This window comes from Miniopterus schreibersii (assembly GCF_964146895.1).
Source record: "Miniopterus schreibersii genome assembly, chromosome: 2".
Taxonomy (NCBI): domain Eukaryota; kingdom Metazoa; phylum Chordata; class Mammalia; order Chiroptera; family Miniopteridae; genus Miniopterus; species Miniopterus schreibersii.
In genome coordinates, this window is record NC_138102.1 from 88,078,488 (window position 1) to 88,655,203 (window position 576,716).

General features: G+C 36.8%; 3 protein-coding genes and 1 pseudogene across 8 annotated transcripts; 1 reads left to right on the top strand and 3 right to left on the bottom strand.

Moving 5' to 3' along the window:
* Positions 1–81,252: 81,252 nt before the first annotated feature.
* On the bottom strand, positions 81,253–106,634 carry NHLRC3 (NHL repeat containing 3). 5 transcript variants are annotated; one of them, XM_081130525.1, is made up of 7 exons: positions 106,305–106,634; positions 105,330–105,482; positions 104,871–105,018; positions 88,209–88,355; positions 85,461–85,552; positions 82,963–83,075; positions 81,253–81,849 (listed from the first exon to the last, which is right to left on the bottom strand). In XM_081130525.1, exons 1-7 carry the CDS (start codon positions 106,386–106,388, stop codon positions 81,597–81,599), a joined length of 990 nt encoding a protein of 329 aa, XP_080986651.1. In that variant the 5' UTR covers positions 106,389–106,634; the 3' UTR covers positions 81,253–81,596. The 5 variants fall into 5 exon arrangements, with proteins under 5 accessions (XP_080986651.1, XP_080986650.1, XP_080986652.1 ...); XM_081130524.1 differs by having other exon boundaries at positions 88,209–88,409; positions 106,305–106,622; XM_081130526.1 differs by having other exon boundaries at positions 88,209–88,340; positions 106,305–106,621.
* A 140-nt stretch (positions 106,635–106,774) lies between these two features.
* Positions 106,775–155,304, top strand: PROSER1 (proline and serine rich 1). Its single transcript, XM_081130520.1, has 13 exons — positions 106,775–107,782; positions 110,848–110,913; positions 113,724–113,792; positions 116,000–116,094; positions 117,317–117,410; positions 123,354–123,464; positions 125,126–125,209; positions 126,465–126,543; positions 127,150–127,245; positions 130,703–130,747; positions 149,496–151,281; positions 151,763–151,913; positions 152,495–155,304. Exons 1-13 carry the CDS (start codon positions 107,738–107,740, stop codon positions 152,615–152,617), a joined length of 2,844 nt encoding a protein of 947 aa, XP_080986646.1. The 5' UTR covers positions 106,775–107,737; the 3' UTR covers positions 152,618–155,304.
* A 37,415-nt stretch (positions 155,305–192,719) lies between these two features.
* Positions 192,720–480,337, bottom strand: FREM2 (FRAS1 related extracellular matrix 2). The gene is made up of 24 exons (XM_081128339.1): positions 474,921–480,337; positions 466,267–466,356; positions 370,844–370,990; positions 366,348–366,578; positions 336,087–336,212; positions 334,789–335,040; positions 250,556–250,705; positions 248,638–248,847; positions 239,900–240,097; positions 238,975–239,139; positions 238,227–238,409; positions 232,517–232,647; positions 230,361–230,519; positions 228,586–228,889; positions 226,552–226,683; positions 224,827–225,158; positions 213,474–213,666; positions 212,072–212,176; positions 210,583–210,710; positions 210,359–210,493; positions 209,509–209,635; positions 208,465–208,652; positions 195,461–195,607; positions 192,720–194,225 (listed from the first exon to the last, which is right to left on the bottom strand). Exons 1-24 carry the CDS (start codon positions 480,079–480,081, stop codon positions 193,722–193,724), a joined length of 9,498 nt encoding a protein of 3,165 aa, XP_080984465.1. The 5' UTR covers positions 480,082–480,337; the 3' UTR covers positions 192,720–193,721.
* Positions 453,775–455,551, bottom strand: LOC308553544 (serine/threonine-protein phosphatase 2A 56 kDa regulatory subunit delta isoform pseudogene; annotated as a pseudogene). Its single transcript has 2 exons — positions 455,467–455,551; positions 453,775–455,351 (listed from the first exon to the last, which is right to left on the bottom strand). The product of its transcript is annotated as a serine/threonine-protein phosphatase 2A 56 kDa regulatory subunit delta isoform pseudogene (transcript).
* Positions 480,338–576,716: the final 96,379 nt, after the last annotated feature.

Consider the following 576,716-nt stretch of genomic DNA (forward strand, 5'->3'; position numbering starts at 1 on the left):
GCCAAACTGGCTAGGGCAAACTTCATGTTTTAAACACTAATTTGAAGTGTCATATGTACTACAGGGAATGAGGTACACTTCTACACATAATACAAGTATAGATTAATAATCTAAAATAAGAAAACTAAGACAAAAACCTAATTTTTATTCTAATTCTACTAAAGAATCTTAATCAGCTAAAAATAAATGCTATCCTAGCTAAGCCATCTTTTTGTCTTATAATTGCCAAATGGCAATGTGCCAAGCCTAGCTAACTATATAAAATACACCTCTGAGTGTGTTTTAATATCTTATATTCATTAATTTTATCCCTTGGAATTATCTTTTTAGTATGTCAGGAGTAGAGCCTCTCTGTCACCCCAGCAATTTTATAGGTCAGGTAATGGGTGCTGGGTGGTAAAGTGACATGGCTAAGTTCACAATACTAATAATCACGGACAATTTCCAAATTTTAGGCCAAGTGCTCTGGTTTCCTTCTCTTTTTTCTTTATTTTTTTCCTAGCTTAACTGAGGTATAATTGACAAATAAAATGGAACTATATTTAAAGTGTACAATGTAACCATTTCATACACATATATTTTGTGAAATAATTGCCACAATCAAGTTAATTAACCTGCATCCATCTTATTTTTATTTAAGTCATGGACAGAAGAATTAAACATCTTCAATGTTGAAGTGAGTAGTTTCTCTAAAAAACAATAAAAAGAAAACATCCTGAAGTGAAATGAAACTTGGGAACATATAAATTAAAAATTTCAGATGGTCTTATTATACAGAGGAGGAATTTATTGAATATGGCTGAGGGTTTTGGAAATTACTAACACAAAACTACTCTTTCAGTGCTGGTTAATGAAAAGAAATATATGCAAAACAACTATAGACACAGCATAAAGATAAATAAGATTATTTCTACATATGAATCCAATCTTAATGGTGAAAAATAAAACCTGTGATCAGACTTAAGACAATTTTGTCCAGACTTCTTTGTCCCAGGCTACATAGGAATGCCCGTGTAATTAAATGTGTGATCTACATGTCACAGTCGATACTTATAATTGTTACTATACCTGCTGATGAATGAACATCTGTCAAAAAGAAGGTTTAAAATTTCATTACCATTTTAATTATACTTCATCTTCAAAGAAGTTTTTCATGGCCTTGAATTTATTTAGCAGCTTTCTTCTTCTGAAACATTACCATCACAGTACTTTGTCAACTAGCCTTATTCTATATTATTAACCAGGGGCAAATATTATATTCATTCCACAAACCAGAAATTTGGGCTATCTATAATTCATATTAAGATACAAAAATCTGAGTCAGCAAGATGACAACACTCTAACAGAAGCATAGTGTCCTTGCTCCCAGCCATTGATTGGACTTATAGCTAAAATAATGCACAGCCAGTTTGGAAAAACAAGAGAAATATAAATGATGGGCATATTATGAGTAAGGAGCACTGAAGAATCATTGTAGAGTCTGGTAACAGGGAGAGGGGTGTAAAAAGGGGAGTCTCCCCTGAAACCAGTGCTCTGCTGCTAGGCTCAATGATTAGTGGCTGCAAATCTCCCCCCTTTGGGGAGTGTGGATTGGCTTCCAAAAGCAGGGATCTCAAACCCTGAGTGGTGGAGAAAAGAAGGAGAGATCATGCATGTCAGGCAGACGGAGCCAGGAGAACAGTCTGCCTGCAAAGAGGGAGCCATGCCTTCCCAGTGAAACAATGCAACTTATGGCAGCAGCCTGGGTGTCGAGCTGACTGCAAGAGAGACTTTCCTGCAGTGTGTGGATTCTGAATAGAAAGGGCCTATGGGCTATGCCTAGCAGTGACTGAAAGGGATCCTCTGCTTTGCTGTAAGGCATTGTGCAGAGCCCCAGAAAACAACTGAACTGTGTGGCATGGGAAAGGGGAAGAGAGCCCTTCTGCTGCCAGAGAGACACTGGAGCTGCTGGTAGGGTTGATCAGAGATTTTTGACCTCCTATGAAGAGAGCCAGGATAGCATGCATGGAGCTGCCCTAGCTTTACTGAGATCAACTGTGCAGGAGATTCACATGAGGCTGACTTTGTAAACCCTCCTGCTTGGATCCCAGGTGAAAGGAAACCAGATTCTTGCAAAGCTACACTTTCTGCCTGTTTACTACATCATGTTTTTGAATACTGGACTTACTGGATAGCACCTCATGGCACCTACCTTCCTGGCTTACTTTGGGGAGACAGACCAGTGAAAGCTGGGATTTGTGCCTTCATCGTGGAGAGTTTGAACTGAGTACCCTGTGAGATGAACCAACCAGAACTGGGAAATGAGGGGCAGAGCACTCCTAACTCTCGCAAGCACCACCCCCAACAGGAAAGAGGCTGTTTCAGCTCACTGAAGCTCCAGTCACATACACCTCCACTTGGCACAGTTCCATGGGGAAAGGAGAACAGTTCATAAGAGGACATTACATGAGTAATGTAATGTAACTCTCAGAGACTGTTGTTTGGGAACTGGAGGAAATGCTTAAAACCCCTTCTGGAGGCTGGGCAAACATGCACACCGAATTCTCTTTTGATCAGCCCCACTGAGCCTGGGCCTCTGAAACTGCCTGTACATAAAAGACAACTGACTGAATTCAATCAACCTGCAGCAGGTCATTTTATGGGGAATTAGAATTAGAGGATATGGTAGAAACCGAGGAGTTGGCTTTAAAGCAGAGATTAACTGCCCCACTGTGAGTGACTGATGGTGAAATCTCTAATTAAGGCGCTACAGTAGATGGCTTGCACCCTAAAGACTCTCTTCAGAAGACTCTGAAGTAAGACCAGGCAACCACAAGGGGAGGAAAAATAGCAGACAGGTGGAGGTGGTCTACAGAGTCTCAGACCAACCAGCTACATATGTAAACCAAGAGCAAAACCTAGACAACTCCTGACATTGTATGACACAAAAGTACCACCCAAAATAGAATCAGCATACAAAATAGCGAGACACAAACAACATAAGCTGCCCATATGAATCTCACTTGGGAGGCTTTTTTTTTTTTTTTTTTTTTTAGAGAGAGAAAAAAATGTTTTAAATGAAAAAAAATTTTTCATTTAAAAGAAAATTTTTAATTATTTAAATTTTTATCTTAAAAATTTTTTTTGTCTTGCTTTGCTTGTTCTTTTTGTTTTTGTTTTTTGGTGCTATTATGAAGATTTTATTGATATTCTCTGCTTTATTGATGGAATATTATTATTATAATCCTTAAGTTTATTGCATTTTTCTCTTGTTTCTTTCATATCTCTTATTGGCCTTCTTCCCTACCCTTGCTTTACCTTGCTTCTCCTTCCATTGGCATAACCTCCCCCTTTCATTTTCTATCTTTCTGACATTTTTTCTCTAACCATTTTCTTATTCTGACCCTTTACCTTTATTTATTTATTTTTTGCTCTCCCTTCTTTTCTTTCACAATCTGTTCCTGCTCCATTTATCTCCCAGTAGCTTCATTATTGTTTACTTTTAATTTATTTATTTATTTATTGTTTTACTATTAACAAGCATATCTTTTTCTCTTTCTTATTTGCCTTAGTATTAATGCTTACACTTTACTTCTTTAATTCTACTTTCTCTTGGGTTGTTTTTATTGTGATTCTCAGGATATTTTGTAAGTTTCTGTTTGTTTCCTGTCAGTTTGGTTGTGTTTTGTTTTGCACTGTTAACACCTGTACAACAGTTCATCATGACATGGTGGTGGCTGAGCCTCACAGTTAACAAGCCTGAGAAAAGAGTCCTCCCATGAATGGGTCAACAATAATCTAGACCCAATCACAACAAGAGAACTCAAAGAACCCACAAAATGGATACACCTAGAGCATACACCTATGAAGTATCAGGAAAACACACCTCTGGGTCCCACTGGACAGTCACTAAAAAGCTCAACTCACAAGACTGGAAGAAAGCAAATATATCTAACATACAGATACAAACACAAAGAGACACTAAAATGGGAAAAGAGAACCCCCAAACTAAAATGAAGAAAAAATTACCAGAAAAAGACCATGATGAGATGGAGTTAAGCAAGCTTTCAGAAACAGAGTTCAGAGGAATGGTTATAAAGATGATCAAGGAAATTAGTGAGAACCACAAGACAATGGGAACATTCAGGAACTTAGTGGCAAATACAAAGAACTTAGTGAAAGCTAAATACAGATATTATGAAAAAGAACCAGGTAGAAATAAACAATACTGTATCTGACATCAAGAATACAGTGGAAGGAATTAAAAGCAAGCTTAGTAAAACAGTGGATCAAATAAATGAATTAGAAGATATGGTAGAAAACTCCACTCAATTAGAGGGGCAAAAAGAAAGAATACTTAAAAAGCATGAGGACAGTTTACGGGAACTTTGGGACAATAGAAACAAAAATATATCCACATCATAGGTGAGCAGAGAGGGAGGAAAGTGAGCAAGTGATAGACAACCTGTTGGAGGAAATAGTGACAGAAAACTTCCCTAAGCTGGTGAAGTAAAAAAGGTACATAAGTTTAGGAAGCACAGAGGGTTCCAAACAAGAGGAATCCAAAAAGAACCACTCCTGGACACATCAAAATTAAAATGGCAAATGTTAAGGACAAAGAAAGCAGTTTAAGAACCACAGGAGTGAAACAGTCAGTGACCTACAATGGATCCCCCATAAGGCTGTCAGTAGATTTCTTAACAGAAAGACTTAATACCAGAAGGGATTGGCATGAAGTTCTCAAAGAAATGAAAAGCAAGAAACTGCAACCAAGCCTGCTATACCCAGCAAGGCTATCATTCAAAATAGATGGTTAAATAAAGAGCTTCTGAGAAAAAAGAAGACTGAAGTTCAGTACCATCAAACAACCACTGCAAAAAAAAAAAAAAAATGCTAAGGGGACTGATTTAAGAGGAAGAAGAAATCTTTAGAGAAAGGAATATAGAAACAAAAAGAAAAAATCATTAAATAAATATATATCAATAATAACCTTAAACGTAAATGGAATAAATTCTCCAGTCAAAGACACAGGGTATAGCTGAATGGAAGAAAACATGACCCATATAGACGCTGACTACAAGAAACACACCTCAAAGCAAAAGATCCACACAGGCTGAAAGTGAAGGGATAGGAAAAAATATTCAGAGCAATGAAAAAGAAAAAAAAAAAAAAAAAGCAAGGGTAGCAATACTTGTTCCTGACAAAATAAACTTCAAAATAAAGACCATAACAAGAGTGAAAGAAGGTCAATATATAATACTAAAGGGAACATTCCAACAGGAGGATATAACCCTTATAAACATAAATGCACCCAATATAGGAGTCCCTAAATATATAAAAAGATTCTTGGTGGACTATAAGGGGAAGATTGAGAGCAATACAATCATAGTGGGGGACTTTAACACTCCAAAGTCATCATCAAGGGCTAGATCATCCAGAAAAAAATTAACAAGGAAATAGACCTTAAATGACACACTAGATCTAATGGATTAAATTGACATTTAAAGAACATTTCATCCCAAAGAAGCAGAATATACCTCTCAAGTGCACATGGGATGTTCTCAAAAAATAGACATGTTATGGCACAAAATAAGTAACTCTCTAGGAGTTCAAGAAGATTGAAATCATATCAAGAATCTTATCAGACCACAGTGGTATGAAACTAGAAATCAACCACTATAAAAAAAAACTTCAAAAATATGCAAACACATGGAGGTAAAATAGTATGTCATTAAACAATGAAAGGGTTACAAACAATATCAAGGATGAAAGCAAAAACTTTTTGGAAACAAATGAAAATGAACAAATACCAGGCCAAAATCTTTGGAACACATCAAGGGCAGTCCTGAGAGGAAAATACATAGCATTACAGGCACACCTAAAGGAACAAGAAAAAACTTTAAAGAGCTATCTAACACTAAAACTAAAAGAAATGGAAAAAGAATAACAATAAAAGTCCAGAAGAAGTAGAAGGAAAGAAATAATAAAGATCAGAGCAGAAATAAGTGACATAGAAACTAAAGATATAAAAGTTCAACAAAACCAAGAGCTGGTTCTTTGAAAAGATAAAGATTGATGAACCATTAGATGACTCACCTAGAACAAAGAGAGAGAACCCAAATAAATAAAATCAGAAATGAAATGGCAATATAACAACTGACAACAGAGAAATACAAAGAGTTGTAAGAAAATATTAAAAGCAATTATGCTAACAAACTGGACAACCTGGATGAAATGGATAGATTCCTACAAGTATACAATCTTCCAAAACTCAATAAGGATGAATCAGAAAACCTGAAGAGGTCAATAACAAATGATGAAACTGAAGCAGTAAACAAAAACCTCTCAGCAAACAAGAGTCCAGGACCAGATTATTTACTTTCAAGTTTCACCAAACATTCAATGACAAAATAATAAATATTCTCAAACTATTCCAGAAAATTCAAGAGGAGGGAAGATCCCCAAACTCTTTTTTTTTAAAGTATAGCTTTATCCTAATTTCAAAACAAGATAAAGACACTACAAAGAAAGAAAATTACAGACAAATATCTTTGAAGACCCTAGATGCTAAAATTCTCAACAAAATATTAGCAAATCAGATCCAGCAATATATTACAAAGATCATATACCATGGCCAAGTGGGATTTATTCCAGGGATGCAATGCTTATATAATATTTGCAAAACAATAAATGTGATACATCGCTTAAAAAAAATGAAGTACAAAAATAATATAATCATATCAATAGATGTAGAAAAAACATTCCACAAAATCCAACAGCTATTTTTGGTAAAATCTCTCAGCAAAGTGGAAATAGAGGGATCATACCTCAACATAACAGCCATATACAACAAACCTACAGCCAACATCATACTCAATGGGCAAAAACTAAAACCGTTTCCCTTAAAAACAAGAACAAGACAACATTGTCCACTTTCACGACTGTTATTTAACATAGTATTGAAAGTCCTTGTGACAGGGATCAGACAAGAAAAAAAAAGAAAGGTATCTAAATTGGAATGGAGGAAGTAAAACTGTCATTCTTTGCAGATGACATGATATTGTACATAGAAAACCCTAAAGAGTCTACTAAAGTACTACTAGATTTAATAAATGAATTCAGCAAGATAGCAGGATACAAAATAAATATCCAAAAATCAAAGGCATTTTTATACACCAATAATGAACTCTCAGAAAGAGAAACTGAAAAAACAATATCATTTACCAATGTAACTAAAAAAATAAGATACTTTGGAATAAACTTAACCAAAGATGTAAAAGAGCTCTACTCAGAAAACTATAGGACAGTGAAAAAAGAAATAGAAGAAGATATAAACAAATGGAAGAATATACCATGTTCATGGATTGAAAGAATTAACATCATTAAAATCCCCATATTACCAAAAGCAATCTATAAATTTAATGCAATTCCTATTAAAATAACATCAGAGTATTTCACAGAACTAAAACAAATATTCCAAAATTTATATACAACCGAAGTGACCTCTAATACCAGCAGCAATCTTGAAAAAGAAGAACAGATTTGGAGGAATCACCTTATCAGATATCAAAATATCCTACAAAGCCATTGTAATCAAAACACGCTGGTATTCATACAACCATAGACATATAGATCAGTGGAACAGAACAGAAACCCCAGAAATTGACCCATGCCATTCTGTTCACTTATTTTTTGTCATAGGAGGCAAGAGCATACAATGGAGTAAAGACAGTATCTTCAAAAATGGTGTTCATAAAATTGGACATGTACACACACAAAAAAATAAAACTAGGTCACCAGCATACTCCATACAAAAGAATAAATTCAAAATGGATTGAAAACTTAAATGTAAGTTGAGAAACCATAAAAATACTAGAAGAAAACATAGACAGTAAAGTCACTGACATCTCACAGTGGAATTTTCACTGATACATCTCCTAGGGCAAGAGAAACAAAGGAAAAAATAAACATATGCGACTTCATTAAACTATAAAGCTTTTCCACAGCAAAAGAAATCATCTTCAGAATACAAAAAAAACAAAAAAACCAAAAAACCCACAGTATGGAAGAATATATTTGCCAAGGATAATCTGATAAGGGGTTAATTTCCAAAATATATAAAGAATGCATGCAACTCAATAGGAGGAAAACAAATAATCCAATTAAAAAATGGGCAAAGACCTGAATTTACAGTTCTCCAAATAGGATATACAGATGGCCAAGAAACATGAAAAAATGCTTAATGTTGCTAATCATCAGAGAGATGCAAATTAAAACACCAATAAGGTATCACCTAACACTTGTCAGAATGGCTACCATCAACAAATCTACAAATGACAAGGAATGGCGAGGATGTGGAGAAAGAAGAAACCTGGCACACTGCTGGTGGGAATATAGACTGGTGTAGCCTCTATGGAAAACAGTAAAAAATTAAAAATTGACCTGCTTTTTGACCCAATGATCCCACTTCTAGGAATATATCCTAAGAATTTTAAACACCAATCAGAAAGAATATATGCACCCCTATATTCATAACAACACAATTTACAATAGCTAAGATCTGGAAATAGCCCAAATACCCATAGGTAAATGAGTGGATTAAAAAGCTGTGGGAAATTTACACCATGGAATACTATGCAGTTGTAAAGAAGAAGGATCTTTTATCTTTTGGTACACCATGGGTGGACCAGGAGAAGATTATGCTAAATAAAATAAGCCAAGTAGACCCAAACATCACCTGATCTCACTTTTATGTGGAATCTAATGAACAAAATAAACTGGTGAACAAAATAGATCCAGAGGCATAGAAGCTGGAACAGACTGACAAATCTCAGAGGGGAGGGTAGGAGGTTGGGTGGGGAGAGAGTAACTAAAAATTTTATATGCATATACGCATAACCCATGGACATAGACAATAGTTTGGTGAAGGCCTCAGGTGTGGGGTGGCTGTGGGGCCAAAGGGGTTAATGTAGGAAAAAATGGAAGATCTCTAATACTTTCAACAATAAATATAAATGAAAAAAAATCTCTGTAATGCAAATGAGCAAAAATATAAATACAAAACTCTTTTCTCCACTTCAGCTTCCCATAAAAATTCATGTTGGGCATAGACTAATGCACACAGATTGCTAGAATTGATCATTACAAATCTTAGCAATCCTTTTAGCTGATTCCCTTTTACCTAGGCTTCTACTGAGGTGATTAAGTTTCTGGGAATTCAATTAGTAGACTCTAAAAGTTTGGAATTTGTTCTAGACTATATTGTTTATATTATTTGAATACTGGTTCTTAACCTTTTTCTGTCCCTAAACATTTGAGGTTATAGAGCAATTAATAGCTTACTGCAACAAGGACTCTCCCTAGAGGAGGCCATGCTCACCTAGGGCAGAGGTGACTGTAATTGTGAATTTAGGATCATTCTAAGATAAGCAAAGGAGAAGACTGAAATATATTTTAAATTCTACACAGCCAGAACTGTGTTTCTAAACAGAAATCAAGAATTATGATAGATTTCACATTATTTTATATCTTAGAAAACTATATTTTGGAGATATGTACAGACACTAGTTAAAAAGTGGCTCTTAATGGACTTTTGGAATGAAGACAACTATGATTCCTTATTAACTTTGCATAGTAGTTTGTAGGAATTCAATTGATATTCACTGAGTGAGGACATAATAAAATACTAAAAAATGGTGATGAAATGTTTATCTCAAAAGACAATCAACCTCACTTCTAGTCTCATATCACCATGATCTTGTCTTTTGTAGCAAGTTTTACTGAGTTTCTTGGGCAGTGTGGTAAGCCTACTGAAGACCCCAACACAGAAAAAATATAGAAAGCTGTAAGTCAGCTGGAGGGCGGAGGGGATTAGTAGGCAGTATGTTCTATGCAACTGCTGCTCAGAATTAAGACAGCTGAGTAGGCCCTGATGGGAGAAGGGGAAACATTAGAGCCAGCTGATTTTACTGGAGAACTGTACTGTCTTAAATCTCCCTTGCCCTCTAAAGATAAGCTATAATATAAACAACATGTATTCCTTCAATTTAGATCCAATTTACAGCAATTTCTGCTGTTGAAATTCTAAATAACTGTGGTATATGTAAAACAGGTTTACATCAAATGCCCTAAAATAGAAAACATGTCAGTATTTATTTTTTAAAAGATAAGAGTATAACTAAAGCTCTACCTTGGAATGTTTTAAAGAAACTTGCATGGCAGATATAAAGCTTAGATCATCAAACTGATGGTCAGATTGACATAAGGTTAAATAGAAACTACGTAGTTCAGGAGTTTTAAGGCAAATAAAATAATTTTGTGTCAGTTTTCTCTCTCATCAATATTTCTATCTCTCCCCCTCCCTTCCTCAATCTCTGAAATCAATAAAAACAGAGAATTCTAAGATATCAGCATATTGAGTGGAAGCTACACTGAAACTCTCCCAGGACCAAACTGGATTTAAAAATAAAATATAGAAAAACCATCCTGAAAAATCAACTGCAACTGAAGACTAGTTGGAGATCACCTTCATAACCAAGGAGGAAAAGTGGAGACCCCATAAAGACTGGTAGGAAGTGTGGAAGCGAGAGAGGTCTGGCTGGGCTCCCACAAGTAGCAGCTGAAATTCTAGAGGGATATCTCAGCTATGGGGGGCTCTGACTGAGAACTCTGGGATCTAAATTCCAAACTGCTCTTCCCAGCTCAGAGCACCAGAACTGAGAAAGGTTCCCACAAAACATCTGGCTGTGAAAAGCAGTGGGGTTTCTTTCTGCCAGGGAAAGATGGCTGGAAATGCAGACAACCTCTTAAAGGTCCAACAAAGTTTCTTGTTCAGCCACTCACCTTGGACTCTGGTGGAGGGAGGGCAGAGTGGACTAGAGTTGTGTGAGGAGACTCCACAAGTGCTGACAGGGGAGTAGAGCTCAGAGGGAACTGCTCTGGATCTCTGTGCTGAGTCATTCCCCCATACTACAGAGGACATCTTTCTCAGGCAGATATTTACCTTCCAAGCAGCTTTTGCCTCGGGGGAAAGCAATTGCCCCACCCTGCTGGAAAACCTCTCCCCTAACCCTGTGGAGATTCTACAGCCTGAAACACATTAAGAGACTGAATAACAGCCTCTTGGTGCTTTGAGCCTTTGCCTGATTTGCTTCTGGATACAGGGCTTGGAAAAGCAGACCTTGGTGCACATCTTGGTCCTGTCTAAACATACCCAGCCCCAGCAGAGGGGAGAACAAACTGTGGAGTGTGGAAACCTTCAAACAGGGTACTCAAGGCCAATCACAAGCAGCATCTGATACTGGCCTGCACCAGAGACCTTTCAAAAAGACTGAGAGTCCTAGCACATCTACCTAATTCATAGAAGCAAATAAAAATAGGCAGCCAAAATGGGGAGACAAAAAAACAAGCCCCAAGTGAAAGAACAAAAGAATTCTCCAAAAGAAGAACTAAATGAATTGGAGATAAACAATCTATCAGATATAGAGTTCAGAATACTGATCATACAATGTGTGAAAAGAAATGAGAAAAGACATGGAAATAATAAAGAAAATTAAGAATGGCATAGTAGAAATAATAATAATAAAAACATTGGAAGGAATAAAGAGCAGATTAGAAGAAGCTGAGGATTGGATCAGTGAATTAGAAGATAGAGTAGAAAAAAATCAATCAGAGAAACAAAAAGAAAAAACAATTAAAAACAAGACAGTTTAAGGAAGCTGTGGAACAACATACAATGTAACAATAGTCGCATTATAGGAGTTCCAGAAGATCTAGAAAATAAGAGACCTGTTTGAAGAAATAATGGCAGAAAAATTCCCTAACCTGCTCAAGGAAAAAGTCACACAAGTTCAGGAGGCACAGAGTCCCAAACAAGAAGAACCCAGAGTTCCACAACCAGACATCATAATTAAAATGCCAAAAATTCAGGACAAAGAGAGTCTTAAGGGCAGCAAGAGAAAAGCAATCTATTACCTACAAAGGAGCTCCCATAAGGCTGTCAACCAATTTCTCGTCAGAAACACTACAGGCCAGAAGGGAACAGCATGAAGCATTTAAGGTAACACAAACCAAGGATCTAAAACCAAGACTACTCTATCCAGAAATGCTATATCATTCAAAATAGATGATTAACTAAAGAGCTTCCCAGACAAGAAAAAGGCTAAAGGAATTTATCACCACCAAACCAGCATTTCAAGAAATGTTAGAGACTGCTGTAATAAGAAGTTGAAATAGAGAGAATGAGAAACATAGGCATAAAGAAATAAAATAGCAATACATAAGTACCTATCATTAATAACCTTTAATATAAATGGATTAAATGCTCCATTCAAAGAACATAGGGTAGCTGAGTGGATTAGAAAACAAAATACCCATATATAGGTTGTCTACAAGAGACTTACCTCAGAACCAAAGGCTTACACACACTGAAGAAAAAAACCACAACTTCTGGAGGATTTTAGAGATATAGACAACAATACAGTCACAGTAGAGGACTTTAACACCCCCTTGACTTTACTGGATAGATCTTCCAGGCTTAAAAATCAACAAGGAAACTGTAGTTCTAAATGACACACAGGATCAGATGGATTTAATTGACATTTACAGAATATTTCACTGCAAAGCTGTATAATATGCAGTTTTCTCAAGTGCACATGGGACATTCTCAAAGATAGACCACATGTTAGGACACAGAATAAGTCTCTACAAGTTCAAGAAAATTGAAATCATATCAAGCATCTTCTCAAACCTTTACACCATGGAATACTATGCAGTTGTAAAAATGAATGATCCCTTACCCTTTGAGACAGCCTACTGGGACCTGGAGAGTATTATGCTAAGCGATATAAGTCAGGTAGAGAAAGACAAGTATCACTTGATCTTTCTCATATGTTGAGTCTACTGAACAAAATAAACCAATAAACAAAAGAGATCCAGAGGCATAGAAGCATGGAACAGAATAATGAATCTAAGAAGGAAAACAGGGGTGGGTGGGTGAGGAGAGATTAGCCTAAGAACTTATATGCATATATACATAACCCATGGACACAGACAATAGTGTGGTGAAGGTCTGGGGAATGGGCGCAAAGTGCAGGGGTGAATGGGGAAAACGGGACATTAGCATTACTTTCAACAATAAAATTAAATTTTAAAAAATCAGTAAACACAAAATTGAATACTTAAAAAAAATAATAATAATTTGGTATCACCAATTAACATTTAAATAAGAAATATCTCTACTACAACTCCAAAATTCTCAGAGGTAAAAATGGCTTGTTGGACCCTAAGAGAAAATTTAATTTTGGAAAGTTTCAAGATTGTTGTTTTTCATTTCCAGCTTTAACTAACTCAAAGTATATAATTGAGAACCTTTTCAACTTATTTAGAGAGCTGATAACACAGAACTCTGAGAAGCTCTTTGACAGAATGTTCTCAATCACTTCAGAATTACTTGATTACATACTTTTACCACCAAAGATCAATTTTCTTTACTAAATACAGGGTCCTTAGGGCCTGAACTTTTCTTTTCCATTCCCCAGGCCATCCTGAATAACACAGTATCTATAGTTACTGAAAGTGAAAAGCCAGTTTAAACTAATTTGAATGACTTTTGAATATAATTAAATACATACACAGAAAGGAATTAGATATATCATTTTTACATGCAATGTTAAAATAATCTCTTGTCTGAATTCCTAGTTTATCTTTCCTTCTACACATAAAATAAGTTCTTACTTAAAGCTCCTCTTCAGTCAGCCCCTTGGTATAGGTCAAAGCTATTCTTTAAGTTTTTGAATCCTGACTCAGAAGTTTTCCTGAATTCTACTTAAAAAATTCTCCCAACCATTTGCTTCCTTTCACTGGCACTAAGGCCAAAAAGAGAAGCACCCTTACTTGTGCTATATTTCTCCATATTCTTTTAACTGTCTCTAAAGCATGGAAGTGCTTCACTGTTTTACTTTCATCCTTGAGTCATTAAGACCACATTTTCTAGACTGCATGGAACATATTTTGAACTGGTTATAAATATTAGCACAGACAAGAAATGCCTAAAACTCATTTTTATTTTATTTTCCTGATCCCACACAACCCCCAATTGGAGTTTTGTTATCTTGGCAATATTACTTTACCACCACCATCCAATATGCAACTAGTTTAAATCCCAAGCATTTGGATAATTCAGTAGGAAAACAATTTTTTAAAACACTTAATCTTTTTCTTATCCCAGTAAAATACTTACTTAAGAGGATAAAATAATATATAAAAGTGTTCTTCGTGTTTTTAAGAGGACTGTGCAAAGCTTCTGCTAACTAGAATTTTGACACTCATGAAAGAAGGAAATAATTTGAATATTAAGCCTAGTGCTTAATCCTCAACTGTCTCCTTTAACACAAAAACAAAAAATTACCTAGTGGTCTGAGTTAGTTCTAATGATATTCAAGAACTTGAACAAGATTATTAAGCATTTTTCTAAGGATATCAATTATAGTTAGTGACTTATCAAAGACACAAAGAATGCCCAGCTATCAAGGCTCAGCAGTTGAGCATTGACTTATGATCCAGACAATTGCAGCTGGATTCCCAATCAGGACACATGCCTGGGTTGTGGGCTCAATTCCCAGTGAGGGGCATGCAGGAGGCAGCCGATCAATGACTTTCTCATTACTGGTGTTTCTGTCTCTCTCTCCTTCTCTCTTCCGCTCTCTGAAATCAATAAAGACATATTTTTTAAAAAAGATACAAAATAACATAAAAATGATGAAAAAAAGTGGGGGGAGGCACTGATTAATTGAAATTATTTAAAAAAAAACTGAAAGAACAATTCATCTTCATTATTATTATTATTATTATTATTATTATTATTATTATTTCCTTCTCCCCTTAAACATTTTAGAAAACAAGAAGGTGTTTATGTTTTTATAAATTATACTTCACATCACCAATTTATAAGTAAAATACCAATCTGTTACCAAAGCAAATCTTATCATTAAAATACAGAGAATCAGTATAAGGGCTATTCCCCATCTAAGATGCCTTCATGGTTTTTGCAAATGTGAGGAGCTGCCATGTTTTCTTTTCCTCCTTACTTCCTGGTGTATCTGTTACCTCACAGATATATTCCCAGAGAACAAAGAGTATGTTAAGACTCCTTTAAACACTACAGGCACTCATGTACCATACTTACCTTGCCTGAAAACCCATTAAAGTTAAAACAACAATGATGAAACAAAAATACCAGAAGAGTTTAGGAGATGATAGAAATATTTTTTTTGAAAGTTGGAAAGAATTTGGACGAGTAGTAACTCGGAAAGTAGACAGTGACAGTGGAAAAAGCCTAGAAGCAAGCTAATGGATGCTGAGCTCCCCAAAGTTTCAGGCATCAGAGGCCTCAAATGATGTCAACAAGTAGGGATGTAAACAGGATTCCCTGAAAATCATATGGATTTTCCTTTGCTCCAGTTAGTTCATGTTTTCTAGGCAGGAGGTGGAAGGACCTCACTTTAGTGAAAATGATTTGCCCAAAAGATAATGACAGTTGAAAGTTTCCCACAAAATATGGCCCCACCATTTAATCTGCAGTGAAATCTACTAGTCTTTGTCCACTCACACAACTTCTGAGGAGCTTTTCCAGTACCATAGTAAAGACAATTGAGGATAGACTTTAACTATAAAAACATAAAGAAAATTGGAGGACAGAAACAATGCAGGGAAAGAAAAAAAAAAGGTCAAAGTTTTAAATGATGCATTAAGTAGTGAGAGATATTGTAGTCATGAAACAATAGATTTTCAAATGAACATTGGAAAATAAAAGAGTTATAAGCAATTAAAATTTTGAGGGCAGAAATAGAGATTCAAAAAAAGGGTTGAATGGTAAAATTGAAATCTCAAAAGAAGAAAAATAGAAAAGAGGATAAAAGATAAAATTATAGAATCAGTAAGTAGGTTCTGTTTTATAAGAGAAGAGATAAAAGAGAGGAGGTTGTCAAACAAATGATTAAAGGACATTTCTCAAAACTATAGCACATGGAGTTCCAGATTAAGATGGCCTATTAAATACTCAACAAAACAGAAGAAAAATAGCCAAGTTAAGTTCCTGAATCATGATATTTCAAAACAATGTGGAGAAAAAACATCCGAAGGTGGGGGCCAGCTTGGGGACAAGTGGAGACAACATACCATAGTACCATATCAAGATTCAGATTACTTACAGAACTAAACTTCTCCACAAAATCATTGATTTCCAAACTAATTTTTGTTTCTCCAGCTATTAAACAAGTGTGAGAATAGAATAAAGATACTATTTCACATGTGACTTCTCAAAGTTCCCCTCTCATAATTTAGGGGATTGAATAGAAGATGTACTCTACTGCAATAAGGGTGTTAACCAAGGAAAAGGAGATAGAGGATAGGAGCTGTACAGGAGGCCATAGAACTAGAAAACTAACAGCCAACAAGATGTCTCCAAGACAAAAATAAAACTGATGCAGAATCTGATTTTTCAGGACATATTGAGGAAAATTTGTACTCTTGACAAATAATATAATATAATAATTATATAATATATAATATAATAAATATAATTTAATATAATATATGATAATATAATATAATTATGATATAATAATATAATAGAATAAATATAATGAAATCTAAATATAATATAATATTATAATATAATATAATACAAAAAAAGAGTTATCTTTTTTAAATGTTTTTATTGATTTTAGGGAGAGATCGAAACATCAATAATGAGAAATAATCACTGAGCAGCTGCCTCCTGCACACCCCCTCCTGAAAATCTAACCTACAACCCGGGCATGTACCCTGACTGGGAATTGAATGGTGATCTCCTGTTTTATGGGTGAATGCTCAACCACTGAGCCATGCTGGCAGAGCAAGATAGTCATCTTTTTAAATAATAATCTTTTTACACCTTACGTGAGGATATGCTTATTGATTTTAGAGAGAGAAGGAGAGAGAGAGAGAAAGAGAGAGAGAGAAACATCTATATGAGAGAGAAACACTGATCAGTTGCCTCCCATACATGCCACACCAAGGTGGAAACCCACATCCTAGGTATGTGCCCAGACTGGGAATTGAAACCTTCAGTCTTTTTGGTGCATGGGATGACACTCCAACTAACTGACCAATCTGGCCAGGGCAATAGTTATTATCTTTAGAAAAATAAAAGTGTTACAAGAAAAGTAATATTCATATTGCAGCCAAATTATCTTTACACAACTGTAGCAATCAATAATGATCTAACCCCAAATTATTTTAAAACTGTATTAGGAGAGTAAGTGTGGAGGATGTATAGAAGTTAGAGAAGTAAATACATATCCATTGATTTTCTATTTTGAAAAGTAATATTTAAAGCTGAAATATGGACACATAGTTATGCAGACCCATTATTTTGAATATAAAACAAATACCACAAAAAACAGTAGAGTTGAAAGTGGCTCTAGTTAGGGAGTAGGAATTGGGGATGGAGAGAGATAAGGCAAGGGACAATTTATTTTTTTGTTATAAGCCTTAGGTAACTGACTAAATTATAAACATGTATAACATTAATTAAAAATACAAAGTATTCATCAGAAGAACGTACATTCTAAGACTTCAATTTTAAAGTTACTCATAGTTCCAAAATTGAATCAGGAAGAATCAGAAAACCTGAATAGACCAATAACAATTAAGAAAATTGAAGCAGTAATAAAAAAACTCCCAGCAAAATAATGTCCTGAACACAACAGCTTCACAGGGGAGTTTTATCAAACATTCAAAGAAGAACTAACATCTATCCTCTTCAAACAATTCCAAAAAATTCAAGAAAAGGAAGACTCCCAAAATATTTTTATGAGGTCAGCATTATCCTAATCCCCAAACCAGATCAAGATACTACAAAGAAAGAAAATGAACCTAGATTCCAAAATCCTTAAGAAAATATTAGCAAATCAGATCCAGCAGTATATTAAAAAGATTATTCATCATGACCAAGTAAGATATATCCCTGAGATGCAAGGTGAGTACAATATTAACAAATTAATAAATGTGATACATCACATAAACAAAATAAAAGATAAAAATCATATGATCATATCAATAGATGCAGAAAAAGCATTCAACAAAATCCAACACTCATTTTTTGATAAAAACTCTCAACAAAATGGAAATAGAGGGATTATACCTCAACATAATAAAAGCCATATATGACAAGTCTACAGCCAACATCATACTTAATGGGTAAACACTAAAAGTGTTTCTCTTAAAACTAGGAACAAGACAGGGATGTCTGCTTTCACCACTCTTATTCAACATAGTACTGGAAGTCTTAGCCACAGTGATCAGACATGCAGCAAAAATAAAAGACATCCAACTTGATAAGGCAGGAGTGAAACTGTCATTTTTCAAAGATGACATGATACTGTACATAGAAAACCCTAAAGACTTCACCAAAAATTGAATAGATTTAATATATGAATTTGGCAAAATAACAGGATACAAAAATTAACATCCATAAATTGATGGCATTTTTATACACCAATAATGAACTCTCAGAAAGAGACATTAAAAATCAATTCCATTTACCATTGCAACAGCAACAAAAAATAAGATACCTTGGAATAGAATAAACTTAACCAAGGAAGTAAAAGTCCTGTACTTGTGAAACTACAGGACATTGAATAAAGAAACAGAAGAAGATACAAACAAATGAAAGAATATATCATGTTCATGTTCATGGGTTGGTAGAATTAACATCATTAAAATGTTCATACCACCAAAAGCAATCTATAGATTCAATGCAATCCCTATTAAAATATCAAGGCCATATTTCACAGATCTAGAACAAATACTCCAAAAATTTATATGGAACAAAAATTACCTGAATAGCTGCAGCAATCTTGAGAAAGAAGGACAATACCTGATATCAAATTATGCTACAAAGACATTGTAATAAAAAAAGCCTGGTACTGGAACAGGAACAAGCATATAGATTAATGGAACAAAACAGAGAACCCAGAATTCAACCCAAGCCATTATGCTCAATTAGTACTTGACAAAGGTGGCAAGAATATACAATGGAGTAAAGACAGTGTCTTCAATAAATTGTGTTGGGAAAATTAGACAGGTAAATGCAAAAAAAAATGAAGCTGGATCACCAACTTACACCATACACAGGAATAAACCCAAAATGGATAAAAGACCTAAGTGTAAGTCATGAAACCATAAAAATCCTAGAAGAAATGATAGCTAGCAAAATATCAGACATCTCTCATAGCAATATGCTTGATGATATGTCTACTAGGGCAAGGAAAGCAAAGGAAAAACAAATCAGACTACATCAAAATAAAAAGCTTCTGCACAGCAAAAGAAGCCATCAACAAAGCACAAGGGGATCCCATTGTATGGGAGAACATATTTGCCAATGATACATCTGAAAGAAAGAGAACAGAGAAAATGAAAAGAACAAATAAGCAGGGAAAAGAAAGAACAGAGAGAAAAGGAACATAAAAGAGCATAAAAGAAAAATAATAAAACAGAATAAAGGGGGGGAGCAAAAACCAACAAAAAGGAAAGAACAAAAAGAAAATAGAAAACGGAGAGAACAAAGAGTAAAAAGAGGGAATAGAGACAAGTTAAAACAAAGAGAGTTCAGAGAGAACAGCAAAAACAGAGAGAGCAAATAAAATTTGAGAACAGAGAAAATAAAGAGGGAACAGAGTCAAGAGAGATAACAGAGAGAACAAAATTAGAACAGAGAAAACAGAGAAGAGAGACAAGAACAAAGAACAGCAAAAACAGAGAGAAAATAGTAGACAGACAGAACAGAGAAAACATGGAGAACAAAGTTAGAACAGAAAATAGAAAAAAAGGAGAGAGAAACAGTGAAAACAGAAAGAACAAAAAGTAAAAAGAAAATGGAGAAAACAAAGAGAAAATATAAACAACACAAAAACAGAGGGGGAAAAAACAGAGAAAACAGAAAATGCAAAGAACAAAGAGAGAACAGAAAGAACAGAGAAAATGGAGAGAACAAAGAGAAGAAAGAGAGAACGCAGAAAACAAAGAAATAAAAATGAAAATGAAGAAATCAGAAAAGAGAAAACAAGATGAAAGGGAGAACATAGAAAATGGAAGAAACAAGGAGTGAACAGAGAAAATAGAGCCTATCTCTGAGAGTTTTGTTTCTTTTTCACATGACTTTTAAAGCTTCCAAGTACAAATCTGCAGTGAAGTCTGGCAGGTTTGAGATCCAGAGAACAACAATAAACTATCAGGAAGAGGAACTAAGAAAATGACGCCATTTACTATTACAACAACATAAAAAATGTGGTGCCTAGGAATAAATTTAACCAACAAGGTAAAATAACTGTACAGCAGTACCTCGGTTTTTGACTGTCTCCATTGATGAACATTTCTGTTTACAAAAGCCGTAAACCCAAAAGTAAATGCTTCGGTTTTCAAACATGCCTTGGAAGTCGAACATGCCACACAGCTTCCACTGAGTGCAAGATTGTGAGGCCTAGTTGTCGGCTGTTGAACCCTGAGCACCCGTGCAATGAAGAGGTGATATTTGGGCTTATTTGGTGACTCTGTGCAACCAACCTGTGCTCATCTCTCTCAGGAGCACTCTTGCAACCAATTTGTTTTTGTGATTGTGTGCAATCAGTTTGTGTTCATGTCATCTCAGGAGCCCTCTGTCAATTACTCTTTGCTGTGAGAAATGAATAAAAGCTGCAAAGCCAAGAGAATAATGAACAGAACAACAATAGAGGTGAAGAAGGAAATTATTTCCAAACATGAAAGTGGTGTTCGTGTATGTGATCTGGCAATGAAGTTTGGTATGGCCAAATCTACAATTTGTACCATCTTAAAAAATAAAGAAGCCATTAAAGGAGCCAATGTTGCAAGAGGTGTTAAAACACAAGACAAAGAACACAGACAACTGAAGAAGTGGAAAAATTGCTTTTCATATGGATAAATGAAAAACAGTTGGCCAGTGACAGCATTTCTGAGAGCATGATTTGTGAAAAAGCTTTTCATTTGCATGCTGACCTCATTAAAAATACCCCTGGAACAAGTGCTGAGAGTGATATTTTAAAGGGAAATAGGGAGTAGTTTGAAAAGTTTAAGAGGAGAAGTGGCATACACAGTATGGTGAGACATGGTGAAACCGTCAGTGCCAACAAAGAAGATGCCAACAAATTTGTTTTGAAATTTAAAGATTATGTAGAGGTAGAGGGTTTCCTTCCCCAACAAGTTTTCAACTGTGATGAGACAGGCCTCTTTTGGTAGAAAATGCCAAAGAGGACCTACATAACAAAGGAGGAGAAATCATTGCCAGGACACAAGCCCATGAAAGACAGGCTAACCTTTTTATTTTGTGGGAATGCAAGTGGGGATTTTAAGTTGAAGCCTTTGCTAGTCTGCCATTCTGAGAACCTAAGGGTATTTAAAAAAACAATGTCATTAAAAGCAAATTGCATGTGATGTGGAGGGCAAACAGCAAAACTTGGGTAACCAGGCAATTTTTATTGAGTGGGTTCATGAAGTGCCTGCTTGTTATGGATAATGCTCCAGCTCACCCTTCAGGTTTGGAGGACAAGTTGATGAAAGATTTCTGTTTTATCAATATAAAGTGTTTTCCCCCCAATAGAACTCCACACATCCAGCCCATGGACTAGCAGGTCATATCTAATTTTAAAAAGCTTTACACCAAAGCACTATTCCAAAGGTACTTTGAGGTGACCTCAGACACAAAACTAACCCTCAAAGAGTTCTGGAAGAATCACTTCAGTACCCTACATTGCTTATATCTCATAGACAAAGCATGGAGGGGTGTTTCTCACAGAACAATGAAGTCAGCATGGAAGAAATTGTGGCCAGAAGGTGGCCCTGAACTTGTACTTGTGGATGTTGAAGAGAAAGCTCCTATTGTTGAGAATATTGTGTCTCTGGGAAAGTCCATGGTATTAGAAGTGAGTAGTGATGATGTGGAGGAGTTAGTGGAGGACCACAAGACTGAACGCACCACAGAAGAACTTAAAAACATTCTGATAGAGCAGCAACAGGTGGCAACTGAGGAATCGGCTTTGGAGGAGGAGGGAAGAGAAAGTGCATCTATTGCACTGAACAAAGAAATGTGTGCAAAATGGATTCAAGTGCAAATTTTTATTGAAAAATATCACCCTGATAAAGCTACCACTAACATTTTCAATGATAATGCTATGTCTCATTTTAGACAAATTTAAAAAATCTGCAAAAGCAAATATGAATTGAAAAAATTTTAGTGAGGAAAAGATTCAGTGAGTCTGAACCAGCTTTCAGTGGTGTAAAAAAATCAAGGGAAAAAATGGCAGGAGAGGAGTCACCTACAGTGATTATGGAAGAGGGCTACAGAAAACCTGAACAACAGTCACCTATTGTGATCCTGGAAGAGGACCACAGAACACCTGAACAGTCACCTATTGTGATTATTGAAGGGTCTCCCCTCCATCCAAACCATGACTATTTTCATTGCAAGTAAGAAAAAAATTACATTTTCATTTTTATCATCTACAGTACTATTTTTACATTGTGTTTATTTATTATTGCTTTTACAGTATATTGTGCTTATTGCTTTTATTGTGTATCATTTTATGGATCTGTGGTATCATTAGATAGTAAAATTCATGTTAAATTGCTGTTCTAGGGGTTGATTTTAAAGGTCTGGGATGGATTAATCCATTCTGCATTACTTTCTATGGGAAACCATGCCTCGGTTTTCAAACATTTCAGAACTCGAACAGTCTTCCAGAAGGAATTACATTCAAAATCTGAGATACCACTGTGCTCAGAAAACTATAGGACATTGAAGAAAAAAACTGAGGAAGACACAAACAAGTGGAACCATATACACTGTACATGGATTGGAGGAATTTAAGTCATTAAAATGTGCATACTACCCAATGCAATCTATAGGTTCAACACAATTCTTATTAAAATAACAATTGAAAATTCACAGATATAGAATGAATATTTAAAAAATTATATAAAACCAAAAAGGACCCTGAATAACCTCAGCAATCTTGAGGAAGAAAAATAAAATTGAAGGTATCACAATACTGATATCAAATAATACAACAAGTCTATTGTAATCAAAACAAGCTAACTGGCATAAGAACAAGCATATAGATCAATGGAACATAAAAGAGAGCTCAGAAATCAACCCATACCATTAAGGTCAATTAATATCTGACAATGGAGGCAAGAGCATACAATGGAGAAAAGACAGTCTCTTCAGTAAATGGTGCTGGGAAAACTAGACAGGTAAATGCAGAAAACAAAGTAAAAGAAATTAGACCACAAAGTTACACCATAAACAAGAACAAATTCAAAATGGATAAGAGGTTTAAATGGAAGTTGTGAAACCATAAAAAATCCTAAAAGAAAACATAAGCAGTAGAGTCAAAGACATCTTGTGTAGTAATATTTTTGGCAATATACCTCCTATTGTAAGGGAAACAAGCAAACAATTTTAAAAATGGGCCTACATTAAACTAAATAGCTTCTGCACAGCAAAACAAACCATCGACAAAATGAAAATACAACCCACTGCATGGGGGAACATATTTGTCAATGATATGGCTGATAAGGGGTCAATCTCCAAAATATATAAAGAACTTATACAGCTCAACACCAGGAACACAACAACCCAATTTAAATATGGGCAAATGACCTGAATAGACAATTCACCAAAGAGAACACATGGATGGCCAATAGACATATGAAAAAATTCTCAATGTCACTAATCATCAGAAAGATGCAAATTAAACCATAATGAGATATCACCTCACACCTTCCAGAAGGGCTACCATCAAAAATCAACAAACAGCCCAGCCGGACGTGGCTCAGCAGTTGAGCATCTACCTACGATCCATGCAATCAGGGTTTGATCCCCAGTCAGGGCACATGCCCTGGTTGCGGGCTTGATCAATGACTCTCTCATCATTGATGTTTCTATCTCTCTCTCTCCTTCTCCTTTCCTCTCTCTGAAATCAATAAAGATATATATTTAAAAAAAAAAAATCAACAAACAAATCCTGGCAAGGGTGTGGAGAAAAGGGAAACCTTGTGCATTGTTAGTAAGAAAGCAGACTGGTGCAGCTACTGTGAGAAAAAATATGAATTTTCCTCAAAAAATTAAAAATAGAACTGCCTATTGACCCAGCAATATCACTTTTGGGAATATATTCTAAGAATCCTAAAACATCCATCAGAAAGAATATATGCACCCCTGTATTTGTAGTAGCATTATTTATAATAGCTGAGATCTAGAAATAGCCTAAGTGCCCATCAGTAGATGAGTAGATAAAAAGCTGTGGTACATTTACACAGCGCAGCACTATGTGGCTGTAGAAAAGAACTCTTATCTTTTCCAAGAGCATGGATGGACCTGGAGATTATTATGCTAAGTGTAATAACTCAGTCCAAGAAATGGACTGAGAAATGCCATATGATCTTACCATATGATGTAGAATCTAATGAAGAAAATAAACTGATGAACAAAGTAGAACTGAGGAATGGATACGTGGAACAAATTGATGAATGTTAGAGAAGAGAGCTGTGAGGGGATAAAGAGGGTGAAGAGATTAGCCAAAGAACATATACAGAGTGCCCTCTAAAAATGTATACACACTTTCAATACTTATTAATTCCAATGGGTTAAATCTGAAAAGAAATAAACATCAATTGAGCTATCAAAAATGTATGTGTATACATTTTTTTAGGACACCATATATACATAGCCCATGGACACAGACAACAGTTTGGCTGAAGAGATGGTGGCAGTGGCTGGGTTGAGGTAAGGAGGGTAGAGGAATTGGGGAGGCATTTTTAATATTGTCAACAATAAAAATAAAATAAAAAGAACATACCTTTACCGTTATCAGGGGCTGAGGTGGATACATTCCATGCTACTCTGGGTAATGTGTGCACCAAAAAATATATACCTGAAATCTTGGCACTTGGAAGGAAGTGCCATGCTTACTTTAGTAAACTTGTGAACCAAATTGGGGGTGCCTGCCCACCTAGCTAGGGAGAGTAGCTGGGCACTACAAAAGATATTCCCTGATCTGAGGCAGTGACCTAAATTCCATTGCTTGGAATAAAACACTCTGATCAACTTTAAAAACAGATAGCTTTGTAAGGGTTCTCTAGAGGCAGATAAGAATGTGATGCATTCACTACTGTGGAATATCCATGACCTGGAGGAATGGTTAACTCACTTCCATATTAGTGAAAAACATCTTGGCACTACAGAAAAATATTGTAATGTGGAATTTACAGCACCCTCACTGTGAGGAGGAATTTACAGTTCTAAATTGCTGTTGAGAAACTGTTAGAAAATGAGCTGGATAGGTTAACTTCCTGTGCTATTGTGAATACCCTGCACTTCTCAAAGCCCATCCCTGATCCTGACATAGAGTCCCCCATGCATCTTTGGTAACCCTGCATTAAGATTTTGCAGTCTTAGCCTCATCTCTGGAGAGAGGGAAACTGCATCTTTTCAGAGAATCCAGAGATCCTGAAAGATTTCCTGCTGCCCCAATTTGGGAGTGATCCCCTACTTTGCATTCTGCTATGCAAAGTGTTAAGGTCTAAGAAGGCCTCAGCATATTGTTTGCTGATTCCAAAGAAATAACCTGGAGAAACATTTGTTTATTAAGTTGTATTTGTGCATTGGAATAAGTCTCCACACCCCAAACTTTCCTAGAACAGAGTTATAAAGAATCAAGAAAACAAAACATACTGGGCATGCTGAGTGACATGCAAGCTGTGTCAGATAAAAATGCTGTTTACAATATGGGAATCACATTCCAGAACAGTTTTGTGTGTGTGTGTTGTTTTTTGTGTTTTCCTCCCCCTTCCTTGACCAAGGAGCTTGCCAGGCTCCCAAGGTCCCACAGTACTCTTACAGATTGCCTTCCTTCTATTTCACAGGGTGGGAGGGGGAGTTGGAGTTTGGGAAGGGACCCATATTTTCACATACTACACACTCCACACCAATATGGGTACCTTCCTTCTCTACTCTTGTACAACGTGCCTATTACATATTCCACATATATCCTGTGGAAAGAGGAGGATGGATGAGACATTGTATCCATACTCTACAGCAACAATGTAACATACAGCAAAGAAATAACAGATTTATACCTATCAGTATCAAGAGTATATAAAGCTGGCCACCAGCCACAACACAACTTCCCAAACCATGCTGAGATAAGATCATTCTGTTATGTTGATGGGATTGGTTTGGAAGGGAGCCAAGGAGTAGGAGAGAGGGACCTCTTCAAACACACCCGACAGTCTGAAACACTGGACCAGAGACACTTCTGTTCATACTGCAAAGCTGTTAGACTGCGCTGAATCAAGGGAGGATAAGATAAATGTCTAGTGGGCACTAACAGAGGCAAATCAGCACCTGTGGGTAGTATCCAGGCCATTGCTCTATCCTTTGTAAGAATATTGGCTTGTTCAGGTGGTCTTCATGGCCTTCTATACTGTACATTTTGACCAATGATGTCCCCATGGCCTAGAATTCTAGCTTAGAGAGGAGTATGAATCTTCCAGATAGAAATAACTAAGGTACCTACTCATAAGTATGCTTATTTACTTGAATAGTAGTTGGCCACTTACCAGTTATGATAGGTTGAATACGCAAGTCCTGGACAATACCATCCCCATAATGGGCTAAGAGAGCACACCAGTGACTACTAGTTTGAGATTCCCAGGGAGAGGTTAATACATTAGTTTCAGTTTGTATGTCTTGTGGGGCTGGCAACAACAAGTTACTCTCTGTTCCCCAAGAATTTCTTATCTTGGTATTCATTGTTTGAACCTGAACTCTCAGTGGAGATATCCACGTCTGTTCTTACATCCAGAATGCTGCAAGTCAACCTGGTCGAGGTTTTCATTCTATGATTAGTAGTACATCAGAGAGTTTTGTGGTCCATCCTTGTAATGACCTTCCTTCAGTTTTCAGGGCATTTTTCAACAGTCCATTATAACATTCTATCAGTCCAGCTCCTGTTGGATTAAAACAAAGGCGCAGATGCTATTCAATGCTGTGGCTCTCAGCCCAGTCTTACACTTAATGTCCTGTAAAATGTGGCCCTTGGTAACTTTCAATAGCATATGGAGTATCATATATAGCCAGTATTTTCTGTAAGCCCCATGTTGGCCTGTTGATATGTTCTCTTACTAAGAAATGCTTGCAACTAGACTTTTTTGTGTCTTTGCATGTTAGCACATACAAAGCACACTCTGACCGTGCTAGAGGTCCTATGTAGCCTACTTGCCACTTGGTCAGGAGAACTTGTCCTTTTTTATCTGTCCTTTTGTTGTTTGCAAGAAACATGGATGCTGCTCCACATATATAGAATACTGTTTACAAGCTGTAACAATGTCAGTCATTTTTACTGGTAGGCCCCACTCTTTAGCTTTTGCCCATAGGGTTTTCTGCCCTGCATGTTCCATTTTCATGTGTAGCCATGTATCTAGGTCTTCTGCTGGACCCACTCTAGCCACCAAACCTTAGCAAGCATATCTGCTTCATCATTCCCTGGACATTGTAATGGTCTATTCCTTGAGACATGATATAGGACCATCTCCTTAGTCTGTACAACTATCCATATACCAGGCTACATGGTTTGTCTCAACAGGGGTCTGTTGTTGATAGTCCAGTCCTGAGCATGCCATTGCTCTAACCATAAGGTCAGGCCTTTGAACACTACCCAACTATCTGTATACGAGAATATTGAACTTGGTTCATGTACAATTACCAGCAATATGGCTGTTAATATTGCCTGACCCCCATCATAATGGCTTCCCTGAAGGATTTGTAGACAATGGCTTGCCATTTTTGGTGTTGTCATTTGCAAAAGCCATCAGTATACAATGTTTCAGGTACTGCTAAAACTGCAACTGCTTTCATAGGTAAAGGGAAATAAGCTCTTCTTCAAGTGTCTTTTTAGCATGTTCTTCTGACACAAAGGTGATTAGCCCAAACAGCACCTGTAATTCCTGGCTAAGTGGTGATATTGAATGGATGTGTCTATGCTGCAGGTAAACACTCCACTTCTGTATAGTTTGTGTCTGTGCCATGCCAAACTTCATAGTGTGAGACACGTTGTGCAGCAGTCCCATGATTGTATAGGTAGGCTGAACTTTTATAGGCTTTGTTGCTTTCAGGGTTTGTTAGGGGGTATAGAGCTGTTTCTCTATTAGACTGAATATTTCTTCAGCCCCTTTCTATACCTGGAACCAAAACCTTATTTTTGGTGCAGAACCTTCTCTGTCATTACCAAAGACCCCAGGACACCCCTTGCTGAGTTACATATACATCCAACAGTCCAGGCAGGGCTGGATCTTAACTATCAAGTTCCTGCACCTGTTTAACTGCTCTTTTTGCTTCCATAAACCCTGTTGATGCTTCTTCTGCCAGTTCCACTGTTGTCCTTTCTGTATAAGAGCATACAAACATTTCAGTCTCTGGGCCACATGAGGGAAAAAGGCTCCCCAATTGCCTAGTAACCCAACACATTTTTGCAATATTTTCCTTATAGTGAGTAAGGGATAAGCTTATATTTGATCTATAACAGCATTAGGTATAACTTTTGCCTTACCAGACCAGATAACACCCAAGAACTTGACAAATAGCCTAGGCTCTTGCATTTTGTTGGGTTTATTGCCCATACTTGTGCTTCTTGGTGCAGTACCACAAGTGGAACAACTCCTCTAGAATTTGGTGAGAAAGAGAGGTTAAAATACTGTCCCTTTCTATCTTTACCTCTTCTTGTACTCTGATTAGAGCTGCCTTAGCAGCTAGCTCTGCCTCTGTAGTGTATCACAGTTCCTGTAGAAGTGACCAGGCAAGCACTGCTACAACTGCTCTAAGTTCCTTTTGTTCTGCAAGCAACAGATTCAGTGCTACTAATTTCAGGACTGAAAGTAGTCCTGCTGTAATTTGGGGGCATCCCTGTACTCACACATTGGTCCCCAACTATAAATCAGGGTTGCCACATCATATCATGTGGAGCTCCTTTCCTTACCATGGATTTGCACCACTATATTTGTACCTAATCCCATCCTGTCTTTGCCAGCCTGGACTCTAGGAGAATTTCTCTGGAATCCTGTAGACTATGCCATTTGCTATTCAAAATGCCAATGTTGCTTACATATTGCTTGCAGATTCCAAAGAAATAATATGGAGGACTTGCTGAAAAAAACAAGAGTTACTGAGGATTTACCTGTGCAACAAGAATACACTACCAGTGAAGTGTCTGCAACAAAAGCTTGACTAAAACAGAGTGATATAGAGTGCAGGAAAAAAGGCAAACAGGATAACAAATTATGCATGCTGGTGGATGTGCTTGCTTGCAAGCTGTGTGAGAACTAAACACCAGCCATTTACAATCCAGGCTCACATCAGGGAATAGTTTCTTTTTGGCTGTTCCTTGACCAAGGAGCTGGCCAGGTACACAAGGTCTCAGAAAACACTTACAGATGGCCTTCATTATATTCCAATGGTGGGTGTGGGAGTTAGGTCTTGGGGAGGGTCCCATGTTCTCACATACAACACAATGTGTGATCCCAAACACCCTTGCTAATAAAAAGTTTCTTTTGCACATTAGGAGACACATTTATCTGAAGAATGAACCTTTGCTTCGGCTCCCTGCCATTAAGGACTAAACCACAGCTACAAATTAGAAACCTCAGGCATTCCAGGGGTAGCAACTTCCCCACAGGTTTGCAGAGACAACAACCAACCCAGTGCAAATTTGACAAGTGTGGCCATAAAGTCATTGGCTGCAGTAAATCCCCCCCTTACTACTTTAAAAATGCCATGCCTAGCCAGGCTGGTGTGGCTCAGCGGTTGAGCATAGACCTATGATCCAGGAGGAGGTTTGATTTCCAGTCAGGACACATGCCCGGGTTGCAGGTTCTATCCCCAGGAGGGGGCATTCAAAAGGTAGCTAATCAATGACTCTCTCATCATTGATGTTTTTGTCTCTCTCCCTTTCCCTTCCTCTCTCTGAAATCAAGAAAGATATTTTTTAAAATAAATTAAAAAAATAAAAACCCATGCTTAAGTGGGATATCAGACCACATTAACAGGATCTGTGGTGGGTGAATGTCTTCCTTCTGCTCTGGGTAATCTGTGTACAGGAGAAGCACCCAGCTTACTTTGGTAAATTTGCAACCCAGTGTAAAAACCCACCAGCCAAGATAGTGAGAATAGCTTGGTAATACAAAATAAATTTTTTGATCTGAGGCAGTTATTCCAGTTCCCCTTCTTGGAAAAGAGACCTCTACTCAAATTGGAAAATAACTAGCTTTGTAAGGGTGCCCCAGAAACATTGCAGAAGGTGTTGAATTCACTACTGTGGAATATTTATGCTTTGATAAAGTGGTTAACTCATTCTAATATTAATGAAAGAGACCCTGCTGCAGCAGAAAAAAAATGCAGCCCTGAAGAATGATTTAGCCTCTCCACATGCAGAGAGATATACAGGGCTTTCAAATAATCTTATGCCTTGGTTGAGGGACTGTTAGAGCCTACCTTGGGAGATTACCCCAATGTGCTATTATAGAAAACCTGCACTTCCACAAAATATCATTTGCCCTTGACAGGGAGTACCCCAAGCAAACTTGATTACCTTTTATTCAGATTTTGAGGTCAAAGTTCTTGAATTGAAGAGGCAGAAATTCCAGGATTCCAAAGAATTAAGAGTTCCTAAAGACGTACTGCCCCTGCATATTGTGAGGAGTCTTTTCCACTACATTTTAAACAAGGAATACCAACCCTAACAGAGGCTCTGCCAACACCATTATAAAACAGAAATACAAAGGATTGTTAGAAAGTACTATGAACAACTATATGCCACCAAGCTGGACAACCTGGATAAAATGGATAAATTCCTAGAAAAATACAACCTTCCAAAACTCAATCAGAAAGAGTCAGAAAGTCTAAATAGGCTGATAACTGCTGATAAAGTTGAAGCAGTAATCAAAGGGCTCCCAGCACACAAAAGCCCTGGCTCGGATGGCTTCACAGGGGAGCTTTACCAAAGATTCAAAGAAGAATTAAGACCTATCCTCTTCGAACTATTTCAAAAAATTCAAGAGGAAGGAACACTTTCAAACTCTTTTTATGAGGCCAGCATTAGCCTAATTTCAAAACCAGATAAAGACACTACAAAGAAAGAGAATTACAGGCCAATATCCCTGATGAACATAGATGATAAAATCAATAAAATATTAGCAAATCAGATCCAGCAATATATTATAAAGATCATACACCATGACCAAGTAGGATTTATTCCAGGGATGCAAAGCTGGTACAATATTTGCAAATCAATAAACATGATACATCACATAAACAAATTGAAAGACAAAAATCACATGGTTATATCAATACAGGCAGAAAAAGCATTCAATAAAACTCAACACCCATTTTTGATAAAACCTCTCAGCAAAGTGGGAATAGAGGGATCTTACCTCAACATAATAAAGGCCATATATGACAAACCTACAGCCAACATCATACTCAATGGGCAAAAACTAACACCATTTCCCCTAAGAACAGGAACAATACAAGGGTGTCCACTTTCACCACTCTTATTCAACATGGTATTGGAAGTCTTAGCCACAACGATCAGACAAAAAGAAAACATAAAAGGCATCCGAATTGGAAAGGAGGAAATAAGATGTCATTTGCAGATGACATGACACTGTACATAGAGAATCCTGAAGACTCCAGGAAAAAACTACTAGATTTAATAAATGAATTCAGCAAGGTAGCAGGAGACAAAATAACACCCAGAAATTGATGACATTTTTATACACTAATAATGAACTCTCAGAAAAAAAAAAAAAAAACTAAAAATCAATCCCATTTGCCATTGCAACTAAATAAGTAAGATACCTAGGAATAAACTTAACCAAAGATGTAAAAGACCTTTACTCGGAAAACTACAGGACACTGAAAAAAGAAACAGAGGAAGATATAAACAAATGGGAAAATATACCATGTTCATGGATTGGAAAAGTTAACATCATTAAAATGTCCATACTACCCAAAGCAATTTATAGATTCAGTGCAATCCCTATTAAAATACCAACAGCATATTTCACAGATTTAGAACAAACACTTTGAAAATTTATATGGAACCAAAAATGACCTTTAATAGCCACGGCAATCTTGAGAAAGAAGGACAAAGTTGGAGGGATCACAATACCAGATTATCAAGTTATACTACAAAGCACTGTAAGCAAAACAGCCTGGTACTGACACAAGAATAGATATATAGATCAGTGGAACTGAACAGAGAACCTAGAAATTGACCCATGCCACTATGGTCAATTAATATTTGACAAAGGAGGCAAGAACATACAATGGAGTAAAGACAGTCTTTTCAATAAATGGTGTTGGGAGAATTGGATAGGTACATGCAAAAAAATGAAACTAGACCACCGACTTACACCATACACAAAAGTAAATTCAAAATGGATAAAAGACTTAAATATAAGGCATGAAACCATAAAAATTCTAGAGGAAAACATAGGCAGCAAAATCTCAGACAACTGTAGCAATATGTTTATTGATACATCTCTTAGGGCAAGAGAAATTAAGGAGAAAATAAAAAAGTGGGACTGCATCAAAATAAAAAGGTTCTGCACAACGAAAGAAACCATCAACAAAATGAAAAGGGAGCCCACTGTAAGGGAGAACATATCTGCCAATGACACATCTGATAAAGGGTTAATATCCAAAATATATAAGGAACTCATACAACTTAACAAAAGTAAGACAAACAATCCAATTAAAAAATGGGCAAAGAACCTAAATAGACACTTCTCCAAAGAGGACATACAAATGGCTAAGAGACATATAAAAAAAATGCTCAATGTCATTAATCATCAGAGAGGTGCAAATTAAAACCACAATGAAGTATCACTTCACACCTGTCAGAATGGCTACCATCAACAAATCAATGAAGTACAAGTGCTGGCGAAGGTGTGGAGAAAAGCGTACCCTAGTACACTGCTGGTGGGAATGCAAACTAGTGCAGCCACTATGGAAAGCAGTATGGAGTTTCCTCAAAAGATTAAAAATTGACCTGCCATTTGACCCAGTGATCCCACTTCTAGGAATATATCCTAAGGAACCTGAAACACCAATCACAAAGAACTTATGCACCCCTATGTTCATAACAGTGCAATTTACAGTAGCTAAGATCTGGAAACAGTCCAAGTCTCATCAGTAGATGAGTGGATAAAAAAGCTGTGGGACATTTACACCATGGAATACTATGCAGCTGTAAAAAAGAAGGATCTTTTATCCTTTGGAGGGAACTAGAAAGTATTTTGCTAAGTGAAATAAGCCAGTCAGATAAAGACAAGTACCACATGATCTCACTTATATATGGAATATAATAAACAAAATAAACTGATGAGCAAAGAGGATCCAGAGACATAGAAGCATGGAACTGCCTGAGAAATCTCAAATGGGAGGTGGGGAGGGCGGAATAGGTGGGGAGAGATTAATCAAAGAACTTACATGTTTATAACCCTAACCCATGGACACAGACATTGGTATGGGGAAAGCCTGGGGGTGGGATGAATGAGCAGTGGAGGGGATCAATGGGAATATAAAGGGGACATCTGTAAGATTCTCAACAATAAAGATAAACAAAAAAATAAATAAATAAAACAGAAAAGCTGGGGTCAGGTGAAAGCCACTTGGAAACACTATAAGTCCAAAGGGGAGTGACAGCAAAATGCAACTCCTAGGTCCTGCTGAGCTTAAAAGCCTTGTCTGGGTTCTTGGGGTATTTGGATAGGTGATGGAAGCTAGAAAGCTTTGGCCTGGTCAGTAGATGAATGGGAGAGCCCTTGGAAATACCGGATGCTGAAAGATTTTTCCTTTCATTTTTTATGCTCAGAGCCAATCAGGCTCTCTCAAAACACATCCTGATCCACATCCCTCCAATGTGGACTTGCCAAGAATGGAGATTGTTAAGGATCATGCAATCAGTGAAAAGTAATATATTAGCTCAGGGCTGCCCATCTCCAGCCCAGAGAACCCCATGCAGTATTGAACAAAAAAGCAAAAGTATGAGATAATTGGATCCCTGAGATGTTGGCTTCTTGTGCTTGGTCCCAGGGTTGACTGCTAGAGCTAGTTCTTTACCTTTGGGGCTGAGCCTAGCCACAGCACAACCACCTGTTGTGTAGAAGTTGTCACTACAGAACAGTCACAGAGAATTTCTTCCAGAGTCCCTTTCCTAGCCTGTGTGAATTTCCACTGTCTGTTCTGTATGTGTATGGTGTTGGACTGTCACTCACTCTTTATCTATTTCTCATTGTCTCTCTCTATCTTGATATCTCTCAATATCTCTCTCTCTGTTTCTCTCAATCATTTTTTTTTCTGTATGAGTCAGCTCCTTGTTGCAAAACTTGAATTTAAGGCACTGGTACCTTCATCGTTTTATTTATTTTTAAATTATTATTATTTTTAAACCTTCATTGTTTTAGAACTTACCACTAATCGGAGCCTGATCTCCGAAGTTAATAAGGTTGGGGCCTTGTTAACACTTGCTTGGAAAATCATTTGTGAAGGCAGCCTGTCTCAAGTTTTGTCTCTCTTTCCTTTTGGCCTCCAAACACTTAAGGCCTGTGTCTCTTCTGCAGACAAACCAGAGACAAAAAAATTGTCAAAACAAATGCCAGAAAAGCGGGGAACCACTTGCTCAGGCTGGTGGATCCTTGGAACTCCATCACAGAGACCAACAACAGAATTTCACCCAAAAGTAGAAAGACGCAAAATTACACCTACCTAGAAAATACACCCACTTATTTGCACAAACTCCATGAAATGAGTGTGTTTGTGCATCTTGTCTCTTGTGTGTTTATCCATGCACCACATGTGATCCTAAATACCCAGGCTAATAAAAATATTCTCCTTGCACTTTTGGAAACACTGTAATCTGGAAGAGAATCCCTGGCTTCAGCCCACTTGTGCTAAAGAGAAAGCCACAGCCATTAATAAGAAAACCCAGGCATTCCTGGGATACACCTGCCCCACAGCTTTGTGGAGGAAACAGCCCCATCGTGTTAATTTGGTAACTCCATGACACAAAGAACATGGTCATGAAGCTTGTGAGTAGCGGAAGCTTTTCATATTACTTAAAAAACCCCGCACCTAGGTGGAATATCCAGCCTCATTAACAAGGGCTGAGGTGGATATCTTCCATGTTACTCTGGGTAATCTGTGCATATGTGAAGCACCCTGCTTGCTTTGGTAAATTTGCAACCTACAGTGGGTATCCCCAGCAGACAAGCTGGAGAAAGTAGCTGGAAACTACCAAAAAAATTCCTTGATCTGAGGTAGTGATCCCAGTTCACCTTCTTAGAATAGAGCCTCTGCTCAAATTTGAAAACACCAAGCTTTGTAGTGGTCCTGCAGAGGCACTGCAAAAGGTGATACACTCACTACTGTGTAATACACGAGCCATATAGGACTGGTTAACTTACTCTTGCATTACTGAAAAAGAACCTGGCAAGATAAATTGCAACCCTGAATGAGAGCTGAGCCCTCTTTTCCCCGAGTTTGGAATGACTTAAAGGTCTTTTTAGGAAATCCTGTGCCTGGATGAGAGACTGCTAGACCATGCCCTGGGGAAGTTAGCTCCTTGTGTTATTGTGGAAAACATGCACTTGCCAGGCCCATCCTCTGCCCTTGACCAGGAGTCTCCCATGCTACTTTCGAAAGCATGCACTTAGTTTTTTGGTTTGAAACCCTGCACTGAAAAGAGGGGAAAACTAGCTTTCCAGAGAATCCAAAGATCCTGAAAGACTTCATGCCACCACAAATTGGGAAGGGTCCTCTCCCCCGAAAAGCTGGGGTTAAGTGAAAGCCACTGGGCAGTACTATGTGTCCAGGGAAAAGTGCCAGCACACTGCACCCACTATATCCTGTTGAGCTTAAAGGTCAGGTCAGGCCTCTTGGGAAACTTGGACCAGTTTGAGAATGGTCAGTAGTTTAATGAAAAAGCCCTTGGAAATACTGGGTACTTAAAGATTGTCTCATTTGTTTTTTTCAGCTCAGAGACAGCTAGGCATTCTCAAAACACACCTTGCCCCACCTCTTTCCATTGTGGACTAGCCCAGACTTCGAATTGACAACAATCACGTAATCAATGAAAGAAATAACACATGAGTTCAGGGTTGCCCTAGCCCACCATCTCCAGTCCAGAGAACCCCAACTAATATTTCACAAAATAGAAAAAGTTTGAGGATAACTGGACTACCAAGAATTGGCGCCATGTGATAGGGCCCAATGTAGTCTGCAAGTCTCAGATTTGTGAGCTCTGGCATGAGCCTAGCCAGAAAACCACCACCCTGTGCTGAGAAAGTTGGCACAGCAGCATAGCCTCAGAGTGTTTCTTCCACAGTCCCTGTCCCAGCCTGTGTGATTTCCCTTGTACATCTTCCATGTGCAGGCTCTTAAACTGTCAATCACTCACCTTTTACCCTTTGTCTCTGTGTATCTCAATGTCTCTCAATCTTTCTGTTTCTCTCAATCATTTGCTTATGTATGAGTGAGCTCCTTGATGCAGAAATTGAATTTAAGGTACAGCTCCTTGAGTTCTCGTAGTAGAATTCTTTAGGTTAGACCTTGCTACCTGGTGGTGCCTGTTCTTTAAAGCTAAGCAGGATGGGGCCCGTGTAGTACTTGGATGGAAAACCTTTTCTGAATGCACCTGTCTCCAGGTTTGCCTCTCTTTCCATTTGCCTCCAAATAATTCCTGCCTCCTGCCTCTTCACTGTGGACAAGAACAGAGATAAAAATTGTCAAAACAAACCGAAAAAGAAAATTAAAAAATAGAAAAAAAATTGATTGGGCTGCTGGATACTTGGAACTCCATAATAAAAAAACACCTACAGAATTTCACCCCAGTGCAGAAAGAGGTATTATTATGCATATATAGAAAACGCTCCCAGTCCTTGTCACACAATCCAGAGAGCAAGTATGTCTTTGTATCTTGTTTTTGGTGGGGTTGCCCATGCACTATGTGCAATCCAAAACATTCAGGCTGATAAAAAGTTTCCCTTGCAATTTAAGTAACACTCTTATATGAAGGAATAACACTTGCTTTAGCCCCTGTGTGTTGGAGTGAAAGCCACAGCCAGGCATTCCAGGGGTTGCACTTGCCCCATAAGTTTTTGGAGTCAATAACCACACCCTGTGTTAACTGCACAACTCTGTGCCTGAAAGAGTGCTGCAATGAACCCCTGTGCTGCTGTACAAGTCCCCAACAGTACTTAAAAACACACCTGAGATATTCTGCCCCTTAACAAGTATTGAAATTAATATCTTTCATGCTACTCTGGGTAAGTTGTGCATAGGTGAAACACACTGCTTACTATGGTAAATTTGTGATCAATTGTGGGCGTCCATACCAGTTAAGCTGGGGAAAGTAATAGGCACTATGAAAGAATTTTATGGATCTGAGATGGTGATTTCAGTTCTTCTGCTTGGAATTAAGCACACTGATCCACTTTGAAAATAGTCAGCTCTGTAGGGGGTCCCCAGAGTCACTACTCTAGGTGATGGATTTACTACTGTTGAATACCCATGCCCTGGAGGAGTATTTATCTCACTCAGGCATTACTGACAAAGACCCTGGTGCTAAGAAAAAATTGCAATCCTGAATGGGGCCCAGGTCCCTCACATTTTGGAGGAATTTACAGGGTTGCTTTGAGTATCCTGTGCCTAGGTGAAAGACTGCAATACCTTTCCCTATGTTGGTTAAATCCTGTGGTATAAAAAACCTGCACTTCCTAATACCTATCCCCTGCCCTTGACAAGGAGTCCTCCATTCAACTTAGAGTACCCTACACCCAGATTTTAGGCCCTAGCCCATGGATTTAGAGAAATAATTTTCTTCTTTCAAGGGAATCCAGGGATTGAGTAAGTTCCTGATCTGACAAATTGGGAGTGGAATCTTTTCTCTGCACTATCAACAGGAAATTCCAAGTTTTACAGGAGCACTGCATTTACTATTCTGAAACTGAAGAGCAGAGGTCAGCCGAAACCACTGGGCAATTGTCTGTGTCCAGGGGGGAGTGCTCCATACTGTCAGCCCCTAGTCCTGCTGAGCTTAAAGGCCAGATCAGGCTTCTTGGGGCCCCTGGGTATGTGATAGAAGCTAGAAAGTTTGGGCTTGGTCAGTAATTGGATGAGAGAGCCATTGAAAATACAAGGCACTGTGTTTGATTCCCTCGCTTTCTTTTCCTCATGGTCAGCTTGCCTCTATCTAAACACCTTCTTCTTCTTCCTGCAATGTAGACTTGCCCAGATTGGAAATTGCAAAGGATCTTAAAATCAGTAAAAAGTAGTAACGCATGAGCTCAGGGTTGCCCTAGACCACAATCAACATTCTAATGAACCCCAAGCAGTATTGCACAAAAAGGGCAAAATTTAAACAGAACTGGACTCCTGAGGTATTACTTGCCTATTCTGGGGCCCAGGGTTGATTGAAATGCCCATGTACCTGCCTTCTGGACTGAACTTATCCTGTGCTTTGAAAGCTGCCCCTGCAGCACAATTTCAGAATGTTTCTTCCAGAGTCTTTATCCTAGTTTTTTCCCTGTGTGTCTTGCATGTGTAGGCTATTGGAAAGTGTAGAAAATGGAATCACAGCAATGGCCATAGCACTGACACACACACACACACACACACACACACACACACACACACATATTGAACTTAGAGAGAAGGGCAGAGGAAAAGACAGAGAGAAACATCAATTAGGGAGAGAAACATTGATCAGCTGCCTCCTGCAGGCTGCCTACTGTGGTTAAAGCATAAATCTCGGTTATGCGCCCTGACTGGAAATCAAACCTGCGACCTTTTGGTTCATGGGATGACACTCAACCAACTAAGCAACACAGGCTAGAGCAAGACCTAACAATTTTATTTAATGAAAATGGTAGTTGAAAACAAAAGGAACACTGACAAAAAAAGGTCCACACTGATTCATGTCTTTCAATTATGTAGCTGAGATAAAACTAATATTACTTTGTAGACTTCTGATGCTGATTTGCAAGTGACTCATTTATGTAAGGTTGGTAAAACATGTAACTTTATGTTCCTCAATGTTTTAATGGACTCCCAGATGCCTCTTCCTTTATTTGTGTTCACTGGGAAGTTCGAGCCCACAGGCCCATTCATGCCGGACTGCATTAGAGTTGCGTTCACAGTGTCACCATCAGCTTGGCCGTTGGGGCTCACACATGTGTCTTCAGAGTAGTTACAGCCATAGGCACCCCAGATAGTACCATAAGAACCTGCGCCTTTTGACTCTCCATTGCTAAGATGAGGAAGGGAAGTGCCCTTCATAACTGATAGAGCCTGTATCTGAGGATGATTCATTGTGCTCACACTCCAGGCCCCCATATTACTAGGCAGTTTGTTATTCTGTACTGAACCGGAGTTTGATAAATTAGAGGTCATAAAGTTAGTAGTGTTATTTGGTCCAGTCATTTCAGTGGTGATATCCTGAGGTTAACCCCTGAATGAAATCTTCTGTGTACCACTCACTTGGGATTCACAAGTTTCCTGAAGGCTTCCCCAGGTACCATGGGTAGCCCCACCCACTTTAGAGTTAATACTCTGATTGTTAGGCATCTGGCCTATGGTAGGGCACTGAATATTGATGCCAGGACTACTGCTGCCTACAGGCCCTTTTAGGGCAAGTCTGCTGTTCTCTAATACTGGCCAGGCACGGTGGCTGCTAGCTGAAGTCAAAGTGCTTGGATTTACCCCTCCATTTGATGAAGGGCTTACAGTGCCCCAAACATTCATTCTATTGCTGCTACTTTCCGACTGGCTTTCAGGAGCATCCACAGAGACCTGACATGTGCTTATTAGGGCTCCATGGGAGAAGCCCCAGGGCCCGGTACTACTTCCATGGCCCACACAATTGCTGCTGCGGCCAACCACAAACTTGTACTGGAAACCAAGTCCAGTGCTGTTTGGAAGCCAATCTTTTTCACCACCTGTGCTCCCTGAAACCATGATAGTGATGCTTCTTTCTGGTTCAGAATTGGAGGTGGAATCAGCATCCATACATTCTGAAGCCAACTCTGGATCACTGCCAGGGACCAAGGGCCATGCTGCTTTCTCAGGGGGGGTGCTTACAACTGCATCCTTACAGTTTGTGCTAGAGTTGCTGGAAGAACACACAGGTCCCCGCTGCGAATTTTCATAATGAGATGCAGAAGTGCTGTGGTTTGTGTCTGACTGGTTTTTGCTGCTCTGCATCTCTCCGTTATTTTGTGGCTGTTGGTTTGATAAAACACTGCTTTCTGACTGGCTGCTTAACACTTTAACAGCAGATCCCAAGCCTGCTGCTATGACGGGAAAATGTTGACCCCTCTTTAAAAGCTGTTCATGCTCCTGGTGGCGAAATTGTGGTGGTACTTCAGGAGGGTATGGAGGGAAGGCCTGCGGCGGCTGCAGCGGCTGCTGACTGTTGGCTGCGGCTCGCGTGGCATTATTATTAGTGCTGGTTGCTGTGGAAGTGCCGTTATTAGAGTTCCCAGGCTGAGGCTGGCTTACACTGGGCTTTATCTGTTCTGGCACTTCTTTTGAGCAGCTTCCTTCTTTTTCTTGTCGTCTTTTCTCTTTTTCTTCTCTTCCATCAACTGTTCTTCTTGCACTAAGTCCCTGCTAAGATTCCTCTCTATGTCTTTGGTAGCTTTAGCTTCCAATTCTCTGGAACAGAAAGAAAAAGAAAAAGAGGGATGCGCGTGGAACGGGGCTGCTGTGGCAAAGGCTGGCCCGCGGCTGGTGGGAGAGGGGAGGGCCTGCCTGGGCGGCGGGCCTGCAGCCCGACTCCGTGGGCAGGGGCCTGCGTGCCCGGCCCCGCCAGCCCCAAGTGCTCGGGCCCCGCAGCAGCGCCCGCGCTCCTCCCACCATAGGGAGGCCCCACGCCGTTCCTGTGGTAAAAGTTTGAAGATTGAGCTAATTCTAGGCGCCTTCAGTTCTGTCTTCCACCTCTTGGATTTCCTTTTTCGTTTCTCTATCCTTCACCTCCTGTCAGGAAATCAGGAATTTTTCTTTGTTGTCCTTTCCTTATTTTATTTTTCTCTTCTGAAAACAGATATTCATCTCAAGATGAAGGCTAAGTTATGGGCAACCTCAATTTTTCTCCTTCTGCTCAAATAAAGGATAAATAAGAATTAATTATCCAGCTCAAGGGTTTGGAAAAGACAGTTGACTATGGTCTCCTTCAGGGAGACATTTGAGAAAGAGAGGAGCTCAAATTTAAGTGGCCTGGGTCCACCCCAATGTTACCACTGGCCATTTAGTTAAAGTCAGGATACTGTACCAGCTGAGCCTCTTATTGGTCATAAAAATTGGCATTCTAGGTAAGTTAACCTATATTCCTAAACCTTTGTGGACCCACCATGGCAGTTAATCCAACCACATAGGAGGAGGTAATGACACAGGCAGAGAGAACAGAGAAAATGGAGAGAACAAAGAGAACAAAAACAGAGACAGGAAAGACTACAAATAAAACAGAGATAACAGGAAAACTGAGAAAACAAAAAGAACAGAGATACAGCAGAAAAAGAGAGAGGAAAGAGAAGACAAACTGAACAGAAAGAAAGAACAAAGTAGAACAGAAGGAAAAGAGGAAAATGAGATAGGAAAAAGAGCAGAGAATAGAGAAAGAACAAAAAGACAATAGAGAGAACACAGAAAATTAAGAGAACAAAGAAAAATACAGAGAAAAGGGAAAAAGGGAAACAAAAAAGAACTGAAACAACAGGAAAAATAAAGAGATGAGAGAGAACAGACAAAAAGAGAGAACAAAAAGAAAGAAAAGAGAATTGTGAGAACAGAGAAAGAACTACAGAAGAAAACATAGAAACCAAAGTGAAAGCTAAAATAAATAAAAGAAAATGAACAAAGAAAGAACAGAAAGAATAGGGAAAACAGAACAAAACAAGAGATCAGAGAAAAGAGTAGAAACAGAAAAAAAAAAACAACAAAAAGATAAAGGAAAGAATTAAACAGAGAAAAAAGAGCAAAGACAACAGAGAAAAAAGAAAGCTAAAAGAGCAAACAGAACAGAAAAAACAAAGAAAAAACACAAAGAACAAAACACAGAAGGCATAAAGAGAGCAAAAGGAATGGACATAGAAGAGAAACAAGAGAACAGAGAAAAAGAATGAAGAGAGAACAGATTAAATAGAGAGAATCAGGAGTGAACAGAGAAAACAGAGACACAAAATAAGTACAGAGAAAACAGAGATTAAAAAAATAAATGTGACTACATCAAACTAAAAAGCTTCTGCACAGCAATAAAAACCATCCTCAAAATACAAAGGAACCCCACGGTATGGGAGAACATGTTTGCCAAGGATAGATCTGATAAAGTGCTAATTTCCAAAATATATAAAAAACGCATACAAATGAACAAGAGGAAGACAAACAACCCAATTAAAAAATGGGCAAAGGATCTGAATAGACACTTCTCCAATGAGGACATACAGATGGCCAATAGACATATGAAAAAATACTCAGTGTCACTAATCATCAGAGAGATGCAAATTAAAACCAAAATGAGGTATCACTTCACACCTGTCAGAATGGCTACCATCAACAAATCAACAAATGACGTGCTGGCTAAAGTGTGGAGAAAGAGGAACCCTAGTACACTGCTGGTGGGAATGCAGACTGGTGCAGCCACTTTGGAAAAGAGTATGGAGGCTCCTCAAAAAATTAAAAATGGAGCTGCCTTTTGACCCAGTGATTCCACTTCTAGGAGTATATCCTAAGAATCCTGAAACACTAATCAGAAAGAATATATGCACCCCTATGTTCATAGCAGCACAATTTACAATAGCTAAGATCTGGAAACAGCCCTAGTGCCTATTAGTAGATGAGTGGGTTAAAAAGCTCTAGTACATTTACACTATGGACTACTATGCAGCTGTAAAGAAGGCTCTCTTACCCTTTGGGACAGCATGAATGGACCTGGAGAATATTATGCTAAGTGAAACAAGTGAGACAGAGAAAGACAAACATCACATGAATCTTACTTATATGTGGAATCTAAAGAACTTAATGAACTGATGAACAAAATAGATCCAGTGACACAGAAGCATGGAACAGACTGAAGGTAGGTGGTGGTGAGTGGTTGGCGGGGAGAGATTAACCGAAGAATTTATATGCATATATGCAGAACCCATGGAAACAGACAATAGTGTGGTGAAGGCCTGGGGCGGGGGGTGGAGGCGGGGTTGAAGAGGTCAATGGGGGAAAAGAGGGACATCTGTAACACTTTCAACAATAAATATAAATTTTTTTTAAAAGAGAAAGAACTGAAAAAACATATAACAAGTTGACAAGAAAAAGAACAAAAAACAGAGGAGGAAAGAGAATGAAAAGAAAACAAAGAAAACCAAATATCAGAGATAACAGAGAAAACTGAAATAACAAAAACTGAACAGAAAGATCAGCAAAAATGAAGAAAGCTAAGATAAAATGGAAGGCACATAGATCAGAGAACAAAATAAGAACAGAAAGAAGAGAAAGCAGACAAAACAAAAGGAGAACAAAGAAAATAGAAAACCTATGAGAAGACAGAAAAAACTGAGAGCACAAATTAAAAATGAAGGAAAGAAAAAGAAAAAGATAACAGAGAAAACAAAGAGAACAAAGTAAAAAGAGAAAACAAGGAAGAGAATGGATAGGACAGATAAAAGGAGACCAGGGGAATTTTTAGATGGTTGCAGACTAGGTGGACCTTTCTTGCACTCCCTCCCAGGGCCAGGCTGGAAATAAAACTAAATTGGGTTGGGGAGAAAAAGGGACATCTGTAATATTTTAAACAAAAATAAAATAAAATTAAAAAGATTGAAAAAAACAAAAAACTAAATTGGGAAACATTCACCTGGAACTATCAACTGAGGACTAGCTGAAGAAGAGACTTTTAACAAAGAATGGCTGAAAACTCCTGGAAGGATGGTGTTGAGAGAGGGGCTGACCCAGTATGGGGGGGAGGCAAGCTGAGAGTAAAGAGGGATATCTTGGCTGGAAGAGGGATTTCCCTGAAGGGATGGAGGCCTGAAGTCCAGACTGGACTCCCCAGCACGGAGCCCCAGAGCCCAGAACAGAAGCCCACATAACATCCAGTCGAGAAAGAGAGCAGGGCGTTTGGCTGCCAGGGAGAGACAGAGCTGATAGAAGATAAAGCCATTTTTAATAAAATAAAAATCCCCAGGCACAAGATATATGTTTGCAGCCACTCACCCTAGGCTTTGTTGGTGGGAGGGTGGCATAGACTGGAGTTGCTTGAGGAAAGGCTGGGGTGGGAAACATTGGGAGTAGTAGTGGAAAGCAGTAGTTGGGTGACCAGTGATTGCTATTCCCACCCCTCAATACTACAGCAGCCTTTTTACCTGAGAAGCACAGGTCCATCCCAGCAGCTAAAGCCTGAAAAAAGGTAAATACCACATCCTTGGGGATACAGCTCACACCAGAGGTCAAGCCTATGAGTATGAACAGTATCATGTGGTTTCAGTGACTTTTTTGGGGGTGGGGTCATTTCCTTCACTGTCCCAGGTACCTGACTGGTACTTCCTCCTGAGGGGAGATCTGATGGAAATTCCAAGATACCACAAGAACCCACTGGACTAATTCAAGAGACTTGCCTTGCCCAGGCCAGGGAAATTTTCTGGGACATTCTCAGAAGAGTGGATCTAGGATGGAGGATCATACCCAAAAACTCCCCTAAAAATTGAATGGCCGCTCCTTCTCATAAGTGACCCATAGGTCTCATAATCCTAATCCCACCTAAATCCCTTTCAGAAATATCCTTTTTAAAGACTGAGTCTGACAGCAGGTGGAGACAGGTGGAAGTGGAGACCAAGCAGCCTTGGAACTTTTGATGACCCATCCCTGGGCCTCCTGCTGTTAACAAGCCAGGTCTGCAGTGTAACTTGGCCCTTCCCAAATGCAGCTAAGTCCTGTGGAGGGAGCCACAACCTTTGGATATCTTGAAGATATGAACAGGTTGCTGAGATCCAAATGTGGACAGTGGTTAGCACCAAAGTAACCTCCCGGGAGGCCCAGAAAGAGCAGACAAAACAGCCTCAGTCAATATAAAAGAAGCAGCCAAAGGGAGCCCCAAAGAGGCACTAAACTCTGCCAAGACTAATGCCACTTCACCTTTTTTGCATTATTTTCTTTTTTTTTATTGCTTTGTTATTGTTGTCTCTTTTTTCTTTCATATCTCTTATTTTTCTCCTTTTTTTATTCTTTCTCTTCTTTTTTCCTATTAATAATTTTTTCCTTCCTCTTTTCTTTTATGCCATTTCCACTTCCTGTACTTTATTCTTATTTTTCTTATTTTTTTCTTTCTTTCTTTTCTTTCATATTCCTTTTTCTGCCCCTTCTTTTTTTTCTCGTATTTTTTTCTTTTCATTCTTTTAAGTATTCTTGTTTTCATTTCTCTTTCCTAATTCTTTTCTTTTGTGTTTTTGTTGTTGTTGTTTGTTGTTGTATAGGTCTTTCATATGTTTTTGTTGTCTTTTTTGCTTTGTTTTATTCTCATTTGTTTTCTTCCATAAGGACCTGCACAACAGTTACACAATGTGGTTGAGGTTGAGCCTCAGTTAGCCAGCATGAGGGGAAATCCCACCCACAAATGGGAAAACAAAAATCAAGACCAAATTACAACAGGAGAGCACAAGTACCCCACACAAGGAACATTACTAGAGATTAGGGGTGAAAAACACTGCACTACTGAGGGCACAGAACACTTAAAACATAAAGGTACCCCATGAAGACTGGGAGGTTTAGCAGTTCTACCTAATACATAGAAATAAATGCAAAGGAATAGCAAAAATGGGGAGACAAAGAAACAACACTCAAATGAAAGAAAATGATGACACTCTAGAAAAAGAACTAAATGAAATGGAGGCAAACCATTTATTAGATATAATGTTCAAGGTAATGGTTATAAGTATCCTCAATGAACTTAGTGAAAATTACAGGAATCTTTCATACAACAATATGAAAAGGAAAATAGAAACCATGAATAAAAAGAAGTCAGAAATGAAGAATTCAATATCTGACATCAAGAATATACAGGAAGGAATCAAAATTAGATTGAATAAAGCAAAGGATTGAATCAGTGTTTTTGAGGACAAGGTGGGAAAAAAACACCCAATAAGACCTCAAAAAGGAAAAAAAAATTAAAAAGCAGGAGGTTAGTTTAAAGGAACTTTGAGACAACATGAAAGATAACATCCACCTCATAGGGGTAGAAGTAGGAGAAAAAAGTGAACAAGGAATAGAGAATTTGTGTAAAATAACAATGACAGAAAAATCCCTTACCTAGTGAAGGAAAAATTCGGACAAGTTCAGGAAGAACAGAGTTCCAAACAAGATGAACTCAAGGAAGCCCAATCCAAGACACATCATAATTAAAATGGCTTATATTAAAGAAAAAGAAAGACTCTTAAAGGCAACGATAGAGAGATAGAAAGTTACCAACAAGGAAGCTCCCATTTGACTGTCAACTGATTTCCAACAGAAACACTTCAGGTAAGAAGGGATTAACTTGAAGTATTCAAAGTAATATAAAGCAAGGACCTGAACCCAAGACTGCTCTATTCAACTAGGTTAGCATTAAAAATTGAAGGTGAAATAAAGTGTTTCCCAGACCAAAAAAAAAAAAAAGGCTAGGAAAGTGCATTACCACCAAACCACCATTGCAAGAAATGTTAAAGGGACTGCTTTAAGAAGAAGGAGAAATCAAGAGAACATAAATATAAAAAATAAATAAGTACAAATCAATAATAATCTTAAATGTAAATGAACTAAATACTCCAATCAAAATACATAGGGTAGCTGAATGGATAAGAAAATTTGGCCCATATATGTTCTGTCTGCAAGAGACCCATCTCAGAACAAAAGGTTCACACAGAATTATAATGAAGGGATAAAAAAATATTTCATGAAAATAGAAAACAAAAGAAGAAGCTGGCATAGCAATACTCATATCTGACATAACAGGCTTACAAACAAAAGCCATGACAAGAGACAATGAAAGTCACTAGATGACACTAAAGGGATCCATTAAACAAGAAAATAAAACCCTTAAAAACTATATGCACCCAACATCTGAGCACCAAAATATATATATATATTTTAAAACTATTGGAAGATTTTGAAGGAGAGACCAATAGCAATATAGTCATAGTAGGGGACTTTAACACCACACTGACATCACTGGATAGATCTTAGAGACAAAAAAATCAGCTAGGAAACACTACCCATAAATGACAGACGTGACCCAATGTATTTAATTAATACTTACATAACATTTTATTCCAAAGTGGCAAACTATACATCTCAAATGCACATGGGACATTTTCAGAGACAGACCACGTATTAGGACACAAGGTAAGTCTTAACAAATGCAAAAATACTGAAATCATATCAAACATCTTCTCAGACCATAATGGCATGAAATTAGAAATCAACTACAATTTAAAAAAACTCAAAAATATTGAGTTTTTTTGGATGCTAAACAGCATATTATTAAACAAGGAATGGATTACCAATGAGAACAAGGAGGAAACAAAATATTCTTGGAAACAAATGAAAATGAACACAAATCAACCCCAAATTTATGGGACACAGTAAAAGCAATCTTGAGAGGTAGTTTGTACCATTACAGACCTACCTTAAGAAACAAGGAAAATCTCAAAAACAATCTAACCCTACAACTAAAATAATTAGAAAAAGAAAAACAAGAATAGCCCAGAGGAAGTAGAAGGAAGGAAATAATAAAAATCAGGGCAGAAATAAATGACAGAGAAACTAAAAATTGAATACAAAAGATCAATGAAATCAAAAGCTGGTTCTTTTAAAAGATAAACAAGATTGATGAAACTTTAGCCAGTCTTATCAAGAAAAGAAGAGAGAGGACCCAAATAAATAAAAGCAGAAATGAAAGGCGTGAGGTAATGACTGACATCATGGAAATATAAAAGAATGTAAGAAAATTCTCTGAACTATATGTCAAGAAACGACATCCTGGGTGAAATGGATAGATTCCTAAAAACATATAACCTTCCAAAACTCAATCAGGAAGAATCAGAAACCTGAATAGGCTAACCACTAATTTAACTGAAGCAATAATAAAGAACTCCCAGCAAACAAAAGTCCTGGTCTGGAAGGCATCCCAGGCAAGTTTTACCAAGCATTAAAAGAAAACTAACACCTATCCTCCTCAAACTATATAAAAAAATTCAAGACAAAGGAACACTTCCAAGCCCATTTAATGAGGTCAGTATTATTCTATTTCCACAACCCTAAAATCAGATCCAACAATACATTAAAAATATCATACACAATGACCAAATTGGGATTTATTCTGGGAATGCAGGTTGGTTCGATATGTATAAATCAATAAACAAGATACATCACATAAACACCATGAAGGATAAAAATCACATTATCATATCAATAGATGCAGAAAACTCATTTGACAAAATCTACCACACATTTATGATAAAAACTTTCATTAAAGTTGGAATAGAGGAATCATACCTCAATATAATAAAGTCCACACATGACAAACCTACAGACAACATCATATTTAATGGGAAAAAATTAAGCATTTCCCTTAAGGTCAGGAACAAGACAGAGATGTTTGCTTTCACCACTCTTATTCAATATAGTACTAGAAGTCCTAGGCACAGTGATCAGACAATAAGATGAAATAAAAGGCATCCAAAATGCAAAGGAAAACATAAAACACTCATTATTCATAGGTTACATAATATTGTACATAGAAAAGCCTAAAGAATCCACCAAGAAACTGCTAGATTTAATAAACAAATTCCACAAAGTAGTAAGATACAAAATTAACATCCAGAAATCTATGACATTTTTATACACCAATAATGAGCTCTCAGAAAGACAAACTAAAAATACCGTCACCTTTACCATTGCAACAACAACAAAAAATAAGCTCCCTAGGAAGAAATTTAACCAAAGAGGTAAAAGAGCTGTCTTGGAAAACTAAAGAACAATGAAGAAATAAGTTAAGAAAGATAGAAAGAACTGGAAGCATATACCATTTTAATGGATTTGAAGAATTATCATTAAATGTTCATACTACTCAAAGCAATCTACAGATTAAAATACAATCCCTATTAAAATCCCAATGGCACATTTGACAGATCTAGAACAACTATTCCAAAAATTTATATGACAAAAAGAATGACCCCAAATAGTCTCAGCAATCTTAAGAAAGAAGAACAAAGCTGGGGGGATGACAATACCAGATATCAAACTATACTACAAAACCATTGTAACCAAAAGAGCACAGCACTGGCACAAGAATAGGCATATGCACTAATGGAAAAGAATAGTGACGCCAGAAATCAACCCATGCCAAAACTGTCAATTAATATATGACAAAGGAAGCAAGAACATACATTGGAATAAAAATAGTATCTTCAATAAATGGTGTTGGGAAAATTGTACAGGTACATAAAAATACTGAAACTAGACTACCAACAGAATGGATAGACTATCACAAAAGAATAGATAAAATACTTAAATGTAAGTCACAAAACCATAAAAATCCTAAGGAAATATAGGCAGTAAACTCTCACACATTTCACAAAGCAGTATTTTCACTGATACATTTCCTAGGGCAAAGGAAACCAAAAAAAAGAAAAACTAAATGGAACTACAGCAAACTAAAAAGCTTCTGTACAGTAAAGGAAACAACAAAATGAAAAGGAACCCACTGCATGGGAGGGCATATTCACAGATGATATATCTGATAAGGGGTTAGTTTCCAAAATATATAAAGAACTTATACAACTTAACACCAGGAAGATAAACCCAATTAAAAAATGGGCAAAGGACATGAATAGACACTTCTCCAAAGAGGACAGATGGCCAATAGATATATGAAAAAATGCTCAACATCAATAATAATCAGAGTAAGGCAAATTAAAGATACAATGAGGTATCCCTTCAAACCTTCCAGAATGGCTACCATCAATAAATCAACAAACAACAAGTGCTGTTGAGGATGTGAAGAAAAGAGAAATCTAGTATACTATTGGTGAGTATGCAGACTGGTGCAGACACTGTGGAAAACAGTATGGAGTTTCCTCCAAAAATTAAAAATGCAACTGCCATTTGACCCAGCAATCTAACTTCTGAGGATATAGCCTTGGAATCCCTAAACAACTAGCAGAAAAAATATATGCACACCTATATTCATAGCAGCATTATTTACAATAGCTATGATCTGAAAACAGCTACGTGTCCATCAGTAGATGAGTGAATAAAAAAATCTGTGGTACATTTACACAATTGAATACTATGTGGCTATGAAAAAGGAGATCTTACCCTTTGCCACAGCATAGATAAACCAGAAGAATATTATTCTAAGTGAAATAAGCTATTTAAAGAAAGACAATATCACATGACCTCACTTATATGTGGAATCTAATGAACAAAGCAATCTGATGAACAACATAGGTCCAGAAGCATGGATGCATGGAATAGAATGACATTTCTAAGTGGGGATGGTTTTGGAAGGGACACAAAGAGATTAACCAAAAAAATATGCATATAGGCATAACCCATGGACACAGACAATAGTGTTGGTAAGTCCTGGGCTTGGGTGGAGGCTAGGTGGTGGGGAGCAAAGTTGGGGAACAGGGGTGATATCTGTACTTCTGTCAATCATAAAGTAAATTAGAAAAAAAGGAGAGACTGAAGAGTGAAGAGATACAACATAGAATATAAGGATAACAAAGTGAAAAAGAGAAAATGGAAAGAATAAAAATGGAGAAAACAAAACACAGAGAGCAAAGAAAATAAAAAGAGAACAGAGACAATGGAGAAAACCAAAATAAAGCAAAAACAGAAAAAATGGAGAGAACAAAAAGGGAACAGAAAAAAACCAGAAATCAGGAAGAACAAAGAAAGAACAGAAAAAAACAGTAAAAATGGAAACTACAAAGAGAATGGAGAACTGGGAGAACAAAGAGAAAACAGAGAAATTGTAAAAAATGGAAAGAATAAGAGAGAACAAAAAACAGAGAGAACAAAGGAAGAAGAATGAGAACAGTAAAAAGGAGAGAACTAGAGATTAAAAAGAGTACAAAAATGGAAAGGAGAATAAGAGAAGGGAAAGAAGGGATAAAATGAAAAAAACTGAAGAGAGGCCTGGCCGCATGGCTCAGTGGTTGAATATTGGCCTATGATCCAGGAGACCGCGGTTAGATCTCCAGCAGGGGGAGTGCAGGAGGCAGCCTATCAATGACTCTCATCACTGATGTTTCTATCTCTCGTTCCCTCTCCCTTCCACTCTTTGAAATCAATAAAAACATATTTTTCAAAAATGAAGAAAACATAAAGATCAGAGACAAAGGAAAGAACAAAGTGTGAGCATAATGAATACAGAGAACTGCGAGTGAAGAGAGAGAACACTAACCCTAAGGATAGTCTAGGCTCAGGCTCCAACACTTAATTTATACATAACCCTAATCAAAGTTCTAGGCTTATTACTAACTTTAGCCCTCAACCTATCCTGTGAACCAGCTTTAAATTTTAACCCAACTGCAACGCTAACCCTAACCCTTACTGTAACTCTAACCTTAATCCTAACCCTAACCATAAGCATAGCTTTAGCTCAGGCCTTAACACTAACTTTATGCCTAACCTTAATGATAGTTCTAGCATTAATCCTAAACTTAGCCTTCACCCTAACCATTGCCCCAATTCCAAACATTAACTCAATCCTACCCCTAATGGTAACCATAACCCTAACCCTAACCCTAACACAAAGTATAGCTTCAGTTCAGGTTCAAACACATATTTTACCCCTAAACCTAATACTAGCCCTGGGCTTAATCCTAGCTTTAACTCTCGCCCCAGTCCTTGTGCCAGCACTAGTCATAGCCCTAGGCTTAATCCTAGGCTTAACCCATGCGCTAGCCCTTACCCGAACTGTAAATTTTGCCTCAACCCTAGCCATAAGCATAACTCTAACCATAGCCTTTACCCTGTCCTAAGCCTAAGCATAGATTTAGCTCAGCCTCTAACATTTACTTTATACCTAATCCTAACCATAGCCCTAGGGTTAATCCTAGCCTTAGCCCTCACCTAGCACTTGCCCCAGCTCTAAATATTACCACAATCTTAACCATAACCCTAAATGCAAACCTAACACTAACTCTAATCCTAAAATGAGCCTTAACTCAGGCTTTAACACTAATTTTAGACCTAAACCTAATCATAGCCATAGGCTCAATCCTCGCCTTCACCTTCTCTGTAGCCCTTGTCCCAGCTCTAAATTGTACCATACCCTAACCCTAACCATAACCCTTACCCTAACACTAGCACTAACCCTAAGCCTAAGCATAGTTGTAGCTTAGGCTTTAACACTAATTTTATACTGAATCACATCATAGCTCTAGGTTTAATTCTGAACCTAGACTTCACCCTAGCCCTTATCCCAGCTCTGAATTGTTCTCCAACCCTAAAGCTAACCCTAACTGTGAAATTAGTCCTAAACATAATCCTGAACATAGCTGTAGCTCAGACTTTAACACTAACTTTATACCTAACCTCAATCATAGCCCTAACCCTATCCTAAAACAAATTGTAATGCTAACCCTAATAACACTGATCCTAAACCTAAGAGTGGTCTTAGCTCAGGCTTTAAAACTAATTTTACACCTAGACCTAAACTAAACCCAAGCCTTAATCCTAGCCTTAGCCTTTGCCCTAGCCATGCCCCAGTTCTAAATATCACCTAATACTTAATGCTAACCATAATCTTAACCAAAAGTGTAACCCTAACCCTAATTCCAAGTATAGCCTTAGTTCAGGCTCTAACACTTTATTATACCTAGTAATCATAACCCCAGGCTTAATCCTAGATTTAGCCCTCACCCTAGTCCTTGCTCTCTCTAAATTGTACACCAAACCTAATCTTAACCCTAACCCTAACCCTAACCCTAGCCCTAACTTTAACCCTAACCCTAACCCTAACCCTAAGCATAGCCTTAGCTCAGGCTCTAACACTTTTTTTACACTGAAACCTAGTCATAGTGCTAGGCTTATTCCTAGCCTTAGCCCTTGCCCTAGCCATTACCTAGCTCTAAATTCTACTCTATCTCTAATCCTAACCCAAAAACTAACTATAATCAAAACTCCAAACTTAACCTTTTTTTCTTCTCCTTGTTCTCTCTGTCCTCTTTGCTCTCATTTTTCTTTGTTTTCTCTGTTCTCTATTTGTTCTCTCTATTTTATTTTTCTCTTTGTTTTCTTACACCTTTCTGTTCCCTCTTTTTGTCTTTTTTTCTTTTAATTTTCTCTGTTCTCTTTCTTTCCTATTTGTTCTTTGTTTTCTCTGTTCAACCATTTTTCTTTGTTCTCTCTGTTTCTTCTTTGTTCCATTTTTTGTTCATTTCTCTATTCTTACTCTTTCTTCACTTTGTTTCATTTTTTCTTTTTCTCCTTTGCTATCTAAGTTCTCTTTTTTCTTCTGTTAACATTTTTCTCCTTTTTCTCTCTTTTTTGTATTTTCTTTTTTCTCTTTTTTCTGCCTCCCCCCTTTTTTTCCATTTCCTCTGTTCTTATTTTTTTGTCCTCTTTGTTTTCTTTTTTCCTCTTTGTTCTATTTGATCTCTATTATTTTTTCTTTCTGTTTTCCTTGTTCACCCTTTGTAATCTGCATTTTCTCTTCTCTTGGTTTTCTTAGTTTTCTCCATGTCCTTTTTGCTCCTGTGTTCTTTCTATGTTTACTTTGTGCTCTCTGTTTATTCTGTGCTTTGTTCATTACATTTTCTCTCTTCTCTTTTCTCTGTTTTTTCACTTTCTTGTTTTTTCAATTTCCTGTTTTCTTTGGTTTCCATTTTCTATCTTTATTCTCTTACTTTTTGCTTTTGTCTCTTTGTACTCTCTGTTCTCCTTTTCTTTGCTGCATTCTTTATTTATTCTTAACATTTTCTCTTTTTTCTTTTTACTTCCACTGGCTCTGTAGTTTTTCTTTTCTCTCATTTTTACTTTGTTCTCTCCATTTTCTACGTTCTCTTATTTTCTCTGTTCTCTCTTTTTTCTGCTTATCCTTGGCATTTTCTCCATTCTTTCTTTTCTGTTTTTGTTCTCTCAGTTCTCTTTGATCTCTGTGTTCTACATATATGTATTTTTTACTTATTTCTTTTCATTTTTGCATGATTTCACTTCTTTTTTCTCTTCATTTACTTCCATCTCTCTCCTTTCTTGTCTTTGTTCTCTTTGTTTACTGTATTCTTTTTCTTCTATATTTTTAATTCTCATTGATTCTGTTCTCTTGATTTTTTTCTTTCTTTCTTTTTTGCTCTATTTGTTTCTCTTTTCTCTTTTTTTGTTCTCTCCACATTACTCTGCTCTTTATATTTTTTGTTTCTTCCATTTTCCCCATTTCCTTTTAGTTGTCTTCATTTTCTCTATTCTCACTGTTCCTTTGTTCTCTTTTTTCTGTGTCTGACTTTTTGCTCTCTTTTTTTCTCTTTTCTTTTGTTCTCTTTATTTTCAATGTTCTTTCTGTTTTTCTATTTGTTCTCTGTCCTTTATGTTCTCTACATTTCTTCTGTTTAGTCCTCTATTCACTTTGTTCTACCTGTTTTTATTGTTTTGTTTTCTGTTATCTGTTTTCACTTTATTCTCTGCATTTTTTATGTTCTGTCTGTTCCCATTTGTTCTCTTATTTTTCTTTGTTCTCACTGTTATCTATTTCTTCTGTTGATCCCTCTTTCTCTTTTTCTTGCCATTTAACGTTATTCCTTTTTTCTCTTCATTCCATTTTCTCTGCACTTTTTCCCTTTGCTTCTTCCATTTAATGTTATTCCCTTTTTCTCTTTATTCTGTTTTCTCTGGATTTGTTTTCCCTTTGTTTTCTATTTTTTCTGTTTACCATATTTCCTTTTTTCTGTTTTCTCTGTTATCTCTTTTGTCTGTGTTCTGTTTTTTCTCTCATTTTACAAATGTTCTCTCCACTTTACAATTTCTGTTCTTCTTTTCCTGTTCTTTCTTATTTCTGTTTGTTCTCTTTGTTCTCTCTGTTCTATGTTTTTGCTTTGTTGTCAAATTATTCTGTCTTTTGTTTTGTTTTTCTCCATTTTCTCTATTCTTTTAGTTTTCCCTTTGTTCATTTTTGGTTTCTGTTTTCTTCCTTCTTTCTTGATTTTCCCTGTTCTGTTTGTTCTTTAGTTTTTTATCTGTTTTCTCTATTCTTTTTGTTCATATCATTTTCTATTTTTAGTTTTCATTTTTAGTTTACTTTGTTCTTTCTTTTCATTTTGTTCTCTGTTCTTTCTTTTTTTCTTTGATCTCAACTTTCTCTTTGTTCTCTTTATTTTCATTTTTTCTTTTTAAAATATACATTTTATTGATTTTAGAGAGAGGGGAGAGGACAGAAAGAAACATTGATGAGAGAGAGAAACATTAATGAGTTGCCTCCCATACACACCCCCACTAGGGATTGAACCAACAACTTGAGTATGTGTGCCCTGAATGGGAATCAAACAGGCAACCTTTAAGTGCATGGGACAATGCCCAACCAGGGATTCTTCAGTTTCTTTTTGTTCTTTGTTCCGTTCATTTACTCTGTTCACATTTTTTCTCTTTGATCTTTTTATTTCCTTACACTTTTTCTCTTTGTTCTTTCTGTTTCTTTGTTCTTTCTTTTTCCAACTTGTTTTCCCTTTATTTTTGTTCTCGCCTTTCCTTTTCTCTCTCTTCTCTTTTTGTTCTGATCATATTCCATATCCTCTCCATTTTCTGTGTACTGTACATTTTTTAATATTTTTGCCTTTTCTCTTTGTTCTTATAATTTTCTAAGTTCTCCCTTCTCTTTTTACTGTTTTTCTTTTTTGTGTGTGCTTTTCATTTAACTTTCTCCTCTCCATTTTTAAAAAAGACTTTAGTGATTTTGAATGGGAGAGGAAGAGGGATAGAAACAACAATGTGAGAGAGAAACATAAATCAGCTACTTCTTGCATGCCCTGTCCAAAGTATGGATCCCCAATCCAGGGTGTGTGCTCTAACTCAAAATCAAACCTGCAACTTTTCAGTGCATGGTACTATTCACACAAAAACTGAGCCAAACTGGCTCAGCCTGTATTCTCCATTTATTATGTTCTTTTTGTTACCATCTTTTTCTCTTTTTATATTATTCTTTTCTCTGTTCTTTTTTCTTTGTTCTCTGCCTTTACTCTGTTTTTTAAATTTTTTTTCTCTATTTTCACTGTTTTTTGTCTTTGTTCTATTTTCTGTACTTTTTTCACTTAGTTTTAATTGTTTTCTTTGTTCTCTCTTTTTCTTTGTTCCTATAGATTTCTTTGTTCTCTCAGCTTTGTTTTTGTTCTGTTCTCTTTTATCTCTGTTCTCTTTGTTCTTAGTTTTCCGTACTTTCTGTTATTACTTTGATCACTTTCTCTGTTCTTTTTCTCCTTTTATTTTTCTCTCTGTTATTTTATGTGTACTCTCTTCATTCTTTCCATGTTTTGATCTATTTTCTATATAATCACTCCATTTTCTCTTTTCTCTACTTTCTGTTTTCTCTATTTGTTCACATTTTTTATTATCTCTGTTCTGTCTTTGTTCTCTGTTTTTTCTTTCCTCTGCTTTTTCCATTTTTCTTGTTTTTACTAGATTTTGTTTCTTTTCTCCATTTGTTTTCTCTTCCCTTTGTTCTCTGTTTTGTTTTTTTTTGGTATACTCTATGACCTTTATCTTCTTCATTTTATTTGTTCTCTTTTTGTTTTCTCTTTTCTCTCTGTTCTCTCCATTTTATTCTATCTTTGTTGTTTCTATTTTCTACATTCACTGTTTTCTCTCTGTTTTGTTTTGGTACTTTATGTTTTCTTAGTTCTTTCTGTCCTTTCCATTTTGTCTGTTTATTTTCCTTCTTTTGATCTCTGTGTTGTTTTTCTGTTCTTTTTCTTCTCTGTTTTCTCTTTGTTCTACGTATTGTTTTTACTTTTTCTACTTGTCCTGTTTATTATTTTTCTAGTTTTTTTGTACTCTCTTTTCTTCTTGTTCTCTGTTTCCTTTGTTCTCTTTCCTCTTTGTTCTCTTTCTTCCTTTTGTTATCCCCATTTCTTAGGTTCTCTTTTTCTGTTCTTACTGCATGTTCTCGGTTCTCATTTTTTGTTTTTCTTTCCCTTCCTTTATTATTTCTTTTTTGTTTTTGGAATCTCGATTTTTAAAAATCTTTTTGTTTTCTTCATTTTATTGTTTCTCTGTGTATTTTGCTGTTGTTCTCTCAATTTTCTTCATTCTCTGTTCACTTATTGTCTCCATTTTCTTTGTTTTCAGTGTTCTATTTTCTCCATTCTCTCTGTTCTCTTTTGTTTTGCTACATTTTTCTTTTATCCATGTTCCCTCTATTCTTTCTTTATCACTCTTTTCATTTTGTCCTCTCCATTCTTTCTTGTTTTCCTTTGTTCTCTTTCCTGTTTCTTTTTAATCTTTGTTTTCTCTTCATTTTGTGTCTGTTTTCATTTTTCTATTTGTTTTCTCTGTTCCATCTTTTTATATTTTCTTGTTCTCTTTTTTCTCTTTGTTTTATCCATTCACTTTGATCTTTTTCTCTCCTTGTTCTCTATTGTTTTATTTTGTTTTGTTTTGTTAAGTTGCCTCTATTCTCTGTTCTCTTTGTGTTTTCTCCATTTTCTGTTCTCTCAGTATTCACCGACTTATTCTCTATTTGTTCTGTTAGTATTATCCTGTTCCTTTTTTTCTTTTTAGTCTGTTTTCTTCCTTTATTTTTTGTTCTATTTCATTTGCTCTCTATTTTTGGTGTTCTCTTCATTTCCTAAATTCTATTTGGTTTTCACTGTTCTCACTTTGATATCATCTTGTGTTTTTTTTTTTTCTGTTCTCCTTTTCCTGCTCTCTGTTCATTTTGTTCTCTCAACATTCTCTGCATTTTCTTTGCTTTCTCTGTTCTACTTCTCTCCCTCTTCTATTTTTTCATTTTTGGGTATTCTGTTCACACTTTGTTTCCATTATGGAGCTCAATTCTATTCTATTTTTTATCTCCGTACTCTCTGTTTCTTTTGTTCTGTTTTCTGTTCACTCTGCTGTATTTTTGCTCTTACCATTTACTTTGTTTTCAATTTCCTCTTTTTGCTCCCTCTGTTTTTTGTTCCCCTTTGTTCACTTTGTACTCTGTGTTTTTTATATTTGCTTTTTTATTACCTCTTTTTATTCATTGTTTCTTCTTTTTGTCTTCCTGGTTTACTCAGGTTTTGTTTTGTTTTTGCCTTAGTATTTTTTCTATTTTCTCCTTTTTCATTTTGTTATGTTTTCTCTGTTCTCTCTCTTCTGTTTTTGTTCATTGCATTTTCTATGTTTGCTGTTTTATCTCCATATTTTTGGTTCCCTCTTTTTCTCTTCTCTGTTGTTCTCTGTTTGCTTTTTGTTCTCTCCTTTTTTCCTTCCTATTTCCTATTTGTTCTTTTTGGATTTTTATTCTCTTTGTATTTGTTGTTACTTTTTTTTTCCTCTCCTGTCATTTGGTTCTGTTTTCTCATTTTTCTTTTTTCTCTCTCAATTTTCTCTGATCCCCATTTCACTTTGTTCTCTTTGTTAACTTTGTGGATGTTTATTCTTTTTCCTCATTTTCTCCTTTTTCTTTTTGTTCTTGCCTTTTTCTGTTATTTCTTTTTATCTTTTCTCTCATTCTTCTGTTATTTCTCTTTGTTCTCAAGGTTTTGTGTTCTTGTTTGTATGTCTTCTGTGTTCTTTTAGTTCTCTCTTTTTTCTTTTTGCATTATGTTTGTTTTTACTTTGTTCTACCTTCTGTTTCTCTGTTCTAATTATTGTTTTCTTTTTTTTCTGTTTTGTTGTCTTTATACCCTGTTCTTCCTGTTCTCTCTTCATTCTATCCTTTTACTCAGTTCACTCTGTTGTCTCTTAGTTCTGTCATTTTTTGTTCTTTGTTCTTTTTCTTACTTCTCTCTATGATTTTGTTTGTTCTCTTTGTACTTTTAGTTTTTTCTATCTGTTCCTTCTTTTATTCTCCTCTTTTCTTTGATTTCCCTGTCCCTCTTTTTTCTCTTGTTTTCTGTATTTTTCTGAATTTTTTTCTTTTAAAATTTGTTCTATTTTCTTTTTTCTATTTGTCTTTTTCTTTCTCTGATATTGGTCCTCCTTTTTTCTGTTCTAATTTTGCTTTTTGTTTTCTCTCTATTTTTTTGTTCTTCCCATTTTCTCTGTTCTTTTTACTTTTGGACTCTCAGTTTACTGTTTGTCTTTTTACTACTTTCTGTTTTCTCTTAGTTCTCTCCATTCACTTTGTTCTCATTGCTGTCTTTGTATTTTTAATTTTTAGTTTCCTCTATTTTGTCTTTGTTCTGTTTCTCTGTTCTTTTTCTTTTTGTTCCCTTTGGGGTTATTTTGGTCAGTCTGTTCTCTCTCTCTCTCTTTTATTTTGTTCTCACTACTTCCTCCATATTTCTGGGTTTTTTTTGTTTTGTTTTGGTTCTGTTTGTTTTTCTCTGTTCTATTACATATTATTCTCTCTTGATGGTTCTCTTTTCCTCTTCATATTTTCTTTTTCTCCTTTTTTGTTCTATTTTCTCTATTATTTTTTGTTCAGTTCATTTTCTCTGTTCTTTTCCTCATTGTTCATTTTTTCTCTCTTTTCTCTTGTTCTCTATTTCTTTTTTCTTTCTAATTTATCTTTGTTCTCATTTTATTCCTTTTATTCTCATTTTCTCTGTTCTCGGTGTACTCGTTCTTTTATTCTTTTCTTTTTTCCTTTTGTTTTCTTCAATATTTTTTCTAACTTTCATGTTCTCACATTTTCTCTTTATTTTCTACTTTTCACAGTTCCCTTTGTTCTTTTTATGTTTTCTCTTTTCTCTCTGTTCTCACGTTGTTCTCCTCATCTTCTTTTGTTCTGCTATTTGTTCTCTCTGTTTTATCTGTTCATTCTGTTTTCATTTATTTTCTTTTTTGTCTCTACTTTTTGTTCTTTGTTTTCTCTGTGTTCCTTCTGTATTCTTTACTCTCGTTGACTTTTCTGTTTAATCTATTCATGATTCTTTCTCTACACTTATTCTGTTCTCTCTATTTGTTTTTTGTTTCATTCTCTCCATTTTCTCTGTTCTTTTTTCCTATTTAGCCCTCTTCTTTTTTCTCTTCTTTTTCTTTTTGGTCAATTTTCTTTATCTTTTTTTTTGTTCTTTCATTTTTTTTTTGTTTCCTCCTTTACTTCTCTATTTTATGTTTGGAATTTTTCTTTGTTTTCTGTTCACTTTTTTCTTTGTTCTCAAATTATTTTCCCCCTCCATTTTCTCTGTTCTCTTTTTTCTCTTTGTTTTTCCCCCTCATTTTTCTTTGTTCTCAATTTTTTTCTTTTTTCTTTGCTTCCCTATCTGTCCTTTCTGTTTTCTCTGTTTTCATTTATTCTTATTTTCTGTTTTCTCATTTTATCTTTGTTTTCTCGTATTTCTCTGTTCTTTCTATCTTCCATTTTATTATTTATTTATCCTTTGTTTTTTATTCCCTTTTTTTATTGTTTTCTCTGTTACATTTTATTTCTATTTATTCTCTTTGTTCTCCGTTTTGTTGTAGTTCTTTCCATTATTTCCCTTCTGTCTTTTACTCATACTATTTCTGTTCTATTTTCTCTTTGTTTTATCCATATGTTTCTTTGTATATTCTCCTGTTCTCTCTGTTCTATTTTCTTTCTTGTATTCTGTTCTCACTTATTACACCTCCATTTTCTTTTTATCTCAATTTCATTTGCTTTCCCCTTTTCTAATTCTTTTCTTTGTTCTTTCTTTTTTCACTTACTGTTTTTATTTTTTTCCATTTTTCTGTTTTCTTTGCTCTCTTTATGTTTTTGTTCTTTCCATTTTCTTTACTATTATTATTCTTTTCTGTTTTCTTCTTTTTCTATTTATTCTCTCCGATGTTTGTTTTTTTTCTCTTTTGGTCTGTATTCTTTTTTGTCTTCCTTTATTTTCTTTTTTTCTATTCAAATTCGCTGTTTTTTCTCTATTGTCATTTTTCCTTTCTTCTATTATCTTCTTTATTCATCTTTGTTTTTTCCCCTCATTCTCTCTTCTTTTTGTTCTCATTTTTCTATTCTTTGTTATTTTCTTTTTTCTGCTACCTTTTTACTTTTTGCCCTGTTAGTTCAATTCTTTTTTTTGCCTATTGCTTTTTTTTTTTTTTTTAGTTTTGTATATTCTCATTATTTACTTTTTTTTATTTTCATTTTTCTCTCCTTTTCTATGTTGTCTCTGGTCTCTTTTGATTCTTTGTTCCTTTTCTGTGTTGTATCTTTGATCTTTATATTTTCTGTTCTCTTTTATACTCTCAGTATTCTTTCCTTTTTATCTTCACATTTTGTTCTTTCATTATCCACTTTTTCTGTATTTTCTTTTTTTATTGTTTTCTCTGTTCTTTTTTTATCCATTTTCATTTTATTTTATTATCCTTGTTCTCTTAGTTTTCTTTTCTTTTCTCCCCATTTCTTTATATTTTTTGTTTTCTGCGTTTACTCTGTTTTTTGTATTTTTTTGTTCTTATTTTGGTTCTCATATTTTCCTCATTGTTCTTTGTTTTTATGTTCTTTTTCTTGTTGTTCTTTCACCTTTCTTTTTCTCTACATTTTCAATTTGTACCATCGATTTTAACTGTTCTCTGTTTTTTCTTCCATTTTTTATTTCTTTCAATCTCTTTTAAATCTTGCTTTCTCCTTTTATGTTTTAATTGTTTCCTTCTCTTTCATTCCTCTGCTCCCTTTTCCCTTTGTTCTTTCCATTTTCTCTGTTCTTTCTTTTTACTTTAGTTTTCATTGATCAGTTTTCTTTTCTTCTCTTTGCTATTGTTCTCTCTGTTTTCTCCTATGTCTTTGATCTCATTCTATTCTCTAATTTTCTTGGTTTTCTGTTTTATTTCCCTGTTCTTTGTTCTTGTTGGTTTCCGTTATTGCTATCATTCCATTATTTTCCCCATTTTCTCTGTTCTATCTTCTTTCTTTTCTTCATTTTGCTATTGCGTCTATTCTCTTTTTGTTGTGTTTTGCTGTTATTTTTTTTATATGTTCTGTTTTCTTTTTCTTGTTCTCTTTTTTCTCTCTATTTGTTTCTTCTCTGTTTTCCTTTTTTCTCCCCAATTTCACTATTTTCTCTGTTCACTCTTTGGTCTCTCTGTTGATCTCTTCTCTTTTTTTGGTTCTCCATTTTCTCTTTTGTCTTTGACTTTCTATTCTTTTTAATTTCTTTGTTAATTTCATTTTTCCTATTTTTCTCTTTATTCTCATTTTTTCTTTTTTTGTTGTTCTCTTCATTTTTTATTCTCCTCTTTTTCTTTGTGTTTTTTTTTTTCCTATTATCTTTGTTCTTTTCTTGTTTCCTGTTTGCTATGTTCCTGCTTTGTATTCTTTGCTCTCTGAGGATTTTTTTCTCCATTCTTTTTACTCTCAATCTGTCCTCTGTTTTTCCCCCAATTTCTCTGTTATTTCTTTGTTCTCTTTTTCTCTATTTTTTTTTTTTGTTTTATGTTTTGTTTTCTATGTTCCATTTTCCTATTTTCCCTTCATTTTTTTTCTGTTCTTTGTACTCTTTTTTCTGTTGTATTTTATTTCCTTTTTCTGTTTTCCCTCTCTGCTCCATTCTCTTTTTGTTATCTCCTTTTTCTATGTTCTCTGTTTTATTTTTCTGTTTTCTGGTTTTTGTTTGCTATATTTTGTTTTCTCTATTATTTCTTTAATTTGTTCCTTTTGTTTTCTTTGTTCTCAACATGTTCTTTCTTTCTGTTTTTTCTTTTCTCTGTTTTCATTTTTAGTTCATGATTTCTATATTTTATCTGTTTAATCTTTGGTCTCTCCCTTTAGTCTATTCTCTTCCCCCCCTCCCCCTTGGTACTGTTTCTCTTTGTTCTCTTTATTTTTTTTCTATTTTCCTATTCTTTGTTCTCTTCATTTACTTTGTTCTCTCTGTTTTAGTTCTCTCTATTCTCTGTTCTTTTGTTTCTTCCTTTTTCTCTGTTCTCTATTTGTACTTTGTTATTTGTATTTGCTCTTTTTATGTTCTTATTTTATAGAATAATATCTTATTTAGACTATGTTTCACTCCTTGAAGAAATACATAGGTAAACCCAGTATGTGGAATGCTGGAATCTTCTATGATATAGTATAACATAATGACTTTTACTGGAAAACCATGTAGGTTTATTCAATACATAGTGAGAATTGTATTTAATAAGTATAGTCTGTTGTAAAAACAATTTGCCACAATCCCACTTGGTATGTTTAATTCTAAAAGTGTTCTAACACTTAATTGCATTTTTTAAAAAATACATGGCTCATCGAAAAACTAAAATTAAGCTGTTCTAAACAGAATTTGCTAGTAGCATTTACAACTCTATTGGTTATAAGTTATGTCATAGACCATTACATGCATTATCTATTGGAAATGCATTTGACTCTGAAGAAATACACAAGTCAACTTAGTGAAATGCTTGTATTTTTGGTGAAATTGTATAATATCATGCCAATTACAAGAGTGGCATGTTGTTATACTCATTGCAGTTAGTTTGTGTTTCATTTAGTAATTATAGTCTGTGCTAAAAAGTTTGCCAAAATCATCTTGGTACAAAAAAATTCTGAGTATTATAACACTTAACCACAGATTATACAAAATGCACAGCTCATTGAAACAGTAAATCCGGACTGTTCTAGACAGAATTTCCTAATAGCAGCAACAAATGTGTTGAATATAGGTTGTGTCATAGACCAATATATGCATTACTTATTGAATATATGTTTCACTCTTTGCAGGAATTGGTTAACCTAGCTTGTGGAATGTTAGAATATTCTATGAAATATCATAATATAATGCCATTTACTGAGGGAGCATCTAGGAACATTCACATTTTTAGTATAAATGTGCTATAAAGAGTTCACCAAATCCTGCTTGGTATGCATTAATTCTAAAAGTAATCAAATATTTCACTACAGGTTTTACAAACCCACAGTTCACTGAAACACTAAAACTAGACTGTTCTAGAGAGTTTTCTAGTAGCATTTAAAAATGTGTTGATTATACATTATGTCATGGACTAAAACATGCATAAATATGTTTTACTTTTAGAAGGAATGCACACAGCAAAACTAGTGTGTGGAATGATGGGATCTTCTGTGAAATTATAATATAACATCATTAGCTAAGGGACAATTTTGAAACATTCATTACATAGTATTAGTTTCTATTAGTAATTATAGTCTGTGCTAAAGAGAGTTTGCTGATTGAAACACTAAAACTAGACTGTTCTAGAAAGAATTTGCAAGTAGCATTTACAAATGTATTGATTATACATTATGTCATAGACTAACATGAATTACCTATTGGAAATATGTTTCACTCTGCAGGAATACACAGGTCAACCTAGTGTGTGGAATGTTGGAATCTTTTATGAAATATTATAATATAATGCCATTAACTAGGAAAACATGTTGGAACATTCATTTCATAGTTAGTAGAACTTACATTTAGTAATTCTAGTCTGTGCTAAAGACTTTGCCAAAATCTTTCTTGGTATGAATTAATCCTAAGTGTGTTCAAATATTTCACTTCAGGTTTTATAAATGCACAGTTCATTGAAACACTAAATCTGGACATTTCTAGCAAGTTTACTAGTTGTATTTACAAATATATTAATTATAGGTTAAGTCATAGAATAAAATATGCATTACTTACTGAAAATGTTTCATTCTTTGTATGAATACACGTCAACCAAGTGGGTGATGTTTGTCTTCATTTAAATATAATGTAATGCAATTTATAGGGGGAGTACATGTTGGAACAGTCATTACATAGTAGGAGTTTCATTTAGTAATTATAAATTCTGCTAAAAACAGTTTGTCAAAATTCCCCTTGGTACAAATTAATTTTAAAGTGTTCAAACATTTCACTACAGGTTTTCCACAATCCACAGATCATTGCAACACTAGAAGTAGACTCTTCTAGACAGATTTGCTAGTAGCACTTAAAATATATCAAATATATGTTATATCACTAGCTAATACATTCATTACCTACTAAGAATATGTTTCACTCTTTTAAAGAATACACAGGTCAACTAAATGTTTGGAATGCTGGCATCGTCTACTAAATATCATAATATAATTCCATTTAGTGGGGGAGCATGTTGAAACATTCATTACATAGTATGAGATTCATTTAGTAATTATTGTCTGTGCTACAATTTGCCAAATTCTGCTCTATATGAACTAATTCTAACTAATCAAACACTTCACTACAAGTTTTACACAATGTTCATCTCATTGAAAAACTAAAATTAGGCTGCTCTAGACACAGTTCACCAGTAGCACTTACAAATGTATTCATTATACATTATGTCATGGATTAATACATGCATTAACTATTGTAAATATGTTTCACTTTTGAAGGAATACACAGGAATCCTAGATTGTGGAATGATGGTATCTTCAGTGAAATATTATAATGCCATTTACTAAGGGACCATTTTGAAACATTCATTACATAGTTAATAATAATTTTATTTACAAAATTTATTCTATGTCTAAAGGAGTTTGCCAAAATCTCACTTGGTACAAATTAATTCTAAGAGTGGTCAAACACTTCACTACATGTTTTATACAATGCATACTTCATTTAAACACTAAAACTTGACTGTTCTAGACAGAGTTTGCTAGTAGTGTTTACAAATATATTAATTATATGTTATGTCAAAAACTAATATTTGCATTACCTATGTGGAATGTTTTACTCTTTCAGGTATACACAGGTGAATCTAGTGTGGGGAATGCTGATTCCTTCTGTGAAATATAATATAATGGCATTTACTAAGAGAGCATATTGGAACATTGAGTACATTGTTATTAAGGGTTTCATTTAGTAATCATAGTCTGTGTTTTAAAAAAAATTGTTTGCCCAAATCATCTTGGTACAAAATAATTCTAGGGGTGTTCTAACAATTCACCACAGACTATACACAATGCACAGCTCATTAAAACACTAAATCTGGAAAGTTTTAGAGAATTTTCTAGTAGAAATAACAAATGTATTGATTTTAGGTTATATCATAGACTAATACATGGATTATCTATTAAAATTTATTTCACTCTTTAAAGATATACACAAGTGAACCTAGTGTGTAGACAGCTGAATCTTCTATGATATATAATTTCATTTACTCTGGGAGCATGTTGGAACATTCATTACATACTTAGTAGGACTTTTATTTAGTAGTTATAGTCTGTGCTGTAACTGTTTATTAAAATCCTGCTTTGTACAAATAAATTCTAAGAGTGTTCAAACACTTCACTACAGGGTTTTACCTGATGCACAGCTCATTGAAACACTAAAACTAGACTACTTGACAGAGTTTGCTAGTAACATTTACAAATGTGTTGAATATACATTATGTCATGGACTAATAATACATGCATTAACTAATAGAAATGTTTCTCTTTTTGAAGAAATGCACAGTAAACCTAGTGTGTGAAATGATGGTATCTTCTGTGAAATATTATAATATAAATGCCATTAACTAAAGGAGCATTTTGACACATTCATTACATAATAAAGTTTTTATTTAGTAATTTTCTCCATGCTAAAGAGACTTTGCCTATATCCCACACAGTACAAAATAATTTTAAGAGTGGTCAAACACTTCACTACAGGTTTTACACAATCCACACCTCATTGAAACACTAAAACTAGGCTGATCTAGACAGAGTTTGCTAGTAGTGTTAACAAATATATTTATTTTACATTATGTCAGAGAACAATACATACATTACCTTTGGGGAATATGTTTCACTCTTTGAATGAATACACAGGTCAACCTAGCATGTGGAATGTTGGAAACTTCTGTGAAATATTATATAAAGTCATTTACTGGGGGAGCATGATGGAACATTCATTACATAGTAGGAGTTTAATTTAGTAATTATAATCTGTGCTAAAAACACTGTGCCAAATTCCCCTTGGTACCAATTGATTCTGAGAGTGTTCAAATACTTCATTACAGGTTTACAAAATGCACAGCTCATTGAAACATAAAAACTAGTTTGTTCTTGACAAAGTTTGCTAGTAGCGTTTACAAATATGATTATACATTATGTCATACACTAATACATGCATTATGTATTTGAAATATGTTTCACTCTTTCAGAAATACACAGGTGAATTTAGTGTGTGGAAGGTTAGTATCTTCTGTGAAATATTATAATATAATGCCATTTACTAAGGTAGCATATTGAAACATTCATTACATAGTAAGAATTCTCTTTAAAAGTTTTAGTCTATGCTAAAAAGAGTTTCCCAAAATTGTGCTTGGTATGAATAAATTTTAAGAGTGATCAAATACTTAACTACAGGTGTTATACAGTGCATTGAAACACTATACCCAAACTGTTCTAGACCGAGTTTGGTAGTAGCGTTTACAAATGTATTGATTACACATTATGACATAGACTAATACATGCATTACCTATAGAGAATATGTTTATATTCTTTTTGAACAAATACACAGGTGAACTTAATGTGTGGAACACAGGTATCTTCTGTGAAATATTATAATGCCATTTACTTAAAAACATGTTGAAACATTTATTACATAGTTAGTAGGAGTTTCATTTAGTAATTATAGTCTGTGCTAAAAACAGTTTGCCCAAATCCCCCTTGGTACAAATGAATTCTTAGTGTTCTAAACCTTTACTACAGTTTTTATAAAATGTGCAGTTCTTTGAAACACTAAAGTATACTGTTCTAGAGAGAATTTGCTAATAGCATTTAGAAATGTATTGGTTATACATTGTCATAAACTAATATAGGCATTACCTACTGAGAATACAGTTGAAAGAATACAGTTGTACCTAATGTGTGGATTGCTGTTATTATTTTGGATATATTATAATATAATGCCTTTTACTAGAAGCACATGTTGAAACATCCATTACATTATTAGTATGGGTTTCATTTAGTATTTATAGTCTGTGCTTAAAACTGTTTGCCAAAATTCAGGTTGGTATGAATTAAGTCAAAGAATGATCAAACACTTTACTACTGTGTTACACAATGTACAGATTATTGAATCACTAAAACGATACTGTTGTAGACAGAGTTTGATAGTTGCTTTCACAAATGTATTGATTATACCTTATGTCAAAAACTAATATATGAATTACCTCATGGGAACATTTTTAACTCTTTGAAGTAATACACAGGTACACCTAGTGCTTGGAATACTGGTTTCTTCAGTGAAATGTTATAATATAATGCCCAATGGAAGACACCTGCATTCCACTCACTAGGTTGACCTGTGTGCATTTTTTCAAAAAGTGAAACATATTCTCAATAGGTAATGCATGTATTAGTCTATGACATAACATATAATCAATAATTTGTAAATGCTACCAGCAAACTGCCTGTAAAACACTTCAGTTTTAATGTTTTAATGTGCTTTGCATTGTGTAAAACTTGTAGTGAAATATTTGAACCATCTTAGAATAGATTTGTACCAAGCAAGATTTTGGAAACTTTTCTTAGCACAGACTAGGTTCACCTATTTCTTCAAAGAGTGAAACATACTCCCGTTAGGTAATGCATATATTAGTTTTTGATATATGGTATAATCAATACATTTGTAAACTCTACTCCCAAACTCTGTCCAAAACAGTTTAGTTTTAGTGTTTCAATGAGTTGCACATTGTTTACAACTTGTAGTGAAGCATTTGATCACTCAGACTTAATTTGTACCAAGTGGGAATTTGGTAAACTGTTTTTAGCACAGACTGTATTTAATAAATGAAATTTTTACAAACTATGTAATGAATGTTTCAACATGATGCAGTAAACTGCATTATATTATAATATTTCCCAAAAGATACCAGCATTCCACACACTAGGTTCACCTGTGTATTCCTTCAAAGAGTGAAACATATTTTCAATATTTAATCTATGTATTAGAATATGACATAATTATAGTCAAAACATTTGTAAATGCAACTAGCAAACTCTGTGTAGCACAGTCCAGTTTTAGTATTTCAATGAGCTGGGTATTTTGTAAAGACTGCAGTGAAGTGTTAGAACACTCTTAGAATTTGTACAAAATTATATTTTGGCAAACTCTTTTTAGTACACACTATAATTACTAAATGAAGCTCTTACTTGTATAATGAATGTTCCAAAATGCTTCCCAAGTAAATAATTATAATTTTCAAACAAGATACCAGCATTCCACACACTAGGTTGTCTTAGGTATTCCTTCAAAGAATGAAACATGTTACCAATTGGTAATGCATGTAATAGTTAAAGATATAATGTATAATCAATACATTTGTAAACTCTACTAGCAAAGGCATTCTAAAACAGCCTAGCTTTTGAGTTTGAATGAGCTGCATATTTTGTAAAACTGTAGTGAAGTGTTGCAACACTCTCAATATTAAGTGGTACCAAGCAAGATTTTGGCAAAATGTTTTTAGCACAGACTATAATTTACTAAATTAAATCCCTATAATGTAATAAATGTTCCAACATGACTCCTAGTAAATGGCATTATAATATTCTACAGGAGGTACCAGCATTCCACACGCTAGATTCACCTATATATTTGTTAAAGAGTAAAAAATATTCCCAATAGGTAATGCATGTTTTAGTCTATGACATAATAAATAATCAATACATTTGAAAACATTACTAGGAAACTTTGCCTACAAGAGGCTAGTTGCAGTGTTTCAATGTGCTGCACATTGTGTAAACCATGTAGTGAAATCTAGAACATTGGTAAAATTAATTTGTACCAAATACGATTTTGGCAAACTGTTTTTAGCAGACTATAATTTCTAAATGAATCCTATACTATATAATGAATGTTCCAACATGCTTTCCCAATAAATGGCATTATACTATAATATTTCACTGAAGATACCAGCATTCCACACACCACATTCACTTTTGTATTTCTTCAAGAGTAGTCATTCCCAATATTTAATGCATTTATTGTTCTATGACATAATGTATAATCAATACATTTTTTAAACACTACTAGAAAACTCTGCATTCATGCTGTCGCAAAGAGCAAGGAGAGTTCTTTCTTTTTCACAGCCACATAGTTTTCCATTGTGTAAATGTACCACAGCTATATTATTCACTTAATTTCTGATGGGCACTTGGGCTGTTTCCAACCAGATCTTGGATATTATAAATAATGCTGCTATGAACATAGGGGTGCATACACTCTTTCTGATTGGTGTTTGGGGATTCTTAGGATATATTCCCAGAAGTGGGATCACTGGGTCAAACAGCAATTCTATTTTTAATATTTTGAGGAAACTCTATACTCTTTTCCACAGCGGCTGCACCAGTTTGTATTCCCAACAGTGTACTATGGTTCCTTTTTCTCCACATTCTATCCAGTAGTTGTTGTTTATTTTATTGATGGTAGCTATACCTTATAATAGCTTTTATTTGGATCTCTCTGATGATTAGTGATGTTGAGCATTTTTTCATGTGTCTATTGGCCATCTGTATATCCTATTAGGATACATTTTGATAAAAGCAATAAACATGAAATTCTGGCAAAGCTGACAGTTTCAGGTAAATGGCAAGTTTAGAAGGACATTTCATAATAAAATGCTTTTAGTGTACTTGGAGCTGTTATATATTTCAAAGGGCACATATGTATCCATTGCACATCTGATCCTCACAGCATTCCTGCAGGAGGAAAGATGATGTTCCTGTTTCACTGAATAGAAAATTAAGGCTACTCATTTAAGATCCTAAAGCTTGTCTAGTACCAAAAAAAACCACAACAAACCCCAAAACACACTTATCAATGGCCTTGGAACACAGGATAGGATTTCCTGTTGGTAGATTTAACTTCCTAACTGCATGAAGGTATGATTCAAGCACCAAAAAAATGTGACTTCCTTGAGGTCTGGAAAGCAGGCTCTAGTTATAATAAGTGATGAGAAAAGTCAACTCAAGATTTCTCACGTGCTACACAATTTACAGTAAAACACTATGATAAAGAGGAAGGCTGAAAGAAGGGAAAGAGAAGAATGATCTAAATGATCATAACATGGCAAGGTTCCACCAGAACCTAGAATAAACTTTAGCAAACTGTAAAAAACGGTCTTAATTTGGGAAGGGAATATTCAGACCACAGTGTTAAAACAAAAGACATAGAAACAGGGAGGCAGGAAATTATTCATTTTAGTAGCTCATTGTTTGGCACACATATCCATATAAATCATCCTAAAATGTATTTGAGGTAGACAGATGTTAGGAATAAACTGAGCTCATGTTAAAGACAAAAAAAGGAGGCACCGAGGAGAGGTCCTATCATTAAAACTGCCTTTAAAAAACATTCCAGCCTGGCCGGGCATGGCTCAGTGGTTGAGCATCGACCTGGGATCCAGACGATCAGGGTTCGATACCCGGTCAGGGCACATACCCAGGTTGCGGGCTCAATCAATGACTCTCTCATCATTGATGTTTCTATCTCTGTCTCTCCCTCTCCTTTCCTCTCTCTGAAATCAATGAAGATATATTTAAACAACAACAACAACAAAACATTCCAGCCAGGCCTGTGTGGCTCAGTGGTTGAGTGTTGACCCAGGAACCAAGAGGTCACAGTTTGATTCCAGGTCAGGGCACATGCCCAGGTTGCGGGCTCGATCCCTAGTAGGGGGCATGCGGGAGGCAACTGATTTATGGTGTTTCTCTCTCTCTGATGTTTCTCTCTATCCCTCTCCCTTCCTCTCTCCCTAAACATCAATAAAAAATATTTTAAAACAAACAACAAAAAACATTCTAGTTATCTGTAAAAATCCTTTTTTGTAAAGTGCTTAGGTGTTTGCCATTTTATTCCTACATTGAAAGGCTGAGGTTAAGTGTCTTACAACTAGAGGGCCAAAGCCATGTGGGGCTTTTTTCAAAGAAATCCTACCAGAGTTCACAGAAAATTTATCACTTTTCATAACTTGCCTACTTGGACTGCATTGTTTTTCTCCTTCTGTATTTCAAGTAGGAGCTCAAATTGACTTCCCCTGCAAAGTCTCCATGATTCCATCAGTCAAATGTAATGCTCCTCCTCCCACAAGTCCCACCACAGTTGTGAATTGCTGTCATTGTGTTGTTTGTTAGCTACTCAAAAGACACACAGACAAACCCTGCCTCTTCATTTTTTCTTTTTCTTTTTTCCCCATTGCATTTCAGAGAGAGTAGAAGGAAGGGAGGGAGAGGGACAGGGAGAGAGGGAGAGAAAAGGAAAGGGAGAGAGAGAGAAATACAGATGTGAGAGAGATACACTGATTGGTTCCCTCCCAAAAGCACCCTAGTTGGGGCTGGGGATCGAGCCTGCAACCAAGGTATTTAACCCAGAACCCAGGACTCTTCAGTCTGCAGGCTGACGCTCTAACCATTGAACCAAACCAGTTAGGACTGCCTCTTCATTTTTATTTTATTTTTCATAATACAGAAAGTATTTTTATTTGCTTCAGCCAAATGCTCAGGGGTTTTAACATTCTAAGGCCACCACAATTCAATTTCTTGCTATTTCCTGGTAAGAAACCAGGGTACAAACAAGGACTGGTTTATGCCAGGTTCATTCCCTGCCTCCTCTGCATCCTATCCAGTGTGTGTAGTTCCACTTCTGAATAGGGCATGGATTTTCAGAGTTCCCACCTATGACAAGCTATGGGTTTTCAGTTCTTTCCTTCCAGCCCTAAGGATACTCAAAATTCAGCGCCTGTTTAGTAATGTTTCTCCTGCTTAAACAAATGTCCTCAGACAAAAGCAGCTTTGTCAGCTGGGCTTATATCTCTGAATTCTTGTCTTTTCCTAGATCTTAGCCCAGCAATTCCTCAGTAGTTTGTAATCTTTGATGTTTTTAAAAAAAACCTGTTGTTCCAATTTTTGGCCCAACGTCCTTTCATTGTTCCCAGTGAAGAAAAAGTCTGAATTACCTGGTTTACTGTGACCAGGAGTTCGCACAATGACTGAGTGACTATGAACTTATTACTTGAAAAATTCATTAGAAGAGGCTATGCTGCCTTCCTGGGCTTATTTTTATCACAGAGACCCATATTGGCCAAGAATACATGTCTCTTAATCATGCAGGATGAGCAGTGCCAGCCTACCCTTTTGGCCCAAATTTTTGTCTTGCAACAAGCAGAAGTAGCAATAGTCAAGGAGTCAAGAGATGTGATTTCAGTCCTCACTTTGCCACTCACTCATTTCCTGCCATGGATGAAGAAGTAACTTCCCCTTTGCTTTTATTTTTTTATTGTTCAAAATATTGCAGGTGTACCTTTTTCTCCCCATTGACCCATTCCACTCTGCCTGACCACCCTCCCCAGTCCCTCACCACACCATTGTCTGTGTCCTCCGGTTATGCATATATGTTCTTTGGTTAATCTCTAGCCCCCCAACCAGCCATGCTCCATTTCCCTATGATATTTGTCAGTCTGATCCCTGCTTCCACATCATTGAATCTATTCTGTCCATCAGTTTATTAAGTTCTTTAGATTCCATATATAAGTGAGATGATGTGATGTTTGTCTTTGTCTGCCTGGCTTATTTTGTTTAGGAAAATATTCTCAAGGTCCATCCATACTGTCCCAAAGGGTATGAGATCCTCCTTCTTTACACCTGCATATTATTACATGGTGTATATGTCCCACATCTTTTTTATCCACTCATCTACTGATGGGCACTTGGGCTGTTTCCATATCTTAGCTATTGTAAATTGCACTGCTACAAACATAGAGGTGCATATATTCTTTCTAATTAGTGTTTAAGGATTCTTAGGATATATTCCTAGAAGTGAGATCACTGGGTCAAAAGGCAGTTCCATTTTTAATTTTTTGAGAAAACTCCATATTCTTTTCCATAATGGCGGCACCAGTCTGCAGTCCCACCAGCAGTGTACTAGGGTTCCCATTTCTCCACATCCTGGCCAGCACATATCATTTGTTGATTAGTTGATGGTAGCCATTCTGACAGGTGTGAAGTGATATCTCATTGTGGTTTTAATTTACATATCTCTGATGAGTAGCGACACTGAACATTTTTTCATATGTCTCTTGGCCATCTGTATGCCCTCTTTGGAGAAATGTCTACTCAGGTCCTTTGCTGACTTTTTAATTGAATTGCTTGTCTTCCCCTTGTTGAGTTGTATGAGTTCTTTTATACACTTTGGAAATTAGCCCCTTATCAGATACATCCTTGGCAAATATGTTCTCTCATACCAAGGGATTCCTTCGTATTTTGAGGCTGATTTCTTTGGCTGTGCAGAAGCTTTTTAGTTTGATGTAGTCCCATTTGCTTATTTTTTGTTTCTCTTGCTCTAGGAGATGTATTGGTGAAAATTCCACTACCTGAGAAATCTGTGACTTTACTGCCTATGTTTTCTTCCAGATTTTTATGGTTTTGTGACTTACATTTAATTCTTTTATCCATTTTGAGTTTATATTTGTGTACGGTGAAAGATGGTGGTGGCTGAGTTTAATTTTTTTACATGTAGCTGTCCAATTTTCCCAGCACCATTTATTGAGGGACTGTCTTTACTCCATTGTATGCTCTTGCCCCCTTTGTCAAATATTACCTGACCATAATTGCGTGGCTCTCTTCCTGGGATCTCTGTTCTGTTCCACTGATCTATATTTCTGTTGCTATACCAATAGCAGGCTGTTTTGATCACAGTGGCTTTGTAGTACAGTGTGATATCTGGTAAAGTGATCCTTTCCATTCTGTTCTTCTTTCTCAAGATGGCTGCAGCTATTTGGGGTCTTTTTTGGTTCCATATACAATTTTAGAATATTTGTTCTAGCTCTGTGAAATATGCTGTTGGTATTTTAATAGGAATTGAATTGAATCTATAAAATGCTTTGGGTAGTATGGACATTTTAATGATATTAATTCCTCCAATCCATGAGCATGGTATATTCTTCCACTTGTTTAAATCTCCCTCTATTTCTTTTTTCAGTGTCCTGTACTTTTCTGAGTACAGGTCTTTACACTCTTGGTTAACTTTATTCCTAGATATCTTATTTTTTTTTAGTTGCAATGGTAAGTGGTATTGCTTTGTAGTTTCTCTGAGAGTTCATTTTTGGTGTATAAAAATGCCATCGATTTCCAGATGTTAATTTTGTATCCAGCTACCATGCCAAATTCATTTATCAAATCTAGTAGTACTTTGGTGGAGTCTTAAGGGTTTTCTATGTACAGTATCATGTCATCTGCAAATAATGACAGTTTTACTTCCTCCTTTCCAATTTGGATACCTTTTATGTTTTCTTCCTGTCTGGTGGTTGTGGCAAGGACTTCCAGTACTATGTTGAATAAGAGTGGTGAAAGTGGACATCCCTGTCTTGTTACTGTTTGTAATGGAAATGGTTTTAGTTTTTGCCCATTGAGTATGATGTTGGCTGTAGGTTTGTCATATATGGCCTTTATTATGTTGAGGTATGTTCCCTTTATTCCCAATTTGCTGAGAGATATTATCAAAAATGGTTGGTGGGTTTTGCCATTTGCTTTTTCTGCATCTATTGATATGACCACATACTTTTTGTCCTTCATTTTTTGTGTGTGATGTATCACATTTTGATTTGCAGATATTATATCAGTCTTGCATCCTTGGAATAAGTCCCACTTGGTTGTGGTGTATGACCTTTTAAATGTATTCCTGGATCCAGTTTGCTAGTGTTCTGTTGAGGATTTTAACATCCATGCTCATCAGGGATATGAACTGTAACTTTTTTTTCTTTGTAGTGTTTTTATCTGGTTTTGGGATTAGAATGATGCTGGCCTCATAAAAAGAGTTTGGGAGGTTTCCCTCCTCTTGAATTTTCTGGAATAGTTTTTGGAGAATAAGTGTTAATTCACCTTTGAATGTTTTGTAAAACTCGCCTATAAATCCATCTGGTCCTGGACTTTTGTTTGCTGGGATTTTTTTGATTACTGCTTCAACTTTATTAGTTGTTATCGGTCTACTCAGGTTTTCTGCATCTTCCTGATTCAGCTTTGGAAGATTGTATGCTTCTAGGAATTTGTCCACTTTATCCATGTTGTGCAGTTTGTTGGCATATAGCTGCTCATAGTATTTTCTTACAATCCTTTGTATTTTTCTTGGGTCAGTTGCTTTATCACCTGTTTCATTTCTTATTTTATTTATTTGGGTCCTCTCTCTTTGTTTCTTGGTGAGTCTGGCTAAAGATGCATCAATCTTACCTTTTCAAAGAACCAGCTCTTGGTTTCATTGACTTTTTGCATTTTTTTTTTTAGTCTCTATGCCATTAATTTCTGCTCTGATCTTTATTATTTCCTTCCTTCTACTTCTTTGGGGCTTTTCTTGCTGCTTTCGTTCTAGTTCTTTTAGTTGTGTTAGATGGTTTAGTAGAAGTTATACTTGTTTCCTGAGGTATGCCCATACTGCTATGAACTTTCCTCTCAGGACTGCTTTCGATGTGTCTCATAGATTTTGGGTTGTTGTCTGTTCATTTTCAATTTTTCCAGGAAGTGTTTGATTTCTTCCTTGATCTCATTGGTAACCTACTCATTGTTTAATAACATGCTTTTAAGCCTCCATGTGTTTGAATATTTTTGAACTTTTTTATAGTGGTTGATTTCTAGTTTTGTGCCATTCTGATCCCAGAAGATGCCTGATATTTCAATTTTCTTGAATTTGTAGAGACTTGCCTTGTGCGCTAACATATAGTTTATTTTTTAGAATGTTCCATGTGCACTTGAGAAGAATGTGTATTCTGCTGCTTTGGGATGAAATGTTTTGTAAATGTCAATTAAATCCATTAGGTATAGTGAGTCATTTAAGGTGTTTCCCTGTTGTTTTTGTCTTGATCATTGGTCAGGTGATTACAGTGGGGTGTTAAATTCCCCCACTGTGATTGTGTTGCTGTCAATCTCCCCCTTAAATGTCCACTAAGAAAATTTTTATATATTTAGGTGCTCATATATTGAGTTCATATATATCTATAATGGTTATTTCCTCCTGTTGCTTTGATCCCTTTAGTATTATGTAGGGACCATCTTTGTCTCTTGTTATGGTTTTTATTTTGAAGTCTGTTTTGTCAGAAGAACTATTGCTACTCCAGCTTTTTCCTCGTTTCCATTTGCATGGATTTTTTTTTTGTTTCATCCCTTCATTTTAGCCTGTGTGAATCTTTTGCTCTCAGGTGGGTCTCTTGTAGACAGCATATATTTGGTTCCTGTTTTTTTTATCCATTTGATTGGAGCACTGATTCTGTTTACATTTAAGGTTACTATAGATATAAACTTATTTAATGCCGTTTTCCCCCTTTATGCTAATGTACCTTTTTCTCAGTATTTTGTTTTCTTAAAGCATTCCTTGCAATGCTGATTTGCTGGTATTGAACTCCTTTAGCCTTCTTTTGTCTGGAAAGCTCTTTATTTCACCTTCAATTTTAAATGATAGCCTTGCTGGATAAAGCATGTTCTTGCTTTTCATTACATTGAGAACTTCATGCCACTCCATTCTGGACTGAAGTGTATTTGTTGGGAAATCTGCTATCAGCCTTATGGGGCTCCCTGTAGATCACTGCTTGTCTCTCTTTTGCAGCCCTTAATATTTTCTATTTGTCCTTGGCATTTGCCATTTTAATTATGATGTCTCTTGGAGTGGGTTTCTATGGGTCCCTCTTGTTGGGAAACCTCTGTGCTTCCTGAATTTGTGGGCTTTCTCCTTTGCCAGCATACGGAAGTTTTCTGTCATTATTTCCTCCACCAAGTTCTCTATCCCTTGCTCTTTCCTCCCACTCTGTACCCCTATGATGTGATTATTGTTTTACTACATGTTGGTACAAATCTCACTCAGACTGTCTTCGTGATTTTTAAGTTTTTTCTTTGTGCTGCTCTGAATGTTTTTTCTACCTTATCTTCTAAGTAACTTATTCTGTCCTCTGCTTCATTGAGCTTGCTTTTAATTCCTTCTAGCGTATTCTTGATATCAGATATATTCATTTCTGCCTGATTCCTATATTTACCTGTTTTCATGTTTCACTAATTTCGTGGAACTTTCCATTAAGTGTCTTGTTCTCATTAATTTCCTTGAGCATCTTTATAACCATTACTCTGAACTCTATTTCTGATAACTTCCTTAACTCCATCTCATCAAGGCCTTTTTCTGGCGATTTTTCCTTTTCTTTAGTTTGGGCCTGTTTGTCTCCTCATTTTGGTGGCTCTTAGTGTTTGTATCTAAATGTTAGATATATGCTGTCTCCCAGTCTTGTGTGGTGGGGTTTTGTAGTGTATGTCCAGTGGAGCCCAGAGGTGTGTTTTCCTTATACTTCTGAGCTATTTGTTCTGTTTCCCTTTTGTGGGTGCCCCTATTGTATGTTTTTTTTGAGCTCTTCTGTTGTGATTGGGTCTAGATTGTTGTTGACCTGTTCTTGTGAGGATCCTCCTCTCAGGTTGGCTAGCTGTGTCTTATCCCCTACCATGTTGTGTGAGCTGTTTTATGTGTGCTGGCAAGGCAAGACAATACAGAATCATAATGTCCGGAAATAAGCAGTATTTTACAAAACATTTTGACAATCACAATGAAAACATCCCACGTGAAAATAGAATTGGGAGAGTGACATGAGAACACAAATGTTAAAGCAAAAAAAATAAGACAAGAGAGAAGGATATTATTACTAATAGTAATGAATTAAAAAAATAATAAACTAAAATTAAAAGTAAAAAATAAAGAAGCTACTGGGAGATAAATGGGACAGAGATGAGATTCTGAAAGAAGGGTGAGCAAAAAATTAAGGGTAGAGTGTAGGAATAGGAAAATAGTTGAAAATAAAAATACAATAAAGAGACAAAGAGAAACTAACAACCAAACTAAAATATGTGGACAGAAGAGAGGAAAAGGAAAGAAAAAGTAAAACAAAACCAAGCAAAAAAACAAGCAAAGCAAAACAAATTTTTAAAAAATTAATTAAAAATTTTAAACATAAAAAAAAAAAAAAAAAAATTTGAATTTTTTTCTTTTCTAGGGAAAAAAAAATCAATCAGGTGAGTTTAATCTGGGCAGCTTATGTTGTCTGCAGCTCACTGTTTTGTATGCTGATTTCAGTTCTCCTAGGAAGTACTTGAGCATCAGCCAATGTCCAGAGCTGTTTAGGTTTGGCTCCAGTGTCTTTAGGTCATTGACTGATTCTCTGTGGACCACCTCCACTTGTCAGCTATTTTACATCCCCCTTGTGGTTTCCTGGTCTTACTACAGAGTCTTCTGAAGAGTCTTTAGGGTGCAGGATGGCTAGTGAAACTCAGGATGAGTCCACTTACTTAGAGGTTTCACTGTCAGGCACTCACTGTAGGGAAGTTAGTCTCTGCTCCAAAGCCAGCTCCTCAGTCTCTATCCTATCCTCCAATTCCAGTTCTCCATACAATGGCCTGCTGCAGTTTCAGATTGACTTCAGTCTGTTGCCTTTTCTGTATGGGCAGTTTCAGCAACCTGGGCTCAGTGGGTTTAATTAAAAAAAATTCCAGTGAGCACTGTGCTTGCCCAGGCCCCAGCAGGGGTTTTAAGCTTTTCCTCCAGTTCCCAAATAGTCCCTGAGAGTCTTTTTCTTGTAATATCCTCCTGTGAGCTGTTCTCATTCCCCCTCAGGCCTGTGCCCTGTGGGACATACCTGCTCTTCAGTGAGCTGAACCAGCTCCTTTCCTTTTGGGGGTGGTGCTCTTAGCATGAAGGAGAGGTAGGCGTAGTATACTCCTCCTTTCACAGATCTAGTTAGCTGATTGCACAGGGTGAGCTAATTTCAAACTCTCCATAATGCAGACATCCCAGCTTTAGCTGGTCTGTCTGCTCAATGCAAGCCAGGAAGTTGGACACTCATTCAGCAATAAAAAACTCAAAAATGCTTAAAGCAACACACAGGCAGAGAATCTGCCCTGCAAGGTCCCACCATGCCTGTGCCTAGGCACCAAGCAGGAGGGGTCACAAAGTCAGCCCCATGCAGCTCCCCTGCAGAGCTGATTCCAATAAAGCTGGGGCAGCTCCTTGCATGCTATTACAGTACCCCTCAAGGAGGGTAAAAAATCCTAGATTCGCCCCTCTGGCAGCTCAGGTGGCTGTAGACCCAATCTACCCCATAGGCAGCTCCAGTCCATCTCTGGCGGCAGGAAGAATCTTTTCCCTTTCCCTGCGCCACACTGATCAATTGCTTCCTGGGGTTCTACACAGTGCCTTACAGGAAGGCCAAGGGTCCCTGTTTGTGGCTGCTTAGTGCAACCCTCTGGACCCTTTCTATTTGGGAGCCACACACTGTGGGACAGCCTTTCCTATGGTCAGCACCCTGAGTGAAAGACACCTGTTGTGGCCAGCATTAGGAGCTTTGTTTCACTAGGAAGGCACGGTCCCCTCCTCTCAGGCACATTGTTCCCCTGGGTCCCTCTTCCCTCCATGCTGGGCTCTCCTTCCCTTCTCTTCTGCTCAGGGATTGAGATCCCAGCTTTTGGATGCCAATCCATACTCCCAAGGGGAGGTAGCTTTGCAGCCTCTAACCCTAGGGCCTCAGGCTTCAGAGGGGACTTCCCTTTTCTACGTATCCCCTCTCTTACCAGATTCTATGATGTTTCTTCTGTGTCCACTCAAAATATGTCCACTCAGGTATATTTCTCTGGTTATTCCAAGTACTGGTTACACAGTACTTTAGTGCTAAATTGAGTCTGTGGCTGGGATCAAGGGTGCTATGCTTCTTCTCACAGTGCCACCATACCCCCTCTTCATTTTAGAATCTGTAGGACCTAGCATTCTGGGAGTACTCATTAATCAGGAGCCCATTTGACTTGATTTCTCTGGCAGTTCATTTTGAATACCATGAAGTAACTGGAGGTTCGTAGTTCTTCACATAAAATTCAATAAATTATCCTAAAAACCTATTTTCATTTTGTTCCATTCCCGCACAATCCGTGGGTAGTTTACCAGGACAAATAACTAGGTTACAACCTTAGTCCCTCTTTCTGACCCTATATTTTTTAGAGTTACATTTGTTTCATTAAAGTATCCTATATATTTATAAGTAAAATTAAGTCACAAAAATGGCAACACAACACATAATTCTATTTTTTAAAAAAATATATATTTATTGATTTCAGAGAGAGGAAAGGAGAGGGAGAGAGAGATAGAAACATCAATGATGATGTTCTTGTCAAGCCCAGAACCCGGGCATGTGCCCTGACAGGGAATCAAACCCCGATCGCCTGGATCCCAGGTTGACGCTCAACTGCTGAGCCACGTCGGGCCGGGCAACATATAATTCTTAATGACTTTATAGAAACAAATTTTCTGATACTAGATTAGATACAAATAAAAATAAAAAATGAATTCTTGCTCTTGAACATTATTTTTAAGCATTTAACAATGAATTTGAGAATCTGAACCTTCATTTGAATGATCTCTAGGGAAATAAACATTATAAGTGGAATGAAGGGAAATAGCTTTTCAAAGGGACATATTTTTGTACTTGTTTTGCTCCAATTTCTGCTACATAGATTGCTCCAGTTTTTCCACTGATGTCTAAGAGATGAGGTAAAACTTGATCTGCTAGTTGGATTGAGCTTATCACAGAACAGTAGCCAATGCTTCCCACTGGGGGTGCTGCCACAAATAAGAGCCTGCTAAGATTCAGTTGGGCTACAACCAAGTACTTCCCGTCAGGAGTAAATCTAAGGAGGAAGACATTTTACATAATAAATTAATGTAAAATTATCATACATGTTTATTTTCTCAACATTTTTATCCCCCACAGTGCTAAACAACAGCAGACACCTACTTGCTGAAGATTTTTATTTTCCCCAAGTTATTTTATTAGCCCTCTGATTGATAAATTATTTGCAGCACATTTTCTAGATTCATAATATGCTGGATTGGTTTTTACCTGCCCCCAATATACTTATAATGTAACACACACACACACACACAGAGAACAACAAAAAAGAGCAAAAAGCTATCACACAGCAGTTCACATATGAATATATATACCAAATTGCTTACAAACTGATTGATTTGTTCATTGATTCTATAAATATTGAGTTCCTAGTTTGCCTACAGTATTCTAGATGCCAAGAGTACGGTTGTGAGCAAGAAAACCCAAATATCTACTATTTTGCCTTTTATTCTAGTGGGAGAATAAAACAATGAAAAAATTGAGATAAAACAGAATGACAAGTAATTACAGAGGCTATGATAAAACTTTGAGTCTAGTGATACAGTGTGATTGGGGAAGGGGGTGTACTTTATTGAGGGTTTAAGAGCAGGGACCATAGGCACGGGAGGGTCACTAAAAGCAAGAACCAGAAAGGATCACAGAGAAGGACAAAAAGAGTGTTGAAGGGTTCTTTTAAAGAGAATTTTAAATTGATCTAATTCTATTAATGTGGGAACAAGACATTTGTGATTGTAGACATAGACAAAGATTAGCTTAAATTAATAAAAAATAGCATTATCATAGTACTTACTACACAAAATGAAAGTAATAAAGAATCAATGTTAGGCTACAGGCTCAAGACTTTCATTTTCATTCTGTTTAAAAATTTACCAAATGTATCTCAAGGGAAATCTCTAGAAAAGGTCCAGCATGTACTTGAGTCACACAGTACACTGGGAATGTAACTAGCTGGAATTTAAAATATGATTACATGTTTTCTGCATACTGGTTTTCCCCCCCTTTTTCCCTGCTTAAAATTATCAAAAAATATTTTAAACTTTCAGCTAGCTTTTCAGAGAACCTAACATAAATCACATAAAACAAGGATTTTAAAATAAAAGGAAACAATTACCTGACTGAAGAAGGTCCCTCTTCTGTGAAACAATTATTCCATGCTCCTAACCACACCCCAGTGTCTTTATCAAATACTTGAATTCTTTTATTTCCTCGGTCAGCAACCCACACCTAAGAAATAAAAACATAAGTGTTTGCTAGAAAAGATCCACATTATAATGAGAAGAAAAAAAGAGGGGCGAGAGAATGAAATTTACTTTTATTAATTGCACATATGCTATTTATTTTAGTATTTAAAGGTCCCCACATAAGATCATTAAAAACCCCATTTTCAGATAGGAAATTAAAGTTCAGAAAGGTTACAATATCTTGAAGTGAGCTTACAACAAGTGGGAGAACCACTTTATGGGCCATCTCTCTTAACTCAAAGCCTATAATGTTCTGACTGCTATACTAAACATTTGAATAACTAAAAAACTAGTGTACTCCAATATAATGCAGATGATTTGGAGATATTGAAGCATCAGCATTCATTCATTCCTCTAACAAACATTCACTGTCACTGAGTCCTGTCAATTCGTCAGCTCCTGAGCCAGGTAATAAAACAAAGACAAAGAAAAGTAGCCTTGCTCCTCAGGAGCTCAGGCTAGAGGAAAGCCAGGAATTCATTCACACTGCAATATCATTAAACCTCTACCTGCTATTTACCAAGATATATCCAGAGTGCTGAACCATTTAAAGAGGAAGTGTGGGAGACTTTAATTACATGTAAAGAATGACAGTAGACTAACAATAGGTTTAGTTTAGGTTTGTTATAGGCTGCAATAAGTTGTCAAGGAAACTGTTGTTATAAAACAAGAATGTACATTTTAAATGACATTTCTAGTATTGTACTTGATGTATGAAACTCATGGCATACATACAGTGAAATCATTTTTAATGACATGCGACTAGGGTTGTAGAGCTATAAAGAATGGACTAGAAGGGTGGCCCAACCCAACTGACTTCTACCTCTCCCCTTCAGGATCTTTAGATTTCTGGGATTTGTGGATTCAGGGACTATTTTTTCAGGATAACCCTGATTATATATTTATCAAAGTGTGTAAGTTTTGGTAGCCACTGAATTCATCTCCAATCAGAAACAAAGACTCATTGCATCACTTGAGAAAGGTTGCTGATCCCTAAGTAAGGTCATTGATTTTGGTAATTTTCTTAGGTTAATAATCAAGGAGGAAACATAGTTTAGTCCCTAAGATTGGGACTAAATATGCAGAAATAACTCTCATTTTCTATCACTCAGTAATATCAGTATGCCTACCAAATGATCTTCAAGTCCTCTCAAAATAACATTTCTCACCATGGTCAATTTACCTGGGCTTTTAAGTCTTCATGCTCAGAGACTTGTTCTTGTTCTTTTCCCATTAGGACAGTACTTAGTTCCAACTCTCTAGTTCCCAATTAACATACAAAGGTCACATGTTCAGTTATCTTCCTATCTATGATGGGAATACTTGAAAATTTTTATGATCAAAACATTCTCACTTTGTCAACACAGTAAGCAAATCATAATCCAGAAAGTTGCTTGCTGAGCACAGAATAAGAAGTGGAAATGGATTAAATTTCTAATGGCATGAAGCAAAGATAGTCTGATCCATCTATTATGCACCAAGACATTTAGTCATTTAACAAATATGCATAAGATGACTACTACATGCTAGGCATTAAGATACAAAACAAAAGAAATTCATTATGTGCACTCCCACAGCCTACAATTTATTTGGGAAGACAATTAAATTGTTCTATTATAGTTACTATAATGGGGAAGTACAGGTTACTATAGGAAACCAGAAGAAACTTTTGGCGTTGGGGTTTGGTTATAGAAAAGTAACTCCAAAGAATTAACATGTATGTTTAAAGGTATACAAAAGCAAAAGAGGTGATACTTGATAGGGGTGGGAAAAAAGGAAATAAATTGCAATTTGCTACTTAAAGCAATTTGTTCCCTAGACAGAGTGCAGCTAGTAAAAACAAAAGTTTGGCTAGGTGGCTCTGTTTTCAAGCTTCCAAGATTAACCTCTTCTATCTCTCTTTTGATCAATACATTCTAGAAGTAACTTTGTTTAATTCTAGAATTAAAAATATATTTAAATACTCATGGTAGTTTTCCTAGTAGGAGAGCAACTCTTTTTTTCTAAATCAGGTAACTTTACTTACATTTTGTTCCATTATTTGTTCCTTCTACCCTTTAAGTGAATAGAAAATCTATTTTGCTCATTTCTAAATACTGGGAAACTCCTTTCATTATAGGACTCAAACATTTGTAAGAGAGTATGGTCTGTAAAGCCAGTCCCAGAGGTATTGTCCAGAAACACCCAGATGCATACATCCATATCCACATCCATATACATCAATGACATACATGCACATCCAGATGTGCAGACATGCACAGGTGCACTAAGATCCATATGTACAAGCCCAGCTATATACACCTAGACACACACACATACAAACACATCCAGACACATAGTTCCAGACACAATGACACTGTATACTTACTCGACCAGATGAATCAACTGTAACACTGTGAGGTATGTTGAACTTAGCAGGCCCTGTCCCATTTTCTCCATGCAACCAAAGCATCATGAAATCTATAAGAGGTAAACATATATGGTCAGGGTAACATATAGAATACCTTATGCATTTACATGTTATATTTTATGTAACAGGATGCAAATAAACTTTTCAATTCAATTATAACCCTATTCTTTGCTTTCTGTTTATATACCCATTTGCCTAATTCTAATGCTTTACCAAAAAACCCCCCAAAATTCCTTGTTTCAAGTAATTGATTTACTTCTTTAATGATTATCTCCATGTGAATTTTTCATCACTCAAAATCATTTAGGGTTCATGTCAACTTCTTCCTTAAACTGGTTCCCCTTGCTAACTAATCTGTTCTTTGGTATTACCATTCCTCTGAGCTTAAATATTCACGTTATGTTTCTATAGTTTGCCTCATTTACTACTCTGTAGTGAGTTAAATTGTAGCCCCCTGAAAAGATATGTCCCAAGTCCCAACCTTCGGTACCTATGAATGCGATCTTATTGGAAATAGGGTCTTGGCAGATATAGTTAAGTTAGGAATTTTGAGATGAGATGATCCTGGATTTAGAGTGGATCTTAAATCCAATGACTAGTGTCCTTATATGAGAAAAGAGAGGGAGATTTGAGACCCAGAGACACAGTGAAGAAGGCCTTGTAAAGACAGAGGCAGAGACTGAATGAGGCTGCTAAAATTCAAAAAATGTTTGGAGCCACCCAAGGCTGACAGAGGCAAGGAAGGATTCTCCTCTAGTGCCTGTAGAAGGAAAATGACCTGCCCTACGGATTTCAGACTTCTGGATTCCAAAACCACAAGGGAACATTTTTTAAGCCTCCCAATTTGTAGCGATTTGTTACAGCAACCAGAAGCTAATGCACCCTCATTCAATCTGTCTCCTAAATTTGTTTGTTTCTTTCATAGAAATTTTTGGATTCTTACTTTATTCCCACCTCACCTCCCTTTAACTATCACCAACCAAATTCAGTTACTAGGTGATAAATTAACTATATTGCTCCCACACAACAGAGCTTACTGCGAATATATCCTGATATAGTGCTGTATCTTACAAAAACTTTGCTTCTGTAACATTACTTCTCTACTAAAAAACCAGAAAGACACTTTTTCTTTTAAATTTTTACTTATTGAATTTGTTACAGGGAAAGATAAGGGAGAAAGAGAGAGAGGAGAGAGAGGCATAGAAACATCCATTTGTTGTTCCACTTATTTATCATTCATTGGTTGCTTCTCATATGTGCCCTGACTGGGGACTGAATCCACAACCTTGGCATATCGGGATGATGGTCTAACCAACTGAGCTAGCCAGCCAGGGCCGAAGACTCTTTATAGGCAAATTGTGGCTTCAAATCCTTAAATAAACTGTGGAGGAGAGACTGTTCCATGACATGACCACTGCCAAACCATGAGCTAGATGTGGCCCAGAACAAATATTGGTTCTCATAAACCCTCTCAGAGACTGATGTGCCTCTCCCCCATGCCCGAAGGCATGCTGGTTCCTGGAACAGGCAGTTGCCCTGCCCATGGAAAGTATGCAAGGTCTTTTTCTCTTAGTACCCCTATTCATTCTGCCCTGTTCTAGAGAATCCTTTAGCACCTACCATGCAGCTTGGAGGACATCCGTATCATCTTGTTGTCTCCCTGGGATGTGCCTTCTATGTAAGTTCCCTCAAGAAACTCTAGTTGTAATGTGGGATGTCAGCCTTTTTTTGGTTTCTTGGCCCTAAATTTTCCCAACATAAGCTCTCGAGTATATACCAAATCTTATTTTCTACTATTCATAAAGTGCACCTTAAGATCCTTTCCTAAAGAAGACCTATTATCACCACCTGTAGACTTTGTGTGATAAAGGCTTGTGAATACTTCTGTCTCGCTCTTCTCCAATCGAAAACAGTTTAGTGCAAGAACTATTTCCTTCTTGAACTTCTCCAGGCAACAGTAGTTTCTTCTCCTAATTTTCTTTTATAATTTTATTAATCTTATTAACAATCAATACCACAAAATAGCATTTAACTGTTTCATTTGTAATAAACCTACACCTAAAATACTACTGAGGATGCAGAGCAGGGAATTCAATAAAACACTTGCTGATCACTCTGGCCCGTGGCTCGTTGGTTAGAACTGTAGACCGAAGGGTCACAGGTTCGATTCTTGGTCAAGGGCATGTACTTGGGTTGCTGGTTCATTTTGCAGCCCTAGTCAGGGTGTGTGCTGGAGGCAACCAATCTATGTGTGTATCTCACATCAATGTTCTCTCTCTATCCCCCTTCCCCCCCCCCCACTCTATCTAAAAGCAAAGGAAAAACAACCTCAGGTGAGGATTAAAAACAAACAAATAAACAACACTTGCCGATCAATCAACCTTCACTATAGCTCTGAAATGTCAGGTTTCTGACCTCCCAATCCTTAATAGGATAGAATAACAACTTTTTCTTCAACCTACTATAACTTCTCAAACTGCCTCCAGTTCATTTCAAAGGAAACACCTAGCTTTTGGTGAAGAATAAGCAAATCTATTAGCAGAATCACTGGCCATCCCACATAGCTGTTCTGATTTTTTCCTGGTAATACACTTGAGCCCTTTACAGATTCATATTCAATAGTTATAGCATTATACCAAGTATCAAACAAATTAAATAAAACTTATTAAATAATGTTCTTATATAATACCATTAAAATTAATGTACCTTGGGACAACTTGATCAATCTGTTATTCAGTCCTCCATCTCCATCCACAATGTAAATATCTCCTGTGCTCTCTATATATAATTCTGCAGGGTTGTCAAACTGCAGGGGATTCAAACCAGTGCCTTTTTTGCCTGGGGTACCCAAGACTTGAATAAGATCACCAAAGGAATTATATTTTTTAATAGTATGACCAAAGGATCCTATAAAGACAGGCATGCACATTTCACAAATACAACCACTTTACAAATATTCGTGTTTTTCAAGTACAATTGACTCTTGAACAATGGGGATGGGGCAATGTGTGTTACAGGCACCGACCCCTTCACAGCTGAAAATCACATATAACGTTTCACACCCCAAGAACTTAACTACTAATAGCCTACTGCTAACTGGAACTTACTGATAGCATAAACAGTCAATTAACACATATTTTGTATGTTATATGTATTATATACTGTATTCTTATAATAAAGTACGCTAATGAAATGAGAATGCGCCCTGGCCAATGTGGGCTCAGTTGGTTGGAGCATCATCCCATGCACTGAAGGGTCAAGGGTTAGATTCCTGGTCAGGGCGCATATGGAAGGCAACCAATTGATGTTTCTTTCTCATTGATGTTTCCCTCTGTATTCCTCCCTCTCCCTGCCTCTCTTTCTAAAATCAATAAAAACATATCCTTTGGTGAGAATTAAAAAAAATTATTAAAGAAAAGAAAATGCTATTAAGAAAATCATATAAAAGAGAAAATATATAGTATATATTGAAAAAATCTGCTTATAAGTAAACCCGTCCAGTTCAAACCCGTGTTGTTTAATGGCCAGCTGTAAGCTGAGAGCAAAAAATCTGTTAGAATTAAACAGTAATAAAAAGTTAATAGGCTCAGATAATTAAATGTTATATTTGACAAGCAATGGAGCTTCCTCATTAGTTATAGCTAAATCTACTCAGGAAGTAAAATCTCAGGTACTCCAAAATAAACAGATTCTAAATTCAAACAAATAAAATAACTGACTCCTTATACAGAAAGCTTATATTAAATTATCAGTACACTATTTTCCATTTTAATCTTATGACCTTGAATAAGCATTACTTGTACAAGGAAATCAAGTTGGAATGGGGAAAAAACCCAATTTACATTTGAAAACTGTTATTTCACTCATTCATGTGCAGACCTCAAATTTCAGTAGGTCCACAAAAAGTTCTTTATAATACAGATTTTTTTTAACTACATTTTCTCCTAGTGGAAACAAATTCAAAATTCAACTCATTAACTTTTCTTTCCTAAGAAGGGAGTAAATCTTTCTAAATCATCAGTATCTTATCTTCTCATATTAAAATTTGAGTTACAATTATCTCACAAGCAAAAGTATAAAGTAGAATATTAATAAATAGAGAAACACCACAAAGCAGCTAACAGAAATCCACTTGCAGGCATACCAAGACCAAACTAAGTGGTAGTTGTTCAAAAGATAAACTATACTGAGCTTGCTGGAAATAAAATGAATTAGCTTACATTACAATTCTATCTTGAAAATTGTATTTATTACTATATTTGAATTGGAGGCTTGAGCTAAAGTTTGTAGCAATAATAAAAGAACAAAAGATTATTAAAGAACTCAAATTCCAAAGTTTCTAAAGAATTAGCAGAAGAGATAAAAAATGTTTTTTAGCCTGGCCACCATAGCTCAGTGGTTGAACACTGACCTATGATTCAGGAGATCAAGCTTTGATTCCCTGTCAGAGCACATGCCCAGGTTTCGGCCTTGATCCCCAGTGGGGGATGTGCAGGAGGCAGCTGATCAGTAACTCTCTCATCATTGATATTTCTCTATCTCCCTCTCACTTCCTCTCTCTGAAATCAATAAAGACATATTTAAAAAAAAAAAAAGTTTTTAAAAAATGGCTGATTTGTAGCCATGTTTTTATTAAAGGGAATTTATTCCATTGAAAAATGAGAAGGAATATAAAAACTGTCTTCAGATCTGTACATTGGAAAACAAACTATAATGAAAAGAATGAAGAGATGATGAGTGTTCTTTTTATTTTGGAAATCAGTGAAGTATTTTATAAAAAAATACAACACATGAATGGAATGAATTAAAAAGTAAAGGTCTTTAACAGGAAATCATGAAAAAAAAGGGGGGGAAGGGGAAAATAGTAAAATTTCATTGCAATGAACTCAGACATAATCTAGTGAGTTTTTTTGGTTTAAACATTTATTACCATCCACCATACATCTTGAAATCAATGGTTATTAGCTGAGGCTCAGAAATCTTTTGGGTTCTGAGAACAAATGTGATAATGGCACTTCTTATAAAAATTGAGGCCTCATTGCCCTAGCCGGTTTTGCTCAGTGGTTAGAGTGTCAGCCTGCAGACTGAAGGGTCTTGGGTTCAATTCCGGTCAAGGGCATGTACCTCCCCAGCTCCAGTTGGGGTGCATGTGGGAGGCAACCAACTGCTGTGTCTCTCACATCAATGTTTCTCTCTCTCCCTTCCACTCTCTCTGAAAAGCAATGGAAAAAATAACCTCAGGTGAGGATTAAAAAACAAATAAATAAATTGAGGCCTCATTAATTCCAAAATAGTATCTGAACTAGCCAGAACTGGGGAAACAGGATATCCCTCAAGCTATGAACATAACTGGGCCAAAGTGTATTACGATTATTCTTTTTGATCCCATTCCTTCCTGAGATAATGCCAGGTTTTCTCTGGTACTTTCTTGTCTTAAGCTACAAGAACATTCAAACAGCTATCTCTGAAAATGTATCTCCACAGCTGTAAATTCAATTGCGCTTACTTTGTTTTCAGCACACTCTACTAAAAATATTTGATGGAAGGAAGAGTTCAGTCAATGAGATTTCAGAAGCGTTAACACCAGAAGTTTCTGTAAATTGTGCAATTTGGTCGAACAAGCAATTCTGATTTCTTAGCACAATCCCATTTGAAAGAAAACTGGTAAAGGAAAATGAGAAACAAGGATTCTACTCACTAGTTTTTAGAGATGTCATTTTAATTGGCATCACAGGAGATGTTCAGAATTTTTGTTTACCCGAGAAAAGCAATTAATGCTTTAAAGAAGAAAAGGCTCAGGGAATCCAAGATGGCACAGAGTAGGTGGAAGTTACACTCAGCTCCTCCCAGGACCAAACTGGAATTACAACTAAAATACTGAATAATCAATTTGAATAACCAACTGAACACTAGCTGAAGTGAAGTGCTATAACCAAGGATTTACAGAAGAAGCCACATCGAGGCTGGTAGGAAGTGCGGAGATGTGAAAAGGATTTGCCCTGCGCCCAAGTGCAGCAGTTGAGAACCTGGAGGGATATTTCAGCTGCGAAGGTTTCATCTGAAGAGTGAGGGGTCTCAAATCCATGCTAGGTTCCCCAGCCCAGATCACCAGAGCAGGGAAGAGGAACCCATGTAACATCTGGCTGTAAAAATCAGTGGGGATTCTGTCCACCAGGCACCCTCTTAAAGGACTAGTACACAAAATCTCCTTCATAACCACTAACCCTAGGCTCTAACTCAGAGCAGACTAGAGTCATGTGAATAAAAACTGGGTTGTACGGCTTTGGAGAGAGATCCGGAGGGACAACCACATGGTCCCTGTGCTGAGTCCCTCTCCCACACCATCCACAGACACCATCTTTCTTAGGTCTAGAACTCCCCTCCATATGGCATCAGCCTGGGGTAATGCAATAACTTCACCGTCCCAACTCTGTCAGCCTGCTCAGCAGAGTTATCACTCTTCAGAGGAGTCAGCTGTCTAGGCCTTAGTGTAGAGGTCCAGGTGGACTCAGGAAGTGTCAGAGACTGAGTGTGGTTTATTCCTGTGAGCTTGAATGGAGCTACCAACCCATGAGAGATCAACTAGCCAAACCCTCCTGACTCTTGGTGTCCCTGCCCTGCCAAGCAAAGGTTTTCAAAAAGGTCCATCCAGAATCAGGGACAAACTGAGTTTTGTAGCTCTAGGGTAGGGGTCATTAGTACCTTGGCATGCCTGACTGGCTCACTGTTCCTATGCAGAGACCTCCCTTTACACGACGAAATCTTGGTCTGTTTTGGCTTGATGAACTCTGCTAGCGTCACTGTAACAACTCCCTGAGACCATGCCCCATCACAAAGGTCTTTGGACACCTGGTGGGTGGCACCTGACCTTGGTGTACCCTGGGAATTTTGCTGAGTGGCCTCAGACCCAGCATAGGCACTGAGTTTGAATCTCTTTCAATCCAGTGAATAATACCCTACCTGGTGACTCACTGAGAACCTACCCCATGTTACTCATGTATAGCCAGAGGTTCTTTCAGTGACTGAGACTAACAGGTGGCCAGCAGGTAGAGGCAGGTGGAGGTGGATCTCAGGGAGCCTTGGGCCTTTTGCTGACCTACCCCTGGGCTCAGTGCTAGTGGAAGCTAGCCTTGGTGCACACCTTGGCCCTTCCCACACACACCAAGGCCAAGCAGAGGCAGTCATAAATTATGAATTGCTTTGTACTCCAAACAGGTAGCCCAGGGCCAGTCACAGGGAGTGTCTTGACATCAACCTGCACAGAAGTCCCTCCCAAGATGCCTACACACTCAGTGGTGGGTTTCATGTTTCATAAGAGTAGGACCACTTAGCTTGATAAGTGGCACATCCAAAAGATGTTCTCTGCATGCACCAGAACTTGCTGGGGCAAATTCTACTTCATGAGGTAAAGGCTCATACACTGTGGTTGGAGTTGAGCTTCACAGTCAACCACCCTGAGGGTAGACCCCACACACAGAGGGGCCAACAGCACTCAAAAGTCAACTACAACAGGAGGGCTCTCATAACCCACACAAGGGACATTTTTGGAACACTTTGATCGGATGATAAGGAAGATGCAACTGAGCCCCACAGAAAACCTACTACATAAGGAAACCATAGCAAGACTGGGAGACATAGCATATCTACCTAATGCACAGAAACCAATACAAAGAGGCAGCCAAAATGGGGAGACAAAAATGCATGCCCCAAATGAAAAAACAGGAGAAATCCCCAGAAAAATAAAATAAAATGAAGGCAAGCAATCTGCCAGATACAGAGTTCAAAACAATGGCTATAAGGATGCTCAAGGAACTCAGAGGAAGAATGGATCAACTCAGGGAGAACGTCAACAGAGACAGTAAGCATAAAAAAGGATGTAGGAACCATAAGAAAGACCCAGTCAGAAATGAAGAATACAGTATCTGAAATGAAAAATACACTAGAAGGAATGAACAGTAGGTTAGATGAAGAAGAGGACTGAATTAGTAATATGGAAGATGAGGTAGCAGAAATAACCCAATCAGAGTAATAAAAATTTTTTTTTTTAAATTGAGGACAGTTTACGGGACCTCTGGGGCAAAATAAGGTGTTAAAACATACGCTTCATAGGAATACCAAGAGAAGAAAAGAGAGAACAAGAGACTGAGAACCTATTCAAATAAAAAATGACTGAAAACTTCCCTAAAATGGTGAAGTAAAAAGACACGCAAGTTCAGGAAGTACAGAGTTCCACACAAGATGAAGCCAAAGGTTGTACACTAATACACATCATATTAAATTGGCAAAGGTTAAAAACAAAGAGAGAATCTTAAAAGCACCAAGAGAAACACAGTTACCTACAAGGCAGCGCCCATAAGAATGTCAGCTGACTGGACAACAGAAAAATTTCAGGCCAGAAGGAACTGAAACGAACTACTCAGAGTGATGAAAAAGCAAAGATCTACAACCAAGATTACTCTATCCAGCAAGGCTATCATTTAAAATGGAAGGAGTTCCCCAGAGAAGAAAAAGCTAAAGTAGTTCATTACCACCAAACCAGTAGTACAATAAATTTTAAAGGTACTTCTTTAAGAAGAAAAAGAACAACAAAAGAGGATCATCGTTATAAAGAAAAAAATGAAAATTAGTACATACCTATCAATTTCACTTTAAATGTAAATGGTTTAAATGCTTCATTCAAAAGACAATGAAACAAAGAGGGAGATGATATTTGCAAACAATAGTTCTGACAAAAGTTTAATATCCAAAATATGTAAAGAACTCATAAAAATCAACAGCAAACAAACAACCCAATTAAAAAATGGGCAGAGGACCCGCACAGACACCTCTCACAAGAAGACATACAAACAGCCAACAGATACATGAAAATATGTTCAACTTCACTAGCAATTAGGGGAAAGCAAATCAAAAGTACAATGAGATACTAGTTTACACCTGTTAAAATGGCTATTATCAACAACACAATAACAAGTGTTAGAGGAAAAAGAACCCTCATACACTGGTGGTAGGAATGTACACTGGTACAGCCACTATGGAAAAGTCTGGTGATTCTTCAATAAATTAAGATTAGAGCTACCATATGACCCAGAATTTGGTCCTCTCCTGGTTATATAACCAAAAACCTCAAAAACATGTATTTGCAAAGATACATGCACCCCTATGTTCACTGCAGCATTATTCACAATGGCCAAGGCATGGAGACAATCAAAGTGTCCTAAGAAAAGGAATGGATATAGAAGATGTGGTACATATACACAGTGGAATACTACTCAGCCATAAGAAAAGTTGAAATACTGCCATTTGTGACAACATGGACGGACCTTGAGAATATTATGCTTACTAAAATAAGTCAGTCAGAAAAAGCTAAGAACCATGATTTCATTCACATGTGGGATATAAAGCTGAAACTTGAGAACACAAAGAGCAGTGTGGTCACTGCTAGAAGGAAGGGGATGGGGAGCAGGGGTGAAGGGGGCCTAATATATGGTGTCGGAAGATGATTTGACTTTGGGTGGTAGGTTCACACTACAGTATACTGATCTTGTAACATAGAAGTCCACATCTGAAACCTATTTGATACCAATGTCATTCCAAAAATTTAATTTTAAAAAAAGACAGGATATGAAAACAAGACGAACATATGCTGTCTATAAGAGACCCACCTCAGAACAAAGACACACACAAAGTTAGGCATGGAAAAAGATATTTCATGAAAATTAAGACAGAGCAAAGCTGGGATGCCATACTTATATATAAAAAAATAGACTTAAAAACTGAGCAATAATAAGAGACAAAGAAAAACTTTACATAATGATAAAGTGATCAATCCAACGATAGGATATAACTTTTGCAAACATTTATGTAACCAACACAGGAACATCTAAATATATAAAGCAAATTAAAGGGAGAGACTGAAAGTACGATAGTCAGTAGGGGGTTTTAACACTGCAATGACATCAATGGATAGATCTTGGAGACAGAAAATCAACAAGGACAGCAGCCTTAAATGACAAAATAAATCAAATGGACTTAATTGATATTTTCAGAGCATTTTAACCCAGAGCAGCAGCAGAATATTCATTCTATTCAAGTGTATATGGAACATTTTGTAGGAGAGAACACATGTTAGGACACAAAACAAGTCTCGATATATTTAAAAAGAATAGGAGGGAGGAAACAAGATGGCGATGTAGGCGACCGCTGTCCCCGCTGCCTCTCGCAACCACATCAAAATTACAGCTCAAATACAGAACCATCATCACTCAGAACCTCCTGAGATCTAGCTACAGAAGCCCTACAGCCAGGGAACTGAAGAAGCATCAAGGCTGGTATGAGGGGCGGAAACGGGGGCGGATCAGGGCTGAATCTTGGAGACAGGGCTGCGGGCCCACACCCAGCGCTGCAGTTTAAACCCAGCAGGGCATCTCCGCGGTGAAGGTTTCCCGGAGGAGCGAGGGGTCCCGGCCCCACAGCAGGCCCCCAGCCCAGGGCTCCAGGGCCGGGAAGAAATATCCCAACAACTTCAGGCTATAAAAAGCAGCAGGGGCTGTGGCGGAGGGTCGCAGACCAGGCGGGAGTCCGAGGCAGGTCCTCTTAAAGGGCCCCCACATGGACTCACTCAGATGCGCTCCCTCTGAGCCCCAGAGCTGGGCAGCAGCTTGAACGGAACCTGGGACACTTGGGGAGGAACGAACCTGCCTGAAATCGAGGCGAGAGGTGGTGGGGCGGCTTCTCCCGGGCAGAGGAGCTGGCAGAGGCCACTGCTCCTTTGGCGAGTCCTCCCCACACACAGCTGGCAGGCAGGCGCCATATTCGAATCACCAGCACTTGAATCACATCTTTGGCCCCCCCCCCCACCGGAGATTCCCGGAGGTCCCTCCCCTCCCCACATGCAGGCTCATCCAAGCCATTTCCAGTGAATTTTCTAGGCAAGTGGCCCCTGGAGCCTTATGCTTAGGACTTTACTAAAATCTCTCAAACAAGCAGCAGTGTGCCCCATAAGGCTTGATAAGTGGCCCCGGGCCTGGCACTAGCGGCAGCCTGCATTGGTTCATAGCTTATTCATAGCTTGGCCTGTCGTGGACACCTCCAAGCCCAGCAAAAGTAGAGTCCAACTACGGTTTGCTTGTGTAGCTTATGCTGGGCGGCCCTGGGCAAGGCTGACTGGCAGAGGCTAACTTTGCACCTCCCGGGAGGCCCCAGAGACAGCGCACCTGGTGGTCAGACTCGACCATGCTGGATTACAACCCTACCACATCCACAAGTGACACACTCAAGGGGCGCACTTGGTGAACATCAAAGCTCCACTGAAGTAAATCCTGCTCCAGAGGGGTGTGTCCTGCACAGCAGCTCTCTGGCTGTAGTTGCAGCTGGTCCTCACAGCCAGTTGGCCTGGAGTCAATTCCTCCCAGTGATGCCAACAGCAACCAAGGCTCAACTACAACAGGACGGTGCACACAGCTCACACAGGGGAGTACCTAGAAGGCCCAGCTCAGGTGACTGGGGAAGCTGAGCCACTGGACCCTATAGGACACCTACTACACAAAGCTACTCTACAAATTCCAGGAGGCATAGCAGCTCTACCTAATACATAGAAACAAACACCTGGAAGCAGCCAAAATGTGGAGGCAAAGAAACATGTTACAAAGGAAAGAACAGAAGAAATCTTTAGAAGAGGAACTAAATAAAATAGAACCAAGCAAGCCACTAGATACAGAGTTCAGAATTTTGTTTATAAGGATGTTCAAGCATATTAGAAAGAGTATTACGAAAACAACTGAGACCATCGATGACATAATAAAGTAACAATTTGAAATGAAGACTACACGAACTGAAATGAAGAATAACTTACAGGGAATCAACAGTAAAGTAGAGGACGCTGAGAATCAAATCAGCAATTTGGAACATGAGGAAACATAAAACACACAATCACAAGAGCAAAAAGAAAAAAGAATACATAAATATGAAGATAGCATAAGGAGCCTCTGGGACAACTTCAAGAGGCCCAACATTCGTATTATTCAGGTGCCAGAAGGAGACGCAAGAGACCAAGAAATTGAAAACCTATTTGAAAAAATAATGACAGAAAACTTCCCCTACCTGGGGAAAGAAATAGACTTACAAGTCCAGGAAATGCAAAGTGTCCCAAACAAGAGGAACCCAAAGAGGCCCACAGCAAGACACATCATAATTAGAATGCCAAAGGTTAAAGATAAAGAGAGAATCTTAAAAGCAGCAAGAGAAAAGCAGTTAGTTACCTAGAAGGAAGCACCCATACGGCTGTCACCTGATTTCTCAACAGGAAATTTGCAGGCCAGAAGGGAGTGGAAAGATATATTCAAAGTGATGAAAAGCAAGAACCAACAACCAAGATTGTTCTACGTAGCAAAGGTATCATTTAGAACTGAAGGTCAGATAAAGAGCTTTGCAGATAAGAAAAAGCTAAAGCAGTTCATCATCATCAGACCAGCACTACAGGAAATGTTGGAGGGTCTTCTTTAAGAAGCTAACGAACAAAATAATCTGATGAACTAAACAGATACAGAGACACTGATGCAGGCAACAGGTGATCATACTTCAGAGGGAAGAGGGAAGGGGGGTGGAGGGTAGGAAGAGATTAACCAAAGATGCATATATGCATAACCCATGGACTCAGTCAATAATGGGGTGAAGGCCTGGGGAGGGGTGGAAGGGAGGTGGAGGGGGTTAATTGGGGGGAAAAATGAGACATCTATAATACTTTCAACAGCAAAGATAAATCTAAAAAAAAAAAGACGAAAATTATATTAAGCATCTTCTCTGACCACAATGGAATAAAATTTGAAATAAATTACAGTACAAAAAAATAAAAAACACAAACATATGTTGCCTAAGTAACATGGTACTTAACAATGAATCGGTTAACAATGAGATCAATAAAGTAATAAAAAAAATACCTTGAGACAAACGAAAATGAAAACACAATAACCCCAAAACTATGGGACAGAGTAAAAGCAGTCCTAAGAGGAAAATTCACTGTATCACAGGCCTACCTTAAGAAAGAAGGAAAATTTCAAATAAACAATAAAAACTTATACTTTAAGGAACTAGAGAAAAAAATAACAAACAATGCTCAAAGTGAGTAAAAAGAAGGAGATAATAATGATCAGAATGGAAATAAACAAAATAGAATCTAAAAAAAACATTAAAAGAGCAATGAAATCAAGAGTTGGTTGTTTGAGAATATAAACAAGATTGATCATCTTTTAACAACACTCACCAAGAAAAAAGAGGAAGGGGTCAATGGGGGAAAAGAAGGAGACATCTGTAATACTTTCAACAATAAAGAGAAATTTTAAAAAAAGAAAAAAATTAAGAAAAAAGAATTGTCACGATCAAGGCTAGCTACAACAAAAAAAAAAAATAAGAAAATAAAAGAAGAAAATAAAATAAAACTTGAACAAGAAGTAACAACTGATACCACAGGAATACAAAGAATTATAAGAAAATATTACAAACAACTATATGCCAAAAATTGGAAAATCTGTAAGATATGGATAAATTCCTAGAAAAAATACAATCTTCTAACACTGAATTAAGAAGAAACAGAAAATCTAAATACACCAATTGCAACTAATAAAATTAAAGCAATAATCAAAAAACTCCCAACAAACTACCAGATTGCTTCACAGGTGAATTTTACCAAACATTCACAGAAGAACTAACACCTGTCCTCATCATACTATTCCACAAAATTCACAAGGAGAGAAAACTGCCAAACTCATTATCCTAATTCTAAAACCAGATAAATACACTACAAAGAAGGAAAATTATAAGCCAGTATCACTGATGAACATAGATAGATGCTAAAATCATCAACAAACTCAGTGAATTGTGACATGATGGGTCTTGAGAATATCCTGCTCAGTGAAATAAGACAGAAAAAGTCAAGAACCATATGATTTCACTCATACGTGGAATATAAAACTGAAAGCAACAAATGAATAAACAAGAAAAACAAACAAAAACTCATAGATACATATAACAGTATGATAGTTACCAGAAGGAAGGGGGGGTGGGAGTAGTAAAGGTTAAGGAGGGTCAAATATATGGTGATAGATGAAGATGTGACTGGGTGGTGGACACACAATGCAATATACAGATAATGCATCATAGAATTATACACTTGAAACATATATAATCTTATTAACCAATGTCATCTCAATAAATTTAGCTGAAAAAATATATTGTCAAACTAAATTCAGCAATACACTAAAAAGATCATACTCCATGATCAAGTGAGATTTATTCTGGGGATGCAAGGTTCATACATCTGTAAATCAATTAATGTGTTATACCACATAAACAAAATAAAGAATAAAAATCATATGATCATACCAATAGATGTAGATACGAATTAGACAAAACCCAGCACCCATTTATGATAAAAAAAACCAACTCTCAGCAAAGTGGGAAAAGAATATATCTCAACATAACAAAGGCCATATGTTTGTGATAAACCCACAGCTAACACTATACTCAATGAGAAAAAAAACTAAAAGCATTTCACTTAAGATCAGGAACAAGACAAGGTAAAGGCACCCAAACTGGAAAGGAAGAAGTAAAACTGTCATTATTTGCAGATGACATGATATTGTATATAGAGAACCCTAAAGTTCCCACCCAAAAACTACTAGAACTAATAAATTCATTAAAGTAGCAGGATACAACAAATGTTCAAAAGTTGGTTGCATTTTTATACACCAATAATAAAAAGAAAAGAAAGGGAAACTAAGAAAAAAAATCCCATTTTTCAATTGCAACAAAAACCATAAAACATCTAGGAATAAATTTAACCAAGGAGGTAAAAGATCTGTACACAGAAAATTATAAGACACAAAGAAGGAAACTGAAAAAGGTACAAATAAATGGAAGCATATAGAATGCTCATAGATAAGAAGAATTAACATCACTAAAATATCCATCCTACCCAAAAGCAATCTATAGATTTCAACATAATTTCTACCCACATACCAATGGTGTACTTCACAGTACTAGAACAAATAATTCAAAAATTATATGGAACCACAAAAGACTTTGAATAGCCACAGCAATCCTAAGAAGAATGATGGAGGTATCAAACTACCTGACATCAAACTATACTACAAAGGCTACAATAATCAAAACAGTATGGCACAAAAACAGACATAAATCAAAGGAACAGAATAAAGAGCCCAGAAATAAACCCACACCTATATGGTCAATAATATTTGACAAAGGACGCAAGAACGTACAATGGGGTAAAGGCAATGTATTTAATAAACAGTTTTGGGAAAAATGGACAAATACCTGCAAAAAATGAAACTAGTCCACCTTACATTATATACAAAAATAAACACAAAATGAATTCAAGGAGGAAACAAGATGGCAGCATAGGTAACAGCTGCACCTGCCGCCTCCCGCAACCACATCAAAATTACAACTAAAATACAGAACCACCATTACTCAGAGCCTTCTGAAATCTGGCTGAACAGAAGCCCTACAACCAGGGAACTGAAGGAGCAGAGAGAGCAGTAGAAGGGGCAGAGACACGGGAAGATTGGGGCTGAATCACGGAGACATGGCCTCAGGCCCATACCGGGTGCCTCGGTTGAAACCGGGGAGGGAATCTCAGCGGTGGGAGTTTCCAGAGAAGTGAGCGGTCCCAGCCCCACAGCAGGCCCCCAGCCCAGGGCTCCAGGGCCCGGAATAAATGTCCCCACAACTCCGGGCTGTGAAACCCGCGGGGACTGTCTCTGAGGGTTTCGGAGGCTGCGGGGGCCCCAGCAGCTCCTCTTAAAGGGCCCGCCCATGGACTCACTCAGACACGCTCGTCTGAGCCCAGCGCCAGGCAGCAGCTTGAAAGGAACCTGGGACACTTGGGGAGGAACTAACCTGCCTGCGATCAGGGCGAGAGCTGTGGGGGCGGCTTTCTCCTGGGTGGAGGGGCTGGCAGAGGGTACTACTCCTTTGGCAAGTTCTCTACGCTCACGGCCGGCAGTCAGGCACCGTATTTGAATCGCCAGCACCTGAATCACACGTTTGGCCTCGCCCCTCCCCACCTGCAAGCTCATCCAGGCCATTTCCAGTGGCTTTCCTATGCAAGTGGCCTCTCCAGCCTTATGCTTAGGACTTTCCTAAAATCTCTCAAACAAGCAGCAGCATGCCCCATATGGCTTGATAAGTGGCCCCGGGCCTGGCACTAGCAGCAGCCTGCATTAGCTCATAGCTTGGCCTCTCCTGGACACCTCCAAGCCCAGCACAAGTAGCAGCCATCTATAGATTGCTATGTAGCTCAGGCTGGGTGGCCCTGGGCAAGGCCCTGGCACAGGCTTACTTTGCACTTCCCAGGAGGCCTCAGAGACAGTGCACCTGGTGGTCAGACTCGACCATGCTGATTACAACCCTACCACATCCACAAGTGACACACTCAAGGGGTGCACTTGGTGAACATCAAAGCTCCACTGAAGTAAATCCTGCTCCAGAGGGGTGTGTCCTGCACAGCAGCTCGTCAGCTGTAGTTGCAGCTGGTCCTCACAGCTGATTGGCCTGGATATCAATTCATCCCAGTGACGCCAATAGCAACTGAGGCTCAACTAGAACAGGAGAGTGCACACAGCCCACACAGGGGAGCACCTAGAAGGCCCAGTTCAGGTTACTGCAGAGACTGACACACTGGACCTTACAGGACACCTAGTACACAAAGCCACTCTACAAATTCCAGGAGACATAGCAGCTCTACCTAATACATAGAAACAAACACCTGGAAGCAGCCAAAACGTGGAGGCAAAGAAACATGTCACAAAGGACAGAACAGAAGAAATCTGTAGAAAAAGAACTAAATTAAATGAATCCAAGCAAGCTACTAGATACAGAGTTCAGAATAATGGTTATAAGGATGATCAAGGATATTAGTAAGAGTATGACGAAAATAATTGAGAAAATCGATGCTACACGAAATGAAATGAAGAATAATTTACAAGTAATCAACAGTAGAGTATAAGATGCTGAGAATCAAATCAGCAATTTGGAACATGAAGAAACAAAAAACACTCAACCAGAAGAGCAAAAAGAAAAAAGAATTCAAAATTATGAAGATAGCATAAGGAGCCTCTGGGACAACTTCAAAAGGCCCAACATTCGTATTATTCGGGAGCCAGAAGGAGAAAAAAGAAAGCAAGAAACTGAAAACCTATTTGAAAAAATAATTACAGAAAACTTCCTCTACCTGGGGAAAGAAATAGACTTACAAGTCCAGGAAGCACAGAGGGTCCCAAACAAGAGGAACCCAAAGTGGCCCACAGCAAGAGACATCATAATTAAAATGCCAAAGGTTAAAGACAAAGAGAGAATCTTAAAAGCAGCAAGAGAAAAGCAATTAGTTACCTACAAGGGAGCACCGATAAGACTGTCACCTGATTTCTCAACAGAAACCTTGCAGGCCAGAAGGGAGTGGCAAGAAATAATCAATGTGATGAAAAACATGGAACTACAACCAAGATTACTCTAACCAGCAAAGCTATCATTTAGAATTGAAGGTCAGATAAAGAGCTTCTCAGACAAGGAAAAGCTAAATGAGTTCATCACCACCAGACCAGCACTACAGGAAATATTGAAGGGTCTTCTTTAATAAGAAGCTAATGAACAAAAGAATCTGATGAACTAAATAGATCCAGAGACATTGACGCATGAAGGGGGGTGGAGGGTGGGAAGAGATTAACCAAAGAAGTTATATGCATATATGCATAACACATAGACACAGACAATGACGGGATGAAGGCCTGGGGAAGGGGTGGGAGCGAGGTAGAGGGGGTCAGTTGGGGGAAAAAATGGGACACCTGTAAGACTTTAAACAATAAAGATAAATAAAAAAAAAAATGAATTCAAGACTTATGTAAGCCTCAAAACCCATAAAACGCCCAGAAAAAATGAGGTAGTAAAATTTCAGACCTTCCTCTTAGCAATATTTTTTTCTGATACATCTCCTCAGGCAAGGGAAATAAAAAAATAAATAAATAGGACTACATTAAACTACAAAATTCTTGCACAGCAAAGGCAACTATCAAGAAAAGAAAAAGACAACTTTGAATGGAAGATATTTGCCAATGATATATCCAATACAGGTTACTATCCAAAATTTATAAAGAACTCATACTAGTCAACACCAAGAACACAAACAATCCAATTAAAAAATGGGTAGAGGACCAGAACAGACACATCTCCAAAGAGGACATACAGATGGCCAATATGGTTAAGGTCACTAATCATCAGAGAAATGCAAATTAAAACCACAAGGAGATATCACTTCACACCCATTAGAATGGCTATCATCAGTAAATCAATAAGTGTTGTCGAGGATGTGGAGAAAAGACATCCCTCATGCAGTGTTGGTGGGAATACAGATTGGTTCAGCCACTATGGAAAACAGTATGGAGTTTCCTCAAAAAATTAAAGATTGAACTGCCTTATAACACAGTGATTCTACTTGTGGTTATTTATCTGAAGAGGCCCAAAACACTAAATCAAAAAAAATATGCACCACTATGTTCACTGCAGTTATTTACAGTAGCCAAGATATGAAAGCAACCCACATGCTCATCAATAGACCAGTGGATAAAAAAGCTGTGATATATATATACAATGAAATATTACTCAGCCATAAAATAGAATGAAATCCTAGAGGGTATTATGCGACAGCATGAATGGACCTAGAGGGTATTATGCTCAGTGAAATCAGTCAGTCAGAGAAAGACAAATACCATATGATTTCACTTATATGTGGACTCTAAAGAACAAAATAAAGGGAGAAACAAAACTGAAATACTTATAGACACAGAAACCAAACCGGTGATTGCAAGAAGGGAGAGGGGGAAACTGAGTGAAACAGGTGAAGGAATTAAGAAGTACAAATTGGTAGTTGCAAATAGTCTTGAGGAATACAGTGAATACAGAAGAGGGATATAGTCAATAACATTGTGATACTATGTATGGTGCCAGATGGGTACTGAAAATATCAGGGTGAACAATTTTTAATATATATGATTGTCTAATCACCAAGCTGTACACCTGAAATCAATATAAAAATAACACAAAAAGTAAACTGTAATTGAAAAATGAAAATATAAATTTAAAAAAAAAGACTATTTTTAAGTTAAAGGAAAGATCATAATAATGATAGCCTCCTTGTTAAATTCTTCATTAAGAACAATATATTTTTTAAAATAAGTGATTTAATGAATCATTAAAGAAAGTATAATTAGATTGGGAACTCTGACTTTAAAACGTACAAGAAAGAACACGGGCAAAGATATAATTTCTAGCAAGATAATTTAGTGATACCAGTATACATACCACTTCCTACATCCGTGATCCAGATTGCTTGTTCATCCAGTGAATTGGCTGCAAACATACCATGAGGTGTGTCAACTGTGGAATTCCAAGCTCGTAGAAAATAACCATCCTCTGTGAACACTAATACCTTTGGGATATTATCCCCTCTCTGAAGGTATACAAAAATAATCACTTAGATAGGATCAATTTTAAGGAAGTAATCTTTATTTTGGCAGAGAGAAGCAAAAACTAAAGGTTAATTGAGGAATTTAGCTAACATTTAAAATTTAAAAACCCAGCTTCAAAACTGAACACTATTAATATCTATCAAATTCAAAGTCATATATTCACTTCAAAGCAATTCAAGAAGCAAATTCCATAACTAGCATGATGTAAACATATATAGTAACTTAGTACAGTAAAACAGGCTGCTGCCTTTGTGTTCATGTATTTTTTTTTTTAAATCCCAATTTTACTTACTTGGGCTATGTAAACCAGTCCATTCAGGGTGTCAACTGCAGTACAAAATGTTGCTCCAGTAAAGTACTCTGAATGCTTAGGCCAATTCACATCGAGCCTATAAAGAATTTCCTCAGTTCTCCAGGAAATTTGGAAAACAAACTCCCTTAAAACCTTAAATAAAATCAGAAGATTAAGACACAGTTCACAGCCTAGGTTGAAAAAGCAAAAAATACGGCTTATTTTTAAGCATGCCTTGACACCTCTGTCAGAGAGGTCAGAAGTGATTGGGAAGAAATGGTCTTATACATTTAAAGACCAAGTCGACCAAAATACAAATTTGAAAATTACCTGAGGATGTAGTGGTAGCTGGGAAAGAAGAGAATGCACTATATGTATATGCTCCTCGATTTACACCCCGATGATCCCATAATTTTAAAATATCGTAGGTCAAAAATGCATTACTACACGCAACCTACCGATCATAACCTAGCCTACTTGCAACGTGCTCAGATCACACATTATCCTATAGTTGAGCAATTATCTTAGTTTCATTTCACGAAGGCTCTCTCTTCTTTTCACCAGGAGCAGAAGACACAGATGTGTGTTTATAAACATGATGGTATCCGAAAATACAATATGCAAAAAACGCTGACAACAACAGTGCAACGTATTGCATACGCTGTTTACCTTCCTGATCCTGTGGCTGAGAACTGCCTGGCATCAGGAGCAAGCTTGCATAGCGCTAGCCCGTGGAAGTGCAGTGTCTACTGAATGGTATCACTTTTGCACTATCCCAAAGTGGAAAAATCATGTCAGGAACCCTCCGTACAAACATTTTAAAACTAAGTGACAAGGCAACACCTCGGGGTTCCGCCACCCCCCCCCCCCTCGTTTGAGACAAGCTAGTGCACCACCTCCATTCCAGAGGGAAGCATCGCCTCTCAGAAGAGCTATCCACACCTCAAGTAGCCATTTCCCTACTATGCCACTCACCGGAGAGCCAGAAAAATGCGAATGTAAAACCAGAAGTGCAAGGAAGAAGCCAGCGCCACCCGCACAGAGCCAGATTCTCGCCATGAAGAAACCGGAAACGCGACCAGGAGCTTCTGCAGGCGCTAGGAGGCTGCCAAACAGCCTCAGATCCACAGGGTTCCTGGCAGCACACAGCGACTGCTTAAGCTCCTATCTCCAATCGCCCTTCTTTGGCTGCGTGGGGTTTGAGAGACGGAAGGGAGCGCAGAGCTGGGCGAAAGAATATTAGTACTGGGTAATGGGTTCCCAGACCGTTCCAGCGTCCCCCACCTTGTCACGTGCCCTCGGGCTGACCCAGTGACCAACTCTACCCCTCCCCTCCCGGAAAGCGGTCCTACGCCGAAGACTTCTTTCGTATAAGATAAGGGTGCCCATAGTTATGCCAGAACGACTCGACGTTTACATTTTTGAAATTAAGATTGACCAATCAGAAGCTAGCATACAAACTCAAGATACGGGGATGTGACCCTCAAAAAATGGCTTCCAGGTTGTGCGGTGGGTTTCATCGGCATCTGATTCCCAGCTGTTCAGGCACACCTCATGGCTACCTATGTTCCCACACAAGGACCCCTTCATTAGCTTTCAGGAAAGTGTGGCCTAAACTAGCGGTGCAGCGTTGAGTTTACTCGGGCGTGACGGGCTTCGCTGAAGGCCCACTTGAGCTGGTGGGAACTGTAGGGGTAACCGGGAAGGGCGCCTAGCCGTTGTTACTGCGGCGTTCCGGAGCCGCCCTACCCGAGATCTTGCCCACCCTCGCTGGGCTCACGGTGCTCTCCGGCCGCCGGCCCGCTCCCAGAAGCTGTGGCTGTTGGTAACAAAGAGCCTGCCAGGCTGCCTCTGCCGGGGCTGCAAGAACCCAAGTTTCCGGCGGAGCTGCTGGGCATGAGCGCGAGCTGGGCCATGAGTCCAGGCTCGCTGCGGTGAGGGCCGGCGGCTGCAGCGTTTGTGCGGGCGGAGAGGCCAGTACCTTTATCCTGGCCGCCCGCGGGACTCGGCTCAGGTGCCTCTTCTCTCCTTGCCGCTTCACCCAGGAAAGCGGCTTCACGGCCATCACCCTGCGGTGCCTGGCCTTCAGCTGCAGGGGACCGACGCTCAGCTTGGCTGCAGAAACCCGCGTTACTCAGAAAGGACCCGGCTCTTCCTCAGTGTCCTGAAGCTTTGTGTAAAAATCTGGGAAAGCCTGCTCTTTTTATTGCTTTTTTTTTTTTTAATGTCTTTGTAAGTCTCCATTTTTAGGAATTTTTTCAGATTTTTAAGTAGTCTACCTCTTTTCTCCTGCTCCTGACATATTTTTGCTCCTCAGCTATAAACATTTTTACCTCAGAGCTGACCAGGAACAAACGTTTTGTAGTTGAAAGTATAGCTGTTAAAACCACGTCGAGAGAGTAGTCAAGATGGACAAAAAGTCCTTTGAAATGGTGCTGGATGAAATTAGAAAGGTAATTACATTTAATTCCTTAAATAATTTTATAAGCTACGAATTCTCATGGTTTATTCTCTTTGAGGTACTGTGCAGATTGTGCAAAATATGGGTTTTAGGATTGCAAAATTGGTTGGAACTTCACGATACAAATAAAAATTAATAGCTCTTTGCTTTTGAATAAGTGATACTATTTCTAAACCGATTTCCTCATCTTTCAGTAACATAAGATATTGAAAACTAGAGCTAATATGTAGGACGTTTCTTTAATGGTAGTTGTTGTGACTGTTTTTTCAAATCTGAGAATTGGCACACTATATTGCCTGGGCCGGATAAAATGTGTGCCTTAATGAAAAGTGTGTTACTAAGTTTAAAGCCATACTCTTAGGAATGGGCTGCAGTAACTTTAATTCCAAAACTTTTTTCTCCCACTTTCCAAGTTTTTGCTTCTTTTGGAGGCCATTGTATGTAGCCTATCTCCCAGAATGAATCGGACGGCAAAAAATTTTGGAATGTAGCCTTGAGAGTGACTACCTCAAGGCCCCAAATTAGCCTTTGCCTAAGTAGAACTAGAGGGACTTACTGTAACATTCTTATGCTAATAGAGGGTCTTTGCTTAGAACTTCTGGGCAGCTATCTCCATATTTCCAAACCTTTAAGACCCTTGACTGACTTGGAAAGGTTTGTTACCTTGTGCTCTGGTGCTTATTATTTGTTTCAGCTTATGAAATTATTAATTAAATTGCCTGTGGGTATGCGGTTTTTCTTTATTCTCTATCAAGCAAAATGTTGTTTTTCGTCATTCTTTATAAAGCATATTTCTTTTTCAGATTTGCATGTGATGTGAAATTTACCATATTGAATGTTCTGTTTTGAAAAAAATTTCTACTTTTGCAAATCCTGTTTGTTCAATTAAGATTTGCAATAAAATGTCAGTTTGCTAACTCTATATTTAGAATTTGCTACAATTTGTTAGTGAGCTGATATTTAACTATTGTTTATGAGAAAATAATTTGCATTCAGGTAGACCAGTATATTTCTACTGTTGGAAGCTATAAGGTGTCACTTTGCATAGTCTCTCCCTTCTAAGTTGTGAAAAGATCACATAGTAAATATCAATGAGGGGAATAGGAAGTTTTTCAGAGATGAAAATCAGGTTCACACAAGAGAGCAAATTAAGTCATTTCTGGTTTGCAATAAAAATGTCTTTTGCTGTCTATGCCAAATAATTAGATGCATCAGTAGTATCTTAGTCTATTAAAATGGGATAAAACTATAGGTATATCTAAATATGAGAATTACTATTGGTTTTTTAAAATTACTCTCAGACTTTGTAAATGTAAGTCAGTTTAAACCAGGCAATCTCTTCCTGAGTGTCACCTTAGGTCTATAGGTAATACTGGTTGTCATTTAAAGAGACAGGCATATTGGAAGACATTAGGAAGGAGGAATAGTAGGGGAATATGCAATGTTGAATTTGCTCTTCAAAAAGGAGGTAAGAATAATAGCCATAATTATTGAGTCCTTACTATGTATGCCTGTTCTAAGCACTTTCTCCACGCACTGTGTGCACTATTTGATGTGATACTGCTAACAACCCATGAGGTGTAGGTACTATATTCTTCATTTTACAGATGGCAAACCTAGTCTCTGTGAGTTTAACTAGTTAGCTCAGTTATCCAGGTGGTAAGGGGGAAGGGTAGAAGGGTGGTGTGGTTCAGTATTGAAACTAAGGCAGTTTGACTCGAGTGCCATGTTGTGCCTGGGGATACAGCCAGGTCTCTCAGGCACTAATGAAAAAATTGAGGCATGTCTTGGCATCAACACAATCCAGGATTTTGTCCAGAAACTTGCTTTTGACTGTGTTCAATTATGATAATGATAAACTCCCTAGAGTGCATTATCCAGAATGCCATTTCCCTCCCTCCCTCTTTCATTGAAAATTAGACCCAGGATGTTTTTCTTAGTTTGGCCATAGTATTTTCTTCTAGCAGAAAGGTACGTGGAAAGTACAAATTCTGTTGTTTTACAGTAAAAGCAAGGATTAGTTGATTTTTAATGACTAGTAGTTACCAGATTATGGTAGTCTGGTGTTTCCATCTGTAAACACTAAAAATGAGAACATAGCTGATTTGTCAGCTCTAGAAAATGCTGATCAAGGCCATCAGAATTTTCTCTGACTTTCCCATTATAGATGTCAGGTGAGGAAAGGAACCATCATTTACTAAATACCTATTATATGTCAGATCTACTATTGACTATTTTTGTTTGTTGTTTTTAAAATCCTCACCAGAGGATATTTTTTCCATTGACATTTTTAGAGAGAGTGGAGAAGAAGAGAGAGAGAGAAACATTGATGTGAGAGAGACACATCGATTGGTTGCCTCCTGCAGGCACCCGGACTGAGCCTGAGATCAAGCCTGCAACTGAGGCACATGCCCTTGACTGGGAATTGAACCAGACACTCCAACCACTGAACCAAATCGGCCAGGGTTGCTATTGACTATTTTAATCATAACTCTGATGTGGGTAGTGAATGGTGTTTCATTTTATGGGTAAGAAGGCCCTCAGGGTAATTAAAATTCTTCTCCAAGGCCACACTGCCAGTTTGTGGCAGGTGCATAGATTGAATTCAGAGCCTTCCAGCTCCTTGGGTTCTCATATCCCTGTAGAAATATTGATAGCCTTAACATAATAGGTGCTGAATAAATAATTGATAGATGGGTAATATCTGATACATTTAATCTTCTTAAAAATGACAACTTCTTTAAATTTGGGATGTTTTGAAACTAATTACATATACATAAATTATATATTTAATTTCTATTAATGTCAAATCCTATCTCTTACAGTTCTTTTTTGTAGGAGTGAGTAGGGAGGCTCAGAAGGTTTGCCTACTGTCTCAGTGTATTCCTTTCAGCATGGAACCTGGAAAGGTAGAATGTCATGTCACCACAGTGACTTATAGCTGTCTCTACATGCTGGGCTGAAGATCTTTCCCTGTTTGAGTGGCTTAGGCATTTTTGCTGTATGCATATTACTGTTCTGTTTATATATATTAATGCCGTTTTTCTGTTTTTTTAGGCTGTTTTGACAGAGTACAAATTAAAAGCAATTGAATATGTGCATGGATATTTCTCTAGTGAACAGGTATTCCTCTATTTGTTTAATCAAAAGTCTTTGGTCTTTTTTTTACATGATCTGATTAATGTCTATTTATCTGCTGGTCATGGTCAGAATTGCTTTTATGTTGTTGCTATATTTATTCAGGAATTTTAGAAGCTTTCAGTTTTAGTAGAAGACTTTACAGAATTTATAGTTCCGGTATTTTATAAACATACCCTCTTTGACCGCAATATCATGTGCTAACATGATTTTAAAATACAGTGTTTAAAAAAAAGCAGTTCAAAAGTGTTTGTCATTCTGGGCACAATATCATACATAAATTTATAAACTTCTACTGGTAAGTGGACTCAAATTTGTTAGTATTTATAAGTTAATAATTGCAAAATTCACTGCATATTATAAAACTTGAATAAATGGTGAAATATTTTCTTTTAATCCTCACCCAAGGATATTTTTTCCATTGCTTTTCAGAGAGAGTGGAGGGGGTAAGAGAGAGAGAGAGAGAGAGAGAGAGAGGGAGAGAGGGAGAGAGGGAGAGAGAGACTGATGTGAGGGAGACATAACGATTGATTACCTCTGGACCGGGGCCTGGAATCGAGCCTACAACCGAGGTACGTGCCCCTGGCCGAAATAGAACCCGGGAACCTTCAGTACACAGGCTGATGCTCTAGCCACTGAACCAAACTGGCTAGAGCTGAAGTATTTTCTTATGAAGCCACTAAGTAAAAATTTTAGCAATAAGAAAAAAAAATTACAGTGTCTAATAAGTAGTTTCTATAACTGCCAGAAGACCAATGGTACTTTAGTGAAAACGTTTTACCTAGCTTTAGGGAGAGTTTGCGAATTTTAAAAAATATGTATGCGCGTGTATATACACACACACACACGTACATTGAAAGGCCAAACTTTAGAGAGACATTTAGAAAATTCTTGTTAGAAAAATAGGGCAAAAAATAGAAATGTACATCTGCAGAATAGTTCTGGGAAAGGGTAGGAACGCAGATAGGGTAGACAATGTATGCATGTATAGATTGAATTAGTAAATGCTCCAATTTTTCATGTTTCTCAAGATGTTCAAAGTGTGAAGTTTGAAGCTTAAGCCTGTAGAAGTTATGCCTCCTGAATTCCAAAAGCTACTTTATGACTTGCATGTGTTGCTGCCTATTTAATGAGTGCTTTCAGCCATTATTTTTCAAAATTACTTTGTGCTTTTTAAAAATTTAAATGTTTTGAAGATTTATAATTTCTCATAGGTAATGGCGTTCCTTTCCTTCTTTATTTTGCATATGCATATGTGAATTTTGTAGAAAACTTCTCTTAGTGGTTATTCGCTGAAGTCATTGAAAACTTTATTAAGTCACTTTCTAAGGGTGTGACCTTTAAGCCTACGTAATCTAGTAAAGATTTTTCTTCTATATCTGTCATGATATGTAAAGTTTTATGGCTGGAAAAGTGCCAGGTAGCATTTGTTATATAGTAAAAACTTTCCTATAAAGTAAGGACATATAATACACTCTTAAATTATCTAGGAAGTACACATAATACTTATTTGCTATTTTTGTATCTCTTTATAAGGAATACAAAATATTTTCTACTCATACCACTCTGGTTTCTAGCATTAACCTTGCTTTATAGAATAATTGAGACCTTAATACGTTTTCAGGAACTCACAGTGATATAATTCATTAACCCAGATTTATTACCCTCTCTTCTTGAGTCCTTTTTTTTTTTTCTCCTGGATTGTCCTGGGGGCATTTAATCAGAGTACTAGTGACCATATAGAGACTTTAATGTTGCCGTCTTGATGCCCTGGCTCACCTCTTACTAGCTATCTCACAATATATCCCTCATTTATTGGAAGTTGACTGATGATGGTGGGAGAGAGAGCCTGGCTATCTGTGCTCTCAAAATGACCTACCACCTGTCTGGCATGGCTCAGTGGTTGAGCGTGGACCTATGATCCAGGAGATCGTGGTTCAATTCCTGGTCAGGGCACATGTCCGGGTTGCGGGCTCAATCCCCAGCAGGGGGCGTGCAGGAGGCAGCCAATCAATAACTCTCATCAGTGATGTTTCTCTCTCTCTCTCCCTCCCTCTCTCTCTCTCTCTCTCTCTCTCTCTCCCTCTTTTTGAAATCAATAAAGACATACTTAAAAAAAAAAACAAACAAAAAAAAACCCTACCGTTTAGAAGCTGCTTCAGTAATTCATGGTGATTCTTACATTTTTTGGGAATAGATTTGTGGTGTAAACATGAATATTATGCCCTCCAGATTCAAGTAAAAGAGTGGAAGTTAGTGGACCTACACTAAACCATACTACTGAATACCCTTTTGTGATTGAATAAAGCTGTCAATCTTCACTAAATTTTTAAATTTTTTCATTCATAATATGTCTTTATATCCCTATGCTGACATTTTGTCTCCATCTAGTACTTTTCCAACCTTCCTTTATGTACTTACTTTTTTTCCATATCTCATACTGTTCACTTCTGAACCAGTACTATTCAGGACTCTGTGTGATGATGGAAAACTCTGTCTTCACTATCCATTATGGTAGCTACTAGCTTCGTACGGTATTGAGCACTTAAAATGTGGCTTGTGCCAGTAGGAACTGAATTTTTTATTTGATTTTATTTCAGTTTATTTGAATTTAAGTAGCTGCACGTGGCTAGTCTACTCTATTAACACAGTCTAAACTATGGTGCCATTCTTACACCTCATCATCGGGGCCCAGGCAGAACATTTTGAATAGTAATTCAAAATAATGGAATAAACCTTGCAGAAATGTTTACAAACACATTGTCATTAGAGCTAAATTATTGATTTGCTTTTAGGTGGTTGACTTACTGAGATATTTCTCCTGGGCTGAGCCTCAGCTGAAGGCAATGAAAGCATTACAACATGTAAGTAACTTATTTTTCCTTAAAATGTAGAATTTAAGTATTTTGAATTCTTCCCTAGTTTTTTATAGTTCATCTCAAGTTGTAGTTTGTTTGCATTTTTAAAAAGTGACCCTAAATTTTATTATATTTTGATTATTCAAAATAACTGTTAAAAAATTAAAACTCCTCAAAGTGTAAATTTAAATTGTGTATACTGTACTTTTAAATTGTATACCATTATTCTAAGACCAAATACCGTAAGGTCTTAATTGGCAAATTGGAGGAGAAAATATTTATAGGTAAGCAAAACATAGGATTTGAATTTCTAAGTATTTTTATGCACTTTCTTCTATTTTTGGATATTTTCATCCTTTTCTAGTCAGATGGTTTAAACTTACATTCTTTGGACCAACACTGTCCAAATGAACTTTTAGCCATCGTAGAAATGTTTTATAACTGCACTATATAGTATGATAACCACTGGCTTCATGTGGCTTTGAGCACTTAAAATATGTCTAGGCTGCCTGAGGAACTATTTTTTTGTTTTATTAAATTTTAATTTAAACAGGTGTACTAATTCACACAGAGACCATATTGACCATTTGGAGATTTATTACCCGGTGACTACAAGCGGGCTCCTGCCCTAAACAAACTCACAGCCCTGAACAGTCTTCACAGGGAGAATATAAAGCAAAAACTACATTCTGTTTGGCTAAGGGGGGGCGGGGCAGGTAGGGGACTAGCGAACCGGTATACAGTAGCAGTTGTAAGGGTAGAAAATGGGAGTGCTATACTTCATAGGCACAGGTGCCTAATGACTACTGTGTGGGCCTATAGTTCTAGAGCTTAGGTTAACAGAGGCATCTAAATTCAAACAGTATTTGGCTATGTAAGAAGAATTTTGTAGAGTATCAGGCATGTGTAACTTTAAGGGAATCTAAACTAATTTGCCTCAGAAAGTATCTGGGTCTGTTAGTGCTGCTTCTTTTTGACAATTGCTTACCAACAAAAGATTATCTCACCCGACCACCCATCATCTGGGGATGAAGATCTTTCCCCAAGGGCCAAAGAGACAATGCAATCCCTTGAAAAGGAGAGCAAAGCTAGAGCTTCTGTAAGAAATACTGTCAGAGACCTTGCCTTATTTTAGCAAGCCAGCAAACTCTTGACAAAGCTCTGAGGACTGCTTTCCTGTTTACTTACCTTAGAATTAAAATTCAGAGGTGAGAAGGGTAGCACAGGCACAACTTAATGAATTCATTTGAATTAAATTAAGCCCAACCTTTTCTGATAAAGTCAGTCTGAAAGACTGGCTTTGACAATTAGGTTACATAATACATTTTCATAAATGAGTTAAATCAGGTCTAAGGTTTTTACAAATATATAATAAACTTATAAACAAGGAAATCAGTCTTATAAATGTTTACACTTCTGGTAAATTTTTTAGACATCAATTTAAAAACATGCAAAGGGGCATATAGTTTTACCAATTCTTTTGGTGGTACATGAGTAAAAAATATTTAAAAACTACTGCTCCAAATTTAGGAATCTATTGGGTGTTGATTTTAAGTGATCTTACATTGGCTTTGCTTTTGGATTTCCTCTACTGTTAACAGAAATCTGTAAATTGGCCAAATCTACTTGCTCTTCAAAAATAAGGAACTTTGTTCAAATAAGTTATGTAATATTCCACACAATCGTAGGGTGCCACAATGCACATTAACATAAGACTTAAGAAAGTTCTACCGTAAAGAAACCTGTTTAGTCCCTCTTTTTCTAACAGGTGTGACTGTAGTACTCATTTTTAGTAACACTGAATAGCACCATGGACCTCACTTTAGGAAGTGCTGATTATGGCATACCTAGTACTCTAAGGAATGTAATTTTTTATAACTTTTTGAGCAATATATCTCCCATATTTGTAAATATCTCCTTTTTCTAACCTTTCTGAGGAAAGTAGTACATGTAAATTATTTTTTTCTATAGGTCAACACATTGAGAAATATGAATTTAAAAAGAACACACAGGAGAACTTAGATCTTCATTTGAAATAGTTACATTGAAAAGCCGAAGTTTATTCCTATACTAGTTAGAGCTTACTTTCAAGTAAGAAGTTTTCACCTCAAATATGTATATTACAAACATTAACTGAATAATTCTCCCAAAATGGCAATTTCTGGCTTGAAAATTTCTCATGTTCAAATTGAAATTATTTTTTATGTTCGTAGAAAATGGTGGCTGTTCATCCAGCAGAAGTGGTCAATATACTCAACTGTTTCACCTTCAGTAAAGACAAACTAGTTGCTCTTGAACTGTTAGCTTCGTAAGTATTTCTTTTTCTTTTGACTTCATTGGAGGAAGTTTAGAGGACTTTTTAAGTGTCTTTTAACTCAGTGTTTGTTAATGTATCAGAATTATATTAGTAAATGGAACTGTAATAAAATCTTTGAAAGCATCAAGCTTAATTCTTGTATCAAAATATCTAGCGTACTTATTACACATGGTTATAAGGTACAAAATAAGGGGTCTTATCATGTTTAATTATTTATTTTGATTTGTCTGTGTATTAATAACTTGCTTGTCTCCTTACTGTGAATAACTTGAAAGGCTTATTGATAAAGTCATAGGATTTATCGTTAGATAGATTCTGCCACATTCTGGCAATGTGTTTTTTTGTTTGTTTGTTGTTTGGCTTAATATGTACTATTCTTTCTTGACCTTAATTGTACAAATAAGGATCTCACCTACTTAATAGGGCATGTAAACTTTATACTGTAAGATATGCAAAAGCACCTAGCACAGCTTCTAATACATTATTATAATGAATGTAAGCTCAAAGAGAAAGGGAGCTTCTTCTTCTGCATAAATGAAAATGTCTATAAGATGTTTATTTATAGCACTTGCATTTTTAAGTCCCTTATGTTATTTATAAATGTCCACAAAACACAAAATTTAGCATAAGATAAAACTTCATCTTTAGATCAATCATAATTTTTGTGCATTTAACACATGAGTTTGTTTCATTGCCATAGCTCTCCTAACACTCACTGAGAAGATATATTTTTAAGAATCTCAAAATAGCCTGACTGGCGTGGCTCAGTGTTTGAGCATCAACCTATGATCTGGGAGATCAAGGTTCAATTCCCGGTCAGGGCACATGCCTGGGTTGCGGGCTCAATCCCCAGTCGGGGGCGTGCAGGAGGCAGCCAATCAATGACTCTCTCATCATTGATGTTTCTGTCTCTCTCTCCTTTTCCCTTCCTCTCTCTGAAATCAATAAAGTTATATTTATAAAAACAAAAAAGAATCTCAAAATAGTGAATTTTATTTACTTTGTTTCTTTGAGGTAACCAGATAAACCTCAGTTGTATTTACCATCTTTATATAACATGCTATTTATATTTACCAGTTGATTAGTCATGCTTTTCTCCCTGTGTCATGGAGCAAAACTTACTCAGATATATTTGTGTGGTACACAAAAGTTGTTGGCCTCCGTATGCTGTCCAGGTTCTTAAATGAAAAGCTAAATTGTATTTCTTTTGTAGAAACATTGTCGATGCACAAAATTCTCGTCCCATTGAAGATTTATTCAGGATAAATATGTCTGAGAAGAAACGTTGCAAGAGAGTACTTGAACAGGTAATTTTCTCAAGATTGCTGAATGTTGATGAAGAAAAAAGTTCTAATCTTATTCCTATATTAACTTTGATGAATAATCTGACTGCTGCCTTAACCGTGATGGGTTAAGGATGGCATTCCAGCATTCTATGGAGAACTAGAGCCAAGTGAAAGGGACACTGGAGGATGAAGAGATGGCTTGAAAGTGAGAAGCCAGTTGGCCACTCTGTTTGAGCCTCATCTGGTATTTATTTTCGGTTCCTTGGTAGCTTTGCCATGGCTCCAAGCTTTTGTCTTTAATTTTATGTATTTAGGAACTTTACTTGAACTGGCTTTGTCATTAAACTTATACTAATCAAATTCATAAGAGATGAATAATAAAGCAAAATACCAGTTTATTAATTTAAAATCTTTAAGAGTGGGAAAAGTGGTACTTGCCCAAGTCTAGAAAACTTTGTCATCTAAGGTAATAACTTCTTAGGATTTTGATGGCTGGAAACTGAATTAGTAATTAGAAACCTGCTTGAGGAAGAAAAGGGCCTTGCAGCCCAGTCATTAATCTTTACACCCTTTACTTAGCTCTACATGGTGGGTAGAGAACTTTGCCTTAGTCATAAATTACTGTAGTTGAAGCAGTATCTAAGCCCACATATTTTAAATTCATTTTTTATTTTTCAGTTACAGTTGACAAAAAATATTGTTAGTTTCAGGTGTATACCCCAGTGATTAGACATTCTATAATTTACCGTGATCATACTCATCTCATACCCATTTGACACCATGCATAGTTATTGGAATATTATCTACTGTATTCCTTATTCTGAACTTTACATCCATATGACTATTCTGTAACATCCAATTTGTACTTCTTAATCCCTTCACCTTTTTTACCCATTCCCCCAACCCCTCTCCCATCTGGCAACTGTCAAAATGTTCTCTGTATCTCTGATTCTGCTTTTGTTCTGCTTGTTTGTTTATTTTGTTTTTTAGATTCGATTGTTGATAGATATATATTTATTTAATCTTTTTTTTTTCTTCTTCTTAAAGAAGACCCTTTAATTCTTCATGTCATACTGGTTTGGTGGTACTTAACACCTTTAGCCTTTTCTTTTTCGTATGGGAAGCTCTTTATATGTCTTTTGATTCTAAATGATAGCTTTGCTTGGTTTTGGTTATATATATGGTAAACCCTTGATTTTGCAGACCTCGATTTAACAAACAGAATTTCCAGTCTGTATGTCAGATGAGAAAATTAACACCCTGTTAATTTTAAAATGCTTTTAACTAAGATTTGCATAAAATTAAATTAACAGGTTATTTTTTTGTTATTAATTCACTGTTATTCTTAACAAATTTTAGCAAATAGGCCATATGTTGGAAAAAAACACTAGTAATTTTGCCAACATAAATAAATATTACATATTTACAACTATAGTCTACATATTTAAATCCAAGAGCCTCCACTTGTAAACAGTGTTCAGTGAACAATTAGCATGTGATCACACTGCATCACTCTCGATAATTAGTTCTGTTGTCACATGGCATGACTTTCTGCAGCAGTTTTTATGCCTGCTGGCTGATGTTTTAAAATGCTACACTAAGCCAGTCCCCAGCCATGTGCATTTGTTTACTTGCAGTGACTAGTGAATGCACATCTTTACTAGACCTATTCAGTGTAAATTTAATATTACTGTAATACATATAGAAAACTTTTCTGTGACATTAAACTTTTCATACATAATTAATTTTAACTACACAAATGTGTCTGTATAAGTAAAAACAGGTCAACTAACTAATCTGTCAGTTAATTTTAATCTACGCATTTGGAAAACCTACTTTATTATATAACGGACTTTTGGTTTTAACGGACACTCCCTCACCTGAATTAGTCCATTATATTGAAGTTTTACTGTAGGTTCTTGCTTTTCATCACTTTGAATATTTCTTGCCACTCTCTTCTGACCTGCAAAGTTTCTGTTGTGAAATCAGCTGACAGTCTTATGGGAGTTCCCTTGTAGGTAACTGCTTTTCTCTTGCTGCTGTCAAGATTCTCTCTTTGTCTTGGGCCTCTTTAAGTTCATCTTGTTTGTTACTCTCTGTGCTTCCTGGACTTGTATATCTATTTCCTTCACCAGGTTAGGGAACTTTTCTGTCATTTTTTCAAGTAGGTTTTCAATTTCTTGCTCTCTGTCTTCTCCTTCTGACACCCCATGATGCAAATGTTGGTACACTTGAAGTTGTTCCAAAGGCTCCTTACATTATTACTGGAAAGGAGACCAGCCTGGAGTGCGTTTGCCTAGGGCTGGCTGATAGTGTGTGGGTTCTTAACTTTGTGCAGGAAAGATTTCACAACACAAACCCAGGTGATTTTGAGAGTACGTTTATTAAAGCTGGGGACAGTGGAAGATGGAAGAGCTTAGGATAGAAGAAGCAACAGGAGAGCCTAGGAGGGGTTGCTTTGGCTCTCTAGAAATGTTACAGGAAAGAAATAAGCTGACTCAAAGAAATGAGTCAGTTCACTGGAAAGTCAGAGAAAGGGGGCCTTGGAGACAGGTTCACTGGATGTGCCTGGGACGAGTTGCTGCTATCTATTGCTCTCCTGGTTGTAAGTCTTGTCAAGTCCCTTAGAGTTTAGGAGAAACATGCCTGTAGGGGGAGAAGAGGGTTTGAAAGAGAAAGGCATGGGTGTGCTCCTGGGAGGGAGAGCAAGTGCTGGGACTTCATTTTGAGGGTTTTTAAAGGCTGAGAGATTAGGGAGGTCTTAGGGGAGGGTCTCAATAGAATATTCATCAGCTTTTCCATGTGTGCTCTTTCAGGGTTGTGGTTGCCACTGATTGGTCAGCACCGGGGCAGGGGCTCATTAGTCATTGTAGCTGGTCCTGGTACTGCCCAACTGACTTTTCTGCTTTTCTGGGACTGCAGCTGAAATACAGCTGAGGCCTAGATGTCATCTCTAGGAAGGTGACCTTCTGTATCTGGCTATAAATTGCTTGGCCAGTTTGTTCAGCTATCTCAGTTTCCCCATTCCACTTGCCAAAGAATTATCCTAGCTTCTTACTATCCTACCTCGACTCTATCTTCATTTTTGGGGGGGTTCCTTTTTTTTCCCCACTGTTCTGATTGAGTGTTTTTTGCTTTCTTATGTTCCAAATTGCTGATTTGATTCTTGGCTTCATCTACAGTTCTGTCAATTCCCTGTAAATTATTCTTTATATCAGTTAGTGTATCTTTCATTTCTGACTTTTTTTTTTATGGTTTCTATGTCCTTTTTCATGATGAAATTCTAAGTTTCTTGAGTATCCTTATAACCATTCTTTTGAGCTCTGTATCTGGTAGTTTGTCTGCTTCCATTTCATTTAGTTCTTTTTCTGAAAATATGTCCTGTTTCATTTGGAGCCTGTTTCTTTGTCTCCACATTTTGCCTGCTTCCCTATGTTTGCTTCTATATATGAGGTAGAGCTGTTATGTCTCCTGGACTTGGTGGAGTGGCCTTGTATAGTAAGTGTCCTGTAGGGCCCTATGGTGCAGCCTCCCCAGTCACTGGTGCTGGGTGTTCCAGGTGCGCCCTTGTGTGGGCTGAGTGAACTCTTTTTTTGTGGTTGAGTCATGATTGCTGTTTATGTCACTTGATGGGCTTAATGTCCCAGGCTAACCAGCTGGGAATACCTGCTGCAACTACAGCAAGGAGCTACTGTGCAGGAGTTGACCCTACATAGTAGGACTTGCTTCAGTGGGGCTTTGTTGCCCAATGAGTCTGCCCTTGAGTATGTTGCTTGTGGAGGTGGTAGGGTGATAATCTGGCTGAAGCTGTCCACCGGGTGCACTGACTCTGGGACCTCCCAGGAGGGGCAAGGTGATCCAATGTCTGTGCCCTGCCTGGGACCACCTGGCACAAGCTACAGAGTGATCTGCAGATGGCCGCTATTTATCTTGGGCTTGGAGGTGCCTAGAAGAGTCCAGGCTATGAACCAAGCCTGGCTGCCACTAGTGCCGGGCCTGGGGGCTACTTATGAAGAGGTACGGTTTATGCATAGGCCAGATGCTGTTTGTTTGAAAGATTTTAAGGAAGTCTGAAGCATGAGATAAGAGAGGCCATTTGTATGGAAAAGCCATTGGAAATGGCTTGAATGGGCCCCCAGTTGGGTGGGGTGGAGTCTCAGGGTGTCACCAGGTCTGGGTGAACAGTGTTAGCTAGGTTGAAGGAGACTCAGATATGACATCCACCTGCTGGCTCTGGTTGGGGGGAAGGGAGGGTCTCAGAAAAAGGAACAATGGCCTCTGCCAGCATTTTTATCTGGGAGAAAGCTGATCTTTCAGTTCTCCTCTGATATCAGACAATTCAGTTCCTCCCATGTTTCTAGTTCCTTTCAAGCTGCTTCCCTCACACTGGAGCTCAAAAGGAGTGAGTCAGAGTAAGTCTGTCTGCGGGCCCTTTCAGAGGAACTGCCTGGGACTCCAGCAGTCCTCCATCTCACTCAGGCACAATCCCCACTAGTTTTAACAGGCAGAAATTACGGAAATTTCTCTTCCTGTGAGCCCACATTTATTTACTTTAATAAGTTCTTCATTGGTTTTCTTAAGTTCTTTAAGGCATCAAGCATTTTGTGCTATAGATTTTTCCTAATAAAACATTCTGATCATCTCTCTTCCTTTCTCAGAAATAATCTGAGTCTGAGTATTCTATGTAATAGTCCCTCTGGTCAGTAGTCAACTTTTCTAGAAGGTATACTTGAAGAGCCTTTAAAATGTTCATACCTTTTGACCCAAACATGCTATCTAGGAATTTATTCTAAGTAAATAAGTAGAGATGTACAAAATAACATATAAGAGCATGTACCCTGGTACTATGTATAATACCCCCTAATTGAGATGATTTTTAGGGTTGGGGTATTAATAGTGGGCTGGATTATATAGCTAATCATATGTTGAGTGAATTTATAAATCTGATATACCTCTACAATAAAATATATAATGCCATACATATTTTTAATTAGAACTATTTATACATAACTTTATATTCCTATAACAGTATAAATCTATTGGGATGTGTGTCACCTAATATAGTGTTTTTCATTTATTTATTTATTTATTTAAATTTTTAAAAAATATATCCTTATTGATTTGAGAGAGAGGAAGGGAGAGGGAGAGAGAGAGATAGAGACATGAATGATGAGAAAGTCGTCATTGATCAGCTGCCTCCTGCACGCTTCTGCTTGGGATCGAGCCCGCAACCCAGTCACATGCCCTAACGGAATCAAACCGCAATCTCCTAGATCCTAGGTCGATACTCAACTGCTGAGCCACGCCTGGCCTGGCTTAATAAGTATTTATTGAGCTCAGTATGGGTTAGGCACCATTTTAGAACCTGGGGATAAAATATTAAACAAACTAGACCAAAACCCAACTCTCAGTATATCTCAAAGTTATGTAACATTATATGACCTGTACCCAAATGACCTCCTTTTTTAACATTACAGCTCTTTAGATACCTGTGTCCCATGTTATTTGTTTGTGTTTCCTCCTCTAAGTTAAAAACTTTTTCAGATTGGAAACCATGTTTCTTTCATCTTAGTGATCTCCTTGCCTTGTCTGTAACATGAGGTTGGTGATTATAGAGTTGGACAATGTTATTTCTTGGTCCTTGGAGAAATGGGACATATTCAATAGTAAATGGACTTTTTTGCACACAGTTTACAAAACGCATTGTAAACTGAGTCTAATAGCTGTGACATTAAAAACATTATGTTACCATTTTAATAATTTCATTTAAATAAAGTGATTTTTACTTATTAGTTTTGGTCATGTTTATCACTGTAAGTGCTGATTGATATAAGAACAGATTGAATGTGATGTTGTTCCTTAATTCATGTTTTTTAGCAGGGCTTTCCAAAATCTAGGATACTTAACTTTATGAGTTTATTTTATTTACTTATTTTTATCACTCTCTTCTTTTTTATCTTATAGGCTTTCAAGGCAGGCTGCAAAGCTCCTCATGCTATGATATCTTCCTGTGGAACAATCCCAGGAAATCCATATCCCAAAGGAAAACCTAGTCGCATAAATGGAATTTTCCCAGTAAGCATACTTTTATGGCTATATTTGAAACTTCTTGTGCCTAAGTATGAAATATAGCATAGTTATGATATTTAAAGAAAATGCCAGTTGATGAGGCTTCTACAAAGGAAGGGAATTTTATTATGTCAAAAACTTAATTCATATATTGAAAATTTATATATAAACTACATTAAAGTATTTTTGTAAAATGTACAGAAGAACAAGCCAAGCAGCAAAGAGGATGATTTTGCTTTATTTTGTTTTTCCAAATATTTTAGAAGCACAGATTTACATTTAGTAAAAGAACATCTCTCAGATTTTCAGTATTCCTCATAACACTTTCACAGTTAAGTATGTTAGGGAAAACTGTATGCAGTTTTTCCTTTCTGGAGAATCCCTTTGTATAATAAAGGCTCTGAGAGGTCTTGTAAAAAAGAAACTTGTTTTTATACCATCCAGTGTTTCTAAACTTCTTTGTAAACTAACTGTTTCAAAGAATCATATTTGTTATTGCAGTGTAATAAATAACCCTAAAACTTAGTGGATTAAAACAGTAAATATTATCTCATGCAGTTGCTATGAATCAGGGATCTGGTAGTGGCTTAGCTTGGTTCTGGCTCAGGGTTTCTCATGAGGCTGCAGTTAGCTCCAACTATACTTCCAAAGTGGCTCAATTACGTGCCTGGCAAGTTAGTGTTAGTTGCTGGCAAGAGATCTTTGTTCTCCACCAGAAGAACTTTTCCATAGTGCTGGTTGAGTACCTCATGACATGACAGCTGACTTCCACCAGACCAAATCATCTAGGAAAAGATAACTGGAATCTGTGCTTTCTGTTATGACTTAGCCTTATAAGTCAACTAACATTGCTGGAATATCCTATTTGTTGCACACGTTAGCCCTATTCATTCTGGAAGGGGACTGCACAGGGCATGTTGGAGGTAAGGGTCCCTGGGGACCATCTTGAAAGTTAGCTTCCAATCATTTAAGGATACACACTGTTAGAGTGACAAAATGTAATATCCTGTCAACTTATTCTGGTCTGTTAATTATAGCAGCCTTGAATGAGGTCTCATTTGCCTTTGTATAATATAAACTATCACACTTAATGGTTATAGAGAACACCATTTTTTGTCACCTAGTTTCAGCTGTAATACAGGTACTCTTTGATTCTTTGAGTATTACACGTACTATAGTATTGGAAGTCTATTTCTGATTGCACCTATTGTGGAGGGAAAAAGTTAAAACATGCTTTATCTTGTTCTTCTATCATCCTCATATGTATTATGTGTGTACTTCTGAGCACCCCCTCTATCTGTTATGAGGTTTCTGTGGCAGAGGATTGTTGAGGACCTTGTCAGGGTCATGCATCCAGTGCAGGATTGGGTCTGGAATCCGTGTCTTTAAATGCCTACCAGGTCCTTTTATTCACTATAATACAGGCATACCTCATAGATATTGTGGGTTCAATTCCAGACCACCTCAATAAAGGGAGTACCACAATAAAGCAAGTTGTAATCTTTTTATTGGTAGAGGTCTTGCCTTCGATGTAAAAAATGCAATTATTTGAAGTATAGTAAAGGAAAAGCACAATAAAATGAGATATGTCTGTATAGTAAGTGTTTTCTTTGTTTTTGCTTTAGGGGTATTAAAAGTCTCACTTCTTTTTCTTTTTCTTTTTATAGGGAACTCCTTTGAAAAAAGATGGTGAAGACTGTACCAATGAAGGCAAAGGAATAGCTGCACGGATTCTTGGACCATCCAAACCAGTATGTTTAGAAAATAAATGATGAAAAAGGTCATAACTCTTATATGTAGTTTTCTGTCTGTTCAAAGCATAAATTCTTTTTTGCATTGTGGACTTCAAAATATACTACAAACTCTTAGCAAGTGCATGGTCTAGGACAATATAGTAAAATTAGTTAATAGTGCTAAGGGCCCTTTTGAGTTGAATGTTTTATTTTACAGTGAAATTTGCTTTTATTTTTTTCTCCAGCCACATTTAGTTGTTCACTTGGAGGTACAGAGTCTGGAGAGTTCTCTTTAAGATTGTGGTTTGGCAGAATTAGTATTAGTGTTAGTAAAACAAGACAGAAACAGGAGATTGAGAGTATTTTCAAGGGAGTGATAATAATTGATTGGAATATAAACTGAACAGATGACAACCTTGTGGCTTGAAGGATCATTGGAGTTGAAGTACTACAGGCCTTCACACAGCCACCTTGCAGTTCCTGCCTGTCTACCTGATAAGAACTCCCATGGCAGTTGTTTATAGAAAAATAGTTACAGATCATAATTTTGCATAAGACTAGTGCATCATACAGGACTGCCATTATGAGAGAGAGAAAGAATCTGACAGCAAAGGACCTTTTAAGTGGAGCCTGCAGCAAGGGTATAAGTGCATGCTTCCTCTAGCAGGCGTGCTTGCTTATATGCGTGAGTCTCTTTCTCATTAAAAGTATAGTATTTCGGCCCTAGCCAGTTTTGATCAGTGGTTAGAGCATTGGCCTGTGGACTGAAGGGTCCAGAGTTCAATTCCGGCCAGGGGCACATACCTCGGTTGCTGGCTTGGCTCCAGTCAGGGCTCGTGCAGGAGGCAACCTATTGATGTTTCTCTCTCTCTCCCTTCCACTCTCTATAAAGCAATGGAAAAAATATCCTTGGGAGAGGATTAAAAAAAACCACAGCGTTTCGCTTAGCTAAGGATACCTCTGGTTCTCTAGAGATTAATTCTTTTAATGTTCTTTGCTATAAGTTCCATCAAAGATAAAAGATTTGTGGGTTTCAAAAGGCAAAAAAGATTAAAATACTGAATTCATAATTCCAGTCTATGTTCTGCTACATTTGTCAGAATGCTGAATGCTAAAGAAAACAGTGCTTTTTTTCTTTCAAAAAGAAAAGAGGGTAAGAATGCTTTGCTGGGCCTCTTAGGACTAAATATTTTGAAACGAGTTGTGTTTTGTTTTGCCAACAGACAGCTTAGTTGGTTTTCTTCTAATTGCTGTACTTTGTCCCCTCACCTAGCCTCCTTCAACATACAATCCACATAAACCTGTTCCTTATCCAATACCTCCATGCCGGCCACATGCAACTATTACACCAAGTAAGAAGTTCCTCCATATTTTACATTTTTTCATTTTGTTCTTTACTTATTAAATTGAAAGTAAATATTGGTATATATACTTGGGAAATCTCAAAAACTTATGAAATGTGTTATCTTTTCCACAGTGAGCTACTAGTGTCTTGGTCTACAACAATGCAACAGTTTATTTAGGATATTTTCCTTTTGCTAAATGAATTACAGATTATTTTTAACCTTTATTATCTTGGGTTTTCTTTTTGATAAATCATCTTGAATCCCTTTTTGATAGTTGGCGTTCAAAGGCATCCTTAATGCACTTAACTTTAAATGGTCAAGTGTAAATTATTTCACAGAAAGGAGAAATAATTTCAGTATGGCAGATTCTGCCTGCCATGCTATTTGGTGAGCTTAAGTCTGGATTCAGCATACAGTGTTGGAAATAGGAATCTCCAGTTATCTTATTTGATCTGTTTTCACCTAATCCTAGATCCAGACCTTCACATAAAATGCAACTCTATTATATAACAGTTTTAAAAATAAATTAGATGAGTGCATTAATATAGTTTGAACTCCTGGTAACAAAGTGATAATAAGTTACATATTTTTTCTATTATATTTTTATTTTAGGTGCTTATAACAATGCAGGTCTGGTACCATTGGCCAATGTCATAGCTCCTGGAGTACCCCCTCCACCTCCATATACTCCTAATCCAGCAGGAGCAGGTAAACTATTATTATGGGGTATTCAAAGTAAATAAATTATTCATGCACAAATGGTACATTTGGAGGGGATAGCTGTTGTTATAAAAGAGGAGCACAAATTTAAGAGCCTGATGATGAATCTTAGTGTGATATACAGGTTGCACTAGAGTGCTCTTGGCCTACGTGCATGAACATGAGCAGGTTGTAGAACGAATCACTTTGACAGAAAAAGTATAATTGACTTAATGTCACCATTTGGACAAATTAATTCTACCATGGGGAAGAAAGTCTTAAAATAAGGAGGTACTTAGAGGGCTTACACTCTTCCCTAGCACTTTCTAGTTAACCTTTTTCTTTGGGTCTATTGGGAACATGGAATAAGAAGTACAAGTATTTTTTTCTATGTATTGCCAAACTGTTCTCCAAAAAGACTGCTAATTTATACCTGCTGGTAAGAGTATATGAGTGTACAGTTTCTTCACATCGTTTACCAGCCAGAATGGTTCTGTTTGCAGCTGAGTACTCTGGCTGATGAGAGTTGCAAAACACTCTTTCCAAAATACATCGTTTTATTTCTTGTCCTTGTTTGTGGTATCTTTTACCTTTAGATTTTTACACTTTTGCATAGACAAATAGATTCTATGAAAGAAAAACTGGAATCCTGTTATCTCAGTTCAGATCTTATTAACCCTAGGTAGTCCAGGTAATTTAGGTCTTGTGAGATTCCTACTCCATCTCCATCTGGAATTTATATTCATATAGGGGTGAAGTAGAGGTTCATCTTACCTTTTTCCCCAGATGATAGTCATTTGTGCCAGCATCATTTATTTATTTTCTCTACTGCTTTGAAATACCACATTTAAGTTTTCATATACACACATGGCTCTAATTTTGTTTTGTTTTTTACTCTGTTTCAATATAGTTATTTTAGGTTGTGATATGATTAGCATATTTATAGTGTGGTCTGGTATCTGATAAGGCGAGCTTTGTCTCACAATATTTTTATATTTTTTAAACTATTTTTGGAAATTTATCCTTTCCTCTGAAGTTTAAGATCATTTTATGCGATTTAAAACAGTTGAATTTATGTGTATATAGTTATATAGTAATTTTGAGATTTTTATAATATTAAGTCCTATCATTCAGTTATATATATGTCGTTATATCGTGTCAAGTAGTAGTGTATTTTCCCCCAGAGCTTATTTTCTCTCTTTCAGGATTTTGTAGTTTTCTTAATCATAGGTTCTTTGTCTTACGTTTGTCTCTAGGGATTTTAAAAGTGTTTTTTTGTTGCAATTTTAAATGAAATATTTTATTTCTACATACTTATTACTAATTACCTATTTTTTTTCCTTGAAAGTGTTTTGATTTTCCTAGGTAAAAAAAATGTCAGCTTGAGTTATACTTTACTATAAAATATTTCCTTTTTCCCTGGCCTTATGGAGTATTAATATTGTCTTAATTCCTTTTCGTTTTTATTTTACAGAAGTATTTTGCCTGTATATTTATTTTCAGATTTTTTAGGGATTTGATTATTTGGTAGGTTATGTGGTTTCTGAATGGATTCTGATTATTAAACTAGTGAGGAAGAGACTTAATAGGAATTCCCAACAACTATAAAAGTTACATATTTGTTCTTAGTCCTTCCATTTTATTTTTATTCATTATTCTTTTATCACAGTTTTCATATTAAAAATTTTATCTTTTATTGCTAGTGATCACCTTCATATTCTTCATGGCTGTCAATATACAAAAATTAAAAACAGCTGTTTTGTACTCGACCATTTGACTTTGTACTCCCTCTCCTTCTTTTTATCCATTTATGTTTTGTTGGGATACTCTACATTTTTATTTCTGTGCCTCTGAACTTATGGCTTCTTACTCTTTCTTCTGTTCTTTGATTTCCTGCCCTGATATGTTCATTCTAATTTTCTTTTAATAGAAAATTTTTCTAAGTAGTTTCTTCAAAAAGGACACACATGTAGGCTGATAGATTGAGAAACCGATTCTAGTTAATTTTATCACTACCTTAGTCTCTTACTGTAAGCTTACAAAGAAAAGTTTCCTCATCTTTAGAGTTCAGAAATGTCTTTAATCTTGGAGTTTAGATATTTCACCACAGTGTCCAGGTGTGTATCTTATCATTAATCTTTCCTGGAACTCTGTAAGACCTTTGGATATGAAAGAAGACTAAAGTCTTTAAAGCTTAAGAAATTTCGTTTTTATTTCTATAATTTTTGCTTTTTCATGTGTTCTTTTTTCTCTGGTACTCTTATTTTGCACTGTATTTGTCTTCTAAGTCACTTATCTATTCACATATGATACCTTTTGTTTTGTATTTTTGCCATTTTCAATGGGATTTTTTTTGTTTCTTATTTCTACCTTAGTAATTTAGCTTTTAGTAATATTTCTAATCTTTACCATTCTTTACATTTATTATTTTGGAGTTGTATTTTTGTATCTAAAAGTCTTCACTTTCTTTGCTTATATCTTACAGTATTATATGTGTATGTGTTCTTAGTTTGTATCACAGGTTTTTAAAGTTCTTTTTCTTTTATTGCATTTTTATTGGTAGACACCACCTTTTCTAGTTGTTCATTTTTATTACGTTCCATAAACAGGATATGTTCTCTTTTGCTTGACTGTCAGGGCTGTGGGTTCCTTTTTTGCCCTTACACATGCCACATTATTGGTTTCTTGGGCAGTTATTGTCGTGCAATGAGAGGTAGATTTTCCCCCATTGTATCTTTGACCAACGGTTTGGTTAGACAAGTCCTTTCCCACAGTGGGTGCAAAGGAGTGTGGTTTAGGTTGTCAGTCTCACTGGCATCAACTCAGTCCAAACTAGGGTAGTTCCCCTAGACAGCTCCTAGCATAGAGCCTTTTTTATAGCTGAGTGCAACAAGTGAGCAGGGCCACTTTCTTTCCCTTTGACTGGGTGATCCACATGGCTTGCAAGATTGGTTCCTCAGATGGCAGTGGATTCTGCACTCAACATCTGACTCCCATGTCTGAGTCTTTCCACTGTTGTAGGGAGTGGTGCCCAGAAGTAACTGTCTGTCAGCTTCCCCAGTGACAGTGGTTCCTTTCTGTACTCCATATGCAGGCTATACTTTCTTCTGGGTTGCACACATAGGCCACCGTCTTTCCAGAAAATGTTCTTAAGTCTTAAATATATCTATTAAATAACAATGTTTATTTAAAACCTTATAAATTAAGGAGAAATTGGGGGGAGGAGTGTGTGTAGGTGTAGGATCAATTATTCATAATCCTATCATTTTATATATAGTTACTACTGTGATTTTTGCTTATTCCCTTTTTCCCCCCTTGGCATACATTGCTTTTTGTAACATAGTATACATTCATATCCTGGGTTTTTCTTTATTTGACCCCAATCGCTGATTATTATTATTACAGTGGTAAATAATCTGACTAAAACTTGAAATCAACTTTTATTTGTTTATTTATTTTCATATAGAAAATGAAGACCTTTCCAATCAGTCAAAACCTACACAGAATCAAAGTAAGTACCAAACTTGATTCAGAGATAATTGATTTCTGTCTTGATTGTTTGGTCTGTTATTCACAGATAACAATTTGAATTGAGTGTATTTTGGAATCTTTATGCTTTGGGGAAAGTTCCTGGTTAAAGAATTTAACTGATCTGTACTTGCCAAAAGAGACTTAATTGTGGTACATTTTATAGATACAACATGAAATGCACATATTAACTGGTTTTAAAATTAACCATATACCTTTATATCATATTTGCGAAGTATTCAATGTAATCTAACTGCTATGTGGGTTATATTCACATTCACTTTACATTATGTGATATTGGAAACCTAATTTCTTTTTTAATATAAACATAGATATGATAAAAACCCTTTTGAGGAAAATGTTATGTCAGATACTGTAATTTTTTTAAATTAAAAACAGGTTTTTCATTATCCTTTTTCAATTGCAATTGACATTTAATACTATATTAATTTCAAATGTACACTAGAATGGTTAGACATATAACTTTTGAAGTGATCCTCCCAGTAAGTTTAATACCCACCTGGCACCATACATAGTTATTACAATATTGACTCTATTCCCAATGCTGTACTTTACACCCCCATGACTATTTTCTAAATGCCAATTTGTAATTCTTAATCCCTTCACTTTTTCACCAGTCCCCTCAACCCTCAATTTGTTCCTGGTATCTATGAATCTGTTTCTGTTTTGTTTGTCCATTTACTTTGTTTTTAGATTCTACATATAAGTAAAATCATATGGTATTTGTCTTTCTCTGACTGATTTATTTCACTTAACAAAAAACCCTCTAGGTCCATCCATGTTGTCACAAATGGTAATATTTTATTATTTTTTTATGGCCGAGTAGTATTCCATTGTATATATGTACCAACTTTTCTTTATCCATTCATCTGTACATGGACACTTAGGTTCCTTCCATACCTTGGCTATTGAACATATTGTTGCAGTGAATATAGGGATGCATATATCTCTTCAAATTATTGTTTTGGATTTCTTCAGATAAATATGCAGAAGTGGTATTGCTATTTTGAATTTTTTGAGGAATCTCCATACTATTATTCATACTGGCTGCACTAATTTGCAGTGCCACCAGCAGTACACTAGAGTTCCCTTTTCTACACATCTTTGCCAACACTTGTTTGTTGATTTATTGATGACAGCCATTTTGACAGGAGTGAGCTTATAACTCATTGTGGTTTTAATTTGTATTTCTCTGATATTTAGTGACATTGAGCATCTTTTTCTTTACCCCATTGTATATTCTTTCCTCTTTTGTTATAGATTAATTGACCATATATGGGTGGGCTTATTTCTGAGCTCCTTATTCTTATTCATTGATCTATATTTTAGTTTTTATATCAGTGCCAGCCTTGTAGTATGGTTTGATATAAGGTAGCATGGTACCTCCAACTTTATTCTTTCTCAAGATTGCTTTGGCTATTCTGAGTCTTTTTATTATTTTATATAAATTTTAGGATTATTCTAATTCTGTGAAAAATGTCATTGATATTTTGGTAGGGACTGCTTTGAATCTAAATTGCTTTGGGTAGTATGGATATTTTAACAATGTTGATTCTTCCTACCCATATCTTGCCATTTATTTGTACCTTCTATATCTATCTTCAATGTCTTATAGTTTTCTGAGTTTAGCTCTTTTACCTTCTTGGTTAAATGTAATCCTAGTATTTTATTCTTTTTGATGCAGTTGTAAATGAGATTGTTTTCTTAATTTCTCTTTCTGGTAGTTTGTTATTGGTATATAAAAATGCAACCAATTTCTGAATATTAATTTTGTCATCTACTTTATTGAAGTTGTTTATTAGTTTTAATAGTTTTTTGGTAGAATCTTTTAGGTTTCTTTCTCTATAGTAGTATGTCATCTGCAAATAATGATAGTTTCACTTTTTTTCCTAAGTTGGATGCCTTTTATTTCTTGTCTGATTGCTGTGTCTAGAACTTCAATTACTATGTTGAATATAAGTGGTGAAAGTCGACATCCTAGTCTTTTTCCTGATCTTAAGGAAAATGCTTTTAACTTTTTACCATTGAGAATGATGTTATCTGTGGGTTTGTGATGTATGGTCTTTGTTATGTTGAGGTATATTTCCTGTATTCCCAATTTGCTGAGATTTTTTATCATAAATAGATGCTGGTTTTTGTCTAATGCTTTTTCTTCATCTATCGATATTATCACATGATTTTTACACTTCATTTTGTTTATAATGTATATCATGTAAGTTGATTTGTGGTTAATCAACAACCTTGCATACCAGGAATAAATCCCACTTGACCATGGTATATAATATTTTTAATGTATTGCTGAATTTGAATTGCTAATATTTTGTTAAAGATTTTTATATTATGTTTAATCAGAGATATTGGCCTATAATTATTTATTTATTTATTTATTTAGTAATGTCTTTGTTTTGTTTTGGTGTCAGGTTAATGCTGGCCTCATAAAATGCTCTTGGGAGCCTTATTTCTTCTTTAGTGGTTTGGATTAGCTTGAGAAGGATGGGTGTTAATTCTTCTTTGAATATTTGGAAAAATTCACAGGTGAAGCCATCTGGTCTAGGAGTTTTGTGTGTTGGGAATTTTTTGATTGTTGTTTTAATTTCATTAGTAATTATCAGTTTGTTCTGATTTTCTGTTTCTTCTTGATGTAGTATTGGAGGATGTGTGTTTTTAGGAATTTATGCATCTTGTCCAGGTTTTCCAATTTGTTGGCATATAATTTTTCATGGTATTTTCTTATAATCCTTTTTAAAAATGTATTTATTTATTTGCATACTGTCTCTAAGGAGGGGAAACAATAGATTATTATCTTACAGTTATTGAGATAAAAGTCACTCTTAAGTTCAGTGCAGGGATTTTAGTATGTTCACAAAGTTGTACATCCATCATTGCCATCTAATTCTAGATCCTTTGTGTTTTTGTGATGTCAGTTTTCACTTCTTTTTCATTTCTTACTTTATTTATTTGTGTTCTCTGTTTTTTTCCTGATTGAGTCTGATTGAAGGTTTATCAACTTTATCTTTTAAGAAAACCAGCTCTTGGTTTCATTGATCTTTTGTGTTGTTTTTAGACTGTATTTCATTTATTTCTTCTCTGATCTTTATTCTTTTTTTCTACTCTTTTGTTGTTCTTTTTCTGGTTTCTTTAGGTGTAAGGTTAGATTTTCCCTTAATCATTTTCCTTGTTTCTAGAGGTAGGCCTATATTTCTATGAATTTCCCCTCTTAGAACTATTTTTGCTGTGTCCTATAGATGTTGGATCATTGTGTTTTTATATTTTTCTCAAGGTACCTTTTGATTTCCTCCTTGATGTAATTTTTAACCCATTCATTGTTTAGTAGCATATTAATTAGCCTCCATGTCTTTGTGTTTCCAATTTCCTTCTTGTAATTGATTTCTAGTTTCATACTATTGTGATTGGAGAGATGATTGTTATGATTTCAGTCTTCTTAAATTTATTTCGACATGTTTTGTGGCCTAACATGATCTGTCCTGGAAAATATTCCATGTGCACTTGAGAAGAGTATATATTCTGCTGCTTTGGGGTAAAATGTTCTAAAATTTCAATTAAAAACATCAAATCTAATGTGTCTTTTAAGGTTGGTGTTTCCTTACTTGTTTTCTATGTGGATGATCTATCCAGTGATGTCAATGGGGTGTTAAAGTCCCCCACCATGATTATAATACTGTTGATCTCTCCGTATATGCCTGTTAATATTTGCTTTATATATTTAGATGCTTCATGTTGGGTATGTTACTGTTTACAAGGGCTATATTTTCTTACTGGATTGATCCCTTTATCATTATGAAATGTCCATCTTTGTCTCTTGTTGTAGCCTTTGTCCTAAAGCCTTTATTGTCTGATATTAGTATTGCTGCATCCGCTGTTTTTTTGTTTCTATTTGCATACATATCTTTTTCCATCCCTTCAGTTTTAGTCTGTGTGTCTTTGTCTGAAGTGGGTCTCTCAGAGGCAGCATATGTGTGAGTCTTGTGTTCTTATCCACTAGGATACCCTATGTCCTTTGATTGGAGCATTTAATCCATTTACATTTTAAATAATTATTAATAAGAATGTAGTTATTGCCATTTTATTGTTTTTCTGATTGTTTTGAAGTTCTTTGTTTCTTATTCTCTCGCTCTCTCTCATCTCTTGTACGTTGATGACTCTCTGTAGTGTTGTGATTAGGTTCTTTTCTCTTTATTTTTCGTATAGCTCTTAGAGAATTTGGTTTGTGTTACCATGCACTGCATATAAACCAAGCTATGTTTATAGCAATCTATTTTAAGTTTATGGTTGGTTAAGTTTGGACTCATTCTAAAATCGCTCCATTTTTACTCACCCCAGCATGTTTATGTTTTGTAATTATGTTTTACTTATTTTGTGTGTGTGTCTTCCTAAATCTGTGTTGTAATTATACATGATCTTCCTACTTTTGCCTTTTAACATTTGCACTAGCTTCGTAGTTGGTTGAGTCACTGCTTTTATTATGTGTTTGCAATTGTCAGTGAGTGGTTTTGGGTTTTTTTTTTTCTTCAATGTTTTCTTATTTATAGTTTCTTTTTTTTTCTATAAAGAAGTCCGTTTAACAGTTCTTATAATACTGGTTTGGTGTTGATGAACTTCTTTAACTTTTTCTTGTCTTGGAAGCTTTTTATCTCTCCTTTTTTTCTTTTTAAAAAAAAGTTTTTTGTTTTTATTGATGTTTAGAGAGGAACGGAGAGGGATCGGTAGAAACATGGATGAGAGAGAAACATCATTGACCTGCTGCCTCCTGCTCACCGCCTGCTGGGGACTAAGCCCACAAACCGGGCATGTGCCCTGACCTGGAATCAAACAGTGACCTCCTGGTTCCTGGGTCTATGCTCAACCACTGAGCAACTCTGGCTGGGCATCTTCTTCCATTCTAAATCATAGCCTTACTGGGTAGAGTAATCTTGGTTGCAGGTCCTTGCTTTTCATCATTCTGAATATTTCATGTCAATCTTTTCTAGCCTGCGAAGCTGCTGTTGAGAAATTAGCTGACAGTCTGTGGGAGCTCCTTTCTACATAACTAATTGCTTTTCTCTTGTTGCTTTTAAGATTCTCTCTTTGTTCTTTAATCTTTGCATTTTATTTATGATGTGTCTTCATGTGGTACTCTTTGGGTTTATCTTATTTGGTACCCTCCACCCTTCCTGGACTTGTATGTCTATTTCCTTTACCAGGTTAGGGAACTTTTCAGTCATTATTTCTTCAAATAGGTTTTCAATTCCTTGCTCTCTCTTTTACTCTGGTACCCCTATAATGCAAATGTAGGTACTCTTGTCCCAGAGGTCTCTTAAACTCTCTTTATTTTATTTTATTTTACTGTTTTATTTTAATTTTTTTAATAGTAATATTTTATTAAATTGATTGGGGTGACAGTGGTTAATATGAACATATAAGTTTCAGGTGTAGGTTTCTGTGTTACAAGATCTGTATGTTGCTCTGTGTGCCCATCACCCAAAGTCATATCTTCTCCGATCACCATATATTAAGATTCCCTTCACTCTCCACACCCACTCCCTTCCCTCTGGCAACCACCACACTGCTATTTTTGTCCACAAGTTTCAGTTAGATATCCCACATATGAGTGAAATCATACGGTTCTTAGCTTTTTCTGACTGACTGACTTCACTTTGTGTAATACTCTCAAGGTCCATCCATGTTGTTACAAATAGCAGTATTTCATCCTTTCTTATGGCTGAGTAGTATTCCATCCTGTACATGTACCACATCTTCTTTATCCAGTCTTCTGTTGCAGGACACTTTGGTTGTTTCCATGTCTTGGCTACCATGAATAATGCTGCAGTGAACTTGGGGGTGCATATATCTTTTCTAATACATGTTTTCAAGTTTTTCAGATATATACCCAGGAGAGGGATTGCTGGGTCGTATGGTAGCTCCATTCTTAATTTTTTGAGGAATCACCATACTGCTTTCCATAGTGGTTGTACCAGTCTACATTCCCACCAGCAATCATTGAGGGTTCCCTTTTCTCCACAACCTCTGCAACACTTGTTATTGCTTGTCTTGTCAATAATAGCTGCGCTAACAGGTGTGAGGTGGTACCTCATTGTAGTTTAGATTTACATTTCCCGAACTGCTAGTGATGTTGAACATCTTTTCATATTGGCTGTTCGTATGTCTACTTGGGAGAGGTGCCTGTTCAGGTCCTCTGCTCACTTTTCGATTGGGTGCTTTGTGTGTTTGGTGTTGAGTTTTATGAGTTCTTTACATATTTTGGAAACTGAACCTTTGTCAGAGCTACTGTTTGCAAATATCATCTTCCATCTGGTTGGTTGCCTCTTTGTTTTGTTGTCAGTTTATTTTGCTGTGCAGAAGCTTTTTAGTTTGCTATAGCCCCATTCATTTATTTTTGCCTTTACTTCCCTTCACTTTGGGGTAAAGTTCATAAAATGTTCCCTATGACCAAGGTTCATAAGTTTGATACCTATGTTTTCTTCTATGTAACTTATTGTTTTGGGTCTCACATTTAGGTCTTTGATCCATTTTGAGTTCATTTTTGCCCACAGGGACAAACTAATCCAGTTTCATGTGGCTTTCTAGTTTTCCCAGCACCATTTATTGAAGAGACTGTCTTTACTCCAATGTGTGTTTCTAGCTCCTTTGTCAAAAATCATCTGCTCATATACATGTGGTTTTATACTGGGCTCTCTATTCTATTCTACTGATCTGTGTGTCTGTTTCTGTGCCAGTACCCTGCTGTCTGATTATCGTAGTTCTGTAGTATAATTTGATGTCAGGTAGTGTGATACGTCCAGCTTCATTCTTTTTTCTCAGGATTGCTTTGGCTATTCAGGGTCATTTTTGGTTCCACACAAATCTGATGATTTCTCCTTCTATTTCTTTAAGAAAATGACATTGGTATTTTGATGGGAATTGCATTAAATCTGTATATTGCTTTTGGTAATATGGCCATTTTAACTATGTTGATTCTTCCAATCCATGAACACAGAATATTTTTCCATTTTGTTGCGTCTTTTTCAATGTCTTTTAATAATGCTTTGTAATTTCAGTATATAGCTCTTTCACGTTCTTTGTTAAATTTATTCCTAGGTATTTTATTCTTTTGGCTGCAATTGCAAAAGGCATTGTGTTTTTTTTTTCATTTCCTTTTCTGAAGTTTTGTTGTTAGTATACAGGAAGGCAATGGATTTTTGTACATTGATTTTTTTTATCCTGAAACTTTATTTTATTTATTTATTGTTTCTAATAGTTTTTTGGTGGAGTCTTTAGGGTATTATAAATACAGAGTCATGTCATCTGCAAAAAGTGACAGTTTTATTTCTCCCCATTTGGATGCATTTTATTTATTTCTCTTGCCTTATTGCTTATTTCTCTTGACTTCCAAACTATGTTGAATAAGAATGGTGAGAGTGGACATCCCTGTCTTGTTCCTGATCTTAGAGGAAAAGCTTTCAGTTTTTCACTATTGAATATGATATTGGCTGAGGATTTATCAGATAAGACCTTCATTATGTTAAGATACTTTCCTTCTATTCCTATTTTATTGAGTGTTTTAATCATAAATGGATGTTGCATCTCATCAGTGCCTTTTCTGCATCTATTGATAAGATCGTATGATTTTCATGCTTTCTTTTGTTAATGTGGTGTATTACATTGATCAATTTACGTATGTTGAACCATCCCTGTGCCCCTGGAATGAACCCCACTTGATTGTGATGTATTATTTTTTTGATGTACTCCTGTATTTGGTTTGCTAGTATTTTGTTTAGGATTTTTGCATCAGTATTCCTCAGAGATATTGGTCTGTAGTTTTCCTTTTTGTGTGTTATCCTTGCCAGATTTTGGTATCAGGGTTATATTGGCCTCATGAAATGTGTTAGGAAATACTGCCTCGTCTTCAATTTTTTGGAAGAATTTGAATAGGATAGGTTTTAACTCTTCTTTGAACATTTGGTAGAATTTTGCTGGTGAAGCCATCTGGTCCTGGACTTTTGTTTTTTTGGTAGGTTTTTTATGGTTTAAATTTCATCGCTGCTGATCCATCTATTTAGATTTTCCATTTCTCCATGATTTACTCTAGGAAGGCTATGTATTTCTAGGAACTTATCTATTTCTTCTAAGTTACTGAATTTGGTGGAATAGTCTTTCATAATATTCTAGTATGATCCTTTGTATATCTGTGATGTCTGTGGTGACTTCTCTCTCATTTCTGATTTTGTTTATATGGGTCTTTTTTTTCCTTAGTGAGTCTATCCAGGGGTTTGTCAATTTTATTAATCTTTTCAGGGAACGAGCTCTTTGTTTTATTAATTTTTTGTATAGTCTTTTTGTTCTCTATTTAATTAAATTCTGCTCTAATTTTTATGATTTCCTTTCTTCTGCTAACTTTGGGTTGCTTTTGTTCTTTTTCTAGTTGTTTAAGATGTGATGTTAGGCTGTTTACTTGGCATTTCTCTTTGTTTCTTGAGGTAGACCTGTAATGATACAAACTTCCCTCTTATTTCTGCTTTTGTTGCATCCCAGAAGTTTTGATATGTAGTATTCTCATTCTCATTTGCCTGTATATATCTTTTGATCTCATCTTTTATTTCTTCTTTGTCCCAGTCATTTTTTAGTGGTATGTTGTTTAATCTCCATGTATTTGTGGGTTTCTTCCTTTTTGCAGTTGATTTCTGATTTCAAGGCATTGTGGTCAGAGAATATGCTTGGTATAATTTTAGTCTTCTTGAATTTGTTCATGCTAGTTTTGTTACCCAACATAGGTCTATCTTTGAGAATGTTCCATGTGCACTGGAGAAGAATGTGTAATCTGATGTTCTGGGATGAAAAGCTCTGTAAATGTCAATTATGTCCATTTAGTCTAGTGTTTCTTTTAAAGCCTATATTTCTTTATTGATTTTCTTGTTTGGTTGATCTGTCTAGAGATGTCAATGGAGTATTAAGGTCCCCAACTATGATTGTGTTTTTATCTGTTTCTCCCTTTAGTTCTGTGAGTCAGTGCTTTATATATTTCAGTGCTTCCTGGTTGGGTGCATATATAATAAGAAGTGTTATGTTTTCTTGATGTAGTATCCTCTTTATCATTATAAAGTGTCCATCTTTGTCTCTTGTTATCTTTGTTGTCTTGAAATCTGTTTTGTCACATATAGGTATGGCTACACCTGCTTTTCTGTAGATTTTATTTGCTTGGAGAATCATTTTCCACCCTTCTACTTTGAATCTACCTTTGTCTTTGCACCTTAGATGTGTCTCTTATAGGCAGCATATGGATTTTGTTTGTGATCCACTCTGCTACTCTGTGCCTCTTTATTGGTGAATTCAGATCACTTACATTTAGAGTAATTATTGATATATGAGGATTTCCTGTAGCCATTTTATCTTATGTTTTCTGGTAGCTCTATGCCTCCATTGGTTCTTTTCCTTTGTACTTGTGTCGTTTTTGTTTGGTGATGTTTCATACTTCTTTCCTCTGTGTCCTCTTTTTTTAAGCTATGTGTCCTGGTTTGGGGATTTTTGAGTGTGGTTACCATTAGGTTTATAAAAAATAAAGTTGCATATATAAAATAATTTTTCTTTTTCTTTTGAGTGCATCTGATGTTCATCCTCCTTTGCCAGTTCAGTTTTTTACCCCTTCCCCTTTTATGTTTTTGTTTTCACAAATTATCCCTGTTTATGCTGTAAGTTTTTTGGCGATCTTACTGGTTGTGTTGTGACCTTATGTTCTTTGTTTCAGGTAGAGTAACTCCCTTGAGCATTTCCTGCAGTGAAGGTTTTCTGGTGGCAAATTCTCTCATCTTCTGTATGTCTGCGAACGTCTTTATTTCTCCTTCATATTTAAAGGATATACTGGATGTACTATTTGTGGCTGTTAATTTCTTTCTTTCAGACCTTTGAATATTTGGTTCCATTCTTTTCTGGCTTGTAGAATTTCTGCTGAGAAGTCGGATGAAATTCTGATGGGTTTTTCTTTGTAGGTCACTTCTTTCTTTTCCCTGGCTGCTTTGAGAATTTTTTCTTTGTCATTAATTTTTCACAGTTTTAATTCAATGTGCCTTGGAGAGGGCCTCTTTGAAGTAACTAAGTGTTTTGTTTTCTTCTTGGATTCGAGGATCTAGTTCTTTCCATAGGTTTGGGAAGTTCTCAACTGCTATTTGTTTGAATAGACTCTCTGTTCCCTTGTCCCTCTCTTCTTCAGGAGTGCTATAATTCTAATATTGCTTTTTCTGATGGAGTCATATAGTTCTCGTAGAGCTCTTTCATTTTTCTTTATGCTCAGGTCTCTCTTGTCTTCTCTCTATGTCATTTCTAGATTCCTATCTTCAATATCACTTAATTCTTTCCTCCATCTGATTGGCTGTGTGTTTATGCTTAGTAGCTCCTTCCTAATCTCTTTAATTGCATGCTTCAGTTTCAGGATTTCTGACTGGTTCTTTTTAAAGTTTCAGTCTCTTTGGTAAAGTACTCATTTTGTTCATTGATCTGTTTTCTGAGTGCACTGAATTGCCTGTCTGTGTTTTCTCACATTTCGTTGAGTATTTTTAGAACTGCAATCTTTAAATCTCTGTCATTTATATCACATATTTCCATGTCTTCCAGCTTGCTCTTTGGGGATTTTTCATTTTCTTTTTGATCATCCTCTTTACCATGGTTGATCATCCTCTTTACCATTTGCTCTTCTTCTTCTAGGCATAAATATCCCTTCTATAGCAGCATTCTCTGAAGAGATCTTTTTACTATTTTTCAGTAGATGGTACTGAATCGCAAGATTTTTGTACCTCTGTGATCTCCAGGATTTGACCTCCATGAGCTACCATAAGACAGTACAGTTTCCCTGCTTGGAGGTGGGGTTTGTTTTACTCTCACCGTAATGGGGCCTTGACCTTCATGGGGTCTAGCCTCAAGCACCAAACCCGGGGATCAGTCACAGAGGGAAATAGCGGTTCTACTGTAGTAGCTCTTTGTTTACAGATAAAATGTTCCTCGACCTGACACCAATGGCAACCGTAGGTGAGTTTGGGGAACCCAAGGGGCAGCAGGGCTCTGTGGTTCCATTTCTTTGTCAGGAACACCCCTGCCCGGCAGTGGATATCCACGAAGCAGAACTCCCGCTCTATGTCAGGCAGCTGCTGGCTCAGCCACTGTTCACTCTGCTCGCCTGTCTGGGCTGCCCCATGCAGCTCTCTCTTCCTTCCTGCTGAAGGAAGCAAACCTGCTACTGCTGGCTTCCTCCCCTCTTGCGCTCTTTTCTTTTCTTTGTTGATTTATTGATTGTAGTTATTCTGGCAGGTGTGAAGTGATACCTCATTGTAGTTTTAATTTGCATCTCTCTGATGATTAGTGATGCTAAGCATTTTTTCATATGTCGCCTGACCATCTGTATGTCCTCTTTGGAGAAGTGTCTATTAAGGTGTTTTACCCACTTTTTAATTGGATTGTTTGTCTTTCTGTTGTTGAGTTGTATGAGCTCTTTTTATATTTTGGAAATTAACCTCTTATCAGATGTATCTTTGGCGAAAATGTTTTCCCATACAGTGGGTTCCCTTTTCATTTTGATGCTGGTTGCCTTTGCTGTAAAGAAGCTTTTAAATTTGATGTCCCATTTGTTTATTTTCCCTTTGTTTCTCTTGGCCTAGGAGATGTATCTGCGAAAATTCTGCTACACTGAGATTACTTGCCTATGTTTTCTTCTATGATTTTTATGGTTTCGCAACTTACATTTAAGTCTTTTATCCATTTTAAATTTATTCTTGTGTATGGAGTAAGTTGGTGATCTAGTTTCATATTTTTGCATGTACCTATCCAGTGGTTTTCCCTGCACCATTTATTGAAGAGACTCTCTTTATTCAATTATATGCTCTCTTCCTTTGTCAAATATTAATTGACCAAGTGCCATAGGTTAATTTCTGGGGTCTCTGTTCTGTGCCATTGTCTATATACCTGTTTTTGTGCCAGTACCAGGCTATTTTGATTATGGTGGCTTTGTAGTATAACTTGATATCCATTATTGTGATCCCTCTAACTTTATTCTTCTTTCTCAAGATTACTGTGGCTATTCAGGGACTTTCTTGCTTCCATATAAATTTTTGGAGTGTTTATTCTACATCTGTCAAATGTGCCATTGGTATTTTAATAGGAATTGTATTGAATTTATAGATTGCTTTGGGTAGTATCAACATTTTAATTATGTTAAATGCTTCTAATCCAGGAACATGGTATATGCTTCCTCTTGTTTGTATCTTCCTCTATTTCTTTTTTCAATATCCTATAAATTTCCGAGTATAGGTCTTTTACCTCCTTGATTAACTTTATTTCTGGATATCTTATTTTGTTGGGTTTTTTTGTCGTTGCAGTGGTAAATGGGATTTTTGCTTTGTTTTTTAGTCTCTCTTTCTGAGAGTTTATTATTGGCATATAAAAATGCCATTGATTTCTGGGTATTAATTTTGTATCCTGCTATTTTGCCAAATTCACTTATTAAATTTAGTAGTAGTTTGGTGGAGTCTTTAGGGTTTTCTATGTACAATATCATGTCCTCTTCCTCCTTTCCATTTTGGATGCCTTTTATTTTTAGTTCTTGTCAGATCACTATGGCTAGAATTACAATACTATTTTGAATAAGAGTGGTGAAAGCAGACATCCCTGTCTTCTTCCTGTTCTTAAGTGAAACACTTTTAGTTTTTCCCCACTAAGTATGATGTTGGCTTAGGCTTGTCATATATGGCCTTTAATACGTTGAGGTATGATTCCTCTATTCCCACGTTGCTGAGAGTTTTTGTCATAAATGGGTGCTAGGTTTTGTTTTGCTTTCTGCATCTATGGGTATCATGTGACTTTTATCCTTTATTTTGTTAATGTGATGTATTACCTTTTTTGATTTGTGAAATATTGTACTAGCCTTGCATTTTCTGAATAAATCCCACTTGGTCATGGTGTATAGGTTTTTAATGTATTGCTGGATCCCATCTGCTGGTATTTTGTTGAGGGTTTCAGTATCTATGTTCATCATGGATATTGGCCTGTAATTTTCTTTCTTTGTAGTGTCCTTTTCTTGTTTTGGAATTAGGATAAGAGCTTGGAAGTGTTCTTTCATCTTGAATTTTTTTGGAATAGTTTGAAGAGAATAAGTGTTAGTGTTTTGAATGTTTTGTAAAACTCCCCTGTGAAGTGATCTGGTCTATGACTTTTGTTTGCTGGGAATTTTTTTATTACTGCTTCAGTTTCATTAGTTGTTTTTCAGGTTTTCTGATTCTTCCTCATTGAAGTTTTGAAGATTTTCTGTTTCTAGGAATTTGACCAATTTGCACAGGTTGTGCAATTTTTTGACGTATAGTTGTCCATAGTATTTGCTTACAATCCTTTGTGTTTATGTTCAAGAAGACTGAAACCATATCAAGCATCTGCTAGGATCACAGTGGCATGAAACTAGAAATGAACTACAATAAAAACACTCTGATTTTTATTATTTCCTTCTTTCTACTTACTCTGGGCTTTTTTTGTTGTTCCCCTTTCTAGTTCTTTTAGGTGTAGGATTAGATTGTTTATTTAAGATTTTTCATGTTTTTTAGGGTCAGTCTTAGAGACTTATTTGGTTTCCTAACATATGGTCTGTTTTTGAAAGTGTCCCATGTGTACTTGAGAAGAATGTATATTCTGCAGCTTTGGGATGAAATGTCCTGTAAATATCAAGTAAATGCTGTTTCCTTGTTGTTTTTTTGTCTGGAAGATCTATCCAGTGATGTCAGTGGAGGGTTAAAGTCCCCTGCTGTCAGCAATTCAGTCACAGTAGGGGACTTTAACCCCCCACTGTCTCCCTTAAAGTCCTCCAAGAGTTTGTTTTTGTTTTGAATATATATACCCATATATATTTTGGTACTCCTATATTGGGTGCATATGTGTTTGCCAGGGTTATATCCTCTTGTTGGATTGATCCCTTTAGTATTATATAGTTAGCTTTTTTATCTCATGTTATGGCCTTTGTTTCAAAGTCTGTTTTGTCAGATATAAGTATTGCTACCCCTAATAATTTTTTGTTTCCATTTGAATGGAAAATTGTTTTCCATCCCTTCACTTTCATCCTGTGTGAGTCTTTTGTTCTGAGGTGGGTCTCTTGTAGAAAGCATATATATATGGGTCCTGTTTTCTCATTGATTCAGCTACCCTATGTCTTTTGAGTATAGCATTAATGCATATACATTTAACATTATTTTTGATAGGTAGTTGTTTATTGCCATTTTTATTCTTCATGCCTATGTTTTTCTGTCTCTATTCTTTTTACAAGAGTCCCTTTAACATTTCTTGCAATGTTGGATTAGTGGTGATAAACTCCTTTAGCCTTTTTTTGTCTGCTAAGTTTGTTATTTCACCTTCAATTTTGAATGATAGCCTTGCTGGATAGAGTAGTCTTGGTTTCAGATCCTTGCTTTTAATCACTTTGAATACTTCATGCCATTACCTTCTGTCCTGTAGTGTTTCTGTTGAGAAATCAGCTGACAGGAGCTCCCTTGTAGGTAACAGACTGTCTCTCTTGCTGCCCTTAATATTCTCTGTCTTTATTGTTTGCCATTTTAATTATGGTATGTCTTGGTGTGTATCTCTTTGGGCTCACCTTGACTGGATCTCAATGTGCTTCCTGAACTTGTGTGACTTTTTCTTTATCAGTTTAGGGTCGTTTTCTGTCATTATTTCCTCAAACAAGTTCTCTATCCCTTGCTATGATGCAGATGTTTGTTTCATTTGCCCCAAAACTCCCTTAAATTCCCCTCATGCTTTTTAATCATTTTTTTTCTTTTTGCTGCTCTTATTGAGTAATTTTTCTACCTTGTCTTCTTATTTGCTGATTCGAATCTCTGCTTCTTTTAACCTGCTGTTGATTTCTTGTAGCGTATTCTTTATTTTAGCTGTATGATTCTTCAACTCTGGCTGGTGTGGTGGTTTTTCATGGTTTCCTTGTCCCTTTTCATTCTGTTGAGCATCCTTAAAACGGTTGCTTTGTACTCTGTTTCTGATACATTGCTTGCCTCTATTTCATTTAGATCTTTTTCTGGAGATTCCTCCTGTTCTTTCATTTGGGGACTGTTTCTTTGTTTCCCCATTGTTGCTCTTTTTTCACGTTTGCTTCTGTGCATTGGATACAACTGATATACCTCCTTGTCTTGGTGAAGTGACCTTCTTTGGTGAATTGGCCTCCTTGATCTTCTGAGCTGGGTGTTCTTGTGTGGGTTCTTTGGGCCCTTGTTGTATTTGGGTCTTTAATTGCTGTGATCCCATTTGTGGGTGGGCTCAGTCCTCAAGCTTCCTGCCTGTTTGACTCAACCCCGACCTCGTTATACAGGTGCTGACAGAACAAAACAAGGCCAAACCGGGAACAACACGAAAAACAAAACAAAACAACAAGAACAAAGACTAAAAAAGAATAAAAAGAATACCAATAGACAAAAGATCAAGAGAATTGTAGGAGAAAAAAAGAAATTATGAAAGAAAAGTAAAAGAGAAGAAGCAGAATAAGTATTAAAAAGTAAAGAAAAATACAAATGAAATAATAATTTTTAAAATAATGAACAAATTAAAATATAGAATAGGTAAAGAAAAACAGGAAAAGAAGAAACAAAAAATAAAAATAAAGAGAAATAGGAAATTAGGAGTAAATTAAAACAAAAGAGAAATAAGAGAGCCCGACTGGGTGTGGCTCAGCAGTTGAGAGTTGGCCTAGGATCCAGGAGATTGCGGTTCTATTCCCGGTCAGGGCACATGCCAGGTTTCGGGCTCCATCCCCAGTCGGGGGCGTGCAGGAGGCAGCCGATCAATGACTCATCATTGATGGTTCCATCTCTTTCTCCCTCTCCCTTCCTCTCTCTGAAATCAATAAAGATATATTTTTTAAAAAAGAGAGAGAAAGAGATATGAAATAAAAGAAAAAAACACCTTTGGATCTGCTGTTTGTGGAGCTCGCTGGATTTTGCTCTGTTGTTGTTGAATCTGGCTCCTTGGTGAGTAGATTCCAGGCTTCCCTGGTGGTTCTCTGGTGCAAGCCAATAGGAGTTGCTGTCCCTGCCTGGCCCTGGGCAACCTGACTGATGTTGGGCAGGGCAAAGCCCCAAGTTATCCTGCAGGCCTATAACCCAGAGGCTGGATTGGCCTCAGGTCTCGCACCTTGAACCCTGTTCTGAGCGACTCTCCCTTCCCCTACAGAACTGGGCTCTGTGGGGTAATCCCGTCCTGGACAGGACGTTTTAAAAAGACTTGTGTTGGGGGTGAGGCCCATAGTTTGTATGCGGGGGGGGTCATCAGCACTTCCTCTCCTTCCAATGCCTCAGTTCTACCTACCACATTGACACCCTCTTGCTGCTGCCTCAAGCAGGAGGGGATTTTAAAAAATTAAAAATAAGTCAGCCCAGCTTGGCCACTCCAATCTTTCCGTTCAGCCAGACACTGCTGGGCCGGGCCTCCACCTAGGCTCTGTCCAAGTACCACACCCACCAGCCAGACCCAGCTGCACTGAGGCAAATTTCTAGTCAAGAGCACTTTCCCCTTGCCTGAGATCACTGCAGGGCGGGCAGAACCAGCAGGTGAGCACCCGGGGAAAGGGCCACCTCCCGTGTGCTCAAGGTGGGCGGGACCAATCCTCTTTTTCTGGTGCACACTGTCCAGCCCCGATCTTGCTGTCTGCCATAAATTCTTCCAGGGAATAAAGGGCCCCTCGTATTCATTGCTAAGTGTACCAGTCAGATCCCTCAGCTCTCCCAGAGTTCCACCACGTGGCCCCTCCCGCAGACACAGACTGGGGCAAACTTCCTAGGCAAGAAGATGGCGGGGCACTTGCCCCTGCTCCCTCCAGGAAGTCTCAGCCTTAGGAACCCGCTGCTGCCTGCCGCGGCCTCCACAACCATGACTCCTGCCGCAGCCTTCTCGGCTTGCGGTTCCAGTGGCACCCGGGCCAGGGAGGTGACACTCCCTCCCTGGCAAATGCAGCAGTCTCCAGACCCTAACTCCTGGCAGCATGTACTAGTCTGGTGTGGAGGGCTTCAGTGGCATTTGTGGTAAAGCTGGGCACCCAGTCGTGGCCACTCTCAGAGGCTCCTTCCTAGGAGGATTTTTGTAAATTTCACAAAATAATTCGGGCTCCAAACCTCGCTGCGTAATCTTTTAACAAGTTTCTTAATCATACAATTTGCTTAATCACACCAAGCCTCAGATCGCATATCTATAAAATGGGGCTGTTAGAACCTGCCTCAAAGGGTTGTGTGAGGACAAATGAAATGGTGGGCATAAAGTACTTAGCACAAGACCTGACAGGTAGTGTGTTATGTTTAACAACCAAAGTAGATGAGAGGAAAGTGGGGTTTGTTTTTGTTTGGTTACATTTTAATAACTGCAGGTACTATGATTAATAGTGCATGGCTTTTGATTTGTATAAAAAAATCTTGGACAGAGTTTGCTGCTATAAAGAATACTGTGGGACAGCTTGGTTTACCTTGCAATCTGTCATTAACTCTGTGGTACCTGGCATGTAGTTAAATAAGATAGTGAATTCTCAAATGTTTCCCAACCAGTGTTGACCTAAATAATTTTTTGGTACATTATTTATAAACACAGAAATAGGTATATTCATTGTGATTCTAGTTCTTATAAAACAGATTAAATACCAACAAAGCACAAATCTATTTTCCTATGTACTCTAAATTTAAAATGATAGCTAGTCTTAGTTTCTTGAAACAATTACTGCTTACAGCACAAAGTGGTATAGATTTAAGGCCTTTTGAGTTTGAAATTTATATATTTATACATTATTATTTTCAGTTCTACCATATTTCTTTTGTAAAACAACTGTAAAATTTAGTCCAACATGGCACTCTTTAGCTGCCACTTAGTATAAATGTATTATGTATATGCTGTTTTCCTCTGGTTCCTTCCCTACCCATGATTAGCATAATATGTAACTTCATTGACATCAGCTTCTTATGTCAAAATAGTCTTTATTATGCATAGATTAAAAAATTTAAGTCTTAATTGTGAAAAAAAAAAATTTAGTTGATCATTACTGCAAAAGGAACATCTCTGTTTACAACTGAAACAGACTTTGATGTGAGTATAGCAGCAGATGATAGTTGCCATTATGACATTAGCTACTTAAACCATTTGGTACCAAATAAATCATCAGAGGTGAACATTGTCACTAAATTGATTCAGTGAAGAAGTATTAAGTTCAACCCACAAAGTAGCAACAAAGAATACTGGAGAAATTGGCATAAATCCTAGAAGGCCTTGAATGCCCCTAAAAGGAAAATGATGTCCTAAAAGCTCTTATGAGGGAAATGACTTGTATTATTACTTTATAAGTGGCTTGAAAGAATTAAAGGAAAAGTTAACACACCAACATTAATCAAATTAAAATAAATTCTTTAAATTTTAAAAAATTGGGAAAATATGAAAGGAAAGTTTATTTGCTAACTTCTCAAGGCTTCCTCACTATGAATTGGAGGACTGCTCTGAGCTGAGTGTAGAAGACAACTGGATCTAACAGGGGCCTCATAGTGAAAATCAAGGTAATGGAATCTAGTAATTTATACACTGGAATCGCCCATTATACCTGTCATGATTTTCTTTGATACTTGTTAAATATTACAAAAAGTTTTATGCATTTCTTTTGATTTAAAATTTGACATTTCAGCATGATGGTAAATTTTTACCCTTTTTTCCCCCCACAGCATTTTCTGCCCTAGCAAGTCAACTCTTTTCTCCTCACGGTTCTAATCCTGCAACACCTGCAGCAACTCCTGTTCCTGCTGCATCCCCTGTCAAGGCAGCAAATCATCCATCAGCATCAGCAACTGCCACCATTTCTGGGCTGAACATGCTGAATACTATCCTTCCTGTGTTCCCAGGGCAGGTCTCCTCAGCTGCTCGTACACCTCAGCCATCAATGCCAAATCCAACAGTTATCAGAACCCCTTCATTGCCGGCTGCACCTGTCACTTCTGTCCACAGCACAATGTCTACTCCTGTTCCTTCAGTTTTTCCTGGCCTATTTCCACTGCCAGGTTCTTCTGCCACTGCTACCCCAGTCCCTCAGGCCACATCTATACCTCGGGCCACTCCTGTTTCCAATGAAACATTTGCTTCTACTTCTACCCCTTTCATTACCCTCCCCTTTTCTGCCACCTCTACTACTGGTTCTACCAACAACCCGAATTCTGCTTCATTGTCATCAGTTTTTGCAGGTATCCCTTTGCCCTTAACACCAGTATCCCAAGGTGTGTCCAACCCAAATCCTTCTGTAATTGCTGGTGGTTCTGCTCCTAGTGTTGCTTGTCCACTTGGTGTAAATAATCCTCTTCTCTCTGCTTTAAAAGGCTTTCTGACATCAAATGATACCAGTTTAATCAACTCTTCTGCTTTATCCAATGCTGTTACAGGTGGGCTGTCTTCACTCTCTTCTCTTACTAATCACAACTCAGATTCTCCTGCTTTAGCCCCTAACAAATGCTATACCCCATCAGCCATTCCCACCCCACAGGGATCTTCTGCTCCAGGATTGGCCATGTTCCCAGGCCTGCCATCTCCTGTGGCCAATTCAACTTCCTCTCCCTCTACTTTGCCTGTCCAGTCTCCTCTAGCTACTCCAACGTCAGCTTTAACTTCAGGGCCAGTTAGCTCTGGCTCCTCAGCTACCTTTTTGCATGGCCCCCATCCAAGTAACTCAGATTTGCATATTACATCTAGCCCCGCTGTAACAACTATTCCTGTTACAGTAAAAACTGAGCCCACAAGTCCTACTCCCTCAGCCTTCAGAGGTCCATCTCATTCTGTGAATCCCTCTCATGGCACTTTAGGTTTGTCAGGGACATTGGGTCATGCATATACTTCAACATCAGTGCCCATCAGTTTATCTACTTGCCTTAATCCTGCATTATCAGGTCTTTCCAGTTTGAGTACTCCCTTGAATGTTTCAAATCCCCTTTCCTCTATTTCCCTTCCACCACATGGTTCCTCCACTCCAATCACTCCAGTATTCACTGCTCTTCCCCCCTTTACTTCTTTGACTAGTAATTTTCCTTTGACAGATAATCCATCTCTTAATCCATCAGTATCTCTTCCAGGGACACTAATAGTCACCTCGTCTGCAACTGTCACATCCATATCTATTCCTCATCCTAGTTCTACAGCAGCTATTCTCTCAGGGCTTTCTGTCTCAACACCAGTCTCAGCAACACCTTTCTCCCTTAACTTGTCGACTGCTGTCCCCTCACTTTTTTCAGTTACTCAAGGACCTCTGCCATCTTCAAATCCCTCCTACCCTGGCTTTTCTGTCTCTAACACCTCCAGTGTTACCCCTGCTCTCCCTTCATTCCCGGGTCTGCAGGCATCCTCTACAGTTGCAGCAGTCACACCACTACCTGTCACTACTACGACCCCATCACCAGCTCCTGTCCTCCCAGGATTCGCTTCAGCTTTTAGTTCCAATTTCAACTCTGCTCTTGTTGCACAAGCCGGGTATGTGGATAGTTTGGAAATAGGATAAAATCATTCTTTACCTATCTTAGTCTTAGTAATTCATAGTCTTATTTTTCAGTCATTCAAATGAAAGTCAAAATAATTGTTTGGTGGTGCTAAATTATGTTTTACTGGGCTGAAACTTCAGTGCTTAAAAAATGTTTTATAGCTCTTCAGTCATGTTAAGGTAAATATATAAAATATGAATGCCTACTCAGATAATTTTAGTATTTGTATTTGGTAATTTACCTTGATTATAAAACAGCAGAAAATAATAAGTCTATGCAAAACATATACTTAATTTAATTAAGAATAATAAACTTTATAATAAAGTAACTTTATGATAGTGAGTGGCTAACTTATTGTTCCAACAGAGAAATTCTAAGATTTTCTTTTTTACGTTAAGATAGTGTTTGACAAATATAGAAGCAATAGCTTTTATGTCTTATTTGTATTTTAACCTGTTTTTCTATCATTTTAGCTTATCATCTGGACTTCAAGCTGCAGGCAGTTCTGTTTTTCCAGGCCTTTTGTCCCTTCCAGGTATCCCCGGGTTTTCCCAGAACCCTTCACAGTCATCCTTGCAAGAACTGCAGCATAATGCGGCTACACAGTCAGCATTGTTACAGCAGGTAAACAGGCAATGCCTGGCATAAATAAAAAGTAACATAACTTTTATAGTGATAATCTTACAATACCAATAGTGATATCCCAACATTGGCAAAAAATGATTTAACAGAATTTCTGGAGATATGGTAACTAATTCTTCCCAAATCTGCAAATTATCCTTGTTTTCCTTCAGAAAGGTCACAAAGGTGCTAGAATATATTATAATCTGTATGAATTGTTTTTCCTGCTTATATATTTTCAAATCTCAGTTTGAGATTTTACAAATGGAATCTTTATATGTGACAGTTAAATTTTAGCTTGTCTTCTACAATTTAAGCTAAAATAATGGACTACTAAAGCACATTTTCTGTAGAAAACTTTTTTTTTTAGAGTATTAAATATTTTAATGGCATTTCTGTGCACCTCCACCATCGGAAGAAGTTGAACATTTCTTAAAAAGTTTAGGAGACTGAGCAGACTGATCTTTCCCAACATTTTTTCTTTCTTTTCTACCTCAAATATTAGTAGTGTTGCATAGGAGAGCAAGCACAGACTTGATTGAATTTGACACTCTGCTAAACTGCATGTTCTTTTTTTCTCTCAGGTCCATTCCGCTTCAGCTCTGGAAAGCTATCCAGCTCAGCCAGATGGGTTTCCTAGTTTTCCTTCAACATCAGGAACACCATTCTCTTTGCAACCAGGCTTGTCCCAAAGTGGTTGGCAGTGAATATATAGTATTTGCCTTTGGAGCAACATCAGAATTACTTAAGGACTGCAGTGAACAAGCTGACAAACATGAACTGGGCCAGAAGTCAGAAAATAAGAATGAGGATAATCCTGGGGAAGTTGGGATAAGAGTTTTAAAACATGATTGCAGTTTTTAGTGATTTTAAGTATGAATAGTCCCCTATGTAAATATGCTGACAGTGAGTTGTATGGAGAATAATATTTAAAAAGTGTTTGGGAACTTCTCACCTTCCACCCTCTGAAATTTTGAGTCGTGTGTGTGATCTGTGTTATAAGAACACTAAAGAGTTGATTGAACTCTTTATAGCCAAATACAGCCTTAAATCTGCTTGTATAGCATCCACTCACAAAAGTAATAGTTGTGCCTCAGACTTAAGGGTTGCATGTGGCCCTGGGGGAGTTACTACCCTTGGTATGCATGAGTGATTCTTATTAGCATCATTGGAACTCAGAATCCCATATGTATTCACAGAAGGGGACTTGAGACCTACAGTTATTTTTAACTTCTGATATTAATGATCATACATATACTGCTGAATTTAACTCTGTATTTAAGTAAGTGAAAATGGTGCTTAATATAGTCTTTAGAATGACTTTCAGGTGTTTTTGACTACTTTCTTACAGAAATAAGTAAGGCTTTTGATAATTTGCCTTCAGAACTTAATCTCAGCAATATCCAAATGAGTGAGAAACATTTGAGTGACTCTTGGGTCACCTCTATTACTCATTATACTCTGGAAGCTCTTGGTGAATGTTTACAATCATGGGATATAGTATTTCTATTTGTATTTAAAGTCAAATGCTTATCTAAAATAATTATGTGGCAATAGAGAAGACTTGCTCTGTTAGTAAATATGCAGCGTGTACTCTATTTAAGGACCTGTGGTAGTATTACATGATTGAATGTCATTAATTTAAGTATAATGACTGCCACATTTGGAGAGACAGAGTAGGGAGAATGATTTCCAATCCTGTGATTAAGAGTGTAAACTATAGAATCTACTGTAGTACATTTCAGCATCTAGAAGGTTTACTTTTATAAAGATGGTGTTTGGAAGATGTTGCTAATGTATTTTCCTTCAACATAGGGAACAAACTTTTTAAGTATATTAATAAATATTCCTGTATTGTTAGTTTTTAACAATTTTTTAAAATAAACTTTATGGATATGACATATTTTATAAGTGATTTATTAAATGCTTAGATAGGCTTTTTAATTTTTTGTATGTGCTAGAGCTAATACATAGAACATTTTTGTCCAAATTTAGTTGAAATTCAATATATACTACTGATTGCTCACCTCTTTAAATATATCTTTTGTGAAAGTTATAGTACAACCAACACTTGAAACATACTATTTATATCTTTGATTATTTTCAAACACAGAATGTAACCTCATAGTTAATCTGATGCCAGTTGCTAGAAGTTGTCATTTGTTTTTTTTAAGTCTACACTCATAAAATATTTTTAGGATTATATGGTATTGCTTATATATGTTGACCGTTCACAAAGAAGTTACTGAATGACTCATCTTTATGTAGTGATGCTATCGCAAGGTTTATTTCTGTTAGCCCCCCTTAGTGCAAAGGAACTATATCCTGTTCATCTTTTAGATGCATTTCTGACATCTTACACATATTAGACACTTAAAGGCTTATATAAAAATTAGAACATATTCGGAACTTTTGCAATAATTACTGAGACTGGTTTTATGTATCTCGCAATCCTATGAAATAAGTACTAGCAACCTGATGAACCAGATAAACAAGCCAAGGTGTAAATCACACAGTGAATAAGTGGTGATTGGAACTAAGCATTTTCTACCTATATCAGGCTACTTGTATTACCAAGTGCTATGAAAATATGTAGGAGGGAAGATGAGTACCTTACTGCCTAAGGGAATTCAGAAAGATTTCTCAGTGACAAAGTCTTAAAGGATGAGTAAGAATTAACATCCTTTAAAAGGCACAAAGTATGACAGACTAGCATAGTAAAATAATCATATAACTGGATGGAATTTGAATGAAGTTTGTGGTTTGAGTGTTTGGAAATAAAGGGGGGGCCACATACTAAACCTGACAAGCTCAGGGGAGGCCTGCATGGTGGGCCTTACAAACTCAGACCAAAAGTAACCACATTGGTGGTATGAACATAAAAATTCATAACTAGATGCTGGAAGCTGGTCATGGGGGTATTCATGTTGTAGGCCTATAGCCTTGACAAAGGTCAATATTTACCTTAGAAATTGTCTATTGTCTTTGTGAGTCTAAGATAACATACCTTAAAAATGTAATTTTCTTTTCCAGACCCCTCAAAGGCACAACTGCTGGCACCAGAGTACAAGATCACATTGTTACCCTCTTATCCACATACCATCTCTATGTACTGTAAATGTTAAATATCCAGTGTACTCAATGTAAAAAGTATATGTGTGTTTTTGTTTCTTTTGCTTTTTATCCCAGCTCAAAGATTTCCCAACTTTGCTTTCTTCCAGCCCCCAGTGTACCACCAGTGAATTTCATGAAACCCTCCGTACATCGCCTTTGATTCTAATGTACAAAATAAGCTGCAAAGCTGCCATTCTCCAGAGCATTTCTCAATTTGTTGAAATTTTGCTTCCTGGCAATTGTCATCAATTTTGTTCAAATAAACTCTTATAAGACTTTTTCTTAGGCTGGATATTCTTTCATCAATCTTTACTTGTTATAGCCAACATGATTCCAAAGAAGATCACCTCCTAGGACCACCCCACGAACTTGAACCCAATGCTAGGTACCAGCAGGGGCCTCTTGAGCCCTACTGGCTCCTCACTTTGCACTGGGCGAACTTGGGTGAGTTTGTTTATTTTTACTGCTCCAATGAAAGGGAAACTAGTGAGGGCCCAGGGCCACAGGATTCAGGCAAGAGGCCACCCTCTGGCTGAGGAGGTGATAGAAGGGCCTTGTTTTACCTTCTTGGGGTGCAGTTTGTTGGTGTGGCCACACCTCTTGCAGCAGTTGAAAGCACAGGGGTGCAGGTGAACATAACAGTTGCGGCAGATCATCTTGTTGCAGTTGTACTTCTGGGTGAGCTGGCAGAAAGCTTGATGATGTCTCCCTACAGACAAAGTATGTAGTTCAGGGTAGACTCTTTCTGGATATTATAGAGAGATTGGCCATCTTCTAGTTGCTTGACGACAGAAATCAGACTAGTGCCCATCGGGTGTGCTCAGTTGTTCAGGGTCGACCTAGGAGCCAAGAGTTCAGGGTTCGATTCCTGGTCAGAGCAAATGCCTGCACTGCAGGCTCGATCCCCATTTGGGAGTGTGCAGGAGGCAGAGGATTGATGATATTTCTCTCTCATCAATGTTTCTATCTCTAACCCTCTCCCTTACTCTCTAAAAATCAATAAAAACATTTTTTAAAAAGCACGCTAGCGGTAGGCAGGATATCCTTCATGTCTTGAGTTTTAGCTTTGACATTAATGGTGTCACTGGGCTCAACCTCAAGGGTAATGGTCTTGCCCATCAGTTTCCTCACAAATATCTGAATATCTGCATCTACTGGGAGGCTGCAAGACTGGGTCATTGAAGACAAAGAGGGTGAATTACCTCAGAATCCCAGACCTCCCCCTTGTTGCAGAGGGTTTGACTTTATTTGAGCTGTTCTTAGAAAATCCGCAAGGTGGCACTATATAGTAGGAGTTGAAATGGACAGCTGGTTTTAATTTCCACTTTTCACCTGGATCTACCTACTATGAGTCTGATCAAAACCTTTTGCTGTATAAATGAGAGTCTGAAGTTATTAAACTCCAAATATTAGGGGCATTAATTTCCTCCAGTACAAATTTAAGGTATTCTCAGGTAACTAAGAATCTTTGTGGGGGAGTTTGAGGGTATCCCTCAAAATGAACAGTGGCCCCATAGAGAATTCCAACAACTGTAATTAAACAATTGACTGTTTTGGGGGCAAGCACATAAAGGCTGGTTACCCAGCACTTTGAGTCCTCACAGTTGTATTAACTGGGAAGAGAAACCAAGATATGTAAGAAGGTTGAGGTGACTCAAGAAGTGACAGCCCCTTGGAGCTCTACCCATAAACAATGTATTTTAACCCACCACACAATATCCCTAGAAATTTGTTCAGACCAAATCATCACAGAAAACTAACAACATGGGGAATTGTTCCTCTAAGGTTGATAAAATCCAAGAACCTCATCCCTTCTGTAGTTTATATGTATAATTTACATGAAACCTCTATATTTGCTCTCTGAGCTTCCTTGTTCAGATTTACCCTTCCCCTTCTTCTCCCTCGTTTATCTCCTGTGTATCTGCTCCCACCACCACCCACTACTGACCTAGGGGAAACAATAGAAAGCCAGACCAAGTTATACTAGAAAACCCAGAAGTTCTGGCAGCTCCCTTTAGGGAAAAACCAGTCTCAGGCAGAGGGAAACCAGCAATTGTATTCATTCCTTGGATTAGAACAGAAGTAAGGAATCTAAGGATTTCCAGGATAGTCTTTATGACCCTGATGGCTCAGCAATTTGATTTAACTGTTAAAACATATGATGCTGGCCATTCTGATATATCCCAATTAATACACCTACTAGTTTCTGAAAACAAAGCAACAGAATAGCTAAGTACGGTTTATTGAAAAACTGTAAAGAATAAGAATAATGCAGGAAATTAGCCCCCTGGCTTTACCAAGTCATACCTGAGATTTTTACATAGAAAATGGACTGGACCAAAACCCAGCAATGTAAAAAAGCCTGATGAACCAGTACTTGATTTCTTTGAACATTTTGAAAAAAAACTTTTAAACAATATTCAAGTCTGTCTCCAGATAGTTTTAAAGATTATCAAATTATCGCTTGTCTGGCCGGGCGTGGCTCAGCGTCGACCTAGGATCCAGGAGATCACAGTTTGATTCCCGGTCAGGGCACATGCCCTGGTCGCAGGCTAGATCCCCAGTCAGGGACATACAGGAGGCAGCCAACTCTCTCATCATTGATGTTTCTATCTCTCTCTCTCCCTTTCCCTTCCTCTCTCTGAAATCAATAAAGATACATTTTTTTAAAAATTACACCTTACGAAATTTGGCATTTTTAAAAAAGAACTAGGTGAAAAGCTTGTAAATCTGATTAAACAACATAAATTGGTCAACTCTGTGTACTGATGTACTAAGCAGCCATATTATGTAGACCTGAGAATGCTCCTTGCTCCCTATTAAGTCAATAAAAGGCTCTCTTTTGCAGTTCCAACAGAGAACTACAGAAGAAGAAAAGAGGATATGGCAACAAAAAGGGGAAGCTTTCAACCCAGACAGGTATAGCTTGAACCCAAACAGAAACCAATCTTACCTATAGGGGCTCAACTGTCTATAACTTCAACATGCACATGAACTAACACATTGAGATCATGAAAAGATGATTTTATGGAGGAAACAATATTACTGGAAACCTCTCACTGTAGCTCATAAAATGTATAGCAGATGTTCTATCTGTCCAAAATATAACCCAGAAAAACCACTCCATGTATCCCAAGAACATTTCCCACTTCCTTTATATCCATTTGAGATTTGGCGATTAGACTTTATGCATATGTCACCATCTCAGGGATACAAATATATATTCGGTATCATTTCCATGTTTCTCACTGGAGAAGTATTCCTTGCAGGAGTGCAACAGCCTTAATGATAGGTAAGTAGATATTGGGAAAATCCAAAATGGGGAATTTTCTCTGAGTTATATAGTGACCAAGGGATTCATTTCACTGGACAAATAATGCAATCCATCTGGAACATTTGGCCTCTTCTACATCAGTATTTTTCTTTGCCCGGCTGGGCGTGGCTCAGCAGTTGAGCATCCACCTGGGATCCAGGCGATCAGGGTTCGATTCCCGGTCAGGGCACATGCCCGGGTTGCGGGCTCGATCAATGACTCTCTCGTTATTGATGTTTCTACCTCTCTCTCTCCTTCGCCTTTCCTCTCTCTGAAATCAATAAAGATATATTTAAAAAATATATATATATTTTTTCTTTATTGTATCCCCTTAATTTCCCCATTAACCCCCTCCACCTCACTCTCTCCTCCTCCCCATGCCTTCCCCACACTATTGCCTGTCGATGGGCTATGCATATATGAATATAAGTTCTTTGGTTAATCTCTTCCAACCCATTCCCTCTGAAATGTAAGTCTGTTGTACACTTCAATGACCCTGTATATATTTGGTTCATCAGTATATTTTGTTCATTGGATTCCACATATAAGTGAGATCATGTGATATTTGTCTTTCTCAAACTGTCTTATTTTGCTTAGCATAATACTCTCCAGGTCCTTCCATGCTGCCTCAAAGGGTAAGAGATCCTTCATTTTTAGAGCTGCATAGTATTCCATTGTGTAAATATACCACATGCTTTTTTTTATCTGTTCATCTACAAATTGGCACTTGAGCTGTTTCCAGATCTTAGCTATTGTAAATAACACTGCTATGAAATATAGGGGTGCATATATTCTTCCTGATTGGTGTTTAAGGCTTCTTAGGATATATTCCTAGAAGGGGAATCACTGGGTCAAATAGCATTTCCATTTTAATCTTTTGAGGAAACCCAATACTGTTTTCCATTTGTTTTCTTTCTTTTTGTTTTTGTTTTTAATTTACCTTTATTGTTGAAAATATTATGGATGTCCCATTTTTCCCCTCATTAACCCCTTCCACATGGCACCCACTCCTTGCCCATGGCCTTCACCACACTGTTATCTGTGTCCATGTGTTAGGCATATATGCATATAAATTCTTTGGTTAATTTCTCCCCACCCATCCACCCACAACTCCCCTCTGAGATTTGTCATTCTGTTCCATGCTTCTATGTCACTGAATCTATTTTGTTCATCAGTTTATTATGTTCTTTAGATTCCACATATAAGTGAAATCATATGATGTTTGTCTTTCTCTCCCTAGCTTATTTCACTTAGCTTAATATTCTCCAGGTCTATCCATACTGTCCCAAAGGGTACGAGATCCTTCTTCTTTACAGCTGCATATTATTCCATGGTATAAATGTCCCACAGCTTTTTTATCCACCCATCTATTGATGGTCACTTGGGCTGTTTCCAGATCTTAGGTATTGTAAATTGTGCTGCTATGAACATAGGGGTGCATATATTCTTTCTGATTAGTGTTTCAGGATTCTTAGGATATATTTCTAGAAGTGGGATCACTGGGTCAAAAGGCAGCTCCATTTTTAATTTTTTGAGGAACCTCAATACTCTTTTCCATAGTGGCCACACTAGTCTGCATTCCCACCAGCAGTGTACAAGGGTTCCCCTTTCCCCACAACCTCGCCAGCACATGTCATTTGTTGATGTGTTGATGGCAGCTATTCTGACAGGTGTGAAGTGATTCCTCATTGTGGTTTTAATTTGCATCTCTCTGATGATTAGTGACTTTGAGCATTTTCTTATATGCCTCTTGTCCACCTATGTGTCCTCTTTGGAGAAGTGTCTATACTGGTCCTTTGCCCATTATTTAATTGGATTTGTTTGTCTTCCTCTTGTTGAATTGTATGAGTTCTTTGTACACTTTGGGAATCAGCCCCTTGTCAGATGTATCCTTAGCAAATATGTTATCCCATAACGTGAGGTTCCTTTGTATTTTGAGAATGATTTCTTTTGCTGCGTGCAGAATTTTTTTAGTTTGATGCAGTCCCATTTGTTTATTTTTTCCTGTTTCTCTTGCCCTAGGAAATATATTGGTGATAATTCCACTGCATGAGATGTCAGTGACTTTAATGCCTATGTTTGCTTCCAGGATTTTTACGGTTTTGAATTTAAGTCTTTCATCCATTTTGAATTTATTCTTGTGTGTGGAGTAAGTTGGTGAACTAGTTTCATTTTTTTTTTTTTGCATGTACCTGTGCAATTTTCCCAACACATCTTTACTTCATTGTATGCTCTTGCCTCCTTTGTCAAATATTAAGTGATCATAATGGTGTGGGTCTATTTATGGGGTCTCTGTTCTGTTCTATTGATCTATATGTCTGTTGTTGTACCGATACCAGGCTGTGTGGATTACAGTGGCTTTGTAGTATAATTTGATATCTGATAAAGTGATCCCTCCAACTCTGTTCTTTTTTCTCAAGATGGTTGCAGCTATTCAGGGTCTTGTTTGGTTCCAAATAAATTTTTGGACTATTTGTTCTAGCTCTGTGAAATATGTTGTTGGTATTTTAATGCACTGAATCTATCTGTTGCTGTGGGTAGTATGGTCATTTTAATGATATTAATTCTTCCAATCCAAGAGCATGATATATTCCACTTGTTTATATCTTCCTCTCTTTCAGCTTCCTGTAGTTTTCCAAGTACTGGTCTTTTACATTCTTAATTAAGTTTATTCCTAGGTATCTCATTTTTTTAGTTGCAATGGAAAATGAGATTTTTTCTTTTTAGTTTCTCTTTCTGAGAGTTCATTGTTGGTGTATAAGAATGCCATCAATTTTCAGATGTTGATTTTGTATCCAGCTACCTTGCCGATATCATTTATCAAACCTAGTAGTACTTGAGCAGAGTCTTTAGGGTTTTCTATGTACAATACCATTTCACCTTTGAATAATGACAGTTTTACTTTCTCCTTTCCAATTTGGATACTTTTATGTTTTCTTCTAGTCTGATGGCTGTGGCAAAGGCTTTCAGTACTATGCTGAATAATAGTGGTGAAAGTGGACAACCCTGTCTTGTTCCTGTTTTTAAGGGAAATGGTTTTAGTTTTTGACCATTGAGTATGATGTTGGCCATAGGTTTGTGATATATGGCCTTTATTATGTTGAGATATGTTCTCTCTATTCTCACTTTGCTTAGACATTTTATCAAAACTGGGTACAGGATTTTGTTGAATGCTTTTTCTGCATCTATTCATATGATCATGTGATTTTTGTCCTTCATTTTATTTATGTTATGTATCACATTTATTGATTTGTGAATATTTACTAGCCTTAGATTCCCAGAATAAACCCTAGTTGGCTGTGGTGTGTGATGTTTATGATGCATTGCTGGACCTGGTTTGCTAGCATTTTGTTGAGGATTTTAACATCTATGTTCATCAGGGATATTGGTCTATAATTTTCTTTCTTTGTAGTGCCTTTATCTGGTTTTGGGATTAGGTTGATGCTGGCCTTATAAAAAGGGCTTGGGAGTCTTTTCTTCTCTTGAATTTTCTGGAATAGTTTGTGGAAAATAGGTGCTAATTCTTCTTTGAATGGTTGGTAAAACTCACCTATAAATCCATCTGGTCCCAGACTTTTGTTTGCTTGGAGTTTTTTGATTACTGCTTAAATTTCATTATTTGTTATAGGCCTACTTAGGTTTTCTGATTCTTCCTGATTCAGTTTTGGAAGATTGTATCTTTCTAGGAATTTTTTCCATTTCACCCAGGTTGTTTAGTTTGTTGGCATATAGTTGCTCATAGTATTTTCTTATGATCCTTTGTATTTCTGCTGGGTCATTTGCTATATCACCTCTTTCATTTCTGATTTTATTTATTTGAGTCCTCTCTCTTTGTTTCTTGGTGAGTCTGGCTAAAGCTGCATCAACCTTATTTATCTTTTCAAAGAACCAGCTCTTGGTTTCATTGACCTTCTGTATTGTTATTTTAGTCTCTATGTCATTTTTTCCCACTCTGGTCTTTACTATTTCCTTCCTCCTACTTTGGGCTTTTATTATTGTTCCCTTTCTAAGTCTTTAAGCTATAGGGTTAGATAATTGATTAGAAGTTTTTCTTGTTCTTTGAGGTAGGCTGGTAGTGCTAGGAATTTCTCTCTCAGGACTGTTTTCACTGTGCCCCATAGATTTTGGGTTGTTTTGTATTCATTTTCATTTTTTTCCCAAGAAGTGTTTGATTTCTTCCTTGATCTCTTTGGTAACGCATTGATTGTTTAATATCATGTTATTTAGCTTCCATGTGTTTGAATGATTTTTAGTTTTTTTATTGTAGTTGATTTCTAATTTCATGCCATAGTGATCTGAGAAGATGCTTGATATGATTTCAGTCTTCTTGAACTTGTAGAAACATGCTTTGTGTCCTAACACTTGGTCTGTCTTTGAGAATGTTCCATTTGCATTTGACATATATTTTGTATCTTTTGGGTGGAACGTTCTGTAAATGTCAATTAATTTTATCTAATCTAGTGTGTCATTTAGGATCACTGTGTCCTTGTAGATTTTTTGCCTAGAAGATCTATCCATTGATGTCAGTGGGGTGTTAAAGTCCCCTACTATGATTGTGTTATATTCAAAGTCCTCCAGAAGTTTTTTCCTTTGTTCTGAGGTGAGTCTCTTATAGACTGCATATATATGAGTCATGTTTTGTTATGGTTTCAGGTATCCTATGTCTTTTGATAGGAGCACTTAGGCTGTTTACATTTTAGGTTATTATTGATAGGTACTTATGTATTGCCATTCTTTCTTTATATCTGTGTTCCTCTCTTTCTCCACTTTTCTTCTTCTTCTTACACCAGCTCCTTTAACATTTCTTATAGTGCTGACTTGGTAGTAATAAACTCCTTTAGCCTTTTTTTTGGTTGCGAAGCTTTTTATTTCACCTTCAATTTTGAATGATAGCCTTGCTGGATAGAGTAGTCTTGGGTTCAGTCCCTTATTTTTCATTACTTTGAATTCTTTATGCCACTCCATTCTGGCCTGAAGTGCTTCTATTGAGAAATCAGCTTTCAGTCTAATTAGGTGCTCCCTTGAATAACCATTGTTTTGAACTCTGTATCTAGTAGCTTACTTGGCTCCATTTCATTTAGTTATTTTTCTGGACATGTCTTCTGTTCTTTCATTTGTGCCATGTTTCTTTGCCTCTGCATTTTGGCTGCTTCCTGGTGTTTATTTCTATGTATTAGGTAGAGCTGCTTTGTCTCCTGGAATTGGTAGAGTGGCTTTGTGTAGTAGGTGTCCTGTAGGTTCCAGTGCATCAGTCTCTGCAGTAACCTGAACTGGGCCTTCTAAGTGCTCCCCTGTGTGGGCTGTGTGCACTGGCCTGTTCTAGTCGAGCCTCAGTTGCTCTTGGTGTCACTGGGATGACACCTGATATCCAGGCCGATCAGCTGTGAGGACCAGCTGCAACTACAGCTGACGAGCTGCTGTGCTGGAGACACCCCTATGGAGCAGGATTTATTTCAGTGGAGCTTTGGTGTTCACCAAATAAACCCCTTGAGTGTATCACTTGTGGATGTGGTAGGATTGTAATCCAGTGCAGTTGAGCTGACCACTCTGTGCACTCTCTCTGTGGCCTTCTGTGAGGTGCAAAGTCAGCCTCTGTCTGTGCCCTGCCAAGAACCACCCAGCATGAGCTACACAGAAATCTGTAGATGGTTGCTACTTGTGCTGGGCTTAAAGGTGTACAGGAGAGGCCAAGCTGTGGACCAATGCAGGCTTCCCCTAATGCCAGGCCTAGGGCCACTTATTGAGAGGTATGAGGCAGACTTATTGAGAAGTATGAGGTCAGCTGCTGCTTGTTTGAGAGATTTTAATTAAGTCCTAAGCATGAGGCTAGAGGTTCCACTTGCATAGAAAAGCCACTGGAATGGCTTGGATGAGCTTGCAAGTAGGGAGGGGTGGGGTCTCTAGGAATCACCAGGGTGGGGCAAAAAGAGTGAGCCAGGTTGATGGAGGTTCAGATGTGGCTCTTGCCTGCCTTCTCTGTGGGGAGGGGGCTCACTAAAGGAGCAATGGCCACTGCCAGCTCTTCTGTCTGTGAGAAAGCTGCCCCTCCAGCTCTCTCCCTGATTCCAGGCAAGTTAGTTCTTCCCTGAGTATACCAAGTTCCTTTCTTTTTGTCTTTCTTTCTCTCTCTCTCTCTCTCTCTTTTTTTTTTTTTTTTTTTGGTGTACAAATGACTAGAGGCAAGAAAGTATGCAAGATAGACCACTCTTTTTTTAAGTTTCTTTATCTTTATTGTTGAAAATATTATAGATGTCCCTTTTATCCCCATTGATCCCCTCCACCCCACATTCATCCCACCCGCAGGCTTTCCCCATACCAATGTCTTTCCATGGGTTATGCTTATAAAGACATAACTTCTTTGATTATTCTTTTCCCACCCACTCCCCACTTTCCCTCTGAGATCCCTCAGTCTGTTCCATGCTTCTATGTCTCTGGATCCATTTTGTTCATCAGTTTATTTTGTTTATTATATTCTACATATAAGTGAGATCATGTGGTATTTGTCTTTCTCTGACTGGCTTATTTCACTTTGCATAATACTTTCTAGTTCCCTCCATGCTGTGCTAAAGGATAACATATCATTTTTTACAGATGCATAGTATTCCATGGTGTAAATGTACCACAGCTTTTTTATCCACTCATCTACTGGTGGGCAGTTGGACTGTTTCCAGATCTTAGCTATTGTAGATTGTGCTGCCATGAGCATAGGGGTGCATAAGTTTTTTGTGATTGGTGTTTCAGGTTCCTTAGGATATATTCCTAGAAGTGGGATCACTGGGTCAAATGGCAAGTCATTTTTAATCTTTTGAGGAACCTCCATACTGTTTTCCATAGTGGCTGCACCAGTCTGCATTCCCACCAGCAGTGTACTAGGGTGCACTTTTCTCCACACCTTCGCCAGCACCTATAGTTTATTGATTTGGTTTTTGTTTTGTTTTGTTTTTAAATATATCTTTTTTGATTTTGGAGAGAGGAAAGGAGAGGGGGAGAGAGAGATAGAAACATCAATGATGAGAGAGTCATTGATCAGCTGCCTCCATTGATCGAGCCCGCAACCTGGGCCTGTGCCCTGACCAGGAATCGAACCCCTATCTCCTGGATCCTAGGTTGACACTCAACCGCTGAGCCCCACCCCGCCACACTCATTGATTTATTGATGGTAGCCATTCTGAAAGCTGTGTACTAATACCTCATTGTGGTTTTAATTTGCATCTCTCTGGTGATTAGTGACTGAGCATTTTTTCATATATCTCTTAGCCATCTGTATGTCCTCTTTGGAGAAGTGTCTATCTAGGTCCTTTGCCCATTTTTTAAATTGGATTGTTTGTCTTCCTTCTCTGTTAAGTTGTATGAGTTCCTTATATATTTTGGATAATAACCCTTTATCCAATGTGTTGTTGGCAAATGTGTGTTCTCCCATACAGTGGGCTCCCTTTTGAATTTGTTGATGGTTTCTTTTGCTGTGCAGAAGCTTTTTATTTTGATATAGTCCCATTTCTTTATTTTCTCCTTGTTTCTCTTGCCCTAGGAGATGTATCAGCAAACGTTGCTACGAGAGATGTCTGAGATTTTGCTGCCTATGTTTTCCTCTAGAATTTTTATGGTTTCATGTCTTGCATTTAAGTCTGTAATTCATTTTGAATTTAGTTTTTTATATTGTGTAAATTGGTAGACTAGTTTCATTTTTTTGCATGTACCTGTGCAGTTTTCTCAACACCATTTATTGAAATGACTGTCTTTACCCCATTGTATATTCTTACCTCCTTTGTGAAATAATAACTGACCATAGTGGCATGTGTCAATTTCTGGGTTCTCTGTTCTGTTCCATTGATCTATATGCCTGTTCTTGTGCCAGTACCAGGTTTTTTGCTTACAGTGGCTTAGTAATATAACTTGATATCTGGTATTGTGATTCCTCCAACTTTGTTCTTTTTTCTCAAGATTTGCCGTGGCTATTTGGGGTGTCTTTTGGTTCCATATAAATTTTCAAAGTGTTTGTTCTAGATCTGTGAAATATGCTGTTGGTATTTTAATAGGGATTGTATTAAATTTATAAATAGTTTTGGGTAGTACGGACATTTTAATGATGTTAATTCTTTCAGTTCATGAGCATGGTATATTTTTCCATTTGTTAGTATCTTCCTCTGTTTCTTTTTTCCTCTGTAGATTTCTGAGTAAAGTTCTTTTACATCTTTGGGTAAGTTTATTCCTAGGTATCTTATTTTTTTAGTTGCAGTGGTAAATGGGATTGTTTTTTTAGTTTCTCTTTCTGAGAGTTAATTATTGGTTTATAAAAATGCCTTCAATTTCTGGGTGTTAATTTTGTATCCTGCTACCTTACTAAATTCATTTATTAAATCTAGTAGTTTTTGGTGGAGTCTTTAGAATTTTCTATGGACAATGTCATGTCATCTGCAAATAATGACAGTTTTGTTTCCTCCTTTCCAATTTGGATGCCTTTTATGTTTTCTTCTTGTCTGATCACTGTGGCTAGGACTTCCAGTACTATTTTAAATAAGAGTGGTGAAAGTGGACACCCCAATCTTGTTCCTGTTCTTAGAGGAAATAGTTTTAGTTTTTGCCCATTGAGTATGATGTTGGCTGTGTTGATCACAGGTGGCCTTTATTATGTTGAGGTATGATCCCCACTTTGCTGAGAGTTTTTACCAAAAATTGGTGTTGGATTTTATTGAATGCTTTTTCTGCATCTATTGATATGATCATGTGATTTTTGTGAACTTGCTTTCAATTCTTGTCCTACAAAAATGCATCTTTCTATTTTATACCTTTTATTACCCATACTATACAATGTCTTTTCAATTTCTTTGAATTCTTAACATTTAAAAACTTTGTTTTTTAGTGACAACTAAAAGTAAGCAATTACCATTGTTTAGATTGGCAAATATATTTTATAACTTCTAGAAACATAGGCTCCATTACCGGCAACACTCACACTTTTAAGAGACATACTTCTAATAAAATATAAAATATTCATTAAAAGATCCAAATCTATTTTATAGCTTCTCTGTAATAAAAATCCAAAAGTAAGTGAACTTATGTTTGGATGGCTAAGGTTCTTTTCTCTTTTCTTTTCTTTTCTTTTCTTTTCTTTTCTTTTCTTTTCTTTTCTTTTCTTTTTTCTTTTCTTTTCTTTTCTTTTCTCTCTTTTCTTTTCTTTTCTTTTCTTTTCTTTTCTTTTCTTTTCTTTTCTTTTCTTTTCTTTTCTTTTCTTTTCTTTTCTTTTCTTTTCTTTTCTTTTCTTTTCTTTTCTTTTCTTTTCTTTTCTTTCTTTTTTTCTTCTTTCAATAAGGATTACCTCCCAGAAATTTGCATTTTAAAAGGTGGTCCAGATAAGATTTAGTGGGCTTTGAATTGTTTCTTGAGTAATGACTCTGGCCCTGTAAAGATTTAATTTGTGAAACAAGGATGGTGGTTTTTAATATCTCAAGAATTGTGTTGCCACCCAAATGTTGGTGAAGAACTGACAAATGTATTCACCCATTTTTGGAATTTTTTTTTTTATTGGGTATATTTCTCTTTCAGGCTCTGTATCAATTACAGAGAGATATGGTTTACAGGTAGTGCATAGATTAGGGTTATCCCTGAGAGCCATAAAGACTTGGTTATATGGAACCTCCATCCATTTCCCTGGGACTAGCAAAACAAGTCTAGCTGCAAGTCTTACAAAGGTCTGGGTTGCCTCATAAAGACTTGGCTGTATGGGACTTCAGTCGATTTGTCCTAATGATGGCAGAGAAAATCTGGCTGGAGAATTAAGGCTGTTATAATTAAGACTTCCATTCTCTGGCAGGCCTCCTGTTTCCCCAGTTTGTATTGGAGTCATCTGTATTGCAAAAGAAGACTAATCTCTTCTTCTTTATGGTTTTGGGATCAAATTTTTACCAGTTCTTGAGGATGCATTCTATGGGCTAGTCTTGAGGAATGGAGGGTTAGTTTCCCATCTGGAAGAGAATAGAGAATATAGGAGAAGCAGGCATCTCTGTTTCCCCCTGCCTATATTGGGCTCAAAGGAGGTCATCCCCTGTTTCATGCCTGGGTTCCTGGTCTCAGCTAGCCTTATCGTATTACCTGCCATCAGTTTTGTGCTAGAGACCTTCTGTTTCTAAACTCACCAATAGGATGTCTTTCCGCTCTGGCCCTGTGTTGCTTGGGTTTGGGTGCATACCCTAGCCTTGAGCAGCTTGTCAGGACATCTCTTATATTTCCAATTCCCATTCCCCAAGATGCAAAAGGAGGCCTAGCAGAGCAGTTCCTGACATCAGGGACAAGTATCTGACTCCTTGTCATTTCATTAATTTCTGAAATTCCTAAACAAGTGGCTAACTTTTTCTCTAGTTCTCATTAGAGATGACTAACAGTATGTAGAAAGATTTGCCATGTTTTGCTTGAGGGCTCTCTTTCATCCCATTTCCATTTTAGTTTTCTATAACCCTTCTTAAAGTGACTGGGCTGTCTACAAAAAATAATAATAAAAATCCTACAACAGCCTCCTCCCACAGGAGTTTCCCAGCAGACCTTATTTAGTAATTCTGTTGTTTTGTTCCCAGAAATCAGTAAGCATATTAACTGGAATATGTCAGAAAAACCAGGAACATATTCTCTCTCAGATAAATTAAGTTCCTTTGCAAACCCATCAGGGCCCTGGAGAAATTCATGGAAGTCTTTAGACAAATTTCTTAATTCTTGTTCTAATACAAGAAATGTACACAACCTGTATCCCCTTTCACTTAAGAGAGGCCCTACTAGTTTTTGTATCCTGGGTGCAATTTACCTGTGCTTCTCCTAGAAGCCTTTAATTTCCAATCAAGATAAGTTTCCCATTTATTCAGTTTAATTTTAAAGCTGTTTTTTCCCCCTAATTTTGCATGCAAAAATTTATTTAGGTACTAAAAGAGCTACATTTTGGCTATCTTTAGTTGCTATTACTTCTAGTTCATTCTTCCCATTTCTGTAAGTACTTGCAAGTAAAGGATTTCCATTAATTGTAAGAAATATTAATTGGGTTCTGGGGTCTGAGAGTTTTCAGCCTTGGCACAATTTCCTATGTCTTTTATTTTGAGACCTGCAGGATCTTATCAAATTTCTAGCAATGTTGTGTAATAGTCTGAAAGTGTGCTGTTTGTGGGTTGAACTTCAAGGGGCTTTAACCTCTCAGTCATCTAAAGCCCTCTTACATATCTCAGTTTCTCTCCCCAGCTGTCTAATTCAGAGCACTGGGTAACCAAACTTTTCATGTGTGGGTCCTGGATGAGTCAAATGTTTAATTAAATTAAGTTTGGGTTCCTCATGGGGCTCCTGAATGTCATAGGGGATGCCATATGACACCTCCACAGACATTCTTAGTTACTTAAGAACGTCTGAGAATTGAGCTGGAGGGAGGAAATGCCCCTTATCTTCAGAGCCAAGTGAGCTCAGGCTCTTATTTATTTAGTAAAAGGTTTTGTTTAGATCCTCAGAAAGCAATTCCTATTGAAAAGACAAAGATAAACCAGCCTTCCTTTTTTTTTTTTTTTCTTTCCTGGTCTTAGTTATCTTGACCCTTATCTATAGCCTAGGTTCTTCTCAACCCTTAACCTTTAGCTCCACCTTGAGGATTTAAAAAAAAAGCTTAAAGGAAGTAAGCCTGAAACAACTCCAGATTAAGTTTATTCCTAACTAGCTTAATTTTTTTGTTGCAATAATAAATGGAATTGTATTTCTAGTTTCTCTTTCTGAGAGTTTATTATTGGTGTATAAAAATGCCATCAATTTCTGGGTGTTAATTTTGTGTCCTACGACCTTGCTGAATTCATTTATTAAATCTAGTAGTTTTTTTTGTGGAGTCCTTAGGGTTTTCTATGTACAATATCGTGTCATTTGCAAATGACCCATTCCACCCTTTCCCTCCCCCTCTCCAGTCCCTCTCCACACCATTGTCCATGTCTTTGGGTTGTGCATATATGTGTATGAATTCTTTGGTTAATTTCTCCCCCTCCACCCACCCACCCTTCTCCGTCCCTCTGAGATTCATCAGTCTGATCCATGCTTCCATGTTACTGAATCTATTCTGTCCATCAGTTTATTAAGTTCTTTAGATTCCAAATATAAATGAGATTATGTGACGTTTGTGTTTCTCTGCCTGGCTTATTTTGCTTAGCATAATATTCTCCAGGTCCATCCATACTGTCCCAAAGGGTACAAGGTCCTTCTTCTTTACAGCTGCGTAGTATTGCATGGTGTATATGTCCCACAGATTTTTATCCACTCATCGATTTAGATGGGCTCTTGGGCTGTTTCCAGGTCTTAGCTATTGTAAATTGTGCTGCTATGAACATAAGGGTGCATATATTCTTTCTGATTAGTGTTTCAGGATTCTTAGGATATACTCCTAGAAGTGGGATCACTGGGTCAAAAGGCAATTCCATTTTTAATTTTTTGAGGAAGCTCCACACTCTTTTCCAAAGTGACTGCACCAGTCTGCATTCCCACCAGCAGTATACAAGTTTCCCTTTCTCCACATTCTCACCAGCACATGTCATTTGTTGATTTGTTGATAGTAGCCATCCTTACAGGTGTGAAGTGATACCTCATTGTGGTTTTAATTTGCATCACTCCGATGATTAGTGACATTGAGCATTTTCTCATATGTCTCTTGGCCATCTGTATGTCCTCTTTGGAGAAGTGTCTATTCAGGTTTTTTGCCCATTTTTTAATTGGATTGTTTGTCTTCCTTTTGCTGAGTAGTATGAGTCCTTTGTACACTTTGGAAATTAGCCCCTTATCAGATACATCCTCGGCAAATATGTTTTCCCAGACCGTAGGGGTTCCTTTGTATTTTGAGGCTGTTTTCTGTTTGATGTAGTCCCACATGTTTATTTTTTCTTTTGTTTCTCTTGCCCTAGGAGATGTATCAGTGAAAATTCCACTATGTGGGTTGTCTGTGACTTTACTGCCTATCTTTTTGTCCAGGATTTTTATGGTTTCGTGACTTACATTTAAGTATTTTATCCTTTTTGAGTTTATTTTTGTGTATGGTGAAAGTTGCTGGTCTAGTTTCTTTTTTTTTTTGGATGCATCTCTCCAATTTTCCCAGCACCACTTGTTGAAGAGACTGTCTTTACTCCATTGTATGCTCTTGTCTTCTTTGTGAAATATTAACTGACCATAATGGCATGGGTCTATTTCTGGGATCTCTGTTCTGTTCCATTGATCTATATGTGCGATGTTGTACCAATACCAGGCTGCTTTGATTACAATGGCTTTGTGGTACAGTTTGATATTGGTAAAGTGATCCCTTCCACTTTGTTCTTTTTTTTTTTCTCAAGATGGCTGCAGCTATTCGGAGTCTTTTTTGGTTCCATATAAATTTTTGAAATGTTTGTTCTAGATCTGTTGGTATTTTAATAGGAGTTGCATTGAATTTATAGATTGCTTTGGGTAATACGGACATTTTAAGAATGTTAATTCTTCCAATCCACGAGGATGGTATATATTCTTCCACTTGTTTATATCTTCCTCTATTTCTTTTTTCAGTGTCCCATAGTTTTCCGAGTACAGGTCTTTTACATCCTTGGTTAAATTTGTACCTAGGTATCTTATTTTTTTGGTTGCAATAGTAAATTGCATTGTTTTCTTAGTTTCTCTCTGTGAAAGTTCATTGTTGGTGTATAAGAATGCCATTGATTTCCGGATGTTGATTTTGTATCCAGCTACCTTGCCAAAGTCGTTTATCAAATCTAGTAGGACTTTGATGGCGTCTTTAGGGTTTTCTATGTACAATATCATGTCGTCTGCAAATAATTAGTTTTATTTCCTCCCTTCCAATTTGGGTACCCTTTATATTTTCTTCTTGTCTGATGGCTATGGCAAGGATTTCCAGTACTATGTTGAATAAGAGTGGTGAAAGTTAACATCCCTGTCTTGTTCCTGTTTGTAATGGAAATGGTGTTAGTTTTTCCCATTGAGTATGATGTTGGCTGTAGGTCTGTCATATAAGGCCTTTATTATGTTGAGGTATGATCCTTCTTTTCCGACTTTGCTGAGAGTTTTTATCAGAAATAGGTGCTGGATTTTGTTGAATGCTTTTTCTGCATCTATTGATATGATCATGTGATTTTTGTCCTTCATTTTGTTTATGTGATTTATCACATTTATTGACTTGGGGGTGTTATACCAGCCTTGCATTCCCAGAATAAATTCCACTTGGTCGTGGTGTATGATCCTTTTAATGTATTGCTCAATCTGGTTTGCTAGTATTTTAATGAAGATTTTAGCATTTATGTTCATCAGGGATATTGGCTTCTAATTTTCTTTCTTTGTAGTGTCTTTACCTGGTTTTGGTTTTAAGAGGATGCTGGCATCATAAAAAGTGTTTGGGAGTTTTCCCTCTTCTTGAATTTTCTGCAATAGTTTGAATAGAATAGGTGTTAATTCTTCTTTGAATATTTGGTAAAACTTGCCTGTAAATCCATCTGGTCCAGGATTTTTTTCCCTGGGAGCTTTTTAATTACTGTTTCAATTTCATTAGTTGTTTTTGGCTTATTCAGACTGTCTGCCTCTTCTTTTTTTGTTGTTGTTGTGTTTTTTTAAAATCTTTATTGTTGAAAGTGTTACAAGTGTCCCATTTTCCCCCCCAAATAGACCTTCTCCACATTGCTGGCACCCCTTCCCCAGGCCTTCACCCAGTTATTGACTGTGTCCATGAGTTATGCTTATATACATATAACTTCTTTGGTTAATCTCTTTCAACCCTACACCCTCCTTCCCTCTTTCTGCTGAAATATGATTATCTGTTGCATGTGTCAATGTCTCTGGATCTATTTAGTTCATCAGATTCTTTTGTTCATTAGCTTCTTATTAAAGAAGACCCTTCAACATTTCCTGGAGTGCTGGTCTGGTGGTGATGAACTCTTTTTGCTTTTCCCTGTCTGAGAAGGTCTTTATCTGACCTTCAAGTCTCAATGATAGCTTTGCTGGGTAGAACAATCTTGGCTGTAGGTCTATTTTTTTCATCACATTGAATATTTCTTGCCACTCCCTTCTGGCCTGCAAAGTTTCTGTTGAGAAATCAGGTGACAGTCTTATCGGTGCTCCCTTGTAGGAAACTAATTGCTTTTCTCTTGCTGCTTTTAAGATTCTCTCTTTGTCTTTAACCTTTGGCATTTTAATTATGATGTGTCTTGCTGTGGGCCTCTTTGGGTTCCTCTTGTTCGGGAACCTCTGTGCGTCCTGGACTTGTAAGTCTATTTCTTTCCCCAGGTAGAGGGAGTTTTCTGTAATTATTTTTTCAAATAGGTTTTCAATTTCTTCCTCTCTTTCTTCTCCTTCTGGCACCTGAATAATATGAATGTTGGGCCTCTTGAAGTTTTCCCAGAGGCTCCTTATACTATCTTCATATTTCTGGATTCTTTTTCTTTTTGCTCTTCTGGTTGGGTGATTTTTGTTTCCTCATGTTCCAAATTGCTGATTTGAGTCTCAATGTCCTCTGCTCTACTGTTGATCCTGTAAATTATTCTTTAATTTAGTTCATGTAGCCTTCATTCCAAATTTTCACTTTATTATGACATTGATTTTCTCAGTTATTTTCATAAAACTCTTACTAATATTGTTGAGCATCATTATAAACAAAATTCTGAACTCTGTATCTGTTAGCTTGCTTGGATCTATTTCATTTAGTTTCTCTTCTAGAGATTTCTTCTATTCTTTTCTTTGTAACATGTTTCTTTGCCTCCACATTTTGGCTGCTTCGACGTGCTTGTTTCTATGTATTAGGTAGAGATGCTTTGTCTCCTGAAATTTATAGAGTGGCTTTGTGTAGTAGGTGTCCTGTAGGGTCCAGTAGCTCAGCCTCCCCAGTCACCTGAGCTGGGCCTTCTAGGTGCTCCCTTGTGTGGGCTGTGGGCACTGTCCTGTTCTAGTTCAGCCTTGGTTGCTTTTTGTGTCACTGGGAGTAACTGACCCCCAGACCAATCAACTGTGAGGACCAGCTACAACTACAGCCAAAGGTCTGCTGTGCTGGAGACACCCCTATGGAGCAGGATTTACTTCAGTGGAGCTTTGGTGTTCACCAAGTGCACCCCTTGAGTGTGTCACTTGTGGATGTGGTAGGCTTGTAATGCAGCATGGTATTGTCTGACCACTGGATGCACTGTCTCTGAGGCCTCCCTGGAGGTGCAAACGTCAGCCTCTGCCAGTGCCTTGCCCAGGGTCACCCAGCATGAGCTACACAGCAAACTTTAGGTGGCTACTTCTTGTGCTGAACTTGGCATTGTCCAGGGGAGGTCAAGCTATGAGCCAATGCAGGCAGCCTCTAGTGCCAGGCCTGGGGCCACTTATCAAATCATATGGGGCATGCTGCCGCTTGTTTGAGAGATTTTAGGGAAGTCCTAAGCCTGACACTTGAGGGACCACTTGCACAGAAAAGCCACTGGAAATGTCTTGGATGAGCTTGCAGGTAGGAAGGGCGGGGGCTGCAGAAATCACTGGGGTGGGGCCAAAAGTGTGAGTCAGATGCTAGAGATTCAAATATTTCTGTCTCTTCTTGATTTAGCTTTGGAAGATTGTATGTTTCTAGGAATTTGTCCATTTCATACATGTTTTCCATTTATTGGCATATAGTTGCTAGTAGTATTTTCTTATAATCCTTTGTATTTCTGTTGCATTGTTTATTATTTTGGCTCTCTTATTTCTGGTTTTATTTATTTAGTCCTCTCTCTTTGTTTCTTGGTGAGTCTGGCTAATGGTATATCAATTTTATTTATCTTTTCAAAGAACCAGTTCTTGGTTTCATTCATTTTTTTGGTATTTTTTTTTTTTAATTCTCTATGTCATTAATTTCTCCTCTGATCTTTATCATTTCCTTCCTTCGACTTCCTTGGGGTTTTTCTTACTGCTCTCATTCTAGTGCTTTCAGTTGCTGTGTTAGATGATTCATTAGAGCTTTTTCTTGTTTCTTGAGATAGGCCTATAATGCTATGTATTTTCCTCTCAGGACTGCTTTCGCCATGTCTCATAGATTTTGGGTTGTTTTCTGTTCATTTTTGTTTTTTTCCATGAAGTGTTTGATTTCTTCCTTGATCTCTTTGGTTACCCATTCATTGTTTAATTGCATGCTATTTAGCTTACATGTGTTTGAATATTTTTGAGTTTTTTTTATGGTGGTTGATTTCTAGTTTCATGGCACTGTGATCCAAGAAGATGCTTGATATGATTTCAATCTTCTTGAATTTGTAGAGGCTTGCCTTGTGCTCTAATATGTGGTGTATTTTTGAGAATGTTCCATGTGCACTTGAGAAAATTGTGTATTCTGCTGCTTTGGGGTAAAATGTTCTGTAAATGTCAATTAAATCCATTAGGTTTGGTGAGCTATTTAAGGCCTGTGTTTCTCTGTTGATTTTGTGTCTTGATGATCTGTCCAATGCTGACAGTGGGGTGTTAAAGTCCCCCACTATGATTGTGTTGCTGTCAATATCTCCCTTTAAGTCCCCCAAGAAATTTTTTATATATTTAGGTGCTTCTATATTGAGTGCATAAATGTTTATAAGGGTTGTTTTCTCCTGCTCCCTTTAGTGTTATGTAGTGACCATCTTGGTCTCTTATTATGGTCTTTATTTTGAAGTCTATTTTGTCAGAAATAAGTATTGCTACTGCAGCTTTTTTCTTTTCCATTTGCATGGAATATGTTATTCCATCCCTTCACTTTTAGCCTGTGTGAACCTTTTGCTCTCAAATGGGTCTTTTTTAGACAGCATTTATTTGATTCCTGTTTTCTTATCCATTCAGCCACTCTATTTCTTTTGATTAGACCATTTATTTTGTTTACATTTAAGGTTTCTATTGATATATACTTATTTAATGCCATTTCCCCATTATGCTGATATACCTTTCTCTCACTATTCTTTCTTTTTCTTAAAGCAGTCCTTTTAGCATTTCTTGCAGTGCTGGTTTGGTGGTATTGAACTCCTTTAGCCTTTTTTTTTTTGTCTGGGAAACTGTTTATTTCACTTTCAATTTTAAATGATAGCCTTGCTGGATAAAGCAATCTTTGTTGCATGTTCTTGCTTTTAATTACTTTGAGAACTTCATGCCACTCCCTACTAGCCTGTAGAGTTTCTGTTGAGAGATCTGATGTCAGCCTTATGGAGGTTCCCTTGTTGGTCATTGCTTGTCTCTCACAGCCCTTAATAGTCTCTCCTTGTCCTTGACATTTGCCATTTTAATTATGATGTGTCTTGGAGTGGGTCTCTTTGGGTCCCTCTTGTTTGCAACCCTATGTGCTTCCTGAATTTGTGTGGCTTTATCTCTCACCAGCATAGGGAAGTTTTCTGTCATTATTTACTCCACCAAGTTTTCTATCCTTTGCTCCTTCCTCCCCTTCTGGCACTTCTATAATGCGAATGTTATTTCCCTTCATGTTGTCCCATAGCACCCTTAGACTGTCCTCACGGTTTTTAAGTGTTTTGTCTTTTTGCTGCTCTGTTTCAGTGACTTTTTCTCTCTTGCCTTCTAAGTCACTTATTCTAGCTTCTGTTCATTGAGCCTGCTTTTAATTTCTTCCAGTGTATTCTTGATATCAGATACAGCATTCTTTATTTCTGTCTAATTTTTGTTTATGTTACATATCTCTTTTTTCATGTTTTCACTAAGATCCTTGGTCTTACCATCTATTGCCTTGATTTTCTCATTAATTTCCTTGAGCATCTTTATAATCATTACTCTGAACTCTGTTTTTGATAAGTTGCTTAACTCCATCTCATCAAAGTCTTTTTATGGCAATTTTTCCTTTTGTTTAATTTGGGGGTTGTTTCTTTGTCTCCCCATTTTGGTGACTCTTAGTGTGTGTGTCTATATATTAAATACTTTTGTTGTCTCTGAGTCTTATCGGGAGGGAATTTGTATTGTGAGTCCAGTGGAGCCCAGAGGTGTGTTTTCTTTATACTTCTGAGCTCTTTGCTCTAGGTATGTCCTTTTTCTGAGTGTCCCTTTTGTCTGTTCTTTGGGCTCTCCTGCTGTGATTGGGTCTGTGTTGTTATTCACTAGTTCTTGGGAAGATTCTCCTCTCACATTGGCTACCTGTGTGTCTCAGCCCCAACCTCTTTGTGTAAGCTGTTGTACAGGAGCTGACAAGGCAGGACAATACATAACTAAATTTCCAGGAGACAAGGGGTATCTTACAAAATATCTTGACAATCACAGTGAAAACAACCAACATGAAAATTGAACTGGGAGAGTGAAGGAAGAACACAAACTGTAGAGAAAAAAAGGTAAAATAAAAGAAAGAAAGAAAAGTAAAGCTTAGAGAGAGAAAAGTATATTGTTAATAGTGATGAAAACTTAGAAAATAATAATAAACTAATCTAAGATGTAAAAAATAGAGAAGCTACTGGGAGATAAAATAATCGGAGAAAAGATTCTGAAAGAATGTTCAGAAAAATGTTAAAGGAGAGAATAAGAATAGGATAATAGTTGAAAATGAGAAAATAAAAATACAATAAAAAGAATAAGAGAAACTTTCAACTGAACAAAAAGATAGGAAGACAGAAGGGAAGAAACAAAACAAATAAAGAAGAGAAGAAAAAGAAAAAAAGTTATGCGAATCGATTGACCGGATATAGAGAGATATAAAGCCCAACCAGGGAGGGATTCCAATAAGAGATTCGGGGGAAACTATATATAGAGAAAAGCAGTAAACTTGTTGATTATGATGATAAAGTCCCTGCAATTAAGCAGGGAATATGAAGAAAGTCTTGAGAGTAGAAGCAAGGATAAAATTTTTAAAAAGCAAAGAAATAAAACAAAAAACAAGCTAAGAAAACAAAATTCTTTAAAAAAATTAATTAAAAAAATTTTTAATTAAAAAAAATTATAAAATTTATAAAGAAGAAAAAAAATTTTTTCCCCTTTCTCTTCTTCTTAAGGGAAGAAGAGAAAACAAAACAAAACAAAAAAGACAGTCAATCAGGTGACTATCTTCTGGGCAGCTTATGTTGCCTACAGCTCTCTGTTTTGTATACTGATTACTGTTCTTCTGAGAGGTACCTGTATATCAGCCAACGTGAGGAGCTGTCTAGGTTTGGCTCTGGTGTCCTAAATAGTTGGTTGATCTGAGGCTCTTTGTGGACCACCTTCTCTTGTCAGCTATTTTGCAACCTTGTAGTTGCCTGGTCTTACTCCAGAATTTTCTGTAGATTCTTTAGGGTGCAGGATGGCTAGTAAAGCTCAGGATATCACTCCCCTTACTTAGAGGTTTCCCTATCAGGCACTCACTGTAAGGGAGTTAGTTTCTGTTCCACAGCCAGCTCCTCAGTCCCTACCTTATTCTCCGATTCTAGTTCCTCATGCACTGGCCTGCAGCAATTTCAGATTGATTTCAGCCTGTTGCCTTTTCTGTATGGGCTATTTCAGCAGCCTGGGCTCAGTGGGTTTGATTAAAAATCAGTCCAATGAGCCCTTTACCTGCTTAGCCCCCAACCAGGGATTCAGCATTTCCTGCAGTTCTCAAACAACAGTCCCTTAGAGTCTTATTCTTGTTATGTCCTCCTATGAGCTGTTCTCCCTTCCCCCTCAGGACTGTGCCCTGCGGGGGTTAACTGGGGCTTCAATGAGCTAAACCAGCCCCTTTACCTTTGGGGGTGGTGCTCCTAGGCTGTAGGAGAGGCAGATGTGCTCCTTCCCTTCTTTCCCATATCTGGTTGGTGGGTCGCACCAGGTGTGCACCTCAAACACTCTATTATGCAGACACAAATCCCAGCTTCTGTTGGTCTGTCAGCCCAGTGCACGCCAGGAAAGTGGGAGCCAGTTCAGTGATCAAAATCTCAAAAATGCACAAAGCAACACACAAGCAAAGAGTCCACCCTGCAAGGTCCTGTTGCACCTGTGCCAAGGCACCCAGCAGGAAGGGACGCAAAATTAGCTCCACACAGCTCCCCTGCATCGCTGATCTCAGTAAAGCTGGTGGCTCCAGAGGCCCCCACTACATCCCTCAGGGCTGGTCAAAAATCCCAGACTCTCCCCACCAGAGATCAGGACAGGAAGGCTCTCCTCCCCTTCCCTGTGCCACACAAATTATATGGTTTCTGGGGCTCAAAACAATGCCTTATGGAATGCAGAGGGTCCCTGTATGTGACTGCTCAGTGCAGACCTCTGGTCCCTTACTATTAGGGTGCCACATACTTTGGGACTGCCTTTCCTGTGGTCAGCACTCTGAGCATAAGAGGATAGTTGCAGCCAGCATTAGAAGCTTTGTTTCACTAGGAAGGTGCTGTCCCCTCCTCACAGAACATCATTCCCCTGGATTCCTCTGCCCCCTGCACCAGGAACTCCTTCCCCCTACTCTGCTCTTGGTTTGAGATTCCCGCTTTTGGATGCCGGTCCACACTCCTGACAGGAGGAAACTTTTCAACCTCCAAGCCTCAGGACTCGGAGCTCAGCACAGGCTTCAGGGGGGACTCCCCCTTTCTATGCCCCCCCCTCCCTTACCAGACTCCATGATGTTTCTTCAGTTCTCCCTACTTGAAATATGTCCACTCAGGTATGTTCCTCTGGTTTTTCCAAGCTGGTTACATAGTATTTTAGGGGTAAATTGAGTCCATGGCTGGGAGTGGAGTCACTCTGCTTCTCACAATGTTGCCATCTTCCCTCTTTTGATTTCTTTCTTTTTTTTTTTTTTTTTTTTTTTTTATCTCTTTGGTAACCTATTCATTCTTAAATAAAATGCTGTTTAGCCTCCATGTATTCGAATGTATTTGAGTATTTTTATTGTAATTGATTTCTAGTTTCATGTCATTGTTATCTGAGAAGATGCTTGATGTGATTTCAATCCTCTTGAACTTGTAGAGAATAATTTTGTATCCTAACATGTGGTCTATCTTTAAGAATGTCCCATGTGCACTTGAGAAGAATGTATATTCTGCAGCTTTGGGGTAGAATGTTCTATAAATGTCAATTAAATCCATTATCTAGTTTGTTGTTGGAGGCCTCTGTTTCCTTGTTAATTTTTTGTCTAGATTTATCCAGTGATGTCAGTCAGGTGTTAAGTCCCCTATGATGACTGTATTGCTGTTGATCTCTCCTTTAAAGTCCTCCAAGAACTTATTTTTATATTTAGGTTCTTCTGTATTGTGTAAATATATGTTTACAAGGATTAGCTTCTCCTGTTGGATTGATCCCTTTAGTATTATGAAGTGGCCTTCTTTGTTTCTTTTTATGGCCTTTGTTTTGAAGTCTATTTTGTCAGATGTAAGTATTGTTACGCTTGCTTTGTTTTTTTGTTTCCATTTGCCTTTAAAATTTTTTCCATCCCTTCATTTTCAGACTCTGTGAATCTTTTGTTCTTAGGTGGATCTCTTGTAGACAGCATATATATGGGTCATGTTTTCTTGTCCATTCAGCTACTCTATTATGTCTTTTAATTGGAGCATTTAATCCATTTACATTTAAGGTTATTATTGAGAAGTACTTCTTTACTGCCACTTTTTTTTCTTTATACCTATCTTCCTCTCACTTTCAATTTCTTCTTCTTCTTAAAGCATCCCCTTTAACATTTTCTGCAATGCTGGTTTGGTGTTAATTTACTCCTTTAGCTTTTTTTTTTTTTTTGCCTGGGAAGCTCTTTATTTTACTTTCAATTTTAAACAGTAGCCTTGCTGAATAAAGTAGTGTTGGGTTCAGGTCCTTTTTTTTTCATTGCTTTGAATACTTCGTGCCAATCTCTTCTGGCCTGAAGTGTTTCTGTTGAAAAATCAGCTAGCATTCTAATTGAGACTCCCTTGTAGGTAACTTTCTTTCTTCTCTATTGCTGCCTTTAAGATTCTTAATTTTTTTTTTTTTAATGTTTGTCATTTTGATTATGATGTATCTTGGAGTGGGTATATGGGGTTCATCTTGATTAGAAGTCTAAGTGCTTCCTGAACTTATGTGACTTTTTTCTTCACCAGGTTAGGGAAGTTTTCTGTCATTATTTCTTTAAACAGGTTCTCTATTCCTTAATCACTTTTTTCTCCTTCAGTTACCTCTATAATGTGGATGTTATGTTTCATGCTGTCCCAAAGTTCCCTTCCACTATCTTCCTGTTTTTAATTTTTTTTTCTTTTTGCTGCTCTAATTGGCTGTTTTTTTCTACCTTGTCTTCCAAATCACTGATTCAATTTTCTGCCTCCTTTAATCTACTATTATTTCCAGTGTATTCTTGATGTCATATATGTCATTTTTCATTTCCAACTGATATTTATGATTTCTATTTCTTGTTTCATGCTATTGTAATTTGCACTAAGTTATTTGAAATTCTCATTAAGTTTCTTGATCATCCTTATTAACAGTACTTTGAACTCTATATCTGATACATTGCTTGCTTCCATTTTGTTTAGCTCTCTTTCCCAAGTTTCCTCCTTTTTTTACTTGGGGTTGTTTCTTTGTCTCCCCATTCTTGCTGTCCCTTTGTATTTGTTTCTATGTATTAGATCAAACGGCTATGTCTCCCAGTCCTCATGGGTTGGTCTTATGTAGTAAGTGTTTTGTGGGACCCAGTGGTGCAGTTCTTTAGATCTCCTGAGCTGGGTGCTCTAGGAATGTCCCTTGTGTGAGTTATTTGGGCTCTTCTGTTGTAATTGGGTCCTGAATGTTGTATTCCATTCATGGGAAAAATCCCCTCTCAGGCTGGCTGACTGTGAGGCTCACCCCCCACCATGCTGTGCAAGCTGATATGCAGGTGCTGACAGAACAAGACAAAGCACAATGAAACAAAACAAGAGACAAAACAAAAACATACACAGGACCCCTACAACAACAAAAAAAGCAGCCAGAAAAAAAAAGAGAATTAGGAAAGGCAAAAGAGTGCAAGAATTGTAGAAGAAAAGAAGCAAAAAACTATGAGGAGAAGAAAAGGGGGAAGAAAAAGGAATATGAAAGGGCAGAGATGAATAAAGAATATAAGAATAAAGAATAAGTGAAGGAAAACAGTATAAGAGAAAAGAGGAAGAAAATAATTATGAAAAGAAAAATAGAGAAGAAAGCAGAATGACAAAAAATAACACAAAAAATATAGGGAAAGCAGGAGAAAGAAGAAAAAATAGTGTTAGAAAAGGTAAGGGAAATATTAGATCCATCAAAGAAAAAGGAGAGGGTAAAATAATAACAAATTAATAAAGAAGAAAGGTAAGACATCAAAAAAGTGAAGTGGCATTTGTCTCAGGAGAGTTTAGTGCCACTGGGACCTCCCTTTGGATTCTGCTCTTCTGATGACTGAGGCTGTTTTGTCTGCCAATTCTGGACTTTTTTGAAGGCACTTAGGTACTAACCACTGTCAGAAACTGTCCTCCTTCCTTTGACTCTCAGCAAACTGTTTGAAGATTCAAGTGAACCACAGTTTATACTTGTCTCAACAGGACTTGGCTGCACATGGGAGGGGCCAACCTGCACTCTAAGCCTGATTTGTTAGCAGCACCAGGCCCAGTGATGGGTCAGCAAACTTCCAGTTCTCCTGGGCTCTGCCTCCACCTGCCTTTGCCTGACAGCCAACTGTCAACCTTAAAAACTTGAAAGTCTGTTTCTGAAAGGGCTTTAGGCAGTATCAGAGTATAGATCTTTGGGTCTCCTATGGGGAGAGGTGCTGTTCAGATTTCAGGGAAAGCAATGGGTGTGTTTCTCTGTCCCAGAGCTTCTCCTCTTAGAGTGTCCCAGAATATTTCCCTGACCTGGCTGGGAGTAGTTTCTCATATGCCATCCAGTAGGATCAGCTGGAAACCTGGTTTCTATCAGCTCTCCTGTGAGGGGAAGGCACCAGTCAGATTCCAGGTTTAGTTGGGAGGTCAGCCCCACCCCCACATCAGTGACTGACACTCCCTGAGGCTGTTCAAACCTAGGCTTGGCCTCTGCAAAGGTTGAGATGCACGGTGTGGCGGGAAGGGCTCCTGAGGGTAGAGTGGGCCATATCACCTAGGGCGGGTTTTTTCTTTTCTTGAGGCTTCTGGAAGTGGCTAGCCCCTCTCAGTAAAAATGGCCTTTTCAGTTGGTGTGTGTGTATGTGACAAATACAGGTCTCCCGGCCGCCACTTTCCATGTCTCCCTCCAATGCTTCCTACTGCAGCCTCTCCTTATGCACCTTCAGTCTGCAATGCTCTCCCTCCATGGAAGCCTTGGGTGAGTAGCTGCAAAGGAAAATCCTGTGCTCTGGGTTTTTAAAGAAAACAAACAGATAAAAAAACTGCGCTTTATTTTCAACCAGCTCCAGACTGGGGGGTGGGGAGACAGAAACCCTGCAGCCTTTTACTGATGGATGCTAAGTGGGCCGCTGGTCTCAGCTCTGGTGTTTCCCTCTGTGTAGCCCAGCATGGGCTCCAGGCCATGATTTTCTCAGGGAAATAATCCTCCTTGGAGCTGAGAGATCCCTTTTCACTCTTGGCCTGCTGCCCATGAAAACTGAGTCAGCCCTTCTAGTAACTGTGCCTTTCCTACCAGTCTCCAGGTGTTTTCTGTCCTTTGGTGATATAGGTCTTCTCTTCAGCTGGACCTCAGTTGGTAATTCTGGGTGAATGTTCCCAAATTTAGTTGTATTTCTAGTCCGGCCTTGGGAAGAGGTGCAAGAAAAATCTGCCTATTTGACCACCATCTTCTCCTTACCACTAGATGTCATTTTAAGAACAATTTTTTTGTTATTTAGGAAAACACAACACTAAAAAAATACACACAAATATCAGGGAAAGGAAATAAATGCACTTTAAAAGATAGAATACAAAACTTTTTGTTTAAAGTTTGCAAATTCAATATTTGGATTTTTCTGTCAGTACAATTAAATCAAAAGAGAATCCTCACATCAGTATATTTTGTTTTATCAACTTTAGTACATGAGAGAGTACCGAGTACCAGCTTTTTTTGTTTATTAAAATTTTTGGGTGGTGAGCACACAATGTAATATATAGATGATATCATATAGAATTGTACACTTGAAACCTATATAATGTTATTAAATAATTTCACTCTAATAACAGATTTAAAGTTTTCTGGGGGACATGTATGTGAGTCATTTTAAAGTGTGGATTTTGGGAGAGGAAGATGGTGGCACTGTGAGAAGCAGGAGACACTCCCGCTCCCAGCCACGGACCCGATTTACTCCTAAAATCCTATGTAGCCAGCTTGGAAAAACTAGAGGAACATACCTGAGTGGACGGAGTGTGAGCGGGGAGCAGTGAAGAAACATCATGGAGTCTGAAACTCTTCAGGCCAGAAGGGAGCAGCATGAAGTTCTCCAAGTAATGAAAAGCAAGAACTTGCAACAAAGATTGCTTTATCCAACAATGCTATCATGTAAAATTGAAGGTGAAATAACAAGCTTCCTAGACAAAAAAAAAAAAAGGCTAAAGGAGCTCAGTACCACCAAACCAGCATTGCAAAAAATGCTAAAAGAATTGCTTTAAGAAAAAAAGGAATAGTGAGAGGAAGGTACATCAGCATAAAGGGGAAAAATGGCATTAAACAAGTTGATATCAATAGTAACCTTAAATGTAAACAGAATAAATGGTCCAGTCAAAGACATAGGATAGCTGAATGGATAAGAAAACAGGACCCAAATATATGCTGTCTATAAGACACCCACCTGAGAGCAAAAGACTCACACAGGCTAAAAGTGAAGGGATGGAGTAAAATATTCCATGCAAATGGAAAGGAAAAGAAAGCTGGAGTAGCAATTCTTATTTCTGACAAAACAGACCTCAAAATAAAGACCATAACCAGAGAAAAGGATACATAACACTAAAGGGATCAATTCAACAGAAGAAAATAAACCTTATAAACGTTTATGCACCCAATATAGGACCACAAAAATATATAAAAATTTCTTGGGGGAGTTTAAGGGGGAGATTGACAACAACACAATTGTAGTGGGGACTTTAACATCCCACTGTCAGCATTGGACAGATAATCAAGACAAAAAATCAACAGGGAAACACAGACCTTAAAAGACTCACTAGACCTAATGAATTTAATTGACATTTATAGAACATTTTACCCCAAAGCAGCAGAATACACAATTTTCTCAAGTGCACATGAAACATTGTCAAAAATACACCACATGTTAGGGTACAAGGCAAGCCTCTACAAATATAAGAAGATTGAAATCATATCAAGCATCTTCTTGGATCACAAAGCCATGAAATTAGAAATCAACCACTATAAAAAAACCCCAAAATATTCAAACACATGGAGGCTAAATAGCATGTTATTAAACAATGAATGGGATACCAAGGAGATCAAGGAAGAAATCAAACACTTCATGGAAAGTAATGAAAATGAACAGACAACAACCCAAAATCTATGGGTCATGGTGAAAGCAGTGCTGAGAGGAAAATTAATAACATTACAGGCCTATCTCAAGACACACAAAAAAGACCTAATGAATCATCTAACACAATAACTAAAAGAACTAGAATGAGAACAACAAGAAAAGCCCAAAGAGAATAGAAGGAAGGAAATAATAAAAATCAGAGCAGAAATTAATGACATAGAGACTAAAAAAAAATACAAAAAATCAATGAAAACAAGAGCTGGTTCTTTGAAAAGGTAAATAAGATTGATGCACCTTTAGCCAGACTCATTAAAAAACAGAGAGAGGACCCAAATAAATAAAATAAGAAATGAAAGAGGCAATATAACAACTGACCTAACAGAAATACAAAGGATTGTAAGAAAATATTATGAGCAACCATATGCCAACAAGTTGGAAAACATGGGGGAAATGAACAAATTCCTAGAAGCATACAACCTTCCAAAGCTGAATGAAGACAAGGCAGAAAACCTGAATAGGCTGATAACAACTAATGAAATTGAAGCAGTAATCAAAAAACTCCCAGCAAACGAAAGTCTGAGACCAGATGGATATACAAGCGAGTTTTACCAACCATTCAAAGAAGAATTAACACCTATTCTATTCAAACTATTCCAGAAAATTCAAGAGGGGGGAAAACTCCCAAACTCTTTTTATGAGGCCAGCATCATCCTAACCCCAAAACCAGATAAAGATACTTCAAAGAAAGAAAATTATAGGCCAATATCCCTGATGAACATAGATGCTAAAATCCTCACTAAAATACTAGCAAATCAGATCCAGCAATACATTAAAAAGATCATACATCATAACCAAGTGGGATTTATTCCTGGGATGCAAGGCTGGTACAACATCCACAAATCAAAAAATGTGATACATCACATAAACAAAATGAAGGACAAAAATCATATGATCATATCAATAGATGCAGAAAAAGAATTCGACAAATTCCAGCATCCATTTCTGATAAAAATTCTCAGCAAAGTGGAATAGAGGGATCATACGTCAACATAATAAAGGCCATATATAACAGACCTACAGCCAACATCATACTCAATGGGCAAAAACTAAAACCATTTCCCTTAAAAACAGGAACAAGACAGGGATGTCCACTTTCACCACTCTTATTCAACATAGTACTGGAAGTCCTTGCCATAGCCATCAGACAGGAAGAAAACATAAAAGGTATCCAAATTGGAAAGGAGGAAGTAAAACTGTCATTATTTGCAGATGACATGATATTGTACATTGAAAACCCTAAAGACTCCATCAAAGTCCTACTAGATTTGATAAACGAATTCGGCAAGGTAGCTGGAAACAAAATCAACATCCGGAAATCAATGGCATTCTTATACACCAACAATGAACTTTGAGAGAGAGAAACTAAAAAAGCAGTACCATTTACCAGTGCAACTAAAAAAATAAGATACCTAGGAATAAACTTAACCAAGGATGTAAAAGACCTGTACTCAGAAAACTATGGGACACTGAAAGAAGAAATAGAGGAAGATATAAACAAGTGGAAGAATACACCATGCTCATGGGTTAGAAGAATTAATATCATTAAAATGTCTATACTACCCAAAGCAATTTATAAATTCAATGCAATTCCCATTAAAATACCAACAGCATATTTCAAGACCTAGAACAAACATTTTGAAAAATTATGTGGAACCAAAAAAGACCCCGAATAGCTGCAGCCATCTTGAGAAAAAAGAACAGAGTGGGAGGGATCACATTACCAGACTTCAAACTGTATTACAAAGCCACTGTAATCAAAACAGCCTGGTATTGGTACAAGAACAGGCATATAGATCAATGGAACAGAACAGAGACCCCAGAAATAGTCCCACGCCATTATGGTCAGTTAATATTTGACAAAGGAGCCAAGAGTATGCAATAGAGTAAAGACAGGCTCTTCAATAAGTGGTGCTAGGAAAATCGGACAGCTACATGCAAGAAAATGAAACTAGACCACCAACTTTCACCATACACAAAAATAAACTCAAAATGGATAAAAGACTTAAATGTAAGTCATGAAACCATAAAAATCCTGGAAGAAAACATAGGCAGTAAAGTCACAGACATCCCACATAGTGGAATTTTCACTGATACATCTCCTAGGGCAAGAGAAACAAAAGAAAAAATAAACATATGGGACTACATCAAACTAAAAAGCTTCTGCACAGCAAAAGAAAACAGCCTCAAAATACAAAGGAACCCCACAGTCTGGGAAAACATACTTGCTGAGGATGTATCTGATAAGGGGCTAATTTCCAAAGTGTCCAAAGAACTCATACTACTCAGCAAAGTTCCTGAATAGACACTTCTCCAAAGAGGACATACAGGTGGCCAAGAGACAGATGAGAAAATGCTCAATATCGCTAATCATCAGAGAGATGCAAATTAAAACCACAATGGGCATCACTTCACATCTGTCAGGATTGCTACCATCAGCAAATCAACAAATGACATGTGCTGTTGAGGAGGTGGAAAAAGGGGAACATTAGTACACTGCTGGTGGGAACGCAGACTGGTGCAACCACTATGGATAACAGTATGGAGCTGCCTTTTGACCCAATGATTCCACTCCCAAGAATGTATCCTAAGAATCCTGAAATATTAATCAGAAAGTATATATGTACCCCGATATTCACAGCAGAACTGTTTACAATAGCTAAGATATGGAAACACCCCAAGTGCCCATCAGTAGGCGAGTGGATAAGAAAGCTGTGAGACATTTACACCATGGAATACTACGCAGTTGTAAAGAAGAATCTTGTACCCTTTTTGACAGTATGGATGGACCTGGAGAATATCATGCTAAGTGAAATAAGCCAGGCAGACAAAGGAAAACATCACATGATCTCGCTTATACATGGAATCTAAAGAACTTAATAAACTGATGAACAGAATAGATTCAATGACATGGAAGCATAGGTCAGACTGACGAATGTTAGAGTAATGGAGGAGGGCAGGTGGGTGGAGGTGGAGAGAGTAACCAAAGAATTTATATGCGTATATGCACAACCCAAGGACAGGGACAATGATGGGGATGGGCCGGGTGGACGGGTCATTGGGGAGAAAAAGGGGCATCTGTAATATTTTAAACAAAAATAAAATTAAAAAATTAAAAAAAAAGTTTTCTGTATAACCTTTTTATTGAAAACTGTAGGAAAATACCATATACTTCTATTTTAAAAATCTTATCAATAGGAAAATACCCAAATCTCCGTGTTTTGTTCCTAACATTAACAGATATGGATATAAGGAGAAATAGATAATAAGGGTAGAAATAAGACAGAAATATTAGATAATATTTTCTGAAAATTTTTATGACATTACCATACAATACTGAAATCAATTCTGGGGAAAAATCTTAAGAAAATTTATTAACCTTTGAACTAATGTCAAAGAAACTTCCATGAAAGTATGTTTTCACAATGATCATTGTGTTGACTTTCTTGAAAATCTTCATATGAGCCATTTCAGTTAAAACTATATTTTTAGGGTAATCTTTTTATAAAAATAAGATGTTTGCTTATTTTCATATATGAACATGTCCCTGTGTGTGTGTGTGTGTGTGTGTGTATGTGTATGATAACATTAGTGTTCATAGTTTCCTGTCAGATTACACTTTTCTAAGCCATGGCAAGTTGGACAGATTGAACATTTGATTCCCATTTATTTGACATATGGTTAGTAAACACATCTGTTTTCATTTTTTTATTATTGTGATCATCAACAAAAAATGAGTTTTAAAGAATCATAACATGCTTGTTTTCAAATTAGTAAAATTACAGAAATTTCAAAATTGTAAAACATATACATCTTTAAAAATATTTTTTATCTTATTAAAAGACTAAATTAGTTTCTAAGTCAATACTAAATTAATATTTCAAAATAGCAGAAGTCAAATTTTCAACTTTTAAAATCTAAATGTTTTTATATTTTGCTTTGTTATTGTTACCTTAACATTTCTCAATCTGGGATAATTTTAACCTTTAGCTTTGATTTCTATGAAGAAAATCTCTGTGATTTTCACATAGGTTCATTTCCATTTTTAAAGTTGACCTTGGAGTTGGTAACCCTGGAAAATAATTCTAGGCAAGAGAACTTAATAAATAAGCTCTTTTGCTGTTGACAGAACTAAATCTCTTTATATTGAGCTCTGAGCTGGTCCTTCTTATTCCAAGTGCTATACAGTAGTATGGGAGGAGAATTCTAGTTGACCTTTTTTATATTGTTCAAACATTGTGGATGCCTGTAAGAGGGTGATTTCAGGAGTTTCTGATAATGTTAAAGAACTGGAAGAAGAGTTTATGTGTTATATCCCTTTCTTAGAATAAATTGGGCTTTGTTTTCCATTAAGAGGAAAAGAACACACAGAACCACCCATGTCACTGCAATGTACATTCTCTGTGTGGGTTTGCAAAGAACACTTCCATTAAACTGCCGAGTGGAAATGTTTTGTATTACATCTGTGATCAGAATAATCCATAGCATGTGGGGTTCTTTCAGGTGAAAAAGAGTAAACTATACTGCTGATGCTCTAGAGAAATTTTAAAACTGTCTGGTGTTTTCTTGGTCCAGGAGAAAACGTAATGCAAATCTTAATCCCTTTAGTCCAAAGAAAGAGCCACATTTGATTATAACCTGCCCAAGAGCAGGGACAGTAGCTTGGCATCTATGTAATCTTTCAAAGTGGATAATCCTAGGTGAGCACTCCATAGATGTTAACCAAGAAAATAAACTGGAATAAATAAAACCAGCATTAAAATGTACTTACATGTTCTAACGCTTCGTGGTTCATATGCTAGGAGAGTCACTAGTGCTTAATATTTAGTTTTGGGCTTACTATGCAATATCAACAAGACCTTGTTTTAACTAGGGTCAGAAGCTGAGTATCTAAGATGTTATCATTATTTATATATATCCTGTTCTCCATGAGAAGTTATTCTATGTGTATGTTCTGATAGTATCACAATAATTAAAAATAAGGGTCTGGAGATGTAAATACGGCATAGGGAAAATAGTCAATAATTTTTTAATAACTATGTATGGTGACAGGTGTGCACTGAAAGTGTTCGAGGGATCACTTTGTAAAGAAAATGATTGCCTAACCACTATGCTGTATACCTGAAACTCATATAAAATAATATTTAATGTAAACTGTAATTGAAAAATAAAGTTAAAAAAGAAAATAAGGGTCTGTTTTATTGAGTAGTGAAGCATTTTGTCTGATAACTTTTTTCCACTAAAAAGTTCTTACTATTAATGTATATTAAATCACATATTAAGTAAATAGATATTAAGAAAATGATACAGAAATCCAAGTACTTTATACTTAGGACAGCTATAGCTACCTTATTCCCACAGACTCTCTTTTTTCAAGGGGAGGAAAGGAAGGAAGAAGAGAAAAGGGGGAAAGAAAGGGAGGAGATGTGCAGAGAGGAAGATCTTCTCTTTGTTTGGAAAGGATACACAGGTTCTGTAGTTTATAAGCTCTCTAATTCATACACATTAGTCTCAATAGAACAACTCATTGTAGAGTGAAATTTGGTATAAAAGTAACCTGGTCCAAAAGTTTAAAACAGAATTCCTATAGTGATGCTTCACTGATTATTCAGTGATATAGGCTCCCCAGGATTGCATGATAATCAGGCTCTGAAGCATCTTAACTACTAAAATAACATTAGGTCAATCGAGAGTATTTGTCTCAATTAAGAATAAGAGTCCACATAAATTAAACACAGTGCTAAGTAGTAGAAAGTTCAGCACTCTTTGAAGCTGCTTAACCCAGACATTCCTATACGAGTTATGAGATAACCAAAGAAGTAGCTAATCATCTTTAAGAAATTATTAACATTTATTTGGTAAGTGGGCTCCTGGGCTATATAGAACTTTCTATTTATGTAAGTCCTTTGGGGAACCTTTGAGTGGTAGATGATATTTGTAAATTACCCAGTGGAAGGAGGCTATAGCCTACTCCAGCAATTTTCAACCTTTTTCATCTCATGGCACATATAACCTAATTACTAAAATTCTGCAGCATACCAAAAAATATTTTTTTTTTGCCAATCTGACAAAAGATAAGTATAATTTTTATTTATTCACATTGGCAGCTATTGTGTTTACTGTTGTCATTTTTTTACTTGATAATCTAAGGGAAAGTGGTCAGTGCCCCTGACTAAATAGGTATTGAATGTTTTAAAAATTCTGTGGCACACCAGTGTGCCTGCTGCAGTACACTGGTTGAAAATTGCTGGTCTAGCCTATTTTTTAAAAAGACTTTGAATGTGAAGTTCAGAGCTGCCCAAAAGAAGAGAGGCAAGTATTAGATACTTTTCACCTCTCTCCTAGTACCACTGTAGTGGTACTTTTTTTCTTTCAATCAAAAGATGTTTGGTGTTCACAGATACCAGACAAATATTCCTCTATGACCTAAATGAAGGCTGGCCTTCTAAAAATGTGCATTCTACCAGGATGTCCACTGTGGCCAGGTTATGGCTTCAAGTGAAAGGGGATTCCAGGCAATACTGAAAGATTAGTCTTTAGGTATGGCTCTTTTCCCCCTGACCTTATTTTTGCTTTTAATACATTTACTAGCTTTTCAAAGATTGGTGATTAAACTGCTGACATTTTTCCTTTCAAACCAAGATTTTTGCCATTTGGTGAAAGCATATTTTTCAGAAAGACAATGGGAATCCTGCCAAGCAAGCTCATTCAATCATGTTCCTTGGTTTTTAACATTGTAAACAGTGTTACAAATTATATTTTTAGATACTGAGAGGGACCACAATGCATCAGTGATTCAACTAGAGATGCCAAAGAATGATATTTTCCTTTTGGATATAAGAAGAACATGACTGATGATGCTGAACACACCAAGACCATCTCTGGAATGGCAGTTGCAGAGAGTTCCATGGTTTCAAGCAGATGCTGATTAGAGAGCTAATATAATGTACTGTGGCCAATTAAAGTTCTGGAAGTGGTTGTGTGATTATGCTACTCTGAGGTTTAACCTCATGTATCATCTGTTAAAATGTTTTTGTGTTTGTTTTTTGTTCTATAAAGTATGTATAAGGAACACTTTGGTTAAACATGTGATGTTAATAAACACTACTTTCTTCCTCCAGATAACGATGTTTCTCATTATCACTTGTGGGTATAATACTGAAAATATCTAGGCTCAATTCTTAGAGAATGTTGTTTCGTAAATGTGACTCTAACTCTATGGCACTTTTTTTGCCATCAAAATGTCACCCACCCTCTCATTTTCCACAAATATTGAGCACCAATAAGGTATATTATCATGCAAGAACTCTACTGTTTTTCATTTTCTACCAAAACAGAGCAGTTTCTCTTCAATATCTCTTTTGGAATTAATGTATTCTTCAGTTTAATTCAAAATTAAATAAGCAAATTAGACAAGGAGGGTCTGATGAGGATGAGAAACAATGCAAATCCAAATTAGTGATTTACTTTCCCTTTATTTATTCCTTCTATTCCCTCCCAAGTAGTAGAAAAGGTGATTTGTGGGTTGAGTTATCCCTGGTCATAATTCTATGCTGTCTTCACCTATTAGAAAACTTGTCATAATAAACAGTAAATTTATTATTCTCTCAGACTACCAATTAAAACCTTTTTAGTAATACAATGTTATACAACCAAGAAACAATGTGATAATTGCACCAAGATTCATACAATAGATGCCTTTGAATCTTCTCAGAGACTCTATTAGTACCTTTGAATAAGTTCATCTCCACTGTGTAAAGAAAATGCCTAAAACAAGAAGTACATTCCTTGCTGTCCATTTGTGGCTCTGTGTACGTGTGAATACATGGTTGTTGCTTTCTGGGCAAGAGGAAAGATGTCTGTGGTCTGAATTTTTCCTCTGATGGATGAAAGAGTAGACAGAATTCAAGTCAAAGTTTATTAGTACAGTTGGGTCCTCTAAGTAGCTTCATCACAGAAGTCCCCAATTCTCTGCCATTTACAGAAGCATTTGGGTTTCTATTGTTTTAAGTATGAGGCACTTGAGGAAAATGTTGAATTTCACCCATGGTCATCAAACCTCTGAGCTATCACTGTGGTAGCTCTGCGGGGCCACCCTGGACTTGCTGCTGCCTGAGCCCTTTGGGGCATCCTTCCTCCTCTTGCTCTTGCACATCATTACTACAATGGCAATGAGGCCAAGGGTGAGTAATCCCACTGCGAAGCTTCCCATGACCATGACCAGGCTGACCTCAGAGATGGGACTGCTGAGGTCCCAGGGGACGATGCTGTCAGGAGGAACTCTTCCTTTGGGGACCTGCTTCTTGTTGGTTCGGTCCAGGGAAATGTGCTGAATGTTTGTTCCACGGCTGTTTTCAGCCCCAATTTCCCATACCAGCGGGGGTGTGCTCCTGATATTCCTCTTCTTTCTGTTCTTGGTAGTTGTCTGGGGCTTCCCTGAACTCACTACAGAATGATACTGGTACTCCACACTTCTTTTGCCAATGCCTCTATTGGTGTTGTCTTTTGATCTTACCGTGTAAATTGTGTGTATGTACCATTCTCGCCCCAGAGGGACCTAAAAAACACAACACTGTTAGAAAATTGTAACTATGCCAACCTGATATATTTGCAAGAGAAATTAATGGCTGAGATAATAAATGCTAATTTATTTAGTCTGCAAAGTTAACACACTTACTATTGTTGCATGTGTAGTATGTGCAAGGCTTTTTGTAGCCCTCTAAATTATTTTGTGCAACAATTAAGGGAGTATGTGCTGGTAAATATTTGGTAATCTATGACTTGTGGTCACAGGATGTCAGAGCTGTAAAGAACTTCAGATATCAGTCTAACTTACTAAGAATACATAACAGTTAAGTAACTTGCCCAATGTCACTCAACTAGTAAGTGGCAAAGGCAGGACTAGAACTCAGACTTTTTGGACCTCAGGACTCTTTTCTAGTATGTTTTGCTGCATATTTACATATAAGACCATAGAAAAATTTTCCGTTTTTCCAGGGCCTTGAAAAGAAGGGATTTTCTGATGGTTCTTTTATGCCTTTTGGATTTAGAAGACGTCAGATGCTTCCACAGTTAACAGTAATAACAGAAACAAAAATATATACTTCTACTTCAGAGTAACAAATGTGCTTCCTGAAGATTCTCTCTTTAGGTTGAATAAAGATAACACATTTCTCTAACCCATTCTGTCTGAACAATTTTCAATAAATATTCTAAAAAGAGCACTTGTTTCTCCAAGGATTCACAATATGAACACATCTCTGAGTGCCTTATTTGTCTGCTCAGTGTGGTTATGGTCACCTGTGTCTGTTTTTACTGTCTATCTATAGGTGATATTTTTCTATCTTGGTTTATAAAGTTTTTGAGAGCAGAAATTTATGTGCTGTGCACATTGTTTGTTTGAGTCCAGCAGCTCACACAAAATTGCTCTAATAAAAATGGTCATAAAAAGTCAACAGGAAGGAAATTTTGCATAAGGAAAGCGAAGTTTCCACCCATTAAACTTCAACTTATTCTGGGCTGAATAAGGATCTTCATTACACATTTACTTAAAAAAATAATGATATATTAATAAAAATAATAATAGAGTTTATGGTATGCACACCATGTTGGTTGTGCAGTAGAGTTGGTTGTGGTTTACATGTTTTATTCAATGTTCACATGAGCCAAATGCAATATTGCTATTACTGCATTATTATATCTCATTACAAATGAGATGTCTGAGGCATTTAAATGTTAAGTAACTTGCATGTGGTTACATAGCTATTGTAAGTGAGCTTGATATTGGCCCACCTGAAAGAGTGGTGTTGAGTCCACTTTAAATCCATCTGATCCAGGCTGATTCACTAAGAGAATAGCTTCAGGGTCATCCACTGCCAGTTTAGCATTAAACAGGATATTTCCAAAACTGGTGGTTTGTGTCTCTGGCTGAGCTTTGTCCTTTAAGCAATAAGGAAAATAAAGATTGCTGTAGAAAATGCCAACTTTCGCAAGCTCAGAATGTTTTCCTCTTAGTTTTGTACAAGTACAAATAACCATAAAACGTCATAATATAGTTTCATTTGAAAAGATGCTATTGTATTAAAGCATAAGACAAAAATGCTTAACTTTGAATATGAACCTAGTTCATTGTTTGAGTCAAAGCACTTACCCAGATTAAAAAAAATTAGTTTTCAGTGACAGTTGATATTCAATATTGTATTAATTTCAGGTGTACAGCAGAATTGTTAGATATTTATGTTACAAAGTGATTGCCCCCATAAGTCTAGTATCTATTACAATATTATGTTCCCATGCTGTACTTTATATCCCTGTGACTATTTTGTAACTGCCAATTTGCACTTCTTAATCCCCTCACTTTTTCACCCAGCCCCTCAATCCCCTTCCATCTGGCAACCATCAGTTTGTACTCTGTACTATAAGTTTTTCTGTTTCTCCACATCCTTACCAACACTTGTTGTTAGTTGATTTATTGATGATAACCATTCTGACAGGTGTGAAGCAATATCTCATTGTGGTTTTAATTTGCATTTCTCTGATAATTATTGATAATTTCTCTGATAATTATTGACTTTGAGCATCTTTTCATATATCTATTGGCCATTTGTATGTCTTCTTTGCAGAACTGTCTATTCAGATCCTCTGGACATTTTTGAAAAAAAATATTTAAATATTCTTGGTATACAATGTTATATCCATTATGTTAGTTTCAGGTGTACAATATAGTGATTCAACATTTCTATACCTTACAATGTTATCACCCCACTAATTCTAGAAATGATCTGTCACTGTATAAACCTATCACAATATTATTGACTATATTCTCCTTCACATCTTCCTACACTCTCTTTTTTAGTAACAATCCCTTTGGTCTCCGTTTCTATAAATCTGTTTTTGTTTTGATTATTTTGTTCATTTGTATTTGTTTTTTTTAGATTCCACATTTAAGTAAAACCATACAGTTTTTGTCTTTCTCTGACTGATTTATTTCACTTAGCATAATACCCTCTGGGTCCATCCATGTTGTTGCAATGATAAAATTTCATTATTTATTTATTTGTTTGTTTGTTTATTAAAATTAATTTTTTGTTGAAAGTATTACAGATGTCCTCCTTTTCCCCCCATTGACCCCTTCTACCCACTACTGCCCCCTCCCCAGGCCTTCACCTCACTGTCTGTCCATGGGTTGTGCATAACTTGTCTTTCTCTGACTGGCTTATTTTGCTTAGCATAATACTCTCCACATCACTCCATGCTGTCTCAAAGAATACAAAATCCTTCTTTTGTTACAGTTGCATAGTATTCCATTGTGTAAATGTACCACATCTTTTTTAAATTTTTTATCTTGTTTTATTTTTTAAAATTTTTTTTCAAAATAGATCTTTTTTATACACTTATCTACTGATGGGCACTTGGGCTGTTTCCAGATCTTAGCTCTTGTGGATAACACTGCTCTGAACATAGGGGTGCATATATTCTTTCTGATTGGTGTTTCAGGCTTCTTAGGGAATATTCCTAGAAGTGGGATCACTGGTCAAATGGCAGTTCCATTTTTATTTTTTGAGGAAACTCCATACTTTTTTCCGTAGTGGCTGCATCAGTCTCCATATTTCATTGTATATATGCACTACAACTTTATCCATTTGCATATTGATGAACACAGAGATTCCTTTCATATCTTGGCTATTGTAAATAATGCTGAAGTAAATATAGGGGTGCATATATATTTTTAATTAGTTTTAGATTTCTTCAGACAAATACCCAGAAGTCGAATTGCTGGGTCATATGGTAGTTCTATTTTTAATTTTTGAGGCACCTCGATATTGTTTTCCATAGAGGCTGCACCAATTTGCTGTCTTATCAACAGTGCACAAAGATTCCCTTTTGTTTGCATCCTTGACAATACATGTTTTGTTGAATTTTTAATAATAGTTATTTGAACTGGTATGAGGTGGTATCCCATTGTGGTTTTGATTTGCATTTCCCTGATGATTATTGATGTTGAACATATTTTGATGTGCCTGTTGGCCGTATGCATGTCTTCTTTGGAGAAATATCTTTTCACGTCATCTGCTAATTTTTCAACCAGAGTTTTTTTTGTTGTTGTTTTTATTGAGTTTCTTATATATTTTGAATATCAACCCTTTAATGGATATGTTGTTTGTGGATATATTATACTGTTCAGTAGGTTGTCTTTTCATTTTGTTGATGGTTTCCTCTGTTATGCAAAATCTTTTTAGTTTGATGTAGTTCCATTTGTTTATTTTTCTTTTGTTTGCCCTACATGAGGAGACATATAAAAAAATACTACTAAGAGTGAAGTTAGAGTTTACTGCCTATATTTTCTTCTTGGAGTTTTTCTGGTTTGTCTTACATTTAAATCTTTAATCCATTTTGAGTTTATTTTTGTGTATGTATAAGAAAGTGGTCAACTTTCATGTTTTTCCATATATCTGTCCAATTTTACTAGCACCCTTTATCGAATAGACTATCTTTAACTCATTGTATATTCTTGCCTCCTTTGTCATGAATTGACCATATAGGCATGGATTTATATCTGGGCTCTCTATTCTGTTACAATGATCTATGTTTCTGTTTTTATGCCAGTAGCATGATGTTTTTTTACTGTATTATAGTTTGATATCAGGTAGCATGATACCTCCAACTTAGTTCTTTCTCAAATTTCTTTGACCATTTGCAGTCTTTTGTGGTTCAACACAAAATTTTAGGATTATTTGTTTTACTTCTTTGAAAAATCCCATTGGTATTCTGACAAGAATTGAATTGAATCTGTATGTTGCTTTGGGTAATATGGACAAGTTAACAATATCAATTTGCATGGTATATATTTCCATTCATATGTGTGTTCTTCAGTTTCTTTCTTCATTGTCTCATAGTTTTCCAAGTACAAGTCTTTTACCTCCTTGGTTAAATTTATTTCTGCTTTTTTTTTCCCCTGAAGCGATTGGAAATAAGATTATTATTATTTTTTAAAAATATATCTTTATTGATTTCAGAGAGAGGAAAGGAGAGGGAGAGAGAGAGGCAGAAACATCAATGATGAGCGAGTCATTGATAGGCTGCCTCCTGCACGGCCCCTACTGGGGATCGAGCCTGCAACCTGGAAATGCACCCTTACCGGGAATCGAACCTAGATCTCCTGGATCATAGCTCGATGCTACGCCAGCAGGGCAAGATTATTTTTTAATTTCTCTTTCTGATAGTTCATTTTTGGTATATAAAAATGCAACTAATTTCTGAATACAAATTTTGTATCCTGCCACTTCTTTAAATTAATTAGTTCTAACACATTTTATGTGTATGTGTGTGTGAGTGTGTGTGTGAGTGTGTGTGTGTGTGCGTGTGTGTATTCTTTAGGATTCTCTCTCTACAGTATCATGTCATCTGCAAATAATGACAGTTTTACATCTGCCTTTCCAATTTGGATGCTTTTTATTTATTTTTCTTGTCTGATTGCTATGACTAAGGCTTCTTGTACTAAGTTGTGTAAAAGTGGTGAGAGAAAACATCTGTGTCTTGTTTCTGATCTTAAAGAAAATGCTTTTAGTTTTTCACCACTGAATGTGATGTTAGCTGTGGATTTGTCATGTATGGCCTTTATTTTGTTGAGGTATGCACTCTGTATTTCCACTTTGCTGAGAATTTTTATCATAAATGGATGTTGGATTTTGTCAAATGCTTTTCTGCCTCTATTGACATGATCACATAATTTTTATTCTTCATTTTGTTTATGTGGTATATCACTTTAATTGATTTGTGGATATTGAACCAACACTGCATCCCAGAAATAAATTCCATTTGATCAAGTTGTATAATCTTTTTAATGAATTACTGAATTCAGTTTGCTAATATTTTGTTGAGAATTTTTAGGTCTATGTTCATCAGAGATAGTGGTTTACATTTTTCATAATTTCTAATGTCTTTATTTGGTTTTGGAATCAGAGTAAAGCTGGCCTCATAAAATGGGCTTGAGGTCCTTCCCTCATCTTCAATATTTTTGGAATAATTTAAGAAAAATATGTGTTAATTCTTTTTTGAATGTTTGGTAAAATGGATCTGTGAAACTCTGATCCAGTACATTTGTTTGTTGGGTTTTTTAAAATTATTATTTTGTTAGTAGTTATCAGTCTGTTCATATTTTCTGTTTCTTCCTGATTTGGTTTTTGAAGATTGTATGTTTTTAAAAATTTATCCATTTCTTCCAGATTGTCCAATTTGATGGCATATAGTTATTTGACATATTTTCTTATAATCTTTTCTATTTCTGTGGTGAAAGTAGTCATTTCTCTTTTATTTCTAATTTTACTTATTTGCTTTCTTTCTCTTTTTTTCTTTACGTGTCTGGCTAAAGTTATATCAATTTTGCTATGTTTTCAAAAAACAGCTCTTAGTTTCATTGATCTTTTGTATTATTTTTTGGATGCTATTTCATTTATTTTCACTCTGATATTTATTCCTTCATTCTACCCATTTTGTTCTTTTTCTAATTCCTTTAGGTGTAAGGTTAGATATTTTATTTGAGATTTTGTTTGCTTCTTGAGGTGGGACAATATTGCTATGAATTTCCTATTTAGAACTGCTTTGGCTCTATCAGATAGGTTTTGGTTCATTGTGTTTTCATTTTCATTTGTCTCAAGGTCTCTTTGGACTTTTTCCTTGACTTCATTGCTAACCCATTCATTGTTTAGTAGTTAATTATTTGATCACCTGTTTGTGCAATATTCTGATTTTTTCTTGTATCTGATTTCTAGTTTCACAGCATTGTGATTGAAAAAGATGCTTGATATGATTTTCATCTTCTTAAGTTTATTAAGACTTGTTTTGTGGCCTAACATGTGGTCTGTCCTGAAAAATGTTCCATGTACTCTAGAAAAGAATACATATTCTGCTTCGTTGGATAGCAAAGTTCTAAAAATATCTATTAAGGTCATCTGCTCTAATGTGTTTTTTAAGACATGTATTTCTTTGCTGATCTTCTGTCTGGGTGATCTATTCATTGATGTAAAAGGGCCATTAAAGTCCCCTACTATTACTGAATTACTGCTGATTGCTCCCTTTATGTCCATCAATATTTGCTTTATATATTTAGTGCTCCTACACTGGGTGAGTAGATGTTTACAAAAATATATCCTCTTTCTGGTTTGATCGCTTTATCATTACAAATTGCCCATCTTTGTCTCTTGTCATAGCTCTTGTTGTAAGGCCTATTTTGTGTGATGTAAGTATTTCTACCACATGATTTCTTTTTATTTTCATTAGCATGAAATATCTTTTTCCATCCCTTTACTTTCAGTCTGTGTGTGTCTTTTGATTTGTAGTATGTCTCTTGTTGGTTGCACATGTATGTATGGGTCTTTTATTTAAAAATAAAGGGACCAATGGGGGAAAAGCAGGGACACCTGTAATACTTTCAACAATAAAGATAAATTTTAAGAAAATAATGAAAAATATATTTTTTTCTTTTCCATTACAGTTGACATAAAATATATTTGTTTCAGGCATACAACATAGTGATTAGACATTTATGGTGTGGAGCAAAAGTAGGTTTACAGTTGTTCATATGGAAAAGAATACAATGAATAATAATAGCTAGAATAAACTCTGTGTTTTACAACCTACTTTTGCTCTATCCTGTATATAACTTATGAAGTGATCACCCCAATAAGTCTAGTGCCCATCTGACATGCATGACATAGATATTACAATATTATTTACTATATTGTACTTTATTCCCTATGTTGTACTTTACATCCCCATGCTTGTTTTTATAACTGGCAATGTATGCACCTTAATCCTTTCCCCCTTTTTTACCCATCCCCCAAACACCCCTCCCATCTGTAAACCATCAAAATTTTTTCTGTATCAATGAGTTTGTTTCTGTTTTGTTTGTTCATATAGTTTGTTCTTTAGATTCCATATATAAGTGAAATCATATGGTATTTGTATCTCTCTGCAAACATTTTTATTTTAAAAAAATCTATTGTTGAAAGTATTACAGATATCTCCTCCCCCCCCCCAACCTCCTCTACCCCACCCCTGCCCCTACCCCAGGCCTTCACTACACTATTGTTTGTGTCCAGGGGTTGTGCATATATGCATATAAGTTCTTTAGTTAATCTCTTCCCACCCCTTGCCTCCCCCCCTGCCCTCTGAGATTCGTCAGTCTGTTCCATGCTTCCATGTCTCTGGATCTATTTTGTTCATCAGTTTATTTTGTTCAGTTTATTTAGATAATTAGCATTATACCTTCTAGGTCCATTCATGTTGTTACAAATGGTAGGATTTCAGGGTTTTTTTTATGGCTAAGTAACATTCCCTTGTATATAAGTATCGCTTCTTCTTTTTTAATTTGTCTATCAATGGACACTTAGGTTGCTTGCATATCTTGGCTATTGTAAACAATGCTGCAATAACTATAGGCATGCATATGTCTTTTCAAATTGGTGTTTTGGGTTTCTTTGGATAAATACTAAGAAGTGAAATTGCTAGGTCCTTCTTTACCTCTTGTTACAGCCTTTGTTTTAAAGTCTATTTTGTCTAAGTACTACTACCCCAGCATATTTTTGTGCGTGTGCCCATTTGCATGAAATATTCTTTTTTCATTCCTTTACTTTCAGTCTGTGTATATCTTTGATCTGAAGTGGGTCTCTTGAAGGCAGCATGTATTTGGATGTGGTTTTCTGATCCACTCAGCCACACTGTCTATTGATGCATTTATTGATTGATTGATTCATTCATTCATTCATTCTTCTTTAGATCATTGTTCATTTGATTTCTCAGTTAATTTTCACTTATTCTACTACTTATGAAACAAAATATGTTTTGAATGGGTCAAAACCCACATGTTCGAACAGTAAGGGATATAAGAAGAAAAACTGAAAATTTGTGTCTCCTTACCAACATTTTTCTTCTCCAGATGAAACTGATATTTTAAATTATCTCCCATTCTTTCCACTTGCATTTTATACCTATGTAAGCAAAATATTCCTCTTTTTTCTTTACACAAATGGTAACATTAAACATGCTTAACTTTGCTGCTTTCACTTAACAATACATATTAGAAAATGTACTATATCAATAACTGATTTCTTCATGTTTGTGTAGCTGCGGTGTGTTTTCTATCATCTATCACTTCTTTACTATTCTCCTGATGATCAATATGAGGATAATTTTCAATATTTTTCTAACACAATATTGCAACAAAAATTCTACATATCCCATTGAAATATAAAACAAAGTCCTAGAAGAAAATTGCTGGCTCAAATTGTATTTGCATTTGCTTGTTAATGTCTTTAGAAAATGTTTTCTTATCCACTCACCCACCCTATATCTATAGATTGGTGCATTTGACCCATTTACATTTAAAGTAATTGTTGATAGATATGTAGTTATTGATATTTTATTATTCATATTTTTGATGTCTATTTTCTTCTTTTGTTCTCTTCTTTTTCTCCTGCTCTCCTTTCTCCTCCTCCTCCTCCTCCTTCTCCTTCTTTTTCTTCTTCTTCTTCTAGAAGTCCATTTAACATTCTTGGTAATACTGGAAGTCTTTTATCTTTTTTGTGTCTGAAAAGCTCTTTATCTTTCCTTGAAATCTAATTGATATCCTTGCTGGGTAGTGTAATCTTGGTTGTAGGTTCACTTTTCATCACTTTTACTATTTTGTGCCAATCCCCTGTGGCATGCAGTTTCTGTTGAAAAATCAGTTGAGTCTTATAAGATCTCCCTGTAGGTAACTAACTGCTTTTCTCTTGCTGCTTTTAAGATTTTCTCTTAGTCTTTAACCTTGGCTGTTTTAATTATGATGTGTCTTGGTGTGGGCTTCTTTAGGTTCACCTTGTTTGGGACTCTCTTTGGTTCTTGGACTTATATGTCTATATTCTTGACCATGTTTAGGAAGTTTCCCATCATTATTTCTTCAAATAGGTTTTCAATTCTTTGCTCTCTCTCCTCCTGCTGGTACCCCTATGATGTGAAAGTTGCTATGCTAGCTAGATTTTGTCCCAGAGGACTCTTAAACTATCCTTATTTGTTTGATTCTTCTTTTTTTAAAAAAATTGGTTGTTTTCCACTACCTTGTCTTCCAAATTGCTGATTCCATCCTCTGCTTCATCTAATCTGTTGATTTCCTCTCATGTAGTCTTCATTTCAGTTATTGTAGTTATTTCTGACTGTTATTTTTCTATGGTTTTTTTTTTCTTTGTGTAAGTTCTCACTGAGTTAATTTACTCTTCCCCTAAGTTCATTCAGCATGCCTCTAAGCTATGTTTTGAACTCTGCAGCTGGTATATTGCCTGTCACCATTTTGTTTGGTGTTTTTATTTTCTGGAGTTTTGTCCTGTTTATCACTGGGGACATGTTTCTTTGTGTCCTTATTTTGGCTGCCTCCCTATGTTTGTTTCTATAAATTAGGTAGTTCTGCTATGTTCTTTGGTCCTGGTAGAGTGGTTTTATGTAGTAGGTGTCCTGTGGGGCTCCGCAGTCTTCATGATTACCTGTGGCAGGTGCTCCACAGGTATCCCTTATGTGGCTTGTTTGTGCCCTCCTGTTGCATTTGAGCTTTGATTGCTGTTGGCTCATCAGTGGGTGAGACTGACCGTCAGGCTGATTGGCTGTAAGGAATGGCTGTAACCTATGTGGACAAACTGTTGTGCTGACCCATGAAACAGGGTTTGCTTTAGTGGGGCTCTGATGCCTGCCAAATCCACCCTTTGTTAGTGTCTTGTAGAGGTAGTTGGGTGGTGCTATGGTGCTCTGATGCCTGCCAAATCCACCTTTTGTTAGTGTCTTGTAGAGGTAGTTGGGTGGTGCTGTGGTGTAGTCTGAAGCTGGCCACTGGGTATGTTGGTTCTGGGGCCTGTATGACATGCTCTGGTATACAGGCCAGTGTCAGCTACTGCCTGTGCTTGGCTGGGGCCACCTAGTAGGAGTTACAAAGTGGTATGCAGATGGTTGTTACTTGTGTTCAACTTAGAGGCTCCTGAGAGAGGCTAAGCTGTGACCCAAGGCCTATGGTAATTAATGCTGGACTTGGGGCCACTTAGCAAATGGCTAGGTGCATGCCAAGGCCAGATACTGCTAGTTTGGGGGTTTGTGGACCTTTGAGAGATTTTAGGAAAGTCTGCAGCATGAGCTGAGAAAGACTGTTTGTATTGAAAAGCTGCTAGAATAGGCATAGATTGGTCGACAAGCTGGGTGGGATGGGTCTCAGAAAGTCACTGGGACAAGTGAATGATATTAGTCAGGTTGATGGAGACTCAGGCTTGGTGCCTCCTGAGCCTGAGGTTGGCTGGAGGGAGGGCTCAACAAGGGAACAATGACATCTGGTTGCCAGCTTTGTGGAGAAAGGGCTCAACAAAGGATCAATGATGCCTTCCAGCTTCCCTTCCAGCCCTCGACCTGGAAGCCAGGCAATTCAGTTCTCAATATGTCCTTGGCAATTTTTAAGCTCCTTCCCCAACACTGGAGCTCAGAATGAGTGGGTCAGTAGGCAAGTCCATACACAAACCCTTTAAGAGGTATGCCAGAGACTCCAACAGCTCTCCATCTCACTCAGATACAATCCCTGTTGGTTTTCACATCCAGAAGTTATGGGGACTTCTCTTCCTGGTATTAGAATTCTGGGCTGGGGTCCCCAGTGTGGAGCTGGACACTCTGCTCCTCAGAGGGGGTCTCCACATCAAGATAACCTCTAAATTCTTAACTGCCACACATGGGTGTGGAACCAGCCCATTTTGTGTCTCTTACCAGTCTCGATGTGATGCCTTCTGTACATCCTTAGTTGTAGTACTTCTGTTCAGTGAGTCTTCAGAAGGTTGTCAGCGATGGTTGGTCTTTAATTTAGTTGTAATTTTGATGTGGTCATTGGAAAAGAAGAGCATAGCATTTAACTATTCTGCCATCTTGACCAAAACTGTATGTATCTTGTTTTCTTATGGGTTTGGCTGCCTTATGTCTTTTTATTTCATTTTCATTTAAAGTAATTATTGATAGGTATGTTCATTGCCATTTTATTGCTTTCTGATTGATTTTGTAGTTCTCTGTTCTTTTCTGATTTTCTTGTTCACTTCTCTTGTATGTTGAAGACTACTTTTTGTAGCATTACGCTTGGATTCTTTTCTCTCTATTTCTTGTATATCACTTGTAAATTTTTGGTTTATGGTTACCATGTGATTTATATATACAAAGTTTTCTTTATAGCATTCTATTTTATGTTGATGGTTACTTAAGTTCAAACATTCTAAAGTCATTATCATTTTTACTCACACCCTCTACATTTGTTTTTGTCCTTATTTATTACTATTTTCTCCACCCCCCGCCGTATGTTTGTGCATACCTTAATTTACTGTTGTGTAATTACAGATAATCTTCCTACTTTTGCCTTTTAACCTTTGTACTAGCTTTATGGTTGGTCAATCCACTGCTTTTACTATGATTTGCCTTTGTCAGTGAGAATATTTTATCTTTGCTCTATTTTCTTATTCACATTTTTGATTTTTTTTCTTCTTAAAGAAGTTCCTTTAACATTTCTTGTAATGTTTGATGGTGAAATACTGTTTTAGCTTTTTCTTGTCTGGGAAGCTCTTTATCTCTCTTTCAATTTTTAATGATAGCCTTGCTGGGTAGAGTAATCTTGGTTATAGGACTTTGCTTTTCATCACTCTGAATATTTCGTGCCTCTTCCTTCTGGCCTGCAAGGTTTCTGTTGAAAAATCAGCTCACATTCTTATGGGAGCATTCTTGTACTTAACTAGCTACTTTTCTCTTGTTGCTTTTCAGATCTTCTCTTTGTCTTTAAACATTGCATTTGAATTATGATGTATCTTGGTGTGCCCTTTGTGGGTTATCTTGTTTGGGACTCTCTACTCTTTGTGAACTTGTATGTTTATTTCCTTGGCTAAGTTAGAGAAGATTTCCATCATTATTTCTTCAAGTAGGTTTTCAATCTCTTGCTCATTCTCTTCTCCTTTTGGTACCCCTCTGACGAAAATGTTGGTACACTTTATGTTGTCCCAGAGACCCTTTAAGCTATCCTCATTTTTAAATTTTTTTTGCTGTTCCAATTGAGTGGTTTCTGCTATTTCCCCCCCAGATTGCTAATTTGATCTTCTCCTTCATCTAGTCTGCTGTTGATTCTATCTACTGTATTCTTCATTTCAGTTATTATATTATTTGTGGCTGGTTATTTTTTATAATTTTGGTCTTGTATAAGTTTTCACTGAGTTCATTATTTTTCTCTAAATTCATTGAACATCTTTATAATTAGTATTTTGAATTTTGTATCTGGTAGATTGCTCCATTTTGTTTAGTTCTTTTTCTGGAATTTTGCTGTTCTTTCATTCAGGAAATGTTTCTTTGTCTCCTTTTAGATGCTTTCCCTATGTTTGTTTCTATGTATTAGGTATATATGCTATGTCTCCCATTCTTGGCAGAGTGAGTGTCTTAATGCAGTAGGTGTCCTGTGCCACAGTCAGCCTGGTCGCTTGAGCTGGGTGCTCCAGGCTCTCTCTTTTGTGAGTTGTATATGCTTTCCTGTTGTAACTGAGTTTTGATCGCTATTGGCACATTGGTGGGTAAGATACACCCTCAGGCTGACTGTCTGTAAGGACTGGCCATGACTACAGTGGATGAACTGTTGTTCAGGGGCTTACCCTACAGAGTGAGATTCCCATTAGCAGGGCTCTGGTGCCTGCCTAGTCCACCATTTGCATTTGTCATTTGTGGAGTTAATTGGGTTGTGCTCTGAGTGTGATTCTGGGGACTCTTGGGAGGGGCTCTGGTACAGGCCAAGATCAGCCATTTTCTGTGTCCATTCTGGGGCCACCTGGTAGGAGTTACAAAGTGATTTGTAATTTGTTGCTGCCTGTCCTGGGTGTGGGGACACCTGGGAGAGGCTATGTTGTGAACAAAGGCTAACTGCCACTAGTACTGGGCTTGGGGCTGTTTATCAAGTGGTACAGGACATGCCCAAGCTAGCTTCTGCTCTTGGGAGTTTGTGGATCTTTGAGAGATTTTAGGAACATTTACATCATGGTCCAAGGACAGCCATTTGGGTTGAATAGGTGCTGAAAGAAGTTCAAGCCTGGTGTGTGAGTTGGATAGGGTAGGGTCTCAAGGAATCACCAGGGTGGGGAAAGAGGTGTTAGCCAGGTTAATGGAGACTCAGATTTGGTGCCACCCTGAACCTGATGGCTGTGTGGAAGAAGGGATCGACAAAAGTACAGTGATGCCTGACAGCATTTCAGTCTTGAACAGATTTGCTTCTCCAGCCTTTGCCATGAAGCTACACATTTCCCGTATGTCCCTGGAACTTTTAGATCTACTGTCCCTTCACTGGAGCATAGCATGAGTGTGAGCAAGTGGATACCTTAAGAGGGTCTACAGCAACCCTCTGTCTCACCTGGAAGAAAACCCTGCTGATTTTCATAGCCATATGTTGTGGGGACTCATTCTTTCAAAACTGGTGCTCTGGGCTGGTGATCCTAGTGTGGGGCTGGCACCTCTTGCTCCTCTAGGGGAACCTGTACAGCTAAGATACCTTTTCCTATTCTTAACTGCTACCCATGGGTCTAGGATCAGCCCACTTTGCTTTTCAACCACTCCTATCAGTCTCAATGTGGCTTCTTCTTTATGTTCTTAGTTATAGTAGTTTTTTAAAGCTAGTCTTCAGGTGGTTCTCAAGGGTATTCTATAATTTAGTTTTAATTTTGATGTGGTCATGGGAAGAGGTGAGCATAGCATTTGCCTACTCCATATTGACTGAAGTCCACACTTACCACAATTTTAAATCTGTATAAGAGTGAAGTAGAATCAGCTAAGCAGCCATATTCTGCATTCTTCGGACTGTACTTTGGAACATAGCCATCAGCTCCAGTGCATAGGAACACCTTCTCAATACTGCAGTAAAAGGAACCACCTAGATTCTGGACAGGATCTACCATGACACGACCATAAATAATGTCACCTGAAACAGAGATGCAGAAATGTTATTTCTGTTATGTGATAAGGTGTGTCTATGTGACACTGCAAACTATTTGTGACAATAATGACACTAGAGAAAATTCTCTTCTTAATGTGACATCAAATGTAGAAGACTTTTTAGTGTTACCTTTAGAATCTGGTTCACTCCTAGGCCGTAGATATGACAAATCTGCAGAATGACCACAAGTGACTGTATATGTATTGACCCTCACATGTTCAGTCAGTAGTGGAATAACCTCAAGCCTTGGCCTATAACTTAACCTCCATAATATCCCATGTGGTTAAAGTCTAGTTTACATAAATAAATTAGTTGGAAAGATGCAGACTAATACATTATAGAATAGCACTAAAAAAATCAATAAAAATTTGAATTAATTTTAACTGATTGTGAAAAAGGGTTTAAGAAAATTCCCTGGTAGTCAAACATCTATTTCACGGTCATTACTCAACTCCTACCATATGTGCTAGAAATTTGGCAAGGTGCTAAGAATACACCACTGAACAAGAAAGTCACAATGCTGGTCCATTAGGCATTTACAATTTCATGTAGCTGCAGTATTTGAGTTTGTAAAACTTGAAAATACATTCAAGAAAAAATAAAATCCAGACTTATTCCAAAAATCTCAGATAAGGAAAATACAGATTAATTCTCCAGAAATAAAATCATTCAGTAACATATACCTAATTCCAGCCTGGCCACAGTGATTAAGACCCAGTATTATTCTTAAAACCATATAAGAAGTTATAATTTTTCGCCTTAAACACAATTCTAACAAAGCAAAACACAACAGATACAGTGTATAGCATACAGAGCAGGGCCTCTCATTTGTAAAGGATACCTTCTGCAAAAGCAACATCACTCTCATGCCCAAACCCCATGGATCCATCAGACAACCAGAGACTCTTCTTGGATAGCAGGTACATTTGGGTGTTCAAGCTAAACTCAGCCGCCACTGGATCACTGACCTAAAACCGAGTGGAAAAACCCTTTTAGGTGCTGTTAATTGTTTTGATTATGCACAAACACATTATTCACATATACACACACTGATATGTAAAATACTAAACACAATACTATCATTTTTAGGTCCAACCAAATGAACTTAGGGAATTGTAACATTGGTTTTGTCCTTGAGAAGGCAAAACTGGCCAGGTTAAGTCATTTTTGGAATGAGACTAAATAGCGTTGCCTGAGCTCATTTCCATTGGTTTATTGGGGTATGTAAAGGACTTATAAACATCATGGTCAGTGGCAGACAAACATTTAGTATCAATTCTTAGACAAAAAGTGCCTTCATATTTCTTTTAATATATGGAAATTAGGTACTTTAATATATGGCATAAACTACATAATATTTATTCTTGAAGATCAAGAACAAGATGAAGAAATGCAGAACTCTAGGGAAAATTCTCAAATCTCTAAGGCAGCAAACTCCAAAAGAGTTAAGAAAAATAATAATCCTTACATACTCTTAAATTATAGATTTTACATGCTGAACCAACAACTGAAAAAGAGCAATTCTTTCCTCCTTTTTTCCTCCCTTACTTCCTACCTGTCTGACTTCTTTTTTTCCCAGGATGCAGGAATTAAAGTCACTGTGTGATTTTTTTTTTTTAACTGATAAAAGTAAACCAAACTAATAAAGTGGGATTCTACAAGTCATGGGAAAATAATCCTATGAAACATACCTGTTGGAATCGGATGTCAAGGTCAAAGGTGATAGGTTCTCTGGGGTTGCAGGTGACTGGCAGGTGGTAATCCTGATGCAATGGAGTAGTGCATGGCAGTAGTTTTACAGTATAGGTTCCTGAGTAGTCACGCACCTTTGAGGAGAAGAGAGGGCATTTAAAAATCTGAGGTGCAATCAGAGGTAACAGAAAAGGAAAATTAAATAAGAGCCTTAGTCACTTACTGCAAAATCAGAGACAAAGCTCCATTGCTGGACTGGCTGGTTATAGGTTGGTTCACTTCTTATTAGGCGCAGAGAAAAAGTCAGTCCTGGATGATCAGCTGACGTGATCATTGAGCTTTTGAAGGATCCTAGAAAAGTGCCAATAACAATAATAGTATGGTAAAGGGTGTACAACAGTTTAGAGTTTGCAAAGTACTTTATAATACATTATTTGTTTTTATTTTTATAATAAGCCTACAAAGTAGCAGGGTTGATAATTCTCATTTTGCAGACAGAGAAACTGTGTGACTCTCCCAAGATCACACAGCTAGGTTGTGTACCTTCTGATTCCTAATTCAGTGCTTTGTCCACTGTATAATTCTGTCAAAAGATACTTGTGCAGAAATGCTGAAGGCTACTTTCCAGGGAGGCAAAGCAGTGTAATAAATCCCCATGTGAATGCATTTATTGTGCACCAAAGTTATTAGCTGAACTTCTCAGTCTATTAGCATCCACATAGCTGGGAAAACCCAATTTATGTATGGAATCAAATTTTAATTAGATTGCCTATAATCATGTCTAAACAAAGATTCAGTTTATTAGAAAGGTAGACATGTGGACAGGAACTATAAAGGCTAGGAAATCCTTATTTTCCAGAACTGTCAATTACAGTAAAGATAAATGTGTTTTTTTCTTTCGGTTCTGTACTTCTTGTAGCTCAGTCTCATAAAAATACAATGAACACTTTTTCTGTTCCTGAATTTTCAGCCCTATTCTCTCCTTTGTTTAGAGTTCCCACCTAGAAAAAGAAGGACATAGAAGAAAGTGAGGGAACTATTTTCACCTACCAATCTGGCATCACTTAGCACACCAGTAAAATAAACAAACCATTTTAGTAAAATAGAGAGTCAAATAAAAAAACATTTCTAATGAAATTTCCCTTTTATTAAAAAAAAAGCTTTGACATGGGACTTTAGTGACTGCTACCTTATTGATATTCAAATCACAGTCCATCAGTTAGTAAATTACATAGCCAATAGTTAAAGGTAATATGCCTGAAACTTAAGTACAATAGTGAAGTAATACTTCTGGCTCTATTATAAAAGTTTTTTACTGTACCCAGAAAACAGTTGTGAACAGAGAAATCTTTGTTGAACAAATAAATTATAATTCGATTATCTTTGTACAATGGAATTGGAGTAGAAAAGGGGATTGTTGTTGCTACACTCTTTAAGGAAAACTTCATTTAAATAAACTCAGTAGAGTTTCCTTTTAAATTTACTTTAATCATTTTGAATTTTCTCTACAAATCTACATAGATAATGATGATTTTGTAGATTATGAGATGTAGCTAAACAATTATCAAGCCTTCATATAAATGATTGCACTTATGCAATCCATTTAAAATTAAGGGCTTCAAAGCTCATAAGGAAGCATGCTGAAATATGTGAATATGGAAAAACTACCCTTTTGGTATTGGGAGTGGCTATTAATGAGTAGTGGGACTTACCAGGGTGTGACAGCACAAACAAGCCATGGAATTTAGCTTCTGTTTTGAAGTTCACAACCAAGCAGCCTTCTTCAGCAATGCGCATGCTGGTTGGATACAGAGAACCTACAATGGGATAGTGTACAAGAGTAAAAATGCTGGTGACCAGGTACTGCTAATGTACAGGATTTCTTCCAAAAATGAATTCATATTCACCTCATCTTTTTTTTTTGAATACATTTTTATTGATTTCAAAGAGAGAAAGGAAAAGAAAGAGAGAGATGGAAACATTGATGAGAGAGAAATATCGATCTGCTGCTTCTTGCATGCCCCATACTGAAGACTAAGCCCACAACTCAGGCATGTGCCCTGACTGCGAATTGAACCAGAGACCTACTGGTACATGGGCTAACACTCAACCAACTGAGCCACACTGGCTGGGCAGATTTACCTCATCTTTAAGCATTCTAGCCAAAGGGTATTATCAGAAGAATTCTGAGTGATAGGAGAGGCAGAAGACAAAATATGGATTTAAAATATATCAAATAATCTAGAATAACTGTTCAGGATGAACATATTGCCTTACACATGGCTTTCAGGTAATTTTAATTTGTTTAAGACAGAAGATTTTGAGATTAACTATTAACAGTATTTTCTCTTTGGCTCATAAGGAATAATGCAGGCATGGTGCTGAGACACACATGGAACCAGATGGAAGTATATGCCTAAAAGGAAACAGCACTAATTCTACTAATGGATTCATTAGCTTTATGCTTGTGGATTTTGAATTATGATTCTGACATAAAGATTGAAACAAAAATTTTGTAGACGCTTATGGACCCAGTCGTTAGTGGCACTTACCACCATTATTCCAAAGCATTCTGCTGAAGTATCAAAGAATAATAAAATTTTAAAAGAGAAAGAATATTAGAAATCTAGTCTATCAGAAGAAATTGAGTGACATAAAGGTTAAGAAATATGTTCAAGATCACACAGCTAACTAGCTGTAGAGTCAGAATTAGAATCCAGGAGTTTAAAACGCACTTCCCATTTTCAGAAACAAAGCTTTGCAACTTTTTCTCTTGGCTAATGCTTTATTTTCAATGGATACTTCCTCTATCCATTTTCTAGAATCCAGGAACATATAGAGATTGTGTTGTGTAACATATAAATAATTGATCATCTAGAATAGACTATGAGAGTTAAGTATCCATGAAATGTAGATATTACATTTAACAGTCACATATTACACAAAACTTGAGGCACTGAGAAGGTTTATTTAAAAAAGTTTCTTCATGATAAAAATAAAATTATCTGAAAATGTTGAATATAAAAATAAAGATAATAAAAGTTGCTTTTATTATTTTTAGCTACTGTAAAAATTCCTCTTAAGTAATTCAAATAGGTACATTTTCCAACCCACCTTTGAGTTCAGCTTCTGGTGGGCTGCGAATTCCGTCATTCCACAAGATGGCAGTGTCATACACAAAAGTTAGTCGAAGCTCTGACTTCAAGTCAAAATGCTGCCAACCTCCTACTCCAACAGGGGAATGGAAGACGTAGGAAACAAACAGAGGGACTCGAAGAGTCACATATGACTGCACTAGGTTTAAGACCTAAAACGATGAAATTATATCTATCAACGCAATTCAGTATTGTTAACTAAATGAGCTTAATTTTGTACCAGCCATTTTCTCCTTTCACCAACTCAAGATTTTGAATAATCATTGAGGAAAAGAAATAACAGCATTTACAACACTTAATTTTGAAGGAATTAAATAGTTATTACTATACTACCTTCCTTTGCAGTAAAGGATATATAGCAGAAATCCTTAAGGTAAATTGCATTATTTTGAGCATACTACACTTACACAGTCTTTTTAGTTTTACAGCAGCTTTAAGATACAGTTCATATACCATATAATTCACCAAGTTAAAGTGGACAAATCAATGGTATTTAATATATATTCAGGGAGTTGGTAACTTTCACCATAATCAATTTTAGGACATTTTTATCACCTCCAAAAGGAATTCGATACCCACTAGCAGTCAATTCCTTAACTCCCCTTTACCCCCGCAGCCTCTGGTAACCCCTACCTTACTTTCAGCCTCTATGTATTTGTTTATTCTGGACATGTTATATAAATGGAATCATACAATATGTGGGTTTTTTTTTTTTTGTGATGGCTTTTTTCACTCAGCCTATTGTTTTTAACATGCATCCATGTTGTAGCATGTTTCAATACTTTTATTACTGAATAGCATCTTACTGTATGCATGTAACACATTTCATTAATCCATTCATCAGTTGATGGGCATTTGAATTTTTTCTAGTTTTGGACTATCATGAATAATACTGTTATGAGATACTTTTAAATTATTATATAAGGAGGAAATAAAGCAGGAAAGATCTGGAAGCAAATACAGTTAGTTGAAATGAAGTATCTTGCTTGAAATTTATACTTTCCCCTTTTAGGTATTTTATAGGTGGATTAAGAGTTAGGGAAAATAAACTAATATTTGTTTATTGAGCACCTACCACATTTTAGACATTGTGTTAGGCTCACAGTAAAAGTTATTTAATATTTTCACTCTTCCCCATTATTATATTTATATGTATATGTGAATGATTAGGTGAATGGGTGGATAGTTGATAAATAAAAAAAGAGAGGAAAATTAATACTCAGAAAAATAAAACCAATTTCCCACAAAATTCTTTAAGCCTCTGAATGGCTCTGCCAATATTAAAACCCAGCATTTGGCCCATTCATTTTCTACTCCCTCATATTTTTTTGTATTCCAAACAAAGCTGACAATAATCCTAAGGTCACCTAACAATGGTTATCATATTTAATTCTCAAAATAGGTCTGTGAAATAGCAGTGCAAATGCAACTATCTTCCTTTACACAAGAGAAAATAGACTTAGGTCCCATCACACTTCTCAGAAATTCACATCATGCTTTTTGATACCACTCTAGTTCTCTTTTCACACTGAGCTAGGAACAGGAATCATATATATACATGAGTTAGGGAATCATTTAATCATGATAACTATAATTTATCACTTTATCATGGTGTAAACTCTTCAAATAACAAAAATGAAGAACTGAATCACCAAATATATATGAAGAAAATCATCAATGATGCAAATTAGTTGATTCCCAACTGTGTAGTAAGGTAGCACTCCCCCTTATCTTCTAACTAGCAGGAGAGGGGTTATGCAAGCAAAGTCCTTTGAGATAGATTTTCTACTAAGTTATTTATTTTAGTCATTGAGAAATTGATCTTGAAATGCAGTTTTAACACTCAACAGTGTAATAAAGTGATTAAGTCAACCTATATGTCACTATTAATTAAGATTAATATTTCATACTATGATTTTAATAAACTACTGTTTAAAAACTATGCATTATGCATGGATTTCCAATTAAACTTTCTAGGCACTAAGAATAATTTTTGCCGAGATTATACTCCATCCATCAAATGTTACTGAGTATGCTATTTTGAAGAGAACTATTAACATTAATCTTCTATGAATAAGTTACTTGGTGTAAGCTCCCTAATTCTTATCTGATTTCATTTGATTTTTTAAAAATACGTCTTTATTGATTTCAGAGAGAGGGAGAGAGAGATGCAAACATCAATGATGAGAGAGTCATTGATTGGCTGGCTCCTGCACACCTCCTACGGGAGAATCTAGCCCACAACCTGGGCATGTGCCCTGACCAGGAATCAAACTGTGATCTCTTGGATCATAAGTCAATGCTCAACCACTGAGCCATGCTGGCTGGGCTTCCTATCTATTTTTAAAATGACTATGGAAGAGCTACTTATTAGAAAAAACATGAAGGTTTGAGGAATAGTTGAGAAACATTAATGTTTTTGAAAAGCAAATATGCTAATTTCTCTCTTCTGTTTACAGTCTCGCAGAACTTCTTATTTGCCTTGTGATTAAGTGCAGATTTTATACCATGATCTTCAAAAAAAGTGGCCCCAATTTTTGGTACTGCTACCAAAACACAGGTTCAGCTGCCTGCCACAAAAAAAAGCCAAACTCAGGAGGCAGGAGCTGGTTTAAAAGGAAAGAGGTTTATTCAGGTGCAGCAACCTGGAAGAATGGTGGACTCATTTGATTCTTGTGGTAACCTCGAGCTTGATCATTTCTGGACACAGAATTAGCATCTTTTGTTTTCCTGTTCACCATGGCCAGGTCTCCTTTCTGTTTACTTAGACTCTCTGTCTGGAGGAGCTAAAATCTGAGTGGAATTACCTGGATCACTCAGGTCACTTACTTGTTCATTCCTTTAAAATTGAAGAATGCAGTGCAATCAATATAACTTCCAGAGGTCATCTTAATGAATATTTAATTTTCTTTCAAACTGGATCAAAGGACTTTTAAAGGTATTTATTTATACTAAAAGAAATATATGTTAAATCTGGTATAGTGCTCTTAAACTAATACACAATGAATGAGTTTACATGCTCTTACTGCTTACTGATGTTAGAAGTTTCTTCAACAAAGGTAGATAACACTTTAAATTCCATATTTAAAGAGAAAGCATAAAAATACCCTGGAAAAGGTAATACATCAATTTCTACTACTGATAATAAGAGGCTAATAATTACGGGCAGAAATTATATATATTTGGGGAGGCATCACCTGCCTAAGGGACATAAGAGTCTGCTAATCTGTGCACAGGGGTAGAGAAGGGGAAGAATAGGAAGAAAGATGGGTACCCCAAAAGGAAAATTATACTCATAACGTTGCCCAAGGTGGGAAATAGCTTTGAGGAAAATCATATTAAATTTAATTCCTCACTTATTTTGAGCATATAGTTAAAGCTATGCAGCTTATATATTATCTTATTGATGTTTTAAAATTCTTACAGAGGTAAGCAGTATATATGTGTACTAATAAAAACTAATCTAGATTTACTTTTTTCCTTTACAATTTCACTTGAGCAAAGCTATCTTTTATATGTAGGAAACTTAAACCATGAAGATAATTGGCTTGCCCAAGATTAGTCAGTACAATCAGGACTACCACTCAAGTATCTAGAATAGCAATATTCAGTAGAAATATCATATGAGCCATACATGTAATTTAAAATTTTCTAGTAGCCATATTTCAAAAAGTAAAAACAAATAAGTAAAACTGATTTTAATAATATAGTTTACTTAGCACAGTATATCAAATATATTAACATTTTAATGTATAATCAACAGAAGATAATTTTAATGAAATATATTATTCTTATTTTGTGCAAAATCTTTGAAATATGCTATGTGTTTTACATGCACAACACATCTGAATTCTGACTAGCCACATTTTGAGTACTCAATAGCCACACACAGCTAATGGCTGTCATAGTGGACAGCACAGATTATACTCTTTTTATTTTTTTAATTAAAAAAAACTTTTAAAGTTGTTGACATACAATATTATATTAGCCCAGGTGTACAAAACAGTGATTAGACATTTGTATAACTTACAAAGTGTTTACCACAATAAGTCTAATGCCCATCTGTCACCAACCTGATTATTATAATATTATTGACTATATTCCCTATGTTGTTCTTTACATCCCCATGACTATTTTGTAACTGCCAATTTGTACTTCTTAATCCCTTTACCTTTTTTACCTAGTCCTCTCCCATCTGGCAAGCATTAATTTGTACTCTGTATCTATGAGTGTGTTTCTGTTTTGTTTGTTTGTTTATTTTGCTTTATAAATTTCACATAAATGAAATCATATGGTATTTGTCTTTCTCTGTCTGACTGAATTTCACTTAGCATAATATCCTCTAGGTCCATCCGTGTTGTGGCAAATAGCAATATTTTGTTCTTTTTATGGCTGAGTAATATTCTATTATATGTACATACCACTTCTTTATCCATTCATCTATTGAAGGGCACTTAGTTTTTTTCCACTTCTTGGTTATTGTAAATAATGCTGCAATGAACACAGGGGTGCATATACCTTTTCAAATTATCGCTTGGGATTTCTTTGGATAAATGCCCAGAAGTAAAATTGCTGGGTTATGTGGCGACTCTATTTTTAAATTGTTGAGGCCTTCCATGATGCTTTCCATAGTGCCTGCACAAATTTGCAAAACCACCAACAGGGCATGAGGGTTCCCTTTTCTTCACATCCTCTCCAACATTTGTTAGTTGATTTATTGATGATTGTCATTCTGACAAGTGTGAGGTGATATCTCATTGTGGTTTTAATTTGCATCTCCTTGATGATTAGTAATGTTGAGCACTTTTTCATATGTCTATTGGCCATTTGAAAAAAATCTCTATTCAAGTCCTCTGCCCATTTTTCAACCACATTGTGGTTTTTTTTATATTAAGTTGTATAAGTTCTTTATAAATTTGGGATATTAACCCCTTATCAGATATATCATTGGCAAATATAGTCTTTCAATTGATAGGTTGTCTTTTAGTTTTGTTGATAGTTTCTTTCACAGTGCAAAAAATTTTTATTTTGTCATAGTCTCATTTGTCTATTTTTTCTTGTTTCCATTGCCTGAACAGACATATCCTAAAAAATATTTCTAAGAGTAATGTTAAAGAATTTATGGCCCTCATTGGGGAGAAAAAAGGACATCTGTAATATTTTAAACAATAATAAAATTTAAAAAAAAAAAAAAAGAATTTATGGCCCAAGTTTTAAGGTTTTGGGTCTTACATTTAAGTCTTTAATGAATTTTGAGTTTATTCTTGTATATGGTGTAAGAAGGCGGTCTAGTTTCAGTTTTTGCATGTATCTGTCCAGTTTTCCCAACACTATTCGTTGAAGAGACTATTTTTGCACCATTGTATATTCTTGCCTCCTTTGTCATAGATAAATTGACCACCTAAGCGTGGATTTATTTCTAAGCTCTTTATTCTGGTCCATTGATATATGTTTTAGTTTTATTACAGTACCATGCTGTTTTGATTTTTCTAGACTTATAGTATGGTTGGATATCGGGTAGCATAGTATCTCTAACTTAATTCTTTTTTCTCAAGATTGCTGAGGCTATTCAGGTTCTTTTGTGGTTCCATATAAATTTTAGGATTATTTGTTCTAGTTCTGTGAAAAATGCCATGGCTGTTTTGATAGGGATGGCATTGAATCTATAAATTGGCTGGGTAGTATGGGCATTCCTATCCATATGCTGCCACTTATTTATATCTTCTGTATCTTTCTTTAATGTCTGATAGTTCTCTAAGTACAGTTCTTTTATCTCCTTGGTTAAATTTATTCCTAGGTATTTTATTTTTTTGATACAATTGTAAATGGGATTATTTTCTTAATTCCTCTTTCTGATAGTTTCTTATTGGTGTATAAAAATGCAACCAGTTTCTTAATGTTAATTCTTTATCCTGATACCTTACTGAATTCCTTTTTAAGTACTAATAGTTTTTTGGTAGAATCTTTAGGTTTCTCTTTATATAGTATCATGTCATTTGCAAACAATGACATTTTTACATCTTCCTTTCCAATTTTGATGCCTTTTATTTCTGTTTTTTTGTCTGATTGCTGTGGCTTCCAGTATTATGTTGAATAAAAGTGGTGACAGTGGACATCCTTGTCTTGTTCCTGATCTTAAAGTAAAAGCTTTCAGTATGTCATATATGGCCTTTATCATGTTGAGGTTTGTTCCCTGTATTTCCACTTTGTTGAAAGTTTTTATCATAAATATATTTGGGATTTTCTCAAATGCTTTTTATGCATCTATTAATACGATCATATGATTCTTATCCTTCATTTTGTATATGTGGTGTATTATGTGAATCAATTTGCAGACATTGAACCAACTTTACAATCCAGGAATAAGTCCCTCTTGATTATGTTGCATGATCTTTTAAATGTATTGCTGAATTCAGTTTACTAATGTTTTGTTGAGGATTTTGCATGTATATGCAACAGGAATATTGCTCTATAATTTCCTTTTATTGTAGTGTCTTTGTCTGGTTTTGGTATCAAGATAATGCTGGCTTTCTTTAAAGGGGTTGGGTGCCTTCTTTTCATTTTTTTGGAGTAGTTTGAGAAGTATAGGTATTAATTCTTTTTTGAATGTTTGATAAAATTCAGCTGTGAAACCAACTGGTCGAGGGCTTTTGTTTGTTGAAAGTTTTTGATAACCAATTTGCTTTTGTTAGTAATTATTGGTCAGTTTAGATTTTCTGTTTCTTCCTGATTCAGCCTTGCAAGACTGTATGTTTTTAGAAATTTAATTATTTCTTCCAATTGTCCAGTTTTTTGGCATATCACTGTTTGTAGAATTTTCTTATAAACCATATTTCTATGGTGTCAGTTGTCACTTTTTCTCTTTCTTTTATGATTTTATTTATTTGGGTCCTCTCTCTTTTCTACTTGATGAATCTGGCTTAAGATATATCAATTTTGTTTATCTTTCCAAAAAACAAACTCTTGGTTTCATTCATTGAATAAGTAATCAAAAACTCCCAACAAACAAAAGTCTTGGGCTTGATGGTTTCACAGGTAAATTTTACCAAACTTTCAAAGAAAAATTAACATCTATTATTCTCAACTATTCCAAAAATTTCAATAGGAGGAAAGGTTCCCAAGCTTATTTTATGAGGCTAGTATTACTCTAATTCCAAAACAAGACAAAGACATTACTACAAAAAGAAAAGTGTAGGCCTATATCCTTGATGAACATTGATGCAAAAATCAACAAAATATTAGAAAACTGAATTCAGGAATACATTTAGAAGATCATACACCATGATTGAGAGGGATTTACTTGTGGGATGAAAGGTTGGTTCAATATCTGCAAATCAATTAATGGTATACACCACATAAACAAAATGAAAGATAAACATTAGATGATCATATCAATAGATGTAGAAAAAGCATTTGACAAAAATCAGCATCCATTTATGACAAAAACTCTCAGCAAAATGAAAATAGAGGGAATATTCTTCAATATAAAAAAGACCATATATGACAAACACACAATGGTGAAATCCTAATAACATTTGCCTTAAGATCAGGAACAAGACAAGAATGTCCGCGTTTACAATTTTTGTTCAGCATAGTATTGAAAATCATAGTCATGGCAATTGGAGAAGAGAAAGGCATCCAAATTGGGAAGGAAGAAGTAAACTTTGCAGATACTATATATAGAATACCCTAAAAATCCCATTAAAAACCTCCTAGAACTGATAAATGAATTTATGAATTTAGTAAACAGCCAATAAACATATGAAAAGATTCTCAATGGCACTAATCATCAGAAAAATGCAACTTGAAACAAGAAGATATTACGTCACACTTATCAGAATGGCTATCATAAATAAATCAGTAAATAATAAGTATGTTGGTGAGGATGTAGAAAAAAGTAAACATTCGTGTATTGTTGGTGGGTTTGAAAATTGGTGAAGCCACTATGGAAAACAGTATGGAGATTTTTCAAAAAATTAAAAATAGAACTAACTACTCTATGACCCAGCAATTCCACTTCTGGGTACCTATTCAAAAAAATTCAAAGCTCCAATTTAAAAAAATACATATTGCAGCATTATTTACAATAGCCAAGATATAGAAGCAGCCTAAGTACCTATCAATAGATGATTGGATGAAGGAGAAGTGGTACTTATGTACAATGGAATATTACTCAGCCATAAAAAAAGAATTAAATCTTACCATTTGTGACTGCACAGATAAACCTAGAGGGTGTTACGCTAAGTGAAATAACTTAGACAGGAAAAGACGAATACCATATGTTTTCACTTATATGTGGAATCTAAAGAACAAAATAAATGAACAAATGAAACAGACACAGCTACAGAGTATGAATTAATGGTTGTGAAAATGGGTAAAAAAGGTGACAGGAGAGGACCTGTAGAACATTAGGCTAAGTGAAATAAGCCAGTCAGAGAAAGACAAGAACCATATGACTTCACTTGTATGTGGAATTTAATGAACTGAACTACCAAGCAAAATACAGACAGACTCATAGAAAGCAGGCAGACAGCTCTGGTTGGGGGTGGAATTGGGGGGGTGGTGGTGGAGGGATTGAATAAAAAGAGAAAAAAAACAACAACAGAGAGAACTTGGACATGGACAACAGTGTGGTGATTGCAGAGGGGAGATTGCATAGAGGGAACAAATGATGCTGGGGGAAAAAATGAAGTACAAATTGGTAGTTACAAAATAGTAATAGTCATGGGATGTAAAGTATAGCATAGGGAGTTTAATATCAATAATATTGTGATAACTATATATGATATCAGGTGGGTACAAGAATTATGGGAGGATGACTTTGTAAATTATATAAATGTCTAACCACTGATCTGTACAACTGAAGTTAATAAAAAAATATTGAATATCAACTGTAATTAAAAAAATAAAAAATAATACAAAATGCTAAATAAAAAGGAAATGTAACTACAAAAATTATTTTAGCATTAAATATTATTATAGAGAAACCAATTTCTTTTTTCTTGGCAAGGAAAATTCTGAACTTTTATAAGAGTAATGATTTGACTCTTATAGCTCTATTTTGTTGAAGTTTAAGTTCATTATCTGGTGTTCTCACCAGGTACTTGGTATGGTCTCAGGCATAGAGTAAGTGTTCACTGACTATTTCTTTAATTTATGAATGTGCAATAAATCAGATGGCTAAAACAGAAATAGTCATAATATCAGTTAAAACTAGTTGCATAAAACTTAATAATATTACATTTGTTCTTAATAGATAACCATCCTGGATATTTCAGGTGATTCCTTCAGTTTGCTAACTCTTTTTTTAAATTTATTTTTATTGTTGAAAGTATTACAGTTGTCCCCTTTTTTCCCCATTGACTCCTTCTACCCCTTACCCAACCTGGCCCCAGGCCTTCACCTCACCATTGTCTATGTCCAGATTATATCTTCATCCATTGTTGGTAAAATTATGCAAATATATGTCTTAACAACAGTGGACTATAGTTTCATTTGAGCACAGGCCAATCATGACTGCTATTGGGCAGCAGTTTTGTACCCAGAACAGAGGGAAAAGTTTGTCTTTTTTGCAATCTCACCTGTGACCCTATCCATTCCTCACATTCACCCAATTCAATGACATTTAAAATATATATATATCTTTATTGATTTCAGAGAGGAAAGGAGGGGGAGAAAGATAGAAACATCAATGATGAGAGAGTCATTGATCGGCTGCTTCCTGCACGCCCCCGACTGGGGATTGAGCCCACAACCCGGGCATGTGCCTTGACTGGGAATCAAACCCCAATCGCTTGGATACTAGGTCGACGCTCAACCTCTGAGCCATGCCTGGCAGGGCTTCAATGACATTTTAATTCACTCAATTAAATGCCCAGATAAGTTCCAAAATATGGTTAAGAGCATAGGCTTACAAGTGACTTACCCAAGCAAACCATTTGAATTCTCTTTGCTTCAACTTTCTAAACAAGTGACAAAATTAGCACTTGTCTCAGAGTGCTGTTGTGAGGACAGAATTAGTGGAAATGTGTAAAGTACTTAGAAGAATGGCAAACACATAGTAAACATTAAATAAATGTTATTACCATCATTATTGTCATTGTTAGTACAATTAGATTTTCTTTTTCTTCTTCTCTAGAACACCAAACTAATGGGGAAAATTAGAAAAATATCTCAAAGGGTTAAATTTCTTTTGACTTAATTTCTATTTTCTTCTCTCTCACCTCTATTTAAAATATGGGTATGGGGTAGGTGGTGGGAACCAAGTTGGTGGGGCAGTAGGAGAACATCAATAGCTGGGGGAGAAAAAGTTTAAACCAAGAAAGAAAGTAGGGGAAACCGAAATGGTCTTCTCTGAGCTTCACTCTAGGAGAGTAAACAACATGTTTTATTAGATTTTTTTGCCATTTTATGCTGAGACTTTTATAATTTTATAACAAGGTTCTGAAATTTTAATGATTTACACTGAATCTAGTCATCTCTATGATGTTGATCATCATGGTTATGCTGTTTTTAAAATTTATTTTAAATAATGCAAAAGCAGAAAAATCTTTTCAGAAGAAATTCATACACAAACTGGTTAAGAATTGGATGTTTTGATAATTCTTAATTGCATACTCTTTTATTCTGAATTACATAACTTAAGCCTCTCAGGCAAGCAAAACTTAACTGAAACCTGAAAGTTGCCAGTTTTCATCTAATGCAGAGTAGAACCTTAGGCAACTCAACTACAGAATCATAACAATGAGTTTTCTAGCTAGCAATGATAATGAGAGGAAGAAAACATACTGAACTTAAAAATTAAATAGAGAAACTGTGATAAAAACAAAACAGCAACAGATAAGGTTAGCTGAACATTTTATGGTAAGATTTCGCCAGTGAGATAAACATAGCAGAGGGCACAATTTGCATTAAAAATGTCTTTAATACATTGGAGAAGTAGGCAGATATAATAAAATAAGGCTCAAGCAGGTAAGTTCAGGGTTTCACTAGAGCAACTATCTGGGTTGTATATATAAAAGATTGAAAACTGTGTCAGAGAATGTATACCTTGAAAACTAATTAGTATTTGGATTTTTATAATATCATAGCAGATACAGAACATTGATAAAAAATACATATATTTTGACATATTTTTCCAGAAATAGACATGGATTTTCACACCACCCATGCCAATTATTTGGGCCTTCTTATACCTAATGACTTATATCACCAAGATGAAAGACTGGAGTTGAGATTTAGTCCAAATCTATGTAACTGAACAAACCAATTGGTTTATCAGTGACCAAAATTCAGATGTTAAAAATTCATACCTGTCCATCTGTTCCAACGGTGCCTCCACAGTCAGTGAGAAGTTCTGACATGTCATAGTAGCTAACAAACTCCCACAAACAGGCCTCTAGATTCAGGCTTCGGTAGAAGCGTAAGGTACTGGAACTTCTGATAGATGAGCTGTACTGGTAAGGATACACGTCTCCAACTATTTCTGGATTTTTTGTAGCATCAGTCAAAAAACCATGATGGGTCTTTACTTCAGTATAATCCAGGAGATTTGAGCACTTGTGGTTTCCAATTCTTGTGCCATCAGGGCTGAGGGTGAGCTCAAAGTTGGAAAGTTCTTTAGTGGAGATCACAGGGAGCATACCTATGAGGAGTTGTAATCATCGTTACCATTCTTTTTTCAAAAGTTATTTTTATTGTTGAAAGTATTACAGATTTCCCTCTTTTCACCCCATTGAACCTCCTCCTCTCCACTCCTGCCACCTCCCCGGGCCTTCACTGTACTATTGTCTGTGTCCAGCGGTTATGCATATAAATTCTTTGGTTAATCTTTTCCACCCACCCCTACCCCCCTTCCCTCTGAGAACCATCAGTTTGTTGCATGCTTCGATGTCTCTGGATCTATTTTGTTTGCTAACAGCAAAGGGCTTAGAACACGTTATAATTTTTTTATCTCTTGAGAAGACAAGTCATAAAACACTTGTCTGAAATACTTGTTTGATAATCACTGTAGAGCAGTGATTATCAAAGTGATGTCCTAGGACCCCTGAGGGTCCTAGGATTTTTCAGGAGATTTATAACATTAAAGCTATTTTCATAATCATACTAAGATATTATTTGACTCTTCCACCTTATTCTCTCACTGTGGTAAGTCTTTTTTTGAGTGATGGGTCTCTGCTCAGCCCTTTGCACCCATGAGTCATACGTCCAAAATGAACCTATAGATTGAGTGGTCAAATGTGGGACCACTGTTACGTTGTAAAGAGGTACAGATTCCTGTCAACTTAATCTCCCTGCTCAACACAAATTTGGGTTTGTGAAAAACAGACAAAGCATTTTGTGGGGTGGGAGAGTCTACCATGTAGTTTCTGATAGTACCTAACATTTATTCTTCTTTAGCCACTTAAAATATAACTAACAACCAAGTAATAAAAAATTTTACCTCAGATATAAAGTGAATTGAGTAGAATACAACTTCAAAATGTCTTCCACATATGGGAAAATGTTCATAAAGTGTGGGTAAAGTTATTGACTCACAAATTTTGGCCATACTTACCTACCCAGAGAAAATGGACACAGAATATAATAATGCTAGTTGCATTTTAAATTTTATTTTAGTGCCTAGGAAATGTCTTAGTTATTGCAATAAATATTGGGAGGTATTTCTAAAACTACAGTTATGAAATAGTAAATACATGTTGAAGGCGAACATTGAGATACCAAAATGCTTTACTGTAAGTCCAAGTTCAAAAGTTTTGAAGACATATTTGTATTATTTCCTAATAGCTAGCATGTTAACCAACATTTTGTTCCACTGTGTTTTGACACATGTTACATTCATCTAATTTTAGAGAATACTTACATTGTTAGATTTTTAAAAACTGGGCAGAAAGAAAGCAGAAGCATTTGAAAGAAGCAGAAAGACTTGAAGCTCAAGTTGCAAATTGAGTACTTATTGTCTGCCTGGTTATTTAGAGTATTCAGTAAAATAAACCTGTTAATAACCTTCCATGACTTTGTTTACCCAAGCCACCTACCGTCTATGTGTGGCATCATGACCGTGAGCCTGATAAGGTTTGTGTACTCTGGGTCCTCAGGGCCCATGTAGCGTAACTTAGCTGAGAACGGCTCTGCTCCCACTATCCCTGGCACCCGAGGCTGACAAAGACCTAAAAATAAACATATTTATGCTAAAAGTAGGTAATGGACAACATCTAAAGAACATTTTAAAAATAGGCACTATGCTTTTTCTATGTACTTTAATATTCTTTCTGGACTTAAGGCATTGCTACAAGTAGAAAGCATAAGCAGAAGACCATGGTATGAGAAGTAATTACAACAGTTTAGTGACTACTACTTAACATTTTGGGTACTTTTATAAAGTTTGAGAAAAATATAGTTGTTCAGTGTAATTTATTATATGCTGAACATTTTAGATCATGAACATATTTACAAAATTATTTTAATATAAAGTATGACCAGTATGGATGATTGAAAGTCAATAGAAAAAAGCAAGTGTAGTTTAAGTGAATTTGATGTTTACTCTAGAATAATATACTTATTGCTAGTTATAAAATATACATTAGTTATAAGCTAATAAAACTAAAAATGCACTCATTTTTAAAACAAAAACTAACATCTCTTTAGAATCAGAGAGCAAAATTTATAGTTTTCTCTATATATGTAATTTCTTACAGTATGTGTATTGTAAATTATAACTCATTATTTCTCTTCTCCCTCTCTCTTTGATCCTCAAGAATTTTGACATGAAAATCTTCCTCCAATATTTGCTTTAAGATAATTTTGATGTTTTCATTTGAATATCATGGAAGAGACCAAGATTCTGAATTACAATTTCAAGACATCTAGGAATATATGATTTCATTTTTATTTGTACAAAATCAGGGAACCTGGTATTTATTAGGCCAGGAATGAGATCAGAGGCAAGCCTCAGCACCTGGGCTGTCTGTTTATTAGTAGGACTCATTCTAAGGCATTGTTTAATTATCATTTTTTTGGTACCAGCTCAATAGTTTGGTTTTAAGAGAAACTTAAAAACCATATATTTTAATCCTAATAAAAGAGAATATTTACTATACATGATATAAAAAATATTGATCCTTATAATATAATGACGGGAGGTGGTACATATAACATTTCAGCAAGTATACTTCTAAAGTGTGCAAATAGAAGTTTTAGAAATATAATCTTATAAATAGACAGTTATTTTAAAATCTAATTTAAAAATTTTTCAGCAGAGTGACGGATTGATTTATAAAGTGGATTTCCTGTCTTTTCTTTGTTATCTTTAGCCATATCTTATTGTCCATCCCAAAGTGTCAAGCTCCAGCCCTGAACACAATCTCCCTTGTAATAACAAGGTCTGGGCATTTGTACATATGTCTCTACCTTCAGTATATATGTACTTCCCATTCAGTCCCCAGCAAACTCCTACTCATGCAAAAACTAATTTGGAGTGCTTGTGCATCATATATGAGCTAACTTTTCTAGATTTGGCCCTTGTATACCATCTGCTTCATTTCCTGATCCTCTCACTTCTTCCTCACATGCTTCCCATTTCTCTGCTTTTAGTTCCCAGAATATTCTATGTTTTTTCCATGCTTCTCTGAGTTATTACTCATGCTTTTTCTTTCTGTTTTTAAGATTCAGCTTAAGAATCTCCTGTTTAATAAAACCTTTCCTGACCCATTCTGAGTAGAACTAATCACTACGACTTTTGCATTTCTGTGCCCTGTCTAGACAAAACTTTGTGTCCTCAAATTGAGTAGAAACTCCTCAAGGACAATACTCTTGCCTTATTTTTTTATTTTATTACAAACATAAAGAAGTTATATGCCATCAAAACCTCTGGTGTACGATAGGTGACTAAAAAATGTAGAATGAAAAAATATTTGTTTTTAAATAAATTTTCTAAAATGTATTATTTTTATGCACTTATAGAATATTATTGAATACATGGGGCATTTGAAAAAATCAATAACCAGATATTAGACATTTATAATATTCCATGGTATCCCAGTGATCTTCATGTGAAAATAGCAATGCATTACCTTCTTCTTTATTGATGGTTACAATGGAGCTCATCAGCTCCAGGCCTGCATTGCCATTGTTATTCACAGCCCGGGCCGCACACTGCACCCTGGAGCCAGGCTGAAAGTATATGGAGTCTAAAGTGATCATCTTGGATGATGTAAAATAGGTGTCAAAGTCCACTTCTCTCATGGGGCTGGTCACGCCGTCAGTGCCAGTGGGTGCACTAATTAGCCATCGGTAAAGAGTCAAAGTGTCATTGATGTTCTCACTTGCACAAATAGAGCCCGTTTTGTCATAGTTTGAGTATTTAGGGTTGCAAGCCTAAGGGGAACAAAGAACTGTTAGGGCCACAGTATAGAATAATGTGTAAATTATTCCTCTCAAGTTCTATCATAGTGCTTTCACGGATGCTTTTTTCCCATTTCTACATGCTATTTGTGCAACCCTCAAATTTTTATTCCTAGCCATGATAGTGTTTATGAACTCTAATCTTACATTTCCAATAGCTACTGGATGTTTCCATCTCTAACTGATACAAGTAAAAGTGTTATTCATTTCATTATCTCTTGAATTCTCAGAATTGTCCATATAATGGTGAGAGAGGGAATCTTTGTTCCTTCTCTTTTCCTTCTTTTGTGTTTCCTTCCCTTTCTCTCATCTTGCCCCCCACATCCAGTGGGTCAGTGAACTTGGTTTATTCTTCTTTTGCAATGTTTCTTAAATTGCTCCCTTCCCATTCCCAGCACCATCTCCCTAATTTGGGGCTTTTTCAGTGAAGTGACACATTGCTGCCATGGTAACACCCCAACATAACCTCTACTCTCATGCAATTCTTCTGTGCAAGAACTCCCTGCTACCCAACAAATGAAGTCCATATTCCTTAACAAAACATTTAAAGACCTCTATAACTTGGCACCAAATTATTATTTTTGCCTTGATAATTCAATAAACATTTACTGTGAACCTATTTTATGTACATCATTATACCAGGGCTGTTCTGATATAAAAATAAATAGGTCCCAGTTTTTGCTCATAAGGAGCTTATAATTGAGAGCCAAGAGTAGGCAAATAAAAGTGTAATAATATGCCTTTTTTTTTTTGCCCTGACTGGTGTGCTTCAGTTGTTGGAGCGTTGTCCCATACACCGAAAGGTCAGGGGTTCAATTCCCAGTCAGGGCACATACCCTGATTATGGGTTTGATCCCCAGTAAGGGCATGTGCAGGAGGCAACTGATCAATGTTTCACTCTCACCTCAATGTTTCTCTCTCTTTTCCTCTTGTTTCCTTTCCTCTCTCTAAAAGCAATAAAAGATGATATGCCACTTTTTTATGCTATTCTTCTAGATGTAGCTTGTGATGCAATTACTTCTTCCTGGAATTACTTTCCCTTATTTGACTCTTCTTTTAAACTCCTGAAACTCCACATGACCATCCTAAGTCTTCGCTCACACATGGAGCTTCATTATTCTGGTGATAATGTTCATATCTTGTCCGATACTAACTAATTCTCATATATTTTAATTTTTTAATTTCCTTGAGTGCAGAGTTCAACATTTATTTTTCTACCAGTGACAGACTCTGAGGTAACATCAGTTAATTAACCTTTGTTGGATAAAAGAAGAAAAATGCAAATTTTTAAAAATGAATGCTATATTTTCCTTTCCAAAGTTCAATCTTAAACCTGGTAGTATTTTCCCACTTTTATGTCTTCATGTCAAAGCCAATACTATATTGGTTAAACTACAGTTATTGTAAGTAATTATTTTACAATTTCCCTCAATTTCCTACTTACTGTGATACAGATGACAGGATAGCCAGACACAGGCCCATCACTCTCCTTAGCTCTGGAAGTGTCATCATACATCAATAAGGACACAATTTGAGGGACAGAAGGAAAAGTGACATCTGCCATGCTGTTCATCTCTTCTATATACACAATAGCTTTGGTCACCTAGTGGAAAAAGATAATTATCTATGATTATTGAAATATTTGACTGTTGGTGGTTCTATTGCACAGAACAATGCCATGATACTTGGCAAGTCCCCTACTTCATTATGAGAAAATTCTCACACGCAGAGACCCTTCAGAGTGATAGGCCCTGTGTGGTTTGTTCCAAGTGAACCTGGCACCTTGGCCATATCTTATGGTACCAGGAGAGGTATCTGAGCCCAGAGCAGCCTGGGTTGGCCAGTGGCCCATGAGGTATTTTGGGTTCTAATTTTTTTCCTCCAAATTATGATCAAAGTAGGTAAATCTGCCTTAGAGTTGTGATTTTGAAGATCCATAGAAAAGTCAATTAGTTGATAGTTGGAGAAAAGTTAAAAACACCCTGAGAGAAGGCAGTCCTAGAGGTTATGTGATAGTGTGGGCTATGCTGAAGTGGGTGCCAGTGAAAAAGCAAAGCTTTAAATGGGCAGAGGCCAAAGCAGCCTGAAGCACAGGCAGAGGGAGAAGTTGAGTCATGGCTCGAGAAGACCAGTGAACATGTGCTGCTGGTAAGGTGACCAGAACACCTTGCTGATAAATTTGCCTTAGCTCCTGAATAATCTTCCAATATCCGACTATCATTGTTTCCAAGTCTATATTTATAGCTGTATTCTTAAAAGATTTTATTACCTAAAGCAATTTCAGTGAATCTCTGTTCTTTTCACTCAGAACAGTTTAATATGATGCTCCATAAAAATAAAATGACTCATTTTTATGTGATTGAGACTTAAAAAATTTTCTGCCCATACTTCTTGAATTTTAAATATGACTTTAAAGAAACGCAAGGCACTGTAGCAGAAATATCAGCAAGTAGTAAAAATTACAAAATGATAATATTTAAGAAAGAACATCTCTCTAATAGTGAAACAAATAATAAAAGAAATAGAGTAAACTTAAGCATAGACATTATAAACATTGGTCTGTTCCCCAAATCATTTAGCTTTAAAAATTATTTTAGGCCTTGGCCAATGTGGCTCAGTTGGTTGAGTGCAAGAGGTCACTGGTTCTATTTCCAATCAGAGCACATGCCCCAGTGTGGGTTCAATCCCCAGTCGGGGCCCATGTAGGAGGCAACTGATCGATGTTTCTCTCTCATTGATGTTTCTCTCTTTCTCTCTCTCTAAAATCAACAAAACATTTAAAAAATTACTTTAGGTTTAAAAGTTAAAAAAAATGTGTAAATTATGTTCATCTTAAAGAAAATTTGGTTGCTGATACAATATAAATTAAATAAACGAAGAAAGAAGTGTTGGAACCGTAGCATTTTGGTCAGTGAGGATCTAGACATCAATTTAATAAAGCTAGGTTAAAAAAGTAAAGATTTTGAAAATTAACAAACTACTTTATGAATTAAAATGTGTGTTTTGCCCTGGCCAGTTTGGCTCAGTGGTTGGAGCATCAGCCCTCTGGCCGAAGGGTCCCAAGTTCAATTCCCAGTCAAGGGCAGTACCTCAATCCCAGTTGGGCATGTGAAGGAGGCAACCAATCACTGTGTCCCTCTCACATTGATCTTTCTCTTTTTCTCTCTCTTCCTCTCTCTTTCTCTCTCTTGCCTCCCTCCCCTCCAGTGTTTCTAAAACAAAGAAAATTAATGGAAAATGTGTATTTTAATGAGTTGTTGTACTGAATTAATAGTCTCATCTTTGTGCTGAGATGATGCTTTCGCTCTGGAGATTAATCCTAAATTCAGTTGTTACTGGCTGAAATGGGAAGGGTAAGTGGGCAGATGTAGGGCTCAGTGACTCTAGTCCTTGAGTTTCTACAAACATGATTTTTCAAAGAAAGAGATACATTTCTTGGTTATGATCTAATAGGAGCAAAATTTATTTAAGATTATGTGCATCTCTTTTATATAAGGCTTGTACAGAGTCCCATTACTTTATTGTACACTAGGTGATGCTTATATGCAATTTCCCTGATAAAATGCTGGCTATGAATTTGTAGCTGCATTTATTACTTACCCGTGTCTCTGCTATCATATTTTCATCAGGTTTTAGGTGAACAGTGAAGGCCTCTCTCATCTCTCTAACCCCATCGTAGATTACTTCAATTTCAACGATGTGCTGGGTTTCTCCCTCCTTAAACTCAATTTCTACAAGTGCAAAATCACAGATTGAAATTTTTTACAAATCCGAATATGAGTTTTTGTTAAGCTTATCTGACAGTGACTCACAATGAAAAATACATTTTACAATATGGCCCAGTATATGTATGTGTGTGTGTGAATGAAATGGAATAAAAAGTTTAAAAAATCACTTATTCTTACTATATTCATTACGCTTTAATATTTTCTATTCTATTCCATTCTATCCAGAAGAAAAATTTAATTATAGCTACTAAATTTATTTGTTGAACCTGTTTGAAAAAAATACTAAGTTATGGAAAAATACTGAGTTATCAACAGTTCTAATACTGGGACATAACCAGACAAATTTTGCAGAATTTCTAAACCAACAGGGCATAAGTAAATTAACACTATCACAGATATTATCAAATATGAACAGTATTTATGTTATGTATATATCTAAAAAAGCTGAATATATAATTAAGATTTTATCAACATATCAAATTATACCTTAGAGACTTCTTTTTGTTGTTGCTGATGTTAATCTTAGAAACTTAAAAACTTTTTTAGATCAATATTAATGGTATTTTTTCTCTCATTCCTGTCCTTCCTCACTAAAAATAATTGCTTTATTGTCTTGAAAATTAAACTCAACTCTGTGAATCCTTTTTAACCATTTTTTTATAATATGTTTATTGAGCACTTATGTATACGATGCTAAAATGATTACATAGGCAGCTCAATTAATTCTCACACTGGCTATAAGTACTATGATTAGTTTCATTTTATCAGTGAGAAAATTAAGGATCAGAGAGGTTTAGTGATATACCCAGAGTCCCACATCTATTAATTGAAACAGCAAGAATTTAAACCCAGGTTATTCTGACTCCCAAGCATACATTTCCCCCACATAGTATACTATCACCTCCATTGGAACTTATTTGGGAGTGGAGAATGAGTGGCAAAGAGTCAATGTCTTCAAGACTTTGACACAACCTGGGAAACAGTGGTTAACTTACTAGCAATAAGGAAATCTGGAGCAGAAATTTTGAGATATGATGATTTTCGTTTGTTATGTTGATTTTTGTAGCCAAATAATTTTTATTCACTGAAATTATTTCATTAAACAAACATTGAACACTTACTTGTCTTGGACAGTCCTTGGTTCTAGTATAAAGCAAGTAAATAAAACACACAAGAATCCCTGTCTTTATGAATTTAACATTCTATAGGGGAAAATATATACAAATAAATAAATAAATAAATAAATAAATAAATAAATAAATAAATAAAAACATAGAGTACGTTAGTTATGATTGATAATAGATAAAATAAACACTGAAAGGTGATGGGGAATGCTGGAGGAGAGCTGTAGGTTTTTAAATAGGAAGATCAAGGAAAACCTTAAGAAAAAGTGTCATTTGGGTAAAGATCTGAAGGAGGTAAGGGAGTAAAACAGGAAAATAACTTGGCTAAAGTATTTTAGGCACTAAAAGCTGCCAAATCAAAGGTTTGGTTTTTGTTTAATTTTATTTATTTTTATTTTTTATTTATTCTTTATTGTGGAAAATAACAATTTATTTTAAAATTCTGAAAATGTTAAAAATTAATTGATTTTATTGAACTCATGAATAAGCAGCTGACTCTACTGTGAAACAGTAGACTTTACCTGGATAAACTATTTTGTGGTTTTACTGTACCTTTTGAGAAATTGGAACAGAAAATAAAATAAAATAAAGAAGATAATGCATAATCATTCCAATTAAAGAAGATAACAGATGCTGCTTTCTGATCTAAACGCAGTTCCATCATTATAATTCAAAATTATAAGACTGTTAAAATGTGGCAGAAGAAAATGTCTCCAATGTATTTTTTTTTCCAACTTCTACTTTTTAATTGTCAATTATAAAAAAGTTTTTAAAAATTGAATTAGTAAGCAAGATTGATCTTTAAAATTAGTTTGTTTCTAGATGCAGCCATTTTACACTTTAGCCTTAGCATGTTCTGTCTTCGATTTCACATACCCTGAGAGAGTTCATGGTTCTTATTCCCAAGGATGAAAATAGCTGATCATTTCTGGCCCATCAATTTGTTTAGTTTGACACTGCATTAAAAAAATGAGTTTCTAGCCTGGCCAGTGTGGCTCAATGGATTGAACATCACCACAGGCACCAAGAGGTCACTGGTTCCATTCCAGGTGAGGGCACATGCTTGGGTTTTGGGCTTGATCCCTGGTAGGGGTTGTGCAGGGGGCAGCCAATCGATGTGATGCTTTTCTCTCATGGATGTTTCTGTCTCTCTCTCTCTCTGTCCCTTCCTCTCTTTCTAAAAATCAATAAAAACATATTTAAAAGAAATAGTTTCTAACACTTAAAAATCTATGGATTTCATAGGAAAGTATAGATTTTTGAGTTCTTTTGAACTTTTCAGCCTGCAAGAGCCAGCTGGCTATAATAGCACAAGCTTTTTTTTTTTTTTTTTTTTTTCTCCTCAGCAGGGAATAGATTTTTCTGGCTCAATAACATTTCCATCACTCCATTCCCACCCCCACCACACAAACACTTTCCTTGCTTCACCCATTCCATAGTTTGTCTTAGCCCTATAAGCATTCAAGTTTTGTAACCCTCTGAATTGTACAAACTCAATTTCTAAGAAGTTAAAAACTTAAGTGTTTATTTTAAATGTTTAAATTATTGTTTTCTTACAGTACACGTGCTAGCTGATAGTTTTCTCAATCATTTTGGTCTTTATCTGTTACTTTACACATTTTTAAGCACAAAGCATTTCAACTTTAATTCTGTATTTAAGTTTTTCTGTTTATTTGAAATGACTGACTTAAATTTATAACATAAAAGGAGAAATTGAGTATAGTATTTCAGAAAACATTACCTTTTTTGGTATGCTTTGATTCTCTTTATTTTTATTTAAATTATAAATTTAAATTTATTTTTTACCTAAGTATAGTTGGTATACAATCTTATATTGGTTGTATTAGCTTCAGGTGTACAAATTAGACATTTTTATACTTACAATGTGATTACCCCACTAATTCTAGTAATTGTCTGTCATTGTGTAAACTTATCACAGTATTATTGAGTATATTCCCCTTCCCTTTTTCACTTACCTCCCCAACCCCTCCCTTCTGGTCATCTCTCTGGTCTTTGTTTCTATGAGTCTGTTTTTATTTTGTTGTTTTCAGATTCCATATGTAAGTGAAATTATATGGTATATGCCTTTCTCTGTCTGGCTTATTTCACTTAGCATAACACCCTCTAGACCCATCCATATTGTTGCAAATTACACCCCCTAAGAAAACAAAAAACTAAAAATAGATATACCATACAACACAGCAATTTCACTTCTGGGTATTTATCTAAAGAACACCAATTCGATAAGATATATACCCCACTATGTTCACTGTAGAATAATTTGCCATAGCCAAGATATGAAAGCAACCTAGATATCCATCAATAGATGAATGAATAAAGAAGATGGGATACATATATACAATGGAATGTTACAAATCAATAAAAAGAATGAAATCTTGCCATTTGTGACAATGTGGATGGATCAGAAAATATTACTTAAATTTTTTATAAACATTATAAACAGCATTCTGACATTTATGGGATAAAAAAGACACAGGCTGGCCCCCAGCTGGGTGGTTCAGTTGGTTGGAGCATTGTCCCGTACACCAAAAAGCTTGTGGATTTGATTTCCATTCAGGGCACATACCTAGGTTGTGGGTTTGATATTTGGTCAGAGCATGTACAGGAGGCAACCCAATCGATGTTTCTCTCTCACTTCAATGTTTTGCTCTCTCCCTTCCTCTTTTTTAAATCAATAAAAACATCCATGAGTGAGGACTAAAAAAAAAAAAAAAAGCTGTTTTAATGTTATTTAACATTTTTCTGACTTTGTCAGTTTACTGGAATAGATATTATATATATATAATTTTTTTTTTTTAAAGAGAGGAGGGAGAAGGAGAGAGAGGGAAACATTGGTTAGTTGCCTCCCATACACACCCTGACCAGAGATTGAACCTGAAACCTGGTATGTGCCCTGACCAGGAGTCAAACCCATGACCTTTCAGTTTACAGGACGCTGCTCCAACCAACTGAGCCAAACCAGCCAGGGCTGCATTGTTACAATTTTGTTTCTGTTTCAGGAAAAAAGAATTGTTTTATTTCTAAGAAAAACATTTATTTCTGAAGGTCATGTTGTGCATATTTAGAAGGTCTTTCCTTCATATAAAACCTGCTTATTAAAAGGCTTATTTTAGCCCCACCTGACTGGCTCAGTTGGTTGAGCATTGTCCTATGCACCACAAGGCTGCTGGTTCGATTTCTGGTCAGGGCATTGTACGTAAATGATTGATGTTTCTCTCTCTCCCTTCCTCTGACTAAGCAAGTTCTTGGGTGAGGATTAAAAGTAAATAAAAGACTTATTTTAGATTTTATAATTTAGTAGCTAAGCAGTGTTTTTCTCTCATTTTTGGTGGTGCCTGGTTTATTTCAAATATGTTGCCATTCTTTACATAGAGAATAATTTGAGGATAACTTTGAAGCTCTATAGTAGTTTATGAAACTTTTACAATATATAAGGTGGGGCAAAAGTAGGTTAATAGTTGTGAGTATGTGAAATACAGAGTTCATTCTTGTATTATTATTTATTAATTATTGTATTATTTTCCATATGAACAACTATAAACCTACTTTTGCCCCAAATTGTATGCAAAGAAAGTACTAGCTCCTCTGTAGAAAATACTATTTTTTTCTATTCTACCATTAACTTTATTACAATTCAGTAATAATTATCAGTCCTTTTCTAAATTGTGTTTGCAAGTTAGGAGATAAAGATGAATGCCTGAAGCTCTATGATAATCAGGAACTAATGGTTATTTGTAATGAGAGATAGGAAACTAGAAACCAAGTGGATAAGGAGAACTCCAAATAATTCATAAATTTGGGACATCAATTTATACCTATTTTGTCAGCAAACAATTCTGAGAGAAAAAGAGGAAAACGTGTGAGTGTGTACTGAATAATTTTTCTTAATCATTTATAAAAGTAAATGGTAAAATGGTCCATAAATTTGAAGGAGAGAGTCGGATGAACAGCATCCATCCATAATGGGTCCTTAAGGCCCAGAGACTTCATGGTCTTTGTAGTTGGTATCTCACCAGTCTTTTTTTGCCTTCCATAACCACAAAATTTTCTATCTTGGAGTTCTAGATTGTGGGTGTTCCTTAAATTAAAATAGGCTGCTATCTCTGCTATCATTCATTTTCAATGCAATAAAATACCCCAGAATAGTTATTATTTAATATCTGATTACCATAGTGAAGGTAAAACCTGTCAAAGTGAAAGTAGACTCAAAACAGAAAGTCATCTAGCATGTCTACTCAAAATTCTCCTGTCTTAACACATATACCATTTAAGTCAAAAGGGAAAATCTTGGAAATAAATTCCATTGTTTTTGTTTATCTGAAAGAGATTAATTTACAGGAATATGTATATTTTAATTTCAATTACAAATTTCTCTTATTTTTCTCAAGGTCACTTGAGTACGATTCCTCTGGAGACAGGCCCTGGGACCTCCCTTACCTTCTGACACAGGGTGGTAGTCTTCTCCAGAGGTGGCTGAGCCATCCTTGGTGTGGACCCTGACGATGGAAACCTTTGAAGTATCTCCTTGGCGAATCACTGGAATCTTTATAACCACCGACTGTCCTGGTTCTTTAGGTTCACTTATGCTAAATTTGGTTTCTCCAAATTTAATAATAGTCTCTAAAATTGTGGAAAACAGGACAAATTAAATTGTAAAAGGGATATTTTTTCTCTATTTCTAATGTTTCTTCCCATGTGGGAGGAACTTAATTACTATTACACTCCTGACTTCTCTCTGTTTCCTCACCCAGTATGATTGGTGAGTGTGCTACGAACAACTGAGCTTGGGTAGCCCAGCCCCTTCTTTAGGAATTAGCAATCCCCAGAGAGTATATACTCTGTGCAGCCTCTATGAGCCAAATTTTTATGGGAGCAGGCCACTGAGAGTGGGAGGGGAGGGACAAAATTGTTGGCCCAGTACTATCTGCACCCAAGGGTGTGTCAGGGAAAGAGGGAAGTATGAATGTTTGGGCTTCAGTATTTAGATATAAATCATATTATTCAACGTCAACTTTCAGTTTTAATGGTTATTTCATTCTTTATTTTACTTAGTCTTTTTCCTATTTCTCATTTACTTTAAAAGCCTACTCAAAAAGAGGGGTTTGTTTTCTAAGCTACCTAAAACTTTAACGTAGATGGATTTCAGTTCCCAATTGAAAGCTGAGAACAAGAAATGACTTCTTACTATCAGCGTCATCTTGGATCCTTATCAGAGTTTCATTTTGTTCACCAACTGCAGCCCCAAAGGGAGAGGTGCTTTGTGGAGTGCCAAGAACCAGGCGGAGCTCCTCTACTTCTTCATAGAGTCCATCATCTATCAGCTCAAGGATACAAGGCTTTTCAGCCTCGCCTAGAACAATAATGACAGCAGGTCAATCACAAACTGTAGGCCAAAAAAGATACATCTGCAATTATAATATAAGCACCGCTAGGGCAAGGATATTGCCTTTTCCTTGCTTTATCAACAGTGCAAATAATAATGTCTGGCATGTAATAAGCCTTCAATAAATATTTGTTGAATGAAGGACTAAACGTTCATTCACTGCAATGACAGATGACTACTTTTAATAGGGGACATCTGTCTTTAAGTCCTGTCACCCATCCTAGAAAACAAGGAAAAAAGAGAAAATGCCAATTATGTTTATGAATTTCTAGCATTATAATCAAAGAGCAAATTTAGCAGCCTTGCAGGTTGGTCATTGTTAATTTGACCACAGTACTAGTTTCTATAAAAGTTATTAGCTCAAAATGATCAGATATTTTAAAGCTCTGGATACATATTAAAAACCTGACATCAATTCTTTTTATTTCTGTCGTTTGAACATTACGTATCTCCTAGCATTGTGAAATCTATACATATGCTCCTACCACTAAATAAGTTTTAAATAAACAATATAACAAATTATTGAAAACTAATCAATAAGTTGATACAGAAACAAAAAAGGACATTCGCACAACCTGTTACAGTCTACCTCACCTTACTGTCATTTAGTGCACATGAAATTATGTCATAAGCTTGTTGAAATCAAGAACTTATATGCTCCTGATATATATTACTCACAAAACTTGGCCACTAAAGTTGCAAATAAAAATTTCAAGCTTAAACTTACCTGGGAGGAACGCAATGATGGAGATATCAGTGTTTGGGCGTTCTTCAAAGTCCATCATCACTTGTGCAGACCCCTGCCGTGTGTAGCATCTCACTGAGGACTTGTACTGGAGATCTCCACTCCTCTGGATCATTGCAACTATCTTCCTGTCATTTTCATTGACAGTATATACTCGTTCTTTGAATTGCATCTTAGGCACTGCAGAAACAAAAATACATATGTATCAAAGTGAACAGAAATTTCCTTAAAAGTGACTTCAGAAAAAAAGGTTTAGTGGAAAAGATAGAGCAACAGTTGTGAGAGGAATTGGAACCCAGTCACTTCCCAGTGTTCTGGACTTGAGAAAATGAATAAATTTTAAACATTTTGATTTCCTTATCTTTGAAATTTGTTCTGCTAATTGGTGGAGTAGGGAGATGAATGAAATGCTAAAAAGTAAATAAAACTAGATACTTTAAGATACTTGTATCTGTATGTGTTGCTTAATCACGAGCTTCTCAGAATTTCTTGATATGAATACCACTAAATATTGTGCACAGTATTACAAGCATAGTTTACCCAGATCATGTTGGAAAAGTTGACAATGAGTATAATTTTATGCATATATGAAATATTTAGATGACAGCTACACTATGTCAATTAAATATAGGTCTCATTGACAATAGGTTAGACTACTCAAAGAAATGTCAAGATAATTATGGTAGAAGATTATTCAGAATTCCCTTGTGATGATATGTTCAAGAGCCATGCCATGTGTCTAATTGCTACTTGTCTCAGAACAATGTATTTGGCATCTCATTAGAAAAATTTCAGGGCTGTCTGAAGGCTTTTAGAAGCCTATTACTTCTTTTTGTCTGATTGCTGTGGCTAGGACTTCCAGTACTAAGTTGAATAAGGGTGAGAAAGGACATCCCTATCTTATTCCTGATCTTAAGGAAAATGATTTTAGTTTTTTCCCATTGAGTATAATTTTAGCTGTGTGTTTGTCATGTGCCCCTTATTATGTTGAGGTATGATCCTTCTATTCCCACTTTGGGTGTATCATTTGTGGAGCTAATTGGGTGGTGCTCTGGTGTGATCTGAAGCCAGCCACCAGGTATGTTGTCCCTCTTTGGAAAAGCTCTGGTGCAGGCCAAGGTAAGCCACTGTCTGTGCTTTGCTTGGGACCGCCTGGGAGGAGCTACAAAGTGATCTGTGATCAGTTTCTGCCTGTGCTGGGCTTGGGGGCACCTGGAGTGGTTAGGTGGTAAGACGAGGCTGGCTGCCACTAGTGCTGGACTTGGGTCCGCTTAGTAAGGGCTAAGCCAGATGCTGCTTCTTGGGGATTTTTGGATCTTTGAGAGATATTAAAAATGCTCAAGGCTGACCATTTGTGTGGAATAACTGCTGAAAGAAGTTAAGTTCCAGAGCATGAGTTGGGTGGGGTGAGTTCTCAGGGAATCATCAGTGTGGGGTAAACAATATTAACCAGATTAATGGAGAATAAAATTTGACACCTAGCTGCTGGTTTGTGAATAGAAGTCTCAACAAAAGAACAAGGGGCCTGTTACCTCTTCTGTCTGCACCTGCAGGCTGTGTGGGGCGTGGGCTCAACAAAGAAACAACATCCAGAACTTCAATCCTGGAGAGAACTGCCTGTCTAGCACTTGCTCCAAAACCAGGCAATTCATTTCCTCCCCATATATCCCTGGAGCTTTTCAAGCTGCTGTCCCTTCACTGGAGTTTAGGGTGATTCTGAGTGAGTGCACTTGTGCTCTGGTCCTTTAAAGGCTGCCTTAGTTTACAAAAGCCTTCTGTTTCAGCTGGACAGAATTCCAGCTGATTTTCACAGCCAGATATTGTGGAGACCATTTTCCTGGCACTGGTGCTCTGGGCTGGGGAGCCTAGTGTGGGACTGGGTCCCCTCACTCCTCAGGGGGGACCTCAGCAACCGAGATATCCTACCTAATTTTAAATGATACACATGGTTGTGGGAGTAGCCTGTCTCACATCTCTGCCCTTACTACAAGAACAACATAGCTCCTTCTTTATATTCTTAGTTATAATAGTTCTGATCAACTAGTTTTCAGGTGGTTCTGAAGGACTGCTCTATAATTTAGTTGTAATTTTTTTAAAAAATTATCTTTATTATTGAAAGTATTACAGATGTCCCCCTTCCCCCCCCCATTCATCCCCTCCACCTGGTATCAGCCCCCATACCCCCAAGCCTTCTCCATACTATTTTCTGTGTTTATGGGTTATGCATATATGAATATAAATTCTTTGATTAATCTCTCCTCACCCACTCACCCACCCCCTCCTTCCCTCTGAGCTTCATCAGACTGTTCCATGGTTCTATGTTTCTGTATCAGTTTTGTTGATCAGTTTATTTTGTTCATTAGATTCCACATATGAGTGAGATCATGTGATACTTGTCTTTCTCTGATGGGATTATTTCACTTAGCATAAACCTCTCCAGGTCCATCCATGCTGTCCCAAAGAGTAAGAGATCCTTCTTTTGATAGCTGCATAGTATTCTATGGAGTAAATGTACCACAGCTTTTTTATCCATTTATTTACTGACAAGCACTTGGGCTGTTTCCAGATCTTAGCTATTGTAAATACTGCTGCTATGAACATAGAAGTCCATATATTCTTTCTAACTGATGTTTCAGGCTTCTTAGAATATATTCCTAGAAGTGGCATAACTGGGTCAAAAGGAAGCTCCATTTTCAATTTTTTGAAGAACCTCCATACTGTTTTCCATAGTGGCTACACCAGTCTGCATTCCCACCAGCAGTGTACTAGGGTTCTCTTTTTGTCACATCCTCTCTAGCACTTGTCATTTGATGATTTATTGATAGTAGCCATTCTGACAGGTGTGAAGTGATATCTCATTTTTTGTTTTAATTTGCATCTCTCTGATGACTAGTGACGTTGAGCTTTTTTTCATATGTCTCTTTGCCATCTGTATGTCCTCTTTAGAGAAGTGTCTATTTAGGTCCTTTGCCCATTTTTAAATTGGATTGTTTTTCCTTTTGTTAAGTTGTATGAGTTCCTTATAATTTTGGAAATTAATCGCTTATCAAATGTATCATTGACAAATATGTTCTCCCTTACCGTGGGCTCCCTTTTCATTTTGTTGATAGTTTCTTTTGCTGTGCAGACACTTTTTATTTTGATGTAGTTCCATTTGTTTATTTTCTCCTTTGTTTCCTTCGCTGTAGGAGTTGTATCAGCAAATATAATGCTACAAGAGATGTCTGAGACTTTACTGCCTAAGTTTTCTTCTAGGATTTTTAAGGTTTCAAGTTTTTTATCTATTTTGAGTTTATTCTGTATGGTGTGAACTGGTCATCTAGCTTCATTTTTTGCATGTACCTGTCCAATTTTCCCAACACCATTTATTGAAGAGACTGTCTTTACTCCATTTTATATTCTTGCCTCCTTTGTCAAATATTAATTGAGCTTAAAGGCTTGGGTTGATTTCTGGGTTCTCTGTTCTATTCCACTGGTCTATATGTCTGTTCTTGTGCCAGTATCAGGCTATTTTGTTTACATTGGCTTTGTAGTATTACTTCATATGTGGTATTGTGATCCTTCCAACTTTGTTATTCTTTCTCAAGATCGCTGTGGCTATTCGCGGTCTTTTTGGGATCCATATAAATTTTTGAAGTTTTTGTTCTAGATCTGTGAAATATGCTGTTGGATTTTAATAAAGATTGCATTGAATTTATAGATTGCTTTGGGTAGTATGGACATTTTAATGATGTTATTTCTTCCAACCCATGAACACGGTATACTCTTCCACTTGTTTATATCTTTCTCTATCTCTTTTTCCAATGTTCTCTAGTTTTTGGAGTACAGGTCTTTTACCTCCTTGGTTAGGTTTACTCCTAAGTATCTTAATTTTTTTGTTAAATGGTAAATGGGATTGATTTTTTAGTTTCTATTTCTGTGAGATCACTATTGTTTTGTAAAAATGCCATAGATTTCTGGGTGCTAATTTTGTATCCTGCTACATTGCCAAATTCATTTATTAAATCTAGTAGTTTTGTGATGGAGTCTTTAGGGTTTTCTATGTACAATATCAGGTCATATGTGAATAAAAACAGTTTTACTACCTCTTTTCCAATTTGAATGCCTTTTATGGTTTCTTGTCTGATAGCTATGGCTAGGACTTCCAGTACTATGTTGAATAAGAGTGGTAAAAGTGGACATCCCTGTCTTGTTCCTGTTCTTAGGGTAAATGGTTCAGTTTTTGCCCATTGAGTATGATGTTGCCTGTAAGTTTGTCATATGTGGCCTCTATTATGTTGAAGTATGATCCCTCTATTCACACTTTGCTGAGAGTTTTTATCAAAAATGGGGGTTGGATTTTGTAGAATGTTATTTCTGCATCTATTGATATGATATGTGATTTTTGTCTTTCAATTTGTTTATGTGATGTATCACATTTATAGACTTGCAAATATTATACCAGCCTTGCATCCCTGGATAAATCCCACTTGGTGATGGTGTATGATCTATATAATATATAGTGCTGGATCTGATTTGCTAATATTCTGTTGAGGATTTTAGCATCTCTGTTCATCAGGGATATTGGCCTGTAATTCTCTTTCTTTGTAGTGTCTTTATCTGGTTTTGGAATTAGGCTAATGCTGGCCTTGTAAAAGGAGCTTGGAAGTTTTTTTCTCTCTTGGATTTCTTGGAATAGTTTGAGGAGGATAGGTGTTAGTTCTTTGAATGCTTGTTAAAACTCCACTGTGAATCCATCTGGCCAAGGACTTTTGAGTGCTGGGAATTTTTTTGATTACTGCTTCAACTTCATCAGTAGTTATTGGCCTATTCAGGTTTTCTGACTCTTCCTGATTGAGTTTTGGAAGATTGTATTTTTCTCGGAATTTATCCATTTCATCTAGATATCTAGCTTGTTGGCATATAGTTGTTCATAGTATCTTCTTACAATCCTTTGTATTTCTTTTGGGTCAGTTGTTACTTCAGCTCTTTCATTCCTGATTTTGTTTATTTGGGTCCTCTCTCTCTGTTTCTTGGTCAGTCTGGGTGAAGATTCATTCATCTTGTTTATATTTTCAAAGAACCAGGTCTTAGTTTCATTGATCTTTTGTATGTTTTTTAGGTCTCTATGTCATTTCTTTCCACTCTGATCTTTATTATTTCCTCCCTTCTCCTTACTCTGTGCTTTCCTTCTTGTTCTCTTTCTAAGTCTTTAAGTTGTAGGTTTAGATAGCTTACTAGAAGTTTTTCTTGTTTTTTTGAGGTAGGCTTGTAGTGCAATGAACTTCCCTCTCAGAACTGCTTTCATTGTGTCCCATAGATTTGGGGTTGTTATGTGTTTATTTTCACTTCTTTCCAGGAAATTTTTGATTTCTTCCTTGATCTCTTTGATAACTCATTCATTGTTTAATAACATGCTATTTAGCCTTCATGTATTTGAATGTTTTTTAGTGTTTTTATTGTAGTTGATTTCTAATTTCATGCTATTGTGATCCGAGAAGATGCTTGATATGATTTCAGTCTTCTTGAACTTGTAGAGCCTTGTTTTGTGTCCTAACATGTGGTCTATCTTTGAGAACGTCCAGTGTGCACTTGAAAAGAATGTATATTCTGTAGCTTTGGGATAAAATGTTCTGTAAATGTCCATTAGTTCCATCCGATATAGTGTGTCATTTAGGATAACTGTGTCCTTGTTGACTTTTTGTCTAAAAGATCTATCCATTGATGTCAGTGGGATGTTAAAGTCCCCTACTATAATTGTATTGCTACCAATCTCTCCCTGTAAGTCCTCTTGAAGATTTTTTTTATATTTGGGTTCTCCTCTATTGGGTGTATATATGTTTACCAGGGTTGTATCCTCTTGTTGAATTGACCCCTTTAGTATTATGTAGTGACCTCATTGTCTTTTGTTATGTCCATTATTTTGAAGTCTATTTTGTTAGATATGAGTATTGTTATCCCAGCTTTTGTTTCATTTCCACTTGCATAGAAATTTTTTTCCACCCCTTCACTCTCATCCTGTGTGAGTCCTTTGTTCTGAGGTGGGTCTCTTGTAGACAGCATATATATGGGTCATGTTTTCTTATCCATTCAGCTACTCTATGTCTTTTCATTGGGGCATTTAGTCCATTTACAATTAAGGTTATTATCGATAGGTACTTATTTACTGCTATTTCTTTATGCCTGTGTTCCTCTTTCTCTATATTTCTTCTTCTCCTTACACCAGCCCTTTTAGCATTTCTTATTGTGCTGGTTTGCTGGTAATAAACTCTTCTAGCCTTTTTTTGTTTATGAAGCTCTTTATTTCACCTTCAATTTTGAATGATAGCCTTGCTGGATAGAGTAGTCTTGGATTCAGTCCCTTATTTTTCATTACTTTGATCACTTCATGCCACTCCATTCTGGCCTGAAGTGTTTCTATTGAGAAATCAATTCACAGTCTAATGGGAGCTCCCTTGTAGGTAACTTTCTCTCTGTCTCTTGCTGCTTTTAAGATTCTTTCTTCATTTTTAATGTTTGCCATTTTGCTTATGATTTCTCTAGGTGTGGGTCTTTTGGGGTTCATCTTGATTGGGACTCTCTGTGTTCCTGACTTTTTCCTTTGGCAAGTTAAGGAAGTTTTCTGTCATTATTTCTTCAAACACGTTGTCTAATCCTTGATTGTATTTTCCTCCTTCTGGCACCATTATGATGTGGATGTTGTTACATTTCATGTTATCCCAAAGCTCCCTTAAACTGTCTTCCTGCTTGTAATTTTTCTCTCTAATTGCTGCTCTGATTGGGTATTTTTTTCTACCTTGTCTTCTACTTCACTAATTTGGTCCTTAAATTCTTCTAACCTACTGTTGATTCCTTCCAGTGTATTCTTTATTTCAGCCATGTCATTCTTCATTTCCAATTGATTCTTATTCAAGCTTATGAAGTTTTCATTAAGTTGCTTTAAATTTTCACTATGTTGTTTGAGCATCCTTTTAACCATTACTTTGAACTCTATATCTGATAAATTGCTTGCCTCCATGTCATTTAATTATTTTTCTGGTGATTTTTCTTTCATTTGGGTGTTGTTTATTTGTCTCCCCATTTTAGTGGGCTGGTTGTTTGGAGGTACCAGGTCAAAGCTGCAGGGCATGAACAGGGCCTCCTGCTTGGTAATATTGGGGCACTGGGTCAGGAAGCCAAGTCCTGATTGCAGGCCTGTGTGTGTGGGAGGCATTGGGTCATGATGACAGGGCCAGGTGTACTATGTCAAAGCTGTAGGCCAGGTAGGCAGGCAGGCTGGTCCCAGTTTGGGCTACATCAAGAAGTCAGTGAGGTAGGAAGGCAGTCTGTATGCTCCATATCAATGACGTGGTACATTTGTCCAGGAGCACTAGTTAAGGTACACTGGGTCATGGAGTCAGGCTAGCCTGGGTAGTGCTGCATCTTCACTCACAGGGCCCCATACCAATCTCTGGCCTTGGGCACTGAGTCAGGGCTGCTCTCTGCAGTCTCCTCAGGATGAGGGCCCTGAGGATCCTCCAAAATGGTGCACTCTCCACTCTCAATCAGAGAGAAGCGCCCATCTGAACAGTGGTGCGACAGCCTGTAGCTCTTCTGCTAAGAGCTCCTAAAGCCCCAGGGAGCTTCCTCACTGAAAGATTACCCCAAAATCACACACTCACCTTCTTACCCTCAGTCAGGTCCTGTTGTTGTCATTTTATGACACCTAGTTGTAATTATTATGTGGTTGTGGGAAGAGATTAGCACAGTGTTTACCTACTTTGTTATCTCAGACAAAAGTCTGTGATGATGTAATTCCTGAAACAGAATCAAGATATTATAACTAAAGAACTTATAAGCAAGTATGCATAGCCCATGGACACAAACAATAAACAGATGAGGGCCTGGGGTGGGGTGGGAGGTGGGTGGAGGGAGGTAAAGAGGGGGAAATGAGGGACATCTGTTATACTCTCAACGATAAAATAAATTTACAAAATGAACAATTTAATGGAAGAAAGATATTGATGACAATATCACATTTCTTTTTAATTTGAGAGGAAGACTAAATTTTTGTTTTTTGGTGACAATCTAATTTTATCCTAATAATTTCTATAAAAAAGTAAGACATAGCCAGCTAGGGTATTATTATGTGTTGAACTGTGTTCCCCCCAAATTCATTGTTTGAAGTCCTAACCTCTAGTACTTGAGAACCTGACTTTATATGGAAATAAAGTCTTTACAGAGGTACTCAAGTAAAAGTGAAGTCATTAGGGTGGACCCTATTCAATATAACTTGTATCCTTCTGAAAAGGGGAAATTTTTTTTTTTTTTATATCCTCACCTGAGGACATGCTTAGAGAGAGGAAGAAGGGAGAGAGAGAAAGAGACATTGATGTTAGAGAGAAACACCGATCATACAAGCCGCTCTGGCTGGACCCTAACAAGGGGAAATTTTGACACAGAGACACACACAGAAGATGATGTGAAGGCACATAGGCAGAAGATGGCCATCTACAAGTCAAGGAAAGGGGCCTGGAACAGATATTTCCCTCATAGCCCTCTGGAGAAATCAACCCTGTCCACACCTTGATCTTGGACTCCTAGCCACAAGAATTGTGACACAAGATATTTCTGAGCCTATAGTACGTTGTATGGCAGCTATAGCAAAATACAGGTATATAAACTTTAGTTCATTTTTAAATTTTATATTTATATAAACTCTAACTTATCATTTTACTTATTATAAATTAATAAACACTCACAATCTGAGACAGAGTCATTTATGGACACGGTGGTTTTGCTGGGCTTTCCAATGGCAGCATTCATAGGCATACGAAGCACCAGTTCAAGTTTCTCAATTCCCTCCAGCACTGGTTGTCCAAGATCATCCAGGATGATAACTGGAACAGTCTGCATGTTGACTCCAGGTGCAAAATCTAAATTACGACTAATTCCCACATAATCTGTTCCAGCTATGATAGTAACAAAAGAATTATTCAGTTGGAGATGGACTAAATTTAAACAAAATTATGATAAGCAAATCATGTAAGTATATTTACAATTGTTTTAAAAAATATAGACTAGCATAACATTACAGAAAAGTTTATTTAATGAAATACAAAGGATTAGTATCTACATTGGCTATTGTGATGGTAAATCAAATATCAGGTTCTGAATTTTGTTAGATCTATGTCTAATGTGTTATTTAAACTTTAGTTATTTTTCCTTCATGTGTTATAGTTTCTCAATCTTTATTTTGGAATTCTAAAATGGAGCTAATAAAAATGAGGTCTAAAATGAGTATATTAATCAAACATGATTATTATCAATTATATATGAAATAAATTTATTCATTTAAATTTTGTTAACATTAGTTAAGTGAATTAACATTTTTTGTGAATGACTGGAGAACATCTTATTTAGGTGTGTGGTTGCCTGCTGGTCAAAGCAATACATTTCAGATATAAGCTTTTGTCCCACACTCTCCACCCATATTCACCCTAGTTAAGGAGAGCAATCTATTATTCGCAAAGACATATTTGGTCTATGGTCTTTGGGTTATTATTTTTCAGACCATTGGGAATATACCTAGTGTGGACATCTTCATTTATGTCCAATGTAGTTAAAAACAAAACTTTATTTTAATCTTTAGGCATTACATCTATAAAGACTAAGCGTGGGGGTCGATAGTTAAATGTCATTGCTTTTCTATTTTCATAACTTCTGACTCTCACTTTGTATCTACCTCTGAATATGCAACTATATTTGAATGTGTATGTTTGTATTTTGTTTTTTAAAATCTTTGTGTCTGAAGCTATTGTGGTTCTTCTTGTATTTATTCCTCTGCTTCTTTACCTTTATTCTCATCTCTGTATTTCTTTTATTTGAATTTTCTCTTATAAAATAATGAATTGGGCTAAACAAATGTTTATTAAACAATGATTATATGAAAAGTACTACATTAAAAAAGTTAAAACTTAAGGGTGCCTTTTGTAATGGTATGGCCTCTGCTTGCTTTGTGTGATGAATGTGCAATATATGTATGATCTACATGTGTGCATGTGAGTAAAAGAGAGAATTTGTATTGATGGTAATTTAGGAGGAAAAAAAAGGGAGAACTTTCTAATCTTGTACTTGCCCTAAACTCTATGATCAACTTTTTGGATATGTAGATTCCAGAATAAAAATCAGGCATGTGCTAGCTAGGGTAGCTTAAATAATAAAGTGGGGAAAGCCTTTTGAACCTGAAGTATATATAAGGACATTTGTTTAAACTGAAGCAGAAGCCACACTGCAGATGCATACTTGCATGATACTTAAATGTCATTAGATTTTTGTGAAGGTGGCCAGCATGATTATTCTTGTGCATATGATGTCATAATACTCAACAATGTTAGATTTGCCAAGTGTAAAGAACAAATTCATGCAAATATAGGCATTAAACTTTGGTCTTTGATTAATGTGTTTTTAATTTGTTTCTCATTCATGCCCCTTAACTGTATTTTCTCACAGTAGTAAATAGAGGTTTGACTTACCTACCATATAGTAATAATTTAAGAAAAAAATCCATTCTATCAGACTACTTTAATAGGAGTACAGTATTTTAACTTTAAAGTATTTTGTGTCATGGTAAGTTAAAAACTGTAGAAAAATCAAGAGTTATTATAGAAAACTGCTCACCATTGGCAGATGGAGGGTTTGTTTTCTGAGATCTCAAGGTGACACTAGAAGACATGGACAGGTCAGTGCCTGTTCTCCATACCTGCACTTCCACATAGCCGGCACTCTCATCCACAGAATACTCAACATCACCAAAGTAGAAGATGGGTTCTGTTAAGTACAAAACATAAAACCATTTCTGTTATTTTTATTTTTTTACATCAAATTCTACTGACGTAATTCCAAAGAAGAGTTAACTTCATCATATTGACTTTTTAATATCATTATATGTTTCCCTTTTAGTAAGATAACATCTCTAATCTGTAGATTTATGTAGATTTCAGGTCAAAATACTTCTGTTGAAAAGCAAAAATACTTATGGTAAAGTGCCTAATGAAACAGTCTCATCTTGAGACATGAGTTACTTTGTCCCCTATATATATGGCTTCTCAATGAGCTTCTTGGAAGTTTAGCTGGTAAAATAGCACCAAAATGAAACAAAACACATAAGGATAAAGTTTTTTGAGTTTGGCCCTAATGTTCATTTTACCATCTCTTATCAAGTCTTTACTCTGGAGACTATTTACATTATGACATCTTCTATTCCATTACATTTGGCCTTAATCCAGTGTATTTGGATCTGTTATAACTACTCCAGAACTAGCACCTATTGGTGTGACTAGACTGAGTATACTATATGATTAACAGGCTAGGATATTTTAAGGAGACCAGGACATAATTGTAGGCTACCTGTAGGATTTTGGGGGTGTCTTATATCACTGAGGTTCCAGTAGAGAAATAATCTTACACCAAATGTTTTACATTTGTCTTAAACATGAATAAAATTAACTGACTTAGGTCATTTAAGTAAAACACATTCTTTGGAGATTGCATTTTTCTCCAGTTTTGGTGATGAATTTGTCTATATAATACTTTTCTGTCTAATTCCACTGGTGATCAACAGTTTACGTTATAAGACAGCTGCCAGAAATCAGAGGTAAAGACGTCAGCTAACTAATAAAAAAAACTGAGAGATAATTTGTGTGCTCACTTGAAAAAACTTACTTTAAAATATTTATAGTCTCATAGGAAGTTACAAAAATAGCATAAACTTTACCCATTGGGAGCTTAATTTATAAGTAACCATTAAGAAAGATAAATTGAGTGTATACACAATGTGATGAATAACTCTTTTACTTGAGACATTTTACCATCTGTGTCTGGTTTTACAAGACTCAAAAGGATTGAGTTTAAAAGGTCATGTAACTCACATCAATGTTCCTTAAAACATAAAGCTATTAAAGAGATGGCTATCATGTTTTAGATCATCTCATTGAATTACAAAACATAAAATCAAACAAAACCCTATAATCAAGGCCCACAATAAAAGGAAATACATTTTGTACACTGTTCAAGTTGAGTAAGAATTCTTTACTTTTCTGCCTTAAATTACCTTTATTAAAATTGGGAAATTGTGTTTTCTTTGTTTTTTCATATGAGGGGCAGGAGAAAAAGCATATAACTCCCTTAAACTCTTGAATAATACAAGACCAAACTTGGAAATTTTGATTGCATATTTGGTTCACAGGGTGATACATTTGCCTGTAGCATACTTCACCTCCTCATCCTTCATTCTTTGAACTTGGATGGTGCTAGAACATGTGAGTGTATGTGTACAGATTAAGGTGTTATCTTATGAACTTCAGTCAAAGTAGACCTTAAGCACAAGCCAATAAATTCCTTACATTTCTCACTCCTAAGTAAGGGGCAAAGGTGAAGACAGGGCTCTGAAAATTCTTGTTGTGACCAGATGGCTAAAGGAGGCACATCTGTATGTCTTTTAAAGGAAATTTATAATTATTACAGATTATAATTATCTGTACTCAACCCATGACCTCTCTGTTTCTTCACATTCGTGGCAAACTACACCATTATACAAATTAGATTTCTGAGTTATGAGAGAGAGCTGTGAAATGCAGTTAGGGGGCACCTTCTATCTAATAATGATACCTCCCATCTCCTCATCTCTCTACTCCTCACAGATACATACTAGAAGTGGAACAGAATAAAATTATGTAGTGAAAACCATCAGTTAAACACCAAGTTGGGCTACACAGCAGAGACAAAATTGAATTCTGCATGTGTGTGTTCAGACTCATTTTGCCAACTACAGATCAAGTGTTTTTATGTTATAGCTTAATAAAGGGTAATAATAGTTACCATACATAGAACATTCATTATCTGACTGACACATATGCTTTGTATGCATGTGTGTGTGTGTGTGTGTGCATGTGTCTGTCTCAACAAGAGATAGGGAAAGGAGAGAGGGGGGATGGCACATGTAACAATGCACTAAGTAATAGGAATTATGTGAATCATGCAAAAAATAACATTATATTGTCAATTAATTAGTACATTGTTACCTCCAGCAGAAAGAGGGGGAATGAAAAAAGGGTTTTAACCTTAAATACCTCTCAATTTCACTTCAGCAGATAATAGAAAGCATTAGAAAGATATTTCCTTAAAATGCATTTTTAATTATCAGTATACTTAAGTTATTTATATCATTTCTCTTCCCTTCTGTGATCCATTCATGACGACTGGGAAATTGGCCTATTAATCAATTGCAAGCATTTCAATTAAAGCATAAAATGGTTAACTATTATGAGATTAAAACACAATTCAATCATTTTTATAAGAAAAATAATTTTGTTAACCACTTAGTTTCTTATGCCATAAATAAAAAGAAATGGCTAGAGTAAAGGGAAGGTGGCGACACTGTGAGAAGAAGCAGGTCACCCCTGGTCCCAGCCAAGGACTCGATTTACTCTGAAAATAGTACATAACCAGCTTGGAAAAACCGGAGAAACATACTTGAGAGGATATAGTTCAAGTAGGGAGGACTGCAGAAACATCATAGAGTCTGAAGGGGGGGGTCATAAAAGGGGGAGTCCCTTCTGAAGCCTGTGCTGGGCTCCAAGCCCAGAGGCTTAGAGGCTGCAAAGTACCCTTCCCTTGGGAGTGCAGACCAGTATCCAAGAGTGGGGATCTCAAACCTAGAGCAGAGTAGAGGGGAAGAAATGCCCCGCACAGAAGACAAAGGGATACAAGGGAGCTGTGTGCCTGCAAGAAGGGGACAGCGCCTTCCTGGTGAAACAAAGCTTCTAATGGCAGCTGTGACTGGCTTCTTATGCTCAGGGTGCTGACCATAGGAAAGGCTGTTTCAAAGTGTGTGGTGCCTGAGTGGTGGGGAACCAAGGGTCTGCACTGAGCACACACATGCAGGGACACTTTACTTTCCTGTAAGACATTGTATTGAGCCCCAGAAAGCTTTTAATCTGTGTGGCACAGGGAAGGGGAGAAGAGCCCTCCTGCCTTGATCTCTGGTGGGGAGAATCTGGGATTTATGACCAGCCCTGAGGGGAACAATGGTGGTGCACATGGAGCCACCCCAACTTTACTGAGATCAGTGTTGCAGGGGAGCTACATGGAGCTGACCTTGGGTACCCTCCTGCTGGGTGACTTGGCGTGCGGGAAGCGGGACCTTGCAGGGTGGACTCTCTACTTGTGTGTTGCTTTGAGTGTTTTTGAGTTTTTGATTGCTGAACTGGATCCCACCTTCCTGGCTTGCATTGGGCAGACAGACCAGTGGAAGCTGGGATTTGTGTCTGCACAGTAGAGTGTTTGATGTGCGTGGCTGGTGTGACCAGCCAATTAGATCTGGGAAGGGAGGAGCAGAGTTCACCTTCCTCTCTAGCAGCTTAAGAGCACCACTCTCAACAAGAAAGGGGCTGGTTCAGCTCATTGAAGCCCCAAATATCACCAGCAGGGCACAGTCTTGAGGGGGGAAGGAGAACAGCTCACAGGAGGACATTATAAGAATAAGACTCTAAGGGACTGTTGTTCAGGAGCGGGAGGAGAAGCTGAAAACCCCTGCTGGGGGCTGGGAGGCAAAGGGCTCACTGGAATGCTTTTGAATTGAACCCACTGAGCCCAGGCTGATGAAGCTGCCCATACAGAAAAGGACACAGACTAAAATCAATCTGAAACTGCAGCAGGCCAGTGTAATGGGAACAAGAATCGGAGGACAGGGTAAAGAAAGAGAAGCTGGCTGTGGAGCAGAGACTAACACCCTCACAGTGAGTGCTTGACAGCAAAACCTCTAAGGGGCATTATATCCTGAGCTAAGCTACCCATCCTTCACCCTAAAGATTCTACAGAAGACTCTCGAGTAAGACCAGGCAACTACAAGGCTGCAAAATAGCTGACAAGAGGAGGTGGACCACAGAGAACCTCAGATCAACTAACTACCTTTGGACACCAAACCCAAACTTAGACAGTTCCTCACATTGGTTGATACACAAGTACTTCCCAGAGAACAGAAATCAGCATACAAAACAGTGAGCTGCACTCACAGACAACATAAGCTGCTCAGAAGAAATTCACCTGATAGACTCTTTTCTTTTCTCTTTTCTTTTCTCCTTTTCTTTTCTCCTTTTCTTTTCTTTTCTTTTCTTTTCTTTTCTTTTCTTTTCTTTTCTTTTCTTTTCTTTTCTTTTCTTTTCTTTTCTTCTCTTTTGTGAAAGGGGAAACATTTTTTTTTCTTTTTTTCTACTTTTTAAATTTATAGTTTTTTTATTTTTTAAATTTACAAATTTTTAGAATTTTTAGTTAATTTTTTTTAAAGAATTTTGTTTTGTTTAGCTTGATTTTTGTTTTGTTTCTTTGTTTTGTTTTATATATGTGCTTAGTTTTATTATATCCTTGCTTCTACTATCAAGATTTTCTTGATATTCCCTGCCTAATTCCTAGGACTTTATCATTACAACCAACCAGTTTACTGTTTTTCTCTATAGTTTCCCTGATATCTCTTATTGGACTCCCTCTTTGCCCTGGCTCTATCTCTCTCTCTCTCTTCTTGACCCATTGGCATAACTTTTTTTTCATTTTTTTTCATTTTACTTCTTCTTTTCTTTCTTTCTTTTGTTTTTCTCCCTTCAGTCTTCCTGTCTTTTTGTTTGATTGTTAGTTTCTGTTATTCTCTTTAACTGTATTTTTATTTTTTCATTTTCAACTGTTACCTTATTCCTATTCTCTCCCTTAATTTTTTTCAGGCACTTATTTCAGAACCCTTTCTCTACCTCTTTTAAATCTGAGTAGCTCCTCTATTTTCACATTTTAGTGTATTATTTTTATTTTCTAAATTTTCATCACTATTAAAAATAACACACTTTTCTCTCTCTAAACTTTACTTTTCTTCTCTCTTTTTTTCCACTTTTTAAATTTGTTTGTTTTTTTGTTTCTTGGTTTTTGTGGGGGGTTTTTTGCTCTAGAATTTGTGTTCACCCTTCACTCCTGCAGTTCTATTTTCACTAGGGTTGTTTTCATTGAGATTGGCAAGATATTTTGTAAGATACCTCTTGTTTCCTGGAAGTTTAGTTGTGTATTGTCCTGCCTTGCCAGCATCCATACAACAGCTTTCATGATGAGGTTGTTGCTGCAACACACAGGTAGCTAACTTTTGGAGAGTCATCCCAAGGATTCGTCAACAACAATCTATACCCAACCACAACAGGACAACCCAAAGAACCCATAAAAGGGGCACCAACAAAAGGGTCATACCTAGAGCAAAGAGCTCCGAAGTATAAGGAAAACACACCTCTGGGCTCCACTGGTTTCACAATACAAAATCCCACCCCACAAGACTGGGAGACAGACAGCAAATATATCTAATATATAGATACAAACACTAAGAGCCACAAAAATAGGGAGACAAATGAACAACCCCCAAATTAAGGAAAAGGAAAAATTGCCATAAAAAGACTTTGATGAGATGGAGTTAAGCAACTTATCAGAAACAGAGTTAAGGGTAATGATTATAAAGATGCTCAAGGACATCAATGAAAAAAACAAGGCATTAGATGATAAAACCAAGGATCTAAGTGAAAACATAAAAAAATAAATACATAACATAAACAAAAATCAGACAAAAATAAAGAATGCTGTATCTGATATCAAGAATACACTGGAAGAAATTAAAAGCAGGCTCAATGAAGTAGAGGATAGAAAAAGTGACTTAAAGACAAAATAGAAAAAATCACTCAATCAGAGCAGCAACAACAACAACAAACAAAATAAAAACATGAGGACAGTCTAATGGAGATTTGGGACAAAATGAAGGAAAACAACATTTGCATTATAGAAGTGCCAGAGAAAGAGGAAAGAGAGCAAGGGATAGAGAACTTAGAAAAGTACATAACGACAGAAAACTTCCTTATGCTGGCAAGGGAAAAAGTCACACAACTTCAGGTAACACAGAGGTTTCAAAACAATAGGAACCCAAAGAGATCCACTCCAAGAAACATCATCATTAAAATGGCAAATGTCAAGAACAAAGAGAGAATATTAAGGGCTGCAGGGGTGTGACAAGCAGTTACCTACAAAGGGAACTCCCATAAGTCTGACATCAGATCTCTCAATAGCAACTCATCACACCAGAAGGGTGTGGCATGAAGTTCTCAAAGTAATAAAAAGCAAGAATATGCAACCAAGATTCCTTTAACCAGCAAGGTTATGATTTAAAATTGAAGGTGAATCAAACACTTCATGGAAAGTAACAAAAATGAACAGGCAATAACCCAAAATCTATGGGACACGGCAAAAGCAGTCCTGAGAGGAAAATTCATAGCACTACAGGCCTATCTCAAGAAACAAGAAAAAGATCTAATGAACTATCTAATGAACTATCTAACACAACTGAAAGAACTAGAATGAGAACAGCAAGAAAAGCCCAGAGGAAGTAGAAGGAAGCAAATAATAAAAATCAGAGCAGAAATTAATGACATAGAGACTAAAAAAAAAATACAAAAAAATCAATGAAACCAACAGTTGGTTCTTTGAAAAGATAAATATGACTGATTCACCTTTAGCAAGACTCACTAAGAAAGAAAGAGAGAGGACCCAAGTAAATAAAATCAGAAATGAAAGAGGTGATATAACAACTGACCAAACAGAAATACAACGGATTGTAAGAAAATAATATGAGCAACTATATGCCAACAAATTGGACAACATGGGGGAAATGGACAAACTCCTAGGGGCATAAAACCATCCTAAGCTGAATCAAGAAGACACAGAAAACCTGAATAGGACGATAACAGCTAATGAAATTGAAGCAGTAATCAAAAAACTCCCAGCAAACAAAAGTCCTGGACCAGATGGATTTACAGGCCAGTTTTACCAAACATTCAAAGAAGAATTAACACCTATTCTATTCAAACTATTCCAGAAAATTCAAGAGGAGGGAAAACTCCCAAACTCTTTTTATGAGGCCAGCATCATCCTAATCCCAAAACCAGATGAAGACACTAAAATGAAAGAAAATTACAGGCCAATATCCCTGATGAACATAGATGCTAAAATCCTCACTAAAATACGAGCAAACCAGATCCAGCAATACATTAAAAAGATCATACACTACGACCAAGTGGGATTTATTCCAGGGATGCAAGGTTGGTACAGCATCCACAAATCTATAAACGTGATACATCACATAAAAAAAAATGAAATACAAAAATCATATGATCATATCAATAAATGCAGAAAAAGCATTCAACAAAATCCAGCACCCATTTCTCATAAAAACTCTCAGCAAAATGGGAATAGAGGGATCATGCCTCAACATAATAAAGGCCATATATGACAGACCTATAGCCAACATCATACTCAATGGGCAAAAACTAAAACCATTTCCATTAAAAACCAGAACAAGACAGGGATGTCCACTTTCACCACTCTTATTCAACACAGTACTTGAAGACCTCCCCACAACCATCAGACAAGAAGAAAACATAAAAGGCATCCAAATTGGAAAGGAAGAAGTAAAACTGCCATTATTTGCAGATGACATGATATTGTACCTAGAAAACCCTAAAGACTTTAACAAAGTACTACTAGATTTGATAAATGAATTTGGCAAGGCAGCTGGATACAAAATCAACATCTGGAAATCAATGGCATTCTTATACACCAACAATGAACATTCACAGAGAGAAACTAAAGAAACAATACCATTTAACATTGCAACTGAAAAAGTAAGATACCTAGGAATAAACTTAACCAAGGATATAAAAGACCAGTGCTCAGAAAAGTACGTGACACTGAAAAAAGAAATAGAGGAAGATTTAAACAAGTGGAAGAATATACCATGCTCATGGATTGGAAAAATTAATATCATATCCATACTACCCAAAGCAATTTTTAAATTCAATGCAATTCCTATTAAAATACCAACAGCATATTTCACAAACATTTCAAAAATTTATATGGAACCAAAAAAGACTTCGAATAGCTGCAGCCATCTTGAAAAAAAAAAACAAAAAACCAACACAACAGAGTGGAAGGGTTCACATTACCAGATTTCAAACTGTATTACAAAGCCATTTTAATCAAAATGGCCTGGTATTGGTACAACAGCAGGCGTATAGATCAATGAAACAGAGCAGAGACCCCAGAAATAGACCCATGTCATTATGGTCACTTAATATTTGACAAGGGAGGCAAGAGCATACAGTGGAGTAAAGACAGTCTCTTCAATAAGTGGTGCTGGAAAAATTGGATAGGTACATGCTAGAAAATGAAACTAGACCACCAACTTTCACCATACACAAAAATAAACTCAAAATGGATAAAAGATTTAAATGTAAGTCACGAAACAATAAAATTTCTGGAAGAAAACACAGGCAGTAAAGTCACAGACATCTGACATAATGGAATTTCACTGATACATCTCCTAGGGCAAGAGAAACAAAAGAAAAAATATAAACATATGGGACTACATGAAACTAAAAACCTTCTGCACAACAAAAAAATACATCCTCAAAATACAAAGGAACCCCACGGTCTGGGAAAACATATTTGCCAAGGATGTATCTGATAAACAGCTAATTTCCAAAGTGTACAAAAAACTGATACTACTCAGCAAGAGGAAGACAAACTATCCCATTAAAAAATGGTCAAAGGACCTGAATAGACAATTCTCCAAAGAGGACTTACAGATGGCCAACAGACACATGAGAAAATGCTCAATGTTGCTAATCATCAGAGAGAAGCAAATTAAAACCACAATGAGGTATTGCTTAACATCTGTAAGAATGGCTACCATCAACAAATCAACAAATGACATGTGCTGGTGAGGATGTGGAGAAAGGGGAACCCTAGTGCACTGCTGGTGAAAATGAAGACTGGTGCAACCACTATGGAAAACAGTATGGAGGTTCCTCAAAAAATTAAAAATGGAGTTGCCATTTGACCCAGTGATCCCACTTCCAGGAATATACCCTAAGAATCCTGAAACACTAATCAGAAAGAATATATGCACCCCTATGCTCATAGCTGCGCAATTTACAATAGCTAAGGTCTGGAAACAGCCCAAGTGCCCATCAGTAGATGGGTGGATAAAAAACCTGTGGGATGTTTACACCATGGAATAATAATGCATCTGTAAAGAAGAAGGATCTTGTAGCATTTGAGACAGTATGGAAGGATCTAGAGAATATTATGCTAAGCAAAATAAGTCCAGCAGAGAAAGACAAACATCACATGATGTCACTTATATGTGGAATCTAAAGGATATAATAAACTGATGAACAGAATAGATTCAATGACATGGAAGCATGGATCAGAATGATGAATTTCAGAGGAATGAAGTTGGGTGTGTGGGTGGAGGGGGACAGATTAACCAAAGAATTTATATGCATACATGCACAAACCAAGGACATGGACACTGGTGTGGAGAGGGACTGGGGAGGATTGAAGGAGGGGTGGAATGGGTCATTGGGGAGAAAAAGGGATGTCTGTAATATTTTAAACAAAAATAAAAAAATAAATAAAAAATAACAATAAAATTAATACATAGTCAATAAGTATTAGTTCTAGTTTTTCAATTTTATTATATATTTAAGGTCAAGAATAAGAGAATTTTTTATGTTTTGATAAAAATTTTAAATGTCAAGGCAATTGTGATTTCTTTCAATTGTTTTGCACAGTTTTGCTTGCATGGCCTTTTTTTTTTTTTTTTGCATAGACTTTTTTTTTATAGTCTCATGCTAACAAGCAAAACGAAGATTACCTAGTTGATATAATGTTGCTTATTGCTATAAATTTATGTCCACTTAAAATAATTTATGTTATTAATACTTTTCTATATTAAACTTTAAGCTTCTGTGTTATATCTGGCCTTGTGCCTGGTCCATAGAAGTTGCTTAATTTTATATATAGCTGATTTATTTTATATACAAATAAATAATTTTTTTTCTAAAAAAAAAAAGAAATGGCTAGACATTATCACCCTTATATCTTCTCAGTGTAGCTGAATGAGAATTGAAAAGAGTAATCATCATTTTTATTTAAATTTCTCAACACCTTTTCAAAAAATCTCTACAATTTAAATATTTTTTATAATTTTTACCTTTTAGAATCTTTTGTAATATATGTTAAAAATCCTTCAAGCCGTGAATTAAGTTACAGATATCTTTCAATATAAATAGTTACAGATATCTTTCAAGATAAATAGTAGGGTATTCTTGGAACCTTTTAATTAGTACTAAGCAAGTAAAAGAATGAAAAGGATAAATAAATAAATAAATAAATAAATAAATAAATAAATAAATAAATAAACACTGTCAACTGTTGAGGGATATGATACAAACAAAATCTATAAGAACTGCCTGTTCTAGCAACTTATTATAATTTATGAGTCAGATTTTAAGTTGCTTCTCTCCGATAACATTTTTGTTTGTTTATTTTTGTCTACCAGTTTGGTTTACAGTTAAGTAAACTGTAGACCTTTGTCTTTTATTTTTGAAAATACATTACAACTTAAAGTAAATTAGTAAAAGTCTATTTAATTCTATACTAAGATCTTAAATACACACTGTGCTTTGTAAATTCACAGTCTAATGGAGAAAACAGTCAGTGGCTGAATATTATTACCTAGAATGAGAGAATAATAAAAACAAGCCATGTATCCCATAGCCTACACTCACAAAATAACATAAAATGGTCATTCCTCATCACTCCACCACTCACAGATGACAATCCATAAAGCCTGTTTATTCCCTCTGCAAAAGAAAGATAAGTTATATCTAAATAGTGTGAGCAATGCAAGGGAGATTTTAAACTGGTTAGTGCACTAGTGTGAAATTCATAAGGAGAGCCAAACTCTATCTAATTTCTGTATCCTTTATGTTGTACACTTTTAAGTAAAGGACACAGATCAAGGCATTGACTCTAGAAGAGTTTTTAGCTCATTAAACAGCAATATGATTTTCAAGGTTGGGGATATTTTTGCTAAAAGCACAGATAGGATCACATATGTTTCTTACAAATGTAGTTGAAGAGAAGGCTTGGCAAGCCATACAACCAACACCTGCAACAAAGACAAAGGAGAAACAATTCGACTTTTTCTGCATAGGGAAAAATTGAACTTTTTAATTTTTTGCTGGGTCTGAGATGTCTAGATTGATGTTTACAATTACCTTGTGTTTCATGAGATGAAAAGAGGTGCCAGTAGTACTAGCTATCTGGAGCCAAATCTTATTTACTCATATGTACATGGACTGTCCAGTCAAGTAAGCTTTGTAGCTCTAACTAATATGTGTGCTTAGGACTGAATGAAACAAAAGCTTTTATGCTAACTTTTGGTTCAGTGCTGAAAATGATACAAAAGAACTTCCTTAAATTATTTCCAACTCACATCTCTCTTGTGAGTTTTGGATCTTGATAACTGCCTACTCAATCCTGTGACATGGGCACATCAAGGAAAACTTCCCCCAGAGTCTGTAGAGTAACTTTCAGTCCCAACTCCTTAGTTTCTCTGTCTTACTGTCACTTACCTAGATTCCGCCAGTATCACTTGCCATTTCAACTCCCCCAGCAACCACTTAACCAGACTCATAAAAGAGGTCATCCTCAAAGCAAGTCTCATCATGGTGATCCATTTGCTGGAAACCTTTCAATGTTCTTCATTGCTCTTAGAATCGTTCACAAACTCCTTAATGTGGTTTACAAGACACCGAAACATCGAATCTCAATTTACCTTTTAAATCTCATTTTAGCCCCCTTTCTACTCAATAATAATCCAGTGTCTTGAATGTCTTAAATGTGTCACTTCCAGTAATTGCTATACCACCACCACAGTTTTCAACACTTCTTCCCTCCTCTCCATCTGGATAACTCCTGCTCCTTTCAGGCTCCTGTTTAGAAGTCACTCCTGCCTTCCCCATCAAAGCTTTCCTTCTCTCCACAGTCACTGTACCCATTCTCTGAGCTATCTAAGAAGAGGAACTCACTGGTGTTTCTCCAACATTTAACATAATCAATGCCTGGCAGTAGGTGCTCAATTAACATTTGTAGAGTGAAAGAACATCAAATAAAATAGGATTATTTGTCTGAGTGAATAAATAAATATATCTTCATGGGTGAATTAGAAAAGAACACTCTTAGCATCAGGCAGTGGAGGATAAGAAGCCTCAGGAAGAGAAGCCAGTGAATGTCTTTGCAGTAGAATGAATCTGTAGGGTGGCCCTTTGAATCAGGAGGAAGTTCACAGGAGAAAAGGAATGGAATCACAGTAAACCAAAAGAGAAGGACTTTTGTCCTTTTCTTTTTAAATACTTTACCTCCAGGGGTTTCCATTTGGAGCCACATTAGAATTATTCAAGGAGATGTAAAAATTGTTTTGATGTTATGCTTCACCTCCAATTTATGAAATCATGATTTTCAGTGGGTATCCCTAGGTTCCAGGGGTTTTTCTTTATTTCTTTCAAATAGACTGTATTTCTTTGAGCAGTTTTTAGTTTAAAGCTAACTTGAGAGGGTACAAAGATTGCCCATAACCCCCCTGCACCCATGCATACATAGCACCAGTGTTTTTAAAAACCTCTAGAGATGTCAGCAATCTTCAAGTTGTTTTAGTTCACTTCAGTATCTTTAGTAAATAATAACCAATTGTTAATACCACACTAATTGTTTTGAATTCAATATCATTATTTAATCTTCACAATCACCCTATAAGCTATGTAGTACATTAATCTTATCCTTACAGAAAAGAGAACTAAAAAGGAAGATTAAGAGACTTTTTCAAAGTTGCACATCAGGGAAATAGTGGACTAAGATTCATACCTGTATGAAGCTTATGCCATTAACTAATCTACTTAACCTTAACTATGACAAGAGAGAAGTCATAATACAAAAGGTTTTCACAAGATTATAACAAACAATTTTTATCTAACAATCCAATACATGAAGGTTTATCATATAGAAATACTAACATAAGTGTATAAAAATATACACACAATAGTGTTTGTTAGATGGGCCATGTACAGAAACCCAGGTACAGAAACTCAGTATGGAGACTCTCCAGGGCAGGGAGTCCTGGATGCTTAGCAATGGGGGTAACTGGGAAAATAAGAACCTTGTCCCTAGGGTAATCTATCCTCGCCTAGCATATGGTTAGTCATGCAGTTTAGACCTCCAGAGCATTCCTCTCTACAGATAACATTTAGGCCTCAGTTGTATTTCAGCTCCAGGCCCAGAAAAGCAGCAAAACCAGACAAGTGGCACAGTGGCTGCCTCAGGAACAGATACATTGACTAATGACTCCATGCCCTGGCACCGACCAATCAGTGGAGACCACGACCCTGAAAGACAGCACCTGTAGAGCTGATGAATATTCTATTGGACACTCTACTGAGACCCTGCCTAAGATTTCCACCTGCAAGAAAGAGACAAATATGCTCAGGACAAAGGACCCAGCACACGCTCCCACCAGGGGAGTATGCCAGTGCCACCTCCATCCCTCTGAGGGAACCCCACAAGGCTTGTAACCAGGGGAGCAATGAGCAGTGGCATCTCTTCCAGGGCTTGCCCCCTGAGCCTGTCTCCAAGGCCTCCTTCTCTCTCTGAATTCTCAGTGAGTCAAAGCACCCCAGCCTATGTTTTCCTGTTGCTGCTTCAAAACTTATTCTTGTTTCAATGTCCCAGGTATATTTTTGCTGCCATCATGGACACAATACCCTTTGGCTCAGTGCTGTGTAGCCCTTCCCTTTGGATATCCCCATCCCCTTTTAATAAATTTAATTTTTCTTCATTCACCCTTATGAGCTGGCTATTTAGCCTCCCTGCACACCACCACCACACTAACCTTTCATTATTGTACTCCATTTGTATCAGGGCATGATTGGAAACAAGCCCAAAAACACATCAGAAGAGAACTGGTTAAATTACAGATCATTTGTTAAATGAAATGCCAGGAAATGATGTTTATCTCTTCCCCCTCCCCTCCCCTCCCCTCCCCTCCCCTCCCCTCCCCTCCCCTCCCCTCCCCTCCCCTCCCCTCCCCTCCCCTCCCCTCCCCTCCCCTCCCCTCCCCTCCCCTCCCCTCCCCTCCCCTCCCCTTTCTTTCTTTTTTTTCCTTTTTTCTCATTCCCTTTCCTTTTCTTTGTTCCTCTTTTTTTTTCTCCCCCACTCCCCTCCCCTCCTCTTCTCTTTTCCTTTCTTTTCTTATTTCCCCTTCCCTTCCCTTCCCTTCTTTTTTCTTTTTTATTTTTTTCAGTGGAGTCATTGACCTCTGATTAAAGGCAGCTTTGTGGTTTTATATCTTACATTCTCCACTTGGCTTCATCAATGTCAGTGATAGATTAAAAAATTAAAGGTATGTGGATGAAAAGGGGCCATATGTTAACCTAACTCAGGGAAAGCCAGAATGGCAGCCTTGCAAATTCAGACACCTAAAGTAATCACAGAGGATGGTCTGAAACTAAAACTTTTTTAACTAAAAGCAGTTTATGGTGGGTAGTCATGTCATCTTCCCTGACAAAGGTCAATCTTTACATTAACTAAGCCTGTCAATTGTCTTTTGCATCAAAGATAACATTCCTATCAAATGTCTGGGTAACCTTTTTTGCAGACCCCTCAAGGCACAATAAATGCACCAGAGTAGGGATGATAAATCTTCTCATTGTTATAATTATCATGTTAAGTGTTGACTGTCAACTATTCTGGACCCACCTATGTAAAAGATGTGCATGTCTATCATTTTACTTTTTATGTAATGCTAGAGATCCAGCCCCTCACCCCTTGACCCCTGCTATACTTTCGCCCACCTCTCTAATCTATCATCAGTGGTTTTCATGTAAGCCACTTAGGTCTGCTCCTTTGATTGCAATGCATAAAACAAAGTGAAAAATGGCCATTCTCCAGAGCATTATTCAATCCATTGAGATTCTGCTAACTGGCATTCATTGACAGTTTGCCTCAAATAAACTCACAAAAATTCTTCATAGGTTTGAATGTTTCTTATATTAACAGGTGTTATACTATTTCTTTTTCATAGCTTTGAAGATTTTTTTAAAATTATAAATATACTTGATAAGGAAAGGGAGAGCTATACTCAAAACAAGATAAACATCTCTGTGAATGAAAATGTAACAAAATATCCTAGTGGTAAGTGGAGCCAAAAGTAAATGATTCTGCTGGTGTGTAAAACTGGAGTCAGCCCAGCCGGGTGTGGCTCAGCGGATCCAGATGATTGGGGTTTGATTCCTGGTCAGGGCACATGCCCAGGTTGTGGGCTCCATCAATGACTCTATCATCATTGATGTTTCTATCTCTCTCTCTCCCTCTCCTTTCCTCTCTCTGAAATCAATAAAGATATATTTAAAAAAATAAATAAATAAATAAAACTGGAGTCAGCCCTAACCAGTTTGGCTCAGTGGTTAGAGCATCGACCCTCAAACTGAAGGGTCCCAGGTTTGATTCCCTCCAAAGGCATGTACCTCGGTTGCGGGCTTGATCCCTGGCTTTGGTTGGGGTGCATGAGGGAGGCAAGCAGTTGATATGTCTCTCTCATGTTAATATTTCACTCTTTCTCTCCCTTCCTCTCTCTCTGAAAAGCAATGGAAAAAATATTCTTGGATGAGGATTAAAAAAACAAAAAGACTGGGGTCAGGCAGTGAATCAACATTTGAGTAGTAGAAACCAAAGAAAAACATAATTCAAGAATGAAAGCAAAATATAGATATGGTCAGGCATTGAAAATAAAGAATTTTATTCACCTATAGATGCACACAGATAATTTGTTAAAAGCACAGAAAAAAGTAAATTCAAAGGGAAGAACTCTGGATGCATAAAACTTAGTTGAGGAATCAATAAAATATGGTATTAAACCCAAATATTGACTACAAGCATAAAAATCATAATTGATATTTTCAACTTAATGTTGAAAGTAAAACTTAAGACAACAGTAAGCAGGTTATAAATGGAGTTCAGTGGGTATCTAAATTATTTCAACAACTTTGTCTTATTAAAGAGAGTAAATTTTGTTAGATAATAAAGTATCTGTTAAAATTATGACAGTTACCATGAAAAGGACAGAAACCATCAGGAAATAAAAATAACAAAAGATAAGAAAACTTTTTTGACATATCAAGGAGCTGTGGAGGAAAAAAAAGTAAAGAAAAAATCCATATGAAGATACTTCAAGTAAAAAGCCCAAAAGTATTACTATAATTAGAATAAATGTAAATCAATTAATTTTTCTTTCTTAAAAATATTTGTTAAATTGGATTAAGAAACAAAAGACAACAAGACATAAAAAACAGGTGTAAAAATTGCAGGGAAACATGAAAAATATAAAGATATCCAAATATATATTAGGCCAAGAGAAATAAAATAAGGTGGTGTGACAATAAGGGTAACAAAAGTCAAAACACAATTTAACGTAAAATCATTAAAAAACAGGAACTTGCTTGGCTGGCATGGCTCAGCAGTTGAGCATTAACCTATGATCCAGGAGACTGAAGTTCAATTCCCAGTCAGGGTGCATGCCTGGGTTGTGGGTTCGACCCGCAGCAGGGGGCATGCAGGAGGCAGCTGATCAATGACTCTTTGTCATCATTGATGTTTCTATCTCTCTCTCCCTCTCCCTTCCTCTCTCTCTGAAATCAATAAAAATCTATATAAAACAAAAAGCAAAAATACCCCAGGAACTTTACATAATACAAAAGGACAGTCCTCCAACATTATATTATAATCTTGAACTTGCATTGAAATATATAAAGCAAAAATTGGTAAGATCACAGAAAAATATTGATTAATCTATAATTCTGGTAGGTTTATATCATAAAATGTCAGAAAATGATAGCTTAGGCAGTACAATTTAGTGAAATATAAAAAAAATTTACAACATAATCTTTGTCTAATGTATATCTGTATCCCTGAGCCCAAAACAAAAGATTATTATCTAAAATAAGTTAATACTTCCATAAATCTATAACAAAAATTCTAACAACATATTGAGAAATTAGATAAATATATAAACATTCAAGTTGCACAAGAAGAAACTTACTTTGTTATAGGTAAATAATCTTAAAATGAGATATTATTTAATACTCATAAAAATTGTCAAACCTTAAATAGTTCAACAATATGAGAAAACAGAGATGCTGGTGAAAATGCAAAATGATTTGCACTTTGGAGAGATTTGGCAATATCTGGTAAAATGAAATTGCACATCAACCACAACCCGTTTGTTCTACCTTTGGGTATATACTCTAGAGAAATTCTGCACATGTATACTCAGAAACATTTATAAATATGTGTTTTTTTAAATTTATCTTTATTGTAAGAATTACAGATGTCCCCTTTTTCTTCCCATTGGCCCGTTCTTTCCCATACCCCACCCCCGGTCCTTCATTACATTACTGTCTGGGTGCATGGGTTTTGTATTTATGCATATAAATTCTTTGGTTAATCTCTCCACCCTCCACCCCCACTCCTGCCTATCCTCTGAGATTCCAATCTGTTACTGGAGAATTTTATACTAAGTGAAATAAGCAAGGCAGAGAAATACAAATATGTTTTATGCAACATTATTTATACTTACAAAACAAGGGAAAATCCCAAATTTCCTTCAGTTGGGGATCAAATAATTAAAACTCATCAAAATCCATCAAAATAACAAGATCCCCAAACACTAAGCTGATTAAAAATAAAAACAAAACCAAGTTGAAATGGATACATATCTAAATTATATCATTGCTGCTTTAGGGGACTGTGGTAGCTGAATGGTACTAGAGGTGACTTACATTTTATGTATAATTTTGATTCCTTAAAAAAATTTGAAGTAACTATGAAAAATGGTAACATCAGCTAATTTTAGATAGAGCAGATATTTTGTTGTATTATTTTTGTATAATTCTGTAAAGAAAAAAAATTTTACATGTAGTTATAAAATGGTATGCATAAAATGATTTTTAAAATTAAAATGTGTAAATATATTATTGAAACATCGAAAAATAAGAAAGAAATCATATCAAGCTGCTAACTAGTTATTTCCAAAGAATGAAATTATAAGAAAAATTTCCTCCTTTGATATACATTTCTTACATATATTTAATTTGCCATACATTTATCCCTGCCCCCCCAATGGCATCTATTATTTTTGTCAATAGAAAAAAAAACAAACAAAGAAATCTGATGGACACTTCCTATCTTTAAAAACAGTTTCAAATAATTTTGACTGGGTCTTTCCTTACTTTTCTTTTGAGAAATACTTCCAATACATAAACATACCTTCTTTTTTTTAATGTATTATTTTACCTCTATTGTTGAAAGTGTTACAGATGTCCCTTTTTTGCCCCATTGATCCCTTCCACCATGAACACCCATCCCCTCCAGACCTTCACCACACTCTTGCTTGTGTCCATGGGTTACACATATATGTATATAAGTTCTTAGGTTAATCTCTCCCCATCCACCCACCCTTGCCTTCCCTCTGAGATTTGTCAGTCTATTCCATGCTTCTATGTCTCTGAATCTGTTTTGTCCACTGGTTTATTTTTTCATTAGATTCCACATATGAGGAAGATCATGTGATACTTGTCTTTCTCAGAGTGGCTTATTTTGATTAGCATAATACTCTCCAGGTCCCACCATGCTGCCTCAAAGGGTAAGGGGCTTTTCTTTTTAACAGCTGCATAGTATTCCATGGTGTAAATGTCTGAGAAGATGTTTGATATGATTTCAATCTTCATGAATTTGTAGAGACTTGTTCTGTGTTCTAACATGTGGTCTATCTTTAAGAATGTCCCACGTGCACTTGAGAAGAATGTATAGTCTGCAGTTTGGGGGAGAAATGTTCTGTAGATGTCAAATAAATCCATCTGACCTAGTGTGTCATTTAGAGTCAGTTTCCTTGTTGATATTTTTTGTCTGGAAGATCTATCCAGTAAAATTAGTCCCCTACTATGACTGTATTGTTGTATATCTCTCCCTTAAAGTCCTCCAGAAGGGTTTTACAGCCTGTGCGAATCTTTTGTTCTGAGGTAGGTCTCTTGTAGACAGCTTATATTTGAGTCTTCTTTTCTTATCCATTCAGCTACCCTATGCCTATTGATTTGATCATTTAATCCATTTACATTTAAGGTTATTATTGATAGGTACTTATCTATTGCCATTTTAATTCTTTATGCCTATGTTTCACTCTACCTCTATTTCTACTTCTTATTACAGCAGTCCTTTTAACATTTCTTGCATGCTGGTTTGGAGGTGGTAAACTCTGTTAGCCTTTTTATGTCTTGGAAGCTCTTTATTTCCCCATCTAGTTTGAATGATAACTTTGCTTGAGCATCTTTATGATCAGTATATCTGATAGATTGCTTATCTCCATTTCATTTAGCTCTTCTGGATAATTCTGTTGTTCTTTCATTTGGGGCTTGTTTGTGTGTCTCCCTATTTTGGCTGCCTATTCGGGTTTGTTTCTATGTATTAGGTAGATCTGGTGGGGGCCAATGTCAGATGCTGTTTGTGACTGGCCTTATATACCCTGTTTGAAGCTTTCCACAATCCACAGCTTGTAGTTCCCTCTGCTGAGCCTGGGTGCCTTCAGAAAAGACCAAGATTCCCACCAAAGTCTGCTTTTCCAAGCCCTGGGTACAGAAGCAGATCAGGCAAAGACTCAAAGCACCCAGAGGCTGATTGTTATTCACAGTCTCTTAATGAGCTTCAGGCTGTAAACTCCACAGGGTGGTACAAGACATTTTCCAACAGGGTGGAGCAATTGCTTTTCCCCAGGGAAAAGCTGCCTGGATAGTAAATGTCTTCCTGAGAAATATGTCCTCTGCAGTATGGGGGAATGACTCGACACTGGAGTCCAGACAGGTGCCCTCCGAGCTCTATCTCCAGGGCCCACAACCCATGATTCTTCTTACACTGCTCTAGTCCACTCTGCCCTCCCTCTACCAGAGCCCAAGGTGAGTTGCTGCACACAAAACTTTGGGTGTTGGCCCTTTAAGAGGATGCCTGCATTTCCAGCTGCCTCCCCCTGGAAGATAGATACCCTGCTGCTTTTCACAGAAAGATGTTATATGGGCACCTTTAGACCTCAGAATGCTCTGTGGGAAGCCCCCACAGCTGGGACCCCTTGGGAACTTCAGCTGCTGCCTGTGAGAGCACAGTCAGCCTTCTCATTCCTCAGCACTTCCTACCAGTCTCTATTTGGTCTCCACTTTATGTCCTTGGTTATCAGAGTTCTCTCCAACTAGTCTTTGGTTGATTATTCAGAATGATTTTTCAATATTTTAACTGAAGTTTTAGTTTGGTCCTGGGAGATGTCAGTGTAGCTTCGACTTAATCCACTGCCATCTTGGAATCTCCTGAAACATACATTCTTAACAATAACCTCATATGTAGTATTTCAAAAGCACTTCCAAAATTTTTGTTGAAAAAATGAATTTCATATGTATATTTAAGGGAAAAGTTTAAGATTAATATCAGATTAAAGAATAATATCAGATTAAAAGCATGTTTTAACATTTGTTTTTCTTGACAACTATAATTTTCTGAGAGAATAAGAAAAAGTCAGTATATGTCTAGAATTATGATAATTTAAGGACTTTATCTTCCCAAGATTTCATTTGAGAATTCATGGTGAGCCTTTCTTCAAAAAGATAAAGTATTAGAAATTCTACTGTCAATCAATTTCACTCCAAAACTCTGGTTTTGACTTTTTCAGGGTCAGTTCAAGTTTTAATTATTTTAAATAAAAACTACACACATTTGAACAGTCATCAGTTTTTCACCATCCAGTAGCATTAAAAAAGGTTTTGTGAATGTTCTTTATTCAACAGATATTGTTGAGGACCCTGCCTTCTAGGAGAGTTTTTTTTTTTTTAATTTATTTTTTATTGTTGACAGTATTACAGATGTCTCCCACCTCCCCTAACTTTGTCCCCCTCTGCCCAACCCCTGCCCCACCCCATTCCAGGCTTTCATCACATTATTGTCTGTGTCCATGGGCTATGCATGTATGCATATAAGTTTTTTGGTTAATCTCTTCTTGCCACCCCACCCCTTAGATCTGTCAGTCTAGAGAGTGTTTTTAAAATTCTCTTTGTTTTTGTTTCAATACTATAGGAAATCGTATGATGTAAAAAAGGGAGGGAAAGAAAAGTGGTCATTTAGTAATGCCTCCATTCCTATCCTATGTGGCAAATGACATAATAAGCTCCAAAATGCTATTTTATGTACCAGAGTGTTTGTATTTTCTCTATTGTTAGTAATAAACATTTGCCTTTTTTTGTAAAACAAAAATAAGGGATAGTGATAAATGGTTGAGGTCTCCATAAGCTTATAAAAAAGTTTGATATATTTATTTCCAAAGTCAAGTTAGAAGAAAACTTATGAAGGGTTATTTTATAATCAGGCTGAATGGGCTTTATTTCTGGATAAGACTCATATCATCAGATGCCATCTACTAAGGAATGTCATATGCAGTTCTTATTCTTGGCAGGTATTATAGGCAATGGCATAGTGCATTCCACTATGTTTATCCTTTTACAATTAAGCAGATTTTCTTCATAAGACTTTCTGGGTTACACACCTCAGTGAATCACTTTCTAGCATGTGGTCTTGGGCAATTGCCTAATACATTGGTATCTCACTTCTTCATCTGTTAAGTTGGAGATAATGGCAAGACCTCATAGAGTTTTTATAAATACTGAAGGACAGCATATATGCAAGATACATGGAGCAGTGGTTGGCATATTACAGTCTCAAAAATTGCTAATCATTATTGTTATTACATAATGTAGATACATTCTAATCTTATTCTATATATTGCTACATCTAAAACTGGATACAATGATAAATACTAGGCAAATAAATGATATCTTGTATGTGTAAAAAATATACTTACTATAGCATGTGTTGATAGAAAAAGATCTGAAAAAACCCTAAAAGCTCAATAGCCACACTGTGGAATACTATGTAGCCATTAAAAAGAATGAGCAAGGCTTACATGTACTGACATAAAACACTTTTGATAATATAGTTATATGCCCGGCCAGGCTTGGCTCAGCTGTTGAGCGTCGGCCTAGGATCCAGGTGATCGGGGTTCGATTCCCCGTCAGGGCACATGCCCAGGTTGTGGGCTCGATCAATGACTCTGTCATCATTGATGTTTCTGTCTCTCTCTCTCTCCTTCTCCTTTCCTCTCTCTGAAATCAATAAAGATATATTAAAAAAAATAATAATATAGTTATGTGAGATAAGTACGATAATATAATACTGTAATATTAACAAACACTTATTGAGTATTTTCAATGTGCCTGAATTGTTCTATGCACTTAATATAGAGTATACATTTACTCCTTTAATCCTCCTAACCACCCTTTGAGGTAGGTACTATTATCATCTGTTTTATAAATGAGGAAACTAAAGTCCAGAAACTTAAGATCAATAGCCAATAAGTGGAAAAAAGTCAGACTGCTTCTAGAATATGTGCTAGTTGCCACTTCACTATAGCAATGATTATCTCTAATCAAAATCAATTGAAAATATATGCATGTAACTGTGTGTATGGAAAGACACATATCATACTTATGTGACCTTAAAGGAGAGGTGTGGATTTGGTGAGGGAAATGACCAGATTATTGCCATTTAGTCATGTACTTCTGTTTAGTACTCATGTAATAATTTTTTGATAAAGATATTAATACTAAACAAGGGTCCATCTGTATAATATACCTCTTTTAAATCTAACCTCAAAATATTATATTTAAGAAAAATATTAGTTACAGAGCAAAAAGTTTCTCTAATCCTGTTAAAATATTCAAAACATTTTTTACTATTAACAGATTCTGGAATCATTACCAACTTGTTGCATATTTCACAGTTTTGTGGGTATGTTTCTCTAAGGAACCAAGTAGTTAATGCACTTTCAAAAAAGTTAGTATCTAAGAGTCCCAAGGTCCTGAAAAGTTTGTGTCTTTCCATCCTTCCATATAATCTACTCCCAGCTGATAGTTATTAGCAAGTTCTTCATCCGCACACCACTCACATGTTGCACTTTTTTATGCCATATTCAAATGATTCATCCACTCATTATCTCCCTAATTATACAGAGACCTACCCAAGGCAATATATTGTTTATTCATAAACCCCAGTGAGAAGCATGTAGCTTGGCATATGTCCAGAGACATAAGCTGATAACTGCTTTTAGATTTTATAATCAAAAGCAATTATTTTGGCTCTAAAGCTCATCTTGTAAGAACACACAAATTAGTATTATAGTTAATGTAATAGTAATATTATAACTACATTTACTGATTTTCTGCCTCTGCAAGTCACATGACAGTCTCTAGAATCTTTATTATATAGTGCTCACAGTAGCCTTATAAGGTACTTATTTATATCTGGTATTTACAAAAAAAAGGAAAATGAGACTTAGGTTAAATAACTGGCTCAAGTTCATATAGCTAGTATGTGGTAGAAGAATAATTCAAACATAGGTCTCTAATACTGCAAAATCTGTACTTTTAAAATTAAGTAGTATTTTCTCTAAAAATAACTAAGTATCTGGAAAAGTGAACTTTTTTTTAGAATATTTTCTTTAAAGATGTGTAATGAGAGTTTACTTGAGTGGCAAGAGAGGAACACAACATTCTGTGTAAGATGGAATTAGAATATGCAATAGATCAGTATTCCTCAGCTGTGAGGATAATTGTTTTCATTAGAAAACAAGGTACCATCATAGGAAGAGGGAGAGAAAATGAGATGCCATTTTATGCTTAAATTCTCTATAACTTTAAAATTGTTACTGCTCCAAAAATCACCCATCAGAAGGTATACAGTATGTACATTTTTATTCCTGCTGACTAACATGATTTTTACAGGATTTCAGAATCAATAGAGACTTTGATATCAGGGTGATTTATTGTGAGAATCCCAACAGATGAATGGAGAAAGATTATAAACAACATGGTGTCAAAAACAATCTGACTGAAGTCTCAGGAATAAAATCATGTAGTTGACAGTGTAAAAATAAATAATCTTGACCACAGACTGCTCATCAATTGACACTTGAAACATACCTGAAGGCAGCAAAGAAAAGGACTCCAGAATAAATAGCTGAAGCTACTCAAGCCAAGAAGCATGTGCTCCTTTACTGTAGGAATCCTCATTTCTCTTTGTGAGTGATACTCAGTAACTGTCAACTCTGCCACCTTGCTTCCTAGAATAATTGCTACATGAAAAGGAGTCCCAGGAATCTTCCATCCTTGTGATGTGGTGGTGGGGGAAACACACAAAACTTTTTACAAGCCATGAGTGCTAGCCCCCTTTCAGTCACTTCCAAAATGACTCACACCGGGGATATCAACCTCTTTGGGTCCTGAATTTCTGATCTGCAATATGGAGATAATCATGTTGGAACTCTGTGAAGTCAGATCACTAAGCTTCCAGGTCTATGCACATTATCACCCTTCTCAGAGACTGTTGTTTTTCTTGTTGATATGATACTAGTTGGCAGCTATTTCTCTTATTCAACATTCATGCTACCTGTTTATCCTTACTTTATTCATTCTTTTTAAAAAAGAAAATAGTTGTTTTCCCTCAAGGAAAAATAAGAGTTAGAAAACCATTCTCATTTCATAAATGGCTTGCAAACTAACGAGAAACTGAACATACTGATAAGAACATAGCCCTTGTCTTTGAAAAGTTTCTGGTCCAGTAGTTGAAACAGAGAGCAATCCTACCACTGTGCTATTGTTTTGGCAACAATAATAATGGTATCAAAACATTTGTGCTCTAAGTGCTTTATATATATTAACTTATTTATTCTTAACAACAACCCTATGAGGTGGGTGCTATTACCCAATTCTTATCTTATAAGATGAAGCCAGAAATAGACACCAGGCAGTATGACTTCTTAATCATATCCTGTCTCTAAAAGCTTGAAGTAATTCTAATTGTATTGTGCTATCTAATTTAACTACATTATTTATGTTACAAAATTGTATCTATCTCCTCATTCTTTCTTCTCAACTTAAAATAATCATAATCTTTCCCTAAATGCTACATCTTAGTCCACCTCCACAAGCACCAGTGTTTGATCTTAAAATTTTTTATTTTTCCTTTTCCTTAAATAATAACTTGAAAGATCATTTATTATCTTCACTTTTTTAGCTCCCATTAACTTTGAAACTTATTGGTACATGGCTTCATCCTCCAAAACCCTCTAGAAATACTGTCTCCAAGTTGATTGATACCTTTCTCTTTGCAAAATCCAATTGCATACTGGGAATCTTTATTCTTTTTTTTTTTTTTTATCTCTGCAGAATTCCACACTGTGGACCACACCTGTCTTCCTGAATTTCTTTATCCTTTTTCTTCTGTGATACCACTTTCCTGTGGTTTTCTCTCATCTTTCCTCTGTTCCTTAATTGTGGGTGTTTTCTTTTAAAGGACAAGATAAGAAGATAGCCATAAAGTGCTTAGCACATTACCTGCAAATAGTAAGTGCTCAATTAGTGTAAGTTAACCAGGTGAAGTATGAGGGGGTGGAGTGGGAGAATTTCCCAAGCAGAAGAGGCAGCATAAAGCTAGAACAGGATGGGTGTACAGCATTACATGTTTGGGGACTGTAGAGAATTTGGCATGGTGTTATGGGGGAACAAGAAAAACAGAAAGCAATGACCAAGTCATACAGGACCTCGTGTGCTAAGCTTTGGAACCTTATCCTAGAAGTAAACAAGTGAGAGGTGTACTTAGTTTCAAGAAGGAAAGAGATGTGGTAAAATATGCACTTAAGAGGTCTGGAAGATAAATAGGCTGTAGGGTGGGCAAACTGGAAACAGATTGGTTAGATAGCAATTGTAGGAATCTGGAGAAGATATGAAGCTGGTTTGGATGAGGTGGTGGCAGTTTAGATGGTGAAGGCAGTAAGGACATAATATTCAGAGATATAAAAGAGGTAGAATCAAGGGTTTGGGGTATGGAGAGAAAGTCTAGTACTGGTAAAACAATTATGCACCAAGATTAGGAATATAGGAGAAAAAGCCAAGTTAGAGCAAGGACTCACCGCTCTACTCAATTTTGTTTGTTTTTTCCTGATTTCCTTTGATTTTTTTCAGAAGCTAGGGCACTAGGCTCATGGTAAGTTGTATGGATATTTTATTTTCCTTTCACATTTAAAAAGATAAAAAGAAAGAAAATCCATATATAAGCAAATATTGGATCTTCTATAATTATAACACAAGAATTTGAAGAAGTTGCTCTCTTCACAGAAGTGTCAAGAGATGCAGTGTTTTGAACAAGGTAATGAAGCTTTCCTCAGAGAATTCATCAAATATGTTCTGCTAATAGTTTTTTTGTCCCCTCGGTATATTGGATCAGATCCAGTGCACATTATTATTTATATGTACCAATATCTTAAAGAACTTCAAAATATGTATTCTGGACCAATGTCAGTTAAATCATGTAAGGTAGATTCATTGGAAGAATAGCAATCCTCTGGAAAGTGTGTATAAAACTCTGTACATCTATTAACCTTGTTGTGTAGTATAGATAGTATTTTAACAGTCTGCTAAGCTGGAAACCATGTACCCAGGACCTATAAAACCAACACCTACACTATTTATAATTTTATCTTGTATTTATAGGATCACCTTGCAGCAGTAAGAAAGCAAAGAACTGTATAGCTTTGGCTTTTTAAAGCTTTCCCTGGCAGTCTGTGTGGTCCTAAAAATTATCCCTCTGAATAAGTGTGATTCAAGAAGGAGAAGGGAAGGAGAAGGGGAGGGGGGAGGGGGAGGGGGAGGGGGGGAGGAGAGGAAGGGGGGGAGAAAAAAATGAGCTTGTTGACATTTTGACCACAGAGCTTTAGCTTGTCACATACTTCCTGGGACTGTGAAACAGATTGTTTGTGAAACACCCTCAGGGAAATGGAAGCTGAGATATATTTCAGCCCTATGAGGTGAAAAATGAAAGCTATTTTTCTCTCACAATGCCTGTATTCTGACTATTTTGACTTCTTTTTAAGTACTAGCTAATAAAACCCTACAAACCATTTTCTTTCTTTTCACAGGGCTGCATTTAAACTCAGCTACTGCTGATCTGTACTGTGACTTAGCTCATCCCAAACAGTGAGGTTGTATTCACAATTGAGAGATTGTCACAGCCTAAGGGGACATGTGACAATGCACATCAATTGGTGAGTTGCCAACTCCCATGCCTCAGGTCTTCTCAGTTCTTTGTACAGACCTGGCCTTTTGAGTCCACAGTGTATGCCCCTTCGAAAGCTCCCATTGCCTTGGGGAGGCTTTGTGTACCTGTTTGCCTATTTTTTCATGAAAATCCTTTATAGATTGGGTCTATCTTGTTCACCACTGTGTCTTTAGTGCCTTGGGGAGTGTTTACCACTCAGTAGGACTGCTACTGAGGTGCTACAAAATTGTGAAATATATATATATACATATATATATGTATATGAAGTAAGAGCAGGACAAATCCTAGGTCTCTTTCTGGCTCAGCAAATATTTTCAATGAATAAACATATGCATCCATATTATTTCAAATGTCTGTTTCAGTATGGAAGGAAAAATATCTGTTTCTTAGGGAAAGGATAAAGAAGATGCTTTATTTCTTTAGAAGTGTGAAGGGAAAGTTTTATCTATATTTTTAAGTGCTTCAAATTGTTACAGATGGCCTGAAGAAAACAAGTTTTTAGTTTTAGCTACATTTTATAATCTAGTACAGATTATTATTGTAATTATTTCCAGCATGATGTAGGTCCTTGGTTTTATCAAATCATATTACTTATATACTTTACTGAGCAATCTTGTATCTTTCTAGGTTAGTAGCAAGTTTCTTTACATCAAGTAAAAGAAGATTTAAAGCTAATTAAAAAAAGGTATGTATATAATTCATAAACTAGGAGTAAAGAGAAAATAGAGATTCAAATGTTTGCTTCTGTAAGAACAAAGAGAAAGCATTAAATCTATCTGTATCCTGTGAAAGGTAATCTGTCTGTAAAGAGAAAGGAAGGTACACAGAGAATTTAGTGACACTATAACGACACCTAGAGGAGAACTACTTCAGGTTGGTGACAGGTTTTATAAGGAAGAAAACTAGTTAAGTTTCACATTTCTACACTGACAAATTGGTATATCAACAGTGTCAGAAAATAGTACATTTATTCCAAATTTTTGTCTTGATTTTTTTATTCCATTATCGTAAAAGGAGATGCTGCTATCTGCTTAGTAATGGATTTTATAAAGTACATGCTTTCAACAACAGATCTTAGTGCACTGTCTAGACTTACTAAATACTCATGCCTCTATAATTTCTTTGTTGTACTTCATAGACTCTGGACTCTTTTTACGTCATGGAACTTGCAGGTCAAGATTTTAGTGTTGTACTTTCATCCAGGTTGCCAGCTTTTGGTTTATCATCATTGTCTTGTGCTTTATGATTTCTTTTTTTTTCTTTCTATCACCTCCTCCTTCTTCTTCCTCCTCCTCCTTCTTCTAGTTTTACACTTCATTTTTATTGTTGACACTGTTACACATGTCCCCATTTCCTCCCTCCCCCTCTGCTGCCTCAGCCAAACCCCTGCCCCACTCCTTTCCCTCTGGCCATCACCATACTGTTTGTGTCTGTGGGTTTTACATATATTTTCTTTGACTAATCCCTTCACCGTTGTTCATCTGCCCCCGCTCCCTCCTCTGCTCTGATAGCTGTCACTCTGTTCCATGTATCCATGCCTCTACTATTTCGTTTGTCAGTCTATTTTGTTCATTAGATTCCACATATAAGTGAGAGCATATGGTATTTGTCTTTCTGTGACAGGCTTATTTCACTTAGCATAATAATCTCCAGGTCCATCCAAGCTATTGCAAAAAGTAAGATTTCCTTCTTTTTAATGGCTGCATAGTATTATATGGTACAACACTTTTTTTATCCACTCATTTACTGATGGGCACTTGGACTGTTTCCAGATCTTGGTTATTGTAAATAACACTGCAATGGATATTTGGGTGTGCTTTATGAATCCAGTAAAGACATGCTAGACCTCTGTTCCTGGCAAATAATTAGGAATTTATTAGAAATGTTATAAATAATAACATTTATAAAGAAATCTGTTTAAATTATTCAACCTCTTATGTATTTTATTTTTATTGTTGTATATCTTCAAATAATTTTAAGCTTACAAATTCTAGTCTAGTATCTGAGAAGTTGCTTCTCAGATTTATGTGATTTTTAGCACTAAAATGGAATTTGTAACCGTGATCTTGAGGTTCCAGTAAATGTTTAGTGATCTGCTTTCAGTATTTTATTGATAACAAACCAGCAATGTTTATCCTTTGACATCTACAAGATGGTATTACCTGGCCAACAGACTATAATAACATGTTCTCTTAATGATCTTTAAGGAATTATAATTGGTAAATGGTGAACCAAAATAATTCACCTGTAAGTTAGCCTAATATCTATAACTGCTAACATTTTAATTATTCTAAGTTCCTTAGGTGCTGTGTGCGTATAAGAGTTTATAACTTGTTTCATCTTGTAAAGTTCTTTGTTAGGATATCTAATACTGTCTTTGTGTATTACAGTGTAGAATCAGAAGGCAACTATATATATATTACATATACACACTGCCAGTATAATATGAGATGGGCAACATAGTGGTTAGTGTGACAGACTTTGTGGTTAGCCTGGCTAAATGCTTACCAGCTGTTTGACCTTGAACAAGTTACCTAAACACTCACAGATGATGAAACCAAGGCATAATACCTTACTCACAGTTTGCATGTCTCTCTGTGTTAAATAAAATAATTCAAGTAAAAGGCTTTCTACACTTAAGAAGGTGCTCATACTAGTTATTATTATGATGACACATATGACATTTATGGAACTCTGAAAAATAAAGACATGAGTTAATTTAATATTTGTAAACAGTATGATCCTAATACCATAAAGCCATGCTAGCAGACTGTATGCCCGCAAATGTATATTCCATGAATTTGAAAATTTATTTCTAGGTGAACTGGCCTTACTTATGTCCTGGCATAGGTGTCTTGTGCTCACTTTCTTGTGGGCCATAAGGTAATTCTTCAGTGTAAATGATACAAAACAATTATCTGTTCTCATAAAGAGCTCTGGAGCTTTCACCTTTTCTGGTAACCATGGTGAGTGTTTTTATGAGACTAACCTGAGAGCCAAATGGCTGCTTGCCAAGTGGGCATATGTACAATGGAACAAAGCTCTTAATTTTTTCCTTCTGTGAGCAGTGTGTTGTATCAGCAGTTTCAAAAAGATGAGGAGCATTCACAACAGTATAGCAACAAGGTCCTTTAGAGCTACTGACCATAACAGGTTGACTCAAATGTACTTCCATTGCTAATAAATCCACTCCAATAGCCTGGGACCTTTGATCATTTGCCCTGTTTTATTTAATACTTGCCCCTGCACTCCAGCCCCTTGTTGGACTGTTCCCTGTTAACAGATGGCCTGCTGGGCTCTGAATCCAGTCAGGTCCAGAATTAAGTAAAGAGGACTGGGATTGGGATTCTAGGGTCCTCCCAAAGGCCAAGCCTGGAAAATCTCACTTCTCTGGGCCCTCTACTCATACTCATTAACATTCACAAATGCTCTTTTTCTTTCTACCCTCTCCCTTATGAGTTTGTTAAAAATAAATTGATTCTGTCTTCTGAAACCATTATAATTTTAAAAAATGATGTGAAATGACTATCATAAAATAGTTTAAATTAACTAAAAGGACACACAAAACGAGGGAACTAAACCACACTTTTAAAAAGAGGCAACAAAACCAGTTTATTTAAAGGGCCTAAAGATATATTTGTTATTTGAAAACTCTAATGGTGTACTTAATTTTGTACATTTCAACAATATTCTTATTATATAACAAGTGATATTTAATTACTACTTGCAACTAATAGCCAAAAAATCTCTATATGAATATTTAGTAGAAATATATTCTAGTAACCTTTCTTTATTCTACTTTACATTCTTGATTTATTATAAGCATATTTGTGAAGTTCTACTACACAGTAATTTATACTTTTCACCTTCTCCTCTCTTTCTTCTAGTTCTCATGTATCCTTCTGATTTCAGGTATGTAGCATTTGATGCAACACAAATCTTTAATTCCAGCTTAGACAGTTCCATATTTATAGAGGTCTATTGCCTGGTTCCTTTGTGTACCTTCTAGGGAGCTTGAACTTAGCATGTTTAAACAGAATTCCTCATCTTTTCCAACTTCTTTTCCCTAGACTGGTTCTCTCTTCTAATCTCTTATAATGAATGGTACCTCCATTCTTTGAACCTGTCTAGCACAAAATTGTTTTGATATATGTTTTTCAAACTCTCCTCCTCTCTCCTCCCTACATGAGGTCCAAGTCAGGTTTTTCTCAGCAGTTGGTCCCTTCCTTTGCAACCTCACTTTCTTCACCTTATATTTCCACTTTCTTCTCTGGTTCCAGTTCTGTTCACTTACACTTCTATTTAATTAATAACCTCTAAACATCACTCTGGTTACTCCACTCTCTTGTTCAGATTCTTGTGCTCCCTATCAAACCAATTATGAATTCCTTTTCTCATCCACCATGTGCTTCAAACCTATTTTTTCAGACTGTACTGCCAATGATTTCTACCTTACTTTTGTTTAGCTAGTTTTTATAGTGCTTTTATACAGCTCATGTTATGTGGTCCTCAAAAAATTCTGTATGGTAAGTAATTCAGGTATGATATGCTCATGTTTCAAGTGAGAAAAACAAGCCCAAGAAGAAAAGGGGATTGGTCAAGAGTCCTTGACTAGAAAATAGCAAAAGTGTATCTATAGTCCAGGTCTCCTAACATCTAATCCAAAAAGCTTGGCACTAGTCTTTTTTAAAAAAGGCAACCTGCCAAACTTGTTTGCCCACTGCTCCCAAAAGCCTTTTCTCTCTCATGCTTTCACTCAAGCTATCTTATTCTCCATTCATCTAAATCCTTTCTATATGTTAAAAACTTTATCTGTTCCTCCTCTGAATCACAGAATGATTATACCACTCTATCATCTTGTTTCATTATTACTATTTCAAATTATTGAAATAAGTTGTTCTTATTTAACTTTTTATGTACTTATTTATTTTTTTTCTGAATAGATTTTAAGCATCCTGGCTCATGTCTCAAATTTCCTTGAAGTTCCTGATACCACTGTAATTAGCTAGTTATCAATAATAAGAAAGGAGCAAAGGGAAGGATAGATATTAGAGACATGTCATTTGAGCAGCTTCATCAGGAAGCTGCAACTTTGTACTCCCTAGGGAGAAAAGGGATCCAACAAAGGGAAGATGCTCATGTCTGGTAAAGTTGGGGGAATTAGGGAAGATGCTTGCTGTCAGTCATACCTATAAACAGAGGTCACTGACCAGAATGGGTATGGCGACTGAAAGGCTGTGACGATTTAGGAATATATAATCCCCTAAACAAAGAAGTTTTTTTTCTTGGCTCCCTTGCATTCACCCATGTGGCCCAAAGCCATGTGGATACCCACACACAGTGGACTAAGGAACTACAGTTAGGTTGATATTATACTGGACTCTGCTCCAACATGGAAAGAAAACTCTGGACACTGGCTTTGATTTTAGCTTTACTGAAATCCCAGCTACACTTCTATGGGAAATGTAGACTTTGAAAATACAGGGGTGTAATTCCACAGGAATAAAGTTTTGTACTATAGCACATCCTCCCATGCGAGTCTCAAAAAACTCCTTTTCTTGAGATATTGCAAGAACTCCAACCCTAGCAGCAACTGGGGGAGACGAGGCATGTTTTTCTCCAGTAACATTTTCTACCTATCACACTTAGTAGGTGCAAAACAAATATTTGCCATGTTGGGTGTATGGTATGAGATTAGATTTTTTAAATGGCAAGATATTTCATATGTACTGTTTTTATTTTATTTTTGTTTCTAAATGATGTAATATCTTTCCCATGTGGAAAAACTGATATAATGTTTATTATTCAGTGTACTCTTGCACTGTTTTTCAGAGTAAGACTCACTAAACATCCATTGGCTTTCACTGAATCCTTTGTATCATCAACGGCATTAAGTCTGTTAATGTCTGTAATGCTTTAATATTTTGAACAGTTAGAAGCTCGTTTTTCCATTTCTTGATTTTTGATATTGTTCTAACTCAAGCAATTCTATACTTTTTAGTGATTGAAACACTGAAACAATACTCCCCCCTCAATCATTGTTGACTTGTATTTGTATTATTCTAGATTCTATGACAATTGCTTCCCTTCAGTTAATTCATAAGGATTCATTATAGCCTAGTAATGAAGCACATTAAATCTGAGTTAAATAGACCTAAATTTAAGACACACATCCAATACTTTACATCTGTGTGATGTGTGATCTTAAGGCATTTTCTTAGCCTCTCTAAGTCTACTTTTACATCTATCAGATGAGGAAGATACTTATATCAGAGTTGTTTTGAGGTTTAACTGGATAATTCATGTAAAGTCAAATAGTAAGTGTTTAAAAGCGACAACTGTTAGTATTGTATTTGTGTTGTTGCTCAAGAGTGAAATTTGACTTTCTCCCCATTAAAGTGGGCATTCTTTCTTCTTCCCATGATGAACTAGTAAAAATTTGCACAGACAATACTTCATGGCTGGCAGTATTGTTTTCATTTATAAATTATGTACATGGTAGGCAAGACACTATCATAAGATGTCAACTTCTAAAATAAAAAATGTAGGTAAAATCACTCTCTCACTTTACTCACAGAAATTGAGGTTTAGAGACATTAATAACACTTGACCAAAAAGCTAATAAGATGAAATATTCCAATAGATATGATCACAAAGCAAATTTCTTTAAAATAAGTTTTGGGTTTTTCTTTCCTATAATTTAAAAAATAAGTAAAATATTTTCATGTTCAAAAAAAAAAAAAATCCCCAAATAGACTGGTTAAAAGCTTTGATTAAGTAAGAGGAATTATAATAATGACCTGGTTTGTTGCATGTTAGACACTGCAGATTTAAGAATGTTTTACAGCACTTGGACACTGCAATAATCTTTAATTTAATTTTTAAAAAAATATATGTTTATTGATTTCAGAGAGCGTAAAGGAAGGGGAGAGATAGAAACATCAATGATGAGTCATTGATCAGCTGCTTCCTGCACTCCCCCCACTTGATCAAGCCCACAACATGGACTTGTGCCTTACAGGGAATCGAACCTTGATCTCCTGGATCATAGGTTGATGCTCAACCACTGAGCCACGCCCAGCCAGGCATAATTTTAATTGTGCTTAATCCTTAGATGTTTTTTAACACTTTCTTTGTTGGGACAGTCATACCCTTATGCTGACTAGCTTCCTTTTCAACTTTTACCATTCTCTGCTTAGCATTCATAAAATGTACCCCCTTTTTTTAAAAAAAATTATCTTTGTTGTTGAAAGCATTACAGATTTCCCCCTTTCCCCCCTCATTAGCCCCATCCACCCTTCTTCTGCCCCTTTCCCAGGCCTTCACTGCATTATTGTCTGTGTCCATGGGTTATGCATATATGCATATAGCTTTTTTGGTTAATCTCTTCCCACCTCCACCCCCTTTCTGTCTGAATTATGTCAATCTGTTCCATGCTTCAGTGTCTCTGGGTTATTTTGTTTGTCAGTTTATTTTGTTCATTAGCTTCTTCTTAAAGAAGAACCTTCAACATTTCATGTAGTACAGGTTTGGTGGTGATGAGAATTCCTTTAGCTTTTTCTTGTCTGTGAAACTCTGTATCTGACCTTCAATTCTAAATGATAGCTTTGCTGGGTAGAGTAATCTTGGTTGTAGGTCCTTGCTTTTCATGACTTTGAATATTTTTTGACATTCCCTCTGTCCTGCAAAGTTTCGGTTGAAAAATCATCTGACAGTTGTATGGGAGCTCCCTTGTAGGTAACTAACTGCTGCTTTTCTCTTGCTGCTTTTAAGATTCTCTCTGTCTTTAACCTTTGGCATTTTAGTTATGATGAAACGCACCTTTTTAAAAAATATGAGAATCATGTTAAAGCCATCCATAGTACTAATCATATGAGGGATATTTTCCCATGTCCTATAAAAAAGTTTATCTTCTCCCATGTTTTTTATTATTAAGAGAAAAAAAATATGTAACAATGTCACTAACACAAAACTCTGTACTAACCTCCAGACCCATATTTTCATTCACCTGCTCAATGCTCACTACTTTGATGTCATGCAGGCTTTTCAAAGTAACATGTCTTAAATGAACTCATTGTTTTGTCCTTATACCCGTTTTACCCTTGTTATCCTTAATCTTGATACTCTTAACCTAATTGCCCTTGCTACAAACTAAGGCATCATTCTTTCATATCCTCTCTCCTTTCACTTCCAATCAATTACCATGTTTTGCGCATTTTTCCTCAGCACTATCTCTTCATCCCCATACAACCACCCTGTTTAGGCCACCTTCACCTCTAACCTGCATTCCTCTAACAGTCTCTTGATCAGTTTAATTTATTCTCCACATTTTAGTCACACCAGAGTGATATTTCCAAAATGCAAATCAGGTTTTGTCATTCTATTTAAAATCTGTTAGTAGCTCTCTATTTCTATTTCAGTAATAAAACACAATTTCTTTACCTGGCTACATGATCCTACAAGATTGATCTCTTGCTTATTTCTCTAAACTTTTATTATTCACTGTTTTGAACATTAGATTTTTGCAATTTCCAAGTGTTTACTTCTGTAGATGCATTACATCCATTCATCCTGTGCACTTGTGGGTTTCTCCCTCTAGAAACACATTTTCCTTCTCTCTTCTCTGGGTTACTGTAAAATTGTCCTCAAATTTCAGATAGGAGATCACGTTTTTTAAGAAGCCTTTCCTGAACTAAGTTGGGAAAGATGTTCTTTCTCTAGCAGAACACTTACCCACATTTATTTTATGCTTGCCTTTTTACTTATCTGTGCGCCCCCAAAGTCTGAAAAGTCCATGAGTTCAGATGTTGTGGTTATTTTGTTTGCTGTTGCACCTAACAATGTGCTGGTACACTGTGTTCAATTCCCATTTTTTGAAAGAACAGATGTATGAATGAATGACTGTTGGATTATAAAAAATATTTGCTGAACAAATAAATAAATATTTGTTAAACTGCAATGCAACATTATCTAGAGGTTCCATCTCTTGATTTACTGCACCAGAGATTCTTTCAAATGGTTATTTTCCCAAAGAACCCAAACACCTTATTTGTTTTATCTAGCTTATCTCTATCCTCACCACTTGCTTGACTTTCAATGCCAGAGCTAAACTTTCCCCAAAGCTAAATTTGTACTTGTATGTACAAGTTAAAAAATTTTACACTGTGAATTTATTTAAAATAGAAGATGCCATGGCATTTGTTTTTAGTTAATCATGTATTTTCTGGTGAATATTTCTGTTTGGGAGTGTGTTTAATGTGCAGTTTCCTTGTTTCTTCATTATAATGAAAGTTTGCTGAGGACAAGGATTATTATTTGCTTTTTAAAAATGTTATCCTTATAAATCTGTGGTGCTTCCCAGAACGTAAGACATTAGTGATATCTGAGTGATAAAAATAAGTAAATAAAATTTCCAAAAGAAAGTGTTTTACCTTAATGCAGGAAGATTAACTGCTTACCGAAGCCAATATTCACCTCAGAGACATTTCAACTCGTGGAAGAAGGGGAAGCACATTTTTGTTTCTGTGTTTCTCTTTGTGTTATTTGTGTGGAGAAGTATATAATGAGCATATTAAAGTGACTTTCAATAAACAAATAAAAAAGACCTCCTGTTAAATGACGAAAATTAAGGTCAGTTACAGTATTTTGAGAACTAGACAAAGGACATGAGGAAGAAAAGACATTACTTGGTTGAAGAGCACTAGTTTTCTTACTTGAAGATACTTTTTGGCATTGAAAGTCAAGAAAGTGGTAAGGATAGAGATGAACCAGATAAAACAAATAAGGTGTTTTTTGTTTTCTGTGTCTTTTGTACTTATTCTTCATTATATGTGCAGTTTTACAGGTGGCGGCGAAGGTAAGGAATTGACAGATAGTCAAGATAACAAATGAGACAAATTGAAACTAGAAAATTCCCATGTAGAAACTGAGGTGCTTGACTGAAATCTCACTCGACTCTTCACCAATCTTGTCCTAGATCCTTTTCAACATAGCCACTAAAAAAAGAATACAGGTCAAAGGAGAGATTTTCATATGTTTTATATTAAAATATATATTTGTGCATGTGTTGTTAGGGAAATACTGAGGCTGTTTTTATTCATTGGTTTCAAATTTAAGTTATTGCCTTTTCTCCTTTATTTATTCCAGTCACTAGCAATAATTAATGATAAAGGAGAAGTAAGCTTTTTCAGGTACTAACCTATCTAATTTTCCTTACCTTGTCAAATGCTTTTGTCTTTTTCATATGGGAACTTGGTTTACAATGTTATTTTCTGTGCCCATCAATACCTTGGCTATGACATGTTTTTTGTATGAAGAATGCATCATGTAAAACAATAAAATTGGAATAATTAAAATAAGACTTTAAATACTTTTTTTTTTGGCTTGACTCAAATATCTACAATACAATAAAAGAATACCAGGGTTTGTTCAGTAATTAAATCATTGTGCTAAAGAGGTCACTTTCCAGAAATTAAAGCTCGAAAGAGCAATTTATTAAACACACACACACGAAGAAGCCTGGATGACTTATCTTTGACTCAGCCATAGTACCTCTGAAATAAGAACTCTTAGTCCAAAGGGTAATCTACTAACATAAAGAATGTCCCATAAGCACCACTACAGAGGACAGGTTACATTTTCACTCAATAAAAGTTTTTCTAATGAATTACAATGGTAATATTGTGAAGTGGATATTTACAAACCTTCCCACCATAAACAGTTTAAATATAATATATATTTTATAATAAAAGGCATATCTCCAAGAGACAGAGTAAAAGAAAGAAATAAAAAATCAGAATTTTGAGCAAATGAACTAGTATTATGGCTACTCAGAGTGGATTGCATTTTATTGTCTATATGGGCATAGAAGACATAGGTGGGGATTTGGAACTGAGACCCAAAGCATTAAGCCTAGATACTAGAAGAAGAATTTGAGTAAGAATAAAAATACATCCCCTAACAGACCTTGTTGTTTCTGCCTGGATTCTGGATAGGGAAAAAGTTTCTATTGGCCTACCTAATATGCAGATGTGGCTCTAATTAACACTATATATTTGGTGTTGGAATGCTTCAAATGTAAAAAAAGTTAACATAAAAATTGGACATGGGAAATGTAAAACTCTTTTGAAGGTTTAACCTCTGAACGAAGGTTGTACAGGTTTCCCACATATGAATTTTCATTGAAAATGAGTTTATAACCCCAAATTACTATATGTAAGAAAATAATATACCATGAGCAAGAAGAAGCAGAATATTTGGAATATTTAAGAACTTCAATAATAAAATGGTTTAAAAATATTATACAATAAATGTTTAAACTACTAAATACATAAAAGGAGAAATATATATGAAGAAAAAAGGTGGGGGAGGGGAGATGGCAGGACTCTGACAAGAAGCAGAGCGCACTTGCTGCCAGACAAGCACTTGATTTACCGCTAAAATACTGAGTAACCAGCTTGGCAAAACAAGAGAAATATACTTGAGTGGACATATTTTGAGTAAGGACTACCGAAGAAACATTAGAGAGTCTGGTAAGAGAGTGGGATGTAGAAAGGGGGACTCCGCCTGAAGCAAGTGCTGGGATCCAAGGCCTGAGGGTTATAGGCTGCAAACCTGCCTCCCCTTGGGAGTGTGAGCTGGCACTCAAAAGCTAGGACCTCAAACTTGGAGTGAAGGAGAAGGGAAGGAGAGTCCATGCAGGGCGGGCAGAGGGAGACTGAGGAACACTGTGCCTGTGAGAAGGTGCCCACACCTTCCCAGTGAAACAATGAGTCTAATGGCAGCAGCTGGGACAGGAGCCTTTCACCCAGGTGCTTACCTTAGGAAACGCTGTTCCACAGTGTGCGGCTTCTCAATATAAAGGGGCCAAAGGATTGCACTGAGCAGCCACCTACTGGGATCCTATGCTTTCCTGTAAGGCACTGTGTCAAATCCCAGAAAGCATTTGACCTGTGTGGTGTGGGGAAGAGGAAGAGAGCCCTCCCACCACCAGAGAGGGACTGGAGCTGCCAGCAGGATGGATCAGACTCTAGCTGCCAGAGCTGCCAGTGGGGTAGATCGGAGATCTTTGACCCACTCTGGGGGAGCCCAGATAGTGCACAAGGAGCTGCCCCAGGTTTACTGAGATTGGCTGTGCAGTGGACCTGTGTGAGGTTGACTATGTGAATCCTTGTGCTTGGTTCCAAGGCACAGGGGCACTGCGACCTTACAGAGCAGGTTCTCTGCCTGTTTACTATTTTGTGCATTTTTGAGATTTTTATTGCTGAACAGGCTTCCATCTTCCTGGCTTGAATTGGGGAGACAGACCAGTGAAAGCTGGGATTTGTGCCTGCATTGTGGAGCATTTGAAATGAGCCCCCTGTGAGATCAGCCAATGAGATCTTGGAAAGGAGGGGTTGAGCATTGACTATCTCTCCTGCAGGCTAAGAGTATTAACCCAAACAGGAAAGGGGATGGTTCATCTCACTGAAGCCCTAGATATGTCCTACAGGTCACAGTCCTGAGGGGGCAGGGAAAACAGCTAACAGGAGGAGAAGAGAAGAGTAACTCTCAGAGACTATTGTTTGGGAACTAGAAGAAAAGCTTAAAACATCTCAGGGCTGGACAGGCAAAATGCTCAGAGGAATATTTTTTAATTGAACTCATTGAGCTCAGGCTGATGAAACTGCCCATATAGAAAAAGTAACAGACTGAAGTCTATCTGAAACTTCAGCAGGCCATTGTATGGGCAACTAAAATTGGAGGATAGGGTAGAGACTGAGGAGTTGGCTTTGGAACAGAGACTAACTTCCCCATAGTGAGTGCCTGACAGCAAAACCTCTAAGTAAGGGGAGCTACACTAGCAATCCTGCACCCTGAAGACTTCAGAAGACCTTGGAGTAAGACCAGGTAACCACAGAGGGAGGCAAAAAGCTGACAAGTGGAGGTGGTCCACAGAGAGCCTCAGATCAGCCAATTACCTAAGGACACCAGAGCCAAACCTAGACAGGTCCTGACATTGGCTGATTCACAAGTATCTCCCAGGAGAACAGAAAGCAGCATACAAAACAGTAGGCTTCAGACAACATAGGATGCCCATGCAAAACTCACCTGATTGACTTTTTTTTTTTTTAGAGAGAAAAGAAAAAAATTTTCTTTTAAAATTTTTTCTTTTAATTTTTTAAATTTTCAAATTAATTTTTTAAAAACTTGCTTTGCTTTGCTTGTTTTTTCCCTTTGTTTTGTTTTTTTTTGTTCTACTATCAAGATTTTCTTGATATTCTCTGCTTAATTGCAGGGATATTATCATTATAAACAATAAGTTTTCTGCTTTTCTTTACAGTTTCCCCCATATCTCTTATTAGCCTCCTTCTCTGCCCTTGCTTTATCTCTCTATCTCTTCTTGTTCCGTTGGCATAACTTTTTTTCTTTCTTTTCCTTTTTTCCTCTTTTATTCTCTGTCTTCCTGTCTTTTTGTTTTTGTGTTTGTTTCTGTTTGTCTCTTTATTTTATTTTTGTTTTTGACTATTTTCCTATTCCTACACTCCACCCTTAATTTTTTGCTCAACCTTCTTTTAGGATCTTTCCTCTGTCCCTTTAATATCCCAGTAGCTTCTCTATTTCTTACTTTTTATTCTACATTATTATTATTTTCTATTTTTCTTTATTATTAGCAATAATATCCTTCTCTCTTTCTTTCTCTCTCCTCTCTCTCTCTCTCTCTCTCTCTCTCTCTCTCTCTATATATATATATATATATATATATATATATTTATTTATTTATTTATTTATTTATTTTTTTGCTTCAACATCTGTGTTCTCACTTCACTCTCCCAATCAAACTTTCTCTTGGGATGTTTTCATTGTGATTGTCAGGATATTTTGTGAGATACTGCTTCTTTCCTGGGAGTGTGGTTGTGTTTTGTTTTGCCTTGCCAGCACCTGTACAAGAGCTCACACAATGTGTTTAGGGCTGAGTCACACAGTTAGCCAACTTGAGAGGAGAGTACTCCTAAGAATGGGTCAACAACAATCTAAACCCAATCACAACAGGAGAGCCCAAAGAACCCATAAAAGGGAGACCCACAAAAGAGGCACACCTACAGCAAATAGTTCAGAAGTAAAAGAAAAACACAATTTTGAGCTCCACTGGACATATACTTCAAAATCCCATCCTTCAAACTGGGAGACAACAAATATATCTAATATACAGATACAAACACTAAGAGTCACTAAAATGGGGGACAAAAAAAAAAAACACACACCCCCAAACTAAAGAAAAGGAAAAATCACCAGAAAAAGACATTGAAGAGATGAATTTAAGCAAGTTATCAGAAATAGAGTTCAGAGTAATGGTTATAAAGATGCTCAAGGTAATTAATGAGAACAAAACATTTAATGGAAAGGTCCAAGAATTTAGTGAAACATGAAAAAAGAGCTAGATATAATAAATAAGAATGAGGTAGAAATGAAGAATATTATATCTGATATCAAGAATTTGCTGGAAGGAATTAAAAGCAGGTTAAATAAAGCAGAGAATAGAATAAGTGGTTTAGAAGATAAGATAGAAAAAAACTCAATCAGAGTAACAGAAAGAAAAAACACTTAAAAAACATGGGGACAGTCTAAGGGAGCTATGGGACAAAATGAAGTGCAACAGCATTCTTATCATAGGGGTGCCAGAGGGAGAAGAAAGAGGGCAAGGTATCGAGAACTTGGTGGAGGAAATTATGACAGAAAATTTCGCTAAGCTGGTGATGGAGAAAGCCACAAAGGTTCAGGAAGCACAGAGGGTTCCAAACAAGAGGAACCCAAAGAGACCCACTCCAAAACACATAAATAAAAAGGAAACTGTTAAGGACAAAGAGAGAATAGTAAGGGCTGCAAGAGAGAGACATCAGTGAGGTACAAGGGAACCCCCTTAAGGCTGACAGCAGATTTCTCAACAAAAACACTTCAGGCCAGAAAGGAGTGGCATGAAGTTCTCAAAGTAATGAAAAGCAAGAACCTGCAACCAAGACTGTTTTATCCAGCAAGTGTATCATTTAAAATTTAAGGTAAAATAAAGAGCTTCCCAGACAAAAGAAGGCTGAAAGAGTTTAGTACCACCAAACCAGCACTGCGAGAAATGCTAAAAAGACTTATTTAAGAAGAAGGAGAAATACTGAGACACAGGTACATTGGCATAAAGGGGAAAAGATGGAATTAAATAAGTATATATCAAAAGTAACCTTAAATGTAAATGGAATTAGTGCTCCAATTCAAAGCCATAGGGTAGCTGGATGGATAAGAAATCGCAGGACCTATATATGTGCTGTCTACAAGAAACCCACCTGAGAGCAAATGATTCATGCAAGTGGAAAGGGAAAGGATATAAAAAAATATTCCAGGCAAATGGAAATGGAAAAAAAGCTGGAGTAGCAATACCTATTTCTGACAAAATAGACTTCAAAATAAACATAACAACATACAAAGAAGGTCACTACATAATACTAAAGTGACCAATCCAACAGGAGAAAATAAACCTTATAAATATACATACATCTAATATAAGAGAATCTACATATATAAAAAATTTCTTGGTGGACTTTAAGGGGGAGGTCAACTGCAACACAATTAATGTGGGGAATTTAGCACCCCTCTGTAATCAATGAACAGATCATCAAGACAAAAAATCAACATGAAAACACAGACCTTAAATGAAATACTTGATCTAATGGATTTAACTGATATTTACAGAACATTTCATCCCAAAGCAATATAACACACATTCTTTTTAAGAGCACATGGAATATTCTCAAAAATAAAACACATATTACGGTGCAAAGCAAGTCTCTACAAATTCATGAAGACTGAAATCATATCAAGCATTTTCTTGAATCACAATGGCATGAAGCTAGAAATCAACAACTACAAAAAACCTCAAAAATGTTCAAACACATGGAAGCTAAATAAAATGTTATTAAACAATGAATGGGTTAACAATAAGATCAAGGAAGAAATCAAACACTTCTTGGAAAAAAATGAAAATAAACAGACAACAACCAAGAATATGTGGGACACAGCAAAAGCAGTCCTGAGAGGAAAGTTCATAGCAGTACAAGCTTATGTCAAGGAACAAGAAAAAGCTCTAATAAAACATATAATGCAACAACTAAAAGAATTAGGAAAAGAACAAAAGTAAAACCCCAAGGAAGTAGAAAGAAGGAAATAATAAAGATCAAAGCAGAAATTAATGACATAGAGACTAAAAAAAAAATACAACAAAATCAATGAAACCAAGACCTGTTTCTTTGAAAAGATGAATAAGATTGATGCACCTTTAGCCAGACTCACCAAGAAACAAAGAGAGAGGACCCAAATAAATAAAATCAGAAATGAAAGAGGCAATAAAGCAACTGACCCAACAGAAATACAAAGTATCATAAAAAAATACTATGAGCAACTATATGCCAAAAAACTGGACAACCTTGGTGAAACAGACAAATTCCTAGAAGCATAGAATCTTCTGTAGCTGAATCAGGAAGAATCAGAAAACCGGAATAGGGTGGTAACAACTAATGAAATTGAAGCAGTAATCAAAAAAACTCCCAGCAAACAAAAGTTCTGGACCAGATGGATTTACAGAAGAGATTTGCAAACATTCAAAAAAGAATTAACACCTATTCTCTTAAACTATTCCAGAAAATTCAAGAGGAGGGAAAGCTCCCAAACTCCTTTTATGTCGCCAGCATCATCCTAATCCCAAAAACAGATAAAGATACTACAAAGAAAGAAAATTACAGGCCAATATCCCTGTTTAACATAGATGCTAAAATCCTCAGCAAAATACTAGCAAACTGGACCCAGCAATACATTAAAATGAGTATACACCACAACCAAGTGGAATTTATTCCAGGGATTCAAGGCAAATCAATAAATGTGATATATTACATAAACAAAATGAAGGACAAAAATCATATAATCATATCAATAGATGCAGAAAAATCATTCAACAAAATCCAGCACCCATATCTCATAAAAACTCTCAGCAAAGTTGGAATAGAAGGAGCATACTTCAACATCATAAAGGTCATATATGACAAACCTACAGCCAACATTATACTCAATGGGCAAAAACTGAAACCATTTCCCCTAAGAACAGTTAGAAGACAGAGGTATCCACTTTCATCACTCTTATTCAACATAGTACTGGGAGTCCTTGCCACAGCCATCAGACAAGAAGAAAACATAAAAGGTATCTAAATTGGAAAGGAGGAAGTAAAACTGTCATTATTTGCAGATAGCATTATACTGTAATAGAAAACCCTAAAGACTCTACCAATGTACTACTAGATTTGATAAATGAATTTGGCAAGGTAGCTGGGTACAAAATTAACATGCAGAAATTGACAGCATTTTTATACACCAACAATGAACTCTTAAAAAGAGAAACTAAAAAAAATCCCATTTACCTTTGCATCTGAAAAAATAAGATACTTAGGAATAAACTTATCCAAGAATGTAAAAGACATGTACTCAGAAATCTACAGGACACTGAAAAAAGAAATATATGAAGATATAAACACGTGGAAGAATATACCATGCTCATGAATTGGAAGAATTAATATCATTAAAATGTCCATACTACCCAAATCAATCTATAGATGCAATGCAATTCTTATTAAAATATCAACAACATTTTTCACAGAGCTAGAAAAAATATTCTAAAAACTTATATGGAACCAAAAAAGACCCCAAATAGCCACAGCCATCTTGAGGAAAAAGAACAGAGTGGGAGGGGTCACTTTACTGATATCAAGCTGCACTACCAAACCACTGTAATCAAAGCAGTCTGCTATTGGTACAACTAGAGACATATAGATCAATGGTACAGAATAAAGACCCCAGAAATAGACCCATGCAATTATGGTCAGTTAATATATGACAAGGGGGCATAGCATACAATGGAGTAAAGAAAATCTCTTTAATAAATGGTGCTGGGAAAATTGGACAGGTACATGCAAAACAATGAAACTAGATTACCATCTTCCTCCATACACAAGAATAAATTCAAAGTGGATAAAACACTTAAATGTCAGACCTGAAACCATAAAAATCCTGGAAGAAAACAAGCATTACATTCACAGACATCTCATGTAGTGGAATCTTCAGTGATACATCTCCTTAAGCAAGAGAAAGAAAAGAAAAAATAAACAAATGGGACTACATCAAATTAAAAAGCTTTTACAACAAAAGAAGTCAGCCTCACAATACAAAGGAACCCCACAGTATAAGAGCCATATTTGCCAAGAATGTATCTGCTAAGTTGCTTATTTCCAAAGTGTACAAAGAACTTATACAACTCAACAAGAGGAAGACAAACAATTCAATTGAAAAATGGGCAAACGACCTGAATAGACACTTCTCCAAAGAGGACATACAAATGCTAAGAGACATACGAAAAAATGCTCAATGTCACTAATCATCAGAGAGATGAAAATTAAAACCACAATGAGGTATCATTTCATACTTGTCAGAATGGCTACCATCACCTAATTAACAAATGTCACATGCTAGAGAAGATTTGGAAAAAGCAGAACCCTGGAACACTGCTGGTGAGAATGCAGACTGGTGCAGCCACTATGGAAAACAATGTGGAGGTTCTTCAAAAAATTAAAAATGGAACTGTCTTTTGACCCAGTGATCCCACTTGTAGGAATATATCCTAAGAATCCTGAAACACTAATCAAAAAGAATATATGCACCCTTATGTTCATAGCAGCGCAATTTACAACATCTAAGATTTGGAAACAGCCCAAGTGCCCATCAGTAGGTGACTGGATAAAAAATCTTGGGACATATACACCATGGAGTCTTATGCAGCTGTAAATAAGAAGGATCTTTTATCTTTTGACATAGCATGGAGGGAACTAGAAAGCATTTTGCTAAGTGAAATAAGCCAGTCAGATAAAGACAAGTACCACATGATCTCACTTATATGTGGAATCTAAGGACCTTAATAAACTGATGAACAAAACAGGTTCAGTGACATGGTAGCATGGATCTGTCTCATGAATCTTAGAGGGAAGGTGTGGGAAGGTTGATAAGTGGGTGGGAAGAGATTAACCAAAGAATTTATATGTATATATGTATAACCCAAGGACACAGAAAATAGTGTGTTGAGGGACTGGTGAGGGGGTTGTGTGTGGGGTTGAATTGGTCAATGGGGAGAAAAATGGTAGTCTGTAATATTTTGAACAAAAGAAAAAAATCAAGCTCTTTGAAAGTTTGAGTCTACTTATAAATAAATAAATATATAAATAAAGAAAGAAAGAAAAAGAAGCATGGCCATATATGAAAAACGTACAGCCAACATGATAGTCAATGAGTAAAATGGAAAAGTGAGTCACTTATGATGAGGAACATTATGAATAACCCGTGGGCACAGGCAGTAGTATGGTGAAAGTCTGGGGAGGGCAGTGGGTGTGGGATAGAAAGGGCTAGTGGGGATAAAAGGGGACATGTGCAGTATTCCAAACAATAAAAAAAAGAAAGATCAAGAACAAGACTGAAATGTCTGCTTTCACCACTCTTATTCAAGATAGTACTGGAAGTCCCAGCCACAGTGATCAGGCAAAAAGAAATAAAAGCCATCCAAATTGGAAAAGAGTAAGTAAAAATGTCATTATTCACAGATGATATGATATTGTACATAGAAAACCCTAAAGACTTCACTAAAAAACTACTCAATATAATAAATAAATTTGACAAAATATTAGGAGGCAAAATTAATATTTAGAAATTGGTGGCATTTTTATACACCAATAACAAATTTTCAGAATGAGAAAGTGAAAAAACATCCCATTTACCACTGAAGAAAAAAAAATAATAAGGTACTAGGAATAAACTTAACCAAAGAGGTAAAAGACCTATACTTGGAAAACTATAGGACATTGAAGAAGGAAATAAAGGAAAATGCAAAAGAGTGGAAGTGTATATTATATTCATTGATTGAAAATTTAAAACCATTAAAATGCCCATAGTACACAAAGCAATCAACAGGTTCAGTGCAATTCTTATTAAAATACCCATGGCATATTTCACAGATTTAGAACAATTATTCCAAAAATTTATATGGAACAAAAAATGACCCCAAATAGCCTCAGCAATGTTGAGAAGGAAGAAGAAAGTTGGAGGGATCACAATATTGGATGTTGAACTATACTACTAAGTCACTGTAATAAAAACAGTCTAGTACTGGCACAAGAGCAAGCATATAGATCAATGGGACAGAACAGAGGGACCAGAAATCAACCTATGCCTTTATGGTAAATTAATATTTGACAAAGGAGGCAAGAGCATACAATGGAGTAAAGACAGTTTCTTCAAAAAATTATATTAGGAAAATTGGACAGTACATGCAAAAAAATGCAACTAGACCACCTACTTACACCATAAACAAGTATAAACTCAAAATGAATAAAATACTTAAATGTAAGTCACAATACCATAAAAATTTTAGAAGAAAACATAAGCAGTAAAATCTCAGCTATTTCTCAGAACATTTTTGGTGATATGTCTTTGCGGGCAAGGAAAACACAGAAAAAAAATAGATGACACTACATCTAACTAAAAAGCTTCTGCACAGCAAAGGAAGTCATCAAGAAAATGAAAAAGAAAGCCACCATATGGGAGAACATAATTGCCAATGATTAATTTAGTAAAGGGTTAATCTCCAAAATATATAAAGAACTTATGCAATTCAACATCAAAAAGAGAAACAATCTAATTTAAAAATGGGCAAAGGACCCGAATAGACACTTCTCAAAAGATAATATAGAGATGGCCAAGAGAAATATGACAAATGACTGAAGGTCACTCATCAAGGTGATGCAAATTAAAACCACAATGAGATATCACCTCACACCTGCCAGAATGTCTATCATCAATATTTCCTTTAACTCTGATAAAAAGACAAGGATGCCTATTCTGCCTCTTCTGTTCAACATTATACTGAAAGTTTTATATAGGACAGAAAGACAAGGAAAAGAAATAAAATTATGTTGAGAATTGTTGAGGAAAAAACAAATTGCGATAAGTGAAATAAAATGGAATGGTTCAGCTGTAAGTGTAGGTCCTAAGCACTGTAGGTCAACACTGTCAATTTTATACAGGGGTATCATCATTGATTTCTCACATATAATAATATATTACTGAAGAACTATAATTATTCAGCCAGTGAGATCAATCCCAATCTCCTCCATGTATCAACAGCAGTAGACAAGGTAAATAGGTAAGCCACCTCAAAGTTATTTCTTATTGAAGGGAATAAATTGCAAATGTAAAGTAAATCTCAATTGTGGTGTGTGATCCTTTCAGTATATTGTTGCATTCAGTTTGCTAATATTTTGTTGAGGATTTTTGCATCTATGTCCATCATGGATATTGGCCTGTTATTTTCTTTTCATGTGGTGTCTTTGTATGGTTTTGGCATCAAGGTAATGCTGGTCACATGAAAGAAATTTAAAAGTATTTCCCCCTCTTCTATTTGTTGGAAGTCTGCGAAGAAGTAGAATTAATTCTTTAAATGTTTGGTAGAATTTATCAGTTAAACTCTCTGGTCCTTGACTTTTGTTTGTCACAAAGTTTTTAATTACTAATTCAGTATCCTTACTAGTAATTGGTCATTCATATTTCCTAATGTTTCATGATTTAATCTTGATAGGTTGTATTACTCTAAGAATTTATCCATTCTTACAGGTTGTACAATTTGTTGACATATAATTGTTCATTATAGTCTCTTATGATCCTTTGTGTTTCTATATTTTGAAAGAACCAGCTGTTACTTTCACTGATCTTTTCTATTGTCTTTTTGTTCTCTACTACATTTATTTTTGCTGTGATCTGTTATTTCCTTTCTTCTACTAACTTTGGGCTTCATTCTTCTTTTTCTAGTAGGTTGAGTGTAATGTTAGATTCTTTATTTGAAATTCTTTTTGCTTTTTGAGGTAAGCATTTATAGCTATGAACTTCCCTGCTTGGTACTGTTTTTGTTGTATCCCATAAATTTTGGTATATTGTATTTCCATTTTCTTTTGTCTCAAGGTATATTTTGATTTTCTTTTTTATTTCTTCATTAACCAATTGGCTCTTCAGTATCATGTTGTTTAATGTCCATATATTTGTGAATATCCAGTTTTCTTCTTGCAAATGATTTCTATTTTCATACTGCTGAGGTTGGAAAAGATGCTTGATATGAATTCAATCTTCTTAAATTTATGAAGAGTTACTTTTGGCCTAACATATGATCTATCCTCAAGAATGTTCCATGTGCACTTGAGAAGAAAGTGTATTATGCTGATTTTGGATGAAATGTTCTGTATACATCTAAGTTCATCTGATATAACATGTTGTATAAGGCCCGTTTTCCTTATTAATTTTCTTTCTGATTAATCTATCCATTGACATAAGGCCATCTATGACAAGCCCACAACTAATGTCATACTCAAAGTTGAAAAGCTGAAAGTTTTTCCTCTAAGATCAAGAAGAAGACAAGGATGCCCACTCTTGCTACTTTTATTCAACATTGCATTAGACATCCTAGATGAGCTATTAGGCAAGAAAAATAAATAAATTGAAAAAAAAGTAAAACTGTTACTATTTGCAGATGACATGATACTATAAATAGAAAACTCTAAAGACCCCACCAAAACTTCCAGTCAAGATGGGGGCATAGGTAATTGGGGTACGTGAGTTCTTCCACAACCACATCAAAAATACAACTAAACTATAGGACAACCATCATCAGAACATTCTGAAATCTAGCTAAATGAAAATCTTACAACTCAGGATTTAAAGAAGAAGCCATCAAGTTTGGTAGTAGGCACAGTGATGCAGAACAAGCTAGTCCCACACCCATGTGTGGTGTATTAAAATAGGGAGGGTTATCTTAGCTGTGGAGGTCCCCTGTGAAGAGCAAGGAGCCCCATTCCAAAACTGGAACAGCCTGCCCTGGGTTCCAGTATCAAGCAGATAATTCTCCAATAACTTCTGGCTGTAAAAACCAGCAGAGATTATGGCTGAGAAAGACAGATGGCTGCTTGAGTCCCAGGCAGTTCCTCTTAAAGGTCTTGCTGGCAAACTTATATGGAATCACTCTCCCTGAGCTCCAGTAGCTTAAAAAGAACCTGGGACATATGGAGAAAAACTGAATTGTCTGGCATCAGGGTGATAGCTGAAGGGGAAGCTTTCTGCCAGACAAAAGTGATGGCAAAGGCAAGTGTCTTTTTCTCTGAGACCCCTCACAGAACTGACACTTGGGTACCATACTTGAGTTTTCATCAACCTAGATATCAATGTATGCTCTGCCCTGGTGATTCCCTGAGACCCTGAGCCACCCAACTTGTGGTCCCATCCAAGCTGTTTCTATTGGCTTTCCCCTACAACTTTCCTCTTTTGCTTTATGCTTTGAACTTTCCTAAAATCTCTCAGAGCAGCAGCATCTGGCCTCTGCATACCCCCTACCTCTTGCTAAAGTGCCCCAGGCCTGGCACTAGTGGAAACTTTCCTTGGTTCACTGCTTGGCCTCTTCTGGGCACCTCCAAGCCCAACACAAGCAACAGCCATCTGCAGATCACTGTAGCTTGTGTTGGGTGATCTCAAGCAGGGCATAGGTAGTGGCTGACTTTGCACTTCCCAGAAAGCTCCAGATCCAGTACACTCAATGGACAGCTTCAGACCATGATGGATTAGAACTCTACCACCTTCATGAACAACACACTTAAGGATGTACTCAGTGAAAATGAAAGCCTCACTGAAGCAAGTGCTGCTTTGTATGCTCAACTCCTGCACAGAATAACCTCTTCTGTATTAGCAGCCAGTCCTCACAGCCAATTAGTCTGGAAGTCAGTCTTTCCCTGTGAGCCAACAGCAAACAAGGCTCAACTACGATAGAACAGTGCACACAGCCAACATATGGTTGCACTTGAAGCACACAACTTGGATAACTGGAGAAGCTGCAACATGGCCCCAAAGAATACCTATACAAGGCCACTCTACCAAGTCTAGGAGATGTAGCAGCTCTACCTATACATAGAAAGAAACATAGGGAAGCAGCCAAAATGTGGAGAGAAAGAAACAGGTCCAAAATGAAAAAAACAGGAGAAATCTCCAGAAAAAGAAGTAAATGAAATGGAGGCAAACAAACTACTAGATACAGAGTTCAAAACAATGATCATAAGGATGCCCAAGGAACTTATAATTTTAAAAGCATGGAAAAAAAGATGAAAGCATAAAAAGAAACTAGTCAGAAATGAAAGTACACTAACTGAAATGAAGAATAACTTACAATAAAGTAGATTATACTGGGGATCAATTCAGTGATTTGGAATAAAAAGAAGTAAAAAACAACCAATCAGAACAGCAAAAAGAAAAAAGTAATCCAAAAATATAAAGATAGTATAAGGAGCATGTGGGACAACTTCAAGTGTAACAACATTCATATCATGGGGGTGCTGGAAGAGAGAGAGAGCAAAAAAGTTGAAAATGCATTTGAAAAAAATCATGACAGAATACTTCCCTTACCTGGTTAAGGAAACAGACATATAAGTCCAGGAAGCACAGAGATTCCCAAACAAGGTGAACCCAAAGAGGTCCACACCAAGACTCATTATAATTAAAAAGTAAAAGGTTAAAGACAAGGAGAGAATCTTAAAAGTAGCAAGAGAAAACCAGTTAGTAACTGACAAAAAATCACCCATATGATTGTTAGCTGATTTCTCAACTGAAACTTTGCAGGCCAGAGGGATTGGCATAAAAAATTCAGAGTGATGAAAAATCAAGGACCTGCAACCAAGATTACTCTATTCAGCAAAGCTATCATTTATAATCAAAGGACAGATAAAAAGCTTCCCAGACCATAAATAGCTAAAGCAGTTCACAACCACCAAACGAGTATTACATGAAATGTTAAAGGATCTTTCTTAAGAAAAAGAAGAGGAAAAAGATTAAAAATATGAGCAATAAAATGGCATTAAATACATATCAACAATTGAATATTAAAATGAAAATAAATGAACAAGCAGAACAAAAACAAACTCATAGATATAGAGAACATTTTGAAGGTTACCAGATGGGAGGGTTTTGGGGGGATGGGTGGAAAAGGTAAAGGGATTAAGATGTACAAAATTGGTAGTTACCAAACAGTCATGGGGATGTAAAGTACAGCAAAGGGAATATAATAAATAATATTCTAAGAACTATGTATGGTGTCAGATAGGTATGGAATTTACAGGATATTCATTTGGAAAATTATATAATATCTAGTCACTGGGGTGTACCCCTGAAACTAATATAATATTGCATGTCAAGTGTAATTAAAAAATAAAAATGACAAAAAATATTCCATTTAAAAAACTATTAGAATAAACAAAATCAGTAAAGTTGAAGGATTAAAAAATCAACATACAAAATCAGTTGCTTTTTTATGCACTAATCAGAAACTATCAGAAAAAAATTAAGAATTATATCCCAGATACTTCTGGTCAAGATGGTGGAGTAGATAAATGCTATGTTCACCTTTGTCCATGACCACATCAAAATTACAATTAAATTATATAACAAAGTGAAAACTAGCTGAACAAAACTGTTATAACTGTTGACATAAAGGGATATCTCTGCTGCAGAGTTCCCTCATGAGGAGTGAAGGGTCCCAGCCCCACACCAAGCTCCAGCATGTACCACCAGTCCCCAGAAATGAAGTATTCACAATATCACAGGGATTCCATCTGAATGAGATGGAGGGCTTCTGGAGCCCCATGCATTCCTATGAAAGGGCCTGTGCATAGACTTATTCACTGATGAAAGCACTCACTCTGCATTTCAATGCTCAGCAATAGTTTGAAAAGCAGCAGGAATATATGAGAAGTAACTGAATTGTCTGGCTTTCAGGGTGAGGGCTGGAGGGGCACCTCTCTACAGAACTAAAGTTCCTGAAGATGCCATTTTGTTCCCTTTGTGAGTTGTCCCTCCGAATAGCTGAAAGGCCCAAAAAGGCCCCAGGTTTATGAGTCTATCAAACTCCAGCCACCCTAGTGATTCCCTGGAAACCCACCTTACTCAACTTGCTAACAAGAGCGGCTATTTCTCATAAACAGTTTGTCTTGGCCTATGCTGTGGACTTTCCTAAAATCTCTGAATGGCCCACATTCCCCCAAAAGCAGCAGTTGGTCTCAGAAAATTCTGTACCTCTTGGTAAGAAAACCCAATGCAGGAAGTAGTGGCAGCTGACCTTGGTTCACAGCATAGTCTTTTCCATGTGTCTCCAAGCCCAGGACAGGTAGCTACCAAATGTAGGTCAAATTGTAGTTCCTGTTAGATATCCCTGGGCTGAGCACAGAAAGCACCTGACCTGGACCTGCACTGGAGTCCCTCCCAAAGAGCCACGGAACTAACACACCAGTTCAGACAACATCAGAGAATGATATAATTAGCTCCACAACTGGTACATCCAAAGGGGGATCTCAGCAGACCCTCAGACCCTACTGAGACAAATTCAGTTTTGTGTGGTCAGCACCCACACAGTAGTTTATATACTGCAGTAGGAGTCAATCCTCACAGTCAGCCAGCCCAAGGGTCAACCCTGGTCACAAACAGGCCAACAGTAATCAGCTCTCAACAGGAAGGCTAACATAATCCACCCAAGTACAATTCCTGGAGCACTCAGTTCTGGTGACCTTGGAGACTGAGCCACTGGGTCAGATAGGACACCTACTACATAAGGTCCCTCTACCAAGACTGGAAGACATAGCCAATTTACCTAATACACAGAAACAAAAACAGAGGGGAAGCCAAACTAGGGAGACTAAAACATGTGCCCTAAATGAAAAAACAGGACAAATCTCCAAAAAGGTACCAAATAAAATGGAGGTAAACAATATACCAGACATAGAGTTCAAAAAATGGTTCAAAAGATGTTCAAAAACTTAGTGAGAACTTCAACAGCAAAAAAAGAAAAAAGAAAAAAAGAAAAAGAAATAGAAACTATAAAAAAGAACAAATAATAAATAAAGAATACAATATCTGAATACACTAGAAGGAATCAACAGTAGGTTAGATGAAGCACAGGATCAAATGAGTGATTTGGAGGACAACATAGCAGAAAACAATTAATTAGAGCAGAAAAAGAAAAATAAATAAATAGTAGTCTAAGGGACTTCTGGGTAAACAAAAATTGTAAGAACATCTACATCATAGTGGTACCAGAGGAGAAGAGAAAAAGCAATGTATTGAGAACCTATTTGAAAAAATAATGGGTGAAAACTTCCCTAACATGGTGAAGAAAATAGGCACAGAAGTACAGGAAGTGCAGAGAGTCCTAAACAAGATGAACCCCAAAAGGCCCACACCAAGACACATCATAATTAAAATGCAAAAGTTTAAAGACAAACAGAGAATCTTAAAAGCAGCAAAAAAAGAGGATTTAGTTACCTGCAGGAAGCTTCCATAAAACTGTCATCTGATTTCTCAACAGAAACTTTGCAATTCAGAATGGATTGGCACAAAATATGCAGAGTGATGAAAACCAAGGACCTACAAGCAAGACTACTCTAAGGCTATCATTTAAAATTGAAGGAGAAATAAAGAGCCTTCCAGACAAGGAAAAGCTATAGGTGTTCATGATTAACTAATCAGCATTACAAGAAATGTTAAATGGTGATCTTTAAGAAAAAGAGGAGGAAGAGGAAGAAAAAAAAAGAGAAACATAGTTATAAAGAACAAAATGGCAGCAAATACATACCTATTAAAAATCACATTAAAAGTAAAAGTCTTAAATGCTCCAATCAAAAGACATAAAGTAGCAGAAAGGATGGATAAGAAAACAAGACTTGTATATATGCTGTCTACAGGAGAACCACCTTAGAACAAGACACACAGAAAGTAAAAGTACAAAAATGGAAAAAGATATTTCACGCAAATGGAAATTTTAAAAAACTGGGGTAGCAATATATATATTAGACAAAGTGGAATTTAAGACAAAGGCTCTAATAAGAGACAAAGAAAGACACTACATAATGATAAAAAAAATCAATCCAATAAAAGGATATAAAAACTTATAAACATTTATGCAATTAATATAGTAGCACCTAAATATATAAAGCAAATCTGTATGGACATAAAGTGAGAAATTGACAGTAAAACAGTCATAGTAGAGCATTTTAAGATCATATTGACATCAATGAATAGATCTCTAGACAGAAAATCAACAACAGTGGCCTTAAATGATAAACTGGACCAGATGGAGTTAATTGATATCTGCAGAGCATTTCATCCCAAAGCAGCAAAATATATATATTTTTCAAGTGCACATGGAACATTTTCTAGGATAGACCTCATACATGTTAGCACACACAGAAAGTTACATCAATTTAAGAAGACTGAAATCATATTAAGCATCTCTTACCACAATGGTATGAAATTAGAAATCAATTACAAGAAAAAACTGAAATACACATAAACACGTGGAGGCTAAATAACAAGTTACTAAACAATGAATGTGTTAACTATTAAATAAAGGAAGAAATCAAAAGATACTTTGAGACAAATGATAATGAAAACGCAATGACTCTAAATCTATGGCATAGATCCAAAGAGTTCTAAAAGGGAAATCCATAAGAATAAAGGGGTAACTCAAGAAACAAGAAGAAATCCTAAATAAACAATCTACTTTACACCTAATGGAACTAGGAAAGAAAAAAAAAAGGAACAAAGTCTGGAGTAGAAGGGTGGAAAAAATAAAGATGAAAGTGGAAATAAGGGAAATAGAGTTTAAAGAACAATATAAAAATATCAATAAATCCAAGAGTTGCTTCTTTAAAAAGATTGTTAAACTGCCGGTGGGGGTAGGGATTCAAGATGGCAGCTGAGTAGTTGGATCTTTCTTATACTTCCTCGCAGAACGAAACTGGAAATAAAACTAAAGTGGGGAACATTCACCCTAAATTACCACCAGAAGACTAGCTGAAGAGGAAACATTTAAAGAGGAAGGGCAGAAACAACCTCAAGGCTGCACCTAAACAATGGCCCACAAGACCTCTTCCAAGTTGAGCCACACAGTCAGCCAGCCTGAAAGAAGATCTCACCCACAAATGGGACAAGAACAATCAAGAACAAAGGAGAACCCAAATAACCCACACAAGGGACATTCCTAGAGCATCCAGCTCAGGAGATTAAAGAGACCGTACCACTGGCTCTCACAGGACATTTACTACATAAGGCAACCCCATGAAGACTGGGAAGCATAGAAGTTTTATCTAATACATAGAAACAAACATAAAGAGAGCTAAAAGGGGGAGACAAAGAAACAATCCCCAAATGAAAGAAAAGGAGTAATCTTCAGAAAAAGAGATAAATGAAATGGAGGCAAGCAATTTGTCAGATGTAGAGTTCAAAGTAATGGTTATAAAGATGCTCAAGGAACTTAGTGAGACTTTCAAGAAACTTCATGGGAACTATAACAGCACGAAAAAAGAAACCATGAAAAAGAATCAGTCAGAAATGAAGACTACCATATCTGATATCAAGAATACACTGGAATTAAAGTTAGATTGAATAAAGCATTGGATTGAATCAGTAATTTGGAAGATGAGGTAGAAAAAACACCCAATTAGAGCAGCAAAAGAAAAATAGAATTAAAAAGCAGGAGTATAGTTTAAGGAAAATTTGGGAAAACATGAAATGTAAAAATATCCACATCATAGGGGTGAAAGAAGGAGAATAAAGTTAGAAAGGAATAGAGAACCAGTATAAAGAACTGAGAGAAAACTTTGTTAACCTGGTGAAGGAAAAAGTCACACAAGTTCAAAAAGCACAGAGAGTCACAATAAAGATGAACCCAAAGAGGTGCACAAGAGGACATTTCATAATTAAAATGACAACCGTTAAAGACCAATAAAGAATCTTAATGGCAAGACAGAGGCAGAAAATTACCTACAGGGGAGGTCCTATTAGATTGTCAGCTGATTTCTCAACAAAAATACTTCAAGGAAGAAGAGATTGGCATGCAGTATTCAAAGTCATGAAAAGCAAGGAGCTAAATTCAAGACTTATCATTTAAAATTGAAGGAGAAATAAAGAGCTTCCTAGTCACAAAAACAATAAAAAACAAACAAACCCTAAAGGACTACATTACCACCAAACCAGCATTGCTATAAATGTTGAAGTGACTGTTTTAAGAAGAAGAAGAAATCAAGAGAGAGAGAGGAACATAGTTATAAAGGGGGGCGGGGGGGCAATAAATACCTATTAGTAATAACCTTAAATGTAAGTGAACAAAATTCTTCAGTAAAAGTCATAGGGTAGCTGAATGGATAAGAAAACATGATCCAAATATATGCTGTCTATAAGAAACCACCTAAGAACAAAATATTCACACAGACTGAAAGTGAAGGGATGGAGAAAAGTATTCCAGCAAATCGAAATGAAAAAAAAAAAAAGCTCATATGTGACAAAATAGACTTCAAAACAAAGGCCATAACACATGACAAATAAGGAAACTACAGAGTACTAAGGTCATTGATCCAACAAGAAAATATAACCCTTGTAAATATGTATGCACCCAATATAGGAGTACCTAAACATACATATGTGTGTGTGTGTATATAGATACTCTTGGTTGATTTTAAAGGAGATTAGTGTCATAGTAGGGGATTTTAACACCACTATGATATTACTGGATAGTTCTTCCAGGCAAAAAATCAAAACAAGAAAACAGGGATTTACTTAATTTAATTTAATTTAATAATAATTTAATTTAATTAATTTATGATTTAGAGATTTTTATGCCAAGGAAAGGAACAAACACATACTGAATGCTTATTATATGCCAGGCACTGTGTCCAGTGATTTAAAAAAAATTGCATTTTAATTTGTTAACATATGCACACACTTTGTTAAAAATTTAAACATTATAGATGAAGAAAATTTCTCTTTTGATCATAACCCTCAATTTCAATTTCATCCTGGACACCCCAAAAAGTAACAACTATTTATGTTGGTATCTAAATTGACATCATTTTTTGCATGAAGATATTTTCATATGTACCAATTGAAAATATTTAATACTGTTTTATGCTGCTCTGTATTTACATAAATGGTATTATACTGAATGTTCATTTTATACCTTGCTTTTAAAAAATTTAATATTATTTCTTGGAGCTTTTTTTAAGCTATACATATGAATATATCTCAGTCTTTTTTCTTTTTTTTTTTTTAATATATCTTTATTGATTTCAGAGAGAGGAAAGGAGAGAGAAAGAGATAGAAACATCAATGATGAGTCATTGATCAGCTGCCTCCTGCATGCCCCCAACTGGGAATTGAGCCCAGCAACCCAGGCATATGCCCTGACAGGGAATCGAACCCCAATCACCTGGATCTGAGGTTGACGCTCAACCTGAGCCACGCCTGAACAGGCAATACTTCAGTCTTTTTCATTGTTCCATAGAATAGATATACCACAATGTAGGTACCTCTTCCTGCATTGATGGACATTTAGGTAGTTTCCAGTTTTTGCTAGTTTACTAAAAATACTGTTGCAATATGCATCTTCGTACATCTCTCTTCATGCTAATATGCAATGATTATTGTAGAAACTGAGAAGCTGAATTGCTGCTTATAGAATATGGATATTTTAAAATATTAATAGCGTTGTCAATTTCTCTAAAGTGCCTACCAGTGGGTGCACCTGTCAGCAAGCAGTGTGCTAGGACACCTACCTCCTCATACCCTTGATAAAGGATAATATCATCAAAACTTATTTTTTTCCTGATTGGATCTTTATACAAGAAGGGGCAAAAGTAGGTTTACAGCAGTATGAGCACACAAAACAGAGTTTATTCTTGTATTATTTATTATTGTATTATTTTTCATACAAACAACTATAAACCATTTTTGCCCTACCTGAAAACAGCAACTTTAAAAGAGACACTATATCAGATGGGTTTAATTGATATTTAGAGAACATTTCATTCCAAAGTGTCAGAATATACATCCTTCTCAAGGACACATGGAATATAGTCAAAGATAAAATATATATTAGGACCCAAAATAAGCCTTAATGAATTCAAGAAGATTGAAATAATATCAAGCATCTTCTAGGATCACAATAGCATGAAACTAGAAATCAAAGACAATAAGAAAACTCAAAAACATTCAACAACATAGAGGCTAAATAGCATGTAATTAAAAAAGGAATGGATTACTAATGAGATCAAGGATGAAATAACTTCTTGGAAACAAACAAAAATAAACACACAACAACCCAAAAATCTATGGGACACAGCAAAAGCTATCCTGAGAAGGCTTGGCTGGTGTGGCCAAGTAGTTGAATGTCAGCCCATCAAACTGGAGGTCATGGTTCATTTCCTGGTCAGGGCACATGTCTGGATTTTGGGCATGATACACAATAGGGGGCATGCAGTAGGCAGCTGATTGATGATTCTCTCTTATTATTGTTGTTACTATCTCTCTCTCTGTCTCCCTTCCTCTCTCTGAAATCAGTAAAAACATTTTTTTTTTTAAAGCATCCCTGAGAGGGAGGTTCATAGCATTACAGGCCTACCTCAAGACACAAGAAAAAACTCAAATAAACAATGTAACCACACAACTAAAATAGTTAGAAAGATAACATCAAGAAAAGCCTAGAGTAATTAGGAGGGAAAAAACAAGATTGAAGAGAAAATAAATGACACAGAGACTAGAAAAACAATACAGAAGATCAGTGAAACCAAGAGCCAGTTCATTGAAAAGATAAACAAGATTGATAAAACTTTGGCTAGACATATCCTGAAACAAAGAGAGAAGACGGAATCAGAAATGAAAGAGAAGTAACAGCTGACATAACAGAAATAGGAAAGATTTTAAGAAAATACTATGAACACCTAAATGCCAAGAAACTGGACAAAAGGCAAAATGGACAAAAAACTAGAAACATACAATCCTCTAAACTCATTCAAGAAGAATCAGAAAATCTGAATAATCCAATAACAACTAATAAAATTGAAACGGTAATCAAAAAACTCCCAGCAAACAAAAGTCCTGGACGGCTTCATATGGCAGTTTTACCAAACAGTCAAAGAAGAACTAACACCTATCCTCCTCAAAGTAGTCCATAAAATTCAAGAAGAGGGAAGACCTCCAAGATTTCTCTACAAGACCAGAATTATTCTAATTCCAAAAACAGATAAAGATACTACAAAGAAAAAGAATTACAGGTCAATATCCCTGATGAGCATAGATGCTATAACACTAAACAAATTATTAGCAAATTTGATCCAGCAATACATTAAAAAGATCATACACCATGACCAAGTGGGATTTATTTTTGGGATGAATGGCTGGTACAATATTCACAAATCAAGAAACATGATACATAACATAAAGAAAATGAAGGGGAGAAAAATAAAATGATCATATCAATAGATGCACAAAAAGCATTCAACAAAATCCAGCACCCAATTATGATAAAAGGATCATAGCTGAAAATAATTAAGGTCATATATGACAAACCTACAGCTAACAGCATAGTAAATGGGCAAAAACTAAAAGTATTTCCCTTAAGATCAGGAACAAAACAGGGATGTCCTTTCACCACTCTTATTCAACATAGTACTGGAAGTCTTAACCACTGTGATCAGAAAAGAAGAAAAATAAAGGCATCCTAATTGGAAAGGACAAAGTAAAACTCATTATTCACAGATGACATAATACTGTACATAGAAAACCCTAAAGACTCCACTAAAAAAAAACCCTGCTAGACTTAATAAATGAATTCAGCAAAGTAACAAGATATAAAATTAACATCCAGAAATCAATGGCACTTTTAGAAACCAATAATGAGCTCTCTGAAAGAGAAACTAAAAACAAAGATCCCATTTACCATTGCAACAACAAAAAAAGATACCTGGGCATAAACAACCCAGGAGGTAAAAGACCTGAACTCAGGAAACTACAGGACATTGAAAAAGGAAATAGGAGATACAAACAAGTACAAGCATATATCCAAGGTGGTGGCAAATTAGGTGGAAGCTACAATCACCTCCTCCTAGGACCAAAGTGGAATAACAACAACTAAAATATAGAAAAGTCAACTTGAATGACTAACTGAAGACTAGCTGGAGAGAAGTCTTATAACCAAGGACTTACAGAGGAGGCAACATTGAGACTCGTAAGAGGTGCTGAAGTGCACGAGTGATAGATGGGCACTCATGGGAAGCAGCTGAAGTTCCAGAAGGATATCTCAGGTAAGGGAAGTTCCCCATGAAAGTGTGGGTTTTAAACCCCATCCTGACCTCCCAAGCCCAGAGCACCTGAATTGGGAAAGTAGCCCACATAACATCTGGTTGTGAAAAACAAGCTTTCTGTTCACCAGGCAGAGATGACTAGAAATGCAGGCACCCTCTTAAAAGGCCATGCACAAAATTTTGTTTGCAGACACTCACACTGGGCTTCAGTGCAGGGAATGCACAGTGTACTAGATCTGTGTAAGGAGAGTCTGGGGCTGGTGACTCTGGGGAAAGTGTTAAGGGGTCAGCCTCCAGGATCCCTGTGCTGAGTCATTGCCAAATACTGCATAAGCCATCTTTCTCAGGCAGAACATTCCCCTCCATGGAGCATCAGCCTGAGTAGAAGCAAAAACCTCACTTATTGGAATACCTCTAGCCCTACCCTGTGGAGCTTATGCCCTGTTGAGGAGTATAGCCAGAGCACTTTAAGTGACTGAGCCTAAGAGATAGCCTGCAGGCAGTTGGCTAGCTGGGCAATTTGAAATTTTTCTGACACACCCCTGGTCCTGCTGCTTGTAAAAGATATTCTTAAAGTGCTGTTTGGTTCTTTCCACATGCACCCAGGCACAGAAGAAAGAGGCACAAGATGTGAATGGCTGACACCTTCAAACAGGTTGCCCAGGGCCAGTAACAGACTGTGATATTGGCCTGCACCAGAGTCCCTCTGAAGAGGTCTACAGTCAATACACCCAGTGACCAGCTTCAGACAACAACAGAGCAGGATCCAATAAGCTTCACAAGCAGTGGATCCACAAGAAGTGGGAAATATCAGCAAGCACAAAATCCTGTTGAGGAGAATTACTTTTCATGTGATTAGCTCCTGTACAGCAGCTTTCAATTGTGTTGGGGGTTGAGCCTCACTGTATGATTCCTGAAAGGGTCAATAGTAATTCATACTCAGTTAAAACCGGAGGGCCCACACAATGTATACAAGGTATATTCTTAGAACACTCACTCAAATGATCAGTTAGACTGCACCACTGGGACCCACAGGGCACCTACTACATAAAGCCATGCTATCAAAACTGGGAGTTGTCACATATCTACCTAATATACACAAAGAAACATGAAGAAACAGACAAAATGGGTGTACAAAGAAACAGGTCCCAAATGAAAGAACAAGAGAATTCTCAAGAAGAAGAGCTAATCAAAACAGATGTAAGTAAATCATGAGATATAGAGTTCAGAGTACTGATTAAAAGGATGTTCAGACTTACATTAAAAGTTAATTAGGCAGATCCAAGATGGCAGTGGACTAAGTGGAAGCTACACTGACACTATTCTGGAACCAAACTTTGTTTACAACTAAAATATAAAAAAACCAGCCTGAAATCCAACTGAAGACCAGCTGGACAGCACCCTCATAACCAAGGAGGAAAAGTGGGGACCACATAAAGACTGGTAGGAAGTGTGGAGGTGTGAGAAGGCTGGCTGGGCTCCCACAGATAACAGCTGAAGGTACAGAGGGGTATCTCAGCTGTGGGGGGTTCCCACTGAGGACTCTGGGGTCTAAACCCCAAACTGGGCTTCCCAGCTGAGAGCACCAGAACTGAGAAAGATGCCCACATAAAATCTCACTGTGAAAAGTGGCTGAGGTTTTATCTGCCAGGAAGAAGTAGCTGGAACTTCAGGCACACTCTTAGTGACAACGCACAAAGTTTCATGTGTAGCCACTTACTTTGGGCTCCAGCAGAGAAAGGGCAGAGTGGACTGGAGCTGTGTGGGGAGAATCTGGGGTTGCGGGCTCTGGAGAGTGAGATCAGAGAGAACCCACTTGTATTCCTGTGGGTTTATTCCCTCAGACTGTGGAGGACATCTTTCTCAGGCAGACAAATTTTGGCTTTTGCCTGAGGTGGGAAGCAATTGTCCAACCCTGTTGGAAAACCTCTCACCCTAATCCAGAGGAGTATCTACAGTGTGAGGCTTGTTAAGAGAGTGATAACAACCAGCTGCCCCACCCAGTGGAGCTTCTACAGCCTGTGGCTCATTAAGAGAATCAGATTAATCAGCCTGCAGCCAGAGGCAGACTTCAGAGTGCTTTGAGTCTTTCTTTGCCTGATCTGTTTCTGGACACAGGCCTTAGAAAAGTAGGCATTGGTGTGCATCTTGGTCCTGTCCAAATGAACTCAGCCCCAGCAGGAGGGACCTCAAGCCTAGGGTTGTTGATAGCTCCAAACAGGGTACTCAGAATACTGATTGTAAGGATGCTCAATAGTATAAAAAAAGATATGAAAACTATGAAGGAAATTAAGAATGACATAGCAGAAATAAAGAATACATTGGAAGGAATAAACAACAGATTAGAGAAAGCTGAGGACTGGATCAGTGAATTAGAAGACAATATAGAAAAAAATCACTCCATTAGAGTGCCAAAAGAAAAAACAATTAAAAAATAGGAGGTCATTCTAAGGGGGCTGTGAGACAACATGAAACATAACAATATTTGCATTATAAGAGGGCCAGAGGGGGTAAAAAGTAAGCAAGGCTTAGAGAACCTGTTTGAAGAAATAATGGCAGAAAACTTCCCTAATCTGGTGAAGGAAAGAGTCACACAAGTTCAGGAGGCACAGAGAGTCCCAAGCAAGAAGAACTCAAAGAGGCCCACACAGAGACACATCATAATTAAAATGCCAAGAATTCAAGACAAAGAGAGAATCTTGAAGGAAGCTAGAGAAAAGCAATCTGTTACCTAAAAAGGAGGCCACATAAGGCTCATCTCATCAGAAACACTACAGGCCAGAAGGGAATGGCATGAAGTATTCAAGATAATGCAAAATAAGGATCTGAAACCAAGACTACTGTATCCAGCAAGATTATCATTCAAGATAGATGGTGAAATAAAGAGCTTCCCAGACAAAAAAAGGCTAAAGCAGTTTATCATGACAAAACAAGCATTACAGGAAATGTTAAAGGAACTGCTGTTATTAGAAGTAGAAATATATATATATATAAACATAGATATAAATAAATAAAAATGCAATAGATAAGTATCAATAATAATCCTAAATGTAAATGGACAAAATGCCGCAATATAAAGATATGGGGTGGCTGAATGGATGAGAAAACATGGCCCAAATATATGCTGTCTACAAGAGACCCACCTCAGAACAAAAGACACACACAGGATGAGAGTGAAGGGATGGAAAAAAAATTTTCCATGCAAATGGAAATTTAAAAAAATTGTGGTAACAATACAAATATCAGACAAAATAGACTTCAAAATGAAGACCACAACAAGAGACAAGAAAGGTCATTACATAAACCTAAATGAATCAATCCAAAAAGAGGATACAACCTGGATAAACATATGCACCCAATATAGGATCACCTAAATATATAAAAAAATTCTACAGGACTTTAAGAGAACGATCAACAACAATACAGTCATATTAGGAGACTTTAATACCCCACTGACTTCACTGTATAGGTCTTCCAGACAAAAAATGAACAAGGAAATAGTGAACCTAAATGACACACTAGATCAAATGAATTTAATTGACATTTACAGAACATTCCACCCCAAAGCTGCAGAATATACATTCTTCTCAACTGCACATGAAACATTCTCAAAGACAGATCAAGTGTCAGGACACAAAAGAAGCCTCTACAATTTCAAGAAGATTGAAATCATATCAAGCATCTCTTGGACCACAATGGCATGAAATTAGAAATCAAGCACAATGAAAACACACATAATCATTCAAACACATAGAGGCTAAATAGCATGTTTTTAAACAATGAATGGGTTACCAAAGAGATCAAGAAAGAAATCAAAAACTTCTTGGAAAAAAATGAAAATGAACAGACAACAGCTCCAAATCTATGGAACACAATAAAAGCAATCCTGAGACGGAAGTTGATAACACTACAAGCCTACCTCAAAAAAACAAGAAAAACTTCCAATAGACTCTCTAACCCTATAACTTAAAAACTTAGAAAGAGAACAAGTAAAGCCCAGAATAAGGAGAAGGAAGGAAATAATAAAAAATGAAGCAGAAATAAATTACATGGGAACTAAAAAAAAAAATCCAAAAAAAAAAAAATCAATGAAACCTAGAGCTGTTTCTTTGAAAAGATGAACAAGATTGATGAACCTTTAGCCAGACTAATCAAGAAACAAAGAGAGAGGACCCAAGTAAACAAAATCAGAAACGAAAGGGGTGACATAACAACTCATCCAGCAGAAATACAAAGGATTGTAAGAAAATATTATTAACAATTATATGACACCAAGCTGGACAACCTGGATGAAATGGACAAATTCCTAGAAAAATACAACCTTCCAAAACTCAATCAGGTGCCTATTCAGAACACCTGAATAGGCCAATAACTGCTGATGAAGTTGAATCAGTAATCAAAGGGCTCTCAGCACACAAAAGCCCTGGTTGGATGGCTTTACAGGGGAGTTTTACCAAATGCTCGAAGAAGATTTAACACATGTCCTCCTCAAACTATGTTAAAAAATTCAAGAGGAAAGAACACTTCCAAGCACTTTTTACAAGGCCAACATTAGCCTAATTCCAAAGCCAGATAAAGACACTACAAAGAAAGAAAATTACAGGTCAATACCCCTGATGAACATAGATGCTAAAATCCTCAACAAAATATTAGCCAATCTGATCCAGCTATATATTAAAAAGATCATACATGACCATGTGCGATTTATTCCAGGGATGCAAGGCTGGTACAATATTTGCAAATCAATTAACATGATACATCACATAAACAAATTGAAAGACTAAAATCCTATGATATCATAACAATAGATGCAAAAAAACCATTCAGTAAAATCCAATACTCATTTCTCATAAAAACTTTTAGCAAAGTGGGAATACAGGGATCATACTTCAACATAATAAAGATTATATATGATAAACTTACAGCCAATATCATACTCAATGGGCAAAAACTAACACCATTTCCCCTAAGAACAGGAAAAAGATGGGTGTCCACTTTCACCACTCTCATTTAACATAGTACTGGAACTCCTAGGCACAGTGATCAGGCAAGAAGAAAACATAAAAGGTATTCAAACTGGAAAGGAGGAAACAAAACTGTCATTATTTGCAGATGACATGATATTGTCCATAGGAAATCCTAAGGACTTCTCCAAAAAACTACTAGATTTAATAAATGAATTCAACAAGGTAGCAGGAAACAAAATTAACAACCCAAAATTGATGGTATTTTTTTTTTTTAATATATCTTTATTGATTTCAGAGAGAGGAAAGGAGAGGGAGAGAGAGAGATAGAAACATCAATGATGAGAGAGTCATTGATTGGCTGCAGCCCACAACCCGGGCATGTGCCCTGACTGGGAATCGAACCGTGATCGCCTGGATCCTAGGTTGACGCTTAACCGCTGAGCCACACCCGGCCGGGCTGATGGTATTTTTATACACCAATAATGAACTCTCAGAGAGAGAAACTCAAAAACAATCCCATTAACATTGCAGCTAAAAAAACAAGATACCTAGGAATAAACTTAACCAAAGATGTAAAAGACCTGTATTCAGAAAACTAAAGACACTGAAAAATTAAATAGAGGAAGATATAAACAAATAAAAAAATATACCATGTTCATGGATTGGAAGAATTAGCATCTTTAAAATGTCCATACTACCCAAAGCAATCTATAAATTCAATGCAATCCTTATTAAAATACCAACAGCATATTTCACAGATCTAGAACAAACACTTTGAAAATTTATATGGATCCAAAAAAAATCCCACATAGTCTTGGCAATCTTGAGAAAGAGGAATACAGTTGCAGGGATCACAATACCAGATATCAAGTTATACTACAAAGCCACTGTAATCAAAACAGCCTGATACTGGCACAACAACAAACATACAGATCAGTGGAACAGAACAGAGAACCCAGAAATCAACCAAAGCCATATGGTCAATTAATATTTGACAAAGGAGGCAAGAACATACAATGGAGTAAAGACAGTCTCTTTAATAAGTGGTGCTTGGAAAATTGGACAGATACACGTGAAAAATAAAATTAGACCACCAACTTACACCATACACAAAAATAAAGTCAAAATAGATAGATAAAGGACTTAAATGTAAGACACAAAACCATAAAAATTTTAGAGGAAAACGCAGACAGCAAAATCTCAGACATCTCTCATAGCCATATGTTTGCTGATACATTTCCTAGGGTGAGAGAAAATAAGGAGAAAATAACCAAATGGGACTGCATCAAATTAAAACCTCTGCACAGCAAAAGAAGCTATCAACAAAATGGAAAGGGAGCTCCCTGTATGGGAGAGCATATTTGCCAACGACTCAGCTGATAAATTGTTAATTTCCAAAATGTATAAGGAATTCATACAACTGAAAAAAGGAAGACAAACAATCCAATTAAGAAATGGGTAAAGGACCTAAATGGACACTTCTCCAAAGAGGACAGATAGATGACCAAGACACATACAAAAAAATGCTCAGTCACTAAGCATCAGAAAGATGCAAGTTAAAACCACAATGAGGTATCACTTCACACCTGTCAAGATTACTACCATTAGCAAATCAACACTGCTGGTGGGAATGCAGACTTGTGCAGCCACTGTGGAAAGCAGTATGAAGTTCCCTCAAGAAATTAAAAATTAAACTGCTATTTGACCCAGTGATCCCCCTTCTAGGAATGTATCCTAAGAAACCCAAAACACCAATCACAAAGAATTTATGCACCCCTGTGTTCATAGCAGTTCCATTTACAATAGTGAAGTTCTGGAAACAACCCAAGTGCCCATTAGTAGGTGAGTGGAAAAGAAAGCAGTGGTATATTTACTCTATGGAATACTATCCATCTGCAAAAAGAAGGATCTTTTATCCTTTGAGACAGCATGGAGGTAACTGGAGCATATTATGCTAAGTGAAATAAGCCAATCAGAGAAAGAAAAGTACCACATGATCTCACTTATACATGAAATGTAATGAAAATAAACTCATGGAAAAAAACAAATCCAGAGACATAGAAGCTTGGAACAGACTAAGGGATCTCAGAAGGAATGTGGGGATGGTGGAGTGTGCAGTGAGAGATTAATCAAAGAACTTATATGTTCATAAGCATAACTCATTTACATAGACTTTGGTCTGGGGAAGGCCTGTGGGTGGGGTGGATGTGGGGTGGAATGGATCAATGGGGGTAAAAAGTGGACATCTGTTATATTTTCAACGATAAGGATAAAAATAAAATAAAAAAAAACAAAACAAAATAAAAAGCTAACTAGAAAAAATAAATAAAAAGGATGTTCAACAGCATGAAAAAGGACAAAAGCATATAAAAAAGTATCAGTTAGAAAGGAAGAATGCCACATCTGAAATAAAGAATACACTGGAAGTAGTAAACAGTAGGCTTGATGAAGCTGAGGATCAAATAAGTGAATTAGGAGACAAGGTAAAAAAAAACCCACCCAAATGTAACAGCAAAAGAGAAAAAAGAACTTTAAAAAATGAGGAGAATTTTAGGGACCTTTGGGACAACATGAAGCATGACAAGATCCACATCATATGGGTGACAGAAGGAAAAGAGAGAGAGCAAGGGATTGAGAACGTATATGAAGAAACAATCACTTAAAACTTCCCTATCCGGGGGAAGGAATAACACACACAAGCCTAGGAAGTGTAGAGAGTCTCAAATAAAATGAACTCAAAGAGGCCCACACCAAGAAACATCACAATTAAAAATGCCAAAGGTAATGACAAAGAGAGAATCTTAAAAACCACAAGAGAAAGGTATTCAGTTACCTACAAGGAATCTCCCATAAGAGTGTCAACTAATTTCTCAACAGAAACATTACAGACCAGAAAGCATTGGAATAAAATATTCAAAGTGATGAAAAAGCAAGGACCTACACACAAGGCTACTTTACACAGCCAGGCTATCATTTAAAATTGAATGAGAAGCAAAGAGCTTTTCAGATAAGAGGAGGCTAAAAAAGTTTGTTACCAATAAATTATTATTACAAGAAATGCTAAAGGGCATGTTTGAAGAAGAAGAAGAGAAGGAGGAGAAGGATGAGGGAGAGGAGGAGAAGAAGAAGGAAAAAGGGAAACATAGTTAAAGAAATGAAATGGAAATAAATACATACCTATCAATAATCACTTTAAAGATATAAGGTGCATGAGTGGATAAAAAACAACACCCATGTGTATGCTGTCTTCAAGAGACCCATCTCAGAATGAAAGATACACACAGACTATAAGTAAAGGGATGGAAAAAGATATTTTGTACAAATGGAAAGGGAAAAAAAAGCTGGGGTAGCAATACTTATATCTGACAACATAGACTTGGAAGGACACTACATAATAATAAAGGGGGAAATCCAACAAGAGGATAAAACACTTGTAAACATTTATGCACCCAACATAGGAACATCTAAATATGTAATGCAAATCTTGATGAAAACAAAAGGAAAGACTGACAGTAATACAGGTATGGTAGGGAATTTTAACACATTGACATCAATGGATAGATCTTTCGGAAAGAAAATCAACATGGAAATGGTGGTCTTAGATGACACACTAGATCAAATAGATTTAATTGATATCTTCTGATGATTTCACCTCAAAGCAGCAGAAAATACATTCTTTTCAAGTGCCCACAGAACATTTTCTAAGACACACCACATGTTAGCTCACAAAATAAATCTAAATACATTTAAGAAAACTGAAATCATATCAAGCATCTTTGACAGTAATGCTATGAAATTGAATAAATCCCAAGAAGAAAACTGGAAAACACAGAGATATAGAGGGTAAATAACATGTTCATAAATGATGAATGATTTAACAATGAGATCAAGGAAGACATTAAGAGATACCTTGAAACAAATGAAAATGAGAGCACAATCCAAAAGCTATGGGACACAGAAAATGCAGTCCTAAGAAGGAAATTCATAGCATTACAGGCCTATTTCAAGAAACAAGAAAAAGTTCAAATAAACCGTCTAACTTTACACCTAAAGGAACTGGAAAAAGAATAACAAACAAAGCCAGAGTGAGTTGATGGGAGAAAATAATAAAGATCAGAGCAGAAATAAATGACATAGAAACTAAAAAAAACAAGGGATCAGTGAAACCAAGTGCTGCTTCTTTGAAAAGATAAGCAAGATTGAGAAACCTTAAACCTGACTCATAAAAAAAGAAAGAGGACCAAAAATAATTACAATCAGAAATGAAAGAGGAAAAGTAATAACTGACACCAAAGCAATATAAAGGATGGTAATAAAATACTGTGAATAACTATATGCCAGCAAATTAAATAACCTGGGTGAAATGGACAAATTTCTAGACATGCAATCTTCCAAAATTCAATCAGGAAGAATCAGAGAATATGAATAGACAGATTACAACTAGTGAAATTGAAGCAGTAATAAAAAAACACACCTCCCAACAAATAAAAAGCTTGGGCTGCTTGGCATTACAGGTGAATTTTAACAAACATTCAAAGAACACCTATCCTCAAACTATTCCATAAAATTCAAGAGGAGAGAAGACTCCCAAGGTCATTTTCCAGGCCAGCATTATGCTAATTTCATTACAGGATAAAACCACAATGAAGATAGAAAATTATAGGCAAATATCCATGATGAAAATAGATGCTAAAATACTTAACAACATATTAGCAAACTGAATCCAGCAACACATTAAAAAGATCATATTCCATGATCAAGTGGGATTTTTTCTGTGAATGCAAGGTTGGTACAATATCTGCAAAACAAATGTGATATACCACATGAACAAAATGAAAGATAAAAACCACATAATCATACAAATAGATGCAGATAAACTCTCAGCAAAGTGGGAATACAGGGAACATACCTCAATGTAATAGAGGTCATGTATGACAAACCCACAACCAACATCATACTCAATGGGCTAAGACTACAAGCATTTCCTTTAAGATAGAGAATAAGACAGGCATGTATGCCTTCACCACTCTTATTCAACATAGCACTGGAAGTCCTATACACAGCAATTAGATAAGAAGAAGAAATAAAAGGCATCCAAATTGGAAAAGAAGTAAAACTATCATTATTTGCACATAACTGTACTGTATATACCAAACCCTAAAGATTCCAACAAAAACTACCAGAACTGATAAATGAATTTAGTAAAGTAGCAGAATACAAAATAAATACCCAGAAATCAGCTGCACTTTTATACACCAATAATGAACTATCATGAAGGGAAACTATAAAAACAATCCCATTCACAAGTGCTTCAAAAAGAATAAAATACCCAGGAATAAATTTACCCAAGAAGGAAAATGACCTATACTCGGAAGATTATGACATGGAAAATTTTTTAGAAGATACGTATAATGGAAGCATATACCATGGTCATGGATAGGAAGAATTAATGTCACTAAAATGCCATTCCTAAAGGGGCTTTTAACCTGAAAGAACTCGATAAATTTCTGTAAACATACAATCTTCCAAAAACATCTCAAGAAGTAACAGAAAACCAGAACAGACTGACAACTACTAACCCATTTGAATCAGTAATCAAAAACTCTCAGCAATTAAAAGTTCTGGAACAGATGGATTTACACTTGAATTTTACCAAACATTTAAAGAATTAATCCGTATCCTTCTCAAATTATTACAAAATTTCAAGAGGAGGATAAGTTTATAAGCTCATTTTACAATGCTAGAGTTTCCCTGCTTCCAAAACCAGACCAAGACATTATAAAAATAGGAAATTATAGGCCAATATTCATTATGAATATAGGTGCACAAAATCATCATCACAATATTAGCAAATCAAAATGAGCCATATATATAAAAGATCATACACCAAGATCAAATGAAATTTATTCCTGGGATGCAAGGTTGGTACAATATCTGCAAAACAATTAATGTAATACAGTATATAAACAGAATGAAGGATAAAAACTAAATGATCATATCAATAGATGCAGAAAAAGAATTTAGCTTAATACAAAAGTAATAAATATAATCATACCAAAGTTAAGAAAAAATAATTTATAAAAATGTTTTTAGCATAGCCCATAAAATGTTTCAATGATTAAAATCAGGATTCCAGGAAAGAAGACACCTGCAGAGTAGGCAGACCTTTCTTGCACCTGCTCCCAGGGCCAGACTGGAAATACAACTAAATTTGGGAACATTCACCTGGAATTACCAGCTGAGGTCCAGCTGAGGAGAAGGCTTATAACAAGGAAGGGGAGAAACCACCTGGAGACTGGTAGGAAGGGCTAGGTCAGGAGAAGGGCTGGCCCAGCTTCCATAGGTGGCAGGCCGAGAGTGAGGAGGAATCTCTCAGCTGTGTGTTGGTTTTCCTTGAGAGGATCGAGGATCAAGGCCCAGACTCCACGCTGAGCTCCCCTGTCTGGAGCATCAGAGGCAATAACAGTGGCCCACATAACATCCAGCCATGTAAGGCAGCAGGGCTTCTGGCCACTGGGAAGACTGGAACTTATTGGAGATAAAGTCATCACAGTTTTGTGTTTTTGTTTTAAACCTAGAGCGCAGGATTTTCATGTGCAGCAACTCACTTGAGGCTTCAGTGCAATGCATACTGGAGTTGCCTGAGGAGAGGCTGGGGTGGGAAGCATTGCCGGGGGGGGGGGGGGACACATGGAATAGTGGCAGCTGAGAAACTTGCAATCAATCGCATCCTCCATACCAAAGTGGACATTTTTTGTGAGAGACACAGGCCCCTCCCAGAAGCCACAGCTCCTGAAAAAGTAAATACCCCATCCTAGGGGCTTCAGTTTGACCACCCTCTGGAACCTGTTAGCCACACCCTGCACCTTGACCTTTGCAGAGAAGACAGCAGCAAAGGCCAAGCCCACAGGTTTGAACACTATCAGGGAGCCTCAGTGAGAGGTTTGGGGGTGGAACCAGCAACTCTACTGTCCTGGGAAGATAACTGGTGTGCCCCATCACTAGAGAGCTGATAGAACTCCTGGGTTCCATTCACCAGGCCACCTTAGGGGAACTAGGCTTCGAGTCTCTGGTAGAGACTGAGGTGTTTGGTTTTGAAGCAGAGACTAATTTCCCCTCATTGAGTGCCTGACAGCATCATCTCTAAGCAGGAGGTTCACTAGCCCTAACTAGGATAGCCTGGCTTCATCCTAAATACTATCTTTGGAAGACACTGGAGGAAGACCAGGCAAACTCAGGGGGAACTGACAGGTGGAGGTGGACCTCAGAGAATCTTAGACTGACAACAGCTACAACAGGATGCTGAGAGCCAAACTTGGACAGCTCCTGACATTGGCTGACACAAAAGTACCTCTTGGAGGCTTGAAATCAGCAAACAAAACAGTGATCCTCAGACATCATAATCTGCCTAGATGAACTTCCCTTGGCTGGCCTTTTCCCCCCCCCAATCTTTTCTTTATTTTTTTTATTGATTTAGTATTATTATTATTAGTGTTAAGATTTTTTTTCTCTTTTCTCTTCTTTCTTTCATATCTCTTTTTGTCTTCCTTCCTTTTCTTACTCTCTTTTTTCTATTCCATTCTTTTTTTAAGTCAGATATTTTTATTTTTTAAAATGTTTTTGTTGACTTTTAGAGAGAGAGAAAAGGAGAGGGAGAAGGGATAGAGAGAGAAACATCAATGAGAGAGAAGCATCAATCATCTGCCTCCTGCATGCTCACTACTGGGGATCGAGCCCACAAATTAGGCATGTGCTTTGACTGGGAATCAAACCAGCAACACCTTGGCATGTGCAGACACTCAACAACTGAGCCACGCAAGCCAGGCATCCATTCTTTTTTAGCTTTACCTTTCCCTCTCTTCTTTTTACCTTGCATAACTTTATTCTTTCTCTGATTTTTTGTCTTTATTTTAGTTTTCCTTTTCCTACTCTCTACTCTTACTTTTTGCTCTCCCTTCCTTTCCATTCGGAATCTTTTTTCTGCCCTGTTTCTCTTCCAGTATTCTTTGTATTTTCTATTTTACTATTAGGACTATTATCTTTTTCTTTATTTTGTGTTTATAATTCTTGTTCTCTTTTCCTTTCTTAATCCTCTTTTCTTTTGTGGTTGTTTTTGCTATTGTTGTTGGTATCTTTTATATGTTTTAGTTTGTGTCCTCTGTTTGAATTTGTTTTGTTTTGCCCTGCCAGCACCTGTAAAACAGCTTGCACAACATGCTTGTTGCTGAGCTTTACAGTTAGTCAACCTGAGGGGAAAACCTAACTACGAATGGGACAGCAACAATCAAGATTCAATTACAATTGGAGAACCCTTGAAACACTGGTTCCTATAGGATGTTTATTAAAAAAACTCACCCCACAAAGACTGGGAGTCATAGCAAGTATATCTAATACATACATACAAACACAGAAGACTATTAAAGTAGAGAGACAAAGAAACACCAAATTTAAAGAAAAGAAGTAATAACCAGATGAAGACCTAAATGATATGGAAGTGATTAGACAACAACCTCAGAGTTATGCTTATAAAGATGCTCAAGGAAATTAGTGGGAATGAAAAAACTTGGTGGGAACTACGTAATCATGAAAAAAAGATATAGAAATCATGAATAAGAGCCAGGCAGAACTGAAGAATACTATATCTGACATCAAGAATATGTTAGAAAGAATTAAAACCAGGTTCAATGAATCAGAAGATCAAATAAGCTAATTAAAGACAAGGTAGAAAAAACCACTCAATCAGAACAGCAGAAAGAAGCAGTACTTAAAAAGCATGAGGACAGTGGAAGGGAATTTTGGGACAACATGAAATGGAACGACATTGGTGTTATAGGGCTACTAGAGGGAGAAGAAAGTGAGCAGAGTATTGAGAACCTATTTGAAGAAATTATGACACAACTTCCCCAAGCTGGTGAAGGGAAAAGCCACACAAGTTCAGGAAGCACAGATTTTAACAATCAAGGTGAACTCAAAGAGACCCATTCCAAAGCATCATAAATACAATGGCAAACATTAAAGACAAAGAGGGAATTTTAAGGGCAGCAAGAGACAGTAACCTACAAGGGAGATCCGATAAGACTGTCAGCTGATTCTCAACAGAAACACTACAGGTCAGAAAACAATGGCATGAAGTATTTAAAAAGCAAGGATCTAAAACCAAGAGTAGCCCTGCTGGGCATGGCTCAGCAGTTGAGCATTGACCTGGGATCCAGGACATCACAGTCCAATTCCCAGTCAAGGCACATGCCCGGGTTGTGGGCTCCTTCCCTGGTCAGGGGTGTGCAGGACGCAGCCAATCAATGACGACTCTCTCATCACTGATGTTTTTATCTCTCTCTCTCTTCCTCTCTCTGAAATCAATAAAGATATATATAAATAAAAAATAAAACCAAGACTACTCTATCCAGCAAGGCTATAACGCAAAATAAAAGGTAAAATAAAGAGCTTAACAGCCCCCCTCCCTAAAAAAAGCTCTAGTAGTTTATAGCCTACAATGCAAGAAATTTTAAAGAGACTGCTATAAGAAGAAAAGTATATAGAGAGGAACATAGCCATAAAGTGTAAAAATGGCAATAAATAAGTACTTATCAATAATAACCTTACATATAAATGAATTAAATGCTCTAATCAAAAGATATAGTATAGCTGAATGCATAAGGAAATATGACCCATATATATGCTGTCTACAAGAGGCCCACCTCAGAACAAAAGACCCATACAGGATAAAAGTGAAGAAATGGAAAAAATTTTTTCATGCAAATGGAAATGTAAAGAAAACAGGGGTAACAGCACTTATATCTGACAAAATAGACTTCAAAGCGAAGTCCATAACAAGGGGGAAAGAAGGACACTACATAAAACTAAAAGGAACAATCCAACAAGAGGATATAACGCTGGTACACATATGTGCACCCAATATAGGAGCACCTAAATATATAAAAAATCTCTTGGAGAACTTTAAGGGAGAGATCTGTAAGAATATAGCCATAGTAGGAGAATTTAACACCCCACTGACATCACTGGATAGATCTTCTAGACAAAAAAATCAAAAAAGAAACAGTGACCTTAAATGACACACTAGTTCAGATGGATTTAATTGACACTTATAGAACATTTCACCTCAATGCTGCAGCATATACAGTCTTCTCAAGTGCACATGAGACATTCTCAAAGATAGACCCCATGATAGGACACAAAATAAGTTTCTATAAGTTCAAGAAGATTGAAATATTATCAAGCATCTTCTAGGATCACAATGGAATGAAACTAAAAATCAACTATGATGAAAACACTCAAAAACATTCAAACACATGGAAGCTAAATAGCATCTTATTAAACAATGAAATCCAGGAAGAAATCCAAAACTTTCTGGAAACAAATGAAAATGAATACACAATCCAAAACCTATGGGATACAACAAAAGCAGTATTGAGAGGTAAGTTCATACTACTACAAGCCTACCTCAAAAACAAGAAAAAACTCTAATAAATCATCTAAAACTACAACTAAAATAATTAAAAAGAGAACACCAAAAAAAGCCCAGAGTAGCTAGAAGGAAGGAAATAATAACGATCAGAATAGAAATAAATGACACAGAGACTAAATGAACAATGCAAAAGATCAATGAAACCAAGAGCTGGTTCTTTAAAAAGATAAAAAAGATTGATAAACCTTTAGCCAGTCTCATCAAGAAATATAGAGTGAGGATCCAGGTAAATAAAATCAGAAATGAAAGAGCTGAAGTAGCAACTGACACCACAGAAATACAAAGGATTATAAGAAATTACTATGCACAACTATATGCTAACAAACAGGACAACCTGGATAAAATGGACAAATTCCAAGAAAAATACAGTCTTCCAAAACTGAATATGGAAGAATCAGAAAACCTGAATAGAACACTAACAACAAATGAAATTGAAGCAGTATTAAGAAACTCCCAGCAAACAAATGTCCTGAAACGAATGGCTTCACAGTGGGGTTTTATCAAACATTCAAAAAAAAACAACAAAAAACTAACACCTTTCCTCCCCAAACTATTTCAAAATATTCAAAAGGACGGAACACTTCCAATCTCTTTTTACTAGGCCAGCATTAGCCTAACTCCAAAACCAGAAACAAATACTACAAAGAAAGTAAATTACAAGTCAATATCCTTGATGAATGTAGATGCTAAAATCCTCAACAAAATATTAGCAAATAAGATCCAGCAATACATTAAAAAGATCAGACACCATGACCAAGTGGGATTTATTCCAGGGATGCAAGGCTGCCACAACTTAACAAAAGGAAAGCAAACAATCCAATTAAAAAATAAGCAAAGGAACTAAATAGACATTTCTCCAAAGAGGACACAGTTAACAAATATATGAAAAAGTGCTCAAAGTCACTAATCATCAGAGAGATGCAAATTAAAACTACAATGAGGTGTCACCTCATACTTGCCAGAATGGCTACCATCAAAAATTCAAAAAGCATCAAGTGCTGGCAAGGATGTGGAGAAAAGCTATGATTCCTAGTACACTGTTCATGCAAATGCAGACTGGTGCAGCCATTATGGAAAACAGTATGAAATTTCCTCAAAAATTAAAACCTGAACTGCCTTTTGACTCAGTGACCCCACTTCTAGGAATATATCCTAAGTGTCCTGAAATGCCAACCAGAAAGAATATATGCACCCCTATGTTCATAGCAGTGTTATTTACAATAGCTAAGACCTGGAAACAGCCTAAGTGTCCATCAGGGATGAGTGGATAAAAAACCTGTGGTACATTTACATAATGGAATACAATGCAGTTATAAAGAAGAATGATTTCTTTCCCTTTGGGAAAGCATGGATGGACCTGGAGAATATTGTGCTAAGCGAAATAAGCCAGGCAAAGAAATACACATATCACATGATCTCACTTATATATGGAATCTACTGAACAAAATAAACTGGAGAACAATATAGGTCCAGAGGCATGGGAACATGACACAGACTGAAAGATCCCAGAGGGAGTGGGGGAGACGGGGTGGGAAGAGATCAACCAAAGAACTTATATGCACATATGCATAGCCCATGGACACAGACATAGTGTGGTGAAAGCCTGGGTTTTGGTGGCAACTGGGCAGATGGGGACAATTGGAGAAAAATGGGATCATCTGTAATAGTCAACAGAGGGGATAAAAAAATAAAAGAAAATATTCCCTGGCTGGCATGGCTCAGGGGTTGAGCATCGACCTATGATCGAGAAAACCGCAGTTTGATTCCCAGTTAGGGCACATGCCCAAGTTGCAGGCTCGATCCCCAGTAGGAGGCGTGCAAGAGGCAACTGATCAATGACTTATCATTGATGTTTCTATCTCTCTCTACATTTCTCTTCCTCCCTCTGAAATAAAAAAGATATATTAAAAAAAAAAAGAATATATCACCCTGCAGATACTTAAATATTACAATGGGGGAAAAGTTCTTTAAACATGGGATGAAAACTACCATGTCCAGCATCAGGCCAAACTACTATCAGTTACCTGATTTAATATAAAATAAAATACACATCACCTATGTAAAATTCTTGCCTACATAAGGAAATAATCAGCCATACCCAAAATCTAGGCCATTCTCCCAAACAACTGATCTAGACTCTTCAAAAATGTCAATATCATGAAACATTACACAGGGGAATAATTCTAAATTAAAAGAAACTGAAAGTGAAGAGACATGGTAATCAAAAACAATACATGATCCTTGATTGGAACATGATTTGGGGGGAAACCCCCTAGCTATTTAAGATATCTTTGAGTTAACTGGGGATTACAAGACATTATTTTACCAATAATACATTTCTTGGATGTTGTTGTGCTTTATGCAGAAGAATGTCTTAGATGATTCATGGTCATATACTTAGGGGTGAAGTGTTAAGAATTTGTGAATTGAGGGGAAGGCTCTTATCATTGTAGCATTCTTCAGACTTCTGTAGGTTCGCAATTTTTCAAAATAAAGAGTTGGGAGAAAAATAAAAATAAAAAAACAAAAAGGAGAAAATACTAGAACTTACAAATGAATTGAGTAAAGTAACAGAATACAAAATTAGTATTTACAAATTAGTTACATATTTATACACTAATAATGAACTATCAGAAAGAAAAATTAGGAAAACAATCTCATTTTCAATTCATCAATAAATATAAAATAACTAGGAATAAATTTAACCAAGGAGGTAAAAGATCTGTACTCAGAAATTTATAAGATACTGAAAAAAAAAAGTTGAAGAAGATACAAATAAATAAGCACATATGCAGTACTCATAGACAGGAAGAATTTACATGATTAAATATGTCCATATTACCCAAAGCAATCTATAGATTCAATGTAATCCTTATCAAAATGTCATTGGAATTTTCCATAGAACTAAAATAATTCTAAAGTTTGCATGGGACCATAAAAGACCCCACCAGCCAAAGCAATCTTGAGGAAAGAACAAAGTTGGAAATGTCATGCTACCTGATATGAATCTCTACTACAAATCTTCAGTAATCAAAACAGTATGGTACTGGCATAAAAATAGAAACATAGATTAATGGAACAGAATAGAGAGCCCAAAAATAAAACCACAACTATATGTTAAGTTAATCTATAACAAAGGAGGCAAGAATGTAAAATGGAGTGAAGATAGTCTCTTTTATAAATGATGTTGCAAAAACTGGACAGGTACATGCAAAAAAAGAAATTAGACCATCTTCTTACATCATATAAAAGAATAAGCTCAAAGTGAATTCAAGACTTAAATGTAAGGTTTGAATCAAAACTTGTAGAAGAAAACTAAAAAAAAATTTCACAGTAAAGGAACCTATTAACAAAATGAAAAGACAGGCTACTGAAAAGCAAGAAGTTATTTACCAATGATACATTTGATAAGGAGTTAATATCCAAATATATAAGGAAACTCATGCAACCAAAAATTCAAACAATCTGATTAAAAAATTGGAAGAGGACTTGAATAGACATTTCTTCAAAGAGTTCATACAAATGGCCAATAGACTTGAAAATTTGCTAATCCATAAGGAAAAACAAATTAATATCACAATGAGATGTCACCTCACACCTGTCAGAATGGCTAACATCAACAAATCAACAAAGGAAATCCTGTTGTGCACTGTTGGGATTACAAGTTGGTGCAGCCACTGTGGAAAACAGTATGGAAGTTCCTCTAAAATTAAAAATAGAACTCCCATATGACCCAGCAATCTCACTTCTGGGTTTTTATCTGAAAAATCTAAAACATTAATTAAAAAAAAAATGCAGCCCTATGTTCATTGCAACATTATTTACAATGGCCAAGATATAGAAGGGACCTAATTATCCATTGATAGACAACTGGATAAAAAAGAAGTGGTCCATAAATACAATGATATATTACTTGACTGTACAAAAGAATGAGATTTTGCCATTTACAACATACATGGATTTAGAGGGTATTATGGTAAGTGAAATAAGTCAGAGGGAGTAGACAAATAACATGATTTCACTTACATATGGAATATAAAAAGATAAAATAAATGAATAAACAAAACAGAATCAAACTCATAGATATAAAGAGAATGGAAGGGTAATTGAGTGAAAAAGGAAAATGGATTAATATATACAAATTTCCAGTTATAAAAACGGTCACAGGAATCTAATGTAAAGCACTGGGAATATAGTCAATAATATTGTAATGACTCTGTATGTTGTCTAGTGAGTACTAGTCTTATTGGGGTGATCACTTGGTAAGTTACATAAATGTCTAATCACTATGTTGTAAACCTGGAACAGATATAATATTGTATGTCAATTGTAATTAAAAATGATAAAATGTTTAAAAAGTTAGGAACCGGGGAAAAAATTATAAGTGGAAAGATATCCTATTGTCATATACTGAAAGAATTAATGTTGTTAAAGTGTCCATACTAGTCAATGAAATCTAGACATTCGATAACAATCCCTATTAAAATTCCAATGGCATTTTTTCACAACAATAGAACAACCAGTTCTAAAATTTGTATGATATCACAAAAGACCCCAAATTGCCAAAGCAATCTTGAGAAAGAGAACAAAACTGGAGACTTCATGCTGCCTGAAATCAAACTACTGTAACCAAGAAAGTATGATACTGGCATAAAAACAGATGCATAGACCAATAAGACAGCATGGAGATCCCAGAAATAAATCCACACATACATGGTCAATTACTTTACAACAAGTAGCCAAGGATATACAGTGGCAAAAGGACAGTCTCTTCAATAAATGGTGATGGAAACATTGGAAAGCTACATGCAAAATAATAAAACTGGACAACTATCTTACACCATACACAAGAATTAACTCAAAATGGATCCAGGACTTGAATGTTATTGCTTGCTACAGCATTGATGGACCTGGAGAGTATCATGGTAAGTGAAATAAACCAGTCAGAGAAAGGCAAGTACCATATGATTTCACTTATATGTGGAATCTCATGAACAAAATAAGCTGATGAACAAAATAGACCCAGAGACACAGATGTATGGAGCATTCTAACAAATCTCAGAGAGAAGGGGGGAGTGAAGGTGGGGAAGAGATTAACCAAAGAATTTATATGCATATATGTATAATCCATAGACACAGAAAATAGTGAGGTGAAGGCCTGGGAGATGGGTGGAGGGGGTAGTCAAGGGGGTAAAAAGGGGGCATCTGTAATACTTTCAACAATAAAGATTAAAAAAAGTGGCAGATATATACAACAGAATATCATACATTCAAGAAAATTAAAAGAAATTTTGCTGATTGCAACAATATGCATCGATCTTTAAGGCATTATGCTAAGTGAAATAAGACAGAGAAAGACAAATACCAAATGATCTCATTTGTGTGTGGAATCTGAAAAGAAGAAAAAGCTCATAAATACAGAAAAGAGATTTGTGGTTGCCTGAGGCAGGAGATGGGGGGTGGGCAAAATGGTAAAGCAGGTTAAAAGGCACAAACTTCCAGTTATAAAATAAATAAGTAATGAGGATGTAATATACATATGGTGACTATAGTTATTAATACTGTTTTACATACTTGGATGTTGCTAATAGTTATTAATAATATTTAATAGCTACTAAATCTTAAAGTTCTCTTCAGAGGAAAAAAAGGGTTTTTTTGGAACTATTATGGTGATGGACATTAACTACACTTATTGTGGTGATCATTTCCCAATATATACAAATACTGAATCATTATGTTATACACTTGAAACTAATATACATCAATTATACATCAATAAAAATATTTTTCTGTACTTTTATTTTTTTCTCAATATGCATCCCATAGCAATTTTATGGGAAAGAGTTTTTTAACAAAATAAACTGAAATAAAGTAATCATTAATTATATTTTAAACCTTAAAAATTAAATCAACCCATATCTTTCTATATTAAAAGAAAGAGAGGAAGAGGGAGAGTGCAGATATGCATTTAGAGTGGATTATTGGTTCTGTTTTGACTGACATTCAAAATATTGGCCTCCTTTCTAAGAGCAATCAAATTTAAAAAGAAAACTTCTGTATTTATTTAAATATATAATTATTTGTTAAACTAAAAACTAAAGCAACATTTAAATATATTAAAGTAGCTTATACATATAGGGTATTATCTAAATTTAGGGTAAAAACTTCCTGAGTTTCAGGTTAAAGTCTTTTGACTCTTATCCAGCTTTCACTGAGCCAAAAGACTTATCAGTTTCGTCCTCTTTCATCTACCATGAGGAAAACTTCAAGAAAGAAAGAAAAATATTCAAGTACTGGGAGTCCTATTTCTCCGTTTACAGCTCTCACTTTTCTCACTATTTTAGTCACATCCTTTCTTCACAAAAAAGAACAAATGTTTCTTGAACAGGGAACATTAAGACCCTTTGGCTTCTTTTTGTATTCAGGAGGAGGGATTACCTTGCAGAAATTTCATTTCCATCAGGAAGAGCAGTCTAGGATACCCCCTCCTTTTTTGGGGGGACACAGAGATGCCTGTTGAACTTAATATTCTATATATTTATTGCCTTTCTAGTTATTCATTTAACAGCCTTGTCTGATTGGTTTGTTTGAAAAGTGAGTTCAAACAATGAGTTTAAAGTTATAAAACAAGCTTTAAAAGCAAAGCAAAACAAAAAAAAGGGATTAAATTTATTAAAAGTGTGTCAATTCTTGTCATAAAATTTTAAAAGTTTAATCACCTAACAGTAAGTGGCACTGTAAAAGAAACTGCACAGACAGATAAACCACACAGGTGTGATTTTTGCCTTTAAAATATTAAATTAAGAAAGAAAAATTGCTTAATGCAGCCAACTTGAAACTTAACCACACTATAAAATCAAGCACAAAATAAATGTGCATGTGATATTGTTTTACACTGTCATTTTTCTGTTTAGAAATCTGTGCCTAATGTTGGTCTGCCTGGAAAGAGGAATACTTTTTAGGTGTATTAGTACTTACCATCATCCTTGTCAGGGATGATTGTAACACAAGCCCCTGGGAACTCTGATCCAATTCTTCCACCCATAGGCATGCTCAGAAGGACATGGAATGTTTCCTCCTCTTCATACAATGAGTCATCAATAACAACAATACGACACACTTTCTCCCTCTCATGTTTCTCAAAGCGCACAACACTGGTGTGGTCCTCAGGCCTGGATATGTAATCAGAATAGGACAGCACTGATGTCGGCACAGTTCCGCTTGCCGTTCCTTGAGACAGAGAAGGTACAGAAGGTGTTTTATATAGAACATATCACAAGAGTATTTCCAGAAATAATTTTCACATGCAGCATTTTAATGGTCAATTAATATCTATGAACATCCCTGGAAAGAGCAATAGCATCAATATACTGTTCTAGCATCACACGTTAACTTCACAATGGTCTCAAACACATGACAAATATTACGTTTCAAATGTTTTCTCTACTTTCTTACTTGCTTACTGTTTGCAGGTAAAGTGCCAAGTGTTTTACATGCACTGCCTCAATGATCCTCTCAATCATTCTATTCTATTGGGTTTTATGCGTTTGGTAACTGAGGCTTATAGGTTAAACTATATAACCCAGAGTTGAAGGCTGATCCTGAAGTCCATAATTTTAATCACTATTTTCTACTACCTGTCAGTGCATATACATTAATAGAAATTTTAAAGATTCACAGCTCAGATATCAACAGCATATATGACTTTTTCTTTCACATTCTTAGAAAGTCTATTGTTTCCCCAGAAAGGTGTTTAGAATATTAATAAATATTATGTATTAATTTTAATTTTGTATTACATAAAATCACCTTTCAGAAGATACATACCCATGAGCAAAACAAATATTCTGAAATTTGATTGGAATGAGTTTCAAACTAGTTTGAAATTAGTTTTTTCCCTTGGGTATGATTTCTTTGCCTCTTTTTTGTTTTCTTTTCTTTTTAAAGAATTACTCCCTTCTACTTGTGCAGCCTTTGGGAGAGGAAATGAGGGCCTTCAATTTCTTATAACCCACAAAGCATTGAACATTAGAATAAACAACAAACTGAATCAAATATTTTTGTGTAAGTGGCAGTAGAGTCCTTCCAAGTCCTCTTAGATGAGTTCTCAAAGGTGCAATAATGAAGGAAGACTTATGGATAACTGTTGTCTTTTTTTTCTCATGAAAATTGTAATTATAAAATACACCTCTCGTGGCATGATGTTATGTCACCAACATGTTAAAGAGGCTTATTTATATGTGTGTTTTTTTTGGGGGGGGGGGATTTTGAGCTACCTTGTTGTGTATAACAGGTCACCATCAATTCCTGGCTCACATCTCCACTTCTCCTGATGGGAATGAACAGTTCACCAACATCTTCCTCAATGGAGTATTCAGACTGGGGAATAAATACAGTTGATTCTAAGGAGAAAACACAATTACAGCATCGTTATTTTTGTCTGAGCTTCTTATCTTTGAAACAACCTTATGCAAATTAAAATTTCTCTAATGATTGATCCCCCCCCCCCTTGCATATTCCTATAGAATAATAGAGTGTGAGGGGAAGGAAGATGGAGAGGGGAGAAGTTAGTAGAGTATGCAGGTTTTGGGCCAATGAATTCTTAACCCTAGAAAAAAACCCCAACATTGCTTTTATCTAAAGTAATTATTTTCTTCTCAATTAATAAGTGCTGCTGACACTCTTCCTTTAGAATCCAATTTTGTTCTCTTGGCATTAATCAACACCTATCAAGTGAGTAATCAAATTTTAGAGTTGGAAGAGACCTCAGAAGGCATTTTGTCTCACCTTTTACTTTATAACTCAGACTCAAGAGTTGAACTTATTTGTCAAGGACTCTTCCTGGTAAGTCATGATTAAAACTCAGATCTTACTAGTTCTGCTATATTTGTTCTTCTAACCCTAAATGTGTTCCTTTTGAATGATTAAAAACTAATAATGTACTGTTCAACACCTGGTTTCATTTGTTTGTTGTTTTTAAAATAGTAGTTCCATCAATCAGAAAAAATATATGCACCTCTATGTTTATAGCAACATAATTTACAATAGCTAAGATCTAGAAATAGCCCAAGTGCCCATCAGTAGATGAATGGATAAAAAAGTTGGTACAGGAGGTCAGCAAGATGATAGCAAGGTAACAAGAAGCAGACTGCCCTTGTTTCCAACCACAGACTAGATTTACAGCTAAAATACTGCATAGTCAGTTTGGAAAAATAAGAGAAATATAGCTGATGGGCATATTTCCAGTAAGGAGCACTGAAGAAATATCCTAAAGACTGGTAAGAAAGGGGGAGGCCTAGGCAAGGGGTGTCCCCGCTGAAGCCAGTGCTTGGCTGCATGGCCTGAGGATTAGAGGCTGCAGAGCTCCCTCCATTGGGAGTGTGGGCTGGCATCCAAAAGCAGGACTTTCAAACCTTGAGTGGTGGAGAAGGGAAAGAGAGGCCATGCGCGGTAGGCAGAAGGAGCCAGGGGTACAGCGTGCTTGCAAAGAGGGGACAGCACCCTCCCAGTGAAACAAAGTGCCTAATGGTGGCAGCCCAGGCAGGAGACACTCACCCTGGTTACTGACCATAAGAAAGGCTGTCCCGCAGAGTGTGGCTTCTGAATAGAAAGGGGCCCGTGGGCTGCACCCAGCAGTGACCTAAAGGAACCCTCTGCTTTCCTGTAAAGCATTTTACAGAGCTCCAGAAAGCATTTGAACTGTGTGGCTTAGGGAAAGGGAAGAAAGTCCTTCCAGAGAGGGATCAGAGCTGTCAGTGGGGCAGATCAGGGATTTTTGGCCTGCCCTGAAGAGAGCCAGGATAGCCCACATGGAGCTGCCCCACTTTACTGAGATCAGCTGCGCAGGAGACCTGTGTGAGGCTGACTTTGTGACCCCTACTGTTTGGATCCTAGGCACAAGGGCCCCAGATGCTCACAAAGCAGGTTTTCTGCCTCTTTGTTACTTTATATGTTTTTGATTACTGGTCAGCACTACGCAGCATCCACCTTCCTGGTGTACACTGGGGAGACAGACCAGCAAAAGCTACGATCTTTGTCTGCATTGTGGGGAGTTGGAACTGAGTGTTCTGTTAGATCTGCCAACCAGAACTGGGAAAGGGGGGACGGAGCATGCATACTTCTCTTGCAGGTTGGGAGCACCACCTCCAACAGGAAAGGGGCTGGTTCAGCTCATTGAAGCCCCAGATATCCCCCACCTCCACTGGGCAGAGTTCAGTGGGGGAAGGAAGAACAGCCCATAGGAGGACATTACAAGAGTAAGAATCTCAGGGACTACTGTTTGGAAACTGGAGGAAAAGCTGAAAACCCCTCCTGGCGGCTGGGCAGGCAACCTGCACACGAGTCTCTTTTGATCAATCCCACTGAGCCTAGGCTTCTGAAACTGCCCATAGAGAAAAGGCAACAGACTGAATTCAATCTGAACCTGCAGCAGGCCATTGTATGGGGAACTAGAATTGGAGGATATTGTAGAAACCGAGGAGTTGGCTTTGAAGCAGAGGTTAACTTCCCCACAGTGAGTGCCTAAAAGTGAAAATTCTAAGTAAGGGGAGCAATATCCTGAGCTACACCAGTAAGCCTGCACCCTAGACTCTCTTCAGAAGACTCTGGAAGAAAGCCAGGCAATGGCAAGGGGGAGGCAAAATAGCTGGCAGCTGGAGGCGGTCCACAGAGAACCTCAGGCCAACCAGCTACATAAAGACACTGAGAGCCAAACTTAGGCAGCCCTTGACATTGGCTGACATAAAAGTACCTCCCAGAAGACCCAAAATCAGCATACAAAACAGTGAGCCTCAGACAACATAAGCTGCCCAGATGAACCTCGCTTGGTTGTTTGTTTGTGTTTTTTTTTAAGATAAAAGAGGGAAATAATTTTTTTTTAATTTTTAAATTAATTTTTGTTTTGGATTTGTTTTGTCTTGCTTTGCATGTTTTATTTATATTTATTTATTCATTTATTTGTTGTTCTTTTATCAAGATTTTCTTGATATTCTCTGCTTTATTATGGGATGTTATTATTATAATCATTAAGTTTATTGTTTTTCTCTATTGTTTTTTCCATATCTCTTATTGACCTCCTTCCTTACCCTTGTTTTACCTTCTTCTCTTCTTGCTCTTCTTGACATAACTTTTTCCCCCCTCTCTCATTCTCTGTCTTTTTTTTTTTCTTTAACCACTTTCTTATATCTACTCTCTACCTTTATTTTTTTGCTCACCCTTTTTTCTTTTCAGAATCTTTTCTCATCCCCTTTTATTCTCAGTAGTTTCTCTATTTTTTACTTTTATATATTATTTATTTATTTATTTGCTATTAGCAATGATATCCTTTTTTCTTTCTCTCATTGGCCTTAGAACTTGTGTTCTCTTTTCACTTTCTTAATTCCATTTCTTCTTGAGTTATTTTCATTAGGATTGTAAGGATATTTTGTAAGTTCCTGTTTCTTTTCTGCCAGTTTGATTGTGTTTTGTTTTGCCAACACATGTACAACAGCTCACCATGATGTGGTTATGGCTGAGCCTTCCAGGTAGCCTGCTTGAGAGGAGAGTCCTCTCAAGAACAGGTCAAAAACAATCTAGACCAAATCACAACAAGAGCTCAAAGAACCCACAGAAAGGACACACCTAAAGCATACAGCTCAGAAGTATAAAAAGAAAACACACCTCTGGGTCACACTGGACAGTCACTGCAAAAGCCCACCCCACAAGACTTGGAGACAGCAAATATACTTAATATACAGATACAAACACAAAGAGACACTAAAATGGGGAGACAAAGAAACAGTCCTGAAAGTAAAGGGAAAAACCACCAGAAATAGACCTTGATGAGATGGAGGTAACCAAGTTATCAAAAATAGAGTTCAAAGTAATGGTTATAAAGATGCTCAAGGAAATTAGTGAAAACCACAAGGCACTTAATGGGAACATTTTACAACATAATGGGAAATACAAAAAACTTAGTGAAAGCTACATCAGCACTAAAAAAAAAGACATAGATACTATGAGTAAGAACCAGTCAGAAATAAAGAATACTATATCTGAAATCAAGAATATGCTGGATTAAAAACATGCTCAATGAAGCAGAGGATGGAATAAGCCAATTAGAAGATAAGGTGGAAAAAAAACCCTACTCAAACAAAGCAGCAATAAGAAAGAATATTGAAAAAGCATGAGTAGAGTATAAGGGAAACTTGGGACAACATGAAATAAAATAACATCTGCATTATACAGGTACCAGAGGGGGAGGAATGTGAGCAAGAGGTAGAGAACCTGTTGGAAGAAAAAATGACAGAAAACTTTCCTAAGCTGGGGAAGGAGAATGCCACACAAATTCAGGAAGCACAGAAGTTTCCAAGCGAGAGGAAGCCACTCCAAGACACAACATAATTAAAATGGCAAATATCAAGGACAAAGAGAGAAACTTCAGGGCCGCATGAGAGAAACAATCAATGACCACAAGGGAGCCCCAATAAGGCTCTCAGCTAATTTCTCAACAGAAACAATTGAGGACAGAGGGAGTGGCATGGAGTTTTCAAAGTAAAGAAAAGCAAGAACCTACATCCAAGACTGCTCTTTCCAGCAAGGTTATCATTCAAAATAGATGGTGAAATAAACAGCTTCCCAGACAAAAGAAGGCTAAAGGAGTTCAGTACCACTAAAGCAGCATGGGAAGAAGTGCTAAAAAGACTGCTTTAAGGAGAAGACATATTGAAAGAAAAGAACAGAGGCATAAAGGAGGAAAATGATGTTAAATAAGTATATAGCAATAATAACCTTAAAAATAAACAAAATAAATGTTCTAATCAAAAGACACAAGATAGCTGAATGGATGAGAAAATACAACCCGTATATATGCTGTCTACAAGAGACCTACTGCCAAGCAAAAGATTCACACAGGCTGAACGTGCAAGGATGAAAAAAAAAAAAATTCCAAGCAAATGGAAACAAACAAAAAAAATCTGGAGTAGCAATACTTATTTGTGACAAAAAAGAATTCAAAATAAAGACCATAACAAGAGACAAAGAAGGTCACTACATAATACTAAAGGGATTGATCCAACAGGAGGATACAATCCTTATAAATATATATGCACCCAATATAGGAATACCAAAATATATAAAATAAATTATTGGTGGACTATAAGGGGGAGATTGACAGCAATACAATCATAGAGGAGGGTTTTAACACCCTACTGTCATCAATGCATAGATCATCTTACAAAACATCAACAAGGAAACAGACCTTAAATTACACACTAGAACTAATGGATTTAATTTACAGACCATTTCATCCCAAAGCAACAGAATATACATTTTTCTTAAGTGCACATGGAATATTCTTAAAAATAGACCATATGTTAGGGCACAAAATAAGTCTCTATAAGTTCAAGAAGATTGAAATCATATCAAGCATCTTCTCAGATCACAGTGGAATGAACTAGAAACCAATCACAATAAAAAAACTCAAAAATATTCAAACACATGAAGGCTAAAGAGCATGTTATTAAAAAATGAATGAGTTACCAACGAGATCAAGGAAGATATCAAAAACTTCCTGGAAACAAATGAAAATGAACAAACAACACAAAATCTTTAGGACATGGTGAAAGTAGTCCTGAGATGAAAGTTTATAGCATTACAGGCATACCTCAAAAAACAAGAAAAAGCTTTAAAAACCATCTAACACTAAGCATAAAAGAATTAGAAAGAGAAAAGCAAGGAAGCCCTCAATAAGTGTAAGGAAAAAATAAAGATCAGAGCAGAAATAAATTATACAGAAACTAAAAAAAAAATACAAAAGATCAATGAAACCAAAAGCTGCTCTTTGAAAAGATAAATAAGACTGATGAAACTTTAGCCAGACTCGCCAAGAAACAAAGAGAGAGGACCCAAAATAATACAATCAGAAATGGAAATGGCATTATAACAATTGACACCAAAGAAATACAAAGAATTGTAAGAAAATTCTTCAAGCAACTATATGCCAACAAACTGGACACCTTGGGTAAAATGGACAAATTCCTAGAAACATGCAATCTTCCAAAACTCAATTAGGAAGAATCAGAAAAGCTGAATAATCTCATAACAAATGGTGAAATTGAAGCAATAATAAAAAAAACTTCTAGCAAAAAAGAGCCTGGGATTAAATGGATTTATAGGAGAGTTTTACCAAACATACAGAGAAAAATTAATACCTATTATCCATAAGCTATTCCAGAAAATTCACTAGGAGGGAAGATTCCCAAGCTCTTTTTTGTGGACAGCATTATCCTAATCCTCAAGCCAGATAAAGACACTACAAAGAAAGAAAATTACAGACCAATATCCCTGATGAACATATGCTAAAATCCTCAACAAAATATTAACAAATCAGATCCATCAATACATTACAAAGATCACACACCATGACCAAGTGGAATTTATTCCAGGGATGCAAGGATGGTATCATATTCATAAATCAATAAATGTGATACATTGCATAAACAAATTCAAGGAAAAATCATATGATCATATCACTAGATTCAGAAAAAGCATTCAAAAAAATCCAGCACCATTTTTGATAAAAACTCTCAGCAAAGTGAGTATCGAGGGATCAGACCTCAACATAATAAAGGCCATATATGACAAGCCTACAGCCAACATCATACTCAATGGTCAAAAACTAAACCATTTTTCTTAAAAACAGAAAAAGATAGGGTTGTCTCCTTTCACCACTCTCATTCAATATAGTATTGGCAGTCCATGCCACAGCCATCAGGCAAAAAAGAAAAAAATTAAAGGAAGTAAAGCTGTCATAATTTGCAGATGACATGATATTGTACATAGAAAACCCTAAAGACTCCACTAAAGTACTACTAAGTTTAATAAATGAATTTAGGAAGGTAACAGGAAGCAAAATTAACATCCAAAATCAATGGAATTTTTATACATCAATAATGAACACTCAGAAAGTGAAACTGAAAGAACAATATCATTTACCGTCACAATTAAAAAAATAAGACACCTCAGAATAAATTTAACCAAAGATCTAAAAACTACAGGACACTGAAAAAAGAAACAGAGGAAGATATAAAGAAATGGGAAAATATACCATGTTCATGGATTGGAAGAATAAGATTATTAAAATGTCCATACTACCAAAAGCAATCTATAGATTCAATGCAATTCCAATTAAAATATCTATAGCATTTTTCACAGAACTAGAACAAATATTCCAAAAATTTATATGCAACCAAAAAAAAAGACCCCGAATAGCTATAGCAATCTTGAAAATGAAGAACAGAATCATAGGGATCACTTTACTGGATATCAAACTATACTACAAAGCCATTGTAATCAAAACAGCCTGGTACTGGTACAACCCCAGACATATAGATCAATGAAACAGAACAGACTCCAGAAATCTACCCATGCCATTATGGTCAATTAATATTTGACAAAGGAGGCAAGGGCAGTAAAGACAGTCTCCTCAATAAATGGTGTTGGGAAAACTGGACAGGTATATGCAAAACAATGAAACTAGATCACCAACTTACTCCATACACAAGAATAAATTCAAAATGGATAAAAGACTTAAATATAAATAGTGAAACCATAAACATCCAGGGAGAAAAACATAGCCAGTAAAGTCATAGACATCTCACATAGTAAAATTTTCATCAATACATTGCCTAGGGCAAGAGAAACAAAGTAAAAAATAAACAAATGGGACTATATCAAACTAAAAGCCTTTTGCACAGCAAAATAAATCACCCTCAAAATACAAAGGAACCCCACGGTATGGGAGAACATATTTTCCAATGATGCATCTGATAAGGGGCTAATTTCCAAAGTGTACAAAGATCTCATACAAGTCAACAAGAGGAAGACAAACAATCCAATTAAGAAGTGGGCAAAGAACCTGAATAGACACTTCTACAAAGTGTACATACGGATTTCCAATAGATACACGAAAAAATGCTCCAAGTCACTAATCGTCAGAGTGATGCAAATTAAAACCACAATGAGGTATCACTTCACACCTGTCAGAATGGCTACCATCAACAAATGACACATGTGGCGAGGATGTGGAGAAAGGCGAACCCTGGAACACTGCTGGTGGGAATGCAGACTGGTGCAGCTGCTGTGGAAAACAATATGGATGTTTCTCAAAAAATTAAAAATGGAACTGCCTTTTCACCCAGTGATCCCACTTCCAGGAATATATCCTAAGAAACCCAAAACACTTATCAGAAAGAACTTATGCACCTTTTTGTTCATAGCAGCACAATTTACAGTAGCTAAGATCTAGGAAAAACCCAAGTGCCCATCAGTATATTATGCTAAGTGAAATAAGCCAGGCAGCGAAAGACAAATATCACATGATCTCGCTTATACGTGGAATCTAAAGAACTTAATAAACTGATGAACAGAATAGATCCAATGACATGGAAGCATAGATGAGACTGATGAATGACAGAGGGATGGACGAGGGCAGGTGGGTGGAGGGGGAGAGAGTAACCAAAGAATTTATGTGCATATATACACAACCCAAGGACATGGACAATGGTGGGGAGAGGGTCTGGGGAGGGGGAAGGAACAGGGTGGAAGGGGTCATTGGGGAGAAAAAGGGACATCTGTAATATTTTAAACAATAAAAAAAAAAAAGCTATGTGACATTTACACCATTGAATAGTATGCAGCTGTAAAGAAGAAAGATGTTTTACCCTTTGGGACAGCATATATCAACTGTAGTTAAGTTAAATAAGCCAGTCGGAGACAGACAAGTGTCACATGATCTCGCTTATATGTGGAATTTAATGAACAAAATAAACTGACAGACAAAATTGGTCTAGAGGTATGGAAGCATGGAATAGTCTGACCAATCTCAGTGGAAATGGGTGCGGGGAAGTTGGCAAGGGGGTGGGAAGAGATTAACCAAAGAACTTACATGTATACATGAATAGCTCAAGGACACAAGCAATAAAGAGGTGAAATCCTGGGGTGGGGTGGGGTGGGGTGGGGTGGGGTGGGGTGGGAGCTGGGTAGATATGTGGGAGCAAAGGGAGAAAAATGGCAAACATCTGTAATACTGTCAACAATAAAAGTAAATAAAATTATGACAATGGAGTTTGTCACAAAAATTATATATAGAAGTTCCTTTAGAATTCCTAACTTTATTCATCAGCCCTAAGAAACAGGTCTGTGGTTTCCTTCCTCCCCAAGAGAAATAACAATAACACATATATACATCATTATATTTATATAATTCAACAATTCATTTTTAAGGTGTTTGAAAGGTACACTATATAATAAAAATGGCATAAATTGTTGAAAAAGCATGGTTCAATGTAAAACTACTTTTAGTTCAACAAAACATTTAGTTCAATAGTTTGACATCATAACTCCCAGACACCCGTTTTTGCTAGGGAGTCTGTTTTATTATAGGATAATAAGAGGCTAGGAAAATTTCTGGGCAGAAGGAATAAGGAAACTGAGGCAGGAAAATTAAATAAATTCAAAAAACTTTGCAGGCTGCTTGTAGCAGGACTTTATCTTGGGAACAAAGGATTAAAACCTCTTCTTCTCACAAAAAAAATGCAGGAGAGGAGGGGAAAAGGAAGAGGGAGAGGAGGAATCTTACTTTAAACTAATCTGAGAGACTACTTAGTGTGAATCATCCTGAAGCTGTTAAAATAGCATGGAGGAGGTGGAAAGAGGAGTGCCCATTGTTTAAAAGGTGAAGTCAGTGGTCTTGTGTTTGTCAAGATAAAGTTACCTGGTACTTCTCATAAATTGGGGAAAACCATAACAAAGAGTTAACCTATACCAGGATATCTGTCAGAAGAATGTTTTTACAGTTATAAACACAAGGGTATATAAAACAGAAACCCTCCATCCCACTAATTCCTCAGCTTAGCTGAGAACCATCTATTCTTCATAAATCATATGTATAAATTTGCTTACCTTGCTTCATTAATAAATGCTTTAATTTTTAAAAATTCACTTGCTGTAATGTTTTAATAAACTCACTTTATCACAATGCAATCAAGGTCTCTAGTATAAAATCATTTCTATGAGAAGACAAGAATTGCGGTTGTGAACACCTCTCTCCCACTGACTTAGGGGCTGACTGATAACACCTCTCTCATGTCTTTGAGAGGTACCTGTCACAGTTTCACTGAAAGTCTCATATATACACAGAAAATGCTTCATGGTTGTTGTTTCTTTTTTAAAAAGTTACACTGGAATAGTGAACACAGGCCCTCAAGGTCCATGTTCCACCTTCTCCACCCAGCCTTGTGCCCCTGGAACTGACCAATGTGAACCACATCAAAGTTTCCCTTGTGCTCTGGGTTTTGGTTTGGTCAACCAAAGGGAAACACAGCAGGACTCAGAGGGATGTGGAAGAACAGAGAGAGGTTGGAGTTCACTCTCCTGGGTCCCCTCAGGATTCTAGAGTTAGCTGCACCCTCCAAGGAAAGGTTATAGTGCCTGCTGGACACCATAAATCACTCTCTGGGTTCAGCTAACTTCTTCTCTGTTGCCTCAGGCCTAGAGTGCCCATTATTACTAGCCTTGTAGCACTTTATTATGCCTGGGGGTTTCCCAATACTACCCATGCTTTTGTAAATACTATGTTTTAAACTTCTTTTTAAGTTACTCATTTTGAATGCAACATATGTTTTTTTCTAGCGCTCTGACTGATACACTGGTTTAAAAAATGACCCCATTAAAAATCTGTGGATGTAAAATTTTATAACTAATTACTCATTTATCAAATATTTATTGGGTGACTTCAACTTGCCAGACACTGTATTAAAAACAGGTATATAGAAGTAAATAAAATCCCTGGTCTCATTTTCAAACTAGTTGGAGGTGTAGAGGAGAAAGAAAATAAACAAATATACAATAAAATATGTGTGTCAGGAGGTGACAAATGATATAAAGAACACAGAGTGTGCTGATGGGGAAAAGGGGGGGCTGAGGCAGGGTATGTCCATGAGTGGTCTGCGTTATATAGGAAAGTCATGAAAAGTAGAGTCACATTTAAGCTGAGATTGCAAGGTAGTAATGAGATGCTGTATGTGAATAATTTAGATAATTGCAGGCAAAGGACTGAACAAGTAAAAAGGACCTCAGGCCAGGTTGTGCAAGGTATGTACAAGGAACTGGCAGGAGTAAATTGGGTGGTCAGAGTAACCTGGGCAAGAAGGAGAGAGTAGGACATGGGAACAGAGAAGTGATGATGGGCTGGGTGGTGGTGGTGGTGGGCAGATCAGTTGGGGTATCTAGGGAAATATGTTTTCTTATTTATTTTTAAGATGAGTTTTAGTAAGGGAAAAATTATTCCTACTATTATGAAGCAGGATTTTACCAAATATAAAATTTCAACATAGAAATTGTCATAAAATTTCAATAAAAAAATTACACAAAGTGCCAGGAAATATTAAAGTCAAGTATTCAATTAATTTCCATGATTTATGGAAATCACCTCTGGTATTACCTTGGGGTTGGCAGTTCTCATATTATTTACTAAATGACATTAGTATGAAATATTACAGAAAGTTTCACTTCTTTATTAAAGTGTCTTGTGGACTGAATGTTTGCATCCTTCAAAACTCATATGGTCAAGTCCAGACTTCCAATGTGATGGTATTTGGAGGTGGGGCCTTTGGGAAATAATTAAGTTTAGATGCAGTCATAATGATAGGGCCCTCATTATGAGATTAATGTCCTTTAAAAGAAAAGGAAGAGTGAAATGTTTCTCCCTCCAAGCACATGCACCAAAAAAAGGCGATGTGAGCATACAGCAAGAAGATGGCGGACTACAAGCCAGGAAGTGGCCTCTCATCAGTAACTTAATCTTGGACTTCCAGCCTCCAGAACTGTGAGAAGTAAATGTCTTCATCAGTTTGTGGTGTTTTGTTCTAGCAGCCCAAGCTGATCAAGACAGAAATGATCATACATAATATTTATTCTATATTGCTAACCTATACTGGCCATTTCTTTTTTCAAATAAGTTACTCAGAAAAGTCCCATGTATAGGATTTTAACTTAGTGCCTTGAATATCTGAGTTTTGGTTTCTCCTACACCATATGGCTCACGCAGGTTTAATTAAACCAGCCAGGACTTCCTGCTAGTGACAATAGGTTTAAATTATAAATAAAGAAGAAAGCTGGGTGTCTAGAGCTTGTCGTTAGCTCTGGGATCCACTCTATACTTGGTCTGACAGAGGCTAAACAGGTCCAGCACAAAGTTTAGGTGTTCTGTTGACTCATTTCTGGCAGAAAAGTATGGTCCGTGGGAGAAAAACTAGAAAAGAAGAGATAAGAAAGACTTCTCTGGTAGACTTTCCAATTAACATTATTTTTTAACTTCACTCTATATACACTATAGAAGCTTACATGCAGACTGCTTCAAGTAAGCGAAACCTTTTAAGTATAAAGTCCTCAAAAGTAACATTCTTGTATTATCCTTAAAAATGATTAGCTAATAATGTATGGGGTTCTTACTATTTGCAAAGCCCTATTCTAAACACTCTATGTGTATCAGCTAGTTTTATTCTTGCAACAACCCTTTCAGGTAAGAACTACTGTCATTTTATTTTACCTTTGAGAACATGAGGTATACAAAGGTTAAGTAACCAGGCGAAGGTTAGGCTGGTAGGTTGTGGTGCTGAGATTTGAACCCATGGAGTCTGTCTCAGAGATCAAGCTCATAACTACTATGCTCTACTCCTAAAAGAAGAACACTCAGGGTATCAGGGAGTATCACTCATGTCAGAGAAAAATGAAAGGCTAAACTGAGATTATAAAAGAGAGATCTAAACTACAGCTAAAACAGATGGCAGGCATAGTAGAGAAAGAAAAAAGGAAGATAGAAACAAATGATTTGAGGATTCTTTTAAAGATCTAATGTATTTAAAAGAAATATACATATATAGATTATATACACAAATAATTTGATTCATATAAATTATAAATGTATTATACAAAAGTATATCATATGTATAATATACATATCAATAAAGTTATAAAAGTAGTATGCAAGAGTACATATGTCCATACATTAATATGTATACAGATGTAATACCTGTATAATATGATATAAAAAAATTTACTATGCCAAATCCCATTAGCACATTAGATTGAAAATGCAGAGTCTCTTGGAAGGTGTTCATGAGAAAGCAAGGGCTTTAGTATAAAAACAGTAAACTCCACACTAAGTAAATAGACACACATGGAAAAAAATGACAGCAGGGTCATCCTCTCAAACACTAATAGTGGTCATTTCCAAGTGGTAGGACAACAAATTACTATTATTTCTTTAAATCTCTAACTTTTTGAAAGTGAAGAACTTGTGTTACTTTTATGGTTTCAAGTTGGTTTCATTACTCTTTAGCTTGAAAGATAAAGCTGAATTAAGTGCATGCATTTTTTTTTTTTTTTATCAGTCAACGTCACTATATTGTAATGGTACTCTGATTTGTAACTGCTGTTTTTATTTTCAGGTTTAACTGTGTTATAACTTAGGCAAAAAACGACCTCTAATTCTCAGAAATAAAGTAGTTGTAGCTACATTTGAAGGAATATTCAAACTGAACTTTTTAAAATTATACTGAACAGATTTAAAAAACAGACTGCTAAAAATCTGATAGAACAAACTATTTTCCAAAATTTTTTCTATAGTAGAACAAAGAAGGGAAAGAAAATGCATTATGTGGATAAAGGTACTGAGTGTTCATCATTTTTATAACGTTTGTTGCATTCGAAAACAACTGGAAGATATTCCAGTACACCTTCAGGCTACTATGGAGCCCCAAAACTGAGTACAAACTTTGTCACTGATATGTTTGAACTTGGGCAGTTCTCTTATACCTCTGAAACAGATGTAGTAATATTGGCTAATTTCAACAGGGGCTTGAAAATGAAACATGAAAATCATGAAAACATACCTAAGTAACATAATAAGTGTTATAAGTTCACATCAGGACACCATGAGTTCCAAAGATTATTCTTTAGCACTAGGCAAATACGTTAGTTAGAGTGAATCTCTGGGTAACCTTTGTATCATTAAATGTTTTAATATTTTAAATGTACAAACTTTCAGAAAGTTTCAAATCACTAAAAGAGTTTTATTTTGTACCACTTTTTTCCTTACCGACTTTATGTTACCAGAAACTGGTGCTATACTTTTAACAAGTGTTTTGTTTGTGTGTTTGTTTTCAACAAAAGATTTTTTGTTTCTCACAGGATAATGACTCATGCTTCACAGATATCGGGTTAAAAAAGAAATAAACTTTTACACTCAGTGAAGCTGAAGCTCTTGCACACTGTTTTTTAATTATCTATTTCTCTGTCATCAGCTGCAGTTGACTACCATTTTATTAATCCTGGGCCTTCAATTTTGCCAGGCTCATCTCAAAATATCAGTTATCCAGTGATTTCCTTATGTCAACACTACCAATGGTACAAAATTTTAAAAACAATAATTAATGTTTGGATTTCATATAATAGCCTATGTCTTCTGAATACTATCTCATAAAATAGGTTTGGTTCACTCAGGAAATAACAATCTGTCTTTTCTTTGTATCAAGTAAGGTTAGGGTTCTTGAGATATAAGTCCTACTTTCCTCCAGAATACTATGTTTATTCTCTACTAAATATTATATAGTATTAACCTAATCTGACAACACAAAAATGCTATGGAGATCAAATATTTAATCCATTAGTTCATAGCTATAATTTGGTATCATTAAGATATCAGAATGAGACCATCTAAATTGGAAGTTTGCAGATACTTCAAGTGTTCAAAATAAATAATTCCACAAAATACTTTCAGGCTTTAGATATCTATGCTAGGTATTTGTACTCAAATACCTATATTCAGGGTTGTGTCCTCTTAATAATGTACATAAAGCTCAGTTTATTCTGCTTAGAAATCATACAAAGTAAAAAAGCAATGGGATTTTTATATCAAGTAAGTTTTAGCTCTTACATATTTTACTTTTAAAGGGAATGAAAATGTTTAATATTAATATATAGACTGAGGAGAGATGGTATAAATTCTGACACTTGGGGAACCTAATATACAGGAAGTTAAGAATCTTTATTCTAAGTTAGATACTTCTCCCAAGGGTGTAGATTAGACCCTTATAATAGCACATTTCATTCTGTATTGTTAATTGTAACAAATTTAGTACAATGTAATCACCTAATTATATAACCCTTCATGGTTAGTGTGCCTTCTTCCTCTAGCACCTGTATCCTTTGCTCTTACCAGAATTCCTAGCATATAGCAGATGTTCAATAGACATTTGCTGAACATACAAATACATTACGCAAAAGCTAAAATGGTCTTGATTATCTTCCTAGAATGCTTTTTTCCCACCTATACTAATATATTTGAGGCTTGATATATAAAGAGAAGAGATAATAGAATAAAAAGAAAAGAAATTACTTTGTTATTCTTATTTTTTTGTCGTTTTGCATATACAAGCAAAAGTAAATAATGCTGCAGTGGCAAAGTATACCATTTACGATTTGGCTCCGGCACTTATCAGCTGGGCGACTTTAGAGAAGTAAATTTTGTGAGTCTGGGAGATCCCATTTGAATGTTGATATATAAATTGCACATTTCTAAACATAAGACTTAAATGAGATTAAGTTGTAAAGCTCTTAATGCACTGTCTGGCTCAGAATGGGTATTCATATATGACAGACATCACCATTATGATGACTATCTTATCCTTGACTTATGGAATAACCTATTTGAACTTCATGGTGTGGACAAAAAAGGTACTCTGTAATAAATCTAACCAACAGTAAACTCATAGAGTGATCTAATCATAAATTCCTAACTGGGCAGGACTCAGTGGGTAGTCACACCCCAGGTATATAACTTCTTTAGTAAAAGGATTATCTTTTCCTTAAGTAAGCTCTGTCCATTGTTTCTGAGCATTTGTGTTAACACACCTTTGAAGTGCCTCTTTTTCAGACCCTTCAGAAACTTAACCACTCTCAAGAGCACATAATCTTAATTATCCTGTAGTCCAATTCCTACCTTGCTTTTTTCCATCTCCATGTAATCTTCCTTACATCCCCTCTGTAATTTCAAATGTATAAAGGAAACTGCAAAACTGTTATTCTCTGTAGTATTTGAAATCTTGCTTCCCAGCATTGTTATCAGTTTGGCTCAAATAAATTCTTCTAAAAATTCTCTACAAGTTTAGACATTTATGTCAACATTTACTTAATGTGGCTGACAGGATTCTGAAGAAGCCCATCCAGGACCACCCCATGGACCAAGACCTGGTGCTAGTACCAGCAGGAGCCCACTGTGCCCCACTAACTCCCCGCTTCATATTAGGTGAATTTGGATGAGTTTTCTCTTGGACTCTTGGACCTCCTTGCTTCAAGTAGCAGGTCATGACTTTATTTGAGCTGTTGTTAGAAAATCGTTGAGGTGGATGAGGGTTGAGATAATCCAGGAAAAGGAGGGGAAGGAATGGTGCTTTTAATTTCAGATCTTGATTGGAATAGTTACTGAGAGCCTGAACAAAATCTTTGCTGGTTAAATGAGAGACTGAATTCTCTTTAGCCCCAAAGAGAAAGGAAACGTGCTTCCTCAACCTAAATCTTGAGTATTTTTGTATAATTCAGAATCTTTGTGGGGTTGACTGAGGAAAAATTTCCTCTAGGACATGAAGCAGTCCTATAGAGATATCTACCACTTTTTTTTTAAATCCTCATGCAGTGATATTTTTTCCATTTTTTTTTCAGAGAGAGTGGAAGGGAGGGGGGGAGGGAGAGAAAGGGAGAGAGAAACACCAGTGTGAGAGACACATCGATTGGTTGCCTCCCCCATGGGATCGGGAACGGACCCTGCAACCAAGGCACATGCCCTTAACCAGAATCAAACCAAAACCCTTCATTCCACAGGCTGATGCTCTAACCACTTAGCTAAACCAGCTAGGGCAATATATCCACCACTTTTAACTCACCTGCAGACATGCATATAAGGGATGGTTTTCCCAAAAAATTTCTTCAGACTCTACAGATCTTAAAGAAAATACTAAAATTAACATGAAATTTGTGTCTCTGAGGCTAACAAGCCTCCCAATGATACTACTACAGGAAGATGGCCATGGTGAGGATCCTTTGACACTTCTAATCTTTTGTGTGCACGATTAGGAAAAGCTGGCTATAAAATTAGGCAGAAAAAATGAAAAACATATTTAATTGGTCTCTTGAGGCTTCAAAAAGAGGATTTAGATAAATGGATCAACCTATATTGTTATTTAGATGTCAACCCAATTCTCTGAGGTATTAAAACAACTATTTTTATTTTAATAAGGGGAAGGTCATTTGACCCTTGACTTGTCAAGGACAAATTTAAGTTGTAAATGCCTCTGAAACGAAATTTGGATCCAATTGTTTCTTTATAAACTAGTGAGTTTTCTCATGGTTAAAAGGTCCCTGTTTTTGTTTGTGTAGTTCTATATGTTATGTTGTAAATGAGATAATTTTTTACCTCTGTATTGTATTGCTAAATTTAATTTAAAGATGAGTGTTTGTAAGGATTGGGTATTCTAAAATTCTCAGTACAGAACCTAACTCAAATGCTTTTCAAGTTCATATGAACTAAAATTTATTCTTAGTAAATAAAAACTTGTTTGTTGGTTGGTTTAAATAAAACAGATATGTCTTTCGAGTTATCAATATTAAATATAATGTTATAGTCTACCCATTTTACAAAAATAAATCTATGTTATTGATGGAGTTTAATGCTTATTGTTTACTTTTTAGTTTTTATTAGATATATTGGTTTTAAGAATCTCAATATATGTAAGAACAAATGTGCAGTGTTCCAGAACCCTGAAACCCCTCAAAATATTTATATTGGTTTTAGAGAGAGGAAGGGAGAGGGAGAGAGGGAAACACTAATGTGAGAGAGAAACATCTATTTGTTGCCTCTTATACACAACCGTGCCAGGGATCAAACCCACAACTAGGTATGTGCCTTGACCCGGAACTGAACCCGTGACCCTTCTATGCACAGATGGAACTCCAACAAACTGAGCCACACTGGCCAGGGCTCAAATATTTGCTTTTTACTTTAAATTGCATGGAATGCATTGTAAGATAAGTGATAACTTCGAGTATATATTATACGGGTAAACAATGCTTGTTAAGTTAAATGAAAAATTGGGACAATGGGAAACCCAAGATGGCCATTTGGTTTTCCAGGTTCCCTGACAAACCCCACTTTTTGTTTTTTGCATTCCTTCATGCGTAATAGTGTATTTAAGCTGGAGTTAAATTAGATAAAGAAGTTCATAAGATGATATTACTGAAAGGAGACATCTTTAAGAAAATGCTGAATAGGTAATCACTTCTTTTCATAGTGAACTCCCAGGAGACAAAGATTTTAAAAATCGTTGACTGCTTAATGCAGATTTTGTTTATTGGAACTTATATAAAATAAAATAAAAAACACTATTTCCAATCTCATTCAAAGGGACCTTATCAGTTATTACTAACTAATCCATGTGCTGCTAAACTTCAAGGGGTTAACCCCTGCATTCACATTTCTCATTTAATAAAGGTGCCTAACTACGAATGCACATCTATCTATCCCATCTCTGACACCTCAACCTACAGTGAACATCAAGAACTTCTCTCGACTGAGAAGCCACTGACATCAGAGGTAAAATGCTATCCCTCGCCAGCACATGTCGTTTGTTGATTTGTTGATGGCAGCCATTCTGACACATGTGAAGAGATACCTCACTGTGGTTTTAATTTGCATCTCTCTGATGATTAGTGACATTGAGCATTTTTCATATTTCTCTTGGCCATCTGTATGTCCTCTTTGGAGAAGTGTCTATTTTGGTCCTTTGCTTATTTTTTAATTGGATTGTCTTCCACTTGTTGAGTTGTATGACTTCTTTGTACAATTTGGAAATTAGCCCCTTATCAGATGCATCCTGGGCAAATAGGTTCTCCCATGCCCTAGGGTTCCTTTGTATTTTGAGATTGAATTCTTTTGCTGTGCAAAAGCTTTTTAGTTTGATGTAGTCCCATTTGTTTATTTTTTCTTTTATTTCTCTTGCCCTAGGAGATATATCCTGAAAATTCCACTACATGAGATGTTTGTGACTTTACTGACTATGTTTTCTTCCAAGACTTTGATGGTTTTGTGACTTCATTTCATTCTTTTACACATTTTGAATTTATTTTTGTATATGGAGTAAGTTGGTGATCTAGTTTCATTGTTTTGCATGTACTTGTCCATTTTTCCCAACACCATTTACTGAAGAGACTGTCTTTACTCCATTGTATGCTCTTGCCTCCTTTGTCATATATTAACTGACCAAAATGGAGTGGGTCTATTTCTTGGGTATCTGTTTTGTTCCATTGAACTATATGTCTGCAGCTGTAATAATACCAGGCTGTTTTGATTACAATGGCTTTGTAATATACTTTGTTATCTGATAAAGTGATCCTTCCAACTCCGTTTTTCTTTCTCAAGATGGCTGCAGTGATTCAGTGTCTTTTTTGGTCCCATATAAATTTTTGGAATATTTCTTCTAGCTCTGTGAAATATGCTGCTTGCATTTTAATAGAAATTGCTTTGAATCTATAGATTACTTTGGGGAGTATGGACATTTTAATGATATTAGTTTTTCCAATACATGAACATGGTATATTGTTCCACTTGTTTATATCTTCTTCTATTTCTTTTTCAAGTGTACTGTAGTTTTCTGAATACAGGTCCTTTATATCCTTGGTTAAGTTTATTCCTCCAGGTATGTTATTTTTTTAGTTAAAATGGTAAATAGAATTTTTTTTTTAGTTTCTCTTTTTGAGAGTTTGTTGTTGGTGTACAAAAATGCCATCAACTTTGGGATGTTCATTTTGTATCCAGCTGCCTTGCTGAATTAATTTATCAAATCTAGTAGTACTCTGGTGGAGTCTTTAGGATTTTCTATGTACAATATCATGTCATCTGCAAATAATGACAGTTTTACTTCCTCCTTTCCAATTTGGATACCTTTTATGTTTTCTTCCTGTCTGATGGTTGTGGGAAGGTCTTCCAGTACTGTGTTGAATAAGAGTGGTGAAAGTGGACATCCCTGTCTTGTCCCTGTTTGTAATGGAAATTATTTAAGTTTTGACCTTTGAGCATGATGTTGGCTGTTTGTCATCTATGGCCTTTATTATGTTGAGATATGTTCCCTCTATTCCCACTTTGCTGACAGTTTTATCAAAAATGTGTGCTGGATTTTGTCATATGCTTTTTCTGCATCTATTGATAAAATCATATGATTTTTAACCTTCATTTTGTTTATGTGATGTATCACATTTATTGATTTGTGATTATTATACTGGCCTTGCCTCCTTGGAGTAAATCCCACTAGGTCATGGTGTATGACCTTTTCAATGTATTTCTAAATCCAATTTGCTAATATTTTGTTGAGGATTTTAGCATATATATTCTTCAGGAATATTGGCCTGTAATTTTCTTTCTTTGTAGTGTCTTTATCTGGTTTTGGGATTAGGGTAATGCTAGCCTCATAAAAAGAACTTGGAAGGTTTCCCTCCTCTTGAATTTTCTGCAATAGTTTCAGGAGAATAGGTGTTAATTTTTCTTTGAATGTTTGGTAAAACTCACGTGTAAATTCGTCTTGTCCCTGACTCTTGTTTTCTGGGATTTTTTTAATTACTGTTTCAATTTCATTAGTTGTTATTGGCCTATTCAGGTTTTTTTATTCTTCCTTACTCAACTTTGGTAGACTGTATGATTCAAGAAATTTGTCCATTTCACCCGTATTGTCCAGTTTGTTGGCATATAGTTGCTCATTGATTTTCTTATGCTCCTTTGGATTTCTGTTGGTTCAGTTGTTATATCACTTCTTTTATTTCTGATTTTATGTATTTCCATCCTCTCTCTTTGTTTCTTGGTGAGTCTGGCTAAAGGTTTATCAATCTTATGTATCTTTTCAAACAACCAGCTATTAGTTTCATTGATCTTTTGTATTGTTTTTTTAGTCTTTATATCATTAATTTCTCCTCTGATCTTTATTATTTCCTGCCTTCGAATTCCTTGGGGCTTTTATTACTCTTCTCTTTCTAATTCTTTAAATTGTGTTGGATGTTTTATTAGAGCTTTTTCTTGTTTCTTAAGGTATGCCTGTAATGCTATGAACTTTCCTCTCAGGACTGCTTTTGCTGAGTCCAATAGATTTGGGGTTGTCTGTTCATTTTTTTTTTTTCCAGGAAATTTTTTATTTCTTCCTCGATCTCCTTGGTAACCCATTATTGTTTAATAACATACTCTTTAGTCTCCATGTGTTTGAATATTTTTGAGTTTTTTTTTATAGTGTGTGATTTCTAGTTTCACGCCATAGTGATCTGAGAAGATGTTTGTTATGATTTCAATCTTCTTGAACTTGTAGAGAGGTTCCCTGTGTCCTAACATGTGGTTTGTTTTTGAGAATGTTCCATGGGCACTTGAGAAGAATGTGTATTCTGCTGCTTTGGGATAAAATGTTCTGTAAATGTCAGTTAAATCCATGAGTTTTAGTGTGTAATTTAATGCCTCTGTTTCCGTGTTGATTTTTAGCCTTGATGGTCTGTCCAGAGATGACAGTGGGGTGTTAAAGACCCCCACTATGATTGTGTTGCTATCTCCCTATTAAAGTCCACTAAGAAATTTTTTATATATGTAGGTGCTCCTATATTGGGTGCATATATATTTATAAGTGTCATTTCCTCTTGTTGGATCAATCCCTTTAGTATTTTGCAGTGACCTTCTTTGTCTCTTGTTATGGTCTTTATTTTGAAGTCTATTTAGTGAGAAATAAGTATTGCTACTCCAGCTTTATTTCGTTTCCATTTGCCTGGAATATTTTTTTCCATCCCTTCACTTTTAGCCTGTGTAAATATTTTTCTCTCAAGTTGGTCTCTTATAGACAACATATATTTGGATCCTGATTTCTCATCCATTCAGTAACCCTATGTTTTTTTATTGGAGTATTTAATCCATTTAGTTTTAAATTCATTATTGACGTATACTTATTGAATGCCATTTTCCCCCTTTTTGCTGATGTACCTTTCTCTCATTATTTCTTCTTCTTAAAGCCATCCTTTTAGCATATTTTCCAATGCTGGTTTGGTGATACTGAACTCCTTTGGCCTTCTTTTGCCTAGGGAGCTTTTTATTTCCCCTTCAATTTTAAATGATAGCCTTGTTGGATAAAGCAGTCTTGGTTGCATGTTCTTGCTTTTCATTACTTTGAGAACTTCATGCCACTCCCTTCTGGCCTGAAGTGTTTCTGTTGAGAAATCTGCTATCAGCCTTATGGGGGTTCCCTTGTAGTTCACTGTTTGTCTCTCTTTTGCAGCCCTTAATATTTTCTTTGTCCTTAACATTTGCCATTTTAATTATGTTCTGTCTTGGAGTGGGTCTCTTTGGGGTTGTCTTGCTTGGTACCTTCTATGCTTCCTGAACTTGTGTGGCTTTCTCCTTCACCAGCTTAGAAAAGTTTTCTGTCATTACTTCCTGCACCAGGTTCTCTATCCCTTGCTCACTTTCTTCCCCTCTTTTTCCCCTATGATGTGAATGTTGTTTCACTTCATTTTGTCCCAAAGCTCCCTTAGACTGTCCTCATGCTTTGTGTTTTTTTTTTTCTTTTTGACTTTCTGATGTTTTTTTTCTACCTTTTCTTCTAATTGGCTTATTCTGTCTTCTGCTTCATTGAGCCTGCTTTGAATAGCTTCCAGCGTATTCTTGTTTGGAGGTTCTAGCAGGGGAGCGCAACTACTCGTATACCCTTGACCGAAGACCAGTCCTCTCCTCTGGGGGGAAGGTCGTCCTCTCCAACCAAGCACGCAGCTTTGGGAGGGACGCACATGGATCGGTGAGGGAGGAGGGGGACACCCGCCTAGCCAGCCAGATCAGCCGAATCAACCCTGGCAATCAATGGGGTGACAGATGTCGCAGCCAGATCACCCTCACATCCCCAGCGTATTCTTGATATCAGATAATATCTTTCATTTCTGCATGTTTTTTTTTTTTTTTTTTTTTTTTTTTTTATCATACCTATGTCTTTTTTCATGCTTTCAGCAAGTTCCTGGACCTTCCCATTGTCTTGTGATTCTCATTAATTTTCTTGGGCACCTTTATAACCATTACTCTAAACTCTATATCTGATAACTTGCTCACTTCCATCTCATCAAGGTCTTTTTCTGGTGATTTTCCTTTTCTTTAGTATGAGTTATTTTTCTTTGTAGCCCCATTTTAGCTGTCTTTCTTTTTGTTCCTATGTGTAAGCTAGAATTACTGTTACACCCAGTCTTCACTGGGTGGCTTTACGTAGTAATGTCCTGTGGCACATGGTGTAAATGTTCCTTGAACTTCTGAGCTGAATGCTCTAGTAATGTCCCTTGTGTGGGTTATATGGACCCTTGTGTTGTGATTAAGAGATGATTGTTGTTGGTCTGTTTGTGGGTGGTGTTGACTTTCAGCCCCACAGAATTGAGCTTAGGAGGATGGAGCCACCTGGAGATGGGAGTGTAAATCCAGTTCTCCCTTTGAATAGGGTAACACAGGATCTCACATCTCGAGAGGGTAGTTGTCTGTCTTCTAGCTCAGCTGTGCCATTTCAGAAACACTGAGGGGAGGCTCCAAGGGGGTTGTACTAGATGCCCCAGATTTCGACTATGTTCCCTTTCCCTTTTGTGACTTCCTCAGCAGTGCTGTGCAGGCATAGATTGAAGGAAGAGAATGAGGTTGCCCCTCTCCACTTGGGATGTTACCTTCCCTTGGGAAGAGATAGAGCTGCTCAATTCCTCCTGTCTCTGCAGTGCTCTGCCAGAGGCTTTGTTGGAGTGTTCTGAGTCAGGCCCAATGTCCAAACTCTGCTTTTCACCCCTTTCCTTCTTTGAATATGAGATTAGTAGGGCTTTGCAAGATGAATCTCGGGGTGCTCATCTAATCCACCTTTTGATTGAGGTGGTGAGGGTCCTTAGCCCTCCTGAGGGGAGGTAGGTACTCTCTTTTAAGCCCCATGCCAGAGCTCTGGAAGGGAGCTTAGGAGAATGCACCATATTTCAGTTCTAATTTGTGACCTCTTTACCCTGTGAGGCTGCACCTGCAGAACAGTTTAGGTGGGGCTTGAAGTAATACATCAAGGCAGCCCGCTCCACTTGAGGTAGCATTGGCTCTTGTGGGGGTTGGGAGAGAGCTTGTCACTCCTCTCTCTCCTTGCAGCTCACTGTAAGAAGCCCTGATGTAGACTTCCATGGGGGTGGCTCCAGGTGCCCTGCAATTCTGACCTGCAATTCTTCTACCCTTTTAGTCTGTACTTGGCTGCTTGTATGAACAGTTTTGGGAATGCTAATCCAGGTGGTTCCTTATCGGAAGTGGTGCAGGTCCTTATCCCTCAAGAAGGGAACTAGCTGTTTGCCCTACAGCTCAGTGGCACCCAATCAGAGCTCTTGAAGGAAGGCTCCTAGTGGTTCAGACCAGATTTCATAGTTCTGATTTGTGACTGGTTTTCCAGTAAGCCTGCCCCTAAGGATGGTGCAGGTGGGGTTTGGAGTCATAGCACAAGGCTGCTCCCAATGCTTGCTGCTGCTCTGCCTCTTGTGGGGGATGCCCTAATCAAGGCCTCTGAAGGGGGGGTTCCAAAGATTCAGTTCTGGTTTGCACAGGGGCTGTGGATCTTCCCTTGGCTTGTGGTGCAGGCAGGTTTTGGAATGCAAATCCAGGCTCTGGGAATACAAATTCAGGCAGCTCCTTGTTGGGGATGGTAGATTCACTTAGTCCTCAAGAAAGGAGCTAGGCACTTACAGCTCAGGGGCACCCCTACAGCTCAGGGGCACCCCACCAGAGCTCTTGAAGGGGGGTTCCTAGAGAAACCAAGTTTCACAGTTCTGATTTGTGACCCCTTTTCCCAGAGAGTCTGCTCCCGCAAGGTGGTACAGGTGGGGTTTAGGGTGATAGCACAAGGCTGCCCCCTTTGCTTGGGGTTGCACTGGCTCTTGCGGCGGGAATGGAGAGATGGTCACTGCCCTGTATCCCGGAAGATCACGGCCAGAGGCCTTGGTGAAGGCCTCTAAGGGGGAAGGCTCCAAAGTTCCAGTTCTGGTTTGCACTTTGCTACAGCTGTGGATCTGTTCTTGGCTTGAGGTGCAGGCAAGGTTTGGAATATAAATCCAGGCTTTAGGGATGTGAGTTCAGGTGGCCCCTTGTTGGGGGTGGCGCAGGACCTTAGCAAGTTAATTAGCTGTTGGCTTTCTAGTTTAGTGGTGCCAGGCCAAAGATCCTGAAGGGAGGTGTGCAAGTGGAACCCTCCCCCTTATTCCACAGCTGCCTGAAGCCTGAGGCCCTGCCCAAGGTGCCTTCCTTTGGGGATTGTGCCACCTACCCATGGGAGGAGGGGAAGATTGGTTCTTATTCACCAGCCACTCAATTTAATGTTCGTCTAAGTTTGTTTATAGTTTCTTCAGAGAAAAAAAGCACTGTTCAGGTCCCTTTTGGGTATAGCTTAGAGTTCTTTATGGCAGGGTGGTGTCACCAGTACTTGGAGGACAGGGTTTGTGCACTTTCTCCAGTTGGTGCTGTAAGAATATAAGTGCTGGACCCTGGGAGATGGCATCTGGGAACAGTGTGGGATGTTGGCTCGGGACTGGTACTTCAGAAGTCTGCCTTCTGGATCTCCAGCATTATGCCACCCTGACCTCCTTCTGGCTTCTGTACGCCCTGAGTCTCTTTCCCTCTACCAAGGCCCCAGGTGAGTTCCTGAGAGTGAGTCCCTGTGTAGTGGCCTTTAAAGAGAACACCCTAGATTCAGGCAGACTCCTTCCCCTTTCCAGTGGGCCAATTCCTCATTTATTTTTTGCTGCCAAATGTTATGCAGGCTCTTCTTTCAGCCCCTGGTGTTCTGGGTTGGCGGTCCTGGTGATTGCAACCCCTCTTTCCTCTGGATGGGCTTTTGTAGCCACAATATTTCTCCAGCTAAAGCTGCTGCCCTTGAGTGCAGAGACCAACCCTTTCTGCACCTCTACCCCTCTTACCAGTCTCTGTGTAGCTTCTGTTTTTCAATCCTTGGATATAATACTCCTGTTCAGGTGTCTTTCTGTTGTTAATTCAGGTTAATTGCTCTAAATTTTAGCTGTATCTTTGGTTTGGTGCTGGGAGCAGGTGTATATTGCTTTCACTTATTTGGCCCCCATCTTCAATCTCCTCACATTCCGTTCTTAATTTCAAATGTAAAAAGAAACTGAAAAAGTCATGCTCTATAGTATATAAGGTCTTACTTCCCAGCTTTGTCATCAGTTTAGCCCAAATAGTGTCTTATAAAAATTCTCCACAGGTTTGGTTGTTTCTCACATTAACACTGGGTTTAGGTTTAAAAGAAAAGTAGGAGGAATGGCAATAACCTGAAATTTCACAAAGCCCTCCTTGTCTCATGGAAATCTGCAGTCTACTTTTGATTGCAGTCCAGCCTAGATACAGAGGATCTTTTAACCAAAGACAAATGTCACCATTTAATGGAATTTCAAAGAGGAGTGCTCACTCCTTCAAATGAAGTACAATTTGACCCATCTCTGCCAATACTAAAGAAAACCAAATAAAACTAAATTTGCCTTGGGCAGAGATTAAAGGGTGGCTCTGCTTCTCAAGGTTCCTCATAGAGAAAATGAGTTAAACACTTCATGCTCTTTAAAACCCCTCCTAACTGGAACTTATCTATGCGCACATGTAAAGGATGGTGATTGTGAATCAAACTGAAACAAGAGAAGATAGCAACACGATGGAGAAGGGCAAAGGAATAAGGTAAAAGTCATAACAAGTAGCAGACTTTCTATGGGTGTGAACCTGGGGGCCACAAACATCCTTAAATATAACAAAGAGAAGTGAATATCTCTGCTCAGCATCTGTTCTCTTCTTATTCTAGTTTTTCTCTTTGTACCACAGTCTTTAATTTATGATGAAACAGAACTTATTGATTTACTCAATAAAAGACTAAACATATTTGTCTAGGAAGTTATTCATGATCATGGCAAAATGGTCCAATCCCTCTTCAGTGACCCCACAGCGTTTTGTTGAATAGTAAGAAAAGCCCCTTCTCAGACCTCCATTTTTATGGAACAAAATATGTTTCTTCTAGACAAAAAATGTGGGTTTTCCAGCCCCTGACAGTTGTCTTGTGCCTGGCTGGTCCCTCCTTGATTGGCAGAGGCAAGCATCAGAATGGCTGTGAGAGCTGCACTTAGCTGTTCAAGAGACTTAGCTCTGCTTGGCTCATGGACACCCAAGGGCAGTCGGGGATGAGGGTTGAGGTGCACTTGCACCAGGATCTCATTAGTGTCTGCTTTTTGAGGTAGACTGTGTGTGCTCTTGCACAGATGATACAGGAAGACATGATGACTGGACCCACTCTTTAAAGAGGGGTATATTCTATTGATTATAGAGTCATGGTTCCCAACTAGAGAGTCACAAATATATGGAGGCATGAGAGACGTTACAGAGCATTCATATGGGCACTGAGTGTTGCCTCAGGCTAAGTAAGCACCTAAGTGTACTATTATATTTGCAGTGACTACAGATACTTATGCATTGAATAAAATACATAGTCATTTAAGATATTTACCTAAATCACAAATATGTAATTTAAATAATATAAATGGATAGATAGCATTATAAGAGTATAATTATGAACACGTGAGACTCCAAGACATATGCATGTATGTATATGTTTTTGTGTATGTGTAGAGTGTTTGTGTTAATTTTTTTTTGTCTTAAATTTGTGAACCAGTGTTCTAAAACTTGTCACATATGACATTGAGAGTACCCTATAAACATCAAGTAAAATGGTACACATGCCTACAAGGTAGTAAGGCAAAAAAGGCTGAATGAAAGACTGTATATAATGTGTTAAGCACACTGTTTGGCACATAGTACATGTTCAATGAGTTTCAGTTATCATATCAGGACCAGTTATGGTTAAGTAAACTATTGGGAAAAGTATGTACTTCCTTGAATTTATATAAACTGGCAAATCAGTATAAACAGTTCCCAGTCTAAAATAATGCAAAGTTGATTATTCCATCTTTTTGCTCCCATAACACTTTGTTCATACTTTGTTGTACCACATCACATTTTGTTGCAATCACTTATTTATAGGGCTCTCTTTCCCAGTAGACTATATGCTCTTTGATAGAAAGGATGGTATTTTTGTCTTCCTAATACATTTTTTTGTTTTCTTAATCCTCATCTGAGGATATTTTTTCCATTGCTTTTTAGTGAGAGTGGAAGGGAGGGAAATGGGGAGAGAAAGGGAGGGAGTGAGATACACTAATGTGAGAGAGACACAGTGAGTGGTTGCCTCCTGCATGCACCCTGACCAGGGCTGGGAATCAAACCTTCAACCCAGGTACATGCCTTTGATCAGGAATTGGACCAGAGGCCCCTCAGTGTAAGGGTCGATGCTCTAACCACAGAGCCAGGGTAGATACATTTCTAATGCATGCATTAAAAAATCTCAGAAAATGTAGTGGAATTAGTATGCAGAGTGAGAGCTTATAAGCATAATGGTTCCTAGGGCTGGTGAATTTACATGTGAAGGGTTACAAAAGAATTTAGAAATTCAAAATTTTGAAATAATTAAGAAAGTGACCATTTGTGGTAATAAGAAGAATTATTTAATCTCTTAAAATAAAATCTAACATTAATTTATGATATTAGAAATAGCAATAATATTTGTATTGTGCTTTATGTTTTATGGAACTCTTTCATAAGAATGCTGCAGCATGAGAATAATTTTTCTTACTTTGTACATCAAGAAACTAAACATAAGCTGTTTGATTTGGTTAAGTTCATACAACTATAAATGGTAGAGTTTGGAATCAAACCCAGGTCTTGTAATTTTAAGACCAATGGTCTTCAATAAGACATGGAACAAAGCAAGCATTATGTAACACTTGTCAGTTATTATAAGGATGATCATGGCCTAGAATGAAGAGGGCTGAAACTTTATTTAGAAAATTCTAAAACAACTTAGTCAAAACATGAAATAAAATTATGGAAAAGTTTTATTTGGTAACCTGTAAGACCACAGATTATATAAGGAATGTGTGTGTGTGTGTGTGTGTGTGTGTGTGTGTGTGTGTGTTATTGTGTGTATATATTTTGTTTTTAATGTCCCACGTCTTAGACCTGTTATGGGTATAGGGTGTTGCTCTGGGCTTATATACAGGAAGGCACAGATGAGCTTAAGTGTCTTATTCCTTATAGTGAAGTATAGCAATTACATCAATTGGAAAATAAAGTATCAAGAAATGACTTGAAACAAACTAACAAATGAGCCAGCTTATATGAATTAAAGCTGTTATGGGCTGCTCAAAAGAGAGAAGCTCTATTATGCTAGCACTTACCCAAAACTCAGAAGAAAATTTAATTGTTACTAGCTAATGCAGATAAAAGCAATGTAATTAAATGCTGTTCCTTAATGAAAATTATAAACATAATTGAACTTCATATTTAAAGGTAAAAATGTTAGTTAAACAAACAGAGCCAGAGCTTCAGTTTTCTTATCATCCCTCTTTAATTACTTTCAGTCTTTTAACCCAGAGATTTCCACATGTGTCTCCATTTCATGTACTCAGGAGATTGTATCTTCACAGAACATTTAAGAGAGTTTTCTGACTGATGAAATAAAGTAAGCTGGTAGTTTTAAAAAAAGTCATGTCTGGCTTCTGACAGAATTTCAGCTTTAGAAGACTCTTTCCAAGCTTTTTATAAATGCCAGTCTTCAAAAAGCCATTTGACTTTCCTTTTTTTTTTGCCTGCATTGAGACAAGCCAAGACTGTAGAAGTATAGCAGGAGGAGGGAAAAGGTCAAATTGCACATAAGAGCAGTGAGGTTTACTTCTACCAATATCAAGCAACGGTGTGCACTGACAAGAAAACATTATCTATCAGAGATTAAGAGCAATGATTCAAAACACCAAGGAGTTGGAATGGGTTGAGTGGGTATTATGTAACAAATCTGGAAACATATAACCAAATGAAAACTTTTGGCTGGTAAATATATGAAAAAAACTTGAATAAGTTTTTATTCAAACTTGAATAAGTGTAATATAGGGAACAAATCAAATAAAAAATGGTCTAATTCTTAAACTATTTGCTTAAAAGACACTTTAAAAGACATTTAAAGGACTTTAATAATTAATTAATTAACTTAAAAAAATGAGATAAAGAATGATGGTTCTAAAGGATAAAATTATAGTAAGAGAAAGTATGTGTTGATATATTGATGTAAATAATCCTATGCTTATTTATAGTTCATGTACTTGAAAATATATAGCTTCCCTTCATTAATTTTTGCATTCCCTCTTCCATCAGCATATCTGAGACTATTGAAACATTAATCTAAAATTTTGTCTCTATAGAAAGTCCAAACATTGAATTTAAAACTTTCTTTATAAAGTAATTTGTCATAAAGATCCAACCAACAGCAGCAACACAAGTTGACAATAGCTCTTACCATCTCCTGGGTCAATGATCTCCACTGTGGTCACTGCAGGAAATTCCAGGGCAGCCAGCACAGGTTCTGAGAGAACCACTTGGAAGGTCTCAGACTGCTCATGTTCCTCATCACTCATGATGTGCACCCTCCACAAGGCCCTGGTCTGGCCTGGGTTGAACTGCACTTGTTTCTGTGCTTTGCCCTTGAAGTCTTTGTGTTTTTCTGCAGTCTCATCTCTTGTGCCAATACCTTCACAGAATCATAAAATCATTTTCTTAGTTTCATTTTTCAATTGAATTATTAAAGTTTTCCATGTTAAAGTTTTGTGCATTACTTGATCGTGCAATGCAAAGTAGACACCATTCTGATTCTTCGAAATAGACAATTTGGTACAGGCCCTACAATGAAAGCAGTCCACGTAGGTGTTGAGCAGTTCATGATTCTATTTTACTCTTGCCCCATTATGGTTTTACTATATATATACATATATATATATATATATATATATATGTATATATATATATATGTATATATATATATTTTTAATCCCCACCCAAGGATATTTTTTCGTTGCTTTTCTAAAGAGTTTCCACTCTCTTTAGAGGGTGAGGAAAGAGAGACAGAGAAATATCGATGTGGGAGAGACATCAATTGTTTGCTTCCCATACAAGCCCTGATTGGGGCTGAGGATTGAACCTGCAACCCAGGTATGTGTCTTTGACCAGAATCGAGACCACAACCCTTCAGTGCATGGTTGACACTCTAACTGCTGAGCAACACTGGTCAGGGGCTTACTATATATTCTTTAAGCTAAGTTTGTGTTAGAACCTCTAAGATGGAATACTAAATTTGCTTTGGGTGAAAAAGGAAAGATTCCCTTTTTATAATTAACTCGTAGTATCTACTATGAGTGCAGTGCTAGTCTACCTTGTTATTTAAAGTATGGGCCATGGACTAGCAGCAAGAGCAACATTTTGGAGCTTGTTAGACATGCAGTTTCAACCCTGCCCCAGACCCACTAAATAAGAATCAACATTTTAGCAAGATCCCCAGATAAATATTATGTGCATTAAAACCTGAGGGTGGATAGAGATATAAATACTTCATATCTCTATCAGGTCTTATGTAAATAGGTGCCCCATTTTAATAAAGGATGAAGAAATGGTTACAGATTCTGGAGGAATCATATTAGTCCACACTTTAATCTAATGTGGTAGATGAGACAGTTAAGTATACTCAATGTTCAAAAAATGCCTTTCCTTGGAGATAAAAAATATTTAGTTGGAAAACCATATATATTATAAATAATATTATTAGATGGGGTAAAAAGAACTCTAGAAATAAAAAAGCTTACAAATTGGGCTTAAATGTATGCTTTTTTCCCAAAGAGTATTAATTATTAAACAAAACATATTACTTTGAAATACCAACTGATATTACAAATCAGTCTTTTTCTCTGGAATGGAAAAAAAAATAGCAAGATACATTTGGAATGAGAAAATTGATTTTTAAAAAATCATACCTTGACCACATGGAGGCTTTGGGATCATAGGCAAATTATTAACTTCCTCAGTTGTAGACAATTTAAGAGCACAATGATGTGGTAGTTGAAAGAGTCAGCTCTGGAGCCAAATCTCAGCTCTGCCCCTTAGGAGCTCTGTAACTTTGGGCATATGACAACCTTTCTATAATGAGGGATGTAATGATATTCTTCTCATGAGATTACTTATGGAAATTATTGAGAACTGGGCCTGGCACATTATAAGAATCCAATAAATATTAACTATCATTATCATCACTTCATAGTCCATTATCTGGCATTTAATAAGCACTCAGTAAAACAGTTAAGTTAGAGAATAAAGCATTGTTAAAAGGAGTAAAAGATAAAAGTATTTAATGTACTTAATGAAGTATCTTGTATTTAGTAATGTTCAGTAACTAGTAGCAATAAGATCCTTGAAATTCAAATACTTTTGTGAAATGCAAATATATATTTAATTTATTAATGATTTATAAATGTATAATCATTTTTGAGAAAATACATGTACAAATTTTAAGTAATTTATTATTTACTAATTGTGTGCCTAAAGGTAAGTGATATTCTGCTTTCAGCTATAATGCAAACTATCTAATTCTAAAAGTATGTAAATAAAAGTGGAGGTCGTAGGATAACAGTAATATGAAACATATTCAGTGTAGAGCTCCTACGAGGCTAACCTTAACTTTAATCTGACTTTCATTTCCAATGCTAACATGAATTCTATTACTATCTTCCATGATTGATGGGTGTGGGCTACACACATAAGTCTTTCCAACTTTCTGTCTCCCCAGGCTACTAAGTAACATGTGAGGTTAACCAAGCAGAGTTATAGAACCTTTTTAGATTTGCTGGTACTGATCTCCACACATAGGAAATAATAGTTCATTAGAAAAATAACTTCACAAGAAAAAAGACTCTTGTTTGACATTTTAACATTCAGCTTTTTAAAAAGGCTATGGAGAGAAAAATCTGAAAAGATTGCTTAAAAATATTTTTCAACTATTAACTTTCCCATTGTTACAATGGGCTACTTGTAAGTGAATACATAAATATACTCATTAAGAGTGGGAATTCAGGTAAAATGCAAATGAATAAAGAAAGCCTTAAGAATTGTTAAGGCATTGTGTTTTTCAGTTATTCATTTCCCTATGACTTATCTTCAAGCACAAAGCACAGTTAAGGCTAATTTCTCACTGACAAAAAGTAAGACGGTCATATTCCTGATCTGCACAGCACATGTATGTGTCCAGAGAAAACATGCTTCTAAAAGAAAGAGCAATAAAGCATTCATTATGCTCTAGAACAGTGGTGGGGAATCTTTTTTCTACCAAGGGCCAGTTGGATATTTATAACATCATTCATAAGCCATACAAAATTATCAACTTAAAACTTAGCTTTGAAAAAAGCTCCTAGATTTATAGAATTTAAGTCCCACCTGCGGTTGCCTTGGCAGGGCCAGACCAAATGATTTCATGGGCCTGAGGGCCGGATGTTCCCCACCTCTGTTCTAGAAGGTTAAACTCAGAGAGTGTAAATGACAGCCTAAGAAGAGGCACATGCAAATAAAGAAGATGGAAGCAGAAGTGCCCTTGCTTCAGTTTAGGTCTGCAGGTGGACCAACCCCACCTAGATTCAGAGTAACCTTAAAAGATCAGCAGAGTGCCCAGCCGGGAGTGGCTCAGTGGTTGAGCATCAACCTAGGATCCGGGAGATCATGGTTCAGTTCCTGGTCTGGGCACATGCCTGGGTTGCAGGCTCAATCACCTGTCAGGGGGGCATGCAGGAGGCAGCTGATCAATGAAGACTTTCTCATCATTGATGTTTCTATCTCTCTCCCTCTCCCTTCCTCTCTCTGAAATAAAAAAAGATAGATTTGAAAAAAAAAAAAAAAATCAGGAGAGCATAATGTGAAAACCCCTCTTTTAAAGTTAAAAAACAAAGAGTATTTTTTAAATTTAAGGATAATTATTATCCAGCTCGAAACATTAGGGAAAATTATGGTCCGCAGGTGAGAATTGTGGCTGTCGCAAAGACATGTGTATGCGTGTGCTCATGTGTGTGTGCATGTTGCTGGGGATCTACTGTTGATGGGGATCTACTGTTGATGTGTGTGCATGTTGATGGGGATCTATCTATCAGTCTAGATATCTATAAAATATATGGCACCACAAATAATATACTTGTTTGGGGTGTTATTATTTTTTAGGAATATACCAAATATTTTGTGCCAACTATATTACTGCCTAAAATTACCAATGTACTTATTGGTTAAAATATCTGTTTTACACTTACATGAATGTGATCTTGAACTGGAGGCTGAAAAAGGTTTTATTAATTTGCTTTTGACTCTCAGTTTTATTCAAAAGGGTAAAGCAACAGAAAATGATTAGTATTTAACACCTCTCTGTTGGTTCTGAAGAAAAGTCACAACATATATCTTCTATGTAGTGCTTTTATGCAGTGTTGGAGTTCTTGAAGCTTTAGTGACCTACCAGAGCATTCAAATGCAACAAATAAATAGTAAATTATACTTTAATTCCTAATAAGTACTGAATAGTTTTTTGTTTATTATTAAAGTAGCCTTCACATATGTTTTACACTGATATTTCTGCACTTTTATCTTATGGATAAATTACATAATTGCCTAAACTTATTTAAGATCTAGAGACATTTAACATTTTTTAACTAACGGGTAATTACTGACAGTTTTGTAAAGTTATTTTATATCAAAGAAAGATCATATGTAGCTTTGAAGAGGTATATATTTTGGTTTACATTTCCCATTTTTACAGCATTTTGTTTTGGTTATTTAGCCTTGATACAAAACTTTTGGCAGTTAAAGGACATTTAAATGTCAACATCTCCCTAAGCTTTAAAACTAGAGTAATAAACTAAAAATATTTTAATCATTATAAAATTTTGAACTTTTGCTAGAAAACTGGGGTTTTATTACAGAAATGGAAATTCAACTTACTTATAAATGAAGTCTCTCCCAAATAACCTCTACGTTTAAGAACAACATCTAGAAATTTGGAGTCCTCATTGATCAGGTAATACTCTTTTTCAAAGGAGATCCATGCCCAATTCAGGTGAAAATGCTGCTTGGTTAACTTGTTTCCACCTAGAAAACAAAAATTTAAAGCACCAAATTTTTGCTTAATTGAATGAATGATCTTAAAAATTCACAGGCTATTTTAGTAATGCAACATTAAGAATCACTACAGTTACTTGGTTTTGATACACAACTCTAGAATATGTACATGCAGACATAGCTTATGTTCAGTAATTGTTATAGGGATATATAATAGCTGATATAATTCTTCACAAAATCCCTTGATCTTTAGGAGGAAAAATTGGCAAGGAGGAAGGAAGCAATTTAGTTTAATCATAAAATCAAGTACCCAAGGATGACTTACTTCCCACCAAGATGCCACTGGAGAGCAAGTTTTTCTATAGAGCAAGTATAAGGCTTATTTGTGATGTTAAAAACACACAGAACTTCACAAATTAACTTTTTCTGGTTGACTGAACAATTGGGTGGAAGGCTTTAATTATAACCACTTAAGGAAAAAACAAATATCCCAGTCTCTGACTCAGTTCTTCACTGTATTCCACTCCATTCCTTAGAACAAACAAACAGCTCTTTTCATAGATTCCATTCTACTGTGAAGATAAAGCTTTCTCCTCTCACCTTTCTACCAAAATGGAGCCAGCTGCTATCGAGAAAAATAGATCTTGTGTGTGATCTTTCTAACATGAAAGCTGCTCCACTAGGTGAATGAAAGGAGAAATGGTTATCAGCTGATCACTTTGCACATATCCTTCTACTTCCTTTGATCTACACCAATTATTTTAGAGAAAGGTGAGGTTTATAAATGAAAACAGTAGTTTCTTTTAAGTCTTTCTGTAAAAGGGTGGGAAAAAGGCCAAATAATAAACACAGCTATAAGTCCAATTTTAATTCCAGTTTCTTCTCTTTTGAGTTCACACTGAGAGAGCTACACCAGAGAAGAAGAAATGAAGACAGGAAAACATCAAGATTTTAATAAACTGATGACAAAAGTCTTCACATGGGGGAACATACAGTGAAAAAACAAAGAAGGGAAAAAATGTTCATCTTTGCTAGAAATTTTAAAAATAAAAACTGCAGCAACTTTGAGTTATTAATTGACCTGTACTAAAGATTAAAGACAATACCCAGTACAGCTGGGATTCTGTAGAGAAATTGGTTTATTGTTTTTTGTTGCGTGTACTTCTGTATCTCCAATCAGAGTAAATTGCAATTTTTTATCTACATGAATGCGTGTCTGCTTTTATCTGCCTGAGCATCCAGAATAAGCACTGGTCAAATTCATCTTTATAGTCTCCAAGTCCCAGGTAGTTCCTGGGGCACAACGAGGACTTCTTATTTTTTGAGTGAAAAAACCTATGGAAGAAGTATGAGAGTGGCTACCTTGTAGCTCCTGCTTCTTTTATTCCTTTTTTGTAACAGTTTCAGCTTACACAAACAAAGCATACATTATGGTTTTAGTTGACTTGTGACTAATAACTTCTGACCTATTCAGTAACTCTTGTGTTCAACAAATAAATTTTATTTTAGGGTCTTGTGTATTTTATTACTATTTCCATACCCCTATATCCAATTGTAAGAGATTATAAACATATAGTTTCTCTATTTCTCTAAATTTTAACACTTTGTAGCTAATTTTAAAATTTGATTCTAACCCTTTCCTGAAATAGTCCAGAAATTGTCACCTTTCCTCTAAATATTACGTTTTAAGAATATTGAGTAGTGAGGCCTTCCTTCCTTGACACTATGTGAAACAGTGGCCCCGATGCAGAACTCAGCACCATCTTGCTCCTTTATTCTGATTAATTTTTCTCTACAGTGCTTCCCATAAACTCATATACTATATATGTTTACTTTTTTTGTCTATTCACTCTGTCTACCCCTATTGTAACACATGATCCAGGTGTGCAGGCTTACTGTCAGAAAAATGCCTATTAAATGAATTAGAAATTCTAATGTGTTGGTTGAAAGAAATTCAATAGTGTTTCATTTTTCTGGTGAGGTAAATGTCTTATAGATTAATGTAACATAACTCTTTCAATACTAAGTCTCTTTTTCTTAAGTAATTTTTAAAATAACACCCTTTATAAAATGTCTTGCATACTTCTATTCTTGGAGACTGTATAAATACTTTAAGTTATTACATATAAATGTGAACTACTAGGGGTTATTGATGACTAAAAGCATGTTTAACTCTTCTGTTAGGGATAGTGATTAGCTGCTAAGGCAGAAAGACGGGACAGACAAAAAAGGAGAGTTTATCTCACCCAATGAACAAAGAAGTCAGCAGTTTTAAGACTTGCCAAGATAAAATAGCCAGATGTTCTCATAAATTCTGGGACAAGCCACAACAATGTAAAATCTAGCCAGTCTGACAGGGGAACTTTGAAACCTATAGGGCAAGGGTGGAGAACCTTTTTTCTGTCAAAGGACATTTCGATATTTATAACATTTGTGGACAATACAAAATTATCAATTTAAAAAGTAGCCTGCTATATTTGGTCATTTAATTAACTCACCCTAAATGTGATGGCTGGAACTGCTTTTCTTCAGTGAGGCCTTGACATGGCCAGATCAAATGATTTTGTGGGCCACACATTCCCCACACCTGATATAGGGAGGGAAAGTATAAAACCCTTGAACTCCCACCAGGTGAGGCACTCAGACTAGCTGAGTTGCCTGCTTGTGCTTTATGCCAAGTGTATTCCTTAATACATTTGCTTGTTTTTCTTCCTTAGTGAATTCACTTGCTTTGCTTCAACACTGCTTTCTGTCATTCATCTGAATTCTTTCTCATGAGTCTGACAAGAGCCAAGGAGGGGAGAGCTCCCTCTGACTTGGGCAGCTCTCCAGTAACATCTTTCTGGTGCTGTGACTCAGATCACTTATTCCTCTGCTATCACTTTGATGGTGACACAGGAATGCAGCAAGTTTGTTCCCAGTTAGTTAACCCTTTATGCATGTGTGTTAGTTTTCTTCAGGAAAACAAGGGAGAGCAGTGGCATAAGGAATTAAGCAATTGGATAAGGTTATGTCTGTTGACAGACATGAAGGAGAAAGATGAGTACCTAGACTTGCCTAGGGTTCAAAGAAAAGAGACAATTCCTCCCTCCAGTTTGTGTCTTAAATGTCCTTATGTTAGTAAGGAACTTGCAGAGGTGTCTGGGGTTAAGCTTAAGACCTGAAGGGGCCTCATGGAGAACTTCCATTTCACTTGTAATTAACTGACTGGTTCACCTGGGGATGCACACACAAAGGTTGGTCACCCAGTACTCCAAGCCCTCTCAGTTGTTTTAGATGGCTAGGAGAGAGATGTCTGGGAGAGAAGTTGAGAGATATAAGAGAGTGTTGGATGACCAGAAGGGTAATGGCTTTTGGGAGCCCTGCTCACGAACAACACACAAAGACCCACTACACCTAATCCTTAGCCCATCTGTTTGCGGAGGTGACTGTTAAAAGAATAAGTTTAAGCTACTAAGCTCCTGCACCAGCATCAGGCTTTTGGTTTCTTTATCTGCATTTATACTCTCTCTGTAAGACTTTCAGGAGAGAAACTTGCTGTGTGTGCAGGGCTGTGCAATATAGACCTAATTGGGGGCCCCACAAGTTTTCAAGACATTACCTTAGGTAGGAGGAGGAGGTCACTCCCCTTGTTTCTTTATATGAACATTGTAAGGAAAAACACTTGCCAGAAGCTATTAACCAACAATTATTATTGTTGTGTGAGCAGGGGCAAAGGTGAGACATCCTGGTTAATCAAATTAAAGCTAAGATCTTAAGGTTATTTGCCAGGCTGATCAGGGCCCTTTACTCCACCTCATTAATTAGGGGACTGGTTCCAAGCCAATTATGAAATAAGTGGGATAAAAGGACCTTCTTCGTAGACACACTCGGCTCTAATACCTAATTTCGAGAACCAAAGGCAATTTGTTAAATATCTTGAGAAGGCTGACAGGTGCAGCAGGGAATGTTGGTTTTGTCCTGAATCTTACCAAAATTTGGAGGATATCAGTAAATTTCTTGCTTGGATATGGACAAAGGAAGAGTTATCCACTCTATTCAGGCATCTGTTATGCACGACTCTGCAGGACCCAAGACTGGGGATTTAGGCAGGAATGGCAAGTATTCAGACACTCCAGTAGACAAATATATTGGATAACAAATATTTTTTAGGGAATGAGAATATTTCAAGAGTCTAGAATTTGGGTCTTGCTTTTCCTTATCCATTCAGCTACCCTATGTTTATTGATTGTGCCATTTAATCTATTTATATTTAAGGTTATTATTGATAGGGAGTTATCTATTGCCATTTTATTTTTTTTATGCCTATGTTTTTCACTATTTCAAATTCTTATTACAGTAGTCCCTTTAAAATTTCTTGCAGTGCAGGTTTGATGGTGATAAACTCCTTTAGCTTTTTTTTTTTTTTTTTTGTCTGGGAAGCTCTTTATTTCACCATCTATTTTGAATGACAGCCTTGCTGGATAGAGCATTCTTGGTTTCAGAATCTTGCTTTTCATTATTTTGAATATTTCACGCTATTCCTTTCTGACCTATAGAGTTTCTGATGAGAAATCAATTGGCAGCCTTATGGGAGCTCCTTTGTATGAAACAGGTTGCTTTTCTCTTTCCACTAGTCTCTATGTGGTCTCCACTTTACATCCTTAGTTATAAGGGTTCTCTCCAGCTGGTCTTCAGTTGATTATTCAGGATGGTTTTTCTCTATTTTAGTTGTAATTCCAGTTTGGTCCTGGGAGAGTGTCAGTGTAGCTTCCACTCAATCAGCCACCATCTTGGAATCTCTGGATACATTTTTTTAAATAGGATAAAATGTTCAGCTTTTACCCCCCCCCCCCCAATACTTTTCTCTAATTGCTATGTAGACAGCATGAGGTTAAAGGATAAGCCAGACAACCTTCAGGCTTTAAAGTGAAAAATATTAATTCTCTTTGTAATCCAACTTGGCCCCAGTACAAACCTGGGGACAGGAAAGTCTGACCTGTCAATGGATCTCTGAACTATAACACTATTCTCCAATTAGATTTGTTTTGCATAAATGATGGCAAATGAAATGAAACACTTTATATTCATATATTTATAACACTTAACCAAGATAAGGACTTAAGGAAAATTGGTAGAATGTGTGTTGTCAAAATATCAGATGAATTAGAGGACACCTTCCTCACAGCCCTGGCAAGATGCCAGCCTCTAAACAAAACCCATCCCAAAGGCAGAACAGGCTGCTTGTCAGCTCACTCCCTGTCACAAAAAGCATCTGCCTCTTTTTAATCCCTCCTCTTCTGCAGAACTGCAGGCACTTGCTTATAGTCCTGCCACTACCAGGAGTGGAACTCATTATCACCCAGACTCTAACATGTTATCTCTGAAGGAAGTAGCAAATATGGAGCCTGGTGAAAGAGTTATTTGGTACATGTTCCCCTTTCTATGTCTGACTTGGCTCTTTGTAAAAGAAAATACAAACAACTTGGTCAGTTTTCCAGAAGCCCTAGAAAATTCACTTACAACTTAACTTGAAATAATTTACAAATTGTTGTCTCCCACTGCTGTACTCTAGATAAAAAGCAGCACATAATAGGAGCCACAAAGGCTTATGCTGATGAATTAGCTGATCATCATGCTCAGCATCACATGTACCGACCAGAGGGAGATACAATCCCAGATCAAAACCCTAGTGGGGTCTATCAAACTGGGACAAGTGAAGGATGAGAGGGAAAGACCCGCTGAACCCATATGGTTACTTGTCTCATAGAAGGAATGAAAAAAATGTATTAGGCCTGTTAAGCATGAGAAAATAAAAAGGATTACTCCATGCAAGGATGAAAACCCAGCCCTATTTCAGGGGCAATTAACCAAAGCTTTACAAAAGTACACAAACATCGACCCCTGAGTCAGTTGAGGGCTGAGCATTCTGGGGATGCATTTTATCCAGCAGGCAGCCCCAGACATTAGGAGAAAGTTAACAAAAACTAGCCTTGGGACCCTAGGCCTCCACTGAGCAACTGGTAGAAATAGCTTCGATTGTTTTTAACAACCGAGACAGGGCAAAGGCAGAGCAAAGAGCCACCCAATGGAAACAAAAGGCTCACTTGTTAGCAGCATCTTTAAGCCTTGCACTACCTCAGGGCCAACCCAGCCCCCACACTGCAACAGACATCAGAGGGGCAATGCTATTCTTGTGGACAAGAAGGACACTGGAAAGGGGAGTGCCCTGGAAAGGGGCCTACTCAAAAACCATGTCCCTCTGCTGCAACTTTGGTGACTGGAAAAGGGATTTTTCCAGGGGCCAGAGTGTCCCTGGGCCAAAACCTACCCACATTATGGCCTTGAACTGAAGGGCACTACACTACAGTTGACTCCCACTAAAAACATCATCATTGAAGGGATGGAGCCAAGGGTAACCCTTAATGTAGCAGGTAAGCCCACTACATTTTTATTAGATATGGGGGCTGCTTCCTCTGATCTGACCCACTAACCAAAGCCTCTATCTTCCAAACCTGCTTGATCACTGGGGTGAATGGGCATCCATAGTGCTACCATTCTACTCTACCCCTAGGCTGCAGCCTCAGGGATCTCACTTTTAATCATGCTTTTGTTGTGATTACAGGATGCCCCATTCCCTTATTAGGGAGGGAGATCTTGTCTAATCCAGGAACTACCATAATCCCCAGAGACACTTCCCTCCTCCTCCCTTTTGTAAGCCAATACAACACAGGGGCACATACCCTGGGGAGCATTAGCAAATTAACTTTACTTAGATGCCCCCTAAAGTTAGATATTTACTAATATTTATAGATACTTTCACCAAATAAACTAAAGCCCCTCCTACCAAAACAGAAAAAGACAATTGAGATGGCCAAGTACTTACTAAAAAAAAATCTTACCTAAATTTGAACTACCAAGAAAATTACAGAATGACAACAGACCCTTTTTTATAGACAAAATTACACAAGAACTGGCTCCAGCTTTAGAAATTGACTATCACTTACAAGTATCATGAAAAGCTCAATCCTCAGGTAAAATAAAAAAATGAATCAAACCCTCAAAAGGACTCTAGTCAAGCTATGTCAAAAAACTGAGTCCTAGGTGTTATGTTACCTATAGGTATCATGAGAATAAGAACTGAACCTAAAGAAAAATTATAAGTAAGGCCCTCTGAACTCACCTATGGCAGGCCCTTTCTCATATCTGACCTGCTAATAGATGAGAAATTTTCCAGCTGTTATCCTACAGCATTAATCTAGGACAGTTAAAAAAACAAAACATTACAGGAATATGGAAACAAAATTCTACCTACCCCCAATAAAGGCGACCAACACAAACAAGTTAAACCAGGAACAGAGTATATTTAAAAACCTAGGGGTACAACTGTCCTGAGTCCCAGCTACAACCCAGATGGAAGGGCCCACATCAAGTTCTGGTAAGCAACCCAACTGAAGCAAAGCTTATGGGGCTAGCCAGTGGGATTAATTTATCTCAAATTAAACCTATTTCTTGTGAGTCCCCACAGGAACCACAACCTGAGACCTACTATTGTAAACCCATTGAGGACTTCAAGCTCCTCTTCAAAAAAACCCTAACCTGCTACATATAAGCAATAACTGGGACCTAATATAATTGTCCTCATATTTCTGATGCTCTTTCTACTAGCGTGTTGATACACTAGGCTTCCTCCCCCAGAAAAAAAATTTTTCTGTCCCTGTTGGATTTAACCCTTATCACATAAGTTGCAGGTTCTCCCCTCCACTAACCTTCTTGTTAAATTTGTCACCTCTAGGATACAGTAATTAAATGTCAAGATGATGTCTCTTTGGAAGTTCCAGCCCATTCTTACTTTAGGAGAATCAGCTAATGGCCTCTCTGTTACAGACTCATATCCCATTCCCTTGTCTCTCTTAGATCAGTTAGGGAGAGACTTCCATACCCTACACAGGCAGAGAATACAGACATTGTCAGCAGGAAACAGTAACAGAAAAGGACAATCTTCCCTCATCAATCCTAATCGTTTTAAGGATGGAAGTCTCTGAGGGGGGAATGTAGCAGTACAGTAAGAAGCTAGGAAAATTCCTGGGCAAGTGGAATGGGGAAACTGAGACAAGAAAATTAAGCAGGGCCAAACAGTTTGGGCAATTTGTAGCCCACTTGTAAATTGCCAGACCTTATTTTCCCCAACCAAAGACACTTGAGAGAAAATGGTTTATACTTCTCCTCCCTAACCAGAGAATATGTAGCTTGAATTGCCATGACCCTGGAAAATAGAGAACAAAACCCAATTAATGCCATCTGTGCCTGCTATACCCAAGGACAGATGAAGTCTGGGGGACAAATAACAAGAGCCCCATAAGCATTTTGATGGTATCACTTGAGGGGGTGAATGTTAGGCAGGATGGATAGCTACTAGGGCAGGAGGAGGGGAAGGGGAAAAAGGGAGAGTAAGTAATAAATGGTTTATCTCACCTACTGAACAAAGAAGTCAGCAGTCTTGGGACTTGCCAAGATAAAAGTGCTAGATGTTCTTACAAATTCTGGGACAAGCCACAACAATATGAAAGGGGGACCTTGAAATCTAGTCTGTCCAGCAGGGGAACCTTGAAACCTACTGGGGGGAAAATATAAAACTCTTGAACTCCGACCAAGTGGGGTTCTCAGACTAGCTGAATTGTCCACTTGTGCTTTATGTCAAGTGTATTCCTTAATATATTTGCTTGCTTTGCGTCCTTAACAAATTCATTTGCTTTGCTTCAACACTGCTTTCTGTCACTCACCTGAATTCTTTCTCATGAGTGTGACAAGAGCCAAGGAGGGGAAAGCCCCCTTTGACTTAGACAGCTCTCTAGTAACACTTCCATTCTGTTATGAAGTAATAAATGGTTTTAAGGAGAGCTAATCTCATCTCTACTTAGAGGTTTTAAAAACTTATTTTCTAGTTGGCACTTATGTTCTGAAAGAATGAGGGTGCCAGGTTACTGCTTAATCAGGGATTTTGAATGGCACACAGCTAAAAGAGTTTGCCAGGATTTCATATGTCCACCACTTTTACATTCTTAAAAAAATAAAATTCAGAAAGAACATTGAGAAATTTTGCTTTGTGAGACAGTGAGTGACCTGCTCCAAGGTATTGATTTTGATGCTTAGCATTCACTCTAAATCAGAGATTTTTAAGTATTTTACCAGAGAATATAAAGGTAAGTGTATAAAGTTTAACTATGAATAGAATTAAATACTACACAATGTCTGATTTATATTCACATGAATCCTATTGTGCTTCAGAATTTATTAAATCTTAGGTAATACTTATTATGCAAGTGTGATATGGAGATTAATGAACAAAGATGTAGTTTTTGGTAACTCTTACTAAAACTGACCTTATACTCTGCATTGTATCTAAAGAATGGAAAGATACATTATTTGTTCATTTATTACATACCATGTAAACTCCTCTAAAACCTTAATTATGGGAACAATAAATGTTTATACTTTAAATAACAATAGTTACAGCTTACTGAATATAATTTTTAGATAAAGTTAAACAACTTAAAAGAATTTTTACTTCAGGGTGATTCTTTGCCTTTTATAAAGTAGATTCTGTCATCTATGATGCATAAGAATCTAGCCTCAATGTCCTACTGCAAATAAATTAAAGTCTGTAACTTCTGTCATAAATCCATACAACAGGTGCCTGACAGCTGACTACCACACTCCCAAATGCTTTTTCCCCAAACCCTGACAACTAAATCCATTAAGGTTTTTATAGAAAGACACCTTTTGAACTTTTCCAGCTGGTCTTTAGGCTTCTTCAATTCCCTTTTCAATGGGAATGCAACAAGTGTTGTTGTTGTTGTTTAGAACAACAAAGAATCACAACCTTCAATGAGCTCTGTCCAAGAACATAGGTCTGCCTGATTCTCTGAAGGCAAAGTATACTTATTCAGTATGAAACTATTGTTATAACTTCGACTTGTGCTTGATAAAGAGTAATTTCTGGGTGTTCATTTAGCTTTGACAATTTTTTTGACAAATAAATTTTTTTGAAGAAAAGTTGGTTACCAATAGAATACTCTAGCTTGCTAAAATTTCATTTGCTTAAAATAAAGTTCATCCTGCAAGCTGAACTGGAAATTAAATACACTTCTATTTTAAGAGCTATATATCATCCTTTAAATCAGCAATAGAAATATATATTTAAATTTAAAAGTTTAAGATAACAATATTACCTAATTTATTGGCAAAATTATATAATTTGATTTTTAAGCAGTTTTATTCTCTTAGAAGGCAAGGATAGTGGTTAGCAACCATGCAACTACCATCAGCATCATTACTAATTGTGGTATCAAAAATTCAAGTTAGCCCTAGCCAGTTTGATCCATAGACTGAAGGGTCCCAGGTTCGATTCCAGCCAAGGGCATGTACCTTGGTTGCAGGCTCAATTCCTGGCCCAGGTTTAGGCTTGTGCAGGAGGCAACCAATCAATGTGTCTCTCTCACATTGATGTATCTTTCTCTCTCTTTCTCACTTCCACTCTCTCTGAAAAAAAATGGAAAAAATATCATTGGGTGAGGATTAAAAAAAAAATCAAGTTAAAATAAGGGATTTATTTTCTTGTCATTTCTGCACCTGTATGATCTTTTAAAGTCTGCTTTGCCTTAGAATCTTCCATATGAGAATCTCTGAGAGCTCCTGGTATCCTGTCCTCTGGCCCTTAAAGTCAAGCAAATTTTACAGTTTCTAGAAAACCACTGGGTGTTAAGCTGAACCCAATTTGACTCTTAAACATACTTCCCTCTGCCTCTAGGAGTTGACATTTCAACTGTGGGCCATAGATAATGTGTATAAGCTAGAGATTAACAAACACTATGGAGAGAGGCACTGATAATGAGCTGTGGGAGTTCACAAGAGTGGAGAATTACTTTAAATTGAGGGTACGGAAGAGATAGTGTTTCACTGGGGCCTTAAGTATAGGGTGATATTTAGACATTCAGAGAGATGGGGAAGCTGTTCCTGGAAGATTAAGTATAAGAGCAGAGATAAGAAATCCAGTGAAAATGAAACATCAAGGGATTCAATTTGGTAGGAGCTCAGGACATTTACTAAATACTTATTTTCTTCTCTTTTTATCTTGACCTAAGGGTAGCCTTAGTGTGACTGATAGAGTTCCTGAAGAACTTGGAAACAGACCCAAAAAAACTATCAACGAATAGATTTTATAATTTTGTAGACTGCTTAATAATTCTAATATTGTTTTAGTCCAATATTAAGCTATTCAAAAAATGCTAGCAATACATTTTTGTTTGTTTGTTTGTTAATACTTACCTGAGGATGTTTTTTCCACTGATTTTTTTTAGTGAGGGGGGAAGGAGGAAGAGAGAGTGAGAAGCATCAATGTGAGAGAGACACATCGATTGGCTGCTTCTTGCACATATCCTGGCCAGGGCTGGGGGAGCAAACCTACAACTGAGGTACATCCCCTTAACAAGGAATCAAACCTGAGACCCTTGGTGTGCAGGCCAATACTCCAACCATTGAGCCACAGTGGCTAGGGCAGACAACTTTTAATAATTTATATATCATTTTCTTTCTTCATTCTGTACACATCCATTCTTTCCATTCCCACTGCCATGCACATTCTGAAAAAGAGGCAGCACAGCACAAGATGTCATATCCACAAAGATATATAGAAATTCATAGAAAGAGAAGTGCTCTGGTAAAAACTCAGAGGTGGAGAGAAATAGATACAGCTCAAATTGACCTCTGTTGAATGCATACACTCATGTGGTGTTCTTTTAGGCTATTCTCAGGAAAGGCACCTATAAGTACATCCTTCATAACTAAAAGTACAAATTGTGATATGATATCTTGGTAATGGAATGGAATTCAAGTATAGAATAGTTCACACTCTACCTCTATTCTTCTGTAGGCTCTAACGGTAAAGTTACCAGATAATGTGGAGGTGGAGATGGAGCTAACAAAAATACCAAAGCTCACATTAGGAGTCAACAGCATAGCAATCCACTTTACTGTATGTACTTTTGTTGCTTAGGGACATTATTTGATCACATATATACCCACAAGCGGTATGTAATGGGTATTTGTACATGAGATTCCAGAAACTTGTTCATCTACTTTACTAGAGGTTGATATACAATTTTCATTATTCCCAGATTCTGTACTTGCTAATTGGTCTACTTGCTAAAACGTATCTGTAACTTCAAAAGTAATACTTGTGGTGCTTTTGTATTCATTTGTGAACACTGGCAAAGCACCTTTGAAAAATATGCATCACCTAATACTCTACATTCTTGTTTCAGCTCTCAAACTGTAAACAGGTGTCCTTTTTACCATCTATTTAGTGCCACATTTTCCACATTGTTGTATGTGGTTTCTTGGGAGAGTTTTTTGGTGATTTTGCTGACAAGCATATCTCCCAATCTTAGTGCCAAAGCGCTGTCTAGTGTTCCTAAGCACAAGAAGGCTGTGGCATGCTTTACAGAGAATGAATACACATGTATTAGATAAGCTTGTTCAGGCATAAGGGATAGCGCTGTTGGCTGTGAGTTCAAAGTTAATGAATCAATAACATATCAAATAAGGTGTTTTTAAACAGAAACACACATAAAACAAGGGTATGTATTGATTGGTTAATAAAATATTGTGACCAGAAGCCTGCAGGGAACTGGACTCAGTATTTCCCCTAGGAGCAGTTAGTATAAGCAGCGATTTCATACAACATACTATGGTAAATAAGGAAAATCAATCATATTTACTCAATAAAAGTCACAATAAGTTAATCTTTAGGGACAAGACAAAATGGAGCACAGGAAGTGGAAACATGTTCTTCCTCCATACACATTTTGCTCCCTTTTTATCAATCCTTTCCCTGGCACATGCCCAGGAGTGTTAACTGGAAAGAACCCTCTCTGCATTCTCAGATGGGTCATCCTGACCTCCCTCCAGTCATCTGTCCTTGGACATGACAGCACTAGGTTCCAGACACAGTTGTGAGTGAAGACTGTATTGGTTCCTGTATAGCTATCTACCATAATTTGAAAATATATAAAGAAATTTTATAGGATAATTTTTAACCTATAGGAAAATAATATACATAGGATAAACTCTGATGCAGAATAATGCTTAATCCTGCTAGAGAATCTTATGGTAATTTATTGTAGAATCTCAGTTTAAACAATATCCCATATCTAGGATTAATGCTTATTTATGCTTTTTTTGAAACCTGGAGTAACAAACTTAATGGAAGTGATCTTTTTCAGCTAGAAGGGTGATTCAGAAAGATAACATTATAATATAAATGGATGTGTCAGGCAACAATAATGTAGACTCTGTACAGGTCTTAAACATCACAGCAAAGTAGAGATACAGAGTACAGTATAAAGGTGTTACTCATCTCTAACTTGTGCCCAGTCCCCTAGATGAATATGTTTGGGACCCCAGAAAAGAGAAAACCATAAGTAAAAATTTAAAGAGATGCTTAATCAGTTTTTCATACAAGCAGCACTCTTTTGAACATCCTTTTCCTTTAATACAGAATAACAGAAAAGATCACCACACTCCTGGTGGCTCATAGGGCAGACCATTGGCAGGTCCTTACTATGGTTGAGCTGAATCTAGCAACTGGGATTCCTGGAAAAGCTGTGGTAATACTATGGAACTGGGCCAATTGTGGAGAACACTTACACTTGGGTAGAGTCATGGGCTTTGACCAACCAGAATTGACACAACACAGGTATTGACCATTCAATCATAAGAGTTCCTGACAAAAACAGCTCAATGGGGTATAGGTATGAACTGGCTGAATATTCTTGGAGAAGAGGACTGGACATTTGGGGGCCATGGTCAGGGTGATGACATGTATATTATCTCAATGCATCTCACAATAACTCTGCATGTTAGGCATTTCCACCTTCTATGGAACTGTCAAGTTAAATTACTCATTTTAAATCCTTAAGTATGTGATAGATCTAGGATTCAAATGCATCCTAGTAGTATTCTTTCAATCCTTTCTCTAAATAATCAGATTACTTCAGTTAGGTTAGCATTCTACTGTGGACGAAAAGAAGCCACATGCTAACCTACAAGCTCGGGGACTTGCAAACTCAGAGACCTCAAGTAACCACAAATGATGGTCTGAAATTAAAACTTTTTTAAACTAAAAGCAGTTTATGGTGGGTAGTCATGCCCTAAGCTGGTACCTTCCCTGACAAAGGTCAGTCTTTACTTAAACTGAGCCTGTCCATTGTCTTTTTGCATCTATGATAATGTATCATTGCAATGTCAAGGTAATTTCTTTTTTTTTTTCTGGACCCTTCAAAGCATAGGTACTGCTCTGTGGAGACTAAAAATCTCCTCATTATTATTGAGTTAATTGTTGACTGTTAACTATCCTGCACCCACCTAAGTAAAAGAAGTATATGTCTATCATTTTACTTTTTATTCAATCCCAGAGATTTTCTCTCTTTTCTTTCTCCCACCTCCTTAATCTATCACCAGTGAATTTCATGCAACCCACTTCTGTCTCCTCTTTTGATTGTAATTATAAAACAAGGTACAAAGCTGCCATTCTCCGAAGCATTATCTCAATTGAGATTCTGCTTCTCGGCATTTGTCGACAGTTTGGCTCAAATAAACTCACAAAAATTCTTCACATGTTTGAATGTTTCTTACAGTAAAGTTACTTATAGGTAACTCTAACTTAATTTTAATTTGTTTTAACTTAAATTATAAATGAGTGCTATTGAATGGAGGCAAAACATGTTCTGAGTGCATTTTCCTCTACCATCTGTAGACCTCATGAACAGTGAGACTGATAAATGATAAGAATTAAGTGGAAAAACAAAGGGTATAAAGGCCAGTTTCTAAATATTTGAGACTAAATCGTAGAAAAATTCACACAAACTAAGAGTAAAACCCAAATGCTTTATGAATAAATTTGGGGCCATACCCCAAGATCAGGGAAACTGGAAGGAAAATGCATCTTCCAGGCTGAATGATGTGTTTCATCAGGCCACAGATGGGTCAGAGTCAGCAAGTCTTACTTGCAGAAATTCTCCACCTTTCTCTAAGCATGGCCATCTCCCAAACCCATCCCTTAAACAAAAGCAAAAAAAAAAAAAAGATAAAGAAGATAAAGAAATAAAAAGAATATGCTTATTTTCAGCCCCTATTTTAAAAGGAAAGAAAAAGAGGAGAAACATGAATTTATATCTCCTAACCTAGGGCTTAAAAATATTTTCTTAATCAGACCTGATTTAATTGTGCAATACTTTGCTTTCTTAATTAGAAGTTTAAATCTAGTGAAATGAATGCCTTCACTATTGGTATGCACTCCTAGGATGAGAAACTCAGGTGTATATCTACAAAGGACAAAGGACAAAGAAAACATATAATTGCAAGGTGAATTCTCATTTACAACATGCACATTACTAGAATGTGCTGTCTAAATTAAAAGCTAACTTAGTCATTGGAATGCTGTAATATAAGTAGCTAAGGAAACTTTTTTCCTGAAAATGGAAGTGCAATACTGTATTTTAAACAAAAATACAAACTAATTTATGAAATAATTATGTAGTCCTTGCTGTTACAGATCAAATGGTGTGCCCTAGAGAAGACTGATCTCAAATTTATTGACACCATCTCCAAGTTTGTCCACGGTTGCTTCCAGACTGTGAAAGAGAAGAAAACATTCATGGGCCCAATTAACAAAGACCGGATTGAAAAGGAAGAAGGAGCTTAATGTCAGGAACAGATTGTATAGCTAGTGGGGTCTCAATAAAAATTGTTTTCCACTGAATAAAAGAAAAATGGAAAAAAAAATTACCTTGGTGAACAAGACAAACATAAACTCCAAGCATTTTAGAGGAAGAATAAACCCTGGATTGCATATTTTTACTCCATTTTACCAAGATCCAGAAAGGCTGTGATTTGAATAAGATTACAAAGCAGCTATTTGCAGAAGAGGAATGCATTCACAGAGATTTCCACTCTATAGTATTGCCATTTAACAGATTGTGATCTCAAATATTTTCCTTAAGCACAAGCTCATAAAAGTTGTGTGTTTTAAATAATATGAAATTATATAGTAGGAGAATTCACTTCAGAGATTAAATATGTCTCCAGCAGTAAAGGCATCTGGGAAATGTTGAACTCTCTGTTTAAACTTCTGTGATTCTTTAACTCTCCGTAGCCTCAGGCTTGGCTGACTACCCAGAAATCTGGAATGCCGCCCAAAGATAAATGTCAGGTCTTGGGAAGGAGGTTAGTGAATGTGTAGAGTGTGGATAACTGCCTGATGTTATCTGTTAACTTAGAGATGCAGTGATCTTTCTGGTGGTCTACATGACTACCCATGATACGTTTTTATTATTAACTCCCTATAAGAAAGAACCCATCCTGGGAGGGCTGTGGATTTCTTCCAGGCTGGCCACCACTGGCAGCAAGCAGCTGTTTTGCTCCTGTATGTAACTGTCTTCTATTAAAGCTCTTATGAATTTGAATTGTCAGTTGTTCAGAATCAATCCTGAATTTAGACTTCTGGGGCTTTCCCCCAACAATATATGTATATTAAACTTGGGAAAGACTTAATTATTTCTCTTGAATGCAGCCTAGAAATAATTTTCTATTATCTTTTCCCCATTAACAAATAGAAGCAAAACAAAACAAAACAATTCTGTACTTTCATAGAAACAATAATTGCTTTACCAAAAGCTGAGTTGAGTTTGTCAAGATCCACACCTTCTCCTGCCTCTGGGAGAAAAGAAAAAATGCAAAACAAAACATCTGGTGCAGCAAGTCTTCATGCTTGCACTGCCTGAAGCAACACATAAATTTGTTAGATCTCTGGAAACACATTCTTAAAATAAACTTAATAGCCTTCAGGCCTCTTTCAACCCAGAGCCTAATTCCTTTTGTGGCGCCAGACATCTCCTCCCATCCCAAGGAGACTCTGCAGGGAAATAAAAGCAATGGTTCTTTGAGCACTTTTCAGATTAACTGGTTTAGCACCATTTAGTTAACTCCCTGAGAAGTGAGGTTGTTTTCTAATTTCTATTTGTATGACAGCAACATGCACATTACTATAAGACACAGCCATTGCAATTAACAGTTTGAGCTATATTTTGGATTATCTTTTAAAAATGTGTTATAGTCACATTGAGACAAAAATGTAAGAGAGAGAGAAAAAAAATGAGAAGTGTCTTAATCTGATTGTTAAAAAAAGAAACCACCTTAAACCTATCTTGTTTCTATTTTTACCAAAAGTTAAATTTGATGGCTGTGATAAGAAGATTAAGGCAAGATGGAAGCACAAAAGTCATTCTATGAGTTAAAATATTGTGTGAATTTTAACTTGGAATTCTGAATGTTAGAGCTAAATGAAAACTCCCTAAAGATAATTTTATGTTAATCTGTTATGCTTGTTTTTAAATCTCAATCAGTGCCATGTTCATAGGTACATTTGTTCTCAGCAGCAAAAGCAAGATTTGGAAGTTTTAGATTTCTAGAGTTAAAATTAAAGAGAAATATGTAACTCATATCTGGTTTCCTGTCTATTACTTCAAACTAAAAAAGTATTTTCATCGATGTCTGTCAAGGAAGAAAGAAGAGAGGGAAGGAGGAAAGAAGGAAAAGAGAAAAAGAGAGCGAGAATGGAGAATACCATCAAGGTCATATGTTTGTTTTTCACATTTTATTTTCATTTACTTCAGATTAGTTTCACAATGGTAGCTTTTGTACTTGACTTGTGTATTGTTTAATTAGCTAAATCCTTTGGTGACTGCTCTGATCCCTTTAAAATTAGGCCAGAGCTATAAATACAGCCCTCTATGGTGATTTTACTGTCTCTGATTAATAAAAAAGCCCTTCAATTATGTATTTAACTGCCAAAAGGAAAAAAGAAACAATAAGTATAAAGAAAAGTTGGTATGGTCTTAGAGCACCAGAACTTGTAGGAAAAACATTTAGACAACATACAGACAGCATTGTGGTTTTTGGAATAGAGCTCAAAGCACACATTATGAAGAATAATGATGGTTCACATATAGTCCTTTCTGTAAGACTTAGACTCTAGTAAGGAGGATAAAGCAAGTACCCTACATAAATTATAATACAAAATGTAAGGTAAAATGTTGAACATCCAGTACCTGGGATTCAGAGGAGGGGCAGGAGGACGTTGGACTGGGGAGACCACTAGAAGTTTGGCACAATGGGCACTGTGGAAGGACACTGAAGGATGACACTACTTTAAGGGGAAGGAATCACAAGAAAACAGGTATCAAGGGACAGCATTGTGTGGACAGCAATAAAACTGTCAGCTTTGTAAAGTTTGTGGAAGCAAAACAGAGAAGGAGATAAGTTGAAAAGTGAGGGGGCTGACAAAATTTGGTGTAGAGAAGACAAAATCTGAATTCTTCCTTAAGAAATATTAATTTGGTAGAATTATTCAAAGATTTGTTAGAATAAAAATGGACTAGGGATCAGAGACATAATTCACAAATAACCACCAAAATAGGATTTTTGCCAGGGGAAGAGAAAACTTGCATTATGATACAAATGAGTCTATAAATACCACCATAAGAAAAATAAAAGTTTTGTTCATAATAAAATAAGAATCCTTAAATTATTAAAATTTACCCATGAACAAATACAATAAAGAACCAAAAATGCTTACCATAAAGAGCCAATTACATGAATTCTTGAATTAGTGGATTGGACATAAACTTTTGCCAAAGTGTCATATCACAGAATTCCTTCTTACTAAAATTCTTTTGGCAACTAATTTTGTATGAATGGAAGTCAATATTTGAAGAACCCAATCCTCCACTGAATTTTAGCAAATTCTATAATCTACATTTTTTAATAAGTATGTTTTAGAAAGGCACTGATGTCCTTTTAAAACTGAAAAAATTACTGTTCTGTTTAAAAAATAATTTATAGCTCTGATACTCACTTTCAAATTAAAAGTTGTATTTTTATTAGAAAAAAAAAATTGAATTTAATTCACTACTGCCCCTTTAAACAAAATTACCCTTTCACTGAGAAGAAATATATTATTAGTAATCAGAAGCCATTATTAGCAGCAATAATAAAGTATTCCCATAAACTTTTAAAAAAACTATTTCTATTGAGTTTTTTAAAGAAAGAGTAAAGGAGAGGGAGAGATGGAGACATCAATGAGAGAGAACCACCAACATCGACAGGCTGCCTCCTGCACACCCCACCAGGGATTGAGCCTGCAGCCCAGGCATATGCCCTGACCGGGAATTCAACCTGCAACTTCTCAGTGCACAGGACAAAGCCGAAGCAACTGAGCCACACCAGCCAGGGCTCCCATAAGTTTTTAAAGGAACATTATCAGCAAGCTTTACAAGTAATTTTCTTAAGTTTTATATACAATAAATCAGGGTAAGAAACTAAAACTTTATTTGAAGATCCTAATTTAGGCATTCTATGTACTCATGTACTCAAGCGTTTGAAAATCAGGCCTTATTAAAATGTACATAAATTCTGAAGTTCTGACTTTTTTCCCCTTGTCCTTAAGATAGTGGTGTAAGGAAAGTACTCTAAGAGATTGTTTATTTTGAGCAGTGAAAAGAAACAATGACTAGATTTCTTGGAGAAGTTTTGGTTTTAAGTGTCTACTTGGTAAAAATCCAAATGCATACCACAGATAAAAGTTTCTCTCTCTCTGTTCCTCCTTTCCTTCCTCCCTCCCAACTTAAAACAAAAAATGAAGATCAGTGTGACAAGATTTTCTTTTAGGCCAAGATAAACCACATGCTTCTTCATTTGTTTAATATGCGATGCTGATGGAATTTTATTAGTATTCTGGGAATTGGAGATAATGATTACTACAGAGATTCATGGGTTGCAGAAACATATTTAGAGGCATATTTGGAAAGCCAGTACATGGATTTTGCAACTCATAATATAGTCTAAACCAGTAGGTCTTGTGTGTGTGTGTGTGTGTGTGTGTGTGTGTGTGTGTGTGTGTGTGTGTTGGGAGCATAAATGATTTTGACCTCATGGAGACATGTGGCAATGTTGGCAGGCATTTTGGGTTGTGACAATGGGGAAGAGGGAGGGAGTAGTCTAGTGGGTACAGGCCAGGGAGACCAGGGACCCTACAATGGACAGGACAGTCAGACCCTCCCGCTAACAAAGAATTAGAATTACCTGGACCAAGATGTCAATCATGCTACTGAGAAACTGTGGTCTAAACTTACTATATTCTGACATATCAACATATACAACTAAATGTGAACATATTATTTAACTTTTCTTCATAAATTCCATATTTTCTTATGAATTTATTATACATGTGGTCAAATGATAAAAATGCTTCCTCTTCTTACATAAAAATGCAGAAATTTTCAAATCCATCATTCATGTAGAAAAGCTTCTAGTATACGGGGTTTATTCTCTTTTGGCAGGAAATAGTTGAGCCAGTAGTTTTCCTACTCAGTCAAAATGTTTGACTAATTTTTTGTGAATTTAGGAGTGAGAATATTGAAAAATGCACCAAACTGTGTCAAAGTGATACTGTATGCATGATTTAGATTTTAATATGAAATCAAATACATGGGCAATGATTTTTATTTTAGTTTTTCACCAGACTTGGCTTCACCAGAAAACATTAGAATTGAGAGTAGGAAGTAGAGGGGCTTCCTAAAGTCATTATAGGAAGAGAAAGCTGGCCATAGAACGCAGGTTGTCCAGTTTTTTGTGTTGTTGTTTTTTATAGCTGAAAAGAAAAACACTACATATTCAAATGCACATGTGTGCCTCCATGTGCACACACACATTTTACCTTTGCTTTTATAAAGAATAAAAATATTTTTCAAAACATTCTCCAGAAATATAGGACAGTCTTTTATTTGATTTTTCCACTGAGTGATTCAGAAAAGCATTTCCCAACATATGTTTTTTTCAAACCTTATTTTTCCTGTCTTTTAATGGGTATTATGTGTAAAAAAAAATCACTGAGTCAACTAGGAGGGATATATGCTGGGATTCAGCTATGTAAACAGAATTCTTTACCAAAACAATTCTTATTGCCTTTCATAGGGTAATGTGCATTCAGCATGTATAAGGAAGGGATAGAGTATGCTGCATTTCCCAATCTCATTTCACCAAGGAACCCATTTCTGAAGGTATCATTCCAGGCTCTGTTCTACAGAATAAATTTTTTGACAAGCTGGCTTCTAGCATAAACTTTTAAAAATCATCATGAGTAACATTATTTTCAATTGTTCACATTTAACACCACATATTGGAATTGCACTTCATAATCTTGAGGAACAAACACTAATAAAATTAAAGAATTTTCCTGTCTTATCATCTATACAAATTCTGGTTCAAGGCACTTCCTAATCCAAATGACAAAGAAAATATGTTAACTTGTAGAATGCCAAGAAAAATAAAACTAAGTTCAGGTAAACACACTGATTACTGGTATACCTGTTCCCTAGATATCAAATTTATTGTTGGAGACACATAAGCTTGTGTGTGTGTGTGTGTGTGTGTGTGTGTGTGTGTGTGTGTGTGTGGCTTAGCAGTATAGTCTCTGGCCTTGTTTTTAATTAGTCAAATGTGGGATCACTTGTCCAAAGAGAGACAAAAGTTAGGATTTTGGCCAGTTCCAAAAAAACACAGCTAAAATCCCTAATAATATGCAATGAGCCATGTCAATCTCCGTTGAAAACGATCTTACACCCTGTGGATATTTGAACCTTATGATCTGCCCAACTCTGATAAGGGATTTAAAGCCTTACCAAGAAGAATGCTTCTGAAGCTATTGAAACTACTGGCACAGGGGAAAGGGCTAAACTGGGTTTTGGCAAGGGGATAATGATGCCACAAAAGCTTTAAGGCTGATAAACATAAAAAATCTGAAAGCACGTTGTTACCTAGTCTGTACTTCCTCTTCTCCATGAGTAGTAACTGCTTCTCACCAGAATATCAATAAATATAGCAGTTTGAATACAACAGCTTTGTACTCATTAATTTTAGAAGAAAGCAGAAAGACACCTTTGAGTCATCAATTCACATCTCAACTGGTTGTAGTAATATTAACATCAAGAAAAATATTTTTTATTCACTGAAGAATCAAATGAAATGAAAACTGTTAAATAACTCCACCCTCACCAACCCTCATTTATATATATACAGATATATGCAGATATATATGTATATATACACATGTGTATATGTATTATATCCAGTTCCTCTGGGGACATAGATGTAAAAGGCAAGATCATGATGCAGTAATGAAAAAGACAAAGACATCTTTCTTTTTCTGTTTGGTAAGGAATGAGATGTTGGAGAGCAAAGGGTGCTATGATAGTTTAGAGGAGGGACACACACAAGCTTGAAGGGAGATTCCGGAACACAATTATGAATAGCTGTTATTACACTGCTCTGTAATAAAGTGAAATCTCATGGTTTGCTGACAGTTAAGAGACTTTCTTTACTCATAACAAATAGGCCCCATTGTGCCATATGAGGTTTTGGACTTCTTTTAAAATAGATTTTTCTCTTTCTTCCATTATTGTAAGTTGTTTACTGCAGTTTATGTTATTAATGCTTGCTTCTTTTAGTAGATTTTCTACCCCCATCTTAATATTATCCTTGAAATATGCCAGTGGCCTGAAATAACAAGACAAACTAAATAAACCCCACAGGCTCCGAATGAATCAAGTGGTAGAAATTTTACTGCATACTTTTTTTTTCTTGAAATAGCATAATGATAATGAACATATTATCCAGAGTGAGGAAAACCTGTGTAGAAACTTACTCAAGTATGCTAAGTATAAAGTTGGGTGGAGCATCCCTGGATTGTAGCTTAAGTGTAGATTTGGACATCGGGAGACCCCCACATAAGGATATATCTGTGCATGGGCTTAGGGGCATCAATTTTGTTCATCAGAAGCTTGTTTGCTTATTTGCCTCTTCTCATCAGTGTTCCATATAGATAAGTTTGCCAAGTATGTTGAGTTTTATACACATGAAAGGTTACAGTATTTTTGGTACTAGTCCAATGTCTAATTTATCCTAGAAAACGTAGATTAGACCTTGCTATTGGGCCATTTCCATCAACAATATGACTTTCATTGCCCTGACAATTATTTAACAGTTGCAGTAATTCACAAGTGCTGGCTATTGCCAATAGAAAATAGGGGACAAAGTTAAACCCTAATTAAAAACTCATTGGAAGAACAATTGTAGTGTAGTAAAGAACAAGGGTTGTAAACAATAAGATGGCAATCTAAAAACAAAGAGAACAGGGAAAAATACAAAAGCAAAAATATTTGAAACCTGGAAAGCAAGTGGCAAGTGTAACAGACTAAGAAGATTAGAAAAAATAAAAAATGAAATCAGCATTGGAGAAAGCCCAGAGACCTAACTTGTACCTAAAAAACCTAAAAAGGCTCTGAAATTGTTGGTACCAGCTAGCTTCTCACAGCTAGCCTATAGTTTATCCTCTGCCAAATTTACATTCCAGTATCCATTCTAATCCATATAATTACTGTTTTTCAAAATTTAATGTAATTTTTAAATTTTAGTAAAATTTATTGGAATGACATTCGTTTACAAAACCATAGAGGTTTCAAGTGTTCAACTCAATAAAACATCATCCACACACTGTATTGTGTGCCCATGATACCAAGCAAAGTCTCTTTCCATCCCATTTTTCCCCCCTTTGCCCACCTCCACATAGCCCTCACCCACCTTTCTCTCTGGCTATCACTGCACTGTTGTCTGTGTCTACGAGTTGTGTATATATGTATTTTGGCTAATCCTATCACCTTCTTTCGTCTACTCCCCGCCCCACGCTCCCCTCTGATAGCTGTCAGTCTGTTCAATGTATCTGTGCCAATGTTCCTATTTTGTTCATCAGTTTATCTAATTCATTAGATTCCACATATAGTGAGATCATATGGTATTTGTCATTCTCTGACTAGCTTATTTCACTTAGCATAATAATCTAAATCAATCCATGCTGCTCCAAAAAGTAAGATTTCCTTCTTTTTTATGGTCATGTAGTATTCTATTGTTTAAACGTACCACACCTTTTTTATTCACTCATCTACTGATGGGTACTTGGGCTGTTTCCAGATCTTGCCTACTGTAAATAGCACTGCAATAGTGACCCAGTGGAATCACTGGGTCAAAAGGCAGTTCCATTTTTAATTTTTTGAGAAAAGTCCATACTGTTTTCTATAGTGGCTGCACCAACTGTGCAAAAAAAAAAAAAAAAAATCCCTATTCTCCACATCCTTGCCAGTATTTGTTGTTTGTTGATTTATTTTTGATAACCATTTTGGCAGGTATGAGGTGATATCTCATTGTGGTTTTAATTTCCATCTCTCTGCTGACTAGTGATGTTGAGCATTTTTTCATATTTCTATTTGCCATCAATATGTTCTCTTTGGAGAAGTGTCCATTCAGGTCCGTTGCCCATTTTTTTAATTGGATTGTTTGTCTTCCTATTGTTGAGTTGCATAAGTTCTTTATATATTTTGGAATTAAGCCCTTATCAGATGTATTGTTGGCAAATATGTTCTCCCACAGAGTGTGTTCCCTTTTCATTTTTTGAATGTTTTCTTTTGCTGTGCATAGTCTTTTTAGTTTGATGTAGTGCCATTTCTTTATTTTTCCCTTTTTTTTCCTTGTCTGGTAAGATATTATGAGAAAAATATTGCTATGAGAAGATGTCTGAGATTTTACTGCTTATGTTTACTTCTAAAATGTTTATCGTTTTTGTGACTTACATTTAAGTCTTTTATCCATTTTGAGTTTATTCTTGTGTATGGTATAAGTTGATGGTCTAGCTTCATTTTTTTGCATGTATCTATCCAACTTTCCCAGCACCATTTATTGAAATGATCATCTTTACTCCATTGTATGTTCTTGCCTCCTTTGTCAACCTTAAAGGTGTGGGTTGATTTCTAGGCTCTCTGTTCTGTTCCGTTAATCTATATACCTGTTCCTATGCCATTACCAGGCTGTTCTGACAACAATGGCCTTGTAGTATAGTTTCATATTAAGTATTGTGATACCTCCAACTCTGTTCTTTCTCAAGATTGCTGAGGCTATTTGGAGTCTTTTGTGGTTTCATATAAAGTTTTGGAATATTTGCTCTAAATTTGTGAATATGCCATTGGTTTTTAAATAGGAATCGCATTGAATCTATAGATTGCCATGGGAAATATGGACATTTTACTGTGAATTTTTCCTATCCGTGAACATGGTATGTGGTCCCATTTATTTGTATCTTTTTCAATTTCTTTCTTCAATATCCTATAATATTCTGAGTACAGGTCTTTTACCTCCTTGGTTAAATTTATTCCTAGGTACCTTATTTTTGTTGTTGTTGAAAGGGTGAGATTGTCTGTCTTAATTTTACTTTCTGATAGTTTATTATTATTGATGTAAAAAATATAACAGAGTTCTGAATATTACCTTTTTATCCTTGTACTTTGCCAAATTCATTTATTATACCTAGAAGTTTTTTGGCAGAGTCTTTAAAATTTTTTTATGTTCAGTATCATGCCATCTGCGAATAATGACAGTTTTACTTCCTACTTTCCAATTTGAATGTCTTTCATTTCTTCTTCTTGTCTGATTGCTGTGGCAAGGGCTTCCAGTACTATGTTAAATAAGAGTGGTGAAAGCAGATATTCTTATCTTGTTCTTGATCTTAAGGGAAACACTTTTAGTTTTTGTTCATTTAGTATGATGTTGGCTGTAAGTTTTTCATATATGGCCTTTATTATATTGAGTATGATCTCTCTATTCCCACTTTGTTGAGAGTTTTTTTTAAAATCATAAGTAGGTGCTGGATTTCAAAACATGCTTTTTCTGCATCTATTGATATGATCATGTGAATTTCATCTTCCATTTTGTTTATGTGATGTATCATGTTTATTGATTTGCAAATATTGTACCAAACTTACCTCCCCAGAATAAATCCTACTTTATCATGGAGTATGATCTTTTCCATATATTGCTGGATCCAGTTTGCTAATATTTTGCTGAGGATATTAGCATCTATTTTCTTTTTTAATACATCTTTATTGATTTCAGAGAGAGGAAGGGGGAGGGAGAGAGAGAGATAGAAACATCAATGATAAGAAAGTCATTGGTTGGCTGCCTCCTGCATGCCCCTGACTGGGGATCTAGCCCGCAACCTGGGCATGTGCCCTGACAGGGAATCGAACTGCAATCTCCTGGATCCTAGGTCGATGTTCAACTGCTGAACCATGCCCGGCCAGGCAGCATCTATTTTCATCAGAGATATTGGCTATAATTTTCTTTCTTTGTAGTTCTTTATCAGATTTTGAAGTTGGGATAATGCTGGTCTCATAAAGCAAACAAACAGACAAACAAAAACTTGTATTTCTGTGATGTCACTTGTTATTTCTCTTTCATTTCTGATTTCATTTATTTGGGTTATCTCTCTTTTTTTCTTGATGAGTCTGGTTAAAGGTTTGTCAATCTTATTTATCTTTTTAAGAACCAGCTCCTGGTTTCATTGATCTTTTGTATTGCTTTTTTAGGTGCTATGTCAATTACTTCTGCACCTATCTTTATTATTTCCTTCCTTTTACTTACTCTTGGCTTTTCTTGTTCTGTTTCTAGTTTTGTTTTGTTTTAGTTTGTTCGTTTGTTTTAGCTGTAGGGTTAGACTATTTGAGACTTTTCTTGCTTCTTGGGTGCGCCTATAATGCTACGAACTTCTCTCTCACGACTGCTTTTGCTGTGTCCCATAAATTTTGGGTTGTTGTATGTTCATTTTCATTAGTTTCCTGATGATTTTTAATTGCTTCATTGATCTCATTGTTAACCCACTTATTGCTTAATAACATGCTATTTAGCTTCCATGTGTTTGAATGTTTTGTTTTTTCATTGTAGTTGATTCCCAGTTTCGTACCATTGTGGTCAGAGAAGATGCTTGATATGATTTCAATATTCTTGAATTCTTAAGACTTATTTGTGTAATAATATGTGGTCTAGTTTTGAGAATGTCCCATGTGCATTCAAGAAGAATGTATATTCTGTTGCTTTGTGATGAAGTGTTCTATAAATGTCTACTAAATATATCTGATCCAGTGTATCATTTAAGGTTGCTGCTGCCTTGTTGATAATTTGTTTGAAGATCTATCCATTGATGACAGCAAGGTGTTAAACTCCCTTACTATGACTGTATTGCTGTTAATCACTCCCTTAATGTCCACCAGGGTTTTCTTTATATATTTAGTTGCTCCTACATTGGGTGCATATATGTTTAAAAGAGTTTTATTCTCTTGTTGAATTGATCTATTTAGTATTATGTAGTGACCTTCTTTGTCTGTTGTTATGGCCTATGTTTTGAAGTTTATTTTGTTTAAGTATTGCAAACCCAGCTTTTTTGTTTCCATTTGAATGGAATGTTTTTTTTCCATCCTTTCACATTCAGCCTGTGTGTATTTTTTTGTTCTAAGGTGGGTCTCATATAGACAGCATATATATGGGTCATAATTTCTTATCCATTCAGCTTCCCTATGCCTTTTGATTGGAGTATTTAATCCCCTTACATTTAAGGTTATTATTGATAGGTACTTATTTATTGCTATTTTATTCTTTCTACCTATGTTCCTCTCTATATATATTTCTTCTTAAAGCAGGCCCTTTATCATTTCTTGTAATGCTGGTTTGGTGGTAATGAATACCGTTCGACTTTTGTTTTTGGTCTGGGAAGTTCTTTATTTCCCCTTCAATTTTAAAGGTAGCCTTGCTGGATAGAGTAGACTTGGTTGCCAGTCATTGCTTTTCATGGTTTGAATAGTTCATGCCAATCCCTTCCATCTTGAAGTGTTTCTGTTGAGCAATCAGCTGAAAGCCTTATGGGAAGTCCCTTGTAGGCACCTGTCTCTCTTGCTGCTATTGAGATTCTCTCTTTGTCTTTAAATTTTGCCATTTTTCTTATGAGGTGTATTGGTTTGGGTCTCTTTGGGTTCATCTTGATTGGGACTCTCTGTGCTTCCTGAAATTGTGTGACGGTTTTTCTTCACCAGGTTAGGGACGTTTTCAGTCATTATTTCTTCAAAGAAGTTCTCTATCCCTTGTTCCCTCCCTTCTCCTTCTGGTTCCCCCATGACATGAATGTTGTTAAGCTTGATGTTGTCCCAGAGGTCCCTTATACTGTCCTCATTTTTAAAAATTCTCCTTTTCTTTTTTGATGTTCTGCTTGGGTTCTTACTGTTATCTTGTCCTCTAAATCATTGATTTGATCCTCTGATTCATCTAACCTACTGTTGATTTCTTGTGGTGTAGTCTTTATTTCAGGCATTGTATTTTTAATTTCTGACTGGTTCTCTTTATTGTTTCTATGTCATTTTTAATGCTTATTCTCTGTTTGTTTAAGTTATCATTGAGATAATTTGTTCTTTCCTTAAGTTCTTTGATCATCCTTATAGCTATTGTTTTAAACTCTCCATCTGGTATTTTGGTTACTTCTATTTCATTTAATTCTTTTTGAGGGGATTTCTCTTGTTATTTCATTTGTGGCATATTTCTTTGTCTCCCCATTTTGTCTCTGCATATTAGGCAGATCTGCTATGACTCCAAAACTTGTTATCATGGCCTTATAATGAAGGTGTCTTGTTAGGCTCAGTGGCACAATCTTTCAGATCATCTGTGCTCCACAGTCTAGGAATGTGCAGGTTATGTACACTATCTTGTTGTTCTTGAGTCTTGAATGCTGAAGGCCCTTTTATAGGTGGAGTTAACACTTCAGGCTGGCTTACTATAAAGGTCAACCTCAATCACCATGTATGTGACCACATGCAGAGGCTGTCCCTCAAGGCAAAGTTGTTTCCAGCTGTAGCTGGCTCCTGCTGGAATCACCCTTTTGGTGTGTTGCTTGTGTGGCTAGTTGGGTCACCCTTTGGTGTAGTCGGAATTCCACCACTGGTTGTCAACACTTGGGTCCACTTGGCTGTGGTTCAGGTATAGGTCAATGCAGACATTGTGTGTAATCAGCTCTGGGCTACCTGTCTGGAGCTACCATGCTGTTTACTGTTTGTGGTCCTGGGTGTGTGTGAGAGGGGCCAATCTGTGTATAAGGGTCAGCTTCCACTAGCCTAGAGCTGGGGGAAGATCTGTAAAAGAACCAAGGCTCACTAGGGTTTGCCCCCACCTGTCAGCTACTCCATCTTCCCCTGAGGTTGCCTGGCCTTCCTTTGTGCCTTCTGAAGAAAGACTAGAGTGGACTCAGGCTGGATGTGAACCACAGCCCCTTCCACAAGTTGCATGCTCAATAGAGTACTGCAACCGGGGTCAGGAGGACAGGGCCAGTGGGTCCCCTAAATGGGGATCATGTAGTCAGACAGTTAATAAGGGGAAAGTAACCCTTACTCCAAAGCACTCAGTTTCTGCCAGATGTCCAACTCTTGTTTCCCCTGGAGGGGCTCACTTCAGGTTCAGGTTGGGTGCAACTACCTGTTTCCTCTGCAGGAGGAAACTCAGGCACCTATGTTCAGGGGGACAGATCAAAAGAGTCTCCCATTGATGGTGATGCCAGCCCAGCCCACATAAGCACTTCATCCAGGTCCCAGACAATAGCTTCCAAGGGAATCACCCTTTGAATGTCCCAGCTCCGAGCTGTTCTCCATTCTCCTTGTGGAACTGAACCCAGAGGGAATATTTGGGACTTGGCAGGGCCGATTCAAACAGTCTCTCTTGGGGGTGGCGACAAATCTGTGGATTAGGGGCAGGCACTTCTTCCCATTCCCATGGTAAAACAAGCTGAACTCACCAAGCAGATAGGAGTGGCACTCTTCCCCTCGATGTAACCACACACCTCAGCCCCACCCATCTAGGTCCTGGAAAAAAGCTTCCTCAGGAGTTAGGCCCCGAAAGTCCCAGCTCTGCACAGCACTCTGGTCTCCTGCTTGGTTGCACTCAGCAGGATGGGTTGAGCGAAGTGATTCAACCCAGGTTGGGGGAAAGGGTACTGGCAGTGCACTGGAGGTTGAGGACACTGGCCTTCTTTCCAAAGCCCCACAGTTTAGTCACTGTCTGGGATTTCACCAAGAGCCTCTCCAGAAAAAGAGGGCCTCAAAAATCACTGCTGGCTATAGCCAGCAGACTCTTCTGCAGGACCGGAGTGGGGCAATATGGGCATTCCAGAAGTCAGAGACCAGGCAGGGTATTCCCCAGGCTGGTGCTGTAACAATAGGAGTGCTCATCCCTGCAAAGTTGGTATTTGGGTCTCCCAGGTAGAATGAATCCCCACTGTTTTTCACCACCCCGTGCTATGCAGGCTCCTCTTCCCATCTATGTTACTCAGGGCTTGGAATCCCCGCATGGGGGTTGAGACCTAGGCTCCTGAGGGGAGGGAGTTTTTCAGCGGAAATATCCATCCAGCCACCACTGCCTGGGTGCGCACGCCAGGCCTTTCTGCATCCCCACTCTTCCTACCAGACTCTATGTGGCTTCTTCTGTAAATCCTTGGTTATATTATTTTAGTTCAGCTAGCCTTCAGTTGGTTATTCAGGTTGTTTTATAGTTTAGCTGTAATTCCCATTTGGGGACAAGAGCAGTTGAGTGTAGCTTCTATCTACTCTGCAGCCATCTTCCTTAGCCCCACATAATTTCTCTTATTCAGAACTCTGATCCCATTTCTTTCTTCTTCTTTTTAAAATCCTCACCTAAGGATATTTTTCTATTGATTTTTAGAAAGAGTGGAAGGGAGGGAGGAGAGATAGAGAGAAACATAGACATGAGAGAGACACATCAATTGGTTGCCTCCTGAACGAGGACCAAATCACTGAGCCAAACTGGCCAGGGCTGATCCCATTTCTTACTTTCATTATCTTTATACCATATAAATTAGGGAATCCCGCCTTATGGAATATAGCAGAAATACTCATTGTTAGATTTGCAAGTGCATATTTTTATAGAATTCTTACAGTTGCATCCATCTATATTAAACTTTCCTAAATGGGTTTTTAAAATGCATGTTGAGTAGGAACTCTAAATATAAGCTCAATAAGTGTAGAGATACTTAAAACCTGAACAGTGGAGGACACTGTAAGGAAGAAAATGTTGACAGACAGGAAAATTACTGTCTCATTGGTATTGTAATTAAAGTGCTACTTTGCCTTATTTTAGTTCAATAATTCAAAACTATATTTTTAGTGGTTTATTCATAGTATTTTTCCAGCCTCTGATCAATGCATATATTTTTCAGTGTCAGTATTTATTAGATGAACAATAGGAAAATATAATCGGAAAAATCTCAGCACATCCTTTATTTCCAGACAACATATTAGTCTTCAGCCTACATTTATATACTTTGGCTTTGGGAAGCTTTATACTGGTGTTTTAATTCAATGATTCCCACTTTCATGTCCTCAGAAAAATGCATGCCTAGAGCAGTGGTTACATAACCTTCCATGTGGATAATTACTTTCCATGACTGATGAACACAGCTGGTTCAACTAAAGCAAGGGAATGAAAACATCCCTTTCAAAAGGTTAAGAGTCAGGGAGCCCATCAAATAAAGTGCTAGTAAGGTAAGAACCATTTCAGAGTTTTGATGTTTTCTAGGAAAAACTAAAAGCAAGTACTCTCAGTACCTTGGTTCATTTCTGACAATGACTTCCTTAAAACATTAGAGGCCCATTTAGTTGTTTGCCACATACTGAATTTTACACACTATAGAGAAAACTTTAACTGTCTCTGTATATAAATAGTTCAGAAAAATGTATTGAGCCTGAAATTTATAGTAGTCCATTGATGTACTTCAGGGCACAAAAGTTGGTCTTTAGTAGGGAAAAATTCTGTTTGTTTATAATTTGATAGCCATATTTCATCTATGTTTATTTTTTTATTTTTTAAAAATATATCTTTATTGATTTCAGAGGGAGGAAAGGAGATGGAGAGACAGAGATAGAAACATCAATGATGAGAGAGTCATTGACTGGCTGCAGCCCACAACCCGGGTATGTGCCCTGACCGGGAATCGAACCCTGATCGGCTGGATCCTAGGTCGACACTTAACAGCTGAGCCACTCCCGGCCAGGCTCATCTATGTTTAAAAATGTGTTAACAGAGCACAGGATTCTCCTGGCATTTATTCCTCTTTATATTTATTAATGTCTAGCACTGCTTACCCCAATAGCTCCCTCCCAGTACTGAATCAGGCATGAGCTTCATTTGTCTCTTTTGCAGCCAAACTGTCCTCTCTTAGGGACATGTGATTTAGTAGAAGAAAGATATGCTTTGGAGTTAGATTGACCAGAGTTTGAATCCCAGCTCTACCAGCTATTCTGTGTGACTTTAAATTCCTTATTTAATCTTTTTGTTTCTGTTTCCTACTTTTTAACATGGTGCAAAATAGCTTATAGGTTAAGGATTTAGATTCAATGAGTATAAAGCAAAAGTATATGTATTATTAATATAATTACAGGTGTTTTTGTGTGTGTATGTGTGTAAGAGAGAGAGAGGGGACCTGTGTGTACACCAAGTGTTGTATTGTTAAACAGTGAAACATTCTTCATTTTCCTGAAAATTTGTCTTCCTTATCACTACTAAGGCATGCAAGGAGTCAAGAGTTTCAAATCCAGTCCTCATTCCTAGCTTTCTCTAACACTAACTACTAATAATGAGGCAAGCTTCCAAATAAATGACATGCATAAAAGTTTCATAAAACCTTAATATAGAAGATCTCAATTTTTAAAAAAGGGTTTCACACAACTGTATTTCTATTTGTAACTAAAATTTAAATTACTGTCAATATTTATTGTTGTCCACAAGGCCAATAACATTTTACTAAATTTTTCAACAGGTGCTGTAACAAAATCAGAACTGAATACAGAATGATCCATTTGTTTTCTTATGAAGAGTAATGTTTACAAATAAGATACTGTAATTTTCTTTGTTTTTAAAATAAAGGATAAACCACAAAGAACAACATGATCATTAGCTTCACCCATTGATTCTAATTAATCATATCAACTACTGATATATTTTCAAGTTCATTTGAAAAGCCATAGTTCTTAACAGTGCACACATTAGTAAAACCCCATTTCAAATAGTGTATGTTTAACATTTTACTCTGTTTACTCTCATTCTAATTTTTTTACTTTGCTATCATTTTTAGTTTCTAAATCAAAATAATATATTTATATAACATGAAATTACAGTATGTAATAAAAATATCATTTAAAAATACTTTTTCTCTATAGCTTATTAAGCATTTGTGCTACCTTATTCTAACTCACTTCAACTTATCACTTGTTTATTTATAAAAAATCAAGGACATACTAAAATAGATCATTATAACTGAAACTTACCTTAGAGTTTATAAAATATGATTGAAAGTTTTTATAAAAGTATAGTTCTTTTGGCTTTGCAATGCCATAAAAAATCAAATAGATAAATTATAAGAATGGAAAGAATAGTTGAAGAACTATGTTTCATCTTGTTATTTTAAATACACTTAAATGTAAGTCACTTTAAATCACAGAATAAGATTGGGCTGACATCAGCAGGTAATATCCTTTTCTGAATGCTTTTAGACTTTAACTAAGTATATAAATTAGAAGTTCTGATACCAATATCACATTGTCCAAGCTAATGAAAAAAACAACTTTAAATTATGTTATAATGTGTTCCAACCATTTTATCATTATCAAACAAGTTAAAACCATGCATTGCATAACCTAATAAGATCAAAAATCACTGCTCTTAGAGGCATTTGGTAGAATCTGCTTGGGAAATAGACCAATAGCATCAAGGCAATCCATGCTAGGTGTTGTGGGAATGATACAAGGGTTACACACTAAAGGAGTGAATACAAGAGAGTCACTGAAAGTGGGAGATTAAAGGGCATTCATGGCAAAGTTGGAAGTTTGGTTGAGTTTTAGAGAGAGGGATGATTAGAGCAGGCTCAGGCTTTCTAGGAAGAGGAACAGTATGAACAAAAAAGGGCAACTATAGAATTTATGAAAGGCCAAGTTGGAATAAGCCAGAAATGCCTGGCTGAGAGGGCTACAATTAACTGTTGCCCTGTTTATCTACTCCAAATCATAGAGGACTTTACATAATGAACCCGTTTCTCCAGCTTTCATTAACACTTTATCCATATTGCAGTAGGTTCTCTGGTCCCACTAAAATTGTGTTTAGCATAATCACCAATCAAGTCTAAGTTGCCAAATCCCTTGGGCACTATTGAGCACTTGTCTTCCCTTACCTTTTTCTTAGATTTTCAAATGTTAAAAATCATATTAAATTAATTTTCAAACTCTCTTAATAAGTGATGATTTCTCCAACTATCACTACTTCATAATTTCTATTACTACTAATACTCCTTCTAACAACAGCAATTATTGTACACTTACCTTTGTAGGCTAGACATTGCCAAGTGCTCTCCATATATTACAGTACTTAATCCTCACATAAATACAACAAGATAGATACTGTTGTCATATTCATTTTTAAATCTGGAAGGTAGAGATGCTCAGAGAGGTTATTTACCTTGTCTAGCGTGATTCAGCTCATATTTCTGGAAATGAAATTCAAAATTGACTTCACTCTCTTTTGGTTTTATTTTGAGCTCTCTGGAAGTCTCATCTCAATTTCCTTCGTGAGCTTCTCTTTCTCTAGGGATTCTTTGACTATTGTTGCTCTTCAGAGTTCTATGCTTAGTTCTGGTCTTACACTCTGTCTCTGACTGATCTCTATTCTTTATCATGGCTCCAGCTCCTACTTTTACTCCAATTACTTTAAAATCTGAGAGTTCATTTAAATCAATATCATCAGCTCCATAGTAAGATCATGTTGCACGTGTTTGCCTCAATATCGCACAGGCACCTGGACCTCACATTGTCCAAAGCTGAACTCATTTATTTTTCTCCCTGACAAACTTGCTTCTCTTCCTGTGTTCCATATTTAGAAAATAGTGATTTCTTCTTCTCATTTTCCAAAATAGAACATGAGAAGTCACTCCAGCTTTTCTGATCCACTCATCCCCATATATAATCAACCACCAAGTCATAAGCATCTCTGGAATTCATCTCCCCTTTTCTTTGCCATGGCAACCTTACTATGTCAGCCCCACATAATATGCTTGCTATGGCTGTCTACCTTGTGTGTTTGCCCCCCATTTCACACTCTTATACTCCCCTTTATATTCCACTTATCTCCCCAAGATGTTAGCCTATATTACATCATTTTCATGTGAAAATTCTTCACAAAGTCCAAAACCTTACAGCAACATACAAAAACATCATCTGTCCTCTCCATATGCGCCCAGTTTCATTCCCCTGGTTCCTTCACACCAACCATTCACTTAAACCATACCAAACTGTCTGCTAGTCCAGGAGCATGATGCATTCAACTCTAATAATATTTAGTGAACATCCATTATATATCAAGCACTGATATAAACTGTTTTTTTTACAGTTATATTTTGTTTTCTTAGAAAATTCTTGAGGGTCACTTTGTTTTAATTTACTATTAGTTCCAATTATCAAATTATAGTTTACAACTGTTGTGTATGACACACACAAAAAAGTTTCCCTGTAGTTTTATGTGTGCTAGATAATCTCAAATTGCACTTTCCAGAGATATTGGAGAGAAATATGCTAACATTACTTTATTCTTTTATTAAAATTTGTCTTAGATACTGTTTTTAATTTTTTTTAAAAAACTACATAATAAAATCATGTATATTCTGTCTATCTAGTGTTAAAGCTACAACTGTTTAGAGACCTTCTTGGGTTCCTATTTGCTAAAGAAAACAAATTAATTCATTTATTTAGCAAACTTTTTTTTTTATATTTTTATTGATTTCAGAGAGAGGAAGGGAGAGGGAGACAGAGAGAGAGAAACATCAATGATGAGAGAGTCATTGATCGGCTGCAGCCCGCAACCCGGGCATGTGCCCTGACTGGGAATCGAACCCTGATCGCCTGGATCCTAGGTCGATGCTTTAACCACTGAGCCACACCCAGCCAGGCATATTCAGCAAACTTTGAAAACGTGTGATGTGCAAAGGGCTGGGGTTAGGGGTAGAGAATTTAAAGATATGGGAGACATATCCCCCAAGTGGAGATGGACAGGCATAACTACTGAAATGCCCACATACGGTACACACATGCACAGGACTCTCATGGGTAGATGGTACAAAGAAGTTGCTTCACATTAGTCACTAGTGGGGTCTCCAAAAGGAGACCATGCTGAAGCTGAATCTTCAAAGACAAAGAGAACTTAATTTAAATAGAGAAAGTAGTAAAAAACATTTGAGTCAGAGAGACTATCAAATGAAGAGGCCACTAAAAGTAAGCTATAAGAGAGAAAATAAATTAAGAAGAATTAAGGAAGCAGGAACAAATATAAACAGTTCATATGTGAGTTATTGATCTGTATCTCTGCTATGAAATTTCCATTAAAAGGAAATGAGTTGGTTTTTAGCATCAAGATAAATTTATTTCCATGATGGTATTTCATTATTTACTTAAACTAAGAATATCCATTTCTTCTTTGCTTCTTTAAAAAGCCAATTGCTCAAAAGAGTCTTGCTACATACATAACAATGGATAGAGACAACATAAATAAACATTTGAGGGGAAGGTGTAAAGATGGAAACATTTCATTGTAAATCATAAAAAAGATTCCACATGGTAAAATAACATTAAAAAATCACAAAAATTATAATTATCTTTTCTCTAGTTTAAAAAAAATGATGCCCAGGTTACAGAGAGCAGTTTTAATGATGTACCAGTTAATAAGACTGGGATTCTTCTGAAGAAGTACTGGTCACATATCAGTCTCTCAACACCTATTTCTGGTCTTTGACTTTGAGTCCCATTTGTTTGCTTTAGAAATAATTTCTAACACCCTAAGGCTAGAAAACATAAGGCTGTTAGAACCACTTGATAAAAATCATTCTTATAAATAGGTTACTTTCTAGTTAAAAATTATCTTTCAAGGTCTGTGATGTCTTGTATGGTTAAGTGAAACTCTGAGACAAAGAAAAGCTTGAAGAAATAAACAGTGCAATCTAATCTAATTCTGAAAGCTTGTGGCTGGGGGTTACTTCACACAGCCAAAGTGAGCCATATTCTCTGCACCCTCCATTCTGCCATTGACTGCTCCTCTCTGTTCCCTGGAGAAATGGGAATTTCCAATTTACAAGCCAACAGCACACCTCTGTGTGCTTAAGAGGAGGAGGTGAAATAAACCCCTGTCCTATCCTCATCATTTGAAAATATGGGTGAAGATTGCTGCTCAGATGGGGAGGCAGAAAAATGCAGACAGTGTTAATTGTGCTGCTGCTCCCAGCTCTCTCACATGTTCACCTGCCCAGAGCAGTGTTTCTCATAACATAAATTCAGCTTCTGGGTCCACTCTAAAAGCTGCTCCATTCTCTGACTAACCCAAACATTTTATATTTTTGGACTCTTCAATATTTATTGTGTGTTAAGCTAATAACAACTATTTAAGTTGTTCTAAGTAGCTCCCAAGTAAGCATTTATAAGTTTATTTTAATTTTTTAATTTTGTGTCCTGAAATATTAATTTGTTTATTAGTTTTAATTATTTGTTTTTCAATTTTATTTTCCAATTACAGTTTATATTCAATATTATTTTGTATTAGTTTCAGGTGTATGGCTTAGTGGTTAGACAATCATATAGTTTATAAAGTGATCCCTCTGATATTTCAAGTGCCATCTGGCACTGTACATAGTTATTACAATATTATTGACTATATTCCCTGTGCTATACTTTACATCCTGTGACTATTTTGTAACTACCAATTTATACTTCTTAATCTCTTCATCTTTTAATCCCAGCCCCCCAAAAACCTCCTCCCTCTGGCAACTATTAGTTTGTTCTCTGTATCTATGAGTCTGTTTCTGTGGTGTTTGTTCATTTATTTTGTTCTTCAGATTCCACATATAAGTGAAATCATATAGTATTTGTCTTTCTCTGACTTATTTCTCTTAGCATAATACCCTGTAGGTCTATCAATGTTGTTGCAAGTGGTAAGATTTCATTCTTCTTATGGCTGAGTAATATTCCATTGTACATATGTACCACTTCTTTCTTATTTACTCATCCATTGATGGGTACTTAGGTTGCTTCAACATTTTGACTATTGTAAATAATATTGCAATCAACATAGGTGTGCATATAGTCTTTTGAATTAGTGTTTTGAGTTTCTTCAAATATATACCTGGAAGTGGAATCGCTGGGTTATAAGGCAGTTTCGGTTTTATATATTGAGAAACCTCCATATTGTTTTCCATAGTGGATGCACCAATCTGCATTCTCACCAACAGCACACAAGGGTTCTAGTTTCTCAAAAACCTCACAACACTATTGATGATAGCCATTGTGACAAGTGTGAAGTAATATCTCATTGTGGTTTTAATTTTCTTTTCTCTGATGATTAATGACATTGAACATCTTTTCATATGTCTATTTGCCATCTAAGTCCTCTTTGGAGAAGTGTTTATTCAGGTACTCTGCCCATTTTTTAATTGCATTGTTAGTTTTTTTGATGTTGAGTTGTGTCAGTTCTTTATAAATTTTGGATATTAACCCCTTATCAGAAGTATCATTGGCAAATATGTTGTCCCATTCAGTAGCTTGTGTTTTTGTTTTGTTGATGGTTTTCTTTGTTGTGCAAAAAGTTTTTAGTCTGATGTCATCTCATTTGCTTATTTTTTCTTTTGTTTCCTTTGCCCAAAGAGATATATCAGAAAAAATATTGCTAGGAGAAATGTCAGAAATTTCACTGCCTATGTTTTCTTTTAAGAGTTTTATGGTTTTGAGTCTTACATTTAACACTTGAATCCATTTTAGTTTATTTCTGAATATGGTGTAAGAAGGTGATCTACTTTAATTTTCTTGCATATATATGTCTCATTTTCCCAGCAGCATTTATGGAATAGACTGTCTTTACCCCATTGTATGTTCTTACCTTCTTTGTCATGTATTAATTAACCATAAAGCATGGGTTTATTTCTGGGTTCTCTACTCTGTTCCATTGATCTGTATGTCTGGTGGATTTTGTTTGTTTGTTTGCTTGTTTTGTTTTTGTTTTTTTATGCCAGTGCCATGTTGTTTGATTACCACAGCCTCGTTGTGTAGTTGGAGGCAGCGTGATACCTCCAGCATAGTTCTTTCTCACCACTGCTGAGGTTAGTCAGGTCCTTTGTGTTTCCATGTAAATTTTTGAAATATTTGTTATGTATCTGTGAGATATGCCATTGGTATTTTAGTAAGAATTGCACTGAATTTGTAAATGCTTTGGGTAGTATGGACATTTTGATGATGTTAATTCTTCCTATCCATAATCACAGTATATTTTTCCATTTATTTGTAGTTTCATTTTCTTCAATGTCTTATAATTTTCTGAGTACAGGTCTTTTACCTTTCTGGTTAAATATATTCCTAGGTATTATAATATTTATTTTTTGGATGTCATTGTAAATGAAATAGCTTTCTTAGTTTCCCCTTCTGATAGTTCATTATTTGGTGTATAAAAAACAACCAATTTCTGAATATTTATTTTGTACATTGGTACTTTACTAAATTCATTTATTAGTTCATTTATCAGTCTCTTGTGTGGAATCTTTAGGATTCTCTATATACAGTATCATGCCATCGGCAGATAATGATGGTTTACTTCTTTCTTTCCAATTTGGATGACTTTTATTTCTTCCCCTTTTTAACTGCTGTGGCTTGGACTTTCAGTATTAGGTTTAATAAGATTGGTTAAAATGGATATCCCTGTTTTGTTCTTGATCTTAAGAGAAATGCTTTTAGTATTTCTCCATTGAGCACGACATTAGTTGTGAATCTGTCATATATGATCTTTATTATGTTGAGGTATATTCCATTTCCACTTTGCTGAAAGTTTTTATCATAAATGGGTGCTGGATTTTGTCAAATGTTTTTCCTGCATCTATTGATATGGTCATATAATTTTATCCTTTATTTTGTTTAGGTGGTGTCTCATATTAATTGATTTGTAGATATTGTACCAACCTTGCATCCTAGGAATAAATCCCACTTGATCATAATGTATGACCTTTTTAATGTATTACTGGATTTGGTTTGGTAATGTGTTGTTGGGGATTTTTGTATCTATGTTCATCAGAGATATTGGCTTATATTTTTCCTTCTCTGAGTGTCTTTATGTATTTTTGGAATTACGGTAATACTGGCTTCCTAAAATGAACTTGAGAGTCTTTCTTTCTCTTTAATTTTTTTGGAATAATTTGAAAAGTACGGTTTTTAGTCCTCATTTGAATGTTTGGTAAAATTACCTGTGAAGCCATTCAGGCCAGGACTTTTTTTTGTTGAGAGCTTTTTGAATACTGTTTCAATTTCATTGGTTATAAATGATCTGTTCAGATTTTCAGTTTCTTCTTGATTCAGATTTTGAAGATTACTTCTTTCTAGAAATGGATCCATTTCTACCAAACAGTGCAATTTGTTGATGAACATTTTGAAAGTTCTTGCTATAATTTCCTGCTGTGATAACCAGCAATTATCACAATAGATTAGATGGACTTTAATTACTAAGAATAAAAACTGACAATGGAATGACAAAGATATATTATATTTTTCACAGATATAATCAGAGAAAACCAGCAAAGAGAATAAATAATTCCTTTCTTTAACAAACTTCATTTTCAAACATAACCATTCTTGTATATGTGTATGTTGCTGTCATAGGTCTTTGCTTATTTAAATTCAACTACATAATTTCTAAACTAAGGGGCAAATTTAAAATTTGGATAAAGGAGATTGTTGTAAATTGAGATAATTTTAACAGTGAATATATATATATATATATATATATATATATATATATATATATATATAAAATGGCAAGTCTCAATTTCTAATAACTATATATAGTATGAAGATATTAAAATTCTTCATAAACATATTAGTAAGGCTGGGTCTTCCTAATTTACTTGAACCAAAATTACATATCACCACAGACTGATTGCAGAATCAGATATTTGAATCCAATTGCCTTCTATTAAACCAGACATTAAAGAGAGTTTTAAAAATGGTCAAAAATGCCATTCCTCTAAGGTTTTTGTTTAGAAACACAGTTACTTTTTAAAAAATTTAATATGTTATGGGTTTATTATCATTATATTTAAATGAATACTATATAAATACTTTAAAATTTTCTCAGTTTAAATTATGGTATATATCAATAGACATATTTCAAACAAAAAGTCTTTGAGGTCCTTTAGACATTTTTAAGAGTGAAAAATATTCTAGGTTTAAAAATTTTGAGAACCCCTGTTACTCAATATGCACAAACAATAATTTAATCACAAAAGGATCCAGGGTTAAGAAAAACTTTTTGACTGGTTATATACATACACTACTTCATAGTTGAAAAATAAACACATTTCTCCTTGCAGATTAATCTGACCCCCTTCATCCTCTTTTTGACCTATTCTTCCCACAGGCTTAAAAATGTGTGTTGAACATGTAAAACTCAGTAAACACATGTGATTTGGGGGAGGGGGGGATTAGGGTAACATTCTATTTTTTCAAATCAAAACCTCTTTAGGGCTGATACATTTTACTTGGTTTGTTCACTTGAAAATGACCTTTTATAAGATCATTAAATTTATAATGTAAAATATTTCTTTTCTTGCATTAACGTATAGAACCTATTTATTACGGTTTTTTAAATGTCTGGTTTTGTGTGTGTGTGTGTTGTCTTGAGACTAGAAGATTCACTTTTATCATTAACTTGGCATTAAAGACAGTTCTATATAAGATATTATGTCAGATATAAGGAGCTTATGTTTCCATAAGATAAGTATCATAAGTATTTTTTCCAGTAATACTTTAAAACATATTATTAAAACAAAATAAAGGAAATAATTTTGAACTGAAGAGTAGTATTATGTCTCTGTTTCAATCATTATGATGCTTTTTGTGGATACAGGGAGATTAAAGGTTCTCGAAAGTCATTCTTTTTTTATTACAAGAAAAATCCTCTACTGTAATATTTTCCTAACACATTTCATTGATGCTTAATAAAATCATTTTAGTAGGTAAGTTGCAACCAATACCTTCATAAAAGGAAAAGAATAAAATTAAAAGGTTACGGAACTTTTGTTCAAAATGGCATAGTAACTGTCATGCTTGCCTCCTCCCACAACCACATCAGAATTAAAACTAAATTATAGACCAGCCATCACTGAGATCCACCTAAAGACTAGCTGAACAGAATAACTATAACTAAAAATATAAGAAGACATGTTAAGGCTGGTAAGGAGGGTGGAGATGCACCAGGCAGGTCCATACCCACTGTGAAGCAACTAAGAATTGGAAGTGATATCTGGGCTCTGGCGGTCACTCCTGAGGAGTAAGGGGTCCCAACCCCATATAAGACTCCCCATCTTTGGGCACCAGTATGGGAAAAAAGAAGCACCATAACTTCTGACTGTGAAAACCAGCAGGAACTGTATCCCAGATAGAAGAAGAGCTATAAGAGAGGTAGGTGCTGTTCTTAAAGGGCCCACACACAAACTCACAAACTCACTCACTTTAAGCTCCAGCAAAAGGGCAGCAACTGGAAAAGCACCAGGGACATATTAGGAAGAGCTAAATTGATAACTTCAGGGTGAAGGCTGAAGGGGCACTAGTTGGACAACTCTACCCAGAGATGGAAGGACTGGTAGGCACCATTGTTTCTTTGTTGAGTCCTCCCACAATGCAGACAGGTGCAGGTGGGCACCTCAAATCTGTGCTCTCTATTAACCTGGCTAACACTGGGTCCCCCACCCTGGTATTCCCTGAGATCCTGTCTCACCTAAATTGCTTACACTGTCCAAGTCTCTTCTAGTGACTTCTCCACAAAAGTGGCCTGCCTAGGTTGATGCTGTGGAGTTTCCCATAACTCCTCAAAACTCAGATGAATGGTGGCTGCCCTAGGCTTGTGCTGCAAACTTTCCTAAAGGTAAAAAAATCCCACACAAGTGATGTCCACCCTCAGCTTGCACTACAGCCTCTCTGAAAAATCCGCAGACCCCACACAACCAGCAGTCAGCCTTGGCTTGCATTGCAGTTCCCGATAAGTGACTCCGATCTCAGCACAAGTGGAACCAGTCTCAATTTACATTATAAGTTCCATAAAGTGACTCTAAGCCTGGCAAAAGTGACAACCAGACTTCCCTTGTAATGTAGCTTTAACTAAGTAGCCACAAGCCAGGAACAAATGATGGCTGGCCTCAGCTCACATTATAGGGTCCACCAAAGATCTCAATCATGGTACAAGTGGCAGCCTGCCTTAGTTCTCTCCCCAGAGATTCCAAACAATGCAAGTTGCAACCAACCACAGATCACTTTCTTGTTTCTACCAAATGGCCCTAAGCCTGGCACAAGTGAAGACTGACCTTGACTTTCACTGGAGCTCCTCCAAAGTGGCTCTACCCAACAAACCTGGTTGTCATCTTCAGATTTCAAAGGAACCCCACAAAACAGGTCTAGAACCTACATACCTAGTGGGTGGCCAAAGCTGGAACCAGAACCCTGTTAAAGTGAATCCCACTCCATGGGGTCAGACCTCACACAATAGCTCATCCAGTGTAGTCATGGCCAGCACTCAGAGCCTGTCATCCTGAAGGTGAACCTCACACACTGACATTCCAGCAACAATCAAGGCCTAAGTAAAACAAGAGGGCACACACAACCAATACAGGGGACACCCCTGGAGTATATGGTTCAGGTGACCAAGTAAACTGCCAAGTGACACCACAGGACACCATCTACATAAGGCCACTCTGTCAAGACTGGGAGATGTAGCTTTACATAATATATAGAAACAGAGTCAAACAAAATAAGGAGGCAAAAAGACATGTACCAAGTAAAATAACAGGACAAATATCCAGAAAAAAAAAAATTAAGTAAAATGATGACAAGCAATCTATTAGATACATAGTTCAAAACAGTGGTTATAAGGATCCTCAATGATCATGGGAGAATAGATAAATTCAGTAAAACTTCAATAGAAGATAGAAAACACAAAAGAGAACTGAAAAAATACAATAACTAAAATGAAGAATACATTAATCAACAGCAAATTAAATGAGGCAGAGAAGTGAATCAGTGGCCTGGAAGATAAGGTAGCAGAAAATACCAAATTGTAACAGCAAAAAAATAATAATTTAAAAAATATGGCTTGTTTAAAGGACCTCTGGAACATCAGGTATACCAAAATTCACATCATGAGGTAGCAGAAAGAGAAGAGAGAGAGCCAAGAATTGAAAACCTGTTTGAAAAAATAATGATAGAAAGCTTTCTTAACTTGGCAAAGGAAATAGACATACAAATCCACAATGCACATAGTCCCAAACAAGATAAAGGCAAGAAGCCCACAATAAGACATACCATAATTAAATAGTGAGTTAAAGTCAAATAATCTTGAAAGTACTGAGAGAAAAACAGTTAGTCATATAAAAGGTAGCTCCCATAAGACTATCAGCTGATATCTCAACAGAAAATGTGCAGGCCAGAAAGGACTGACATGTAATATTCAAATGATAAAAAACAAATGCCTATAAGATTACTAGCAAGGCTATCATTCAAAATTGAAATAAAGACAAAAAGTTCCTTAGACAAGAATAAGTTTAAAGAATCTATCACCACTAAATCAGTATTATAGGATATGTTAAATAAACTTCTTTACATTTTAAATACCTGACATCAAAGAAATGGTAATGTAAGAATTCCACTTGGTCTCTCCCATTGAAATTTCAAAAAGTTGAGCAGTTATAACTCAACAAAGGATTCTCTCCTCAACATACAGGCATGACTGAGAAATTCTTACATTGAAGCATCTAAAGGTGGGCAAACAGGGAACAAGTTGGGGAGGCAAGAAGGGAGAAGAGCTCAGACTGGCCATGAACACAGCCCTGTAGCTAATACCTCATGGTAGACTCAGCTCAGAGAGGGGAGAAAGCTGGCTATAGTTGGCACTTCCTTTAATCAGGAGGGGAAGAGAGACATGGTGGGCACTCCTGCAATAATGAGCAGTGCAAACTGCAGCTGAACAGAGAGACCTGAGCAAATACAGAATACTGGGATTCTGCTATGGCTGTCAGACAGTTGGCATTCCAAATGAAGAAAGAATGCCACAAGCCCTGTTGCACCATAGACTCCCAAAACATGTCTCCTGTTGCCCTTGATGTTGGGTTGTGGAGCACATTATCTGCAAACCCAAGAACTATTACTATAGAATCATATTTCCACTGAGCAAATTTTGCATTCTATAACTGATTCCCAAGGCAGTGGCTGGTATCCACAAGCATCACGGCTATATTGATGACAGCCAAGGAGGTCAGGTTTGGGGTTTCACAGAGCTAAAAAACATGTAGCTCAGTGCCCTCTACTAGAAAATATTAGAAAGAACACTTCAGAGCAATCTGCTAGAGAAATGCCACAAATACAAGATGCCTAGAAAGAGAAAGAACCCATTAAATACCATGAATAAACAAGGTAGCAGGGCAGTTCAGAAAGAAAATAAGAACTCTCTAGTAAGCAAACCAAAACACATAGAAATATGTGATAAAAATTACAGAGAATTCAAGATTGCAGCTCTGAAAATACTCAACAAGATGTGAAAAAATACAGACAAGCAATTTACTGCACCCAGAAAACAAATTCATTAATAAACTGAGCACTTGACCAAAGAGACTGAAACTTTTAAAAAGAACCAAACAGAAATCCTGGAATTGAAGAATTCAATAAAAGAGGTCAGGAATTAACTAGCAAACATGGTTTATAGAGCCGACCATATAGAGGAAAGAATTAGTGATATCAAAGGTAGAAAACTAGAGGCAAGCCAGGCGTGGCTCAGGGGTTGAGCGTAGACCTAGTATCCAGGAGATAGGGGTTTGATTCCCAGTCAGGGCACATGCCCAGGTTGTGGGCTAGGCAGCCAATCAATGACTTTCTCATCATTGATGTTTCTTTCTCTCTTTCCCCCTCCTTTCCTCTCTGAAATCAATAAAGATATGTTTAAAAAATAATAATAAAATAAAAAAATTTTAAAAAGGTAGAAAACTAGAAATGACATAGAAGGAGAAAAAGAAAGATGTGAGCATAAAAAAAGAAGGAAGTCTATGAGAACTATTTAATTCCATCAGAAAGAGAAATATAAAAATAATAAGTGCCTTGGCAAGAAGACTCAGTTGGTAGGAGTGCCATCCCATGCAACAAAAGATTGAGTGTTTGATTCCACGAAGGGCACAAACCTACATTATGGGTTCAATCCCCAATCAGGGTGCATATGGGAGGCAACTGATCAATGTTTCTCTCTCACATCAATCTCTCTGTTTCTCTTTAAAACTCAATAAAAAATTATCCTCAGGTGAGGATTAAAAAAAAATATATAAGCATACCAGAAGAAAAAGAGAGGGAAAAGGAAACAGATTGCTTATTCAAACTAACAGTGATAAGAAATTCCCAAACCTATGTAAAGAACTAAATCCTCAACTCCAAGAAGCAAAAAGAATACCTAGTTACCACAATTCAAAGGGGCCTTCTCCAAGGCATATTGTATTAAAACTATCAAAAATTAATAACAACAAAAAAATTCTCAAAGAGGCTAAGGAAAAGGAGAAAATGAACTATAAAGAAAATCTTTCTCAACAAAAACTCTATAAGCCAGAAGAGAGTGGAACCAAATATTCAAATTACTGAAAAAGACAAATTACCAGCCAAGAATAATATATCCAGCAAGGGTATCTATTAAATAGAGAAATGAAGAAATGAAATATAAAAGAGAAATGGAGACTTTTCCAGACATATAGAAACTGAGGAAATTTATCACCAGAAGACCTCCATTGCAGGAAATATTTAAGGGGCCATTCTACCTGAATCAAAGAACAAATGCTCAGAACACTGTAAATAAGATTACCAAAAACTTACCGCATAAACAGGGATAATTTGTGACAACCAAAACATAAATGGAGAGGGTAAAAGTCTGAATTTGAAAGTAGGATGGAGATCAGGTGCATTTAAAAGAAAAAAGAGCACTTCACATATAAATCTTTTTTTCATAAACTTAATATGGTAACCACACACAAAATCCAAACTGAGACACAGTTTAAAAAATGAAAAAAAAGCCCTAGCCAGTTTGGTTCAATGGTTAGAGTGTTGGCTAACAGACTTAAGGGTCCCAGGTTTGATTCTGGCCAAGGGTATGTATTTCGGTTGCAGGCTCAGTCCCCAGCCTTGGTCAGTGTGTGAGCAGGAGGCAATCGATGTGTTTCTTCCACACTGATATTTCTGTCTCTCTCTCTCTCTCTCTCTCTCTCTCTCTCTGCCCCTTTCACTCTCTCTGAAAAGCAATGGAAAAAATATCCTCAGATGAGGATTAAAAAAAAAAATGAGGAAACAGAGGAAAGAAGTGTGCAATACCACCAAACAAAAACTAAATATGAAAAAACAAAGGCAAAGAAGCAATGGAGACACAAAGCTACCAGAAAACAAAGGAAAAAATGGCTATAAGAAATCCTAATACATCATTAATTACCCTAAATGTAAATGGACTGAATTCACCAACAGAGAGGTGCAGAATAGCAAAATGGATCAAAAAAGGAAACCCAACCATATGCTGCCTTCAGGAGACACATCTAAGCTGAAAACACAAAGATAGATTAAAAGTAAAGGGTGGAAAATGATTCTCCAAGCAAATAACATCCACAAAAAAGCAGGTGTAGCCACGCTTACTTCTGAAAATAGATTTCAAGATAACAAAGGTAACAGGAGACAAAAATGGACATTTATAATGATAAAGGGACACTACATCAATAACACATATCACTTCTTAATATATATGTACCCAACTACAGAGCACTGATATATAAAGCAACTTTTCACAGAACTAAAAAAAAACAACCTGACAAAAACACAATCATAGCTGGGGACTTTAATACACAATTGACAGCTCTAAATAAATTATCCAAATAGAAAATCAATAAAGAAATATCAACTTTAAATGACACATTAGACCAAATAAACATAATTGACATTTATAGAGCCTTTTATCCCAGAATATCGGATATACATTCTTCTGCAGTGCACATAGAACAATATCAAGGATACACACAACAGCATATTCTCTGAATACAATGCCCTGAAATTAGGAATCAGTTGCAAAAAGAAAGTAAAAAAACCCCACAATTATATGGAGATTAAACAACATACTACTAAAAATGACTGGGTCAAAAAATAAATAAAAGGTGAGGTCATAAAATTTATAGAGACAAATGAGAATTACATTATAACATATCAAAACTTCTGGGATGCAGCAAAAACAGTAATAAAATACAAGTTTATATCATTACAGGCCTTTCTCAAGAAACAAGATAAATCTCACATAACCAACCTAACATTACACTTTGAAAACTAGAAAAAGAAAAACAAAAGCAACCCAAAGTCATCAGAAAATAAGAAATAATAAAAATTAAAGCAGAATTTAATGAAATAGAGAACAAAAAGACTATACAAAAAATTAATGCAACAAAGAGGTGGTTTGTTGGAAAGATTAATAAAATTGACAAACTCTTGGCTAGACTCACTAAGGAAAAAAGGGAAAAGACCCATATAAACAAAATCAGAAATGAGAGAGAAGTCACCACAGACATCACAGATATACAAAGGATAAAAAAAGACTACTAAAACATAAAAATATTCACATTATAGGAATGCCATAGGAGGTTGAAAGTAAGCAAGGGTTAGAGAATCTGTTTGAAGAAATAATGGCAGAAAACTTCCCTAACTTGGTCAAGGAAAAAGTCACACACGTTCAGGAGACACAGAGAGTCCCAAGCAAGAAGAACTCAAAGAGGCCCACACCCAGACACATCATAATTAAAATGCCAAGAATTCAAGACAAAGAGAGAGTCTTAAAGGCAGCAAGAGAAAAGCAATCTGTTACCTACAAAGGAGCCCCCATAAGGCTGTCATCTGACTTCTCATCAGAAACTCTACAAGTCAGAAGGGAATGGCGTGAAGTATTCAAGGTAATGCAAAACAAGAATCTGAAACCAAGACTACTCTATCCAGCAATATTGTCAATCAAGATAGATGGTGAAATAAAGAGTTTCCCAGACAAAGAAAAGGCTAAAAGACAATATAAATACAAAACCATTAGAAATGATGAAATACTGCCATTTCTAACAGCATGGATGATCCTTGAGAATATTATGCTAAGCAAAATAGGTGATTCAGATAAAGCTAAGAACCATATGATTTCACTCATATGTGGGATATAAAACTGAAACTTGTGGACACAAACAGCAGTGTGGTGGTTGCTAGAAGCAAGGATGTGTGGGGGGTGAATGGGGTCAGGAGAAGATATTACTTTAGGTGGTGGGCACACAGAGCAATATTTGTCTTGTAACATAAAAACTCACACCTGAAACCTATATGTTCATATTAACCATTGTCACCCCAGTAAATTTAGTATAGTATTATTTTAAATAAAAAGAAAGAAGAGAAGTAACAACTGACACCACAGAAATACAAAGGAGCCCTAGCTGGTTTTGCTCAGTGGTTTGAGCATCAGCCCACAGACTGAAGGGTCCCAGGTTTGATTCTGTCCAAGGGCACACACCTGGTTTGCAGGCCTATCCTTGACCCCAATCAGGGTGATGTGGGAGGCAGCCAATCGATGTCTCACTTTGATGTTTTCCTCTTTCTCTCTCTCTCCCCCTCCCTACACTCTCTCTGAAAAGAAACGGAAAAAATATCCTCTGGTGAGGATTAAAAACAAAGAAATATAAAGGATTGTAAGAAAAATACTATGAACAACTATATGTCAACAAGCTGCACAACCTGGGTGAAATGGACAAATTCCTAGAAACACAGAATCTTTCAAAACTCAATCAGGAAGAATCAGAAAATCTGAATAGACCAATTACAACTAATCAAATCAAAGCAATAATCAAAAACTCTCAGCAAACAAATATCTTGGGCTGAATGGCTTCATATTCAAATTTTACCAAACATTCAAATAAAGGCTAACACCTATCCTTCTCAAACTATTCCAAAATTTCAAGAGGAGGGAAAACTTCCAAGCTCATTTTATGAGGCCATCATTATCCTAATTCCAAAACCAGATAAATACACTACAAAGACAGAAAATTACAGGCCAATATCACTGAAAACATCAATGCTAAAATTCTCAACAACATATTAGCAAACTGGATCTAACAATACATTAAAAATATCACTCACCATGATCAAGAAGGATTTATTCCAAAGGTACAAGGTCTGTATAATATTCCTAAATCAATAAAAGTGATACATCACATAAACAAAATGAAGGATAAAAATCACATGATCATATCAACAGATGTAAAGTAAGTATTTGGCAAAATTCAGAACCCAACTGTCTCCCCATTTTGACTGCCTCTCTGTATTTGTTTCTGTGTACTAGGTAGATCTGCTTTGCCTGGATATGGTGGCCTTGTGTAGTAAGTCTCTTGTGGGTCTCAGAGGTGTAGTGTCCTTAATCACTTAAGCTAGGTGCTCCAGGAATTTCCCTTGGGTTATGTGAGCCCTCCTGTTGTAGTTGAGCCTTGACTGCTACTTACACATCCATGGGTGGTGTTTTCTCTCCACCTGGCTATGAGGATCAACCCCATGTGCACTGTATGAGTTGCTGTGTGGAGGATGGCTTCACAAACCTGAATTCACCCCAACACGGTCTAGTATCTACCAAGACCTCTCATGTGCCACTTGTGGAGCTACTTAAGTCATGCTTTGATGTGGTCTGAACCATTAGTTGTGTTGTTTCTGGGGCCTCTTGGTGAGATCCAGTGCTGGTTGATGTCAGGCAGTGCCAATGCCAGGCCCTGGGCTTTCTATTTCGACTTATAAAGTGGTCCACAGTGTTTGGTTGTCTCTGCTGAGCCTGGGTGTGCATGAGAGGGGCTTCGTTGTGCACCAAGGCCAGTTTCCACTAGCACGGAACCCCGGGGGAAGGTCAACAAAAAGCCCAAGGCTCTCTAAGATCTACCCTCTCCTGTTAGTTGGCTGTTAAGCTCAGTTACTGAAAGAGCCTCTGGAGGTAGTTGCTTGAGGAAGGCTCTCAGTGAATCACCAGGTAGGGGCAAGTAGTATTTACCATATAGAGATTCAAATTGGCACCAGCGTTGGGTTTGACACCACTCAGCAATAGTCTCAGGATATACCAATGTTAGCCATCACCTGCTGTGTAATTGCGATGGGGCTGGATCTTAGAGATTCATCAGAGTCAGGCCAGCAGTGTTCATGAGGCTCACAAAGACCAAGGTTTGGCCTTGTGCAGGAACGACTCTACACAGGACTGCTGTTCTGGCATGCACAGGAAAAATAGCCCCACCTAAGAGCTACACAATTCAGTTCTTCCCAGTCTACCGGGACCTTCTGGAGAGTCTTCTGTATGGTTGGAAAGCAGGCTGGACACAGTAGGTTAATAGTACTGCAGAGCACAAGCTCAGCTGGGCCTTAAACAACTATGATAATAATTACACAAAAATAATTTGCTCCTCATGTGTTTGCTCTCTTCATTGACTTGTACTTTATTCTTACAACTGTCTCTGTTATATCTTTAATAAATCTCAATAAAAATGTAGCTAGCCAATATAAGATACTTTGGTAACTGCCAGACCACTGATAAGATAACATTTCTCCTGATATTGCTAATTTATTACATAAGCAAAAACTTAAATACTCCATAATTATGCAAATTTGAAAAACACATTAATCATAGTTTGACCACAAATGTTCAACTTTATAGTACAGCCCACATTTAACACTTTTGTAAAGATCTAAAGAAAATGTCCATATATTACACAAGCTGTATTTGTCATAATGTATCAGTCATAAATAAGAATAGGGTCTTTAAAAAAGTATTCCTTGGAGGAAAAAAATGAATGAGAATTAAATCCATTTCCTTTAGTAAGACTGAAGATGCCAGAAATAGTAGTCCAAATTCCTAGTTTTGTCAAAAATGTAGGTTTGAAAATGGTGGCCAGCAGGACCTGACAGACAGTGCAAGTGGGTGAGTGTGTGTGGGTAAGTGTGTGCATGGGTGTGAGTGGAGGGGGCATCTGTCAGTCAGTGCGGGAGCTCCTTGGGGGTGCAGGAGCTCTTGGCAGAGGAGTTGCCATTGCTGCAGTGCTGCTCAGTCAGGTGCTTCTCTCTGATTGAGAGTGGAGAGCATGCCATTTTGGAAGATTCCCAGGGTCCTCCTGGGGGTGGTGGAGGAGGCTGTGGGGAGCAGACCAACCCAGTGCCCAGAAGCCACTGACAGATACACTGCCTCCCTGACCTGGCTCACACAGTCGGCCTACCTGTCCTCTTGACAGGATCACACCTCCCTGAACTGGTGCACACAGCCAGCCTACCTGCCCCCTTGACTGAATCATGCCTCTCTGACACAGCACACACAGCTGGCCTACCTGCCCCCTTTACGGGGTCGTGCATCCCTGACCTGATGCACAGACACGGTGCACACAGCTGGCCTCCCTGCCAGCAGTGCCTCTCTGATGCAGCACCCACAGCTGGCTGACTTGACTGCCATCTTGGGTGGGTCTCACTGTGGGCCTGCCTGTCTGCCTGCCTCCTTGACAAGGTTGCATGGCCGGCCTGCTTTACTGCCTGCCTCCATGACAGGGTCACAAGTCTGGCCTGTGGCCTCCCAGCCAGCAGGACCCATGGCCAACTTGACTGCCAACTTGAGAGGGTTATGCTGCTGGCCTGCCTGCCTGTCTGCTTGCCTCTTTGACAGGTTATCATGGCCAGCTTGTGGCCTCCCTGCCAGCAGTGCTCAGGGCCAACTTGACTGCCAACTTGAGGAGGCCACACTGCTAGCCTGCCTGCCTGATTGCCTGCCTCCATGACAAGGCCCCATTGCTGGCCTGCCTGCTTCTCTGATGGGGTGTCTACAACCATCCAGCCTGCCTGTTTCCCTCCCTCCTTAACAGGGACAGACAGCTCTCTGCCTGCCTCCTTGATGAGAGTGCACAGTCGACCTGACTGCCTGTCTGACTGCCTGCCAGCCAGGTCACTCCCTTGATGGGGCACTCAAAGCTTGCCTGCTGCCTGCCTACCTGCTGTTGATATGGTGAGGACAGACACCCTGCCTCATGCCTTCGCTTCCGGACAAAACCAGCCAGGCCTGCCTGCCAGCCTTCCCGACTTGTCCATGTAGAGACACCAGCCTGCCTGCCTACCTAGCTTATCGTCTTGACAAACTGTACTTGGCCCAACTATTGGGAACCATAGCCTCCCAAACACATAGGCCTGCCAGCAGGACCTGGCTGACAGACATAGAGCCCGGAAACTACAGGAAACTAGGCTGAGCTCAAGCCCTGCAGCCTTGACCTGGTAACCCGGGACAACTGGCACAGTAAAGTGGGGAGACAAAGAAACAACACCCAATTGAAAGAAAAGGAGAAATCGCCAGAAAAAGAACTAGATGAAATAGTGATAAGCAAGTTATCAGATATAGAGTTCAAAATAATGGTTATAAGGATGCTCAAGCAACTTAATAAGAATCAATTGGAAATGAAGAATGACATACTTGAAATAAAGAATACACTGGAAGAAATCAGCAGTAGATTAGAAGAAGCTGAGGATTGAATCAGTGATTCAGAAGACAGGGTAGAAAAAAACACCAAATCAGAGCAACATTAGGAAAAAAATTAAAAAGCAGGAAGAGTGTTTAAGGGAGATTTGGGAAAACATGAAACAATATCCACACCATAAGAGTACCAGAAGGAGAAGAATACAAGCAAGGATTAGAGAATGTGTTTGAAGAAATAATGACAGATCCAGGAAGATGGCAGCACTGTGACAAGAAGCAGAGTGCCTGTGCTCCCAGCCACGGACTAGATTTACTGCTAAAATACTGTGTAATCAGCTTGGGAAAAGCAGAGACATATACCTGAGTGGTCATATTTCGAGTAGGGACCACTGAAGAAACACTATAGAGTTTGGTAAGAGAGAGGGGGAGTAGAAAGGGGGAGTCCCCCTGAAGCCTCTGCTGGGCTCTGGGCCACGAGGCTTAGAGACTGCAAAGCTCCCTCCCCTTGGGAGCATGGACTGGCAACCAAAAGCTGGGATCTCAAACCCAGAGAAAAGAAGGAAAGGAGAGCCGTGCACACAGGGCAGAGGTACCCAGGGAAATAGTATGCCTGTGAGGAGGGGACTGTGCCTTCCCAGTGAAACAAAGCTACTAATGGTGGCTGCAACAGGTGTTTATTACACTGGGTGCTGACCATAGGAAAGGCTGTCCCACACTATGTGGCTCCAGAACAGAAAGGGGTGGGAGGACTGCACTGAGCAGCCAAATACAGGGACCCTCTGCCTTCTGGTAAGGCATTGTGTTCAACCTCAGAAAGCATTTGTTTTGTGTGGCATGGGGAAAGGGAAGAGAGCCATTCTGCTGCCACCAGAGAGAGTCCGTAGCCTCCAGAAGGGTGGATCGGGAATCCAGCCCCAGGAGCTGTCGGTGGGAGGTTCGGGTCTTCAGGCACCAGAGCTGCCAGGTGGGGCTAATTGGGTTTTTTTGACCTGCTCTGAGGGGAGCTGGGATAGGATGAAAGGAGCTGCCCTGGCTTTACTGAGATGAGCTGTGCAGGGGAGCTGTGGGAGGCTAACTTTGTGATCCATCCTGCTTGGTACCAAGGCACAGTGGCGATGGGCCCTCTCAGGGCAGAACCTCTGCCTGTGTGTTGCTTTGTGCATTTTTGAGTTTTTGATTGCTGAATGGGTATTGCATTGGGGAGACAGACCAGCGAAAGCTGGGATTTGTGTCTCTATTATGGGGAGTTTAAAATAAGTACCATGTACATCAACCAACTAGATCTGGGAAAGGAGAGGAGGGGCAAGCCTACTTCTCCTGCAGAATTGGAGCACCACTCCCAAAATGAAAGGGGCTGGTTCAGCTCACTGAAGCCCCAGATATCCTCTGCAAGGATTAGTCCTGAGGGGGGAGAGAGAACAGCTCACAGATAAATAAGAATAAGTCTCTCAGGGACTTATTGTTTGGTAACTGGAGGAAAACATTAAAACCCTTTCTGGGGGCTGGGCAGGCAAAGTGCTCAACAGGAATATTTTTTAGTTGAACACACTGAGCCCAGGCCACTGAAACTGCCCATATAAAAATGCTACAGACTGAAGTCAATCTGAAAATGCAGCAAGCCATTGTATGGGGAACTAAAATTGGAAGATAGGGTAGAGACTGAGGAGCAGACTTTGAAGGAAAGACTAACTTCCCCACAGTGAGTGCCTGCTGGAAAAACCTATAATTAAAGGGAAAAATATCCTGAGCTACACTAGTGGGCCTACACTCTTCAGAAGACTCAGGAGTAAGACCAGGCAACAACAAGGGTGAGGCAAAATAGCTGACAAGTGGAGGAGGCCCAGAGAGAGACTCAGATCAGCCAACTACCTAAGGATACCAGAGCAAAACCTAGAAAGCTCCTGATATTGGCTGATACACAAATACCTCCCAGGAGAACAGAAATCAGCGTACAAAACAGTGAACATCAGACAACGTAAGCTGCTCAGATGAAACTCACCATATTGGCATTTTTGGTTTTTATTTTGAAAAAAGAGAAAGAAAAAAAAATTCTTTTTAAATTTTTAAATTTTGTTAATTTTTAAAATTTTTAACTAATTAAAAAAATTGTTTAGCTTTGCTTGTTTTGTTTTTTGTTTTATTATCAAGATTTTACTGATATTCTCTGCTCAGTTGCTGGGATATTATCATGATAACCAATAAGTTTACTGGTTTTCTCTATTGTTTCTCCCATATCTCTTATTGGACTCTGACCCTGCCCTTATTTATCTCTCTCTCACTTCTTGTTCCATTGGGATAACTTTTTTCTTTATTTCTTCTTTCTTTCTTTTCTTTTTCTCCCTTCTGTCTTCCTCTCTTTTTGTTTGTTTGCTTCAGTTTGTCTATTGCATTTTTTATTTTTCAACTATTTTCCTATTCCTATGCTCTACCCTTAATTTTTTGCTCAACCTTCTTTCAAAATGTTTTCTCTGCCCCTTTTATCTCTCAGTAGCTACTCTATTTTTTACTTTTTATTTTATTTTCTTACTATTATTTATTATTTTTCAATACTATTAACTAATATACTTTCCTCTCTCTATTTTTTTCCTCTTTTTTTTGGCTTTAGCATTTGTGTTCTCACTTACCTTTCCAAATTTTCCTTTCACTTGGGATGTTTTCATTGTGATTATCAAAATATTTTGTAAGATACTGTTTGTTTCCTAGCAGTTTGGTCGTGTATCGTTTTGCCTTGACAGCACCCGAACAACAGCTCACACTATATGGTTGGGGCTGAACCACAGTTAGGCAACCACAGAGAAGAGTTCACCCAAGAACAGGTCAACAACAATCTAGACTCAATCACAACAATACAGCCAAAAAAAACTACAAAAGGGACACACACAAAAGGGACCAACCTAGAACTAATAAGTCAGAAGTACAAGGAAAAAACACATATGGACTGCACTGGACATACACTACAAAATCCTACCTCACCAGACTGGGAGACAAATATATCTAATATACAGATACAAACACTAAAAGCCAACAAACTGGGGATACAAAGGAACAACCCACAGACTAAAGAAAAGGAAAAATAGCCAGAAAAAGACCTTGATGAGATGGAGTTAAGCAAGTTATCAGAAATAAAGTTCAGAGTAATGGTTATAAAGATGCTCAAGGAAATTAATGAGAACAAGCTAATTGATGGTAAGGTCAAGGAATTTAGTGAAAATATTTTTAAAAAGCTAAATATCATAAATAAGAAGCAAGCAGAAATGAAGAATACTATATCTGATATCAAGAATGCACTGGAAAGAATGAAAAGGGTTGAAGAAACAGAAGATAGAATAGTGACTTAGTAGACAAGGTAGAAAAAACAATCAGAGCTGCAAAAAGAAAAAACACTTAAAAAGCATGAAAACTGTCTAAGGGGGCTTTGGGACAACATGAAGTAAAACAATCGTGGCATAGGGGTAACAGATGAGGAGGAAAGAGAGCAAAGAGTAGAGAATCTGGTGGAGGAAATAATGACAGAAAATTTCCCTATGCTGGCAGGGGAGAAAGCCACACTAGTTCAGGAATACAGAAGGTTCTAAACAAGAGGGATCAAAGAGACCCACTTCAACACATATCATAATTAAAATGGCAAATGTTAAGGACAAAGAGAAAATATTAAGGGCTGCAAGAGAGAGAGACAAGCAGTGACCTACAAGGGAACCCCCATAAGGCTGATGGCAGATTTCTCAACAGAAACACTTTAGGTCAGAAGGGAGTGGCATGAAGTTCTGCAAGTAATGAAAAGCAACAACATGCAGCCAAGACTGCTTTATCCAGCAAGGCTATCATTTAAAATTGAAGGTAAAATAAAGAGCTTCCCAGACAAAAAAGGCTAAAGGAGTTCAGTAGCACCAAAACAGCAATGGAAAATATGCTAAAAGGACTGTTTTAAGAAGAAGGAGAAATATTGAGACACAGGTACATTGGTATAAAGGGGTAAAAATGGCATTAAATAAATATATATCAAAAGTAACCTTAAATGTAAATGGAATAAGTGCTTCAATTCAAAGCCATAGGATAGCTGAATGGATAAGAAATCACAGAACCCATATATGTGCTGTCTGCAGGAGACCCACCTGAGAGCAAAAGATTCACACGGGCTAAAAGTGAAGGGATAGAAAAAAAATATTCCATGTAAGTGGAAGCGAAAAAAAAAAATGGAGAAGCAATACCTATTTCTGACAAAATAGACTTCAAAATAAAGACCATAACGAGACAAAGAAGGTCACTATATAACACTAATGTGACCAATCCAACAGGGGAAATAACCCTTATAAATATATATGCACCCAATATAAGAGCACATACATATATAAAACATTTAATGGTGGACTTTAAGGGGGAGATCAACTGCAATACAATATGGGGGACTTTAGCACCCCACTGTCATCATAAACAGATCATCAAGGCAAAAAAATCAACATAGAAACATAGAGCTTAAATGACACACTAGATCTAATGCATTTAACTGACATTTATAAAACATTTCACCCAAAGCAGCAGACTACACATTCTTCTCAAGGACACATGGAATATTCTCAAAAATAAACCACATGTTAGGGCACAAAGCAAGTATCTACAAATTCAAGAAGTTTGAAATCATATCAAGCATTTTCTTGAATCACAGTGGCATGAAACTAGAAATCAACCACTATAAAAAACCTCAAAAATATTCAAACACATGGAAGCTAAATAGTGTGCTATTAAACAATGAATGGGCTAACAATGAGATCAAGGAAGAAATCAAACACTTTCTGGAAAAAAATGAAAATGAACTGACAACAACCCAATATCTACTGGACACACAGAAAGCAGTCCTGAGAGGAAAGTTCATAATAGCAGTATATACATACCTCAAGAAAGAAAAAAAGCTCTATTAAACCTGACACAATAATTAAAAGAATTAGGAAGAGAACAGCAAGAAAAGCCCCGAGGAAGTAGAAGGAAAGAAATACTAAAGATCAGAGTAGAAATTAATGACATAGGGACCAAAAAAAATTACAAAAAATCAATGAAACCAAGAGCTGGTTTTTTGCAACGATAAATAAAATTGATGAACCTTTAACCAGACTTACCAATAAACACAGAGAGAGGACCCAAATAAACAAAATCAGAAATGAAAGAGATGATATAACAATTGACCCAACAGAAATACCCAGGATTGTAATAAAATACTACGAGCAACTATATGCCAACAAAACTAGATAACCTTGGTGAAATGGACAAATTTCTGGAAGCATACAATCTTCCAAAACTGAATCAGGAAGAGGCAGAAAACTTGAATAGGCAAATAACAACTAATGAAATTGAAACGGTCATTTAAAAACTTCCAGGAAACAAAAGTCTTCGATCAGATAGATTTACAGGCGAGTTTTACCAAGCATTTAAAGAACAATTAACATCTGTTATCCTCAAAGTATTCCAGAAAATAAAAGAGGAGGGAAAACTCCCAAACTCCTTTTATGAGGGCAGCATCATACTGATCCGAAAACCAGGTAAAGACACTACAAAGAAAGAAAATTGCAGGCCAATATCCCTGATGAACATAGATGCTAAAACCCACTACAAAATACTAGCAAACCGGTTCCAGCAATACCTTAAAAAGATCATACACCAAGATTTATTTTGGGGGTGCAAGGTTGGTATAATATCCACAAATCAATAAATGTGATACATTACATAAACAAAATGAAGGAAAAAAATCAGATGATCATATCAAGAGAAGCAGAAAAAGCACTTAGCAAAATCCAGTATCCATTTCTGATGAAAACTCTCAGCAAAGTGAGACTAGTGGTAACATGCCTCAACATAGTAAAGGGCATATACAATAAACCTACAGCCATCGTACTCAATGGTCAAAAACTAAAACCATTTCCATTAATAACAGGAACAAGACAGGATTGTTTGCTTTCACAGCACTTATTCAACATAGTACTGGAAGTCCTTGCCACAACCATCAGACAGGAAAAAAACATAAAAGTATCCAAATTGGAATGGAGGAAGTAAAACTGTCATTATTTGAAGATAACATGATATTGTACATCAAAAATCCTAAGAACTCCACCAAAGTACTACTAGATTTGATAAATGAATTTGGCAAGGTAGCTGGATACAAAATTAACACCTGAAATCAATGGCACTTTTATACACCAGCAACTCTCAGAAAGAGAAACTAAAACACAATACCATTTACCACTGTAATAAAGAGATAAAATACATAAGAATAAACTTAACCAAGGATATCAAAGACCTGTACTCCAGAAACTACAGGACACTGAAATGAGAAATAGAGCAAGATACTAACAAGTGGAAGAATATACCATGTTCATGAATTGGAAGAATTAATATCATTACAATGTCCTTACTAAGAAAAGCAATCTACATATTCAATGCAATTTCTATTAAAATTTCAACAACATATGTCACAGATCTAGAACAAATATTCCAAAAATTTATATGGAACCAAAAATGGCCCCAAATAGCAGCAACCATCTTGAGGAAGAAGAACAACCTGGGAGGGATCCCTTTACCTGATTTAAAACTATAATACAAAACCACTGTAATCAAAACAGCCTGGTATTGGTTCAATACCAGACATATTGATCAATGGGACAGAACAAAGACTTCAGAAATAGACCCACGCCATTATGGCCAATTGATATTTGACAAAGGAGGCAAGAGCAAGCAATGGAGTAAAGACAGTCTCTTCAATAAATGAAACTAGATCACATACTTACTCATACACAAGAATAAATTCAAAATGGATAAAATACTTAAATGTAAGTCTGAAAATCATAAAAATCCTGGAAGCAAACATAGGCAGCAAAGTCACAGATATTTCACATAGTGGAATTTTCAGGACACATCTCATAGGGCAAGATAAGCAAAGGAAAAAATAAACAAATGGGACTACCTCCAACTAAAAAGTTTCTGTGTAGCAAAATAAATCATCCTCAAAATACAAAGGAACTCCATGGTATGGAAAAACATATTTGGAAAGGATACATCTGACAAAGGGCTAATTTCAAAAGTGTACAAAGAACTCATACAACTCAACAAGATGAAGACAAACAATTCAATTTAAAAATGGGCAAAGAACCTGAATAAACACTTCTCCAAAGAGCACATATATATGGCTAAGAGACATATGAAAAGATGATCAATGTTGCTAATCATCAGAGAGATGCAAATTAAAAACACAATGAAGTATCACTTCACACCTTTTAGGATGGCTACCATAAACACATCAACAAATGACACATGCTGCCAAGGATGTGGAGGAAGGGGAACCCTACTAGGGGTTTCCCACTGCTGGTGGGAATGCAGACTGGTGCAGCCACTATGAAAAGCATTATGGAGTTTCCTCAAAAAATTAAAAAGGGAACTGCCTTTTGACCCAGTGATCCTATTTCTAGGAATATATCCTATGAATCCTGAAACACTAATCAGAAAGATTATACATGCAACCCTATGTTCATAGCAGCACAATTCACAATAGCTAATATCTGGAGACAGTCCAAGTGCTCATCAGTAGATGAGTGGGTAAAAAAGCTGTGGGCCCAGCCAGGCAGTTGAGCATCAACCTAGGATTTAGGAGATCGAGGTTTGATTCCCTGTCAGGGCACTTGCCCAGGCTGTGGGCTCGATCCCGGGGGAGTGCCGGAGACAGTTGATCAATAACAACTCTCTCATCACTGATGTTTCTGTCTCTTTCTCCTTTCCTCTCTCTGAAGTCAATAAAAATATATTTTTAAAAATGCTGTGGGACATTTACACCATGGAATACTGTAAAGAAGCAGGATCTCATTCCCTTTGGGACAGTACAGTGGGACCTGGAGAATATTATGCTAAGCAAAATAAGCCAGGCAGAGAAAGACAAATATCACATGGTCTCACTTATATGTGGAATCTAAAGAACATAATAAACTGATGAACATAATAGATTCAGAAACATAGAAGCATGGAAGAGACTGATGAATTTCAGAGGGAAGGTGGGAGTGGGTGGGTGGGGAGTGATTAATCAAAAATTTTTATGCATATATACATAACCCATGGAAATTAACAATAGTCTGGTAAAGACCTGGGGCAGGGAGCTGGTGGGGATGGACAGGGTTAATGGGGAAATAAGGTACATCTGTAATATTTTCAACATTAAAGATAAATTTTAAAAAAAGAATTTACTGATAACTATTAAAATAAAATAAATTAAAATTACAATCCTGGTGATGTTGCAATAATAGAAATTATAAACTGCTCTCTTTTTGGACAGTACTGTGGCAACACATTTCAAGAATGACATACAATTTCTTAATATTAGCTCATAAATAAAATAGTTTAGTAGAAGAAAATTGTCATATGCACAAAAAATTTATCATTCTATTCTGTAGTTTGCATCATGAACTATGTTCTTTGGAAGACAACTTCCATGGTATACTAATGGATGTTAAGTGAAAAAAAATGTCTGTGATCAAATGAGTATGGGAAATGCAGAATTAAGTGTATATTTACTTCAGAACTCTCAAACTACTGTGACTCTAGAAAGGGAATGATGTTGGCAGCATTTCCCAAATGTATTTGATTATGAATCTCTTTCTTCGTGGACATCTTATGAACTTAGCATTTTGTACAAATTATTCATAGAAATAATAGGATGAGGAGTCCTAATAGATGTCCCTTCTCAAATACAAAACCTTTGTTCCTTGTTATGTGACTTTCTGAATAACCCAAATGAAGAATACCAAAGCTCACACTTATTATTGTATTAATCCTGCTTGGTGTAAAATGGTAATTAACACTGGCAGTCCTGCCAGTGATAGAAGGTGCCCTGGTCCTTGTTAGAAACTCAGAAAACCAATAGGTAATAATAACAAACAAAAAATATACACAACATTCTGCATTATTTATATAACTTGCTCACTAGAGCAAAGCTTATCTAAATATTCTAGTCCTGAATATACCATTAACTATCCATGTTAATTGAAGTATATTCTAAACCTCTGCTTGTCTAATTTTCTTCATCTAAGAAATTGGCTAACTTCAGGTCCAATACATGTTTGTAAGGTTACATATGACTTGCATGAAATTATTGGCAATGTTACTATTAACTAGCTGCACCTAAGCCATGTTCATATAACAAACTTGGATTAACTTGCAGTTGTAATTAATAAGGAATTAATTACTTTTATAGTTCTGAATTGTTCCAGCTTTCCTTGTCACTTAACTTACATTACAATTATGAAATATTATTGGCAGAAGCAAAACATGTCTGAAGAAAGATATTGAAAGGCTCTGCAATATAAAAAGCATAAGGGCATGGCAACACACTACATAGATAATAATTGCTGCCTTTGTAGTTTATTTAAAGTCCATTCATTCATTTATTCACTAGTTTTATTAGCAATCTCTGTGACAAGGGTGCTAAATATAATGGTGAAAAAACATGGTACCTACCCTCTGGCACCCTACAATATTTTATCTATAAAAGAAAAGTTTTCAAATTCATTTGAAGAGCAGAATATTTATTTATACTTTTATAGCATTTTAAATAAATGAATACAATAATACAATACCCAGAAAGAGTTTTTCTAAATAACTTATAGTGAAGGTATAGTAAAGATTTCAGAGGGTTGGAGGATGGTGGGTGGGTGGTGGTGGAGAGATTAACCAAAGAACTTATATGCATATATGCACAACCCAAGGACACGGACAATAGTGTGGAGGGGGCCTGGGGAGGGGAGTGGGACATGGTGAAATGGGTCATTAGGGAGAAAAAGGGACATCTGTAATATTTTGAACAACAAGAAAAGATTTCTAGGCCTTAGATTGAAATCTAAAACCTAAATACCGATGACTTAGAGGTGTTTTCCCCTAATAGATGAAAATTTCTGGTTGAGTACAGCTGAAATTGTATTTAAGGCTTAAAAACTACCTCCAATAAATATGAGGGAATTAAAACAATGCTTTCTTTACACCTTAATTGAGTCAGTAAATAATCTTTGTCAGGCCTGGGAATCCCTACCTTTCATTCCAATGATTTTAATTAAAATATCTAAAAACTTGGCAAAAGTTTTACTGATTACTGAACTACCACTTAACTCTTAGAAACATCTATCAATTAAAGTATAGTGACAGCTGTATGTTCATTTTTATTTCCTCCACCCACAATCATAAGTCTATGATAAAGCATCACATGACAGCGATTTGGGCAACAGGCTGGGGTGGGGCAAATAGATGCAATTTCTTTGTCTAAGCTCACTATGGCCATAACCTGTGCTAGCTGATAGGGGAAAAATGATGAAAAGAATATTTTCCAACTACTTAAAAAAAGATTTATTGATTTTTAGAGGAGAGGAAGGGAGAGGGAGAGAGAAAGAGAAAAATCGATTTGAGCGGAATATCGATTGGCTGCCTCCTACAACCTGGGCATGTGCCCTACTGGGAATCTAACCAGCAACCTTTTGGTTCATGGGATGACACCCAACCAACTGAGTTACACCGGCCAGGGCTCCAACCTCTTTTTTGGATGCATTTTCTAGCTTTTACCCAGGGTATCTAATATAGTGATTAGTGCTCAATTTTTATTTATCCCCTTACCCTTCATGCACATGATAGATGCCATTTACAAATTCATACCCTCAACCCTGTGTTAACTATATTTTCTTATTTTCTGTATTCTTGTTATTATCGCACTTGGGGCCTTGCTGACTGGAGAGAGGCTGACCTTCCATGGTTAGCTAATTCCTACACATTGCAGTAAATATGCTCCTGGCATTATGCCTTTCATAAACTAACCAATCAATCCAGAGCACATATTCTGAACCACTTCCTCTATTAGGCTCTTACATCCAGGAGGTAATATTCCTCTAACCTAATCATCCCAGGGCCTGGACCAGACAACGAGAAACAGCCCTTATACCCCAGAGCCTGCTGAAAATGTTCAAACCAGCCAATCCTAAACCTGTGTGCCTTGCCCATGAGAACCACAATAACGTCTTCTACCTGTGATTTCCCCTTGTTCCTTATGGCTCCTTATCAACCCTGGTGCTTCCCTCTGTGACCCTGTATGGTGTGGCATATGCACCCTTTTCTCATGAACTGTGAGCAACAAATTATCTCTTAATGACAATTGTATCTTGACTGTTGGCCTCACCATATCTGAATAATAAAACCTACATTTAAAAATAGCCCCATGGGGGTTCTTATCAAGATGGCAGTTTAGGTAAAAGAGGTACAGGCCTCCTCCCACAACTACATCAAAATTGCAACTGAACTACAGAACAGCCATCTTTCAGAACTGCCTGAAATATGGATGAATGGAAGTCCTTAAACTAGGGAATTAAAGAAGAAATCACTGAGACTGTTAGGAAAGGCGGAGACTCAGGGCAGAGTCAACGAACCAGCTGGTCCCACATCAATATGTGGTGGTTTAAAATCAGAAGGGAGCCCTGGCCAGTTTGGCTCAGTGGTTAGAGCACTGGACCATGGACCATAGTGTCTTGGGTTCAATTCCCAGACAAGAGCACCTACCTTGGTTGCAGGTTTGATCCCCAGCAGGAGGCAACTAATCGATGCGTCTCTCTCATGTCTATGTTTCTCTCTCTCTCTCTCTCTCTCTCTCTCTCTCCCCCTCCTCCCTCCCTCCTACTCTCCCTAAAAGTCAATGAAAAAAAATATCCTTGGGTAAGAATAAAAAATAATAATAAAATAAAAATAAGTAAAATAAAATTGGGAGGGATAGCTTGGCTGTGGAGGGTTCCAGTGTCAGGAAGAGACGTCTCTATATCTTTGGGTTATAAAAACCAGGGGGATTGTGGCTGAGTGACACGGAGGCTTCTAGAGTCCCAAGAATTCCTCTTAAAGGGCCTATAAATGGACTTACTCAGACTCACTCCCTGAGATCCAGTGTTGGGGCAGCAGCTTGAAAGGAACCAGGGACATTTGGGGAGGAACTAATTTGTCTGGAATCAGAGTGAATTAGCTGGCATCTGCCAACACTTCTGTCTGGGGGGAGCAGTTTTCTCCCAGACAAAAGTGCTGGCAGAGGCCATTGTTCCTTTGCTGAGCCATCCTCACCATAGAGCCACCATATCTGAGTCTCCATCAACTTGGCTCACACTTTTAACCACACTCTGATGATTCCCTGAGACCCCACACATCTCTACTTGCAGGCTCATTCAAGCCATTTCCAGCGGATTTTCCATACAACTGGTCTTTTTTGCCTCATAATTTGGACTTTCCTATAATCTCTCAAACAAGCAGCAGCTGGCCTCAGCCTGCTGTATACCTCTCAGTAAGTGGCCCCAGACCCAGCACTATTGGCAGCACACCTTGGTTCACAGCTTTCCCTTTACTGGGAACCTCTAAACCCTACATAAGTAGCAGCCTTCTGAAGATCACTCTGTAGCTTGTTCTGGGTGGTCCCAGGCAGGGCACAGGCAGTGGCTGACCTTTTACCTCCCATGAGGCCCCAGAGCCAGTGCACCTGGTGGTCAGCTTCAGACTAAGCTGGATTACAACCCTACCACCTCCATGAGTGATACAGTGAAGGGGTGGACTTGGTGAGCACCAAAGCCCCACTGAAGCAAGTCCTGCTCCATAGAGTTGGCTCCTGCACAGCAGCTCATCCACCGTAGTTGCAGCCAATCCTCACAACTGATTGGCCTGGGGTTAAATCCCTCCCAGTGATGCTATCATCAATCAAGGCTCAACTACATAGGGCAGTGCACACAACTCACACCAGAGTGCACCTGGAGTGCTCAGCTCAGGTGACTGGGGAGGCTGAGCCACTGGGCCCTACAGGACACCTACTGTGCAAGGTCACTCTACCAAGTCTAGAAGACATGGCAGATCTACTTAATACATAGAAACAAACACAGGAAAGCAGCCAAAGTATGGAGACAAAGGAAAGAACAGAAAAAATCTCCAGAAAAAAGAACTAAATAAAATGGAAGAAAATTACCAGAGTTCAAAACAATGGTTAAAAGGATGTTCAAGAAATTTAGTGAGAACTTCAAGGAACTTAGTGAGAACTTCAACAACATAAAAAAAGGCCAGTCAGAAATAAAGGATACACTAACTGAAATGAAGAATTTACAGGGAATCAACAGCAGAGTAGAGGACACCAAGAATCAAATCAACCATTTGGAATATAAGGAAGCACAAAACACCCAATTAGAACAGCAAAAAGAAAAAAAGAATTAAAAAATATGAGGATAGTGTAAGGCGCATCTGGGACAACTTCATATACCAACATTTGCATCACGGGGGTAACCCAGAAGGAGAAGAGAAGGAGCAAGAAATTGAAAACCTATTTGAAAAAAATGACAGAAAACTTCTCTTACCCAGTGAAGGAAATAGACTTACAAATCCAGGAAGCACAGAGATCCCAAACAAGATGAACCCAAAGATGCCGAAAGGCACATCATAATTCAAATACCAAAGGTTAAAGAGAAACAGAGGATTTAAGAGAAGCAAGAGAAAAGCAATTAGTTACCTACAAAGAAGCACCCATATGACTGTCAGCTGATTTTTCAACAGAAACTTTGCAGGCCAGAAGGAAGTGTCAAGAAATATTCAAAGTGATGAAAAGCAAGGACCTACAACCAAGATTACTCTACCTAGCAAACCTATCATTTAGAATTGAAGGCCAGATAAACAGCTTCCCAGACAAGAAAAAGCTAAAGGAGTTCATAATCACCAAACCACTATTAAGTGTCTTCTTTAAGAAGAAGATAAAAAAAAAACAAAAACAACACAATAAAAAATATGAACAATAAAATGGCAATAAATATGTATCTATCAACAATTGAATCTAAAAAGAGAAATAAATGAACAAGCAGAACAGAAACAGACTCATAGATACAGAGAACATTTTGACAGTTGACAGAAGGGAGGGGGTTGGGGGAATGGGTGAAAAAGTTGAAGGGATTTAGAAGTACAAATTAGTAGTTATAGCATAGTCATTGGGGTGTAAAGTACAGCATAGGGAATACAGTCAATAATATTCTAATAACTAAGTATTGTATCATATGGGTTTGAGATTTTTCAGGATGCTCACTTATTAAGTTTTATAATGTCGAATCACTGGGGTGTACACTTGAAATTAACATAATATTGTATGTCATCTGTAATTGAAAAAATTTTTTAAATTAAAAAATAAAAGTATCCACAGACTTTTATGAGTTCTATTTCTCTACCTGAAATTGCACACTGAAAATCTCACTGATAGACATCTCAGTCTTGACATATATAAGCAGAACTTTTCATTTTCTTCAAATCATACTCTCTAAGTCAGTAAAATGCCTTGTCATTTACCCAATTGCTTGAGCCTAAAATCCCCAATTCAGTTCTCTGTAGATCTGCAAAAGTAAATATGATTAATTCCTTCAGTTGTAAAAAAATAAGTAAAATTCTTTTCTACCTCAGACCTTTGCACGAGCAACCTGCATTATTTCTTTTGAGAGCTCATTTGTCTTTAAGTTGTCCCAGGGTTAACTTCTCACTTATTAGGGCTGAGCTTAAAAATAGCTCAACTAGTCTTGTGATCTTAGCTGGCACAATAAAGGTAAATCTCAGACTTTTGTGAGAACTACTGAAACAAAAAGTTTTCTCTTCCCACTTGACTTGACCATAGTTGGTGTAAGTCTGGAGTGGTATAGCCATCTTGCCATTGCATGGCTGGGTAGAATGAAGCCAATCAATAAAGGCAAACTGAGCCAAACTGAGAAGCAGAAAGACGCCAGGTCCTCATGATGTCAGATCTAATCACCCCTGAAGTTGGCCTCTTTTAGCTTTTAATTACATGAGCCAATGCATTTGTTTTTGGTTTAAACAAATTTCAATTGTTTCTTTTTTTAAATTTTAGACTCTCTTATTTCAGATGATACTACAGAGCCACCTGTTGTAAAATCTTCCTGAAAATGCATGACCATGTTAAAAAATATTCCACCCTTTTAACTTTTTTCTTCTTGGTGTTGAGAATATTCTTTCACACAAATATTGTACTTAAATTTAAGGACTACTTATGAATATCATTAATCTTAAAACTTTTCATGTACTTTTAGATTTCTGTAGTACAGGATAGGAAATATTGGTATAAAAATTGTTATAAATGTGGGAACATTTTCCTTTAAAAACTGTGAATATTAGAAAACTGGAGAATGTGTGATTCAATATAGTGTATGTTAAAGCTTGCTTTTAGTTTTATGAGATTAAAACTTTTCTATAAAGGCACATATTCTTTCTGAAGTGATGTATCATGTTTCGTTTTTTCTTATGGAAGAAAGACAAATTATTTTACCAAGAAGTATTATTAGACTAAATACTAAAAAATTTCTCTATAATCAGAAAACAATTATCTGTATTTATATTTGTATATATTTACAAGTAGAGGGGGAAAAAAGAAAGAAAACCTCAATGCACAAATACAGTGTTTTGAAAATTCCTGAATAATTTATATTTAGAAATATAGGAAAGAAATCACATCATTTTCTTCCAGGTATAATTAGAAAAAGATAAAATAATAATATATTATTTATTTTGAGTGTCATATGCTCAGAATCAGTACTTAATATTCAGCTAATTGGCAAATATTTATTGAGTAGTTAACATAAGGTAGCAATGCTTTGATTTCATTTATTAGTCACTAGAACATGTGTCAGTTGTTATATTAGACACTTTACATATTTATCTGTTTTAGTCTTTAAAACAATGCTTAGAGGTATTTTTCCACTTTGCAAATTTGGAAGCTAATGATTAGAAAAGTTTATTTGCCTGAACTGAACAGCTAGTAAATGACTAAGCCAGCATTAGATGTTAGATTTGTCTGACTCTGTAAAGACCCTGTTCCTAATCACTAAACCCAACTACCAATATTTTTAAAAATTTTATCACAACAACTCTGAGAATTAACTTTAAATTTTAAGTTAAAAGAATGGCATTTTCAGTCCTGGCTGGGTAGCTTGAGCATTGGTTAGAGCATCATCCTGATCTCCAGTCAGGGAACAAAGAAGAATCAACCAATGAATGCATAAATAAGCAGAACAACAAACTGATGTTTCTCTATCTTTCTCTGACCCTTCTTTTCTTTCTGTCTTTAAAGTCATTAAGTAAACTTATCCCTGACCACTCTGGCTCAGTGATTAGAGTGTCGGCCTATGAACTGCAGAGTCCAGGGTTCCATTCTGGCCAAGGGCACATACCTCAGTTGTAGGCTGGACTCCCAGCCCCAGGTCGGGGTGAGTGCAGGAGACAACCAATCTATTTGTCTCTCTCTCACATTGATGTTTCTCTCTCTCTCTCTTTTCCACTCTCTCTGAAAAAACAATGGAAAAAATATCCACGGATGAAGATTAAAAATAAATAAATAAAATAAGTAAACTTAAAAAAAAATTCACAGTTTCCTTTTTGGAATGATTATCAAGAATGAATTAATGCTAGTCAATATGTGGTCACTTATCATGATCCTTAACTGAGATTTAGTCAACTCTAGGTTGTGACAATCTTATTTTCTTGTATATCAACAAAGAATAAGGGAGTTGAAAATTAAGTGGTAGTCTATCAGTTTTTAAATTCTATTTTGACAAAATTAAGATGTTTGTCACTTTAATACAACTTGCTAAAAGATATGTAAGAGTCCATTTAATTCAGCAAATAATTATTGAAAAACCATACACAAGGTGTAGTACAAATTACTGAGGTGAATGAAGGTGTAGCTTCTGTTTCCAGAGGTTGTTAGAGTGAGGAGTGAGGTAAGGACAAAGAAGGAGCTGGAAGGTATTCTAGGCAAATGAAAAAAACCCGAAGAAGGGCACAAATAATAAAAGATAGGCAATTTTCTGAGAATACAAAATTCATCAGATATCAGATATTGACATACAGTTTTGTTGGGCTGAAATACAATAAAATAAAAGTGAAAAGATAGATTGGGTTAATTTTATCATGCCTTTGAATGACATATTGAGAACTTTGTACAGAATATAGTAGAGCATCAAAGCTCTGAAAGAATGCTACACTTTAATTATATGTGTTGGTATATGTATCTGTTCTAGTGACATTTTTGTGTACAAATATTATTAGTATTATCATGAATTAAATCCTCACATAAATGTTGACTTTAATAGCTAAGTATGATTTAATTAAATTTCTCTTAAGTTCCTTTGTCTTTAATTAAGTTTTAATGTTGTCATAGGTTTCAGAGCAAGACTTCAGAAGCTGCCACATTTGAAATGAAGCAAAGCACAAGAAACAATGAAAACTGCAGAAGTCTTAATTAATCAGCTTGATAGAAAACACAAGAGATGGAATGCACTGGTATTAGGGATTAATTCTCTCATTTAATCATGGTTGAGAAAGGATAGATTTAGAAAGCTCAATAAATATTAGCTGTTATTGAAATTTTTTTAGTAGATAGTGAAGAGACAATACATGACACCACACACATAGCAAGGATTCTGAAAATCTTTTCCAAATATTTCTCAACCAAAATTTCTTTCACCTCACCCCTCATCCCAATTCACCAAATGCTAAGGAAGGAAATTTTCTTTATATAAGTAGGGTCAGGGAAGGATTATGAATATTCATAATTTATTATTTTCAATTTTTTCTTTGTATTATATTTGATAAAGTGAAAATTTTATGCATGTTAAAAGCTCATTACATAGTGCTTATGCTATGTGCCAGACACAGATATTAACTCATTTAAGATGAATAAACAAATTGACTATGGCACACCCCTACCCATGGGCATTTTCAGTTGGGTTTTAAATATTTCAAAGCTTAAATGTTCAACAGTCAACTAAAATTTTTGCAAACCCCTTCAACAGATTTTCAGAAATAAGTAATATAACGTACTTGGCATATTGATACTAATTCTGGGTCACACATTGAATCTCTGAGGTCAAGTGGGTAGGAGGTAAGATGGAAAAATATTACCATATATTAAATCTACCTGAATATCTTTAGATCACCTTATTAGAACAGTGGTCATCAAAATGAGTTTCCAATGTCAGTAGCCTTGGCATTGTCTGAGCTCCACCCCAGACCTACTGAATCAGATACTGTGGGAGTAGGGCCCTCCAGGTTATTTTGAGGCATGCTAAAATTTGAGAATCACTGCTCAAGCAATATAGACTTAGCTTACTCAGTTAAATCAGTATTTAAAAAAAGAAGTCAGAATTCTAGGTAGGATTTAGAACGTACTCTTTCTAAATAAGTGTTTCTCAGTCTTGGTTACATATTGAAATTATTTGAGGAGCTACAAAGAAGTACCAATGCTTGTATCCCAGCTCCAGAGATTTAGGTTTCTGGACTGGCTTGGGCTTTTTAAAAACTCCCCAGATGATTCTGATACCTAACTAGGGATGAGAATTTATTCTCTCTAGGCCATAGGTCATATACGGGAAAAACCCATTTTAGAATTCTGATCTCCAAAGTGTAAGGTAATACATTTGTGTTGTTTTAAGTCACTAAATTTGTGGTGGTTATAGTATCAATAGGAAATTAATACAGTAAGTCTGAGAAATTTAATTCTTTCAGTCTAAATTTCCTCCTAAGTAAAATAGAAATAATAGAGACGACTAGCTGCTCTTATAATAATCCAGTGAGTTGACCTGGATAAATTGCTGGACACATAGAAAGTATTCAAAAACATACTGTTCCCTGTCTCTTCTGTCACCATGAATTTTGTTATGATGGCTACATTAAAAACTGAGGGTATGACATTAACAGATAATTGTCTAATAGATTTCATAAAAACATCTCTTAAATGTAATTTGTAATTTTTTATAGTAAAGAGAAAGAAGATGGTGGAACAAGAGCTATTAGCAAATACTAAAAAAACTCTTTATGTGCTGCTTATCACTGAATTTAACCAACTTTATCTAAAAGATCATTTTCTCAAGTGAAGCTTGAATCACAGAAACTTAGAATTAATATCTAATCCAGTCTTACCCTATATAAGAACCAGTTTTAACACTCTTGGCTATAGCCATTCAGTCATGACTTGAATACTTTGAGTGAAGGGAAGATTATGACGACAGCTCACTTTAATTTCAGGCAGCACTTCAGAGCTAGCCAAATCATATCTTTCTTCTACTTCCTCCTTTAGTTGTGTTCCAAACTTAACTTATTTAAAGTCATTTTCGATAAAAGCTATTTTTTACCTGGATGCACAACATTGGGAATAGAAAGGGAATGTAATTCAAATTTGTGTGTTTGTGTGTGTGCATACACATGCACACATACATTTGTATGTTGGGCAGACAAGAAAGAGCAGATATGATTCCTTGAGCCAACAAGATGGGGATAAGTAAGAGAAAAGGGGAAGGAGAAGAAATGTATATATTTAAAAAAGAATATGCTGTTGATGTTATGAAACCACAAAGATGTGTCCTAATGGTTCTGGGGGTATGAGAGTAGCTGGGTGCAGGCTGATAAGAATTTTGCTTACACATCTATTTTTGTTTAAAAAATAGCAAAACGCAATGCACAAACTGCAAGTAGGATGGATCACAGAAAAAAAAGTAAAAACTGGGAGTAGACTTTTGTAAAGGTCTTTGTCATGAGCTGAAAAATAAGCTCTCAAATATTCCAGTTATGTAGAAAGCACTTGTTTCTAAGTTCCTGAGGAATTCAGTCATCTTAGTTAGGTAGGATATGAAAGAAGAAAAAAAGCTATATCTCCCTAATGTTCCCTTAAACTACTTTAAAATAAATCATTTTCCCTCTTATTAATACTCTTAATTTTCTTCAAAACTCAAAAATTCTAAGCACAAATTATTACAAGTAAAAAATTTATAATCATGTAGCACTTTATAGTTTACAACAAGTTTTCATTGATATTACTTAAGCTTTGACTAAGGTTAAATTAATTTACATTAATGAAAAAGATATTTTGATCCATATGTGGGAAATTGGAGATTAGAAAAATTAAGGAATTTAATCAAAGTTAAGATAATAAATGGCCAAGATAGGATTTAAACCTGTTCTCTGCACTCTAGGTGCTGAATTCTCTCTACAATACCATCAATTTTGAAATATAAATTGTCTCTAAGTGAATTAATAGGGACATTATGGACATTTATTATTAATAGAACTATTCTGTGAAAAATAAATGTCTCTACTAAGAAAAAACACACACAGCTGGTTCATTAGAAGTGAATGATAGCAGATTTAAAATCTAAGTAGGATTTAGAAACAAATTAGAGTTATTAGACCTTTCCATAGATTGCTTTGCCAAGTCTTGGTGTCTAGAGAACTCCAAATTAGCAAATAAAGATTACATACATCTCTTCTGCTTCTGGATTCAGTCTATTGAGTTATCCTACCTTATCTAGAGAGAGATTCTGCTTTTTATTTGTTTAGCAACAGCTAACAAATCATCCCTGCAGTTCATTCACCCTTCCCTATGTTTTGAACTATTCCTTTTGTATTTAATCACTATTGCAAACATTGCAAAATATGATGGGATTTCTGGGGTGCAGGTTTTCTTTCTTATATTGATTGATCCTTCTTATCTCTTATGAATGCCATTTGTTAAAGTGCATTTAAACAAATATGTCTTCAAAATTTTGAAGATGAGGCTGTAAAGACATCTTGAAACCCATGAAAATCATTTTTGAACAAAATATTTCACCCATCTCGTAACTTTGAAGATTAAAGATACAATTGAATATTTTGATCAGCAAACATTAACTTTACTTTCAGGAGCATTTGATAATTATATACCTAATATAATTTTTAATGAGGTTTATATAGCCCCATTTCTTATGGAGGCATCTCTTATCTCAGGATCCTAATTTCACTTTCGCCATTGATGGACATGAGGCTTAATACTTTATTCACCAGATATTTTTATTGAGCAAGTTTGTTCATTTGAATATATTACCAATTGGCTGCTATATACAGAGTACTATGCTTTGTACTACTCAAAACGCAAATACCACTGTGATAAGGCCTCTCTTGCCCCCAAAGGGTTTATCATCAGAATAAAAAATCAACAACTACAGGACTGGGTAGGCTATAGTAAGTTTTTTTAGAGTACTATAAGCCAGCGTTTCTCCACAGTGGTACTATGGGCATTTTAGACTGAATAATTATTTGCTGTAGGAGGCTGTTCAATGCACTGTAGGAAGTTTAAAAGCATCCCTGGCTTCTCTACCCACTAGATGCCAGTAGCATTTCCTCCGCCCTGAGTTGGTTAGTCGAAAATGTCTCCAGACTTTATCAAATATCTTCTGGGGTACAAACCTGTCTACAGTTCAGAACCACTGGCATGACAAAGGAGAAAGAGCTTGCTTTGGGATGAATAAATCTGCCAATATTTTAATAGAATTTAAGGCTTATGAATGATGTTTTAAAGGAAAGTAGGAAAACATAAACTTATACTTGGGGGAGATAACATAAATAAATGTGTTGACTTGTGAAATGATAAATAGGTATAATGGTAAGAAATCCATTTGAGGCAGAATGTACGTAAACAAGGAGAAATACAAAAGAGTGGAACAATAGAGTGGTTGACCTTAAATGCATAACCTGAACTAATAAATATACAGCACAGTTTAGTCAACAGATAATGGAAGAAAACTGAACACTTTGAACAGGGGAATGAATGAAACAAATGATGCCAAGGAAATATAAATCAATAACAATAGTATATATCATAGGCTCATTACATCATATGTACACTTCCTTGTGTCATGTAGTCCTTGTAACATTGCTGAGGGACTGCTACATTAGATTATGTTCTCATTTTTACAAACAAGAAAACCCAAGCTTACAGAATCCACAGAAGGCATGAAAAAGAGGGTCAAATGAGATTATGCAAATGAAAAATAGCAGGTTGTGAGGACTAATTAGATGGAGGGTGAAGGAAGAAAATTAAAAGTTGATTAGATGATCGTGAGAATAGACATACCATTTAAAGAAATGGGAACAAGAGAAGAATAGCATCTGACACAGCTAGCTAACTACAAAGTTACCACCTAAGAATAATTCCGAATGTAATAAAATATTTTCAGCTTTTTATTCATATTAAGGCTTAAGAGGCCTATTTTGAAACTAATAGTAGAAAATGTTATTAACTTATTGAAGTATAAACTGGTTCCCAAATAGTAATATACTAGGATCCCATAGAATAGAAGTCTATGTGTGTGAGAGTGTGTATGTATGTGTGTGTGTACCTGCTTGCATCAAAGTAACTGATGGGATAAAAATAGAAATGTATATAAAATGCTTTTTGAATTCTCATTAATAAAGATACTGAATGATCATTAAAACACTGCAAGTGGTCTATATGGATATATTACCCTCAGGAAAAAAATTAAAATGTGGCAGAACCTATATTAAACTATTTTGGTAGATTCAAAAGAGCATTAATGATGAATTCAGTTGTATCTACTACTTACAATAATAAAAACAATACTACAGCAACAACAAAAAAGCATAAGACAATTAACACAATCACCCTGGATGAAGCAAATATGTAACAAGGCAAAGTTATGTTTTATAGAATATTGCAGAAAAGGCCTTAACCACAACCTGTATTATACACCATATGTTCTTTATCTGACCTGTTTGCATCAAATTCCTTAATTCTCAGTCTCAGATATCCACAAGATAAGCAATTATAATTAAAGTTGTTTGTGATCACTATCAATATTTATAAGTAGTAATAAAGTATAGAATGCTTTTTTATTTAATATATCTTTATTGATTTCATAAAGAAGAAGGGAGAAGATGAGAGAGAAAGAAACATCAATGATGAGAGTCCTCACTGAGCAGCTGCCTCCTGCACACTCCCTACTGGGGATCAAGCCTGCAATCCTGGCATGTGCCCTGACTGGAATCAAACAGCCATCGCCTGGATCCTAGGTCTATGCTCAACCGCTGAGCCATGCTTGGCTCGGCTATAATGCTCTTTTTAATCCATGTTTTATAATTACATGAACTCAATTCACAATTTTTAATAGAAAAAAATTGCTTTAAAATTCTAAAATAATTTTTAATTTTTAGTTACTAATAAGACTGTTTTTAAAGCTACCCATACATAAATATAATAAAAAGTGATTTGACCAACACATTAAAACTTTAGAAATAATTCCATTTAAAAGACAATTCTTAAAGAAGAAAAACTGTATTATTTCATTCATATGGGTAATATAAAACAAAAAGTAATAAACGAACTAACAAAAAAAACTCATAGATACAGATGAGCAAATGTTGGTTACCAGAGGGGAAGGAAATGGGGGGAGGGTAAAATATGTAAAGGGAGTATAATATATATTTGAGTGGAAATTACACTATATGGTCTACAGATGTTGAATTATAATGTTGCAGACTTGAATATTATATAATATTATTAAACAAAGTTACCTCAATAAATTTAATTTAAAAAGACAATCTTTTCTCTCAAATCACAAAATTAAACTCTGTAAGTATCTGTAATTCCATAACACATTGTCTTCACTACATTCTCTACGTGTATCCACACACTATTTAATGAAGTAGAAAGAAACAGAGACATCTTTAAAATAACTGATTTGTTTCTAGAGACTTTCACTTCACTTTAATAAAATATTTAGCAAAATCATTTAGAGAAAAAAGCTCCAATATAAAAAATGATTTGCTGCCCTGGCCTGTGTAGCTCAGTTAAGCATCATCCTGTGCACCAAAGGGCTGTCGGTTCTATTCCTGGTCAGGGCACATACCCAGGTTGTGGGCTTGGTCCCCAGTAGCGGTGCATGCAGGAAGCAACTGATCAATGTTTCTCTCTCACATTGATATTTTTCTTTCTCTCTCCCTCTCCCTTCTTTTCTTTCTAAAAAATCAATAAAACATGTTTAAAAAATGCTTTTCTAATCCACTTTATCTCTTACACCATTATCTTTCTTCCAAATTAAATGAAACAGATATCGTGTCATTTATTTGATTTTATACCCTTTTTTATGGATGTTGACTTTTACCACATACATATTTGAGGTGGAGATGGGATGTGGAGGGAGAGAGACTGGTGGTTGTCTCAGTTTTCCCATAATGATGCAAGAAAAGAGGGAGCGAAGTGAGTCTATTAAGATAAGAGTATAAAATCCCATTCTCAATGGTGCCTAGAACATAAAGCAATAAGATACGGCATGTTTACTGATAACAAAGAAAGAGCAGCATCTATAAATGCTGAAATGTCTAAAAGCTAAATCGCAAAACCATAAACAAAACCTGGCATAAACACATAAGAGAAGCTCTGTTTTATAATAAGCAAGACAAAAAGTTTGATATCACCATAAAAGCCTATGCAAAGAATATTTGGAAACTATATGTTCTTATACACCTATGTGTGTTTGAAAATTATTTAAAAGTAAATGCAAGCTTCTGTTTATTTCTCATTTTACTTTCCTTTAGATTCGTTTCTTTACCTTTGAAGTAACTTCACATAAAAATTTAACAGAAAATAGAAACCAACAGTTATTTTATGTTCAGCATTTACTCATGACTTCACTCCAAAAATATTTATTGAACTTCCACTAAGTGCCAAGTGTAGACTCAACATTGAACAAGGAGACATGAATATGAAAGAAGCAAAAACCAAACAAACAAAACCCACCAGTTCCTACATTGGAAAAACACTATGAACAAAAACATATGTAAAGTGTTCAAAGCTGGTATACTGATTTTTGAAACTAGACCACCAACTTACACCATATACAAGAATAAACTCAAAATGGATAAAAGACTTAAATGTAAGTCATGAAACCACAACAATTTTAGAAGAAACCATAAGCAGAAAAATCTCTGACATCTCTTACAGCAATTGTTTGCTGATACATCTCTTAGGAAGAGGGAAACAAAGGAAAAAAATAAACAAATAGTATTACATCAAAATAAAAGCTTTTGCACAGCAAAAGAAACCTTCAACAAAATGCAAAGGGAGCCCACTGTATGGTAGAACATATTTTCCAGTGACACATCTGATAAAGGGTTAATATAAAAAAAACAACACAAGGAACTCGTTCAACTTAGCAAAAGGAAAACAAAACAAGCCAATTAAAAAAATGGGCAAAGAACCTAAAGAGACACTTCTCCAAAATGGACATACAGATGGCCAAGAGACATAAGAAAAAATGCTCATGCAGGGTGACGAGCTCTCTGCTCCCCCCATATGAGCGGGTGCAACCCCATGCATTGGGAGCAGACTCGTGCTATCACTCCAAATCCCATTTGCACCATCCTGCAGGGGCACAGTTGCTGGGAAAACGGACCACAAATCAGAACTGTGAAACCTGGTGCATCCCCTAGGAGTATCCCTTCAAGAACTCTGGTGGGGTAACCCTGAGCTGTAGGGCAAATGCCTAGCTCCCTTCTTGAAGGCCGAGTGCTTGCACCTCCCCCAACAAGAGGCCGCCTGAATACGGATTCCCAAAGCCTGGATTTACATTCCAAAACCTGCCTGCACCACAATCCAAGGGCAGATCCACAGCCTTTGTGCAAACCAAAACTGGGTTTTTGGAACCCTCCCCCCACAGAGGCCTTCACTAAGGCAGTCCCCACAAGAGCTAGAGCAACATCAAGCAGAGGGGGCAACTATGTGCTTTCACTCCAAACCCCACTTGCACCACCCTGCAGGGGCAGGCTCACTGGGAAAACGGGTCACAAATTAGAACTGTGAAATCCAGTGTAACCCACTAGGAGGCTCCCTTCAAGAGCTCAGGTGGGGAGCCAGTGAACTGTAGGGCAATCAACTGGCTCCCTTCTTGAGGGATAAGGACCTGCACCACTTCCAACAAGGGACCACCTGGATTTGCATTCTCAAAAACTCTGCACCACCAGCCAAGTGCAGATTAAAAGGGAGAAGGAATTGTTGGTCAAAACTGGGGCATCTGGAGCCACCTCCTTGCAGGTTTACATCAGGGCTTCTTACAGTGAGCCACAAAGAAAGAGAGGGGTGGCAACCTTTCTTCCAGCCACCACAAGAGCCGGTGCTACCTCAAGTGGAGGGGGCAGCCTTGATTACTCCAAGCCCCACCTACAGTGTCCTGCATGTGCAGCCTTACAAGGCAAAGGGGTAACAAATGAGAACTGTGAAATCTGGTGTGTCCCCCTAGGAGTTTCCTTTCCAGAGCTCTTGTGTGGAGCTTAAAGAAGAGTACATACTGCCTCTCCTGAGGGCTAAGGACCCTCGCCACCTCAATGAAAGGGTAGATTAGACTAGCATCCCCAGATTCTGCTGGCAATGCCCTGCTAATTTCATATCCACTGGGGGAAAGAGGTGCAAAGCAGAGCTTGGACATTAGACCTGACTCACTCGGGATACTCCAACAAGACCTCTGGCAGAGGACTGCAGAGACAGAAGGAAACAAGCAGCTCTCTGTCTCCCTCCAAAGGGAAGGTGACACCCCAAGTGGAGAGGGACAGCCTCATTCATTCTCTTCCTCCAAGCTCTGCCTTCACATCCCTACTGGGGAAAACACACAAGGGAAAGGTGACATATTTTAGACCTGGGGCATATGGTGTGACCCCTCGGAGCCTCCCCTCAGGGTTTCTGACAGGGCACCACTGAGCTAGAAGGCAAACACCTAGTTCCCCTCTCGACGTCTGAGATCCTGTGCCCCCCTATTCAAAGGGAGGACTGAATTTGCACTCCCATCTCTACCTGGCTTCATCCTCTTAAGCAAAATACTGTGGGGTGAAAGTTGATACCAACCACACACAGGCCAGTGACAATCAGCTCTCAGTAACAACACAAGGGTCCACATAACCCACACAAGGGATATCACTAGAGCATTTATCTCAGGAGTTCAAAGAGACTTTACCATCATGTCCCTCAGGATACTTACCACATAAGGCCACACCAAAAAGGCTTGGTGTCAAAGTAGTTCTACTTTACACATAGGAACAAAGGGAAAGAGACAGCTAAAATGGGGTGACAAAGAAACAATCCCCCTCAAACTAAAGAAAAGGAAAAATCGCCAGAAAAAGACCATTATGAGATGGAGGTGAGCAAGTTATCAGATATAGAGTTCAGAGTAATGGTTATAAAGATGCTCAAACAAATTAATGAGAACCACAAGACCTTAATAGGAAGGTCCAGGAACTTAGTGAAAGCATGGAAAAAGATATAGATATGATAAATAAGAACCAGACAGAAGTGAAGAATACTATACATGATATCAAGATTACCCTGGAAGGAATTAAAAGAAGGCTCAATGATGCAGAGGATCAAATAAGCCAATTAGAAGATGAGGTAAAAAAAAAAACACCCACAATCAGAAGAGCAACAAGAAAAAAAAAACACTTAAAAAGCATGAGGACAGATTAAGGGAACTTTGGGACAACATGAAGTGAAACAACATTTGTATCATAGGGGTAGCAGAGGGAGAGGAAAGTGATCAAGGGATAGCAAACCTGGTGGAGGAAATAACGACAGAAAATGTACCTAAAATGGTAAGGAGAAAGCCAAGCAAGTTCAGGAAGCACAGATGGTTCCAAACAAGAGGAAACCAAAGAGACCCACTCCAAGACACATCATAATTGAAATGGCAAGTGTTAAGGACAAAAGAGAATAGTAAGGGCTGTAAGAGAGAGACAAGTAGTGACCTACAAGGGAGTCCCATAAGGCTGGCAGCAGATTTCTCAACAAAAACGATTCAAGCTAGAAGAGGGTAGCATGAAGTTTTCAAAGTAATAAAAACCAAGAACCTGAAACAAAGGTTGCTTTATCCAGTAAGGTTAGCATTTAAAATTGAAGGTGAAATAAAGAGCTTCCCAGACAAAAGGGTAAAGGAGATCAGTACCACCAAACCAGCATTGCAATAAATGCTAAAAGGACTGCTTTAAGAAGAAATATTGAGAGAAATATACGTAGTCATAAAGGGGAAAATGGGATTAAATAAGTATATATTAATAACATTAAATGTAAATGGAATAAATGCTCCAGTCAAAAGACATAAGATAGCTAAATCGATAAGAAATCAGGACCCAAATATATGCTGTCTCAGGACCCACCTGAGAACAAGAGATTCACACAGTCTAAAAGTGAAGGGATGGGAAAAAAAATATTCCATGCAAATGGAAATGAAAAAAAGGCTGGAGTAGCAATACTTATTTCTGACAAACTATATTACAAAATAAAGACCATAATGAGACAAAGATGGTCACTACATAATACTAAAGGGATCAATCCAACAGGAGAAAATAACCCTTAGAAATATATATGCACCCAATATAGGAGCACCTAAATATATAAAAAATTTCTTGGCAGACTTTAAGGGGGAGTTGGATAGCAACAGGACCATAGTGGGGACTTTAACAGACCATCAATAAAAAAGGTCAACAGGGAAACAGACCTGTAAATGACACACTAGATTTAATGGATTTAATAGATATTTATAGAACATTTCATCCCAAAGCAACAAAATACACATTCTTCTCAAGTGCATATGGAACATTCTGAAAAATGGATCACATGTTAGGGCACAAAACAAGTCTCTACAAATTCAAGAAGATTGAAATCATATCAAGATTCTTCTGGGATCACAATGCCATGAAACTAGAAATCAACCACTATAAAAAAAATCAAAAATATTCAAACACAGGAAGGCTAAATAACATGTTATTAAACAATGAATGGTTTACCAATGATACCAAGGAAGAAATCAAAACTTCCTGGAATAAAAATAAATGAACACATGACAACCCCAGATTTATGGGACACAGCAAAAGCAGTAATGAGAAGAAAATTCATAACATTACAAGCATATCTCAAGAAACAAGAAAAAGCTCTAATAAACCATCTAACACAACTCAAAGAATTAGAAGGAGAACAGCAAGAAAAATCCACAAGCAAGTAGAAGAAATGAAACAATAAAGATCAGGACCAAAATTAATGACATAAAGACTAAAAAACAGTTCCAAGAACTGATTCTTTGGAAAGATAAATAAGATTGATGCACCTTTAGCCAGAATCACCAAGAACAAGAAAGACGACCCAAGTAAATAAAATCAGAGATGAAAGAGGCAATAAAACAACTGACCCAACAGAAATACAAAGGATTGTAAGAAAATACTATGAGCAACTATATGCAAACAAACTGGGCAACCTGGGTGAAATGGACAAATTCTTAGAACTACACAATCGTCCAAAGCTGAATCAGTAAGAATCAGAAAACTGGAATAAGGCAATAAAAACTGATGCAATAGAAGCAGTAATCAAAAAACTCCTCTGTCTCCACTGTCTCCTTCAGAAGCTGGATGTCCTCTGTTGTGGTGGTCCCTGTCTCCATCAAGTTCACAGGAGGCAGTGGTGGTAGAGCTTGGAACATGGGATACTGGGGATTAAGTCTGGCCAGCTCCTTCATCTTTTGCCACATATTTTCTTTTTCCTTCATTTGGAACAGGTCTTTCTGCTTTTCTGTCTTGTATTGTTGTGTGCAGTCTTCAAACAGCTTATCATTCATCTCCATAAACAGCTTCAGAACACTGTAGATCAGTCCATGTATGGTCTTGTTCCAGTGGTTCTTGGAGTTCCTGGAGAGTACAGGGAACATGATGGGGAGGATTGTCACTAACCAGGCTCCTGATGTGCTCATTGTTCCAGTAATAGAGAGCACGCTCTGCCACCTGAAAATGTGAGCTCCAGACATACTTGGCAAGCTGGTGGAAGAGTGGTTCCATCTTTGCTGAACTCTGAGAGTTCAGCGTCATCCAGAATCTCCTCTAGCTTATTTAGGAACATCACCTCCTTGGGGCTGTGGGTCTTCAGCCAGAACTTGAGAAGTCCCACAATCACCAGCTCACAGAGACTGCTATTCTCCAAGAATTGGACCACATTTACCATATTCCAGCTTAGTGAGGATGGTAGACATTCATGGACTTGATCTTGTGAAGGGAAAGCAAGACATGGATAAGGAACATCTTGTGCTTTTCCTTAAGGGGCAAAGCAAAGGCATTGATGATGTTGCCCAGAATCTCCAGGAGCTCAGCAATTCCATTGTGATGCTCCATCTCATTGATGAAATTGTAGAAGATGTGGTTGATCTGCCTAGGAATATAAGTCCAGAGCCCTTAAAACTTGCCATAGATTCTATGCAAAAAAGCCTTGAGAAAGTGCCGCTCTCAAGGATCCAGGAGAGCAAATACAAACTTCTCGTCAATGTGTTTCTTGGCTAAGTTTCACTGGTAATCATCAGACTCAGGAAACATAAGAAAAACTCCTACTTGAGCTGGAGATGTGGCCAAGTGGGTTCCAGGGTGGGCTCATCTTCCTCTGGGTCAAACTTGATTTCATTTGATGAAGGTGGCAATGTTCTCAAGAAGTTTGCCGAAAAGACTCAGTGTAAATGGCCTCGGTGACAGTGACAATATCAAGGCCATGGGTGATGTATTCCACCATTTCATTGAGTCTTGCTTGCTTCACTCCCTTGAATTTGAGATCACTGAGTGGGTCTGACACAAAGTCAAAGAGGACATGACATAACTTCTAAATAAGGAGCTCCTCCCACTCCTGGTTTGGCAAACCTTTCAGAGCAGTAAGCTTTTGCAACTCCTGGTTCTTGCTGAAACTGAAGCAGGAGGAACTTTGCCATCTCTCCTTAACAATCTGGGGCCCCCTGATTTTGCTGAACTGTGTGGTGGGTGGTGTGGTGTTCGGGATACTTGTTGGATGATAGTGGCTGTGCCTGGGGCTGAAGCTGGGGCTGAGGTTGGGGTTGTGGCTGCAGCTGTGGCTGGGCCTCTCCTGCCATGACCAACAGACTTAAGCCTGATTGCCTGGTTTTGATTCCTGATGGTATTAATTAGCTGAAGTCATACAACCTCTCAGTGCCTCAGCTTCCTCATCTCAGCACTCTCACCTCCACCATCCTTGCTTGAGCTCCTGGGCTTGGCAGTGCCTTTGGAAAGTAGGGGGCTCCACTCCTTCCTCAGTTTATATGGCATCTAGACCTGTTTGGACCAGGCCCAGCTCCTGTGGTCCTGCTATGGCTAAGGCTTTGTTTGGCTATACTCAGCCAGCCATGATTTAATATTTTTATTATATGAAATTAAGAAGTATCTGTTTACTTCAAATAATTCACACAAACAATATTTAGCTTTTAAAGAAGATGTTAGAAGTAATATACATATCCCATAGCACTAATTTTCCAGTTATCTAAATGGAGAATTTCAAAATATATGCTCTTTTGTTACATAAATTTACTAATTTTCTTAAATGTACACTTATTTAATTGCTTTTATATTTACAATATTAGCTAACTAAAACATCTATCAGCTGAGGTGACTACAGCATTCTATATATTAAATATATTTAGGTAATTCCAAGACCTGAACAAACAGGACATTTTATAAATGTCTTCACCCTGCTGTGGCTCAGTGTATTAGACATGAAATCAATACTATCTTTTGCAGATGTTTTGGAGTGCTATATTTTAATAAAAGCAGGTTACAATATTTAACCATCAAGCCTGTAAAATTTATATTTCCTAACATTGAAAAGGAGAAATCAAACATGCAAACCAAGCTCAAGAGATAGTGTTTCCATTATCTGACCATTATTACTGGCTTTAATGAAAATCTTAGTTTAGGATTTTCCAGGAATGAAATAAATTTCAAAATGAAGGCCATAACAAGAAATAATGAAAGCCACTTCATACTACTAAAGGAATTGATACAAGGAAAGGATATAACCCTGATAAACATATATGTACCCAATATAAGGGCACACAAATATATAAAAAAACTTCTGGAGGGCTGAAAGGGAGAGAGAGATAGCAATACAATCATAGTAGGGGACATTAACACCTCACTGACATCGCTAGAAAGATCTCCTAGATAAAAAAAAATCAGCACAGAAAGATAAACATCACATGATCTCACTTATATGTGGAATCTAAAGAACTTAATAAACTGATGAACAGACATTATTCAATGACATGGAAGCATGGATCATACTGATGAATCTCAGAGGGATAGAGGGGGAAGGGTGGGTGGAGGGGGAGAGATTAATCAAAGAACTTATATGCATATATTCATAACCCAAACACAGGGACAATAGTTTGGAGAGGGACTGGGGAGGGGGTGGGGTGAGGTGGGATGGGTCAATGGGGAGAAAAAGGGACATCTGTAATATTTTGAACAAAAACTTAAAAAAATTAATAAATAAGTAAATTAATTAATTAAAAAATAAAATTAAAGTTTTTTTTTAAATCGACACAGAAACAGCAACCCTAAATGACACACTAGATCTACTGTATTTAATTGATATTTACAGAACATTACCCCGCAAGCTGCTGAATATACATTCTTCTCAAGTGCTCATGGGACGTCTCAAAGGTAGACCATATGTTGGGACACAAAATAAGTCTCTGCAAATTCAAGAGGACTGAAATCATATCAAGCATCTTCTCGGATCACAATGGCATGAAAACTAGAAATCAACTACAACAAAACACTTCAAAACATTAAAACACATGGAGGGTAAGTAGCATATTATTAAAAATGAATAGGTTACCAATGAAATCAAGGAATAAATCAAAAACTTCCTAGAAACAAATGAAAATGAACACACAACAATCCAAAATCTATGGGACACAGCGAAAGCAGTCCTGAGAGGGAAGTTCATAGCACTGCAGACTTACATCAAGAAACAAGAAAAATTGTTAATTAACTATCTAACTCTACAACTTAAAGAATTAGAAGGATAAAGAGAAATTAAAATAAATAAATAAATAAGTAAATAAGAAAAAAAATTAGAAGGAAAACAAAACAAAAGCCCAGAGTAAGTAAAATAAAGGAGATAATGAAGATAAGAGCAGAAATAAATGACGTAGAGACTAAAAAACAGTATAAAAGATCAATGAAACCAAGAGCTGATTCTTTGAAAAGATTAAATAAAATTGATTAATCTTTAGCCAGAATCATCAAGAAACAAAGAGGACCCAAATAAACAAAATGAAAAATGAAAGAGGTGTAACAACTGGCACCACAAAAATACAAAGGATTGTAAGAAAATACTATAAATGATTATATGCCAACAAAGTGGAATAACTGAATGAAATAGACAAATTCCTAGAAAAATACAACCTTCCAAAATACAACATTTCTGAATCAGGAAAAAAATCATAAAACCCAAATAGGCTAGTAACAACCAATGAAATTGAAGCAGTAGTAAAAAATAATAAAAAATCTCTCAGCAAACCAAAACCCTGGCCTGGATGGCTTCACAGGGAAGTTTTACCAAATAGTCAAAGAAGAATTAACACCTATCCTCCTCAAACTATTCCAGAAAATCCAAGAGGAAGGAATACTTCCAACCTGTTTTCACAAGGCCAGCATTATCCTAATTCCAAAACCAAATAAAGACACTACAAAAAAAGAAAATTACAGGCCAACATAACTGATGAATATAGATGCTAAAATCCTCCACAAAATATTAGCAAATCGGATCCAGCAATATATTAAAAAGATCATACACCATGACCAAATGGGATCTATTCCAGGGCTGCAAGTCAGGTACAATATTTGCAAATCAATAAATGTGATAAATCACATAAACAAATTGAAAGACAAAAATAACATGATCATTACAATAGACGCCAAAAAAGCACTCAACAAAATCCAGCACCCGTTTTTGATAAAAACCCAGCAAAGTGGGAATAGAGGGGATCATACCTCAACATAATAAAGACCATATATAACAAAATTACAGCCAACATCATATTCAAGGGGCGAAATATAAAACCATTTCCTTCCTGGGCAACATGGTTCAGCATTTGAGCATCAACCTATGATCCTGGAGATGACTGTTCGATTCCTAGTCAGTGCACATGCCTGGGTTGCAGGCTTGATCCCCAGTAGGGGCATGCAAGAGGCAGCTGATCAATGACTCTCTCATCACTGATGTTTCTATCTCTCTCTCTCCCTCTCACTTCCTCTGAAATCAATAAAGATATATTTAAATAAATAAATAAATAAAACCATTTCCCTAAGAACATGGTTGCCTGCTTTCTCCACTCTTATTCAACATAGTACTGGAAGTCCTAGCCACAGACATCAGGCAAGAAGAAAAAATAAAAAGTATCCAAATTGGATAGGAAGAAGTAAAACTGTCATTCTTTGCAGATGATATGATATTGTACATAGAAAACCCAAAAGACTCCAAACACAAACTATAAGATTTAATAAATGATTTCTGCAATCTAGCAGGATACAAAATTAACACCCAGAAATTGTTGGCATTTTTATACACCAATAATAAACTCTCAGAAAGAGAAACTAAAAAAAATAATCCCATTCATGATTGCAACAAAAAGAAATTAAATTACTTAGGAATTTATCCAAGTAGTTAAAAGAACTGTACTCGGAAAACTATAGAACGTTGAAAAGTGAGAAGATATACACAAGTGGAATAATACAGCATGTTCCTGGATTGATAGAATCAATATCATTAAAATGTCCATACTTTCCAAAGCAATCTATAGATTCAATGCAATCCTTATTAAAATACCAATGGAATATTTCACAGATCTCGAATAAATACCCCCAAAATTTATATGGAACCAAAAAAGACACCAAAGAGCCACAGCAATCTTGAGAAAGAGGAACAAAGTTGGAGGGATTACAATATCAGATATCAAGCTATACTACAAATCCATCGTAATCAAAACAGCCTGGTACTGGCACAAAAACAGGCATGTAGATCAATGGAACAGAACAGAAAACCCAGAAATCAATGCAAGTCTTTATGGTCAATTAATATTTGATAAAGGAGGCAAGTGTATACAATGGAGTAAAGACAGTCTCTTCAGTAAATGGTGTTAGGATAATTGAACAGGTACAGGTAAAAAAATGAAACTAGGCCACCAACTTACACTGTACACAAGAATAAACTTGAAAATAGACTACCAACTTACACCCTACATAAGAATAAACTCAAAATGGATGAAAGACTAAAATGTAAGTCATGAAACCATAAAAATTTTAGAAGAAACCATAGGCAGCAATGTATTAGACATCTCACATAGCAAAATTTTCACTGATGCAACACTAGAGCAAGAGAAACAAAGGAAAAATAAACAAATAGAACTATATCAAAATAAAAAGCTTCTGCACAGCAAAAGAAAGCAGCATCAAAATCAAAAGGGAACCCACTATATGAGAGAATATATTTGTCAGTGATACATCTGATAAAAGGTTAATTTCCAAAATATATAAAGTACTCATATAACTCAACAGAAAGGAGACATGAAAACCAATAAAAAAGTGGGCAGAGGACCTAAATAGACACTTCTCCAAAGGACATATAAATGGCCAATAGACATATGAAAAAATGTTTAAAGTCACTAATCATCAGAGAGATGCGAATTAAAACAACAATGGGGTACCACCTCACACCTGCCAGAATGGCTACTATCAATAAACAAGTGCTGGTTAGGATGGGGAGAAAAGGGAAACTTAGTACACTGCAGGTGGGAATGCAGACCATTTGGAAGACATTGTGGAGTTTCCTCAAAAAAATTAAAAATGGAGCTGCCATTTGACCCAGTGGATCCACTTCTAGGAATATATCCTAAGAAGCTTGAAACACTAATCAGAAAAAATATGTGCACCCCTATGTTCTTAGCAAAGTTATTTACAATAACTAAGATCTTGAAACAACCCAAGTGCCCATCAGTAGATGAGTGGATAAAAAAGTTGTAGTACATTTATACAATGGACTCCGATGCAGCTGTGAAAAACGAAGACCTCTTACCCTTTGAGACAACATGGGTGGACCTGGAAAGTATAATACTAATGAATAAGTCAGTAATCTCACTTACATGTGGCATTTAATGAACAAAATAAACTGACAAAATAGATTCAGAGACATGTAAGCATGCAATGGACTAAGGATTCTCAGAGAGAAAGGGTGAGGGAAGGAAGAGATCGACCAAAGAACTTATATGCATTACCCATGGACACAGACAATAGTGAGGTGAAGGCCTAGGAAAGGAGCAAGTGTGCAGAGAAGGGGGTCAATGGGGGTGAAAAAGGGGGACATCTGTAACACTTTCAACAACAAAGATAAATTAAAAAAGAATTTATAGTCACCAAAAGATTTCACAAGAAAAGTTTCTTCTAAACTAAAGCCAATAAAAATAGTATATTCATATAATATATAATTTTGAAATGAGTAAAAAGACTAATAAATAATCTTTAGTTTAGACTGTTCTGTTTAAAAGGTATAATTTGTTTCGTCGACACTATGGGTAATTTATAGAATCATAGTTTTTTTTCTTTTTTAAAAAAATTATCTTTATTGTTGAAAGTATTACAGATGTCTCCTTTTTTCTCCCCATTGACCCCTATACTTTTAAAGGCAGAAATCTGGCATAGTAAAACCTCGATGACTTGAAGTTCTGCTCAATGAAAAAATGAAGGTTTACAAACACTTTGCCATAATAGCCAACACCCCTTCCCAGGATCTGTATTCTAGTAGATCTTATGCTTTCTTTTAGAGTAAAAATATTTGTATCAGTGCCTGACATTACTTCAGGGTCTTCTTATATCTCCCTAAGGCATTATCTGTCCTCTGGTTCTCATGTCCCTAGCAGTAAATTTTATTGCCAAGAATGCTTGCTTTTTTTCTCTAAATTGAATGTCTGTATGATCTTTTAATGCTTGTATTGGGGCCTTGTTTTCTGACTCTGGCACTTATATTTTCTGGTCCTTGCTTCAAATTCTGGCTAGTTGTCAATAATGACTTTGCCGAAAACCTTGAAATTACTGGTCACCTTCAAGCAAAAACTTGTGCTCCTTCTAACTTGAATGAAGAGCTTCCAGTCTTTTTGTGTGTGTGTATGGAATAAAATCTGAAAGCCTTGACCTTAACAAATATTTCACTTACAGAAATGAGTTTGCAGCGTCTTCAACTATGTCAAGTTTCTATTTATATCTTTCAATAGCATATGAATTAGGGATCTTGGTGTATGGAAAATTGGTCACCAAAAAGCATAATCAAAGACAGCAGCAGCAGCAGCAAATGTCTGGCTATAAAACAGATTCATTATAATGGCCAACATAGATATCATGTCTGACACCCCAGTTTCAATGCCAAAACCAGGGGACAAAACTCTCTTGACTGCATGCCCACACCATACAAACGCTCAAACAAGAAAGCAGCAAACGAATTTTCATAGGGTTCTTTTTACTCACTATATCAAGCCAGAGGATCACATATCCTAATTCTTTATTATGCCTAAAAAAAAATTTCTAGGATATACTACTGAGGCCTTGAGAGAGAAAATAAGCAAACAAACAAAAAACTAATAAAAATTTACATAATGACTTTTTAATGAGGACTGAAGATACTTTATGTTATATAGCTTTCAACTTCTCTACGTCTCATAATATTGTCTCACATCACATGAGGCAAAAATATGGGGTAATTAAAAATACTTAAGTATTTTGTTATAATTGTTTATATAATATACTGACAACTGTTTCTTCTGAAAAGAATTTTTAAGAATAACATGAGCTTTGGACTTGTAATTACTGTGAATCTATTCATATTAAGTATATTTGACTGCGGGTTCAAAGAAATTTTTACAGTGTTTAATTTCATGTGTTTAAAAATGTGAAAGCTTTTCTTGGTGCCACAGGGATTGAAATTAATGCTAGGATAAAAGATTGTATTAGAGGAATACAAAGGGTACCCTGGGAATTATTTAGTATATCTTACTATTTAATTGATCCTCATATTTAAAAAGAGCTTAATTTCCCTATTTATCTATTCATTCATTTTAATATTTGTTAAATATTTACCATATGTTCAACCCTGTGTAGGTACTATGATACAGGATCAAAGACACCTTTTTGATGTGAAGGAGTTCCTTCTCGACTAATGGAGGTCTTCCCATGCCCGCATGATAAGAATGCAACAGTCTTGACCGTAAATAAAGGTAGGAACAGAAGCACAAAAAAAGGTGTTACTAACTTTGTCATCATCACGTTGGGAGCAGCTTTGGAGAAGAAATGACATTTAGGCCTGCTGTTGAAGAGTTATTTACAGCCATTAAGGTTGAGGGTGTGACATATCTAGAATACTTATGTGAGACTGGCTTTCACATCATAATAAAGAGCTAGAGGAGTTCCTTGTAGAGAAAATTAAGAAGAGATAGGAGCACTTTCATGTTAGAATACTTTATAGGAAAATTATAGAGAGTATAATGGTGACGGCAAGTCAGATAAAAATACTATATTTGGTTATAAAGGGGATAAAAGAATACATGGGTGTTTTTTTTCTTTCCACAAAATTCCAGAATACTAGATCTGAAATTAGAATTCAAAGAGGCAGTTATCAAAGGAGAATGTATTTTTCAGGTCTGTGTTGTTATTATATTATGAGTTACCTTCATGAAGACATAAAGGGTAAAAAAACAAAAGGAAATAAAAGATGATTTAGCTAAATCCATAGGTAATTGCTACATATATTCATATTCACAATCTCCTTAGATGAAGCCACATATAATGGGAGCATATTTCCTAACTTCAGAGTTTCACCTTATAAATTGTAACTATGAATTTGCATATGTCAACTGGCCCTAGAATACCTGGATATATTTTGATATAATATTTTCATATTCTTCACTAATTTTCCAATAAACACATTTCATTATTAAGTGATCCCTTTAAGATTACTCTATGAAAGACTTTATAATTATGAATTTTAAGAGCTGCATATTTTGTTATGTTGATGCCATTACTAAAAGGCTTCTTCTATTTTTATTGGGAATTTAATTTCTAGATTTTTTTTTTTACTTGGTGACATATATATGTTCATAAGTTTTTGCTTCTGTTGAGCCATGTCTCAAGTGGAATATTACAGCCTTCATGACTTCAACTATATACTTACAGATTTTCCTTCAAAAGCATTTTCTCAGTTTACAGCTTCACAGATAGTATTCAAGTGTACCTGGTTTCATCATAATCTCTGTATTAAGTGATATTTTTTAAAAGATGTTTTTTGTAATTTAATTGATAAAATAGGTATAAAACAGTACCTTACAATTGATTTTATTTGTGTTTATTTGAACTTATAAAGAATAAATGTTTTTCAGTATGTAGTTTATAAAAAAAGAATTATAGTATGATGCCAAGAAAGAATATTATAAATTTTAGGACATAGTGGCCTTTAAAAGTGTTCTAAAACAAAAATTTACACTCCAGAGGACACAGACTTTTCCTCTATCAGCCAATCCTACCCTGACTTCATTCTTATCTATTAAACTTTCCTAAAAACTAGGTCTAGAGAACCCAGAAAAGTTCGAGTTACCACCCTTCCCCCACCCTGCCCCACGACTATCCTGAATAAATGCTCAAGTTATTTTTTGAGGAAAGAAATCTGGATTTAAATTGACCTCCAGCTGCCTGGTTATGCAGTTTGTGACTTTGTTTTCTCATCTGCCAAAGAGGAATAATTTTTTATTTTATTTTATTTTGTTTGTTTTTTACCAAGTCAGTCATCACCTAGATGGGAAGAATAAGTACCCTTGAGAGAGCTCTGTTACTTCCTTGGTAGACATTTGCAGAAGTCACCTGGCTACTCTGAGATCTATATCTCTCCAACTGCAAAACAAGAATACTTATTCATAGGATTTAAGTACCTTCCGTAGTTTCTGAGACATACATATATTTGAGAAGTATCAAAAATATTATAAATGTATCTTTATAAACATGTAAATAATGCCATGTCAGTGGGGAGAAGAAGGGTAAACTCATCTCTGGACTTTTTCTCTCTCATATGAAAACCCGAGTTTTGAAAAAGCTCCTGAAATGATTTACTTCTTATTTGCATAAGCACAATCTTTATAGGCTCAGCCACATTTTCAGCAAATCTGAAAATAAAACCAGTCTCTTCAGCTAATCATTCCTAGCTTAGTATTTTTCCAAAATTTAAGTACAGACTCAAATTTTAAAGTAACTGCTACCATTCCATCCAACTAAGGAAAAAAAATGTACAGAGTTACAGAGTATGTATATATACAGGTTGGAGCAAAAGTAGGTTTACAGTTGTGAGTATGTGAAACAGTGTTTACTCTTGGATTATTATTAATTATTTTCCATATGAACAACTGTAAACTTACTTTAGCCTGTATATATAATGACGGGGGGGGGGGGAAGCAAAATATATAAATAAGTATAGGCTATGTCTTAGAATCATAGTCATTGAATTTCAAACTCTTTCTTTGCAATTTTAAAGAAAATCATACTTTTGCTATTGAGATTTATTCAGTCATTAAAAATAAACACGGTGTCTTGAACCAATAATTTAGTCTATAAATTTTAATATGCTATACAGATTTAGATTATTTTAGAGTCTCTCTGTAAAGTTTACTGACTATAATTTCTCATTTGAGCAAAATATTATTCTTTTATAAGTTAGTTTCCTTCTTAGAATTTGGTTTTATTCTAAGATTCACTTATCAACAAATAGAATACTAAAATATGATTTGGTTACTATAAAAATAAAGTCATTAGGTTTATTAAGTCTCTGACTTGTAGTAGAAATTAAATAGTTGAACGCAAGTTAACACCTTTTTTTGCCTTTCTGGCACACACCCAGCAGATGCCATTTTTTATAGTTGTGAGCATGTTATGCCCAAAGATATTTTAAACAAATGCTATTTATTTTTTCAAAGCATGTGAAGGGTAAGCATGTAATCTTTTTAAGATAGATGACATAATAGCATGCCATTTTAAAAACATCATAAGGAAACAGATGGCTCTGAATTATTTTTTTCCTCCCTCTCTCTTCTCTTACATGTTCCCTCACTTCTGTGTCCTGTTCGCATAACACACATTCTTCCTGAGGTTCTTTTGCTTCTCTTAAGAGCATGTGAGAACTAAAACATCTTTTTAATCACCCTAGAAACAGACTTTTTTTCTCCAGGGTTAGGAAGAGAACTGAAAAGAGTCTGAGCAGAAGTCAAAACTTTGAAGTAGAAATGACAATAATATTGCAAAGGAGACTTAGATCACAGGCCATAGCCTATTCTCTATAGTGTTCTTTAGATTTCATCAAGGAAAATTTTATCTAGACTAAGTCACAAAATTCCCCCAAATAAGGAAACCATTAGACATACCAAGATTGGTGAGATTTAAACCCATTTATTTAGCACTGATTCCTTAGTGAAAGCAACATGTTTTCCACCAGCGTTAATCCACACAGTATCCTATGCAAATTAGAAAAAGGCAACTTGTTCTAATTTGTACATGACTAGACACAGCCTGGTAGGGGACACCCAGGTAGGCACATGGCTTGCAAGTGGAGCTGGGCTAAATTCCAATACCTTCTTGTCACCTCAAACAGGCAGCCTCATACAAAGCATAATCTGAACAACTGGACATGGGAATCCTATTTATATAGATCTTTCTTTTTAGTTCTTTACAAAACACAAAACAAAAATAACATAATTAGAACATTTATCTAAAATTGTTGCAAAGTAGCACTATATCAAATTGAGAATGTAAGGTTTTCTATAGCAAATACCAAATTTACTCAGTATAAAATCAGGTGACCATAAAATAATGCTTGACACAAATTCCTTGTAATATCAAAGAGCTACTAATAAAAATCACTCTCCTTGTTTACAATAACAGGATAGTGAAATACTTACCACCATCTTCAATTGTAAAATGGAATATATCACTTGTGGCATTAGCCCCTTCTCTTAAAACATAACATATTTTCATGTCATCAATGTCAGCTAGAAAATAACCAAAGAACAAGATGATTAATCACTAGCGCAAAATTGGTGACTTATGAAATCTTCTTGGCTATAACCATCTCCAACCCCTTCTTTTCCTAAGGGAAACAGTGCTATCTTATTTCTCCTATCTCTAAGTTCCTGGATTTCAGCTATCCCACAGAAATCTGATCCCTCACTCAGAGTGTAAGAATTAAGTTATAATAATAGCAAGGTGTTGCTCCTTCCAATGGCATTTGCATGTTCATGCACCAAAGAAGTCACAGCGTAAACATGAAATGTTAGGTTCCATGACAGGTGGCAACAGAGATATTTTGAAGCTTGGCAGATTTCCTGGCACTACTGAAATCACACCCTTTGTCTCCCTGTAGAACTTGCCCTAAGAGGAAAGAAGCTACCTTGCCCTCCTAACATTTGTAGTTTAGCAGGCTGTTTTAAGCAGTCGAAATTTTGAAGGAAAAAAATGAGACTTTTTTAAAATGTCAGATTGAAATAACTATCATGAACCAATGTCAGAGAGAACATAAATTAAAAAGCATCTAATGAAATCTGAAGCCTGTATTCATAGGAAAAAATCATTTTGTCTCAAAAATGCTCTTTCTGTTGCTTCTTACATTAGCTATCAAATTCCCTGGCATAATTTGTTTTTAGTATTGACTAACATGCAATTCTTAAAATTTATTCATCCATTTTACCAGTTCCTTTCCTTAATAATGCAACACAGAAAACATAATAAACCAAATACTTTGTTCTATGATACTCAAAACAGACAGATATTTGATCTACGACAAGCAGTAAGTAGTTATTTCCAAGGCTATGTAAAATCAAGAACATAGCTAAAAATTGCTTCAAAAATGATATGTAGTATTTATTTGTCTCATGTGTCTTTCCATCTCTTAAGAACTCTACTAAGAGTAGAATCCAAGATGGGGGCCAAATAGGTGGAAGCTACATTCATCTCTACCCAGGACCAAACTGGAATCATAACAAAATTATAGAGCAATCATCCTGAATAACCTACTGCACGCTAGCTGAAGAGAAGTCTTGTAACCACGGATTTACAGAAGAAGCCACATCAAGACTGGTGGGAAAGGCAGAGATGCAAAAAAGGCTGGCCCTGCTCCCACAGGTGTCAGCTGGAATTCCAAAGTGGTATCTCAATGGCAAACGCTCCCCCTGAGGAGTGTCAGGTCTGAACTCCAAGCCAGATTCCCCAGTCTGGAGCAACAGAGCCACTAACATCTGGTGGTGAAAAGCAACAGATTCCACCAGGGAGAGATGGCTAGAGACACTGGAACCCTCTTAAAGGGTGAATGCACAAAATTTCATTCGCACCACTCATGCTGGGCTCTGGTGGATGGTGGGTGGAGAGTACTAGAGTTGCAGTGAGGAGAGTCTGGGGTTTGTGGCTTTGGGGAGGGAGCTGAAGGGACAGCTACCAAAATCCCTGTGCCGAGTCATTCTTCCATACCACAGATGTCATCTTTTATAAGTGGAGCATGCCACTCCCTGTGGTATCAGTCTGGGGGAAAGCAATAGTTCCACCCTCTGAACGCCCTCTCTCTGCACCCTGTAGAGCTTATGCCCTGCTGAGAAGTACAGTCAGAGGCTCTTTCAGTGACTGAGCCTAGCAAACAGACTGCAGGTAGAGGTAGGAAGAGGCCAATCTCTGGGTGCCCTCGGACTTTTGCTGATCTGCCCCCAGGCCTGGTGCTGGTAAAAGCAGCCTTAGTGCACATCTTGGTCCTTCCTGTATGCACCCAACCACAAAAGAGGCAGGCATATAGTGGATTGTCAATAGCTCCAAACAGGATTTCCAGGGCCAGTCACAGGCAGTGTCTGACATTGACTTGCAACAACAGAGTGCCTCCCAAGAGGCCCAGAACCAATACTCCCAGTGGCCAGCTTCAAACAAAAACAGAGAAGGTTCCAATAAGCTTCACAAGAAGCATATCCAAAAGGAGATCTCAGCAGGCACCAAACCCTGCTGTGGTGAATTATACTACGAGGGGGCAGTACCTGCACAGCAGCTGGAAAACTATGGTCAGGGTTGAGCCTCACAGTCAGCTAGCCTGAAAGTCAATCCCACACATAAATGGGCCAATAGCAATCCAGACTCAATTACAACAGGAGGGCCTGCATAACCCACAAAAGGGACATGCCCAGAGCATCCAGTTCAGATGATGAAGGAGACTGCACCACTGGACCTAACAGGACAACTACTACATTAGGGCACCCCAAGAAGACTGGGAGTCAAAGCAGATCTATCTAATACATAAACACACACAGAGGGGCAGTGAAAATGGAGAGATAAAGAAATAGGATCCAAATGAAAGAACAGAAGAAATTTCCAGAAAAATAGCTAAATGAAATGGAGGTAAGCAATTTATCAGATATAGAGTTCAAAGTAATGGTTATAAGGATGTTCAGCAACATGAAAGAGACATAGAAATTATAATAAAGGACAGATCAGAAGTGAAGAATCTGATATCTGAAATGAAGAATACACTGGAAGGAGTAAACAGTAGATTGGATGAAGCAGAGGATCAAATCAGCTATTTGGAAGACCAATGAGAATAAATGCCTAATCACAGCAACAAAGAAAAAATAATTTTTTAAAAAAGGATACCACATATAAGTGAGATCATTTGATGTTTGTCTTACTCTGCCTGGCTTATTTCACTCAGCATAGTAATATTTTGAACAAAAATAAAAAATTAAAAAATAAAATACTTTACAGAAGATATCAGCATTCTACACAGTAAAAAAAACAACAAAAAAACCAACAACAGTCCAGCCGGGTGTGGCTCAGCAGTTGAGCGTTGACCTAGTATCCATGCGATTGGGGTTTGATTCCCGGTCAGAGCACATGCCTGGGTTGGGGACTTGATCCCCAGTAGGGGGCATGCAGGAAGCAGCCGATCAATGACTCTCTCATCATTGATGTTTCTCTCTCTCTCTCCCCCTCTCTTTTCCTCTCTCTGAAATCAATAAAGATATATTTTTAAAAAATAAAAATAAAATTTTTAAAAAATGATAGCTTAAGGGACCTTTGGGACAACATGAAGCAAAACAGCTTCTGCATCATAGGGGTACCAGAAGGAGAAAAAAGAGCAATGGATCAAGAACATTTGAAGAAACTTCCCTAACTTGGTGAAGTTAAACAATATGCAAGTTCAGGCAGTGCAGAGAGTACCAAACAAGAAGGACCCAAAGAGGCTCACACAAAGACACATCATAATTAATGTGTCAAAGATAAAAGGCAAAGAGGGAATCTTAAAGCTGAATGAAAAAGACAGTTACCTGCGAGGGAACTCCCATAAGACTGTCAGCTGATTTCTCAACAGCAACATTCCAGTCCAGAAGGGATTGACATGATATATTCAAAGTGATGAAAAGCTACTTTAGCCAGAAAGGTTATCATTTAAAATTGAAGTAGAAATAAAGAGCTTCTCTGACAAGACAAAGTTAAAGTAGTTTGTTACCACCAAGCCAGTATTACGAGAAATGTAAAAGGGCCATCTTGGAGATTTCTCAGAGCAACATTTTTTCTGATATATCTATTAGGGCAGGGAACATAAGAAAAAATAAACAAATGGGACTACATCAATCTAAAAAGGTTTTGCATAGAAAAAGGAGCCATCAACAAAATGAAAAGACAACCCACTGAATGGGAAAACATGCTTGCCAAAATTTATAAAGAACTTATAAAACTCAATACAAAAAAAAAAAAACAACCCAAAACAACACTTCAATTCAAAAATGGGCCAAGGACCTGAATAAATATATTTCCAAGGAAGGCATACAGATGGCCTTTAGACTATGAAAAGATGCTCAATTTCACTAATCATCAGAGGAATGCAAATTAAAACCACAATAAGATATCACCTCACACTTGTAAGAATGGCTATCATCAATAAATCTACAACCAACAAATGATGGTGAGGATGTGGAGAAAAGGGAATCCTCATACACTATTAGTGGGAATGAAGATTGGTGCAGCCACTGTGGAAAGCAGTATGCAGATACTCCCAAAATTAAAAATAGATCTGCCTTATGACCCAGCTATTCTACATCTGGGAATTTATCCAAAGAAACCTGAAACACTAATTTTAAAGAATATATGTACCCCTCTGTTCATTGCATCATTATTTACAATAGCCAATATTTGGAAGTGGCCCAAGTATCCATCAGTAGATGAGTAGATAAAGCAGCTGTGGTACATTTACACAATGGAATATTACTCGGCTGTAAAGGAAAAGGAAATTTATTATTGCAATAGGATGGATGGACCTGGAGAGCATTATGCTAAGGGAAAAAGCTAGTCAGAGAAAGTCAAGTATCATATTATTTCACTCATATGTGGATCTAATGAACAAAATGAACTAACAAGCAAAATAGAGACAGACTCATAGACAGAGAGCAAGCTGACAGCTGTTGGGGAGGTGGTTGGGGGAGGGGGAGGGGTTAAGCAAAAAAGAAAAAAAATGAGAAAGAGCTCTTGGACAGACAACAGTGTGGCGACTGCTAGGAAACAGGGTGGGTGAGGGTAGGTGGAGAAAGGTATAGGGGGCAAAAATGGTGATGGATGGAGACTTGACTTGGGGTGGTGAGCACACAATTCAGTGTACAGATGATGTGTTGTAGAATTGTTCATCTGAAACTTGTACAATTTTGTTAACCAGTGTCACCCCAATCAATTCAATTTTTAAAAAAGAGTTCTACTAAGTTCATGCTATGATGTTTACAGGGATTATATATAAGAAAATTATTTTACAAAGAATAGTCTCAAGTCATATAAAGTACTAGAATCAACAAATTACTCCATGAGTTTCTGTAGCTCCACTTTATAGATGTGAAACATGTGTTCTACCTTGGCTCACACAGCTTTGAAAGGAGACTTGTTTACAATCAGACATCTGAGCAGAGAACATTTTGATTCAATAATTAATAGTACCTTATTGCTAATATAGGTACTCAGAGGTAAAGCAAGTTTAAAATGTTTTGTTCTCCTTTAGCATTTCATTTCTAACTCTACTATAATTTCTCCCAATTTCTGCCATGTGTCATTTTTAGCTTTCTGCATGGCTACCTTTCCTAGAAGATTGAGAACTTCCGGGAATTTTTTTTTTTCCATATTAACTTTCCATAGTCCTTTGCTCAGGGTCTAATATTCAGTAAAGGTTCAAAAATTCTTAACTTAAAATAAAAGATACCCAGAGATCTAGAGGACCACACTTGCATCTCTACCTTCCTATGTATGATGTTTCTAAAAGATAAGAGAAGCACCCCTTTACAGCTCTTTACCTGTTAACTCTTATAACTCTTAACTTTTTCAACCTTTAATTTATCAGTAAGAAATGAAGTGAACTATCTTCTGATTACCCATCCTTAGCATAAGAACAATGTCCTCTGGTCACGTGGGTGAAGCCTTTTTAAACCATTCCCATTCCTTCTTTAATTTTATAAGAAAATCTATAAGCTCTATTATGAGAAAAAAGTGTTTAGTACACTCAATCTCTGAATTAATGTGATTTTAAAAAATATATATAGTACTTAGGAGGTGGTTTTATTGAAATAAGTCACTAATTCAAAACTGATTTTTAGGAAGATTTTTTTAAGTAAAGAGAACATGGATGCATTTATATGACATTCAGGTGTCAAATTTTCCCTCTAAGTTAGGGCATGTAATATTGATTAGTTGTAACAAACCCTTTTCATTTTCTTTATAACTGTTAATAATTCATAGTTCAATAAGAAGACTTTAAAAAATCTCTAGGAAGTAAAGACTTTGATCATAATACTCTTATTCTACAGGTACCTCTAAAAATAACATTAACATAAACATTTTATATATGTATATATAGACACTAGCTTCTTAAAGCACAGAAGTATTAGGAAAATAAAAACCTAGTAGCCAAAATGTCATCTTCTTTGTAAACATCTAACAATTAACTAGATTTTTTTTTCTAAATGTTAAATATGCACTGAATAGATTTCAGTGTATCTACACAACCGTACCCTGGTTCATACTCTTTGGGAAATTTCTGAAAATGATTTATAAATGAATTCTCACAAGAAAAAACTCCAGGTACTTGAGAGAAATGATTTAGACCTAGAGTTGAGGGAGCAGGGTCATCTTAGCAGAAAGGTAAAGTTTGAAATAACTAAATAATTTCCCTAATTTGTTTAATTCTACCTTGTTAACTTTTTCTAACAATGAAATTTAAGACATTTTAGAAGTGAATTAGTTTTTTTCTCCTATCAATCATTTAGTCAATCAATTTAGGAATCACTTTCGCTGGTCATGTGTGCTAAACTAACTTAATTCAGTGCATTAAAAATCCATCAAAATATAGTTTAGCTTATCCTTTCAAAATAAAGAAAAACAAATAAAGACACAGCATAGTCCTCACTCTAAGCACTACTTTCATTTCCCCTACTGGAAGAGCAACCATGGCAGATCTATGATAGAACTTTATCCATGTTTACTCATTTATCTAATCCCCATAAATAACTGCTATGAACCAAACTCCAGTCTCAACTTCTTCAAATAAGTGCTGAGTGATTAAATACCAACAGTTTTTCTCATCAATATTTGAGTTCTTATTGGAATGCAACAATTTATTTTAAAAAAGAAAGTTTAAAAATATCTTCACTTTTTATAATAAACTTACTACTATCCTTTATTTACAAATGACCATGAGTCCTAAAGTGAGAGATAGAGCTACACCTGTAATGATATAGAACATTTGCCTGTCTTCATCCTCAAATTTCTTTTAAAAAAAATCTCTAACATTAGAATTCTTTTTCTGGACAGAGGACTGATTTGAAATAACATTTTCTATCCTCCAATATATAGGGGTGGGCAAAAGTAGGTTTACAGTTATGAGTACCTGAAACAGTTTATTCTTGTATTATTTATTTAATACTACATTATTAATATTATTTGTTTTATTATTATTTATTATTATTATTCTTTTGTACCCTAACTAATGATGTATCTTTTAGGTATTGATGGCTGGTAATTTAACAAACAACCAGCAGAAGTGGATACTTAAACCTACTTTTGTCCACTCCTATATTCCTTTCATCCTCTTCACTTTCCAAGAAAATAAACCAATCTATTGCATGGCATCTTTATCCTCAGAAAGCCTTCACACAAAAGTTTCCTGCTGATCTTGCATGACACTTGGCACTCTGAGGTTTTCCTGTCACTGCAAGCCCAAGGATATATTCAGGCTTTCAGCCAAGAATCAGGAGGTTGGAGTGTGGGTCTATTTGTCAGCATCTAAAAGAGAGAAGCAGTTCACTTTAACACTACACTCTGCAACATCCATGTTTATTAAAGCATTGGTTATCTAAGAGCACAACACTGTTGCAGGGAAAGAATATCCCCATTGGGATGGCCTGGGGTTAAACTCTATCTCTACCCACAGAGTCCACATAGGATAGATCAAGTTTGAATTCTGACATGGTGAGATTTTTATGAAAGCAACCCAAAGCCCTTTGTAGTGAAAGTCACATATTGTAGAGAACAGAGCCCTAATTCCCAAGCCAGCATTCTGAATTAGCTTCTCCCTTCAGTCACTGAGTAACTCTGCATAGCTCACCTGCCTTTGTCTCAGATTATGTCTGGACAAAAAAAAATTCAGTTTAAAAAAATACTTTAGCCTCAAGAATGCAGATGAATGTAGATGCAACCCAACCCATGTTTGTTATTGAGTTTGAAACAGGGCAGAGAGAAGTTTAGAAATAAAAAAATAATTTTCTCCTTATATTATTAATTTTATTAAAATATCTTCAGGTTCTTAAAAATGAAGTGGATGCATATTTTGGTGACAGAAATACTGTCTTCTTATACATCATGACTTCTTATACTCTCTTATTTTATGTGTATCATAGTAACATGCCTTGTACATATTTTTATAAATCTAGATAGGTGTTTACTTCTTATGTTTTTGGACAGGTATTTGTCATGAAATATAAAAATTATAAAATCTACAAAGTAGAAATACATATTTTTATTTACAAAGTTTCTACCAACCATAACAGTATTATAACAAAGCTCTAAAAATTAAATCAAAGTAATATAAATTTGGAGGTTCATTTGAATGATATTTGATAATAATGATAATCTAAATACACAATTTAGAAAACACATCTCTCTCTATGGTGTTAAAATGCACCATAAACTATCTGTAGCATACAAAACAGGCTGCTCAGAAGATATGTGTGTGGCAAATGGAGCAAAGCTGAAAAGCCTTCTTCATTTTTAATTCACCAAGGTCTGGTTCCTGCTTTGGCAGCAAACCTTGCTGCTATGAAAACATATAGATACTCTCTCCAATAAGGGTCACTGCAGTGGGACACATGGCAAGAAAGAAGCTGTTCTCCCAGGAAAGAAAGTCCCCTAATTCTTTCCTCCCCTTTATTTACCTTTCCTTCTTCTCTTGGAATATAATTTGAGGCTCTACTTAATGAGGTTTTCAGTGACAGTCATATCCTCAGGAAATAAGACCTGAAATGTCCTTTGGTTATAAAGAAAGAAAAGTGAACCATACCTTGTGTAAACTGAGTGACACTGTGGTTGCCTTTGCCCAGGTTGAGAAGATATCCATGTAGAGGGGCCTCTGTAACAATAAACCTAAGAGAAAAATGTAGGCTGTCTCTGTCCTCAACTTTTAATATTTTGCTTGTGATCATGAATCCCAAGTGGCCGGTGGCCAAAGTGCGAAGTGTAGTAGCCCCTTTGTTCACTGTAACTTGGGGGACACTATTGTCAACAGCTAAGACCTGGATCTTCATCACTTGGGGTCTTCTCGTTTCAAATGCTGTATCAGGAAAAACATAGAACTCTGTATGGGAACCATCAGTCACTGTGAAGGAGAAGCTGTCTTCACTTGACTCAGTGCCATCATGCCTGTAGCTGATTAAGTTTTCATTTAAGTCTTGCTTGGTAAAAACCATGGCAGGCCTGGTATTGTTAAGTAGGAGTTGACCGTGAACAGGCATCTGGGTGACAGTGAATTTTAGGAGTTTGTCAGGAGTATCTTTGTCTTCAACAGTGAGTTCAAAGGGAGTGATCAGCTTGTTTTCACCTTCACTGACAATCAGGTTATGGATGGTGACCACTGGCTTTTTGTTGTCCACATCACTAATGGAGATACGGAATGTCCGGAAGACAGGGTTACGTCCATCAGTGACTTGAAACTCAAAACTGTCCATCTTCACCTCATCATCAGCTGTGTGGATGTAGTAGATTTTGTTGCCAGCCAGTTGAAGCTGAGTGAAAGATGTGATGGGCACTCCAGGTTGATCTGTGCATTCTAAGAGACCTCTCAGAGGAGCCTTGGTGATGGTAAAAACTAAGTTTTCATCAGGACTGTTCAAGTCACTGGTGCTTAGTAAGTCTGTTGTGAGGATGACTTTACCACCTTCTTTCAAGGACACTCCCTTACTTATCACATCAGGGAAGACAATATCAATGCTCCCAACAGATACATAAAAGTAGCAATCAATGAGGGTATTTGTTCCATCAGTCACATCAAATTTAATTAGGTCCCGAATGCTCTCTTGCCCAGAATGGACATATTGAATTAAATTCCTGTCCACTTCATCCTGGGTAAAATTCATGCCCAGTGTGATATTTTCAAAGGCACGCATAGGTTTTTGTCTTTGTAATAATCCATGTTCTGGCCCATGACGAATAATATAAACCAAGGATTTGTCTTCAGAATCTAAATCAGTTGCCATTAATATTTTATTGTTCATAATTTTGGTTTCCCCAATTTCTATTTCTAGTCCATTATTAATGGCCATTCTGGGGGTCTCATCATCAACAGGGATAATCATAATGAGAACCATCTTTTCCACAGAGTGCTTACCATCTGTTAGCTTAATCACAAAACTGTCTTCCTGGGTCTCAGAGTCATCATGCTCATAAATAATGGTAGAACTCTCTATGATCTGGTCCAAGGTGAAGCTTTTGACCAAAACCGTGCCATTTATCACCTGGTTCATGATGTGACCATGGGTAGGAAATTGGGTAAGAGTGAAAATTAAATCATCTAAGGGAATGTCAGCATCAGCAGCATTGAGGATGGGCGTATCAATCACCAGGCTCATGCCTTCCATCACCATAAATTCTCTCATAAATATTTCTGGGTGTTCATCATTGGTAGGAATGATTACAATGGAGAAAAAATGCCTTTCTGAAAAGTTAATGCCATCAGAACAACGAAATATAAACCTGTCTTCCACAGGTTCCACCCCTTTATGAACACTCTGGACATAGTTAATATGACCTTGCCTGAGATCTTTAAAGGTGAAGGCACTTATGGCAATCCCTGCTCTTGATTTTTCTGAGCCTGGTGCTGGAGAAATATTTTCAACATAACCTGAAGTAGGTTGAACAACTATAGTGCACAAGATGTCATCATTTAGGGAATCAATATCTTCAGCACTTATATGCATTGAGGTTATGGCACTTTTATCACCTTCTCTTACTATAAACTGTTCACCTATAGAAATTTCTGGGGCTTGGCTGTCGACAGGAAGGATGGTCACCCACACAGTAATTCTTTGGATAGTATTGCTGCCTATTCTCCGTTTTTGGAATGTAGCTGACAGGCTCAGGTTAAAAGAGTCCTCCTTGGGCGATAGGCCTATCTCACCACTGGTGTGGGCATAGACAACAGAGCCCTCCAGGATGTCCCTTTGGGTAAACTGCTCTGCTGGCACTCCATTGACCAGGATTTCTCCGTATAAGGGCGGATCTTCCAAGAGGAAAGTCAACATCAAGTCATCAGTATCCTCAATAGTCCCTTTGATAACACTGGCAGTTATTTCAGTAGCCCCATTTTCTAAAACATCTAGATAGGACCCCAGAGTTCCTGCAGGAAGGTTCAGCATGGGCATCTCATCATCCACTGGCTGGACATTCACTCTGAGAGTGATGGGCACCACATGGTGTCTGTCACTGACCTCCAAGGAGCAGTTATCAGTCAGGGACTCATCTCCATTATGGTCATAGGAAATCCGACCGTGTTTTATGTCCTCCAGATGGAAAACCCCACCTACAGGCAGTATCTGTCCAGATAACCTTATGTTACCATGTTTAGGTACCTGTGTTAGGGTAAAAGAGATGTGGGCTACATCAGTATCTACATCATTCACATGCAACTCAGACTCACTCAGGATATGGTGTCCTCTCTCCTGAATAGTAAAGCCAGTGTTGAGGATCTCAGGTGGCTGGTTGTCCTCTGGCTGCAAGTAAAGGGTAAAGGTGCCTGGAGCTACATTCCCAGCTCGGTCCTCCACCTGGAACTGGAACTGAGCCACTCGGGCAGCCACTCCCAGTTCTTGATCTGGAGGTCTATAAGCAATTTTATGATGGTTGATCTGGGCTTGGGTAAAATGGGCCACCACAATGGAAGGGTTGTCAGTCAGGACCAACGTGCCTAATGGGGCTGGAGAGTGGTTTTTATCTGTGTCCATTGGAGGCTGAGTCACTGTGTAATGTAGTTCTCGGTCATCTGTGTCCAGGTCAGTGTAGCGCAGCCACTTCTTCTTCAGTGGTGTAAGCTTGGATTCTTGCACCACCATTCGAAGGGGACAGCCACTGCCCAACTCTGGAGGTAGGCGATCCACAGGATGAATGCGGATTACAAACCTCTGTAACCCAGACTGATTAGGGGGGTCATGGTTATCCTGAACTCGAAATGTGAACTGATCCATCACTGGCCCTGGATTATGAGGCCCAGAATGCACATAGAACAGCCTCCCCTCCATTATGTCCTGCTGCTGCCACTTTGTTACTATTTTCTCATAGAATGTTCCCTGTTTCCTCCAAGGGCTCCCAATAAGCTGTTCCACTTCATGTGGAGGATGATTTTGGCGGAGAATCAGATGTCCTATAGTTGAGGGAGACTCCAGAATAAAAAGCAGCAGAGAATCATCTGAGTCCATGTCAGTTGCACTTAGAGCAAAGGGTAGGATGGGTATTGTTTCACCCTCTGCCAGTGTCAGCCCTGTGTTGGCATTGAGGACTGGTGGCTGGTCATCCACAGGCACTAAGGTGATAGGGAACAGGAACTGCACCTGGTGCCTGTGTCCTCCATCTACCATTTGAAGCACCAGGTTGTCACTCAGTGAGCCATCTTTGTCATCATGATGGTAGACCACCTGACCAGCTGTTAGCTCAGCTACCATAAAAGTCTTAGTAGCAGAGTTGCCACTGGAGTCACCCAGAAGGGCAAGGTGACCATGCCGGAGCCCAGCTACCACCTCCAGCTTTACTGCCTCTAGGTCATCTTCATCGCTGATGACCAAGTTTTGTGGTCCACTGCCTGTAGGGCCGGTGAGGGGCCGAGACTGGCCCTCATAGAGAATGAGTCCAGTGTTGCGGGTGACCACTGGAGCCAGTGTATTCATGGGCTTTACCACCACCATGAAGGCAAAGGGATCTGAGGCTGCTCCTTCTGGGTCTACTACCTCCAGCTCAAGTTCAAAGAGACGCTCCTGGTCAGAGTCTTCAGAGGGTGGCTGGTAGGCAATCTTCAGGAGGCGCAGATCTCTTTGAGTAAAGGAGGAGAGAGGCAGGCTGCGATCATCAGTGCTCACCAGGTAGCCCTGGCCAGGCTGGAATTGAGAGGTGAGGTTGAAGATCAACAAGTCAGGGGTAGATTCAGCATCCTCAGCTGCCAACATGTCTGGCGTCAGGGCGGTCAGTACAAACTGGTCCACCTCCATCATCATCATGGCCACAAAACTGGGCTTGGGAGCAGTGTTCTCAACTCCCCCTCGGATTCTCACCAGCACCTGGAAGTGCTCCTGTTTCAAAGCAGGGCTGCCAGCAGGAGACCCTCGCAAGTGCAGCTCCACTACCATGGGCACCCAGTCTCTGTTTGGTGAGCGACCGGGAGCTGTGTGGCGGTAGCGCACGCCTAGCTCCTGGAAAGCTTTGCAGTCCATCAGGAGAGGCCTCTGGGCATTCCCTTCGTTGGCTTGCGGGTAGTGGAGAAGTTCCCCATAGCGAGGCAGTGTGCCCAAGCCCGACAGGATGCCCACTAGACAATCCTCGGTCTCGGACTGGTAGGCGAACTCCAGGTTCCGCGCGTCCAGAGCATTGCTGGTCCCCAGCAGCTCTTCCACCACCAGGGGCAAGTTCCGAGTCACAACTTCCAGCTGAGTGAAGATCACCTCCACCTCCAGCACCAAGGGGAGAACTGCAGTCCCTCCCGTCGTGTCGTAGCGCAGCTGCAGCGGGACGCGATCTCGCGACGGGCTGCGAGCACCCAGGTGAGAGTAGCTCACCTCTCTAGGGCCGAAGTCGCACGGGAAGCGTTTGGGATTCAGGCGGCCGGGCCGCTGGGCCAGAGCGTCGGTGTCTAGTACGGTCACCGCGCAACGGTCCCCTGGCTCCACCTGCAGCACCAGGTCATGCAGTGGATCCAGCCAGACCTCACGGCCAAAGGGCACCCGGAGCCCACGGTTCGCCATTACTATAGCCTCCTCTGCGGGGACCCCTGCAACCCCCAGGAGATCAGAGGACAGCAAAGCCCGGCCGGGGGCATCGGGCTGTGCTGGAACGCGGCTTACCAATGACAGAAGCAGCAGCAGCAGCAGCAGCCGGGTCCGTGGCGGAGGCAGAGGCATCGGCTGAAAACTGGTGGGGTTGGCTGCCCGGCGCGAGCGGGAGGCGCTCCTGGCTGCATGCATCATCCAGGTGTAGTGCTCGGATAGGTAAGCCTGAGAGCGAGCAGTCGGTTTCTGGGGAGGGAGCAACAAACCCCTCCGGAAAGTGCCAGGAACTCTGCTCCCTGCCCTTGGGGTCCTGCTGTAGCAGAGGCTGGGCCAGAAGGATGAGAAAATGGTATGGCGTTTTCTGGACTGGAACTGCAGCGAAAGACAAGCCCTCCGGGTCTCTCGCGGCTCAGTCGCTCCAGCTAAAACGCTCCACTCCTCCTTCCCAGGTACCGGGCTGATGCGGAGCTTTAAGGGAAATCCCACCCCTTGCACCCCATCATTCCAGTCCTCCTTCTAGGCCAATCCTTGGTCCCGGCAGGAGGCCCGGGGTCTACGGTTGGGTAGTGATTTCTGTCAATCAGCTGCTAGACTGAGGCGGGGGTGTGGGGTTAGAGCGGAGAGGGGAGGAGAGAGCGGACTCAACAAGTTGTTTTGGAAAAGAGGGGAAGAGCTTCTGGAGCTCCCTGCCCAACCTTCCTGGCGCTCCACTTTAGGCTGTTAGGGCTGCTGCGCGCTGGGCGGCTACGCACTGGGCTAGATTCATTTCTTCAGCTACCTGCAATCCAGGATTGCCCATGTCAGCTCCCATCCCCCAAATTCAATGGAATCCCGCGCAGGGGTGGTTATTTCTCACCGAAACTTGCAAACCCGAAAGGAAAGTTATAGCAATGCCGCTTGAGTTTGAATCGAAACCCAGAACGGCTTGCAGTTTGGGGGAAACTCTGAAGCATATTTGTGAAAGGAGAGCTGAAATTAAAAGCCAATGCTAGAGTAGGTTGAGCCCCCCTCCCCACCCCCACCTTCCACTGTTATCTCCTCGTAAATTAAAATAAACACAGCCCTTGGGTTGGTGAGTTTTTAATAAGTCCCTCCTTTGTAAACAAAGTTCAGAGAGTAAAAGTTTAAAAAGGACCTTTAGAATGCGTGAGAAACACAGTCTGATCAGAATCGCTAGGCTGGAACCAAAGCATGAATTTTAGGGAATGTAGCCCCAGGCTCTTCCAAAGCCATCTGCTATTGTAGCTGTCATTAGAGACGTTCCAGCTGTCCTCACAGCAATTAGACCAAGTACAAACTAAACCCACTTGTCAGCCTCACGTTTCTTTGCATGCGAAGAGAATTGATAAATATCCCAAGGGTGAACTAAAATAGGTTAGCTTTTATTTCAGTTAGTCAGTTTTGAAGGCAGAGCTTGAGCTCTAACTGACCCCTTGTGTTTGTCTGATTTTAGAAGGGTGTCATTCCCTGAGAGGTTTTCTAACTACCTTCCACTCTTTCTACCACCCCCAACCCCCAAAAAGTACTCGCAATGAAAACCCAACCATACTCAGATCGGTTTCTTGAGCAGTCTTGTTTATACTAACCAAAATGTTTCATTTTGGAAAATTTTCTTTTCTCTCCAAAAATAATAATCAGATTATTAATTGGAATATAGAAGTGAAATAATGGCCATCCTGCCCTTTTCCTGCTTAAAGATATTTTAGATTTGGGAAAGAAAAGAGTGTAAGAAACTGTTATGCCCTTTTAAATTTCAGTCTAAGTAGAAGATATAAGGTGCATATACAGGGATATTTCAGTAAGAAGCATTTCTCTTTTTAACCCTTTTGTAACTTTAGCCTGAGTTCCTCAAGTGCAGGATTTTGATCCCTGCCTGACACATTGAGCGCTATTTTCGAGACCATAGAACAACCTTTGTGCATAAGTATTATTGGGAGGTGTCAGATTCTGGGCCAGGAAGCCCACTGGGCAGTATTTGTCCCTGGGGTCAAGAGATGGAAAGTTTTGAAAACTTGCAGAGAGAGAAGGAAAGAGAGGGAGATAGAGAGAGAGAGAGATTAAAAAGAAACACTCATCCAAATAACATTTAGTTAATTGAATTAATACTGAGTTTATTTTCTATATTTTTATACTTCTTGGGAGCTATTAACTCCCCTTACAACTGATGAATACATTTCAAGATTTAGTACAAAATGAACATTTAGGAACATAGAAGGTTTGTGGTCAGTATTTTCAACATATGAGAAAATTCCCATCTAACTGTTCACCAATTTCCAATTTGCTTTGACATTATTGTTTTATAATTTATTATGCTTATTTATTATTGCATACAAAATTCAAATTGCAGTAACAAGGAAAAATCTATTATTTCCTTTTCACCAATAAAAAAAATAGGAAGATGCTAAGCGAAATAGAACATCAATTTCAGAATGTTTTTTATATATGATATTTCAAATTCTAGTTATGTGTTTTGATTGAAAAATGTCAAATGAAAGCAAAGTGGCCCTTATTCAGGCCTTGTGACTCTGGGTATGCTCTAGCCAGAGCCAGGCCAGCAGACTGACCCCTAAAATGCTTCCCAAGCAGCTCCAGGGTTTTCTTTTCCTTTAAAGTCCAGCTCTGGCCCAGCCAAGCTTGGCTCAGTGGTTGAACATTGGCCTAGGAACGAAGAGATCACGGTTTGATTCTTGGCCAGGGCACATGCCCAGGTTCCGGGCACTATCCCCACTTGGGAGTGTGCAGGAGGCAGCAGATCAATGACTCTCTCTCATCATTGATGTTTCTGTCTCTCCCTCTTCCTCTCCCTTCCTCTCTCTGAAATCAATAAAGATATATTTAAAAATAAATAAATAAAGTCCAACTCTGTTTCATTTTCAAGCAATGATAAATAAAATCAGTATTTGAAGTATGGTAGTACTCCTGAAGGGCAGAGCTCAGTATTTTGTTTCATGGTAAGAAGAATTTAATTTTAAAGAAATCAATAGACTACATTTTTAAATTTTTACTTTAATTAGCCTGCCTTGATTGAAGTGATAGAGTGATCCTTAGAATTTATTATTTTGGAGGGTGAGGTAAATGTCTTAGTTATTTTTTTAACCACATAGAAGGTAACACATATTGTTATTTGCTTAAATATATGTTGCATTATGATTATTGATAAAATATTGAAATATTAAATTCTCATCTGAAAGTAAATATTATTGATATTGATGATCTCTCTTTTGGATAAATACCTCAATGTTAAAAGTTTCCATACTTAAATTAACAAGGAAGTATTACTTTAGGACCATCATAAGAGATAAAATAAGTTGGCAAACTTGTAATTTTTTTAAAAATCTCAGCTTAAATCTTCAGTTCTTACTTTCTTAAGCCTTTTAACACTTCTTGAGCATACTCTGGGCAAAATATTCTTTAAAGGAATTCTTAAATTTGTTTAGCATATGAAAAACACACCAAAATGTCTCCTCAAATCAACTAAAATTTTTAACTTAAAATTAAAACTTGAATACTTTTTGACCTAAGGTTATGCACCAGAGATTTTGTTTCCTAAAATAAAGGAAGAATGTGATGAATTTAAGATGGAAGCAAGATACTCAGTTGGGAACTGAGTGGCAGGTCTGGCACTCTAAAGTCGTACTGGAACTAAAGATATATCTGCTTAAATTTTGAATGTTACAGCATCATTACAGAATTTCACTTTTCTTATGTCCTCTGCTGGCTTGAAAAACTCCAGTAGAAGAGATTGCCTCATAGGCACCTCAAAAATACTTACAGATGATGATCAAAGCTTTATACCAAGCATCTTTACTAGTTCTCAACACAATTTTATTCTCTGATAGCTTCAACCCTGGCTTAACTATAAACACCAAACTCACTGATTTTACAGCAGTGCTAAAGAGCTTGGTTCCAGCCTTGGCTCTGACATCCACTAATTATGTGACTTGTAGCAATTCTCTTTGTTTTGCAGCTATAATCTCCTTACCTGTAAACCAAGAGACTCAGACTTCATGAACAAATTCCACTTTGATGACCATTTGGTTTTGGTGTTTGGTGCTATAAGACAAAATTTATGGATGACCTGACATTTTGCTTCCTCGTGTTCTCTGGTCAGAGGCAGTAGTTCTCACTCTTGCAAGAAAGACTAACTCTGTTAATAAAAAATGTGTAACTACTACTAGGTCAGAGCTCATGCCTATGGATCAATTATTGCTTTTTAAAATATATGGAACAACATTTGTATTCATTGATATGGGCAGCTTACATACAACATCATTAAGAAAATTTTTAACTAACAAGAAAATTAAAAACCTAGTAATATAAAATTAAATTAAATTTCCTGTGAAGATAAGTGAATTTTCAAGGTAAGCTATTATTAGGCAATACACATAGCATTACAAACACCTAGATTTTACAGACAAAGCTATGTTCAGATGGGCATCGATTATGGGAAAGAAGAGAAAACACTGGACTAGCCACCAGTTGTTTTGAAGCTGCCTTTCCCACTTGCTTGCTTGGAGCTAGGACAAGTCACTGTCTGCATCTCTAAAAATGTAATTGGAAGAGAGTAGAAAAGATGAAAATATTGCCCAACCATCCTCATGAAGTTATTGAAAGGATGCAATAAAATGTATATATTTGTATATATTCAAAGTGGAAATGAAGAACAGTCATTGTTTTCAAACACTATATCTGTAAATATATAGGTATATCTAATATATATGTATATGTACATATATAGAGAGAGAGAGAAAGAGAGAGAGAGAGATTTCAAATTTTTACTAAGTGAAGATAGCACACTAATTTTTTTGGTTCTCCTTACCTTGTTTTCTGGACTTATTTTGCAGTGTTTTATTAATGAAAGACTGAAATGTTTGATTATGATTATAATAAATAATATATTAATTATATCTCTTAGTTTAGTTTTCCTTTCTTGCTTCTATTTCCAGTCTTTCTAGTTGCTTCATTTTTGGCTAAAATCTCACTTAATATTTTATTTTGTGTAGATACCAATCTCCTTCAATAGCAAAACCCCTTTAAACTATTCACACATCTCTCTCTTTCCGAATCATCTATATATCTTATTTCAACTTTCTCATAAGATTTATAAAACTTCTATAGGTTTACTTTTTACCCCACAAGTTATCTTGACCATGATTCCCCTCAGCCTCTACAATCAGTCATTAAGTTGGAGAGAATCTATGTCCAGAATGTCTTTCAAAACTATCCTCTGTTTCCATTGCTATCATCATCCCAGTTCAGTTCACCACTATTTTTTCATTTAAGTTTCTTCAAATTCTAGCCCCATTACTGTTGCTTTTGTCATCACATACATTGCTCTAAATGTGGGGGGAAAAAGCCAATTTTTTATCGTAGAATTTTGATGTTTTTTTTCTGGCCTCCCTTTGCCTATCAACTGAAAAACACTTTCTTCATCTTTATATTTCATGCTACACATTGTTTTAGGATTGAACTTGCTGTCTTGCTTCTAAATCTTTGTTCATTTAACATTTTTGTCTTGACTCTTTAGTTCACCATGCTTCTATCTGCCATCTTCTCCTTATCTGCCCATGGGAATCAATCAGAAATTTAAGAACTATAAGAACTTTATAGAACACTTACTGTAACTTCACCATTTCATAGGTGAGGAAACTGAATCAAGGAGTTTGAGACCTAAGAGTAGAGCTTGAAAGGAAAAATTATTCCTGACTCTGATTGCAAGACCAGTGTCTGTAATCCTATATTCAGATGCAATTCAACTTTTAAGGATGATGTCAAATATTTTCCCCCATGAACTTTATTCATCTACTCACCTTAGTTCAAGCTATGCATCTGTTGAATCTCTCACACTACCCTCTTCCCCCTGCATCTTACACTTTTGCTTGTATTTCTCTTATGACACCACTCTTACTATATGTAGTGTTATAGCAATCTGTTGTTCTTGTGCCTTTCACTATTTTGAAAGCATCTTGAGCATCCAGCCTGCAAGTTGCTCATCCCTTACCTCCATAAAAATCTTAATAAATACTCATTACATGAAGTTAGATCACATTTTTATTCTTTCCCATGGAATTTCCCTTGAAACAACTCAGCCAGATTTCACAACAGCTTTGCAAGGTAGCCAGGTATATTACTCAGTTTTCTTAGTAGTAAATAACAGAAACTCACTTTAGCTGAATTAAACAAAAGGAAATAAAAAGATACTGTATAGCTCCCATAATTTTTGGAAAGATGGTACCATAAGTCTCAGAAATGTGAACCAAAGAGCCTAAGCTTACAGAAACAAAGCTTCTGTTTAGTAGTGGTTTGGTGGAAATAGCACTGTAACTACTGCTGGACACCTTTCAGGTGGCATTCCCACTGTGGCCAACACAGGTATGATTCAGCAGCCCTGCAACCTATGCCTCTGCTGCTCTTGGACTTGAGATGTCACTGAAACCACTGCCCAAATGAATTCTCTCTGTGTCACTGTAAATTCAAAGCTCTAGGCAGGACTGGATTATCCAAGTTTAAGTCATGGGCCCACACCCTAGCTGCCAAGGGCACAGGCAAAGTATGTTTCTGGCCTTTTAGGCCTCCTGGTGTTGAGTGACTAGCTTACAACTAAGATTAAGGCTGTGGGAATTTCTCACGTAGAAGAAAGAAGTTCACATCTGAGGGAGCCAAATATAATCACTGCTCAGCAGGGGTCAGCAATTTTTTAAGTTCATAAAATTATTGACAAAACCAGAATTAAATTAATTAGGTGAAATAAAATTAAATCAAATGAATTAGAATTCAAGTAGTTCACTTTGCTATTTCTTTTATATTTTGAAATATTTTTTGTTGTTGGTTTTGTTTTTTTTACTTAGGGTTATTGAACACTGCAGAGAGGGGGAAGTGGTAGATGACAGCCTTATCTTTTGACAGGCTTTGATAATGGTAACTACTGAATGTAAACTCTTGGGAACCTATTCAATCTATACAGTTGTGAAAATCCTTCTTGCTGAGGAAAGGAAAAAAATGGAGGAGGAAAAGGAGTAATACCAGGTCACTGTGGCTGCAGAAGCCTGAGCTGAGCTAGCTATAAGAACTAAGTGTGGCTTAAGGGTCAGCACAAAAGCCTGGACTTGACACAGTTTAAAATAGTTTTCCCAAATATTTGGCTGTGTCTGCTAGGATCTTTTTTAAAGCCAGTAATCCTGGGCATTAATATATGTAGATTTTTCACCTGTAAGTCTTCAAACAAAACTCCCAATGAAGTGTAATTTAGACACAGCTTAAACAGGAGACCACCACTCAGCTGAACCCAGAAAAATTAAATAAAGAATAAGTAAAGGAAAAAGATCTTCTCTTATTGGGATTTAAATTCTAATAAATTAATTATGTGATGACTTCTGTAGGTTTCTTACAGCATTCCTATTTTTTTTACTTTTATTACTAGGCCTCTATTGAAGTAATTATGGTGTGCTTGGGATATACAATGTAAGATTTAACAAAAGCCCCTTCTTTTAATTAGGTAGCCAAACTAAAGTTTTTTAACACATTCCTACTTATTCTTCCTAATGCTTCAAAATTTCTGCATGCTAATATTTGTCTGGCTGTATATATGACTACAGTCTTCCAGTTTGAGTGGATGTTTTTTGTAAAAATGTGAAGTTAAGCTAGATGAGTCTTAACTCAGAAAAAAAGTATACATAGTTTACTTTCCATTACTTGCAGTCAACCATGTCTGAAAATATTAAATGTAAAATTCCAGGTATAAACAATTCATAACTTTTAGATTGTGTGTTATTCTGAGTAGCATGATTATATCTCATATCATGCCTTTCTGTCTGTGAATCATCTTTTTGTCTGGCAAGAGAGAGAAAGAGGGAGAGAGTGAGGGAAAGAGAGAGGCCAATTCAATAACTTTTATTACTATGTAGGGCTATAAGGGTTCTATTTTATTAATAGTTATTATTGTTAATCTCTTATGGTGCTTAATGCTTAATTTACAAATTAAACTTTATTATGGGTATTATAGATATGTATGATTAGGACAACATAGTAGATACTGTAGGGTTTTTACTATTGACAGTTTCAGACATCCACTGTGGGTCTTGGAACATATCTACTGTGAATAAGGGGAGACTGCTACATATGTGTGTGTGTGTGTGTGTATACATTTTTTTCCATAGATATGTTGATATAGGTATATGCTCTTACAGAATGTTATGATTTTTGCCTTAGAGTATGGTGGAATATCTGACTCTAACTGCTCACTGTTTGTCTTTACCAGAGCTTGTAGCCTATAATATTCACAGTATTATTGTGTTCCCAGACATGTTTCTGTGGGTGTTCAAAAATTATATCATAGCTGCTGAATCTGTTGTTCTAGCCCATGACTGTGAGAAATATATTTAAAGAATAATAGAAATACATGCATACATACATAATATAAAAAAATTATAGTATATGTCATAAAAATATTTAAAAGTTTATAAAATAAACTGTATTTTTATATAGTATTAATATTATTATGTCATTTGGGAGATAATATTATATAGGAAAAAATAGGCTATTAAAATAAATAAATAGGAGGGGGATGATGGCGGCACTGTGACAAGAAGCAGAGTGCCCTTGCTCCCAGCCACAGACTCAATTTGCTGCTAAAATGCTGTGTAACCAGCTTGGATAAAAAGATAAATATACCTGAGTGGACATATTTTGAGTAGGGAGCACAAGAAACATCATAGAGTCTAGTAAGGGGGACGGGGGCAGAAAAGAGGATTCTCCCCTGAAGCCTGTTCTGGGCTATGAGGGCCGAGGGCTAGAGGCTGCAAAGTTCCCTCCCCTTGGGAGAGTGAACTGGAATCCAAAAGCTGGTATCTCAAACCCAGAGCAGAGGAGAAGGGAAGGAGAGCCTATGCATGGTGAGCAGAGGGACCCTGGAGAACAGTGTGTCTGCAAAGAGGGGACTGCACCTTCCCAGTGAAAAAAAGCAGGTCTTTCACTCTGAATGCTGACCATAGGAAAGGCTGTCCCACAGTGTGTGGCTCCTGAATAAAAAGTGGCCAGAAGGCTGCACTGAGCAGCCACATAAAGGGACCTTCTGCCTTCCTCTAAGCATTGTGTAGAACCCAAAAAAAACATTTGATCTGTGTGGCATAAGGTAGGGGAAGTGAGCCCCCCTGCTTCCAGAGAGGGTCTGGATCTACCAGGACAGATCAGGACTCCAGCAGCCAGAGTTGCAGGTACAGCGAAATGGGGATTTTTGACCTTCTCTGAAGGGAGCTAGAATAACACACAAGGAGCTCCCTAACATTACTGGGATCAGTGGTGCAGGGGAACTGCGTGGAACTGGCTTTGTGACCTTTTATGCTTGGTACCAAAGTGTGAGGGTGACAGGACTCAAAGGACAGATTCTCTGCTTGTGGTTGCTTTCTGCGTTTTTGAGATTTTGATTGCTGAATAGGCTTCTATCTTCCTGTATTGCATTGGGGAGACAGTCAAGCAAAAGCTGAGATTTGTGTCTGCATAGTGGAGAGCCCACTGTGATAAGAGCCCACTGTGATCAGCCAATCAGATCAAGGAAAGGAGGGGTGGAGCATACCTACTTCTCCTGCAGGCTAGGAGTACCACCCCTAAAAGGAAAGGGACTAGATCAGCTCATTGAAGTCCCAAATATCCCCCTAGGCACAGTCCTGAGGGGGAAGGGAGAACAGCTCATAAGAGGACAAGAGAAGAGTAAGACTCTCAGGGACTATTGTTTGGGAACTGGAGGAAAAGCTTAAAACATCCTCTACAGGCTGGGTAGGCAAAATGCTCACAGGAATTTTTTTTAATCAAAGCTACTGATCCCAGGCTGATGAAACTGACCATACAGAAAAGGCAACAGGTTGAAGTCAATCTGAAATTGCAGCAGGCCATTGTATGGGAAACTAGAATTGGGGGATAGGGTAGAGACTGAGGAGTTGGCTTTGAAGTAGAGACTAACTTCCCCACAGTGAGTGCCTGACAGAAAAACCTCTAAGTAAAGGGAGCATTATCCCAAGCTACACTAGCTGGCCTGCATCCTAAAGACTCTTCAGAAGACTCAAGAGTAAGACCAGGCAACCACAAGGGGGAAGCAAAATAGCTGATAATAGGAAGTGATTCAAAGAGAGCCTCAGCTCAGCCAACTACTTAAGGATGCCAGAGCCAAACCTAGAGAACTCCTGACATTGGCTGATGGACAAGTACCTCCCAGGAGAACGGAAATCAGCATACAAAACAGTGAGCCTCAGAAAACATAAGCTGGCCAGATGAAACTAAGCTGATTGACTTTTTTTAATTTTAGAAATAAAGAGAGAAAAGAAAGAATTTTTTCTTTTTAAATTTTTAAATTGTTTTTAATTTCTTAATTAATTTTTTCAAAAATTTGTTTTGCTTTCCTGGTTTTTGTGTTTTGGTTTGTTGTCATTTTGTTTTTGTTCTCTTATCAAGGTTTTCTTGATATTCTCTGCTTAATTGCTGGGACATTATCATTATAACAAATAAGTTTACTGCTTTTCTCTATTGTTTCCCCCATGTCTCTTATTGAACTCCCTCCTTACCCTTACTTTATTTGTCTCTTTCTTCTAGTTCCACTGGCATACTTTTTTATTCTTTTTTCTTTATTTTCTTTTTTTCCCTTGTGTCTTCCTGTCTTTTTGTTTGTTCATTTGTTTCTATTTATCTCTTTATTGGATTTTTATTTTTTATTTTATAACTATTTTCCTATTCCTATGATCTCCCCTTATTTTTTTCTTACCTTTTTTCAGAATCTTTTTTCTGACCCTTTTATCTCCTAGTACCTTCTCAATTTTTCACTTTTTATTTTATTGTTTTTATTTTTCATTATTATTAGCAATAATATCTTTTTCTCTGTTTTTTTTCTATCTCCTTTTTTTTTTTTTCCTTTTTGCTTTAAAATTTTTGTTCTCACTTCCCTCTCCAAATTCTAATTTCATTTGTGACGTTTTCATTGTGACTGTCAGGATATTGTGTAAGATACTCCTTGTTTCTTGATAGTTTGGTTGTGTATTGTTTTGCCTTGCCACCACCTGTAGAACAGCTCCCACAATGTGGTTGGGGTTGGGTCACAGAGTTAGCCAACCTGAGATGAGAGTCCTCTCAAGAATGGGTCAACAACAATCTAGACCTAATCACAACAGGAGACCCTGAAGAGCCAACAAAAGAGAAACCCAAAAAAGGGACATGCCTAGAGCTAATAGCTCAGAAGTATAAGGAAAATACACCTCTGGGCTTCACTGGACATACACCATAAAATCCCACCCCACAAGACTGGGAGACAGCAAATATATCTAATATACAGATACAAACACTAAGAGCCACCAAAATGGGGAGACAAAGAAACAACCCCCAAACTAAAGAAAAGAAAAAATTGCCAAGAAAAGACCTTGAAGAGATGGCATTAAAGAGGTTATCATAAATAGAGTTCAGAGTAATGGTTATAAATATGCTCAAGGAAATTAATGAGAACTACAAAACACTTAATAGGAAGGTCCAGAAATTTTGTGAAAACATAAAAAAAGAGCTAGATATCATGAATAAGAACTAAGCAGAAATGAAAAAATACTATATCTGATATCAAGAATACACTGGAAGGAATTAAAAGTAGTTTCGATGAGACAGAGGATAGAATTAATGACTTAGAAGATAAGGTAGACAAAAACACTTTATCAGAGGAATAAAAATTAAAATTAAAAGGCATGAGGACAGTCTAAGGGAAATTAGGAAACAACATGAAGCAAAACAACATTCACATCATAGAGGTGCCAGAGGAGGAGGAAAGTCAGCAAGGGATAGAGAACTTGGTGGAGGAAATAATGGCAGAAAACTTCCCTACACATTTGAGGGAGAAAACCACACAAGTTCAGGAAGCACAGTGGGTACCAAACAAGAGGAACCCAAAGAGACCTACGCCAACACACATTATAATTAAAATGGCAAATGCTAAGGGCAAAGAGAGAATATTAAGGACCGCAAGAGAGAGATAAGCAGTGACCTACAAGGGAAACCCCATAAGGCTGACAGTAGATTTCTCAACAGAAACACTTTCAGGCTAGAAGGGAGTGGCATGAAGTTCTCAAAGGAATGAAAAATAAGAACCTGAAACCAAGACTGCTTTATTCAGTAAGGCTATCAGTTAATATTGAGGGTGAAATAAACAGACCAAAGAATCTAAAGGAGTTCAGTACCACCAAACCAGCATTGCAAGAGATGCCATAAGGACTGCTTTAAGAAAAAGAGGAAATATTAAGAGAAAGGTACATCAGCATAAAAGGGAAAAATGACATTAAATAAGTACATATCAAAAGTAATCTTAAATGTAAACAGAATAAATGCTCCAATCAAAAGACATAGGGGAGCTGAATGGATTGAAAACAGTACCCAAATATATGCTGTCTACAAGAGACCCACCTGAGCGCAATAGATTCGCACAGGCTGAAAGTGAAAGGATGGAAAAGAAATATTTCATGTAAATGGAAATAATAAAAAAAATTGGCTTAGCAATACTTATTTATGACAAAATAGACCTTAAAATAAAAATAACAAGAGAAAAAGATAGTCACTACATAATGCTAAAGGGATCAATCCAACAGGAGGAAATAACCCTTATCAATATATATGCACCCAATATAAGAGCCCCTAAATAAATAAAAAAACATTTCTTGGTGAAATTTAAGGGGGAGATTGACAGCAATACAATCATAGTGGGGGATTTTAACAACCTACTATAATAATTAGACAGATAATCAAGACAAAAAATCAACAGGGAAACAGAGGCCTTAAATGGCACTCTAGATCTAATGGCTTTAATTGATATTTACAAAACATTTCATCCCAAAGCAGCAGAATACACATTCTTCTCAAGGGCACATGGAACATTCTGAAAAATACACCACATGTAGGGCACAAGGCAAGGGTCTGCAAATTCAAGAGGATTGAAATCATATCAAGATTCTTCTGGGATCACAATGGCATGAAACTAGAAATCAACCATTGTAAAAAAATTCAAAAATTTTCAAACACATGGAGGCTTAAAAGCTGTTATTAAACAATGAATGAGTTACCAATGAGATCAAGGAAGAAATCAAACACTTCCTGGAAAAACAAAAATGAACAGACAACAACCCAAAATCAATGTGACACAGCAAAAACAGTCCTAAGAGGAAATTTCATAACACTACAGGCATACCTCAAGATACAAGAAAAAGCTCTACTAAGCCATTTAATACAACTGAAAGAACTAGAATGAAAACAGCAAGAAAAGTACAGAGCAAGTAAAAAGAAAAATATAATAAAGATTAGATCAGAAGTTAATAGCATAGAGACTAAAAAAAATTTTTTTAAATAAAAAATAAAAGAAATCAATGAAACCAAGAGTTGTTTTTTCCAAAAGATAAATAAGATTGATGAACCTTTAGCCAGACTCACAAAGAAACAAAGAGAGAGGACCCAAATAAATAAAATCAGAAATGAAAGAGGCGATAAAGCAACTGACCCAACAAAAATACAAATGATCATAAGAAAATACTATGAGCAGCTATATGCTAACGAACTGGACAACCTGGGTGAAACGGACAAATTCCAAAAAACATACAAACTTCCAAAGCTGAGTGAGAAAAAATAAAAAATCTTGAATAGGCCAATAACAACTAAATTGAAGCAGTAATAAAAAAAATCCCTTCAAACAAGAGATCAGGATGGGATGGATTTACACATGAGATTTACCAAACATTCAAAGAAGAATTAACACCTATTCTCCTAAAACTATTCCAGAAAATTTAAGAGGAGGGAAAACTTCCAAGCTCTTTTTATGAGGCCAACATTACCCTAATTCCAAAACCAGATAAAGACACTACAAAGAAAGAAAATTATAGGCCAATATCCCTGATGAACATAGATGCTAAAATCCGCAACAAAATATTAGCAAACTGGATCCAGTAATACATTAAAAAGATCATATACCATGAGCAAGTGAGATATATTCATGGGATGCAAGACATTATAAAATTCGCAAATAAATAAATGTAATACATCACATAAACAAAATGAAATACAAAAATCATATGATTATATAAATAGATGCATAAAAAGCACTTCTACAAATCCAGGACCCATCTTTTATAAAACTCTCAGCAAGTGGAAATAGATGAAACATACCTCAACATAATAAAGGCCATATATGACAAAACTGTATCCAACATCATGCTCAATGGTCAAATCCAAAACCATTTCCATTAAAAACAGGAAAAGATGGTGATGTCTGCTTTCAAACATAAAAGGTATCCAAATTGGAAAGGAAGAAGTAAAATTGTCATTATTTGCAAATGACATGATATTGTACATAGAAAACCCTAAAGACTCAATTAAAGTACTCCTAGATTTGATAAGTGAATTTTTCAAGGTAGCTGGATACAAAATCTGAAAATCGATGCCATTTTTATACACTAATAATGAACTCTCAAAAATAGAAAGTAAAAGCAGTACCATTTACCGTTGTAACTAAAAAAATAAGATACCTAGAAATAAACTTATCCAAGGATGTAAAGGACCTTTACTCAGAAAACTACAAGACTCTGAAGAAAGAATAAGAGGAAGATATAAACAAGTGTAAGAATATACCATGCTAATAGATTGGAAGAATTAATATCATTAATATTTTGTATTGGTTTTTCAGTCTCCATGTCATTTATTTCTGCACTGACCTTTATTATTTCTTTCTTTCTACTTACCCTGGGCTTTTCTTGTTGTTCTATTTTTAAGTTTTTAAGTTGTAGGGTTAGAGAGTCTATTAGAAGTTTTTCTTGCTTTTTGAGGTAGACTTGTAGTGCTATGAACTTCCCTCTCTAGACGGCTTGCATTGTGTCCCATTGATCTGGAGTTGTTCTGTGTTCATTTTCATTTGTTTCCAGGAAGTTTTTGATTTCTTTTTTGATCTCTTTGGTAATCCATTCATTGTTTAAAAACATACTTTTTAGCCTCCATGTGTTTGAATGTTTTTTAATGTTTTTTTTGTACTTGATTTCTAATTTCATGCCACTGTGGTCCAAGACAATGCTTCATATGACTTCAATCTCCTTGAACTTATAGAGACTTGTTTATTGTCCTAACATGTGGTCTGTCTTTGAGAATGTCCCCTGCCCACTTGAGAAGAATGTATATTCTGCAGCTTTGGGATAGAATGTTCTGTAAATGTCAATTAAATCCATCTGATCTAGTGTGTCATTTAGGGTCACTTTTTTTGTTGATTTTTTGTCTGGAAGTCCTCTCCAATGAAGTCAGTGGGGTGTTAAAGTGCCCTAGTATGACTGTATTGCTGTCAGTCTTTCCATTAAAGTCTCTAGAAGTTTTTTTTATAAATGTAGGTGCCCCTATATTTGGTGCATATATGTTTATCAGGGTTATATCCTCTTGTTGGAATGATGCCTTTAATATTATGTAATGACCTTTCTTGTCTCTTGTTATGGTCTTCATTTGGAAGTCTATTTTGTCAGATATGAGTATTGCTACCCCAGCTTTTTTTACATTTCCATTTGCATGGAAATTTTTTTTCCCATCCCTTCATTCTCATCCTGTGGGAGTCTTTTGTTCTGAGGTATATCTCTTGTAGAAAGCATATATTTGGGTAATGTTTCCTTATCCATTCAGCCACCCTATATCTTTTTATTGGGACATTTACTGCATTTACACTTAAGGTTATTATTAAAATATATTTATTTATTGCCATTTTATGTCTTTATGCCTATGTTCCTCATTCTTTTTATTGCTACTTCTAATTATAGCAGTCCCTTTAAAATTTCCGGTAATACTGGTAATGGAAAACTCTTTTAGCCTTTTTTTTTTTTTCTCATCTGGGAAGCTCTTTATTTCACCATCTATCTTGATTGATAATCTTGCTGAATAGAGTAATCTTGGTTTCAGATTCTTGTTTTGCATTACCTTGAATACTTTATGCCACTCCGTTCTGGCCTGTAGAGTTTCTGATGAGAAGTCAGATGACAGCCTTATGGGAGCTCCTCTGTAGATAACAGATTGCTTTTCTCTTGCTGCCTTTAAGAATCTCTCTTTGTCTTGAATTCTTGGCATTTTGATTAGGATATGTCTGGGCATGGGTCTCTTTGGATTCTTCTTTCTTGTGACTCTCTGTGCCTCTTAAACTTGTGTGACTTTTTCCTTGACTAGGTTAGGAAAGTTTTCTGCCATTATTTCATCAAACAAGTTCTCTAAACCCTGCTTACATTCTACCTCCTCTGGTACTCCTATAATATGAATATTGTTATGTTTCATGCTGTCCCACAGCTCCCTTAGACTGTCCTGTTTTTTAATTGTTTTTTGATTTTGGTTCTCTGATTGATTTTTCCTACTCTGTCTTCTAAGTCACTGATCCAATCCTTAGCTTCCCCTAATCTGCTATTTATTCCTTCCAATGTATTCTTTATTTCTGCTGTCATTCTTCATTTCTGACTGGTCATTTTTTATAGTTTCCATACCTTTTTTATGCTGTGGAGCAAACTTACAATCAATAGTCTGAACTCTATATCTGAGAGATTGCTTATTGCCATTTCATTTAGCTCTTTTTCTGGAGACTTCCCTTGTTCTTTCATTTGGGTTTGTTTTATGGTTTCCCCATTTTAGCTACATTTTTGGGTTTATTTATAAATATTAGGTAGATCTTCTAAGACTCTCAGTCTTTTTGGAGGGTCTCTGGTACAGGCCAATGTCAGATGCAGTTTGTGACTGGCCCTAACTACCCCTGTTTGGAGCTATCAACAACTTTAGGCTTGAGGTCTCCTCTGCTGGGCCTGGGTGCATTTGGACAGGACCTAGATGCACACCAAAGTCTGCTTTTCTAAGTGGTGGGTCTCAAAGAAGATCAGGCAAAGTCTCAAAGCACCCTGAGGTCTGCCTCTGACTGCAGGCTGATTAATATGATTCTCTTAATGAGCCTCAGGCTGTAGATGCTTCATAGGGTGGGGCATCTTGTTGTTATCAGTCTCTTAACAAGCTTCAGGCTGTAGAAACTCCTCTGGACTGGGTGAGAGGCTTTGCATCAGCCTGGGGCAATTCCTTCCCCCATTAGGCAAAAGCCAAAAATTATCCACCTGAGAAAGTTGTCCTCTGCATTATGGGGGAATGACTCAGCACAGGAATCAAGATGTTCATCCCCTGATCTCACTTTCCAAAACCCACAACCCTCGACTCTCCCCACACAGCTCCAGTCCACTCCACTCCCCCTCAGCCAGAGCCCAAGGAGAGTGGCTGCACAGGAAACTTTATGAGTTGGCTCTTTAAGAGGGTGCCTACATTTTCAGCTATCTCTCCATGGCCATGAGAAACTCAGCTGCTTTTTACACCCAGGTGTTATGTGGGCACCATTCTCAGTTTTGGTGCTCTTGGCTGGGAGACCCAGTCTGGGGTTTAAGGCCCAGAGTCCTCAGTGGGAACCCCTCATAGTCAGAGGTATCCTTCTGGACCTTCAGCTGCTGCTTTGGGAGCCCAGCCAGCCCTCTCTTGTCTGCACTTCCTACCAGTCTCTATGCAGTCTCCACTTTTCCTCATTGATTATGAGGGTATTCTCCAACTAGTCTTCAGTTGTTTTTCAGGATGGTTTTCCTATGTTTTAGTTGTAAATCCAGATTGGTCCCAGGAGAGTGTCAGTGTAGCTTCCACTCAGTCCACTGCCATCTTGGATCTCTCTCAAATTATGCCCATTCTACCCAAAGCAATTTATAGGTTCAAAGCAATCCCTATTAAAATACCAACAACATATTTCACAGAGCTAGAACAAATATTCTAAAAATTTATATGGCACCAAACAAGACCCCGAATACCCTCAGCCATCTTGAGAAAGAATAACAGAGTGGGAAGGATCACTTTAAGAGATATCAAACTGTACTACAAAGCCATTGTAACCAAAACAGCCAGATATTGGTACAACAGTCATATAGATCAATGGAACAGAACAGAGACCCCAGAAATAGACCCACACAATTATGGTAAGTTAATATTTGACAAAGGAGGCAAGAGCATACAATGTAGTAAAGGCAGTATTTTAAATAAATGGTGCTGGAAAATTGGACAAGTACATGCAAAACAATGAATCTAGGTCATCAAATTACACATTATACAAAAATAAGCTCAAAATGGATAAAAGACCTAATGTAAAATGTGAAATCATAAAATCCTAGAAGAAAACATAGGCAGCAAAATCTCAGACATCTTCCCTAGTAATATGTTTGCTGATATATCTCCTAGGGCAAGAGAAAAAAAAGAAAAAAGAAACAAATGGGACTATATCAAACTAAAAAGCTTCACAGCAAAAGAAACCATCAAAAAACAAAAAGGGAGTCCACTCTATGGGAGAATATATTTGCAAATGAAACATCTAGTAAGGGTTAATATCCAAAATATATAAGGAACTCATGCAACTTAACAAAAGGAAGACAAATAATCCTATTAAAAAATGAGCAAAGGGCCTAAATAGACACTTCTCCAAACAGGACATACAGATAACCAAGAGACATATGAAACAATGCTCCAAGTTACTAATCATTAGAGAGATGCAAATTAAAACCACAATGAGGTATCAGTTCACAGATGTTAGAATAGATACCATCAATAAATCAATGAATGTCAAGTGCTGGCAATGATGTGGAGAAAAGGTCACCCTAGTACGCTGCTGGTGGGAATGCAGGCTGGTGCAGCTATTATAGAAAGCAGTATGGAGTTTCCTCAAAAATTAAAATTTGAACTTCCATTTAACCCAATGATGCCAGTTCTAGGAATTTATCCTAGAGAAAGACAAGTATCATATAATCTCCTTCATATGTGGAATATAAAAACAAAATAAACTAATGATCAAAATAGAAGAAACCCAAAACACCAATCAAAAATACTTGTGCACCCCTATATTCATTGCAGCACAATTTACAATATCTAAGATGTAGAAACAGCCCAAGTGCCCATCAGCCAATGAGTGGATACAAAAGCTGTAGGACATTTACACCACGGAATACTATGCGGCTGTAAAAAAGAAGGATCTCTTATCTTTTGGAAAACATGGAGGGAACTGGAGAGTATTTTGCTAAATGAAATAAACCAGTCGTGGAAAGACAAGTATCAGATGATCACACTCATATTTATAATGTAATAAACAAAATAAACTGATGAACAAGATAGATCCAGAGACATGGCAGCATGGAACAGGCTGAGGAATCTCAGAGAAAAGGTGGGTGTGAGGGAGTGAGTGCAGAGAGATTAGCCAAACAACTTATATGTTTATAAGAATAACCAATGAACACAGATATTAGTATGTGGAAGGCCTGTGGGTTGGGTGCATGCATAGCAGAGGGGATCAATGGGGGTGAAAAGGGTACATCTGTAATATTTTCACAGTAAAGAGAAATAAATAAAAAATAAAAGAAACAGAAAAGAAATGGAACCCCCAAAAAAGTGTGACATCAGAAGAATAGAAGCTTTAGAGATTCTCTTGGTCTCTCCCTTTGAAGCTTCAATAAATTTCTCAGCTATAATTCAAGAAATGATTCCCTGCTCTATTCACAAATACATCTGAGAGATCCACACATTGAAACTTCTAAAACTGGATAAGGTGGAGCAAACTAGGGAGGTGCAAAGGGAGAAATGCTGAGATGAGCCACTGATGCAGCCCTCCAGCTGGGAGCTCATAGTAGTGCTCAGCCAGAGAAGAGGGGAATCTTGTTATGCCTGGCATTCTTTTCAATAAGAGGAACAAAGAGATTTGGTGGGCATTTCTCCAGAAGTGGGCATTAAAACTGCAGCTGAGCCTAGTGACCTGAGTAAGGACACAGTATAAAGTGTGTACATGGTTGTATAGTGGTCAGCATTTCAGAGAGATACAAAGCCATGGAGCCTGGCCACCCTTTAACTGTCCAGAAATTGCCTCCTTTCACCCGTCACGCCAGGTTGTGGAGTACATTATATACAAACCCGAGAATTGGTGCTACATAATCACATTTTCCCTGAGCAAAGGATACACTCTGTGACTTATCTTGGGAACGGAGCATAGAGTGGAATTCCGTAGATATAAGAGGTTGCCATTACCAGCAGGGAAAAGCAACTTAGAAGGTAGCCATGTTACCCAACTCTACCCCAACACATTGTAGCTACACCGAAGACAGTGTCTGGCTGAGGGGACAGCACTAGGATTTCACAAAATTGGAGTCCCATTACCCACTATTTTCCCCTGTAGTGTTTGTTCCGTGGGACTCAAGTGACCTAATCACAGGGGAGGGACCCACCTCCCATTTTTCACTAATCCTGGAAGAAAACATAGGCAGTAAAGCCAGTAGAGAAATTTTCACTGACACATTTTCTAGGGCAAGAGAAACAAAAGAAAAAATAAACAAATGGGACTACATCAAACTAAAAAGTGTCTGCAGAGCAAAAGAAATCAGCCTCAAAATACAAAGGGACCCGACGGTATGGGAGAACATATTGTCCAAAGGTGTATCTGATAAGGGGCTAATTTCCAAAATGTACAAAGAACTCATACAACTCAACAAGAGGAAGACAAAAAATCCAATTTAAAATGGCAAAGGACCTGAATGGACACTTCTCCAAAGAGGACATACAGATGAGACATGAAAAAACACTCAGCCTCCCTAATCATCAGAGAGATAAAAATTAAAACCACAATGAGGTATCACCTCACACCTGTCAGAATGGCTACCATCAACAAATCAAACAATGACATGTGCTGGCGAAGATATGGAGAAAGGGGATCCAGGTACACTACTGTTAAGAATGCAGACTGGTGCAGACACTATGGAAAAGAGTATGGAAGTTCTTCAAAAACTTAAAAATGGAGCTGCCTTTTGACCCAGAGATCCCACTTCTAGGAATATATTCTAAGAATCCAGAAACACTAATCAGAAAGAATATATGCACCCCTATGTTCACAGCAGTGCAATTTACTACAGCTAAGATCTGGAAACAGCCCAAGTGCCCATTAGTAGATGAGTGGGGCCCAGCCAGGAGTGGCTCAGTGGTTGAGCATTGACCTAGGATCCAGGAGATTGGGGTTCAATTCTCAGTCAGGGCACATGCCCGGGTTGCGGGCTAGGCAGCCAATCAAGGACTCTCTCATCATTGATGTTTCTATCTCTCTCTCTCCCTCTCCTTTCCTCCCTCTGAAATCAATAAAGATATGTTTAAAAAAAAAAAAAAAAGCTGTGGGACATTTACACCATGGAATACTATGCAGTTGTAAAAAAGAAGGATCTTGTACCCTTTGGGACAGTATGGATGGACCTGGAGAACATTATGCTAAGTGAAATAAGGCAGGCAGAGAAAGACAAACATCACATGATCTCACTTATATGTGGACTCTAAAGAGCTTAATAAACTGATGAACAAAATAGATTCAGTGACACAGAAGCATGGATCAAGCTGACGAATCTCAGAAGGAAGGAGGAGGGTGGATGGGTGGAGGGGGAGATATTAACAAAAGAATTTATATGCATATATACATAACACAAGGACACAGACAATAGTGCAGTGAGGGACTGGGAGAGGGGTTGGGTGCCGGGTGGAAGGGGTCAATGTGGAGAAAAAGGGACATTTGTAACATTTTGAACAATAAAAAAATTAAATAAATAAATAAAATAATGCCTTCAAATAAAAAATTCTAACTATAGTTTCTTCTTCCTTTCTTTTCTTTCTTTTTTCTTTTTTTCACAGTGAAAGATTTTTTGGGGGACAGAATTCTGCCTAAATTTATCATAGCTGTGGGTTTTTTTCTGATTTTTAAAAAATTTTGACATTATTACTGATGTCCACCATCATCTCCCCCTTTGCATACCTCAACCACCACCACCATAGCCTTCACCACCCTGGTGTCTGTGTCTATGAATTTTGCATATAGCCTGTGTCTTTGGCTAATTTCTTCACATTCTTTTATGTTGTCGCCACTAAGGTCCCCCCTCTGAGATCTATCAATCTCTTCTTTGTATCCATGACAATGGATCTCTTTTGTTTATCAGTTTATTTTATTCATTAGATTCCACATATAAATGAGATCATATGGTATTTGTCTTTCTCTGAATGATTTTTATCACTTAACACAATAATCTCCAGGTCCATCCATGCTGCCGTAAAGGATATGAGATTCTTTTTTTTTTTTCCAGTAGCATAGTATTCCATTGTGTAAATATAACCACAGTTTGTTTATCCACTCATCTACTGGTGGGCACTTGCACTACTTTTAGATTTTAGATATTGTAATTAATGCTGATATTAACACAGGGGTGCATATATTCTTTCTAATTGGTATTTCAGGATTCGTAGGATGCGTTCTCAGAGTGGAATTGCTAGGTAAAAAGGCAGTTCTGTTTTAATTTCCTGAGGAAAATCCATAATGTTTTCCACAGTGGCTGCACCATTTCTCCATATGCTCCTCAGCACTTGTTGCTTGATTTGTTGATTGTTGACATTCTGGCAGGTGTGAGGTAATTCTGTCATTTCAATTTGCATGATTACTGATGTTGAGCATTATTTTATATACCTTTTGGCCATCTATATGCCCTCTTTGGAGAAGTGTCCATTCAGGTCATTTGCCCATTTTATAATTTGATTTTTTTCTTTCTGTTGTTGAGTTGTATAAGTTCTTTATATATTTTTCAGATTAATCCTTTATCAGATGCATCATTGGAAAATATGTTCTATCATGGAGTGGGTTCCTTTTTAATTTTGTTGATGGTTTATTTTGCTTCACAGAAGCTTTTTAGTTTGATGTAGTTCTATTTATTTATTTTTCCCATTGTTTCCCTTGTCCAAAGAGATATATTGGCAAAACTATTGCTACACAAAATGTCTGAGATTTTATTACCTATGTTTTCTTCCAGGGTTATTATGATTTCATGACTAACATTTAAGTCTGTTAACCATTTTGCATTTATTCTTGTGAATGGTGTAAGTTGGGGGTCTAGTTTTATCTCTTTTGCATATACCTGTCCAATTTTCCCAACACCATTAATTAAAGAGATTGCTTTTACTCCATTGCATATTTTTGCCTCCTCTGTCAAATATTAATTGACCTTAAAGATGTAGGTTGGTTTCTGCACTCTCTTTATTGTTCCATTGATTTATATGCTTGTTATTATACCAATATCACCCTGCTTTGATTACAATGGTTTTGTGGTATAGTAGGATATCTGGTACTATTATTGCTCCAACTTTGTTCTTCTTTCTCAAGATTGCTGAGGCTATTCTGGGCCTTTTTTGGTTTCATATACATTTTTGAAATATTTGTTCTAGATCTGAGAAACATGTCATTGGTATTTTAATAATTACATTGAATCTATAGATTGCTTTGGGTAGTATGGATATTTTAGTGATGTTAATTCTTCTAATCCATGAAAAAGTTATGTACTTCCATTTGGTTGTATCTTCTTCTATTTCTTTCTTCAGTGTCCTATAGTTTTCTGAGTACAGGTATTTTACCCGGTTTGGATAAGTTTATTCCTATGCACCTTTTTTTCCCCTTTCTTTCTGTTGCAATCATAAATGAGATAGTTTTGTCAGTTTCTCTTCTTTATAATTCATTATTGGTGTATAAAAATGGCACCAATTTCTGTATATTAATTATTTATCCTGCTACTTTATCAAATTTATTGATTAGTTCTAGTAGTTTCTTGGTGAATTATTTTTGGTTTTCTATGTACAGTATCACATCTTTTGTGAATAATGACATTTTTACTTCCTCCTTTCCAACCTGGATGCCTTTTATTTCTTCTTCTTTTCTGATTGCTATAGCTAGGGCTTTGACTACTATGTTGAATAAAAGTGGTAAAGCTAACATCCCTGTTTGTTCCTGATGTTAGGGGAAAAGCTTTTATTTTTTTCCCATTGAGTGTGGTGCTGGCTATAGCTTTTCCATATATGCCCTTTAATATGTTGATGTATGCTTGTTCTGTTCCAACTTTCATGAGAGTTTTTATCATAAATGGTGTTGGATTTTTTTTAATACTTTTCCTGAATTTATTGATATGATCTTGTGATATTTATCTTCCATTTTTTATGTGATATATCAGATTCATTGATTTGCAAATATTGTATCTAATGTGCATCCCAGAAATAAATCCCACTTGGTCATGGTGTATGATCTTTTTAATGTACTACTCGATCAGATTTGCTACTATTTTGTTGAGAATTTTAGCCCTCATATTCATCAGGGCTCTTGACCAATACTTTTATTTCTTTGCAATGTCTTTAACTTGTTTTGGAATTAGAATATTGCTGGTCTCATAAAAAGAGCTTAGAAGTCTGCCCTCCTCTTGAATTTTTTGGAATAATTTGAGGAGGATAGTTGTTAGTTCTTCTTCGAATGTTTAGTAAATCTCTGCTATGAAGCCAGTTAGTCCAGGACTTTATTTGCTGGAAGTGTTTTGATTACTGTTTCAATTTCATTAGCTGTTATCAATCTATTCAGGTTTTCTGATTCCTCCTGATTTAATTTGGGAAGATTGTAAGTTTTTAGAGATTTGTCCATTTCTCCCAGGTTGTCCAACTTGTTGGCAAATAGTTGTTTATAGTACTTTCTTACAATCCTTTGTATTTTTCTGATATCTGTTGCTCCTTTACTTCTTTCATTTCTGATTTTATTTATATATGCCCTCTCTCTTTGTTTCTTGATGAGTCTGGCTAAAAGATCAACAATCTTTTTAATCTTTTCAAAGAGCCAGCTCTAGGTTTCATTGATCTTTTGTTTTGTTTTGTTTTTTGGTTTCTATGTCATTTATTTCTGCTCTGACCTTTATTATTTCCTCATTCTACTTACTCTGTGAATTTCTTGTTGTTCTTTTACTATAGCTCTTTTAGGTGTAGGGTTAGATTATATATTTGAGATATTTTTGTTTCTTGAGTTAGGCCTGTAATGCTGTGAAATTCCCTCTTTGGCTTGCTTTTGCTGTTTCCATAGATTTGTATCATTGTGTGTTCATTTTTATTTCTTTCCACATCATTTTTTAATTCTTCCTTGATTTCATGGGCAACCCATTCATTGTTTAATAACCTACTATTTAGCCTTTATGTGTTTGAATGTTTCTGGTGTGTGTTTTTTAATTGTAATTGATTTCTAGTTCATGCCATTGTAATCCAAGTAGTTGCTTGATATGATTTCAATCTTCTTAAATATGTTTTCTTATATTTTGTTCTAACATGTGTTCTCTTCTTGAGAATTTTCCATGTGCACTTGAGAAGAATGTATATTCTGCTGCTTTGGGATGATATGTTCAATTATTTCACTGTTTCTTTGTTGATGTTTTTGTCTGGAAAGATCTAATAAGTGATGTCAGTGAGGTGTTAAAGTCCTGTAATATGACAGTATTGTTGTCTATCTCTCCTTCATGTCTACTAAGAGTTTTTTTGTTTTGTTTTTGTATATACTTAAGTGCCCTTATATTGGGTTAAATATATGTTTACCAGTGTTATATCCTTATGTTAGATTGATCCTTTTAATATAATGTAGTGACTTTCTTTGTCTCTTTTATGGTCTGTATTTTAAAGTTTATTTTGTCAGAAATAAGTATTGCTATCCCAGATTTTTGTTTGTTTGTTTCCATTTCTTTGTAATATTTTTTCCATCTCTTCACTTTCAGCCTTTAGTCTTTTGTTGTTAGGTTGATCTCTTATAGACAGCATATATATGGGTCATGTTATCTCATTTGACTACCTTATATCTTTGTATTGGAACATTTAATCTATTTTTATTTAAGGTTATTATTGATGGGTACTTACTTATTGCTATTTTAATTATTTATACCTATGTTCTTCTCTCTCTCTATTTCTTCCTCTTTATACAGCATTACTTTTATGACTTCTTGCAATACTGTTTTAGCGGTATTGAACTTCTTTAGCTCCCCTCCTCTTTTTTTGTCTGGGAAGCTCTTTATTTCACCTTCCATTTTAAATGATAGTCTTGTTTAATAGAGCAGCCTTGGTTTCAGATCCTTCCTTTTAATTACTTTGAATATTTCATGCCATTCCCTTCTGGACTGAGTGTTTCTATTGAGAATTCAACTAACAGTCTAATGGGAGTTCCCTTGTAGGTAACTTTCTGTCCCTCTCTTGCTCCCTTTAAGATTCTTTCTTTGTCTTTAACCTGCGATATTTTAATTATGATGTGTCTTGGTGTGGGTTTCTTTGTGTTCATCTTGATTGTGAACCTCTGTACTTCCCGAACTTGTGTGGCTTTTTCCTTCACCCAAATAAGAAAATTTTCTGTCATTATTTCTTCAGACAGATTACCTATCCATTTCTCTTTTCATCCTCTGGTACCTCTATATTGGGAATCTTGTTACATTTCATGTTGTCTTAAAGTTCCCTTAAACAATCTTCATGTTTTCAATTCTTTTTTTTCATTGTTGTTCTGATTGTTTGATTTTTTCCTACCTTGTCTTCTAATTGGCTGAGTTATTCCTCTGCTTCAGCTAGCCTACTGTTTATTCCTTCCAATGTATCCTTTATTTTTTATATGGTATTTGTTTTTGAGTGGTTGTTTTTCATGGTTTCTATGTGGTTTTTTTTTTTTTTCATGCTGTGGAGCATTCTTAAAACCTTTACTATGAAGTTTGTTTCTGATCAATTTCTTATCTCCTCTTCATCAATCTTTTTCTTTGGAGATTCCTCCTATTCTCTAGCTGGATTCTGTTTCCTTGCCTCCCCGTTTGTGCTCTCTCCTTGTGTTTGTCTCTATGTACTAGATAGAACTGCTATGACTCCCGGTCTTATTGGGTGGCTTACTGTAGTGGGTGTCCTGTGGGACCCAGAGGTGTAGTGTCCTTGATCTCCTGAGTTGGATTCTCCAGGAATGTCCCTCATGTGGGCCATTTGGGACCTCCCATTGCAATTGGGTCCCAAATACTGTTGTCTCATTCATTGATGGGTGAGCCCTTTGCTGGTTGACTGAATCTCAACTGCAACCATGTCATGAAAACTGTTGTACAGGTTCTGACAGAAGAAAACAAGACAAAGCAAAACCAAACTAAAGACAATACAAAGAAAACCAAACCAACAAGAGCAAAAACAAAAAAAAAAACAGAATAGGAAAAAGAGATGAAAAAAAGAAATAATTATAGACAGGCACAAAAAACTTTAGAGGAAAAAAAGAAAAGCAAAAGGAGAATATGAAAGGAAAAAAGGAAAAGAAGAAAGATAAAAACAAATAAATAATAATTAAAAATAATTCATAAAATAAAATATAGAATAGGTAATGAAAAACAAAAAGTATAAAAAAATAAAAGAGCAAAATAGAATAAGAAAAGGAAAGAGAAATAAAAAATATAAATGAAAGAAGTAAAGAAAGCAAAAAATTAAATAGAACAGAAGAGTTGTTTAAAAAGTGGGGTTTGTCTCAGCAGATTTTAATGCCTACTGCAATCACCCTTTTTATATGCTGCTTTTGGAGTTTGCTGTATCCTGCTTTGATGTTGTCAGAGCTGGCCACTTGGTGTGCCCATTCTGGGTCTCCCAGTAAGTTTTTTTGGCTTAAACCAGTGTCAGTTGCTGACTCTGCCTGGCCCTCAGCAACCTGCCCAAAGCTAGGTTGGGCAAAACCCCAAGTATTCTGGTGGGCAGGGCCTCTGGAGCCCATCGGCTGGGTGCGTTTTGGGTCTTGCACCTTCAGTGTCCTTTCTCTGAGCTGCTTTCCTTCCCACAACCTCACAGGCTGGAACTTGCTGTGGAGCTTGGATCTGCCTCCCCATAATGCACCTGCATGGCCCAGCACATGCCCTTCTGTCTTCCAGAAAGAACCCCACCAAGGGGGTACACAGTAACAATAACTCAGCTGTGCCTGGCTGCCTGGCACCCCTGTGCTGTCAAACCAAGTAAGAAGGGATAAAAAAAAAAGTAGCTCCACCTGGCACTCCAATCTCTCCACATGGACAGCCCAGCTGATTGGGGCCTCCACTCAAGCTCAGACTGGGCCACATGTCCAACCTCCCCACCCTATGCTGTCAAACTGAACAGTGCAGGAACAAATGTCCAGCCCAGTGCTATTTTTCTTTGCTTCTGAACACAGCAGGAAGTCTCAGACCCAGCAGTTCAAAAGATGGGGGGAAGGGCTCCACACGTGTTCAAAACTTATCCTCTTTTCCAACCCACATAGTTTAGTCACTTACTGGCTCTCTGCCCAAAGTACCTCCAGAGAATAGAGGGCCCTGCAAAGTCACAGTTGGCTATACCCAGCAGACCCCTCTGTCGGTCCCAAGTATGGCAAGTATCTTTCCAGCGCTCCCCTATTGGAGCAAACTTCCCAGGTTGGTAGTGGGACAAATAAATCTCTCTTTTCTTGGGATTGTGTGGTCCAAGTTTCCCAGGTAGACTAAATCCTGACTGATTCCCACTGCCTGATGCTATGCAGGCACCCCTTCCCTTGTCTGTTGCTCTGGGTTGAGGATACCTTTGGGGCTGAGAGCTTACACTCCCATGGGGAGGGGGTTCCGCTGCCACAATATCCCTCTAGATTCCTAGCCACATACCTGCTACAAGATGTTCACCATCCTTGTGTCTCCTCCTGTCTTCTTTCTGTGTTCCCTGTTCTCAATATTTCAGATCAGCTATACTCGTAATAGTTTTTGAAGTTGATTGCTTTTTAGTTTAGCTGCAAGTCTAGTCCAGAGCTGGGAGCAAGTGGATAGAGCTTGCAGCCACTCTGCATACCATCTTGAAATCTCTCATATAGGTTTGTCTCTTGGAATATGTTTCATGCTCCTAATACTAGTGATTGAATAATAATAATAATAATAATAATAATAATAATAATAAACCACACTTGGAATATCAGAATATATTTGACTCCTCAAATAAAATAGAAACAATCTTATCCCAATATCATTAAAATAATATATTAGATATTAATAATATTATAAAAATCTCAACAGTTTTATAAAAAGGTGAGGCTCTAAAAACTAGCAATAAAAATCAGGCAACCCAGGAGAAGTGTATCAAATACAATATACCAGTTTATTGATAGCGTTCATCATCAACAAAATCATACATTACGTGTACAATTATAATCAGCTGGAACAAGGATTCTGAGCTCTGTGCTTATTTCTTCATAGTCTGACTTAAATTACCAAGAGTGCCCAGGACATTTTGACTTCATGAGACACTTAATTCATCACAGCGCAGCTCCTTCTGCAATAAATAATGGCAACCAAAGCCCATCACAGAAGCATAGAGACACTTAGGATTAATAGGGTAACTTGTCATTCTCAAGATAGTAAGAACTAATTCTTTTTGTGTGGGTAGGGTGGGACAGCATGTTCTCCCTTATTATAAAATGGTAGGACAGAACATTAAGGTTGAATCAGATAGTATGTGTGTCATAGCAACTACTCCATGAAGATTTTGTGAATGAATATTGTATAAATGTCATAAATGGATGCTTAAATCATAAGAATAAAACAGAAACAAAAGCCTGTCCTAAGAAGCTCACCACTTAATTGGGTAGAATGGCAAACAGTCCAACAGTGATGAAACAATGGGTAAATAATCTAACAAAGCTATGCAATAGAAAAAAGTGGATGGAAATTTCTTTGTTTGTGGAAAGAGCATGGCAGGAGGTTTTCACAGTGAAGTTAAAACTCAACTGAGTCTGGAGGAAGGGACTCATACATGTTCATCAAGTAGATAGGCTGGAGAGGATCTCATAACTGAACTTGCTGCCACCATGACTGGTTCAGGTACTTCCTCTGGACCTCAATTTGACACCTGCCCTGCTGAGCCACCACTTGCAAAAATATCTTAGAGAATGGTCTCAGTTTTCATTTGGATCAATGCAACTGGTGTCCTTTCTCTCTTTTTCTCATGTACTGATGCTTCTTTGGCTATACCCTAATATTCTGCTTAACCTTGCTCATATCCTGACTTGCCTGAGCCCCTGCTCTGAGCCCTATTTTCTAAAAGTTTTTTTAAAAATTTATCTTTATTGTTGAATGTATTATAAATGTTCCCATTTTTCTCCATTGATCCCTTCCACCCTGTACCCCTCTACCCAGGCTTGCACCCTATTATTGTCTGTGTACCTGGGTTATGTATATATACATATAAGTTCTTATGTTAATCTCCCCCAACCCACTCCCCCACCCCAGACTTCCCACTGAGATTCATCAGTCTGTTATGTCTGTGGATCTATTTCCTCAGTCTATTTTGTTTCTTAGATACCACATATGAGTGAGATCATGTAAAACTAAATCAAGAAGAATCAGAAAATCAGAGTAGGTTAATAACAACTGATGAAATTGAAGCAGAAATAATAAAATAACTCTCACTCTCAGCAAACAAAAACCTTGGTAATCATGCATTCCAAGGGGAACTTTCTAATTCTTTAAACTGTAGTGTTAGTTTACTAAAAATTTTTCTTGCTTTTTCAGGTAAGCCTGTAGTGCTATGAACTTCCCTTTTAAGACTGCTTTAGCTGTGTCCCATAGCTTTTAAGTTGTTTTGTGTTCATTTTCATTTGTTTCCAAGAAGTTTTTTATTTGTTTCTTGATCTTATAAGTAATCCATTCATTGTTTAATAACATTTTATTTAGCTTCTATGTGTTTGAATGTTTTTGAATGTTTTTACAGTAGTTGATTTCTAATTTCATGCCATTGTGATCTGAAATGATCACAATGATTTCAATCATTGAACTTGATATGATTTCAATCTTCTTGAACTTGTTTTGTGTCTTAACATGCCATTTATCTTTGAGAATGACTCATGTGCACTTGAGAGGAATGTATATTCTGCAGCTCTGGGGTAAAATGTTGTGTAAATATCAATTAAATCCATCCGATCTAGTTGCCATTTAGAGTCACTGTTTCTGAGTTGACGTTTCGTCTAGAAGATCTATCCAGTGAAGTCAGTGGGATGTTAAAGTCCACGATTATGACTGTATTGTTATGGATCTCTCCCTTAAATATCTTAAGGTTATTGTTGAAAGGTCATTATTTATAGCCATTTTAATTCTTTATGCCTATGTTTCCCCCTCTATTTCTTCTTCTTATTAAAACAGTCACTGTAACATTTCCTGAAGTGCTGGTTTGGTGATGATAAACTCCTTTGGCTTTTTTTTTGTCTGGAAAACTTTTTATTTTACCATGTATTTTGAATGATAGCCTTGCTGGATAATCTTGGTTTCAGATTCTTGTTTTGCACTACCTTGAATCCTTCATGTCATTCCCTTCTGGCCTGTAGAGTTATTGATGAGAAGTCAGATGACAGCCTTATGGGAGCTCCTTTGTAGGTAACAGATTGCTTTTCTCTTGCTGCCTTTAAGATTCTCTCTTTGTTTTGAATTCTTGACATTTTAATTATGATGTGTCTGGGCATCGGTCTCTTTGGGTTCTTCTTTCTTGGGACACTCTGTGCCTCCTAAACTTGTGAGACATTTTCCTTGACCAGGTTAGAAAAGTTTTGTGCCATTATTTCTTCAAACAGGTTCTCTAACCCTTGTTTACTTTCAACCTCTTCTGGCATCCTTATGATGTGATTATTATTATGTTCCATGTTGTCCCACAGCTTCCTTAAACTGCCCTATTTTTTAATAGTTTTTTTTCTTTTTGAATCTCTAATTGAATGATTTTTTCAACCCTGTCTTCTAATTTGCTGATCCAATCCTCAGCTTCCTCTAATCTGCTGTTTATTTCTTCCAATATATGCTTTATTTCTGCTATGTCATGCTTCATTTCTGACTGGTCATTTTTCATGGTTTCCATATCTTTTTTTTCACACTGTTGAGCATCCTTACAATCAATATTCTGAACTCTATATCTGGTAGATTGCTTATCTCCATTTCATTTAGTTATTTTTTCTGGAGACATCTCTTATTCTTTTATTTGGGGTTTGTTTTTTTGTCTCCCCATTTGATTGCCTATTTCGATTTGTTTCTATGTATTAGGGAGGCATTCTAAGACTCTCAGTCTTTTTGGAAGGTCTCTGGTATGGGCCAATGTCAGACACTGTTTGTGACTGGCCTTGAGTAACCTGTTTAGAGTTATCAACAACTGATGGCTTGAGGTCCTCTCTGTTGTGGCTGGGTGTGTTTGGACAAGATGAAGATACAAAGCAAAATCTGCTTTCCCAAGGCCTGGGTTCAGAAGCAGATCAGGCAAAGACTTAAAGCATTCTGAGGTCTGCCTCTGCCAGCAGGCTAATTAATTCTCTTAATAAGCAACAAGCTGTAGTAATTCCACAGGGTAGGGGAAGAGGTTTCCCAGCAGGATGGAGTAATTGCTTCTTCCTCAGGCAAAAGCTCCTTGAAAGTCTGCCTATGAAAAGATGTTCTTTGCAGTATGGGGGAATGACTCAGCACAGGAATCCTGAGGGGTGCCCTGTGGGCTTTACTTACAGATCCCACAACCTTAGATTCTCCTCACACAGCTCCAATACATACTACCTTCCCTCTGCTGGAATACAAGGTGAGTGGCTACACACAGAACTTTACGCATTGGTTCTTTAAAAGGGTGCCTAAATTTCCATCTATTTCTCTCTTTCAGACAGAAACCTCATTGCTTTTCACAGCCAGATGTTATGTGGGCACATTTCCAGTTCTGATGCTCTGGACTGGGAAGCCCAGCTTGGAGTTTAAACCCCAGAGTCCTCAGTGGGAACCCCCCACAGCTGACATATTCCTCTGGACCTTTATCTGCTGTCTGTGGGAACCCAGCCAGCCTTCTCAGGCCTTCACACTTCCTACCTGTCTCTATGTGATCTCCAGTTTTCCTCCTTGGTTACGCGGGTGCTCTCCAGCTCATCTTCAGTTGCAGTTGATTATTCAGGATGATTTTTCTATACAGTGGTACCTCAGTTTTCAAATGTAACCCGGTCTGGAAGGCCAAGTTCTGAAAGTTCAAAAACCAAGGAGTGGTTTCCCATGGAAAGTAATACAAAATGGATTAATCCATCCCAGACCTTTAAAATCAACCCCTAAAATAGCAACTTAACATGAATTTTACTATCTAATCATACCATAGATCCATAAAATGATACACAATGAAAGCAATAAATACAATATACTGTACTGTATAAGCAATAATAAATAAACTCAATGTAAAAACAGTACTGTAGATGATAATGAAAATGTAATGTTTTCTTACCCGCAATGATGATAGTCATGGTTTGGATAGGAGGTCCCCCTCAATAGTCACAATAGGTGACTGTTCTTCAGGTGTTCTGTAGCCCTCTTCCATAATCACTGTAGGTGACTCCTCTCCTGCCATTCCTTCCTTTGATTTTTTTACACCACTGACACCTGGTTCAGGCTCACCAGATCTTTTCCTCACTAAAAATTTTTCAATTGACATTTGCTTTTTACGATGTTTTAAAATTTGTGTAAAGTGAGACATAGCATTATCATTGAAAGTGTTAGTGGCATGATCTACAGCAGATTTATCAGGGTGAGATTTTTCAACAAAAACTTGCACTTCAACCCATTTTGCACACATTACTTTGATCAGTGCAATAGAAACACTTTCTCTTCCCTCCTCCTCCTCCCAAGACAATTCCTCAGTTGCCACCTGTTGCTGCTCCATCAAAATGTTTTGAAGCTCTTCTGTGGTGAGTTCAGTCTTGTGGTCCTCCACTAACTCCTCCACATCATCACTACTCACTTCTAAGCCCATGGACTTTCCCAGAGACACAATACTCTCAACAATAGGAGCATCTTCTTCAACATTCTCAAATACACATTCATGGTCAGCTTCTGGCCACAATTTCTTCCATGCTGACTTCATTGTTCTGTGAGAAACACCCCTCCATGTTTTGTCTATGAGATATAAGCAATGTAGGGTATTGAAATGATTCTTCCAGAACTCTTTGAGGGTTAGCTTTGTGTCTGAGGTCACCTCAAAGTACCTTTGGAACAGTGCTTTGGTGTAAAGCTTCTTAAAATTAGATATGATCTGCTGGTCCATGGGCTGCATGAGTGGAGTTGTGTTGGGGGGAAAAACCTTTACAATGATAAAACAAAACTCTTCCATCAACTCATCCTCCAAGCCTGGAGCATGAGCTGGAGCATTATCCATAACAAACAGGCACTTCATTGGAAGATTTTTGTCTTGGAGGTATTTTTTTTACACTTGGCTCAAACACTTCATGAACCCATTCAATAAAAAATTGCCTGGTTATCCAAGCTTTGCTGTTTGCCCTCTACATCACATGCAATTTGCTTTTTATGACATTGTTTTTCTTAAATACCCTGGGGTTCTGAGAATGGTAGACTAGCAAAAGCTTCAACTTAAAATCCTCACTTGCATTCCTACAAAGTAAAAGGGTTAGCCTTTCTTTCATGGGCTTGTGTCCTGGCAATGATTTCTCCTCCTCTGATATGTAGGTCCTCTTCGGCATTTTCTTCCAAAAGAGATCTGTCTCATCATAGTTGAAAACTTGTTGGGGGACAGAAACCCTCTACTACTACATAATCTTTAAATTCCAAATCAATTTGCTTGGCATCTTCTTTGTTGGCACTGACAGTTTCACCATGTCTCACCATACTGTGTATGCCATTACTCCTCTTAAATTTTTGAAACCACCCTTTACTTGCCTTGAAAATATCACTCTCTGCACTTGTTCCAGGGGTGTTTTTGATGAGGTCAGCATGCAAATGAAAAGCCTTTTCGCAAATCATGCTCTCAGAAATGCTGTCACTAGCCAATTGTTTTTCATTTATCCATATGAAAAGCAATTTTTCCACTTCTTCAATTGTCTGTGTTCTTTGTCTTGTGTTTTAACACCTCTTACAAAATTAGCTCCTTTAATGGCTTCCTCATTTTTAAAGATAGTACAAATTGTAGATTTGGCCATACCAAAATGCGTTGCCAGGTCACATACACAAACACCACTTTCATGTTTGGAAATAGTTTCCTTCTTCATCTCTATTGTTGTTCTGTTAATGATTCTCTTGGCTTTGCAGCTTTTACCCATTTTTCACAGCAAAGGGTGATTGGCAGAAGGCTCCTGAGATGACATGAACAAAGATTGATTGCACACAGTCACAAAGACAAATTGATTGTAAGGATACTCCTGAGATGAGATGAGCACAGATTAATTGAATACAATCACCAAATAAGCCCAAATATAACCTCTTTATTGCACAGGTGCTCAGGACTCAACAACCGACAGCTGGGCCTCAGGATCTTGCACTCAGAGGAAGCTGCGTGGCATGTTCAACTTATGAGGTGTGTTCTAAAACCGAAGCATTTACTTCCGGGTTTATGGCATTCAAAAACCAAAATGTTCGTCAACGGGGATGTTCAAAAACCAAGGTAACTCTGTATTTTATTTGTTATTCCAGTTTGGTCCCGATAGAGTGTCAGTAATTCCAGTTTGTTCTACTCCATCCACCGCCATCTTTCCATTTTATTTCTTTATGCCTATGTTTCTCATTCTCTCTATTTCAACTTTTTATTACAGCAGCCCTTGTAATACTTCTTGTAATGCTGGTTTGGTGCTGATAAATTTCTTTAGCTTTTTTTTCCTTCCTGGAAAGCTCTTTATTTCACCATCTATTTTGAATGATAGTGAAATAAATTTCAATATAGTTTGCTGGATAGAATAGTCTTGGTTTCTAATCCTTGTTTTGCATTATCTTAAATACTTCATGTTATTTCCTTCTGGCCTGTAGAGTTTCTGATGAGAAATCAGCTGACAGCCTTATGGGAGCTCCTTTGTAGGTAAAAGATTGCATTTCTCTTGCTGCCTTTAAGATTCTCTCTTTGTCTTGGATTTTTTCATTTAAATTGAGATGCATCTGGGCATAGGTTCCTCTTGCTTGGGACTTTCTTACCTCTTGAACTTGTGCAACTTTTTCCTTGACCACGTTAAATTTTTCCACTATTATTTCTTCAAACAGTTTCTCTAACACTTGCTTACTTTCTACCTCTTCTGGTACTCCTATGATGTAAATAATGTATGTTTCGTGTTGTCCCACAGCTACCTTAAACTGTCCTGTTTTTTCATTGTTTTTTCTTTTTGGTTCTCTGTTTTTTTCTACTGTTTTCTAATTCGCTGATCCAATCCTCAACTTCCATTAATCTGTTGTTCATTCTTTCCATTGTTTGTTTTTTAATTTCCACTATGTCATTCTTAATTTCCTTCATCATTTTCATATCTTTTCTCATGGTGTTGAGCATCTTTATGATTAGTATTCTGAACTCTATATTTGATAGATTCTTTATCTCTATTTCATTTAGTTCTTCTGTAGGATTCCTTTGTTCTTTTATTTGTTATTTGTTTTGTTTTGTCCTTCCATTTTGGATGACAGTTTGGATTTGTTTCTATGTATTAGGTAGATCTGCTAGGACTTCCAGGCTTTTGGATGGTCACTAGTGCAGGCCAATGTCACAGCTGTTAGTGAATGACCTTGAGTACCCTGTTTGAAGCTTTCCACACTTCACAGCTTGTGATTCCTTCTGCTGGGGCTAGATGCATTTGGAAAAGACCAAGATGCTAATCAAGGTCTGGTTTTCCAAGCTCCGAGTCCAGAAGCAAGTCAGACAACAACTCAAAGCACCCAGAAGCTGTTATTCAGTCTCTTAATGAGTTTCAGACTGTAGAAACTCCACAGTGTAGGGCAAGAGGTTTTCTAGCATGGTGGGGCAATTCCCCTCACCCCAAGCAAAAGCTGTTTGGAAAGTAAATGGCTGCCTCAAAAAAAATGTGCTCTGTAATATGGGAAAATGACTCAGCACTGGGGACCAGATGGGTGCCCTCTGAGCACTATTTACACATTAAGCCCTCCTGAATTCTCCTCAAAGAGCTTTTGTCCACACTCTGCCTTCCTCCTGTCAGTGCCCAAGGTGAGTAACTGCACAGGAAGCTTTGTTTTTTGGCACTTTATGAGGGTGCCAGCATTTCCAGCCTCCTCTCCCTGATAGACAGAACCATGCTTCTTTTCACAGCCTGATGTTATGTGGGAACCTTTCTCAGTTCTGGTGCTCTTGGTTGGAAAGCACAGCTTCAGGTTTAGACCCCAGAGTTGTCAGAGGAACCCCCCCACAGCTTATACATCCCTCTGGACCTTTAGCTGCTGCTTGTCGGTGCCCAGACAGCTCTCTCAAGCCTCCAGACTTTCTGCCGGTCTCTATGCTATCTCCACTTTTTGTCCTTGGTTATGAGGGTGCTCTACAGCTAGTTTTCAGTTGCAGTTGGTTATTCAGGATGTTTTTTCTATATTTTAGTTGTAATACCATTTTGGTCCTGGAAGAGTGGCAGTGTAGCTTCCACTCAATCCACCACCATCTTGGAACTCCAGGTTGTAAGTTTCTTGAAGCCCTATTTTTGACAATAAATTTATTTTTTTCTCCCAGTTTCAGACTAGGAGAGTATGATAATCACCACTGTCAAGAAACTCCTTTGTGATAGGTGCCTTGTCACTTGAAAAAATAACATTTAGGGAGCCATGTGCTACATTGAGTAAGAAACATTTATCTGTGCCTTCGCACAATTAATAGATGCATACTTTTATACTTGGTAAAAAAACACTGCTTAGATAATTCTTACTAGAGAGTCAACTGTGAATTATATCTTTCAGAGTCCCTATCTTTACCTTATAATTTGGAATATTGTTCAAAAACACCTGACATTTGACTCTTCTGTGTTTGTTCTTTGTGCAAGAACATCAAGTTAATTGACTCTGACCTTTGCTACTTATTCTAGTTTATTGATTTTCAACCAGGAGTGATTTTTGCCCCTACAAGACATTTGGCAATATTTTGAGACATTTCTGGTTTTTACAATTGGGGGAAGAGGTGTGGTGTCACTGGTGTCTAGTAGGTAGAAGCCAGGGATTCTTTTAAACATCTTACAATGCACTATATATCTCTCATACAATAAAGAATTCTCTGGCCCCAAATAGCAAATACTACCACAGTTAAAAACCCTGCTCTACCCATTTAAATAAGATGTTTTTGGTGTCTTGCACAGATCTTCAAGGGGCACCTATCTTTCAGCTAATTTGATTATTGACTGATAACCACGCATGCCATTTCCCTTGTCTTAGAATTGCCCTCAGCAAAAGAGGAACAACCTTTATAAGACAAGCTAAGACTCCCTTCCACCCAATCTCTATCAGACCAAGGCCAACTACAAGGTCACTCCAGTCACATCAAGGTCTGAGTAACTCTGCCTAGTGATTCTTTAGAGTTTTACTGAGGAATCACATTGAAGCTAGTCTCTAATTGAGACTACATTCTTGCTTAGGTTATTTTTTCTTGCTCTGTGCTGCTTCTGTCACTTCTAATCTCATGAAACTCCTTCCTCAATAAATCACTTGAAAAGAATCTCTATCTTAGGCTTAACTTCCAGGGAACCCAACTCAACACAATGTGATTTGGATAAAATAAAATGTTAAGGTATGGGCTACAAACTCTCTAAGTGGCTTGGTGATAACTTCTCTTCCTCTATGGAACCAGAAAAGGACCCCATTAAAATTTACTTCCAGATATTTTTTTTTTTTTTTTAATGTCTTTATTGATTTCAGAGAGAGGAAGGGAGGGGGAGAAAGAGAAATAGGAACATCAGTGATGAGTCCTTGATCAACTGTCTCCTGCCCACCCCCTACTGGGGATTGAGCCCACAACCCAGGCATGTGCCTTTACTGGGAATTGAACTGCAATCGCCTGGATCATAAGTTGTTGCTCAACTGCTAAGTCATGCCAACTGTGCTACTTCCAGGTATTTTGGGGGATCTCTCCAGGTGTCTCACATATAATCAAATTTTCTTTGTTAAGGACTGTTTCATTACCTATGCTATTGGGGCTCACTGTGAGACTTCTAATTTTTGCCCAAGTTATTAATAATAACCATTTTGGTGACAATACGTTTCTCCTTTTTAACCACTCATCCATCCATCTATTCATCCATCTATCCATCCACCTACCAATCAATCCCTGCATACATCCACATATTTATTCAACAAATGCCATGAGTACATTTTCTTGCCAGGCAGGGGGAATGCAGGTGTCACAACATAGATTCAGCCTTTGCCCTCATAAACTCTATTTTCAAGTTGTGGATACTAATAAAAGAAGCTATTGCAACACAGACTGTCAAAGAATTAAGAGATGACCATTCAATATAAAAAAAGGAAAACAAAAATGAGCTTATTGTTTATTATAGTGAGGGAGAACTGTCTGTGAGCAAGGCGGGCTGTTGATCTTATATAAGGTTTAGGGGAAAAATGGAGTTCAGAGTTTGGAAGATTTTCAGGGATGTAAATAGATTGACATCATCTGTAGAAATACAGATGATGAGAAATACAGAGGACTGAGTCTTAGTCTATTTCTAGTTGTCTAATTTCTGATTGGTGCAGAGCTATTACTGATTGGTTGGTTTGCAAAAATATATTCCCTGAGACAAGTTGTCATTGTTTAAAACAATTTTAAAGTTCTGGTGGGTACTCATAGCATGACTATAGAACAATAAGTCTTTTCCTTAGAATATAGAATTTTTTTAACAAAAATTTCAAATGAGATTCACCTCATGATGGAATATATAAAGCATCCAACAGTATCACCTATTTGGGATTTGTAGGGTTTTAAGAAGACATTCAAGAAGCAACATTTAGAACTCAGAATTGAAGGAGAAAGAAGAGTAAGACCAAAGGAGTACTCAAGTGTTCCTAGAGCCATGCTCCTTCTATCCCTGTACTTTAGTCTCCAAATTTAGTCTATTTTAAGTTTTTTTCAAAAATTATATGCTGCAGAAGGCAATAAATTCCCCTCTTCCAATTTTTTTCTTAGAATATTTTGAATTTTTTTTTTTTATGAATCACATCTAAAAAGTCTAACTAATTAAGGAGTTCATAGATATTGTATTTAGAACACCCACTCTGCACAAACTAAAAAAGAAGGCCAATTGATGTCTAAAGACTGAATTTTCAATATAGGGTTTAAAGTAGAATAGAGTCTAGAAGTAGAGAGGAGTGATAGGGAGGGCCAGTAATAGAATACTTTTCAATTTTAATCCCTCTGCTGACTTATAAAATGTATTCCACATTGTCTTGATTTTCTTGGATTCTCTTCCTTTTCTTTTCAAAGGATTTTAAATTTTAAAGTTATTAAATAAGGTTGACTGCTGTTAGAAAATGCCTACAAACTACCCTTTGATTCTTCACAAGTATACCCAACACAAAGTCTGTTTGCCTTGTTGTTCAGCTTTAGTATGACTGATGTAGACACTGAAATGCAAATAAAAATAGAGAAATCATGTGTAAAAATTACCCTCTTCAACAGAAAGCATGTTGCCTTTTCTTGCCAAGCTTTTGTTAACATGGTGTTTTCATTGACTTGCTTTATGACTGTGGGCAAAGTACTTCACTTCAGATTTATTGCCTTATTTACAAAATGTGGAAACCTTTCCTTTACCTCACTTGGTGGCTGATATTGTGTATCTGTTTTTCTAAAGTGTGTGAAAGTGCTAAGATTTCTGGTACTAATACAGGCAAATATTATTTACACATATTTGACATAATTTACTATTAAGCAGATTTTATTATGCAGTCATCAAAACAACACATCATGTGATTCTAAGATGGCAACAGAATTAGTGGAAGTTACACTGACACTATCTCAGGACAAAATTAGAATTACAGCTAAAATATAGAAAAAATATTCTGAATAATTAAATGAAGACTAGCTGGAAAGCACCTTCATAACCAAGGACAAAAAGTGGAGATTGCATAGAGACTGGTAGGAAAAGGGGAGGTGCCAGAGGGCTGGCTGGGCTCACACGGGCAGTAGCTGAAGTTCCAGAGGCATATATGAGCTGTGGGGGGTTGCCACTGAGAACTGTGGGGGCTAAACCCCAAGTTAAGCTACCCAGTCCAGAGCACCAGAACTGAGAAAAGTTCCCACATAACATCTGGCTGCAAAAAGAAGAGGGTTTCTGTCTGGCATGGAGAGGCAGCTGAAAATGTGGCCACCCTCTTCAAGAGCCAACACACAAAGTTATGTGTGCAACCATAGGCTCTGACTGAGGGAGGGCAGAGTGGACTAAAGCTGTGTAAGGAGAATATAAGGATGGAGGCTTAGGGGATAGAGCTCAGGGGGAAGCTATCTGGATTCTTGTGTGGAGTCATTCCCCCATACTGCAAAGGGCATCTTAGTCAGACAGACAATTACCCTCACGCAGCTTTTGCCTGATGGGGTGATGCAATTGTCTGGCCATGCTGAAAAACCTCTGGCCCTACCCTGTGGAGTTTCTATAGTCTGAGGCTCATTAAGAGACTGAATAACAGCTTCTGGGTGTTTCGAGTCTTTGCCTGATTTGCTTCTGGACTCAGGGCTTGGAAAAGCAGACCTTGATTAGCATCTTCGTCTTTTCCAAATGCATTTAGCCCCAGCAGAAGGAATCACAAGCTGTGAAGTGTGGAAAGCTTCAAACAGGGTACTCAAGGCCATTCATAAACAACATGTGACATTGGCCTGCACCAGAGACTATCCAAAAGACTGGGAGTCCTAGCAGATCTACCTAATACAGGCAGCCAAAATAGGAAAACAATAAACCCAAACAGGCAGCCAAAATAAGGAAGCAATAAACAAGCCCCAAGTGACAGAACAAAATAATTCTCCAAAAGAAGAGCTAAATGAAATGGTAAGAAATCTAAATGATAAGCAATCTACCAGATATATAGTTTTCAATACTAATCATAAAGATGCTCAACAGCATGAGAAAAGATATGGAAACTATGAAGGAAATTTAAAATGACTTAGTAGAAATAAAATGTACATTGAAAGGAATAAACATCAGATTAGAGGAAGCTAAGGATTGGATCAGCAAATTAGAAGACAGGGTAGAAAAAAATCAGAGAACCAAAAAAAAAAAAACAATAAAAAACAAGAGGATAGTTTAAGGGAGCTGTGGGACAACATGAAATATAGCAATATTTGTATCACAGGAGTACCAGAAGAGGTTGAAAGTAAGCAAGTTTTAGAGAAACTATTTGAAGAAATAATGGCAGAAAAGTTTCCTAACCTGTTCAAGGGAAAAAATCACAGAATTTCAGTAGGCACAGAGAGACCCAAGCAAGAAAAACCCACGCCCAGACACATCATAATTAAAATGCCAAAAATTCAAGTCAAAGAGAGAATCTTAAAGGCAGCAAGAGAAAAGCAATCTGTTCCCTCCAAAGTAGCTCCCATAATGCTCTCAGTTGATTTCTCATCAAAAACTCTACAGGCCAGAAGAAAATGGCATGAAGTATTCAAGGTAATGAAAAGCAAGTATCTGAAACCAAGAATACTCTATCCAACATGCCTATTATTCAAAATACATGTGAAATAAAGAGCTTTCCAGACAAAAAAAGCTAAAGGAATTTATCACCACCAAACCAGCATTATAAGAAATGTTAAAGGGACTGCTGTAATAAGAAGTACAAATAGAGAGAATGAAAAACATAAGCATAAAAAAATAAAATGGCAATAGATAAGTACTTATCAATAATAACCTTAAATATAAATAGATTCAATGCTCCAATCAAAACATAGGGTAGCTGAATGGATAGGAAATCATGATCCAAAGGTATGCTGTCTACAAGAATCTCACCTCAGAATAAAAGACTCACACAGGCTGGGGAAAAAACACACAAAAAACACACAAACAACTTCTGGAGGACTCTAACACATAGATCTACAGCAATACAGTCAGAGTAGGAGAATTTTAACACCCCATTGACTTTACTGGATAAATCTTCCAGCCAAAAAATATCAACAAAGAATCAGTGACTCTGAATGACTCACTAGATCAGATGGATTTAATTGACATTTACAGAACATTCACCCCAAAGCTGCAGAATGTACATTCTCCTCAAGTGCACATGGGTCACTCTCAAAGATAGACCACATGTTAGACACAAAACAAGTCTCAAAATGTTCAAGACTGAAATCATATCAAACATCATCTTGGACATTTACACTGTGAAATCCTATAAAGCTGTAAAAAAGAAGAACCCCTTACCTTATGAGACAGCATGACGGCACCTAGAAAGTATTATGCTAAGTGAAATAAGCCAGTCAGAGAAAGAAAAATATCACATGATCTTACTCATATGCAAAATCTAATGAACAAAATAAAGTGATGAACAAAATAGTTCCAGAGACATAGAAGCATGAAACAGACTGACAAATCTCAGAGGGAAGGCAGGGATGTGGAGGTGAGTGGGCAGAGAATAATCTAAGAACTCATATGCATATATACATAACCCATGGACACAGACAATTATTTGGTGAAGGCCTGGAGGGGGAGTGGAGGTGGAAGTGATGAATCATGAAAAAAAAAGGGGACATTTGTAATACTTTCCACAATAAAGATAAATTATAAAAACAACACATCATTAAGTATGAACATGTAAAGTGTAGTTATTTTTGCTTTCCACCCTTGCATGTCTCTTTCTAACTTGGTTAGGCTGAATAAAAGCAATGTTGATAGTTTTAAAAGCAGATTCACATTTATAGGGGCAGACAAAATGCAGATTGCTACACCATTTAGCTAGGTTGCAAAATCAATCCTTAGTTTCAGGCATCAACCTTCAGTTTGTGTCTCTGAGTCACTTAGCTATGCTAGACTCTGAGCTTATTGTTGAATTAAAATAAAATGTAACCAAACTAAGCAAAGCAATGCAAATGGAATGTGCCATAGGAGACCTTCCACTTAGCACAAGACAAATGATATAAACAAGTAGATTGCAAACTTATTGCATGATGAAGGAAATGTTAGATTCCCTCAGTGGCATTATGTTCATGATTTTACTAACAGTTTTTCCCAGTTAGAGTCTAGAAATACAATGACATCTAGTTACTTACTAATAAATTAAATAATTTGTATATTGGTTTCTTTATGTTTTTGCTGCTGTTTTGGGGACTGACACTCTTAAAAGAGTGGAGACTCCACATAGAGAAGCCATTCTGACACTAGTGGCTAGAGGATGGAGTGCAGAAGTCAGAGGCATGCAGTGAAGAGGTTTCAATATTTTAGGGGAGAAATTGCAAGTGAACCAAATAAAGGAAAGATAATAATGACAGAAAGATTTCAGAAAAAGACATTAATTTATGAAAAGATATTTGAGATGTAGTGCAATAGGGTGGTACTCTAACAAGAAGCACAGTGCCCTTGCTTCCAGCCATGAACTGGATTTACAGCTAAAATACTGCATAGCCAATTTGGAAAAACAGTAGGAATATAGCTGAAGGACATATTTTGAGTAAGGAGCACTGAAGAAACATTGTAGAGACTGGTAAGAGAGGGGGAAGTTGTATGAAGGTGAAGACTTCCCTGAAGCCAGTGCTTGGCTTCATGGACCCAGAGTTAGAGGCTGAAAAGCTCCCTCTCCTTGGGAGTGTGGACTGGCATGCAAAAGCAGGGATCTCACACCCTGAGCAGAGGAGAAGGGAAGGACTGCAAGGCAGGCAGAGGGATCCAGGGGTACAGTGTGCCTGTGAGGAGGGGACCATGCCTTCCCAGTGTAACAATTTACCTACTGGCAGCAACCTGGGCATTCACCCTGGGTGAGAGATTCACCCTGGGTGCTGAAGGCAGGAAAGGCTGTCCCACAGTGTGTGGCTTCCAAATAGAAAAGGGCCTGTGGGATACGCACAGTAGTGACTGAAAAAGACCCTCTATTTCCTGTAAGGTATTGTGCAGGGGCCCAAAAATCATTTGAACTATGTGGTTTGGAGAAGGGGAAGAGAGCTCTCCTTACACCAGAGAGGGACCACAGGTGCCAGTGGGGCAGATCGGTGATTTCTGACCTGGTCTGAAGAGAGCCTGAATAGACCATACAGAGATGCCCCAGCTATACTGAGATCAACAGTGCAGGAGACCTAAGTGGGGCTGACCTTGTAACCCAACATGCTTGGATCCTAGACACAAAGGCACCAGACCTTCCCACAGCAGGTTTTCTGCCTCTTTTGCACTTTACATGTTTTTTTATTACTGGCCAGCATTTCATGAAGCAGAGGACTGAATAAGCAAATTAGAAGATAAGGTAGAAAAAAACACTCAATCAGAATAACAATAAGAAAGGATGCTTAAAAAACATAAGGAGAGTTCAAGGGAACTATAGGACAACTTGAAATGAAACAACATCTGCATCAAAGGAGTACCAGAGGGGGAAGAAAGTGAGTAAGGGATGGAGAACCTGTTGGAAAAAATAATGACACAAAACTTCCCTAAGCTGAGGAAGGAGAAAGCCACACAAGTTCAGGGAGCAGAAAGAACACCAAACAAGGGGAACCCAAAGACACCAACCCCTAGACACATCATAATTAAAATGGCAAATGTCAAGGACAAAGAGAGAATATTAAGGGCCACAAGAGAGAAACAATCAGTGACCTACACAGGAGCCCCCATAAAGCAGTCAGCATATTTCTCAAGAGAAACACTTCAGGCCAGAAGGGAGTGGCATGAATTTCTTAAAGTAATGAAAAGCAAGAACCTGCAAACAAGACTGCTCTATCCAGAAATGCTATTATTCAAAACAGATGTTGAAATAAATAGCTTCCCAGACAAAAGAAGGTTAAAGGACTTTAGTACCACCAAACCAGCATTGCAAGAAATGGTAAAGGGACTGCTTGAAGAAGAAATTTTGAAAGAAAAGAACATAGGCATAAAGGGGAAAAATTGTGTTACATAAGCATATATCAATAATAACCTTAAATGTAAACAGAGTAAATGCTCCATTCAAAAGATATAAGATAGCTGAATGGGTAAGGAAACAGGACCTATATATATGCTGTCTAAAAGAGACCAACCGGAGAGCAAAAGATTCACACAGGCTGAAAGTGAAGGGATGGAAAAAAATATTCCAAGTAAATAGAAACAGAAAAAAAGGTGGAGTAGCAATATTTATTTTTGACAAAATAGATTTCAAAATAAAGATCATAACAAGGGACAAAGAAACTCACTACATACTATTAAAAGGATCAATCCAACAGGAGTATATAACCATTATAAACATATATATACCCAATATAGGAGCACCTAAATATATAAAAAAATTCTTGATGAACAATAAGGGAGAGATCAACAGCAATACAATCATAATAGGGGGTCTGTAACAACCCACTGTCACCAATGGACAGATCATCAAGACAAAAAGTCAACAGGGAAACACAGACCTTAAATCACACACTAGATATAAGGGGTTTAATTGACATTTACAGAACATTTCATCCCAAAGCAGCAGAATATACATTCTTCTCAAGTGCACATGGAACATCTCAAAAATAGACCACATGTTGCAGCACAAAACAACTCTCTATAAGTTCAAGAAAACTGAAATTATATCAAACATCTTCTCCAACCACAGTGGCATGAAACTACCAATCAACCACTATAAAAAACACACAAAATATTCAAACACATGGAGGGTAAATAGAATATTATTAAACAATGAATGGCTTACCAATGAAAACAAGGAAGAAATAAAAAACCTCTGGAAGCAAACAAAAATGAATAAAAAACAACCATAAATCTTTGGGACACAATGAAAACAGTCCTGAGATGAAACTTCATAGCATTACATGCATACCACACACACAAAAAAGAAAATCTCTAAAAATATATCTAACACTAAAACTTAAAAAATTAGAGAGAGAACAGCAAGAATACTAAGAGGAAGTAGAAGGAAGGAAATAATAAAGATCAGAGCAAAAATAAATGACATGGACACTAAAAAACAGTACAAAAGACCAATGAAACCAATGGCTGGTTCTTGGAAAAGATAAATAGGATTGATGAACCACTTACCAAGAAACAAAGAGAGGATCCAAATAAAGCAATTAAAAAATGAAAGTGGTGATATAACAACTGAAACCACAGAAATAAAAAGAAAATATTATGAGCAATGATATGCCAACAAACTGGAAAACATGGGTAAACTGGACAAATTCCTAGAATTGTACATTCTTCCAAAACTCAATCAGGAAGAACCAGAAAACCAGAATAGTCCAATAATAACAGGTGAAATTGAAACAGTAATCAAAAAACTCCCAGCAAAAAAGAGTCTGGGACCAGATGAAGTTACAGATGAGTTTTACCAAACATTCAAAGAAGAATTAACACCTATACTACTCAAACTATTCCAGAAAATTTAAGAGGAAGTAAGAATCTCAAGCTCTTTTTATGGGGACAGTGTTATCTTAACCCCCAAACCAGATAAAGACACTATAAAGAAAGAAAATTACTGACCAATATCCCTTATGAAAAATATGCTAAAATCCTCAAAAAATGTTAGCCATATCGGATCTAGCAATACATTACAAAAATCATACACCATGACCAAGTGTTGGGAGCCAGTGATGTGTCTGGACATGGTCCACATCGCCTGAGGGTCTGAAGTCAAGGACTCAGCCGTCCCAAGTTCCCATAAGGAGCCAAGATAAAGAAATTACCAAGGTCTGGGCTCATGCAGGAGGCAGGGTGTTTACTCTGAAAGGGTGTTTATGCAGCCTTGAAGGAACTACTTTGAATCACCCTCACCTCATTACCAATTGTTTGTACCTACTTATAATAAAGGCATTGAAGCCATTTGGGGCTGCTCCTCATTAGAGGGCAGGCCTCCTGATCACATAACTTTGTCTCTTTCATTCTTACCGCGCGAACTCAGGTTTGTTCATCTCTCAGGCTGGTTCCTGACAACCAAGTGCTATTTATTCTAGGGATGCAAAGCTGGTATAATATTTGCAAATCAATAAATGTGATACATCACATAAACAAAATGAAGGGAAAAAATCATATCATCATATCAATGGATACAGAGAAAGTATTTGACAAAATCTAGCAACCATTTTTGATAAAAACTCTCAGCAAAGTAGGAATAGAGGGAACATACCTCAATATAATAAAAGCCATACACAACAAACCTACAGCCAACATCATACTCAATGAGCAAAAACTAAAACCATTTTCCTTATAAACAGGAACAAGACACATTGTCCACTTTCACCACTATTATTCAACACAGTACTTGAAGTCCTTGCTACAGTGATCAGACAAGAAGAAAAAATTAAAGGCATCCAAATTGAAAAGGAGGAAGTAAAATTATCATTATTTTCAGATGGCATCATATTATACATAAAAAACCCTAAATATTTCACTAAAGTATACTACAAGATTTAATAAACGAATTTGGCAAAGTAGCAAAAATTAACATCCAAAAATCAATGTCATTTTTATACACCAATAATGAACTCTCAGAAAGAGAAACTGAAAAAACAATACCATTTAACAATGAAATAAACAAACAAAAATAATATACCTAGAAATAAACTTCTCCAAAGACATAAAAGACCTGTACTGGGAAAACTACAGGCCACTGAAAAAAGAAATAGAAGAAGATATAAAAAATGGATTGGAAGAATTAACATCACTAAAATTTCCACACTATCAAAAGCAGTCTATAGATTTAATGCAATTCTAATTAAAATAGTAACAGCATATGTCACAGAACTAATACAAATATTCCAAAAATTTATATGCAACCAAAAAAGACCCCAAATAGCTACAGCAATCTTGCAAAGGAAGAATAGAGTTGGAGGGATCACTTTACCGGCTATCAAACTGTACTACAAAACCACTGTAATCAAAACAGCGAGGTATTGGTATAGCAACAGACATATAGATCAATGAAACAGAACAGAGACCCCAGAAATAGACGCATGCCATTATGGTCAATTAATATTTGACAAAGGAGGCAAGAGCATACAGTGGAGTAAAGCCAGTCTTTTCACTAAATGGTGTTGGGAAAATTGGACAGGTACATACAAAACAATGAAAGTAGATCACCAACTGACTCCATACACAAGAATAAATTCAAAATGGATTAAAGACTTAAATATAAGTCAAGAAACCATAAAAACCCTGGAAGAAAACATAAGCAGTAAAGTCATGGACATTTCAAGTAGTGGTATTTTCATTGATACAACTCCTAGGGCAAGAGAAACAAGGGAAAAATGAATAAATGGGACTACAGTATCAAACTAAAAAGCTTCTGCACAGCAAAAAAAATTATTCTCAAAATACAAAGGAACCCCACAGTATGGGAGAACATACTTGCCAAGGATACATCTGATAAGGGGCTAATTTCCCAAATATACAAAGAACTCATACAACTCGGCAAGAGGAAGATAAATAATCCAATTAAAAATGGGTAAAAGACCTAAATAGACACTTCTCCAAAGAGTGCAGACATATGGCCAAGAGACATATGAAATAATGCTCAAAGTCACTAATCATCAAAGTGATGCAAATTAAAACCACAATGAGGTATCACTTCACACCTGTCAGAATGGCTACCATCAACAAATCAACAAACATCAAGTGGAGAAAAGGAACCCTAGTACACTGCTGGTGGGAATGCAGACTGGTGCAGCCACTATGGAAAAGAGTATGTAGGTTCTTTAAAAAATTAAAAATGGAACTGCATTTTTACCCAGTGATCCCACTTCCAGGAATATAGAATACGATAGGAATATATCCTTTTCTTAGGATAGGAATGTAATCTTTTCTTAGGATTGGAATATATCCTAATTAACCTGAAACACTTATCAGAAAGAACTTATGCACCCTTATGTTCATTGTAGCACAATTTACAATAGCTAAGATCTGTAAACTGCCCAAGTGCCCATAAGTAGATGAGTGGATAAAAAAGCTGTGGGACATTTATAAGCATGGAATACTATTCAGCTCTAAAGAAGAGGGATCTCTTACCCTTTGGGACAGCATGGATGTACCTGGAGAATATTATGCTAAGTGAGTGAAATAAGCCAGGCAGAGAAAGACAAATATCACATGATCTCACTTATATGTGGATTCTAAAGAACAAAATAAAATGATGAACAAAATAGATCCAGTGACACTGAAGCATGAAACAGACGGGAATCTCAGAGGGAATCCGGGGGTGGTTGGGGTGGAGAGATTAACCAAAGAATATATATGCATAAATGCGTCACCCATGAACACAGACAATAGTGTGGTGAAGACCTGTGGCGGGGGATGTGTGTGAGGTAAGAGGGTACAATGGGGGAAAAAGGGGACAGCTGCAATTCTTTCAACAATAAAGATAAATTTAAAAATATTTGAGAGGAATCCTGTAGCTGATTTATTATATAATTTAAAGAACTGAGAGAAGTTAGAAATTACTCTAAACTTTTTACTTTTGACTTTTGTGGACATGGCCTTACTACCTTCATGTACGGGAAAACAGGGACATAAAAACAAAGAGAGGAAAGAAAGAGAAGGCATTCCCATTTATTGAGCAGTGTTCAAGTCTTCTGGTCCAAAACAGTGGTGTAGAAAGACCCTGAAATTACCTCTTCCAATCAACACATCAAATTTATACTCACAGATGAAGCAATTCCTCCTGAAGGACTGAGAGCTACTGAATAGCTTCTACGTAATAAACAAAAGAAAGACCACATAGAAACAGATAGGAGAGACAGAGATATGGTATCATGGGAACCCCAACCCCAGTGCACTAACCTGCAGGATCCACACAGACTTGCCTTCCCTGAGGCACAACAAAAAAACAGTGTTTTAAGGGGTACTTAAACTATACAAGAAGGAAATTAATTTACTACCCTAGGGCATCTACCAAATGGAGGGGGTCCTGTGGGAACTTTCTTTGTTGTTGGAGGCACCAGAAAGCACCATTTTGCACTCTTGCTCCACCTTATATGGGCAGGAACACTATGCAGACTCTAACCAGCTGTCCAAGGCCATCCCAGTGTGCCCCAGCACCCAGGCCAACACCAGCTCTGTGGTTTGTCCCTGGGACTCTCCTTAGCCTGCACCCTCTCCAGCCACAGCTCCAGGCCTCAACGCTGCTTACCCCTAGATCTCTCTCTGGCCAACTACAGCTTCCAGCCTGCCATCCAGGTGGTCCAAGTTCAATTTGTCCACAGGACTTCTTATAGCTAGGTCCTACTGTAGCTATAGTTTCCAGTTTGGTTTGCCTTGTTCCTAGTACTTCCCACAGATCATCCCTGCTTCAGTACAGCTCCAGGCCACACATGGCTTACACACTGGACTCCCTTCAATTTGAGCCCACTCCCACTGTAGGTCCAACTGTCCTGTCAAGGCGATCCTAGCTCAGCTTGCCTATGGGACTCTGTGCAACCCGTACCTACTCTGACTCCAGCTCCAGCTGGACTGTCAAAGATACCTGGCACATGCAGTTCACAAAGGGGAAGCTCCTACAGAGGTCACTCCTTCAAGACTAGGAGAGGTTGCTGTTTCAATTAATTCATAGAAACAAACACAGTGATACAGTCAAAATGAGAAGACAGAGAAATATGTTACAAACAAAAGAGCTGAACCAAACCCCAAGAAATGAACCTACTGAGATGGAGTCCAGCAATTTACAAGATAAAGAGTTCAAAATAATAGTTCTAAAGATGCCCAACAAACTTGGGATGAAAATAGATGAACTCAGTGAGAACTTCAACAAAGCGATAGAAAATATTAAAAAGAACCAATCAGAACTGGAGATGCAATCATAAAAATGAAAAATACACTAGAGGGAATCAACAGCAGATTAGATGATGCAAAAGAACAAGTCAGCTAGCTGGAAGACAAGGTAGTGGAAGTAACCCAGTCCTAACAGCAAAAAGAAAAAATTGTATAAAAAATGTGGATAGTTTAAGGGACATTTGGAACAACATCAAGTATACCAGCATTTAAATCATAGGGGTCCCAGCAAGAAAAGAGAGGCATAAAGGGACAGAAAACTTATTTGAAGAAATGATGGTTGAAAAGTTCCTTAACCTGGTGAAGGAAAGAGACATCCAAATCAGGAAGCACACAGTCCCAAACAAAGTGAACTCAAAGAGCCCCACAACAAGAAATATAATTAAAATGCTGAAAGTTATAGATAAACAGAGAATATTGTGCACTGATCATATTATTTTCATATGATGCTCCTTATGCCATTCTTCAAAGGCTAATTACCTCATTTTAAACCGTGTTCCTTTGTAAGAAGCATTCAAGAGTTGTGAATATAAAAGAGCTTTGATATTCTATCACTTAACTGTAATCTCTTAAATTCCCAATTTCCTTATAATGTTAATCTCTCAAGTGATTGTGAAAATTAAATGAGATAATGAATAGTATTGTGTGTATATGTGCACATGCATACATTTCATGGATTTAAACTTCCCAAGAGAAGACTTTTGTCTGTCTTTTGTGCTAAAAAAGTGCCTGGCACATAATAGATGCTCAGTAAATATTAGTTAATTAAATATTACATTCATAAGCCCTGCCCAGGTAGCTCAGTTGGTTAGAGTGTCGTCCCAATATGCCAAGGTTGTGGGTTTGATCCCCAGCTAGGGCACACAACAGAAGCAACCAATGAATGCACAAATAAGTGGAACAAATCAATATTTCTTTCTCTACTCTCTCCTTCTCTCTCTAAAATTAATAAATAAAATATTTAAAATAATAGCTACATTCAGTTTTGTTAACAAATTCTTTTATATAATTTATAATGTCCTGAATTAATACAAAGAAAAAAAGAAACAAAACTCTACTGTTGTTAGTGAGAAATACCAATATAATTTTATCACCACACAGAGGAGCTAAATGCAACTATTTGGGGGAAGCTTAACTGTATTCCTCAGACAATAGTGCTGAAACATAGCCAATTTCTATTTTTGTTTTCTGGGTGTCACACAAAGTTTAGGGAATTTCAGCATTTCTTTTAGAGACAGAATATAAAGAACAAATATATGCATATGTGGCACATAAGGGGATATGATACATAAGAAACATTGCCACCAAAAGTGTGGTGTAGTGTAAGATAAAGAGATAAATTAGGGCTTATTCTTCCATCCTATCTGTGGACCATGTACACACCTGGGCTGAAGGGGAATAGTTTGTCAGGATTGGGAATGTTTTGCCTTTTTCTTCAAAAGCTAAAGAAGACCACTTATCTCTTCCTGACTCCTATCCCTACCCTCCAAAAACATTCAAGAATGAAATACCCCAAAGAAACTTGACATTGTTTTGGTGCCCAATGAGAAGACTTATATTCTGAATTTCTTTGGGAGAAGGAAGAAATCTCCAGAGTAGAAAAACTACCTCTCAAGTTTTGCTTCATGAGAACTAGGTTTTTGAATAGGGAAAAAGAAAAAGTCCAACAGTTCAAAAGGAAGAAATGTTTCTCTTTTCTCTCTTGGTCAAATTTATGTTCCTAATTAAAATAGTTTCAGACAAATAGTGTTCAAAATTTTTGCGAATGAATAAATTTCACTCTGTAGTCCCCATTTCCTTGAGTAAGGATGGGGCAAGGGTTAGGTGCATATCACCAGCAAATGATGAAAAGCACTGTCATGTGCCTGAAAGATAGCCTTCAAAAAGGAGAAGTTACATATGACTGTTGGGTTTTAAACCTAGAGTTAATACTTACCATGAAAAAAAGTATATTCTCTTTGGGAGGAATATTTCCCAGCCAGCTATAGTGTGAAGACAAAATTGCTTCAGTTATTACCTCCAGAAAGGAAATGGCACATTTGCTTCTAAGTTTTTCTGTGTCAACTTTTTATCACAACTGTAAGAGTTAGTGTCTGTAAAAAGCTAGGGTCTTGATTAGGTCTTCAGTTCAATGAATCATACAGACTTTTGTAGTAAAAAGAGGGTGTGGAACTGATAATGTAATCAGCCCCCTTTATTTGCTAAGCATTGTTGGCAGATTAAAATAGAGTGCTTAGAAAAAAAGACCAGTGGGAATTTCTGTCCCCTGTTCTCTTCCTCCAGAGAGAGTAAAAAGAAAAATATTGCACGCTTGTTTATTTAAAGCATATTTTCAGAGAGCTTACAGGAGAGGTCAGAACACATATGGCTACCTTATTTTTGGACTTTTATTTTTATTTTTTGCCTTACTTATCCACTGAGTGCAGAGCTTGGGATAACATATGGAGAGTTTCCAGATTTGAAAAGTTTAGGTAAATCAAGATACAAAAGAGGGCAATTAATGTGCTTGTTAGTGCACAGTTTTTCATTTTCTACCCCTATCTTCATAAACCACAATCTTGTTATCATCATTAAAGTTCAAGGTAGCTTTGCAGAAAGATTTTTTGAGAAGGGGAGAGTCTGGATCTTTGAATAATCTTCTTTGAGGTGTATGCCAAATAGTCACAAAATTAACTTTTAATCTCAAGTACAAGTTTAAATTCTGGGTTCTCTCTGAGCCCTTAGTAGCTAAGATAATATGTCTTTTTCTTCTATGTTCTCAGGAACTAAAGAATAAGTATATAAAGAAACGATTTAAGGTGTTTTATAATATTATATATTGTCTTTCTAATTTCCAACACAAGATATTTTTGATTAATATCTGTCTATATTCTTCATTTTATTTTAACATTATCATCCTTGCATGTGAAAATACAATATTATAGTGATTTCTTAATGCCTAACAAATACCAAAAATTACCTAAAATTCTCAAGTTTCAAATTAAGTATTTAGTCCTTTTAAGCGTTTCTTTTCCCTCTAGCTCACCTAGCCTTTCAAAGACCTTTGGGTAAAACCAATCATAGTATAACCTTCATATCCATGGAGGTTTGGCCTTGATACATGTTGCAACTTTATCAGTAGCTTTCAGTGCAGGGAGGAATTCAGTAATGGGCAAGTTTAGAGGGAGCAGAAATATGTATATTACAGGTCTCTACTTTCATCCAGTTAAGGCTCCTAAATGGGGAGGGAGATTTCAGATTAAAATTACAAAAACCAAATCAGATATTAGAGCCTAAGTATAGTAGATTACATGTCAGCCCATGGCTTCAATTCCAGAGTAGGAAATGAACATACAATTAAGCGTAAGCACAAGCATATGGACTGGGCACTCATAGAAAGTGTACATGTGTGTATGTGTGCTTGTGTGTGTGGTGAGATGGGAAAACGTAGAGCAAGGGTATGGTTGGAGAAAAAGCTGGCAGACAAGGTATATCTATATTCTTAGGGGAGAAAGATTAATTGTACTCTACTGCTGCACTTTGGTGTGTCTAAGCCTATTGGAATGCAGACTGTCATGATGAGGACTGATTCAGTATCTGAGCTGAGCAGAGCCTGAAAGTTCAATCAAGTTAATGCCTGCAAATGAGAGAAACTGGAGAAATTAGGCACTAACTTGTCCGTCATGGAAGCAACCCAGGTCAGCACATATGACCTGGGTGTGTGTCTCTGGGTACATATGAGAATGCCCCTACTCCTTTCATCATTGGTTTTATTATTTATTATTATTTTAATCCCCCTGAGGATATGTTTATTGATTTGAGAGAGAGAGAGGGAGAGAGAGAGAGAGAGAGATGTGAGAGAAACATTGCATGGTTGCCTCCTGTACATATCCTGACCTGGGATGGAACCCACAACCTACGTATGTGCTCTGACAAAGAACTGAACCCTTTTGATGCACATGAAGACACTCCAGCCAACTGAGGCACCCGGCCAGGGCTCATTATTGGTTTTAATATCGTTCAATCCATTCCACAGAATCAAGTCATATATAAATATTGTAACTGTCCCAAATGTGATAGAACAAACAACATGATAGCCTGTAAAATAGAGAAAACTACATTTGATTCTACTTTGTGACAGTGTAAACAATGTAATATTTTTATCAAAATAGAAACCAAAAATCATTATTATACTCCATGAGTGTCATCTCATGGAGTTGTTTACTCTTACTGCATCAGCCTATGTTCTGTTAATCATGAAGATTACTTCACTTTGGGTAGAAGATATTGTTATTTATGCCTTTTGATTCTACTGACCAGACCCAGTATATTGAAAAACACACACCTGATTTGTACTTTATGGAAGAAACTTCTGATTGTCACAAATTTTATTTTGTCCTTTTGGCCAAGAATAAAAAGCACAGTTTGAAGCTTCCCCTGAAGTTAGGTTGGTGTATGACTGAGTTTGGCCATGGGATGTGGGAAGAGGTGAGGTACACAAGTTCTCATCCTGGTGATGAGGCCCATGTGAGACCCTCCTCACTTTATCCCATGTGGGGATATAAAAAGATGAAGAAGCCCAGATTGCTGATCCACCGCTTGAAGTACAGCTGCCCAGACTCCATCTAACTACTCCATGATCAAGAAATAGACCTTATTAAAAGAACTTAAATTGAAATTTGTAAGAAAAAGACCTTAGTATGAAACACCACTGAGATTTAGGGATTGGTTTAACATCCTAAAGGGAAGAGAGATAATCTTACTTATTATGGAGACCATGTATAAATTTACTGAGACCTAATCCAAAGAAAACCAATCAATGACAGAGAAGGGCAATTATATGTTCTTCTTTAGGATGAATGGGTAAACAAAAGATATGAAACTTAAAATGCAAATAACCTCACATTCCCTAATATATTGATTTTTATTACTTCATAACAAATTACCCAAAATGTAGTGGGCTGAAAACAATAAATATCTGCTACCTCCTGTTTCTATGGTTCAGGAATCTGGGAGTGGCTATCTTGGGGTCTCAAACAAGATTACAATCAACTGTAGTCAAGGCTATAGTAATCTAAGGGCTCCTTTGAAGCCAGAGTATCCAGTTCTAAAACAGGCTCACTCACTTGGCTAATGGTTGGAGATCTCAGTTTCTCACCAGGAAGCCCTTGCTAGGACTGTTCATGCCATGGCAGCTGATTTCCCCCAGCTCTACAGATCCCAGAGAGAGGCAGAAGCCAAATCTTTTATTACCCACTTTAAAAAATGACATACCATATGTAATATAATTCCAACTCTAATTTTCCTGAGTTTGTTTAAATTTTACAAGTTCAGGACACAGACCCCCACAAGGATGTTTTCAACTTCAGACACCAGCTGTAAAGTTGGGAGTTCCCAGGCCACCTGCATTTCTGATCACCTGGCAACAAATCTGTGGGTTCTTAACTATCCTCCATGACCTCAGGACACATACCCTGGCAATTCTCTTATCATTATCCAGGAAGCTCACCCAGCTTCTTTGGTATCCCAGTTTTTATTAAGGTTTTGTTCTGTAGGCTTGGTTGATTGAATCATTGACCATGGAATTAAATTCAATTTTAGCCTTCCCTTTCTTTCCAGGAGATCAGACTGATATCATGTAACTCAAAGTCCCAACCCTCTAGTCACATGGTTGGTCTTCCTGGCATGGCTTGCCTCAATTGTGAAACTACCTGAGGAACTATCATAAGCCACCTCATTAACATAAACTCAGGTGTGATCTGAGGAACCCACTATTAATAATAGACATTAACCCTAACCCTTTGACACAGAACCAAGGATGAAGGCAAGCAAATTCTTTATTATAATATACCATATTTCTGCCATATTCTAGTTTCCTGCAAACCAACCTTGATACAGTTTGTGAGGAAGCTACAGAAGGATGCCAACACCAAAAGTCAGGGATCATTGGGAGCCATCTTAGAGGCAGCCCATAGCACCTAATAAAAATAAAATTAAAATATCCATAAATTACTTGGAGTTCTTACAAAATACTATTGGAATTATTAAAATATTATCACAGAATAGGCAATGAATAAATATTTTTGAAGTGTAAATTGAAATATAGCAAATAAAAATGTTAATTTTTCTTCTGGAGAAATGAATTATGATGTTTAACTTAAAATTATATTAATTACATTTAGTTCACAGATGCTTGTACTTCAGAAAGAACTAATGGGAGTATTAATTTGTATTGATTCGGTAAATTTTTTATAAAGTTATTATGCTAAATATAAATTAAGTTTTTAGTAAGAAAACATTGTAATATATTCTAAGATAAATGGAAGATGAACAAAGATTAAACAACAACAAAAAACCCAGATCTTTTATTTGGCTCTCATTTTTATATCAGTATGTTTGAGTAAAGGAAAATTTTTCTGCTTAGTGCAACCAATTTCCTTTTTTCTACTATGACACAGAATTTAACTTTAAGCATAATCTTTGCCCTTTATTACAAAGTAATAAAATTTATGAAAAGTTTTGGAAAAACCAGAATTAATCTTTTTTTTAATCCTCACGGAAGATATGTTTGTGATTTTAGAGAGGGGGGGAGGGAGAGCGAGAAATGTGGATGTGAGAGAGAAACATCAATTGGTTGCCTCTTGTACCAGCCCAGCCCAGGCATCAAACCTGCAATCAAACCTGGATATGTCCCCTAACTGGGAATAAAGCCCGAGACCTTTCAGTGTACGGGGTGACACTCCAACCAACTGATCCATACCACCCAGGGCCAGAATTAATCTTTAACCAAAGTTAAAATAACAACTCAATCATGTGGTTCAATAATTAATTTATCTTTATTTTTAAATCATGATTTTAAACCATGTGACTTTGGGTTCTATCATATCAGATACTTGGACAATTTAATTAGGTATGTTCTCACTGAAGATTACATTGAAGATTTAATTTACTTTATACCTGATTCATATATTTTTATGGTCCTCTGAACTGAATCTTTACCTCACAGAAGATTAATAGTATAAACCATTGTTTAATTTTATTGACTCTTCTTTTGGTAAGTTACCTTTGAAAATGGCTTCAAAGACCAGGAGGGCATATGCTCTTTAGAAGTTATTTCTTATCTTTACTTTTATTGATTAATATCAGAATCATTATAAAGTCAAAACAACCCAATCTTTACCTGTTATTCCATTGTGCAATAAAGTAAAATACAAAATGCAATAGAAATCTCTCAAGAAATGCAACTTTAGAATTTCAAGTTTTCTTTTTAGGTAGTTACCCAAATACATAGACTAGCTTATGTTTAAATCATCTTGGATTGAATTTCAACAGTTGTCTAGCAGCATAAATGAAACATGGATAGAGGACATTAGGGGGCAAATAGGGCTTATAGTAAGTATTTTATTTATATCCAGGAAAAGACAAATATCAAGGGTATTTAAAAATAAATCAAGCAGGGAGTGGAAGACCCAGACAATTATAACTTGATGACAAAAGAGGAATTTCCTTGCCCTGATAGTCAGATAAAAGTTTATGAGTTTTCATGTAAATAGGATTCATATATCAAAGCTTCTTAATTTAACTGTAGTCACTGAGCTGTTTGGGTTTAGTAAACTCTGAGATATAGTGCTATATCTTTCTCCAAGATTTCATTGCTATAAATGTAAAGAAATTCTAGTCTAGTTCAAGAATTTAAAAATCTGTAGAAAATTTCCAACTATCTTTCATCAGTTTTCATTTTGACAAAATCTAAGAGTATGCCCATGAGATAGTTTGGTCCACAAGTACATGATATTGCAGTAGCATTAATAGAAAATAGAGTCTGGTCTAAAGTCTACTTTAAAAGACATTCGATCTCAGGGGGGAAATGTTATTTTCAAAAAAGTAGATTAAAGGAAGGTAGGTCCAAGATGGCATCATAAAAGGACATAGACTTTGCCCCCTCCCAGTAGCAGACTTACTGTGCACCTTTCTCTCTCTTTCTTCTCCCCTCCCCTCCCCTCCCCTCCCCTCCCCTCCCCTCCCCTCCCCTCCCCTCCCCTCCCCTCCCCTCCCCTCCCCTCCCCTCCCCTCCCCTCCCCTCCCCTCCCCTCCCCTCCCCTCCCCTCTCCTCTCCTCTCCTCTCCTCTCCTCTCCTCTCCTCTCCTCTCCTCTCCTCTCCTCTCCTCTCCTCTCCTCTCCTCTCCTCTCCTCTCCTCTCCTCTCCTCTCCCTCTTCTTTCTCTCTTCTCTTCTTTCTTTTTTGTTCTTTTTCTTTTCTTCTCTCTCTCTCTCTCTCTCTCTCTCTCTCTTTCTTTCTTTCTTTCTTTGAATTTATTGGGGGTGACATTTGTTAATAAAATTATATAGGTTTCAGGTTTACAATTCTATAATGCATCATCTGTATATTGTAGTGTGTGTTTACTACACAAAGTCAAGTCTCCTTCTACCATCATTTATCCCCCTTATGCCCTCTTCTTCCTCTCCCCTTCCCCCTTTTCCCTCAGGTAATCATCATATTGTAGTCTATATCAATGAGTTGTTTTTTGTTGTTTGTTTTTTGCTTAATTCCTTCACCTATTTCACAAATCCCTGCATGTCCCTTCCCCTCTGACAGCTGTCAGTCTCTTCTCTACCTACGAGTCTGTTTCTATTTTGCTTGTTTATTTTGTTCATTAGATTCCACATATGAGTTAATTGATAAGGTACTTGTCTTCCTATGTCTGACTTATTTCACTTAGCTTAATGCTCTCCAGGTCTATACATGCTGTCACAAATAATAATATTTCCTTCTTTTTTATGGCCAAGTAGTATTCCATTCTGTAAATATATGAAAGCTTTTATATCTACTCATCTGATGGACACATGGGCTGATTCCAAATCTTGGCTATTATAAATAACACTGCATTGAACATAGGTGTGCATATATTCTTTCTAATTAGAATTTGGGGTTTCTTTGGATATGTTCCCAGAAATGGAATCACTGGGTCATAAGGCAGTTTCATGTTTAATATTTTGATGTAACTCCATACTGCTTTACATGGTGCCTGCACCAATCTGCATTCTGACCAATAGCTTATGAGGGTTTCTTTTCTCCACATCCTCAGCAACACTCATTGTTTGTTGTTTTATTAATGTTTTCCATTCTGAGAGGTGTGAGATGATATCTCATTGTGATTTTAATTTGCACTTCTCTGATGATTAGTGACGTTGAGTATCTTTTCATATGTCTATTGGCCATTCATATGTCTTCTTTGGATAAGTCTATTCAGATCCTTTGACCATTTTTAAATTAGATTCTTATTTTGGTGTTGAGTTGTATAAATGTTTTACAAATTTTGAATATTAACGCCTTATAAGATGTATCATTGGCAAATATGTTTTTGCATTCAGTGAATTTTTTAAAATTTGCTGGTGTTTTTATTTGCTGTGCAAAAACTCTTTAGTTTGATGTAGTCCCATTTGTTTATTTTTTCTTTAGTTTCACTTGCCAGAGGCAATATATCAGAAAAAAATTGCTACAAAAAATGTTTGAGATTTTACTACTTATGTTTTCTTCTGGAAATTTTATTTTTTGAATCTAACACTTAAGACATTAATCCATTTTGAATTTATTCTTATGTGGTGTAAAAATGTGGTCTAGTTTCATTTTTTTGCACTTACCTATCCAATTTTCCAACACCATTTATTGAATAGACTACCTTTACACCATTGTATGTTTTTGTCTCCTTTGTCAAATATTAATTGACAGTATAACATGGGTTTCTTTCTGAGGTCTCTGTTCAGTTCTATTGACATATGGGTCAGCTTTTATGCTAGTATCATGCTGTTTTGATTAATATGGCCTTGTAGTATAACTTTATAACAAGTCATGTGATACTTCCAACATTGTTCTTCTTTCTAAAGATTGCTATGGCAATTCAGGGTCTTCTGTGATTCTGTATAAGTTTTTGGAATATTTGTTCTAGTTCTGAGATATACACCATTGGTATCTTGATAAGAATTACATTAAATCTATCGATTGTTTTGGATAGTATGGGCATTTTAATGATGTTAATTCTTCTTATCCATGACCATGGTATATACTTTCACTTACCTGTATATTCTTCAGTTTTTTTCAGTGTCTTATAATCATTTGAATACAGGTTATTTACAACCTTGGTTAAATTTATTTGTAGGTATTTTATTTTTTAAAGCAATTGTGAATGGGACTGTATCCTTAGTTTCTCATTCTGATAGTTCATTATTGGTGTATAAAAATGAAACTGCATTCTGGGTATTATTTTGTATGCTGCTACTTTACTAAATTCATTTATTCTAGTAGATATTGATGGAATCTTTAAAGTCCTTTATATACAGTATCATGTCATTTGAAAATGATGACAGTTTTATTGATTCATATCCTATTTGGATGACTTTTATTTCTTCTTTTATTTTATTTTATTTTTTAATTCATCTTTATATTTTAGAGTATTATAAATATCCTCATTTTCCCCCATTTCATCCCCTCCACTCTACATCTGTCCAACTCCCAGGCCTTCCCCATACCATTTTCTATATCCATAGGTTCTGCATATATGCATACAAGTTCTTTCCTTAATCTCTCCACACCATTACCTCACCCCTGCCTTCCCTCTGAGATCCTTCAGTCTGTTTCATGCTACTTCTTTTTAAACTTATAATGCATTTATTTATATATTTTAACAGATTTTAGTAGACTTGTAATTTTTGTTTTTCTGGAATTCTTTGTTAGATACCATTCATAACAAATTTAAAGAGTACATTATTTTCTAGCTTACACTGTAGAAATGCTACAGAATTCTGTAAGATTAATATTTATTTTTTTTATTGTTCAAAATATTACAGATGTCCCCTTTTTCCCCATTAACCTCAACCTCCCCCCCCACACACACATACACACAGTCCCTCACCACACACCCTTGTCTTTGTCTTTGGGTTATGTTTATATGCATATATATTCTTTGGTAAATATCCCTTCCAGGCACCCACCACCATCCTTCACTCTGAGATTCACCAGTCTGTTCCATGCTCCCATGTCACTGAATCTATTCTATTTATCAATGTATTGAGTTCTTTAGATGCCACATACAAGAGAGATCATGTGATGTTTGTATTTCTCTGCCTCACTTATTTCACTTAGCATAATATTATCCAGGTCCATCCATACTGTCCAAATGGTATGAGGTCCTTCTTCTTTATAGCTGCATAGTATTCCATGGTATAAATGTCCTACAGCTTTTTAATCCACTCATTTACTGATGGGCACTTGGGCTGTTTCCAGATCTTAACTATTGTAAATTGTGCTGCAATGAACATAGGAGTGCCTATATTCTTTCTTGCCAGGATCCAGCCCCAGCAGTCCAGGAGTGCCCAAAGGTGTGGACGGCATCAGTGAAGAATGAAGGACATGGAGACAGCATTCAGAGCATCAGGACAATCAGCTTCATTTTTTATTGCCTTGTTACAACTGTATTTATACTATTTGATTTTATTGCTGATTAAACAACATGACATCATGCTTTTGTTTCGCTTTCTGTTTTGGCCTTTCACTGTTAATGAATATACCTTCTTATTTGAGCTTTGCTAAAGAATTTACATCTGTTTAGGTATGTTAATTTTAGTCTTACCTATTGTTTATATTTCTATAGGCTATTATACAGGTTAATATCTAGTTTGTTATTTATATTCTGAAGTTACTCTTTTATTGTTCTACCGTATAGCTAAAAGGGGAATAACTAAGCCAGCTTTTCTTATGTGAACGTTATATAAGTCTTAAGTAAGGGTTATGTAGCTTGCATGTGATTGTTTTTAGCTATGGTGATTGACCACCTCTCTGGCACCTAGCCTTAGTCTCTCCATTTACATTCCCTGCAGCAGTCTTTCCTCATTATAATATTCTGTGTATGATAAGGGTTCAGGTGTAGATTGAAATAATCTCTTTCCTAGACTGCTCTTTCCTTGTGGGGATTCCCAGAGTTTTCCATTAATATAAACATCCCCCAGTAATACATTCCTCACTGGTGGACTCCCTGTGGATTGCCCTGCACTGGCGAATCAGCAGGGTCCTGGACCCAGGCCTTTTCCCTGGTGGGGAACTTCCTGTGGTAGTGGGCCTAAAAGTCCTAAACTTTCTGCTGACAGTCTGAGTTCCTCACAAACAGCACATGATTTTCCCATACTCCTTGAGGATTTTACTGAATCATTGTCTTTTCCAGTGTTATCCAACTCCCCTGCTAGGGAAAAGTTTCCAGCTAGGGCAATGCCCTTTTCTGGTGCAGTGACTAGGGTAAGGACACAGAGCGTTAGAAAGGGGAACAAACATGGGAAGAAGGATATGCCATACACCAAGCTCCATGGAGCATTGGCTGTGCAAATGTCTCCTCCTTGGAGGACTGTGTCAAGCAGCAAGGATGGAACAGCTTCCGGCACTTTCTGATTAGTGTTTCAGGATTGTTAGGATGTATTCCTAGAAGTGGGATCGCTGGGTCAATAGGCAGTTCCATTTGTAATTATTTGAGGAACTTCCATGCTGTTTTTCACAGTGGCTGCACCAATCTGCATTCCCAACAGCAGTGTACTGGTGTTTCCCTTTCTCAACATCCTTGCGTGCATATGTCATTTGTTTATTTGTTGATGGTAGCCATTTTGACAGGTGTGAAGTGATTCCTCATTGTAGTTCTAATTTGCATCTTTCTGATTGATTAGCAACTTGAGCATTTTTTCGTATGTCTCTTTGGCCATCTGAATGTCCTCTTTGGAGAAATGTCTATTTAGGTTGCTTTGCCCATTTTTAAATTGGATTGTTTGTCTTCCTCTTGTTGAGTTGTATGAGTTCTTTGTACACTTTGGAAATAAACCCCTTATCAGATACATCCTTGCAACTATGTCCTCCCATATTGTGAGGTTCTTTTGTATTTTGAGGCTGATTTCTTTGACTGTGCAAAAAGCATTTTAGTTTGATGTAGTCCCATTTGTCTATTTTTTCTTTTGTTTTTCTTTCCTAGGAGATGTATCAGTGAAAAGTCCACTATGTGAGATGTCTGTGACTTTACTGCCTATCTTTTCTTCCAGGATTATTATGGTTTCTTGACTTACATTTAAGTCTTTTATCCATTTTGAGTTTATTTTTGTGTATGGTGTAAGTTGGTGGTCTAATTTCATTTTTTTGCATGTAACAAGCCAATTTTCCAAGCACCATTTGTTGAAGAGGCTGTCATTATTCCATTGTATGTTCTTGACTCTTTTGTCAAATGCAAACTGAGCCTAACTACATGGGTCTATATCTGGGGTCTCTGTTCTGTTCCATTGATCTATAGGTCTGTTGTTATACCAATACCAGGCTGTTTTGATTGTGATAGCCTTGTAGTACATTTTGATATTCAGTAAAGTGATACTTCCCATTCTATTCTTTTTCCCCAAGATGGCAGCAGCTATTCAGGGTTCTTTTTGTGTTCCATATAAATTTTTGAAATATTTGTTCTAGGTCTTTGAAATATGCTGTTGGTATTGTAACAGAAATTGCATTGAATCTATAAATTGCTTTGGGTAGTAAGGACATTTTAATGATATTAATTCTTCCAATCCATCAGCATAGTATATTCTTCCACTTGTTTATATCTATTTTTTTTTCCAGTGTCCAGTAGTTTAACAAGTACAGGTTTTTACAACCTTGGTTAACTTTATTCCTGAGTATGCTATTTTTTTAGTTGGAATGGTAAATTGTATATATATATTTAGTTTTTCTTTCTGAGAGTTCATTGTTTGTGTGTAAAAATGCCATCAATTTCTGGATCTTAATTTTGTATCCAGCTACTATGCCAAATTCATTTACCAAAGCTAGTAATATTTTGATGGAGTTTTTAGGGTTTTCTATGTACAATATGATGTCATCTGCAAACAATGACAGTTTTACTTCCTCATTTCCAATTTGAGGACCTTTTATGTTTTCTTCCTGTCTTATGGCTGTGGCAAGGACTTCCAATACTATGCTAAATAAGAGTGGTGAAAGCAGATATCCCTGTCTTGTTCCTATTTATAAGGGAAATGGTTTTAGTTTTTGACCATTGAGTACAATTTTGGCTGTAGGTTTGTCAAGTTTGACTTTTATTACTTTGAGGTATGATCGCTCTATTCCAACTTTCCTGATAGTTTTAATCAAAAATGGGTGCTGGATTTTGTCTAGTGATTTTTCTGCATCTATTGATATCATTATAAGATTTTCACCCTTCATTTTGTTTATGTGGTGTATCACATTTATTGATTTGCAGAATTTTTACCAGACTTGCATCTTCAGAATAAATTGCACTTGGTCGTGGTCTATGATCTTTTTAATATATTGCTGGATCCAGTTTGCTACTATTTTATTGAGAATTTTAACATCTATATTCACCAGGGATATAGGCCTGTAATTTTCTTTTTTTGTATTGTCTATCTGATTTTGGGATAAAGATGATGCTGGCCTCATAAAAAGTTTGAGAGTTTTCTCTCTTCTCGAACTATTTGAGGAGAATAGGTGTTAATTCTTCTTTGAATGTTTGGTAAAACTCTCCTATAAATCTGTCTGGTTCAGGACTATTGTTTTGCTTGGAGTTTTTTGATTATTGTTTCAATTTAATTAGTTATTATTGGCCTATTCAGGTTTTCTGCCTCTTCCTGATTCAGCTTTGGAAGATTGTATGCTTCTATCCATTTCACCCCTGTTATCCAGTTTGTTGGCATATAGTTCCTAATAGTATTTTCTTATAATCCTTTGTATTTCCGTTGGGTCAGATGTTATATCACCCCTTTGATATTTTATTTTATTTATTTGGGTCCTCTCTCTTTGTTTTGTGGTTTGTCTGGCTAAAAGTGCATCAATCTTATTTATCTTTTCAAAGAACCAGCTCTTGGTTTCATTGTTTTTTTGGTAATTTTAAAAATCTCTATGTCATTAATTTTGGCTCTGATCTTTGTTATTTCCTTCTTTCTACTTCCTCAGGGCTATTCTTGCTGTTCTCATTTTATTTCTTCTAGTTGTTGTGTTAGATGGTTTAGTAGAGCTTTTTCTTGTTTCTTGAGGTATGCCTGTACTTCTCTGAACTTCCCTCTCAGGACTACTTTCACTGTATCCCATACATACTGGGTTTTGTCTGTTCATTTTCATTTGTTTCCAGGAAGTGTTTGATTTCTTCCTTGGTCTCATTGGTAATCCATTCATTGTTTAATAAAATGTTATTTAGCCTCCATGTATTTGAATATTTGTGAGGTTCTTTTAGTGGTTGATTCCTAGTTTCATGCCATTGTGATCTGAGAAGATGCTTGTTATAAATCAGTGTTCTTGAACTTGTAGAGAAATGCTTTGTGTCCTAACATGTGGTCTATTTTTGAGAATGTTCCATGTGCACTTGAGAAGAGTGTGCATTCTGCTGCTTTTGGATGAAATGTGCTGTAAATGTCAATTAAATCCATTAGATCTACTGTATCATTTAAGGTCTCTGTTTCCCTGTTGATTTTTTGTCTTGATGATCTGTCTAATGATGACAGTGGGTTGTTAACATCTCCCATTATGATTGTGTTGCTGTCGATCTCTCCCTTAAAATCAACCAAGAATTTTTCTTATATATTTAGGTGTTCCTATATTAGGTGCATATATATTGATAAGGGTTATTTCCTCTTGGTGGATTGATCCCTTTTTAGTATTAATAGTGAGCTTCTTTGTCCCTTGTTATGGTCTTTATTTTGAAGTTTATTATGTCAGAAATAAGTTTTGCTGTTCCAGCTTTTGTTTTGTTTTCATTTGCATGGAATATTTTTTTTCCATCCCTTCACTTTCAGCCTGTATGAATATTTTGCTTGATGGTGGGTCTCTTGTAGACAGCATATATTTGGGTCTTGTTTTGTTATCCATTCAGCTACCTTATATCTTTTGATTGTAATATTCATTCCATTTACCTTTAAGGATATTCTTGATATATACTTATATATATACTTGATATATACTTATGCCATATTTCCCTTTAATCCGATGTACCTTTCTCTCTATATTTCTTCTTCTTCTTAAAGCAGTCTTTTTAGCACTTTTTGCAATGCTGGTTTGGTAGTACTGAGCTCCTTTAGCCTCCTTGTTTCTGGGGAGCTCTTTATTTCACCTTCAATTTTAAATGATAGCCTTGCTGGATAAAACAGTCTTGGTTGCATGTTCTTGCTTTTCATTACTTTGAGAACTTCATGCCACTCCCTTCTGACCTGAAGTGTTTCTGTTGAGAAATCTGCTGTCAGCTTTAGGGGGTTCCCTTGTAGGCCACTGCTTGTTTCTCTCTTGCAGCCCTTAATAATTGTCTCTTTGTCCTTAACATTTGCCATTTTAATTATGATGTGTCTTGGAGTAGGTCTCTTTGGTCCCTCCTCTTTGGAACCCTCTGTAGTTCCTGAACTTGTGTGGCTTTCATCCTTACCAGCTTAAGGAAGTTTTCTGTCATTATTTATTCCACCAAGTTCTCTCTCCCTTGTTTACTTTCCTAACAATAAAATAAAAATTAAATATTAAAAAGTGGAGAAACTACTGGGAGAGAAAATGGGGCAGAGAAAAGATTCTGAAAGGAAAGAAGAGTGAGCAAAAAAATAAGGGTGGAGAGTAGGAATAGGAAGATGGTTGAAAAAGAAAAAAATAAATGAAAAAAGAGACAAACACACAAAGAAACAATAAAAAAGACAAGAATACAAAGAATAAAAGGAGACCAAAAGAAAAAAAAAAAGAAAGTTATGCCAATGGAACAAGAAGAGAGACAGATAAATCAAGCACAGGAAAGGATGCCAATAGGAGATATGGGTGAAACAATAGAGAAAAACAGTAAACTTGTTGGTTATAATGATAATATCCCAGCAATAAAGCAATGAAAATCTTGATAATAAATAAAAAAAACAGCAAAGATAACAAGCACATCAGACAAAACTATTTAAAAAAAATTAAAAACAATTTAAAATTTTTAAAATAATTTTGTTTATTTTCCTTCTTTTTTCTAAAAATAAAAATAGTCAAGTGAGTTTCATTTGGGCAGTTTATGTTGTCTGAGACTCACTGTTTTGTATGCTTTCTTTGGGTCTCTTTGGACATACGTGTTTGTCAGCCAATATCAGGAGCTGTCTAGTTTTGGCTCTGGTGTACTCTGGTAGCCTCATCTGAGGCTCCCTGTGGAGCACCTCCACCTGTCAGCTATTTTATCTCCTACTTGTGGTTGACTGGTTTTCCTCTAGATTCTTCTGAAGAGTCGTAAGGGTGCAGACTGGGTAGTGTAGCTCTGGATATCACTCCCCTTATTTAGAGGATTTGCTTTCAGGCACTCACTGAAAGAAAGGAAGTCTCTGTTTCAAAGCCAGCTCCTCAGTCTCTACCATATTCTCCGATTCTAGTTCCCCATATAATGGCCTGCTGCAGGTTCAGATTGAATTCAGTCTGTTGTCTTTTCTGTATGGGGAGTTTCACCAGCCTGGGCTAAGTGAGCTTTATCAAAAGAGACTCTGGTGAGCATGTTATCTCCTCAGACTCCAGAAAGTGTTTTAAGCTTTACTTTAGTTCCCAAAACATAGTCCCTAAGAGTCTTTTTCTTGTAACATCACCTTATGTGCTGTTCTCCCTTATCTCTCAGGACTGTGCCCTACAGGGGATATCTGGGGCTTCAGTGAGCCAAATCAGGCCCTTTCATATTGGGGGTGGTGCTCCTAGCCTGAGGGAGAGGTAGGCATGCTCTGCCCCTCCTTTCCCAGTTCTGGTTGGTTGATCTCACAGGGCACTCAGTTCAAACTCTCCACAATGCAGACACAAATCCTAGCTTTTTTGGTCTGCCTCCCCAATGCAGCCCAGGAAGGTTGATGCCCATTGAGCAATCAGAAATAGAAAAAGAAACAAACAAGTAGAGAACATGTCCCTGTGAGGCCTGAGTGCCCGCGCACCTCAGAACCAAGCAAGAGGGGTCACAAAGTCAGTCCCATGCAGGTCTCTTGCACAGCTGATATTAGTAAAGCTGAGACAGCTTCTTGTGTGCTATCCTGGCTCCCCTCAGAGCAGGTCAAAAATCTCCAATTTTCCCCACTAGCAACTCCAGCAGCTGGAGTTCCCATCTACCCTGCTGGCAACTCTGGTCCCTCTCTCTTGTGGCAGGAGAGCTCTCTTCCCCTTTCTTGAGCCACACAGTTCAAATGCTTTCTGGGGTTCTACACAATGCCTCATAGGAAACAGAGGATCCCTATAGGTCGCTGCTGAATTCAGCCCTCTATCCCCTTTCCATTTGGAAGCCACATCCTGCAGGACAGCCTTTCCTTGTTTATCACCCAGGGTGAAAACCTCCTGCCCCGGCAGGTGCCATTAAGTGTGTTGTTTCACTGGGAAGGCACAGTCTCCTCTTCACAAGCACACTGTTCCCCTGATTCCCTCAACCAACCACTGTGCACAGCCTCTCCTTCCCTTGTTCTCTGCTCCATGTTTGTGATCCCAGGTTTTGGATGCCAGTCCACACTCCCAAGGGAAGGGAGAATTGCTACCTCTAACCCTCAGGTCTTGCAACAGAGCACTGGCTTTAGGGGGCACTGCCCCTTTCTACGGCCCATCCCCTTTTCAAACTCTATGGTGTTTCTTCAGTGTTCCTTAATCAAAATGTGTCCAGTCAAGTATATTTCTCTTGTTTTTCCAAGCTGGTTATGCAGTATTTTAACTGTAAATCCAGTCTGAGGCTGGAAGCAAGGGCAATCTGCTTCTTGTTAGAGTGCCACCATCTTTCCTGTCACATGTTTCTTCTTGATTGTTTGCTGTAGTTATTACTTCCAGTACTATGTTGAATAAGAGTGGTGACAGTGGACATTCCTGTCTTGTTCCTGACCTTAAGGAAAATACTTGTAGTTTTTTGCATTGAGTATAGTGTTGGCTGTGGGTTTGTCATCTATGGCCTTTATTATGTTGAGGTATGTTCCCTCTATTCCCATTGTGCAGAGAGTTTTTATCATAAATGGATGCTGGATTTCGTGAAATGCTTTTTCTTCATCTATTGATATGATCATATGATTTTATCCTTTATTTTGTTTATGTGGTGTATCATGTTAATTGATTTGTGGATTTTGTACCATCCCTGCATCTTATGAATAAATTCCACTTGATCATGCTATATAATTTTTTTAGTGTATTAATGAATTCAGTTTGCTAATATTTTGTTGGGGATTTTTGTGTCTATGTTCATCAGAGATATTGACCTATACTTTTCTTTCTATGTAGTGGCTATCTGGTTTTGGAATTAAGATAATCCTGGCCTTGTAAAATGCGCTGTGGAGTCTTCCCTCTTTTTGAATTCTTTGTAATAATTTGAGAAGGATAGGTATTAGTTTTTCTCTGAATGTTTGCTAAAATTCACTTGTGAAGCTGTCTGGTCCAGGATTTTTGTTTGTTGGGAGTTTTTGATTACTGCATTAATTTCACCAGCTATAATCTGTTTATTCAGTTTTCAGGTTCTTCCTGATTTAGTTTTGGAAGATTGGATGTTTATAGGAATTTATAAATACCTTTTCTTCGATATTGTTCAATTTATCAACTTATAGTTGTTTGTAACATATTCTTGCAATCCTTTGTATTTCTTTGGTGTCAATTGTTAATTTCTCATTCATTTATGATTTTATTTATTTAGGTCTTCTTCTTTTTTTGTGTGTGACTCTGATTAAAGATTTGTCAACCTTGTTTATTTTTCAAAGATCCACCTCTTGGTTTCATTGATCTTTTGTATTGGATTTTTGAATTTTATTTTGTTTATTTCTGTTCTGATCTTTATAATTTTCTTCCTTATACTCAACTTAGGCTTTGTTTGTTGTTCATTTCTGAGTTCCTTTAGTGTAAACTTAGATTATTTATTTTAGGTTTTTCTTATTTTTTGAGATAGGCCTGTAATGCTATAAAATTTTCTCTTAGGAATGCTTTCACTGTGTTCTATAGATTTTGGGTTCTGTTCTCATTTTCATTTGTTTCAAGGTATCTTTTTTTTATATGTCTTTATTGGTTTTAGAGAGAGGAGGGAGAGGGAGAGGGAGAGAAAGATAAAAACATCAGTGAGAGTCATTGATCAGCTGCCTCCTGCAAGCACCCTACTGGGAATCAAGTATGCAACCTGGGCACATGCCCAGGCAGGAAACTGAACCATGATTTCCTGTTTCATAAGTTGATGCTCAACCACTCATTCATGTCCACTGGGCTCAAGGTATCTTTTGGTTTCTCCCTTTATTTCATTGTTAACCCATTCATTGTTTAGTAACATGTTATTTAGCATTCTTGTCTTTGTGTGTGTGTGTTTTAGTTTTTTGTGTGTGTGATTAGTTTCTAGTTTTATACTATTATGGTCAGAGAAGATGCTTGACATAATTTCAATCTTATTAAATTTATTGAGACTTGTATTGTTTTTTAACATGTAGTTTCTCCTAGAAAATATTAAATGTACATTTGAAAAGAAAATATATTCTGCTCTGGGGTGAAATTCTCTGAATATATTTATTAAATTCTTCTAATCTAGTGTGTCATTTATGGCCACTGTTTCTTTGTTGCTTTTCTCTCTGGAAGACCTATCCATTGATGTCAGTGGGAGGTTAAAATAATCTACTATATCTATAGGACTGTCTATATCTCCCTTTATTTCCATCAAGATTTGATTTACATGTTTAGGGAATCTTATATTGAGTGCATAAATTTTACAAGGGTAATATCCTCTTGTTGAATTGCTCCCTTTTTCATTATATAATGTCCTTTTTCTCTTGCTCTTGTCTGTTTTAAAGTCTATTTTGTAAGATATAATTATTATTCCCCCAGCTTATTTTCCCCTTTCCATTTGCAGGAAATATTTTTCTCCATCTCTTTACTTTTAGTCTGTGTGTATCTTTCTTTCTGAAGTGGTTGTCTTGTAGAGAAACTATATATGGGTCTTGTATTTTATCCATTCAGCTACCCTATGTTTTTTGTTTGGAACATTTAAGCTATTTACATTTAACATGATTATTGATAGGTTCATATGTTTTGTCATTTTATTCTTTTAACTATGTTCTTCTGTTTGTTTTTCTTTTTCTATTTTAAGCAGGCCCTTTAACTTTTTTTTTTTTTTTTTTGTAATTCTGGATTGGTGGTAAAAAACTCCTTTTGCCTTTTCTTGTTTAAGAAGTTTTTTATTTCTCCTTCAATTTCAAATAATAGCCTTGCTGGCTAAAGTAGTCTTCATAATAGGTCCTTGCTTTCATCACTGTGAATATTTTATGCCAATCCCTTCTGGCTTGAAGTGTTCCTGCCAAGAAATCACTGATAGCCTTGTGGGAACTCCCTTGTAGGTAATTAATTTTCTTTCTTATGTGGTTTTTAAAATTCTCTTTTTGTTTTTAAAATTTGCTATTTTAATTCTGATGTGTGTGGGCCTCTTTGGTTCATCTTGTTTGGGACTCTCTGCACTGCCTGGTCTTGAGGTTTTTTGTGTATTTTTTTTCTTTCACCCAGTCAGGGAGTTTTTCAGTCATTATTTCTTCAAATAGGTTTTTGATCCCTTGTTCTCTCTCTTTCCTTCTGTTACACCTATCATGTGGATGTTGTTATGGTTCATATTGTCCCTAAGTTCCCTTAAACTATTCTTATTTATATTTTTTTCCAGCTCCTATTGGGTGTTTTTTTCTACCTTGTTTTCCAAATTGCTGATTCAGTTCTCTGCTTCATCCAACCTACTGTTTATTCCTTCCAGTGTATTCTTTGTTTTAGATATTGCATTCTGCATTTCTGACTGGTCCTTTTATATGGTTTCTATGTCTATTTTCATGCTGTTGAGCATCTTTATAACCATTATTTTGAACTTTATACCTGATAAATTGCTTGTCTTCATTTTATTTAGCTCTTTTTCTTGAGATTTCTCCTGTTCTTTTATTTGGGGCCTGCTTCTTTGACTCCCCATTTTAGATGCATCTTTGTGTTTGTTGCTATGTGTTAGATAAATCTGTTAGGTCACCTAGTTATGCAAGGTGGTCTTATGTAGTAGGTGTACTGTAGGATCCAGTGGTGCAGTCTCCTTGATCACTTGAGGTGGGTGCTCCAAGAATTTCTCTTGTATGTGTTATGTGGGCCCTCTTCCTGTAATTGAGTTATGATTGCTATTAGCCCATTTATGCTTGGGATCAACCATCAGGCTGTCTGACTGTGAGACTTAACCCAAACCATGGCAGGCAAGATGCTGTGCAGGTTCTGATGATATGAAGCATAATTTGTCTCAGCAGGGATTGGTGCATGTTAAGATCTTCCTTTAGATATGCTGTTTCTGAAGCTAGTGGATCCTGCTCTAAAGTTGTCTGAATCAGGCTACTGAGTGTGTTAGTTCTGGGTCTTTGGGGAGGGACTCTGGTGCAGGCCAATATCAGATGCTGCCTGTGACTAGTCCTGTTTGCAGATACAAGCAATCCACAGTTTGTGGTTGCCTTTGCTGTGCATAAGTGTGCATGGAAAGCACTAATCTGCACACCAATGCTGGCTTTTACCAACACCACTCCCGGAGAATGTCCGAAAATGTCCCAAGGACAGCCCAAAGCTGCCTCTGCCTCCTGAATGCCTGTTAGGCTCAGTCACTGAAAGAGCCTCTGGCAGTACTTGAGTTGCATTAGGTAGGTTCACAATGAGTCATCAGGTGAGTGCGAGTGGTTGTCCTGTGAAGGGGAGGTCTTGGTCAGGTTTCAGAGTAGGTGTGGAGTGTGTCTCCTTTCCAAGAGCCACACAACTCAGTCTGTCCCAGATTTTGCTCCAAAGTTGGCAGTATAAAACCACTAGGAGTTGAGCAAGTGGGGACTTCAGAGCCCAGAGGGTGCATCTGCCAGAGCCCTGAGGGTGTTTCTAGTGGATTTCCCATGATGAGGAAGAGCCAGTCAGGTTTATGGGAAAGTGGAAAGAATGGCCCTCCCTGCTGGGGTCTAGCCCCAGCGGTCCAGGGGTGCCCAAAAGTGTGGATGGCATTGGCAAAAAATGACGGAAGTATACCAGACAGTGTTCAGAGCATCAGGAGAATCAGCTTCATTTTTATTGCCTTGTTACAACTGTATTTATACTATTTGATTCTACTACTGGTTAAACAGCATGACATCATGCTTTGTTTCGCTTTCTGTTTTGGCCTTTCACAGTTAATGAATATACCTTCTTATTTGACCTTTGCTAAAGAATTTACATCTGTTTAGGTATGTTAATTTTTAGTCTTACCTATTGTTTATATTTCTATAGGCTATTATACAGGTTAATATCTAGTTTGTTATTTATATTCTGAAGTTACTCTTTTATTGCTCTACCACATAGCTAAAAGGAAAATAACTAAGCCAGCTTTTCTTATGTAAAGGTTATGCAAGTCCTAAGTAAGGGTTATATAGCTTGCATGTGATTGTTTTTAGCTATGGTGATTGACCACTTCTCTGGCACCTAGCCTTAGTCTCTCCATTTACATTCCCTGCAGCAGTCTTTCCTCATTATAATATTCTGTGTATGATAAGGGTTCAGGTGTAGATTGAAATAATCTCTTTCCTAGACTGCTCTTTCCTTGTGGGGATTCCCAGAGTTTTCCATTAATATAAACATCCCCCAGTAATACATTCCTCACTGGTGGACTCCCTGTGGATTGCCCTGCACTGGCGAATCAGCAGGGTCCTGGACCCAGGCCTTTTCCCTGGTGGGGAACTTCCTGTGGTAGTGGGCCTAAAAGTCCTAAACTTTCTGCTGACAGTCTGATTTCCTCATAAGTGGCACATGATTTTCCCATACTCCTTGGGGCTTTTACTGAATCATTGTCTTTTCCAGTGTTATCTGACTCCCCTGCTAGGGAAAAGTTTCCAGCTAGGGCAATGCCCTTTTCTGGTGCAGTGACTAGGGTAAGGACACAGAGCGTTAGAAAGGGAAACAAACATAGGAAGAGGGATATGCCATACACCAAGCCCCATGGAGCATTGACTGTGCAAATGTCTCCTCCTTGAAGGACTGTGTCAAGCAGCAAGGATGGAACAACTTCCGACACCTCCCCTCAAAGCCATTCAACTTAGTCACTAACACTTTCTGAGTCTGTCCAGAGCTCTAAACACTAGCCAAGGCAGATAACTTTTTAGCAGGGCTTACTCTCCATAGGGTCAGGAGAAGGAGAATCCAAAGTGTGAGGCTTTTGCTCTCCCATAGGCTGATTCTACAGGGAGGGGAGTATTCCACCCAAGAAATATGGTGTCTGTGGTATAGAAGAATGACTAAGCACAGAGACCCTGGTGGCTGTCCCTTCAGCTGTCTCCCCTGTTCCACAAACCCCGGGCTTTCCTCATGTGATTCTAGTCCACTCCATCCTCCCTACCATGGGGCCCAGGATGAAGACACCTGTTTCTAGCAGACATGTGTCTTTCCTTGGTTTACAGAAACCCTGTTGATTTTCACAGCCAGATGTTACATAGGTACCTCCTCCCAGCTCTGGTGCTCTGAACTGGGGAGCTCTGCTTGGAGTTTAGATGCCATGCTCATCATGGAGAACTACTGCAGCTGAAATATCTCTTCAGAACTTCAGCTGCCACAGTGAGAGAAGGTCCAGCCCTTTTTTCATCTTTGCCTTTCCTGACAGTCTTGATGTGGCTTCTTCTGTAAACCATTGGTTTTAAGAATTATTTTCAGCTAATGTGCAGTTGTTATTCAACTATAATTTAGTTGTAATTCCAGTTTGGTCCTGGGAGGGGCTGAGTGTAACTTCTGCCCGCCGTCTTGGATTCCTCAGTGTGCACCTTTATTTAGAACAGTTTCTCCTGAGCAACAAGTGAGAGACAACTGAACAGCTTCTGTACAATAAAAACAGAGAGACTGAGTAGAGAAGACTGGGGAACCACAGGAGCTATTTGGATTCTGAGGGAGCCCATTCGGTCTGAGCAATGTGTGAGTGCCATTGTTTTACATTTCCCCTATACTTTGATAGCTCAGGCAGGAGCTCTATTCAGGTGGTCTGGCTGACCTGCAAGGCTGAAAAAATGGGTTCCCAGCCACTTCTCTTAGTGAAAGCTCCAGAAGAAACAAGAGGTGCTATAGTGGGTACACATATCCCCCCTTCCATCAATAACTAGATACAGTGGGCTTCAGGGTACTGAGGCTCACGTGCATCAAGACTTTGTGGTGAACACCCAGTGTGCTGCTTTACCTGGAGCAAAAGCAGAACCACTATGAAACCACAGTGCATTCATGCTGAGCAGCCCCTCCCAGAGTTAGAAGGAATGGGACCTGGTGGCAGTCTTACTTATGGTGCTGTCCAGCTGGTCTGGCTAGCTCAGCAGTTAATCAAAACAACAATGTGAGCCAAACAGCAGGGCTGTTTCCAGATCTTGGCTATTGTGAATTGTGCTGCTATGAACATAGGAATGTATATAGTGTTTCAGGATTGTTAAGATATATTCCTGGAGTTGGGATCACTGGGTCAAAATGCAGCTCCATTTTTAATTTTTGAGGAACCTCCATAATTTTTTCCAGAGTGGCTGCACTAGTCTGCATTCCAACCAGCAATGTACCAGGGTTCCTGTTTCTCCACATCCTCACCAGCACATGTTATTTGTTGATTTGATGATGGTAGCCATTCTTACCGGTGTGAAGTGATACCTCATTGTGGATTTAATTTGTATCTCTCTGATGATTAGTGATGTTGAGCATTTTTTCATGTCTCTTGGCCTTCTGTATGTCCTCTTTGGAGAAGTGTCTATTAAGGTCTTTTGCCCATTTTTAAATTGGATTGTTTATCTTCCTGTTGCTGAGTAGTATGAGTTCTTTGTACACTTTGGAGATTAGCCCCTTACCAGATACTTCCCTGGCAAATATGTTCTTCAGACCATGGAGTTCCTTTGTATTTTGAGGCTGTTTTCTTTTGCTGTGCAGAAGCTTTCTAGTTTGATGTAGTCCCATATGTTTATTTTTTCTTTTGTTTCTCTTGCCCTAGGAGGTGTATCAGTGAATATTCCACTATGTGAGATGTCTGTGACTTTATTGTCTATGTTTTCTGCCAGGATTTCTGTAGTTCTGTGACTTACATTGAAGGCTTTTATCAATTTTGAGTTTATTTTTGTGTATGTTGAAAGTTGGTGGTCTAGTTTTATTTTTTGGCATGTAATAGGTCAATTTTCCCAACACCATTTATTGAACAGGCTGCCTTTACTCCATTGTATGCTATTGCCTCCTTTGTGAAATATTAACTGATTATAATGGCTTGGGTCTATTTCTGGGTTCTCTCTTCTGTTCCACTGATCTATTTATCTGGTATTGTACCAATATCAGAATATTTTGATTGCAATGGCTTTGTAGTACAGTTTGATATCTGGTAAAGTGATATCTCCTACTTTATTCTTCTTTTTCAAATGGCTGCAGCTATTCAGGGTCTTTTTGGGTCCCATATAAATTTTCAAAATATTTGTTCTAGATCTGTGAAATATGCTGTTGGTATTTTAATAGGAATTGCATTGAATCTATAAATTATTTTGGGTAGTATGGATATTTTAATAATATTAATTAATCTAACCCATGAGCATGCTATATTCTTCCACTTATTTATATCTTCCTCTATTTCTTTTTTCAGTGCCCAGTAGTTTTCCAAGTAAAGGTCTCTTAAATCATTGGTAATATTATTCCTAGGTATCTTATTTTTTTAGTTGCAATAGTAAATGGTAATTTTTTTAAAATTCTAATTCTGAGAATTCATTGTTCATGTGTAAGAATCCCACTGATTTCTGAATGTTAATTTTGTATCTAGCTGCCTTGCCAAATTCATTTATAAAATCTAGTAGTACTTTAGTTGAGTCTTTAGGGTTTTCTATGTACAATATCATGTCATTTGCAAATAATGTCTTTTCCTTCTTTCCAATTTGAATACCTTTTATGTTCTCTTCCTGTCTAATAAGTGTGGCAAAAACTTCCAATACTGTGTTGAATAAGAGTGGTGAAAGTGTATATCCTTGTCTTGTTCTTGTTTTTAAGGGAAATGATTTTAATTTTTGACTATTGAGTATGATGTTGGCTGTAGGTTTTTCATATAAAGCCTTTATTAGGTTGAGGCATGATCCCTCTATTCCCACTTTGTTGAGTTTTTATCACAAATGGTTGCTGAATTTTGTCAAATGCTTTTTCTGCATCTATTGATATGATCTTATAATTATTATTCTTCATTTCTTAAAATATATTTTTTGGATTTCAGAGAGAGTAAGTGAGAGGGAAAGAGAGATAAAAACATAGAGGATGAGAGAGTGTCATTGATTGGCTGCCTCCTGCACAACCCTTGCTGGGAATAGAGGTTGCTTCACAGGCATATGCCCTGGCTAAGAATCAAATCAAGATATCCCGAATCATAAGTCTTCATTTTTTTATGTGAGGTATCACATTTACTGATTTACCAGGCTTGCATCTTTGGAATAAATCCTATTTGGTCATGATGTATGATTTTTTTAATGTATTGCTGGATCTGGTGTGCTAGTATTTTAGTGAGGATTCTAGCATCTATGTTCATCAGGGATATTGGCCTGTAATTATCTTTCATCCTACTGTTTATATTCAGTTTTGGGTAAGATGATGCTGGCCTCATAAAAAGAGTTTGGGAGTTTTCCCTCCTCTTGTATTTTCTGGAATAGTTTGAATAGAATAGGTGTTAATTCTGCTTTGAATGTTTGCTAAAATTTGCCTGTAAATCCATCTGGTCCAGGAATTTTGTTTGCTGCAAATTTTTTGATTACCACTTCAATTTCATTAGCTGTTATCAACCTATTCAGATTTCCTGCCTCTTCCTGATTCAGCTTTGAAAAATTGTATGCTTCCAGGAATTTGTCCATTTAACCCATGTTGTCCAGTTTGCTCATAGTATTTTCTTACTATCCTTTGTATTTCTGTTGTGTTGGTTGTTATATCTCCACTTTCATTTCTGATTTTATTTATTTGGGTCCTCTCTCTTTGTTTCTTGGTGAGTCTGGCTAAAGGTTCATCATTCTTATTTATCTTTTCAACAAACTACCTCTTGGTTTCATTGTTTTTTAAAAATTTTTTTTAGTCTCTATGTCATTAATTTCTGCTCTGATCTTTATTATTTTCTTCCTTCTACTTCCTTGGGAATGTTTTGCTGTTCTCGTTCTATTTCTTTCTATTGTTGTGTTAGATGGTTGTTGTATTAAATGGCTTAGTAGAGCTTTTTCTTGTTTCTTGAGGTATGCCTGTACTGCTATGAACTTTCCTCTCAGGACTGCTATATCTATCTCCCATTGATTTTGGGTTGTTGCCTGTTCATTTTCATTTTTTGCCATGAAGTGTTTGATTTTTTTCTTGATATCATTGGTAACCCATTCACTGATTAATAACATGCTATTTAGCCTCCATGTCTTTGAATATTTTTGAGTTTTTTTATAGTGGTTGATTACCAGTTTTATAGCATTGTGATTTAAAAAGGTGTTTGATATGATTTCAACTTTCTTGAATTTGTAGAGATTTACTTTGTGCCCTAACATGTGGTCTATTTTTGAGAATTTTCCATGTGCACTGAGAACAATGTGTATTCTACAGCTTTGTGAGGAAATGTTCTGTAAATGTCAAGTAAATCTATTAGATTTTGGTTGTCACTTAAGGCCTGTGTTTCCCTGTTGACTTTGTTTTGATGATCTGTCCAATGCTGACTGTGTGGTATCAAATACCGCCAATATGATTGTGTTGCAGTCAATCTCTCTTTTAAAGATCATCAAGGAATTCTTTATATATTTAGGTGCTCTTATATTGAGTGCATGTATGTTTATAATGGTTATTTCCTCCTGTTGGATTGATCCCTTTAGTATTATGTAGTCACCATCTTTGTCTCTTGTTAGAGTCTTTATTTTGAAGTTTATTTTGCAGAAATAAGTATTGCTACTACAGCTTTCTTTCTGTTTCCATTTACATGGAATATTTTATTCCATTCCTTTACTTTTAGCCTGTGTGAATATCTTGCTCACAGGTGGGTCTCTTGTAGACAGCATATATTTTGGTCCTGTTCTTATCCATTCAGCTATTCTATGTCTTTTGATTGGACCATTCATTCCCTTTACTATTGATATAAACTTCTTTACTGCTGTTTTTCCCCTTTGTGCTCATGTACCTTTCTTTCACTATTCTTTCTTTTCCTTAGAGCATTTCTTTTAACATTTTTTGCAACGCTGGTTTTATAGTATTGAATACTTTAGCCTTTTTTATCTGGGAAGCTTTTTATTTCACCTTCAATTTTAAGTGATAGCCTTGCTGGATAAAGCAATCTAGGTTGCATGTTCTTGCTTTTCATTACTTTGAGAACTTCATGCCATTCCTTTCTTGCCTTTAGTGTTTCTGTTGAGAGATCTGATGTCAGCTTTATGGAGTTTTCCTTGTAGATGACTGCTTGTCTCTCTCTTGCAGCCTTTAATATTCTCTCATGGTCTTTGACAGTTGCCATTTTAATTTTGATGTGTCTTGAAGTGGGTTTCTTTGGGTCCTTCTTGTTTGGAACCCTCTGTGCTTCCTGAACTTGTGTAGTGTTCTCCTTCACCAGCATAGGGAAGTTTTCTATCATTATTTCCTCCACCAAGTTTTCTACCCCTTGCTCTCTTTCCTCCCCCTCTGGCACTTGTATAATGTGAATGTTGTTTTGCTTCATGTTGCTCCAAAGCTCCCTTAGACTGTCCTCATGCTTTTTAAGTACTTTTTCTTTATGCCCTTGTGATTGAGTGGCTTTTTCTACCTTGCCTTTTAAGTCATTTATTCTATTCTGTGTTTCATTGAGCTTGCTTTTAATTCCTTCCAGTGTATTCTTGATGTAAGATATAGCATTCTTTATTTCTGTATGATTCTTATTTATATTGAGCTCTTTTTTCATGTTGTCACTAAATTCTTCAACATTTTCATAATACTTTTGTTCTTGTTAATTTCCTTGAGCATATTTATAACCATTACTCTGAACTCTTTCTGATAACTTGATTAACTCCATCTCATCAAGGTCTTTTTCTGGCAATTTTTCCTTTTCTTTAGCTTGGGGATTCTTTCTTTGTCTCTCCATTTTGGTGGCTCTTAGTATTTGTATCTATATGTTAGGTGTATTTGCTGTCTCCCAGTCTTGTGGGTTGAGATTTCCTCATGTGCTTCCAGTGGAGCCCAGAGGTGTGTTTTCCTTATACTTCTGAGCTTTTTGCTCTAAGCATTTCCCTTTTGTGGGTGTCCCTTTTGTGGGTTCTTTGGGCTCTCCTGTTGTGATTGGGCCTAGATTGTTGTTGACCAGTCTTTGGGAGGACTCTCCTCTCACGTTGGCAAACTGTGTGTCTCAGCCCCAACCACAACATGTGATGTGAACTGTTGTATGGGTGCTGGCAAGGCTGGGCAATACACAACTGAACTTCCAGGAAACAAGGGATATCTTACAAAATATCTTGACAATCACAACAAAAACAACCCAAGTGAAAATAGAACTGGAAGAGTGAAGGAAGAACACAAATGGTAAAGCAAAAAATAAGTAAATAAATAATAAATAAATAAATAAATAAAGTTAAAAAAAGAAAGAGAAAGAAAAGTAAAGTGATAGAGATAAAAGTATATTATTGTTAATAGTTACAAAAATTTAAAAATAATAATAATAAACTAAAATAAAATGTAAAAAATAGTGAAGCTACTGGGAGATAAAAGGGGCAGAGAAAAGACTCTGAAAGAAAGGTGAGCAAAATTTAAGGGAGCGAATAAGAATAGGATAATATTTGAAGATAAAAAAATACAATAAACACATGAACAGAAACAACAAATCAATCAAAAAGATAAGAAAACATAAGGGAGAAAAACAAAAGAAAGAAAGAAAGAAAAGATAAAAAAGAAAGAAAAAGTTATGCCAATGGATCAAGAGGAGAGAGAGAGATAAAGGAAGGGCAGGGAGGAAGTCCAATAGGAGATATGGAGGAAACTATAGAGAAAAGCAGTAGACTTGTTGGTTACAGTGATAAAGTTCCAGCAATTAAGCAGAGAATTTCAAGAAAATCTTGACAGTAAAACAAAAGATAAAACAAAACAAAGCAAAACAAAAAAGTAAAACAAAACAGCCAGGCCGGGCTTGGCTCAGTGATTCAGCATTCACCTAGGATCCAGGTGATCAGATTTTGATTCTTGGTCAGGGCACATGTTTGGGTTGCAGGCTCAATCCCCAGTTGGGGGTGTGCAGGAGGCAGCTGATCAACGACTCTATCATTGATGTTTCTATTTCTTTCTCTCCCTCTCCTTTCCTCTCTTTGAAATCAATAAAGATATATTTTAAAAATAAAATAAAAATAAAACAAAACAAAAAACAAGCTAAGCAAATATTTTTTTTAATTAAAAAATTTAATAATTAAAAAAATTATAAAATTTAAAAAGAAAAAATTTCTTTCCTTTCTCTTTTTCCAAAGGGGAAAACAAAACAAAAAAACATTCAGGTGAGTTTCATCTGGGCAGCTTTTGTTATCTGATTCTCACTGTTTTGTATGCTGATTTTAGCTCTCTTGGGAGGCACTTGTATATCAGGCAATGTCAGGAGCTGTCTAGGTTTGGCTCTGGTGTCCTTAGGTAGTTGGTTGATATGAGACTCTCTGTGGACCATCTCTTCTTGTCAGCTATTTTACAACCTTGTAGTTGCCGGTCTTACTCTAGAGTCTTCTGTAGAGTCTTTAGGGTACAGGCCAGCTAGTGTAGCTCGGGATATCACTCCCCTTACTTAGAGATTTTGTGGTAAGGCATTCACTATGAGGGTGTTAGTCTCTGTTCCACAGACAACTCTTCTGTCTCTATCCTATTTTCCAATTCTAGTTACTCATGCACAGGTCTGCTGCCACTTCAGATTGATTTCAGCCTGTTGTCTTTTCTGTATGGGCAGTTTCAGCAGTCTTAGCTCAGTGGGTTTGATTAAAAAACATTACTGTGAGCACATTATCTGTCCATCATCCAGCAGGGGTTTTCAGCTTTTTCTTCAGTTACCAAACAATAGTCCCTTAGAGTTTTATTCTTATAATGTCCTCCTGTGAGCTGTTCTCCCTTCTCCCTCAATATTGTGCCCTTCAGGGTGTAGCTGGGGCTTCAGTAAGCTGAACCAGTCCCTTTCCTATTGGGAGTGGTTCTCCTAGCATGCAGGAAGGGTAGGCATGCTTTGTCCCTCCTTTCCCAGATCTGATTGGTTGGTCCCACAGGACACATATTTCAAACTCTCCACAAAGCGGACACATTTCCAAGCTTCTGCTGGCTTGTCTCCCCAATGCAAGCCAAAGAGGTGGAAGCCAGTTCAGAGATCAAAAACTCAAAAATGCACAAAGCAACACTCAAGCAGAGAATCTGAACTGCAAGGTCCCACCAACTCCCCCTCCCTGAATGTAGCTGCTCAGTGCAGACCTCTAGTCCCTTTCTATACAAGTGCCACACACTTTCGGACTGCCTTTCCTATGGTCAGGACCCTAGGCATAAGACACCAGTAGTGGCCATCATTAGAAGCTCTGTTTCACTAGGAAGGCACCATACCATCCTCTCAAGCACACCACTCCCTTGGGTTTCTCTGCCTTCTGTGAGGGGCACTCCTTGTCTTCTCCTTAGCCCGGGATTTGAGATCCCAGCTTTTGGATGCCCATCCACACCCCCAAAGGGAGGGAGCTTTGCAGCCTCTAAGCCTCGGGGGCTCAAAGTCCAGCTCAGGGTTCAGGGGGGACTCTTCCTTTCTACGTGCCCCCTGTTACCTGACTCTATGATGTTTCTTCAGTGCTCCTTACTCAGTATGTCCACTCAGGTATATTTCTCTGGATTTCCAAGATGGTTATACATTATTTTAGGAGTAAATTGAAACCATGGCTGGGAGCTGGGGCACTCTGCTTCTTCTCAGAGTGCCACCACCTTCCCACTCTGCTTTGTGTGATTTTTAATTTTTAATTACTGAATGAGTGTCTACCTTCCTGACTTGCATTGAGGAGACAGACCAGCAAAAGCTGGGATTTGTGTCTGCATTGGGGAGAGTTTGAACTGAGAGGTTTGTGATATCAGCCAACCAGATCTGGGAAAGAAGGGGCGGAGCATGCTTACCTCTCCTGCAGGCTAAGTGCACCACCCCCAAAAAGAAAGGGAATGGTTAAGGTCACTGAAACCCCAAACATACCCTGCAGGGCACAGTTCTGAGGAGGAAAGGAGAACAGCACACAGGAGGCTATTCCAAGAATAAGACTCTAAGGGACTATTGTTTGGGAACTGGAGAAAAAGCTTAAAACCTCTGTTGGGGGCTGGGCAGGCAAAGTGTTCACAGGATTGTTTTTTAATCAAACTTACTGAGCCCAGGATGCTGAAACTGCTTAAACAGAAAAAGCAGCAGAATGAAGTCAGCCTGAAACTGCAACTGGCCATTGTATGGGAAACTAGAATTGGAGGAGACAGTATAGACTGAGAAGCTGGCTTTGAAGTGGAGACTAAGTTCCCCACAGTGAGTGCTTGACAGCAAATATTCTAATAAAGGGAGTGATATCCAGAGCTACACTACCTTGCCTGCACCCTTAGGACTCTTGAGAAAACTCTGGAGGAAGACCAGTCAACCACAAGGAGAAGGCAAAATAGCTGAAAGATGGAAGTGCTCCACAGAGAGCCTTAGACCACCCAACTACTTAAGGACACCAGAGCCAAACCTAGACAGCTCCTGACATTTGTTGCCACACAGGTACCTCCCAGGAGAAATCAAATCAGCATACAAAACAAAGACCTGCACACAGCGTAAGATGTCCAGATGAACCTCAATTGATTGACTTTTTTTCTTCCCCTTAGGAAATAGAAAAATTTTTTCTCTTTTAAATTTTTTTATTTTTAAATTATTTAATATATATATTTTTTTGTTTTGCTTTGCTTGTTTTTTTTATTTTTGCTTTGTTTTGTCTTTTGTTTTATTATCAAGATTTTCTTGATATTGTCTTCTTAATTGCTGGGATATTGTCATTAGTAACCAATAAGTTTACTGCTTTTCTCTGTCATTTCCCCCATATCTCTTATTGGATTCCCTCCCTGTATTTCCTTTATCTCTCTCTCTTCTCATTCCATTGGCATAACTCTTTTCTGCTTCTTTATTTTCTTTTTCTCTTTTCTGTCTTCCTGTCTTTTGTTTGATTGTTTGTTTCTGTTTGTCTCTTAATTGTATTTTTATTTTATCATTTTCAACTATTTTCCTATTCCTATGCTTTACCCTTAATTTTTTGCTCACTCTTTCAGGATCTTTTCTCTGCCCCCTTTATCTCCCAGTAGCTTCTCTATTTTTTACTTTTATTTTACTTTATTATTATTTTTAAATTTTTTTGTTACTATTAGCAATAATATCCTTTTCTCACTCTATATATATTTTTTCTCTCTTTTCTAATTTTTTTGGTTTGTTTTAGCATTTGTGTTCTACTTTCACTTGGGATGTTTTCATTGTGATTGTCAAGATATTTTGTAAAATACTGCTTGTTATCTGACAGTTTGGTTGTGTAGTGTCTTGCCTTGCCAGCACCCATACAACAGTTCAGATGAGGTGGTTGGGGCTGAGACACACAGTTAGCCAACCTGAGAGGAGCATCCTCCCAAGGACTGGTAAACAACAATCTAGACCAAATCACAACAGAAGAGCCCAATGAACCCACACAAGAGACACCCAGAAAAGAGACACATCTACTGCAAATAGCTCAGAAGTATAAGAACAACACACCTCTGGGCTCCATTAGACATACACTACAAAATTCCACCTTACAAGACAGAGTGACAGCAAATATATCTAATATACAAATACAAACAGTAAGCCACTTAAATAGGGAGACAAAGAAACAACCTTCAAACTAAAGAAAAGGAAAAATCACCAGGAAAAAACCTTGATGAGATGGCATTAATCAAGTTATCAGAAATAGAGTTCAGAGTAATGGTTATAAAGATGCTCAAGGAAATTAATGGGAACAACAAAACACTTAATGGAAAGGTGGAAGAACTTAGTGAAAACACAAAAAAAGAGCTAAATATCATAAATAAGAATCAGACAGAAATGAAAATTTCTATATCTAATATCAAGAATTCTCTGGAAGGAATTAAAAGCAGGCTCAATGAAGCAGAGGAAAGAATGTGACTTATAAAATAAAGTAGAAAAAAACAATCAGAGTGGCAGAAAGAAAAAACACATAAAAAACATGAGGACTGTTTAAGGGAGATTTAAGACAACATGAAGCAAAACAACATTCACATGATAGGGATGCCAGAGGGAGAGGAAAGAGAGCAAGAAGTAGAGAACTTGGTGGAGAAAATAATGACAGAAAATTTCCCTAGGCTGGCAAGGGAAAAAGTCACACCGGTTCAAGAAACACAGAGGGTTCCAAACAAGAAGGATCCAAAGAAACCCACTCCAGGGTACATCATAATATGGCAAATGTCAAGGGCAAATAGAGAATATTAAGGGCTGCAAGACAGAGACAAGCAGTGACCTACAAGGGAAACCCATAAGACTGACAATAGATTTCTCAACAGAAACACCTCAGGCCAGAGGGGAGTTTCATGAAGTGGTCTCAAAGTAATGAAAAGCAAGAACATGCAATAAAGATTCCTTTATCCAGCAGAACTATCATTTAAAATAGAAGGTGAAATAAAGAAATTCTGAGACCAAAGAAGGCTAAAGGAGTTCAATTCCACAAAACCAGCATTGCAAGAAGTAATAAAAGGACTGTTTAAATAATAAGAAATATTGAGAGAAAGGAACATAGGCATTTGTAGTGACAAGGGGCTACATCCTACATGGGCACAAAATTTGGAGGATAAATATGCATTCACCATGCACACGTGAGACAGGGTGAGGCAACAAAACCCTATTTGCAGCATTAAATAAAACAGAGTACAACAAAGTAAGACAAAGAGTCCTGAAGAATGTTTTCAAGATGCAGGGGAACGGAGGCAGCACCTCGGCTTCAGGTGTGTCCAGTGAGCATCCCCATCAGAAAGGTCAAACTAGGGCCCCTCAGAAAGCTATTCTTATAGGATATCTTATACATGCTTGATTTGTGGAGTTTCAACAGCTCTATGCTATATAAGAGGTTTCTATAGCAACAGGGCAGCCTACATGTGGTTACTATAAGCATGGGGGAGGCACCTCTAAGTGATCCTAGTCATGCACTCCACCAGTGGGTCAGCTACTGGTCTACCAGGATGGCTGGTGAGGCCGTTCCAAGCTAACTGCTGCTGACAAAGGAGTCAATGCCTGGGTGTTGCCGAAGCAGAACATTCCTAAAACACAAGTGGAAGGCAAAAAGGGACACCAACTTCCTACTGTATTTACTTAACAGCACAAAAGGGAATAACGTCATTAAATAAGCATATCTCATTAGTAACTTTAAAAGTAAATATAATAAATGTTCCAATCAAAAGTTATAGGGTAGCTGAATGGATAAGAAAAAAGGACCCAAATATATGCTGTCTACAAGAAACCCACCTGAGAGCAACAGATTCATATAGGCTGAGACAAGGAATGGAAAAAAATATTCCATGCAAATGAAAACAAAACAAAACAAAAAAGCAGAAGTAACACTACTTCTTTCAGACCAAATATACTTCAAAATAAAGACCATAACAAGAGGCAAAGATAATCACTATATAATACTAAAGGGATCAATCCAACAGAAAGAAATAACCCTTATAAATATATATGCACCCAATATGGGAGCACCTAAATATATAAAAAATTTCTTGGTGGATATTAAGGGAGAGATCGACAGCAACACAATCATAGTAAGAATTTAAGACACCACTGTCATCACTGGACAGAGCATCAAGGCAAAAAAACAACAGGGAAAAATAGACCTTAAATGACACACTAGACCTAATGTATTTAGTTGACATTTGCATAACATTTTATCCCAAAGCAGCAGAATACACATTTTTCTCAAGTGCACATGGAACATTCTCAAAAATACCCCACATGTTAGGACACAAGGCAAGTCTTGACAATTTCAAGAAGATTAAAATCATATCAAATGTCTTCTTGGATCACAAAGCCATGAAACTAGAAATCAACCACTATAAAAAAACTCAAAAACATTCAAACGTACAAACTAAATAGCATGTTATTAAATAATGAATGGATTACCAATGAGATCAAGAAAAATCAAACTCTTCTTGGAATAAACCAAAAATGAACAGAAAACAACCCAAAATCTATAGGACACAGCAAAAGCAGTCCTGAGAGGAAAGCTCATGGCAGTACAGACATAACTCTAGAAACAAGAAAAAACTCTACTAAGCCATCTGACACAACAACTAAAAGAACTAGAAAGAGAGCAGCAAGAAATGCCCCAAGAAAGTAGAAGGAAGGAAATAATAAAGATCATAGCAGAAATTAATGACATAGAGACTGAGAAAAACAATACAAAAAATCAATGAAACCCAGAGCAGATTCTTTGAAAAAGTAAATAAGATTGAAGCACATTTAGCCAGACTCACAAAGAGAGAGGACTCAAATAAATAAAATCAGAAGTAAAAAAGGCAATATAACAACTCCCCCAACAGAAATACAAAGGATTATAAGAAAATATCTATTAGGAACTACATGCCAACATACTGGACAACATGGGTGAAATAGACAAATTTCCAGAAGCATACAGTCTTTCAAAGCTTAATCAGGAAGAAACAAAAAACCTGAATAGGCCAATAACAACTAATGAAATTGAAGCAGTAATCAAAAAACTTGCAGCAAACAAAAGTCCTGGATCAGATGGATTTAAAGGTGAGTGTTTCCAAACATTCAAAGCAGAATTAACACCTATTCTCCTCAAATTATTCCAGAAAATTCAAGAGGAGGGAAAACTCCCAAACTCTTTTTATGAGGCCAGCATCATCCTAATCCCAAAACCAGGTAAAGACACTACAAAGAAAGAATATTACAGACCAATATCCCTGGTGAACATAGATGCTAAAATCCTCAACAAAATATTAGCTAACCAGATCCAACAATACATTAAAAAGATCATACCCCATCACCAAGTGGGATTTATTTTGAAGATCCAAGGCTGGTATGATATCTGAAAATCAATAAGTGTGATGCATCATATAAACAAAATGAAGGACAAAGATCAAATGATCACATCAATTGATGTAGAAAAGTCACTTGACCAAATGCAGGACCTATTTTTTATAAAATCTCTCAGTAAAGTGAGAATAGGGAGAACATACCTCAACATAATAAAGGCCATATATGACAAACCTACAGACAACATTATACTCAATGGTCAAAAACTAAAACCATTTCCCTTATAAACAGGAACAAGGCACGGATATCCACTTTCACCACTCTTATTCAACACAGTACTGGAAGTTTTTGCCACATCCATCAGACAGGAAGAAAACATAAAAGGTATACAAATTGGAAAGGAAGAAGTAAAACTGTCATTATTTGCAGGTGACATGATATTGTACCTTAAAAACACTGAAGACTCCATCAAAGTATTACTAGATTTCTTAAATGAATTTGGCAAGGTAGCTGGATACAAAGTTAATATCCAGATAGCATTTTTATACACCAACAATGAACTCTCAGAGAGATAAACTAAAAAAAAAAAAAAAAATACTATTTACCACTGCAACTAAAAAAATAAGATGCTTAGGAATAAACTTAACCGAGGATGTAAAAGGCCTATACTCAGAAAACAACAAGGCACTGAAAAAAGAAATAGAGAAAGATATAAACAAGTGGAAGAATATACCATACTCATGGATTGGAAGAATTAATATCATATCATTAAAATGTCCATACTAGCCAAAGCTATTCATGGATTCAATGCAATTCCTATTAAAATACCAACAGCATATTTCACAGATCTAGAACAAATATTTCAAAAATTTATATGGAACCAAAATGACACTGAATAGCCACAGGCATTTTGATAAAGAAGAATGGAGTGGGAGGGATCACTTTACCAAATATCAAACTGTACTACGAAGCCATTGTAATCAAAACAGCATCATATTTGTACAACAGCAGTCATATAGATCAATAGAACAAAACAGAGACCGCAGAAATAAACCCATGCAATTATGCTCAGTTAGTATTTAACAAAGGAGGCAAGAGCATACAATGGAGTAAAGACATTATCTTTAATAATTAATGGTGCTGGGAAAATTGGACAGCTATAAGCAAAAAATGAAACTAGATTACCAACTTACACCATACTCAAAAATAAAGTCAAAATGGATAAAAGACACAAATATAAGTTACAAAACCATAAAAATTTTAGCAGAAAACAGGAAGTAAAGTCACAGACATCCCATGTAGTGGAATTTTCACTGATTCATCTCCTAGGGCAAGAGTAACGAAAGGAAAAATAAACAAATGGGACTACATCAAACTCAAAAGCTTCTACACAGCAAAAGAAATCATCCTTAAAACACAAAGGAACCCCACGTTATGGGAGAACATAATTGCCAAAGATGTATGTAAAAACTCGTAATTTCCAAAGTGTACAAAGAACTCATACAACTAAACAAGTGGAAGAGAAACAATCTAATTAAAAAATGGGCTAATGATCTGAATAGACACTTTTCCAAAGAGGACATACAGATGGCCAAGAGACATGAAAAAAATGCTCAGTATCTCTAATCATCAGGGAGATGCAAATTAAAACCACAATGAGGTATCACTTCACACCTGTCAGAATGGCTACCATCAACAAATCAACAAACGACTCGTGCTGATGAGGATGTGGAGAAAGGGGAACCCTGGTACATTGCTGGTGGGAATGCAGACTAGTCCAGCTTCCTTGGAAAACAGCATAGAATTTCCTCAGAAAATTACAAATGGAACTGCCTTTTAATCCAGTGTTCCCACTTCTAGGAATATATCCTAAGAATCCTGAAACACTAATCAGAAAGAATATATGTACCCCTATGTTCATTGCAGTTCAATTTACTACAGCTAAGATCTGGAAACAGCCCAAGTACCTGTCAGTAGATGAGTGGATAAAAAAGCTGTGGAATATTTACACCATGGAATACTATGAAGATGTAAAGAAGAAGGGTCTAGTACCCTTTGCGACCTTATGGATGGGCCTGGAGAATATTGTGCTAAGCAAAGTAAGCCGGCAGAGAAGAACAAACATCACATGATCTCATTTATATGTGGAACCTAAAGAATTTAATAAACTGGTGAACAAAATAGATTCAATGACATGGAAGCATGGATCAGACTGAGAAATCTCAGAGGGAAGAAGGGGGGTGGGTGGAGGGGGAGAGATTAACCAAAGAATTTGTATGAATATATACATAACCCAGGACACAGACAATGGTGTGGTGAGGGGGGGAGGAGGGTATGGTGTGGTGGAATGGGTCAATGGGGAGAAAAAGGACATCTGTAATATTTTGAACAATGATAAAAAATGTAGAGAAAAAGAGTCTACACCAAGACATATTGTAATTAAAAGTATGGCATATTTCATTATAATCACAAAAGTTAAGGATAATGATCCAATCTTGAAGGCAACACGTCACATAAAAGGAAAACTCTGTAAGGTTATCAGTTGATTTCTCAGCAACAAATTTATAGACCAAAAAGAAGTGGCAAGAAATATTAAAGTGGTGAACAAAAAGAACTGCAACCTAGAATACTATAAAGGCAAGGTTATCATTCAGATTAAAGAAGAAATCGTTTCCCAGAGAAGCAAATACTAAAGAAGTTATCACCATTTAATTCTCTTTACAAGAAATGTTAAAAGATCTTCATAACACAGAAAAGAAAAGGCCATAGCAGAAGTAAGACAGTACAGAAAAGAAAAAAAAAAAACACCTAACTATTAAAAGGAAATATATAATAAACAAAATGAGTCACACTTAAAAAGCTGATGTGAAAGTTAGAAAACAAAAAGTAGCAAAGTTAACTATAAATAGGAGATAGGCAAAACAAAATATATAACATATGATTTCAAAAACCTACAGAGTTAAGGAAGGAGTAACAATGTACTGCTTTTAGTATGTGCTTGAAATCAAATGCCTGTTAGTTTAAAATAGACAGGTATAGAAATAGATGGAAATATATGAAACTCATGGTTACCATAAACCAAAACCTACAAAAAATACATATAAAGTGAACAGAAACCAGTTAAACAGTAAAGAAAACCAGCAAGTCAAAAGGAAAAAAGATCAAAAGAAGATATAAGAAACAGAAAACAAACACAGCTTAAAACCAGTTAACAAAATGGCCATAAACACATACCTGTCAACAATTACCCTAAATATAAATGGATTAAATACTCTAATTAAAATACATACAGAATGGATACAAAACAGGACACATCTATATGCTGCTTACAAGAGACCACGTAGAATCAAAAGACACAGACTAAAAGTGAAGGGATAAAAAAAAAATTCCATGCTAATAGAAATGAAAAAAAAATCTGCTTGAGCAATACTCACAGCAGACAAAAATAAACTTTAAAACAAAGCATGTAAAAAGAGGTAAAGAAGGACTTATATAATAATAGAGTCAATCACTCTGTCGTACACCTGAAATTAATAATATTGTATTCCAACTATACTTTAAAAATGAGTAGATTAAATGATGGTATCTGGCACAGAACTCAGACTGTTTTCAAAAAAAGCACTAAAGGAAAGAGGAATTATTTTGAATCACTATATATAAGGTTTTGTATTCTTTTAATGAAGAATTAAAGAAGCATGAAAATACAGTTTGTATTCTTGAGACATTTAAACAGCGTAGAAGGGCAATTCATGAGTAAAAATAATTAAAAGTGAAGCAAATAATACTGGAAATGTCCCTAGGCTGTGTAAAGTTAATGTTTGAGGAAGGCTACAGGCAGATGGATTTCTGAAGAAAGAGAAAAGAGTTCTCTGAATAAAGAGAAAAGAAAGATGATATTCACACCAGTACAATTGGAACAAAGACAGTGTGACTGTATGGGCTAAGAGACTATAAAGTGAGGTTTTGGAGCAGATTGTATACTGTCATAAATAAAAAAGTGAATGAATTTAGCCTTCTTACTTTAGATAATAGGAAGTTTGTAAAGATGAATATTTCAGAATGATTAATGTTTGCATTCTTCAGAATGAGCTGTATATAGAGAAATGGAAGTGCAGAAGATAAGAGGCTACTGCAGTAATTTGATATTAAAAGGACTTAAACTTTTATGATAGCAATCACAAAATGAAACATATTACTGATTACCAAAATTACTGATATTTGACTAGTTTTAAAAATATCTGAGAGAGAGGAAGGGAGAGGGAGAGAGAGATAAAAACATCAATGATGACAGAGAATCATTGATGGGCTGCCTTCTGCACACCCTCTGCTGGAGATCAAGCCTGCCACTTGGGCATTTGCCTTGACCAGGGATTGAACTGTGACCTCCAGGTTCACAGGTCAACCACTGAGCAAAACTGGCTGGGTGAGATTTGACTCTTTTTGACCTGCATAAAAAAAAACTTCACATGGTTCAAGATGATAAGATGAAGAATCCGTAAAATTTAATAAATGAACAAAATATGTATATAAGTGACATGGAAAAAGATGCTATCACAAACATTTTTAAAATATTATAGAAGGAAAGCAAAATTGTTTACTTTGTAGACAGAATAATGAGCCTAAATTGAAAAGTTTAATTTCAAATATATTGAGGTGAAAAGGGAGAAATGTCCTCTAGTGGTTGAAGATGCAGAACTGTCACTCAGGGCAAAGTTGAGGATAAAAATGTAGATTTGGAAATTTATTCTATAGGAAGGATCCTGTTGAGGGCAGGAGAATGAATAGAAGACTTCTGAGAAAGGTAGTATTTCATGAGAAAGGTAGTATAGGGTGATAAATGTATGAAAGTAAAACCCCAGTTTTAAAAATGTGGGTTGAATGGAGAATGAGTGGTTGGAAGCAGAGGGACAATGGAGTGGTTCAGTGGGCTTGTACATAATGCACAGTGAGTATCGGTCATTAGATTTGATAATTAGAAGATGATTTATAATTTTTGGGAAGCCAACTCAGTAGTGGAATGGGGATGAAACTAGACTGTTTAGGAGAAAGGAGGTCATGGATAAAGGTGGTCATAGTCATCTATGAGAAAAAAAATGGAACATTGCTGGACTATAAGTCACTAGTTTAATAGAAGCAAAATTTACTGTGCTCCATTACTTCCACCACTAAAGAATGATGAACAGTAATCTATTGTAGTTTGTGAATGTTTGGGCTTCTCTATGAAGCTCAAAATTATTTCCCTTAGAGCACTTCAGAATATAAATAAAAACTATTTTAAAGAAGTTCTAATTTACAATTAAGAATAAGAGTTATATTTACCTTATTGGTATTTAGTGTGTTCTTCTGAATTCCCACCCCAACTTCAGCTACAAGGCCTGAAGCATTCAATTCCAGGTGCAAGAGCCTGTTGAGGCAGTTTGTCTAGGATGAGACTGCCAGGATCCCCGATTCAGGAGTGAAGATGAACATGATAGAAGCTGGCCCTTGCAGCTGTGGCTTGGAAGGAGCGCCTTCTTGTCCTGTTTTTGTTTAGTCAGAACAGCAGAACTTTAGTCCAATTGCCATTCATAGGTAAAATCATGACTCAATAAATGACCTTATAATTTCAGTTTATATAATTTTTTGTGAGATATTCTCATACTTTTGGTTCTATGGCTGTTACTTCAATTTCTATCATATATATATATATATACACACATACACATATATAGATATATATGTATGTATACATACATATATACATGTGTATATATACATATATATATTTAATTGATTTTTTTGGAGAGGGAGGGGGAGAGCGAGAGAGAGAGAGAGAGAGAGAGAGAGAGAGAGAGAGAGAGAGAAATATCTATGTGAAAGAAACATCTATCAGTTTCCTCTGGTTCACACCTGGGGATATAACCCACAACCTACTAGGTATGTGCCCTGACCAGGAATCAAACCTACAACATTTTGATGTATGAGACAACATTCCAACCAACTGAATCATCAATCCAGGGCATTATATATATATATTTTGTCACTTAAGTTGCTGAAAACTCTTTTGAGAAGTTTATATTATAGAAGAACCTACATTAATACCACATGGAAATAAAAAATTAAGCTAATCACAATCGGGAGAATATGAAGATAAAAAGAAAATGAATTAGATCATATTCACATTCAGTTGTACATTGACTCCTTATTTTTTATTTAATTTAATTTACTGTTGACAGTATTACAGATGTCTTCCATTTTGCCCTTGTCCACCCAACCCAGCCCCACTCCAGGCCTTCCCCGTGCTATTGTCTGTGTCCATGGATTGTGCATATATTCATATATGTTCTCTGCTTAATCTTTCTGTCACCTTCACCCAACCCCTTCCCACTGAGATCTGTTATTCTGTTCCATGCAGCCATACCTCTGGAACTATTTTGATTGTCTATTTTTTTCCTTTAGATTCCACTTATAAGTGAGATCATGTAATATTTGTCTTTCTCTAACTGGCTTATTTTGCTTAACCTGATAGTTTCCAGGTCCATTCATGCTGTCCCAAAGGGTAAAATATCCTTCTTCTTTATAGCTGCATAAAGAAGCTATTGTGTAAATGTACCACAGCTTTTTTATCCACTAATCCACTGATGGGCACTTGGGCTGTTTCCAAATCTTAGCTATTATAAATTGTGCTGTTATGAATATAGGGGTGTACATATTCTTTCTGATTGGCATTTCAGTATTCTTAGGATATAGTCCCAGAAGTGGGATTACTGGGTCAAATGTCAGATCAATTTTTAATTTTTTGAGGAACGTCTATACTGTTTTCCATAGTGGCTGTACCAGTTTGAAGTTCCACCAGCAGTGTAGCAGGGTTACCTTTTCTCCACATTCTCACCAGGACTTTCTGTTTATTGATTTATTGATGGTAGGCATTCTGGCAGGTGTAAGGTGATACCTCATTGTAGTTTTAATTTGCATCTCTTTGATGATTAGCAATTTTGAGCATTTTTTCATATGTCTCTTGACCATCTGTATGTCCTCTTTGGAGAAGTGTCTATTCAGTCTTTGCTCATCTTTTAATTGGATTGTTTGTCTTCCTGCTGTTGAAGTGTATATGTCTTTGGTACATTTTGAAAATTAAACCCTTATCAGATGTTTCATTGGTGAATATTTTTCCAATACAGTAGGTTCTCTTTTCATTTTGTTGATAGTTTCTTTTGATGGGCAGAAGCTTTTCTGTTTGATGTAGTCTCAGTTGTTAATTACTTTGTTTCCCTTGCCTTGATGTATCACTGATGTATCAGTGAAAATACTGCTATGTGAGATGTCTGAGATTTTACTGCCCATGTTTTCTTCTAGGATTTTTATGGTTTCAGGACTTACATTTAAGTCTTT

Coding starts and splice junctions, on each gene's coding strand:
- NHLRC3 (XM_081130524.1), bottom strand. CDS start 106,388: ATGGCGAGAATCTGGCTCTGTGCGGGTGGCGCTGGCTTCTTCCTTGCA. Junction 105,019..105,329: donor GACTGGTTTACATAGCCCAA/GTAAGTAAAATT, acceptor GTATACCTTCAG/AGAGGGGATAATATCCCAAA. Junction 85,553..88,208: donor ATTGATCAAGTTGTCCCAAG/GTACATTAATTT, acceptor TACCTCTTATAG/ATTTCATGATGCTTTGGTTG.
- PROSER1 (XM_081130520.1), top strand. CDS start 107,738: ATGGACAAAAAGTCCTTTGAAATGGTGCTGGATGAAATTAGAAAG. Junction 107,783..110,847: donor TGCTGGATGAAATTAGAAAG/GTAATTACATTT, acceptor CTGTTTTTTTAG/GCTGTTTTGACAGAGTACAA. Junction 127,246..130,702: donor TCCTAATCCAGCAGGAGCAG/GTAAACTATTAT, acceptor ATTTTCATATAG/AAAATGAAGACCTTTCCAAT.
- FREM2 (XM_081128339.1), bottom strand. CDS start 480,081: ATGATGCATGCAGCCAGGAGCGCCTCCCGCTCGCGCCGGGCAGCCAAC. Junction 228,890..230,360: donor ATCCTGTCATCTGTATCACA/GTAAGTAGGAAA, acceptor TGTTCCCCTTAG/GCTTGCAACCCTAAATACTC. Junction 195,608..208,464: donor TATACAGATTTAAAATTGTG/GTAAGTGTGGAC, acceptor TATTGCTTAAAG/GACAAAGCTCAGCCAGAGAC.